Genomic DNA, 467,693 nt, shown 5'->3' with positions numbered 1-467,693 from the left:
ATGTGCCCAAATTAAACTGAAGGGCGTTTGTCAGTCACAGTGCCAGTATATCTTATATAGAGAAATGCAAAGAGCACAGTGTTCTCTTTGGCTTTCATAAGTTCCCCTATAATGTGTGCATATTTACAATTATTCTAAGCAGTCAGTTCTTAAAGAATTTAACTTTAGAAAAGTGGCCAGTTACAGAAAGATCTGTGCAGCAGGTATGATGTGAGAAGGGAGGTTTCATACACAAAGGGTAGTGAACACAGAAAAAGCCCTGAACTTTTTGAATGCATCAGAATAGCACAAGCAACAGTCAGACTCTAAATACTGTGTCCAGCCTGAACTCAGCTAAACAAATGGTCACATGGATGACATCAAGGACTTTTGTGTGCTGTCAACATTTCTCAGCATTTCTTTGGGGAAAAAAAAAAAAGTCATGACTCTGCTATATGGAAATGATCAACAGCACATAACATAAACAGATGTTAATACATGTTATCTGCTTATAAACGTTCATAATAGGAATTCTGTAATTAATGAAGAATAATTATCTTCCTCTTTCTCAACATAATACTCAAGGGCATCATTTTAAATCACCAACGATACCGTGGAAGCAAACAATATGAATTTAGGATCCTTTAAAATTCACTAAGTGTAAAAACACTAAGTTTTGCGAGGTCATGGTTCCACTCCCAAGCAAATCAGGGCAATGCCCTCCATACCCAAGGATTTTATAAAAATAATTTGCATGCAGGATTGAATAAAAAGAACTGCATGTTTTTCCTTTCCTACATCCACTTCCCTTAATGTGACGAATGTACATACAAACCTTCTACTTCTGTCTCAAGATACAGAAAGCAGATTGTGAAGCATGTTTGAAAAGACACCTAGTGTGGAAAAGGAGACAGGCATATCAAATATTTGAATATAAATCCGTTAACGTATATATGATTGATGTTTATGTATAGGACATTTTCCATCCCAAATACAGAAAACTGAGAATTTATAAGGCCCAAACACATGGAAGTGCAGTTGTAATTTCTTTTCACTAACCCAAACAGAGAGAAATCTGAAATATTGGAAAGTACTGTCTAACTTGAAAGAGTTGGCTTAAAAAACAATAATGAAAATAAAATTTTGTGTTTTCTACCACTGTTAGACATGTTTACAAGAGAGATGTGACATCACACCAGTGCCACTCAGAAATATACCATGTGAATGCATGTCCTAAGAATTCATATTACAATAGTCATAGAAATAATTTATAAAGGACAAACTTGATTAACTTGCATACAAAGGAAATGGTAGCTTTCACCACAATTAGTGAACAGAAAAACTGAAGTAGGACATTACATATTTGAAGTAGGAAAAAAGTTTTGTCCATGCCTTTGAAAATGCAGTTGATATAGTTTTCAGACACATGTTGTATGAGTTTATAGACAGATAAACATTTTAACTTAGCACAGCTAAAGCAAATTACTGTTGTTGTGCTTAGTTCATAAATAATTCTGTGATTTACTTCTTACCAAGTGATTTTAGAATACACAGCAGTTTATGAGCAGAGTAAAGACATTTCCTATCCGGAGGAAGAGGCGAATGTGGTATTTGACATAAATCAATTATAGGGGACTACAATAAGATGGAGATGGGCATTAAATAGCTTTACAAAAGAAGCAACTTTATAGGAAAAGAATAGTTGGAAACAGACCAGTAGGTCAAAAAATGTGTCAGCAAAATGTGATGCCAAGTTAAGAGGGACACAGCTGGCACATGTCAAAATTAGATGGGTCAGTGGGAGCAACTGCAAGAGTTGGAGAAAATAAAGACCAAAGTTAAAATCTGTAAAACACAACGGACACAGTGAAGAGACTTTGATTTGTGAGCAATGCTAGAGCTGCTCAGATAAGGCACCACATTTCTGCATGGGCCATCTACAGGGGGAGCAAGACAAAAGCCCCACCTGCAGCTAATTTTCACTGCAGATATGTTAGACATTTAGAGAGATGAAAATAGTCAAAGGTAATAATAAAAAAGGTAAATTGCTTAATGAAGCAATTTAGGGAGGAAAAGAGGAAAGGTTTATTTTTTAATACATGGACTACTGCTTTCAAAGGCACATCTACGACTGGACTCTCAGCCACAGAGACTATTTTAAACGAGGTGTCAGAGCGCACACAAGTAAATAACTGCAGGCACAGTGGTAGAAGTACCTTGCTACAGTGCTGAAGTAGCGTCTGCTTCTCATTTTTAATCACGATTAATTGCATGTCTAGATGAAAACTGCTTTTGACGGTATCTCCTACAGAACTCAGTTCCTGTTTTAGCTATACCCATGCAAATCTCACGAAAGTTAATAGAGCTTTTTTATGCTTATCAGCTTCTTCCCTCCCTCTGTCTTGTTAGTTTAATGACCAACTGCTTTCATCATCATCTTCCTGTGCACTACCATTTTATGTAATCTACGAGTTACGGAGAAAAACAGTGCAACAGTCTGGAGAATGTCAGATAATAAGTACTGTAGCCTATGTAACCTGATACAGAATGTCATCTTTTGTTGTAACTATTTTTTTCTTTCATTATCTGGTTAATCATTGCTTACAGGCTGCCACAGAAGCAGTTTATTTGAAGTGGGCAGTGAGACAAAAATACCGTGTTAATTTTAGTAGTAAGAATTATTTTGGGGAGGATTCTGAGGACATCGAGGACTTGGTATGTCACCTCCAGCGTGGTGGGGATAAGGAAAGGACATTTATCTGTAATGATGAATGGGACTCTGCCACTTTTACAGGACGTTACTTGCTATCACAGACTCACCTTGTGCTTACCTGAGACAAAGATAAATCATATATATTATTATCTTTATAGATCAATGACAGTATAAACACAGTGGCTAAAAAGAGAATCCTACAAATAAAAAGAAACATTTACCCATGCTATCATGGCACAAAGGTCTCCACTGCCTTAGGGGCAGAGGAGAGGAAGTGATTACCAATAGCTGTTTCATTCACAGGACCCTTCAAACACCCACAGCACAGACTGTGATGCTTTCTAGCACCTATGAACTAATTCTTACCAACTCATAAAAAGAAATCCCCTTTCCCAGAGGAACGGTAGTAAGACTCCATTTTGAATTTTGTGCACTATTTAGGGTATATAAATCCAATCGGCAGAAATCACACTTGACAAAAAGAGATTCACCTTTCTGTAAGATTTTCAAACTATCTGTAAGATTTTCTAACTTTTGAAGGGCTGTAGTAAACCTCAGGCACTACAAAAAAGTTATTTTCTTCCTGGTGAGAAATTTGTTCTTTTCCTATGAAGGTTTTTCCTAACAGAGATTTTAAAAGTATCTGTGAAAAGCAATTTTCTTTTGTGTGGAAAGTCCTTTAAAATTATTTACCTGCTTATCTCCAAATGTAATAAAAAGAAGAAATTTTAGTGAGTTGAAATAAAGACTATTCTGCTCAGCCAGGTATTCTGCTTTTGACAGCCACTACAGTGACTGAACCTTTCAGTAGGAGAAGACAACGCGTTATAAGGTTAGCCTGTATGTCAGTATATTTTAGACACCCTTACCACAGAAATTAGGGAGTTTCACAATACATCAGGCCGAGAAGTATAAATGAAATTAACTACATATTTCATAACTTCTGAATGCCTAAGGAGTCCATGTGGCACATCTTGGGAGAAAGACATTTATAAATTTGAAAAACAGCAACAAGCACAATAGAAAAGCATTCCCCAGTTGAAAGATATATTCAGTGAAGAAAGTTCAGCATATTTCATTCTCCACAAAAGCATCACACCTACACCGAACACCCACAGAAGCTCTGAGAACTTACCCTGTTTACAAAACTTGCATTTCAGTATAAAGAAGGCACCTCCGAAAGGTACGAATGAAGTTCAGGTTTAGGGCCCACTGACACTTCAACAACATCCGAAGAGACTGATCTGCCAAATGAGTAAAACTATATTCAAGCTCAAAACTATCCTAAAAACGCAAAAACACCCTTCTTCAGTCATCCGGTTTGCTCAGCTGTTGGAAAGCACAGATAAGTACAGCGCTGGAGTACTGCAGCCTTACAGGGTTTGTTACATCTGAAATTAGGCAGCAGAGAGAAACTTGCTAGACAACAACCTCTTTACTTCATAGCTGCCAAAGTGGGATGACACACACACACGCAATAATTATATACTGAAATATTACTAAAGCTGAGTCGCTTACAGATGACTTAATAGTACCAGTAGAATATCTCAAACGATCACAGTGCTCTGCAGTTTACATACTGTATTCAAAAGAAAATGGTTATGCACATGCATTTGGGTTGTAAATGACATCCCTTAATGTCATGCTTAGTTTATTATATATTATGGAACTATTCAGAAAGCACAAAGCAAAAATGAGAAAATGATCATGCTAAGTGCTCCAGAAAGCAAACATTTTTGCTATCGCTTTGAAAAAGTAGAAATGGGCTTAGAAAATATTACACTTTCATAGTGATAATGTCAGTGAAAACATGGTGGGTGTGTTTAGATCTTTCCCTATCTCCATATTTTCTGATGAATGTGTACCCTTAGGGTCCGTGAGGATACAAAGAGGTGTTTCACATAAACAGTGCTAGTGTTACTTCTTGCTACGTGAACTACAGGGAATGGCGTTTTTCAGCTTTGCTAGTTCTGAGCTGTTGAGCAATGGTTAATGTAGACTCCTTTTCTGGGATGTGCCAGAAGAGTAACCATAAATTCTTCTGCTCTCCTAATAGAATCTTTCCATTATCACCAGAAATAGTACACTTAAAATTTGTATGTCTTTGCAGTGAGGCCAAAGAGATGAATATAGAGCTCCTCTTTCCTTTACTTGATTAAAAGGTGTGAGTTCAAGGGGAACTGTGCAGGCCAAAAAAAAAAAAACAGAAATCTTTCTCCAGCTGTAGATAAGGTAAGAAAGAGTCAAGTGGTTTTTTTTTTTTTTTTTTTTTGGTAGGAAATGGACAGAGAATTTGGAAATACAAACATAAAATACCTTTAGGATGTTTCTGGTAATGAATCAGCTTCCACAGAACAGCACGGTGAAAAGGGCCATGCCTAGGCCAGTTTGATTTGGCATTAGGAGAGCATTGGTTGGATGAGCTGAGCACAAATCCAGCTTTGCCTGACACAAATTTATGATGATATATTCCAAACCCTGCACTGGGTAAAGTCGTTCACGCCTTGTCAAATGACTGCCTAAGCTATTATGCTGCAGTCTAGAGTCAGTTGCTTTGATGGACTCCTAGCTGCTTGTCTAACCACCTGGAATAAGGACTGAATACTGGCATTTAATCTTGCCTGAGAGAACATTGGCTTAGTTCTCCACATACACTACAAGAGACTGTTTAATTGAAGTCACTCTGAGCTGGAGTACTGCATGTGAAAATAGGCAAAGCCTGATTAAATCTGGGTGAGGGTGCATTTAAGGACTCTTTGCATTAACTCTCCTATAAACCACAGTAGAAGAGCAGTTAAAAAATTCCTTTGCTATGGAGAGAAAATTAGTTTGGCAGCAAGCAGTACTTTGAACTTTGAAAGCTATATCTGAAAGCACCCAGACCTGTGTGGTTTAGCAGAGTATAGGACCTATCAGTGTGGTCTATTTATAACGTCATGGCAGTTATCCAAAACGAAAAACTGGGACAAGCTACAGCAAGAGTCAGAGCCCTGTATCAAACTTGCCTATGAAAAGGTGTAGAAGATTGTAAGAGCTATAACAATTCACACGCCCAAGAATTACACTTCACCCTGGCTGGTATACGTTAACAGCTTCTCCTTCCATTACAAGGACAGCCTTGGCTTGCTAAACCTAAGTGTGGCCTTTCCCGTGCAATTGTCAGATTTAAAAACTATGAACACAGACTGTTTCTAGCTAATCTTCCTGAAAACAGGTAAGAATGTCATGTGCTTACACATAGGTGTTGTGAGCCTGAACAGAGAATTTTTAAGGGAAGACTTAAAAGTCAGGAAATGAGAGGCAGAACTATAGTAAGTCACATCTGCACAACCATTTTCTTATAGTTTTAATTATTAACCCACTTAACCTTTATGTTTCCTGACCCGTTCCAGTCTAAGATTTCTGACAAGCCATGAAATGTTTTGCAATAGTCTGTACCATGGCTGTGCAGACCACTTTACAGAGTTTTACAATGGCTACCAGATGCTTCAGTTAGAGATATGCCATAGAGGTCAAGAACATTAATAACTAGGCACATCTATGAAAAATTACTTGAAGACCTTGTATCTGGATAGTCAGCGCAGCACCAATAAGCAGCAGACGTGTTATCTGGCATTCATTATTTTGTTTTTCTAGCAAGTGCTAGACTCACTAGAAAGTAAAATGAACAAGATGAAGGAAGCCCCAGATGGGAGGGATTGAGCATTTGGAGATCTGCCATTTGACATCAGCGAGTCAGAATTGCATTTTCTGTTCTGCTGACATGTGACATAATCTGTGTTAAACCTGAATTAGGAAATTATTCAGATTTTATATTTAATTCTGTGATTTTCAGTACACCGACAGGGAGTCACTAGGAGGAAACGTCATTGTCTAAAAAGCATTTTTAACATTAACAGGTAACAGCATGGATAATTGTAAATTACTTATTGTCAGCATTCCATTCCCCAAGCTCCTTAAAAGCTTAAGTACTAAAACACTGTGCATGCCAACTACCAGTAGCAGCCCAATTCCCCTGAGCATAGTGTTTAATTGATTCATAAGAGTCTTTCATGATTTTTTTCACTGTGGAAAAAATGAACTTAAATTCTCTTTGTTTCTGTGAAAAGGGATTCAGAAGTGTTGGTCTGTTGTGGGAAGACTCCAAAAGATCTATGGTTTTAAAAGAATGTATGTGCATTTAATGCAAGTAATACATTTTATACTGAAGAACCACATGAAGATGTACTTCTGTAGGGTATGCTAAGAGGTGTAAGATACTATCACTTTCCCACAGGCTTTCCAGCTAACTTTTAAGCAGACGGAGAGATAGAAAGGATGTGGGAGAGAATAGGAAAATCACAAGTGTGGCCACAGTTCTACTCTAACAGAGCTCAGAAAGGCTGCTTTGTTGCTCACTGTGTTTGAAGGTAGTGTAAACGCTGCAGCTGTTCCAGGGGGAGTGACGCTGTAGCATGGCAGAGATCTCCTGATCTCAGTGGCTTGCTTGCTAATATTGAACTCCTGATCTGGGGAGCCAGATTTTTTTGGTACTTTTTATTCCCCAGTCTTAATAGGATTCACGCTATTGATTTCTCTTCAGTCAGCTATGATAAGGAGTCAGTTGTCTCTCTTGCAACATCTTTTTTATATCACCAGTAAAAAGATATGTCGTCCTTTCCCAAATTGACAGATTGACCTTGATCCTTAGCACCTTCCTTCAGTCTTACACAAACTTTATAAGAGAAAAATAATAAAACAGCTATTGCTTAATAGATCAGTGTTACTGTCCCTCATTTTCCTGTACAAAAGAATAGAATCACATAGAATTCTATGTGAATTCAAAGAGATGCTTGTTGCATTTCAAAGGCTGCTTTTCCTGTTCTCACAATACTTCAAACAAGTATCATCTCAGATGGAAAATCTCCCCTACATATGTATGCCAGCATTTCCCCATTTTAGAGATAAATTCAATCAGTTCTGTAAATGATTTAGGCTTTTTTAAAATTAAGAATTATATGTGATTTTTCATCTTGAAAATCATACCTTGATTTACAGATGTTGTTTCTGTTCCTCACTTTTTTTCTTATTTTTTTTTAAACTGTTCTCACTCTGAGGTATTGAGAATAAAGGACTATGAGGAACAGCAGAAGTCTGCACTGACTTTGTACTGCGCTAACACTTTTGGACACGCATATTTTGCTATATAAAAGTAACTAATACTAAACATTCTCAGATTTGGACACTTCAGCTTAAAGAATTAAAATAGTATACTCCTGACTGCTCTTCAAGAACATAGCTTCAGTAATACTATCTTTCATAAAATGTTCTCCTGTTCCTCCACTCGAAGTTGAGCTTGTTCCAGGATCGTATCTGTGTGCTGCTTCACACATGTATGAAGAGCTTTTCATACTGTTCCAGACAACTGAATAGCACTTGCAAATATTTAAGTAGCATGCTTACGAACCATGAGATAAGAGATTGTTTTGTGCAGCTGAGCAACAGAGAAATAAATTAGCCTGTGAGTGTTTGACCATCATCTAACAGGAAACAGCCTGGGGAAAGAATCCTTCCAGAAAAATACTGGGATATCGCCTGCCAGTTGGTATGGTCCAGGCTGCAAGGGCAAATCAGCCTCTTTAGCAATATCATTATGTACATTTGCATAACATTCAGGCCTGGATATTTTATTCCTCAGAGATTCCTGCCATAAAAGAGCAATCCCATTCCCAAATTGATAGAGAAGAGTTACTGTAGGCTCCACCACAAGTATACATCCTGCAAATATGTCTCTATGCAACTTATTTTTCCTTCAGGCAAACAAGGGAGATGAGCCTGATGCACTGAAGGAACAGCATTATTGTTGGGACTGCCAGAATCATCCAACAGTCAGGCACCCCAGTTATTTCCTATTTCCCCAAACTATTTTTTATGGACCCAATTCAAGCAGCTTTCTCCAGCTGCAGTTCTGATGCCCCTAGACTCCTGCCTATGACAATGAGCAACGCTGCCCATGACACTCATCAGTCAGTCTGAGTAAATCCTAGCACAGCAGTGCCTTGAGCCATGGCTACAGCTCACAGGGGCTACTCTAATATAGAAAAAGTTGGGAGAAAAACAAAACAAAACAAAACAAAACAAAAAAAAAAAAAAAAAAAAAACTGATCCCATATCTCAGCTGCTACCTATTCCCTCCTGGAAGGGGAAAGGCAAAAGGAAAGCCCTCCTTCCTCCCCACCCTTATACTCTTTTACCACCTGCTAATGTGGTCACTTCCACCTGAATCTCTCTAATTCCTCCACCTGTGGCCCATTCTCTATATACGCACAAGCTCATTCATAAATGAATTGAAGTCAGTGTAGTAAAAATCCATGTCATATAAGTAGCATTGGAATTTGACTTCAGGTCACATTTATCCCCTCTCCTGGCAAAGTTACAGGGGACTACCTAAGCACAAGATAATAATAAGCGATGGGATGAATGACTTTTTCTCACTCTTTTCCTGTATCTGTGCTACTGGTAGTGTCCCCTGCCACTCCCTAGGCACATAGTAACAGTGCAGACCTACAAAGACCTTTGTCAGTCGTCAGTCCATCGATGAGTGCTGTGCTGGGCACTTCTTGTGTCTGTCCTGTGTGCACGTGCTGTCTGCTGGTGCTGTAGGTCACAGGCTATGTAGGGTCAGTGGTGGAGGTTCACTTGGGTATGAAACCTTCTGAGGTTTCTATTTGAGGAAAGAAATAAAAACAGTTTTAAGACCATAGAGCAGGCAATTTTCCCTTCCACTGATTCTGACTTAGGGGTCACCCAGAACGGCACCACGTCTCCTACAGGAACCAACGTGTAACACTTCATTGCAAGCTTTCAAAGCACAAACTTGGCTGTTCTGAGCCTCACAGTCCCAACTAGGTCAGGGTTGTTCTACAGCTATTTCAGAGTGAGTCCGTACCCTTAGTAAATCTTCAGTTGTGGTGCATAGTTTCTGGTAATGCTTAGCAGCGCAGGGGAATTAAGCAATATGAAAATGCCCCAAGGAATACACCGTGAACAAAGCGTGCCCCACCTATACGCTACATTTCTTTTGCTCACATCTGTTCTGCTGCTGTTTGACTTATTAGCCTTTCAAGGCTAATCATCAAAACTGGTCAGGAACCTTAATCATTTCATATTGAACTAGTACTTCAGTCGTTTGATGGTTCAGTCAAAGGAGCATCAAATCTCCTTCTTTAAAAGGAAAAAAACATCATCAGTCTCATCCATCTGCATCTCTGGAATAGTTCTTTCCCCTTCAAAGATCTAGTTAGAGATGGGGAAAAAATGAGGGAAACAAAAATTCACCCACTAGCAGGTTATATACTGAGCTCTAAACTTCACCTAAACTGTAGCAGTGTATCAGATGCTCATTAACTCTAACAAAATAAAGTCCCTGCAGGTCCCTTCCACTTACAGTCAAGCTCTTTCTGGGAAATAAGTGAAGCAGAATTCGGGGCGAACGTTGTCAAGTCAAAATAAATCCTCTGATACTTTGGTTTCCCCAAAATGAGAAAGCTAAATCTGTAGGTCCCATGTTGCTGCGGTCAGGATGACACTGGATGTATTTGCATACAAGGCCTGAAGTTTGAATCTTCCAGTGTTTTCAAAGGGAGTTCTTTGAGAAGATACACATCATACGTGCCCCATGGACAGATCACCTTGTTCAGGGTACATTTTCTCTGTCTTAATTTCAAACGATTATTCTCATTAAAACCTCTTTTATTATGCAGATCATGTCCTCTCTTTGTCAATTCTTCTGTTTTCTGTCATTCAGTCCTTAGCTAAGATATAGCTAACTGCTTCCATTTATCGTTGCAAATCAGTCTCTTGAGAACCCTCTACCCATTTCCAGCTTCTTCACTGTTCTGTATCTTGCTGGTAATGAGGGACACTACCTTTACTGTGTCTTGCTCTATACCAATTGAACATTCTTGGCTTTCCCCCTCTAAAAGAAACTGAGGACATGATCCCTTTTCTCTGAGTGGTTCATTATTCACATTCTCCTTTGGAATACAAAGAATTGTCTAGGTTACACCTATTATATCAGCTTGGAAATAAATGGCTTCCATTTGATGACTTGGCTTAAAACTGCTCTTTCTGGCTGAGTGAGTAGGACACTTCCTTTCGCTTCCTGTAACTGGGAGTTGCTCTCCCTGTCTACTCCACTGTCAGCTGACGTGGCAATTCCAAGCGACATAACCTTTCATAGCAACATTTAGGGTGACTAAAACCTTCAGGGAGGTTGATTACAACAACAACAGAGAAGTACAGTTCTGGACGATGATGGAATTTGAAAACCTCAGTGATTCTGTAAACGTTTATGTTTCTTCATACCCACTCGTTGCCTGCATATTGAAACAGGAAGCGTTACTAATAGTGATGCAGCTCTGCCAGTTTCACAAACACACCAGAAAGGCAGAAGTCTCACAAGATCATTTGATTTCCTCTCCTTTCCAGAGAAATAACTATTTCTTTCCATCATCTATTTTGAAGTGTTTTGTACAGTTTAACATCTGATGTAGGAGAAATTCAGTCCATATTTTCTCTGTGGAAACTATTCCAGAGTCAGAAGTAACCCCAGTCTGCGTGATGTGGGTGATGGGAAGCACTTCAGAGCCCCGTAACCACATCAGAAGACCCAGAATCTCTATGCTGCATCTGGCAACGTCAATTAAGACATCTTTCCAGGCCTCAGTGAATCTATGCCTATTGCCTAACGGAGCAAGGAAGATTCATAAAAAGTACCATCATTACAAGAAGATTCTTTCTAACGCACCAAAACATACAAGCTGATATTAAATATCCAAACACACTAGCCGACATGGGGTTATTCCAAACATCACCTTATCTGGGATTTTTAATGCACATAGATTCTTTTGAATTTGGCAGATTTAACACAACAATTTATTTTTCATTTTTTAACCTAAAACATACCAAATTCCTATTGATGGTGCTCTGAAAACTTCCAGCATCAGAACCTGAGTCCACTGGCTTTATTCCGTAAAGTTATGGGTTTGGCGGGATGCCCCGTGTTTTGCAGCAGTACAGCAGTTGTTGGGGAAACACCCTGGGGATTTTTGAGTACCAGGGACTCCAGCAAAGATGCCAGCAAAGATTGAGTAATGTGTTAGTGTGACATAGATGTTTGCCACCAAAGAGCAGTGGGATTACCTGGCATTTGGCAAAAATAAAAATGATTCTGCATACTCTGCATAATGAATCTGATGAGGGGCGGCAAAGCAGGACAAAGTGGTGTCAGAGGGAGAGCAACATTCCTGGGGCAAGGCAGCTATAGGGTACTCCAGAGGTATTGGGAAGCATCCCTGAACATAGCTAGGGGGCCCTCTTGTGGGCTGTGGAGTTTTCCATGGACCTTACCAAAAATATGCCTATATGCTGCCTGAGAAGGGATTAATATTAGTGTTTAATTTGGAAGAGGGCTATTCAGGAGGGCACAGTAAAGTACACTCTTAATAATGGCTGTGTGGCTCCATGTTTTTCAGGTAGGATATATATTGTAACATGATTGAGGTGTTCCTGTCCGGCAGGGGGATTGGACTAGATGATCTTTCAAGGTCCCTTCCAATCCCTAATATTCTCTGATTCTGTGATATTTTTCTCAACTAATTCAGAAATTACTGGAGCTTGAAAGATGTAGCAGCTGACATGACTGACTAGGCACAAGTCACATCTCAGGTATAGCAGTGCTGTAACATACTGAGACCACAATTTGGCTTTTACACATTCAACAGCCCGTGTTCAATTCAACTCACCTTAGTCCAACTCACCTCTTCTTGCTATCTCTTATCACGCATTTATGCTCATTACTAATTAGTCACCCACAGACAGGAGATGTGAGCTCATGAACACCCTTCATTTCCTTTGCTTTTGAGCCAGCATGGTTATTGGGAGCTGGTGGATATATACAGTTGTTGAACCTGGTCGTCTTCTATTAAGCACTTACTGTGGACACAAATTAATGTGACTAATAACTGAGAGGATAGATTTTTACCACCCGCAGACCTCAAGGAATAGCATGGGAATAGGAGCCATGTGCGATTTCTAACCATGTTCAGTGTGAAACAATTATTCAAACTTCAGACTGAAAAAATCCCCGAGTACTCAATACACAGATTCTGTAGGACCATGGCAAAATTCGGCTGCCAAAGGAAGCAGAACATCCACAAAACATCCCCCCCCCCAAAAAAAAAAAAAAAAAAAAAAAAAAATCTCAAAGCCACACTCCTCCTCAGACAGTGGAGGTGTCTAATAGTACAAATAACAGCGTGCAGATCCTAGCAAAGCCATTCTTAAAGCACAAATACTTCCTGACAAGCCACGTCTCTTCCCTTGGGGTTTAGTCGCAACCCTCCACCATGGAGGTAAGTCTTTCTGTTCTCTGCTCAGAACCAGCATGTCCCCTGTAGGCATCCTGCTCAGTCTGCCTTAGCAGACACACCTTGATTTACAAAACAGTTCTATGCACTTAGGTGCAATGAAGATGAAGGAAGTAAACTGTGGCAAACAGAGCCATGGCCAACTGAGTCTAAAAAAAAGTATGACACCAGGTTGGAGTGCCAAGCTATACTGGCCCAGCTCTGGGAAACAAATTTCTATCCATGGAAAAAAAATGAGTGATGATATAGACCGAAGTTCTGAGAGGTTGGTAATAACTTACTTTAGGAAAGTGGTATTTTTTTTCTTCCCGGAGAAGGCTAAGGGATTTATAAAAAATACAACCAAAAAGCCACCAGCACCACCCTATCCCACAAATATAGGCCATTTACATTTTCAACCACAGCATTATACTGATATATATTTTCACTCCAAATTTCAGCATTTAGTTTTTTTCATAAAAGTCCCTTGTGCTCTGGGTAATCCTGTTGGAACAGGAAAGGACAGGAAGGCAGAGATCAACATTCTGTTCAGGTTACACACAACAGCTGATCAATCCTCCTGGATAGGACCTTCATGTAAATGAAGACAGAATTTAACCGGTAAGATCAGGTCTCTATACAAGCAGATAATTACAAGAAATGGATCCCTCACAGGGAATTATGAAACTTCAGGAATGCTTTCCAGATAGATAACATTCCCCACATGCATCTGTGCATAAATTTGTGCTGGCACATAAAGGCTTGGAGGCAATGAACCTATGTTTTTCTGGTTGGCCCCTTTCTACATTTATTATTAACAGTTGGAGTTTCACTGCCTCAACCTGTCTTGTTTACTTAGCTGTACTTGTTTTATATACAGATTGCCTCTTGCTATGTTCAGTGCGGAGCATGATCAAGTCTTGCATAGAACCTATAGAGAGTCCCGCCAAGTGCTTAGAGATACACCTTTATAATGGTATACCATCTAACATCCCAACTTTGAACATCTTTTGTGGTCTCCCTGTCCTCAAGAGACAAAGCTTGTTGGCTTTCAATTCTGATTTTGTGAAACAATTATTTCAAATCCTTTGGCAAGTTTTTATGGGTATGCCCTGCAAAACTCTATCAAAAAAGTGACATTTGTCCTAAATGACTTAGTTAATGAAAGAATCAAAAATTATTAGTCCTCTAGATGGTGCTACTATTTCAAAGCTAAATGCTTTAAGATTTGTTGAACTCTATTGCTTTAGTACCCTCTCAAAAAGCAGCACTGTCAGAAATCCTGACCCTAGTAAAAGAACCAACTCCAAACAACCCAGAATCCACGTAACAGTGTGAGCAGTGGAGGGCAGTCTGCCCTCTTCTCTTTGCTTCTCTTGTAACTCTATGGTGAGTTGAATTGCTTCTCTTACAGAGTAGTGAATGTTTCAGTATCTTAGTAAATGCAGAAAGAAAAAAATTAAGATGTTTTGAAAATTATCTTTCAAAGGCTGACTCACTTTTCTACATCTTTGATTTCAAGTTTCCCAATGATTTGCTACTGACCCATCTATCATACCACTTTTCAACCACAATGACTCATGAATGTTATCTGACCACAAAGTTTGGATGCGTCAGAGGACAAGCATGGCAGGCTCTCCCTGACAAAAGGCTGTGTGCACTCTGGCCAAATTTCACAGAAGTGCTTTAGCACAACTGTACGTTGAATGCAGCCAGAGAAACAGTGCACATGCTCAAACTGGAGCTCGTGCTTAAAAACCTTGTTGATTTAAGGATATTTGTACATGCACACTCTACTTGGACATTAAAAGCTGTTAGGTCTATGTGCTCTAGTGATACATAACAAGTAAAGAAGGTAAAACAAGTTACCTTTTCTTGCCCAACAGGATAGCACAGGTTCATCACTGGATTATTGGGCCAGTTGTCTAAGACAAATTTTCTTATCCTTACTTTCTGTCCAGTCACTTTTCACGAGGATGCCAAGTCTCTCCTATTCTTTCCTCACATTCCAGGTTTCTATCTGTAGTTTCAGAAAATTTGCCTATTTTGCCTCTCAGACATTTTTCCTGATTCTGTAAGTCCAGCCAGATGGATTTGCAGCATCAGATTTCTTTCCTCCTGTTGTTGCTGTTAAAGTCAAGAACAAAAACTATGATTTCAAGATAATTATTGTTATACACTATTATACATCTGACCTTTGAAACATATATTCTCTATAACCACTATTTCTTACTTAATGACAAGTTAATCCGTTATCTAAATAAATGTCAAATTTGGGATCTTGTTAAGCCTTTTGCCTCAGTAATAGTAACTGTGAATTCTGGAGTTTACTCAGACACTGTAAGAGAAACACTTCATTGATTTTGACTATCCAGCCTTTAAAATTTCACAGCGTATATTTATTCTAGTGTTATGAGAAAAGAGTAACATCTTTAGATCATTCATTTTCTATTCTTTCACTGTGTCCCCCCATTTATCTCCTTTACAAGGAACATTCTTCACAACAACATACCTCTGATCTCTTGGAAATTTTTATTGGTCTTTTATGAGTCCTCCTCCAGTTTTGTTATAGTATGGTTAGTTAGTTTTCAAGGCTGGGAAGTCACGAAATTGGGACCTGTAGCTGCTCACAAAAACACTTTTTAAAAGAAAATCTAAAAGCAGACAAAAAGCATGAAATCCATTATGTCCAGAGTGTTGAGTGCTAACCATTTTTCTACAGGCCCTTTTGTTATTTTCATATTATCAACAAAATATTCACCATTATTGGCCACTTGCACCAACCCACAAAACTTAGCAATGCTCCTGTTAGCTAACAATGAATATGTCAGCTCAGATCTCAGAAACGCGGGAGAGCACTTTCAAAGAGCAAAAGAAATGGATGAAGACTGAGAAAAAACCTGCAGCAAAAAAGATCTCACTACTTTACAGACAGCTCTGAATTGTGGGAAATTCTCACTGCATTTAATTAAAACAAATAAACCAGTAAAAAAAAAAATACAGGAATTGTTTCTAACACTTCATGAGACAGCCTAGATGCAAATATCTAGCCAAGTAAATACAAACCAGGTAGTAAATAGTCACTTTCTTGCAGATTCATATTAAAAATAACCATGAAGACATGAGCTTAAACAACAAGTAGTTTATTTAGCATACTTAATGAATCCTTGCACACAGTCATTTCCTTAGTCCTTTGATCTTTTTCAATAAATCTCTGTTCTTATGAAGGAAGTGCTCTAATTGCCCTGCTTTGTGAGGACCAGCACAGGCAACTAGAATTAACCTTCTGAAAAACAAAATAAAATTAGACTGACTTTGGAAGAGAATCCTTCAATGTCTCAGAATCCTCTGGCTCATAATAAGGTTCCAAAATGGGTTTTAACTTGATTTCTTCTGGTAGTTTTTGTGTCTCTTCTCTCCTGCTCCCATCTCTTAAAAGTGGAACCAAAGTTTTCCAGTTTTTTCCTGACACTAAAAAAGAAAGGAATGGTTATTTTTTTCTCCTCCATAGAAACAAAAGAAATACATGCAAGCAGTTTATATAGAAAACTGATGAAAGGAGGATGAGAGGGCCTTGTGTTGTGTTCCCCCACCCTCACGTTTCCAAGACTTTTTCATATTTCAGCTGGAAGCACAGCTGGAAGCACAGTCTTAGGGTTAAACACTCAGCTGGATTCCCGCAAGCTATAGGAAGCTTTCTTTGTGGCCTCCAAAGTAGCTTGTTGGATGTCTGTCTACCATCATGCACTGTCCCAAGTCCTCAGAATTTGCACATATTATCCGCCTTATAAAAATCTAAAATTAGAATGATGAATCCATGAGACTTTTATTCCACTATAAACCACTATGTGAATAATGAACCTATTTATTCCTTTACATTTTGTATTGACTGAAAAAAATATTACATTAACTTATTTACTATCCTTAAGCATATAAATTAACTGCCCTCTAACAATCAACCTGTACTGTTTCTATCACTAGAATCTACATCCCTGTAACTCTCACCTCTGCCAGGCTTAATAGAGTAACTGGGATTTCTTTTGAGGTCCCCAGAGTATCCAGGATCTTCGTTGATTATGCCCAGATTAGTATTCCACGTGGACCAGTTCACTTCATCAACCCTGGGGAGAGAACAACATAAACAATAACTATTCTAAGCATTAACAGACAACTCCAGGATTAGTTTGTATCACATATTGAGACGGTGCTAGTACACTGCTTGTCAGAGGAGTGCTCCAGAGGGAAAGTTCTGCTTCCCAGTACCCACTATCAGATACCTACATCTTGTTTGTCTATAAAAGATTGTTCATTTGACATACAAGCAGGTTACCTAAAGCACCATCTGTAATCATCTTGGCCATCAGGCGTAACCCCCACCAAGACTTGCTTTCCAGACCGGAACGAGCGCCTCACACAGTTCAAGTAGCTGTTTTCAATATCCAAGATTGTGATGGCTCTCTAACAGGTAAAAGAAAGCAGACCACTGAGAAGCTGCTGTTTCAGTCATGCAAATCCTGAATTCTGCCTTTATAAAAAAACAAAAAACAATCACTTATCATTTTCATCATCTTAAAAAAGGCATTGCACCCATCTCTGAAATATCATCTCTTATATATGGGATTTAATAATATGGGATTTAATAATATGGGATTTAAAGTGCTGAATTACTGCCCTGTGGTTGGAACTATGAAGTTCCCTTTCTTACCCCCAAACAAAAGCAGATATGCCTTTGTCTGAGATTCTGGAAAAAAATGGTTTATTGTCCCTTGCATAATCTCTGTCTTCATACACTGATCAGGATTTTCCATCATCAAAAGTCCAAATAATTCTGTCTAATTACAGAAGTACTTTTCTTAAATTCCGAACATGTGTGCAACACTGGGAACATCTGCTCAGACAAAACATCAAATACACACAGAAAAGGAATCGAAATACTTTTTGAGGGGGGAACTGTTTGGGGAATCAGAAAGAAGCAGCGGCCTGTTATGTAGATTATGTACACGTCAACTTCTACAGATTCCCTCTGTATTTTCTTATGGTTCCCCACACCCTCCTTCTTGGATAACCTCATAGAACCAATATACCTGGAGTTTCCAGATGCTCTTGCTCTCCTGTGCAATTTTGCTCACAGTTTCTCCCATCAGTGCGATAAGCATGTTGAGCAGGAGGATATACGTAAGGATGACATAGAGAACCAAAAGGATGACAAACACAGACTTGAACCTGTAGTTCTCTGTAAACTCCAGGTCTCCCATCCCAATAGTGAACTTGAAAAGCTCCAAGCAGGTATAATATAGGCTATTGTAGGATGTGCGGCCTCGTTTCGTATGGCAACATCGGGTATATTCAGAGATATTTGCATCCTGCCCCTCATTGTCATCTTCAATTAAAGTCACCACAGCTGTTACAAAAGAAGAATACTATACAAGATGAAAATATAATTTGAAATCTTAATTCTCCTGCAAGCAATGAAAATGAGCACGAAGGTATCGGATATGACACAGTATCTTCATGGCACCTTGTCCCTAATGAAACCACTCTATAAAATATTCCCCATTACTGACACCATTTCAGATGCATTGTCTCAGTTTTGTCTACATAGAACAGGCTTTTTCCATTCAGCTTTCCTAAGCAGTTTGAGATCCAAGGGATAAAAAGCAGCATGAAGTTACTACACATAATTGTTATTCTGAAGATATTTTTGTAATAAGGTTGATTTTAATTTCTAATTGAAAACAAATATTCTAAGCCACTTGAAACATAATTTTCTGGGATTCAAGATAAAAAATAACCTCAAGTATGATATTACCTGTGGAAAATCCCAAGAGGAATACTAGATAGACAAACATGAAGCGACATAAATCTCTAAGGATCATCTGTAATGCAGAAATAGAAAATTTATATATTGCAAAAACTCAAGTATCATCTGAAACAAAAATTGGTAGAAAATATTCCTTCAGCTCAAGAAGTTCACTTGCTGTGAACTGGCTGCTCATGCATTAAACGGTTATTTATCCCACTGAGATAATCAACGTTAATAAGAAAACATTTTTCTGTCATTCAAGCAACAGTTTACACACATATGCAAGACATATGCATGACAAATAGTTTCATCTTTGTGAGTACAGACCACATTAAAACAATTGCCTCTTTCTTCTCTTCTTGGGCTAGCTGGCTACGTCATATATAGAGGTTTATTAGCCAGCTACTGCCTCTTAGCTAATTGCTCTGTTGGGTAAGATTTAAACTATTCCTAAGGAAACTTCCAGCTGGTAGAAAGCTGTGCCACTTCATACCACATGAGTATGCACTATTCTCCGTCTACTTAAATCCACATCTATCCAACTGTTATTTTGAAGTATAATAATAAAAATAGAATGTATCAAGACTGCTATAAAACGCATGGATGAAGAGCGGATGTTTTTTCTACGTGACTTAAAATGTGCATCTCTTCGCTCAGAAAATAAAGGCAGATTATAATAGACTGATACAGGCCTTCCCATGGAAGGCAAACATGGAAACGTGATGACTTCTCTCCTGGAAATGGGGCTGTTGGCAGCAGTTTCTGATCTGACCTCTCTGCTGGCCTCACCACCCACTAACTGGACTGACCTTTGCAATCATGACAGAGTAAATGCCCATCTGCTGGAAGCCACGGGTGTAGTACAGCATGTTTGCCCAGCCCAGTGCCAAGGAGAAGACCATGGAAGCCACGTACAGTTCCTGGCCACAGAAGTACAGCACCACAGAGCTCAGGAGGAGCAAAGAGTGAACAAAGCTGAAAGACAAGCAAGGAATAGGAGGATATCTGCACATCCACTGCATACACTGTATTGCAAGTCCACCTTGGAGATCTATTCCTAACTCTTCTGCACGACACATTCACCACACTTCTAAACACTTCATTTGCTTTACCTCCAAAGGAAGTTGCTGATGCAGATACATTTGTTCAACTGCTATTTTGTAAGGACCTATGAAATTATAGCAAAGTATCTTTAAGGGTGTAGAGGGCAAAACATGAGGAGCAGCTGAAGTCACTTGGTTCATTCAGCCTTGAGAAGAAGGGAACTAGGGGAGACCTCATGGTAGCCTACAGCTTCCTCACAAGTGAGAGTGCAGGGGAAGGCATTGATCTCTGCTCTCTGGTGACCAGCAGTAGGACCTAAGGGAATGGCATGAAAATGCAACAGGGGAGATTCAGGCTGGATATTGTAAAAAGGTTCTTCACTGAGAGGGTGTTCGGGCACTGGAACAAACAGGCTCTCCAGGGAAGTGGTCACAGCACTGAGTCTGTTGGAGTTCAAGAAGCACTTGGACAACGCTCTCAGACATATGGTCTGATTTTTGGGTGGTCCCATGTGGAGCTAGGAGCTGGAATCTGTGATCCTTTCCACTTTGGGATATTCTATAACTGTATACCTGTTAGGAGTGGTTTAAGCTAAACATGCAGATCTCACACACTCATGTGTTTCATGCTGGAATACAATCAGACACTGGCACTTACAAAAGAACCTCACTGTAGCTGTCAACTATCAGCGTCTTCAATGATGGGCGCCTCTGCACAAAGTACTGTATCTGGAAGGGAAAAAAAATGGCATAGTGAGCAGGGGGGTTTGCATCCAAGGAAGGGAGTAAATATCCCATGGGAATGCATCAACTAAGTGTTGGTATCTATACCAGGGAGCTGGTTCTCATTCAGTATCACAAAAGAATAGCTCATACAACACTGTTAAAAAATCCAGGGAGGACTCTCTTCGTAACACTACATTTCCTTTACATCTAGGGCATCTTTTCATGACACCAACCTATTCAAGTCAGTGGTCTGAGGACTTGTGATTCACTGGATACTATCCATTGGCTGCCAAGGGAAAGAAGACTGTCTTTAAGCTAAAACAGAATCTTTAATGTAGGCTTAGCTACTTGCAAAACCCATGCTTAAGCTTTGGCTAGGCTAATTACTCAGATGCTCATTGACTTCTTAGGACCTTCTTTTTTATACAATAGATAAAACCGTACCTTAGCCTGAGGGCTTGTTAGTAACCTAACCAGGCCAAGGAAAAAGCTTTGTAGCTCTCAGATAAAATATGAATTATCTTGGCAACCTATTTTAATGAATGCAAAAGGCAGGCTTGGTTTTCTCCTACACTTAACCAAAGAGCAAAAAGAAAAAGTTTCAAATATCTTACCCCTCTGAAAAAAAAATAGAGTCCTCCCAGTACACTCAAGATCTCTCCAGTCACTCGAAAATATTCCCCAGTGCTGTGACCAAATGTGAAGGGAGGCTGTGTAAGACAAAAGACAGAGATGTTCAGCAAAACTGGAGATAGGAAAGACCTGTCCTTGCCAGCAGCTGAAAGCAACTTCATTTCTGAAGGAACAGGTTAAGCTTCTGAATGCGCTGCAGCAAGGGGCAAAGCTTGCCTGGAAAGCAAGCAGGGCCAAAATCTCCCTCCTAGCTTCAGGAAAGGCAGAAAACTGACCTTAGGAGCACACATTGAAATGGGAGGCTGATCCGGGATAACATGCACTGTGTGGTCCCCCTGATGTGTGACAGGAGTAACATACCTTTTCTTTCTTATCCACAGGTCTGTAGTAGGCAGCTGCAGTGAGAATGATGATATGCATGGTATAGACAAAGAAGTTGAAGTAAAATAAGTGTTTGACAAACCGGTCCCACTTGTCTTGCAGCAGCCTATTGAGGGGTTCCACCAGCAGCATCTCATGACGATTCTGAATGAAAGGATGAAGAGAATCTTGACATGACCAGTATGCACAGGGCTTTGAAAATAAAAAATGATACTCAACTTCAGCAAACATTCCCTCTAATACCCTTAAACATAGGAAAGAAGATTGCTGTTTTACAGCAACGACACAAAGATATACTGTGTAGAACATGGAGCTCTTCCCCAACAGTCCCCAGACTGCAAATAAAATGCCAAGGAGGTGCATACTCACTGGCGTTTCACTGCTGTAGGCAATAATCTCAAGCACTGAATTCTTCTCACAGGTGTCTATACAGGACAGGTCATAAAGCGATGAGTGGACAGGCCCATAAGCCCATTCAGTGAACTTTCTAGACAAGTGCCTGCACTCAGGGTCTTTGATCTCTCGTCTGAGGATGTAAGCGAAAATCTAATTGCAAAAGAACAATACAAACATTTCAAACAACATTTCAGTGCTAATGGGCTTTTAGTTCCTCAGTATCTCTGTAAGAGTGGATTGCTTTAATTTAGATTAACACAATTTAACTATGCTGAAGTCAATCTGCTGGAGCACTGCAGAGATCAAAGTCTGAAGTAAACAATATTAATTTACTCACTGTATGCTAGTGGATGAAAAATATAAATGTGGAAGGAAGCCCATTTCTTTGCTTTCTACCACTTATAACTTGCCATTATCTGTTTCAACGCACAAGAAAAATACAGAGATGTACATTACACATCTCTGAGCGTACAGTCACACTGAACGGGGACTTTCAGTCAGTCAAAAGTACAAGACCTTTAGTTCAGGTAACAGCAGAAACCCACTTTCTGTTTCCACCTGGGCTGTCTTGTATACTGCTAGCAAATACGTAATGCCAGTTGGGTAGGTGTGCATGTGCACACACACCCCCCTCACAGCCTTTAAGTACTGTGCAGTTTTGCATGTTAAACTGCAGCATTAATTCCTCTTAACTGAAAAGCCCCAGCAATAAGCAGTGATAAAGTCTGTCCCGAATAAATGTTTTGCATGTACTCTGTATAACTTGATGCAGTGATGGGATAGCTGGACACGTTTGCTCACCTACCCCTATCTTCCCAGTTTTAGCTGCCAGAGTTAATGGAGTCAGCCCTTTCTTGTTGGTGAGTTCTTCTAGCTTCAGGATTGGATTAATTTTGGCACCGAGGATCAATATGTTATTATACATCTTGGTAACAAACTTGGTATTATCCTTAGTATTGTCTGCAATCTCCACCAGGGTATGCAGGACCATATTGCCCATGGAGTCCTCGGCGGCAATGTTGGCAGCCTGGTATGGGTTCTCAAGGAGGAATTTCACAATGCAGAGCTGGTTAGTACAGGCAGCCAGGGATAGAGGCAGCTCTCCTACAGGTAAACAATGTGAATGAGTGGTCAGAAACCCCACCACATGTGCAAGCCTTACTACACATCCAAAACCAGAAAGGAGACCATGTTGTTTTCAACTTTCACTATGAGAAAAAGAGGTGAATTTATCTAAAACAGCATCAATTCTGATAGCTGTTTGAATCACATTTTCTTTGGTTTAACTGCACTACAGAAACATGGCTGCTTAGAAAAGCACCAAAACAAAGACCAGTGGAAGGTTACAACCTTTCAAAGGATATACTGACCAGAAAACCAAGGGATGCAGACACCAAGCTGACACGGAAAACCATTAACTACCAACTGTGTTTCATTATAATCTAAGCCTTTGGAGTAAGTGTCTTGACTAAGTGGTGGATTAAACCACTTATGGCTTCTGAGCCTCCAGTCTCACATGAACAGGATTATTTAACAGTTTGCACTTGGGACAATGCTAGGATAACTCAATCAATAAAGGCCATGCTGTGCTTGCTCTTACCAAAATAAAAACCAGGTTTCCCTTTGATTTTCCTGAAGAACTCCCCACAGGCTCTTGCATGAACATCTGCTCCATTCTGGACCAAGAGCTTCACCAGGTACATGTTCCTTCGCTCAATGGCAATGTGGAGTGCAGTCTGGCCTACAGAGACACTCATCAGAGAGAAGTCTTAAGCATTTAATACAGAGTGAGAGCTTTCAGGCACCACAATTCATTCAGCTCCATGTAAGATGATAGAATTGAGAGCTCATTGGAATTAAAAAAAAATTAGAATTAAACAAAAAATGTGGCACAGACAGCAAATGCACATCCCCTGATTTGCTGTTAAATCACCGTCACAAAGAGTAGAATACTGCACCTGTCTAACAAAAGACTGCCCTAGCATGAATTCACTGATTGTTAATCACACACTGGAACTTTTGATGCTGCATCCTCAAGCATAAGACCTCATGCAAAAGACTGTTTGAGAGCCTTGTGTTACCCTATCTTCAGTCTTATCAGCAAGAGTATTCACAGTATTCACTGCTCTCTTACCCTTGTAGTAGTTGTCAGTATACTCTGCATTAACAAACTCTTTCAGAGTTCCAGTTTTCTTTGCAATATCCAGCAGCAAGGGAATGGTATCATTTTTCCCATCATGTAGATTCAGCATGGCTTTCAGTAAGCAGGTTTTCCCAGTTTCTGGTTCTGTAACAGACAAGATCATAGCTACATAGAAGTGACTAGAAACCCACCATCTACTTCCAGACATACAGGAATTAATGAGATTGTTATGAAAACACAAGAAAACCAATTCAGAATTTTACAAACTTCAACTTTTCTGATTTCTCTTATAACTTTACAATCAGTGGGCTGCTCAGTTGGTAGGCATGTACAGGCTATTAGAAGACCTTGTGAAGCTACTTCACACCTAACAGCAATGTTGTTTTGTGTTTTTGTTTTTTTTTTTTTGGTTTGTTTGTTTGTTTTTTTTTTGTTTGTTTTTGTTTTTGTTTTTGTTTTTTTTTGTCCATCTGCCCTCTTCCTCCTCTCCCCCTGCCCATCTCTGGAGTACTACTGGAAGAAGGCAAGGGCAACTTAAGGTACGTGACACTAAGTGTTACCTTTGAATTCATCATCTGTGAGATGCTTCAAGGTCCTATTAAGATAGAGGAGCAGATCATCCAGGTCCCTTGTGTTTCCTTGGGCTACAGCATCAAAGATCCTTCTGCGGTCATAAAACTTGAAAGCTTTTTCAGAGCAGCCTGTGATGGAATCTGTAGATAGGAGCCTGACGAGGGTAAATTTCAGTTAAAGTCAGATATTTAGCAGACTTTTTATAAACTACCAGAAAACTATTTTCCTTTTGCTTGTATGAAATAGCAAGCACTTCTGATTAGTATAGATGGATCTGCAAAATGTACAAAATAATGTCTGCACGCAATCGTCCTGACAAAATTGCATGTTTGCTGCTGTAAAGCTGAAAACACGATTTAAAAGATGCACTGAAGTATGACAGTCTAACTGCAGGCCTGGGTGCCAGGCAATCCTATGTTATTCTGAGTTATGTCCATTTACTGAACAGCTTTGAGCATATTGTCTAAAGCTCATCACTAACTTTGGGTAAGACATCTATGGACTAAAGTTTCAGAGATGCCAAGAGACAACAGCTATTATCAGTTTCAAATAAAACACTCCTTCCTTTGGGCACTAAAAACAGTGAAACTGAGAAAACAGGCATGAAAACGCAGAGTGAATACATACTGCTCCAAGAAGCACAGACTACAACTATCATAATACATCCGGTACACACCACACCTTACAACACAAACTTACTTGTGAAGTTTCCCTCTCTCCAAATTTGCGTGAAATTTGATGACAGAAGGTGCCATCAGGTGATCCATCTGGTAGAAGGAATCCATGGGAGCCATGTCCTTGTCACTATCCCCCATCACAAACCGCCCACGTCTTGCAAAGATGTTGCTTTTAGGTGGCTGCACCTTGGTGCTGAGTGAACCCTGGAGGCTGTCAGGTGTTTCCAGCGCAGAGTCCTCCCCATCCGTATGTTCATCTGTCACTTCAGATTCCTCCAGGTCAGAACTGCCAAATTTCTTCATCTTCCCAAGAATGGAAGACATGATGAACAGGCAGTCTGTGAGGAACCACAAAAACACCTCAAGTAAGCACTTTAGAGCACCATCTATTTTCTGGTTTGTGCCACCATATATTCTCAGGATTATATCAGGCCTTTAAGAAAAGCTTGATATCATGGTGCCATAACCTCATTTTAACAATCATAAGCAGAAGGCTTACTGCATATAGGAAAATTATTAATGGCTTTACCAGAGTTACAACAGTGCTAGGTGAAAGCTGGGGCATGTGATTTTTGTGAGATTAGTGTCACCTCAGACATGAGACTAGAAAACAGAGAAGAAAAGGTTACCACAGATAAGAGATTACTGTAAGACCATAGGTCTGATCTTGTGTGATTTACAACCACAAAGAATTTGATGCAAGTTAATAAACAGGCCATACTGTAGGTATGAACAGGGATTTTTTTTCTGCTTTCTTATCAAAATTTTGAACAGCTACATGTTTGTATTCATATCACTGAATTCAAAACTCCAGCAACAGGGGCTGGAATGCTTCATACTGGAACTGCTACATAGCTGACTTTTAGAAGGAGCTGAACGGCTTTAGAAACACATTCCAAAATTCTAGATTGCTTCAGAATCTTATGGTTCTGAACACAGGAGCGTTACAAAATCTTCAAAAAGCCTTCAATTATAAACCACTTACAGTGGTCCTTAATCATCTCTGTACAATCAGTTTGAAATCAATGTCATAAATAAGTGTTGAGGTTTTTTCTCTTCACAAAATTTTTCTGAGGGATTATCAGCAAACCTACATTGGACATTAAAGCTAGATTTTCAGTTCTCTGGGACTAGTTAATATTTACTTTTATGATCACTTGCATTTTCATGTGCAATTAGGATGAGAAAAAGACTTTTCTTACACATTTGCACTTTCTGCAATTTTGTATAGCATACATGTAAAGAAAAAATCAATCTGCAAACGTGCATATTTAGGGTAACTGAAAGCAAAATAGCATAGTATAGGTGAAATACTAAAGGCTGCAGTTTAACTTGCTGTGTCCTCTGTGCTCAACTTTCAAGTTTTTTGTGTACAATCACTCTGAAAAAAATAACATAATACCTTATTAACTTAATCATTCTATAAAAAAGAAATAATTTGAAGAAAAATACTCTCATTTGGAATATGATACTAAAAGTATGGAAGAACAATTACTTTAGGGAAAAAGTTATAAAAACAATTTTTATAAAGAAATGGGAAAAAATACACTGGGAATACAGCCGTGTTTGATTTTCATTTTTGGTCTCATTTAAATCAATGTAGATTGAGCCAAAACTGTTAGGGAGATGGGTATGCAGAATGGAATAACGTATTTTCTACAGAAAAAGTACAATATTAGAAGCAGCAGAATGGACTTAATCCTGTCTTCCTGACAATCTACTCAAACCTGTTTCAGTTACAATTATTATTATTCCATTTATTTCTAATGTCCATTGGTAGCATCTTTGATAATTAGAACAAAACTGCATTTCCTTGTAAGTACGAATTTGCACAGGAAATAATCATTAAATTCTATGAAAAGATTCTGAAAATAAATTAAAAAAACAGTAATAAAATTTAAGAAAATATTACCTATCCTGGAAAAACACATAAACCTACCTAACTCTTGGAATCTTATGTACATCAAAGCTTGATTCAATAAAAGAGGAAATATTTTTTTAAGAATGTCTAACTGAATCACAACTTATAATAAATGCTTAAGAGTTTACGAGTAAATAGCAAGCATGCTATTCAAATATACATAGAGAACTTACAAATATCGTAAAAAAAATCTTGTCTTCCACAAAATAGTCCAGTTTCAGTAAACAACCTCTGTTCTACAGGAATTTGGTGCCAGATTCTTCCTCCTAGGTGTCTGCGCTGCAAAGACCTCAGAGCTTGCTTCTCCACTTCATTTGTCTGGAAAATTGTTCTACGTGCTGCTGATTCTTTAGAATCAAGGGAAGTTCACTAGAAGAACAGAAAATAGAGTAATAAAATCATTAAGAACAATTCTGGAACGAGAAGCATCAGTAGCTTCTATTCCCAGGAGCTTAGCAAAGCTCTTTACAAGAATCACAGCAAGTTGTTGTTGTCCCTACCACCACCATCACACTAATTGCATTTAGTAATGGATCCTCCTCTACAGATTTCCTCTTTGTAAATACACTTAAGCTTAAAAAAAGAAAAACAAAAAACAAAAACCAAAAAACAGCAATTGTTTCTGTGGGTCACAGTTTCATTTCACTTGACAAAACTTCGTAAAATATGCCACAGCCCTTCTCTGAGATCATTCATCTTTCTGGGCACCCTTGTGTGACTGCTGTAAAGCCCCGTGAAGTATTTCAAAGACAAGCTGATTCTGAACAGAGTAGAAGAACTCAACGACAATAGTCTTAAGGCCATTTTATCATTCCACATTCCTACTATGCTTTATTTAAATAATATATATGTAACAGAAAGTTTTAAATATTAATGTCATTAGAAAAAGAAGTTGTATCTAATCCAGACTTGATCTAACACCATTAAAATGAAGACCTGTGTTAAATGTATCATATATATACTATCTTTCTGCCAAAGACCAGGCTTGAGAGAGAGATTTCCACAAAGTTAAGCCAATAGGCTATAGCTGTTAGGCTAGAAGAAACCACCAGACCTCTAGCTCCTGTGGTCTGGAGTTAGATATGAAATTATTGAATGAAATAATCTGGTTTATGTTTTGCAAAAGGTAACTATAGGATCATAAGAGATCTTTCTAGTCTTGCCATTTATCTATATATATAAGAATAATATATTTGCCTATTTAATAGCAAACTAATTATACCACTTAAAACACCTTATGGCATTGTACTCAAAAGAAATAAAATGCCTGTTTATTAATGCATAAGTATGGATTACCAATAAACCAGGTCCTTGGCTGGCCCTCCTGGAACTTTGCTGCGCAGAGAATTTGCTTCAACATTACGATTAACTCCTTCACCACTTCCAAGGAACAGCTTAGTAAGAAACCCATGAAGTTCAGTGGAGGGTCTCCTGTACTCAGTTTCTAGCTTCTTCCTTGCTGCTTTTGCTGAATGCTCCTTCTTTCTCTTTTCCCGTTCCTGGCACCAGCTCCTCTCAGTCTTCCCATGCTCTCGAGTAAACAGTTTGGGAGCTTTCTGTCATTTTCTGAGCTTTGATGTCTCTTTCATCGGCCTCCTTGATTTCTGTTTCTTGTGAAGGTGTTACTTCCTTCTTACCAGCAGCAATTCCATTACTTTTTGCCACAGTTCTTGGAGATTTCATATTCTGCCTCAGCAGGGACCTCATTTATAAGTGTGAGCTCATAAGAATGTGTGAATGCTTATCAAAACACACCAGTAGCAAACAAGAAGGAAATTTATTCCTTTTCTTGGGCCAGCATCCCATAGCTTTCCATGGTACACAGATTTCATGCAACTTCTGTGCTCAAGAGTGCTTAACAAATAAAAACCCTCTCCATTGCTGCAAATGGAAAAGCATCAGCATGGAAGCATGCTAGAGACCTTAAAGATGTCTCCAAGACTACTCTGCAGGTCAGATATATTCTTGCCTTTGCTAATAGAACCTGAAACCACGCCACAATTGTACCAGTTTCTGGTAAATACCCAGTGAATGCATTTTCCATAAGCCTTGCATTCCAGGTATCGCCAGTCATGGTACAGGCCTACCCATTCCTTTGGCCTTAGCCCACTCCAACAGACCTGAATAGTCAAAGAAATAACATTCTATGGTTTATTTTAAATGTTTAGTCGACATGCAAGCCAAGGCTGTATTCCATCTTTTACACAGACAACGTACTATGCATGAGAACTGGCATTCATTTTGTGAAGAGCCACCAAGACCCTCAAATAAAACTGGTATCTCGGTCTGTTGCCTGTATGTATGTATACAGTGAGAAACTGTAAGGACAAGAACTCTCTAATTAAAGCATCACACTAAGTTACAAAAGCTGCCCATTTCTTCTAGCCCTCCTAAACACACTTTCTACCTGGAAAATGAGCCTTACATGAAGTCTCATTTTATGCAGAAGTTAATGGATTTTTCTTTGTCACTCAGTCAAATTTAATGTGATAATTATGTCTCATTTCACAAATGGGAATGACAGAGCAAGGAAATAAATGGAAGACCCTGTGCATGCCCAGGAGCAGAAACAGACATTAAATACAAGCTGTGTTTTCCATTGTAATGAGTAAGATGACATGCTGAATACAACTCTAGAAAAAGTGAGGTAGTGAAAGGAAACACTGTACAGCCAAGGAAAAAAAAAAAAAAAAAAAAAAAAGACGATGCATCTCAGGCCATTCTAAACAGTAGCTTTATTTTCTGTGGAACATCACCATGGCAGCCCCCACAGCAGCATCAACATCCTTCCCATAAACCACAGGGAATGGAAAAATCCTTTCCACTTCCTGCCTCAACACCTCATTCCTGGCGAGGGCACTCCCACTCCCCAGAATTCTGCTCACTCCTGTCTCCATCAGGCGTTGCACCGGCAACATGGAACAGAGGTTTTCAACGATGCCACGGCACAGAGCTCTGGTTACGTGCCCCAAGGAGAGCTCAGAGACAGCAATACTGGTCACTGAAGCCAACTGCTCAGGAACGTGTCTCTCTCCAAATATGGTTGGTTGGATCGAGAGTTTGCTGTCATCTTGGGCCAAAGCTGCTTTGATTATCTTTGCGTAGATGGCAGAATCCTGAACCTGAAGCCCTGCAGATGGGAAATACCACATTACTCAGCTGAAGACATCTAACGTATCTTACACATGGAACCTTAAAATGGGCACTGATCCACTTGTTCACCAAAATACTGTATACTTTTTTTCCCTGTATCAAAGGTAATTGTTTTTCCAGGATTACAAGCCCCAGTTCTCTATCCAATTGTATCTAGTATCTGTAACACTAGAAATCTTTTTCTGATCAGAACCAATGTCTCTAAAGGCACTAATGGCAGACATCACATGCAATCCAGCTACCGAAGCTGAATGCAGAGTTCACTTCAAGAACTCACAGAAAGAATGATTTCAGAACTTATTTCTGCACTGCAAAACCCAGGAGATTTTCTATATATATGTGTGTGTGTGTGTAAAACACTCAGATTTAATGTGATAATTACTTCTCATTTCACAAATGGGCATGACAGAGCACGGAAATGGAGGACCCTGTGTATACCCAGGAGCAGAAACAGACATTAAATACAAGCTGTTTTTTCCCTTGTAATGAGTAAGATGACATATCAAATACAACTCCAGAAAAAGTGAGGAAGTTATATAATAACAAAAACAAACAAACAAACCACCATGAGTGCAAAGTCCATGTTTAAAACACTTAGAAGACACTACGTGAGTTTGAGCCTTAAAATCCATTAGACTGCTGCAAAATACACAGTAAAAGGCAACTGATACAATCAAGGGACTCTTTCTGAATGCAGTCATAGGAAATCAGTGGCTGTCCTCATATTTGCTGACCTTTCCTTTTAAAAACAACTTGCAAAAATATTCTCTTGTTCTTAAAACAAAAGAAAACTCAAAACCTAGAAGTAAAGTGAATGTGGAGTCCAAGGATGACTGTCCCAGCATGTTGATTAGCTTCAGAAGGAAATTCTAGACGTCTGGGAAATATGACCCAGGAGTTATATCCTCATTCCTTCTATTGCATGAAGAAACAGCTCTATACTTGTTCCTTTGTCTGAGCTTCCCTTCACCTTGTTGATCAACCTCAATTTTAAGCCTTAACAATCTTTAACCTGCTTACCCAGTTCTTCCATCCACTGTGACACCATGTCCACAAACGTTGCTAGCACATTGCCTCCATTAAGTGATGCTGCCACTGCCAAGTAGTCACCGTTGAAGTAGGGAAAGTAAGTAACAGCCGATGAAGGATCTGGTGTCTCTGGAAGCTGGAAACCAGGGGGCATTGAGATGGTCAGCTGAGCAGAGGTACTGATATTGAGAACTAGAAAACAAAAGAAGAAAAAAAATCAGCATTTTACTAGGCTATCCTGAAGGTAGACAATGAGAAAACAAAGTAAGATACCAAAATGATCATACCTGCATCAGTCCTTTCAGTCAGACAGGAATAAACAGAGCACTGGAAATCTCCCAGAGCAATTCCTACTTCTGTTCCTTTGGGTATTCCATGCCATGCACAGATTGTCCTCCCTGCAATACTGCCAGGGTCTCCCACCTCTGGAAGCAAGTGAAGAGGAAAGCCGGACTTTTTCAATCTACAATCAGAACAATATTGTTGCAGGAAAGCAGCAGGGGAACATGCAGCATGGCTACAAGGACCTCTCTGAAGTCGCAGACGAAGCTGGCCATACATTTACAGCTGCTGGATTTATGGATGCATTCACTTCTCTAGAAAGCTTTGTCTTGGGCAGCATTCCAATTCAACGGGCTGGGTGAACTAGAATATGCTGGAAAAACAAACTGCTTTTCATGATATGCAATCTGATTACCTGGGATTCTACAGGAGTACACATTCACCAAGCTTAACCTACTGATGTCATATAGACAAGCAGTTCCAGGGTTAAGGGACAATCACAAAAATTCGACTTTTAAGTGTCAAAGAACTTACAACTGTTATGCAGTTAGTAGCTCAAAACCAAATCAGAGGTAAGTCCAACAAACTCCTTACACAAACCAAAAGATACACTATGTTGCTACAGCAAAAACACCAGATTAGTGAAAATGCAAGTTTTTGTCACTCTTAATGCATTAGATAGTAAATTACCTTTATGAGCAGATCTTGGAATTCTGGCCTAACCTAAACTCTGAAATACATACAGCCTTAGGATTCTGCCCTGAAAGAGCAAATCATTAAAAATAAATAAACAAAAACAGTTTTCTGTAAGACTCCCTGTAGCCTAACAAATTTTAATAAATCACAAGTAAATCTTAGCAGTTACAAAGGAGCTCAACCAAAAGAAGTAGTAGTAACTGTCTTTTGCCATTACAGCCTTGGCTACAGTATCCACCTCTCCATCTCATCCCACCATCACACCACAGAAAGGGAGAGGAAATGTTCGGTATACAAAGCCACATTGATGAGTCTCTCAGCTCTGCTGTCTTAGGTATTTCTAAAAACACAGTGCCAAATTGTATGTAACTTAAATATATTTACCTTACAGCCCAAAAGTCCTTCAGTACAGAGCACGGCACAATTGATTAGGAACAACTTTCAATCACTTCCTATCCGTAACACACTCATACTCAGGGTCCTAAGAGATGTTCAAGTTGCCTGACACAAGCAAAGCATAAAATCCATGGAATGACCTCAGCACTTACACATCAGTATTCCAACTTTTGGTTTTGGCATTGAAATATCCCCAGCTGGCAGCATTCTGGATGGACATGAGTGGCTTCTTCAGGTCACACAACATGGCAACCACATAGTCATGGATAGTGCCAGCTGCATCATAACACTTCAGAAAATCTGGACTTTTAAACAAAACATTTTAAAAACAAAAACGATGAGCAGTGCTTTAAGACAGTCAGAGCAAGTTTACGTCCAGCGCTATAGGGAACTTTAGATGTGTGTGGCTTTATCTCCTAAAAAGAGAACTGCAAACTCGGTATCTCAGTGATCAACTTGGATTTTGTGGGTTATTACTTTTTTAATGGGATTTATTTTCCAAGCTCTTACCACAGTAGCAATTCTTATCTGCTTGTGGAAGACAGAGAGACAGTGGCTTTAAGGAATGAGTTATCTGGGTTTGAAATCATACCACCGCAAAACATGCCAGGAAAGTAGTAATTGTTTTACAAAAATGTCACTTTGTTGATTCCGGAGCATTTGACAAAAAAATTAGTCAATTCCTGAAATCGCTTTAGGATTCACAGATTATATGAATGGAAATGTACCAAGTGGTGAAACAGAACAGAAACAAACCAAAACAGCTTGGACTCATGAGCTGTACAGCTCTAAAGCAAGATCACGTCACATTCTAGCTATCTGCTGAACATATGTTGAGGGAAAACCAAGATGTAATAAGTTTTTCCCTACTAATTTAACTTGAACTCACTGCTGAGGAAGATAATGTCTCTTTGAGAGACATAGCATGCTACAGATGAAACTGAAGACCAAATCATGCTGATGCCAAGTCATAAGTGAAAAATTACATCCTCTGCAAATACGCCACAACAAAGCAGAGCATCAGTAACACCTCATAAGAATCCCAGTGTCTAAAGAAGGAAGAAACTGAAATTAATTTAGGGATTGTTTCTTTCAGCATCTGGCATCAAACAGCCAAAGCAACTCTGTTACTGTTTTAGACATGTTTGTACTTTCCACAATCTGCACTAGCCAAAATTATAGCGTTCAAGCTACATTAGCAGACCTCCTCTGAGCAGTAGGTTGGACTAGAATTATTTTATGATACTTTAAGGCTTCTGCTTCTATATGGTCAAAAGATTTTATTTTTATTAAAAATATCTGTAGTATTTTTATGAGGTCAGAGAGACTTGTGTGCTGTTACATATCGCTTATATTGAATACTGCCATTATAAACATTCTTTGACTAATTAGTATTATGATTAGAGAGAAAATGCACACTCTGAGCTTGTAGTTGTTTTACCATGCCACAAGAATACCAACACAAATTCAGGAGGAGAAACCAACAGTGAAACAGCCTGATACAACTGCCCATTTGAGAAACAATGTACCTGTTCTTTAAATACCAGTAGACTGTGGCACACCCAAATCCTGTAGCCAGGCTGATGTGTGACTGGGGCGGAGGAAGAGAAGCGAGGAAGGCAGGACTGCAGCGGCCGTCTTGCCATGTAACCAGATGACTGACCTCCTCTGGCTCAAAGGCAGGGCTGGTACCACACTCTGTCCACCTGCAACCTGAAACACAAAAGCATCTGAGAAATCCCGTGATTTCCTGCTGTGCCTGTCATTTTTCCTTACTAGACACTCTGATAATTTGTCAAATGTATTGGGAAAAGAACAGACACGGAGCCAGTGGCGGTTGTAATTAAATTAACTAGTCATAGTTTCAGTCCTAGATAACGTCATAATTCTAGTCATTCTGGAAAAAAGTTTGCAATTCTGTTACGAGAGGTAAGGAGCTGACATGACAAAACTTGAACAGCCACATCATGACCAAGAGCACACAGAATTAGTAATGAACTGCCTACGATGGATAGGGCACAGTTTCTTCCACCTTCTGAGTCAAAGCAACAGGAAACCTGGATCTGTACGTATTAAGCAACAGACTGCAAACTAACCAACATCTCTCCCCTGTACCTTGCAATAAAGCTTCACCAGAAGTAGAGAAGGATTTAATTGAGTGTTATCAGTCTAGCACATCTGTTCTGAACAGAGGATGCCACACCTTTGGTGAAGCCATCACATGCTTCTACGCCAAGGCTTCAGCTAAATTAGGGCAACTTCTTGGTGCTGCACGGAGCCTTCTCAGCAATGTCTGCTACTGCTCCAACTCAGTGTGCTGCTCCCTGCCCTAACATGCTCCCCACAAGCAGTCATGCTAAGGCAGATTACAGACCTGCCAGAGCAGCAAACTGAGCAGATGCTGAGCTCAAGCACTGCTCTGTGATATTTGCTGGCACACTCCATGTCTCAGCTTCAGCCTCTGACAACTACTGCTCTCCCAGGTGATGCAGGGCCACAAGGTGGGGATAGGACAGGCCACACACTGTCTCCAGCTGGCTCTATTTCTTTTTTTAGTGAGGGGTGGCAGGAGAGTTTCAAGCTGTGCTGTGCCACTTGCCCTACAGGTCAGAATAGAGATATGGCTGCTCAACTGACTAGCACAAATATGAATATAGGGATTTGAAGTCACACACGCACAATGAAAAGCAGCCATGAAAGCAGGAAGTACTATGTGAAACATGTAAAGCAAACATACCTTTTGTTGTTCTCTTAATTCCCTGTTCTATCAAGTCTGTTTGAAATGATTTTCAAATTGGCTTGTTTTTCTAGTTTCAAATGGTTTCAAAGAAATATTATTAACCATAAATCCAACCCTAAAGGATGCTATTAAAAATCTAATTTGTGTCCCAAAGCGCATGGATTCATTTAGTCTACTCAAAACAAATGAGAGCAAACACCCTCTTTCACTGGACAGAAATGAAACAAAAGTGGTGTGTGGCTTTGGGAAATAAAATATTAACCAATATCACGTAAGAATCTGTCTGTCATGAACCCATGAGGCTTTGTTATGCAGCCCTTGGGACAGCTGGAAAGCAAGCAACAGCTCCTTCCCATCAGCCTTCGGATTTCTTTCTTTGCAATCATTTTTGTATTTAAGGTAAAATTACAGCCAGTAATGAATAGCATTGTGTCTCTTTAAACAATTAAGACCCCAACAACTTTTGAAAGGCAGTGACCAGCACTTTTGGAAAATCTATTCTGCAGTTTACAATAAATCTTTACTTAATCTGTAACTTTTATTATTATTTTCAGATCTGTATAATTGCTCAGATGTGCACACCATAAGGTGAAGAGAAAAAAAACGTCGAACCACATTTTGAAACCTGAACCTTGGACTTTAGAAGGTTATGAAGAGAATCCATACCTATCTCACAGAGCTAGAAATCCAAGGCTTGAATTTTTCAAACATCTTCACTGTCACAATCAAGCTCCATGTGACTACCTTACTGTGGCTGATTTTGTTTCTGAGGTCTTGGCCCTTCAGTCTACAAGCAGCTGCATACTCAGAATCAAGACCACAATCCTTTTCAGCTCCTAACAGAAGCACAAGCAGGCAAGATGAATGCAACATGCCAGTCTACAATTTACTAGAAAAAAAATGCTTTGAGATTTTTCATAAAAGATAACAACAAAAGACCGAAATAATATTTTACTGAACGTCATTTTTTCCTTTTACTGTACTTTCAAACTGTGTCAAATGAACATAGCAATGTTCATTACTGGATAGCTACTGCTGTACACATTTTAACATAAAGATCAAGTACAGCTTATTTTTCAAGGCAGACATAGAACTGCTAATACTACTACTGCAGAATCACTGGAAGGTATTGAGATACTGGACACCAAGCAGTTAAGTGCTTTATGAGGTGAGTAACATTTAAGAAAAAAGGAATTCACATGGTCCGGAAGTTCTTTCAACTGGCAGCAGATAGCATATGATGGACAAACAATAGACAAGCCACAGATATGCAATTCCTCCTTCATACTATTAACTATGTTTACTCTGCAGGGATCTCACAAGACTAAATCCTTCAACTGATATGTGTAAACAATACGGTTAACTACAGTCAGTAGCTGAAATTCCAGTAATTAAAGCAAAATTGACATAGAAAATGGTCTTGTTAATTCTGTTTTACAGAAGATCAAGGTGAACATGCAGCGATTGCCTACAGATCACTTCAGTGCTAAAGATTTATTTTACTCTAAACAAGAAAGCCAAAAATACAGTATTACCTTGATCTCTTTTCCAAAATACAATCCCGTGCATTTGCCCTGAAATGCCAATGTGACTGACTCTTTGAAGCTGCTGCTGAGGTAGAGCAGCAAGGCATTCATTCAGTGCTGTTATTATTCTTCGGACATTCTGCTCCATTCCCTGTAATCAAGAAGCATTATACTAAGATGAAGCCATTAGGACTCACAGTATTTATTAAACAAGGCTACTCTAGTCAGAAGTAAAGAACAGAATTCATTTAGGTTAATAACATGCATTAAAGTAACATTCACTACTAAATTGAAAGAAAGTTTGAAAAAAGAAAAAAAAAACAAAAAAACACAGAAAACACAACACACACAAAACCCCCAAAACAATACTAGCAAGTTGACAATAAATAACAGCATCTTACACTGAAGGCCGTATAATCCTTGACTTAAGTTCCTAAGACACCATACTCAAACACACCTTTTAAGAAGTCCATTAACGCTCACCACATACTTACATTAATTCAACTCCTACATTGCTCTTCTTTTTTTTTTTTTTTCCACACAGAGGATTATGCACACGTTCTCACTTGCATGCACATGCATGTCTCACACCCTCCTAAAACCTCTCTACACACTGTTGACTTGGATGATGCCAATACTTCATGTCTGGATACTCTATTCCCAGAACTGCCAAGCAAACTGCAGAGATCTACTCAATAAAGTGACCAAGCCCTGACACAAGGTAAGTTGCATTACAGCTTTCACACTTTTGAACATTCAGATTACTTTGACAGAGCCGAACAAAGATTATAAGCAAAAGTATTTACATTTACCCCATTTATAGATGTGAACTGTCATGCATGTATCTACTTCTAGCTGCATAAACATGACTGAAGGGAGAAGAATTGGCCTGTTTGGTTGGTATCTTCACCCTAGAAACACTACAATACTAGGCCACAGGAATGTTGATACATATTGTTTATGATTTTGATCCATTCTTTATTTGATTGAATCACATAATGGACCTAAAGCCCTCTAACAGGAATATACATTCCTGGTTATTTCCACAGGGAATTTCCAGTTATGATTCCATCTCACATTAAAGTGCAATATACCCTTTAAGTTGGCGAGTGGTTGCTGTTTCCTGACTGACAGCATCGAACACAAAGGCATTGTTCATGGAAGAATAGTTTTAGATTGTTTTGTGACACCTCTGAGGCCACAGTGGAAGCAGAAGCAGGTTTTCTGCAGGTCTGTACGCTCTCAGAAGAGAAAAATCAAGCTTGGGCTGCCATCTCAGAAGTGTGGGCGGCTCCAGCAGTGGCAATTAGTTTGACTCTGTGGTGCCACTTACGGAATGTTCCCAGCAGCTGCCTTCATTTGAAATGAGGTAAGAAAAGAGGGAACGAGTTCCTATTCATCTAGCAAACCCACTGACTCCAGTACTATCCTAATTTGACATGGCCATTTGAGTACTTAACCAGCAGCTTTTCAAAAGCTATCTTTCTTAAACCAGTCAGCTTTACTTGGCTTTCTTGAACAGTAAACAGAGAGCATTTTAATTCCCATTTCAGACATCCAGACACACATAGCGACCATCTCTGTCACTCTACGCACACACACCCAAAACAAGCCCCAAAAAAACAACCAAATTAGAAATCCATCAAAGTCCACACAACAAAGCAAGGCAGCCCAGTTGCTACGAGGCAACGCCGCCATCCTGAAACCGCCAGCAGTGCTTTCTGCCACTCCTTACCTGTGGTCCAGCTTCCAGGCTGCTGGTGTGTGCCTGTGTCTCCCTGGAGCAGCTCGCTGCCACCACACACCCTCGCCCTGTCCCTACCAACAGGGCAGCCTTAACAGACGTCGTGCCCAGGTCTATGCCCAGCACGCAGGACGCCTCGCTGCCCGCCATGGCCCTGGCGATTTGCCTTCACCTCCCACAGCCCACACGAGTCTCTCTAGGCAGTACTCTGACCAACGTCCACTGTGTTGAGCTCTTATGTTGTTCCTCGCTGCCTTTGAAGGAGCACCTGCCCCGAGAGGGCACAGACACAAGCTACTGCTCCAGCAGCGTGTGGGGACTGGGGTGAGTGGGCAAACTGGGCCGAGAGAGAGCCTGGACTCTGCCCTCTGACAGAAAACGTCTCCCTTCAGCACTTGAGCAATACCCCTCCATCTTGAGAGTGGCAAAACCATCCCTTCCCCAGCCCTCCCCAGAGAGCTTTGCCACTCGGAACGAAACTCCAGCGAGCAGCTGAAGCACCGAGTGCCTCCCCCGGCCCTCAGCGACCCCTCCTCACAGAGCCGCCGGCCCCGGCCCCGGCCCCGGCCCCAGCCCGCCCCGCTCTGCCACACCCAAGATGGCGCCCGCGGGCAGCCGCAGCGGCGCAACGCGCGAAGGGGGCGTTAGGCGGGGAGGTGATAGGCGGCCGCCTCACGTGAGGAGCTGAAAAGGGAAGAGCTCGGGGTGCGTGGGACGGAGTCGCAGTGTTGGAAGGAGGTAGGCGGTTTTCCCTCTCAGTGCAGCTTCCTTGGTATTAACGTGCCTTAAAGTGTGGGGTGGCGTCTGCCTCATCGTACTTTCTGAGGGGAGAGCGCTGGGGACTACAAGTCCCAGCGTGCACCGCGCCCCGCTGCTGCAGGTGGGGAGGGTGGGGAGGCGCAGTGGCTGCTGAGATTTGTAGTCCTGTGAAGGAGGGGGGGGGATACCTCAGGGGACGGTAGCTGAGTGGTAGGAGCAGGATAAGCTGCGAAGGGAGAAGATTTTGTCAGGGGAGCGTGGGTAGACAGAGACTGAAAGCCCAGTGTCCTCTGGGGAGTGCTGAGGGTCCTTCAGCCAGGCAGGGCCAGGGGCTGTGGTGCTGAGGAAGGAGCCATTTTGCAGTGGGGGACAGGCTGGTACCCCCTCAAAGTTTGTAGGGCCTGAGCAAAGTTTTCTCCTCGTTTTTTTTCTGCAGCTCTGCCACCATGAGGATGAGATATGTGTTCCCTCCTCTACTGTACCTCATGCCTGTGCTGCTGGGGAGTGGTGGTGTTTGGTCATTCCTGCTTGGGCCTGCAGGCCAGCTCCAGAGTGGTAAGAGATGGACAAGGGTAGCTCCTCAGTATCCCCAGTCATCCCTCTCTGGGTAAATCTGCACCATGTTTCCCACAGCTCTTCTTTCACATGCTGCCTTTGACTTCGTGAGCTCACGCTGAGGCACTCTAGTGACAGATGGAGCACTAGGAAGGTGCAGACACTCCCCTCAGTTGAAGGAGGTTAAATACTGACTGTGGTGCAGTCAGGGATGAGCTGGGGAGCTCTCCTCCATTTAAATAACTTCTTAAGAATGCTGTGTAATGTAAGGTAATGAGAAAGATGCTCATCACTGCCGATAATTCCTATGTAGCTTCCTGCAAGAAATAGCTTTCATATTTGATTTGTATCTATAAGATGTTTTCCACTTATTTCCAAATATTCCTTCTCTCAGAACACAGACACAATACTCAAAACTGTTATGTGAGGATCCTGACAATGTAGGGACTTGCAGTTATTCTTACCTCTGAGGCTAACTGCTGGTGTTTGCTACTTCACTGTATCCAGCCTGTGTATCTCCAGCTTGTTATTTCAGTTCTAGCTTTCTTGAACCCTATAGTTCAGGAGACAAAATAGGGTGTCCATTACTAAACGCAATATTAAAAATAATTACATCATGGCAACCTCTTTATTTCTCTTTTTTTTCTGGTCTTAAATAGATTTGTTGTTCTTGTCTGTCACTTTTGAACTTTAAATGTACATATAGTAAAAGACCTGGATTCCAAAATTGACGACGCATGACTGGTTTATGGTTTTGATGTCAATTGTATTGGCATTGGAATGTGACCCCCCCCTCTCAAAACATGACACACTATACCATAGCTGCACTGTTGCAAAGTGTACCCTATAACAGCAGTGTTTCTGACTGCTATAGCAAGGCACTTGTGATTCTTGAAGTACTATAATTGTAAATATACATTATTTCAAACATCTGGGTACATGAAGAATTTGTCACTCAAGAAGTAACTTTTAAACTAAATTTTGAGCATCATGACTTCCAAGTTACAAGGATCATATGAAGAAACAATTAGTGAGTTTTAAGTATCCTATAGCTTTGTCTTGGCATGAACTTCTGCTGCAAATCAAATATCTAAATTGCTTCCTTGTAACATGTTCAAGTGGCAGTTACTTAGTTCTCCTTTTAGGTTTAGTTCCCTTGAAATAAGCAGTGCTCCCTTTGTTGTTAGCGACAGTATACTGGTGTTGTGTTGTTTTTTGTTTTTAATCTGACACTTCAGGTAGTAATGGACTTTTTTTTGTTTATTTCTTCCCAGATGGAGTCATTGTATTGTCTGTCCCAGAAGTGGTTTTGTTAGAAAATGGAAGTTCAACAAATGTCACGATATCTCTGAGGTAAAATCATGGCTACAACTTTGTTTTCCCTATGAAATAGGGAAGAACAAGGGGGTAAAACATAGCTATATACTCAAATTTCCCTGCAGACTTGGTTAACTGTTTATACAGAGGGACTTTTACCTGTATATGACTTGCTACTTCTAGACCAGTACATCACTTAGTGCCAGTTTGGACCAAGACAGTGCAGCAGGCTCTGAAATGGCCTTGTGTAGTTGGTCTCTGGTAATATCCCATGCCATTTGTATGGGAAGTCAAGCAGGAAAGGACGCTTTATACTGTCTACCTTGTACTAGCTTATTGAACTGTCTTCTATACATGAAGAGCAGCTTTGCTATTTCTAAAAACTGATGCTTGAGAGGAACTTGCACTTCTTAAAAAGATCACAAAAAATTACCACGCAAACAGAACTTACCCTTTCTAGGGAAGAAAGGCAGCTACTCCAGCGTAGGAGCTGATGCATCTCAGTCATGTTGCTTAATACAACACACTACTTAGCTGTGTTTTTGTTGTCAGCTGCCTGCCAGGAAAGAAGCATTAAGTACTTGGACTTTGGGATCCCAAAGGTAGGGGTGTGTGTGAAGGGAATAGTCAGATGACAACGTAAGAATTGTGACAAAGGGGAAAATAGCAAGACAGAACTACAACAGTCCAGAACTCTTATTTCTGCAAAGTATTATGCGATAGATACTGTGATCTCCTTAATGGACAAGTACAGGCATTTGAACCTTATGATACCCTACATACTGCTGTGCAATTAAACCTCCTGGGCAAATGCTTAGTGGAGCTCTGGGGGAAAGCTTTGCAGGGCTATTTTACTTGAGTTTGTTTTTCCTCTTGCATCATGGCCATAATTTCTGCCTGTCATCACCCCAGTACATGTCCATCATTGCTGCCCCTCTTAGTCCCCAGAATCCTACCATTGTAGGATTTTGCTGGTCCTGCTGGTAATGCTCTTCTCTGCCATTTGTGTGGGGTAGAGGGAGGCAAAATGTGGCTCTGTAATTTTAATGCCAGCCAATTTTTCAGTTAAAAGAAATAGCATTGTGCTAACATAACCTGGTGTTAGTGTTCCTCTGAGTACTAAGTAGGTGCTGTACTGTTGTGTATGGACTGCCCACTACACTTGCTGCAGCTGTGTGGAATTAGTAGACACTTTCCCACAGCCCTGAAGCAATCTTTGTGAACTCAGGCACCAGTCTAACTTGGCTCTTCTGTCTTTGCAGGGCTCCACTAAATGAGACACTGGTGATAACTCTTAATATTACCCACTCATCAAAACACAACACTATTGTTGAACTACCTGATGAAGTAAGTGACAGAATAGACTTCTGACCTTATGCAAAAGCCTAGAGCTGGTATGGTGCAACTCTCCTTTCTTCCCTCCACTTTGCCTTGCAGGTACATTTGCCTGCAGGTCACACAGAGGCAGACTTCCAGGTGAAAGCAGATGACGTTGGACAAGTAACAGTTTATCTTTATACCAGTAATTCCAACTTAACTGGGTGAGAAACTGGTTTTTAATTCTACTTAGTACCTACTGCTTCATAAACTCTGGTGTAATTATTTCCTCCCTATAGATAAGTAGTTGCTGGGACATGGAGAAGTATATAATTGAGAAGATGTAGTGACCCTCCAGTAATCCCTGAGGTATTCAGATAAATATAAAGTATGGAAGCAGAATGGTAATATTGGTATTTTAAACTTATACCTAGATGACTGTGACCTCTTATGACTCCTTAGTCTCGTTTTAATAACCCTTCTCCAAAGTCTCAAAACTACATGTCCTCATCCAGGAAGCATTTGGTTGTCAATGTCTACTTGGATGCTTTTCTTATATTACTGTGCAGAGCTTGTTCTGGAGTACTAATAGCCTTGTGCAGCTGAGTACCCACATTATTGTCAGGAGATGCAGGTGTTTTCCTCCCTAGTTAGGGGAGCCATCTATTCACCAATGCCAGTCCTCTCTAACAGGAAAACAGTCTAGCAAGATGGAGAAAACTGGATTGTATTTCCTAGTCCAGATGCTACTCACCAACAGGCCACTCCTGTATTACTTCCTCATTTCACTTCTCTTTTTAAGACTCGCAGGAATTGCAGAGGTAACCAGATTTGTGAAGTGATCAACAGGACAGGCATGATCATGAGGCTTTGTTGGCAGAGCATGAAAAGTGAAACTGCTCTTGCATAACTGACCCCGTGCTGTGACAGTGGAAGCCATAGGCACAAGACGACCTTTTTGAATAATAATAGAAATGAAGAGTGGAAAGGGAAGGAAAGGCTAGGTTGAATAGCAGATATTTAAAACTTAACAGGGACACTAAAGAAAGGGGGAAAAACTCAAAAATGAAACCAATGCTGAATCTTTATCTTGTCTCAGTGCCTGGACTCTGTTTTTTCTTAAAGCAGAGCAAGGCAAATGGTCCCGAAAAGAGTGTGAGCAGAGAAATTAACTAACTCTGCATTAACCTTCAGACCTAGGATTCAATTTCAAGTGATTCATAGCATCATAGTGAAATACGCTGATGAAGTGATTGGCTGGATCTATTTCCTTGCGTGGTCTATCTCCTTCTATCCTCAGCTGTTTGAGAACTGGCGGCGAAAAAGGTAGGAGACTTAAGATGCGTTTGCAAGTTCCCTTAAGCCCATCTGAAAACAATGTTCCTGGTTTCTTTTTCATCCGTCTTGGTTCTTGTGAATTATGTATGGAAAGACTGGGGCAGGAGGAGAAGCAGGGCAAAGATACTGCATGAATAAATGCAGTCCCAGCGCACTTTTGTGTGTGCAGGTCAGAGGAATTTACTTGCATTCTACAGACACCTAATTCTAAGGTTTGGCATCCAGTAATAACTGATAGAGGATGCTTTTTGCGTTCCCTTTGGTGTTATGTTGTATATCACCTGACCAAGCCAATTGTGCTGACACCTTCACAGTTGACTTACCTTGTGAGCTGCTTATCAGGCAGCTCCTTGTAGTGCTATCATTAGACTAGCTCCTGTTTTACTAAACAACTGCAAGTAGAAAGGTTATCATACATGAAAACTAAAGCATTCACTTTGGCAAAGATGCACTACTGCTACGGATTTAGGCTGGCATAGCTTTATCAGGCTGGCTGAGCTCATGGAAGGGTAAAGTTAAACAGCAGCAACAAACTTGGCAGTGAGAACCATTGTGAACGGCATATGAAGGATATTTCACCTTCCTTCCCAATAAACTCCACATCATGTTGTCAGAATGCGTACAGCTTTGGCTTGGATCAAAAATTGCCTATCAGTCAGCATGTTGCAGGGATAAGCCATCCCTGGAGCTGCCTATAATGCTCTCATTTCTCCAGCTTTTTTTTTTTTAATTATTTCTTTCCTTCTCTAGCGTTGTTGGACTAAGCTTTGACTACATTGCATTAAACCTTACTGGCTTCATAGCATACAGTGTGTTTAATGTTGGACTCTTCTGGATTCCCTTAATTAAGGCAAGCACAACTTTATTTAATATTTTTAGGGGGCATGGGTATCTACATAAGGGAGTTATAACACTTACCCTGTTTTGGTTTATCTTACACTTAGGAGGAATTCTTACTCAGTTATCCTAGTGGAGTGAACCCTGTGGATATCAACGATGTTTTCTTCAGCCTCCATGCAGTAGCTCTGACACTCCTCATCATAATTCAGTGTTGCATCTATGAGGTATGTCTCAGTGCTGGCCTGACCTGGTAGCTCTGGCAGAGCTCCCTCTGCTGGGCGCCTCACCCCTCACTGTACTCAGATCCACTCCTTTTGGGCTCTGAAGTCATCTTTACAGCCTGTTCCTTGGCTTTTCTAGAAGTCAGGCTTCACAGTCCAGCTGCTTTATCTTTCTTGAGCTAATAGCTGCTCCAGTAAGCTTTACTTCAGCCTCATGGATGTTCTGAGCTTATAAGTAGGCTCCTTTGACTCAAAATAGCTAAGGTAAACAGCACAGTTCATAAAGTTTTCAAACAGATTTCTAGCCAGCACATAGATTACAGCTCTACACAGTACAAATGCTCATACATACTTTCTCTTTCTTCACCTTTTGAAGATGCCTTGAGCCAGGAGAGGTCTCTTAGCGACTCCTCAGTATTTGAGTTGTAAGCTTTTGGGTGCAGGTATATGTAGTGAGTAACACTTTGTCTCCATCTCCCCACTTCTTTTTACCTGAAACAGCTGCAGAGGCCTATTTGTAATTCCCAATCCCTTCTCAGGTGAGACTGATTGTTAAGTCAGGTGCTCATTGTAAAACCTCTGATCTGAACAGATGGTTTGTTCTCGATAGTAATTATTTCTTGTTTAGGTTCCTTCCTCTGATAATGCTAAACTGAAAACTCTAATAGCAAATTTATCAACTAGTGCAATAGCCTTTTCTAGTAAAGAACTGGGAGATAACTATGACTTTTACCATAATGGCCTCAGCAGCCTTTTGCATTTATAGGAACTGTTGATAACTTCAGACTAAACTCAGGAGATCGTTACAGATGTGGCACTGAATCATAGGCATCATAAATAGTCAAAAAAAAATACTGCAGCAATATTTTTTCCACTTGCTTATGGGCAATAGTATTCTGAACAAATGCTTTTCAATATTGCACATAAGCTTTTGCAAACCTGCAGCTGATTGCTCGAACTTCCCTTGTGATATGTGCCTAACCGGTACAACAATGGGTGAGGACTGTAACCTTGCATAGTACTGAGCATATTCGATACCTTACAATGTTTCTGTGGATGTAGAACCTAAACTGGTCTAAGTATATCTGTATTTCTGTTTCAGAGAGCAGACCAGAAAGTATCCAAAGTTGTTGTTGGACTACTGGCACTTGCATGGATCTTCACATTTACAACACTGTTTCTTGCTGCAGCTGAGGAGATGACATGGCTACAGTTCTTATTTTGCTTCTCTTACATCAAGTTAGCAGTCACGTTGATAAAATATTTTCCACAGGTAAGCCTGAACTTTTCTAGTTTTATGCATGTTACTGTCACTCTTAAGTCTGAAGCGTATGTTCTTGAAGATCTGACTAGACCAGCAATGGTTATTTATTAGTTTTTCACAGACAAAACAGTATAAAGCTAACATTGTTTAACACTGAAGTCTTCTGTATATCTCAATGCTTGCTTACTGGGATTGCTCAGGGTACTAAGAGGTAACCCAACTAAGGAAAAAAGCCCAAACTCAACTGTGAGCTTTCTTGCCAAACAGGAGTATCTTTACCTCATTTGAAGACTGGAACAAAAGACTTCCACTGACTAACATGATCCCATAGTAGAAAGCAGAGTCCCATGTGGTCTTAGCCCTGGCTAGGTGCTGAACCAACAGGTACACAACGCATTAAACTTCTCATTATGCCCTCAGGCATACATGAATTTCCGTCGGAAGAGTACTGAGGGATGGAGCATTGGGAATGTATTACTAGACTTCACTGGTGGAACCTTCAGCCTGCTGCAGATGTTTTTGCAGTCATACAACAATGGTAAGGCTGGAACTGAACTGGTGGGGGCTTAACAGGGGTGGGAGAATTTCATTACAAAGCAAAACCCTGTAGGTTGTCTTGGGAGATTATTTATGCTAGTGTGGGTAGCTGTCTTTACATGAAGACTAAAGAAAGTCTATTTTGCTTAAAGATTGAAAAACACTTAGCTGTTCTGATGAAACCACAGTAACAGTTAGTAGCTTTGCACAAGCTGTACAGGTCAGTCTCAAGGAGTGTTTAAGTACTCTGGGTAACAAGCACAAACTCCTTTAATATGTCTATCATCTTGTGGTCTCGAGATAAGACTAACCTCTTAGTCATAACACTCTAATCTTGTGTTTGACAGATGAGTGGAAATTAATCTTTGGAGATCCAACCAAGTTTGGCCTGGGTGTCTTCTCCATCATCTTTGATATTGTTTTTATGGTTCAGCACTACTGCCTTTATAGGAGATGGGGGTATGAACCTTGTGAGTAACATCTCTGAAGACAAAAACTTTAAATTGAACTTGCCACTATCCTGGCCAAGGGATTTCAAGATGTCTACTAGCAGCTATCAGAAATACTGACTGATCTCTGTTTATTCTTTGATCTACCCTGGTTTGGAATACAAGCTGCCTTGCCAAATGCTGATTGCCAGGTGCCTTAAAGGACATCAAGCTACCTAACCTCTACTTGCAGATGGAAGGTTTGTGCCTGTTGAAGGTGCAAAGCCAGCTTAGCTTGAGCTGTCCCAGCAGCACGTGGCTCTCTTTGTCTAGCAACAGGAAGGAGACCAGAATTGTCTTTTTGATTGTGCATCACTTCCAAAGAGCCAAAGTTCTGGCTTCCAAGAATCTGAGATCATGTCGATGCAACCACTTAATAACAAAAGGTCTGTGGACTTCAGTGCTGCTGGCTCCTTACAGACCAAACCATGCTATAACACCACTTACACTGGCTGGCAACAGCACTAGCAGTACCTGAAGGAAAAATTAAGTTCCTAGCAAAAAAACAAAAAAAGACAAATACAAATGTTAACTCTAAGAGGGAAAATAAAAATACTGAGAATAACCTGAAAATGTATTCCTAGCTCACTTGAAGCTCTTTCAGAGGTGCTAAGACAAGTGCTCAGATAAATGTGCCTGAATACTTGTGGTGTACTGTCTTAATCTTTCTTGGTTCCACTGACAAGCCTTGAACCCTAAACTGTGGATAGTAAAGATCAGATTGTCAAAGGGGTTGTTTCGAAGGGGATCATTTTCATTAAAAGCCCATTAATTAAAGGTCTTAAGCACATATTTTTGTTCTTGTGCTACTTTGTAACTGTATGTGGTATGTTGCAGGTAGAGATCAAGGTAAGCATTAGAACCTTTTAAAGTCACTTGAGGGGAATCTAACAAATACTTGAATGCTTTGTATCGATGTAGGACCACAATCCACTTTGAGCCAGAAAAGAGGTCTCAGGTGGAGGCATTCAAGTGATACGGCAGTCCTTCAATGTAAAGGGGAACAGCACAGGTAATCCAACTCTGTTTTATTGTGTGTAAAATCACGTGAAATAGCAGTACAAATAGGAGTGTATCTTTACAGTAACAAAAATAACTTCAACTTGAAAGCCTTAAAACTTACCGCTGAATTCTTAAGTTACAAAATTCAAAAGCAGTACTAAAGTAATTCAAATAGATATAAAAATGGTAAGTAGGCATCTGCTGGTGTGTACAGAAGTCTGAGACTGATACAACATATGTAAATAGCACAGCAGTAACGAACTGAATAAGTTAGACTGCCCCCTCCTCATGTTCTATTTACAAGCTTACCTGAAGACTGCATAAGGAAAGTACAGATATGTATAAACTGAGGTGGATTAAAAATGCCAGGTTTTAGCTAATTAAACCACTAGGAAGCCAGGTAATTAACTCAGTGGTGCAGCAAAAATCTTAAATCCTGTGGCATGTTGATTTAAACAACGCAGTAGCTTACCAGAAATTTAAATTTGGTCAAGAGGCACTTTGACAAGTTACTGGCATATTCATCTTTTCAATCAATAAATCAGTGATTTGAACAGTCTTCTGGAAGAGAGACCAAAATCTACCCCCTGATAGTCTGATACAAGTGGAATGAAGAACTGAAGACTCTGGATACAAGCAGCTCTCTTGGTAAGTTCAGCAACAGCATTTTCTTTTCCATAGTGTTTTTTACTTAAACTTGATTTGATGTTACAAATTACTTGTGAACAAAGAGAATCAAGTTCTCTCTGACAGTGAAGCTGAACTGTAGTGTCTAGAACTCTTTAATACCTGTGAAATGCACTAAAACTAACTCAGGTATTAATAACTGTTACTTAGCTTTTTTGTCTGAAGAGGCTGCTCTGTACCAGAAGTCTTGACAGTAAGCCATAATGCCCCAAACCCTTCAGCAAGCTCTGTCTACCTAACACAGTGTGACATTAGTACAGTGCTCTTCCACACAGCAGTGTGCAACTCTTAATCCTGGCATTTTAACTTGATAGCATGGGAGGACACAGCAGCTCACTTTTAAAAGCATAAGCACAGCAAAAGCCTCTTATCTTAATTGGCAGAAACCAAATTCCTGTTGGAACAGGAAACCTTTGTGCTCCAGAAAAATCCCGTCAAAATTGAGGCTTCTCCAGTTTTTTCCTTAAATAATATGGTTTGCCCTGTCCTCCTGAAAGCCATGACTATTACAAAGCCTTCCCGTGTACCTGCAGGGAAGACTAGTCCCCTCAGAGTGCTTCTCTAAAGTTTAACTATTGTCAATTACACCAGAGAAAGTATGAGTAGTGTTTACCACAGTTAGGAACATATATTCCTTCCAGACAACCTGTTCAGCTCTAGCCTTTGCTCCCTTGCTTGATATCCAGTCTATGCATCTCCCTCCCCAACCCCTCCCCAACTTCATGATTGATTAGGACAGCATGGATTGCTGCACAGCTTTCTGCAGAGATTGCCTGGTCACCAGCAGCCGCACCACTTCTTCATTTCTTTTTGTCAGCCTCTTCCTAGCTTGGTCATGGGTCACCATTGTCATATCCCAGCCATTCACCTAGGAAAGCACATAAAAGGCTTCAGCAGGCAAAGAGCAAGTCTTAAAGTAAGCTAGGGCAAGACTATAGGGACTTACAGGTGTCCTGTAAGTATATCTAGTACATCACTCTTATGCCACAACTCTTTATTTGTAAGCTGTACAAACTGCCCCAAAAAGTACTCCGAAGACAGAAGTTTTCCCAGCAGAAGCTTGCTGGAAGCGTGTACCTGGTACTGGATCGGTACTTGTCTTAACTTGCTGTTTACCTGCATGATCTTATCGCCAATCTGAAGTCCTGCAACTTCTGCTGGGCCTCCTTCTGTCACCCTTGTTACATAAATGCCCTGGAAAAAACAAGAATTGAGTGTTACTATGAATAACCTTTTATGGAAGGGCTGTTCCACTGGCAATGCAAAAATGCTTTGTAGCACGTTGCAGGATTCTAGTTAAGATTACAGGATTCTAGCTAAGAACAGGTTTGTGCAGTGCTGGAGAGAATAAAAGGTGGAGAGCTGGGTAAGTTAAACACAAGCTTAGCCTGCAAAGGATAACAACACTAACTTTAGTCAACTGCGTTAGAGGGCAGAATACAGATGCACTGCAGTAGTGCTTGCTCAGCCTAATTGCTATAAAAAACAATCAGCCTCTGACCTTGTCAGTCTTATCTTCAGAGAAAGGATTTTGAGTAGGATCCTGATCGATTCCACCTCCGATGCTGAATCCCAGAATCAAGTTGTCACCTTGGCGAAGCTTATGTATTTCAATTCTTTGCTAAAAAGAGAAGATAAAATAGAGTACTGTGAGCACTGAGATGAATCACAAGTAACCTTAAGACGTAGTTACACTGAGCTATCAGAGATACCATAAGCCTCGAGTAGCTCTAGGAGGGAAGGCTGTATGACAGCCTTGTGAGAGTAATAGCTATCTGTCAAACCTGCACAGGGTAAGCAAACAGCTCTAAAACCTGCTGGCAGCACAGAACTATCACATAGCACTTGTCATCTGTCAGCTGCACACAGCCTTGCAGTGACAACAGTTGGCTCTGAGCTGTTCTCAGCCCTACCCCAAACAGCAGAACAGGAGGGGATCTGCAAGTACAAGGGCTGTTGTGCCATTGTACAGCCCAGTGCCTAGTTGCTGTGTTACCCCTGCCCTGAGGAACAAGGGGGAAAAACATTAAAAATGGAGCAGATCTCCTTAAACATGAGTCAGGTCTTGCTGACGAATAGTCACTTGTATCTAGACTCATCGTAGCTTTTATCAGAGTGCCTCCCGTTCCTGCCTCGCCCTATCGGTGAGAATAGCAGCCTGTTAGTGGGATGGATAAGTTATCAACGCTGCTGCAATCCAGAGGTCGGTTCCTTGCTGTCTGGTGACCGCAGGCATCTGACAAATGCTCCCCTTGACTGTACAGCTGCCAGCTTCTGCGGTTCTTGCGCTGACACAAAAAGCCGCGGCCCCAGCTCAGGCAGCAACCGCTCGGGGGCTCTCCCTGAGCACCTCCAGCAGGGCGCAGAGTGCGGGGCGAGGCCACCCCGAGCCTGCGCCCCCCGGGCTGTGTGAGCGGTGGAGCCGCCCGGGGCAGCGACACTCGGCTGTATCCGAACCGGGGGAAGAACCACCGAAAGGCCTCGCTCGCGCTGCTCCCATTACGGCAATTAGCGCGCTGTAAAAGACAATTAACGAGCCGCAGCCGCTCTCCACTACCACCACCCCCCCCCCTCGGCCACCAGCCCAAGGCTCCGGGCCCAGGGAGCTCCCGGCACGGCCCCGGCCCCACCCTGAGGGGCCGAGAAGCGATCGCGCCGGGCCCGGCCCCGCTCCGCTCCGCTCGGTGCCTGCCTGGTGCCGGCTCCCCTCAGGGTCCCCCCCTTATCACCGCAGCCCCCGTCCCGCCCCGCGCCTCACCACGACGGCGGTGACCGGCTGTCCCGGCACGTACGACATCGCCTCAGCCCCGACCCCGCTCCCGGCGCCGCCGCCGCCCGAACAAAAGCCTCGCCCGGCCCCGCCCCGCCCCGCCCCGCCCGGCCGCGGGGCCCGGCCCCGCTTCGCCCCGGCGGCCCCCGCGCTAAGATGGCCGCCGGCAGCTTCCGGCGGGGCGGGCGGGCGGCTCCGGGCCCCGCGGCGCCGTGCTCCGAGCGCTGACCCCCGGCAGGGAGGGAGCGGAGCCGCCAGGGGCACGGCCACGGCCCGGCGCGGGGCCCCGCGGAGCGGCGCGGAGCCGGGCGTGAGGTACGGGGCGGAGCGGAGCGGGAGGGCGCCGGGGGACGGAGCCGGGCTCCTGAGGGCGGCTCCTGAGGGAGCGCGGCCTTGAGGCGCGCCCAGCCCCGCGGCCGTGTCCGTGCGTCCCCCGCAGCCTCGTCCCGGAGCCGGGCGCGGAGCCATGGCCGCTCCGGCGGCGGCCGCCAGGCGCGAGGGGCCGCAGTTCATCAGCGAGGCGGCCGTGAGGGGCAACGCGGCCGTGCTGGACTACTGCCGCACGTCGGTGTCGGCCCTGTCGGGCGCCACCGCCGGGATCCTGGGGCTGAGCGGGCTGCACGGCTTCGTCTTCTACTTCCTGGCCTCCGTCCTGCTCTCCGTGCTCCTGGTGCTCAAGGCCGGCCGCCGGTGGAACAAGTACTTCAAGTCGCGACGGCCGCTGTTCACCGGGGGGCTCATCGGAGGGCTCTTCACCTACGTCCTCTTCTGGACTTTCCTCTACGGCATGGTGCACGTCTACTGAAGCGGCCGGGAGCCGCGGGGGGCTGCAACGGAGCGGGAGGACGGTCGCCAAAAGTCACCCCCAGCGCCTCGGCCAGCTCACCTAAACCGTTGTTCATCGCTTGTGTCGTCAACACCGTCAGTAAATTACGTCCAAGTACGAATGAATCGGTTGTACTGTGCTAATTAAACGGGGTGCGAGAGCGCTCGGATGCCTCCCATGGATATTCGGTGGCTGAAGAACAATTTCTGTCCTTAATTGCGGTCACATCTGCAGATTCTGATTACTTTAGTTCCTTGTATCCTCAGCGTTTTGGATAAAAATACCAATTACCCCCCTTCTCTAGTTGCTGCCTGCCCAGCTATAACAGCACTCTAAAAATAATCCACTGACACAGGGAAATGTTTCACAGCAGCATGTAATTAACTGTATGTAAAGGTTTGATACAGAAATGTATTTGAGTTGCTAGTGCAAATGTTACCTTCCACAGTTGCTGTATTTACACCTTATAAATAAATGACATTGTCGTGGAGACTCTTCACTGGCATGGACAGAAGTCGCTAAGTGATGCTGTTAATGCCGTTGTGTCCAATGAAATACAGGCACCACAGTGCACACGGTGTCATTACCTGCTAGCTTAGGCTTGTTCAAGCATTAGGATTCCTGCAACTGAGCAGTGTGCTGTGGTGCCGCATCTGGTAGGGACAGAAAGGACAATTTGATCACCCACTACAGAGGTGCTGTGTCTTTGCTCTAGAGCTGCTTGTGCAAACAGTGCTTGGAGCCTCTCACCTACAGCTAGCAATCACACTTGCACAACCGCTGGGTTTTGTTGTGTATTTTCTTCCACAACCCCACGCTGCTTCATCTGGTTAACTGAGGCCATCACTGCCTTACCAGACCATTATAAAAGATTAATGGTTTGTTACACAAAGGTTTTAAAACATTAGATTCTGTATTCAAAGATACTTTACAGAAAAGTCAAGTTTTGGTGAAATGCAGAGTTATACAAAAAGGTGGATCTGAAACTATAAACACTGCTTCAGTCGGGTATCTTTTTGGGGGGAGGTCACATTTTCAATCCCCTCAGTTGTATGCTTTGGCAGATTCATACCATGAGAAAACAGCCACCACTTTTCATGCATTAATGAATATCTTTTAAACACCTGCACCATTGAAATACTTTCTAGACTCTTACTTGAATTGCTTAACATAAGTACGTATGACAAAGGGAAACGGGTATGTGCAACCTAGAGACCATGTTTTACAGAGCATCTTAGAGAGCATTGCCCTAAATTGACACAGTTTATTGCTGTACATCAAATTAAAAAAGAAAAATCAAGCTCAAGAAACAAGCTCCTAAGGAGAAGTCTGGTTGTTTTATTAATCACAATTGTGCAAATTGCATTAAATGAACAGTATAAAGAAGGGAAAAACATTCTAGTGAATTTTGGGGTGCTAAAGCCCCCCAAAGACTTAAATTCAGGAAATAGCTTTGGTCTGTTTTGTCAAGTTGAAGCACTGACTTCAGTAGAACAGTCAGCTTTACTGTTAGGATGAGCTATTCGGTCTCAGTGATGCCTTGGCCTTCGCCATGTGTTTCACCATCTAGCAATTATTTAAACAGAATGAAGCCCTGACAGCCAAAATTCCGAGCTGTTTCACTAGTGTGGTAGTTTCAAAAGGCTGCCTAGGGGGGCCTGTCCGTTGTACACAGGGTGACTCATGTTTGCCTAGAGATATTTTGGCTGTAACTGTAGCATCAGAGGTACATAGCTCATCCTAAATTACTTTATCTCCAGTGTTTAACTCCATTTATAGCTACATGTTAGACTAGTTAATATTTACTTAGCAGGAGCAGAGGGAGTGAACGAGACTGGGTGGGGTTTGCTACCAATGACTGAGTTCAGACTTTGCCACTGCTAACACAGGTGAGTTCTCATTTAGAGTCAGTCTCGGAGTAATCACTTCAGAGAAGTTAAAGCAGAGGTAGGTGGGGCTCACTGTTTCCCTGTGTGTAACAGATCACAGCAGCCTTCTGTTATGCTGCTGTAATCCTCTCTACACCTGTCCTGACAATACATAAGGGTGCTGCAGCAGGAGCCCTTTAAATCTTGATAGTCAAAGAGTGGATGGAAACACCCTTATCAGAACAACTGGCTAATGGTGACCAGTGGCATTTACAGAACACTGATCAGTTTGCGCCAAGCCGTGGTGCAGAGGCTTGAAGTGAAAGGACCAATACGTCAAGGACAGGAACATTCACCTACCGTCTTCAGGAGCTGGTGAGTCAGTTCCTGCTAGCTCAAACAAATGCCAACTTTAAAGGAAAGCAATGCTATTATTATTAATTTTCATCTTAGAGTAGTTGCAGCCCCACTTGAGCATAAATTCACAAAATGGGCTGCCGTTACTTAACTTTATCTTGCGAAATAACAAACCACCAGTGGCTCTTGAAAGATACCAAAGTGTTGAAATAGTGGACATCTGTCTTCTATTTTTACTTCCTGTTGGTCTATTTGGAAGAAGCTGGCAAAGTCTGTTTTACCTGACAGCTCCCCTTTTCAATCTCCACAGTACTGGCAGTACTTTCAGGGTACTACAAAACAGGGCAGAAGCATGAAGTGCCCCTTCCAGATCTCTCTCCACCATGAGCAATTAGTAAGCAATACAGAAAGCACAATCACTAGCAAATGAAACCAGGCACTAAGCAAAGAAGGGAGAACCATCTCCATGCACATATTCCCAGCACCATTTTTTTTAAGTATGCTAAAACCCTTCCCATCAACCACAAAAACACCTGTCCCTATCTTGCTTCAAAATACCCCTCCGCACATGTTGCCTTCCCTGTGCTCTAAAATACTGGTTGGTTATCTGGTTAACTACAAACGGAGAATCTGGGTAGCAGATGAGGTAGCTGGGACCCAGCCATGGCTGAAATCGATTCCCACTCAGAGCTGTGGCAGGCTCAGTCTCCTGACGCTCCCAGGAGAGAGGAGCAGAGCACCTTGTGGCAGCTGTTGTAAAGGCTTTTTCTGGAGGAGCTCTGCTTCCAGCCCTAGCGGTTACAACACACAGCAGTGAAAGCACCTGCCCCTTGCTCCAAAACAGGCCCACTCGGCCTGGGTGGTGTAGGATACTAAACCACTTTCTTCTGGGCTCTGAGGGTTGCTGAAATGTTGCATTTCCTTGCACTTCCTGACATGAGCAGTCCTGCTGCTTTATATCTAATCTTGCAAATAACAAAAGCGGGAGTTGGAAGCTGTGGCTGCAAACCAGTGGAGCAGGAGACGGGTTGATTCTTGGCCTCAACCCTCCTCAAAATGTCACTGGTGTTTCACATCACCGCTCTTTAGCGCTTAAAAGCAAAGCACAGCCACAGGATAATGCTGGCTATTAACATAGGTACAGATATATCTATTCATAAATATAAAAACATTCATTTGGTGCCTTCTTTTTCCTCTTATAAAATAGTCTTATAAATCCATAGTGATGACACAGGTGTTGCAAGCTCAGGATACCAGAGAATGTTTCAGGGAAAGAAGGGTGTTCTGTAAAGGATTTCTTTTCCTCTGGGAATCCCAATAATAGATGGTAGATCTCATCTGGGTATCTCCACTTCCCAGTCCCAGTGTCATCTCACACCTGTGTGGTTTTCCTGGAACGTGATTCCAGCTGACGGCCCCATCACTGTGCCTAGAGCCCACCGAGTTGGTCAGGGCTCTGATTCCCATTCAGAGTAGGGCTAGATAATGATTTCCTGGAACTGGACCTGAGGAGACAAGCAAGGAAGACAGAAAAGGCAAGCAGGCTATTTCCATTTCAGGAGGCGACACAGAGAAGAGGTTCCCAGACAGGCCTTACCACACCTTACCAGAAAGGCTGTCACACCTAAAGCTCCAGTTCTCAGTTTTATGAGGCTCTGGAGCCCTTGGAGCTGTCCCAATTCCATCTGCAGTCATTATGGACTGACAGTGCAAGGCCATTTATAGACCAACCATGATACAGCAGCTTCCCTCATTTCCCAGCTAACTGCAGCGATGAATGAGGGAGGGAGTAACTTGGCTAAACTCATTTGGAGGAATATAATTTCCTGGAACTCGCCTTTGTTTGCCATTAAAGTTTACTGCATTCCCATATCTCCTCCTATTTCTATTAGTCATGACAATAAAGCCATTACATTTAAACAGAAAAGCCAAGCCTCCTTACTTTACTTCCTCATACTTCTTGCCTCGATAAAAGTTACTCTTTTTAATCAGATACAGCAGCACCAGGTCGCAAAAGAAAGCTCCCTGCAAAAAAAGAAAGAAACAAACAAAAAACAGAAAGAATTCATCATGGCCTGTAACAATGACATTTGTCATGGAGCAAACCCATCTCCCCACAGGGACACTGCTGTCCCCCACCCCAAACTCCCCCAGGCTGCATAACATTCAACAAGCTCTCCTCCTGGGTAATGCGCTGGGCCTGCAGTTACTCATCCTTGCTCCAAATTCCCTTTGATGCCTTTGTTTTGTCTCTAGGTGCGTAGATCTTTCAGAAAAGGCATCATGCAGGCAGAGCTGACAGGTGAGCTACTAAACACTAGAATATCTCAGCTCAAGAGCTAATGCATAATTAGAATTGGAGGGCAGGCATGGAGAAAAACTCTGTCTGGGGTATTTTGTGGCCAGCAGAGTGTAGTAATTGAGTACATCACAGTTGTCACAGTGTTTGTCCTTTCCATGGTAACAGAGCTGAAGTCAGCCAGCACAGTTCAGGTTTTTTACACTACCATGTTTTATCTCAAAGTAGAGAAGGGTATGTTCAGATCTAAATTACAATTAACCTTAAAGAAGAATAATTTGTAGGAGACTACACGATACAAATGCCTTTAGGACAGGACACAGACGTACATCTGACTGAGCAGCCAAAGTAGCAAAGCCTCTGCTGGAGAAAATACAAACAAATGGTCCCATTTTATCCCTCTAACAGCTAAATGACAGATCTGGGTCCCAATATGTTACTGTAAGAAAATACACCAACTTACCGCCCCCATGAGAGCAAGCCCTGAACCGATATTGATAACGGTGGGAATGATGTTAAATTTCCCTGCCTAAAAGAAAAACGGGTCATGAAATATTCAGTGAAAGCACAATCCAAGAAACAAACTTAAGGGTGTGGTATTACACAGGGGAAGCTACTAGTGCCTGTGGGTGTGTTTTGTTAGCAAGCAGCGAGCACAACCACAGAAAAATTCGCAGTGAACAATTTTTGAGGCTAAAGGTCTGTCTGTGTCTCAGTGCCAACTGCTCATGGCTGCATTTCTGTACTTGCGTCATCTCTGGATTAGGCGTCTCTTTCTCCAGCACATGCATGTGGAAATCAAGTCTCCGGGGAAAATTTGCATCTGCTGGACTTTACATGAGACTCTTTTTAGGTGTAAGAGATGCAGACAGCTGACCTTTACCTTGTCCGCACTCCAGGTCATTTCCTGTCTTATGCAGAGTTAGCTCCACATAGATAAATGGCAAGAGCTCTTTCCTACAACAAGCCAGAGAAGCTGTTCTCATCCCAAAGCTGCCCTTTCACTGAGAAGCGTCTCCCCCCTTCTCCCACTCCAGGCTAAGAAATACTCTGGCCTGGAACCTCACCTTGCCATTCACCATCACATCAAAACGGATTCCATATGCTTTAAAGAGTGTCCGGTAGTCAACCCCGTCAGCATCCCGGTAATATTTGGCAAACCTGGAACGGAACAATGCCGATTTTAACTCCATCATCTGTCCCCACACACAAGAACCCATCCGAGTTCACCCATCTGTTCAAACGGATCTATTCCTCTATCAAAACCAGCTTTATCTTTCAAGCCTGGTTCCCACACCAAGTCTCCCAGTGGCAATCAAGTCAGGCACTTCTCAGGGTGTTTCTTAGCTGATGGTATCAGAAAGCCACTCAGATTGGGAAGCATCTACACGTGGTTATAGCAGAGTTGCAGCTTCTCTGGACGTTCCTTTCCCATTGCCATGCGGAACATGGAAAAGAAACATACTGCAACAGGGATATCATGGCCTGAACCTATGGGTCTTGCCGGCAGTTAATTGACTGGGAATCAGGCAGAGGAGCAGTGGGTAGTACCGGTTATGAAGGGACTGGCAGAGGTCATAAATGATCTTGGTTTTCAAGCTGGAAATTACAGCGCATGCATCAGGAATCTGGTGCAGGCAGCACACGGAGGATAATTGCTTGGGCAAGTGCCTGGAAAGTGAGGAGCTTGCCATGGGCATGACTCCCTCCCTCCTTCCTTCCCTCCCCTGAAGCAGTGTGCCTGGCTGGGGCAGTGCCTGGCACAGTCCAGTCTGGTACTACCTCGCTGCCAACCTCCAGCACCAGTGAGTCAGACCAGCTCAGCCTGACTGCGGGTACTGCATCACATTCTCCTCTTTACTCACCTGAAGTTGTACCCTGAAGAGACAGACTTTTCTGCAAACTTGTTATCCAGCCGGCTAAAAGAATAGTGAGGATTACATTCAGAAGGGGCTTTATCAAGATCACAGTTCCATTCAATCTGAATTCCTATCACACCACCCTTAACGAAAAAGAGAGACAGTGTGAGTTTTTTAAGCTTAGTTCAACCAGTCTGTCTTCAACTTTGTCAGATCCTAGGGCAAGTTTTCCCTGGGGACAAGAACAGATGCATTTCTGGACACACGACTGTGGACAGACTAAGCTTACGATAATAATCACATTACTCTTCACACAACCCTAGTTTTGCTTGTGCTGGGATCCCAGGAGGTGGCTTCCCATCCCGATTTCATTAAGTGCCTATAACATACTTCAGTGGAGAAGACGCTCTTTAATGCGGGGATAAAGTTCACAAGTGCAAAAGCCAGCACAAAGCCTGCACTCCTCACCCCGTGCTCCCCAGGATGCCTCAGACTGACTCCATCTCCCTGTCCTGTGCTACAACCAGGTTGCCGCCTGGTTGGCGTTGCAACCCCAGGCATCCCTGCAGAAATGGGCCTGTTCACCTGGCTCTCCCCACAAAGGCAACCTTATGGGGTGTTTCCAGAGCAGGGGGAGCACCACTGACATCCCAGAGTTCTGGGTCTAAGCCAGTGGTTTAGTAATCTTGAGCAGCATTTTCTAAGCAGCCCTAAATAACAGAAACCCGACCCAAACATCTCTTCCAGCATTATTTCTTGCAAGCCTGGTTGGGAGGCAGATCCCTGGGCCTCACAGCCACCCAGCGAGCAGTACAGCGAGCTGGAAAAAACACACTCCTACCTCCAAAGCCATTTCATGGAAGTCGCTCCCGGCCCATCTGACGATGTTCCCCAGGAGGAAGATGGGGCAGTAGGGATGCTCCGTGCTGTAGCGGCAGCTTTTCAGGTAGGACTCATTGTCGGTTGCCAGCACATTCATCCTGCATGTGGGAAGAGGGGAAGCCATCTTGTGTCCCTCTTTGCTTGCCTACACAGCCTACACCCCCAAGACTGCAGAGACAAAAGGTTTCTTCAGCATCCCACAAGCAGAATAGAAATGGCACCTTGCCACCAGCTATTCTTTTTTTTTTGTCACCCTGCGAGCTTCTCTACTGCTGGCCTAGGGAAAGCAGTCAGCTCATACAAAAAGGCTAGCTGGGGACTAGGTCAGCTGAATCTGGGTTCAAAGAAGGCCTTGCATGGAGCAGGCTGATAGAGGTCTCCAGGACCATTTGCTCTTCTCAAGTTAATAAATAAGGGTACTAGAAATGTCTAGCTGAGCCCAGCAGAACAGCAAAACCACACTTCCTTCTACACCCTCTTTCCGTCTTATTGTAGCAAGAGCTGCAGCAGCAAACGCAAACAGATTCATTTTTATGGAAGAGGAGGAATATCTGGGAGCAGAAGCAGCTCAGAAACCTGACTATGCACTGTCTGAGGGACAGCTCCATTGCCTTAGGAGCATTCCCCAGCTGCATCCCATGCTGTAGGTGCCACCACAGACCACGTTTGGTGATGGATAACCTTATCAACTTACTCTCACACAGTCTGTGCCTCAGAAGAGGCATTAACTTTCTCATCCTATCCCTCAGGCAGGAGAAGGACAATGGAGCAAATCAGGATTACTGGCTCTGTGATGGAGAGGATACAGGGACCTCCGAGCACCTGCACTTACTTGGAGAACTTAAACTTGGGGAACCGGATCGAGTTCTTGATGTAAACAGTGAAGTTTTCTGCGCTGGCAAGAAGTGGTTTCCTGGAAGAGAAAGGTTTGTTCCACATTTACGTTTGTACTCTGTGCACATGTTTAACTGGAATTGCCTTTTAAGAAACAACTAGGTACCATCCTGTGGAGCTTCTGCAGGGTGCATCCTCTGCTCAGAGCTTAGAGCTTCAGCAGCCAGATTCTGCACTTCCACAACCAGATCCCAGCTCTGCCCTTTCCCTGGCAGACACGCCACTCACCCCACACTGCCACCAAGCTGTTAGTGAGGAGCATGCAGGCTGAGAGGGAGCACAGAGCTGGACACAGCCCCGGGATAGCCAGTGAGCAAAGCAGGGGGAGCAGAGGACCAGTCCTGCTGAGGGCCGAGCAGAGCTCCCTCCTGCACTGGAACAGCTGACATTCAAGCAGACATCCAAGCAGAGAGAACCCAGACACTGCCCTGAATGACACACAAGCCAAGCAACTTGAGCTTGGAAACAGCATAGGACAGCCACATACTTGGGCTTGGATCTTTTCTCCACTGGGCACCAGGCCAATATCTCGCAAGTCCCTCTGATGCTGTCCCTTTCTTTCAAACAACGGCCAGTCTTAACTCCTGCAGCACAGACAGCACAGAAATGGTCACACAGAGCAGCCGCTGCCTCGCCTTGCCTATGGGGTAAATGAAAATCATGCTTTTCACCGCCACCCTAAGCCCTCCTCCCTGCTGTGAAAGGGCCCCTCGGCTGGAACAACCACTCTCTTGTTGCTTCTCTGAGCAGCCTGGGGTTCTTTTGGTCTAGCCATCACAGAGCTGTAAACAAGGCAAAAATCATAATGAAAGATAGCGAAGAAAATAGTTATAGCTGCTCTCTGAAATCAGAGATCTGTGGGGTTGTAAACCAGGCCGATGTCTCTGAAGAAACCTGCCTCTACCAGAAACAGTTCAGAAGGAGGTCCCCCTTCCTTACCGTTGCCAGCCACCACTGCTTGCCCAGCCAGGCAGTCCCCATCCTTGTAACACAGGGCATCAGGAATGCTGACACTCTGCAAAGTGGAAGAGGACAGAAGTGAGACCTGTGACAGGACACAAGGCAGCAGCAGAGCTGCGCACATTTCACTGCGCAAACAAGCTGAGGAGGCACCTGAGCAGGCAGGAGAGGAGAGGGCGGGCAGCCACACAGAAGGGCTGCATCAGACCTCGCACTGCTCATGCATAACCTGGCTGGGAGCAGGTGCTTGGTCAGTGAGCAAAGCATGGGAATATTCTGCCCAGCACTGAGGGCATAAATCTACAAACTCCAGGAAATCCCAGTCTCACTCTCCAGGCTAATTCAGTTCAGTGATGCTCCTGAGACTGACTCAGAGGGGTAATTAAGTAACGCTGTTGTAGGGTGAATCATCTACAAGATGGTGAACAGCAAAAATGCGCAGCTGAAGCAGTAACTGCAGGCTGGGTGCAAATATCTTGGCAGTAGCACAGCGCCAGCAACACTACACTTTAGCTAAGACTTCCTGCTTTTGGCCTCTGCTCAATCTGGAGAGGGACAAGCAGTGGAAAAACCCAGGCATCACTTCCTACCAGTCACCAAAAATAAGCAGGAGACCGGAGTACTTCACCTTAGGAGGTAACGGTATCTTTGATTTAAGCAACAAGTTCTGGGCGTCCAAAAATTGCCCTTCTCTTGGCTGCATGCTGGGTTAATGCAGCCACTAGAGGACAGCCCTGTCCTTACCAAACAAGCTGTGCTCTTGGGCCTGGGTTACCCCTGTGCTTGTGATAAGGAAAATTAATCATTGCTGCATGCCGACAACACTCCTTGTATGGCCAGCATCCTCATCCCCCAGGCTCCAGCCATGAACCATGTCTCCAAAGAGGTCATTTAAATACGACAGGGTTTAAAGCCTTGTGCTTTTGACCCATAAGACACATTCTGGAAGGTGCTAAGCACCTTCACAGTGTCCTGAAAGCAGTGAAAGCCTGAATGTTCAGCCCTTCGTAGGATGGGGCTCTTAGAAAGTCTCCTTACCAGTAAACAGACTGAGTCACCTCTAAGTTGTTTTCCCATGGCCTTTTCTGACCCTAAATAATCCCTATTCTGGTCTCATCTCCAGCTGGGCAGACATCCAACACCTTCAACTAAAGTCAAGCGAGACTCTACATGACCAGTGCCTCTGGAAATTAAGAGGATTGAGCCTCCCAGGTTTGCAGTAACCAGTCCAACTTTCCCAACTGAGATGTAATACTACAGAGAAAAAGCATTCGCCTTTTATCCTTCCCGTATTCGCTGCTCCCCGAGTGTCCTCTGCCAGTTCTTACCCCCAGTTTTGTAGGGGTCGGGGGGCCAGGGGGCTCAATTCTTCCTACCTCAGGACACGTGGCTTGCCTCTGGTTTGGGGTCACAATCAGATTCGTCATGACAAAGAAGACGTTTTCACCCTAGAACAAACAAAGTAAAGCAAGAAGGGTCAGAAAACCTATTTTAGAGAACCTCTTACAAGAAAGATGCAATTCTCTGCAGAACAGTAACACTTCCCTCCTCCTGGTGCTTATCAAGCTGGGATGCAACAGAGCTCTGTCTGAGTAGTCATTTGGATGAATTTAGATATTGCCAGTCACTCACACAGCTGGGGAAGTTCTGGCACAGAGAGGTGCAGTGATCAGTCAGTTACAAAAAGCAGGTGAGGGCTGAAAACACAGCAAGCTGCAGCTGTCCCAGGTTACGGTGTTGCATTGGCACTCACAGGCCATGGAAGTTCCCCTGTTTCACTGGGAGCCCAGGGTCTACCATCGCCATGGTTGTGCTGGATTCCATATTGTAGCCTTATTGCCCAGCCACATTTGAGTTCCTGGTGCTGTAGCCCAGATATCTGCGTTATTTGGGCACACCAGCCCGGAGGCAGAGCTGGCTATAGTTACTCCGTGTGCCCCACTACAAGGACTCCCAGTAAAAAGACCAGTGCTTGTGTCACAGAAGAAACATCTGGCAAGTTAAAATACCGGTCAACGCCAGCATTTAATTTCTGGGTATGCACAACCAGCTACCTGCTAAGGGTCCCACGGCTCCCATACAGCTTGCACAAGAGGCACTGCAAGCCTGCTGCCTGGCCTTCCAGCTGCACAGCACATGTCAGTTGGAAATCAACAGCTGGCAGGAAGGCTGCATGCTAAAACTGGTGGAGATGCAGAGCACAAATCTACAGATCTGAGCAAACAAGGGATGCAGCAGAAAGAAGGTGAAGCCTTATTCTTGCGTACAGACACGTAAATTGTTCAATTTACAGCTTTCTGCCCCGTCAGCACAGAATCACGATTTTCCCTCATGCCCTTTCATGCACACGTGGCAGATGCTAGCAGGGGAAGCACACAAACAAGCAGCCCCTAGCAAGCACAGTTCAGCAGTTTCCAACACGATAGCAGGCCCCATCTGCTGGTCTCTTCTCCTTAAGCAGCAGCTATACAACTCACTGTCCAAGCCAATGAAGCGAGGCAGGTTTAGCCGGATGCATGTCAAGTATCACTCAATTTCCACCACATTTCCCCCCCCCCCCATCTCCCACCTCTTCTGGGCTGCCCCACGCACATCTGCTGCAGCCCAAGAAAGGAGGTTCGGCTGAGCAGTCCCACTGAAATCCGTGGGACTTCTGCTGACAGATTGTGTTTGCCAAGTATTGTCCTTTGCGAGATAGACAAGGTTGCTCTCATATTTGTAGGGAAGACCTAAGAGTAGGCACAGAAGTACTCTCTTCTGGCCAATCTGATTATTCACAGGAAAGACCTGGGCACATCACTTCAGCCCTTCCACCAGCACCCACACTGGAACATGCTTTTCTCCCTGATCGGTAGAAGCAGGGTGATGCCAACCTGTGGAGGGATAACATAATCCGCAACATCCCACAGCCTCTCCCCCAGCTCCGAGGTGTTGGTGAAGGCCACCCCCTTCACCTTGGTGATGACAGAGCTCTGGAGGGATGTGTCTGTGTCCTGATAGCCTTTCTTGACAACAAACACCCACCTGCAAAGAACACAGCAGGCAGCAGCATTAGTGAGTAACATCAGAAAACAGGTTAGCTCGAGGTTTACACTAAGGCCAAACACTGTTCAAGAGCAGATCAAAATATTTGAATGACACCAAACCCTCTGTAACTACTACTGCAGGTTCAGAATGAAGCAGTCACAAGCTGCTCTTATCTACAGCATGCCAAGGACGAAGACCACCTGCACAGTGAAAGGTGTAGAAACTGGTTAGTGGGTGTAAAACCAAGCCTCCTGCCTCCACATCCTGTGCAATACTCAGTGACCTTGGTGGGAAGAGGGGACAGCAGGGCTCTGTGCTCCTCAAGGTGAAAAATAACAAAAGCTTTTGCAAGTTGCAGTGAAAAATGTGGTTGGTTTCACAAGTGAATGATTCAATCCCATTTTAACACCTTGCTGTTATGCTATGAGTCCACCAACAACTGGGTGTTGGTCTCCCCACAACTATATGTCTCCCCACAACTGGGGAGATGCGATGCAAGCAGGAGAGCTGAACGTTGCTGAGATCTGCAGGGAGTGTTCGCAGCTGGATACGGGATCTGTTGTAAGCCAGTGCAATGGTAACAACGTGACTGCACCCAGGGCTGTGTTCTGGGCTTCTCAAAAGCACACCTGGAAGAGCTGCTTCCTCTCTGAACAGCCCGCGGAAGGGCTTCACTCACTTCTTCCCACTGGAAGCAGCAAGAACTCCCTGTTATAGGGTGAACACTTCTCTGAGTTAAATGAAATGTCTCCTGCTTCTGCACAGTATTGTCAAAATCACCTACCAAGACAATGAATCACCAAGACCCCTGAAGAAGCTAACGGTGCTGGGGCAGGTTTTGAGGGAGGGACGCAGGCTGCAGCTGCTGGCACAGCTCCCCTTTGCAGTGCACAGCCCTGGGCTGCACCATCCCAGCAAGCACAAGCAGCCATCTCCGGAGCTGAGCAGCACTGACACAGGCTGTGCCTGACAAGCCTGAGTAAAAACATCCACCACCCTTTTTCCAACAACACTCTTCTTCTCTCCTAGGAAGGCTTAACGAGAGACTCTGGAGTGTCCCTCAGTGAATCTGGGAGGGAACAGCAGCCACATGCAATCAGTCCAGAGGGACTGGATAAGCACAGCTCCTGAGCCAGCCTCCAAACAGGTACAGGTACACAACCGAGCAGCCAGGCAGCAGGCTAACGCAAAACACCTCTGGGACAAAGCTGCAAGCCCCAGCTACAGAAGAGGCACCGCAGGCACCAGCGGTGACAGTGCCAAAGGTCTGCAGAAGGCAACATGTGCCTGTGAAAGAAAACAGCCTGTATGGCCCAGGCAGTCTCTGAACATTCACAGTTGCTTCCTGCTCTGTCCCTCCTGAATGGAGGATGTGTGCTCAGCAACCTTATCTGCAGCACTCCTCCTTCAGCAGCTAATACATACCAGACTGCTTAGGCTCCATCTCTGTCCTGCTAAGTAAAGCTCTGAAACTGTACACCTTTCTATAAATAAACCCAGCATGCCAAAATGACCCTGCTATATTTAATCGATGAAAACATGAGGTGAAAGAAAAGTGAGGGGACCCAAAAGCACAGACAGTGAGGGTGAGGCTTATGAATCACATTCTGAAAAGCCCCAGAAATGCAAAAAGCAACATCAGAGGCTTCACAAAGGCTGGATAATCCCACATCACAGCCTGCAAGCTGCAAGGAGTACGGTTGTGTTTGTTACATGTCACTTCTCTGGCAGAACTGGGCCTTTTCTGAGCGATGGTGTAGCCATCTCCATGCCCAGCTCAGAAATAAATGCAAGGCAGCTGACATTCACACTGCCTCATCCTCCACAATCCTGGCTGCTGCAGCCCACTCCCACAAAGACATTTGCCACTTTGTGCTTGGTTCCCTCCCATTTAGACTTGAGCACGTCATGCAGCTGTGCAGACAAGCCAGGTTTGCCCCAAGACTCAGCAACCATGGCCCTAAATGCTATTGTCTCCAGTGAGTCAAGTATTAAGGTTTGGCAGCTTTCCTACCAAATACAGAAATAAAGGCTTAAATAATGCAGTACGGAGCCCCAGTGCCATTTGCTCTATTTTTAACACTGCACTAATCGGGAAGGTAGAGATGAATCTAGCAATCCCTAGCAGGTGAAAAATCGGGTATGAGTTCATTAGACATTACAAAGCAGCAGTGTTATAAATAAACCTAACTATCCGCACTGCCACAGCGAGCTGTCGCTGTATGCAGAGCGCCCTACATCAATCTTCCTCACTACACAGCAAGCAAAGGCAACCACAGCAGCACATCACACACAGAGCGATTCTTACCCCACCAGGTAAGCCAGGATGGAGAGCTGCACCACTCGGTAGAGAATCCCCACCTTCTTGTTCTTTGCAATGACGTATTTCTCCGTTTTATAATCAAAAAGCGAGAGGAACAAACCCTTCCAAGCCACCTGCCCCATCCTCCCAGCTCGCTCCCCACCGGTGGCTGAGGCAGGGAGCAGCGTTTGCTGCTTGCGTTACCCACACGTGCTCTGCATGGCAACCTGACACACCAACCCCTCTGAGCAAGTGGCTGATCTCCTCCCTCCTGTCAGCTGCTCGCTGGCAGCAGCGCTCAGGTTCGAAACTGGCAGCTGCACTAACACGATAACTTCCCCTGGCTGCTTTCCAGATGAGTTATTCTCTGGGGAAGCCCCCACCTCGGTGTTGCTCCTGCATTTCATTTTCTCCCCCCAGTCAGCAGGTGTTTATAATGACACGTTATAGCATGAAGCCACGTTAAGGCATTCAAGGTGACAGAGCCACAGTGTCTCCCTGGTAAGAATTAAAGCCTGCCTGCATCCTTCACATGGTGGCAAAACACCTGGTTAAGTTTTTAATTTCTTAAGCATTTGCATGAGCAATGAGAGCTTGGGTCCCTAACAGCCACTCAAAATACTTGCCTGGCTACTGCATCATCCCACAAAACAAACAAACAAACAAACAAAACAATTTAAGAAACTAATAAATTCTGCATGTAATTAAGGGATCAATCACCATTGAGTCTCGTCCAAATGCACAGTGAGTGCTGAGCTAAGTGCATTTAGGTACAAAACATACCATCTGATGCAATACCAAAGGGAGAGGAATGGATTTTGTCCTCACTGAGATGAGAGTTGTTTACTAGCCAGTACTACAAGAGATGATTCCTAGTCAAGGACATGAAATGACTATTATTTAACCAAGGAGGGAGGATACAGAATGAGCTTTGAGGAGGAAAATGAAGTTAGCCAGCATCTTCCAGCATCTGAGCTAAAAGAGCTGACCTTCCTCACCAAGAGAAGCTCCAGCAGCAAGCTGGGACCTGAACTGGAGTGTGCCCACTCCATGGGGATCCCACACACGTGCACTGATGGGAGATGTCTCCCAGGGGTTGCTCCAGGAGGCTGCATCCATTACAGAGTGTTTGTCAGAGAGATGAGGTGTGTATCAGGTGTAAACTGCAGGGCTTACTGCATTCACGCACGAGCACCTAATTAGCTCACACCTGAGCACTCAATTAGCTCAGGGGGCTCGGTCAGGACCAGAAAGGCTCTTGAGATTTCACAGCAGGCACCTGTGATACGCACCTGGACAGAGGTCAGGAGAGGGGGTCACAGCCACCCGCTGGATGTGCACAACTGCCACGTTATCGAGGCTGCGGACAGTGCAGAGAGCTGAGCTGCTCCAGCACACACACATCCTCCCTGAGCAACTCTTTTCCTAGGGAGAAGCATTTCTCAAGATCCCAGGCTTTATGGAATTGTAGAAATTTTCCCTTTCATTCTCCTTACATTCTGTATCAAACCTAAACAGATGGATCAGACGTTTAGTGAATGTGTGCCAAGATTGCTCCAAATCACAAGAGAATCACGAACAGTTTAATAATGAATATCCTCAAAATACCTCATTTTGTCCCTCATCCTACAGCCATCCCTAGAGTTTCCTACCACAAAGTGAAAGAAACCTTTCTCCAGCAAGTGAAAAACTAGAACAGAAATCTGCCCGTGAGCTCTTTTTAACCCAGAGGCTGCTGCTCTCCTCTATTGCCAGCCCCACGGCACGAGATCATTTCAGCACCTGGCTCTTCCCCGAGGAGTCTCCTGGGCGACACGCAGGCTGCCGAGGGACACCCACGGGCACCCTCTGAACTCTGCCCCTGGCTCGGGGTTAGCCCAAACCCCCCTCCCAAACTTTGCAGCCACCCTTCAGCCTCAGCAGAGGCAAGAGGCTGCTCTTGCTCACCTCCTGCTCACCAGGACCCCTCCTTTCCCTATCTGCTCCCTCCACATAGGCAGTATCTTTCTGCCTCGCACCGCCAATCTCACAAAACATGTTTTTTGCTTCCCAAGCTCCTCCTGGAGCCCTCTTTCTCACTCAAGAGTTCATGGTTTCCCACTTCCTCAAATGGTAGTTGATGACTGTATCTACTCCTCTTTACCTGCAGCCAGACTGTCACTACTGGCAGTTTCAGAGATCCTCTCTGTGAAAGCCTGAAGCACAAACAAAAACTCTTCCAACATCTAATAACCCAAGGAAATAAAAATCTCCAAGAACACACACTTCTGCAGGGAGGAAGGAGGCCACAGCAGTCACTGGGGCCAGAAACAAGTACGGAAGAAATGCAGGCTGAAGGAGCCACCACCTGACCTTCTGCTCACCTGCTCCTAAATCAGACAAGTCCACAAGCACAAGCCACCCAGCAGCACACCCTGTGTCTCAGGGCTATGTGCCATTGGCTCATGACTGCTTCCAGCACTGCTCCTGTTGCACTAAGAGTATTCAAAGTCATGAACAAAGAAAGTATTGGATCAGCGAAGACAAGTCAGCCCTTGGTGCTGTCTAGAGACCCCTCTCTCCACCCTCATCTTCCCTGGAGGCACATCCTTATCTGTCTGGGTGACTGCACAGGCTACAGTCAGACCAGGAACCATGCTAAGAGTTAAATAGTGTGTTGCCTCCTGGCCTGGTTTAACTCAGTGGCACAGACATAGGTCTGCTATGAGTTTTTGCAATTACTTTCCAGGTTAATTAATCTGAGAATGGATTTACACAAGTTAGAAAAAATGCTGCTTAGAGAGAGAAGTGTTCCTGTTACAGACGTAACCTGAAGATGTCAACCACACTTGATCACTAATGAAAAAGAGCATGAAAAAATGACTTTTTTTCTTTTTTTTTTTTTTAGAGCCATCAAGTAGAAGCAGAGTTGCAACTGCTCTTTTTGAACAAGAAGTTTCAATTTTTATCAGATGCACCTGAGAATATTCTGAACGTTACTTGACACAGGAAAAGATTTCTGCTGACAACAGTGCTGCTGACATGCTCTTGCAGTTATTGATTTCATCACCTTGTACTTCTCACGACCTTATTTTTTTGTTGCTTGGAAAGCAAGATGACTGGCGTGTTTCTCAAAGTATCCACGGGCTGTTCAAACAAGCCGTTTCATGAAGCAGGGAGTAAATAACTTAAAATCTAACCATCAGTTACAGACAAAGAAAAGTAGTTTCTCTGTGTCCTTCTCAAGGGACTCAGGCTGGATCTCTTCTGCAAGATATCTCCCTTCTTGAGTCCAACATCTTGGACTCTCTAGGACTTCCATTTCCCATGGAAAAACAAACAGTTTTTCTCGTTTCCCATGAGGGCTATTTACTCAGTCTGGAGATTCTCACAGGGAGGATTTATCCTCCACTGCTGAAACTCTCCCGTTCTCTCTCTTTTTATTCCTGACACACACCTGCATGTAACTCCTTGTACTGCTGTCACTAATTATTCTCATTATTCACATGTAGGTATAAGATACATCTCTTGTCTGCCCAGACTGCTACTCATCTACATTCCTCTCCATCTGCTGGTAGCTCTTTGGTGTTAATCCAACCCACAGCTGATTTCAGTCCAGTCATGAGCCCGTAAAGGCCATGTAAAGGGACTGTGGAAATTAAACTTTAGACCCCTGCCCTGACATAGTGACATTCAAAACGTACCAAGGTCACATCTGTCTCTTTATGGCATTGTAGGTTAGAAACATTTCACATTCCACCCAGTAACATGGTCTAGTGCTACCTTTAAGTGACGCCCAAAAGGGACCACACATTTTCCAAGCAATAGCAGACAACCCTGACCAGTACAGACCTCAAGTGGCTGTTGTAGGTACCCATTTTAGGCACTTGTCTTGTTCTCTTTCAGTTCCAAGTGATCATCCTCTAGGCATTACTGCTGTCTGCAATCCCCAGTCCACCCTTTACTGGGCTATCAAGTGCAACAGAAAGCATCAGCTCCCAACTGAATGACAGCTGAGTCACAAAACACTAAGACATTTCTGAAGCACTGAATATGCTCCTGCAGCAAATGCCTGAGCAATGCAGATGCATCATCCAGAGAGGCGCCAGAGCAGCTACTGAAATAGAAAGGAGGCAAGGAGCAGAGGACGTAAATAAGAGATAAACTATTTTGGCAAGGAAATGAACAGTGGAAAAGGGAGAAGTCAGCTCTCCGTTAACATTTTGTTTTTCTTTCTCACAGTAATCATACCTTTAGGTCAACATCTAAGGAAAACAAGGGCAAGAGTTCAACTGGTTGAAAGAGGAAACTGCTTCTAAACCACAGCACATGCACACTGAAGCACAGGAAATCAGCAACATCAGCCTGCATTCTGAAAATGAGTTTGAGAATAAAGAAATGTGCAACCTGCAGTGAAAAATGTTCCATTCAACTTCCTTTTTCATACTTGCTGTGACTTTGCAGTGTAAATAAGAAATAGGTTACTACTTGCCAGTGAAAAATTGACAGAAATCAGCCTCAGCCTCAATATATGTCCTTGTAACTGGCACTTGTGCACACCCAGCCACAATGGAAAATGAAATCTTTCAGGAGTTACTAGAAAAACATACAGATCTTTTCTTTCTTTTTTTTTTTTTTTTTCTCCTCCCCTCACCTTAGGAAGAATATTATTTGCCAGAGGCTTGTAGAAAGGTAATGTGTGGAAGAATCTTTCTGTCATTATCTACAGAAGAATCCAAACCTGTCTGTAGAGCTGAAAAATGGAAGCCTGACGGAGTTCTAGAATATATTGTCTCTTTCGTTCAGCTCATCGCTTCCAGAAGAAGAATTTTCAGCCTCTGAATGCATTCCAGGTTGCTCTCCCAGCTCTTGAAAATCCTACATAGCGTATGGGAATTCTTGTTATCATCAGCTGTCGTTTTCATTCACTCCTCTCTCCCAGCCCGAGAAGTGAAAGTGCTTGAGGAATAGGACCAAAGAGAAAGAAAAATACACCATATCTAATGAAAGTAACCCATCATGCCCTGTCCTGTGAGACAGCTAGCACTCTCAGATAACAGAAATTCAGTAAAAATGCACATAAACCATTGGTGGGACATTGAACGCAATGACAGCTGGAATGGCAGTGTTACACAGTGCTATACTGTAATTTTCAGCTTCTAAAGTCAGCCCATAAAAGCATCATTAGGGAGTAAGAGGAGAATGTTAAATCGAAGGCCTGAAAGACAAATGTTTTTAATGAAATGAGTACTCCTAAACATGCCTGACTGACCACCTTTTTGCTTCTTTGCCAAGGTGCATCATCCCTGGCCTGGAAGGGTATGAACAGGTCCTGGCTGGAGAGCTGTTAGCAGAGGCTGCCTGCCTTGCAGCCAGTGCTGGGGAGAAACCTTCATCCCCTTTGGCCAGCGGAGAATTTCATCATGTAAACACCCAGAAAGCTGAGACTGAGGCCTCTGTCCTTCCCTTTCTGGAATTACCAACTGGCAATTCTTTCCAGCTGTAGGAAAACAAAACATTCACGGTACTTAGACTTGACCCACATAGGAAAAGGTTCCAACAGCAACACCCTCAGCCAACCAGCCCGGCACCTGACCTTGCCTTAGCTCTGGAGGCTGATGGTGCTCTAAGCCCTTACCTGTTAGCACAGCTGATGTGTCCCACGCACGCTCAGACAACAGAGCCACAGCACAGGGAGCAGCGGAGCACGGACATACTGGAGCTGCTCTGGCCAAGCTGGCAGTGTCGAAGCAACCCGCTAGCAGCTGCACAGCTCCATTCCAGCTTATCCATCCTGTTATAATAAGAGACAGGAAATTTCTTTTTTGAGAGTGTAATCCAATTAACCTCCAAGTAAATCTGCCCCAACAGGCTCTCAGGCCTAACAAAACACTTCATTGCTCCTATCTGATGCTCTTTTACGTCAGCACCCAGCGCTTAATGAAGAACTACTTATGCCCTTTTTCTGATAAGCTTTCCTGAACAGCAGACTTCCATTTTACTTACTCCTGCTAACCACCACGCTGTCTGCACTCCCAGAGTCCAATACAAGAACCTGCCAGCTTCTGACCACATGGAAGGAATTATAACCCAAGGTTTGTGAATCTTCCTGGCATATGAGAAAGACATAAGCAGCTGATATCACTCCTGATTAAAATAGCATTACGAAATGTATCCATCCTCCCCTACAAGTTAAAAAATAAAAAGCTACCTCAGATGCAGCAATTCTTGTCAGCCAAGACCCACTGTCACACCTCCTACTCCTTGGCTATATATCACAGCAAAAAATAGCCAAAATCTGTCAGGCTGAGCTGACCTACTAGACGATAATGTTCAAACCTGGAATGATTTAGAGCCAGGACCAAAGCTAAGACAGCTGGTGTGATGGGGATGGGTGATCAGCACTCTTCCATATGTGTGTGATGTACAAAGGTCGTGCATTAATGACCCTCCCAGCTCAGAGGCCTCCCAGTTGTCTGCAGCAGCTTCTCCACCTGTCACACCTGGACCCCAAACATCCTGCTAATGCGTGAGGCTGGCAATTAATGACTCCAAAAGAGTCACTTGCAAATCTATGGAGATGGCATAACTGTGCCACTGTCAGAGTGCACCGAAGTCAGGCCTATGCAGCAGGGCCACAATGTTGACAAGGCTTTTGCACAGGGGATTTTATTCAAAACGCAAATCACAAATAAATTTAGAAGCAGACACAGCAAGACTTCCATGGAAACAGCACAAAAACCCAGCTGTGGCTTGGATGACTGAAAAATCTTGGCCGTCTTCACTAATCCCTTAAGTGCCATCCAATTACTGCAAATGTGTTTGGCATCTACTACAGCAATTGTGAAGAATTAAATGATCGAATGGCACTCATCGGAAATTACAAGTCACAGAACACTGTAATGCATTTACGAAAAAAACATCTAAAAAGGAAAATAGCATAACCCACTGCAAGAACTGACCTCTTTGAGAGCCTTAAGGGACAACAAAAGGAATCTGAGTAATGAGGGATAGTTAATTCAGAGAAAAACCTAGAAGAAGAAGAAAAAAAAAAAAAAAAAAACAAAGAAGAGAGAGTATAACAAGATTGGCTGAAGGGCTGAAGGAGCTGGGCTTGTTTAGCCTCAAGAAGAGAAAAGTCTTCTTGCAACTCCTTATTCTTAGCACAAACTTATACAATTAGCAATCTTTCCTAAGGGAAAGTAATCAAAAAACTACCAACAGGTTTTTTTTTCTGTGCAAAATCTTACGAAGTGTGATCTGACTGTAGAGATCTCTAGGTGCTTCAGAACAGATAGGACTTTGGTATGGAACGGTGAAGGTCTGGTAGGGAGGATGGGCTAGATGGCTCCTAGGGAGACTGGCAGCAAAAGCACAGCTGCTGGTATATCACAGTCCTTTCAGAACAGCACAGCTATCTGTCCCAAGTGTTGCTCAGTACAAGACCTGTCTAGAGCTGTGGAAAAAAACAGGCAACAAATTTTCTTCTCCTAAGAAAAGCCAACATGGCCCACAACTTAAAAATAAATTAGTAAGTGAATAAATAAGGAAGCTATGAAAAAGTAGGTGGCTTCTTTATAATGCTGCCACCTCAGTCACTCAGCTGCTTGCTTGCCTGAAGCCCTTCAGAGGCATTCTCTCTCCAACCAGCACATTCTGCTTTTCATGTACTTAATGCCTCATTGAAGTCCATTCACTCAGGAACATGCAAACTGTTCTACCAAAACATAGACTGAAAGATGGACAGTAGCTCCAGAGATGCTACCTGGGAAATGGTACGACAAAATACACAAACTTTTAACCATGAAGTGTTATACACAGGCAGGGGTCTTTTGAAATATTTTATTTAAAAAAATATATATTAAATAATAAAAAAAAAAAAGAGGAGTAACAGTTAGGGGGGACAGTAAAGCCATTCGGACCAGACAAAGCACATTCTTTCCAAATGGTACAGAGCTGTTATCATAAAAAAACCTGCCATAAGTGGTTCTTTGATTCAGATGAGACTTTCTTTTCTGAACTCTCTCCTAGTTAGTCTCAATCCCTGACAGTTGTAAACAGATTTGGAGTGACTCACAGCTTGTGTGCAGCTCCAAGGAACTCTACAATCAGCCAGAGAGAAAAAATCGGGAAAGAATGGCTGCTGCTGTTGACTGAGCTGGATGACAGCACAAATTCTCACCACCTCTCTCTCTCTTGTACAGCTGAAACTGACATGGGCGCCTTACACTCCTCAGCTAATACCTTGCTCTGGTTGTTTTCTCTTTTGCACTAAGCAAGCAGGCCAGTGCGCTTAGCACCTTTAACTTCCACCTGTTTGGCAGCCAAATTTAGAGGTGGGACATATGCAGAGTTGTACAGCCTGCAGAATGCCTAACACATCATGAAGGTGATCTCTGTAATAGCTTTGAAGAGATATATTAATAGTACTATCCGAGTACTAAACACAAATTATACAAGGAAACAAAGGCAGACCACAGCTCATTAACTTTAGCTTTCCATCAGGCAATACTGGTTAAGCCAAAGGAGACAGCAAATAGTTTTGCCTTCTGAAGGTCTGGACAAAAATCTGTGTTTATTCTACTGCTGTGTGTAAATACATATCAGATTTGTGAGGTTTTTGGTTAGCCAAACATGACAGAAAAAGCCAAGAGGAGACCTTTCATACAGGAAGAGACTGTCTAAATTGGCAATAAGGCCCATAATGCAAATTTTTATTTGTGACCATATCAGGATCTGAAAGCAACTGAAAATGCAAAACCAGAAATGACTCTGTAAAGTACGAAACCCAAATCACCACATATACACTTCTCATTCCAAGAACCAGAGATATCAAGGAACATATTCTACTGTATTAAAATAGACAAATGTATATATATATATATAAGTATATACACTTATATGCAAAATGCTTGTCTATGCATTTTCATTAGCAATAGCAGAACAGGAAGCTTCCACTAATCTATTTCTATTTTAATCTATTCAGAAGCTACTCAGTATTAAAATCATTTTAAGAACCACTCAGCATCACAATTAAGACTATAACCCAATATAACAGGCTCCAAGCTGATTTTTTCCTAGCATTTCTAAATTAAAGCAAAATATGTCATGGGGAGTCTAGTTTATCAACGCCAGACAGCCCTTCTATGATGAGTGGTGAGCTCAAATTAAACAAGCACGCAACTAGATTGCCCAAAAGCGCAGGGCCCCTATGGTCAGAACAGGAACTTGGAGGAGTCCCAAAGTCTGGAGTCCTATAGATCTACCCCAGCTCAGGGAACAAGAATCATTTTGCATCTTAGCCAGACTTTGACTCTGGTATTTCCAAAAAGATGGTGACAGAATGCAGAGGGTTCTACTTTGGCCAGCTTAGTCTTGTGCAGGAAGTATCTTCTTGCTGCTATCTTCTTGCTCCATCATGATCTTGTATTTTCTTTTGAAAAAGCCAAACTGAGAGAAACAAACAAACAAACAAAAAAACAAACAAAAACAACTTAAGTCTTTGTGAATGCATTATTTTTTCCATTTTCTTAAAAATAAAAAGAAAATTCCAAGTTTTTCCCTGTCAGAGTCGCAGTAAGTGAATGAATAAATGCAGGATGCAACCCAGGTATGACTTCTGACAGAGTTATAAGCCTAAAGGCTGACATTGTTCAAAACTCTTCAGAACATCTATAAACACCTCAAAACATCCAAGCATTCGGGAAAGCACTTCAAAACAGGTCTTTAGAGGCTACACTGCAATGCTCAAAATAGCTCAAAATGTAAGACTGAGGTCTTTCAATGAGCATTTGAAAAAAATGTTTTCATACTTGGAGAAATCTTAAAATCATGCATGCATCTTACAAAAAGATTTCTGTTTTGTTGTGTGTGCGTGAAGGATACCCACCTTCCAGAGGAGCAGAATAATGAACAACAGCAAGAGAAGTCCACCAATAGAGCTTTGTATGACAATAGGTACAGGATCAAACACTTCCTCTTTCAGGAAGATAAGAGTTATCTGAAACAGAATCAAGGCCAAATTATCACATACTGAAGCCCGGTTATCTTTTTCTCATCAGCTTTTAACTGAGAAAGCTATTTAGTTTGAGCTAGCATTCAAACTTTAAACTCTATGCTAGATGCCCCATTAATCTACCTCTGCAGATACTTTGTAATGCAATATGAAAGGGTTTTTTGTTTTGTTTTGTTTTATGGTTTTTATTATTCCAAGACTAGTCAAGGGAATTAAATTTACTAAGTCTTCATTATGAGTTTACAGTGATTACAACAGTCACCAGTGACAATTTTCAGAATAAAAACCATGACTTTCCAAGGGAGAGAGGACTATTATTCATGTTGAAATCCTTGAGAAGACAAGAGGTCTCTGTATTAGCCAGACATGTTAGAGGATAAACAGAGTTCCACATAGAACTTCTCAGATTGTTGATCTGCACTAGCAAATATCCTCCCTTTGTTTTCATCCTATGATCAAAACCTGATTTTACTAAATTCAATAGTGGAAAAGCTATTTGCTTTAAAGGGCCCAGGATTTAATTTTGGGGACCTCATTGGTTCTCTGGGTTCAGCAAAACCATCTGGATTTGTCACTTGTTACTGCCCCTAAAAAAGGACCAAGCTGCCTGCACAATGCTCAGATACCTCAGTATAATGTTCCTCTTCTTTCAGCCCCTGATATAGTTGCCTGTCGAAGGTGATTTTTGCAGGGATCAGGAGGTCAATTCTTCTTTTTAAGAACTATGGAGTAAGAAGTAGAAGGAACAAAACATGAAAAGACTTTTTAGTCTTTTCTGGAGGGAAAAGAAAAAAAAAAGTGTCACATGTTGCAACAGCAAATCCTTCTTCAGACTACAAGAACTACCCTGTGTAGTGCTGCCACCAAGCTGAACACTGCGTACATCTCCTTCCACGCGACTATCAGTAATGAGAAATTGTCTAGACCAAACCTTGTGGTATTGGAACAATCATTTCACGGGCGGCAATTTCTGAAGGAAGTACGGAGAATGCAGCAGCTCTTCTAAGAGCCAAGTGCCTCCTGGGAGGCTCTGCCATGAATAAAACATCACTTTTGCTCCACAGGGTCAGAAAATAGCATCATACGCAGAAGAGCAAAATCTCTGCTGGGATGCAGAAGAAATCCTTGCATGAAACCTCTGGCAGCTAGCAGATTTTAGCAAACAAACCCAGAGAAGTGTGGTCTTTCGCATATACCTGGTCTGCGTTAATTAAGGACAATTCAGCTGCCACGGTGATGTTTTCATTATCTGCTTGGATGGAACAATACACACACTGATACTTCACGTCCTGAGTGACCTGCAACGAGAGGGATGTCAACCACGGGTAAACTCCCTGGATGCCACGGGTACCCACCCTGTCACCTTGTGGTAAACTGCTGCAACAGCAGCAGGGACCAACCTGGCTCACCTCTAGTTCTGTGCTGTTGGAATAGTCCCTTAGATGAAGCACCAGTTCATCGCTGATTCTGCACTCTGTTGTACCCTGAAATTGAACAGTTACAGCTCAGTGCCTTGACCACGATGCCAATGCACGTACAGAGCAGTGTGGTAGTGCTGCAAAGGCCGGAACAGCCCCAGCCCAGAGGAAAGCCTCAACCCAGAGGAATCACGGAATCATTAAGGTTGGAAAAGACCTTCAAGATCATCTGGTCCAACCATCCCCCTACCACCAATACCACCCACTGAACCACATCCCCAAGCACCGTGTCCAACCTTTCCATATACACCCCCAGGGCTGGTGACCCAACACCTCCCTGGGCAACCTATTCCAATGCCTGACTGCTCTTTCTGAGAAGAAATGTCTTCTCATTTCCAACTTGAACCTCTCCTGATGCAACTTCAGGCCATTCTCTCTAGTCCTAAGAGGCCATTCTCTCTTGTCCTTCAGCACAAGAACTGGGCTGCATTTGGAAGAGTGTTGCCAGCAGGCCAAGGGAGGTGATCCTCCTGCTCTACTCAGCCCTGATGAGGCCACACGTGGAGTGCTGTGTCCAGTTGTGGGCTTCCCGGTACAAGAGGGACATGGAACTACTGGAGTGAGCTCAGAGGAGCGCTAAGATGATTAGATGACTGGAGCACCTGTTGTACAAGGACAGGTTGTTGTACCAGGCCTGTTTAGCCTGGGAAAGGGAAGACTGAGTGGAGACCACATTAATATACATAAAGATCTGAGGGGAGTGTGTTGAGAGGATGCAGCCAGACTCTTTTCAGTCGTACCCAGTGTCAAGACGAGATGCAAGAGGCACAAACAGGAGGTTCTGGCTCAATATGAGGGGGTCACTTTGCTGTGAGGGTGACAGAGCGCTGGGACAGGCTGCGGATTCTCCTCTGGAGAAATCCAAGCCCCGCTGGACGCCACCCTGCGCAAGGTGCTCGGGGCGATCCCTCTCACAACATGGTGCAGGGACCGCCTCCTCTCCCCGCCTCCCTTCCACCATCGGCCATTTTGAGCCCGTGCCCGCCCCGCCCCGCTCCCGCCCGCCGCAGTCTCGCGAGGCCCCGTTTGAAACGGCGGCGGGCGGGCGGGCGGGCTCGGCGGCTCCCGTCAGGCAGGCCCGGCCCGGCTATGCCGCTGCAGCCGCGGCTCCTCCGCACGTACTCGCGGCGCGGCGGCCACCTCCGCCCGCTGCCTCAGCCCTCCCGCTGGATTTCGCCGCCTCAGGACCGCAGGCGGCTCTTCAGCTCCACCTCGACCGCCTCCAGCTCCGCTTGCTCCAGCGCCCCCTCCGCCGCTTCGGACGACCCCGATTTCTCTCCTCCCGACAAGCGCCGCCGGCAGCCGCTGGGTGAGCGCCCCGCCCGGGCTCGGTGTCTGCGGAGCCGGCGCGGCGCCGCCACACAGGAGAAGGATGGGAAGGAGAACCGGCCGCCCGCCCTCAGCTCCCCGTCGCCTTCCCCGCTGCCTCCCTGCGCCGCCCGCCGCCGCCGCCGCCAGGGGCCGTCCTGCGGGGCTCGGCGCCCCCTGCTCTGCAGCACCCCGCAGTGGGCGCCCCGCCGGGGCCGCCGCACGCCGCCGGCCGAGCTGAGCGGCAGGCTGGAGGAGGGGGGCTCGGGGCTGCAGGGCAGCCTGGAGCTCTTCTCGTCGCCCCGAGAGGGGCAGGACGCCTCGCTCGGCAGCGGGCCTGGCACGCCCGAGTCGTCGAGGGGAGAGGCGGAGGTGGAGGCGTCGCCACAAAGGGCCGGCAGGGTTCTGAGGGCGTCCGTGCGGGGAGCCCTGTTCCTGCAGCAAAGCACAAGCGTTCCTCCCGCTCACGGCGAGCCCCTGCACTCCACCCCCTATGGTGGTGGTAGGGCTGAAGAGCCAGGCGATGATGTAAAGAGAGGTTCAGCAGAAGGAAGCCTGAGCGCTCAGGGAGGGAAAACCAAGCTCCAGCCGACGCCGGTGGTGGTCTTGAACCGTCAGGAAGTGCCGCTGTGGCTGACGAGCATGAAAGCTGACAAAAAGGCAGGTGCTCAACCTTCCTGCCAGAAGCCAGCATCGCCTTTGGGCCCTCAAGGAATGGTGGAGTATAAAAACAAACGAACCAAGGTCGGTTCTGCAGAGGGAAGTGCCTGTAGAAGAGCTTGCATCAGTGGCTTCAGTGCCAGGCGGTGGGATAGGCAAATGAGGCTCTGTCCCCAAAGACTCAAAAACAAGAGACAGCAGCAGGCTAATAACTCTTCTTTCAGACCCCAACTAAGACCAAAAGGAAGGAAGAAGGGTGGTCAGGAAATGTCTGTAGATACAAGAGACAACGATTGTTCATTCCTCAGTAACTCCTATGCCTGGGGTAGACTTCGAGCGTCTCTGTCCTTCCATAAGAAAAAGAAAGTTACTGCAGACGAGTGTTCCTACAATAGCATCCTTTGTACCCCTTCTGTGAATACTGAGGTTACAGGGCACCAAGCAACCCCAAATTCTAGTATGGCTCAGTACTGTGCTTTATCTGCTTCCTCCATGGTACTGCTGGTTCCCAGGAATGCCTGTTCAGGCCTGGAGGTAATGCTTACAGATGCAGAGAAGGTTTTGGGGGAATGCCAGCAGGAGAGACCTATCACTTTTGAGGAATGCATTCCTTTAGATAAGATGAAAGATTGCAAGAAAATTGGAGAAGGGGTGTTCGGAGAGGTTTTCCAGATTGACAGTAATAGAGGACCTGTGGCCTTAAAAATAATTCCCATTGAGGGGACTGAAAGAGTGAATGGTGAAGCTCAAAAAAGCTTTGGAGAGATTCTACCAGAGATAATAATTTCAAAGGAACTCAGTCTTCTGTCTGAAGAGTCTGTGAACAGGACTGTAGGGTTTGTTAGCTTGTACTCTGTGCACTGTGTTCAAGGGGCCTATCCTAAGTATCTCTTAGAAGCTTGGGACAAATATGATAAAGTAACAGGATCAGAAAATGATCGGCCAGACCTTTTTGGGAAAGAGCAACTCTTCATGGTTCTGGAGTTTGAATTTGGAGGCAGTGACTTGGAGAACATGAGAAAAAGATTGAATTCGGTGGCTTCAGCAAAAAGCATTTTGCACCAGGTGACTGCTTCCCTGGCTGTGGCAGAACAGGAACTGCACTTTGAGCACAGAGACTTACACTGGGGGAATGTGCTGGTAAAGAAAACAGATGTCAAAGAGCTTAATTATGTGTTAAATGGGATGACGTGCACAATCCCCACAAGTGGGATCCATGTCAACATCATAGATTATACCTTGTCTCGGCTGGAGAAAGATGGGTTAACTGTTTTTTGTGACCTTTCCACTGACGAAGAGCTGTTCCAAGGCACAGGAGACTACCAGTTTGATATCTACAGGCAAATGAAAGCAGAGAACTCCAACAGCTGGACTGACTATAATCCACACAGCAATGTCCTCTGGTTGCACTATTTGTCAGATAAACTCTTGAAAGATGTGGTTTACAAGAAAAAAGAATCAAATTCTGCCTTGAGAAAAATAAAGCAGCAGCTCGTTAAGTTTCGTAAAGAAGTATTGACCTTTGGGTCTGCCAGTGAAGTTTTGCATAGCAGCAGCCTCTTCCAGTGAGTAAAGGAGCACAATGCTTCCAAGAACTAAGTCACTGATGCCCCTTTCCCCTTTGTCATTTTTCTCTATGGTCTTTTTAAATGTTGGCATGATGAAGAAATGTTACAATCAGTTACCAGTATGAAAAATGTGTAAAAATGCACAAAAAAAAGCCACCTGCTTTAAGATGTTTCCATATGTACTTTTTTGAGGGGTGAGGGTGAAAGGGAACAGACTTGACATTGGAGGTGGGGGGAAAAGATCTCTTCAGGCTTATTAGTTCATGTCCTGAATTCCACTTAGATTATTAGAAGCTCTTCCCTTACTATATTTATTTCTTACAAATTAAAACAAACAAACAAAAAGATAGGCAAAGGTAAATATTGTTAGCCCAGTTAGGGATAGAAAGGGAGAGAACACCTACCTTTTGACTTAGTTTTTAAAATGAACTTTTGCTCAGTTTGCCCCAACATGTACTTGGAATAATGCTATAAAATTTCCTGAAGTTTCTGTAGTGTAGTTTTAAAAAAAATCCTAATCTGCAATAATACAACCTTTTTTCCTCTGTAAGGGCCAGTGAAGAGGTATTGTGTTATGGGGAAAAAAAAAAAAAACAAAAACAAAAAACACAAACAAGAAGTACCTGTGTTCCTGATGCATTTTTCAGAATTGCTATGTTCTGACCTTGTACAATGACAGGAACCCAAATCTGTAACTTGATGGTAGCATTAAAGCGATTTTCTCCATTTATCTACGGAAGAAAATGCACAAGGTAAGTGTTCTTTAGTCCTGATTGCAGACAGATGAGATGAACTAAATTTGAAGCTATACTTACATTAAATTTAAATTCTTTGTTTTCAAGTAGTCCTTGGCGAACGTTCATGTACATTAAAGACACTGGCCTGCAGAGGAAGATAAATTAAAACTAAGTGAACATTGAATTTAATTATTATTGAACATCAGTACATCCAGTGACCCACATGCATTAAGGAATAAGGAGGTAGCATGATCAAATTTGTTAAACAGGAATGTTAGTTACACAGTCTGTATATGGGCATATATGCAGTCTACCAATTAGATGCATCTTTGAAGCAATCTTGAAGGTATTTTTAAATCAGTTAAATAGTTAAGGGTTTATATTTGACCCTAGTTATCTCCCTGCCTATGATGTTTTGTTGTTCCATCTTCCAGACTCTTTACTTTTGCTGTCTTATACCACAGAAAGCAACTTGACAATCTGCAGCGCTTGAAACTATTAAGATGGAAATTGTGCTGGAATCCTACCAGGCATCCTCTCAACCCTTTTTCCTCTAATTGACTAAAGTAATATAATGTAATTGAATATTCTTAAAACTTACTTGGTAAGAACTGCAGTGAACGCATATCTGACATCAAGGACATGTTTTTCAGTCAGAATGGTGGTATTTTCATTTATGCTTTAAAAGAAAAAAAAAATAATTTGATGAAACAGCTTTATTATCTGCCTGCCTTGGTTTTCTATTTCTATGGTTGCCAGATTGTGGATATTTGCTATACAAGAGGGATGGAAACACGGAATGGCAGTAACTTACGAAAGAAGGGGTGCCATCCTGCTCTCCTGTGGGTTAACATACTGCAGTAATGTTGGAGTAGCCCTTCATTACTATGGATTTTGGAAGCTGCCATTGCCTTGGAATATTTCTCCACATATTCCCATTTGTGAATATGTAATAATGCCTTAATTAATCAAAATTTAAAAGCTTCTCACGCTTCAAAAAATTTGGACATGAAACTCATGTATAAACCTTTGCCTTAAAGTGTACTTGCAGTGAAGTTGCCAGAGATGAGTCCTCATTTCCTTTTTAAAAATGCTTTTTAATAAAGTGCTGTGTGCTAATCAGTCCCATTCAAGTTAATTAGAGGAATGTGACAAGAAAGGAATAGTAACTTCCCTGTATTAGAAAGCCCTGATCGAGAAAAATAACTTGAATACATCCTCATCCTGACTATTTGGAATAATAGTTCTACTTGGAACAGAGCTGGATTATGTTACTCATCTGTTTTCTCTGATAACAAAGGAGGATGTCAGAACCAAGTTTTCCAGTTTAGGAAACACAAGGTTTTAAATATATACTATACTTAAATTAGGAACTTAAGGGATATTCTATCTTTTACTGAAATAATGAAGTAAGAGCAAAGCTAAAATAATAAAGGAAAGATTTTTTATATGGGTCCAAATGCTTTAGAAGATTGAAAAGGACAAGTACAATTTTGTGAAACTAGTGACAGATAAATAGTATGGATACTGAATAGGAATTACAGAATTTCTTTTACAGTGTATTTTGTGTTGAAAATAGCAATACTCACTTGGTGATATTAACAGTGATAGCAGACGTATTTGGGAATACACTTTCATCTAATTGCCAAATCACGGAGAACTTTGCCTATTTTGAGGAAAGAGAAAGATATAACAAAATATTGATTACCCTGTAAATACAGTCTTTAACTCACCAGGATACTGTTAAAACGTGATGGATAATGTATTTTCTGCTCAGCATTCCTTTCTGGAAGAGTTAAAGTGCAGGAATTTGGAAACTATCACTTGTGCATGTGGGTGATAAGCTGAATTTGAAAGAAGAGATGCTATGGCCTAACTGTAAAGGTGGGGGATGCCAGCACAGCTACTCAAAGTACCATTTAGAGGAAGGGAAAAATGAAAATTATCATCTCCACTTACTGTTGTCTTCTTGAATACTGGATGCCCAATTCTGCAGTTCAAGGATAACTCCACAGAAGTGAATGGTATTGGCAGGCCACAGTGAACAGCAGGAGAGGATGGCTGCCAACAGAACAAGGATGCTCTTCAATAGCAATAAAAATAAACTGGGAAATTCAATTCTGTCTGCTCCCATAAAATGAATTAGGTGCAAGTAGCCCAATAAAAGCTTGGGAGTCTTAGATAAATCTAGTAATTCAGGCTGTATTTCTGACAACTAAAATACTGTCCCTCCCCCAACCTTGCTTCAAGATTTACTTAGGTAGTAAATGAATGGGCGGCAGAGTTGTGTTTTCTTTCAGCACTGTTTTCTTTCTGCAACTAGCTGAACAATTGTTTTGTGATCTTACCTCAGCTGTCACCTTCTTAAAATGGAGATTTTTAGGATAGTACAAGACCATAGTTGTCATGTATGAGTCATCTCCACTGTTATTTAGTAAAAAATTCATGGACACTTCTTTAGTGTAGCCCACCACTAATTCATTTCTAGAAGCAAAGAGAAAAGTATTAGGCTTCATGTAAAAGAAGTTACATGTAATTTCATAAAGTTTGTTTTTAAATAAGAGACCTATTTTGGTTCTGGTAATAACTCCCTTGAAGTACTTTCACACACAGGATAATGCAACAGCTCAATTAATTATTCATTATTGTTCAGGGTGTGTAGGAAAATGCTTTCTTCTTAATATTGAAAGCAGTTATCTCCAAACTTTAGGTAACATTTTTTCGTTTCTCTTTTACATCAACAGCTTTTAAACATTGTTCCAGCCGATTAATTTTCCAGTGAATCTCTAGGGTGACTTTTTACAATGAAGTAAACAAAATGCCTTATGCACAAAGATGGCCTTTAAATATGAATGCTAAATAAAAAAATCCAAGTAATACAACTACTTTGACTCACTGAATCTGACTTGTCAAAGTTAAATGAGCAGTACAGATGGTCTTGTTGCAGTCCTTCTTGTAAGGCAACTGAAAGCAAACACAGATCAAGTTAAAATTTAACAGTCCTGATTTTTCCAAGGTAGCAGGTTTAACATATCTTTACGTATACACATATATACAGGGGTCCTTCTCTGAAAATCAAAATTCCCATGACCTCAGTTAAGGAGAAGTTGGACAAAAAGGACCCTCTAGTGATGTAGTAAGTAGTGAAGTTTGTAATTTAACTCCCAGGACAAGTTCTGATTTCATTAGGACATAAAGTCTTCAGCGGGGGTAAGGTCTTGTTAAACAATTGCCAGTTGTTTACACCTGGATTGCCACAGGACAATAATGTTAATTTTCAGGGACAATGTGTTTTTCTTGAATAAACATTTTCATATGATACATGTATGCCATTTTATAGGCTCACTATTTTGTAGCGATGAGGTTACTTCCTTCAGCAATAGTTTTATTCAACAATAAAAATCTGTCTGTGGCTGATGTTTCTGCAGAAGTTCAGTGAAAATTAATAGTTAGCTTTGGGGTGCACAAGTAATAAGCCAAACTGACCAACAATCAAGAATCTCATGAATTATTCTTAGGATATAAATGTATCATCATAATGTCTAAGTCTATGGCAACTATGGTAATTAGTGTTCATTATCACTCAGTGCTAAGTGTGATACTAACTTTTCTGTCCTATGCTTTATTGACTGCTAATTAAATATTGAACTGTGGTTTAAGACACCTATTAAGCAGCCAAAGATGCCTCTTTACAGAGCTTTGTGATTGGGATTTTAGACTAACTGTGAAAAAGGGCCAGATTAACGTGTACTGAACTGCAAGTGAGGAAACAGGATCTCAAACTTAGAGGTTCAGTTTATTGGGAGTTTGCAGCCTTCCAACTATTGCTTTGAAACGAGTAAATCTAAACAAATTATATATGTATAGCTAATTTTCATTATTTTTAAAATCCATTCACTCAAAAATTTTGTAGGTATTACTACTAAATACACCGTTCAAATGATGAAAAGTATTTCACAAAACATAAAACCAATCTGCCTGCTTCACAGGTAGCATCTAATCTCATCTTAAACAGAGACCCAGGAGGAATGTGGTCAAAAGTGAAAGGTTGGATCCTAGAGAGGAGATTCTCTTAATAGGGTAATAGTATCTCTTTGGGGGAAACCCGGGCCTAAAGTCTACCTGGAATACAATAATGATAACTAGAAAAGCTAGCAGAGGAGAGAAGGCAACATACATAGGCTAAGAAAAACATGATAATTATTATTTTTTTTAATAGTAAAGACTGCATTCTGGAAAGAGAAGAGCTCTTCAGTATTTTATTACCTGAAAATGCATTTCTGATGGCTGATATTTATCAAGCACAGGAACAGCAAACTCCGTACTATCATTTTTCTCACAGAGCTCATATTTAACTCTCAGATAAACATTGGAAAAACAGTCGAAGTCACATGGCTACAAGAAAGGAAGAACATGAAACTGATAAAATATCTGGATATTAAAATGCAAAACAGTCTTCACACATTACATCTGTTTCAGCTTCTGTCATGTGGCAAGTTTAGGGACCTTCTGACTCAGATGTTGCCTTTGGGCCACTGATTTTAATAGCCATCAGTGGACCATAAATTTGTCAAATGTTTTTTGAGGGATTTTACACATTTGGCTCTCATGACATCATCTGGGTAATGCATTCACTGATTCAGTTATACATTGTAAATAATGGTTTCCTTTATGTTTGTTTTAATCCTTTAGAGCTTCATGACTCTCTGACAACTCTTGCATTATAAATAGTTCACACAAACCCAACAGGATGACAGTTTGATTTATAGGAATACAAATCAAGATGGTACACATCCCCCTCAGCTATAAAACATGCTTAGCAAGTCTAACACCCAGAAAACCACACAATTATAGTAATTTTGCATTTCAAGGGAGATTAATCATCATGCAGATTCCGTTAAAAATCCTCTCCTCTTAACCCTTCTTTCTGTAGTGAGTCTGACCAACATCACCTACCAGCGTGAAAAGCTGCAGCTCAGAGCATGTGTGCTCTCTGACTAAGAGCTTTCCACTTGTTGTGGTGTTCTGATCCTTAAACTGTAATCTCTTCTTTGCCATTTTCACGTCTAAGTCCACCGTGTAGAGAATATTTAACTGTGAAAACACTGGAAACACAGACAGGAATTTCTTGTGTGCTCAGAACAAAGCAATTGCAAAGCGTCAGTGAATGAAGGGGAACAGAGTTCGGATCTGTAGCTCCAGCACTCACAGAGGAGGAAAAAAACAGTGATATATTTCCAACATCTTCCCACAAGCCAAGCAAAATGGAAAAGCTTTTCCAATGACCCCTATATTGCCTGCTCATGCACCCTACAAAGGATCTGAAAGTTTAGGCTGAGATACAATATGCAAGATTTTCAAAATTCTTTTTCAGATATACCAGAAATTGTCCACAATGCCAAGTTTCTAATACGGTGTAGGACCATAGATTATAGTCCAATCAGAATTCCCATTTATTACCTTGTTGAGACACTGGTGAAGCTGAGGTTATATTGAAACACAGTTTTGCTGTAACAATGCTGCTGTTCTGGAAAATTACTATTCTCTCAGGGTTGAATCTCATGCTGGTGAGAAAGTGAACAACTGGTCTCGAGCTAGTCAGTGGAGAGCAAATAAGAAACAGAATTAAATTTTTGAAACATTCAAGAAAAAATATTTTAAGAAATCCTGGCAGCAAGCTTAACAAGTGCTCAGCTTTTCCATGATATTTCACCTGGACCAAGCTAGCCTATTTACAGAAGTTCCAGTTTCTGCTGGGAACACTGAGAATGTACAAAATCCCATGAGCCTGAAGGAACAGACAGCCAAAATACACCAATATAGCTAGAGTTTCAGAATTAAACTCACTGTTTATGTTTCCATTAGATGAACTCATTATCTAGTGGTAAAAATTCTCTCTTTATCTACAATTTGTTTCCAAATACAAAATGCAAGAACAAAATCAAATCTGCTCATCATGTCTTAGCCCTTGCGAACTCCACAAGTCATTCAGCTACCAGACATCTGATTGAAAATAAGGCAAGGTTTGTCAAGAAGACTTCTTGTCTAAATGACTAAAACCATCACTGCTGAATTATAGACGTTAACCAATTAACATACATCTTAATGTTCATTATCTCATACTTGCTCAAAGCCTTAGGCATTCAAAGGCAAAAGCTTTTGCAACTTGAGCTAACAACTTTACATTTTATATGATTTCTTCTAGCACTGGGAAAGATTTTTTAATGTCTATCCAATGCCAAATTAAAAATAGAATCATTACACAGTGCTTGGAACACAGATTCTAAATTTGTCTTTGAAACATTTCCCCAACACACTAAAATGTAGCACTCATTACCTACCGGAGCACAACCACATTCTCCAGTGATCCTACTGTAATATCATGGAGACCATCATTAGTGAAATCAAAACCACCATCAATGGATTGTCCAAAATACTGGAGTCCTGCTGATATTTCAGAGGCTTTTACTCTCTAATAGGAGAGACACAACAGCAAATATAAGTCAGGATCTCCCTCCTGTCCTTTGAAAAATACACTTCTTTTCATAAGGCTGTTGTGAGGTTGATTTTGTAACATTCCTGACACACAAAATATTGGCTATTAACTTGTAATAGATGGGCAGGCTTAAAAAATAATACATTTTTCTATAGGCAGCACATGAATCCAGCTCCCTTGCCTAAGCAGACAAGCGAATAACTGCAATTAAGGAGCGGGTCTGCTGCAGAAGCCTGTGGACTCATATAAACCATCCAACACCTGCAAATTTCTCACTCATCAACAGAAATGTGATGTGAAAGTCCTTCCTCCCAGCCTCTTGCTACAAAAACACAAGCTTTTCCCTCCCATAGTGGACTGGAGGCAAGTCCCAACAAGACACATACTTGAGAATAAGAGCTCCTGATCTTGTCCTTTTCACCATTAAAGATGTAAATGCTGCCAAAAGAGGAACTGTTTGAAAGATGACCTTCAAGGGGGGCACCAACTGCAATATCCTCATATCCATCCCCGTTGATGTCTCCAATGCTGGCCATGGTAAACCCAAACCTTGCAAACTGAGTGGTCACCTGCACATTTAAATGTCCTTCCAAGGTGAATGAACCAGTCTGAAATACACCCGAGAAAGAAATCCCTTTAGACAACTGTAACTTTAGTAACTCTTACATAAGGGGGGGAAAAAAAAAAAAAAAAAAAGGCCTCACTACGCATTGGTAGTACTTAAAATGTGAACAATAAAGCCCTAAACAATAAGAGATTCAAGATAACAGCTAATTTTCAGACCAAAAGCTTGATCCAACTCCATGCAAATTCTCCCACAGAAGCAGTGTCCCTGGACAGCCCTATGCAAGCAGACACACTTAAGGTACTATCTGTTTTTAAATCATGAGCAGATTGAGTTGATCCCCTGCTCGTTTCAAGCACTACGTTACAGAAATAAGCCACAAGAGGGTGCAAGTTGTTTGAATTCGAATGGATGCCCAGACCGTTTTCTGCTTCCAACAATTTGGTATGTGCCCTGAGCAAATTTTAGCAGTGCACCACCGAGAGCTTATGCTGGTCTGCATGTTCAGTTCTCACTCAAAATGACGCAATTAACATATATCCTGGCTATATGCATCTGGTATACTGGATCCAGTAGCTGGGCCCACAAAAAGTTTTGTTTTCTTCAGTCCTACGAAGTAAAGTTTTAGCAGCTACCAATGTATACGTTTAGTGCAAACATTGAAAAAAAAACAAAAACAAAAACATTGTTTGGCAGAGCAAAGTATACACCAAAAAATGCCTAGGTACAGGCAAAAGACACAATTTTATCACACCGTGATATCTGTGTACCTTAGGCACAGAATGGTTTTATTTCTATTTTTTTTCTCTTTCATATTCTAATGACTAAGACAGGACTGCTGGCTTCATCCTTCAGTCCTCTACCATACAGGGAGAGCACTCTCAGTGAGAGCACAAAGGAGGAATGTTTTATTTGTCACTACTTAGGCATGGTTGGAAAATCCCCAACATGGAGTGTTTACGCTACCAGTGTTTTTACCTCTGTCTCCAGGCGATAGACGTAAACCCTTCCTTCTTCCCCTTGGATGTGATAAAATGGAGCTCCAACAAGGAGAAGATCTGTCTCCCCATCACGGTTCACATCAAGCGGGCAGAGCTCAGAGCCAAAATAAGATCCGACCTGGGCTCCAGAAAAAGACAAGCAGCTCTTTCACTGGAATTCTCTATATATAGCTTTGTAGAATTAGCGTCCTTTGCAACAGTAAGGCAATTTTTAGAACAAAACATCACATATCTACTTATATGTGGATCACTTCACTATTATTTATTACATTACTGCCATCCTCGGGGACAGATCCTGTAACCAGCATAACAGTACCAAAATCATTATTCAACAATGTGACAGAATAAAAAGTAAAATAACACAGTTGATGACGTCTTTCCCCATGAGCCATGAGAACAGAACATAAATATAGTACACCCCACTTAGCTAAATGTCTTCCCACTCTTTTTCCAAATTTCATGATTTCTTCTGGTGTTCCCAAAGTATAATGGAGTGAACTAAGACTGTATAATCCACATCTAGCTAAATCAGATGCTTGGCAGTTCTCTGATTCCTACCTGTAAGACCTCTAACCAATGAAAATATGGTGAGGTAAGTGTGCCAGTACCCTCCAGCAGCCTGCTGCGAGCAGTTCAACTTTGATAATTTCCCCCAGCTGAGCAACTTGTCCCAGAAACTTAGACTTCAACAAATCTCATTTAAAAAAATGAGGCTGCTTGACCATAGTGGGTTTAACAGTGATAATAAGGCTAATGGATTTATTCAAACATTTATAATGGCTTTACTCTTGCTTCAAAGGGTGTAAATTTGTCTGGAGAAAATGAGGCTGTTGCTTGAGCAATCCAGATGTATGCAGCACCCCTGACCCCTACTGACCTGCTTCCCCCTGCGTGAGTGAAGCACCGTACCTGTTCTCCTTGCAGGGTTTGTTTCAAGTGGCCATCCTGAAACACCAATACCTTCCCTGTCATGCTGTGCCGTGGAGCTCCAGCCACATACAAGGGTCCATATGCTGTGCGCACCACTGCCACGCTGTATCCTGGTGCATTCACACAAGGAGCAAAAAGATCATACATGTCAGTACCGTACTCTATACCTGAAGGAAGAAGCCCACAGAGCTTGGACTGAGGTAATCGACTAAACTGCTGCTCTGAAAAACCTGCTTGAACTCTTGAGGACTTTTCTTAGCATTTGTCGCAGTTCCTGAATGCTTATCCAATACACAAACCTTTTTTTTTTTTTTTTTTTTTTTTTTAATTATTATCTCTGCAAGCTAGCAGGCTTAGAATCCTTCATAGAAGCGCGGGAAACATTATATTCCATATAAAATGCAAAAATAGATCTGTTATGGGGCTTTTGTAACAGGAAGGTAATGAGAGAAGGATTATCCTGACACAACCAGTCCACAGCACCTCATATGTCCTGGAAGAACTGCAAGACCAAGGCTACAGTCAGGAGATACAGGGATCATAAGGCTACAAAGCACTGGGGTGAATAAGCAAGGCCTTATTTGTCACTACGCCAAGAACATTATTGATTCACAAACTGTTTCTTCTCCAGACACTCACAGCAAGTCAAACATTTATACTTATCAGCTCACAAAAATGCCCTTCACTGTGTTCTTATGCTGTGAAACCAAATGGATGCGTTAACAGAATAGCACCACAATGCATCATAAGAGCAAATAGGCTGTACAAGGAGACAGTGTTTGCCTTAGAATCTCTGTTCCTGTTATGGAAAATATTAAAAATTCAGCTAGAGCTGTAGATGGTCTCCACGTAAATGCTGTCAGTGCCAGCACATGCTGCACTACATATAAACAAACAGAACTGCAGTCAGGTTGTCACTGATCTCAGGAGAGGGGTAAGTTGCTTACCTAGGTAACTATACTTTGCTTTTTTGGCTTCTTCTTTTGATTCATTCAAGAAAACAGCTTTCTTGGCTGCCAGATCATAGAGCAGAATTCCACCAGACCAGTCAAAGGCACCCACAGCACCAAACATTAAGACTTGCTGCAGAAATAACATAGTGCAAATTAAAATGGAGGAAGAGAGGGCAATTGCCAGTGCTGGTGACCTCTATCAGTCTGCAAAGCTCCTTAGTAGGTTGCAATGTTTTCTGGATTACAGCTCTGCACTGTTTCCTGGACCATGTAGCACAGGCAGTTTTACTGGCTCCTAGTATTGAAGGTGCAAGGTGACTGCCCAATACCAGAGAAGCAGCTGCACATCTCCCAGTTCTCTACACGTCATTGTTTGCAAAATCCGATCACTGTTATCCTTACAGCCAATGCTACTAAATGCTTACTAGCCTCCTCAGCTTCCACTGTCTTCCCCTTCTGACAAGGACAGAGATCATGCTTTTCTTGGATGGACCAGTGTTTTAAGCCAGAGGATTCTGAAAGAGCAGAATTATTTTATTTGCAACATGATGGAGTCCCTGATCTTGTACTCTGGAGACACAAATGCCAACTAAATCAAAGCTGTCAACTGAAGTTAGCTCTTTCGTGCATTGGAATAAAAAGGATCCAGTAGTTATAACAGGGGTCATGTGAGACAGATCCCATCCTAAAATAAAATTCACAACTGACATTTAAAAAGTGATATTTTTTACTTAATTGACACATTCAAAGCAAGCAATGGCTTGCAAATGAGATTTGACTACATAGTTCTCAAACTTCTTTATCAGCATCATTTCTTGCGTAAGACCTTCTGAATCCTTCCAGGTATCAAAACGGCAGAACAACATGCAACTATTTAGCAAGGTTAAATGTAGAACACTTGCCTTATCCAAAATCTGCACACTGAAACCAGATTGTGCAAGTTCATATTCCAGAGCATCACCCTGAGTACCTGACAATGCAAAAGAAACAGGGTGAGCCACTTTTTCCTTATACCTCAGAAGTTACCAATGAAATAGAAAAACTTCTGTTTACCTTCTATCCCAATAATACTCTGCTGCAGGGTTGAAAGCAGCCCATCTAATGCTGAATAATTGGTCACCTGAAATACATTAGTGTCATCTGGACCAGATGCAATCAGCCGCAACTCATTCAGGGCCTTTGGTTTTTTGAAGGCATCCCCCACCTGCAGAAGAGATGCAAATTAATCAGAAGCAGCAACCTTTAGAGTGCTCTTATTCTCCCATGTACTTAAGGATGGAATCACTTGAGTTGGTGGTAAAAATTTCAGCTTCAACCACCCTACGTAAACCCAGAAATAGTAATTGATTTGGAAGCCAGTGAATTAGACAATTTGAGTGTCTCCTGGAACCAGACCTTTACAAAACATTTACAGAACATCTTCATGTAACTGGCTGGTGCAGTATTTGGTGTATATAACTTTGCTGTACCCAACAACGAAGTTTGGAAATCAGTAAGTCACATGTAATCATAAAATCAAACATCTTCCGCTGTAAGAGAAAGGATGAGAAGAGGTAGCTGAATGACATTACTAGAAGGCAAGGGTAATAGTGTGAGAAGAAACCTACCAGAGACTTGAACTGAGAAACCCTCACGCCTGACATACTTTTTGATCACATTTGTTTTTCTTTATCATTTATCAGTTCATATAATAGCTTTATCTTTCAATTGTTTATTTTATGCATGCTTGTTCCCTTATTTACTGGAGGTGCACATGGTTCAGTTCTCCTTTTATCCCCCTGCCTGGTGCCACCCAGAAATGGAAGGAAGATATGATCCAAGTAGGTTCCCAACTCACCCCAATAGCATAGCGCTCAATTCCTGCCATTTTGGGTGAATTTATCACTGTTGTCAAGTTCATTTCATCCAGAAGTATTTCCCCATCTGTAAGCACGATCATGATCTTGGCTGCATCCTTCCGGGATCCGTGACTTTCAATGAAGATAGAATCTCTGGTAAAACATAAAAAAAAAAAAAAAAAAAATATTTGCAGCTAACAGTCATAGCAAGGAGACAAGAAATTTTCTTTCACATTCATTTATCTTAAAATGGCCAAGAGCTGTCTCTTTCTATAACTTCCTGAGTCCCCTCATACCAGCAATTTCACACTGACAGATGACTTTTACAACCTTCTAAAACATGGCACAGAAACTGCTGCCTGCCATTCAACCTCTTACAAATAAACAGGACTGCTTTCAGGACCTGAATATTCATGGAAGTCCCTCTCCCTTACTCGTGAAATGCCCCAGAAATCACCTTCATCATTTCTTGAGCTCCTTTTTTCTGTTACTTACAGGGCATGTTGCATGGCAGATGCTGTTTTTGTCACATTGCACACCTGCACAATATCAAGTACTTTCTGGAGGGTGGCATTTGGATTCCAGTTTTCTCGCAGGTCAAACTCAGTTCTGATTTCAAAGCCATACTGCACCACTGCAAAATCACACTGGAAGAAAGCAGCAGGTAAGCATCTGCTTGTGACAACTGTTGATTCAGAGAATGAGAGCTCTCTACAACAACTAGCTCAGAAATCCCGAAAGAATATATTATCCAGACTGTGTAGAAATAACATATTCTTAATGAGCAAGTGGCTCTTAAATATGTGTAATGCGGAAACAAGGATTGTTGTAAATATTTTATAGGTGAGGAAAATTAAAACACTGTCTGTACAGACAGAAAAAAATTGTTTTGGGAAACACAAATTTGTTTTTAAGTACTTGCATTTTCCTGTTATGTTTTTGGCACATGTGCAGGTTTCAGAGAGGATTATCTGTAATATTAGTGCATTGTTCCTTCATTTTCCAGGATGATCTGATTATTGTTGCTTTTGTGCTTGTGAGTATAGATGTTATGATATGGGAACAGAGACAGGAAACAAGAAAGTCACGACCGTCACCTTGTACGAAAGGAGAGATGTTGCTCACTGGGCTCCAAGCATGACTGCATAGCAGGGCTAGGGATTTCTATACAAACAAACCACAGACTTTTCTCTCTACAGTGTTGTTAGGATCAAGACTGAGGACCTACTGCTATGTAAGCAAAATGACATCAAGAACACATGCAAGCTACAGAAGTGCCTTCCCATCCTAATGGAAATAAACCTGCACGGTCCCAAATTCTGGCGAAGAGGCAGGTTAAACGAAGCACAGCACACTTTGTACTTTTAGCCTGCTGAAGAGAGTAGGGAGTACCTCAAAGCACTTCTCATACAGTGTTTTCATCATCTTGTGGATGAATGCTTTTGCTCTTTCAAAATCCTCTGGCTCAATGCTCCCTGATCCATCCAAAATAAAAGCAATCTCTGTCCCAGAGCCTGCCAGGATATGGAAAATAAAGGAGTAAGGAGAAGGCTCCCTGGAGCTCAGTAATGTTGGTCAGGACCAAGTTCTTTATCCAGTGTTATCAATCAACACACAAATAATCTCACTCCAACAGCAACTGAATGGCACCAAGACTGCCCACTGTCATTTCAGCGTGAGCCACAGCTCAGCTCTGGAAGCTTACAGCACAGCAACCCCCCAGATTTCATCAGTTCATGACAGTCCACAGCATGATTCTGTTGAAAGATACTTCACCACGTACGCAAGCTATTTTCCTCCTCCTCCTCTTTGTCGCTCTCCATCCAGGAAGGAAGCGTGCTGCCACCATTGTCATTAATGTTTCTGCGACCTGGTGTCTCAGTTGGCATACTTTCATCTGAAACAGAAAAAAAAAATTGAATATAGGTGACAGGGAACAGGGAGAGAAAACAAAGAGTGAACTGAAACCTTGCATTATTGCCCATGCAGTGTTCCTGCACCTTGCTGCCTGGCAGCTGAACTCTTCCTCATCCCTGCAGGATATAGAGGATCATATTGCTTTCAGGTTCAAGAGTATGGGTGCTATGGAAAAAGCTGTGAGTTTTGAAGGCTGTGGACATCAGGTCTTCATCTTAAAAAAACAGCTACAGTTTAATAGAAATAAATTGCTCCCAGTACACCCAGAAGTGTAAGTATCATAACAGAAACACTGAAAGGAAGATGAATGTGTACATTTTAAAGCACCTATTGCAATCTATCTGTCTTTCCATACTAATGTTTTGGCTGCAGGTCACAGATACAGAATGTAATCTTTTGTCCTCCTGGTTGGCTGGCTAAGGAGGACTGTTATGAATGTAACAGAAATAATTTTTATTTGTTTTACTGTTGCTGGGCAGGTGACTGCAAGAACAGGCTAAGACCTGGATGGATGTATTTACGTTCCCTAAGCAATGAAGCCACCCACCATCACAGATGCACTCTATAAGTTACAGCGAAGAGAGATGTGTGAGGAGTGGAATTTCTTCTACCTGACTCAATCAGAGCGTCTCTCTGCAACTCTGAAAGGAAACTGTCAAAATCTTCATATGCAGACAACATGAGCCAGTCACTTCTAGCCTTCTGCAGATCTTCTGGGACCCACTGGTTGCTAACGAACTCTCCAATCTAGGGAGAAAAGCCAACAGCCATGGAGACTGTACGTTTCATACACACACAGAAAATTGTCTTAATTAAAAACTTGACAGCCTGAAAGGGAGGGAGTTTTCTGAAAGCTTGGTAAAGCAGCCCTGATCCTAGATTGCACAGAAAAACCTTATTTGCAAAGAAAAGGCTAAGAAAAGCTTTAGAGCCATAAGAATTATACAAGTCAGACACTTCTATTTCTACAACTTATTCCTTGACACCCTCCAAAACAAGCTCTCTGGAATCAAGAAGACAGAGGCCTGGGAGAGTCAAGGGAGCCACGAGAGCATCTCAGATTGGACATCCTGCATGTCTAATGCAACACTTTTTCTTCCATCCACTGCTAAAGCATAGAAGTAGACACATGGGGTGGATGGAAACATCTCTATCCAACACATGAGCTTACAAGCAAAAAAACGTGGCTTTGACATTTCTTCCTACTCACCTTAGGAGCATAGAGTTTGACCTTAGCCATTTTGAGGGAGTTCATCACATTTCTCAGCTGATGGACTTCTACAAACACTTGTCCAGATACCATGACAATGATTATCTTGTCAGTCTGTCTGGAGTCATGGCTTTCATTAAAGACTTCATCCCTGTAGAAAAACAAGCCTAGAGGTATTTTATGGGACAAGCTATGTCTTCAGAGCCAGGAATCTGTGCTGCTGGCAGGGTGCTGATGTTCACTGAACTCTCAGCACACAGAAGTCTGGACAGTACAGACATGCAAAGCACATGAGCACATTATGCTTCCAGGGATGCTGGCTATCTACAACTGGTAGCTCTGCCTTCACAAGCAACACACGGGGCATTTTTACAATGAAGTTCAGTGTTGTCAGAGTCATGCTATTGGGATGAAAATGGAGTCAAGGAGGAAAGCAAGACTCCCAGGGAGACCCAGCAGATGAGTGAAAAATATGGGAAAGGCCTCAGATCTACAAGCACATGCTGAAAGCAAGACCCAGGTGACTGCATTTTCATGCTGACGCTCCTATGTCAGCCAGGAAGGACTTTACACTTTGCCTCTTGGCAATTTCTCCTTGTGAAAGCCAGAATTTGACCTGAGAGACCCCCAGACAGATAGATTCACAGGCCTCTGTTGGCAGAGTCTGTCACTAAGAGAAGCATTGGAAAAGTGATAGCTGTGAGTGTGTGAGAAGAATAGAGAGGAGGTGCAGGAGGCTGTATTGATGTACATGAAATGCAACAAATCACTTGAGTGTCCCAGGGGCGTCCCGAGACACGTGAACTTACAATACATGCTGCAGTGAGGCTGCAATGTCAGTCTGTGAACTCTGCTGCTTCATATTTCGGACCTTGAAGAGAGCAGTTAATCTGTTGCAGCTTTCTTGCAGGCTCAGTTCAGTTCGGGTCTGTGCTCCATACTGCACCACAGCAAACCTGACCTGGAGAAAGAAGATGGCAAAGCCATCTTGGTCAGACAAGGATCTCTAAGTATCTCAGAGCGTCAAGTTCAGTCCCAAACTTTACTGCACAAACACGGAAGGCCTGCATTGCAAATAGTAGGCAGATCAACTATCTTTATCTCTCTGTCACACATTTGTATTCTGGTGTTCCCTTTTGGATCAGCTCCAGGAACTGACTTAATTTTCTTTGGCTTAAAATGATTTTTCTGTCTGAACTTGCTGTATTTATTTTATCTGTCTGGCCAGATCTTTCGCGACCACATGGCTCAGCCTCACTTTGTCCCCAAATATCAGGCTTTATTTAAATCATTCAAAGTAATGGTTTATAAGCCTCACTCATTTGTATGTCTACTGCTTCAAGGTGCCCTGAGAGATGTGCCTGGTAAAACATGCTACTGGCGTGAAAACTCACTCCTAGATCTTCCACTCCCATCTTCAGCTACTCCTCATCCTTGGATCACTAACATTTAACTCTTGCATTACAATATGTAGATTTATTACCAGCATCCCTACGAGTAGTTCAAACAGCAGTATGAGAACTGGGGGACTCTTTCCATTCTTCATTAGAGCTCTGGTCATCCTGCCTACCAGAAAACAAGACTGAGCAGTTTCACACACCTTTGAGCATTTCTGCCACGTTGACTTCATCATATTGATGACTGAGTTCTTGGTGTTTTGAAAATCATCTGACTTGGCGTTCTCTGATCCACCCAGAATGACAGCAATCTCTGTTCCCAGTTCTGTCAATGCAGTTAAATATAAAAGAACATTTGAAAAGGCACCAAAACATCCTAACATTTAGCAAGAGTTCAAGAACATTTACATAAACAACAAATCAGAAACAAACAAACAAATATTTGACCACTTCCAGCCATTCTGAAAGCAGGTCTAGCTGATGATGTGATCTACACGGTAGTAACAAGTTTTATTTTTAAAAAATCTCAGTTAATGATGATGGTAATAGTGATTGAAGTTTACCATAACCTTCAAAACCTCAACCTTTTCCCTCCCCAGCTCTCTCCTGTCACACAAATACAAGCTGCTTTCAAGGAAGTAATGTTTGTTCATGTCCAGTACTTACCTTTGCACATGTGGTTGCTCCATGCACCGCCAAAGTGCTCACCACAAGTAATGCTGACATTGTTTGTGCTCACAGAGCTGCTGGTGGCAGTAAACTTGTCTTTGCTGTTTCTGCTTTGAATGCCGTTTAATTTGGTCTCAACTTAAAAATAAAGAAAGCAAGAATAAAAAAGACAGTCTACATTTAAAAAATACTCTTCTAATTAACATAACTTAAAATCAGCATCTGTTTCCTAGCGAAGATGAAATGAGACCTTATAGGTGTCTAATGTAATCTTCTCAGATTCTTTGCAATGACTGCAAGTAGCAGAGCAAGGCCATACAACCAGCGCTCTGCTCCCTTGATTAAATGCCACAATAGCTCAGGCAAGTTGGAAAGAACAACCTTGACTGATCAAGCATTTTTAAAAATCCCAGTGGATGTCTGTCATATCCATTTGCTAAGAATATAAATGCTTTTCTAAATCCAGGCTTAAGAGCTGGATCTTTTGTATGCACGGGAGACCACAACAGAAAATCCCTGGTGCTTTGTGCTAGTCTTCAGGGCTGAACCCTGTAACCCTGCTGAAGTCAGTATAATACATCATAAAATTCAACTCTTAAGTCTCTCCCAGCGGACCATAGACCTTCCTGCTTAGGAACTCAGAAGGGCCCCGCTGTTAGGTCACAGCCTCATGCTGCTATTTCTGGCCCTCTGCAAAGGCACTGTGCTGGCTCTGCTCCCGTACCCATCCTGGTGAGGTTGAGGAAAGCTGTGCTGCGCAAGTCGGCGGTGAGCAGAGTACAGACTCCGTTCATGTCCTCTGTAGTGGTGAAGGCCCGGCGATGCTTCTTCTGCAGGCAAGTCTGTGGGGGTGGCAGGGAAGGCTAATGAATAACGAGCAGAGCCATAGACAGAGGACGACTGAATATGCCATCTGGTGAAGGTTCAGTATCCCCTGCACAGCACTAAAGGCACCCTAGCAAGAGTAAAAAAGCAAGCGGTGACTCCCTTCCCTGCTGTGATCCCTGCTGCATCAGCTTAGCCAGGACCTGAGCTCCCACAAAGTGTGAGGCTGGGGTACCCCCAGGCTGAAGGTGGCAGCCTCCAAGTCAGTGGCTCTCAAGCCTTCTCTGCCAGTCGTCCCTTCTCCTCTGAGTGGGGCTGGCTGCAGGGAAGTATGAGGTCCACTGCGATCCCCAGATGATGAAAATGAAAAGGACCCTTCTGAGTTTTCTCTCTTGGCTGGCAAGGCACCAGCTGGCTTTCCAACCAATCAGTGTCCAGCCAAGAGCTTTCGGTCTTTGTCCTTCTTTTATGTCTGCTCATTTGTATTTCCCTGCAAACATACACAGTGTTTTGGAAAAATCCAGTCATTCCCAGCCATGGATGTTTTCAGTCCCTTACCAGGATCCAGTCGGAATTCCTGTCAATAGCTATGCCACCATCCTGGACGTTTTTGGAGCCTTTAATTTTTCCTGAAATTGAATGAACGATTGAATGAACAAGGGAGGGAAGGAGGGGAGAACAGTGTGGGTGAAAAAATATTGAAATGGATATGGTACTTATCAGCCTTGGGCAGATAGAATAAGAGTCAGTGTTATCAGCAGCTACAGCAATAATTAATATGTTGGAAACAAAAAACTTTGCCTCTACTTCAACAAAGATTAGGTGAAGACATAGCTGTGGCAGAAGAGGTCTTGCAGCCTCCAAAGACATCACTCCCAACCTCTGGGACAATGGGTTTGCATTTCTCTCCATGAAGTGCTGAGCTAAGGGACCTAGCAATGTGCTCAGTACTCTCTGAAACACCTTCCTTCCACACATCCTCATGCCCATGTCAAATCAAGTGTTGGGAAGTAGGACTGTACCTTGCAAAGGTATCTCCTGGCACTGGATCCTGTCCTGCAGAACAGTGCACTTTCTCAGCCTGCCCAACCCATTGTCTACTGAGGAAGTAACCAAAATCCTGTGGAACAAGAGAAAAAGTGGAAAAGAGGGAAGGTGGCACAATCAGGAAGAGTCCTTTGATACTGAAGAGTGCTAAAAAAAATCTGTGGGTTAGGGTGCCACACCATATCCTGACAACACGTCTCTCAATTAATTGGACACCGGTGTGGTTTTGAGCTGAACAAGCTACTAAGAAAACATTTATTTTCTCCTATAAATCTTCAACCTTCACATTTGTTCCCCTAAAGCCTCTGAACTGGTAGTGCTCCAAGCTGGTTGCACACCCAGCCATCACTAGAAGACACCAGTAGCAAATTGCATCTTTGGAAATCGGAACATACAATATCCACACCACCGAGTTTGTTCAGTTTCTCTTTCAGATCCTTGAGGAAGGGAAGAATGAGGTTCTCCCTCACCACACTGCTGTCCCAAACGGGTTCTGTCTGGGCTGTTGGCAGGGAAAGTTTCCACCACGCAGCCAGAAGCTCTTCTGCAGCAGTCTCTGGTCACAGCAGACAGGAGTTTTGCCACTGACTGAACTGGGTTAAAGAAGGGGTTTTACTCTCATCCCCCACTTCTCTGTCACTGCAAGTAGGACTTGATCTGAACAACGAATTCAGGAAAGCTATCCCAGACCAAGGAAGAAGTCTGGAAGTGACTTGCCCATAAAATACTGGAGATAAAAGGAGGCTAGAATGCAGTAAGGAAGTCCAAACCCCATCCTAGGAAATGGCAGCACTGTCGTATGAAATGGAGACTGCTCTGTGAGTCAGACGCTTTGTGCTGACAGGATAGGAAAGGTTTCTTTACTCCAGAGCTATCTGCTGCACAGCCTTACTACTTTGCTAAGCGTAATATAGGTTATCTCTATAGCAACCACTTGTGGTTGGCTTCTATTCACCAGCCTAGCTATCCTTTTCTGTTCCCCTACAAACCCAACAGTCAAAATATAGCAGTTTCTAGCTCTTTATGGTCTTCAGACCAAGCTCACAACATAACTTTTGGCAGCTGGTGGGTAGACACGACTGCTGCAGCCCTAAAAACCACATGATATACCAGGGAGCTCTGCAGAAAACCAGTTGCTTGCTTCTGCCATCTAGTTAAAAGAGCAGACGGCCTTTTTTGCACAGTGCTATGACTTAGCAGAGGGTGAGGGGAGAAGCATCATGAAGGCTAACAAGCTGACAATGGACACGTAATGATTAAACATTAATATCAGCCCCTAAGAACCAAAGAACAATTCTGGGTCCCAGGCAGGGGAACCTGTAATAACAGTTGTAGAAAATGAGAAGATACATGAGCTCAGACCACCATCATTCACAAAGACCTGGGAAGCCTGGATATGTTTTTCTTTCTTCTGTTGCTTACATGGTTTTGTTCCCATCTGAGTGCTGAAGAACCTTGGGCCACAACGGAGAGTCTGTGTGTGGTGTGATCCACTTCTTGCCAGTGTCAACATTAAAGCTCCTCAAGGACTTGATCACTGAAAACAAAAATAAATGAGCACAGATGGTGACCTGCAGAGTCCTCATTACCAGCACAGGCTCTTGAGCCAGCCGTCCCTGAACCCTACCCACCATGATGGCACAGAGACAGCTGGTGGGAAGGAGAGTTACCAAGCTATGGAGATTTCATTCATTTAGATTAACAAATAATTTTCTTGCCCAACCTAACGGAAGATAAAGAAATGCAAGTCCTGTTTTGGCATCCATGGTCGACCTTTATAACAGAACAAAACATTCCTTGTAACTGACCTGGCACCCTAACGGCTAAAGGTAATCTTTTATTTTTATTTTTATTTTTTTTAATGAACTTACTTTCTTTGTGCAAGGCAACCCACAAAAACAGGGTTGATATTGGTGTTTTAACTGTCAGATTCTGTGGCAAGACAACCTTTGTTGCTGTTCACATCTCAGCTCTTGATTTCTTGCACAGGCTGGGAGCATGGTGCTATGACAAACACTGTGAGTTCCAGCACTGAGCTGTGCTGTATGACCAAATCCCTGTCAACGATGCGACAGCTTTGAAAACCTCATACTAACCTCAGATGAGTGTGGCCACAAACTCCATGCCTGACTGAAACTAGTAAATAACAAAATGTGAATTGTATCCATCTAGAATCTCTGCTGATTCTAACTTCACTCAGAGCTGAATATGAGGTTATTCAATTAATTCCATATCATTTCCCAGGCTGGCTACGAATGCACCGGTGGAAGAAGTAAAATACCACAGTCAGGGCAAAGACATGCAACGTGCCCTGACTGCGGTGAATTTTCAGTCTGCTTCTGCTTCCCGAAACGTCCCATACTTAGGGACATGACATGCATCCCTTTCAGAGTGTAGGCAAACCATCCTGAACTACCTCCTTACTTTGCTTATCTCCTTTCACCAACTAAAAGGCCTAAATTAACTCAGAGATGCTTCTAGGCATCTGTATATGCTTTCACTGTAGTAGTCTAAAAATTCCATACATTTACAAAGGCTTCCAGTAAAACTCCTTCAAAGCAAAACAGAAACAGAGCTCCAGATATGCTGGAATGAGTTCAGCTGTCTTTGAAGTAAGGGGCAACTCTCAAGCAGACAACAAAAAATAAATAAATAAATGATTGCCACAGATGATCTCACTCATGAATATTCCTGTGCTCACATGGTATTTGGCCTGGGAACAGGACTCTTCAAGTCTGCACCTAGTTGTGCTGCTGTCATGCTGCAAAGCCACATTATTTAAACTTTGTGCTCCTGACTCCCTGTTCGAAGGGATTTCCAACACAAATGACTCAGCTTTTAGCCATTCAGGTGTTTGAATTAAGCGAAGTGTACTGTACTTAACCTGAGGGGAAAAATTGCGTGTAATAAATTAACCAACTATACCAGCAAATTATTTGTAGTTTACATGCTTATACCCTCGGCACAGATCTTTTAGATAAGTTCCAGGAACCTAACCAAGACCCACCAAGACAGACAACTGCACTTTGCTGCACTGCCACTTTGAACAGCAAAACCCACAAATGCTAAAAAGCTTGCTAAAGGAGAGTGATAGAAAAGAACAACTGGAGCACACAAAGAGAGAAGCCTCCACCAGTTACTCCCCCTTACTTTTGCATAACCCAAATAAAGACAGATCAAAATTCAAAAAAAAAAATATTAGTAAGTTCTCTGGGCACCTCTCTTAATAACTTACAAGTTTAATGAAGCTGGGAGCTACCTAAGCTCCTTACAATAAGCACAAGAACAGAAGTACTAGCAGAAATAAAACATCATCATCTAACATGTAGAAGTCAAATGCAAATAAGGAAAACAGTAGAGCATCAACCCTGATATTAACTCTATACTCACAGTAAAACAAGTTACAGAGAACTTTGACTGACATCTCATTAAACAAATAAAATTAATAGCATTTTTTTCCCAAACACATTGGAATTACAAAGCTTGCCAGAAAGTCTGTGATGCTGATCAGGGCGTGAAATGAATACTTAAACAATATTCTTTCTGTACAGATGGAGTAGATCTATACAGTATTGGATCTTTTGCAAAAGAAACCAGACAAACAAGAATTCTGTCATACAGAATCAATCTAGCATTTATTGGTGCTGTTGCTGGAAGCGAGGCCAGTAACATGCCAAGTGCAGTTGTCAATTGCTGGAGTAGCACCAGAAGGGTGTCACCCATTCTGGGACAAGCAGCTAGAGACGACTTCATGACAGAATTGTCCCCCCAGAGCTACAGGACAGAACACTGTGGATACCGACTCTGGCTCGGGAAATATTCCTAATTCATACCTATACCTTACTTTATGCATTCTTATTCTCACACAAAGGTTCTGAATTTTCTTGTAAAAAAAGTCCTATTCTAGAGCACTTATTAAGGAGATCAGTAAGCCAAAAACTCATGGGAAGTCTCTCTGATAGCACACACTGCTTAACCCACAGTGCACCCACCTACTTCATGATGAGCAAACAGCCAAAGAAATAAAAAAATTATAGAAGGCTAAAGATTACTTCTTGTTTTGAATTTGGGTGGAATTTCACCCTGCAGCCACTTTTCTCCCACTAAGGATGAGCACTATAAAACTATAAATGCAGAGATAAGACTCACTCATTAGGAAGAGCAGGTACAAGAACAACCTCATCGTTCCCAGCTTTAAGATGAAGTGAGGAGGAGGAGTGGAGGTACCAGGCAAAAGCAGCTCTCTTCCTCTGATGATTCTCCAGGTCTACACGTCTCATCGTGCTCGCTGAGACAAAGTGACTCTACTGTAGATTGCCTAACCGAGGTTTCAAGGCGTACACTAGTGACATTTTAATAAAACTGCAGATGCAAATAGCTACAGAAAGGCAAACTTATGTTACTGCATGGTAATTTTTAGCATTTCTATTTGTCTCTATCAGCACCCTTAGTATACCTAGCATGATAGGATACATCTGGAAAAGCCTCTAGGGCTTTTGTACTGTCCACCTTCTCCTTTGGTGCTTGCCACGTGGACATGCCACATAAAATAGAAATTTGCAGACGGATCCACTTGAGTGAGCTCACAGCAGCAATTTAAGAAAGATATCAGCTCTCAGATGCCCCTCATCATAGTAATTTTTTAATGCAGAGGTTTGAGTTCCCCCCATCACACACACACACACATAGCACTGGTGTTCCCTTTTTATTTAATATATTATTATTAACAGAAATATTGACACCTTGTGGCAGGATGCCCAGGGTATGTTAAGGGATCCTGCACATTTCTACTCCCTGTACCAACATTTCTTTGGCTTCTATTAATCCCTCATCTCTCTGTATTGTTGCCCCTAGTTTGGAGCAGACTAGCACAAAATTAATCCCAGATAGTTCATGCTATCAGGGTACTGCACAGCAAGCAGTATTTGTATGCAGGGGGTTGTTATTGCAAGTGCAATGGTGAATGCTATTCACTGGTGAAGTAATAAATAGTAAATACACATTAGTGAAACAGAAATAGTAAAAGTTAAGCAATCAGAAGAGTTTACTGCAGAGAAAATCCTTTGCAAAGGTTGGACCAGGAAAGAGAAGAAAGCCATTCCAGAGACATGGTGCTCTTTGCTCAGAAAGTGTAAATTCTCCAAATATTCTTAGAAAATAGTGCAATATGTACTTTTTCTAGCTACCTCCAACTCCCTTCCTTTAAGGACTCACTGTGTTTAACACACATGCAACAACCACCAGAGCCTCGCAGTCCAGAAGGGCCATTAGTATTCCATATTCCACATACCTAAACTGAAAAAGATTACACCAAAACAAGCAAAGAAAACACTCCTTGCACTTCGATTTTAATAACAGTTAGGTGCCAGCCATGAGGTAGCCACAGTCACACCTTTCTGATGCTTTGCTGCTGAAGCAGCCAGGAGGTGGCAAAAGTGAATAGTTTTCTTTAAAATGTCTTTTTTTTTTTTTTTTCTAATTTATTTATTTATTTTTTTTTTAGTCCCAGAGCAACAAATGATATTTTTTAAAGTAGAGCAAAGAACAAAACTGATTACTAATAACAAGAACAGCCCAGCTGAGAAATCTGCCAGCCACCTTGCTTTGGAAATAGCTCTTTGTGGCTGATGGAGACAATATATAAAGCATCTGTTCTTTGTCTTAGCCCTTTTGCTTGTCACATTGTAAAGGCTCCTTTAGCCAGCTACAGAGGCAATGGAAAGTATGCTCAGTTGCACGTCAGGTCATGAAGAGATGAAGAGAGAAGGAATCAGCCAGACAGATACATACACCTCCTCATACTGGCTGCAGCCTCAGAGCATGCTTTGAAAAAACAGGGAAAGGAACAACGATAAAACATGCACAGCATTTGAGTGACAAGAAAAAACTGCTTGAAACCTTACCCCTGAGGAAAACAGCCTTATGGGGAGTTAGGAACCATACAAACTGGGCATGGAGCTTGTTTTAAGAAAATTACACAGATAAGCAGTGAGATGGATCACTGTGCAGTGGGAGATGTTTGAAGCTTGGTAGAGAGGCCACAGGAAGCAATGACCTGGCAAAGTGTGACTGAGAAGTAGTTTGGAAGCAATACAGTCTTGCATTCATCTCCCAACTGTACCAGGCAACTTAGACCAAATCACACGGGAGGATTTGGGCATCCATAACCCTGCAGGGAAGGTAATGAGAGCTGCTGGTGTCTTTTCTCCGTGGCATAGCTTGGTTTTCAGTGCCTTTATGGCTTATACATAGAGGAGAGAGGAGAGAAACTGCAGGTATTCATTCACATAGGTTTGATAATTTTTTTTTTTTTTTTTTTAATGAGAATGTTGCAAAGCCTCCCAGTTAGCATAGGGATGGATTGAAGACAGGTTCCATGTAGGTGAGTAGGTAAATACCAGAAGCAGAAGGGAAAGGACACTTCACCATTTGATAATTTCTTGTGTAATGGACTGAAGAGTTTCTTGACAAAACATTATGATCTCTTAGGAGTGGATCCCAGAATCTTGTTGGGCCATCAGATCCATGAAGTTGCTTGTCATTCCTTCCTCTTCCAAGGAACAGCAGACGTCCCGCAGAGTAAACCCCAGACAGCCTACCTGTTTGTTACGTGACCAAAATGGGAAGTGGCTTAGATGGTGAAACCAAAGAAAAGCCTTGTGCATTGACTGAGGATACAAAAAACCTAGGAGGTTACTGATGTTGATCTCAATAGTACTGACTCACCTCAGCTTTATAGGAGGACCCCACTGCAGAAAGGGAACTCCTCAAAAATCTTTTTTTCCATGAACACAAATAACTGTACAACAGTCTGGGCATTGCTAAACCTTCTGATCAATTTGATGTAGTTGTTTGTTGCACCTGCCTGTCCCTGTCTACTGTTCATCTTCCTTCATGTGTGAGCTTCAGAGGGCTGGGACTGGTGTTCTGTGCGTGACTGTGAAACACAAGGAATAGCAAGGGCCTGTTTCACAGTAAGCACTCAAATTATAGGATTTTTTTATTATTTTTTTGATGCAGATCAAAATATTAGTAAGCTTAAGAAAGTGATTTAAAAAGAAGCAGGTCCAAGGAAAATTTGAAGAAGCAGGTGATCTTGAAAGCAAGCTGTCACAGTCCACAGCTACCAAAGCCACTGCTGACAAACCCAATTTCTCTTTTGTTGTATTAAGACTCCAAGCACAGATGGCATATCTGATTCTGCATTTCTTGAGAATCTCAAAGTGTCCCTACTACAGCAAAGCACCATGCACAGCAATAGATTACCATGTCAGATGATCCTTTTGTGCAATATGAGCACCTTGCCAAATCTTGGGAACACTTAGGACAAAGCCATAGATGGAAAAAGCAGCTGAAGGTTTTACAAAGCAAGAAGACAGCAGAAGCTGGAGTGAGAAATGTTCGTTACAATTCAGATACCCAACAGAGGGAAGCTGCAGAGGGAATTGCCCAGCACAGGGGAAGAATCTGTTTGAAGTGACAGGGAATAAATTGTAAAAGCAATGCTTTTGCTGCCAGTCATGTAGGTGTAAGTAAGCAACAGGATTAAAATGGTTGTCTCCAAGAGAGAAACCTCCCAGGTTCGCTTGCTCAGAGAAGAAATGAGAGACAGGAGATCTCGACTTGCTTAGTTTATCTTACTGAAGGAAAGGTGCTGCCAGCATTTGTAGTCTGCAGCGTTTTCAGGTTTGTCACTACCCATTCCTTCTACGAAGCATGCATCCAATGCAACATAGTCTGTTACAGTTTCAGATGTGGCATGAGGCAGGGAAAACAAGAGTTAATTTGCATGGCAGCGAGGTCATCACAATACTGGGTGAAATATAACAAGGAATTTGGTAATGCCTAACAGTCCACACTGATCACATCTTCTATTTCTTTTTGGAAGAGGCTGAGGCTCTGAGAATACATTCAAGGATGAACACTTTCAATTAAGTAAACTTGCAATACTGATAGTTTACAGAAATACTACATTATTTTTAAATATAGGTTGGAAGTGAGACAGTTTCATTTTTTTTACTCCTCTTCAGAGTTTAAGATGTTTCCCACCATGAAGTGGTAGGAAACAATTAAGTTCTGGTAGCCATTTACAGCAAGGTAAGAAACCCACTAAGACTGACAGGAAATGTTAACCACATGAAACATTTTGGCCCCCCTCTCTCTCAGAAGTGATGTGCAGAATTCTACTGCTGTTTTCTGCAAAGACAAAGCAATCTCTTAAGGGCACATGTTTCAGAAATTCACCTTATGAGGTTACAGTTCCAGAAGATTCACATCACTTCTGTGTTTTTAAGTGATGTGCACATCGTGCAAATGCTTTCATTACCATACCATAAAACAGGAACTCAGACGTGGTCTAAACACCCAGCTCTGCAGACACTAAGACAAAGACTTTTAGTAGGTATTAAGACAAAGATTTAGTGTGGCTCTTGATGACTGAAGCTAGAGTATTTGTCCACTCACATCTCACACCAGTAGTGTTTTGCACAGAAACCAGCTACATCGTTGGTAACTCTTTATGCCTCTAAAATACTTTTTATTCCAAAGCACTTCAGTGCAGTCTCTTGTGACAAAAGAAAAAATCAACCTGTTCTTAGGCAGGTCAACTCCATCCTTCACTTGTTTATGGCAAACAGCATTATTTCTATGCAGCTGACAAAGCACTGCCCTCCCAAAGGCCACTCCCCACTGCCACTATGATCTTGCTCTTGCACCTTTAAACATAGTAATAAGAAAGTGTCAGGCAGAGAAGGTTGAGATAAAATGGCTTCTTCAGAGGAAATTCATAATTAAAGTGCTTGAAAACACTTAAAGCCACAGGCTGAACCACAGTCTTCGGTGAAATGCACTTTAATACTGGCAATGCCTTCAATTCTTCAAGCTGCTATAGGAAGACTACTCCTTTGAAGACGCTAAAGATTTCTGGTTTGTCCCTCTAGAGGCATCATCTCAGTTGCTGATAGCTGGGGCTGCAGTAGTGACTGCTCCTCTGAAACAGCTGATCTCAGTTGTTTCTGTGTCACCTGTTTCCTTGATCTTGTCTCTATAGCAGGAGACATAAAAACAGCAGCCCTTTGTCAGCAGGAAGCTGGCAAAGGGATCCAGTTTTTAGAAGAGCGCAGGTTTAGGGAAAATCCAACATATACCAGATAAATTACTTTAAGCGCTGTAACCTCCCCATTCCTAGAATACCAGCATCAAGGAAGAACTTTTGCTGAAAGAGCAGGAGGCTGTGTTTAACTCCAGTAGAGATTCTGACCAAGTTCCACCACCGAGTAAAATATTTCTAGTGAAATTAACAACTGTCCACAGAGAGCTGCTTCCCAGGTATAAGGAGGGAAGCAAACACAATGATCTAAGGCAGAATTTGTCAAAGTTGCCAGTGTTAGTTCCCTGACTTATGTGGTAAAAGCTTTGATTTTTAACACTTGTGGTATGAGCGGACCTACATTTTACCTTTCTTACAAAAAGCAACATGCATTTTGGCTGCTGATCTGAGTCAAAGGGAAGAAAAGCTCTTGCTGGCCTGCCTAAAATGTATTACTGAAGACATAACATGCAAAGAATAGCCACTGAGCAAGAAGCCAAAAGGATACTGAAGAACTTTCTTAATGATTTGATTTACCTTCTGGATTTATTTCTGAGTCACTGGTGTTTCCAGGGTCCTCCTTAAGAACTCCCACCTCCTTTGCCCAATTTGTCCATTTAATTTCCTCTACTCTGGAGAAACAAAATGCAACAGACACTGATGCATGGAACACAGCATTTCATCCCAGATCTCATTGTCCTGCAGCATCCCAACCCAGCTCCTTCCTGCCAACACAATCCTAGTGTAGCAATGGCACCCACGGAGCTTTTCCTTGAGTAAAGATCTTCTGTAGTCTAAGCTCTGGGAGGTCAGTATCTATCTCCCTGCACGTGGTATGCTGGTCTATGTAATTTGCTTGTTTTAAGGTACTCCAGTTCCTCCCAGGGAATATACTTAATACAAAGGAGCATCTTAAATTCCACTTTCTATACTCGTTTCACAGCACATAATGCCCTCAAGTTACAGAAGCGGTGCTAGCACTTGTTTTGCTGGGTGGAAAAAAAGTTTATCTGCACTTCCAGCCCCCGTGCGAGGGGAGGAGTGCTGCCCCCTCGTGTTGCTCTCATGTTGCATGCTCCTGAGCTAAGGGGCTACCAGCCTCCAGACCTCCCACCACAGCTTTACTCGCAGCAGAGAAGAAAGCTTCGTTGCAGACAGCCTGCCACCAGAACCACCTGCACAGATGAAGGTTAGGCAGCACACGTCTTGGTGACTTGCCTTTGAACTTCCAGCACTGCAATCACCAGCCAATTTCCATGCACCCAGGAACATGTGATTGGGTCCCTCTGCCAAGTCAGCCCTGACATTCACTGGGGTGGTTCAGGGGAATCCAGCACTAGGCTGGAGTTCAAGGGGTACTGGTACATCTGGCTTACCTGAAGCACCACCTTTCATCTTTCTTATTGAGGCCCACTGACATAAAGCAGCCAGATCTCCTCTTCCCACCTTGGCGCCACAACCAGGCCTTCTCTATTTCCAGAATAGCAATAGCCCTCTGAAAGAAGAAACCCATGTCAGGGAGAAAACAGGGCATACAGAGCCCAGAGCCTCATTTTGATTAAACTTTCCTGAATCAGCAAGTACTTTGACTTGGAAAATCGCTTTGGAGCTCAATCCCAAAGTGTTCCTTAGCTTAACATTATCAGACCAAAAAAAAAAAATACAATTCTCTCATGTTAATTATGCATGTGGATCTGAACAGGCTAGTAGTCAAGCAAACAGCATGAGCTTTAAATACACCTAAAAATGATGTTAGGGTTTATCCTCTGAGTGTAAATTTATATAAAAAAGAGAATTTTACAACTGAGGTTCAGGACAAGGTGCTGTCATCTCTGATTTTATGAGACTCAAGTAGGAGTTGGGACCATGACATAACTGCTGAGCAGCACTGTCTCTCACCTGCAGCTTCCAGACACTTTTGCTATCACCAGAAATGTCAGTGACAGTCTCACTCATGAGTGCAATCAGCATGTTGAGCAACAGAACATAAGTGAGGATCACGAAAAGCAGCAGCAGAAGCATGACGAAGTATCTGAATCTGGCATGTTCCTGGAAATCCAGGTCACCCATCCCAATGGTGATCTTGAAGAGCTCCAGGGAGACGCTGAGCAGCCCCCCATACATAGCATGACTTCCAGCATTCTCCATCTGAGCAACAGACTTGTTCTGAGACAGTGCAGGAGCATCCCCCATCAGGGTAACCAGAGCTATGAGAAAAATAGAAAAAAGAAAGAATCCTCCTTAGAAAAACATTACTTCTTGCAGCCCAGCCTATAACATGATGTTGATTTAAGTTGCTACCTGCAGCAAAGCCAAAGAGGAAGATCATATAAACCAAGAGGAAACGCAGCAGATCTCTCAGGATAGTCTGAAATAAATCAAAAGGAAACGCCATTCTTTATCTCACATGAAATCACCAAGAGTATCTCCTGTTCTCACAAGTCATAAAACAAACCCCTGTAACAATGCCAACACAAAAAGCAAGCAGAAAATGCCTTTATCCAGTTTAAGAAACTACTAGTGCATGTTAAGGTACTTCCTCATGTAAGTTACAGTTTTGAGAACTTAACCTGAGAGCACGACAAGAACATATTTGTTTCTATATTTGTATGAATAGGCTCTTTGAAACTAATAAATAATTCTGTCATTTCCCCAGTATGGCCGTTTCCAAATCACTTCAACGCACATGGCTCTTTCTTTTCTATTTCCATTGGGTTTCACACAAGTGGTGATTAGAATCCTTCTCTGGCACCTCATTTCTACCTTGCCTTTCTAATCCCAGACTCCCATATGGATCTGAAAACACTTCTCAGCCCAAGCATAACAGTTCCAGGGAACTCATGCTGACTTTGACTGTTAGTTTTGAGTTGCTTTCTGACCAACAGGTATCAGCTGCTCTAACTTGCTATAATTAAAGATAATCAAACTAATGGTTTCCACCATTACGCTTCCTTGAAGAAATCGATCTAATCTCCTTCTGCAACTTCTTTATTTCCAGGCTCAATACATCAATTCTATTATGGTTTTCATGGTCCTAAGAGAATAAACATAATTGAAGGACTTCTATTAGTTCCCCACACCTAAAAGTTTTTCACACTAAGTTTCTTCCAAGTACTGACCTTCTGTATCATGACACTGTAAATCCCGGTGCGCTGAAAGCCCCGAGTGTAATACAGCATGTTCACCCATCCCAAAAGCAGGGAGAACACCATCACTGCCACGTAGTTTTCTGAGCTTGCACCGTACAGGACTGCTGACAACAGCAAGGAGAAAGCCTGGATGAAGCTGGAGAGAAATATGATGAGTGACAAACTGACTTACTTCAACAAAAAGGCCCACTTGCAGATCTGTTCTGTTATGCAGGGAAAAGCAAACACATTTTTCCAGGCTACGTGGAGCATATAAAGTCACAGCTAATCAGACTCATAGTTTATATAAGCAAATCCTGTTATAACCAAACCCATACGCTGTTGCAGTTTTGTTATGAACTGGTTAATCTCACTGTGTGGAAACTCTTAACTGTTTGCTATAACAAATGCAACTAATATGAAATGCAAAAGCATTTTCACGTATGAATACATGCACATATACATGCAAACACATGCGTCTGAACATTTCTCTTCAGGAAAATGAGAAATTATCCCCGTTTGACAAAATCTGAGCCACAGAGGCTGTGTGATTAAAAACTTGAGTTCTTTTTCAGCAAGTAATTTTTTTTAACTGTCAAATAATTGAAGACCTGGCCTTTACTATGTTCTGACCAAATCCAAAGACAAACCCTATCCAGCAAAGTCCATTACAACAAAGGGTTACAACAAGATGCAGCAGGTAGGAAAAACAAGCAGGGTAGGGATGGAAAGAGGAGACAGTGGCAGAGAATCAATCTTTCCTGCTCACCATCTCTCTAGTAATGTTAGGGCAACTTAGCTGCACACAGCAGAGAACCAATTTCACCCGTGCTTTCATTGCACTAAAAACCTCAAGAGACATACATCAAGATCTCAATACAGCTGTCAGAACACATAGTCTTCAGGGACTGGCGTCTCCTCCGCAGGTACAGACTCTAAGAGAGAAAAATCAATGGTAGCCATTCATTAGAACAACAGAGCATGTTCGAGGCTGATTGCTGCCTGGCATAGCCTATTGCACAGGAGAGAGGTTTGCTCCATAAGCTTCTCCTCAAGCTTTCATTTTCAAGATCCCAAATTTCAGCTAGTCACTCTTCCAAGATGAAAACAAGGCCATAATTTATAAAAGATCGAGAACAAACAAGGGCTAACAACTCAGCTCTATAGCTTTATCAAAAGCATTAATAGCACTAAATGCTAAGCATGCATTTTAGTATCATAAATCACAAAACCCCCTCCTAATTATTTACTGTTGTGAGCCTATTCTTCCTCTTGTGCAGGAACCTGGCTTATGCCACCCTGTCATTGCCAGATCACACTGATACTGTGTCTCAGAGCAGGATTCTCTCCTGCCACCCACTCGCACATCCTAATGTCAGGAGAACCAAATCCATTGCCTTTATGTCAGTAATGTTTTGTTTTGTGTTTCCTTTCATGCAGTGCAACTAGATGAGAGATGCCAATACCTGAGCAAAAATTAGATAAATGCCTCCTAGCAAGATAATGATCAGTCCAGAGACCCACAGGAAGCCTCCGGCTGTGAACTCCACTGGAAATGAAGGCTGCAAGAAAAGAAAAGAAAAAAATAATACTGAAGACGGACAGCAGTAGTGGTGATAACCACCCCAAGCCTTTTAAAACACATCTCCATCCATTCAGGCCTTGCTAGATAAAAGAACACCGGGCTTACCTTTACCCGTAAGGGCTGATAGTAGGCAATGGCTGTAAATATGATCATGAATGACAAGTATGAGATAAAACTGAAGTAGAATCTCTTGGAAGCAAACGTTTCCCACTTTTGCTGAAGCAATTTGTTCAGTGGCTCCAAAACCACCATCTTGTATCGATTCTATTAAGAAAAAAAAAATCAAACCAGAAAAACACCACCAACAACAATAAATGTATCTATGTGTCAAGAGGAATGCAAATTCACCAGAGGATTGTCTTTTTCAGAGTTAGAGTTCAGTGGCTGCAATTATGGAATCTCTAAGAGTTTATTCAATCAGGCCTTTCAGTATGAAAAAAATTAACCATCCCATAGGAATTTAATTCTGCTTGGCTTCACCATGGTATTTGAACAAACCTCAGCGTAGGACAACCAAAGGATCAAGAACACCTCTCATTTTATAGATTATCCAAGGCATTCTAAGCAAATTACAAACAGTAATGTATGCAAATACTTCACCATGCATTTATTTTCCAGAGAAACGATCGTATAAAAGATCGCATTAACTTGAAATTTGCATGATTAAAAAACAACAACATAAAAAGGTAGGAAAAAACATTGCTGTCTTCAACTTTTAGTAAAAAGCACTCACTGGTGTGTCACTGCTGTATGCCAGAATCTCCAGCACAGAGTTTTCCTCAAAGCTGTCTAGAGAGGACAAGTCATAGAGGGAGACGTGGATGGGCCCATACGTCCATTCGGTGAACTTGCGTGACAGGTGCCTGTACACTGGGTCTTTGATCTCTCGTTGGATGATGTGTTTGAAGATCTGAAGAGAAACCAGACTCATACCAGAAAAACGTGTATTTGAGGAAGGTACAGACTGACCCAAGCATACACAAATCACCTTCAAACAATGTCTTGCCTTCTGCATTGTATACTTTGTTGTATTCAAACACCAGACTGGCTAAAAGCAGGCAACATAACTACATGTTGTATCAGCTCTTCCAGGAGCAGAACCAATTTCAGACCAGACCGGCTACCTTGGCTGGGACACAGCAGCAGCAGCCAGCTGGGGCTCAGCAGGACACTAACTGGGGCAGCCAGGAGGAGGCCTCTTTTGTGTCTCCTGTGGCACTGCCACTATCAGCAGCTTTACTACAGGTTGGGTACAAGATACTTCTACATCAACCCCACTGCTAGGCTGAGGATGTATGCTGCAGTCACCCTTGTTTCTCAGCAATCCCAGGAATTCCCTTTACTCATCTTTACCTCCACTTTGCCTGTCTTGGCAGCAAGCTGTAGAGGATTTAATCCGTCATAATTCACTATCTCTTCCAGTTTCCATGTTGGGTCAAGCTTCACACCTGCCTTCAAGATCTCAACGTATACTGTGCTCACAAACTTGGTGTTCTCCTCAGTGTCATCTGCAATCATCACCAGGGCATGCAGGACTGTATTGCCCTGTGTGTCTTGCTCCTGGATCCTGGCTTTTTGGTGAGGGTTGTTTAGAAGATATTCCACCACCTCAAGCTGGTTGGTACAAGCAGCCAAGGAGAGGGGAAGTTCACCTGAAGAGATTAGGACAGTAGTTAGAGGGGAAGCAGGAATGACAAAAAACAAATTTTAAGCAATAAAAAAGCAATTCTGGGAAAATATAGCCTGCAGTTTTACCACTGGACCACAGAACAAATTATTTTCCAGTGTCTCTAGATTCAGTAAGGATTCTACAGTAAACAGTTACTCCTTATTTTTGGGAACATTTTTCTAGACACTTAATTTGACTGCACTAACCTTCCATTTGTCTCTGTGTGAAGCCCCTTGGATGGGGTTAAATACATAAAACCAAAAATTATGTCAAGTGCTCATTGTACACCTTGGTCTGTGAAGTCCAGCCATTCAAATAAGAGAAGAGCTCCTTGATTACAGGACAGTGAAGATGGTAATTCAAACCCAGCTAGAACTAGTGTCATTGAATAAGGCATTAAAAAAAAAAAAAAGAAAAAAAAAAAAAAAAGAATGTGTTCCACACTGACTCACCAAAATAAAAGCAAACTCCCTCTTTTTTCTTCCTGAAGAATTCACCATGGGCTCTGGCATGGACGTCAGCTCCATTCTCTACCAGAAGTTTCACTAAGTCCAGGCTCCTTTTCTCTATTGCAATATGGAGTGCTGTCTGGCCTACGGAAACAAGCAAAACCTGTAACTCATTGCCAATACCCAAGGGAACAGGCAAAGGACTCTTCAGTAAAACACTGTTTCCACAGCTGCTTTATGTTCTGCACAGCAATCCTACAGTCTTAGTGCTGGGCAGGGGGTGGGTGACAACTGATAACTTTCAACAACTTTATTGGAAAAGCACACTGCGAACAATGAGCTAGAAAACAAGCCCCAAGACTATCAGGAATTCAGTGCAAAACCAGACAATTCCCCCTGTCTGGTACTAAAATTCCAAAGAGCTAGGAGAGGAGGATAAAGACAACCATACATGTACATGACTACGTTGCATATCTGCTATTAAAAGGATAACCTAGCAAGCAGAACTCATTCTTTAACAGCTATACAGTATTCCTTTTTCACTTTTAGAAATGCATTCTAAGCTTTCCTATTTCTTAAGCAAATTCTCTCATTTTTGTGGGTTCATTAAACATGTATCATTTTTGTTTGATAGAGTAAAAACAAACTTGTAGAAATGAAGTGTGTAATTCAAGGCTGAAAAGGACGGTACCAGAACCAGAAATCAGATCTTAAAAAGGGTGAGCAGGCTGTTACTGTAATTGCACCAGAACTCTGGAATGGCAGTGCACATAAACACCAGTTCCCTTTCTTTTTGTTGTACCTGCACACCTCACCTGCCTGATGGGGAGACTCATCTGACACAGCATCAGCAAAACCTTACCTCTGTAGTAGCAGTCAGAGCATGCCACATTGACGAGTGGCCTGGGATTCTGTGTCTTTTGGTCTATTTCCAGCAACAGTGGGATTGTGTCATTTTTTCCATTTTTTAAATTCAGCAGGGCTTTCATTAAGCAGGTCTTCCCAGTCTTTGCATCTAGCAGGAAAAAAAAGCAAACAGTTTATGGACATGCTTCACACACACCTGTATTACCTGATTCAGTGTGCCCTGGACTTAACTGTCACTGTAGGAGCAAACACAATAGTTACTTTAAGGGCCTCAGTATTTTCAGTCTGCAGTACAGATGTAGGAAATATTCAATTAATGGCATTCTCCGACCTCAGATGGACATCAAGGGAGTAAAAGAATTTACAGAAAGCTGGAGAAAGTAAAAAGACAAGAGCAAATTGCCCTGCTTCCCACTCGTACATTAACAAGTGCTACCTCTGCTCACCCAGTTTATGAAGCACTGAGTAGGAATCTACCTGTGTATTCAGAATTGGTGAGAAATTTTGAGGTCCTCCTCAAGTACTCAAGTAAGCCGTTCAGTGCCTCGGGGCTGCCCCTGGAGACTGCGCTGAACAGCCTGTCTCTGTCAAAGCGATTGGGGTCCTTCTGGCTGCAGGAGAAATGCAAAGTGTTAATAAATTCTGGAGAGCATAATACAAGCAACAAGTTTTAGAGGGCTGGTGTAAGAAAGGAGGGAGGCAAAAGGGTTTGACAGAAAAACAACTATTTTATTTTTGAGTTAAAGGAAAAATAGAGACAGTTATTTCCCACAATGCTTTTAAGTGACTGCTGTTTCCATCAGCTGGAGCTCGTCCCAGATCCAGTCTGATGTGCAACCCTGGAACATATCCAGAGCACAGAAAAAGAAGCTCAAGATAGCTACAGGATCAGAATCAGTCCCATCACAGGGTGTGAAGCTCTCTATAAGCTAGCTAGTTTATATCCCTCCTCAGCAAGAACAATTCAGCTGTATAGGGCTCCATGCTAAGTTGCTCTTACACCCAACTTGGCTTACTTGGTGCTATTTGGTTCAGATAAACCCCAAATACACAACACACACCATACACTTACCTTCCAGGTGCAGAGGGAAAAGGCTAATATGTTCCCTTCTACCTTTTACTACCTCCCACAAGACGCCCATAATATTCCTGAATTGGCATTTCTACTTTCAACTTTGGTAAAGCTTATTGGCAAGGGGCAGGATGTATTATATCAGCACAGGTCAGTACAGATCAACAGGGATCCCACCCTTGTGAAATAACCAATAGTCACTCACTTGCTGACAAGTCCAGGCCGATAGTTCAGATTAATCATGACTTTAGGAGGGAAGTCACTGCTTTCCTTCTGATAAGGTGTCTCCAGGGGCTGTGGCTCTCCTTTCTTTCCATGTAGCCCTGATCTTTCTTCCTTTTTACTCGATGTAGGTTTATCTTCAGGGATACTGTCATCTGTTTCTAGCAATCCCATCAGCCTGTTCCGCTGACCCGGGCCTGGCTGCCCGTTTGTGAAGTTATCCATTTCTAGCAGAGATGGTCTTGCAGATCACCAGACGTTCCCCACAGGGAGACTAAACCTGTAAGGGAGTGGGAGAATTTACACAATTTGTTCACAAACCTAGAATGTGTACTGTGTGGCACAGACATACAGAAAACCATGTTTCCACATCCAGTGTTCCTACAATTGACTACGTGTCTCTTGAGAGAGATATTCAGTAAAACTCTGCACAATTGGGAGTATTTGAGTAAAGGATCAAGGTCTTAAACGGGGTACCCCTGAAGTAGCAGTCCAAAAGCAGTACCCGAAATACAGGCTATTCATCTGCAGAACATCTGAACCCCCTTTGTGAGATTACCTCACCTGTTGGCAACAGCACAGGTTCCTTACATAAAAGGCAAGGAGAGTGGATCTTTAGGAGACCATGATCGTTGTTCTTGTCTCAGTGCAGCCAATGCAGGCCAGTCACCAAATGGCTAAAAAGATAAGACTAACCATAGGCTTTCTTTGCAACAGAGTACTAAGTTTGTTCATGTTTTCTGCTGGTAATAAACTGCAGTATTTCGACAGGGGAAACATGCACAAATTATGTTCCTCTCATGTATTTTTACACTGCAACCTGGAGCAAAATGTGAGAGACCTTCGTGGTGTTGGCTATCCCTGTGAGTGTGGGTTTGAACTTTCAGCTCCACAGCACAGGAGTATACACACCACAGGTGCTGCATGGACATTCGGAGCCTTAACAAAGCTCAGCACCCACTAGAGCAAAACTGGACCCAGATCTGCTGTACAGAGCACCTCAGTATTCATCAGAGCACCCAGCCAGCCCACTTGTCTCGTCTAATATGGCCTGAACTCCATTTTTACCCTTTTGAAACATCTCCTCATATTTATCTGGATACATCTCAGATCCACACCCAACTCAAGCTATCTGCAGTCAGGATATGACAGAATGTTCACACAGTTCGTGAGGCAGCAAGGAAACATCCACAATTACCAACCTGAACCAGAGCTTAATAACTCCGTCTTATTCGCATGTACTCCCTCCAAATGGTTAACAGATTTTCTCTGAAGAGAAATCTCCCTTGCTGGGACTACAGCCAGACTCCATAGCCTATACCAGCAAAGAGGTAAACGGACACAGCATAAGCATTCTGGCTTAGATTAGGATGCAGGGAAGCATAGTTAGCTTTAGGCAGAAAACAGCAACAAAACATCTTTATGCAGCTCACAGCAAGAAATCCAAGGGCTGATTCCATGACGAACCGTTATAAGTCAGCCATTCAGTTTAGTCTGTACTCTAATGACAAACATTCCTCTGTACACACAAGCATACACCCTACAATCCCGTTTCAGTCTTATTTTCTCCCCCAAAACACTTACTGGTACATTCGTCAATCCTTCAGAGGGCTATTTGTACTTCCATAATAGTTTGCTTGTGGTTTTCTGTCTTCCTTTCCCCCAAATCATTTCTCAGCTGCAGTTTCCATTTCTCCACAGCGCTCAAGAGAGTTATTTATTGTCAGTCTTTTACAGACAGAATGTCTGGTTTAAAAGCAAGAGCAAGATGGTTCTTGAAAAAAAAAGACCCTGAAATATATACATCCACTTTGTGTTTTCCTAGGAAACAGACAGCTCACTCTGTCAGCTCAACTTTCACTTCTCTACTCAAGAGCTGAGTTGTTTCCTTCTGCGACTTTACCAAGCCATTTTGAGTAGTGCAGCACAAAAAAAGCCCTGCTGTCAAAAGCGGAAGAGCACAGCACTTACCCCAAGTTGCTGCAAGCTCCACCCAAGAACTGATCTGACGGGGGATCCCAACCGATCCTTCAGAGGTTAAATAATCTCTTCGTAGAAACCAAGTCAAGTAAGTGTTAATAAGCATGAAAGCAGACCCCAAATTATTTACATCCATGGGTGAGAGCCCTCTTCTTCTGCAGAGAAGACCACGCTCATATTAGCATTCTTTTGATGGTGCAGCATTGAACTTCTGGTTGGTGGTGGTCCATGAGAGAATCCAGGCTGCCTGTGAGAAGAAATAACCGCTGACTGTTATTATTTACTCAACTGTATAGCTTTTTGCAAAGTGAAGAAGGGCTTGCACAGGAAATGACTAGATAGATTTCTCAGTAAAAGAGAGAGCCAATGAGTGCGGTGCTCTTATATGGGAAAGCTGGCTGGCTATTGCAAATTCATAATGCTTAACCCCTGCCTGCACACACAGAGAGGCGACATCTTGTGGCTTTCAACAACAGCCCATTTAGATCTCAAGGCAGGAGGCTGACTGGACCCTGACAGCTCTAGAGGCTGTGGTTTAGCTGTGAGGTTTGTCACAAGACCCTCAGCCCCAGGGCAAGAATGCAAAGAAACATGTGAAGTCAACTGTTTCCGTGGGAAGTCAGTTCTCACACAGCTTCACACACCACAGTTACGAGGCAAAGAAAAACCATGGCAGAGAAACTAGCCAGGATGTTACCCTAAGCATCAGCTGCTCATCACAAGGACAAGAGAATTCAAGAAGCAGCCCCACTTCCTAAACACTTCGGCTACTGGTTACTTAATTTGCCACTGGTGCCCACTTCTTAATGTGCTGGTTCTCCAAAGGAAGGGGAGTTTTGGAGAGGCTGCTTCTGGGAAAACGGCTGTACAACTGGTTGTAGTTGAGACCACGCATGCACAATAGCACCCTTTCACTTATCACTCCCTATACAGGACCTCTGGGCACAGAAAACCTGAGGCCACATGAAGTGTCTTGGCTCTTTTTGTCCTACTTTTAACAGAAGTGAGACGAAAAAACAATATGATCATTATTTCCAGCAGCATCAGTGCAGGATGACATTCAGCACCTTCTGTGGCCTTCCCCAGAACAAAACGGCTGAGGAGTGATTCTCACCCATACTCTGTAGAGGACTGGTGGTTTACAAAGCCATGTATGTGATTTAGAGCTCACCTAGAAAATCTCATTAACTAACAGAATGGTACCGAGCTCTTTGAATCGATAGCTTGATAACAGGGGCACATCCCACAGGAAGTTTCAAAGCTTAGTCAACACTTGATCCAAAACCATTGAGAACATATGTGCCACATCATGACATGATGAACTCTGGCTATGGATTTCTCCTTCCAAAGCTGCCACAAGCCCAAACAGAACCCAAAGCAATTCTCTTTTGACAGGACTGCAGGAGGGTGTGGGGTCTCCTGGAATGTGGCCCTGTTGCACTTAATTTACTTAGGTACCAGACATAGAATCAGGCCTGGGAGTTTGGCTCAGACTTAATGGATTTCAATCCTCTTGGGCTTTTCCCCCAGCTTTCATGAGAGTCAGCTCACCATTCTAACTAAGGAACAAACTCAGCCCACAAAAGTGCATCATAACAGACTTCTTTCTGCGCATCTGGTTTTAATAGCTTACACAGAGGAAGGGGAATGTGCAGCTTGCTGGGAAAGGAGTCACTGCCAGCTGAGAGGTCAATGCAGCAAAACAGAAACATGGAGCTGCTGGGAGAACACAGAAACCTTGGTATGCGTGCACACATGCGCACACGCTTTCACAGGGAGGACACCATGGTAAACACTCCCATTTCCATTTCAGAGGAGGGAGAAGCAAGGCACAAAAACCGCAAGGTCTGCCCCGATGCATACTTGTCAGCAACTGAGCATTCTGAGGCCAGTAACGTGATTATGTCACTGCTGTGCTGTAGCTAGGTGAGCTAGTTATAATGCTTCACAAGTACTTCCCACCAGTATTTAAAGTCCTGATAGCTGTTAGGACTCAGGAGAAAGCTATCCAAAGCTACATATGAGGAGAAAAAAAAAGAAGCAATTGATTTTCACCTATGTGTTAGCATGAATTTTCAAAAGCAATACATGACCCTCTTGCCTTTTGAGGCTTTTATTTGGGGGAGCAAGGAGGAACCTTGCAATTGATCTGTACTTATTCTAGTGATGAACACAATTCTGATGTCACATAAGTTTCTCCTAACAGGAGACACATTCTGTGGAAACCCTGAATCCAGGAAGAGAAAAGTCAAATTCTAAACTTCCAAACTTCTGAATTCTAAATTTAGAATTTCCAAATTCTAAACAAGTGAAATTTTAAGTCAAATCAAAGGAAGCATTTCATGATGATAATTACAGTAAAAGTACAGACAACATACGCTCTATGAAGAAGCACAGTAACCCATGGTAGGAAAAAACAATGACCAGAACCTGCTTAAAGAGAAAGCAACAGGAAGCGTAAGGAAGACCGCTTTCTGCAAAGATGTGAACACGCACACCTCCTAAAATATGTATTCTCTGTTCACCTATGTGCCCACCAAATACTGACAAATGTAATGCTCTTATGGTCAATATCAAATTTTCTGTAGGCTGTAAATGGAAAATCAAAGCCACTTACAGATGTTTGCAGTTTAATGACAGCATTGATCTGCAGCCACTCGAAGAGGTAGCACCATCATCTTCACAGGAGAAGGAAGGCTGTAATAGCAGCATGCAGACCATTAATGTTTTCTCCAGAACAGGTGGGCAAGCAGTTCATTCAAAACTCACGCAGATCACAGGGCTAAAAGAGAAGACTGTTTCATTTAAAGCTGTACTTTCAGGCCTGGAGAAATATCAATTGGTTTTGCATTGCCAGACATTTTTTCATACAACCGTTATGGAAAACCCACACTGAATTGAATGAATTTTAGCACCTTGATTTATGATAGTTACACAGATGGAATCTTTTATCATTAGAGGGATCAGTCCCTGCTCAATTTAAAATCTAAATATTCCTAAATATAATACCTTGTCAAAACTTGTCTGATGGCCCCGGTGACTCAATTTATTTACAAGACAGTATTTTGTCAACCACTAGCCTTATATCATTATATTTAAATGCTCCCATCTACATACTTCTCAAGCCTTTGAAGGAACTATCCACTTCTCATATTCTTTAAATTGCAGTATCTTTGTACTCGATGCATCCGTTTCTGTAGGCTTACAGCCTAAAGAAGTAACTATCAAAAAACAGCAAAACACGAAATCCGTTTCAAATGACTCTTCTGTGGAGCAATAGTGACATCCAGTGGCTACCACGTGAACCTCAATTCTTGATGCTTAAGAAAACAGCCTCTACAAGACATGCTCGAAAAAAAAGCAGTAGTTGTAGGCATACATTTCTGAGAAATAGTCATTCACTTAGTCTTTGTATTAAAATAGTTATCAGCAATAGTTAGTATTTAGAAACTCAAATTCCAACTAAGGCTGGTTTTGATGATGCCTGAAGAATTTTCCATAAATACAAAATTGTGCAGCCAATAATCTTTGAATGCAGATACTACACAGTGACTTTGGAACAGGAGACAATGCACAAATACCGAGGTATTCCCAGTGTTTCCTTGCCTTAACCCTCGTTTTTCCTATAGGACTTCCCCTTTGGGGCAGTTGCTAGCACAGGACACCACTGAACATATCCAAACCCCAGTATAACAGCATTATCTCATTTGTCTTCTTAAAAAAGGTTGAAGGGTTTTTGTTTGTTGTTTGGCTGTTGTTTTTATTTTTTATTTATTTTAGGTACAAAGGACAAAACCCACGAAGTCCTGGAATTAGAGAGAGTGCAACACAGAACTAGAAATTAACTGAAGCGTAAGAAACAATGCAAAGGCCAGTCACAAAGCTCAAGTTACAGCAGGATAAAGAATGTTACTGGAATCTGTTATCTATATGGGGGCATTAGGATTATTGTATTTTAATGGTACTTACATTCTGCCTAAAGCCTATTAAACTCTTAACTTTATATACATTTTCCTAATTCACATAATTCAGGATAAAGTGCTTTCTTTGTTTGTTTGTTTGATTTTTTTTTTTTTTAATTAACAAAGAAATCCCTTGCAGTCTCCTATTCCACCTAGTGAGATCCAGCTCTCCGTTAGCTAGCTGGGAGACCAGAAACCACAGCTCCTACAAGAGAAATGGGATCTCCAACACCAGCATCCCTGCGTTCTCGCAGTGAGCCCTTTCAGTCCAGCTCAGACTGCCCCTCCCTCATCTAGGGTAGCACGGCAACGTGACGGCATCTCTGGATGTCACTTGAGTCATTTTGCTGTTCTGGGCCATTTCTAGTAAGCCAAACGCAGAGCTGGTTAACTTTCAGTATGCCCCTCACTTAAGCAATCTTCCTAGCAGGCTGGGGAAAACAGCCTATTGCCACATTCATTCTGCACATAACCAGTTCAGGCTGCCTGGAGCAGGCCCGAGCTGCTCCCCAGTCACAGCATCTCAACCTTCCTCCCTTGTCCCATGGCCCAGTGCCTCGGGTGCAACAACAGCCTGAAGCAGGATCTGTACGTGTGGCTCTGCTGGTGAGCCATCCACTAACAGCAGTGGCAACGGCTCAACAGAGGCTTGGTTTGGGCAGAGAAAAGGTGAGCATACGCTGGGGCATCTGGTGCAGACCTGCTCTGATGTCTACACACCACGTTCCCAGGGTCTCTGCTCTTGCAGAGGGTGTCTGCATTCTACACTGCATTTGAACGCTTCAGCAACAGTTCTCATTCGGTAAGCAACTCTGGGGAAAAAAAAAAAAAAAAAAAAAAAAAAAGAAAAAGGACACCTGCCACTTACTGAATTCTGTCTAACCAGAACCAAAATACCCTTGAACCTGCAGCCTTCATTATCTGATTAGTTAGCAACTGCATCTGTAACCATGCAGCACAGTTTAATTATTAAAAGAATTGAGAAACGGAATCTATTAATTATGAGCCATGAAAGATAAAGCAGCTGGTTTTAGCATAGAGCAAATCAGGAGCAGAAAGAGATAAGTAATGTAAATTTATTTAGGGCCATGTCCCCTCTGGACTGTAAATTGCTCATGGAATTTGTCCACTAAGGACAGACAGCTGGGCTATTAAAGACACTCTGAAGTGTCTAAAGTATAAAAAGCACAAAACCAATAAATTAAAGAAAAAGGTATTGCAGGAAATCAGGTAATTGAAGGAAAGAATCTCTGATAGAAATAGCAATTGTTCTTTGAACTCAGGTTTCTGCTAGCACAGCTACATATAGCAGTCAGGGAATTAAATGTTGCTAAAAAACTATCAGCCCTGTAACCAGCAATACTTCACTCGGTTACAATGGGCAGCTTAACTTTTTTTTTTTTGTCTTTATGATTGCATCCTTATTAAGAACACACTGCTAATATGGGTACATTATTATACCAGGCATCTCCAACAGATGCTCAGTAACATTAAATTGAAATTTAAGTGGAACAAGCTAGGGCACTAAAGTGGACAAGAAAGTCAGATGGTGCATAACACGTGGTACCAGTACGGAATAAAGTGCACCAGCACAGCGCCACGTACACAGGTACCAAAACTCACTTTGAGCAGCTAAGCAGCTATCAAAATTCAGTAGATAAGTACCTTGAAAGCCACAATCCTTACAACCTGGGCAAAGCTACGTAGAAGGGCACCAGAATGGCTACACTCCCTTTTTAAGACCCCCTTTTTAAGGCCCACCATTATACATTGAACTAAACCAGTCTCAACATCACCTTAAATCTCCCCACAGCCATTTGGATGTAAGATCCTTTGACACACCCCCATTAAAAAGCCCTTCCGTGCTCTCCAGCTTTTAGCATTAGAAGTGTTTCTGTAAAATGCTAGTACTCAACCCAAGGACACCCTTTTACCCAATGCTTCACCATTCAGGGCAGCCACTTCCAGAGCCGACTAGCTATAGAGGCCTCCAAACTTGTCTGCAACACAGCAATAGCACTTGCTGCAGTTCATCCTTCCAGCTGAGTCAGTGGTGGAACACCCCACCTCCCTTTATACACTTCACTTTGGTCACTTCTGGAATAGTGAAACTGCAGTTTCTCTCCATTAAAAAATGCCTAACTAGCAAGTTTACTTACATAGCTTACACAACAGTTAAAGTGGGAATTCACCTCACATCAGTGTCAGGCAATGTAATGATTTACTCACTTCTCAGGTCCATTAACCCATTTAAACATACTGCAGTTTACAAACTACAGTAAACCCACCCCAGCAAATTGAGTCATACAACCTTCACTTGGTTTGGTATTGGCTTTCTGGAGCCTTTAACAGAATGCACTATCCTTCCTGGAAATAAATTGTGTTAAATTCTAGGCAGAATTAATATGGTATTACCGCTTAATTTAAGACTTTAATCCATGTATATTTCATCTACAATGTCATTACCCATGAGAAGAGGCTTGGAAAAGAGCCAGTGTGAGCATGTCACTTAAATATACTTGTTTTACTAGCTTGAACTGAGACAAGACAACAAATTGTAATGTGCAACAGAAAACTTTATTAGCATTTCAACACACAGTTCAGCAGTAACTTAAGCTTGCATTAACCTTGCATTTAATTTAAGACATTAGAAGGACTACAGTGCAAACACAAGTGCTACCAGCAATCTCATCAAGCAAGATGCGCAGTAACTAACGGCCACCCCTCAGGCGCAGCACAAGGTGGAGGGTGGATTCCTTCTGGATGTTGTAGTCAGACAGGGTGCGCCCATCTTCAAGCTGCTTGCCTGCAAAGATCAGCCTCTGCTGGTCAGGGGGAATGCCTTCCTTGTCCTGGATCTTGGCCTTCACATTCTCAATGGTGTCGCTGGGCTCGACCTCAAGAGTGATGGTCTTGCCGGTCAGGGTCTTCACGAAGATCTGCATGCCACCCCTCAGGCGCAGCACAAGATGCAGGGTGGACTCTTTCTGGATGTTGTAGTCAGACAGGGTGCGGCCATCCTCCAGCTGCTTGCCAGCGAAGATCAACCTCTGCTGGTCAGGGGGAATGCCTTCCTTGTCCTGGATCTTGGCCTTCACATTCTCAATAGTGTCACTGGGCTCGACCTCAAGGGTGATGGTCTTGCCAGTCAAGGTCTTCACAAAAATTTGCATGCCACCCCTCAGGCGCAGCACCAGGTGGAGGGTGGATTCCTTCTGGATGTTGTAATCGGACAAGGTGCGACCATCTTCAAGCTGCTTGCCTGCAAAGATCAGCCTCTGCTGGTCGGGAGGAATGCCTTCCTTGTCCTGGATCTTGGCCTTCACATTCTCAATGGTGTCACTGGGCTCAACCTCAAGGGTGATGGTCTTGCCAGTCAGGGTCTTCACGAAGATCTGCATGCCACCCCTCAGGCGCAGCACAAGGTGAAGAGTAGACTCTTTCTGGATGTTGTAATCGGACAGGGTGCGACCATCTTCCAGCTGCTTACCAGCGAAGATCAACCTCTGCTGGTCAGGAGGAATGCCCTCTTTGTCCTGGATCTTGGCCTTCACGTTCTCAATGGTATCGCTGGGCTCAACCTCAAGGGTGATGGTCTTGCCGGTCAGGGTCTTCACGAAGATCTGCATGCCACCTCTTAGGCGCAGCACAAGATGCAGGGTGGACTCTTTCTGGATGTTGTAGTCAGACAGCGTGCGGCCATCCTCCAGCTGCTTGCCAGCGAAGATCAACCTCTGCTGGTCAGGGGGAATGCCTTCCTTGTCCTGGATCTTGGCCTTCACATTCTCAATGGTGTCACTGGGCTCGACCTCAAGGGTGATGGTCTTGCCAGTCAGGGTTTTCACAAAGATCTGCATGCCACCTCTCAGGCGCAGGACAAGGTGGAGGGTGGATTCCTTCTGGATGTTGTAGTCAGACAGGGTGCGCCCGTCTTCAAGCTGCTTGCCTGCAAAGATCAGCCTCTGCTGGTCGGGAGGAATGCCTTCCTTGTCCTGGATCTTGGCCTTCACGTTCTCAATGGTATCGCTGGGCTCAACCTCAAGAGTGATGGTCTTGCCAGTCAGGGTCTTCACAAAGATCTGCATGTTGAACTGCAAAACATACAGAAATTTCAGCCTTAAGTAGGCAGTAAAATACAGTCTCAAAACTCTATGATTTTGAAATACAACTGCTTCAGCTATTTTGCATTATGTGAACAGTATTTAGAGTTTTTCTATGTTATTATGGACCAAGCGAGCTCTACAATCTTTCCCTAACCGTTGCTGTTAAAGGAACCATCTTTTCTAACGGCCTGTCTCCTCAGGACAGACCCCTGACGTTGTCTCTAGGCGGATGGCCCCCAGCTGCCAGCCCCTTCCCCTTCCAGCCGCAGCAATGCGGCAGGGGCACCCAGTAGGGGCCGCAGCTGCCGCAGGGCTTCAGGCGAACAACCCGCGACTGCAGCGCGGAGCCAGCGCCCGCCCCGGCCGTGACTCAGCGCCTGCTTCCGGCGCCAACGGCAGGCTCCGCCATTTCCCCTCAACCGCTCCCTCTTCTTCACCAGGCGGTTACGCGGCCACCCCCCCACCCCGTCTGTAACATCGCTCAGGAATTTAGAGCCGCTCCGCACCTCGCCGCCACCGACCAGGAATACAGAAACACCGCCCGACAAACCCCCGGCTGCACTTTCTACTTCCCTGCCCACAAACCTAAGGCTTTTCACCCCGATTTCCGCCCCCCCGCCCGACTCACGTCTTCGGCCCTGGACTCCGCTCCCTCCGAACTCTGTTCCTTTTTGTCTGTAGCTGTGTCTCTGCGCGGTGACGCAGCCCCGCCCGTATTTATGCAGTTCCTGTCAGGGAGGCCCCGCCCCCGAACGTTGACGTGTCCTTCCGCCTCTCAAAATAGTCCCAAGCCAAAGACCCCCGTTGAGCGAAGCACCCGCCTTCGTTCCTCGGCCGTCCCCCTTCCAGGAGCGAGGGGGGTCCCGGGTTCTTCGCGTCAGGCCTCAGCCCCTCAAAAACCCCCAAATTTTGGGGGGCGCGGATGGATCTGGAGGTGCGGTGAAACGAACACTGCAACCGACTGGAAGCTCGGCACTGATTGGTGCAGCAGTAAGGAAGGCGGGTGCTGATTGGCTGACCGCGAGGAAAACTCTGGAAGATTCGAGCGCTGCCGAGCTCTGATTGGTGCGCGGTGAGGTCAGCCCTGTTGCTAGGGCGGCTCCTGTGGCGGGGGCAGATTTCGGTAGGGGCGGGGGGAGCGCGCATGCGCGTAGGGGCTGTGGGGCCGGGGTCTGTTTTGGGGCCGTGTTTGTGGGGTCGTCTCGCGTCCCCCAGCGGTGCCCGGTGCCTGGCGGGGAGAGGGGCACGGGCACCCCGGGAAGGGACGGGTTACCTCTGGCGTCAGCCTTCTGTTGGCCTCCAGAGGCCCTGCAGCACCTCGCTGGCCCTTTCCCTGAAGGACACGAAGCGTTTCTGTCAGGGCCCGGCGCGGTCCCGTTGTGTGGGGCCGTGGGGGAGCGCCTAGGAGGGCAGAAATGTGTTAGAAAGGGTGGAAAACGCTGGCGCTTAGAAATTTGGCAAGTGTTTGTGCCTCCCGGTGCGTCATGCGTTATGGGCTGTGTGCACGCCCTGTCACGAGGCCGTTTCCTGAGCTGCCCTTTGGGCCAGTTTGGGGCGGCTGATGGCTTTTTAGTGCGAGGCTGTGAAGCCCTCGTGAAATGCTGACGTTTCAAACTGAGGCAGCTGTTTACTTGCCTTCAGAACAGGAAGCCTTGAACAGGTTATGGAATAACTTCCTGCTGCAAGCTGATGTGGCGATGTGCTTCACCGTAATTAAAGCTCGTTAGACCTTTCAGACTGGCTCATAACTCAACTTATATCATAACTGGAGTATGCAAGAACCAAAAAGGTTTTTGTGTTTCATTTGCTTCTAGCTCCCTCGGTGAACCCAGATGAACTTTCTGGTAAATCCTCTACTCAGGAAGCATGAGCATGCATGTGAGCAGGCAGGATTTAATACAGAGCTACGTGCTGTACTGCCATTAAAACAAACAAAAAAAACCCCTTTGGTTTCTTCTAGCAAGGCTTATGTCTGCTAGCACTTCCTGTTTTACAGTAAAAAGAAAATAATCTTCCTAACAACAATTATTCACAATATAGAGACAGGAAGGGAGGAAAACAGTAACTGGAAAATTGAGAGACGGTTCTGTGGCAATAACCAACCTCTGGAATATTATTCAGCTACAGAAACTTAGAGCAAATGGCAAACTTGAGCAACACTACATTTGTTTTCGTTACGCTGCCAGTTTTGCTCAGTGTTTCCAATAGCTTCTTTTTGTTTGTGTAGTGCCAAGGTGGAAGAGGTTTGATCCAAAGCAGCCAAACAATGCCTTGGAGCCTTGAGAGGAACTAAAAGTAATATTTATAAATGTGAAAGGCCACGTCTGCTAAACTGGAGATTAACCACGGGCTAATCTTAAAGCCTTGAGCTGTGTTTGTGCACATCAGGCTTGCATTAAGGATTTCACTGTGTATTTCCAGAAAATACTGGAGCCCTTCCCTCCTCTGTTTTTTCTAAGTATGGCTCAAGCCTATGACTAAACTGCTTGTGAAAGCAGTTGTTTGTTTTCTGGCTAAATATTCAAATCAACAGATAAGAATAAAATCCCAGCAAGATGGCTCTACCGCAGGCAGTTCTTTAAATACGTTGCTAATAACGGCTCCTGAAAGTCATTCTTCAGGGAAATGACATTACCCAAGGCAAGCACAGGCAGCAAAATGCTGCCATTGAATGTAGGCTCTGTTTAGAAACAACAGTGGATTCAATTTGTCAGTTCCATGCAAAAAGCCTCGTTATTTTCCTCAGGTATCCCTCTGTCAGAAGAGATAAACAAAAGAGTTTGGCTTTGTCTGCACAATTCCACGGCCTAGCAGAATTAAACTAATCTCCATAGCCTGCTGGCAAGCTACTCTATGCAGGCCATCGTTAGCATTTTTCAGCCTCCACTGATTGGATTTGTTTAATTGTCCTAACTGTTAAGCTGGGATAGACATCTACATGCCTGTACAAACCCCACCTCCTTTGTTTCTGGGATCTTAAACATCTCTTTTCCTGTTCCTTGGCTTTTTCTCTGTGGTAAATCCGTGTACTCTGACTGTTACACAATTCCTATCTGCACAGATTCATTATTGTACTTTGATGATATTTTATCATCAGGCTGAAAGGTACGATTTTTTTGAAGTCATAATGCAGTTTTTTATACACTGCATGCCAGATTCTGCCTCGTTTTCACACATTATGTGTACAGAACAGTCTCCCAAGCTGATAGTAACACTCTCATGAATTAATTTTACTGAATTTCAGCATTACCTCAGAATTTCTTCAGAAAATATTTCACTACCCAAGCTTGATACAGAGGAGACATGTTTGTTCTTAAATGGTGTACTGTTACTGTTGTGGTTATTCAAAGCAAAAGTATTTAGCATATATCCTGCCCTTCCTTCAGTAGCTCTAGATGAGTAAGAATCAGCAAGCAGCTGACTGTGGACTGCATATAAATAAATGCAAACCTGAAAAAGCAGAAATCCATATCTTGTGACTGGCCTGACTGCACAGGTGGTTCCAGCCTCTGCCAGGGTATGGGGCCTGCCTTTGGGGACACATATCTCTTGCTGAGTGGTTTCAAAAGTAGGTCACTGGGCAGCAGTATAAAATAACCTGCTTTCAGAAGAGAAGAACCTGGGGTCAGAGAAATGTTTCCAACGAATTTGTACATTCTAGAACACAATGTCTGTTTTTTATGTACACTACTAGGTCTGTTTTTATGTACACTAATGCCCTAGCAACAGCACAGCATTTCGACGTGAGCAATGTCAAATGAAGCAATCTGTTTATCTTTAGCTCCAAGGGTTTAACTTGGGACAGCCAGCAAATCAGAGGATCTGAGTAGGAGTAGCAAGTTCAGTACTTTTCCTTTGTCCAAACAAAAATAGGGCTATTTGCCACCAGGAAAAAACAATGTATTTTTCTACCTCATAATATTACTCATACCTACCTCAGGTCTCTTTCACTGCGTATGACGCAGGATAATTATATTTACCTATTTATGCTTATGGAGATAAATATTTTCTCCCTAAACCTGTAACACTGCAATAAGGCCCAGTCTGCTGAAGTTCCAGCCTTAAGACAAATAGAGCCGTGGCATGTTACTGCTTGTCCTTGTACTGCCAAGCTCAAGGGTTACAAAAATAACGAGGCACAAATTCAAAGTACAGTAAGATGGGCTGTAATATTGAGATTACCAAAAAAAGACAACTCACCGAGTTTTGTTTTTTTTTTAAGCCTTATGCTAAAAATACCTTAATAAACAAAGTCCTTCACAAGCTACCAACTTTAGGAGCTGAACACTTAAGAAAAACAAATAGCTACATTTGTAATAAAACAAGGGAAATGGGCAACACTCATTTGTTTCTTTGTTTAAAGTATAGTTTGATCGCAAGACACATGGATACAGCTTTGTTTTTGGGGCTGTGCTGCCACCATGAACATGTTCGGGCGCGTCCTTCTCTGTAGGTCTAAATAACCCAGAGAAATATGTGTCAATTCGCATGCTTCTGATGTAAGGAGACTTCTGAAGGGCATTTTATAAAGACACCATCAGCCTAAAATCACAGGTTTGTGCCTGCACGTTATGCCAGTGAAAGCAACAATAACTAGGTCTATTCTAAAAATTACATGTCTGCGTCTTTGCAGTCTATCTCCTGCTTACGAGTCTCTTGGATCCGATCCAAACTGCACTGCAGTCGAAGGAGCTCTCTTTGTTCACGTTCTCTCTGCTGTGTCTGAGCTGATTGAGCATGTGGTTTCTGGGGTGAGGATTTTCAGCAGTATAGCAGAGAAGCATCTTGAAAAAATGGAAAGATAGAAGGAATAATTCTACAATGCTGTTAATAATTATTAATATGCTTCAATTCAGTCTCTCTAACAGTGAACAAAACCAAATATTGTCAAGGCCATTCTGAACAGCCTTCCTCCATCAGCCCCTTTGTCTCCAGATCCAGCTTGGATCCCTTGATGGTAAGGAGAATGGCCAGAAAGCTTCCCCTTTATTAATATTGAGACTAAAATCCAAGCATTGATATTTTTGTCCTCTGTACAAACTATGTGGTACTAACTACCTTAGTTCTTTTAAACATAGTGTTAGCTATAAACTACTTCTAGTTCTGTGCTTGTTAGATGAAAAACATCCACAGTTCTTAATTTTCTTAAACTCACAAACATGTAGCTGCTTTTAGTGCTGCTTTTGCTGAGAAAATGCCCTTATAGACAGAATCTCAGTGCAGGCTGCTAGCCAGGTCTACATAGCTGAGTCATTGTTATACAAGCAGAGCTGGATGGGGCAGAAAAGCACCTTTGTACTTTAACACTGAAACAGGTCAGCTGTTGAACTTTGAATATCACAATACTCCTAAAGAGACAACTGATTTACTGGACTTTTCTTCCTCTTGTCTTTCCCATCCTCCTTCTGAATAATTCTTTTTTTTTTTTTTTCCCCCCACTGTCTCAGAAGCTTACATGTAAGAACAAAACATTCTTCATCAAGCTACTTATTTCTACTAGAGTTTGGCAAGCCTTGCATCAGGCTTGGAAGTAATCAATATCCTAGTGAAAGCTGTTAACTCTTTGAAAACAGAGCATTGCCCAACACCCACGTATACTGACAACACAACATGCAACGACTACAATTTAGGACTTGCAATCAGAATACCAGTGAAATTTATCATCAGCCAGAGACCTACTAAAAAGCTCTTGTATTGTTTATTTATGTGAGACCCAATTTTGAGCTTTAAGAGTCCTTTGTAATAAACATGAAACAAATGAAGAAGTAGAACGAATATTTTGTCTATAACTTTCTGAAACAAGACTGCATTTTGCTCATCCAGTTTTGTCTTGTAGTTCTTTTTCTTGAAACAGAATTTGGCTTCTCAAAATGCCTTCTACATTTAAAATGTGGCAAACTAATTGTGGAGGTGAGCTGAGAGTAACGTATTTGTATATATTACACAGACTCATTACACACTCACTCTGGTTTTTACACAGGAACTGCTTTTTCAGAGTGGACAAATTTTAGTATTTGCTCATCCTGCAGACAGGAGGCCATTTGATCAGCTCCTAAAATATACTCTGCCTTTCAGTTCAGCGCAGGCCCTGTTTTCAGAGGACAAAGCACAGTTCACTGAAACCTGCAACTGCTGTGGGCCTTGCCCCACACTGCAGGCAGATAAAGCCATGGTACAAACTACACAGAGTCAGTTTCAGCTCACAATCTCCAGTTTCACCTCAGTGACTTTTCCTCCCAAAATATAAGGTGACTAACATGAAATCTAGCGTGACTAAAGGAGGTCTGGGAGTGGCTCAGATCAGGAGCTACAGATGAACATGCTGGCATGGACCAGAGCTTGACACGTACAGTGTATTTAAAATGGTTCCATTAGGATGAATAATGAGTACAGAGGTTCACATGAGGAATAACAGGAAATCGTAACTCAGTACCCTTTCCTATCATCAGAGAAGGGACGTGCTGAGCCACAGGATTGTTATTTGAGTCCTGGTATGTGCCATCTAAGGAGGCAGCCTACACACTGTAGACGCGTGTTTTTAAAGCTGTTTTCCAGATCAGAGAGTGCTGATGGTCACTTCATCATCATCCAGTTGCTTTACTGTCTTCGTGGACGAGACAGGACCTTCTGCCCCATACCAAACTGGCAGCTTTCTTGTTTACATCTTTCCCTGTTGCTCATCTTGAGAAGAGCAAAACATAAAGAACTGTTGAAAATACAAGTTATTGATTGTAACTCAGACAAAATAAACGTCCACTCCTGCAGCACTGGGCATTCAGCCTTAGAGTGATTTTATTTTTCCTACTAAATGCAAGTTGAATGCCTGCAAGTTTTATACTTCTCCCCTGAACTGAACAACTTTACTTGAGAAGCAGCTTTATCTTACAGGTGTGCAATAATCTTTTCTAGGTTATTTATCACTAAAGAGGTGCTTTCAGAAGTGTTTTTTAGTGGTGGTGTTTTTTTTTTTTTTTTGGTTTTGTTTATAAAGTCTGTACTATCTTGATCGTTTTCCTTTTTAACTTAAAGACTCTGGCGACAGAATTTCTGAAAAGTTGTCTAGTGGGACTCAGGTTAAAATCTGTTTCTCTGCGAGGCTGCTGTAGTGACTTCAAACCTCAGGGAAGGACAGGGACTCGACGTGCTTCCAAAGGTGCACACCGATACACTGGAGCGCTGTTAAATAGCAACCTTGTTTTTAAACGATGGTGGGCGCATGGCGGAGATGTGAAGCCACATAATTTTAATAGCACCTCAGATGTGCAAAACACCTGAATACATGAGGTGAGGCACATCGTGTTTATTATTAAAGGCAAAACCTCACGCTATCGCTTGTGAACAGCTGGCATTCCTGCCACTATAGGCTATGTTACGAGCCAGCAGGCGCACCGAGCTCGCCACCCCGATGCTCTGTGGATCTTCACCTCACGATATTCACCGGGGCGAGAGGGCGCACCCAGGGGCTCGGCCCCACGGCGCCGTGAGGGCTTTTTGGCCGCCCGCCGCCGCTGCCCCCCTCAGCCGGGCCTTTTCCTCGGCTGCCCCCTGGCGGCCTCGCCTCAGCCGGGCCTCATGGGGCGAGCCGCGGCGGGCCGGGCGCGGCGGTCCCGGCGGGGCAGCGCCGCCACAGCTTCCCCCGGGGTCGGGAGCCGAGGGGGGCGAGGGAAGAAGGCGGGAGGCTCCCGGACGGAGCCCGGGAAGAAGGAGGCGGCCCCCGGGCCCGACGCCTTCGATCTAGGGGCGCAGAGCGGGCGCTGGGCCGCCTTCCGTGAGCGGCACCGGCTGAGCTGCGAGGAGGCGGCGCGGCTGCTGCTGGACGCCTTGTGAGTGAGTGAGCGGGGCACGGAGAGCTGCCGGGCGGGGGGATCCCCCCCCAACGCAAAAAGCGGGTGTTCTGGGAAGCCTGCGGAGCCTCGGGGCCCTCCTTTCGCCAAACGCCCTTGGGGCTGCGCGAGGCTCACCTCCCACATCTCCACCCGTGCGCGGAGCGCAGCGCATCAGCCCCAGGCTACCGGCGGCGGCCGGCTTTGAAAGGAAAATTTGAAAGGAAAAGGGTTTTTCCTCTGCGCTTGGCGTTTGACCTGGCACGTTCGTCCTGCCGAGTTGCTATGGAGGCGCCCTAGGGGAGAGGGAGAAGCGCAGGCTCGGAGATTCCTCGATTCCTTGAAGCTCCCCTGCAATCAAAATACAAAAGGGTGTTTGAAACGCCAGGGGAGCCGCCTCGTCCCTGCTGATCCCAGCTGTTAAATGGAGGAGTATGAGCGGTACTGGGGCAGGTGCAGAAAAACTGGGGGAAAATTCCTTTCCCAGCTCCAAGAGGGCTGTCTTGTGCTAATACCACTTATTTCCATGCATTGCTGATTGTGCTGCAGCTGAGGTCAGCCTCTTGACCTGGACTGTGGCAGGAGAGCACACGTTCTGTACTGCAGGCAGAGTGTACTCTACTTGACCTGTAGCTCTTCTTTCCTTTTCTTTTTGCCATTTTAATTAAACCAGAAATGCAATTGCTGCAGAGGACAAAAGCCATCCTCTACCTCACTCTGGAGCTTTTTATTTAAATGCATTTGAGTGGATACATTTTCAGTTGTTCTGCAAGTGCTCAAAGCAGAACTGAATAATTTAGCAGGCCATCAAAAACTGCATGCTTACATAACCTCTCTGTTGCTTCTCTCTCCAGTGAATACAGAGGTTTGGTCAAACACACAGGAGGCTGTCACTGCGGAGCCATCCGCTTTGAAGTCTGGGCTTCAGCAGATCTGCATGTTTTTAACTGCAAGTGAGTTTTTTTGATTCCCTGTTCTCATAGATGAATATAAGCTCATGGTTTTCCAATCAATGCTTTTCAGCAAAAACAACATAAAACAACTGCAGAATATGCTCTGATCTGTTTCCATAGAGTAGATGCCTAATTATGTCCTGATCCAATATAGGATCAGTGCTGGAGATTTCAGATGCTGCATCTGTGGGCTGGACTTCAGGTCTCACATCCATGCTCATTCAGAAAGTGTTGGGAAAGATCTGATGACTACAGGTGCTCAGCCGTCTGCTTTATGTTTCCTCTAAGTACAGTGTACTCAAAGCACATCAATCCTTTTTTTAACTTGGTCTTCTCAAGTGAACATTACATTTCTGACCACATGGGCTTCGCTTCAAACTACAACAGTGTCTGATTTCAGCAGTGATTCCCCCCCTTGCCTGCAATTAGTTTGCATCCAGCTCATGATTAGACTCTGTATCTCATTTTCATGTTTGCAAGGTAATTAATGTTGGCAAAGTTGGCAAACTCTGGTATGAAAGATTAAATGGATTTCTCGGGGCTACAGTTTGTCCTTGTCTATTGAGAACTGCATATGAGAATAAAAATAGCATATAATGTTTGCTCTGAGCAAATACCCTCTTGGTGTACCTGCGTAGGGTTAGTCTGTTCCATGGGCATGCTTAGCCAAACACTGATACCATGAGTCCACTTTTGCCACTTACCTTTGATGCCAACAAGGAGCCATTTTAGCTGTCAGTGGAATTTCAGTTGTCAAGAAGTCTGAGCTAGATCTGATTGCTGCACTACACCTTGTCTGCTGCTCCTAGAAAGGTCTTCTCTTTCTTTTACAGCTGCAGCATTTGCACAAAGAAACAGAACAGACACTTCATTGTCCCAGCTTCGCGTTTCAAGTTGCTGAAGGTAGAGTAAGATTGCAGTAAGAACAGGGCCATGAACACTACCAGAAAGAAACTATCTAATCCATATATATATAATCCAGTATTATCCTCAAAGATGCAAATGGCAGCCAGTTTTCTTGTCCTAAATTTGTCTGTGGCTGACTGGGGAAAAATACATGGATTTTATGCTGTTTGCTGTGAGTGTCAGTGCATCTTATTTACTGAGCTGACATTAAAGCTCTTGGAGTTCTGAGCCTTGACCAGGATGGCCATGTATATACACAAAGCACAGAGGTTCAGGAATGGAGTATGAATGTAGAATTCCGTATCTCAAGTAAAGTCAAGAATGTGGTGGTATTTTTAGTTTTACATTTTTAGCTACAAACCCATAGAAAGTAATTAATAAATCTATGTGGAAAACCTATACTGCTTTTTGTTTCTGCTTAGGGTGCTGATAATTTGACAACATACACCTTCAACACGCATCGTGCCCAGCACACGTTCTGCAAGACCTGTGGTGTACAGAGCTTTTATACTCCTCGCTCTAATCCCGATGGTTATGGTAGGTAGAAACAGTAAACCTGGCAAACTGCGGTAACCAAAGTTAACCACCAAGCAAAGCTTGGATGAAGACTCCATTGGCTGCTAACACTACTGCAGTGAGCAGGCATGGGCCTTCAGAGTTTTTTCCTCAAAAAACATGTAGACATGCAGGCATCTTCTGCTCTTTAGCTACAAAAAGCAGGTTTGCATGTACTCTCTTCCTTCAGGAATAGCTCCCCATTGTCTGGATGAAGGCACCGTGCACAGCATTGTTACGGAGGATATCAATGGCAAGGAATGGGAGAAGGCCATGAAGGAACATAAGACCATCAGAGACATGTCAAAACCCTGATATACCCGTCCAGCGGCTGAACTTGGAGCACTGCCATGGAAATGTAGCTTGGGCTTTCCTTGGTGGTGACGTTACCTGTTTTTTATTTCTTAAGTAAATCTTTCTGTTTCCTGTCCCATTCATTTGTGACTCCCAGTTTTCAAACTACCTCTGTTCCATAAACTACCCCAGTGGTGGTATTTTGGTAGTTTGCCTTTAGCTATGGTAAAGTTTAAATCAAAATAAACAGAACAAAGGTTTTAAAAAAATCTGGTCTTGGTTTGTATGCATATTTCCTGTGTTTTAAGTCTGGCTTGTAAAAATGTCCTACATAAGATAATCTCTTGCTTAGGGTATAGTACTACCTTACACCATTTTTTTTCTCCATTGACCTGAATGAATTTACAAAGATTTAGAGTTAAAGGGGATTTGAAAGAGCTTACTAGGCTCAAGTTCAGTAAAGCATTTATACAGGTGCTTAGCTGTGTGCCAGAGAGGGACCACTGAAGTTAGTCGTGTGGTTAAGTACTGTTTTGCTTAAGCCTGGACTCACTCATGGTTTTAAGGCTGAGTAGGGATATGCTTGGGCACTGACTCAGGGCCGGGGCACATAATTCATCAATGTCAAACTCTTCTAACAATGGACACATGCTTTAGTACAACCAGGAGCTCATCTGTTGTCTTCAGCAGGAGGAGGAGGATGCGCTCACAGCAACAGATCAGGATCTGCAATCTGGGCTCTAATCTTGACCGTGCAATGACTGGCAAAGTAGATGCAGGGAAGATGCCTCCTGCAGATACAAGCCTACATTAATGAGTGCAAAGGCCTACAAAAATGTGAAGCATTGCTGACTTTGCTAAACACAGAATCCTAAACCACTAGTAAAATCTCTATAGTCTAAGGAATTACATCACTGAAAACTGATTTCTCCTTCGCTTACCTTTTAACATGAAGGGAGAGGATCTTGCAGTTGTCTTTTAGGTAAGTGGAACTGCTTTTGAAACATCTCTTGCAATTTTTATATCTCCACATATGCTCTACAAAAGGTCTCGTGCAACTCATTCTTACATCGTATTGAGTCTTTTCTGAGTTGATCTCAAGCCCCATGTTCTGAAGCAAGAAGAAATGCTCATATTTCTTGGGGGACACTAGGAAGGGAGAGCCTGCAACACAATGTGTCTGAAAGAAGCAGTAGCAGCTTTATGAGTGCGACTAGAGAAAATTGTGTAATTTCTGGTGCTTTATTCATAAGCCTTGGCCTTTTGAAGTTCTTACTGAATAAGACAGGTCTTGTGGTTCTAGTTTTATCTGTGGAGACAGCATAATAGAAAAGTCTCTTCTGATATTTGGATTTTACAAAAGCACCAAGAGGAAAAGTTCCCAGCCATCTTTGCAGCTGTATCTTCCTGGGGAAAAACAGCGTGTGCTATATCTTCTCTAATGCAGAATACTCCTGCGTTTGAATCTTAACTAGGTTAATTCAAATTTCTTATCCTATTTAAGCTTCTGCAGTGAGAAAATAGAGCAGCTATTAAACCCTCTTCATCTCAATGTATCAGGCGACAGGATATTCAGGAGAAAGCTTATGCAAACTGTTTTTTGTAGTCTGAAAGAACGCTACATAGAGAATATTGTCCTCCTGAGTAAACAGTTGAGTTTCCTCCAGTGATTGTCCTGGCACAGTCTTTTTTGGCTCATTCTTTCACTCTTGAAGTTGTGAGCGTCGTCTTTTACAGAAGATGGAGTGAATTGATCACCATATAACGTGAGAAAAGCATATAGAGATGGCGAAACCAGAGCAGCTGGCTGCGATGACACCGCATGGCTCTCTAGAAGGACAAATAGTAGAGAAACCATTACAAAAACACTCCTGACCTAACATGAGGGCAGTTTCCAAAGCCTCCTGTGACGTTCACTTGCAATTTACAGGACAGCCAATTTCAGTGAGCAGGGGAGAAGTTTTAAGAGGTAGAAGGCTACCTGCTCTAGGGCCAAAGGGAAGGGAGAAGCCTGTCTGCCCCTGAGTAGCTTGGTGTGCTGCCTGGTGTCCAGAGAGGTCCTGCTAGGAAGGATGTGATCAGCTGCAGATTGGTGCTGTGACAGTTTTGTCACGTAACTCTTTCTCCCTACATGATATCTCATGCCCGGGTGTTCACATGCTGGGGAAGCAGAAACATGATAGGTGTGCATCTGAGAACACAGAGTGTGCTGCTTCCGATCATAAGCTGCCAGCTGAAACTTAATCTATTTATAGTGCGCCAGCTTAAAAAGTTCAGATTTCAGAAACAAAAACCACAAGGGAATAACGTCACCCTTATCAGAGCAATTTCCATACATAACACTGGCTTTCAGCAGCCTGAAAAGGCAGGCAAGTTTCCCTACATCTTACATCCTGGACCCAGCATAAAACTCAGTGCACTGAAGATCTCTGAGCTATAAATCTGCTCGGCCCTGTCCTGAGAGCACTTGAAGCAACCCGTCTCATCTTTTTGTGTTTCACAAATCACTGGGGATTGTTCACTAGTGACATTTATAATCCATGTATGTCATTATTTGTGAAGTTCTCTGTGAGTACAACACTTCTGAGTAAAGCCTTCACAATGACAATGAGCTATTCGAACAGGCTAAGCAGGTATCAAGCAGCTCACCCTGGCTTGCTCAGTCTCCTCCTCCGTGAGTACGAAGAGTGCATCGCTGGGCAGGAGGCAGGACAGGGGGACATCCAGGACCGAGAGGTACTTCCGGAACAGATTTACTGACTCAAGTACAAGCACACGGCACCCTAGGCAGAGAAAGAGGAGAAATATTTCAAAACAATAATATTGTCATACTCGTCGTAAGGTGCTCATCTCTCCAGTTTCAGCGGGCCTTTGCAGGCTCCTCTGTGTTGCTCTTAATAAAGATCCTTTCTGCATAAAAGGGGAGCAAATGCTACTTGTGCTTCTGCCCGGATTGTGTGGAGTGTGCATCTATGACCATATGTATTTGTGGTCTGTAAAAGGCTTAGCTAGCTCTGAAGAGCAGAGTGGTTTTTTGCTTATAATTTAAATTATTCCTACATATTTAGGCATCAAGGAAGAAGCACAAGATGGCTTTCTGAATGTTGGTACTGTATCTTATAATGAAAATTTAAAATAGCTCTCTGATTCATTGCCAAAAAGGGCATTTCCTCTTTCTACTCCAATTCCTAGCTACAGAAAAAAAAATATTTACAAGACTCAGGAATTACTGTATCAAATACAGTAACTCAGGCAGGCAGTTACAGTTTAACAGAATTCCAGGATACATTGTTCAGATGTTTGTGCTAAAGCAGATGAAGGAAATGTATATAAAAATTCTACTGACTTTTTTTTTCTTTTAAAGAGCCTCTTGAACTAAAAAATTAATTTATTTTTCTTTTGATCCATGGCTAAATTGTCTTCACTGATGAGCTCAGACCTACTGATGGTACCATTAGGAGCTCCACACTTCAGACGTTAAAGACAGCCACAGTTTACACAGGTGGTCAGATATGCAATTAGATTTGCAATGAGACTTTTTTCAGCGTGCCCTTGAACCGTGAAATTGTACAAAGGAGACAAAGAACAATGCTGAATTGCTACAAAGGCTGCCTAATGGGCCATTTCAGTGGGAGCCTATGCTCACATCCAATACTGCTTAGGCTGTTATGTCCCACTTTCAAACAGCCTTTTCCACTCACAAAACTAAAAGTGGTGACTTTTTTTTTCCCAGCACCACGGAGGGTTCCAGGACCATGCTCCCCTTCCAGCCCTCTTTTTGGACTGATCCTAGACCATGAGTTCCCAGCAAGCTGGATACAGCAGAGCAGGCACTCAAAGCAGAGTGCTTTTCTCCTGCTCTGGGCACTAAGGGGCAGGGTCAGAGGAGTCCCAGGACATAGCTGGCACTTCCATACGGCCAGACACCAACACGAGCCCGTGCCGTGCCAGGTACCAGAGGAAAACCCTCCTGCAGCCCCCAGCAGCTGCTGCTGCAGCCCCGGGCTGCCGGGAGATGGCGGTGTGAGGCAGCTGCGAGCAGCCACCGGGCTGCCCGGCCTTGGCTCGCTTTTGGCACCCTTCTGCCCTCCTGCCTTATCTGTGTCAGCGCTGCTCCCTGCTGTGGCCTCAGCCGTCCGGCCCTTGCAAGGTCATCATCTCCGTCCCTGCAGAGCAGCAGCTGTGCAACGCCATCTGGAAGGGCTGGTGGCGGTGCCAAGCTCCCTGCAGCGAGTCCTGGGACGTGCAGGAGCGCAGGCAGCGTGTGACCTGCACAGCCTGGGCTGCTCCCTGACCTCCCTTCACACTCCACCTCGACACGTGAGTTGCCACAAGAGTCCAGCTTGCTGCTGCAAAGGATGCTCCGCAGTCAGAAACGTGCTGCTGCTGCACACAGAAATGCCCTGACAGTTCTTATGTTCCCACTAAAGATATTTCTTGTTTCCAAGTAGCAAACTTGTCCTCTTTTCACCCTAACACGCCAACCCTCACACCCTCAAGGCTTGCAGGTTGTGTGCCTGCTGTACACAGACCTAGGAGAAACCAAACCTGGTGCTGTGCTGCCAGTAGGGCTGTGGCAAGGACTGCTCTCCCTTCGCTGCAGAGATCCTCTGGGCTGCCCAGCAGCCCCCTCTGCTCAGTGCATAGTTTCAGAGAGGAGTTTTTTTGGTGCTGCACTATGGCTCAGCAGAGGAAAGGCACTGATGCTGATCCTCTTGCTCTCGTAGTTGCCATTCCTACCTGCTTGCATTTTAGTCTTTAAGTGGGGGGGGGGGGACAGAGATAGAGCAAACATGGTGCAATGGGTCTTGCCTTTCCTGGACCCTGGCAATGCCTTGTGAATTCCTGTTTGCAAGGCCTGGTGTATGGTTATCCACCACCAATCTTTAAAAGCCTGGGCTGCTCTGTTAAACAGAGCTCTGTGCTCTCTTTCCTCACCATTTTTCCCCATGAAATACTAATGCATGCAGCAACTGCCCCCTTCAGTTCCCCAAAGCTCAGCTGTAAGCGCCCAAAACAACTGGAAGTGAACTCAGAATTATCAGCCCGGCTTTCTGGGCCCCCATCAGCCAGCCAGGCAAAGCAACGGGCATTTGAGCTGCACAAAATGACAGGCACCATGAGAGTCATCTGTGCTAGTGATATGACAAGGATCTCCACATGCTGACAGCAAAGGCTGCTCTGCATGAGAACGTGAGATGAAATGAAGCAGGGAAGGAATGTACAGTCCAGTAAGAGATGGAAAAGTGTTCAGAGAAACAGGCTGCTCCCTGCCAACCAGGGTAAGAGAAGCGCTGCCATTGATGAGTCCACTCCTGTGACACCAGCAGGTGAAGCTTTTCAGAGCCTGTTGTGCCTGTGACCTGGGCAGGACGGGATTAACAGTGTAATACAACCTCTCTAGGTTGGCAGAAAGGGCAAAATCAATATAGCTGGTGGATTAGCCCTAGAATAGAAGTGCATGAAGCCTGAAGCCTATTTGGCTTGGCTTTCTACTTCCAAATCACTTATGCAGCAGGTATGCCTAGAATGAGAAGATTATTAACAGATCTGTGTATGCTAAGGGCTTGTACTGCTCCTGACAGACGTTAGCACACCAATTCTTTTGAAAGAGCGGTGGTTATAGCTGGACAGGGCCAGTAGCAGGGGCGGATGCATATCCAGCAGCTGTCTCGTCTTCTTGAAACAAGCCTACGTGCTTGCCCCTAGCCTGGAGAACTTGATTACAGATTATAAAAAGCCTGTTGTCTTTATGCTGGCTAAGGGTATTAGAAAGCAAAGCAGGATATTTAGGGTGCTCATTTGCATATCAGTGAGGCAATGCAAGGCTTAGCTGGCTTCTGCATTTGCAGAGATTTTCTCCGGATTCCCTGATCACATGGGCTTACACAGGTTCACCTGCAAATACTTCCCTCTTACCAACAAGAGAGCAGGACATTTCCATGGCCTGAACGTGCCTTTCAGCTCTACCCAGACAGCCTCAATCCCAGCATCACTCTTGTTTCATTAAGCCCCTCTGATGCACAGCCCTGCACGCCTGCCAGATCAAATTATAAATACCAGGAATTTCAATGAGACTGGAACTATATTTGGAAAGGCTTAGCGTAAGCAGCAGCATGGGAGCTCCCCGTTCCTTTGGCGTTTGTAGGTCATGTCAGATGTGATGTAATCAGAGCAGCAAGGCTTTCATATAGCTTCAGGAGTTTCTTGATGCTGCTACAGAAATGGAAATGTTATCTATATGTTGCTCTGTTTTAAACCTGAACCAATTTGATGCACAGCCCATCCAGCCTATTCCAGACCACAGTGCATCTATCAAACCAGCACGAACAGAGCATGAAGCTGGTTCAGTCTAGATAAGGCCTGACATCCAGCAGTGACATCCACCACTGCAGTTCCTTGTTCCTTGTCCTTACTGCACACAGCATCTACACAGCTCTGCTGCATCCCAAAGATGAACAAATTGAAGTTCCTGGGAAAGAAGTTGGCATTAATACCCATGTTTCGTAGACGGGGGAATTGAAGAGACCAGAGTGAGAAATCAGTCAGGGCATTGTGCCATATTGGCTCCAGCTCTCTCCACTAGATCTTGGTCTGCAACATGTTACTAGCAGGGACTTAAAACTGATTTTGGACTTATATTCAAGCAAGACATCAACAAGCATAGAGCAAACACTGGGTCACACCACTGATACAACCCCAAAGGACAGGAAAGACACCAGCTCCTCAAACCAGACAGCAAAGTGACTGTGGAGGAGCCTGAGCTGGTGAAATGCTGCAGGGATATAAAAGAGCAAGGAAGAGTTCAGCTGTGGGTTTCATTTGCATTTCAAATAGAGCTGAGTTAGGCATAGGAAACCCTGGACAGAACATGCATGTAAAAAGTTGCTTAATGCCTGCAGGGTCGTGGATGTTTTGTGTGACATACCTTCAGGTAACTTCTGCTCTGAATGCAGGTACCTGTGAATGAAGAGAGAAATGTAGGTAAATAATCAATGAAGTTACTCAAATCCTGATTTTACAGCTACAAACTCTGTATGCTACATTAATCCATTTCTCTTAATACACACATTTACAATGGCTGATCAGGAGCAGACACCGGATGCGTATGTCAGGTAGTGGTAAGCCTCATTCCCCACAATTCTGCCTTTACTTTTCTCATGCTGGCTGCTGGGACACAGCACAAATAACTTCCATATATCCAATTCACTCTCAAATACCTCACATTGTACTAAGGGAAGCTGTAGGAGGCTGCCAAAGGCTATTCACCTCTGAGAGCATTTGCTCTTTAAAGTCCTTGCCTGCTGCCCAGGGACATAGCTGGCAGTTCCTGCTTGGGGACCAGCTTCCTTTTGTCTAACCCGTGCTGGCACTGGAACATCCAAGAAGCTCTGACTGGTTGCTCACTAAGACTTTGATCTTTTCATTACTTTTTCCTGGGAAGATTCTGTATAAAAATGTGTTCCATGGAAACAGAATGAGGGGACAAGCACAGGACACGTGAAAAGTGATGGTACGCCCATTAAGAAGTGTAAGCAAACAATCCTGATATGCTGAAAGTGTCTGAGGGTGTTAGCTTCAATTCTCTTTTAATTCTCATGATTTTCCTGTTCTAGCCTGTGGTTTGTGGCCTCAAAGCACTTATGCTTACATCACCACTTGCACTGCCTCCAGATTTGGCCCATCACAGAGATGGGAGGAAGCAGGCCTCCAGCAGATGGCACTCAGAGCTGTCCCACACCCAGGTTTGCTCTTCCATAAGAAAAATCCAAACAATGGAACATTTGCCAAAAAGAGAAAGGAAATAAAAAAAGGAAAATTATTTAACCCTGTGTAATATTTAAAAAGATTGTTATCATCTTATAGTGGTGTATTTAACGAAGGACAATGTGACAGTTCATGTGTAAATCAACCAGGATAAAACATACATTATATGCAAACTGTTATGTTTCTCTAGTCACTTTCAAACTAGGATTATCTCTGGCTATTGGTTAAGTTCAAGGAAAAGGATTAGCTACACAGGCGTAGACAAAATAGGAAGCACTGAGTAATGAATACCCAAAGCAATTCAAAGCAAAAGTCAAGCCAGAAATGCAGGTCATGACAGAACACAAACAGCAATCAGAAGACATATGCCTTAAATAGATTCTCCTGATGATGCTCCCTCCTTCTCCAGAGCCAAAGATCTGCAAGCAACACCATTTCATACTAAACAATGGCCTTGTAACACTGACTTGGCCACCTTCTACCCCACTACCCAAACCCTACTGTTCAGACATTGCCAGCAATTTTTCAGGGCTGGGGGAAAGGTTTAAGTATCTCCATTAATGTCAGCTCTTCTCTTCTGCTCGAGGCTTCTTTCCCCCAGCGAGGCTGTGGCCACCCAAAGAGGTGATTCAGCACTTGGTAAAGCTAGCAGGGTGGGAACTTTTTAGAACAACCTTGAAGAGAGAAAGCAGTGAGAGGTTGTGAAATTTTGCTAACTATCCCAAGTCCTAGTACCTGTTCTATAGAAGGACCTTGAAAGCACTGACTGACAACAAATGAAAGATTGTGAAGAGCTGCTCGAAGAGTGAATTATTAATAACTATCCCTGGCCACTAGAAACAGAAACAGAGAGATCCAGTCCATACGGAAAAGTTTCAGCAGGACTAGAGGGTATCTTCAACAGAAGGAAAGTTTTTATCCAGCAGAAAATTAAGGAGCTTGTGTTTCTATAAAGATTCAGAGAGGCGCAACCTATTTGGTTACTGAAAGATCCGTAATGCTACAGCCAGGCAGACATGACACTGATCTGGAAGAATAGGCACAGAGAAATTCTGATTCTCTCCTTATCCTTTTAGTCCTGAGCCAAATGCTTCAGTACTCAGCAAGGCTCCGTGCAGAGGTCTGGGAATGGGCTCCACCCAGATGCAGAGGAATTGCAGCCTTGCTCATCTGTATTTCTCAGGCTAGAGATGGCAACGAACTGTGGTTGCAGAGAGAGAGAGCACAACATAAAACTCTTCCTCCTGCACACATTCATAAAACTAGCCAATCCTCTCCCAAATCAATCTCTTACTCCCATCTCCACCCTGCTGGAGCTGTCTCCATGGGACACTTCCAAGTAGGGGAGAGGTTGCAGCTGTCTGTTGTTGCCATTTTGGGAATGTTGTTTTATGGATTGGACTTGCTGTGGTTTGGGCGAAATGAGTTTGGCATAAAATCTCGACAAGTCAAACACAAACAGGCTCTTTTTTTTTGGAGCTTTTTCCTTTTTTTTTTTTTTTTTTTTTTCCAGACAGACCTTTTCTAAATTGTTTTTCTTTTCAAATACAAAGTGATCTAAGGTGGCTTGTTCCCACCCACCCACCAAGTGCTAGAGGCCAGCCAACTACAGGACTCCTCGCACTGCACCCCCTTTATTACACCTGTAGGAGGTTTCAGACCCGTGTCTGAAGGGAACTGAGACCCTCTGCAATGAACTCTAAGAGGCAGTGAGAACTGTAATGGCACCCACCACCTCTGCATTGCAAGGACTCAGCCCCAGCTCCCTCCCCCAGGACCAGCAGCTATCTGAAAGCTATTGCTCTCCGTAGCTATTACCTGTGTCTGTCCAGCAGAAAAACGGCAACGGTTCATCGACCCCCCTCCTGCAAACTGCAGAGCTGAGTCAGCTCCCACATTCCCTCTTTATTCAGTCAACCTCAAGGAAAGCTGTGAGCAAAGCGGGTGGCTAGCTCCCAAGTACAGACCACTGCTACCTCCCCATGATGGCAAGAAGGAACAAGTCAAGATGGAGCTGAGACCTCGGTGCTGGGGAATGCAGAACTCCTCTGGGGTAGGAGCAGGACTGATGCCCTGGTGGGTGGACTGCAGTTTTGGTGATGTTCTCTTCAGGGAGAAATTGTTCACTGAAATCAATGACTTCACTCTCCAATTAGTCTCCCGTGCCAAAGGCAAAAACCTTCACTGTGCAGTGCTGGATGCTGTACAGCAGTGGGGAAATGCAGTTTTCAAAAGCATGGCAAAAGAATGGACAATCTCAAAGATATCTTGGGGCTCAGTTTAGGATCCTAACCTCTAATCTGCCCAATCAATCTTATGGAACAGATGTGAAAGAGGAAGAACAGTCAGTCTCCTAGGAATCTCTGAGACATGAGAGGGATATACTTGCCAGATGTTGAGTGTTTACTATCTGGAACGCCTCCCCCCGCCCTAACCGGACTTTCTGGCTGCCTTTCCGTGCACCCTGAAATACACCAAGTAACAACATGCAGCTTTTTAAACACTGTTCAGGCACTCCATACTCATGCATGCTGCAGCGGCAAAATATGGTTCTGCCAGTCAGAAAAAAAGGTGGCGATTCAGAGATTTTCCAGCTGACAGAACTTCTCTTTGGCTCTGTGCTTTGGTCCCTGCACTGTCTGGGAGAAGAATGTGCAGTGTCACTGCTCCTGTCATGCTGCTAGCAGCCTAGTGATGCTGGGAAGGGCATTCCTTGAGGCTGTTTCTTTGGAAAAAAATACTTCTTGGGGGGGGGGGGGGGAATCCCTGCTGACTACCAACAATAGGATGCCCTGCGCTCAACTTTATCCTAAGGGCTCTCAACAAGATCACTGAAGGGCACTGGGGTGAATGAGCTTAGTCAAATTAAGGAAGGAGGGAGCAGGGACAAAGGAATGAGATAAAATCTAGGAGGAAATACCCAGCTAGATATCAACAGAATGTATGCCAGGCATGGGGCAGTCACACAAAGGGAAAGGACAGAGAATCAGACGGTAAAAAGAGGAGGACATTTCTTGACCTTATGAGCACAGTGTGGGTGCAATCCCAGCCACCATTCATAAATTCCCCTATTACTTAAGACAATTAAGACCATTAAAACAAACACCAGGAGTGAGCTGGACTGTCAAAGGACAAACAGAAGCATATGATACTGGAAGCTGTTATTTCTTCAACACTGCTCTTTATTTTGCAGGGACTGTAGAACTCTGTCAGGGCCTGAACAATCCCAAACACACACACCAGGGACATGGGAAATCCTTTTCCAAGGTGGAACAAATAATAGCCAGTTTGGAAAAAGGATTTGCTGGGAAAAGGCAAGGGAAATGCAAGACTGCAGCCTGCTTTGAAAACATAAATGAGATGTCACTGATTTGAAATGTGTGGGCTACAGCTGCTTAAAAGGAGCGAGACAGCAGAGTTCCATTCTAGCCCTGCACTGTAAGAAGCTAACCAATTAAAAATGGTAGATGGTGTCCCATTCACTATCATCAAGCTAATCATTGAAGAAACAGCTTGCTTCTTGCTCAATGTGTCCTTAAAGACCTGACCTTGGAGACTCAATACGAGCAGAACTGTGCTTTGTAGGGATGTAATCCAGTTGCTGGCTTTTGAGAGCTGTACCCACTGAGTCTGTGGGATTTGTCTGGACAATGCGCTGTTCATTTTGATGTACTTACATGTAATTGGCATTTAATCAATCCTCCTCTTTCAAGGAGCCCTGGTGCAACCCACCTGCACAAGGCCATGTCCCGTGGCATTCATAAATGGGGTGTTCAAAAGTCAGGCTGTCACACCTAAGTGCAAAAAGGCATCAGTGGCACTCAAGCTGCATCATAATCAACTCCAGAGAGATAAAGAACTAAGCTCACAAATATCACCTCTGCACAGTCTCATTTACAACCTACCACTGAGCTGACGGATGGTAAGAAACATCCTGCAGGACTGAGAGGTGTTTTTCCAAATGGAGTTGACGAGAATAGGCTCAGCTAATGATTCTTTGATGTAGCTTTTTATACGGCATCGTTGATATAAGTTTTATGGATGCAGTTGCTATAACAACATAATGCACAGTGGTTAAATATAGCACCTCCTATTTTCCACTCAGTTTGCTCTGCCCTAAGCAGACAAGGACTATTCTTTACTGTTCTAGCTGGGATGAAATGGATTTGATTGCTTGCTGAAGAAAACAAGTGGTACAGTCCTGCCTCCCCCTCACAAAGACCATTCCTCTCCACCTTAAGCAAGCCAACAACAAAATCAACAGCCCTCCTTTTGCTAGGCTACTGGACAAGAGGGCTTGTATAAAATCAAAACACGCGATGACGTGCAGAACTAAAACTTCTTGATATTCCATGTGATCTCAGTGCAAACACTGTGATTTCAAATAGCAGGAAAGAGAGGTTGTCAAACATTCCTGTCACGTAGTATTTACCACACTTGTTATCGTAGTGCCTCGCTACTGACCCAATGCTGAGAAAGGGAGCTAAGTGATGGTGATGTCACTCGAGACCTTCTCTTCCTTGTGGGTGTGTGTACAGGGTCCAGCCTCTCTTGGCCATAGGGAAGCTCCTATTGTGGGGATAATGGAATGATGTTGCCAAGTCAAGGCCACGGGGAAAGAAACAGAGCTAGAGGCCTGTATTCAATTCTCCCTTCTTTGCTGTAGTGTTTTGTTTTGTTTTGTTTTCCAGTCTGGGAGGCAGAACTGAAATACTCCCAGGGGAGAATTAAATCAAATAGAGATCTCTGTTCCTCAGCAATCCTCCTTTTTTTTAATTCTTCCCTTATTTTTCCCTTGCAAAGGAATAAATCCACCCTCGAACTCTGGCATGGCACAGATCTGAAGCCTAGGCACGTAACAGCAGTTGGGACTCCCCACAAGGTGTCAAGAGGATGTTTGGTGCAAGTGTAAGGCACGCTGCTTCCAAGTAGTTCCTGCTCCTCTGAACGCAGCCTCTGTCCCAGACCCTAGGAAGGATATTTACACCCTTAGTGGATAATGCCAAGCCATCTGCTCAGTTATGACCATTTCCTGAACTGTTTTGTTCCTTGATGCTGTTCAATAATTTCTATCTCCTGAAGCAAGGTCTCGCAGGTTGGATATGTCCTGTTGTACCTCTGCTTCTGCAGCAAGAAACCTCTTAGTGGGCATAAGGCAGATCCTCCCTAGACTGGGAGCATCCCAAAGACCTGGGGATCGCGGCACCAGCCCTCTGCCTCACCCTTTCCACTTACAGCCACCGTGGAGGCAGAACCCTGCAGACCTTGTTTAAAGATGGTTAATAAATACATTGCACATGATACCGGGAGGGAAGAGTTCATTTGCCTTTTTCTTGCCATGTAGCACTGGGGCCCTGGGGGCAGCAAGCACTGTTTTGCAAAGCCCTGCTAGCAGGGAGGTATGTGAGAAGCCTCAGCATATGCTCCCAGTGCTGCCTGCACTAGCTCATACGCGAGAATTCATCAGGGTACTGAAAATCAGGAGCGATACAGTCACGCTCTACTTCCTCCATGACACAAACTGAAAAATAATGAGAGCAAGCAAGCCACTAAAAATAAACTTAACCTTTCAGTGGCCACAGCATCACTCCTGCCAAACACAAATGACTGGGCTGCCATGCTTATTTCTGCTGATTCAGGACCGGAAAAGAGACAAGACACAAACCAGCCCTTAATTACTGAGAGCTGCTTATAACCCCAGTGGCCGTTATTAGCAGACATCTCATCTGCCCAGGACAATATTCTGCTGTAGACTAAGGACTAATACAAAAATCTGAGCTCAAGGTGCTTGCAGATAACGAATACTTCCTAGTAACAAACTCTGAAACAAGAAAAAGGTTAATAGCCCTGGTGCTCACTCAGGAAACCTAAAGCGCGAAGGTAGGAAAGTGATTTCTGCACAGCCACAAAGCAAGACAGCAGAAGAGCTGGAATAAAAATCGAGAGCTCTTCCTAAACAGCTGCTAGCTTGTTTTCCCTGTATCTCTTCAGGATGTAGGGGAACACCTCACAGTCTTTCCTCTATTCCTGTTTGCTGGCTGTATGGAGACTGACAAGCAAACACTGAGGTCCAGGCAGCTGGAAGCTCTGCCCTCCCTCTGTGCCAACAGCATGAGCACTGGCCATCAATCTTTGTCCTTCAGTTGCTCCTCAAACAACATTGTGCTGCAAAGCATCTCCCTGCTTAATGCAAACAAACACACTGTTTGCTTTAACTTCACCTCCTTTCTTTCTGTTAGGATATTTCAGGAGTTACTGGAAAAGGACATGATCTCCTCTAACACTGAGTTCTAGGCATCAGATAGGATCAAAAACTCAGCATCTTCCCAGAGGAGCTCGGTGGGTCACATAAGGGTTATGTGGCACTGCTGCTTTCGTCAGGCAAGTGACAAAGGCAAATGACTGTGATGTTCGAGAGCCAGAGTTATTTGAATTGCACAGATGATTCAGAAAACAAATGTGTGCTAAAAATACAAGATATACTTGCAAAGAGTTCCTCTCATACCTGGAAAAGGCAGGGGCAGCTCTGGGGGAGATCTCTCTAGGACACAATAAAGTCTGAATGAACAGACAGTTACAATACAGTTGTCTTGCCAGGAAACATTTGGGTGATTTTAATACAGGAGATTTTAGTCTAGCATCCTTCCTACATCACAGCACAGAGACAGAGGCTCTCCGAATTTAAAGAATAAAGCAGTAAAACAATCAACTGACTTACAAGAAGCAGTAAATAGGAACTGTTCTAGGGAAAGAGCAATGTCCTTGGCCCAAAGTGGTAAATGCAGATACCCAGATGGGATGGCAACATCCTCTGGAACAATGGTGCAGACCTCTTCAAAATCCACCAACGAGCCCCAGCTCTGGCATCAGCTATTCACACACTCTACTCAAACCAGAAATGAAAAGTTATCTGTTACATATTTTAGTGGAATTGCATCCACTACACAGTGCTAGGAATCAGGAGGTCCTGGTGGATCACTGGGATCAAGAAAAAGAAGAGCAGAAGAGGCCCCAAGGAAAGGAAGACTAGCAAAGCACCAGCAGGTGGATTAATAAAGGATGCTGTGGGTCATTTACAACACTGTGGGAATTCCTCCAAATAATATCATGTCCCATGGCCTGGAACTCAGGTGTAACAGCAAAGTTAAAACTTCTGTAGTCTCTAGCTAGTCATTATCTGCTGACACACGAACACCCCGTTCACTTGCTGTAACACTACAGCAAGGCCTCCAACAAAACACGCAGAACACTGTACCTTAAAGCAGTGTAAAGAGAAATGTGGTTAGCATGACCACTCACTCCTCCTGCATCAAAGCTTACCACCTGCAAAACAAAACCACAGAAACAATAAACGTTTTGAAGAAAGAGGCAGCACAGTAACCAACTTCAACATCTAAAGCAGCGCTGCCCCAGCCCATTGTCTCCAAAGAGTTGTTTTTGTGTTGCACAACAAAACCTTGTGTGTGAACTCATGCTATAGAAACACAACTAAACAAGTCAGTGAAGACGCTTTGGAACCAATGACTACCCAGTCTAAGAGCTTAAACAACAGGAAAAGGAGAAGTATCATGTTCCCAGCGGCAGGATGCACTTGTTACCTATGGTCCAAAGGCTACTTTCAGCTACTTTCAGAGTCTTGACTCAAATGGTCCAGCTCCATGAATCGCTTTTGGATCTGAGAACATACCAGAATGCCTGTGGATTGCAAGGTGAAGGCGATAGTTTGCTGTGTTGTGAGCCAGGACATATTGCTCTAACAACAACAACACAATTATGTATTACTGTCCTGATTGTAACGAGGTTTCATCACAGGATAACATAGTGATAAAATAATCTGATATGAGAAGAAGCCTTTTTAAAGAATTGTCTGACTACACTTTTTGTACAGCCAAGTCAGGCTGTTAGCTGAATGAGAAGGTCGTGTTGGTTTTTTTTGCTTCTCTGCAGGGAGAAACGGGCACTTCATAACGCAGAAGTAATGTGTGAATGCAGCATTAACAAGTCACTGTCCAAAGCACAGAGCACCCTTGGCTCCCTGCCCTCAAACCTACCAGTAACGTGTTAGGGGTGAAGCATCCACCTTAAGGGCTCACTCTGCCCAGTATTGTGAAGAGAGTATTTAAAATAACCCAGAAGACAAACTGGCAGCACAGAGTGTAGAGCAGGCAGGGTATTTGTGGTGCTACTTGTATGCTTTCCAGATGGTGAACAGCCTAAAGTTAGGTTTTCACTGTGCAAGAGGCCAAACAGCAGAGTTCTTCACAGCTCTCTTCCCTGTGACCAGGAAGAAATTACAGCCTCCCTACAATTCAATCAATATCTGCTTCCTTGCCAGCTTGTTCTCTCTTCAGGGAAGGAAATGCTATTGCCTTGCTTAGTCACCACAGCTGCCTTCTCAAAATCTATTCTTTAAGCAGGGCCTGAAGTACTGGGTTAAAGATCAAGGGAAGATCAAAAGCTACCCTGCCCGTCCTGCAACTTTCTACTCCACCCTCCAACAGGAGAGGCCCTCAAACACGGGAGATATTGTGTAAAGAGGGAGAGGAAACACAGAGACAGTGATAAGAAACACTTCAAAAAACAAAAACTCCAGACAAACCTGCTTATAAACCCACCCACCCAGTACAAGTCCGCAGTTAGACTTTCCACTTTGTTCAGTGGCTGTAGCAACGTTGCCACCCAGCAGCAGGGTTATTCATTACCAGCAGGAAGTCAGGGGACCCAAAGTGGTTTTGTTCAGGTTCTAAGAAGCATTTCCTGGTCATCCCCTTTATAAGAAAAATTACGTCTTCTGCTTTGGCTGCTTTTTTTGCACATTACCTGAGAGGCTCTCTGCAGGGACTGCATGCTCTGGCATGGTGCTCAGGCCTCCCTAGGATTATCAGCTTTCTGAGCAACTCATCTGGGAAAGATGTTATTAAATTCTGCACAGTTCAGGGAGCCAGCATAGCACCGTGTATTTTACAGATAAGAAAAGACATCCTTGAAGTCACTTCTACCTAGAGTGGCACTCTCCTAAAATGGCAATGTATTCATCTCACCGCCGGCAGAATAAATTCCTGAGCAGGTGATTAACAGTGTGAGTCTGCTTGGGGTTGGGCTTGCGCTAAACCTTTTAACTGAACAGGGACAAAGAGAGGTTTTGTCTCTTCTGCCTGACCATTTATGTCCATTTAACCTGTACAAATACAACATCTTTGAGATTACTACTCTGCTGTCAAATGTGGTTGAAATTGGCTAATGGGCTCTAAAGTCTTTTGAAACATGCACATGCACACACACAAATACAATTGCAGTACTCTTGTTTCCTTGGGAAACCAAGCTAAAAACTCAAGGCAAGCCAAAGTACACATTTTCTCTTCTATGGGGAACATGAGAGAACAAACCAAAGACCAAGATAAGAGACTGCAGTGAGCAGATGAAATAAGCTGAACGCTGTTTTGACAAAACTGGCTCAGGCCAATTTTTGGGTTAGGAAAATTTATGTTGGTAGCACGAAGCTGAGTTAGTAAATATTCTTGATGTGGAAATTATCTGTTCAGAAACACCTTTGGAGGTTTTCCTTCTCCACATCTGTTTTGAAATAGGAGCTGCTGTTCTTAGTGCTGCTGCAGTTATATAACAGTTGAACCAACTAAAGGGATCGCATGAAGTTAATTTTCAAATGATGTTGTCTAATTTACTGTTAGGACATTTGCAACTGAATAGCCTACCTCCTCGGTATACAAACCTGTGCACACAATTACCTGCACACTGACCTGGCCACAGTGGCATTTACTTTACCTGCAAAGAGGTCATCTTTGAAACACTAGCCCTTGCCCTTAGATCCTTCAGGCTGACTCTGACTGAGTTGTCCCACCTATGTGGAGCTTCTAGGTCTGTGGTCTAAAGAGGGCATCGATTCCGCAGCATCACTGTGGTGTTCCTTAAAGCAGGCTCCTTAAGCAAGACTTAAAGCAGGCAGCAATCACATGGAAATACATTCCTCTGGCTTCAGGGATTAATTTCATTGATAACAAATCTGAATTTCTTTCTCACATGCTAAAGATATTTTCACATGGGAGCATTTGCTTCTTCCACGTGGTGCAGCTAGCTGGTGTGCTTGCTTTGAACACTTAACCCGAACCAGGCTGCTGAGGAAATCAAGCAAACAATCAGGGCAGGATGAAAAAACCTGAACATCTTGAAACTGTCTGGGTTAAAAACAGGCTTAGCAAGTTCTGGGAGCAAAAGGCTAGGATAGGAAATACACTTGATGTGGAAATTATTGCTCAATGAAATCTTCAGGGCAAGAGGGAGTTCCCTCCCCACACCTGTTCTGAAATGGGAGCTGCTGCCATTGGTGTTGCTGGGTTTTCTTCTGGGTGACCTTGGTATTCAGGAAATAGAGCTTTCACTGGTGGAAACTAGAGCAGCAGCCAAGACAAACAGGTCCACAAATCCCTTCCGGAGGGGGGAGAGCACAGAGGAAATTACTCAATTGCAAGCAGAAGAGAAAACTCCTGAGAGGTCTGTAGTCCATGCTCCCTCTACATACCATGTGTATTGGAGAAGAAAAGCGCTCAAAGCTGTGGGTCTCCCTCACTCTTTCTGGCATCATCTAGTGCTTCAAACAGAGAACACATCTGCTCAAGTACACTGGTGGGGATAGAAATGTCTCTTTCTTTTTCAAAAAGGGCCATCTCATAAAATGCTACAGCAAGAAGCTCCGTTTCTAATGTCTTTCCTCTGAGCATCATGTCGTAGTCTCAATTTACACTGCAGAAACCAGTGACATTCAAGCTCCCTTTGATCCTTGATTGTGAGGGTGTTTTTTTGGAGATGTTTCTTATTGCTAGAGAAGCTAAAGATTAAAAAGAATGGATAATTGGATGACAGAAAAAAAATAATCAACTACACCGCATATCCGGTGTTCTGTAAAAGCACTGAAAACTGTGTATAAACATCAAACATTCAATGCTCCTGAATTTTAGGGGAGTGTGGAGTCCAAGATCCAAAGCATCAAAGCTGAACTCACCCTCTCAGCTCCTACTTGGATGCCATTTGTAGAAAAGTCTGACTTTCTTGACTGATTTGGAGCTGACCAAAGACAATGGGACTCTTCCACAAGCAGCTGAATGGATGTTTCCATCAGTCTGTAGTGGTTGGCATCTTAAAAGAATGTGGCATTGCTGAATGCTGGTCTTGGCACTGCATCTGCCCCAAACACAGTCTGTATGTTACCTCCTAACCTAAGCTCTGCTATCATCAAACCTGAGATCCTGAAGAGTAGAATTTCACAGTCTAGAGGCTGCCTGGGGCCCACACTGTACTACATAACTTGTTTTTTACACACCAAATACTTTTTAATACGGACTGAGACAAACTATCCTTGGCTGCCTCTCCCGGTACCACTGGCTTTTGCTTAGAAATACAGCAGGCAGGAAATCATTTCCAAAGTCTATAAATTAGTTTTGGCATTGAGTACACCAACCATTAATTTCTGTGCCTGCACTATTTAATATACAGCTTGGATGAAATCTGTCCCTGTAGCTCTCAAAAAGATTGAGTTACTCTTGGACTTCCAGGGCAATTGAGGAAATGAGTAACTATGCAATGGAACAAAAATATGCATAGCATGGTGTAACTCCATGCCTTGCAATCTTTCCTTTCGGACACGTCGGAATTACAGCCTGCTTCTCCACTGCCAGATGACACACGTGTTCTGTAAATAAAAGATATCATTGTCTACGATAAGACTATAGGGAGAGCTGGGGAAAGTTGTTCCATCGGGATAGCTAAGACAATATATGTCTTCCAATCATGTGAACTCCACTGTTAGCTTGGTGGGTTTGAAGCTCTGTTAACTTACGTTTTAACAAGGTTCTGTTAACGTTTTAAGTTAATTCTATCAATTTCAACATTACTGAAAAATAGACTCAGTTTACCCTTCAAGACAAGCCCATTGTCTCAAAACAGCAGAGATGCTCAAAGACTGGCAAACAACAAGTTCTGAAATTTTAAAATGCTGAATGTTGGACACAGGCAGTTAGGTACTTGCTTTCCATTCTTGGCAAACTAGGTCTGTTCCTTCCTGAAAGGTATTACAGCAGACATCTGAGACCTGCGTGATTATTTGTGACAAAATAGTGCAAGTTTACAGAGTGCTTCATTACCATCATTCCCATGAAGATGCTTCAGGGGCCACTGATGCTGCTGACGTGTTCTGCTACAGCAATTTGTCCTCACTGCTGCTCAGGGAACTGCTGAGGGAATGCAATGGGCCTGCCGCAGTGCTCCTCATTACAGAATCACAGAATCACAGAATTTTCTAGGTTGGAAGAGACCTCAAGGTCATCGAGTCCAACCTCCAACCTAACACTAACAGCCCTCCACTAAACCATATCCCTAAGCTCTACATCTAAGCGTCTTTTGAAGACTTCCAGGGATGGTGACTCCACCACTTCCCTGGGCAGCCTGTTCCAGTGAACACTAAAGCTACACCCTCCACCAGCAGCACAGCAGGGTGAGCACTAGTGGTTGTGCATGTTTCTTACTTTGAAACCCCCACACTGGATTTTTCAGCTCACGCTATGTAAGTGCCAGACTCCTGCCTCCTCCAGCACAAACAGCTTGAGTTTAATTTCCTCTGAGGCAAAGATCTAACCCTCTCTAACCATCTAGAGAAAGTTTAAGTGTTTTCAGAGTTTCTGCTGGGATTCTGGTGCACTTGTCCTAGTGCCCTGGAGAGTCACAAACATGCAATACAAATCCTCTTGTGTTAGGAGCTTTCAGATCAGATTAAAACTTTTCTGTTCATTGGATCAAAAGGCACAAAACGACTCCAGGAAAACTGGATTTTTCTCTGTGCACAGCAATGTATTTCATGGAAAATTAAACACAGAATCAATACAGAATTGGACGCATGTTGCTGTTTTTCGTTCTTATGGGGCTTTCATGCTACAGAAGATGTGGCTTCTTGTTTTGTAAATTGCTGCAAGGCTTTAAGGGTTTTGTGATTTTGATGATCAGTGTGTGACAGTGACAGGCATGATCACAGCAAGGTTCAACAGAAAATAATGGAGCACAACTTTTTCCGTACCTTTTTCCTGTTCCGTGGAGAAAATCCTATTCCTAGGAACTGTGGTTCAACACCCTTCAATCCTGACCAGTATGCCTGCTAAACTAGCCTTCTAGCAACAGTGACAAAATACTGCTTTAAAATGTTGAAAACATTTAAGGAGTTACTAAAGCAAAGAAGCAAAACCTTAACTTTGAAGACTTCAAAGAAAGCTTTCAGAGTAAAGGGAAAGCCTAGAACACTAGTTCAAAAGCACTGTAGAAACTGCCCATGCAGTAGGAAATTTCACATTACCAGGTTGATGTTATTGTCTTCTATATGCTTCAGCACAAAGGCAGCAAGGAGCTGTGTGTCCCATTCAACAGAAGGATTATCTGGAAGATCCCTGAAAAAATGAGAAGTGCAATTAGTTACTCAATTCCTGAGAACTTTACAAAGACTATGCCAGAAAAGAGAGATGCTCTTATCAGAGACTGAAATCAAGAAAAACTTATTTACCATATAAAACCACCAAACCTTACTTAAGAGTCTTACAAGCTTGTATACTGGGGGGGTTGGAAGTGAACCAACAGAGAACACCCTTCTCATAGAAGCTCTCTCTCGTACCATTATGGTAGACTTTCTGACTGCTTTACCCCAAGCAACACCTATTTTGTTCAATAATTCCTGTTCTCTGTTCATTCCTGTCAAATTTCTCTCTATATACACAAAGAAATAACCACTAGATCTTTATTTAAAAGACCTTTCAAAACTCATTTACCCCGGAGACTTTCCAATTGTAATCTACTGGTGAATTACATATGAAAAGTAACAATTAAAGTGCTACTCCTTTGTACAGGAATAATCCATTAACCTCAACCAAAGGACAACGTATCTGTAATTACATTGCATGGATTTGATAGTAGTTTGTCATCTTTTTTTTTTTTTTAATCTTTGCATACCAACTCATCTGTGACTGAACACTCTGCCTGGGTATTTCAGATTGCAAGCTCCTAGGGGCAGGGACCATGAGCCAAATGCAAAACAACACCAGGAAGCCAACAGAATTATTCCATATTTACACAACTGAGAGCTGAATTTGACCCCCCCAGTAATTATGTATGAATGATGCCAAGAAAACACTGCTTGCAAAGTTAGGTTATTAGTAACAGCAGCATAACGTGCAGCTGCTAACGACCGATGATGACATGTTAAACTGGTCTTTTTCTCAGACCTTTTCCGTCCTCTGATAGTCTGATAATTGCTGTGAGGTGGTTTAGCAAAAATGACTGCACAGCCTTCTCACACAGACACACCAGGTTGGACTCTGAACTGATCCAGCTGTTTGCTGCAGTGAGCAGCGGCGCCACTTCCCAACACTCTTAGTGCCTTGCTGACTCCCAAGACAGCAAGAACTCTAACATCTGCAACAGAACAACAGGAAAATGTCTCCTTGGCACATTCCAAAATAAAGCTCAGCCTGGGTTTTCGTGAGAGGCCTTCTGGCCACAGATTTTCCCCCTGTTGTTAATAGTAGTTGTAGTAAAAGGAGGAGCCTGAGGTACAAACTGACCATTAGGATGTTGATCACTGTATTACATACCCATGTTCAGCACGGGCCAAAATAATGTGCTGTTAAAAACCCCTGCAACAAGAGACAGTGTTTCTACAGTAATAACATTTTACCATTCTAGTTATGGTCCCGGTAGTGACATTACCAGCAACAGAAATTTTTTCTTGTTGTTTGCCATTCCCTCTTGTGCAGACAGCATCCTCGTCTGGTGTATACAAGGCGCTGAATTTCATCACAGGAAAGGTTCTTTGGTACATCTAGCGGCTGTCTTATCAGGTTAACAAACCTGCATCTAATCTGCTCAAGACAAAAACTTTCACATCTCATGTTTGAAGATGAAGTGGCCCTGAAGGTATTACAAGTCCCACCATGTCACAGCAAGCTTTAAACAGAGCGCATTTCAAAAACGTGCTTCAACTAAAATATCCCAAGTAACATGTACACTGAGCAGAGTCTAAGTGCAAGTCTAAGAGTGCTCCAGTTACTTGAATGGTACCTTTGAGGTTGTGTGAAGGCTTAATCGGATAATATTGAAGTGGTAAATTTGTCTAAAAGGGATTCTCCACTGGCCACTTACAATGCAAATACCATCGCCCATTTTGGGCAGTGGATATATGGAGCTGTGGAAGAAGCGACGAGTCTCATTAAAGCAGGAGTGGTGTTCCAACAGTGAGAGGTCAGAAAAAAAAACAGGGCTTGGAATTTATGATGTCCAGGAGGCTCTTGGTGTCATAGCCACTGCACTCAGCTTTATTGGGCTGTCTCCAAAAAGGCTGTTGGGTAGTGGAGCAGGTTTTAACTAGTTTAGACAGATAAAGATCATCCTCCTTCAATGGAAATGAACAGCTGGAGGCAAGGGTTTAGAATCCCTGGAAACAAAACAATCTGAAGGCATGAGCAAATTAACTCTGTGAACACCAAACTGATTAAGCGGGAGTATTCTGCAAAGAAAAATCTACTTCTACATACTTACTGCTGCTCACTCACTCCCAGTAAGGAGAATATTTTTTTCCTTGCATTGTACTATTTGTCAAGCACCAAAGACAGAGAAGCTGATCCTGCCAAACCAGACACACATGTACATAAGCATATTTATAACTCATTAATAGCTACGATGGCCCACTGATGTATTCTTAGCTCATTCTGCAAACATGAAAAGTGGCACGCAGGTTAAATGTCATGCCCAAACTCACCCAGAGAAGTCAAGAGCAGAGCAGCGAATACATCGATCTCACTCCTCCAGGATTTTTATTTATTTCTCTTTTTTGTAAGAGTTTGCATAATACTCTGTAAAGTCAAAAAATTAGGAGTTACCATGATAGCAGGGACCCCATGGAAAGCATGAGAGACCAATGGCTTTCTGCCTGTGCTCTGGAGATAAATAACAGAGTCCAGGTAAGGATGAAAAGATGATGAAGAAAACCAAGTTCACGTACACTGTATGGCAATGCACCCAGGAGATGTTCTTACAGGAGGTCTCTGCGTGCCCTGGGAACTTCTTAGGTGCATACAAAGTTTGAAAACTGCTGTACTTCACAAAGTCACCTATTCAGTAGAAATATTTTTCCCTAATATTCTAAATCAGTACTTGTCAAACCCGAGAAGTCCACTGACTTCCTAAACTATTCAAGTAAGTTGCATCCGTAATGCTTATACTTTCAGGACTTAGTATCAGAAACATTCAGCATTTCAGTGGTTAATTCTGCAGTCTGCCTTTCTGGCTAAGGCAGATAATACCTCAGAGCTGAAGGTCGAAGGGCTGAGATAAAGGACTACAAAGGAGTGAAAACTAGCACATTCCCTGGAGCAGACTGGAGCTTGTCCCAGGAGACAGCATTCCCCACGCTCTCCCTCCCTGTGCTCTGCCCCAGAGAGCTCCTTGTTGCTGCTGTCAGTCACCAAGACAGACTGAGATATAAATCCTGCATGGGAAGGCCTCCCAGGTCATGCTGCTGGCGGTGCTGGTGGGAAGGGTACAGAGGTTCGGTCACTTGGCCTCATTTCCACCGAACGCTTACGGACTGGGAGCGATGTTTGTGGGATTCCACATGAGTGACAGTGAACGCAGGTGGCTGCTTGGATCCAGCCTGTGGTGACCTGGGAAAAACAGGGAGATGCATAGGAGGCAAAAATATTTGTAATGAAATAAGGTTTCTCTCCAGAAATGTTGCATTTTTCCAGCTGTTTTCAGTGGAAGGCATGTTGTGCACAGCACAGGGAACTGACAGCTCTGCCAAGGGATCTATAGATTGCAAGGAGAGAAATGGCAAATTATGAAGCCGCAGCTTCTGCAGCATGGCGTAGTGTCTGTCTCTGCTCACTGCCTTCAACACACCCAGCCACAGGAAACATTGTGCTTCTGAAAACAAGAATACTCCAGCTTTCCATTGATCCACCCTGGGCAACACCACCATCATCAGTGAGAACCCCATGGGACCTCCTGGTTTCCTCCCTCTCACCTCCTTTCTCTTCTCCTTGCCAAGCTCAGCAGGCAGAGCAGATGCTGCTATCTGCAGTTCCCCTCCCCAGGGTCTGCATAGGAAGAACACCACAGTGGGGAGCCACAGCAAATCCTATCAGCAAGTTAAACCAAAATTCAACCTTGTGCAGATCTTGCCCTGCAGTCTTAGAGCTGGCTGAATGAAAGAAACGTAAAAAATCATTGCTTGATGCCAGGTCCTCTCCAGGCCTCCTCCTCTTGCCTGCTGGGGAGCGTAGCTCATCTTCTGCCTCAGCCTTGGCCATTAAAACACTGCACATGTTGCCAGTGATGCTGTCCCTGCCAGTAGCCCAGACGATTTGTCGGGTCGTCTTTCTAGGAATGTTTAGGCTGAAGACAGCTAGATTCCTGTCATTGGGAAGGTGCCTTTCGGCCAAGACAGAGATTTAAAAACCTTCACAGAGATATATTGCCAAGTGACAACTTTCTTACATGATATACTGCTCACTCCCTGTCCAATTTTCCACTGCTCATCTTCCACAGATCTTCTAGTAACAGCCAGCGCATTTATACAATCTTCTTTCAAAGCCTTCCACGGAATTCATTCTGCTCATAAACTAAGCTCTCATGACTACCCTAAAGGTTAAGTGAAATAAGCAGTCTACGTGATGCCCACGTGCCTTCACAGGGAGCGAATGGGCTGTCCTATACGGGACACTTACAGTTAGAGATCTGTCCGTCCTTCAACTTGTTGAACTGGGCAATCTTCAGGTCCCTGGGTGCATTCAGAAGCTGTGCAGTTGACGTTTACCCTAGTGGGGACCGACAACACCATCTCTGCCTTGACATGAAACCTTTTTAGGTTATAACTCTATAAGGTTCCTTCTAGATGGCACCTAGTTCTGCATTACTACATTATGAAACACCACAGCAAATCTTGCAAGGTACTACCAAGATTTTCCATTCCGCTACACACCGACAGGGTCAAGTCGAAGGAGCTTTCCCATTTCTTATTGCCTTTTTATCCTGAAGCCCTGCAGCATGACCTTAATCAATCCAAGGCTGGGGACCAGGAAACATTTTCGCATAATTTCTCCTCAGTCCTCGTCTCCCCTGTGAACGATTTTACATTAAACCAGCACAAAGGTCGGGAGATGGATGGCGGATTACATAGGAAACAGGTGAAGTGCTGTGCAATAGGTTCCCAGCCGAGAACAATGACCGCAATGTGTTTGCTGGAACAAAGGATGCCCTTTGTATAAAGTTAACTGTATAAAATGAACATCTGGGCAATTGAAACTGGATCAAAAAGCAAAAGATCCCACAGAACAAAATGACGTGAGTGCACAATTAGTGAAAAAGCCATGTGATGACTAGAGGCAATCAGTGACCTTTATATCACAGCATCAAAGTAATTGAAAAAAACGAGTAAACAGAAATTATTTCATGCTCCCTAAAGTAGAGCAGAGAACTTTTATTTTTGAGATTATACTATGATAAGTTAAGACACGCTAGCCCTAGATCTTGAAGCAGAACCTCTAAATCCCTCCTTCAATAACTATTTATAAATTTCTCTTCCTATAATGGACAATTACAAACAGGAGGGAGGCACTGCTGTTAGGCTGCATGTACATCTCGGATACAAACGAAAAGATCCCACTTAGAGAAACAAGCAGCATCTCACCCCATCATGCTAAACAGAGAAGAGATGTGTGCCTGTTGGAATGTAACCATCTACAATTTAGGAGAGGGAATTAAGCGGGGTGCTAACTGTAAAATGATCAAATTAAAGCCACCTAAAACAGAGAAGCCCACGGTGCAGTTTTTACACTGGTAGCTTCCTCCCTTTCCCCATAGTAAAGAAACCCAAATTATTCTGAGATTTGTCTTTTAAGAAAGGAAATAAGAATCTTAAGTTTTTGTGTAGTGAGAGAATAAAATAAGTGGCAAAATGTCAACAACTACACTATTTAGAAATTCAATGCATTTCAAATATTTCACAAAAGAAAAAAAAAAAAAGAATGAACATAAACCTCTACTCCCATCCTTAACTTCTGTAATGTATAATTTGGGGCCTACTTTATTCGAATTTCAAAGGTAAGTTAAGTAAGTTTAGATGCCTACAAGACAAGTAAGTGCTGACCTCACTAATGTGGCCATAGCAGGCAAAAATCATGCATAAAGGGAAAGCAGACAACGGCAGCACTTCATTCAGCTTCCTCAGGTGTGCAGGCAAGCTGTATGTGCTTCTCCGCTGAGCTATGTAAAAACACAGTGCAGCTCCGTCGGACGGTGCTCCCCGTCCCTCTGGGCCTCCCCAGAAGTAACAGGTAATTAGAGCTCTAGGGAACAAAGTTTTTGACATGGGCACGATCACGTGTTTGTCTGAGAAATAATCATAGAACCATAAATCACAGAAATCCCAAGTTGGAGGGGACCAAAAGGATCACAGAGTCCTGCCCCTGGCTCCGCACGGGACAACCCAAAATTCAGCCCCCATGTCTACTTCTTGAACTCCATCAGTGCCTGCCTCTCCGCTCCCCCTTGTGAGGAAAATAAGCATCCTTTGGGTTTAAATTCAAAGGAATTATTACAGAACACAGGCCTGCTTGTTTGCAAGACCCATCCAAATGTCCCTGTACTCATTTATTTTTGTAATGAATTATTGATGATTTCTCAGCAGAGTTTAATGTCTATTCACAGAGATGACACAATTGCTTATCATAATTTGAAATCTGGTATTCATTTGACGTCTGTGCCTCAGTGCCCTGTTGATAAATGACAGCACAAAGCTCTGTAGGAACAAGTTCATATTCAATGTCTTTAAACAAAAACAATTGATGGTACCTTTCAAGAACAGAAATGCATAGAAACTACAGTGGCTAAAGCTAGTTTAAAAAGTAACTTTTAAAACCTAGTTTACAGGTGGCATCAGGCCCAGCCATGTAAGGCAGGAAACAAAACTCAGCGCAACTAATCCTGAGCTGACCACTGATTCAGTCGCAGCTTTTCCTATCTTCTACTCATCACGACTGTGAAATGGAAATAATTGTATGTTCAAACCTATGTAAAGCAGTTTGAGATCCTTCTAAGAAAAGTGCCGTGGACCAAAACATACGAAAGTCTGCAAAAAGCTCCAAAATGTAGAGCACAGTGAACAGCTCTGCCCCTGTGGCGCAGTGGAACTCTGCAACGAGGGTAATGTCTTCTGGAGCAGTTAGCACTTCCTCAGGGGCTGGCGCCAAACAGAGAACAAACTCCCAAATCAGATGTCATCACAAATCACTTTGCTCTCAGCTGCAAATACCAGGAATACTCCCTGGAACATATCCTTTCTAGCAGAAACACAGCAATATTTAAAGTTTAAAATACCCCAGACACTCCAGTGTGAGTAATAAAGCTGAGACATCTGGGCCAAGCGTTATCCCAACAATGGAGACCCTGCTCGCCAAGGCACGTGGCGGGGATTTGGGTGTGTCACCTACGGGGCACCTTGTTCTGGTCATCTAGTAGCAAGGTGTCACCATGCAATGTCGCAGCTAAGGAACAGATTTCCAGCATACATCTCCAGCTCCTTGGTCTCACCCATCAAATCTCATCTCTGGCCGATGAGCACTTAGAACAGAGCCACCAATGCTGTGCTGCAAACGTGCAACAAGAGGAGAAACATCACTTGGGAGTCTCGTGCAAGTGTCGCACTTGGGTGTGACATCCATGTTATAACTGTGCTGCTGGAATGTGCTCAGGGACTGTGTGGGCATCGCTGCTGATTGATCAACTGCCCATGCCAGTGAGCACCACGTATCTTGGTGTTATGCACAGCTTTGAATTCAGCTGCCAGTGAAAGGAGAGGCCTCTAGTTCAATTGTTTCAATCCACGCTGAGAAGCCCCAGCTTCAATTTAAGCAGAAATCTGCAGTGGGTTATTTGCAAGAACCAGGCAGTGCCATGGCGTGTCAGGAACCCTGGTGAGACTGGTAGCAACAAAACAATCAAGTTCAAGTCCCTAAAGAAAACGCAATTATGGAAAAATAGAGCAGGTCCTCTCCCATATCTTTCACCCTCAAGCTGGGTGCTGTGTTTTCAGCTACGTTGCCAACTTTCATTCATGTATGAGTTGCGTTCATTTTGCACACCCTCGACATGCCATGCCAAGGCCATTTACAGCCCTTTTTCCCTGACAGCCATGATGTGACCAAATACATTGTGTGCGCCTGGACTGAGTGGGGCCCAGAGATGCCACACCAGTGGCCTGTTTTCAGCCACTCCCCATTTAACCTGTTTCTGCAGCACCGCAGACTCGCCAGCAGTGACTTGCCAAGTGCTGGACGAGAAACCTCCCTTTCATTTCATAGAAGCTGGATTTCTGCATGATTTCTGCAACTTTGTTGCAGGCCATTATAGAGTTCACTGAAAATATCTGCCAGAGACCAGACTTAGTAGTCTCTGGAGGTTTGGTGCTGCCATGCTGAATTGAGTCAGCACTTCTTCCTCTGGCCCACTGAAATGTGGTTTGGGCAGCAGACAATAGCACAGTGTGAAATCAAACCAACTCCTTTTACATCACAGAGAGGTACAAAGGAAAGCAGATCATTGAAGTTCCTATCTAGTTCAGAAAAACACGCCAGGAAAACAAGAAGTCTCCAGCATTCTTGTGTTTGTTGGTAAAGTGCATTTCTGGCATTTGTCCCAAGTGACTGACAAACAACATCTATCAGCATTATCTGGCAATCTCATCTGTAGCCTTCCAATAAAAGAAACATCTTCAGACACTCAACTGTCTGGCATGCTGGAGCACAACTGCTGGGCAAAGCTATACCTGAAACAGCACTTCAGTTCTGCACTTTCCTATGGCCAAGATAACGCGTGATGGAAACACTCGGTGGAAAGCCTGAGCAGCACGCATGGACTACAGCACTTGGTAGCCTTTGGCAATTTTGTTCCACGTTCCCAGAACAATCTGCTCGTCTCTGTCAGCTCCCAGACGGGGGATAAACTGATCTGAAACCAAAAAACGATGGACTCGCCTCATCAACACCTAGCTCTTGGACCCAACTGTTGACTACTTTGGCATGTCTGTGCCCACTCTGGTACTTCTGACAGTAATGGGGAAGAACATAGGCCGCATCTCTCCAAAATCACCAACTGTACTGTAAGAAATGAGCATCATAAGGCCTAGATGGAGTGATCAGGCAGCTCCCGGAATAGCTCACAGCAGCACTCACTTCCTCGTTATTAATACTGGCTTTACCATAGTGCCTCAGAATTAATCTGGGGCCTGACAGTCTACACTGTCCCAAGTGAGAACAAAAAGCCAGGCAACCCTACAATTAAAACTTATGTTTTAAATTTGAAATACAAATCACCAGCAAAATTAGGACTCTGAGGAGCAGACCACAGGACTTTACTCTTCCCTTACTCATTTCTTTTGTTTTGCAAAATGCTTTGAAAGAAGAACAGAGAAGCATGGCACAGCTTGGGACATAGCACACTAATCCATGCACAGAGAAGCTGTCTCCCACCACCAAGAACTGCCTTCCCCAATCCTGGCACTGCTGGTTCAGGAAGGACAGATGCCCAGTTTCAGAAGGCAGGGCAGGTGGGCTCACCCTCCTGGCAGAGATGCAGGAAGCAGACAGGTGAAACAGGAAGGCAGCGTGTTCTCCCTAGCTAGGGTTTTACTACAGCGCTGGCACTTGAAGTTCCCAACACACATTGTAACGTGCCCAGTGGAAAGGATATAAACCCAAGGGCAAGGAACAGAAAGTCTCTCACAACAGCCAGCAAAATCCTTCAGAGGCAAATGACTGAAATACCATGACCCATACGTGCCACTTCGTGACCTCAGTAGCCAATATTGGGATAATAAACACACCACACTGTACAGGCAAGAACCACAGTTCTGATCCTGCCCCAGGTAAGTCATACAGAATGTTGCTGATGACTTCATGACATGAGCCAGACCCCCAAAGAGAAGAAGAGACAGAAGTGTAACTGCCTCTACCAAAGATATGGGCCTTGGTCAATTTCACGTAGCACACAAATGCTGTCAGATGCTGTCAGAAACCTTCAGAGAAAGCCTGTAGCCAAATCAATCCCTCGGCCATTTCAATTAATCATCTAGGAAAAGAAAGTGCAGAATAGTCACTTCGTGGACATTTATTTCTCATGCCAAAACTAACGTAAATGCAGATGCAACTTCAGCAGAGATCTCAACAGGATGATGGCCTAATTCCAAACGCAGCTTCCCATGTCACATTTCAGCTTCCCAGTACCAATTCCATCCAAAGAGAGGTTTCCCAAATCCCCAAACTCCCACAACAACCATCTCCTGCAATCCATTTGACCTAAGTAATGAGAAAGGAACGTTATTTCTTGAAAGCACAGCACAGCCACCCTTTGTAACACTGAGGTACCAATGCCTTGAGCTCTCTAGCTAGGTGCCAACTTTGTTATAATCATCAAATCACTTCCTTTTATAAGACAACTTGTATCTAGAAGTTAAACATCTCTCTTAACTGCGAGCTTGATCCCACAAACTTTACCGACATGCAAAGTTTCTACTCATGCAAACGATCCTCTGCAGGCACCGTCTTGCCAGCCCCATTCATGTGAATGCCCCAATTAAACGATTACATGAGCAAGCTCCAGGCCAGGTCCCGCTCATTCCCTGGAGCTGGTGAATAGCTGCGCTGCCTTCCACAGCAGCCCAGCCAGAAACTATGCTTGGAGCTCGATTTGCAACAGCTAAGTGGGACTCGGCAACAATGCACAAAACGAGCACAACGCAACGACCTTTATCGGGTGGCCTTCCTCTCCTCCTCGCTCGGATTTAATGCGAGCGTTATGCAATGGCTTTGCTATAGCAACAGCTCCGGCGATCGGCAGTAACCTCGGCGCTGCCCGGCGCTGCCGCAGGGCCGTGATGCAGCTGCTGAACTTTGGCCCACTAGCGAGCCTCCCACTCGCCTGGCACTGCGCTCCGGCCTGTTTACACTGCTCACATGATGGGAGGCTCCTGGCAGCCTTCTGCAGCCAGCAGGATTTCTAGGACCAGGCCAAGATTGCCAAAGGCTTGAAACGATTAACTCTTGCGAGCAGGGGCTGCACGCTCCAGCAGCTGCCTGCGAAGGGCCCGGGAGAAAGGAAGCTGCGCAGCGGGAGGGGAGCTTCCCTCTGCCAACACCGCTGGATGCTGAGCACGATGAAGACACTCAGCGAGGGGAGGAGGGTGGTAAGGAAATCAATAAGCTTTAGAGAAAGAACAGGATCTTTTTTTTTCTTAATGAGCAGCAGATGAGCGAGGATAATGAACTGGAGCTGGGAACTTAATACCCTCATGGAGCCAAGCACTGCATGCTGCGAATTGCATGTACCTGGGTCACACAGGGGGGCACGAAGCCACCGGTGCCCAACTGTGAACGTGCAGCCTCTGAGCCCTGGCCTCTGCAGCACTGCACATACCAGGGGGCACAGGGAATACCTGGGAGGCAGGGAGGCTGTGCTCTACAAATGCCTTTAAAATGGTTGTTAGAATCTTACAGCACAATCCCATAGCAAAAGGCTGCAGAGGACCAGCCTGCAGCCACGCCACCACTGCGTGAACTGGAGCACTGACACTTTACCACTTCAGCAGTGTTTCTTTCCGCACAGTAAGAACTCATTAACTAACCCCCCTAGAAGGCTGGCATGGGGAAGTAAGCACGTAATAACCTCAACATTTTATAATGAACGAATAAAGAGCTCAGGTAGCTCTCCCTTGAGAGCCTGAGGCAAGAGAGCAGAGCCTGGAATGGAGCATGTGAGTCCCGGAGCACATGGCTGCAGCGCAGAGCTGCAACACCCACACTCACTCCAGGAACACACTCACCTGCCTGGGGCAAATAACTCATTTTTCAACAGACTTCTCATAGGTGCTCTGCAGAACCTCAGGTATTTCTGGGCACTTGAGTTGCACAGAAAATTCCTTAATGGCCACACGTTGACAGCTGCAAATTAGCCACCAACATCAATAGGAGCTGCTTGGAAGAACCCTTCAAAACCTGCCAGTGGTCAAAGTGTCAACCTCTGTCTGCATCACCTAATTGTGCTCTGGACTGCATTGAGAACACAGCCCTGAATGACTGCTTCTGTCAATATTCTTGGCCACTTTTTCTTATGTACTTGTTAGTTAGGAGTAGTATACATAACCTCATTTATGCAGTATTTTAGGGCAATTCTCCAGTAAAATCTTGTTCCCTGTAGAAGGTTGCATGCATTTCTCTCCTTTGCTATGATGATAAGTTCATTATAGCAAGACTGGACTCTGCAGAAACAGCCCTGTAAAGAACTCCCTTTGACAGTTAGATGTTCATCCATGGTTATATCTACATCTAAATATAAATGGTTCATAAAAACTGAGGAAGGGAAATCTGTTAGGTCTGGCTAAAAATCAAAGCACTGCAAAACTTCGAATCTTATACTGAGAGTCGGTGACTCAGTCTCATCTTTGCAGCATGAGGATCGCTGCAACGAACTGTTCGTTGCTCCTTACTGGTATGGCTGGCTGAATTCGCTGCTTTTCATGGATAAGCTCTGCATGTAGCACTCCCATTCAGCCCTCAATCTATTGGCACAAATTCTGCAAACCCTTCACCTCTCTTCCCCACAGATCAAACCTCTGCCTGCCAATGTTTTATCTTGCACTATTATACAATCTTTTCCAAGACAAATGATAAACCAGCCTTGGCAGCCCTTCATGTGGCTACTTACGAGAATAAGAGAAATGCTGAATCTTTGGCTTGTGAAACAGAAATACAGGAAGAAAATATTTATAACAATGCTACTGTTTAAATGATAGACCGTAATTTATTACAGATGTGACCCTTCCTTCTAGTACGAAGGTCTAATCTTCCTGATGCCGTGTAATGACATGAACTAGAATGGTCTTAATGAATAATACATCCAACTTCAACTGTGAATTGCCCCCTTCTATTTCCTGCCATTTGGTACTCCAAAACGAGCATGCTTTGCTTCTTTTAAGTGTTATTTGCCAGACATTTCAGTGCTCAGCAGACCTAAAAACTGATTTACAGGAAAACATTCATCCTTCATCTGAAAACAGACTAAATACTTACACTTTTAGCACAACTCAGTTAAATATTAACAATTCAAGAAAACAGCACATAACTCAGCCAAGATTTGTTAAGCTTACAGTCACAAAAAAATACAAGAAATGTGCATGGAGGGGAGGCTATGTAACCAGCTGAATGGTTGCAACACAAATACTGCAACACTGAAATGAAAGAGTATTGAAACTACTGCATAAGGAGCACGCAGGCAGAATGAGATAGTTAATATGTGACTTGTTAGAAGGAGGGGCATGACTTGGCATGGAACTGTAATCAAACTGTTTTCATTTAATGGTTCAGCTGGTACAGAAGGATCAGATAATAAAATCTTCAACCCAAATCCAAACCCCAGTTCAGTTTTTGAAAATTTATTTCAGTTTCCTGCACTGCAGTCAAAAATATATTTTTCTTCCTTCGAATCAAATCTGATTAAAGAAGCTACAGCAGGAAGAATACTCGAAGATGTCCAGCAAACATTTCTCACGTTCCTGGTACGTTGTGCAATAAAACTAAGCTCATGCATCTTAAAACACCATCACAAATTTGCAAAATTTCATATGCATTATGTATGTGACAACAAAAACATACACTTCCTATTTGCAACAAGTTCTGTTATCTTCTTTTAAAAAAGCTGGTGTTGCATCAGCAAAACAGCTACGTTTTTCCTACAGAACACATTGTACAAATGCTCAAAATTGGCTTTAATATCTCCCCCAAGAACAACAGCAATACTCCATGAGCAAGCTGGTAAATCCCACCCCACTCCTCTGACAGACTGAGCATCTTTTATACAGTTTTAATAATAATAATGAAAACCTATGACCTATATGTTTTCTAACAATTTATCAGCACTACTCACCTCCTAACAGACTATCTTGTTCTATTCATAGTTGTGTTATGTTGGGAATTCTGGATCGCTGGCACTCTTTGGTGGTGGGTTGGGTTCTTTTAAACAAAATTCCTATTTGGTGGTGGGGTTATGTTAAACATACTCCCAACCTAGCAACTGTCCCTTTAAGGAACTTTTTTTTTTTTTTTATTAGTCTGCTCTAATCTGAAGTACCGCACCCACCAATTTCTATTTCAAGCTTACACTGGAACAGAAAAACTTCTTAATTTCATGTATACTGATTGAACTAAGGCCAAAGGGAATAAAACCACTTAGCTTTTCACATGAACTCAAAAGAAGAAAGGCCTCCTTGGCAATATAATTACAGAGCACAAACCTTCTAAGAGGAAATGAACGACAGGGATTTATATGATTAGACTTTATTTTTCCCCTTTTTTATGAAGGCTAGGGCTCTCCTTCGCTCACCCCTTCCAGTCTAACAGCATACAATAAGGAAACTCTTACCAGGCAGGAACTGGGACTGTTACAGAGAGACGTTTCATTGGGTTGGAACACTTGGTTCCCTAGAGAAGGGTGAGCCCTTCTCACGTTGCCACACAAATGCTGGCAACGCTCAGGCCTGTGGCTGGCAACGCTCAAGGGCGGTGACCAGTTTACTGAGCAGTCCTGGCAATGCTGTGGTTGACCTGGGTGAGACTAACCCCCATTGGGCTGACTACAGCATCGTAAGCAGAAGGAAACCATTGCAACAAATGGCAAAGCTAATTAAAGTAGGTTCCTCCACTAAAAGGCCCTTATCAAACTTCCCCGTCTCACGTTTACAACCTTGGGCCTACCTAAGCATTCAACCAAGTAACTTATCAACGTTTCCTGTGTACCATGTGCCATTGATCTGTACATCTTTATTACCTGCAGGCTGCCTGAGGGTTCCACAAAAAGCAGTCAGGTGATAAACACCTACTTTCACTGTGTCACAACCCCAGCATCTCCGCTGATGGCCTGTTAGTTACAAGGTACAATGTGAAGCGCGTGTTTTACCTGTTAAGTTAAAGTGGGTTTAAACCTGCTAACTTTAAAAGGTTGTCCTCAAAAATATACAACAATGCAGCTGTGGAGATCATTGGAGACACTAAACATAACAGCTCCCTGAGGTGATCTGAAGGGAGCTGGATAAAGGGCTTTTTTGCAAGAACCTGGATAGCAGAACCTGCTTCTGTTTGGCTTTTAAGTCTGCCTTGTTCTCCTATGAGAATCAGCAGGACTGTGCTCTGCAATGGATTGGTATAGTACACCTGGCCATTGGTCCTGAACAATGCTGCTTGTCCTTGCAATGATTACACAGAATGCTCAATGGAGGTGTTTCATAAATTAAAATAAATAGTATCAAGGCTTGTGTTAGCTGCACTGTCACACAGCATGAATAAAACACTCCAATGGATACTCTTGGCAAGTATTCAACAGGGATTTGGTCAGTGCTATTGCTATGCAAGCTGCATTTTAAATGGCATACCAGCAGTTTAAAAACCTCATTTCTGTCTACTGTTATTACAAGTAACTCCTAAGACTCCTCAAATAGCAAGAGCTGCATTATGTATTTCTGTCACACAGCACAAAGGAAGAAAAAGAGACATTTCAGAAAATAGATATGTACTGCTGTAAAGCCGTAACACTGGACAGGGCTCTAGGGGACAGGTGTTACTTAAAAATTACTCAACACATTTTTAAAAGTTAAATTCAAATCATCTGAATTTTGTTTATGCAATTTCTAGCACCAGGCTATCCCTCATTTTGCATGCTGAATGATGAATTTTGATGCAGTAAATGCCTGGACCTTTATTTGGCTTTACAATTTATACATCCCTTAGAGGATTTCACAAAATTATGACAAAATTTCTAGGCATGGTCATTTCCCTTGTCATCCCAAACAGACAAAGGTTGTTTCAGTTCACTGCTAAGGCACTGAAGCATGTACAGATCTCAGCTGATTACAGAGAGCCTGTAACGCCCTGAGGCAGGAGAGACTGTCAACACAGCTGTCCTTGTGTACTAAGGCAAATGTCCTGCTGGGCAACCTCTGAATCAGAATGGAAAAGCACCTTCTGAAATAGATTAGGGACAAGGGCAAAGACTGTAAATGGGCCATGCAGAAAAAAAAAAAAATATATATATATATATATATATATATATATATATATATATATATATATATATATATATATGGAGTTTCTGTGAAGTTGTTAGAAAGTACCTTGACCCTGGACTGTTTTGCCAGTCTAAGTACTTTATTTTATTTTATTTCTCGTCACCTGTTGCTAGCAGAAGTGATCTAAATGAACATCCCCTGAGCCTGTCTTGCTTTAGACACACGAGACCACGAAGAATATACGAAAAGCTGGCAATGAAGAGAGATTCAGAGAATTGCAGGCTAATGGCATCATTATTTCTTGCAAGACAAGCAGTCTTGCTGCATCAGCGCAGAGCAGCTCACACGCCCATCTGCCCGGCTGAGAGGCAGGGCTAACTCACCCGCGCGGGGCTGTGCTCATGCAGCAGTACTGCTCAGGGACCCTCATCACTTACCCCCGCATAGCGACACTCTGGGGGACACTCCCATGCACGTACCCGTCCTCATCTCGGGGAGGACAGTCCCTCTGTCCCTTCCCACCTGTTCTGCTAACTAAGAGATGAACAGAGACCGTTCTAATGGAAATGCGCTGCTCTGCCAAACCTTCATTGAGGGATCTCCAAGTCTTAACAGCCACCTCACCCTCCGTTTGAGGTACAGCAGAGATTATGCATGCCACTGTATGGCAATAACGTGACTTGGAGAGGACAGAAACCCTAGTGCTGCTGCAGCCAATGGCAAAAATCCTGCTCCTTAGCAGAGCTTTGCTTAGGGACTTGTCTCACATGACACACTAGGCAGCAGAAGCAAACTGGAGTCATCCTGTCTCCCAGTCTTTGTCCGTAACCATCGAACACGACCATCTCCTGAATTTAAATCCTGAGGGTTAAACACCCTCAAGTACATTACTGTTAATGAAGATCGTTTTAAGGCCAAAGTAATCTGGGCTACATGTTTAAACATTAAGTTCTGTAGGTTTACTTTCCTAATCTCTCTCTTTTTTCTTTTTAATTAGTTTTCTGGTCATCCATGGCTTAGAAAATGATTGATTCAGTAGGTATGTACTCCCACATCTGGGCTTTCTTTAAACAAAGTCACAAAAACGATGAATCTTCCCCTCCACAATACTTTATTGCTTCCTATGTCCACGCTTTCGGTATTTAATCATAACTAGTGGATCACACACTCACATCTCAGCATGCACAGTTCACGGGATAAGCCAAAAAGCATTTTAAGTTGAAGGCTTGCCCAGACATCTCTTATCACAAAAATATGAAACTTTCTTTTGCTCCAAGTCACTGATAAAAAATTTACTGCATGGAACATTTGAAGAAGAATTGGGGAGAAAGAAAAACAGACACTGGAAACCAGAATCTCTAAAACCAGGCAAAAGACTGGCAGGGAGCATTTCAGAGTCTTGTCTCTCTCAGTTAGGCTGCTCAGATGGCCAGTGACTGCCCTGAAACTACCGAAGTGGGTGCCTTACAGGCAAACTCCAACAACAACGTGAGAAGTGCCCAACATGGCAACTCAAGCACCTTAAACATCCCATTATTGAGCCTGCTTTCCACATCTGTCATTGTTCTGGTGACTGTTTCCCAATTGTTTTTCAAATGTCAACACCCTTCTTTTTTTTTTTTTTTTTTAATATAGGTTTTAGACCAAGTTATGGAACCTGAACAAGAGACTCCGAAACAATATGTGAAGAGGCCCTAACATCTCCTGACTCCTGTTACTCCCTTGTTCACACAGTCCCATTCACATTTGTAGCTACAGATTTGCCCTGGGAGATGATGTTTAACTGCCTGCCTGCAGTTATTTTGTAAGAGCTTTTCAGCGTCACTTCATACAGCCAGTGTGCCCAAGAGTTTCACATGGAGATACTTTTATGACTAACTTTTGACAAGTGAATGAATGACCTTATAATGACTGTCATGGTTATATATATTTGCCAATATAGCCAATTTCTCAGAATAGTTTTTGCTATTTGTAATTCACTAGTTTGCTGATAGGTTCCCGGGTTTTGATTTTGTTTTTTCAAAAACTGAGAAATACATACGCACAGGTGAAGAGATTTGTTAAGTGACACCGCAAAGCATCCACTGAGCTAGGCTTGGCTTAAAATAAAGGAATCTTGGCTCTCATTTCTGTGTTCAGGTTACTGAACACACTGCCTCAAGCAAATGAGTGTGTAATAACTACTTCAACCCCTTCATCTGTTTATATAGTTGTGGGTACAAATGAAAACAGCTCAAAGATGCAGCATCAGCAGACAGGACAGGTACCTCCTGCAGCCATCAAGTTCATTTGCCTGGCGTGATAAAGAACTGATAGCCCTGCATCTGCCTGCAGGTTCTGCTGAGAGGGCAAAAAGAGCCACTGGCCATTACCTTTCCACTACTGAACCGGAGCACGTGAACTCACTCATATGGATTCAGTATTTGCCCTTGAACTGGCGTAGGCTGCATTTGGCACTCTGCTCTTAGATCAATATATAACCCAAGTGTAATCTTATCTGGCAGGAATGGGGATATTAGGGGGAGGAGCACAGGCTCTAGAGGTGAGGAGAGCAGCTCTTCTAAATGTTAATGGGTTAAGAATAGAAAGGTCAAATGCCTGCCTTATCAGAAGGCCCCATGTGCAAACAGGCACCGAGCTGCAGCAATCAAAGCACAAGCTGGGTATAAATGTCAGGAGTTAGTTACTGTAGTGGTAAACAGCAAAAGCAGAATGGTGGAACTGGGAAACCTCCGGAGACATTTGTAGCTAAGTCAGGTCAGTGGGAAAGTCCAACTGCCCAGACTGGCTGGAGATTGTAGCTGCTGTGGAGCCAGACATCACTTGTGAGCTGGGTGAAGGACCCAGCAAGGATACTTGGAAGGAAACAGTGAGTATCAACAGAATGAGCCACTGTAGAAGGGGGTACGAACACATGTATCAGACATCCTGTGCTGGCAGAGCATGGCTCCAGATTGCTCTTGCAAGAGCACAGCCATCCTGGAATAAGGATACATGACAATGGAGACAAGAAGTCCTTCCCCACCTCCTTGTAGATACTAAACAGAGCACTAAACAGAGCAGAAGCTGTATGAGGATTTTGCACAGAGGGTCTGCAGAGCTTCAACTCTGCTCTACAATACCACTTTGAGCATAATGCACAAAGGATTAGGGTGGAATAAGAGATGACACAGCGCAGGAAAGGATATATCTCCCTTAACGACAATACATTTTTAGCCCTGTCCTAACTAATCCTCTTACTGGCATCCAAGGAAAGAGGCCGAAAGTTGCATCACATCAGATAGTAATCTCCCTGCAGATACAAGCAATCAATTTGAAGCAACAACAGAATATACCAACAAGCACCACTGTGCAAGCACTACACCGCTGGGAGTAACGCTGCCTAGGACCTATGTCTACAGTTTACCAGTGCTTTCAGTCTGGCACCTTTGGCTTGCAATAGGTTTTCATTGAAAGCAATCAACCAGACACCTCCCCTTCTCAGAAAAGATCAGCAGTGAGCAGCCATGTTTGAGAGTGCTGTTCCCTCTGTCCTGGCACAGCGATCGCCCCAGGAGATGGCTACCTGGGCTTGGGAAACAGATACAGGATAGCTACCTGGCATGGTTCCCTCCTTACTGCAGAACAAAGAGCACCATTCTTCTTTGCCTGTTCCCAGATGTAAACAACTATCAAAGGACAAGGTTAATTACTGGTTAAAACACTAAGAAGGAATAATAACTACAAATAATGCAAGGCTAAATATATTGTATCCCACAAAAGGGATAAACAAGGTCCGTCCTCATAGCTCAGAGATCATATTCTAACCATTAAATAGTTAGTTTAATTAGTAAAGATAGTATTACATTGAAGAACAACAACAACAAAAAAGCACACATATGAAGCCACTGCTCACTAAAAGACAATTTTAGTTCAGTGCCCTCACGTTTGTTCCACAGAGCACCTACTCCACAGTTAACTGGGCTAGCCTCTAACCCCAGCCATAGGAGAGAACGACATAACCTACTTAAATCTGCAGGCTGCATCCTTTCTGCAGCAGAGCTCCCAAATGGGCACAAACGGCTTATTTTGTACACCAGCATTACTCGGCATCTGTTTATCCTGCAGTCTTCTGCAAGCATCTGTTCATTGGCTGACATGATGCTCTGCTCTTCTGCATTACCAACCTCATTTTCTGTCTTGAAACTTCACAGTTTATTAATTTGAAAGAGCACTTATATACAGCAGCAGACATTTTTCATACGCCTGGTATTACTGAGTGCTATTAGCAGCTGATGTTTCAACCCAGAAGCTATTGTATTTTCAGTGATAGCTCCAGTATGCTAATGATTTGTGATGTTTTCAGTGGGGGGAAAAAAACCTTTGTAAATACGGAGGATTTTATGCTTGTTACTCACAGCAAGAATGACCAGCCGTCTTTATTGTGAGTCACATCCCAAAAGCTTCATGTGAGTGATAGCCTTAAGAGATGTAACATACGTTCTGGAGAGTTTCTACAGAAGAAGGAGCTTCAGGAATAGTTCACAGGTGGGAAACGGAGTACGTTTTGCTTCTCTGTGGAAGGCAACAAGAAGGGAAGGTGCCCAGATGCCAGGGATCTAGCCCTTGCACAGAAGTCCCACTGGAATTGTTCTACTCAGATTGAGCCACTCCTGTGGCTCAGGAGCCTGATATTAACTTCAGTCCTCCCTCCTCTAAGATTTACAGCGACATAATGTGAGAAACTCCTATTAACAACCCATCATCATGTGTAGGAAAAAAATAAATGTCGCAATCTGAAAATTGCCAGTGTTTTTCTTTGATGAGCTCCATGTTCCTGTTCTAGACTCAGTATTTTCCTTTACTTCTGAGCCTGAAGGCTGTAGTACTTCCCCATTTCCATAACCAATCATATCTGTGCAAACTGAGGCAAGAAAAAAAAAAAAGTGCAATACTCTTATTTCGCTGTGCAGAGGAAGATGTGCTGAAAAAGTTCACAGGTGCCGCACAGCCTATTGCTCTAAGTCTGTTCTCAGCAGGATGAAGACCACTGACTGTGCAGGAGAGGATTCAAGTCAAACAGTCCAGGAAGTCACTCCTAACTCTCATTTCTTGAGCTAGGAGTTCAATTCAACTTAGTTCAATTTAGAGAGTAAGAAATACAATACAAGCCTTCCAGCAACCTAGTGACATTTTTGGAGTCGCTACAAAGTTGAATGAAGGAACTCTTCATCCTTGGATGAAGCTATGGAGATTCTCCTACAGCTTTTTCTGTCTTCATTATGTAGAAGGCATTATTCAAAATGCTGTGTCAGCTCAGATCTTTATTGTGAGTACGTGTCTGCCTGCTACAAGTCCTCTCTATGCCTCTAAGTCTGACGTGCGCTGTCATTTTCTTGGCTCTCAGTCACAGATGCCAACAGTGTAAGAGCACAATGGTATTACAGAACTTTCTTCATCCCCATTCAACATTGCACATTTCAAAAGACGATTGTATGAGCGTATTTACTGCAGCCAGAAGTGTTTAAAGATTCAAAGGCATTGGACAGCTAAAGCATCCAGCCTAGCACAACATTAAAAGCATGCTCAGGGGAGACAGTATGCAATTTTCTGACCTGTATTATTTCCATGCTGTCATTATTTTGAGGCATTGGATATTCTGCTCTTCGGTTTAAAGCCAGGAATGGCACTTGAAATTCTACCATCATAAACTTTCTCAACAGACTTTGCATTTTCATTATTCTGTCCATGTAAGCCACAAGGATATTTTTCTTCCCTAAATGCCCACTCTGCAGGGAATGGTTGTGAAACTCCATTATTTCCAGGAATTGCTGGCAATCTACTGCTGTCTGTTCTTCTCAGTATTGACTGTATTTTCCTTGTTCAGCTTTAAAAGCCAAACTTGGTTTGCAAAAATGTCTGGGCTTCTCAATGCCAGAAATGAATAAAGACTGGAACAGGACAGAATTAGATGTTTTTATTATGCTGAAAAGCCTTTCAATCACATTAAAGTCCATAAAAAAAAAAAAAAACATTAATATAAAACTGGAAATTGATGCTCAGACTTAAATCCTATTATTCAGAAATTTTTGTAGACTTTACAAATAGCCTTTCTAAGCTCCATCTTACCTGAGCCCTATGACCAGAACGAAGTACAACTTTTGAATTTATAAGCACTTGGATTTTGATTATTCAGTAAAGTCAAATTCATTTGCAGAGAGAGGCTGCCTGAGCTCTCCAGCATGCATGATGTCTGCTACAATTTGGTCTTCAATAAGCAGAATTAAAGAACGTTCAAATCTATTCTCAGCTACCCAGGAAGAGAATACTCTCCAAGGTATATGGTAAAGAAAGCTGCGAGATCTCAAAAAGATTCTGGATGATTCAAATCTTTTATCAGTCATGATCTGAAAGTTATAATTGAAAATTCCCTATCTGTTATCTGTCACACTGTGATCTCAGCCACACACTGCAGTAGCTTCAAAGAATACAAGGGCTTTACTCCAAATTTACTTCAGCAGAACAAAAGATTGGAATCTGGCCCCGTCCAAACAAAAACCAGACAATGGTACACACTAGAAGAACAATTATCAGTGGATAGGGTCTAAAAACAATGAAGACCTCTGTGATTCTGAAGCGCTTCAGTAACTGAAAAGATTCCACCCCTATTGTTCTTTCTCTCCAAAATATGTTGGACTTCATTCTGTGCTCCTGAGGCACTCCTGACAGCTCTGAAAGTGAGTCTAAGAAACTCACAATATCTTGAGTTTCTATGGCTAAATATTCTCTTGATTTCAATTTGGGAAAGTTATAATGTATGGAGAGATGTCTGAGGCCTGCTTTCTGGGAAGAGGAAATCAACCATATACAATGTCAACTGAGTTCATTCCTAAATGCAAACCACATTGGGCTGTCGAGCACGATAATAAAAACCTGCTGACCTAGTTTCCTGCAGAACAAAATCCTCTGTCTCCCTCCTCCCATTCCAAACCTAAATCTGATCTCCTTCTTTGGCAAAATAAATTAACCCTTTGGCTAGAAAGGGAAACTCTAATAATGAGCTTTAACACACATACAGCATTTGACACTGTTAAAATAGTATATAAACAGTAACTGGTCCATCCCCACATCTCTGTAAAAAGGTAGGGTTATTAGAGGGTGAAAGTGAGACACACAACTTAAAATTTCTCTTCCTTCAAAAGGATTTTGTAGTGTGAAATGCCATGCTCTAAGCACTGCTTGGTAACCCTTCTACATTCTCTCTATGCAAAGATAAAACCTTCATTCATGATGTGGCAAAACAATAACGGCACAGCTGAGCCTTTTCAAAAGCTGCTCCATCAAACCATTCAAGAAAGGACTATTGTTCTTCCCAAATTTTGCACTGTCAACTTACAAGTCCATTCTGGTAGATGAGAGCTGACTGAATTTGCTCCAAGTGTTTGGTGAAAGCATTCACTTTTAATGGTTTCACTTCCTCAGTGATGCAATGCTTCATTTAAAGAGATGCCTGGGGGAACTTCAGAATGGACACAATGCAAAAATAACTGGGCATATCACAACATACTCGGCCAAGAAAATACAGATGGGAATTCTCTGGTAGGATGCTTCAAAAGGCAGCTCTGGATCACGCTGCCACAAAGCAGCGGTCAGCCAGAAGTGTTTGGGGAGTCTCAGACTCTAGAGTGCTGTGAACACCTTTACTACTTCACACTGAAATGGTCAACTGGAGCTTTCAATCACCTGTCAAATTGGCTTTTATTAAAGAAAGAACAGAGATAAAAATGCTATGCTCAACTGCTAAATAGCTTTACAAGCAGTCTTACAACAAGGTGGCAAAATGCAACCTGCAAGTGAAATTGCTAACAGAGCTCTCTCTTACTGCAGCCAGAGCTTTCATCATCATTATGAGCAAGGAAACCCTGCAGTAAGTACAGTTTCATCACGCCTTGCTCCTTTACGACATGAGATAGCTTCGCCAACATCCAAACAGCACATGACACCCCAGGACCTGAAACCCCTCCATCACCACATGCTTCATTGGCATCTGTTCCACAAAAGGTGCAGCAGCTGAGTTCCTGACGAGCTTCCAAACAGGAATCTCTGTAAGGCAAAGTCTGAGAGCCTCTGCTTTAGAAAGCAAGAAGACAGCCTCATTTACTAGCATGCCGTTGAAGAAAAGACTGGAAAGTGCTAACTACCAGGCATGCTAGCAGTGCCTTTCCACCTGTGAAGTTGCTGTCTCTCTCACTTTGTCAGGCTGCAGGGAAGCTCTTATGAGAACGGCTTGCAGAGCACAGCCAGCGCTTCACATGGTGCACTGCGTAGTTTGAAAGAACAGAACAGAGAACCTGGATTAAACAGCTCTGCAAAGGTTGTTGCAATTATGTCTATTCTCTGGCTGCTGCATTTTCACAAGTAAACACCATACAAGTTTCTGCTCCAACTTTTAAAACGAGGAAGGCAAAATTCCGAGTTCTCATTGAGTCATTATTAACATCGGTCAGGGTTAGGAATGTGGTGATGGAAAAAGAGCATCTTTATTCATCATATCTGGTCCCTGAGGGTTATGAGTTGTATATGCTTATTTTATTGACACAAACAAGTTTTAATTTCTATTGTCTTGCAGAGGAAGAGCAGGCTGAATTCAATTCTGGCTCACACATCATCTGCAATCCTAGCCAAATCCCAGACACACAACTTTTATTACTGGGAGGATGTCAGAGGCAAAAGACACAGCTGGATATTCAGATCCCAGACTGAGTTTTGCTGTGTTGGCAGTTAGACAAACCAGCTTTTGATTTGTATGTAAACAGAGCCAATCTGAACTGGAAGGTCATTAAGAGAAACCATATTTTACACAACATCCATTGTACAATTGCCTTTCCAACTTTCCCCATACTAACATTTTTTTAAAGACGTCTTTGTCTTCTTTTGTTGACTGTTTCAGTGCCAATTTCTGGTCCTACTGAAGTCAATGGCCAACTCCTACTGATTTTGATGGAACCAGAAGGTGGCTCTCAGGAAAGAAAGAAACAAGTCCAAGTTTCTACCTTTCTACCACCTATGCAGAAGAATTGAGTTGATGTAGACCCAAAACAAATGTTGTATAAAAAACAGAATTTGTAAGTCTACACAAACAGAAGCATCCTCACAAAAATTCCACTGAGTCTTTACAGCATCTGCTGTCCAAGCATCGTTCACTTTCATCTTGATTAAAGTCTTTTATTTTTCATAGGAATACCGATCTTGTTTTATTACCCAGAAGCAACATCCACAAATAAAATCTTTTTTTCTGTCCTGACTCCGTCTCTTTAAGTTAAAAAACAAAAAACAAAAAACCAGAAAGGTCCCACTAAATGCCCTGAAATTTTTAAGCGGGGAGGGAGGGAGTAACTTCTCAGGAATTTCCTTTATGCCAAATCCTGTCCCTTAGGCCCCAGTATTGAGGATGCCCTTCTGCAGCACATCAACTCAACCCTTTGAGCCTGGCACAGGAGGGGATGCTTCCCACCCATCCCTCAGGCACTGTATGTACTACTTCCCAAGTTCTTTCACTAGCTGCCAGCGTAGGAGATGCCCTCTGACTTCAATGGGAATTTTGAAACTGAAGTGAAGAAACGAGGATTATATTGCTGGCATTCAGCAAGACAGCATATCATGGCCTCTAAAGTGGCCCAACAGCCTTCAACACTACGCCTTGTAATTGGAAACATTCTGTGCTTAACCAGCCTAATAAAGGCCTCACTCCCAAGGCTCAGATCATAGAATCATAGAATATCCTGAGTTGGAAGGGACCCTTAAGGATCATCAAGTCCAACTCTCGACACCGCACGGGTCTACCCAAAAGTTCAGACCATGTGCCTAAGTTCACAGTCCAATCTCTTCTTAATATTGATTATTCCATATTGATTATTCCATATTGATTATTCCAGATATTGATTATTCCATAATTTTTCTAGGGACTGTCTGAACTAGCAAAGTTAGATGAAGGGTATGGGAATAAACCAACTGTTTTTAATGTCATAAAGCCCTTGGACACGCTGAAGCTTCTTGTCTACCAGGAACCAAGGCAATTCCAGGGAAGTTACTGCAATTACCTCCAATTAAAGTGTGAACACACACACACTAGCTGTAAGTGCTACTTCGTACACCCAGGGTACTGGCCTTTAGGAAAAACAGGAATTGAGGGAATTGCCCTTCACTAGACTGAATCCCAAAGGGGAGGTTTGACCAAGAGAGACTGAAAATCCCCTTCCTCTGTTTTCCTGCACAGTAACTACCTGTCAGGCAGAAAATGCACATCCACTGCAAATGCAACTGAACGTTTCCAAACCATGTCATAGCCTCAGATCTCACAGCCCTGTTTTAACTGAGGCACTCAGCATTTTGTACTTTAGCTACAATTAAATTAAGATTATAAGAACACAGAAAGAAACCACACAATTCTTGTGAACAAGGCGTTAACGCCCAGTCCATTATTGTAAGAAGGCTTTTAAGAGTGTTCCCAGTATAAATCGGAATACATTTTCCCTGAGTAAGCTGGGTGGAATGCAGAGATTCAACAGCTTAAATTGAATCCGTGCTAGAATTTTTTGCTTGTTCCTCCCTTTGATTAACTTACTGTGACTACTTGGTGTAACTGCTACTCTTTAAGGAAAAAAGTTAACCATTTTATCTTCTCTGATAAAAAGACTCCAGCTGCCTATAAATGCCAGCAAGGCATTTGCAGCTATAGGTTAAAATGAGCGACTAGCAGAGATGCTGCTGGGCATCGCAGTATGGATTATCAAAGCAGCGAACCTTCCAGGGGCAGGGAGGAAACGCCTGTCATTCTGCATTAGTCCCCCAGAGTGTCTGTTATCAAAACACGCTGCATTGTTCCACTGGCAAAATAATTAGGTTGTTATACTTTGTCATGCTTAAAAGGCAACACTTGGGCATAACTGTTAAAAAATAATAATCTTACGGCTGTATCATTCTAAATTGGTAGTTTACTAGCATCATAAAGAAATTCTACTCCAAATATTTTAATCTGAAAACCTTATAGTTTATACTGGAAACCAGAAAACCCAAAGACACTTCTTTCTGCATGGACACGAGTAGTCTAGTTACAAAACTGCTCTAGTCAGCACATCTGTGCTAGCAGGAGACATCAGCTTAGGATGAGAACCACCAGCAAATGCAGAATGGGTCACTGACGTTATCTGTGCTCCAAAGAAGATGCCTGTCTTTAACATCTGTGGAGCACTTCTAAAAGCCATGAATGAGAGAATAGTAAAAGGCATTTCTAAAAGTAGAAAACAGGTGAGAACAAAAAAATGATTTCTAGTGGATTGCCCCGTCCTAGCGCATTTCCCTGTCTTCAGCCCTAGTCAGTTCTGCCAGGCTTCTGAAACACTGTCATTATACACAGCCTAATTTATTTTATTTTCTTACTATCAATGTACCAGTTCTGATGGTTTTTGAGTCAAATCCAACTTGCATCAGCTTAATGGGATGGCTGGGATCCCTATTCTCATATTTCATGTTTTGGGGTAAGTACTGTCGTTTTTATTCTGCTAAAATAATCTTCAGCATTAAAAGTATGAATCTCAATAGTTTTTGATCTCAATGTATTTTGATTAGATTTCTGTAGAGACACATTGTACCTAATCAGTACTTCCTCACTTCCCCCAGCATTTATTCAGAGTCCTTGGAGAGGGACTACTGCTCACTGCTCTACAGAGGTAATCTGGGGGACACGTCCCTTTAGCACTGAAAAGATCATTTCCCCTTTCACCACAAACCCTTCCCCCTTTTTGTACAGCACGAAAGTTAGTTATGCTAGAACACTGAGAAAGGACCTGATTCACAGAAGCCTCCAGGAAGCAAAAAGGGCAAATTTCCTTAGTGAGGAAAACGGCTTTCTTACATCAAAATAGCTAAACCTACTTACTGCAATACAAGCTTTTGTTTCAGAAAGCAGCTTTCCTAGAGGGCAGACAGAAGAATTTCCAGAATTCAATTCCAGAATTTCAATCCCCAGAAGAATTTCCTCTTAAATTATTGCATAGAGCAATGGTTACAATAGCAGAAGCCTGAAAGCAGATTTTGATATAAGCCTTTGCATAAAGTGCCATAAAGATGCATAAAGATGACCTAAAATATCAGTAAATAGCATTTGTATTCAGGATGATTCTGGGTATGTTTGATTCAGAAAATGCAGATTGATTTCACTGTAATACACACTGAATGTGCAACCAGTTTTCATCTAAGATTTTCTGTTCCCCCTGACGTCATTCTTAATTACAGAAATCTCTGCAAAAAAAAATGAAGAACCTTACAGCGTGGCTGAGATAGATAAGACCAAGGGAATCCCGTCACTAATGAAATATGCAGCTCTACTAGAAAAATCACACTGTAGCAATAGTAATCAGCACATAACTCAGTGCTTTAGAATTAGCAATAAAATAAAATGTCAAAGTATAATACCAGCAGGAACATAGAAAGACAAAGTGCAACTAATTACCACAATTACTGTAGCAGAATAAAAGCTATTAAACACTAGTCCCAAAGCACAACATACAAGAACAGGGAAAGAAGAAACATCAGGGAATAATATAAACTTTCTGATTAGAAACACGTAAGTAAAATAAATAAATTTAAAAGAAAAATCTCAGATACATTCAGCAAGATGACAGAGGTCTGCAAATGAGTGAGTCAGAAACTGGTATGAAATCACTGATTGTTTCCCCACCAGACTTAGAGACCACGATTTTGTTGTTGAACTTCTCCTGGTGCCCTCAGTTTTCAGGCAAGCTTTCGTAATTGCAGTACGTACTCTCACTATACAGCTTACATATTCAGCTCTCATGCACTCAGCATGTTGCATTCAAATCCATAAAACCATGAAAGAACATCCTAAGTACAGCAAAACCAAACTGGATCGATTGGACGTACTCCTTAACTGTCTATATTCATGTTTTTGAATTTTAATCCAAATTATATATTTCATTCTCCGAAGGGTCCAACTGTTTTTATATCTTTTTTATTGTCACAGTCAGATACATACATTATTTATTTAAGGATATATTTTTCCCATGACTTTACAGACACTTCTCTGACATGGGGAGCTTGGGGAAGGAAGTTTGTTGCAAGTTAAACATGAGGAAGTACAGTATTAGCCTGTTTACCTTGCATGGAAAAAAAAAAAAAAAAAAAGACCACCAACAAAGAATAATTATATTAAAAAATAATAAAAAATAGTTTCTTTGCTGTCTCATAAAAACTTGCAGTTAGCCTGTGAATCTGCATGGGAAAATGTCCTCCCTCCAGAGCATTGTCTAACTAGAGCCCTTTTGGACTTAAGTGAAATAATAATAATAAAAAGTGTATGCAATGCAATTTCCATGGAAACTCAGAAATAGATCTAACATTACTTGCAGTAAGTCTTTGTGCCGTGAGTGGAAAATTTTCTAGTTTACACAAATCCCAGATATTATTTTCTTTGCAGTGCAAACACAGGCCAAATATTTTCTGTCATATTAAAGATACAAATGTTCAGTTTTACTTTCTGTCCGGTACAAATGTGCACAGAAGGTACAGAAGCTGCAGCAAAATTTCTGATACTTATCTTTCCATTAACCCAAAACAGATATTAGGAAAAAAAAAAAAAAAAAAAAAAGAATAATTTTGGCTTTCTTTTCACTTGTTCTTTTCAGAAAGTGAAAACAACTTATAAAACATCTCCTATTTACATGCAACATTACAGACTGGAAGACAGCCAGAGCATTGGCAGATGTGCCCAGCATTAATGGGAGCTTAACTAACTCTTCATATTAGATCAATTAGATGCTAATGTTTTCCATATAGCAGGAGAGAGAGCTTGCTAGCTCAGGAGCATCTATTCAGATTAATTACCTACAGATATGTATCAAAATTGTTGTATTTCACGAATTTTAACAGCTCATGAAAAGCTAATGCTATAAAATTACTCCTGATAGGCCACCTTTCGACGCTGCCAGCCCCAGTGCTGCCATCACTGAACTAATATCTATCATATAGATGATGTTTGTGCTCACAGTACTTTTGCTATCTTTGGAGAACCTACAGCTTTACCGAAATAACAGGTATTATACGCAAGTCCAGTAGTTGACATACACTTAGGGCTGTCAAATAACCAATTCTTCCTTTATGTTGTTATTGTACTAAGTACAGACACAGAATCAGTGACCGTGAGTTTACTGGACTTTCAGAGGTACTTGGTAGTTTGCATGCACAGAAAACAAATGTACTAGGAGATTATAGCAAAGAGTGCATTAAAGGCAGGTTTGTTTCTGTTTTCAGAGTTGGCATTTTCATGGCAAGGCAAAAACTTTCTCAATAGTATTTTGCAAAGGTCTTGGAAAACTCTAAGTACTACTGACTGGGCTAAATGATAATGGATTTTTGTGTTCTATTACTTCTCCTTACACTCTGTTATCTGTGAGCCTACCCTAGAAAAGAAATGAATTTAGAAAGGCAGTCTGACCTGTGAACCATGTAACTGATAACATTAAAATTTAGCAGTCGGTGGGTGTGGGCTAAAAAAGAGGTATGTCTGTGATTAGCAAGAGTTTGTTAGGATGAATCAAGATTTACTTGTGAACAAGAGCTTACAAAGAAATCCAGTTTCAAAATCCCATATTAGTATCCTTGTTAGGAAGGTAAAAGCAAGACACATACTGTCATACTGGATCTAGAAGGTCTAAATTGCGTTTTGACTCACAGATCAAAACCCTTTGTAATAGACAATTGACTTGAGCAGGGGATTATGCATAACTGCTCTTTGTGACTGTTTAGGGGAAAAAAAAAAAAAAAAAAAAAAGCTTGCTTAGATTACAGTAATTCAAACTGTAGTTCTCAAAGTCCTTAAAATTCCATTTACCAAAGACAGCATTTTCAGGATGTGAGCAGAGGAAGCTGCCCATTGAGACTTTAAAGGAAGGGCATGATATCTAAGGCACTGAACATCACCTGCAAAATGCTGAGTAGTGGAAATCAACAAAGAGACCTCAGTCAAACTGGAACATGTCCAGCCTCTCCTTGGGTTGGATTTTAACAAAATGTTCAAAGGAACTTTCTTGATGCAACCATATAATCTCAATTATAATTGTTCATGTAATTGTTCATCAAGTCGTGTGATTTTTTTTTTTTCCTCCAATCTCATCTGCTCTGGCTTTCTCAACTAGAAGCAAACTCCCTACGAAACAGACTTTCAAGTCCAAAACCATTGCAATGACTTGTGACCTAATAACTGGGTTTGGAGACTAGAGCATCTTCATTTCACTGTGTTCTCAAGACCAGGCAGAACAACAACCACAAAAGCATGCGGGAGTGCCACATCAAAGAACAGCACCCAAATCAGCCCTTATGTAAACATTTTTATCCTCACTTTGTTACTGAAGCATTCTTTCCTGCATATTCTAAAGTAAAAGAAAGGAAGACAAAGCATCTGTATGTTTTAACGTAACTGAGGACTTGCTTTTTACTTGTGGAAGCTCTCTTCTTGCTAAGCTGAACCTTGCCTTTGCCCCACATCTCACAGTAAGATCACTTACTCAGACTTGTTCTTCTAAAGATGGAAGTTTTGCTCTGTTCAACAAATACTCATGTCCTTCACGCAGATCATTTGCTCCTGTATTACCAGAGCAATTTAAACTTTAAACCACAGCTGGCAGCAAAGTCTAAAACATGCCGAAAGAACAACAGAACTTTTGGCAAAACTTAGCTGTCCCTTTTTTGTTTGCGGTGCAGTCAAATGCTTTTTAAATTGAATCCTTCTGCAACCACAGAAATGTCCAGCACTGGAGCTGGCTACTATTTTAGACATATGGTATCAGATTTGCCAGTTGATTTAGTCTTTGTGTTTGTAATAGAATTATCATTCTAATTAGAATTATTTAATTCTCATATTTTAGCTATATTCACTTCACTGGAGATCTGCAGAACTGTAGCAGTTTTTGTGAAAATCAAGTCAGTACCGTGCCACTATAAGATAAAGCCATCAATCTCTCATTTTTATAGCCACAAGAAGGTCCATTCTTGCAACACATAAAATGATCAAAATGTGCCAAAGGCACAGAGTTTACACTGCCATTTCTATCATTAATAAAGTGACTTTTCTCTTACATGAGTTTCAAACCTCACTCCCTTGCTACTCTTCCCTCATCCAGCAATAGAAATAATTGTGGCAGTCCAGAAATTAATTCTGTACAGAGCAAGTCCTAGTTCTGAGCTGGGTTGCTCCAACTATTAAGCCTACTGTGGGAATGGTAACTGAAAGTGGGCTGTAAAACTTTTCTCCTGCAAAATCAGTTCTTCATTTGGTATAGTTTTGGAGCCATGGTAATTACATGCCAGCTCAGGAGACATCTCTGCAAGCGTGGTGTCTGAACTGTACTATTCACAAGTAGGAAGAGCCCAGTGCTCTAAACTAAAATAGTCCAAAACAGGCTGTCTGCATGTCAATCTGCTCATCTGCAATAACTGTGTGCTACGTGGTCAAGTACGTCCTTTTTACGTTCCTGGATATGCCCTCTACAACAAAAGGACTTTTCTACAGGAGATTCATGTGGGCCTCCATTATTTAGGGTTGAAATGTGGGTACAGTTTGCGATTATATTTGTGCAGATTTTACTTGTCTTTAAGTGAGGGAACAAATACAGTAACTACATCAAATACACACTGAAGAATCAGTGCAAAGTAGTTGTCTGATAGAGACTGAACTAGTCCTGACCTAGGAATCCTGGCTATACTTGAGAGAGTCATTGTTTAAGGCAAAGGACTGCTTAATAAAGCTTTGGTCTTTAACACAGATTGCATCACAGATTGACTGACTGAAGCTTTCTCTTTACAAGTTCACACACAACTCAAAATGTCATGTTGATTTTATACCTGCCTGGCCAAGTGAGATTACAGAGCAAGTCAATCACCTTGCCTTTCAGACAGATTTCCCCTTTTACATCTTGAAAATTCTACTCACCCACTTGTAGATTATGCAAAGAAAGAGGAAGCAGCATGACTCAGCTCCACACTACAATGGCTGGAGCAGATCCAGACCTAGCAATCCTTTGGGCTTTCCTTACCAAAATACAAGTCTGCAGCTTGGATAATGTAAAGCATGCAGTGTTTGCATAAGAAATGTTAGATGGCAGCATGCCAGCTACAGTCCTTAAGCATTGTGCTAGTTCTTTTCATTTACAGAACATTATCTTCTGCAGAGTTAGGATGAGAACAAAATAAAAACACAAAGGGGTCCAATCTTAAAGAGTGCCTATGTAAAACAAAATGCTGAAGAGGAACAGCCTTCTGAACCATATTCCCTAGACATCAATTTCTGTGGAAATCTTGTGGTAGATAACATTAATTTAGCAAGTTTCACATCATGCCATACTGGTGAATATTTCTGTATATTGTGTAAATTAGAGAAGGGGGAGCAGAGGTATAGAAAGCTACAGACTTTAAGAAAACCAGGAGCTTTGAGTAAGTTTAAAGAACCTTGAGTCCCAGTGCTTTGTCTAAACCACTGGAAAATACAGCTACTTCAAAAACTCAGTGTTATCTCAAAATCATTCCTGATCTTCTACCATTTTGCTAACACCTGATCCACAGCTGTTTTTTCATTAAGCGTGTCCACAATATAAGCTATTGCAGAGCATATAACGCACTGTAAACACACTTCAGTGCTCCGTATAAACAAGCTCTGAGCAAAATTCAGCAAGAACTTCAGTTGACTCCATGAATACACAACAAAGTTAGATGATTTGATGGTTATCTCACAGCAATCTAACATCTGAGATAAAGGCCTCAAACCTAAACTGCTTTTTCAGAACAGTATTTTACATCCTAGTCCCATGTCCAAAAGCTCTGGGAAATGGCATTCATCTGTCTTTTCAAGCACTGCATCCGCTGGTAGAAATTACGTATCGGTCACTGCTTTCACAGATGTGCATCAAAGTAGCAAAAAAGTACTAAGGAGGCATGATCCGAGCTATTTCTCTGGTATTACTTGCAAAAAGCAGCCCAGTGGACTGCGTACGTTGGAGGATGATTGAGCAGTATCGGGAAACTTGCATCACATACTAACCAACCTCATGTTGCATTAGAGGATGAAAGGCCAGTAGGCTGCTGGGCACTGTGGAAATTTCAAAAGATAGTTCATTTAGCAAACTTTATGCTTAGCAAAGCTTAGCTTCTCCTTATTCCCCCAGAAAAGTTCTGGGCATTGTCATATGATTGCACTACAAAACATGAAGTTATCCAAAGCCAGTTCATGAGAAGTGAGCGGAAACATCTCTTTTCATTCCAAAGGAAAAACAACTCCTATGCTGTTTTCCTAAGTGAGCTGAAAACTTGGAGAGAAACCTAAAGCTAAAAAAAGCAAAGAACTCAAGAGGATTTGTATTCTGGACTGTGGTTTCTGTTGCCTTAGCTCAAGGGAAAATATGTTCATGGGAAAAAGGCCTGCCAGGAGCCAGATTTTTTTCAACTCTGACTTTTTTAGTTGGCATGGCTTTAAATCAGTCTGTTTCTATTAAAGATACTTCTTCATAACCAAAAATGTTCGTTATGGATTTTATGATAGCTGTTTACAATTGAAACAACCAGTTGTGTCTCCCCAAAACACACACACACGGAAGTTACTGCTGTCTGAGTAACTTCTTTGACTGGACAGGACTACTTCTGAAAAAGTGCTCTGTTAGAGTGGTGGCTATCAAAAATACACAGGGCACTGTATTGTTTTACAGTTAGCATGACAGCAGATCTGTTTATACTGTTATCTTATCATGGAACTCAGACTTAAGCATAAGCTATCTGTAACTACATTATAATCACGTGAGAGGATAAGTGCAACCTAAAGATAGTGCCAATCCTCTGAACAGTTTTATTTTCAGCCACTGGCAATTCAGAGAAGACTTCTCTGTAAGCGTCTTTGATAACAATGTGAAAACTGTAACACAATGTGATCATGCTGCCCAAACAGACCTTGCCAGACCCCTACAACTATGGCTATCATTAATCAAAGTGCTGTATCAACACAGTTTACCCAAAGGACACCAATCCCCATTATACACTTGAATAGTCTTCTATATTAATTAGATTTCCTGAAGTTAAGAGTTAAGAAAAACTTATTATATGGTCTTTTATTTTTTTCTCTTTTTTTTTTTTTGAGATTCCTCAGAACTTTATAGAATGATACAGTAAGCTTTCATGGAACATTAAAGCGAACTTCACCCCTTATTTAAAAACTGCAACTAATGCTATAAATGAAAATTGCTTACCTGTGATCAACAACTGTTACATTGGAAGCAGGAATTCCCAGAAGAGAACAACTCTGTTCCAGTTCTTTCTTACGAATCTCTCCTTGATTGTAGTAGTTTCCTGAAAATAACAAACAGCAACATCATCTAGTTTAGTTTAGGTCACCTCAAAGCAATAAGTATGAGCATCACATTAAAAAAAGGGCATCATTTCAGGAACGGCATCATTGCGGAGGAGAAACTCCATAAATTTTCCTAAGTAAAACCCATCTCAATTCAGGCAAAAATGCTGAGGCAATCTTCTGCCAACCTTTACCACATGAGCTTGTTTGGCAAAGGCATCAGAAACTGCCATGTATAATCAGATCAGTTGTCCAAGGAGCCCAGTATCTTCCTTCTGGTAGTGGCCAAAGTCATGCTCCTGCTAAAGACATGGGAGATCTTCCAAAAAACAACTCTGGAATAATCTGCTTGGGCAACTGCTTCCAACCACCTGTTTGATTAGTGGTATTTTATTCCTTGAAACATCAAAACTTCTAGTTCTTCAGTTTTATTTTAATTGGGGCTTTCTGTTTTATTTTTGTACATGCCTAATCCTCTTCTGAGCATTGTTAATTTTTTAGCAATATTTAATAGCTCTTTTGATGAATTCCAAACACTAACTATACTTTGTGACAAAACAAGGAATCTTCTGACGGAATATACATGGACTAACTGTTTACACATTATTTGAACTCAAGTCACCAGTATAGTACAAAAGAATTGAGCAAGATCTTTTCATAAACACGGGAGAAACGTCCTTTCTAGTGAGGTGACTGAAAGCTGTTATCATTGGCAAATTTCCAGGTTGTCTCTGTGAAAGAGGTTATTGGGCCTTAGTCCACTTTAAAGACACGTAAATTCACAACAAATCAGTAATAATTAACCTTCTCAGAAAGGGCCAAAGAGTCACTCCTCCTTCACCATTGGAAATGGTGCCATGAACTCCCTCCTGTACTCTTAACAGCACAGGCCTGTAGAGCCAAGTTGAACAGCAAGTCTGAAGTCCTTGAAAAAGAACTGTCCCAAGGTATATTCTTTAAGTGACTAAAGTTTATAGTATATCCTGGACCACTTCTAATAAACACATGTTGTCATGTAACACTAAGACACCACAACAGAAGATGCTGATGAAATTAAAAGGATTTTAGGAAAGGAATTTCATCATAAAATTCTGTTTTGAGACAAAGATTTTTCAGAAATCTGCATCATTCGCAGAGGAAATTCTGGCAGAAACTACAATCGCAAAGAACTTATAGAACCAAAAAAAAAAGACAGTAAACTTAATTGAGATAAAGCATTTTGGAAAAGTTACAACATAATAAATATCCTTAGACCAACGACTAGTAGGGAAACACTTAAAACACAGCCTCCTTTTTCTCTGAATTTTCCTCTTCTCATCCTGCCCTCACATCACCTTCCTTTTTCTTTGTAGCAGCCATGCAAAGTCCATGCCAGAGCTGCAAAGGCCCCTTCCAGAATGTTACCCCGTGCAAACCAATACTTAGAAACCAATTCTAACTTTGAAGTAAAAAAAAAAAAAAAAGGAAATATACAGCAGAGTATTAATGTATGATTCAAGTCTGTAGTCAGCTGTCTTGAATTACACTAGAACCTTTTTTTTTTTTTTTTTTTATTGTTGTGGGCATGAGTCATCTAAATCTAGCATTTCTCTATAGCAGTGTTGCAGTCTGAGCACTTGCTAGCAAGCTTTGTATAATATGCAAAGAGGTGAAAAATAACCAGAAAAACAAACAAACAAACAAAAACTCTTCTTGCAGACTGTGAGTGAATGATTTTAGGAAACTATTACAATGATTATCTGTGGGTTTGCTGAAGAACACATCAGCTTGGTCTGCAGCATGCAGCTTGGATCACAAGTTCCAGCTGAGCAGAGTTAAATTAAGTGTGCACCTTTCCTGGATGAATTATGAGTACTACAGGGCTTATTTTAGACTGATTTCTTTCATGGACTTTCATGATACTAGTGTTTTAAGATAACATATCTTATGCTGCAATATAGTGTAGTAACAGACTGCACAGGATATTTTACCCAAATGGTACCACTGTTATCAAAATACCTAACTTTTCCTGAACTCAAAGGTACAGATCCATGTTGCTAACAAGAAAAAATGGGCAGCTGTTGAGAGCAAAAACAGCTGAATAGCTGATGCTGCTGGACCTCGTCCATGGAGCACTCACAATAGAGAGTCAGCTACTACAGAGAGCAAAGCACATTTATACGGAGTTATTAGTTCAATCAAAGATTACTTAGTGTGGAAAAGACTGTTTTCTTTCACAGGGCTGTAACTCTGATTCATTTCTAAGGCATTTTGATTGATATCTGAGAACTACATTACAACGGATCCTAAGTAATGATTGTGTTTCAGTGTCACAATTTACGGAGTCTTTGATCAACTTGCTTGTCATCATCAATCATACAAACAATGACAGGATGAACCATCTGAATCACCCCAAAGACTATTAAGAGGCACAAGAAAAGCTGTTAGCTCAGTGAATGCATTTTCCTATATGGGCTGCTAGTTCCATTACGAAGGCATGCAAGACATGCAATAGAAGACAGTGTCAAACATACTTAATGTTTCATGTCACTGAATCGGGAGTGCTGTAAAGGACAATAAAAAAGAGAATGTGAATAAAATAAGCAGAAGCACAATACTTATTTGGAAAGTTTTCTAATTGCAGAAATGTTTTAGTCCTGAAAACTGCAATAGCAAGGTTGCACGTCAATAATCTCTTCATTGCTCTGAAAAAGTCAAACGGGATCCATGGAGTTTTGTACCTCAGCAAAGACAACTGAAAGCTTGCTCTGCTCTGCACTAAATCTTGAATAGGAGGGATACAGTAAAGTCACTACACCATCAGAGTTCATCAATAGCTTAATCTTGGTCTTCTCACCGCGATACTCTGTTACGACAGAAAGGTATGAGAACAAAGAACAAAAGTTGGCAGTGAACAAACTGGAGCTTTCCAAACTACAGAGGTCCCTTTTCCCAAATACAAGTTGCTGTCACTGCGGGATGGAAATGTTTGTAGCCTAAGATACACAACAAACATAAAATATCTTTAGCTTTCACCACAGACTTATGAATTCTAGTACGGCAGTATGTGTCTGAAAGATCATTTAAGATGAGGTTGCTTCCTATACCCGAAAAACTGAACAAGGTAATCATAATGAAATGCAGAACAGTAGTGTTGCATCAGGCACAAACGCACAACCTTGAATTCATCAGAAGAATAACTTAATAAGTATCAGTTGTGCATTAAAAAAAAAAAAAATAATCTTGGGTTTTAGTAGATTATGAGAACAAAAGACAACAGCGTCAAGCGCTGTGGAAGTCCCTTGTGATATTTGTCCTCTGAGAATCCTTCCATTCGATTCAGCCCCAGACAAGCCTCAGCGAGACCAACGATTCGACTCTTCAGTTACTGTGCTTCAAAAATAGACGTGAGACGACTGGAAGAGAGTCCAAAGGAGAGCAATGAGAATGACCAGAAGTTTAGAAAACACGATTTATGAGGAAGATTGAAAGGAATTGTGTTGTTTAGTCTAGAGAAGATAAGACAGGAGAGGCAGATAACAGCCTTAAAAAAATGTCAAAAGCTGCTATGGAGGGATACTCTGATTTCCATCTTCACGATAGATCAAACAAATAAGCAAGCTTAAATCATTCCAAAGATTCAGGAGAAAAGCAATTTGAAGAAAAGCTAATGTAGCACTGAAACAGACCACACGGGCTGAAAAACCTCCCTGGAGGTCCAGGAGAACATTCATCTCCAGGAAATGAGGACACCACTGAGGCTGCCTTTGAGCCAGCAGATGGACAGCGTGACCTCTTTGGGGCTGTTCTTCTACGATTAGACTGACACACAACTGGTATCTTTAGATGTGTTACTGGGAACGTATTGTTACGGTGCATTAAAACCAGATCATCTAAAGCAAGTCCTCTACAAGATGACAAAATCATAGGATGCAAAGAGTAAAACAATGCATTTCTAAAAACTAATGATATCTCCATGCAATTTGAAAGTGTGTCAGTGCTGCAGCATAAGATTTGATTGTGGAACCATAGTGGTTTGGATACGCAAGGGGATTTTAACACTTCTCAAGCTACTAAAACCCTGCAGGAAGCTGCATTTTGGCTGCAGACACGTATGCATGGTCACATCATGGGGTGGCTGGATATGATGACATGCCACAGCCCAGAATAGTGCCCAAACCCCGAGACAAGAGGCACGGCAGGGTCTTTGCTGCACAGTTCTTCCCCAGGGAGGTCGGGAGGGTCAGCACGGCAATGACGTCACGCGGGGGCACCACGCTGACGTCACAGCCCTTACAGCCCCGCGCTGACGTCACGGCCGGGCCGACACCCAAAAGGGGAAGGTGGAGGGGGGGCAGCCGGCTGTCCCCGCCGCGTCCCCCCGTCCCCTCACCTGCGGAGCAGCACAGCACCGCGGGGCGGCCGCCGGCCCTGCCCAAGGCGAGCAGCGTGGGGGCGAAGAACATGGCCTCGTCATCGGGGTGCGCCGTCAGCACCAAGGCGCGGGCAACAGCGGCTTCCCCCGCCGCGCTTCCCCTCGGGGCGGCCGCGAAACGGCGGCGCAGGCGACGCGTGACCCCGAGCAGCACCAGGACCGGCACCAGGACCAGCCCCAGCAGTACCAGAAGCAGCCCCCAGCCCCACCGCCCCGCTGCCATAGCGACCGGCGCCTCACGCTGCTCCCCCGCCGGACCCGCAAGGGCCCGCACGAAGGTTCCGCGGCACCAGAGGTCCCCCCGCCTCCTCCTCTTCCTCCTCCTCCCCGCCCATCTCCGTCCCGCCTCCGGGCGGGGCCGCGCACCGGCTGCTCAGCTCCCGGGCTGGCCAGGGGAAGGGGAGCTCAAGGGGCACCCCGCCTCGGTCCAGCCGGGGAGCGGGACCCCTCAGGAGGGGTTATAATAGGGGCCAAGCCCGTTAGTGCGGGAAGCCAGGGAGAATAGGGCCAGCCAGCCCTGCACGCACCACCTGACCCTACTTAAAGGTTAATGAGTAATTAACAGCAGTGACAAACTCAGGCTGTGCGGTGTGTACCTTCTGTCCCTGTACTGTGTGGCTGCGGAAGACGCGCAAGCGAAAGCTCAGAAGCAGGGCAGGGCATGAGGAGCACGTCTTCAGAGACACTTTCTGCTGTCCGCGAATCTGTCGGCTATCCCGAGCGCAGCTACGAGGGGAAAGAAAATGTTTGGATATGTCTCAGAAGTGAAGTCAACCGCTGGAGAAGGTTGCAGAGCAAAAGAAGGCAGGAAGTAGTAAAATAAATATGCAAAAGGCAGTCATATGCGGTGGCTTGGAAGCTTTGCTGTTGAAGACAAATAGGCAACATGGAAGACAAGCACATTACCTCAGCCAGAGTGTGCCGGCTGCGCAGGTTCAAAGAGTCAAATGGGGAAAGCAATTAAGCAGAATTCAGCATCTGAAGAACACCTAAAGTCTCTCAAGATACTTGCCTGACTTGCCCTCACACTTTTATTTGGATATCTATATCCTTAAAAGTGAATTGAGGCAGTCATTGTGTGTATTGGGATCAAAGACTGCAACCACTTCGCCTTGGGGACACCTCATGTCACACTAACATAGCACTTAGCAGAGTGGAACTCAGCTCTGCTACTAACTACAGACTTGATAAAATGCATGTTTTATAAGTAAAAGTCACCTGTTTGCCACAGGGCGAGCCCCTGCTTTATTACTCCGGGCAAATAACTGTGCAGGCGCATATCCCACGTGTAGGGTATGACTTCTGGTACTTAGTGGAAGCTGTAACGACACGAAAACATTTTCTCAATGGGATGATTTAATCTCATCTAATGGTATTTTTTCCCATTGTAAACCTGGTAAGAGAACCATTTGTGATCTCAACACATCCAGAATTACACATTTGCAGATAAAACATCGCAAGGATTTAAAAACCTTATTAAAAGAGCTACCTGTGCTACATTTTCCTCTCAGGGAAAGGGGAAAAAAAGCCCAAGACATTCTGGATTTTAAATCTCTCCCGTTTTTCCAAAGCCAGTCACCGCTCCGGGCCCTCAGGCCGGCTCCCTCAGCCCTGCTCCGAGGGGCCCAAAGCTCCGGAGCCCCTTTTCATCCCCTCATCCGCAGCCTGAGGGCTCGGCGGCCGCCTCCCGTTAATTGTGATTATTATTTTTATTCATGTCAATCGCTTCGCCTTTTCTTTTCGGCCCCTCAGCAGCACCTCCGGCCCCTCTGCCTCAGCGTCTCCCGCCTCATGGCGGCCGCCCCCCCCTCAGATCCCCTCAGCGCTGAGGGAGGGGTGGGGGGGGGGGGGGGGAGAGAGCGGGAGCCTTTCCCCGCCGCCTCACCGGCCAGCGGGTCCTGGAAGGAGCATAACAACCCGCCCTCTCACCCCGGGGCCCGCCCCCCGTTCCTAGCGAGCTGCCTCCAGCCGAGCAACGCCACGCCGGCTGCGCGTCGGGAGGAAGGGGCGAGCCTCCCTCCGCCGGGAGAAACAGCCGAGGAGCGGCGTTGCCGTTCTCTCCTTAGCTGCCAGGACCTGGCGGGCCGGGGCGGAGCGCGGCGAGCCGGGGGAGGGGAGGCAAGATGGCGGCGGCGGTGGCGCTGAGGTTGAGGTGAGAGGCTGCGAGCGCCCAGCCCCGCCGGAGCCCGCCGCCGGGCCGCCCCCGCGCCGCGCCGTCGGTAAGGGCAGGGGGCCTGGCGGGGCGGCGAGCGGGGCTGGCAGGGCCCGGGGGGGGCAGCGGGGCCTCTAGCGCCTCCGTCGTGAGGAGGAGGAGGAGGAGGAGGGGGAAGAGGCGGGGGCCCCGGCCATCCCTTCCTCCTCCTCCTCCTCCTCCTCCTCCTCCTCCTCCTCACCGGGGACGGGGCCGCTCTCGGGCCCGGGGGGAGGGCGCTGGAGCCGGGGGGGTCCTGAGGGAGGAGGCGGGGGAGGTGGGCGGGTCAGGTGTGGCTTAGGGCGGGGGGTGTCCCCTGCCCCCGGTGCTTTTTTTTTCTTATTATTATTATTTTTATTTTTTTCCCCACTGTTTGTGCGCCCCGAGGTCCGGAGGGGCTGCGGGTGGACGTTGATGGTGCCCCCTGAGGGGAAGTTTGGGGAGAAAGTGCAGAGCATCGCCGTGTTGGGTGCCCATCCTTGTCCTGTGGGTGGGAGAAGTCCGATTTAAACCAATAAACCAGTCATAATTAAAATACATCCGAATCGGCCCTTGGAAGCTTGGGCAGGGGTGCGTCAGGAGATGTCCTGCTCCTGGCCGTGCGCTGGGGCTGTCAGCGGACACTGAGGTACCCGTTTGGGACCCGTAAACATCCCCAGCTTCTGCAGGGCACAGCGCGGGGGCTTTTCTGCAGTCACCCTGACTCCCTGGTAAAGAAGTTTGTGTTTCTGCACTTAAAAAGCTGTCAGTAGCAAGTCAGTTGCAGTTGGACGAGGTTCCAGATGGACGCGTGTGCTCTTACCGTTGGGCTCCAGTACATAAATAACGAACTTAGTGATCCGAGCAGTCTGCTGCTGTCCAAAATACGCCTCTTCATGTTGCACATACGTGGTCTTCACCAATATTCTACCTGTTCATGACTGTAAATATTGGTGCAACGTAATAATAATAAAAAAGATAACTTCTACAGTGAGAGGGGTGTCTAGTTTTGAGTACCTGCTTTTGTAGTGGTATTCTGCATTATTTTTAGGTATAATAATAGAGCTACAAGCTGCTAGAGCTGAGGCGAGGCTTGTTATTTCAGGCTTTAGGATGTGAGGGAGAAATGGTGCTATTAGAAAAGAAACATGGTAGTATGATGACTGAGGGTACAGCCTAAGTGCCTGAGTAAGTGGACACACAGCGCTGTGTCCCGGTGCGTAAGGACCGTGCAGATCTGTTGCAGTTCTGTGCTGGAGTTATACTCTGCTGAATGTTGTTATTCCTGATTAACTAAACAGCCTTGACATTTGGAAAGGAAATATGTAATGCTTGATGGGGGTTTCTAGTTAGCTGAAATCTAGTGTCTTGTGTTGGGGGATGAAGGACCTTCGTGCTCAAACGTTCAGGGGAAACAAGCCAACTGCAGTGACCCTTCTTGCGATAACACAGTTAATTTTTTTCTTGACATTACTCTACTACATGATAGAATATAGACTACCTAGGAAACAAAATGTTGTGCTTTATATGTAGTTTGATTTGTCTGCGGATAATATCCTGTTCAATATAGGTTGCTAAAATACTTAAACTTGTTGCTGAAGCAGGGGGAGAGGTACCATTTTGGGGATCTTCTTTCCAAGAGTTAAACTGCACATCTGTTAGTGTATGGAGGGGATATTCCAAATGTTTGCTTCCACAAGTGTTAGTTCTCTCTAGCTTTTTAGTAAGTGTACAAACCAATTAAAGGTAACTCTCCAAATTTAAATTAAATCTACAAAGTTGGGGTATATTCACTGTTCTACGTTATGCTGATGATGATTTATTCTGAATACATGTTACATGTACAGCCGCTTATTTTAGTTGCTCTTCCTGGGCACACGTGTTCTGCATCATGAAGGGTCTAGAAAGCTCTCAAAAACTGAGGTAAAAGTAGTGACAGACTTGAAAGCTTCTTTTTGATTTCGTCCTCTGGTCCCCTTCCCCAGTTCTTGTGGTTCTATTACTGCATCTTCTAAGTTGCCTCATTTCTCAGTTACAGCATGACTGAGTGATGCTTGCAGGGAGAGGAAGCTGATTGCTTCAACTACTGCTAATACTTTTCCAGTTACCTTTCTGCGTTTCTGTATCAGAACAAATATAATCTTTTTTTTTTTTTTTTTTTTTTTTTCCCTCTATTATGATGTTCTTAATAGTGGCATTTATTTTTTTTCAAAGCTCTCAGTCAACGTTTTGGTGAAATGCTTTTTTTCTTCTTCTGTGCTTATCTGCAAAATGGTTTCAGTGAAGGTTTTCCTGTATGATCAAAAATACTGTTCAGAGTTCTTGTGTGTGTAGCTACTTAAAGTTAAGATTTTAACAATTGTTTGAGTTGGAACAGATCTGTGCCTCATGCAGGTGCAGTACAACACAGCACAATCTTGAGAACAGACTACTAACCAGACAGTGGTTTCATAATGCAAACAAACGTTTCCTGGATGCAGTCTTGAACTCTTCAAGTCATTTGTGTTCTTCAGTCAAATGTGAATCGGTGCTTCAGATGACAAGCAATTAACCGAACGTGTTACCCGGTCTCTGTACTGTAAATGTTCCAGGTAAAAATTCTGACCTGTGCAGACTGCTCTCTGTAAATATTTACTTTAGGCTATTTCTAAATTATGCAAATAGACGGGAACGTGCTGGATATGTCCTCAGCTTGAGTTTCTCTACCCTTCAGTGAGTCTCCATCTAGTAATGATGTTTTGTGATGTTCCCTTCCTCTTCTGTACCTGTTCAGCGTTTATCCACCACCTGTTAAATGCCTACCCCAGCCCGGGCTTACTGGAGCTTGAGTTTAGCGAGCTGGGGTGCATGCAGGAAGCTCAAACTTACCTTGCAGCTAAGTTTCCTCCCAATATCCTGAGAGAGATTTCTGTGTCCTTGAATAGCTTCACATCTAAACCACTCATGTAATGCTGCCACTCCCAGACTGATTTGATACGCAGTTTTCTCTTCAGGCTTAAGGAGGATGTTGGTCGATGTGGTTTTGAAGTCAGTGACATCACCTGCTCATGATTACTGAGGCTATTGCAAAATTAAGGTACTGTAGTGTATGAAGATGTGTCGCCCACCTCTGAAAAATCCTGTTGTTCAAAACTCTCAGAAGTAAAAAAACAAAACAAAAAACCACTCAGGAATGAAATTTTTGTGCAGACATTGGACAAACTCTTGACCAGGACTTGAGAATTCTGTGCATGTGGACTGGTCTTGGGTAAAACCGAAATTACATTCATAAAGAGTGAGGGGAAGAAGGCCTATCAATGAAAAAGGACAAGATAAAGTACAAAATATGCTTAAGCTAATATAATGTCTCTTTTGACTGTCCTTCTTGTGCCGTAAGTTTAGCTGTGGCTTACAGGGAAAGTACGTTTGGTCAATTCGGTTTGTAGCTGTCGTGGAGTCAGAGGCCCGCTGGTCCTGAGGAGAGCTGAAAACGGCCGCGGTGCAGCTCACGGAGTTCCTGCAGTGCAAACACCCACTGGGTGGTTCCTGGTGGAGAGTGGTGGATGCTCTCCTAAAAGAATTAAAATACCGTCATGTTTCAAGGAAGGTGCCTAACAAACGGGAATATAAATCTACTCATGCAGGAAGTCTACTAGGAGACACACTTGCCTCTTTCTTCTAATGAACCTGTTGATTCCTCTCTGTTCATGCTAGAAAATTAAGCCCATGTAAGTTCAAGTGCTGTTTTCTGAACTTGATGTTATTACAGTTCAGCTGTGGCCTTCACCTCACTAACAGTAGTTTGGGGAAAAAAAAATAGAGGAATTAGTTTAAGAATTATATATACTTGGTTATTTACCACAGAGTTTTGTCTCAGAGTCACATTCTTCACTTACGGTTTCTGCTCATTATGCTATTTTAAATGCTTTGCCGTCAGAGAAGGGCTGTGTGAAAGGCGCGAATTCTCCCACGTAGTAAGTGTAATTTCACGATTTACCTTTCTTGGAATGTTATTCCCAAAACCGTTTCTTGTAGAAGTGGTCACTTACCCGTGCCATTACAGCTGTTATTTTGTAGGTGCTGTTTCGCTGTGGTTTCAACAAGTAAGCCCGTGTGTGTCCAAAACCCTGAAGTTTTGGTGTTTTGTTTGTTTGTTTGTTTGTTTGTTTGTTTTCATTTTTTTGTTTGTTTTTTTACACCCCCCCCCATGGCTATTGAGGTTTCCTTACACCATTCATAGCTTGAGATCCTTTCCATTCTTCACCATTTTCTGTGACTGAGAGGCTGTTGTGTAAGCTTCAATGAGGAATTATATTTTTATATGTTGGTGCGTTCTCTAGTGAAGTAGAACATCTCAAACTTAATCATAAATGTCAATAAATCACAGTTGCACATAAATCAGAATAAACTTTGTTTCTAGACGGTGATACTGCACAGGATATGCACAATCTGAATAGGCCTGAACACTCTAGTACAGTAAAATAGAATTCTTATTTTAACCTTTTTTGTCTTTTTAGCTGAAACTGAGGGTTATTTTTGTATGAACTCAGTTAACTGAGGAGAGTGGTGAGGCTGGTACTTTGTCCTGTACAAAGAAGCAAAAATTGCTGTCTTGAAATAATACTTCATAGCATATAATATATGTGAAGATTGAGATCATCATAATTGTTTGTAATCATGGGTGAAACAGGAAGAATTAGGTGGATTCAAGTAAACCTCAGTGAGCTGTTAGCACTGACTGGTGAGTGAGAATGACTCGAGGAAGGTTGTCTAGTTCTTATCACTGCAGTTGCGTAGCATCTCTTGAGTCTCTTGCATGCTGTGAGCTGATGAGTTGGAAGATACTTTGTGTGGTTTCTGTTTCACCTTACAGCTTCGCGGGTTAAGTTTGAATGCTTCAGTTGATGTTTCATAGCCAGTTGAATTAGCCCATGGCAGGGCTTGGGCCCTTCAGAAGGGGTAAGGTGATTATCTGGGCTGTGGAAGCTGCTGCACTTGTCTTAAGAGGCGGGGGAAGTACTTTCAACATTCAGTTCTGTATACTTGGTTTCTGGTCTTTGGCTCATGAAAATTTTCTGTGGTGTACACTAATTGTGTACTATTTGCTGTCTTGGGACAACCAGGAATGAAAATGTGGTGTTACTGAGAAAAACAAGATGTTTTAAGTGTCTTTAGGAGGAAAGTGGATAGTTTCTATTATAAAGACATATTTTTGAAACCAGAAAGCCTCGTAAGGTTTGTATCCTTCTTTGATTTAAATCATTGGTCAGCAGTACTTTTAGTGAAAGAAGTGTTTCCATCCTTCATTTCCTTTTTTTTTGAATGAAGGATTTTCTCTTGCCTCTTTTGGATAGTTTCAGTGTTAGTGTGACCCTCCTTGGCTGAAGAGAGCTGGGTAGGTTCCTGCAGGATCAGGAAGTGCTGCTCCTTGATAAAAGTCAGGAGTGAGAAGATTTAGTCTCATGAGGACTCCGTGAATCCACTAAATGAGAAGTCAGAAGCTGACTCTTTCTCCTGCGTGTTAGATTTTTAACAACTGGTGAGCAGACTCTGAAAATATTTACTTTTCTTTGAAATATATGTACTCAGCACTTTTTTTTGGTGAGAAAAGTGGGTAGCTGATTAGAAACTTTGTAAGATGTTAATGTAGTTGTAGTTTGTCCTGTTCTGATCCCCCATATAATGGCAGCCTCGGCCTTGATAACACTTATTAGCAACTTTTCTTTAAGCTCATAAATTACAGAAGAGAGATTAAAATAGAATTTCCTGGAGAAGAGTGTCTTGTCAGCTGAATTTGATCGACCCCATTTGCTAGAGCACTAATTCTACAAATACAGTAGCCAGAAACAGGAGAAAGAGAAACTGTTATTTAAACATGAACTGTAAAAAGGTGATCTTGAGATTTGCTAGCCAGGTTTGGTTGCAGATTGCACATGCAATTAAGCAATATTTATCTTTTGGTATGGCAACAAAAATCCTTTGGAAGTACTCTTTTCTAACTTAATATTTAATGTTCTAAAAGCTATTACTTAAGTACCTTGAGGAGTTGGAAGTCTCTTAATGGAAACCTCTTTCTATTAAAATGTGAAGTGTAAAATCCTATTTTCATTTTTGAGCTATCTTGATGCAGATGGAAAAGTCGTGCTAATAGAGAGTAAATGTGACATCTTGAATGGGCTGCTGTAATGCTCCTTGACTTCTGTCACTTCTGTAATTGGCTAAATTAAAGGATACCATGCTTCCATGTCATGTAGAGTATGAGTCAGACGCTCTATAGCATAATTGCGAGTTTATGCTGTGGACATTCAGAAATAAAGCATTGTTGTATGCTAGTAGAAATTTCAAGGTATGAGAAGGGGTCAAGTTCAGATGCTTGGGCATTTCTTAACTTTTTTCTTTCTTAACTTTTTTCTTTAACTTTTTTTCACTTTTTGTTGTGAAGCACAAATTTATTGTACATCTACTCAACCATCAGCCTTCTGGAAGGTTCTTGAGTGAAAACCCATTACGTTTGAGGGTTGTCCAGTCCGATCCTGTGGCTACTTTCGTCCCTTTGCGTTCCATCCCATTACTTTGCAGAACCTTGTTTAATTGGACCTGAAGGGTTAACACAGACCATGGCATCAAAAAGGTTGGAAAAGGCCTTTGAGTTCATTAAGTCTAACCCAAGCTTTTTTTCTTTGTCACTAACTCTTTTCACTGTTGTTTTTCTGAATAACTGTCATATGACTGTGTGATAGCTGGGCACTAAGGCCGTGACTGAAGGACTAATACCTGCTCTTGAAATGTCTGGTGCTTTTTTTAGTTAAGGACGAGGCTGCTAAGTCGGTCCTAGCTTCTGACTGTACTTTTAGTGTGCCGAGCAGTTAGGTTTTAGATGGTAAGTAAAATCTAACCTTTTACTGTATCTATTGGTTGATCACATAGCTTTTTTATATGGAGGTTGGACATACTCCCCTGTTTTTAGAAATCTGTTGAAAATGTACATTAGTTTTCTCTTGTATATCCCCAACATGCAAATTTGATGTTTTTGGACAAGTGCTTGAACAGACTTAAGATTATTTGACAGAATAAAAATACTGGGAAGGTTTGTTTTGCATACCCAGCAGGGTATTTATTTGAAGAGCTTACTTGTGTGGCTCTCAACTTGTAATTTTGTGTTATTGTCTGTGAGTTGGAGCGTTCGCTGACTTGAAGGTACAAACGCAGGTCTGTTTAGTGCATGAAATCTGTTCTTGTTGTTTGCTTTAATGGGTTGGTTGTTCAGTACGGCCTGTTTTGGGGTTTTGTTTTCCCTCATAATACTCACTTTTTATGAAGGGAAATCACAGAACGGATTATTCATGGGTATTATTATCATACTTCAGATAAAACCTTTCTAACCACTGCTGAAACAGTCTCTTCACTGGAAGTTTCATTTTATGCTGGAGTGAAATTTTAATAAATATCCCCAGTTTAACTTAGTGATGTGTTGTAGGCCACCCCCTGCCTAAGGCTGAGCCTTCCTTGTTTTGCTATAGGCTGGTTGCATCAGAGCTTGATTTACTGAGGCTGCTGATTTATTTATTTTTAGAAAACAACTTGATTTGAGCTTTCTTTAGCTGTAATCTAACTCTTTGCACTCTTTACATCAGACTTAGTATGCTCAAAAACAAGCTGAGGAAAATCCCCCCCAAAGGATGAGAAATTTAATTAGCAAATATTGGTTAAAGACTTCAAGATGGCACAAAAACTCCCCTCAATGCAGAAGTGCTGATTTGTTCCGTGCATGTGGAGAAAACCAGAACCCACCCCTGGGCCTGGTCTTTCCCCGAGACGTTGAGCGTGCGAGTGGCAGACGGGGTAACCCTGCCTGGGGCGATCCTTTCCTCTGACCGCTTCCCTCTGCTGCTGCACACACTTGGGTGGCCACGAGTTGAGCGTTTTGGGGACCTGGCCTGCTAAAAATAGTTCCTGCTTTAAACGTGCTGTGTTTTCCCAAGCGAAGAACTGCTTTTCTCTGTGGCAGCGCTGGCTTTTGCCCGCTTAAAATGCCATGGATCCGCAAGCTGAGGCTTGGGGACTTGAGTCTTAGTTCTGATTCAGTCGCTGACTATTTCCTGGGTAGCCTTTGATAGATTTCTTAACCTTTCAGTGACTCATTTTCCCATGTGCACGCTGAGGATAGCGCTTACTTACGTGTCTTTCTGAAGCATTTTGAGACCTGCAGATCAGGAGATGCTGTTCAAATTAGTATTGCCTCTTGGAACCAGATCTGAAACGAAGCTATGACTGTTGCTCTTGTAATATCCGCTTCTAAATGATTTGTAACTTACTCAATATTCTCTGCATATGAAAATGTAAGTTCACACTTACATTTTAGCTTTTAAGGGAAAGTTTGAATCGGTTCTCTTCAGTAGTTTGAGGTGGTCAAAGAGACAAACGCTGTTGTACTTTTAGAAATAAACAATGTTAAATCATTTCCTTATCTGAGGAGCTCGAATTATCGCAGGGCTAAGTGTGTCCTCCCAGCTCCTGAAACTTCTCACTGCTTTCCTCATCTAGGTATCTCCAGACCCAGCATTTTCTTTTTTTGGTTCTTAACTCCAACTTCCCCTGTATTTTATTTTTTTTTAAATATTATCCATTTAACACTACCGGGTTTCCCCATCCCTTGTATGTTTTACCACAGAGTCCAGGAATGTCAGTCATGACCTGGGACGCTATAGGAGAAGAATGGATTGAGTTATGAAGCAGAGAATAAAACATACTTATTTCTGACCCTTCTGATTGTCTGTATTCAGTGAGACAGACGATCGGCCAGCATGGTTGGCAGCTGTATGAAAGTATTCGTGACCTAACTTTATCTTTGTCAGACATTTAAGGCAGAATTCCAAAGTCTGTAACAGTTCTTATAAATGTTTATATGAGAAAGCTCTGAAATCTGCAGAAGGACACGAGAAGATGGTATGAAAATACCGGTCTGAAAAAACAGAGTCTTGCCTTCATTGAGTGAGCAGAAATGGAAGCTGATTTCTTGTGTCGTAGTTTGCCAAGGATGCTAAAAATGAAAATGAGCAGCCTCTGGTCTGGCGTGGGAGCAGGAACTGGTGGAAAGATCGGAGAGGCAGCGAGAGCTGGTAGCAGTGAGCTGTACAGGGGGATCCGGGTTGTGTCTGAGTAGAGGAAGACAAGGTTTGTCATGACTAATGAAAAGATACAGCAGTGAGAAAAGCCTGGACAAGGTTGTTTACAGTCTCTATTCACAGTTATAATTTGATGCAAGAAGAGTGCCATATTTAAATGTAATCTCAATGTATGGAACCTCGAGAAGTGACAGCAGGGAGGTGGCATTACCCTCCCTGACCAAGAAATAGGTTTGTGAAGAAATTCTGTCTGCTGGATGCACGTAAGCAACTGCTGGAGGTAGAGGCAAATGCTGCTACGTGTGAGGTTGGAGGGTGCCTGCACCTACAGAGCTGAAGTCAAGTGCATGCATCCACAGCTGCAGAGTTGGGTAATAAAGCAGAGATCAGCAGAATGTTGGTGGTAATTCTACAGGCAAATGCCAGCACCGCCACCCCCCTGCATATGACAGAATGTAAATATGCTCATACCAAGAGATCAGCAGATAAGATGGGATCTGCAGGGCATGTAAAGAGGTCAAATTAGGAGAGCGTGCAGGCACGTCTGAGTGCCTGTGACAAGAATAGGAGCTTGAGAGGGGAGGGGAATGCTGCATTTCAGCGTCATTTTACATGCTCTTGTACCACAATGTCATTCTTGTCCTAAAAGGAGTGAGATCTCCTACAGGATCCCCATCCTTTAGCTCCTGCTGCACCTTTGCAGTGCCAGGGTGTAGCCACGTGCCTCCTCTGCTGTAACGCCCTGCTTTCTTCCTCTCTTCCTCCTGTCTTATCGGTGCCTTCCCATGTGGCTGAGGGTGGGGGATAAGGCAACCCCCACTTACAGCTTCATCTTTCCTTTTTTTTTTTTTTCTCTCTTCACTTCCACCTCTCATTGACCACAATTATAGCCTCTAATTGTGTTTCTGTTGCCTTCTGCTGTTGGTAATTTTTTGTTTGTTTGTTTGAGGTTATGGTGCTACAAATGCGGTCATCCTCCCAGTTCTCAGAAGGCCATTAGACTAAATGTTTTCATGTGTATTGCATAGACTGCTTAGACTATGGGATGTGGGCTTGCGTTAGTGTCGTTGGATGCATGAAGGACATTTGTGCTGGTACGCTGTGTCCCCCTCCTGTCCCTCATCTTTCTGCTTTTTCCACTTCTAGTACAGAATCTGGAGAGACAGTTAGGGCCTCTCTTTGCTGCTGGATGAGTGGTGATATTTAAAAATTGAAGAAATATGCAAGTGCACATATGTTATTTTTTATCATTTCCTTTTGTTTTTAACTGCCTTAAAAAAGGATCGTATTAATCTAAAATTATATTATTTCCAGTGAAGTTGGCTATTTTAGTATTTATTTCTGTTGTTACTATAGTTTGACTTAGTTATTCTCAAGCATAATCACAGGGAAGTAAGAATCTGTAGTTTGTGGTCCATGCAGTTTGCAAATTCTGACATCTTTGTCTTGGTGATCCCCAGTGATCATTTTTGGGGTTGCCAGGGTCATGGAATATGGAAGATAAATGTTGGGGCACTCCTGGTTTAAAGATGTTTGCTAGTCAAGCTTTAAGGTTTTAAATTGTTTCTAAGAAATTCTGAGCTGTTAAAACTTATGGCAGGTGTACAAGTATAAATTTTGGCTAGGGCTGAATACTGCATGAAGAATTTGAGGGATATTTGCAGTGACCCAGCTGAATTACTCTTTCCCTCCTCCTTCTTTGGGTAAAACTTATTCCCTAGATAAGCAGAGGGATTTCATGTGTCTGCATCACCAGTGTCTAGGATCTGTGATTTCCTAACCATAGGCAGGTGTGAAGATTTCAAGACTAACAATTGTAACACAGACGTAGCAACCTGCACACTGAAGCTGTTGTGAATGGAGAAAAAACCTTTGCAGCATCATACAAGTGAGCGTGGACTGAACTTTCAGCACCTGGGTTAATGATCAACTTGCTGGTTTGACTGAACACAGAGAAAAGAAGATGCAACGTGACAGAGATGAACTAGAAAGGACCTTGAATCGTGTAGTAGTTGGCCTATATTTATATGTTATTTTCAAGTGGCTGTTCCTCTGATCCTCTGCGTCTCCGGATTCTTTAGATCTGCTTGACTTGCCAGCATGCCAGGGAAGAGGAGAGGAACAGGATGAGTATTTACTGGTGCTCTCCCAGAATGTTTCTGGCTCCCTTTGCCTCCGCGTGGGCGTCCCAGAAATAGAGAAGGTTTGGAAGTGGGTTGAAAAGGAACAACTGAGCAGGCTAGGGGATCAGTGTGGAAAAGATAGGACTAAAGGGATATGAAAGAAATCTACGGAATCACGTGTGCAGAGGAAAAAAAAAAAAAAGGAATGAGATGTTTGGTTGTTCCAGTGCCAAAACTGGAGATAGCAGATGAAGGTAGCAGGTCCAAAGCAAACAAAAGCTGGTGGTTTCTCATGTGAAATGTCACTAAGCTGTAGAAGTGCAAAGAGCAGTTGTGAATGCTGAGAACTTAGTCTGGTTCAGAAAACAGCTGGACAAACCAACAGAAGAGAAAGCAACTAAGAAATCTGAAACAGAAGGGCTCCAGCTCCAGGAGTCCCAGAGTCACAAGCTGCTATAAGGCTGGAGAACTTGTTGGGAAAGTCCTGCTGTGTGCTTGCCTTTCCTCTTTTAGATTTTATGCTAATAGCATGCTATTGATCATTGTCAGTTACAGCTTATGGGGCTAAAGGAGCTTTGATCAAATTCAGTATTACTGTCTGTGTTCCTCACTGAAGTTTTTTCAGTGTATCAAGCATAAATATGATATTAAATTCAGTCAGACATCTTCCATGCATTTATGAAGACTGCATATGACAGTACAGGGCTGGTGAGACAGTACAAGTTAAGGCATCAACAGTTCATTAAACTAAGATTTGTACTTCTGTCAACTGAAATTGTTTGAGTATCCTTCTACCCTGGACCCAGTTACCCATTTAATAATAAAATGTTCTCCAGCCTTTGATGGGAGTAGTTATCACATTAGCAAACATTTGATCAAGCTGACAGTTAGCTGTATGCCAAAATTTTATGTGGACTTGCATGGAAATTGAGAGAGTAAAATCAGATGTTTTCTTTTTGCTGTAGCTTGGACTCAGGAATACATGTGAGTGTTCAGGTAGCTTGCAGCTATGTAGCACGATGTATATTACCCAAAATTGCTTGCTTGCTGACGTTGTTTCTTATTAAATGGAATACATACAACTCAGATTTATTAGACCGTCATATAGTTTGTAAAGATGTACTCTAATGAATGCAGTGAAGAATAGTAAATGTTAACGATGAATAATTCTTTATATTAGAACTTGCCACTGGGATGTAAATTATAGGTACAGTATGAGATGTAGAGGTACTATATAGCACACAACTACTGATTTGTAGTATAGCTTTGAAATCAAAGCTGTAAGCTTTTCTTTAATTTTTCATACCTGAAAATCAGGCTAAAATTTATAATCTCTGAAACCTAATATCTGAAAAACAGGTAAATCTAAATTTCTCTCATTATTCTGATAATCCAATCTATAAAACTTTATTTCTTAGGTGGAAAAGAAACTAATCAGGACAGAAGTGACAAAACATGTTAGATAAGCTTTAAGATTTATTTGTATAGCTTTCTGTGTCTGATCCTTCCCTGAGCTGATTTTGTCTATTGACTTTTAATGGAAAATCCAGTTGAGAAGTGTAACTTTACATGTGGTGTTTGTGAAAGATTGCAATCGAATACACTTCGAAATGAAGCCACCTAGGCAGGGGTCAGCAGGTACTTTATTTGAAGGCCTGGTGCGTCTGCCAGGCACTGGACCAGAGGTGGAGACCAGAGATGGACAAGAGGTATAGGTAACTTCTTCTGGTCTTCATCAGATGATTTTGGCAGCTGAATCTCTATATAGAGCTTCATAGATAGATGCTTGGACTTCGTTAGTGAACGCTTTTTTCAGTGTTTAAATCTTCCTCAGGTCAGTGTACATTTAAGTGTCCACTGTTAATCTGCAGCTGAGAATGCAATAGAGGCAGATCATTCGTTGAACATCAACTGAGCAGGATTGTTCTAAGGTTTCATAGTATATTTAGTTGCTGGCATCCCGTATAGGAAGAACTGTGATGTCAATTGAAGTAGTGTTTTTTCCTCTTAGTTCCTTTTTTTACTAAGAACTGTCTTTGTCAAGTTGCTGTTAGATGGTGGTAATACTGTATGGCCTGACTAATGCATTGTGGTTTAATGAACTGTAGGCGGCATCGAGTCAAGCAACCCTAAGACTACCTGAAAGTAGGAAAGAGTTCATAGAGTCCAAAAACTGTAGAAGAAACGAAAGTGAACTTCATGTTGTGCTAAAGAAACTTACTGTAAATTGTGAGTCCATCTATAGACTATTATAACCTCTTTAACACCTATTTAAGTGACCTACTTTTCTTTTAAAATCCTATTAATTCAACTGGTAACTGGTAAAACGATGTTTTCTGACAATATAATACTCAAATCTTTGTGTGGACAATGCTGACATGTCTGGTTTTGAGCCCATTTAAGACTTGTTAACATGTTTCAGACTAGAGTAACCTATTAAATAAATACATCAGGAAAAAGCTTTTACTGGTAATGGTTGTTTTGCTTAGGTGACTATGGCTGTAATGTATTGTGAGTACATCTGGTACTTCAGTGCTTATCAGTGATCTTTTTTCCTTTAGGCGGTTTCCTAGAAACATGATTGCTTGCTGGTCTTGATCTCACAGCTTTGTGAAGACTTCTTCTCTGATAATGTCAAGTTCAGGCTACCCTCCTAACCAAGGAGCATTCAGCACAGAACAGAGTCGTTATCCTACTCACTCTGTCCAGTACACCTTCCCTAGCACCCGACACCAGCAGGTAAGCCGTCATTAGGGTTACAGTTTTTATCAAGAGTGTAATTCAGATGTTTGCTGTGCCAAATGGGATTTTTTTTTTTTTTTAACCACTATAATACGAGCTGTTACACAGATCTCCCCAGTCAGTTTCACCTGGGCATACCAGTCTGCAGCTGCTCTGTTTTCACATGAACAATGTTGTTTGTACCCTTGAAGTTTGGCTCTTGCATCAAGGCTGATGGGTGCACTTATTCAAGTATATTCCTCTTTAAATGAGGGTCTGACTATGGTGTAACTTCTGGAAAGTATAATCGGTAGTAATGTACTTCTCCCTGGCTCCTTCCTAAGTATTAACTTGAAAGGATATAATTACCTGTTGAATTATGCCTTCCTGCAGTGCTCTAGCTGAAATTACTAAAATCCTTGACTGCAATTTTGGCTTTTTAAAGTTCAGTTTTTGCTTGTTCTTTTTTTCTTTCCCTTGCCTGATTTCTTTTTACATAGACTAGTATTAAAAATACCCTATAAAGTGGTGAAGGTAGCCTAAATAAAACCCTATAGCTTGTTGTCTTGACAGTATTTCCTATTATTTAATATTTGTGAATGTAGTAAAACTAGTGATACTTCTTAAAAAATTAGCCTGTCTTGAAGACTGTATGTTGATACTCTTGTCTTCTCAATATGTTGAATCTTTTTGATTTTTTTCCTCTTGGAGATGAAGTTGAAAAATGAAATGTAAAAACAAAAAAAAGTATTGAAGTGGCAAAGGAAGTGTTTTGCCTGCTTAGGAGACCTACTGCTAGTGTTGTTTAGATAAATAATTGTTTTCCCTGCCTCCCCTCCATCTTTTTTTCTAAAAGCACTGGATTTTATTTTTTCAAGATTATATATGTGACACCTCTTTGACTTTTTGACAGAAAACTGAGTTTTGTAATTCTTTGTCTTTATTGTGAAGAATTAATATAAATTTCCTTTTTTTTTTTATCACTGGTTTCTCCTAGTTTGAATAAATTCATAGAAATTGTATTCATAAAGTTTTGTTTTAGCTTTGCTTTAATATAATATGTTTAATCATCGTACTGAATGTGTCCAGTGTAAGTGTGGCTGAGTGCATGTGCAGTGATAGCAATAATTTTCCAAGAATATGCAAATAGTCTGTCTACAGTCACTGTGCGTTTAATATGAATGCAGAATTCTGAGCCTCACAAATCCCTAGAGAGGGTGGGCTCTTAGAACATTTGTGGGCACTAAATTTGTATGTGGAATTGATTTCCTGTCAGGCCCAGGAGTGTTCCAAGAAGGTAAGAAGTAAACCCGTAGTTACCTTTCTGTCCTTTAAGGAGCATTGGGCTGGATTATCTATAAGCTGATGCAGTACTTGACAAAATATGTGTGCAAGGCAGAGAATGTGAGTCTGAAATATACAAAACTGTACATCCCAAGCTTTTTCTGAAGCAGCTGTTGTAGTGCTTCCAGGCAGCTGTGTTCTGCTAGCCACAATTAGGGGAACAGAGTTTTAAGAATCTCCTATTTGGTATTTGGTCGTTTTTACCAAGCATTTATTCATAGAGTGTTTTGGGTTGGAAGGGACCTTCCAGTTATATTCAATCCCACAGTGAATGCCAATGACAATGATGTTAAACAGCACCGAACACAGTATCAGCCCCTGAGTATCGCCGCTCATCACTGGTCTCCACTTGGACATTGAACTGTTGGGTGCAACCATCCAGCCAATTCCTTATCCACTGAGTGGTCTGTCCATCAGATCCGTGCCACTCTAATTTGGAGACAGGGATGTCACGTGGGACAGAGCCAAATGCTTTGCACAAGTCTGGGTAGAGGAGGTCGGTTTTTCCTCCCCTATCTTGTTTAATTGTTGTACCTTCTGTACCTTTTGTTTTTGTTAACACCTGAACTGTGTTTCACTTAGGAATTTGCGGTTCCCGATTATCGTTCGTCTCACTTGGAAGTCAGTCAGGCAACCCAGCTCTTGCAACAGCAGCAGCAACAGCAGCAGCAACTTCGGCGCCGGCCTTCTTTGCTTTCTGAATTTCACCCAGGCTCTGATAGGTTAGGATACTGTTGTTTGCTTGTTTGTTTTTAAATATGTGAAAGAGAGTCTTTTATGAGTCTGTGCTTTCTGTAAAGTCTAATTTTAACTTTTGAATAGAAAGGTTTTTGAGTTTCACTGTTTGATTAATCAGTGCTCCATCGTTGAACACTGGAATTTGATTGTTGTAGGACTGCCTGGTATTAATCTGCTTTGTAATTCCTTAGTCCCTTTGCTTTAACTGCATGCTTGTTTCACAGAAAGGAAACGAGTCAACAAAGCACAGTTTGTTTCACTCTCCCCACAGAAAGCTTCTAGGACCTTATTACATACTGCAAACTTCTTGATGTTTAGGCTAAAAGTATGTAGAGTTTGTATCTTTGGATAACTTAATCTCAACAAAATTGAGGTAACAAATGCAAAAATCATTACAGTGTGAATATTGTCATATTTCCTAGATCACACTGGGAAAAAAAATCTTAGGTTTGCATATTCAGCAGGTAGTATTTGTGTGTCTGGTAAGAAAAAAAAACAGTGGAGCTATTTGGGTGTTTGAGTTGTGAGAATTGTAGAAGACAGAAATGTGACTTTTAAGCACAGATGACTACCCTACTTTAGCAAGAGATACTTTTTCTAAGTACCCTTTTAGTCTGGTGCATCATTCCTGTCTCTGTCTAAATAGATGCAGCTGATCTGGGTCCAGTAGGTTAACTGAGAAGAAGTGTAGGGACAACTACAGAGAATTGCTGTCATTAGTGTCAGATTGGTAATATCTTCTCAGTAAAATAGGTTACTTTACAGTCAATATTCATGAATGTTCAAATGCGCAGTAATATTACATTACATATCTGCTAGGAGTAAATTCATATGCTGCGTGAGTGCTAGCAGTTTATTTTGGCTATATCTGACATTAACGGTTATATTTTTGAAGATCATACTTAAAAACATTTGTCTGCCTCACTGATTAGAAAGAGTTTTGCTAAATTGCATTTAATGTATGTCTGGAAATTGTTGGTGAACAGAAAATGGTTTTCTTGTGTGGAAAGTGCATATTTTAATAGTTTATTTCTCTGTTTACTAGGCCTCAGGAAAGAAGAACTGGATATGAACAGCAGTTTCATCCAGGTCCATCTCAGACAGATCATGATTCACTGGAATCTAAGCGACCACGTCTTGAACAAGTTTCTGATTCCCATTTTCAGCGTGTCAGTGCAGCTACTGTCTTGCCTTTAGTACATCCTCTGCAGGAAGGGTTGAGATCTGCAGATATTAAGAAGGTGAAGGCATTTTCTGTTATAATACTGAAGGTGTAACTTCCTGTGTTGTGGTGAGCTAATCATTTTTTATTTTCCTTAGGTAAATCTTACATCTCCTTATGTTCAGTCTCATGAATTTTACATGTTACCACAAACTGTAGTCATGATTTAGGGTGTTACTCGTTCATAAAAAGAACAAGAAGATAAGTCTGTCAAACACAGTACAGAGGGTGGAGTTCTGAGTAGCTACTACACTCTGAAGTTGTTTAAGCCTCAATTGCAAAGTTATGATAGCATAGTATATAATAGATAGCATATGAAATATTTCTACTTTTCAGTTAAAACTGCTGGCAAACACATGCAAGTCCATTTTTTTCTCTAATGAATAATTTTGCTGGACAGTCAAAATACATCCCTCCTGTCCCTTTTAAGCATCAGAAATGAATTTGCTAATTTACGTAATGTTAATGATACCTGTCACTGTCTCGTTTTGGATAAATCTAGGGCAGTCTAGTTTGGTGTGGATATTTTCTATTGCAGATATTAATGTATCTTAAAACTAATATTGAATCTCTTCTCTCGCCCACTCACCTAAGCAGACAGGCCCACATGCCAAAAAGGTGGAGTGTAGGGGCCATGACATCTGATGTACTCATATCATTAAAGAAAAAATCTACCATATGGACTCAAAAGCTAATAGGCATCAAGTTTTTAAAGTAGAATACTTATATTGCCTTGTCTTTACCATTCATTCTATTGTGTAAGTAAACCATATGTGAAATAAAATTATGATAGCATGTGATTCTTAGTAACTTGCTGTACTGCGTAACAAAGATAAGAGCAAAGGGGGGGGGTTGGAGAAACCAAATTAAGGTATGCAATGTTAACATGCTTGCATGTAACTGAATTTTTATCCAGGCACTACATACAGAAATTTGCTGTCTCAATAGAAATATAGCCCAGTGCTCTCTTGAGGAGAAGTGGTATTGGGACACAATATTTTGGTCAAATTTGGCTTGATTGAGGGATGTGTTTACTGAGCTAGCATTTGCCAACTAGGTAGTTGTGGAGCATGATATTCTAAGTACATACACAAAAATAAGGTACAACAGTGCTGACATATTTCGACATGTTCCATGTTCTAATGTTGTTTGGAAACAGACAAATAGAAACATGATGAAAAAGAAAAGTCTTTCAAGTCATCACTCTAAGCAAATGCAAATAACCCAGAACGTACTCTTGACAGGCTATTCGCAGTTATGTTGAAGAATATCCTTATTAGTATGCAGGCAGAATATTGAGGATTAGCTCTCAACCCTATATTTAAAAATAAAAGTTACTATTTACATTTTTGAAGATATATTGTATATTAAAAGGGAGATGTTTTGATCTTCATGATAAATATTGAAATGTGCTGTTAATTATTTTTAAAGGTAGACTTTGAAATTGTAGTATCATAAATGGGATGTCAGTTAATTCTAAGATATTAGAGCACTGATAAACTGAAGTCTTAAACTATCTCTCTGTTACGGAGCTACCTAAGCTATAGATAACTGGAAATTCTTGTTTAATTCATGCATGCTAGTTTGTTTACTGAACACTCATTTGCACGTTATTAATATAACTGATTTTGTTCAATTCTGCCCTGCCTCCTGTCTCCATGAAAGGACCCTGCTTTTGGAGGAAAGCATGAGGGACCATCATCTCCAATTTCTGGTCAGCCTTGTGGGGAGGACCAGAATGCTTCGCCTTCAAAGCTGTCGAAGGAAGAACTGATACAGAGCATGGACCGTGTAGATCGTGAAATTGCGAAAGTTGAACAGCAAATCCTTAAACTGAAGAAAAAGCAAGTAAGCATAGCAGACACTACTGTTGTTTTCTGTCAGTGAAAAAGGTGGGGAAAAACTTCTTGTGGTGGTGAATTTTTTGGTTACATGAACCAAATGAACCAGTTAAAAAGGGAAGGTTGTGTATGTGATTTTGCTAGAACATTTAAATAGATTGGGTGTGATACAGTTTTGAACTTTTTTGAAAATGTGAGCCAAGTAGGAATGCCAGAAGCAGATGGCTTTATATTTTAAACTCTTTCTTGTTAGATGACTAGGGAAACAAGGGTGCTGTGACTGTAATTTCGGCTTTAAAGATGACTACTGTTTAGGGGATGGCTGTTGTCTTCCTTCTTTCACACTCTGTGCAAGGGGATAATCTCTTGCATGCATCTCCAAAACCGGTGCTTGTGCAAAAGTCCCTTGATCATCTTTCACAAAGACAAGAAACCCTAACATCTGGAGCAAAGGTCACCTTCAGGGAAAGTGTAGTAGGAGGAGTATAAGTAAACCGAGCAGAGAACTAAAGGGAGAAATAACACTTTTTAGTATGGTCCTGGCTATGCCTCACAACACAAAACTGCACTTCAGTCAGCAGGTGCAAAGGCAATGTTTGTTAACAGTATTTGTTGCCTTCCCCGTAGATGTGGCTAACTAAAACGACTCTGCAATCTAGGCATCTGATACTCACTGACTAAAAGTCCTTGTCTGCTTTTTCTGACTTCCAAAGATCCGGATAGGAGTAGTGCCAGCTTTAAGTCTTGTTAGTGGGAACTCTGTAGGAAATGACTGTTATGATGTACGATTTGTAATCTGTAGGTCCAGGGTAACAAATGTGTGACTGTTTAGAGCCATATATTTTTTATCATCTGGAAGCATTTAATTACTTCTGAATTTTAATGACCTGTAAAATGACTTTCAGTAGAAAAACAAAAAAGGATTTCACTAACTATTTGACTCTGTGTTAAGGGTGCTGGATATTTTTGTTTGCTTGCTTATTAAATTTTCCACAAAATCAGCACGTCCTTTTGATTATGCATATCATCTGTGAAAGTACATTTGGGCATGTTTGTACTGCTGGACTTAAAGAATTACAAAGTTGCTGTTGTTTTCAATAACAAAGCCTGCTTATTATGGCATTCTGCAGAAAATATTAGCTTTTGAATTCTTACACAAGAGTATAGCACACCCTAGCCAGTACTGTAAGACTGTATGGTTCCCTTGCATCAAACATACCTTATTGTATGTTTGTGGTAGGCATGAATGAAGGATATTTGCAGTTTAAAAATGAAGAGTGAACTGTATTTATTTGAAGTGAAAGCAAAGCACATTATTATAACAGTTAGGAAGATTATAATAAGGTATTTTGCTTGCTTGCTTGATATTGTAACAATCTGTGAACTTCAGTACACATGGAGTGGTTCCTGTTTACTGCAAAGTATTTTTCAGTGATGTTTTCTGTATTGCTAGAAGGATTTTTGTACCTTTTAAAAAAAATAAAAGGGTGATAATAATGACCCTTAGGTATCTACATTGTAGACAAACATGTATGGGGCTTATTTCTTCTGTGGGAAGGCAGGCTTTCTCTGAAGTTCATGTTCTTGTTTAAAGTTACATAGTGCTAACATACACTGCTACAGTGGCCTTAAGTGTCAAGCTGAAGCAAGTCTGACTTAATGCAAGTGAATCTAATAAACAGCTGGTTTGGTTTACCAGTAGCACAGAATGGTCATGTTACCATCCCCATGGGCATTAAAACCTTTCAATTCGTACCTTGTCGGTTAAAAAAAGAAATAACAGGCAGTGCAAGCCGTTGATCGGATGCATATTTTATCTGGTGACTAATTACTGGTAAGGGTAGCATGGTGCGGATGGCTGATTTTCTTTCTCTCGTTTCTTAGCAACAACTTGAAGAAGAAGCTGCTAAGCCTCCGGAGCCAGAGAGGCCTGTCTCCCCTCCTCCAGTGGAACAGAAGCACCGCAGTATTGTCCAAATTATTTATGATGAAAATCGGGTAAGCGTGCTTTTCAATTGAATGAGTGTAGTAGCGAGTCTTACCGAATGCACTAAAATTCATTAGTTCACTCCTGAGAGGCGATTTTTACTACTTGTATTTTGTTCATTTTGGCCCCCACCTTCATTTCATTTAAAGAAGTAAATGAATTTTTTAAATGAAAGATTTCTGCACAACATTTTTATTCTTGATCGCAGGATCTTCTATCTTACAAACATTCTAGGGAAATGCATCTATGATTCTCATCTCTAGACCTTTTGTGTTGATGTATGCATGTACATAATGTTTATATAAATGTGTGCGTGCGTGTATTAAGAGTTCAAAACAACTTTCTGTTCTCCTCACATAAATACTAACAAGTTTGGCTGAAGACCCATCATTTAAATTAGCCGAAGGAGAAAACCTGCCTTAAAATCATATAGTCACCTTAGAAGACTGACTTAAGCTGAGTTTTGTGGTGGGTAGCAGGCAAAATTAGTCTGTATTTGAAAAAGTCTTAACGGGCTGCTGTGGAGCTCTTTCTCTGCTAACCTTGTTTGCAGGTGGCTTATACAAGAGAATTTTGAAGTTACTGTTGCATTCTCCATGTTATGTATGTGCCGTTAGGTAGGGAAACCTGTTTCTGTATTAATCAAGATGGAGTAATGTGTCAGTGTGTACTCATCTATTAGCTGCTTCTGTGTGGCTCTTCATATATCAATCTATATAGCAAGGGAAGTACCAAGCTTGGTGCATTTGTGAATCCATTTAGCAGTTGGTTTGAGCTCTCATTATCAGGAATTACATGTACTGTAGAATGGCAGCATCAATGGGGCTTAATACAGATATCATGCATCAGTACCTACTCTCTTATTTTAAATGATTGTTAAAGAAAGGCTAAGCCATTTGTGTACACAGTACTGGTTTGGTATCTTTTCTTCTGCAGTTGTACAAGAGGACAGTCCCCTTGGCAGCTTTCATCTTCAAACCATACAGTTTAGGATAATTACTTCTAATATTAAACTACAGTTGGCTAAAATTTGATTGAAGTAATAGGGCTGGAGTTCAGTTTTAAATGTTTTCAGACCAAACAAACCATTCTAGCAGGAGTATAGTATAATACTGCCTCGATATATAATTATTTTGTACAGCTGTGAGTTCCAAAGAGTATCTAAAGATTGAAATTACAAGTAAAGAAGTTAGAACTTAGCAGAATGCTTTCTAATCATAACTGCTTTATGGATTAGTTTTTCCTATGTTTTTCTCTGTAGGCATCTACTCTTAGGGCTAGTGTGTACAGCTATTAGTGGGAAAGAAGCAAATTTGAATTAGTATCCTGGATCCTTTCAGATAGCCTTGTCTGCTGACAAAGGGCTTTGGAAGATCATACAGGCTTGAAATGAATTTGGGCAAGCCAACTGTCTTATCCAGTGCTGCCTCCTTGAAGTTTGGAATTACTTTGGAGTATTTACATAGTGTGAGTGAAAGAAGATCTTTGGCATAGTTCATAATATGTGTATGTACATGTTGATTCACAATCCCAGACTTTGCAAATGGAGAATTTTAGTTCCATTTTTCAGAGTTATACTCTTTTTTTTTTTTTTTTTTTTTTTTTTTTTCTGAACAGCTTTCCTCTTCTTAGGAACTTTTGCTATATTATTTATTAACTGCATGTACTTTTTGAATCACAGAGGAGGTCAGTGTCTGTTTTTCTCATCTCCGTGTTTTTAAATTGAGAGAGCATAGTAGTAATTGTAGAATTCAGGTACAGGTTTCTTGATTTGCTGAGGCAGCATTGCAGAAGTAGGTTAAGAAGGATATAATACGTTCAGACAGGGCTTTAGCAGTTGAACTGAGTGAGAGTTCACTTGTACTTCTGACACCCTAACTACAGAGGATTTACTGACACTATATATATATAAAAAAATATTTTCTTTTACAGAAAAAAACAGAAGAAGCTCACAAGATTTTTGAAGGTCTTGGTCCAAAAGTTGAACTGGTAAGTTGTCTTTTTTTATTCTGTGTTGCCAGTGTAGCTTTCATGTCTGTAATTCTGTTGTGGTAAACATGTAGTTCTGTGTTCGAGTATAAAAGAACATTATAGGGTGACTTAATCTTTTGGTTTGGGGAGGGAGGGGTTGGACTTCTTTTCATTTTCACTTGGTGCCTGATATTTTATATTAGTTTTGAACTCCTGTCCGTTTCTCAGTTTAAAACTTGTTTGAACATCTCCAGTATTAAATACTGGAATTGGGTAGTGTAGCTATATATGAGAAGATATAGATTAAATATACATGATGTTCTTTTTGTCTTCCTGTAATTGTAAACAATGCATTTTAAGAGCATATTTCAAGAAAAAGTTGCATTCATCCCTGCTTTCATCTTCAATACTGAAGAACACTGAAAGCAATTAAGCTTGTATCTTATTTTCACAAGTTTATATTAGTGTGTGTTTAAACACACTCATGAGTCGGGGCTTGAGTGAACTGGCTGTGTTAAGTAAGTATAGCTTTTAAAAATAGATCTGAATCCGTTTGAGAGAACAGGGTTGAAATATGATAAAAAATTAAACACCGTTGTATAGTTATTGCGATCTAATTTCAAATAATGAAGTCTGTGTCCTAAGTATTGAGTATCATAAACTTATTGTCATTTCAGATTGCTGCATCTCAGTTTAAGTACATTGTAGGCAGAATATTTTAATGTTATTAAACGTAATACATATATTTTAGAATTAAAAAGTTGATAAATACTAAATATATCTTTCCAATCCCAAATTGTAGCCACTTTACAACCAACCATCAGACACAAAGGTCTACCATGAAAACATCAAAACGTAAGTGCTTTAGTATCTTGTCCCTGTGCCTTTTAAGGAGTCTGGACTTAGTTTCACTCAGTTTTTCACTGCTGTGATTTCAAAATATGATGTGTGCACTTTAACTATGTTAAAAACTTTCCAGTTCATGTAAGCTTGAGAGTTCTGTGTTGTAGAATAGTGCTGCAAGGAATGTGATATAGGTACCGCAGACAATGGGACACAGTGACTTTCCATCATAAATTAAAGACAAAAATAATAAACTTTCTTTTTTTTTTTTAATTGGTAATACTTGTATTTTTCAAAACCTGAAATACAGTGTTTGACCGAGATGTGCCTTATCAGCTTTTCAAACGTTATTGGTGTCAGTAAATGGTAGGAGGAGTTTATTTATTTATTGACTTTACCATGTACTCATTTTCTGTCATGGGCTGTGAGCAGAGTTACTGTATGCTAAGTTTACTTGTTATGTAGGGCAAACAATTCAATGATTTGAAGTAAACTAGTTGTCTTCTACTGTAAAAACTGTGAATTTCTAGGAAAATTAATCTTTCTTTTTCTTTTAAATACAGAACTCTTCTCAAATTTGAATTAGTTCTTCTAAGTTCACTGAAGCAAGTATTGATTATTAACTAAAATAATTGTTAATAGATTCATTTTTAAATGTATTTAATTGAATTAATTTATGCCCAATTTTAAATGTCCATAAGAGAGACTACCTGCATGGGAAAATCATTGATAACATGGAACAAAATTTAAATTTTTAAGTGGTTATGCCAAGCCAATATTGATTTTGCTCTGTAGCAATGTTATAGAATACTGAAATAATGATCAATATTGCAACAAAATTCAGCTTATTTTCAAAATACGTATTGCCTCTAGACTTTGAAAATAATTGCTGAGTTGTAATTACTGCAAAAGTACATTTTTTCTTACAAATTATCTTTGAGGAGATCCCACTCTGTTCTGCTAGGAGGTCAGCTATGAAGACTGAAGCCTCTTCATGGCTTCTCTAGGATGATAACTGGGAATGTTTACTTTCATGTCTTGCTCTGCAACTCTGTTTCTGAGACAAACATGATATACTACTGCTATAGCACAATTAACAAATTTAAACCAGTATAAAGAACAACACTACTTTAATAAGACTTCTATTTAATTGATTTCTGCACCACCAGTTTTTACAAAAGAAGAAATAAATTGTTAGTTTCAGATGTGAAGAAATGAATAGTGAGTTATGTGCGTATTACTGTCATAGCATTTAATTCTATTTTATATATTTTTTTTGTAAGTACAGAAAAAATACTTCTTTAAAATGCTTTTAATCCAGGGGGGGAAAAAAGTAATTCTTATTCTTCTCCTTTAAATGTAGCTGTATTTCAGTTCTGCAGTACTAAGAGGGTTTTTTTTTTTAAGGCAGTACCAAATTTTGAGGATTTTAGGATTGAGTTGCAAAGACACTTCTTTTTCTTTTCCAAAGTATAAGAGTGTTACCAAATTTACTCATTTTAACATCTTTAGGAGATAACCTAGCTTGAAATTGGAAGCTTTCATGTCTCTCTTGTTTATTTCAGTCATCTTTGAGAATATTTTCTCTTAGATAAAATACAGTATAAATTAAATGATTGTTATATTGGGATTTTTCCCTGCTTTTCTACATCTAGGAATAGTTTTCACAATAACAATCTGGCATCTGTAACCTACATGGGCTTTGTTGAGTAGATTTGAAGTTCCTGAATCTTCTGTGGTTCACTTTTTTTTTTCCAATTTTGTTTTCTAGAAACCAGGTGATGAGGAAAAAGTTAATACTATTTTTTAAAAGAAGAAATCATGCAAGAAAACAACGGGTAATACTACTATGTTTTTGTGAAAAGATCACTTTTTTTTTTTTTTTGGTCTGGATCCTTGACATACTTTCTCAAATGTGTCATGTAAATTCAATTGATTAGTTAAATAAGATCTTAAATTATGTTGAGTTGTTTGCAAATGAACTGCAGGCTTATAAACACAGTTTGCTAGTTATCTAAAACAAGGAAAAAGGTTTATTTTTTTCCTTTCTGTCCTGTTCTTTTCTTAGAGTATGAAGAAAGAAGGTGAAAAATCCTTAACTGTCATGCCTGGCCTCTCTCTGAGCTTTTCCTGTATAGTAGCTATAGTATCTGAAAGAAAATGAGGCTGATCTGATTCTGAAGACTGAAAGCATTTTTAATCAAATATGTGCATGTTGGATGTTAGTATTAACTAACTTAATGCTTTCTCTTGCATATCACTATATCAAGTAGCATACATTTTGGTGGGGTGGTATCCAGAAGAATATTTCAATTATTAAGAATAGCTGAAGGTTAAACATCAAATTCTACCATGAAAATGTAATGAAGTATTTCTCTTCTTACAGTCCTGGTCTTTTTTATGTAGGAGCATAATCCTCAAAATCTACATTCACTTTTCCCTCTGCTGAAAATTGGTTTTATGTTGTCTTCAAAATGTAAAGCCACTGCTGCAGGATATGAATCTGTCTATGAAATGCCTACAGGAGGTGTACTGATCGCTTATTGGATTTGTGTTTAGTTAAAAGTTTACTTTTGGAATTTAACAGGAACAGAAAATCTGTCAACGTTACGATCAGCTGATGGAAGCATGGGAGAAAAAAGTTGACAGGATAGAAAATAATCCACGCAGAAAAGCTAAGGAGAGCAAAACAAGAGAGTACTATGAAAAACAATTTCCAGAAATCCGGAAGCAAAGAGAACAGCAAGAGCGATTTCAAAGGTATTCCCATGGATTTGATACATACTTACAAAGTATCTCTTAGCTTTTTGAAATTAAGCTGAAGCATTTTTATAAATAATGGATAATATGTTTATTCATATTAAGTAATTAAGTGTATTGTTCACTACATTTCATGGTGTTGAGCACAATTTTCCGTTCACTTCCTAAGGATGTTCATTAGTGAATGAACGTTTCTCATACAAAGTGGAATCATGCTGGTCAATGGCTTGCAATGTAATCCTTTTTTGATGTTGACTCAAGCATGACATTTTGCAGAGCCTTGCAAATTCACCTGTAAAACTGGGCAGTTGTTGGAAGTTGCAGTACATTGCAGTGTTTGTAGTCTTGAGACTACTTGAGAAAGAACTGTCCTAACTAACTAATTTGATTAGTTAGGTAACACCATTTTAAGAATTTTGGAGGCTGTCATTGTTATGCACGAATCTGAAGTTATTGCTGTTTTCCACTTTATCCTTACTACTTCTGTTTTCCCCTAACACTAGAGTTGGTCAAAGAGGGGCTGGACTTTCAGCAACTATCGCTAGAAGCGAACATGAGATTTCTGAAATCATTGATGGACTTTCTGAGCAGGAGGTGAGGCTATTGTCTATTCTTTGCTATAGAAGCATAACAAATGACTCAATATCCCTTTCCTGGCAATTAAAGGTCTCTTTCAAAAGTTTTTTTTTTGATAGGAAGAGAAACTTTTTGGGCTGGTTTGGGAGAGTCTGTGTGAACTTTGACTTGAAGCAGGTCTTAGAAATACTTCTCATTTATGGGTCATGCTTCCTAATTGCATTTATCCTAGATTTTTCTTATGTGTCTGTTTCATTGCAGGTGTTGCAACCAGCTTTCTTTTTATATCTGTAAGAAATGTGTGCAGACTCTTCCTTTCTAAAGCCCTGCACCATTTTATTTTTTCATAATATGGCACTATCTCCTGTTCCCTTTAGCTTTGTTCATTGGGATAGTGACAGCTTCTAGAAGAGTTAAGAAGTAGACAGAAAAAATGTTTGAAGCTACCTGTGAATGTATACTGTGGTGGAGCTTTAAAACATTGTGTAATTCAACAAATGTAAACAATAGTAGCAACTTCTTGTATTCTTTACTTTTTGTTTTATTCTTTGCCTGTAGAATAATGAAAAACAAATGCGTCAGCTCTCAGTCATTCCTCCCATGATGTTTGATGCAGAACAAAGACGAGTGAAGTTTATTAATATGAATGGTCTGATGGAGGATCCCATGAAAGTTTATAAAGACAGACAATTCATGAATGTCTGGACCGACCATGAGAAAGAGATTTTTAAGGAAAAGTAATGGGCTTTCTTCTCTCTTATTTTTATTGCATTGCAGATAACAGTTAAACACCTAACCCCACAGTAAACATCAGTTAAATTGGAAGTTCTGAAGGTTTTGTGCAATGATATTTGATAACGTTCTTAATTGGATGAATGAAATATTGCAAAAGGTTTAGACTATGCCAAATGTTTTTGAACTATGTAGGTTTGCATCCACTTAGTCTGTAGATAAAAAATTGTCTTTAAAATGCCTTAGTTTTCTGATAAGATTAAAATGTGAAGAGTAGATATACAATCTCATTATATTAGTTAATTGCTAATTTTAAGTGCTTAGTTCAAAATTTGATCAATTTGAAAACTAGACTTTTTAGACTAATTTCAATCGTGAAATCAAGGGAGTGCTGATGGTACAGATTGTTTAGAAGACTGCTTTGCTTATTTGGTCATGAATTATGTTGTTAAACTTAAATAATTTCTGATTTGTAAAAGGTTTGTCCAACATCCCAAGAACTTTGGTCTAATTGCTTCCTACCTGGAACGAAAGGTAAGACCTTTTTTAATATAAGTAGAGCCTAGGGTGGGATCCCTAACTTTCCAAATGTAAGTCATTTATTCCAGCATCATTTTACCTTCTTGGAAAAAATCTGTAATTCCATAAAAAATATTGCTTTGACAGAATTTCATAGTGCTTGATCAGTAATGTCATCAGCACATGCAAACATATAACAAAAGTTAGTGGAATGACACTACTGACAGCAGTAAAAGAAAATGACACTATTTAGTTTTGATCTTATTTTCTTTTTGAAGCAGGTAAACTGCTTAACTATCTTATTGTAGTTAAGGGCATAATTGGCTCTGCTGAGCCACTGTTACCTCTAAGAAACTTTGCCTCCACCTTTTAAGTCAGTGGGATCCCACTGCTGGCTGACTTAGTCTTTAGACCTGATTTTTTTTAGTCTTTAGAACCAACATTGCAGAGCTGATGTAAAATGTGGCAGAGAGTTGGGATTTTTTAAAACTTATAGCAGAATCTTGAATATGTAGGACTATTATGATAAATAGAAGCTTTTGCATCTGCAAAATGTTTATTATATGTTAAATCACACAGATTGAGGTAGCTGAGAGATGTTATTAATATAGAAGACCTGTGTTTAACACAGTCTAATTTTATACATGGTTGTGTTGCTACATGTACGACTTCGCTTCCCTACTGATCAAACAAATAGTGAAGGACTAGGGATTGAATAGTTTTAAGCATTGAATTAAATTAAATAACAAAAATGTATTTATTTTGTAGGAGTAAAACTTTTTTTTTGCCTTTTCACTTTAGAATGTTCCCGACTGTGTATTATATTATTATTTGACTAAGAAAAATGAAAATTACAAAGCACTTGTGCGAAGGAATTACGGTAAACGCAGAGGAAGAAATCAGGTATCTAAAATGCATTTGTTACTTGAATATTATTGTTTTATTGTTTCATATTTACAACTGTCTTGCAATCCTGTATAGAAAGCAGGTTATGGTATATGCATGAAGTGGAAAAAAGGAAAAAGTAATTTTTCCACTAGTACACTCTTATCCCCTTTAAATATAAGGAATCCTGACATCAAGGGTTTTTTTGGTTAGCTAGTTTTTAATTCTGTGGAATATCTCCTTCCTTTGCACATTTGTGACTTTTTTGACATGACAGCTCATTTTATTTGAGGATCCTGCCATAGACATGGAGGTTGAATCCATCACTAAATCCCATGGTGGAGCCAACAGAAATAAGGTTATACATGTGACTTTCAGTGGAAAAAATATAATCACTTTATAATGCCAGTGTTTGTCAAAAAGCAGAAATTAATGGTAATCATTATATGGTGGTCAGGCTCGAAGTCAAACTGGAACTTAACAGCAAGAAAAAGGAGACCAATTTAATGCATGCAAATTAAAAATTCTGCTGATTCAGGAAGAACTCATTTGGAAGTCTTGGAAACCTTTGGAGGGGAAAAGAGCAGCATATTATGAGGAATATATACATTTGCTAGGCTACCAGGGTTAGTGTGGATATTAGAAAACAAAAATAATTTAACAAACTCAGACTTTTTCTTAATTAAGACAACAGGAAGAATGCTGTATACTCGCTGAATATGTCCCTACTCTTTCCATTTGGTTTTCCTCTTGCATCCAACAGCATTCTGAAAACAAAATAAAAGATACATCAGTAATGAGTTAGGAAAAAAGATCCTATATGTAATAAAATAAATGAACAAAGAAAAAGATGTAAAGATGAAGCCTGCAGGTATTTTGAATTTGTATCGTTAAAATGAATTTAACAGCTACAAATCAGTATAGATTTGCAGAAGAAATGCAGTGTTTTGTTAGAACTGAAGCTTGATTGGGGGTGCATAGGAGAAAGGAAGGTCCTATAAAATTCAGGATTTTTGAAATCCTTAAACTTTAAAATCTGAAAAGTTGTGGTTTATTGGACTTAGTCATATTCCAGCAGCAATACTAAAGAGAAAATTGCTGAGACTTTGAGTTACTTTGGGTTATTGTGACTGCATAATTTTTTATTGAAATGCAAAACAGTGAATTAAGTAAATAACGCATTTCAGGATATGTGAATCCTTTCTTTCTAGTAATGTAAGTTTTGTGAGAGTCCCAGTAAGTGTATTCGTTATATAGAGTAAAATTTCTGCACATGACTTCAGCTGACAAGTTGATCCTATCGGCTAAAACTGGTCAGCACATTTTGCTTCTATGGTGGTGTTGTACTTGAGCCTTTTGAGTTGTGGCCTGGTATTCTAAAAGAAGAGATTTTGTTGATGAAGATGTACTTCTCTGTACCCCCACAAATTATGGACATCTTGGGTGAAGGTAATTTTCATTATGCAACAGACTTTGCAGTTAGTGAAAGTAGAAGTTCTGACTCCAGTAATGGGAGAGAATGCTTGTAATGTATCCTGTATTTTGCCAGAACTTCTATTAGACTTTAAGTCTAATAATGCTTTCTTAATAGGAAAATGTATTGTTGTGTGTTTACTAGTGGTAAAATATTAAACCAAGGATGTATGGCAAATATGAAGCAAATAAATAAATGAGACTTGTCCAAAAGAGACTTTTAGACAGTTGTTGTGAGAAGTAAGTGCAGAGAATGTTGCTGTTTTAAGTGGCTTAGTTTTTATAAAATGAGATTGGCATGATCATAGCAAGTATATACATGCTGAGTAATATCTTCACCATATGGTGTTCTGTTGCAGCTGTTCTAAGAGGTAAGGAGACATAACTGGTTCAAACTGTAACATAACGTAACTTTAAGTTTTGATGCATTCAGAAGATCTTAATTGTATATTTACACGTCTTTCAGCTTTATTGCATTTCAGAATATCAAAACTGGTAGAAATGAAAATTTGGATGATTTCTCAACCCACAAGTTGCTTGCTTTCCTTGAGCAATGCTTTTAATCAAGGAAGATTTTAATTAGTTTTGTGTAGAAGTGCGTATAGACTTGTGAATTTAGCTAACGATAAATGAAACTGAAGGTGCTCTGCTTGGCTTTACAACTGCTCTTGTGAATACTTATTTCTACATAAATAACAGTAAGTATGTGAGTTGGAGCACCGAAGTTGCTGTGGTTGTTCACTGGACTTGGATCACTTGCTCTTTGAATTTTAAGAGTTGCAGGTCTTAGTTGCTTGTTGTTAATCCACAGTAAGTACGTTGCTAAACTGTTCAATGGGCAACTGCTAGACAGACTTAATGTGTGCTCTGTGGTGAGGATGCAGACAAGTGTCAGGCTTCATAGACCTGAAGACTGTTAAAGAATACTTGCAAAGTCAAGGAGATTCTCTAAACAATCTAAATGGGGAAATCTTACCATTTCTGGAAGTTTATATTCAGGAGTATTAAAATTAGTGTTTAGTGATGCTATAGAAAGGGATTAGATGGTACCAAAATACTTGTTTGTATTTCTTAATTTTATTAATAATTAATTAGCAACATCTATGTAAGATAGTTGAAAAAAACACTTGAGAGTGTTGAACTCTCTTGCTTGCCAGAACTTTTATCTTAAGGTTGCAGAATGTAATTCATTCCCCGTGTCCCTCCCTCACCCCAGCTTTGTTTGAAGCTGATATTTTTTTGTTTCTCTGAGTAGCAATCTGAAACTTCCTTGCTGATTGGCAAACACAAGACATGTAAGATTTATGATGTGCTCCAAGATGTGCTTATGCCTGCCAATAACAGGTGCTTCAGCTTGAACTCGTAAGAGTTCATATATTTTTGTAAATTAGAAGGCAAGCAAGAAGAATGGTGCAGTGGAGAAGATATTAATCATGGTAATGATGTTGAAATGCTTAAGAGATTTTTTTTTTTTAGTGTGTACAACTTGACTCAAATTTCAGCAGAGGCTTTTACTTTAAAGAAGCTGACTGCTAGATTAAGGCATGTAAAGTTAAGAGATGTAAGGTTTATTGAATTCTGGTATGCTTTTGTCCTTAAATAGGATTAGAAAGGACGTCTTATTAAACACTGCCTAAACTGTTCCAGAATGCACACAGAGGCAACTAAACAGGTGTGTCTTACACCAACTGTGGCTTAAAATGAAGAGCAAATTTTTTGACATAGTATTAAATGAAAGCATGGCTATACAAAAACACTGCCCACAGATAGTCTGTGGGGCTGGCACTTTGCAAGTTTGGTCAGTGAATGCTGGAGTTCATGCAGCAAAGAAGTCAGTGCTTTTGCACTGGTTTCATTACAGATAATGCCATAAATAATTAATTGAGAGGAGGCTCTTTCTGCGTAAAGTTTCTCGTTGCAATTTGGTGGCAAAGCAGTAGTGTGTGGGGGGGTGACTTTTGCAGTCTAGCTGCCTGGTCAGCATAAACCAGTGTCCGTGGATCAACCCGCATGGCTCTGCAGCAGGTGGGACAGCCCAGTGATCCGACGAGACAGAAATTTGCTGTACTTGTGGGACAGCCAATCGTGCTGAGCTCCCCGGGGATTACCTCGGGTGACCCCAGGGAGATTAAAAGGTTGTATGTGAGACGGGCAACTCTTCTGTAGGCAGCTTAAGTGGCAGAATGACACAATTTCCTGGAATAAACATGTTGCTGGGTCAGGCAGCTGCTGCTAAAGAGCCGTGTGATGTTGGTGCTGTTGTGGGTTTTGTCCTTTTGAATCTTATCCTGAGCTAAAGCCCGTCCCCTTGCCTGGATAGTAAAAGTTTTAAGCAACAGATGAATGTGCAGGTACGTCGCTGACTGAGGCTTCAGCTGTTTTAAGGTTTGTGTTTAACCTGCCCTTGACCTATTGATTATGCATGTTCAATAAATTCTCTGTCAAACAGAGAATCCTGTTGTTTACAAAATGTAACGTTAAGGTAACCAGCAAAAACAACAGAAGATTTTCAGCATCTGTTTTGTAAATGTAAAATACAGATTTTTTTTGTCTGAAAATGCATATTTTAACTCCTCGCTTTTGAGGACAGTCTGTCTAGGACAGTGGAAATAATTTACTTTAGCACGTGTCTCTGACGTCTTTATTGAAGGAATGTTTTGGATAACCAAGTAATGCCAATATCTTACGTGCTAATAGTTTGCAGGAAGATAATAGTGGTTAGCATTTGGGGTTTCTGCTCCAGTTCACATTATTAAAATGTCAAAAACAAGTCCTTTCTGTGACTATTTGCAGGCTCAGTTTTGCTAATGAAATGGTGACACCTGCTGCTACACTTACAAGAAGGTTCTTCTGTAAAAAGGAAAGCCTATTTTGAGGAATCTTTCAGTGGGCTATAAACTATCTAGCGAAGTCCTAAAACAGCAGTCTTCTGGATCTCTGTCCCTGTCTTTCTATGAACTCCAAGTGATAATTGGGCATTTGTTTGGAAGGTAGCCTTATAGAAATATTACGTATATTTTGCCTTTCAAGGTTGATTTGCAGAGTCTTAAGACCCAGTAAGGAACAACTCAGTTCTGCACACATCAGATTTGAGTGGATAGCATCTAGGTATGGCAGTTCTGCATCTGTGACTCCAGCTGAAGTGGTTTGTTTAACCCATTCATGCCCAAGCCCCTTCGGTGTAAATCCCTGTGAATGGTTCCCTCTGCGTGGCCATATCTGACTCCCCACCCTCTTTACGTACTGTAGTTTCTTTTGAAAGCATATTTAAGGCAGAACTTACACTGCAGTCATTTATTTGAGATCATCTTAGGTGCTTTCAGAGAGGAGGCAGAGAGCTCTCTCTTCTTCTTCCCTCTCCCCTTGCCTTTGACTGGAGTTCTGCCCACCACAACTCGCGTGGCGTCTCCCGTTTTTGTTGTAGCGTGCCCAGTCCAACAGCCTTGGCTTTTACTGCTGCACTTGGAAGATCACCTTGTTACAGATGTTTTTTCAGCATAAATGGACAAAATGGGTTAAGCTCTGCATGCTCATCATGGACTTGCTGGCTTTTGAGGCTCATCAGAATTCATTTGCTTCGTGTAAGGGTTCTGGGAATGTGGGGAGTGAGTTACGTGATTTACTTAGTGGCAGCCTTACTGCTTGGTGTTTTAATCTGGAGAGAGAGGAATTTGCAAGCAAGCTACAGACATAGAAATTCCACAGTGTTGGGAAGTGTAAGATGTGTTTGTCATGTGCAGGTTGATTTTTATGGATAGCAAACAGCAATAGTTGGGCTCCTTTTTATGCTGAAAAAGGTGCGTGGCCTATGCTGCTGGACTGACCAGCTTTTTATCTGGTTAATAGTCAGTGACTTAAAAAGGATCCAAAGGGGAAGTATCTCACACTAATGAATACTTGCTATGTAATCTGTATTTAGGAGAATTTCTATTCCACATTATCTTTTCAGGCATACGACTTGATTGTTTGTGTAATTCGTGCTTCCATGCATACAAACACCCGAATTATGTTCATAACACTATGAAGTGTAGTAGATTACAAAGCATCAGCTATGCTACCAGCTTTATTTTTTTTTTACCTTAACCAGTCCAGTTCAGAAAAGCTGTTTTGAGAGCTGAAGTCTTCAAAGTATTGGGAAGCAACACAGTAGTGAGAAAAAAATATGCTAAAACTTAAACAAATTTCTTCTGTTTCCATATTTGATGTAGTTTTCTCAATACATACTTTTTTCTGTGTGAATACTTGTATTTTTTTAATGTTTAAAACTTCAAAGGGTATTTAGCTTATCTTTTGCTAGGGTACTTCTAACAGCTAAGGCAGACAGGGAATGCCACGTGTAGTTTATTTTTTTTGTGTGTGATAAGGATTAAAAAAAAAACAATGCCACATGTTCTTCTTGCATTTTTGAGACTTTATTTTATTTCCTTTTTTAGCAGTTGTAAATGGTCATCCTGGTAATTCTTTGTGATTATATGAGGTAACAGAAATTCTTTGCATTAATTCCCGTTTGAAGTAGATCATGTCTTCTGGAGAGTTTAAATCAAATTTATCTGCTTTCTAAAATGAGGTATTTTTTCCATGTGGCAGTCATCTGGCTTCACTCTGAGAGATAAGGAGTGAGTGTCCCTTAACAAAAAATACGTAAATAGGATAATAACGGGTAATAGTAATTACTGTGTCTTTTGTTGGTACTTATATGCTTGCAAAACTATAATCTCAATACAGGCTACAGTGTATTAAAAAAATAAGGTTATAATTTTCCTTCTGCACAACATAAATTCACTAGAAATATAAATCTAAAATTCCTGATGTTGTTTTGAACAATTATATTTCTTAATTACTAACAACAGCCTTGAGAAAGGTGGCTTAGATTTGGTATTATTGTTCATGCTATAGTATCTTCTGTTTTCAAGTTGTGAGCTGTTGTGTTTTACTTTTTTCAAATGTACAACATTAAAAATGAAATTTGGGGGGAGCAACAACATTACTACACAAGATGTTAGACCTCCCTAGGCACTTCTAACAATGTGGCTGTTCATTTTTAGTACAACGTATGATAACACATTAATTTGTTAACACATACAAGTGTATGTTATCATGTCTGTGCTCACTCTGCAAAAGAAACCTGTACCTCCATTGAATTTATAAGACAAAATACGATATCTGAATAGGACAGCTGAACAGAAGAAACTCAAGAGAAAATAAGCTGAGAGCTACTGAGGATCTACAGCTAATATGTAGAAACTGAATATTCTGTGGCAGAGGGGATTTTGAATTTTGGGAGATATGCTCAATTCATTATAGTTCCAGGGTGTAGATAGGTATTACAGTTTTTGGCAGAGGTGTTTTACTGTTTTAATGACAGATGTGCAGTAACTGTAACTTAAAATATTATTGGGTGACAGGTAAGGTAATATCAGTGTTTGTGTTGCTCTTGAGTATGAGATGCTGTATCTTTCTACGTACTGTAAAAACATGTAAATTCCATTTTATTTTAGCAACAAATTGCTCGCCCTTCTCAAGAAGAAAAGGTAGAAGAAAAAGTAGAAGAGGAAAAAGCAGAAAAAGCAGACAAAAAAGAGGAGGAAAAGAAAGATGAGGAGGAAAAGGATGAGAAGGATGAATCAAAGTAAGTACACATGGACTGAAAACACGCTAATTCATTCCTGATTGCAGCAACTTTTTATTACAAAGAGCAAAACGTAGTTGCTATTAGTCTAGCAGTGAAATCTGGACTGAAAACTTTCTATTTAGGTTAATTCTTATGCATTAAGCTTTTTTTTGATATATAAATTTCTTTGTCTTGCTGATATAATCAGACTGGTACAAAAAGCCAGAGTGATTTTTTCTGTTTGTTTTGTTTTGTTTTTTCTCTCCACGGGTAACACTTTGCATCTCATTGGCTTTGTTTTTTTTTTTTTTAAATGTTCTGTCACAATGTCCGTATCTTCTTTGCAGTTGATAATGTCATGTATCTGTTACTCTCTAGCAATTCTAACTTTTTGGCAGTAAGTGAATTCTGTTTCACTGTTAAGGTGTCTTGGTTTTGTTTTCTTCCAAGTCAAAATAGGAAGTAAGATCTGATGCATAGTTTTTTAAACCATATTCAGGAGTATCTGCCCATAAGAGCTATCTGAATGAGTCTGAATCGCCTTTGTTAACTATTTTCAGAGATAATACCAAAGAAAAGGACAAAACCGAAGTTGCACCAGAGGAAACAGAGGAAAGGGAACAGGCCACTCCTAGGGGCCGAAAAACTGCCAATAGTCAAGGTCGTCGTAAGGGCAGAATCACCAGATCAATGACAAATGAAGCTGCACAAGCAAATGCTGCTGCAGCTGCAGCCACTGAAGAACCACCACCGCCTCTTCCACCCCCACCAGAACCTTGTGAGTAGCATTTATAGGACACTTGGGGACCCATCTGGTAGTTAGGCTCTTCACTGAAATAAAGCCGTGCTCTGTGCATGGAGCGCACTTTGGGGTTGTTTGTTTGTTTGTTTTTTTGTTTAGTATTACGTCTTTATTCTTAGGCCTGCTCATAATTTTGTGACTGGTACTGCTAAACTTCATGAATGTAACTGATTAGTATGTGTGTAATCAGATGAGTCTTTTAAAATCACGTGTGGGGCAGGGGGAGCCAGATAAGCTTTTCAGTGATAACTACTTTTTGTCTGTTTGCAGGGTTAATGCTGTGTATCCATACAGATCCAAATGCATTTGACAAAGATTGACTTACAGGCTGTAGCTCACAAAAGTTGTTGTTAAATAAGTAGACCTGATATTTGAGTACTTTGGGGAGTTTCATAATCTGAAATAGATACTAGCAAGTAATTGTTGTTTTTGCATTAGATGGCAAGAGAATTCTTTAAAATAGAAACATTACTCTGTTGGCATGTATTGGTAGAAAAAACTACCTTATCTCTGGCTACATGTCTAAAAAGGCTGACATAATCTGTGGTGGTGCAGAAACACTATCAAACAAAATACCTCATGGCTAAATAATTATTTAGGGTGGTGTGGCAATTTTTTTTCCTGCAGTGCTCTGCTGTAGCAAAGTTTATTGCTCTTACCTCTTCAACTACATAGTTACAGGCAGCTAGATACTCTTATAGACGTTGTAACAACTTTCTATTGCTCAAATATTCTGTACTTCCTGAAGAACAGAGTAAGTGGGCATGCGAGTTCACTCGTAGCTTAAATTATCAGAAATGGACGTTTTGCTCAGTTGATAAACTTTTTTTTTTTGTCAGCTGCTGAACTAAGACAATAGGGTTTTTCTTTATTTTGATGAGATTTCCTGGAAATCCAGAATAGCTTTTGAGTGCATCAGATATTTTATAGTGCCCTACTTGTATTGTTTGTTAATGGAAGCTGTTGAATACCCACTAATTGATAAATAACCATTTCAGTCCTTTCTGCATTAGTCAGTGAAATAGGATGGAACTAGCTCACAGCACATTGGATTGTGAGAAAAGTGCAGAACTTTTGGAGAAGCTGCTGTATTGTGCCTCCTTCCCCCCAGTTGTGAATAATATTAAAATCAGTGAAACACTGCTGTGTTTTGTATTTTACCCTGAGTTGATTACATACTTGCTATGTAAGGTCAGGGTTAAATTACAGTTGAGAATCAGTTTTATTTCTTCAGGCCCCATTGTAGTCAATGTACTGATTAAGACAATCATATGGGCAGTAAGAGCACAGAAAGTTCTTTTGTAATTTTTAGAAGAATATAGCATGTTTGAGTTACAGTAATATCTAAATTTAAGAAACCTTGCCAGATACATAGAAAAGAATGGATCACAAGGAAGGAAAAGGGCACTGCTGAGAATGTACATTTATATCTTGGTTTAAAGGAGACTGACTATTTCCCACTGACAAGAGCAGTTTTTCTGAGTGACTTGAACAAGCGTTAATGTAAACAGGATAATAGATTATGGGATGGTCGTAAAAGTGTCTCTTAGTCTTTTCTCTGATCAGTCATGGTTTTTCTTTCAGCTTCTGCAGAACCTGTGGAGACATCCCGCTGGACAGAAGAAGAAATGGAAGTTGCTAAAAAAGGTAAATCTTGTAAAACTTCTGTTTTACTTCACAATACTTGTACTTACTGAATTATTGAAAACATATTTACTTCAAATTCTACAAGTTCAAACTCTTTGCAGCACTACACTGAATGAATAACTTGAAATTTGCTGGTTTTGTTTAGTTTTTAACACAAGCATCTTTAACAGGCAAACCCATTTTTTTGGGGTTGTGTTGACTTATTTCATATGGCCTTCTTAGAGCTATTTGATGTTGTACTTGGTCCACAGAAGCCTGAGAAACAGATGTGAAGATATGTATGTTGTATGTAAACTTTCAAAGTAACATGTTTAAAGTTTACAAAATGTCCTTTTGTATAAGGCATTCTTCAAGCAGAAAAGTTAGTGTATTGTATAACTTGTTACTTGGTAGATACTGTCATCTGTAAATATTATGCATAAAATAAACATTTTAGCAAAGGCATTATGTATTAGCAACAGCTAGTAAGAGTTGAGTTTGAAGGCTTTATTAGCAGATGTTTAGATACTCAGCTTTATACTAACCCATAATTAGTGGTCATATCAGTTTTCACTGAGAATTCTTTTAAAGGATGGCAATACTTTTGTATCTTCCCTTCCCACTAGTTCCATTTATTAGGGTTTGGATAGCTGAATTATTTATCATAGTAAATACCTGTTCCTATATGTTTGAACAGGCCTAGTAGAACATGGACGCAACTGGGCAGCGATTGCCAAAATGGTTGGGACGAAAAGTGAAGCTCAGTGTAAGAACTTCTACTTCAACTATAAAAGGAGACACAACTTGGACAGTCTCCTTCAACAGCACAAACAGAAGGTAAGCGCAGTGGGCATTGACTATTTTACAGGGAAAAACTTGGCATCTCTCTGAAGTCCTTCATCATGCTTCACTAAGACGGTGTTGCAGTAACCACTTCTTTCCTTTTCCACTTGTTTTTCTTTTGCAACATGTATCTCCTAGAAAAGGCAGCTGAGTCTCAGTGACCTGTGATACTAATCGCTTCGTACTTGAAAGTGCAATAGAAAATTTTCTATCAGATAGCACACTCAAGCCTGAAGAGTTCCTTACCTCTTTGAAAATGACATTCCTTATCAGTACACCAGCAAGTATAGAAGTTCAGGTTATCACTGTAGAACATTTACCTTGAAACATGTCGTGTCATGCAGTAAGCACTAACCTTACAAACCAGAGCAAAAGAATTAAGAAAACAACCAGGAACTGAAAGTTCTGGGGCATCTAAAATAGAATACTGAGAGCTGGAATCCTCTAAGCTGTGGTGTCCTAGTCTTCTCTCCACTGAAGTGAAGAGCTTCAGTGTCTGTGTTTGCTGCAGTAGTTCCATTTCTCCCCCAAATATGTAAGGAGTCAGTGGTTTGTTCCCAAACACGCTTTTGGTGATAAAAAGCAAAAGCTGGACAAAAGTTGAAAGAATATGCCCTTGTGAATGAATATGTGCTAAACAGAGATTCAGTGCCGTTTATTTTAATCTGAGATTAAGAAATGGGAATGCATGTTAGAAACAAAACAAAAAACTTGTAAATGTTCAGCATGATATAAATACCATATATTTACCAGTCTTCACGAAGGCCCCGTGAGGAGCGAGATGTGTCACAGTGTGAGAGCGTAGCTTCGACTGTGTCAGCTCAGGAGGATGAAGATATTGAAGCATCTAATGAAGAAGAGAATCCAGAAGACAGTGAAGGTAACTTCCAGGGACTGGAACTCCTGTATGCACTGAAAGAGAGGGACAGACATATGTTTAGTTTGTGTCAGTGGTGATCAGAAAGTTGTGTGCCAATTCGTAATGTGGTGCTCGATACTGTGTTTCAGTTGGATTTTAATTGTTTGAACACACTTCACTAGTTGTATCTGGAGGGAGAAAAAGCATTTTCAGTATTGAGCGCCCTGAAAATACTAATCCTTAGTATTTTGAGGTATTTTGACTATTCTGTTTTCTAAAAGATAAATTAATAGCGTCTGGAATTGTGCATGCTGAAGCAAGTTGAATCAAAGATTTGTGACCTTTGTTAGTTAATGCTCTCAGTAAAACAGCTGGGCAATTGTCTTGTATTTTGAGACAGCAAACATGCATCTGATTATTTTTAAAAAGATAAAAAGCAGCAGTTGACTTAAACTTAATTGGATCTCATTAAGTTGAACCTTTATTCTAAAACTTTTTTTCAGGTGCTGAAAATAGTTCCGATACAGAAAGTGCTCCATCTCCAACTCCAGCAGAACCTGCTAAACCAAGTGAAGAAACTCCACCTGATAATGCTGCCTCGAAAATAACCACTGAGGCAGCGGCAGAACAGGAATCTACTGTTAAACCTGCAGCCAGTACATCTCCCTCCTTAACAGCCCAAAGTGTATCAACAGCTGAAAGTCAGACCTCTGAGCCACAGGTTAAGGAAGAAATAAATAATGAGGCAGAAGAACCTATGGATGTTGACAGTAGAAGCCATGCAGTTGAAGCTAAGCCTGTGCTCAATCTTCCAGTACATACCAAAGTAGAACCTGTAGAGACGGAAATGAGGCTACCAGAGAATATTCAAGTGAAAATAGAGAGTGATACCAAAGAGAGGGAGATGGAGAAACCCAAGGAAAAGTCAGAACCTGAGGAAATGGACTATAGTCTGTCACAACAGGTTAACTCAGCAAGACAAGAACCCCATTCAGATAATGATTCGAGTGCTACCTGTAGTGCTGATGAGGAAGTTGATGGAGAGCCTGACAGACAAGGGTGAGTTTAATTGTTTAGCATTCATAAATAGCCATCTTTAAAAAGTGGTTTTACTTAACAGTGGTCAAAACCTGTCATCAGTAGCAATGTTTTTAAGAGTTTTTACTGTGGAAAGAATTTCTAAAGAGACTTTGCTGGAAGTACAATAGGGGGAAGCATTGATTAAAAAACCTTATGAAAAGCTCAAAGAAAGTTATTGTAATGCAGAGCAAGGCAAAATTCCATAATTGACTGGGTAATTAGCAAACTAGCACAACTACCTGGAAAGCTAGAGAATAAGGGAAATTGAGCCATGTGGGATCTGTTCAGAGAATGGGAATCACGTTAAACAATCATCTGGAAAGGACAGCAGCTTACTAAAACACTGAAAATTTGCCAAAGCATGAAAAAAGATTCAAGATGCTCCTGGCATGAGTTTCCAGGATGAGTAACTGTGGTATTTTCTGGTGAGAAGGGGAAGCTTTTGTTGCTGCATGATTGATACACAGACACTTAAAAACCAATTACCAACTCAAAAAAAAATAAAAAATAAAGTGGGTGATTTTGTAAATCCCCCCATCTATCCACTAAAAAAATCATCAATGATTGTGTAATTGGATCTGTACTCAAGTTCTTTGTTTTGTTGTTTTTTTTGTTTGTTTTTTTTTGCTGCTTTTGCACAGTACTTCTGTACAAATCTACACATTCAGAAGTACACATTTCTTTATAGGGTGATTCACTCACTTGGGAAATCTTGTGGGCTCTCCATTCCCTTTAGAGAAAAACTGTTTGAATGCAGAGCCAAAAATTCAGCATGTTTTAATTGATTCTTATTCTCACAAGTTCAGTTTAGTAGAATGTATCCAAACCTTGAATTTGATAGGAAAAACAGCCTGAGTATGTTTTAGTAGGAGATGACAATAGCTTAAAAATAAAATAAAAAATCTAAGGGCATAAAATGCTCTCTTTTTTTTTTTTTTTAAACATTTCTAGAGGGTATACAAGCAAATAAATGTGAGTCCTGTACCTAATTACTGCCATTGAACCATGCTATATCAGCTGATAGAACAATCTCTTGAAGGCTATTATTAATAGAGTCGTGGAAGGTATTTCTCACCCCCTACCAGCCTGTGTCTGTAAACTAACAGACAGATGTCCTGAGAAGTAGATGACCTCTTTCTTCAAAGTGTATAAGTAGTGTCTGCGTGCATCTAGTTGTTCCTGGGAACTTGGCCCTAAACACAGCGGATAACCCACACGAGTAGATAGGGCTTTAAATGGACAATGCTGCTTATCTTTGGAACCTTTGTATCTTTGAGGGTAGATGGTTCATACCACTGATGATAAATGAAATCTTTTACTGTTCTGTTGGTACAATTCCTATGTAACCATAGCGTAGCTTCAGAGCCAATGCCCCCTCCTTCCCAGTGGTCTTAATATACACACAGTACTGAGGATAGATGTTAAATGTCAAAAGTATCCAGTGTCATTGTTCCGCATATGCTCTTTTGAAGAGGGCAGTCGGTGGTGTTTCTGCACCCTCTGTCTTCAGACATCATCTTTTCCACTTCAAAAATGCATTAGCCCTCCACGTGAAAATAGTCTGTGGTACACTACACTACTGTTTATGTATTTCCTATGGACTAAATATATCTAGTGCTTGCCATCTATTTTTTTCCAAGGCATTCTTTATAAAGAAGGTTCCGTTCTGGTAGGACTGCATATATAGAAACTGCATACATGATTTTCTGGTTTTCAAGATTCTGAACAATTCTTCTGGTATTTCTTTGTATTTTACAATATAGCAGTATCTGTCGCTTGTTCTACCAGATGTGCTTTGGGACAAACAAAACATGATTTTTTTTTTTTTTTTTTTTTTTTTACTTTGTCCGGTGTGTTAAACGTGTTGTTTTTTTCTTTTTTGAAGTTGAGAGGCTTACTTTTGCCTGTAATTTTTAAAGTTGTTTAATCTTGTTCTTTTTGGTTATATTTATCCCTTCCTTCTTTCTCTTATTCCAGTATCTTCAGGGAGTCAAAGCCCTCACTGTTAAACCCCACTGGGTCAATACTGGTGTCACCTACAATAAAGCAAGGGCAGATGGACCTACAACAACTTCACCACCGAGCTGCTGTCATACCACCAATGGTATGGGGTCTTTCAAGTGATGTTTGAAGGAACATGTTGTCCTGAGAACTAGCTCTAGTACTAAAGCAGGAAAAAAAAAAAGGAACAAGGAAATGTATTGTTTGCTTTGTTATCGTAATACTTTTAAGGAGTAAATTAAATACAAACAAATATACAAATGTTAGCCTAAAAACAGGCACAGACCATTTGAAATGCTCATACATGCACTATACACCTGCTCAAGTGGAGCCGTTGAAGAAGACAGTTACTTTAGTAAATACCTGCATTAATGTACCCGATGTTAACATCTTCCCCTCTTTGTAGGTTTCTTGCAGTCCCTGTACTGTTCCTGTTGGAACACCAGTGAGTGGCTATGCACTCTATCAACGGCACATTAAAGCGATGCATGAGTCAGCACTGCTGGAAGAACAACGCCAGAGGCAAGAGCAGCTGGATATGGAGTATCGAAGTTCCGTAAGCCCATGCGGCACTTCCAAGAGCCCTAATGTCGAGTGGGAAGGTAGGTAGTTTCACATCTGTCATGTCATGGAGGTAATTCTGCATTTTATGTGTGCATATTCCACTGTCTGCCACATTTAAGAAGGAAAATTTAGCGTACTGTTGATTGTTACCTTCTGATAGGACTTGATTGAAGGAACCTCTTTATTATAACAGGTGCTGCTGCAGTTACAGTGTTGGGGAACCACCTTATAATTTCCTTAGATAAAGCAGAACTGGCTCCATTGGGGTGAGATCAGAATTCAGTTTTCGGAAACTAAAGGTGAAGTTGCAAGAGAATTGCTAATAGACAATGAGCACAATTAAGAGGAATATTTTACTGCACCAGAGTACGTGGACATTGAGCCCTGGAATACTGCACAAAAAAATGGTAGAACTGTCATGTTGTAGCCTGTCAGACCATGGAAGGGCTGTGAGAAAGGTTTTTCTTCTTGCAAATATGGAGGTTGGTTGCTTTTGCCTAAATAGATGCTGCTTGGAAGCATTATTTGAACTGAGATCTCAGATCTGGATCTTTATTTCCAGAATGTGGCTCTTGTATTCTGTGGTACAGAACAAATCCAGAGCTGTTCACAGAACCTGTCAGGGTTCCTGAACAAGGATGTTTCTATTACCATTGTTGGTTACAGAAATGTGATTCAGATGGGCAATTTACATTTCTATTTAAGATCCAGCAGATGCATTTAGTAGCTTTCATAGACGCTTGCATTATGTTTTCTCTCAGTGTAAATTGGCTGTTCTTTCAGTCTTTGAACTGAAATTATTCTAATTCTCTAAACAACGTGGAAATTGCAAACAGCTTAGCAGATGGTTGTCTTTATTTATGCAAGAAAAGCATATTCTATGGGAGGTCCAGCTCTTTGCTATAACTGTTACCTCTAGATACCCAACTTTCTTTCCTGGGAAATGAATAGGTCCAGAAACAACACTGTAACTGGGAAATAAAACCAGTGTGGCTAATGTGTTGAACATTAGTGTTAGAGATACCATCATAGATGCATAATTCTTCATTCTTTGATTTAATGTCCTTGTGCATTGTGTCTGTTGGCTCCGCAATGTTAGCAGTGTAAACTATCATGGTCTTTGAAACTTGAGTGCTTTGCACTTAACATGCTCAACAATTTTAAAATTATGCTGTGAAAACACTTCATCTTAATTACTTTTATTGAAGTGAAATGAAGGAAACATACCCTTTTTTTTTTTTTGCCTGTTAAAATAGTGAGAAGGGAACTTGTGGATTGAGGGGGGAGGGCATAGGGTTGCTGGTTTTGGAAGTTGCTTCTTTAGGTAGAAAGTCTGGGGATGCTTAAAAGTACCATTTAACTAAAATACTGTCTGAATAACTCTTGGCATTGGCAGTACTGTATTATGAACTGTGGGAAAGTTCTAGCATCAAGTCTCTGCCAGCAAAAATCAAGGGTGTTACTGAAGCAGTGAGGGGGGGATAATGTGGTTAATGTAAATGGGTTCTACAAGTCTGGACATCTTCATCTGCAGACTAAAGAGGCTGACATGTCATCAGATCATTGCAGTAGCTACTTCCTAACATACGTTGTGCATGCCAGCTTATCCATCTACTCGTGTATGTAGGAGAGAACCCACAGACTGTTTAAAAATGTGGTATTGCATACATTGGAATATACACATCCAGTGACTGTACTGCAGGGCATCTAGTCAAACTGAAGGGCATATTGTTGATTGGCTTATGACAAGCTACAAAATACTTCACCATTAAATATAATAGTAAAAAGCTCCTTTAAGAAGCTATTATGGGATGACTAGTGTCATCTTTCTTTAACTGTGGAGATAAAAGATGTAGTTTCCCAGCTGCAGTAGACTTGTTCTGGCTTGTAATTTTTAATACTTAAATTGTCTGTTGCCAAACGGAAGGAATTAGAAGTTGTGGTACTGGATTTTTAGTTTTCTAAAATCAATATAAATATATTTTCCCTTTAAACACAATTGACGGGCAATACTGGTATTTGAACTTTGATTTGTTGCTTCTGTGGGCAAACAAACAAGAAAAGAAGGCTTTTTGTCTGGTAGAATTGGCATGTAAGTCTGGCTGAACTTGCGTGTAATCCTGGCCAATGCACAGTATTTAGAAAGAAATCTTTAATATAAATCTTTCTGTAGTAGAGCTTTCACTTAAAGGAACCAGCTACTGGTTTTCACCAGCAAAGCGCGAGAGAGTTTATACAAATAAGTTTATACAAGTGTGTAACATAATTTTTAAAACTGCAGTCTTTGCCAGGGAGTGTATTCCAAGATGATTATATATGTGTATGTGTGTGTCACAGTCACTCACTGATTTCGAAATAAATGCATGAATCTGGATTACTCAAAAGAGTAGGAGGACTAAATAAACTTACCTTCTTCTCGTAGCACTACGTGCTATTGTAAGAGAGGAAAGTGGTACAAAAATTGCTACCCTTATGTCTTAGCACACAGAACCATTTATTCCTTTTATTCAGAGAAAGGCTACATGCCTGACCTTGGCATTTTTCAGTTACTTCAGTGCCAAGTGATATTTTGAATTTAAGTCTTTCCTTTCTGGTCTAAACGTGTCCTTGTAATTAGACTTGTGTACCTGATGAGTACAATCTGATAAAGTAATAAGCCCTTTGTTAAAATTCTGTGGTAAACTGGACCTTTTGACTCTAATTTCTAATCTTAGGGTTTTTCTTTCTTTAACTGTCATAGGAAAACCGGTAGCCTATATGCCTTATGCTGAGGTCAAACGAGCAATAGAACAGGAAGCACAAGTGCAAAATACAGCAACGAGGTCAGCATCACCATACAGGCTGTCTCCAAGAGAAGTCAATAAAGCCTCTCCTCAGCCTGATATGAATGCAGCTCGCTACAGTGTCCCACCAGGTAAATACTTGCTTTAGTATCGTAGCAATATACAGTCTTTGGAAGCTATTACTTTATGTAGTATCAAATTATTTTCTTAAACATTTTTGTGAACAAACGAGAGTAGTATGTTTTTTGTGTGTGTATGTAGATGGATGTTCTGTATTCTTGTTTGGTTTTGTTTGCTTTGTCAGCTACCTAATGTGCATTTTATTAAGCAAATAGGATTATCTGAAAATAGTTAGAACAGCATAGGAACAAAGTCATCCAGAATTTTTTTTTCAGCTCAGTAAAAATACTGTCACCTTATGAAGGAAGAACTGAGGAAAAAAAGAGCTGCTACTAGGCTTGACAGAAGTTTCTGAATAATTGCTTAATACTATGTATTGAATGATTTATAAAATAGTGAAATAACTGGCAAATCTTAAAGTTCTGAAACTTGGACTATTGCTTCTGCCTTCAGTGTATAATGCCATTCTGAGAAAAGACAGAACCAGTGAAGCTTAGATTATACTTGCCTCAGTTGTTCTTATTCTTTAAGTAGACTACTTTATTTAAAAACAGAAAAGCAACAACAAAAATACGCACCCTGTATTGTTAGCTTTAAAAGTTTAGTTTTCTGAGTTTGCAATTTTGCAGTGCAGCTTTTACCATTTTTGAGCTTCAGTGCAATGTTAGGTATTACCTAATCAATGTCTAAGCACAATATATACATGGACATAGTGAGCTTCAGAGTTGAAAATACAGCTAGATAGCTTTTGGGTATTGTGAGGTTATTCCTATTGGAAATTGTCAGGTGAACTGTGTTATTTTGGTTCTTCTTGTCTCTCTAATGACTAATAGAGCTGAAACAGACTTTAATGCACATTTTTCCCTAAGTTCTCCAGCCAGCTCCTCACCAAGTAATAACCAATATACCTGAAGGAGTCCGCCTTCCAACAACCAGACCTACCAGACCACCACCACCACTCATTCCATCCTCCAAAACAAGTGTGCCATCAGAAAAACCTTCGTTTATCATGGGAGGCTCGATCTCACAAGTAAGAGAACTACTTGTTGAAAATCTCTTCTTATAACGTTTTTTTCTGCCGTTCCACCGACCATCAATATCTTTTACTCAGTTATCTGTTCACAGCATTAACAGTTAAGACCTGTACATGTCACCACTAAAAGTCCAGGAGTTACAGGTGCTTTATAAAATAGAACATGCTGCAGTTGTTTACATTTAATAACACAGGTGAGGATGTCCAGTTTAGGTGAACTGCATCTCTGAACTAACAGTGACACTAGAGTCCTGTTGTTTTGCACGTTGATATTTTGCAGTGGTGTTCTGTAGCATTTTAGGATCATAGTAGTATTAGCAGTCTCCTTTAAACACAGAAGTGAATTTGCATTCCAGAAACAAGAATTAACGTAATATGTTGTTTCAGGGAACACCTGGCACTTACTTAACATCTCATAGTCAAGCTTCCTATACCCAAGAAACAGCAAAGCCATCAGTGGGCTCTATATCTCTTGGGCTGCCAAGGCAGCAGGAATCAGTCAAAGCTGGTAAGAAAAGAAAAGCTGACGTGCATTTTTTTTATAGACTATTTAATAACTCATAATTAAGGAGGGATTATTATTATTATTTTTTTTTTTCTGAATAGCTTCCCTGCCCTATATCAAACAAGAAGAATTCTCTCCCAGAAGTCAGAATTCCCAGCCTGAGGGACTCCTGGTCAGGGCACAACATGAAGGTGTGGTTCGAGGTAAAGTCAGTCATACAGCTTAAGAAAGAAACTTTGTCAGAGCCTGATGAAACTGAGAGAACTGGAGCCCAAACTACTGAAGTGCTGTTATTAAGTATTAAAGGATTAATCTGCTCCCTCTTTTCCAAGGCATGTGTACATGTGTTTTTGTAACAGCACCTCCTGTCTGCATGTCTCATTTAAAAACATTTGTTTCAAGACATGCCAGTTTCAAAACTAAATTGTTGGGCATACACATAGCAATACTTGTGAAAGATATAAATACATCAAATGAAAGGAAACTAAATACCATGGATTAATGGCTTTGTGTGATGTAAAAGGCTAAGTCAAAAGGGGAAATAATTTAGCTGTCTCAAATGCACACTATTAACAAGCTGAAAGTTTCCCTGTATTTGAGTATAAACTAACAGTTCCCATTAAAAAAGAGTTTGTATGTCAAGTAAAACAGCTGTATTTTTTTGATTCCCTTATTTATCTGGATGTCTTTTTTTTCAAATCAGGTACCACAATACAGGAGGGAAGTATAACACGAGGAACTCCAACCAATAAAGTTTCTGTTGAGACCATTCCTTCTTTGAGAGGCTCTATAACTCAGGTATTTGTCATCTTACTGAGAAGGCTGTAGCAAAATAATGTATTTACACTATCACTGTGAACATATTTGCATGTCTAAAAACAGTAAATTAAAGTCACAGAATAGGAACTGCCCTAAAGAAGCTGAAATACAATCAGATAGTTAAATATGATATTCACTGAAGTCAGTGTTGTCAGGACTTCATCTTCGTGTATTTGAATATTTTTATATTTCTAAAATAAAACCACCAGAGCTTTTAGTTATAGCTAACTGAAGGCTTATTAGCGATTTCCATGAAAAATAGCATCGCACCTGAGTTCAAATGTTACAATCAGTCGTAGCCAGTCTTGCACAGATGCTGTTTAAAGCTGTTTCATCTCATCATATTTTAAATACTAGTGTTTTATTTATTTATTTACAAAGTGTCAAACTGCTTACAAATAATTATGTTCTGAATTATATTTGATTTAAATGCAGGGTACACCAGCACTGTCCCAGTCTGGCATAGCAGCTGATGCATTATTGAAGGGAACTATTACCCGGCTAGCTACAGAAGACAGCAGCCCAGAAAAGTGCCGGGAGGAAGCTACAGCCAAAGGCCATGTTATTTATGAAGGCAAAAGTGGGCATATTTTATCTTATGATAGTGAGTATTTATATATTCTACTTGATTCAAGTCAAGACTGCAGCAGGTTCTGTTTTTATAATCCATAGGTGAAGTATATCTGCTTCCAAATGCATAAACATCAGTCACTGGGGTGCCATCCTGAAGAAGTACTGACCTACATGTATTTTTGTGGGTATAAGAGTTAAAACGATCCAGAAATTGTGTGTGTTCTGATGAGTATCCTGTACTATGTAGTTAAAATACAGTTCAACTATTGAATTTCTGTGCCATTTATTTCCAATTTTTCCAGGAAAATTTTTATTTTGAAAGGTTAAGCAACCAAGTTTAAAATGTTCTGTATTAAACTCAAAAGAAATACCTCCTTTAACTTTGAACTGCCGTTGAAATACCAATACATGAGTAACTTAACAAATCTTTTATTTAACAAACCATAAAAGATCTTTTTAAGGTTGAAATTTAATGTTTCAGTATTACATTGAAGTTACCATTAAAGCATTTGTGTTTTGTGGTCTCATTAAATGTCATGCTCATAACTTTTTATTGTCCACGTTTTCTAACCATACTCCTGTAAATTTTACCAGCTATTAAAAACGTTCGTGAAGGAACAAGGAGTCCAAGAACTGCTCATGAAATTAGTTTAAAAAGAAGTTACGATACAATGGAAGGAAATATAAAGCAAGGAATGTCAATGCGGGAGTCTCCAGTGTCTGCACCATTGGAAGGTAAAAACAGCTGCTCCTGAATTGTTTTGCATTTTATTCAAGTCTTCTGCATTACTTTAAGATAATCTACAGTTGTTTATGGGGAAAACAAAAAGAAGAATTAGATTTATATCTTACCCCGTTAACCAAATCTATATAATAACCACTACAACAAAAGAATGCTGGGGTTATTACTGGAGTAGACACTAGTTTTCCTGTTTCATTTGTTGGTGGATGTTCCAATAGCTGCAGGTGATTCAGCTGGCACTTACATGTGTCAGATCCTCAAAGAGGAGTAACTGACTCTTCACAATCCCAATGGATTGTTGCAGAGCTCAAACAGCTCTCAGTTGTACTAGCATGGACTCCATGGACACAGCCATTGAGTTAAATATTGCTTCTTAGCCATGGCACAGTGATGTACATATGTTGGTATGACCTTTTACGTTCCTGCAATAAATCTCCTAGATAATGCCAAGCAGAAGACTTGTACAGCTGCTGTATTCTGCTTCAGGCCTTCCCTAGTATTATTTTGATTTAATAAATTGTAATCAAATTAAGACTGTAAAGGTCAAGTTGAGCCATTATGCAACTTTTTCTGATTATCTTAAAAATAAAATTAAAAAAAAAAAAAAAAAAAAAAAAAACAGATATCAAGATGATGTTTCTTGCCTAAACTCTGGAGTCTTATTCCTAAAGTGCATTCTGTCCCACCTTTGGATAGCCCTTAAAGGATATTTTCTGTAAAATTTCATTACATGTAACAATACAGTTTAGAAATCTCTTACTCATATATAGAAATTCAGTGCTGCTTTGAAGTTGCTCATGCATTTGGCTTGTCTTCCATCTTTTGTGGGCTTATGAGGCAAGGCTCTCTGGGCACTACAGATAGTATCTGTAATGTATGTAAGAAGAAGAGTGGGTTTTTGTTTTGTTTTGGTTGGGGGGGGTGGGGGTTGAACATGTTGTTCTAGTTCTTTAAATTATTTTCTCTTTTTAAATTTAGGTTTAATCTGCCGTGCACTGCCTAGGGGTAGCCCACATGCTGAACTTAAAGAGAGAACAGTGTTGTCTGGTTCTATAATGCAAGGTAAACTTTTGCTAGTTGAGAAGGCAAGCATTAACTACGTTCCCAAAAATCTGGATTTCTGAACCTTAAAACTGTTATTTATTAAGAATGGTAGCTGTGTTAAGGGCAGAGCATATTTTATTAGACTGTTTTCAGAGCATAAATTATCTATAAGCAGCCTTTGGATATACTGTATATAAAGCTAAATGTTTAAACATAGCTTTTTTCTTTTTTGGAAAATAGACACCTTTTAATACAAATCCTTGGTAATTAGCAACATTTTTACTTTTTGTTTTTAAATGAATATTAATACTTCCCCAGACCTCTGAAGATGTATGCTATTGCCTTTATTTCGGCATCTGAAATAACCCGGGACACTTTAAGTAACTTGAATATTTCTTTACTACTATTATAGTTACACTATAGACTACTGCAAGTCAAAATTCTAATAGTTACTCTGTTCATTAAAAAAAAAAAAAAAAAAAAGACAGTAATTATTAATACACCTGATGTGACTCTTTCTTTCTATAAAAGGCACACCAAGAGCAACATCTGAAAGTTTTGAAGAAGGCTTGAAATATCCTAAGCAGATTAAGAGAGAGTCACCTCCTATAAGGACATTTGAAGGAGCCATTACTAAAGGGAAACCATATGATGGAGTCACTACTATAAAAGAAATGGGCCGTTCCATCCATGAAATCCCAAGACAGGACCTGTTAAGCCAGGAGAGTCGCAAGACTCCTGAAATAGTGCAGACAGCCAGGCCAATCATAGAAGGCTCCATATCTCAGGTAAACATAAAAAGCACGGCTGGACTCATACAGTTACTTACATATTCAGTAGTGAATCAATTCCAGATATTTGAGTAGTGTTAAATGTGTGGGTGTTTTGTCTGTTTTTTTCTTAAGAAATATACCAGTGCATGACATGTAAATATCTTGTGTATTAGAAAAATCCTGACACTTCACCTGTAAGGAACATATTTGCAAATCTGTGTGAGAGAACTGACAAGTAATAGTGGCTAAGATCTAGTTGTATTCTGTGCTGATGAGCTACACTATCAGTCAAGAACATGATTTTTTTTTATTTTATTACTATTAATTTTTAAGCAGTAGTGAAACATTGACATCTTATCTGATCTTTCTTTTTTCTTTTTTTTTCAGGGTACACCCATAAAATATGAAAGCAATTCTGGCCAGTCTGCCATCAAACACAATGTAAAATCATTAATCACTGGACCAAGTAAACTACCCCGTGGAATGCCCCAGCTGGAAATGGTGCCAGAAAACGTGAAGGTGGTGGAGCGAGGAAAATATGAAGATGTGAAGACCGGGGATGCAGTACGTTCCCGTCACACGTCAGTAGTCAGCTCTGGTCCCTCTGTTCTCAGGTCAACTCTTCATGAAACTCCTAAATCACAGCTGAGCCCTGGGATTTATGATGATACCAATGCACGGAGAACACCTGTGAACTATCAGAGTCCAATGTCCAGGAGTTCACCTATGATGAATAGAGTTAGTGAGGGTATGTTATTTTGATCCAAAGTAATACAAGAACTTCGAATGCTTTCATTTTAAACTTACTATTTTAACCATTTTCTGTAATCTCTTCTACTTCCGTTTTACTCTAATGGTTCCTATTGATTTGGAGGATGGTTAGAAGAATTTAAGAAGGCCTTAGCTGTTAGTTCAAATAAGAAAATAAAAATCTACTGTATGATAACGGGGAGGTAGGAAAGTAGTTCAGTCTCCATTTGCATTTGATTGTGGATCACACTGAAAGAGTTATCTAAGATCATAATGTTTTGAGGGCAGAAGCTATTCCTTTGTTATATAAGCCTCTAGAAGAGAAAAATAATATGTGCAAACAATTGTAATTCTAGGATTTATGTTTTTAACCAGAGTTTTTGATATAAAATGCTTTCTGTGATTTATTGTAGCAAATTGCAGGGTCCTCTAGAACTTCCCTTGTGAGCCAGTGTGTATTTACCATTGAATCTTCTATTGAAAATAGGTATTTTCAGATTTTTTTCCTTGTTTTTGTTAGCTGGAATATCTTCTGGGAAGCCAGCAAATCATGAAAGGAAAAACACACTTACTCCAACACAGAGAGAGAGCGTGCCAGCAAAATCTCCAGTTCCAGGGGTCGATCCTGTAGTGGCTCACAGTCCTTTTGACCCTCATCATAGAGGAGCTACTCCTGAAGTCTATAGGAGTCACCTCCCTCCTCACTTAGATCCTGCTATACCATTTCACAGGGCTCTGGATCCTGGTAAATGTGTTTGTCTTGTTTTTGATTTGTTTGTTTTTAGAAATATTGTATCTTTTGCACAGAAAATATGCCTTTAAAAAATAATTATTGATAGGCATATATAAGGGCTTATACACACTGTTGTGGTTGATATTAAACTGAACCAAGATAAGAAAACTTACTAAAATATTCTTGTATAATACTGTAACTTCCTCCTAGAAGATAACAGATCACTTCTGTTTAATTAAAAAAAAAAAAAAAAGACAACAAAAAAGATTGTTTTTCAAATAAGTATTTGTGAAGTGTATTAAAAGATTTCAAGAAACCAATTCATAAAGAGATGTGGAAGATACTACAGAATGAAAGTGTAATTATGACCCATCTGATCTCAGAGGGATTACCAAGTTATCCCTAATGATATTAAGTACAGTATACTTCCTTTTAACATATCCATCAGTCTACCTTTGTAACGTATTTTAGTACTTCACAATTTTATTCAACTCTCTTCTCTTGGAGAATAGATTGTTTAGATTTTTCTGCCCATGTACAGTGCATAAATTCAGTAAAACATTAGTATTAAAATGCTATTTTGATCCATTTGGTTCTGGCTAGAGAGAATTGATAGCACTTTCCATTGAAACTTCAGTTCTATATCTTGAATACTAAATCTTTTTCCTCCTTCATCCTCAGCTGCTGCTGCTTACCTGTTCCAAAGGCAGCTCTCACCTACCCCAGGCTACCCAAGTCAGTATCAGCTTTATGCAATGGAGAATACACGACAGACAATCCTAAATGACTACATTACCTCACAGCAGATGCAAGTCAATTTACGTCCTGATGTTACCAGAGGATTATCTCCTAGAGAGCAAACTTTAGCTCTCCCATATGCGGGAGCAAGAGGTATGGTACCTGTGTTTTTCTGGTAGTCTTTAAAGCATATTGTAGATAATGTGGTATGGCTTAGCAGAGAATCTTAAGGAGCTGTTAAGTGATCAAAACTCCAAAGTAACGCTTTAGAAGATAGGAATATCGCCAGAAAAAAAAAATCCAAACAACAAAATGCGTAAAGCAACTGTCTTACAAGTCCGTTCACTATGGAGAGATTTAGACTTCTGTGCAGGGGTTTTCTAACGGGACATAATTTTGAAGAGTTTCATATTGAAATGTCCAGTGCAATATTGGAACAAAATAATAAGTGAATAGCTATGAATCCCTGGGGTTATATGGCATTCTCCCAGGAATAACAAGCTTAACAGGAAGTAGCTGAGCTACCATTTTAGTTACTGGATGTGATAATCTCTCTATCATTTAAATCAGTTTTGATAGTTATTGGAAGAAAGGAAGGTAACAAAAGCGAAGGAATTAGTCCAGTAGGACTAATTATCTTCAGGATAAGATATTAGTTATTTAATTGGTTGGAAAAGAAGAGATAAGTGTGTGTTTTTCATAGTAGGGGAATTTATATTGTAGTAGCAGTGGGTACCTGTGAATTTCAGTGTTACATTTTATTTTATAAATATAAGAGATTTGGAAAAGGGAGTGAATGATGGCATGTAATACTATTCTGCTAATAGATGGGATTATTCAGAAGAGATTAAGTGTATCTTTTTATAAAGGACAATTAAAGGGATTGCTACAAATGCAAATTCTGATTTAGTGTGTTCCTAAATTGCTGACTGCCAGATATATTTTCCACTAAGCATTTATTAATGAACAGAATATATGTGTGGACCTTCTTGTGTGTCATCTCCTAACAGGAATTATTGACCTGAACAATATGGCTCCCACTATATTAGTGCCTCATCCTGGAGGAACAAGCACACCACCCATGGAGAGAATTACTTACATCCCTGGTACTCAGCTTACGTTCCCTCCCAGGCCTTACAATCCTGCTTCTCTGTCACCAGGTACAAGCTGTTACAACTTGATTTTATATCTAATCATCTGACATACTGAGATAGTTGACCAATTTATTCTTTATTAAGCTATCATTAATATTATGGCTTGTTTTGTCAGGAAGTGCTATTTCTTTGCACTTCTCACTTGGATAACAAAGTGGTTTTTTGTTTGTTTGTTTGTTTTTTCAAATTATAATCTGTATTGTTGCAGTAGCAGATGAAGGAGCACTGACAAATTCGGAATTTGCCTTGTTCTGTCAGGTTTTCATTAATTTTCATTAATAGTCAGGTATCAGTTCATTAACCTCATATTGTGTGTTAAAGACTGGAATTTGGCTCTATAAACTGTCTAGTTTCTACCTGTATAGAAAACACTAGAGTAAAAAGCTGTTAATTGAACCTTCCCCTGATACTGTATTAAGCTTTTGCCTTAAATAAGTGGATAGACTTGACTGTAATGAAAATAGATTTGGGAAGTTTGTTGTAAGTGGATGGCAGAATGTATTGGAGAGTGTTTGCATCAAATTACGCTTTAACTTTAGCATCTGTTTTTGCTATTTCAAACGTTTTGTCTTGTGGATGTTCCAGGACACCCTACACACTTGGCAGCTTCTGCAGCTGCAAATGCTGAAAGGGAACGGGAAAGAGAGAGGGAGAAGGAACGGGAGAGGGAGAGGGAACGAGAACGAGAGCGGGAAAGAGAACGTGAACGAGAGAGGGAGAGAATAACTTCAGTCCCTGCTGAACTTTATCTTCGACCAGGTGAGTGTGCATTGTTACATTTGGAACAGTCTCGTTGTAGACTAACTATTTTCTATATCCACCTATATCCAATATATATCCACATTTTCTATATCCACCGTAAGCAACATGTAGCTTATTAACAAATTACAGAGTATTGTTTGATTTAGCCTTCACTTAGGGAAGGTTTCTAGCACCTGGCAGTTCTGTTCATAATTGAGACTTCAAGTTTTAGGCTTCTTCATAGTTCTGTCATAGTGATGTAGTACCTAGGGAATGGCATGAATCCCAGTCATGCCTATCACTAATTGCATCTCATTTAACGCATTGTAAACAGAATGCTCCTATTTAAATCCTTAATATATACAATTGCATCCAGAGTGGTGGAGACAATTGGGAAAGAATGTGGAGGAGAAAGCATTGATGCATTGTTATACGTATCCTACGTTGTTATAAGAGTAATTTATATGTATATTTGTTTTTTTTCCTCCTCTGCTTTATTTTCTGCAGGTACAGAGCAGCCTGGCAGACCTGGTAGTCATGGATATGTTCGGTCCCCGTCCCCTTCAGTTAGAAGCCAGGAAAACATACTGCAGCAAAGGCCTAGTATTTTTCAAGGAACCAACGGGACAAGTGTAATCACACCTTTGGATCCTGCTGCTCAGCTCCGTATCATGTATGTTTCTTGTTACTGTCCCAGAGAGATCTGTACTAATACTTGAGCTTATTGAAAGGTGTGTTTAGTCTGAGGAAGATCCTAAGATACAAGGATATACCACAGCTGTCTGGCTCTTTAATTTATTGAAAATGATCCTGTCCATTTGTACCAAGTCCAATTTGGATAGAAATTCGTTTCACAAAAGCTTTGCTTTGTTTTACTCAAGAAATGGCTCTGGTCCTTTTTCATGTGATATAATTCGGAATGTTCAATGTTTGCCAACAGGCAGCTCACACCTGGAGCTCCCTCCATAACTCAAGGGTTGCCTGCTTCGCGCTACAATACTGCTGCTGATGCCCTTGCGGCGCTAGTAGATGCTGCAGCCTCTGCTCCTCAGATGGAAGTTGCCAAAGCAAAAGAGAACAAGCATGAAGGAACCAGGATAGAAGAGAATATGGGACGCAGGTCAGCTGTGGTTACTGAGCAGCCGCAGATGGAACAGAAAACACTGGAGGTAGAAAAGAGGCCTGTCCAGTGCCCCTATACATCTGCAAATTTTTCTGGTGGCAAGTCCCAAGGACAGTCTTCATCAGTAGTCTATTCAGAGGCTGGTAAAGAAAAAGGACCTCCTCCTAAATCCAGGTACGAGGAAGAGCTGAGAACTCGAGGAAAGACCACAATTACTGCTGCTAACTTCATAGATGTGATCATCACTCGACAGATTGCTTCAGACAAGGATGCACGAGATAGGGGCTCTCAAAGTTCAGATTCTTCCAGTAGTTGTACGTATCTTAGTAACTACTTACTTCTTTGCTGTCTTAGCCTTTTAGGGAGATGATAAAATGTGAAATGATTCTGATATTTAATGATAAAATATTCAGCCCTGCACAGATCAGATGCTTGATAGGCAAATGCAGTTTTTGAATATAGTGCAGTGGCTAAAGATTCTTGTAAAATTTAGTTGATCACTTTATTTAGGTTCCATGCTGCATTGTGAAATGCGGGATAATAAAACTGACCATATCATAAGTCAGGAGATGTAAAATTACTGAATTTACATTGGAACACTGTTTTGTGGAAATATGTTTCACTGTGATTCTCATGAGACAGACAGTTTTGACTTCCATTTCACTGATGTCATTTTAATGGAAAGACAGCATTGCTACATATAGGCAACCAAAATCTTGAGTGATATTCAAACCTTATTCTACAAATTCTGCTCGATATACAGTATCTTCCCACCGGTATGAAGCTCCTGGAGATGCCATTGAGGTGATTAGCCCTGCAAATTCACCTGTACCTACTCAAGAAAAGCTACAGTCCTATCAACAAGAGACACCTAAACCGAGCCAGGCAGAGAGTAAGTTGGTCTGCTTATGCAAGTGTGCTGACAATTATTTTGCTTATATTTACCATGAACTCAAAATATAGTTAAAATATATCTGGAGTCTTTAGGTCACCGTTTACCACGTTTTTAACTTTTAGAAACTTTTGCTGGAGTTATGTTATTGCAGGATCTGTGGAAAAAACTTGAGCAAATGTATTGGAACTGTCACTTGGCATTGAACAGCTCCTTTACATTACAGCCTAGCTGATTCAATAAGAAATTTATTTTGAATGTATTATTTAAAATTACCGCATGTTGGTGTTGCTATCCACATTTTTTTTGATCTCTTAGTAAAGCTCATACTACTACAGTACCATTTGCAGATAACAAATGAGCTGGAATTCACCAGTGTTGTGGAATTAAGCTTTAGCCTTCGAAAGTCCAGGGCCTATAAGTGGAGGGGAAAAAGTGTTTATTAGACATGATGCCTAAAGTCTATTATAAAAAATCTATTATAGAAACGCCTATTGTTTTATATTTGTAAGCAGAGAACTTTAAAACCTTGAAGCTTCAGTAATACCTTCATAACAAACTGTCCTTTTGTTCTTCAACTAGGTGACCCAAACAGGCAATATGAGGGGCCGATTCACCGTTACAGGACACAGCAGGAACCTCCTTCACCCCAGCAACCTCCACCTCCTTCCTCCCAAGCAGAAGGGATGGCACATGTGCCCAGAACCCATCGACTTATCACCCTTGCTGATCACATCTGTGTAGGTTTATTTGTGCACATCTTTTCAGATGTGAAAAGTTATGCTTTGATTATGAAAACAAGGTTTGGAACATTAATAAAACTAATAATTACAGAGTTGGTATTGGGGATATTATACAATAATGTCTGAACTTATTTTCTCATTTGTTGCAATTAGTCTCATATTCATCTAGTTCACAAATGCTGAACACTACACTGTAGCCAATGTCTGACCAAAGTTTCCTTTCTCTTTTTTTGACCACAATCAGCAAATTATTACACAAGACTTCGCTCGAAACCAAGCAGCTTCTCAGGCCCCTTTGCAGCCTCCCACCACTACATTCCAGAACTCCACCCCTGCTCCAGCGCCTGTTTCTACCCGAGCAAAGACATCGAATCGCTACAGCCCTGAGTCACAGTCACAGTCTGTCCACCATCAGCGGCCAGGTGCTAGAGTGTCACCTGAAAATCTGTCTGACAAGTCGCGGGGAAGGTAATGCATGTATTTTGTTTAACTGTAAATTTAATTAATTCCCAAGTACAATATTTACAAAAGCTAGTGCAGTAATCTTTATGTAGATCAGAAATAGCAGTGTCTTTTGGTCTTTTTTTGGGCAATGACTTGCACTGTTTTTGACAATTGCTTGGCTCCGTAATATAAAAATTTTCACTACTAATGCATAATTTCCAATCCACAGAGGAGTGAAAAATTCTAATCACTTAGAACTTTGTGGAAGAAATCCACAGAATCATTGTGGACAAATCAGTGCTATCTTCTAAGATCATCAAACATACTAAAACATGAAACACACATAACTAGAAATATAGTTTTATAACTACTGAAATGCAATTATATGTGTTAACTACACTGTTACATGCATTAAGAGGACTTACCTGTCTCTGAATTCCAAATGCAGACCTGGAAAATCTCCAGAGAGGAGTCATGTTTCTTCAGAGCCCTATGAGCCAATCTCACCACCTCAGGTCCCAGTTGTACATGAGAAACAGGAAAACGTTCTATTGCTTTCCCAAAGAGCTGAGCCTACTGAACAGAGGTACGTGTAAAACTGCAGTTTAAAAGCATTATTCTGGATCACTTGGCTTCGAACAGTATCTTTATTAAAAAATCATTTAAGCAATCTGCCTCTGTTATCAGAGGCAAGTTTTTAATTGCTGTTCATAATAAGGAGGATGAAATTGGAGGAACAGCTGGGATGACTATTGGGGCTTCTAGCTTAAAAATGTAGCCACCCACCAATATATAGCTAAAACTTTAGTGAGTATGCACGTTGCAAGGCAGAAATAGACACCCCTGAAATGTTTGAGTGCGTCATCAAATGTTTGAGTGCGTCACTCTTCTAGCACAGGCAATGACAATGTTGCTTTTTCTGTGAGCTTTAGAATCTTGAATCTTGAAAAAGCAGGTATTTCTGGACAATCATTAAATTGGTCTAGTCCCTAAAAAAAAAAAAAAAAGAACAGGTTGAGGAAAGATGATCTGAAAGCATATTAATGTTGGCAGTATCTGCCATTGATTGCTTTTTGAAAGATTTAAATGTACAGCATGAAAAACGTTCTCTTACTTTTGACACATTGGTCTTGGCAGGACTGACTCTCGCTCTCCAGGTAGCATAAGTTACCTGCCTTCGTTTTTCACCAAACTTGAGAATACATCACCAATGGTAAAGTCCAAGAAACAGGAGATATTTCGAAAGCTGAACTCATCTGGTGGAGGTGACTCAGACATGGGTATGTAGGACTTAAGCTCTATGTGACTGCTGTCCACAGATGATCTAACCTAAATGTTTTGATTAGTGTGAGTGAATATTAATCTATTAATTTAAAAACATATTGTATATGACTGAATATCTGTAAGATTTATTTTTTTATGCTGATGTATGTAAACTGTTGCATTTAAGCATTTTAATATTTAATTTGAGAGATGTAAATGTTTAGAAGAAGCATAATTTTTGAGATAGTTTGCTTCATATCAACATTAACTACAGACACAGAGTTAACTAGAATAGTGTCAGGTTTTAGCAACTATTACACCTTTTCCATTTTGAAAAAGACATCTTCTAAGCTGGATTTTTCTTTTTCTTGGACCATATGATTATGACTATCAAAATGACACATTCTGGATATTTTAATGCAGTCTCAGTAATGGATACTGTCCCAGTGGAATACGATACTAGAATTGTATTTTTTTCTCTTAGAAATCTTACTATAAATTTGTATCAAAATTATCAGTAGTGAGAGTTTGAGCTGTTTGTGAATCAGTACCTAATAGAAAGTATTTATTTGAAAGCAAATGCTTTTGCAGATTTCATTCTGAGAAACAAGGCTGCGTTAATAAGGGTTGCAGTATTCTCTTTATTGGATCTCCATTGTGTGCACAATACATCTTGCTATGTTGAAAAAAGTACAGGAAATAGTTCAGAGTAATTCTATCATATGTATTAAGACTAATAGGGTTCACTTATAATGATCATCGGTACCATGGAAAACTCACTTAAATGTTATGTTTTAATTGCAGCGACTGCTCAGCCAGGGACTGAAATATTCAATCTGCCAGCAGTCACTACATCAGGTAAGTTTTTCAGTAAAAGGAACGATGCATGTTTCAGAAAAGGTAAACTAATGCAATATATTTAATGTATGTGCTTTGAGCAGTGCCGTAAATGAGGAAGATGATGTAAAATTTGAAAAGTAACACCCCACAAAAAAGGTTTTTTCCTTTGTCCTAAGGAAATTTCACATAATATTTAAATGGGAACTGAAGCAAGAATTGTTTTATTTCTCTGGTGTCTGCAAATCTTAGAGGTAGAAGTCGTGAAATTGGTTAGCATCTCACTTACATAGAATTTAAATATAGTGTAGTTCAACAAAACTAGATCTCAGTTCAGCAAATGCAACTTACTTTATAAACTGGGGTATTTAAAATACTTGCTGTTTTTTTCTGTGATAAATAACACTTAAAAAAAAAAACAACAACAATTTCCTGTCAGATGAGGAAATTAAACAAAACCCATATGTTCTAACGATAAAGGTGAATGAGGCAGAGAAATTTAAGTGAAATATGGGAGGTAACTTCTAAATCTGAATCTGAGTTGTACTGTAGATTGCCTTTACATGGTTTTAGCAGCCAGTTGGCTCCCCTTCTGATACAATTATTCTATCTTTAATTGGAGAAAGTAGTGATCTCCATCAGATGAGATGGAAGGGTAGGCTTTCTGAATTAAGTATTTGCCACAAATCGTACTTTGTAAGATGAATTAGTGTGGATTATTAATATGAGAAATATTCTTCTGGTCTCTTCTCTTACAACTGATTAGTAGCTACAGATCTTACTTAATATGCTATCACAATCAGCATGTTTAGCTTCCATTGCGCTTTTTTTTTGCTTAATGTAAAATTTACTCTATTGCAGAGTGTCATTTAGTGTTTGCTGGCGCATATAACTTACAGCTATTGTGAGCTGCTTTTGAGCACGTAGCTTTGCATTTTAAAAAAACATTTTTTCCCCAACTTTCTGCCTATCTTTGTCCACATCCCTTTGTAATTTCTCTGAGATATGTTTTTTGCCTCCCCTCCCACCTTTCCATGTATGTTTTCTTTTATCTCCCAGGTGCAGTCAGTTCTAGGGGTCATTCCTTTGCAGATCCTGCCAGTAATCTTGGTCTAGAAGACATTATTAGAAAAGCATTGATGGGAAACTTTGATGACAAGAGCGAGGATCATGGAGTTGTAATATCACAGTCCATTGCAGTAGCATCTGGCAGTTCCAACGCTGCAGTACCTGCAAGTAGTGAGACGCGTAGGGAAGAAGCTAATCCATCGCCTAATTCAGGTGAGGTATTTCAGCTCCCAAATATTTCATGGTTTAAATAAAATAAATAAACGAAGGGCTTGAATAAATTCAGTGTCACTGAAAGTCATTCCCTTTCCTCTGGAAGTGACAGAGAGACGGTGTTTCTATTCCCAGTAGTGGTCCTGGCTTTCAAAATGGTATTGGTGATTTCAGGTGCACTAGCCAATATCTCTTGGAGAATGACAACACTGATGAAACAGGGAAGAGATAATGGGTTGGCTTGATGAAAAATTCACATGTAGTACATTACCTATAGGGAACATGCAGTGATGGGAACTAGCTTGAACTGAAAACAGCTCCCTTCCTAAGGTTGGAAACATAACTCTCATGGTAAGAATAGGGATTTTCTAGCAATAGTGTCATTAGTGACTGTATAGGCTAGTCTTCTAACTAGTAAATCAGCATTGCAGAAGAAAGCATCAAGTCAAATCCTTGTTTGGTGCTAAGCAATAATCTCTAGAAACAAACCTAGAGGCTAAAGTGTAGTGTAATATTTTGGAAAACCTGTCCCTTCTATTTCCAGGAGGGGGAGTCAGCAAGCAGAAGTTAATTGGCAAATCAAATAGTAGGAAGTCTAAGTCTCCAATTCCAGGACAGGGATATTTAGGAACTGAAAGACCTTCTTCTGTCTCATCTGTACATTCAGAAGGGGACTACCACAGACAGACTCCAGTGTGGGCCTGGGAAGATAGGCCTTCATCAACAGGTGAGAAATGGGGGTTCTCTTTCCAACTTAATAAAGTAGATGTGTTATTTGCGGAAAGGTCAGATGCAGACATATAACACTGGCAATTATCAAAAGATTACATCTCTAGATCTGTGGTGCAAGGATTTCCTGAAACAGATTTTCTGCTAGTTGTCACAACCAAAGCCATACTATCTTTGCTATAGATCTCTTATAACCTCTTAGAACGGCACATTTTTGACTTCGAGAAACTCTTTCATTCAGGTTCAACACAGTTTCCTTATAACCCCTTGACAATGAGGATGCTCAGCAGTACACCGCCAACATCAATCGCGTGTGCCCCACCGTCCATGAGCCAAGCAACCACTCACCAACAGAACAGGATATGGGAGCGAGAGCCTGCACCACTGCTTTCAGCACAATATGAGACTTTGTCTGACAGTGATGACTGAACTATGCAGATTCTTTTTTTTTTTTTTTTTAATTTGCGGGTCAAAATAAAAAAGTTATTTTTGACTTGTGCCCAGAGAGACTTTCCAAGAGAGCAAGGGCCACACAATGAAGAATTAATGGAGAGTCCGTTAAATGCCTTCTGCACAGGCCGTGTGTTGGAGGATTGTGATCAAGAAGGTTGACTTACTAAAGATAAATATGTAAAGAGTTTTTAAAAATGTGGACTATTCCTGTTCTACATCTATTTGTAAAGAAAACCATAATGTCTTTAAATCATTCTTCTGTAAATAGAGAGTACTTTTTGCAGTGTTTTTTCCCTTGCTATAGTATCTGGTGTACTTATGTTCAAATCATTGCCTAAACTTTGGGGGTCATTTTGTAATTTTTTTAAGCATTTTCTCCAGTGTAGAGTACTCTTCATAACCCTAGCCTCCCTACCAGCCTAGCCTAACCATACCCCTAGCCTCCCAATCAGCCTAGCATCATTGCCTGTTTAATGCCATGCCACTTCTTGCAGGCATTGTGCTTTTATATATATTTTTTTCCTCTAGACACTTCTCAGTGGTGTTCAACTCTTGTGAAAATGTTGATTTTTTTTTTTTTTTGACTGACCCCTTACTGAATTGTGTACATTAACATAGCCAGTTCGCTGGAATAAGATGATATATTTCTTTGAATTTTGAATTCTGCCACATTGTAAATTTTTGGTGCAGTTGATTTTATTTAGTAACACTGCAGAAATATTATTGCATGGGTATGTTATGGTTCATTTTAAAAAGGATAAAAAAAAAATCAAAGCAAAACAGAAAGAACAGCTTCTGGAGGCATACCTCACTGTTACGCACACTGGGAATTTCAACTGTGCCCCAAACGCCTATGTTAGTGTTTTCTGTTTCTGCATTGTATGCAGTTGAAATAGGCAACTAAATTTTATTGTCATGGTTAACCACAGCAAATGGCTTATCTGAACAGAGGCTCTGGGTGGGTTGATAAGTCCTTTAAGAAGAAAAACCTCTACATCCTGAGTTTAAATAAAAACAAAACGCTTTTATAGAATAATTGACCAACACGAGTCAACTATTTGGCTTCTGTTATAACCAGTTTGAAATAGGTACTGCAGTCTTTACTTTCCTTAGTCTGATTTTAAAATCTTTATGTAATAATTATTTTAAAGCCTGTGTCCACATCCCCATCCCTAATCTTATCAGAAAACTTTTGGTAGAAGTCCTGAAAAATGCTTGGCTTAACTCCTAAGGTGTGCAATACATATTAGGGTAAAATTTTCTTTTAATTGTATATGGTACTAGAGAGTCATCTTAATCATTCATCTATCAATGCCTGCTATTATATGCTTGTAGCTCATGTATATGTGCATTTGGTTAGCAGTATCACAGGGTCTTCTGCCATCCATCTTCAGGAGCATCTTATTGTTTGCTGCACTAACCTCAGGAAAGTGAATCTAAATCTCTGGGGTAGAAGGACCGATTTATAGATAGCACTAAGCTGGGGGGTAGGATGGTCTGTCAGATTCCATACTGCTTTTGCATCATTGAACAATCCTTGCCTAGAGGTTACTTTCCAGTCACAGTCTTTTACATTTAACTGTGTTTGCAATACATTGTATGAAGGTATAATGTAGCTATGTAACCTTGAGTCCATGTAAGCTCAACATTTTACAAAAGAACTGTGATGGTCCAGTAGTACAGAATTATTTATCAATAACAAACATACAGAGAAAAGCCTTTTTACCCTTAGCATAGGAAAGAGAAATGACAAGGGAACTCATTTGGAAATTTGACAGTGTGTTGTAAATCCAGAATTATTTGCTACCTTTTTTCTAAAAAAAAAAAAAAATAAATTCATCAGCATAGAGCACTTGGCAGACTTAAAGCTGCCTGCAGTCTTTCTTAGAGAAAGACTTTCTCACCTTCCTGTCCTTTAACCTTCTGGCTTAAAGTAGTGTTTGTTTTTTTCATTGTATTTTTAGGCCTGTGCTCTTATCTGTAACTTTTTTTGTTCCTGTGCAACATATACTGGAAAACAAGTTCATCTGCCCTTTTTGTAGCTTTTAATTTGCAGTGGACAGTTAAGTTTCCTTCTAAAACTCAATTATTAATTGAACAAAAGAGGCATGTACAGACAAAAGTCTTTGCTAACTGTACTGTAAGTATAGCATGTTCATTGCAAAGCTTCATGTTACTGCTGTTGCAGCAGCAAGATATCCAAAGTAGGATAGTTACTTTCTCCTAAGATGCAGCGTGAGTGGCATTTGCATGTAAAATGTTGCTGCTGCTTTTGTTTGTTTTTTAAGTTCTAACTTCTCCAGTGTAAAATCCTCTCCAGAGCCTAAGTTAGGGTTTACCACAGTTCCAGTGCTCTTCAAGTATGGAGCTACATCTGGCCTGTTTCAAGCAGGAAGGTGTTTATAAATCACATTTACGAAGTATAGTTTACTACAGATTTTTAATGATTTCTGATCAGCACTTTCACAATGCTGTCATCTTTGTTTTATGATTCTGATATGAAATCATTTAAGACTTGAAAAACCCATGCATCATAACTTCTTTTCCACACAATGTCTTCAGTGTAGATAGTGACTTCTGGATTCAGACCAATCAATAAAGGGGATCAGTTCTCCATTTGCTTTTCCTGTGTCTCCCTCTTGTTTTGCAGCATCAAGCTCTGTTCATGAGAACAAGCAAAACACTTCCCTTAGGGGGTGCTGCAGGGTTCCTAACTGACAATTCTAGTGTCTACAGATGAAAAAAAAAACACCAAAACTCAAATAAAGATTGGTTCTAAGCTTAGAGCCTTCTTGTTGGTACAAGTGTGCCTGGATCAGCCCTATCTTTAATTCAAAGCTTTGTTCTCAGCAAGCTAGATGTGTGACAGTTTTAAGCTTTATGTATGACAGTTTCTAGCTTCAATGAACATCTAACTCTAGGAAATCTGCATGTGCCTCTTCTTAGCTCAAAGTAACAAAGAGCTTAAGCCACTATTAATGCTACTACTGTAACTAAACTAATAATGCAATTAACATTGAGAGTTGTACTAAACACCTGAAGTTCTTACATATGAGCAGTTAAAATAATGCTTGATTAGTGACAGTTACATTTAGTTCTACTCTCATGGAAAAACATGGATTCGATAACTTCTGGTTTAAAATCTTTGTCTTCAGTCTTAGGCTTCCTTGCAGGGAAAAACTGAAATTTTTGTTGTGCAAGCAGACTGTTTGTACATGCCTTTAAGTGAATTTAGTAACTTACAAGCCTGATAGTTTGTCACATACTATCTTTTTTCCAACAGGAAGCCTCAGCATTCTAGCACTGACAGCTCATGACCTGTCTAAGAAAGGAAGACAGCTTTGGCATTTAGTGTGTTCTTACTGGGGTAAGGTAGCAGAGGGTTTTAGTTCTGACAGCAGCTCTGTTTAGTAACATAGCCTTACCCCTCCTTTGAGGTGTTGTATCTTTGGATAGACATTTTGAAGCCACACCTGATCTTTTGCAACCTGTTTGAAAATGACACAGGGCTGCAGCTCTGTCACAATACATTCTCTGAGGTGTTCTACTGAAGCTAATGCATATTGAACTGCATCTGACAAGTACACCCTGTTGTGCTGGCCAGCATGTAAAGAGCAAAGACAATTCCTGCCTTACTTCGGATCCTCCTTCCTTAATCTGACATTTAGGCAGTGCTACCTAATGGCAGACTGTTTTCATGACCTAGCTTTAGGACAGCCGTGTTTTGAAACCAAATACTCTGAAGTCAGAAATAACAAGTGACTACAGGTATTAGTAACAGGCGAGGCTTGCATTTTGCTGGCAGTCAAGACTAAGTTCACTTATTAGCACAGTAGATCACTATAACCATAGACTACACCACAAACTGAAATACAGTTATGACTTCACAACTTTATTTTGGACTATATAGGCAATAGCAGCCCTTCTTGATAAGAGGTCCTTAAGTTCCTGATTGCTCTTCCTCTGGAGAATTGCACCAGTCCCAGCCTGTTTGTATTGACCCACCCTTGCTGCTGTCAGACACCTGCAGTTTGGACTCTGGCCAACTCAGGCGGAGCCCTTTCTCCTCTTGGCCAGTTCAGCTAGTTCTTCCTGGATGTGCCGGACAGAAGCAACATCTCCCTTCTGTTCTGCCTGCTTCAGAGCTTCTTTATATACTTGTCTTGCTTGCAGAAAGTCTTCTGTAGCAAGAGGAAAAAGGGGCATGGCTAGCCAATTATACCACCCATTTTCAGAATCCCCTCCTGAAGGTGACCACAGGCAGAGGACAAGCAAATGACTAGTTGGAACATGTTAAGAACTAGGGAGGTTCAGAAAACATTCAGCATAAAGTGCCAGCTGTGAGAGCTACACAGCAACTATGATGACGGGACAAGATGCTGTTTCAGCATCACAATCTCCTTGAAACAAGTCACAAGCCATATCTTCTGTCCTTTTGGAAGGGTTACTTAGTGAACAGGACAAGGGAAACAAGATCCCTCTGGCTGACATTCAAATGCACCAGTACTGCATTCATCTTGGGCAAGATCCTTCAGCAGCTGAATTCAGTTTGAACACAACGCAAGTTGCCTACACCAAGTCAGCAGACCCAGTAATTAAACTAAAAACTGTAATGCACAGACAGTGACGTAGACAGCACATTTACTTACTTTTGTGCATCAGAATTGCTGCCAGGTTGTTCAGCACCATGTGCTCCTCAGGGTGTTGAGTCTCCTTTGCCAGTTCAGCTGCCTTCTTCACATAGGAGTATGCTTCATCGTAGTGCCCCTGAGCATCCAACACAGTTGCCAAGTCATTCATGAGGACCACAGTCTGCACAAGGACAGAAAAGAAATCCTCAGAGCGAGACTCATGCAGAACTTCAGGCCATCTGGAGCCCCACATTTGTAGCCCTGTCACACTAGTAAAAGTATTTCCCAGAGAATGATTTTAGTAAGAAAGTGCCTTATTTATCTATCAGCATGCTACATGCTCAATTCTTCCTGGCAGGAAAACAGAACCCAATTCAGTGCTGTTTACGTTCAAAGCCAGCAAAGCTGCTTTTATGGCTGTCTCCTTCCCTGTGAGAACAGTTAGCCTTTCTTTCCCCAGTAGTCCAACTACCATTGTACACATCACCTGTGGATGAGCCTCTCCCTGAACATCCTTTGAGATCTGCAGAGCCTTCTCGTACATCTTTTGGGCCACGGGGAGCTGGTTAATGTTTAGGAGATAACGAGCATAGGAGTCTAGGCTCATCCCCAGCAAGAGACGGGTGTTGGCTTTTTCTTCAGCTGCAAACAGAGAACAGTGGACGTGATCACTTCATAAGATCAAGCATGAGTTCACATCCTACAAGAGCAGGAAACCCATGTGCTGTGAAGACAATGGATTGATATGAAGATGGTGTTTGGGCAACATGGAAGATAACAGCAAGGACAGAGAAACAAAGATAACGAGAGAAACCTTTGGCAGTTAAGGCACTCCCACCTGACAAAACATCTTCAGGCAAATCCTTTTGCTTGGCAATCTTCTCCTCTAAGGTCAGGATGCAGAACTCATAGCCAGCCAGGGCTAACTTGTGCCTGCAAAGTGCAACAACTCATCAACGTGAGGCTTCTACCATCCCTGAAGGGATGGATGTGAATGCCTTCATTTCCTTACTCTAGGTGGCCTGTGAGAAAACACTTCCTCTCCACCAGACCATTCTTGCCTTCAGCGCTCTATCCTTGATCATGTTCTAGACCCTTTTCTTGACCCATGCACAAAAGGATCCAAGAAATGGAGAGGGCTCCCTCCCCCAGACAAGGCCAGCTACGGCTACCCACGCCAATGCTCCATCTCTTAAGAAAAATAAAGCTACAAGTTACCAACCACCAACTGCAGTCAAAAGCTTTCACTCCTGAATGCACGTCTTGTGAGGTGTGGATTTAAGGCTAGAGAGCTATGTCCTCCATAGCTGCTTCTACCCTAAGCCAGACATCATAACAGCAATCACTGTGCTGCATGACAGTGAGCAGACAAACAGCACGCCTGTGGGCGCTTTTATGTTGGTAGTATCTTGTCACAAAGCTTCCCCAGGCAAGAAGGCTCTTTTCTCAGAGAAAAGAGCTCCTGCTTGGCTACCACTGCCACTGTGAAGTTGAGATTAAAGCAAAAGATGCCGTTAGCAGAAAACTCACTGTTTCTGAGCAGCATAGATACTGGCCAGCTTGAGGGACATCTCAAGGACTGCATTGTCATCCTGCCAGGAGGACACAATGCAACTGTTACTCTAACATCTTCCCAGTAGAACCATTACTATGCCACAGAACAAGTTTACACCTTGAAATTGCCCATCCTGTTGTCACCAGCACTGCCATCCATTAAAGCAAGTTCCTAAGAAGCCCACCAGCTCATAGCTGGTATTGCCAGTTCCAGGAGGAGGTGTTACAGCACAAGAAATAGACCAAAGAACCATGCACAACGCTTAATATTTCCGCTGGAAAGCCTTTATCAAAAGAACCTACCTCCTTTGTGTCTCCTGCTAGCAAAAAGCTCATAGCTGCTTTGTAGAGCTTTTCTGCCTGAAATGAGAATTTTGAAGAGAACACTGAGTGATGATGACACTTCAAACATCTCTACTCTTTACAGAAGGAGACTGCTGGGAGAAAACTGTCTCAAACTTTGCAATACAATTGCTATCAAGACCAGTGGAAAGTGAAAGACCAACCAGAGCCTGATGCTAGTGTTAATTCAGGACTCCTACGCCAACCACGAGTTTATCACATCTGTGTCTCTTCAGTGCTTTCCTGGGTTCTCCTTGTGACAGTCCTCTAGATGTTTGACCGTGGCTTTTCATAATAAGAAATACACCTTCCCTTGCTCACCACGTTGGAGCTCGCAATCCAGCTGGGAAAATACTACTCTAAGCAGCACAGGATCACAGTCCCAAGGCAGGATATTTTGCTGTAGAACACAAGATTGCTGCCTCACAACTCTCAGGATACAGCAAGTCCGCGGCACACCGCACCTCCAAGATCTTTGACAACACCTCACGTTGTGTATCAGACTCTTACACGGAAATAAAAACAAAACACTGGGGCTACTCACGTTGTCCAGCTGCCCCTGCATGAAGGCCACATTTGCCATCTGGAAGAGACAGACGTTGCGCTGAAAGCTCCACCGCCGGGCCCAGCTTCACCACCACCTCTCGTCCTTCCACACACGGCTCCCCAGCACCACGCCGTGCCCGTACCCTGCGACACGGCCCTGCCCCGAGCAGGACAGCACCGAGCAGGAGTTACCATGCTGTAGGTGTAGACGATGGCCCTCCTGTCATCCGCCTGGTGCGCCAGGTGCAGGGCTTGGTGCAGAAACCTCTCGGCCTCCCCCAGCTCGCCCTTCATCACGCTGAGCTGCGGGGGGACACAAAAAGGGAGATTTGGGGGGAAAACGAGAGAAATGGGGGGTAATTTGGTGTGGGGGGGAACACCTCATGCCACCCTGTCCCCTCTCACCTTGGCTCTCTTCAGCAGCAGCACGATGGCGGCCTCGCCGTCCTCCTCGGCGTCCTTGGGGAAGAGCGAGAGGGCTGCGGGGCGAGGCTCAGCCCTCCCCCACCCCCCCGCTGCCCCCTTCCCCTCCCCTCACCTCCAAGGAAGCCCAGAGCCGGGCCCGGCCGGGCCCACCCCAACCGCCACCGGGTGGCTCCCGGCCCTGTTCCCGGTCCCGTGCCGCCGCCTCGCTCCTGTCGGGCCCCCGAGGGCCGGGCCCGTGCCCGGGGGAGCCCCGCGGGGCAGCGCCGCACGCCCAGGGCCCGCCTCAGCCCCGCCGCCAGCATCGCCCCCACCTCCCCCACAGCCACACGCGGGCCCTTTAAGAGCTCGCCCTCGCCACGTGACATGGAGCGCCGCGTCACCTGTTGCCATGGCGACGAGGCAGACTGTAGGCCTAGAGAGGCTCGAGTAGGCCCCGCTAGGCCGCGAGGTCGCCGCCGCCTCAGCCCCGAACGGCCCCGAGGCGGCTCCCACCCGGGGCCGATCCCGGCTCTGCCGCCCCGGTGAACGGGCCCGGTCTGCGATGTCCGCCGTGACCTGAAGGGCTTCCCGCTGCCTCCCGCTCCCTCCAGGCCTGAGGCGGGTGCCCCGGGGATGGGCGGCACCCTGCCGGCTGTGGCGGAGGAGCTGCTGAAGGAGCTCAGGAGGGTGTTTCAGGAGACGGCGCAAGGTACGTGACGGGGACGGCTCCGTCCCTGAGGGCGGTGGTGTCAAAACCTCCAGGGAGCAGCAGGTGGGGGCTTCGCTGTCGTGAGGGGCAAGCTGGGGGGTTGCTTCCAGCCCCTCCGTTTCACAAATGGCGTTAAGGCACAGATAACGAGGAGCAGCCTCCTCAAAGCCAGGCCCCTTCAAAACTGAGACCAAGTTGGGCACTTTTGGGACCTAGAGGAGTTCTGCCTGCCTGTAGTGCAAGTGGCTGCATGTGAGGGGTGATCGTTTCCACACTTTTCTGTAGTTGTTTTGTTGTGCCTACTGTGCTGCTTCTTTTATAGGGCATTTTATGTTTTTAACCAGAGTTGAAAGGGAATTCTTTGTAAAAATGAACGTGTTTCATCACTGACCAGCAGAGGGTGCTGCGTTAGCCAGCCCGTGGCAGGGAGCTGCTTGCCCATTGCTGAGGTGAAGGCAGAAGCTACCAGTTAAACCCTGGCCAGTTCTAGCTGCTAGTTAAGAACGATGACACTCATTGCCCTCTGGATTACTAACAGAGTTCTGTAATCTGTGCAAAAATCTGTGTAAAAGAATATCGCTGTTTGTGTTTACTGGGTAAGAAGTGCAGAATGGTTCTTGCAAAGGAATTTGTGTAAGGAATATTTCTACCTGCACTAAAACCAACCCAATAAACATCCAGAGGAGTCTGTTTGAGTGCTGAATTTGAGTGGGACATGGACAAAGACTTAATATCTAAACTGGGTAACCACCTGGATAGCTTTTTGGCATACTTGCAGTATGGCTTCTGTCAGGTTAGAGAAGAACCAAAATGTACATGTGACTTTTTAAAGAGCTTTATAAATATAAAGCTGTATATGGTTTATATAAAATTTATCCCTAAAGCACCAAAACAGTATGGTGGGACATAGCTGAAAAGGAACTGATCAATCACTTCAGAGACCTAAATTAGAGGAAAGTTGGAAAAGTCAGACCAACGGTATAACAGTCATAGGGAATATTTTGAGTTTCTGGAACAAAGGCTTTTAAAGTCAGAAGACCTAATTTTCCAGTGGAATAACAAGGCACAGTACACTGTGTCCCATTAGTGATAACAGAAAGATCAGATTGGGTGATCAGAGCCTCAGCTGTCAGCTAAAACAAACAGACGACTTTTCCGAAGTGCAATTTTCCGTCTTAACAAGAAGTTCTAATAAATGAAGATATTTTTTTTTTGCATGTGTACTGTTTTAAAAGCCATAAACTAGTGGTGCCCTGGAAGACTGTGCTGGGAAAAGAACAACATTGTCGAAGTTTTGATGCCACAAAGTTCTCTACTCACGCCAAGAGAGTTTCAGGGAAACCAATCTATGTATTTTTAACCAGCTTCTTAAAGAGGCAGAGCAAGATGTTGAAGCTGTGCGCTTGTAAAAGTAGGATATTGTAAAAGTTCGTGTATTTGGACTTCCACATTTCTTTTTAAATTTAATCCCCGTGGTCTGAATGTATGTGTAATGTGTATTTAATTGCTGTACTTGATAAATGCATAAAGAACAAGGAGTCACACTGAAAGTGCAAGGGTTGTGGCCCTTGGAACAAGGGGGATTGATGATTTTCTTGAACAAGACTGAGGAAACTTCTGCTCCTGCATTAACTAGGAAGAACCCAGCTTTGGGCTGGGAGCGGGTGCACGTTGGAGTGGAGATGGTGGAAAGGAGGGGGCTGGAGCCTGGTGGGGTGCATCAGGCCCGGTGAGGGGAGCGGCAGCGCTGCTGTGAAGAGGGCCCAGGCCCAGAACGGGACGCAGGAGGATCAGGACTGGAACAGAGGGGCGGGCAGTCTGCTGGGAACAGCAGGGCACTTGATTGTTTTCAGTTCAATGTGGTTGACGCAGCAAGGAACTAAGACTGACAATGACAGCGTTGCCTGACTCGATTCTGCGTGTCGTTGGGTTTTGTGGAACTTGAGCTGTTTGGCCTGGTGTGCTCAGCCAGAGCTCCAGACACAAGAGGTGGGGATGGCAAACTCCCACCCACGGTCACAGCTCCAGTCCCCTCACACTGTCCTAACTAAAATTTTCTACCATGGCAGATCATTTTGCTGCTCCTTGTTTCTTTTTGGTGACTAGAAGGGATGGGTAGAGTCTTGTTTGGCCTCTGGGGGTAGATTAGAATGACCCTACCCTCCCGAGGCTAGCCTGTGATGTTATTTTATGCAGTGGGGGAGTTCAGCAAAATCACCCTCCATTTTCTTTTTGTTGCAGTCCCTGATGACCTGCTGCTGGGGTAAGTATCTTTTCCTTTGCTTCCTGTCCCAGTGTCCTGTTAAAGGGCAGTTGATAACTTGCTGTCATCGTAGTGCAGCTGGTTTTCTTCTGCCTTTGACCGGTGCATATTTCTCAGGCAGAGTTTCTAACTAAGTGCGTGTGCTGGTAGTGGGAACGAAGGTTCTTGTCTCAAGGGTTTTTCCAAATTCATGAAATTATCTCTGTATCGCTGAATCTCCTGTGATGACTTGCACTAATTTGGGTGGATAAAACATGCAGAAACCCAGAATGTTTAACCTGAGCTCTGAGTCCGCCCTCAGATCCAGAATGAGTTTTCTGTGAGAGTGGACTGTGTTTCAGTGATTCATGGCACTGGAACGCTGCGCTCCACTGCGTTCCTATCAGTGTGAGCACAACAGCGTCCTGAGAGCCCTTCTTCTGCTTGAGTCATGCGTGTGTGCTGGAGAGGGAGAGCTGAGTGTGTCTCTGTGCACCAACCAGGTAACGATTCCCTTGAATATTACCCTGAGTTTTCTTCCAGTTATTGTAATTGTCAGGTCAGCTTTATAACCTTTGCATTGACTGACGCTCATGAATATGTCAGCAAAACACAAGAAGCCTCCTAAGAGAACCAAGTTCTGCAGTCCTCACGGAGTGGTGATGAAGGTAGAGAAAAGGCACCATTGCAGTGAGAAAGACTTTTTTTTGGATTCATATTTAGCTTTGTGTCCTTGCCTGCCTGTAAATTAGCCAGGAGAGGAGATTACCAGGAACCCTTCAGGCCTTGATGGCTTTGGGTCTAAAGTTACCTAATACAACACTTGTGAAAGGTATGCTTGCTGACTCCTTCTTCTGGACCACAGTGGCCTTTCAAGGGTAGGATTATATTTGACAAGTCTCTTTTTTGCTCCCTTCTCCTCAAAAAAGAAAAAAGGAGAGAAAGTCCCTTGTTAAGTTTAGTAACACTTGGGTGGTAACTCTTGGCAGTTGGATTTCCACCAGTTCCCTGTGACCAAGGGCTCTGAAGTATTCTGATTTAATTTCTGAATCTCTTCCAAATATCTGAAGAACTTCAATTTCCTTTGGGCATTCCCCTTACTTATTTCCTGTTAGACTGATCAAATTATGTACATGAAAAAAGAATTCCCCAAATTTGAAAGAGTTACTGAAACTCATTAAACTCAGGCCTATTATAGTTCCAAATCTAATCATTAAGGAATGCCTTACGTTGAGTGTTCCCCCACCCACCTCCTTTCAGTCTGTCAGATGAAACCAATCCTTACTGCCTTGAGTTTGTGCAACTGAAGTTTTGGTCTTCCTGGAATAAATCTGTCTTCTTGGCTTGTTATCAATGAGATTGACTCAGCCGTGTAGGTCAGCCGTGCTGTTGAGACGCCAGGGCTCTGCCTTGGCTCTTTGTGTCTTCACTGGAGTTGGAAACTTTCCTCTGCTTTCTCCTGTTCTCCTGCTCGCGTTTTGTGCTATCTTTTCATCGCTGCTGATTTTCTTCTTGTTTACCCTTGCAACTAATCTAGACTACGCAGATTTTTCTCAGTGGATAAAAGGTCTGTAAAGATTAGCTCAGTTGCCTCTGAGCTCTTTGGAACTCGTTCAGAGTGGCCGGATGTACAGGTCTAGAATAACTTTTAAGCTTATGAGCTGTCTGGACAATAGACTAAAGGTACAGCTCTCCAGGTCTGACGTATGGCTTATCGTAAACCCTTACACGGCATCAGCAGGAGAGAAAATCCTCCTTGAATGGCACTAACTCTGCAGACAGGGAGTGTGTTGATGGAACCTGCTGTGCCCTCAGCAGTCGCAGCTCTTTACTTTTCTACTTGCTGGTGTAGAATTTTACAGCACCAAGCGCAGCAGCGGCCAGACCCCAACATGTGCCTCTATGGTGCTGCCTTGCAGCACTGAGATGGAGGAGAGAGTTGTGCAGAGGCACGGTTGTTCTGGAAGCAAATGTGTACCTGAGCAAATCTGGCTCACCTGGTCTCTTCCCCATCCCAGCAAGCTGCCATCTGTAAGTGCCGTGCAGTCGTGTGTCCCGGCATGGTGATGTGTCCTGCTTGGAAGGGAAGGAAAGGGAAAGTTTTTTAGGGAGCATGGAATGATGTAAGGCGTGTGCTGTTCCTGGGTGTGTATCAGGAATGAAGTCGTCCCTGGGCCTTGCTGGTAGATGAATTATAGACATGAAACTACTGCTATTGAGTGGTTCCACTTGCAGTGTAATGCCTTAAGTATTTTCCAGACAGTCCTTTGCTTCCTATTGCTGCAACTTTGGGTAGAAAAAGAATAATTTGTACCTCAGTTGTGACTGTGATCAATGAGACATAATCACTTCAGAATGGCTCATTTGTTCTTCTGGGTGTAAACCAGTTTTCCAGGGATCGGGAAGGAGTCCTGTTGCTCAAGGAGTTATGTATCATCGGTGCTCTTTGCTCTGAGGCGTGATGTGTGGCTGTGACTGGAGGTGGGATTCAACTGATCAGTCAGCTGGTCCAGGGGAACTCAGCCAGGACTGCCACGCCAGATATGCTGCCCCAGAATAACTCCTCACCTACATAGCTAACGCTGCCTCACAGCCACGGAGACTGACTGTAAAAATCTCACTTCTGTGTGTCTGATGCACTTTGTCTCATTTTCATTCAGGACAGGAACCACTTTATGTCCTGTTTGTGCAGCAGGCAGCCAGAAATGTGTTTGGGTCATAGTGCTGCAGAAGAATCACATAAGGTCCCGTGTAAAAAAATAAAAATCCTTAAAATGCCTTGTAAATAAATCTGAGGTGGGTATTGCAAAGAGATGTGGGACTGCTTGGGAGCAGCTTGGGATTTTGGAAGTTCTCAAGAACACCCCAGACCACGTAGGTGCTCAGAATAGCCGTCAGAGGGAGGCTGTCCTTGAGGACAGAGTCCCCGAAAGAGGTTGTCATCTGGGGTTATCTCAGAGAGCTGGGCAGGGTCTGGCAGTCACTCGGTGAAAGAAAAAGCTGAGAAAGCCAGGTGGACACATCGCTTGTTAGCGTAGTGAATGGAGCTGTAACGGGTGGGATTTTGAGGTGCAAAGGGAATTTATGGCTACAGGCCTACTGTGGATTAAAGCTAAGCCAGGTGGTCTCCTTTTGTGACATGACCGAACTGGAGACACTTTCTCTTCCAGGCTGAAGTTCATATTTGGCCCAGCTGCTGTCCCAGCCTTGGATTTGGTGGATCACCGTTCTGTCACCCGAGTCGTGTCCCCCAGCGGAAGGACAGCGTACCAGGTGCGGGCGTTGTTTGTCTCCTGTTTCACTATCTGATGGTTTCCAGTTGACACCTGACCCAATATCTTCCTAACTTGCAGAGCATGGAAGTGCACTTGGATAAACACAGAGGCAATACCAGTGTCTTACAAACCCGCTCTTGCAGCAGCCAAGAGGAACATTTCTAAATACTGTCCCTGCAAGGGGCCTTCCCTCCTTTTCTGGAGGTGCTGAGATGCTTTGGGGTCATCTAGGGTAAGAGAATTGCTGGGAAACCAGGCCTGGGTAGCGACACAAACATTTTTCACGTGTTCAGAGCTTGCATTGCTTGGTTTGCACGTGGAATCTTCATCACTTCTGGGGCCTTGGAGAGGAATTCTGCCCCTCTAAAGCGGCATGATTCATAAACATAAAGGGCTCAAGAACACAGGCTCCAATTTGAGGTGAGGGCTGGCCGGTGGGTATTTGGTGCAGCCTAAGAAGCACTGCTTCCAGGACCTTTAGACAGCAGCTGCCTCACTAATTGAATGCTTAAAGGCTTTTCCTTTTTTACTGTTGCTCATCTGAATATGTCACTGGGCAGAGAGTGGTCACATTGTCCTCGCAGAGCTTTGTCAGGCCTTGTGGGCTAAGGCAGAGCATTGCAGGCCGGGATGCACTTCACTTGCTCCCCTTTGTGTGAAGGATGAAGGGGACAGTCAGAGCCTCTGGGCAGCCCAGGGAGCCTGGATGTGTGCTCACCCACTGACAGTTTATCTGTGGTGTGGCGGAGCTATCTGCATCTCCAGAGGCTTGATATTCATCTCTCAGACCGAGGAAGCCTAATGAGATGGAGAGGAAATCAGAATCATGACAAGAGGGTTTGGATGCTGCAGGGAAGGAACCCCTGGACATGGTGGTCAGGGCTGGCCATCAGGAGGTGATGTGGGACAGGCCCAGCCCTCGGCCAGGTGCCGTGCAGCTGATGGTAGCTGATGGGGCGATGTTTGCTGCTCCAGCAGCGTGTGCCGTGTGCCGGTGCCCTCCCGCTGCAGCCGCACGTGTCCTTCTGAGCAGCATTCCTTGTAGTGCAGCTCCCTTGCTCATTAAGGCCATGCTGATGAGTTCATTTACAGAGGAATCTGAAGAGCTGTTTTCTCTGGGGGCGTGAGGCCGGTCCCATTGCGAAATTCTTCCTCAGCACAGCTGCCTGAGAGGCAGAAACAGAGCAGAGCCTCTCTCGAGGCCGTCGGCTGGAGCCTTGACGGGAACACAAGCTGGGGCTGCAGAAACCAAAGCGCTGAGCGGGACGCTGCACTCAGGGTGGCTGGGTAGTGTCACTGGCTCTCAATTCATGCCTCTTTGTGGTGCAGGCGCTGGTCCCAGCTGTGTGCGCTTCTGCAGCAGAGAAGCACGCCCAGTGCAGTGGGGGCAGGGATCGTCTGTGAGCATTTGGACGCAGGCTCAGTCATCCCTCAGTCCCCAGAAGGTCAGCTCTGCCCTGCCGTTTGCACCCAGATGTGGGTGAGCTGGAATGTGAAGTGGTGCTTTCACTCACAGCTGGGTCTGGAGAGCTCTTGTTGGTGAGGCCACGAGGTTGGTCCTGTTGTGAAATTCCTCTGGGTCCTCGTAGCCGAATCTGAGCTGTTGATACTTCCCAGGCTAAAACGCTGTTTGTTCCATATCACTCAGCACATCTTGGGCACTGCTTTGGGGGACAGACACAGCAGCCTGTCGTGTAGACAGCTTTTGCCCTCAGGAACCAAGATGCGAGAAGAAGGAGCCCTCAGTCAAGTGAAAACCATGAATTATCTTTTAATGCCCAGGCATTAATGCCTTTGCTACTTAGTACGGGGGTGGCACTGACAGGGTGTTCAAGGCCAATGTTACCTTAGGGTTGTAAATCATCCCAAAAGAGCTTGTGTAATATCTGCCTACACTGCAGGCTGTTGCCAGCCCCGGTAATTCCAGGTCAGGGATAAGTCCTACCTGCTGCAGAGGTGGCAGATGTTCACTGGTGGTGGAGCTTGCTGGATGGTAAGTGGTGAGCAGGAGCGGCTGGGGCACCTCCTTTAGCTGTGCCTGAGTTGCAGAAAGGCTGTGAGCTGCAGGAATGAAGGCAGCTAGCACAGGGAAGGGTCAGTGCACTAGTCCTGCCACCAGCCATCACTTCCATTGCTCATGTCCTGCATTTTTATCGGTTTCTTCTTTTATAAGTCTTTTAAAATTAATTTCCTAGAACTCTGGCAGCCTGTCCCACCTTGAGGATGAGAGCACCAGGCCCTGGCACAGAGTGGTGCTGCCTGGCAGTACACTGGTGCCAGAGCTGGCTCTTCTGTGTCCCTGCATGCTGGCAGGGACACCACCACCAAGGTTATTTTTCCTCTCGGTGCTGCCAACAAGCGCCTGGCAACAAGGGCAGCGGAAGGAAATCTCCGAGCATCTCAGGGCCAAGAAAGCACCCCAGCGCCTGGCTTGACCGCAGCTGCCCAGAAATGGAGGCACCTTTTTCTCTTGGTCTTTGGAGTTTAGATCCTGCCTTATTAGGCAGAAGCTGCATTCTTGCCGTCTAGGTCAGGATGGGGGATCTCTAAGCTCAGCCCAAATCTGGCAGTCTGTGACTTCCCCCCCTCCTCAAAGGAAAACACTTCTGAAAGAAAGGCACCATCAGAATACTTCATCTTGGAAAAAACAATCAAAGGGGCTAGAGAAAAACAAACTTATCACAAGTGAAACAAACAGCCTGGAGTATAAGAGGGGCCAGGGTAAAGGCCAGACTCTGAAAAAAGTCTGATTTTCCCTGAAATAAGAATGTGGATCTTGTGTCCTGAATCTGCTGGGAGAGATGAGGGATAGGAGGTGTAGCACGGCGGGGTTAGCTCAGACCTGCAGGCCTCGTCCACCAGGCAGGGGCTGCAGAGAGAGCTGCAGGGGACAGGGAAGGGACCTTTAGCAAGTACCGTTCTGGACCCTGAGGGATGATGTTCTTCTGGAGGGACTTCACAGTGCTGGGGACCTCCTGGGGGAGCAACACTCTGCAGACCTCCACTGCCTTTTTCCTTTTTTGAGGAATTTTTACGTTGAAGTGCACGTGCCATGAATCCAACCAGAATCTAAAGCCTGGTGTGAGAGGAGCGTGGTGTGCCATCAGAGCCCGGAGCTCGTGCACAGAAGAAAGCTCTGCTGTGATGGCACCTGTGTAACACCCCACTGCTTTCTGAAATACCCCCTAAGACTTAGTGCCAGCCACTTGCTCTCGCTGTGGCAAATACAACACACATCGTGGCACATGGTCTGCTGGAACTGCATTTTGGGGTAACTGGGTTCAGTTTAAGCCTCAGAGCATCATGGAAGTCCACACTGTTCAGGGCAGGTTTCTGCTCCTAGTCTGTGAGTGTGTTCTGGAAAGAGGAGGAGGGCAGAGCAGACTGCTCTTAAAATAACTTTCTGAAAGCTACTTTCCAGTCTTGAAGAAGGCAGAAGAGAAATAATCCCGAGGTTGGCTTTTCTGTATCAGGCAACCAGCTCCAGCAGTGCAGTTTGCCTGTCAGCTTCACGCTGGAATGAGCGCTTCCCTCACCTGGCTGCCCGCGTCCTGTGCCCGGGGAGGAATATGAGTCAGTGCCCGCCTTGCAGAGGAGCAGCACGTGGGAAAAGGAGGCAGTGCTGTTCCCAAACCAGAGGTGAAGTAGGGAGGCTTCTTCTCTGGAGACTTGAACTTTGTTTATTCAGGCAAAACTGGATTCCAATGGCTGCAGCTGTTTTCGGGAGCAGAACAGTGAAAGCCTTTGCAGCCTCCAGCCCTCGGTGCTGGATAGAAAAGGGCTCGCTGCAAGTGCTTACTGCTGCTCTCCTTCCATCCGCAGGTCATTGGAGGCCCTGGATTCATCAGTGTGCTTTCTGTGACAAGACTTTGGGTTATCTTCATCCACCCAGGTTCTGACAGTACTGGGTTGGGGCCTGGCTGTAGGGAATTTGGGAGACTGCGGTGGGGCTCTGTGCTCAATGCCTGAGCCCTTTTCCTGATCTCTCAGCAGCAGACAAGTCACTGGAGCCAATGTCTGCTGCAAACACGGGTGTACATACAGGAGCTTTCTTCTCCTGTAGGGAGAAAAGTATGTAGAGATGCAGAAAGCTGAGGAGTTTCAAGCTTAATGTGTGCCACTGCAGAATCTGGGGCCTCTTTTGTGATTTTGTATTGCAGCATCTGCTCGCCTGCTGCATGCTGTGAGTCACTGTGGAAAGGATATCAGACCAAATACAGGCCAGGAGTTAAAGAAATTGAGAGTGAATGTTCGCTCTGACTCCCACGCCCTCTGAATAACTTTGTTTCAGGTCCTTGGGACCTCGGGTAAACTCTACACCTGCTACAGCTCCTGCCACTTCTGTACCTGTCCTGCTTTTGGTTTTACTGTACTGCAGAAGAGCGAGAGCCTGCTGGTAAGTTGTCTGCCCTAATTTGGGGTCAGGGCAGGGTGTGGGGCAGAAGGCTGTGCTGATTTCTCCTCCCCAAACCACAGCAGCCTGAAGTTTCCAAGGGAGCAGATACCTGAGTGTGGACTTGGCCGTGCGGGCTGCACCTGACCCAGTGCACAACCTGGCCTCCAGGAGTCACAACGTTTAGATGGAGCTAGGCCTGCAAGGGCTGGGAAGGGCTTTTGCTCTTAATTACGTGTTACTTTTCAAGAGATGAACAGTTCCTGGTCTCTTGGAACAGGGGCCACTGCCGCACATACGACTGCCACGTAGAGGCTGGCTGATGCAGTGGGGCTCACCTGGTGCCCGTGAGGAAGGGCTCAGGGTCACTAACGGGTCTGTCTGTGTGCCCCCGTGCCAACCATCCCTCCCGCATGGGAAGCCCGCCCACTCCAGGAGCTCTGTGAGCTGGGCCTGATGCTCTCACTTCCTAGAGCGGTGCGGGGTGTGTGAGGGCTGCCAGACAATGCAAAGCCAACTCTTGCTCTTTGTGGCCTGGACCTACCTGCTTCTGCACCTGGCGTGCTCGTGGGGAGGGCAGCAGGATCCGGTAACACTTTGCCATGTGTCAGACCCCTGTATGTGTCCTGACTGCAGAGACCTGGGGCAGCTCGAGCTCCAGGCTTGTTTCTTGGTGTGACAAAAGGGAAACGTGTACCTGGGGAGGTGACAACTTCCCTGGACACATTCTGGCCTGGATGCTTTTTTGTGGCTGTCAGATGGAGCGTGGCATTCCTGCACTGCTCCTGCTGTTAACTTTTCCATGCTGTTATTTGCAGTGCAAACATATCCTTGCTGTCTACCTCAGCCAGGCCCTGGGAGCCTGTCAGGAGCTAACAGTCTCTGAGGAGCAGCTCACAAACATCTTACTGGCTGAGGAAGAGGACGAAGGATGAAGGACTTGGATCACATGAAGATGTGCTTGCTGTGTACCCTCCTGGCCGCACAGCCAGCACGTCTACGAGGCTGCCATTGCAGCTGCTAGGTTTCTTCCTGTGCTGTAGCCAAATGTGGCATTAATTAGCAGCTTTGCACTGATTAATTAATTAATAAATGTTAAGAAGCCTGTGCTGACTTTGGTTTCATTTATTTAAGCTGTTCTTGGGATTTCTGAAGATGTTTGAACTGATCTGTGGCAATGTGGAGACACAAACAGTCCGGCAGGTCTCTGCGTGACCACGGAGCCTCATTAACCGTGCCCACTGTGGCTGCCCCCAACCCTGCCCAGGACCCGCCAGGTTTTGGGGACTCGGCCTCGCAACGAGTGAGCCCGCAGTGGCTCTTGAGAGCAGGCTGCTCAGGGCAATTTCCAATCCATCGCTGGCAAACCCGTACCAGGGACTGGGGAGGGGATTCCCTCAGCACCTCCAGCCTGGTGATAGCTGTGTGCTGCATGGGCCTCGCTTCCATGCTTACTGTAACGTGGGGTCTTTGGAGGAGTCACTGGTGGCTCTGCTTTTAGATCGACCCAGTTCAGACAAGCCAACCACCTCCTGCTGGCAGGCAGGGCAGGGCTGGGGCCACCAGATACAGGCAAAAGAGGCGGCTGCTGCTCCCCTGCTCCACACAGCAAGTGAGCCAGGAGCCAGCTCCTTCCAGCTCCGTGACTTCCATGCTCTGAGACTGGTCTCCTCCCCAGGCCCAGTGTTTGTGTGATACACCGTGTGAACACAACACCGCACAAAATGATGGGGCACAGGCTGAGCCAGGTTGTGTAGGTGGTAAATTAAGCATTTTGTATGTAAATAACAAAGTCACTGCAAATACAAAATCTGAGCAACATGAGGAAAACACATCCATCCTATGTACATCAGAGCAGTAACGAGTGACAGCTGCACATCCCCAGCTGCACTCTACAGAAAGTTCCTCTGCCATTTTCACATTTTTATAGAAACTTTCAGAGCTTTTTTTGAGGAGGGGTGGGAGGGTGTCCTATTTTTATTTTGCCTTGAAATGACTTTGGCTCAGATCCACGAAGGCACTTCATGTGCCTAAATGCCACGGTGACCCAGGCCATAGTTACCAGCACATTCACACAAGGAAATGCCTCGTCTGTGTAGAGGGATTCTGGCTCATGAGAGGCATATGGAAGGTAGCAGTCGTGGATGCTGCTCTGCAGTGCTGTCACACACAGTTCTGGGACATCTCCTTGTGTGGCGGTGCTGTGCACTTCAGTCTGATCTGTGCTGTCCAGAGCTCAGTTCATTTTCAGTGAGCAGGAGGGGAGGGATTGCGTTCTTTGTTGGAAGGATAAATGTGGCTTGCAACCACTTTGCAACACTGCCAGACCTGCAGGTGAAACCCTGCTTGTTTCCAGCCATGATTAACAGAAGGAACATGGCCAAAGATAATACAGAAGGGAAGGAATGAAAGGAGAGCCAAACCCTGCCTAAATGGTGGGAGGCGGCTACATGTGTTAGCTGGACCACGACCAAGGCAGATGCAGCAAAGCTGAGTGGGGAGGTTAAAGGAGAAACCCTCTGGACAGTAACTTTGTTCAGATTCATCTTGGGAATGCCAGGATCTGAGATATCGAGCTGTGGCTGAACTTGGGCATTGCCTAAGCGTGTGCTAACCCCACTGGTGCTTCACCAAGGCCTGGGTCTGGCTCTAACGGCTCAGCCGCTGCACATGGTAGTGAAACCCACCACTTCCAGCAACCTGTGTGCGTGGTGGGCCCTCGGGCATACCTGCAGCCTGCAGGTCACACAGCTGCCACTGCAGATGCTGCAGGAGCAGGATTTCTTCAGATTTTCAGGAACTGGTTGTGTTTAAATTTCCTTCCCTGCCACCTGGCTCTGAAAGGGCTGCTCCCCACCTCTGGCTCCCTGCATGGCTGAGGAGGGCTGGTATTCTGGGTTACCACTGAAAACTCCAGCTTCTGTTTGGTGATGTCTGACTCCTTTCCTCACCCCGTTCCTCTCTTGTGGAATGGAAATGGCCCGCTAAACAAAAGGCCTCCCAGAAACACCAGGTTGCTGGCAGCAGTCTGGAGACGTGGCGCTGGTACTTTGGAAAATACGGCGCTCCTCTTCCCACCTTTGTGTAGCTTTGTGTACCACGGTTACATATTAAATCAGCTGCAGTAATTACCGAGCTGTGGCTGCAGAGTTATTAACTCCCAGCCCAGACTAACACCACTCTGCTGCTGAGGGCCTTGCACTCCGGCAGGCTGGGGCTCTGTGGCTGTGGCGTCAGGGCCCTGCAGTGCCAGGCCAGCTCCGGCCCCACAGAGCCTGGCCAACAGCAGGCCGCGAGTCAAAGCGTTCTCTCAAGCAAGTTCGTTCCCTTCCTGTCTCTTCTGCTACTGATGCAGGTCAAGATTAAAAAATTAAAAAAAAATGAAAAATGACCATTAGAGAGAGCACTCACAGCTTCTGGGGCTTGTAGGAATGAGGTGAGCGGCAGCACCCAGCTATCACAGCTAAAACCTGCGCTTCTGAAACACTGCAAGTCTGTCAAGTTTCGACATGGAAGCAAAAAATAAAAATAAAATTGGGGGGGTGGGGAGGGAAGTGTTGCCACAGCTCTTGGAGAGTTTGGACCATGACAGCCAGGGCACATCTGCCTTCTGCATTTTGGTAGCAGGAAACAGATATGAAATAAAACCTGAAGCGTTGGGCTGCACAAGTTAGTATATCCTGTAGAACAAAGTTACTTAAAGGCAATAAAAGTGCTGTTCTACAGCTTCAGTCAACCCTTTTCTAAAGTTTTCTCTTTTAGTAAGTACGGCTTCGATAATGGGGCTGGAATACACGGCCAGGTCTGATCTTGTTTCCCCATCAGCACGGCCGTGTCTCTCAGAGCCTGGGACACGGATTCAGTTTCACACCAGCAACTGGGCTAAGAAAGACTTTTTCCCATCGGAGAATACTAACTGCATCAAACAATTGATGGAATAATTAGGGTATTACCAAAGTGCTGTCAAGTATGAACAACCCCAAAACACACAACATTATTACTCCTATATCAATAAAGAGATTAAAAAATAATAAAAATAATTAAAATAAAAATCTGAGGACTTGACATGAGCAGCACGATCGGGGAAACACCCCCAGCAGGTGGGTCCTCCACAGTCAGCATCTGACCTGGAAAGGAAGCACAACGCGACCAGCAGCGCTCACGCAACCTGGCTTTACAGTAGAGGGTGAACTGCACTCAGTCTCCCCAGTCAGGTTATCCCTCTAGGAGGCACTATGTTAATTACAAAAATAAAAAAAATACAGCTGCATAACTGCATAGTGGTCATTTGTGAGCACTCCCGGAGGAGCTGGCTGTAACTGTCACGTAGGCACAGGGAGGAGTAGTGTCAGGGTCAGGCTGCAGCGCCCCGGGAGCAGGCTGTGCAAGGTCAGAGGGTCCCAGGGGCCGCTGGAGCATTAGCGTTGGTGACAGTCAGGTGCTGCTTGTTGTCAGTGGTGCACTTGGGGAAGTCGTCCGTCTTACAGAGGATCTTGGAAATGATTTTGCGGAAGGTGTAGCGGAAGTCCCTGATCCTGTAGGCATAGATGATGGGGTTGATGACAGAGTTGGCGTGCGAGAGGATGATGGCCATGTACATCACCCACTCGGGCTTGGATTTGGAGAACTCCTCATGGAAGTGAGTGATGCAGTTCAAGATGTGCAGGGGCAGCCAACAGAAGGCAAAAAGTCCCACGATGATGGCCAGAGACTTGGCTGCGTGGACCTCCTTCTGCAGTGTGGTCCGGGAGTTGCCCATCAGCTCGATCTGATGCAGCTGTTTGCAGGCAACAATAAATATCTTAATGTAGATTCCCAGCATGATGACGAGTGGAAGCAGCACGCAGCCAAAGAAGTTGAAGTACACCATGTAGCTCATAGTCACCACATTCTCAAAGAGGCAGGAGATGAAGCAGCCGTGGTGTTCTGCCCTGGTGTCAGGCCCCGTCTCGTTGGTGGAGTTGGGACAACCGCTCATGGCTTTATTCCAGCCCATAAGCGGCGTCAGCCCGATTACGAAGGACAGGAGCCACAGCACAGCGATGAGGCCTCTCGCCCTCTTCCCCGTCACCAGACTGTTATACCTGCAGCATCGAGACGAGAGCCGAGATAGGGGCATTAATTACCTGAGCGCTCATGACTTCCCTGCAGTTAAAGTCATCGGTGTTTTGGCCGACGCCACAAAATCCCCACCCACACCCCCATGGGAACCTCACCTCTGTGATCCTCGAGGGGTAAAAAATCTCACCTCTGCTCCACGCCTACGCGAGGTGATTTGGGGAGCTGAGTCACGTACTATTCCCGTGGGCTGCCAAGCACTGCCCTGGCCCGCAAGCATCAGCCCGGTGAGACTTCAGTAGGAGGTAAGGGCACGGAGTCTTAAAAAAGGCTTTATCATTGCATGAGCCTAAACCACTGACTACACGGACGGCCAGCACACAGCGGTGGAAGGCTCCCTCCGCAACCAGCACCTGGCTCTCCTGGCTCAGCACCCACCGCTGGGCACGCCACGGCGCGCTGCTGGGCTCCGTGAACTTCTGGGCTGACCGATTCCGGCCGAGCCAGTGCTGGCTCCCACTTGTACGCTGTGATGGGCAGCCAAAGGCTTAACCAGCATCGCCCCACACTCCTACAGCCCCTACACCGCAGGCTGCTTGCTTCAACTTGGGCTGCTCTTACGCCTGCAGCAACACTGGCTTTTACTGCAGATTGCAGCGGTCCAGTAATGTGCTGGCCATCCCTGTGCTACCTCGTACACCGACGTGGGAAGTACACATGTGTGTGGAAACCATGGATCCTACCAGTTTCCCAAACAGTGCAATTGCTGGCTCACACATGCCAGACTGCAGCCCACGCGAGCTTGTTGTGGCTGGATAACAAACACCCTGGCAGAACTCTGAGCCAGCATCTGCTAATGATGGATTGCTCAGGAGATTTACAAGCGAGGGTTTGTGTCTCCATTCCGAGTGGAATGCCAGAACCTCCGGGCTGTTCTCCCTCCGTTCACCTTCCCTGCTTTGTGCCCCTTCTGACAGTGCTGATGGGCGCAGCTTCCCTTAGCTCGCAGGGCTGGCATCAGCCTCTGCTGCTTGAGAACGTGACACTGCAGCTGGATGTAAAGACCCAGATCTTAAAGCAAACGCTTTCCTTGGGCTGCTCTCACAAGTTACGAAGAATTTCAGCAAAGGCCAAGTTGATGCAGTACAGGGGGATGCAGAGCCCCCCACATCTCCGAAACAGGTGGTGCAGGCACCTGAGAGGGCAAGGACAAGCTGGTGTGGGTGCGATGAGAACAGATGCCAGCATCAAAACATCACTTGGCTCTCATTTTGGAGGTATGAAGAACCCAGCGACTGCCAGAAAGACAACACAAGAAACCCATTCCCGTCCTGCCTGCGGCCAGTTCGCATCCACTGGCCCACAGACGTGTCCCCCCTTCCCACACCCTCCTTTCACTGCTTGTTTACTCTGGCTTCGCTACCCTGCTCCTCCTTTCCTAAGACCGTTTGTTCTGATTTTCTTCCGGCCCGTGAGGCAGGGGAGGGTTTTTATTCCCACAGAGCCACAGCTGTGCATCTGAATCACGCTGGCGTCGCCTCCGTGCGTGCGCGGCCGTCTCCTCCTGCAAGCTGCAGAGGCGGCGGGGCCAGGCCGGGAGGAGCAGCCGGGGGGCTCGGGCTGTCTCTGAGCACCCGGAGGAGGCAGCAGCCCAAGGCACAGGTTTGCTCCTGCACTTCTCTCTGGTTATTACTGAGCCTCGCTGCCTCAGATGAGCAATTATCGGTCGGGGCATCAGCGAGGCCAAGCCCTTTGCTTTCCGAACGCTGTGCCTGCTGTCAGGAGCCCAACCTGCTCTGGGGCTGTGGAGCCTGGAAACTTTAAGATGGGATTCGGAGCAGGAGCCCAGCAATCTTGGCAAAGTCGGAGCCTCGAGCTACTGCTGGCCTTGGCCGGGCTGAGTCAGTGCTGCAGGGAGGACCAGGGGCCATTCCTGACCTTTACGGCTCTACACGTGGGAAGAAAAGAAATGCGGCTATGGGAGCCCACAGGCTGTCTCGGGCTCCCCAGCTTGTGCTATTCACTCAGCTGACCGCTTTTGTTGCTGCTCCGCAGCCTCGGTGCCATCACATCACACGAACCATTGCAGCAGCCGTGGAAAATGCAAAAGCCCAGCTCAGAAAGAGAAAGTGAAGGAGCCGAGGCTCTGTCTTGCTGGAGGCTCTGTGCAGCCGAACCGAGTGGCTCAGCCACGTCCTGCACCGATGCTGCCTCTTGCTGAAAACACATGGCCCCAGTGAGGCTTTTTCATTGTCACTGCTCGCTCTTCCCTCATGCTCACAAGAGGAGGGAGCTGGGATCAAACTGAAGCAGGAGCCCCATCGGTGCGAAGGAAGAGATGGAAAAACGTGCTGCTGGCAGTGGCAAAGGCCCTGCAAAAGCTGCTCGCTGAGAAGAGGCCCACGTGAAGCTGGGGACGGTTTGGCGTTCTAGAAGTGTTGGCTAATTACCCTCTCGTTACAGCTACGTGGAGAGAAACTGCCTGCACTGAGTTAGCAGAAGCCAAGCACACGCTTACAGGCGTGCAAAGCCACCACGCGGAGCCGCCGCCACAAAGCAGCATCAAAAAAAAAACCTTCTCCCTGAGCACGCGGAGATGAACACAGTGTCACAGCTCTGAATACGCCAGGAAACCACTCCTTCACTCTTTCAGGCTTAATATTATCAGGCAAGAAACTGTTAAAGTAAATTTACTCACCTAAGTCCGCTCAATTAATGCACAACAAATATTGAATCTCCTCCATGTTTCTGCTTAGGGGCTTCAAATGCTGCTTTAGTGTAAATGACAGCTGAATGCTTAAAAATGATTTATGGAGATTAAATAACCTGGCGGTGCATTAGTTCCTTTTACACAGCCTGGCAAGGTCTCTTTGCTGGCATAATCATCACCAAACAGCTAATTAGCTCAGCTCCCACCAGCGGAGAGGCTGCAGAAGCACTGATGCCATCCCCAGCCACCGGCGCTGTGCTGCGATCACAAGGAGAGTCAGGTTTCTGTTTTTCCGACAAAAATAGCGATGCACTGGCTGTCAGTTAATAGCCACGCAGCCCACGCTGTGCTGGGCCAAATATTTCCCACGGCGTCTGGCGGAGAGGCCCCCTGAGCTGGCCGTGGGCTGGAGGTGGAAGCCTTCTCCCGGCACCGCCTCTCCTTGGTAGGATGCTCGGGGTTTTTTGGGGTTTCTCCCCCCCAGCAGCTCTCACTGCACTCCCACTGCTGTTTGCTAGAGCTGGCCACGCCAGCACACCCGGCAGACACTGCTGAGAGCAGCTGGGTGGCAGGGATGGGGTCTGGCTGCTGTGCGGAGGCACCGAGTCCTGTGCTGCACGTCCCTGGCATCTCCCCGTGAGCTCCTGCAGTGTCCCCACTCCGAGATCACCAAGCAGCGCTGCTGCTGTCCAACAAGGAGCAGCCAGGGCATAATTCAGCATTTAGGGGCATGAGACTGGGGCCATGAGGCAGCAACGGCTTGGGGGAACAGTCCCGAAGGGGCCATACCCAGCCCAGGAGGAGGAGGAGGTCAGGAAGCCGTGGTGCCACAGCCTTTTCCCACCCTCTGCAACTGGAGACACAAAAATGAGCTCCAGAACCTCCTGGAGCTCACCTGGAGGAACCAGCAGAGTCCCAGCTGCGTCCTGGCACCTTCAGAGCCTCCGGGGTTGTGTTTTGGGGCAGGCAGGCCCTGGCTCCCTCCCCATTTCACCCCATGCCCAGCGTGCTGGATGCAGGGAGCCGAGCAGACGGAGAGCTCGCAGCACTCACCCTCCGCAGGTGCTCTGCTACAAACAAGCAGCGATAATTTATAGGTTTCTATTTTAAGGGTGAAGAAAAAAAACACAACACAGACACCTCCATTCACAGGGGGAGAGAGCGGTTCGGCTGCCAAGCATTGTATCCTTGTCATCTCCTCGCAGCTGTACTTTTCATCATGCTCTTTTTTTTTTTTTTCCCTTTCTTTTCAGTGTAAGAACACGAACTGTGCACCCGTGCTGCCGCTCCGTTTGCTCCACACATAGCCGCGGAGCAGACATCGCCTATTAGACGAAATATCCTGGCAGGACATTAGAAATGAATCACAAATTGCACCTTAGAGAGAGAGAGAGAGAGAGAAAGAGAGAGAGAAGAGAGAAAGAGAAGGAGAAAGAGAGAAAGAAAGAGAGAGAAGGAAGGAAGGAAGGAAGGAAGGAAGGAAGGAAGGAAGGAAGGAAGGAAGGAAGGAAGGAAGGAAGGAAGGAAGGAAGGAAGGAAGGAAGGAAGAGAAAGAAAAAGAAAGAAAGAAAGAAAGAAAGAAAGAAAGAAAGAAAGAAAGAAAGAAAGAAAGAAAGAAAGAAAGAAAGAAAGAAAGAAAGAAAGAAAGAAAGAAAGAAAGAAAGAAAGAAAGAAAGAAAGAAAGAAAGAAAGAAAAGCAAAAACAAGAGCTGCGCTGTCTCCCCAGGAAGGAGTTGGCGGCGAGTGAGAAATCTGATTAGTGGCTGCAGCGCGGGCCGAGGAAGCCGGACATCTGTGTGCGGCCACGGCCAGTCGCAGACAAATCGCTTCCTCCCTGCATCTGCCCCCGATGTGCGCATGGGAAGGCAGCAGCAGCCCCCGTGTGCTCCCGGCCTCCTGCCCTTCCTGCCGGGGGCACGGAGCTGGGGGGGCCACAGCAAAGGTGAGCTCGGTGGGGCTCACCGGGTGCCCACCGTGCACCCCCAGCAGGGCACCCCCCTGCAGGGCCCCTGCAGCCCCGGCAGGTCTGCACGAGGTGTAAATGTGATGGGAGAGAGGAAGGATGTGGCCATCGCCCGGTCCTACATGGCACCTTGTCCCTCCCAGAGCCTGAGTGATGTGGGGCCAGCAGCTCCCGCTGGCCCTGGCTGTGGTGCTCAGCGCCCGGGCGCTTTCCCAGCACCAAACCTCTGCTCACAGAGCACCGAAGGGCACGGGCAGCAGCACGGGCACACCCCAGGGATGTACTCACGGGTTATATCTGGCTCATGCCAGGCCTGATGTCCTCAGGAGGCTTAGGGGGATAATCCCCTCTCCGGCGTGTGCGAATTCCCTGAGCCAAGCCGTGAGAGCAGCCGGGGAAGGGGCAGCTCTGCACAGCTGCAGGCACAGCTGGTGGCACCGACCCTGGCACCCTGCTGAAGCTGTGCCAAACCACGGCAGCAGCCGCAGCACCCTCCGAGGGCCAGGGCAGGGTGGTCCTAAAAGACTCAGTTCTGCAGTCTGTGCTCACTGCCACGACAAACTGCAAGCTCATACGAAAAGATGTCTTAGTTCCACAGCAAAATTCTGCCAGATTTCAAAACCCGTTTTTTTTTTTTTTTTCCATTTAAAAATTAACATACTTTTTTTTTTTTTTTCTCCTTTTTTACAGGTCGACCTGACCGAACCTAAAAAAAAAGCCCCGAACCCCAAAGCTCTGGGTCCTGGCTCAGCCCAAGGTCCGTGCCCCGAGCTGACCCCTGGAAGCAGCTGCGTGCTCCTCTCCCCGACATCCCTGCTGCCCCTGCGGAGCTCCCGGGGACAATTAACATCCTGCCGGGATTTTTGCTCCTTGCCAGGGAGGGAAGTGGCCCCTGAGATATGGGAAAAATATAAAAATTTGGGACATGCACATTTAGGAAATCGGACTGCTGACACCTAAAAATAACTGCTGCTTCCCGCTTCCAGTTTACGACCCTAAGAGCGATCGGCACCGATGTTTTTGTACGCAGAGAGGCTGCATCCGGAGGCAGCTGCGATGCCCAGCATTAGCCGCTGCCTGCCCCAGTCCTAAATCCCAATGCCTCAAGCACCAAAAACTCCCGAAAGTCATGGCTGCCTCAGTGCTTAGGCAGACACCAGCCTTGCCCATGGTGCTGGGCACGTTTGCTGGGTTTGCTGTGCACTGAGTTTATAAATCGGTGCTAACCTCATGCCGACGGCACTGCTCGGGGTCGGGAACCATGTGTGTGAGCCACACGCAAACATCGGGACATGCGTGTGGGTCCAGACAAAGGGTAGTGCCAGGATTTCCCCTCCAGAAAGGAAACGAAGCGAGGGCAGAAGGAAGAGCGGCTGCAATTCTCTTGCTGAGGCCCAGCTGGCACACAGAAAACGGCCGAGGAAGGCCGAGGCTCTGCAGAGGATTTTCCCTCCTCCCCAGGGCTCCAGTCCTACAGCCCATGACCGCTCAACGGTTTGCTTTCTGGGGAACAAGCTGAAGGGAACTGGGAAGCAATTCCTGCAGGGCTGTAGCCTTCCCGAGGGGAGCAGCTCGGGGGGAGCTGGGCTGCTGCAGCGGCAGACGCAGGGCGCCCGTGATCAAGGCGAGGATGCCCCAGCAGCAGGAAGCGAGGTGAAGGCACCCAGCACGATGTTGGGCAGGGTTTTTTGCTCTGCTTTGGCACTCCAAGTACAGATACTGCCCCGTCTCGCCCCAATTCCTTACCCGTTTGTTCCAGGCTCCTACCCCTACCTCCAACAATGAGCCATGCCAAAGGATTTTGGTCGATGTGAATAGAAGGGAACGGTTTTATTCCACCTACAAATCTTCTTTGGCTCGCAGTGGCGGGGCTGTGGGGTGAAATCCAGCCCTGGAGAACGCTGCAGAGCAAAATCTTAGCCCCGCTCCCCTGCCAGATGCTCTGCAGGGTGGATTTGCTGCTGCTGAGACACCGCTGCCTGGCCCCGATACTCTGCTCGCAGCAAGCGCGGCGGGGAAGGGAGCATTTGCTAGGGGGCTGAGGTGGGAGCAGAGAGATATTTATATTTATATTTATATTTATATTTATATTTATATTTATATTTATATTTATATTTATATTTATTTCTTAAGTGCCTATCACCATCCTGATAAACACTCTCTGGAACCACTCTGATGGCAGAAGTATGAACGAGAGATGGCCTGTTGGTACCTCGGCACTTCTATTTCCAACCAGTTAAATAAAAATAAAAATAAAAAACAAACAAGACTTTTGCCCCAGGACGGGTGCTGTGTGCCCACTGCGGCACTGATGGGTGCCGGGCAGCAAGGTGTGGGCAGGATGAGGCCAGGAGCTTTTGTCCTGGAGCCGGGAAGGGGCCGGGAAGGGGCCAGGAGCTGCAGGCACGGGCTGGACCTGGGCAGGAGGTTTTGCCCCAGTAAATAGCAAATTTGTCAAACCCAAACCCAAACAAACAAGCGAGTTTCAAGGGACAGAAAGAATTCACGACTTCGTGGCCAAATTCAGCAAATATTTTTAGCCAGGCGAGGGAGGGTTCCAAAACACCACTTGGAAATTTTGTACAATTTTTGTTGTGCTCTTCTCTAGCCGGGGACTCGTCAGCTCCTTCCCAGCCAGGATGCCCCCGTTTCGAAAAGCAGCAGCTGCAGGAAGGGTTAAGCAGCTCAGCAGCAACCTGCCAGGCTGGTCAGGATCGCGCTGAAGCCTCCAAACCTCGCTGCTTCGATTTGACTGAAACAATTTGCCTCTTCCCCCGTGGGATTTTTGGGTTCAGCCACAGAACTGAAAAATCCATTATTAGCCTGGCTGCAGTGCAAACTGCTGCACAGCCTGCGGGCCTGCCCTGCCCGTGTGCTTAAATATCCCTTAAATAACGCCAAATAATATGGCAGGCTCCATCCTCAGTGTCCCCACACGGATTTCCAGCAGCAGCCATGGTGCATGGGACTCAGGCTGCAGGCTGGGCACAAGTCATTAAATGCTTGGTGCCGTGCGGCCCGTTACTGGTCCCTGCACTGGTCTCCAGGAGGAATTTTTTAGTGCGAAAGAAACTTTTCATACGGTCATCACTCCCACAGCCCAAGTCTCCCTCTGAGGGCAGCAATGGGGCAGGATCCTGCCCACACCACAGGCAGTGCTGGGACAGGCCGGGCACGGGGCTGCTGCTGAGGCTGCCCCAAAAACCCCAGGCTGGAAAACCCGAGCGTGGCAGAGAAGTGTTTCGCCAGAAGAGTTTTATAACATCCTCCCCAAAGCCTTCTCTGTCCTCTTTTGATGCTGGCTGTACAAACGAGAAGCCTTTCGGTGCCAGTCCCTAAACCTCCTGCTGCTGAAGCAATGCCCTGTCCCGGCCTTTCCAAGAGGTTTTCCTTGCTGGTCACCCCAGGAGCAACGAAACGCGCCTCGGTGCCAAGGTGAAGCTTAATCCAAACCTCACACCTCGGAGCAGGCTTGGATGGGAGTCCTGGATGGCGATTTACAGCCGAAGAGCTGGATGTGTCTGGCTAGGAGGCAGTCACAGGAATATATATAGATGCACTGCGCAGATGTCCGTGCCAAGGGAATACAGGATTTAGCCAAAGATGGGGTGAAAAAACAGCGCTGGGAAAGTATCTGAGCAAGGAAACCCCCCTGGGGCTTCATCCCACGCAGGTGCATGGACTGACCTAGCAGAAAGTGCAGCAAACCTGCTCGAAAGCCGTGTTAAAAGAGTGGAGGAAACACTTGCTGCTTTGTCGGTTGTCAAAGCACTTCCCCTCTGCGTACCTTCGAGCGATCCCTCAAGGCGCCCTGACCTGCCGCTCTCACACTGATTCCAGCGGAGCACAAACCCCGCTCGCAGGGCTCCGCTGCCTCAGCCGAGCCCTGCAAAAAGCATTTGTGGTACAAAGGAGGAGAGTCACAGCTAAAAGCCCGAGCCCAACACCGTGCCGGCGATGGGTGGTGGGATTAAACTGAGAATTAAAAAATCCGAACTGCTCTGGAGCTGCTGCCGAGCCGCCGGACCCCATCCTGAGAAAGCCCCAGAGCACACAAATGGAGCAGGCAGTGGGGAATTATCCGAGCCAGTGCCAGTGGCTAGGAAGGGTTTATAGGACAGCAGCTGCTTGGATATTGCCTGCCACAGGGCTCAGCCCCGCTCCCCATCCCGAGGAATTCCCAGGTCCCACGACGCTCGCCCCACTCAGTTTCCATTCCCCGGCCATATCGCCTGCCCAGTGCCTGAGCAACATCTGCCCAATGCATGGGACTTACACCGTGCCGGAATAGGGTGAGCGGGTGGGGTTTTTAAGTCGTTTTAGGAAGAATTTATTGCTTATGCAAGGAGACGCCACAGCCAAGCAGAACCTGGGGAAGCTGCAGCCACCACGGTTCAGCTGGGGTCCCTGCCCTGTGCCCCCCCAGACCCCGCTTGTGGCCGCTCCCCGCAGTGCCGTGAGTCCCCCCAGGGGCTCCATCGATGCCCAGTTCCCGGGGAGGGACATCAGAGGCAGGAGGAGACCAGATTAACAGATTCAGGTCATTTGTAATGCAAAACCTGGGGGTTTGCCGCACTTAAGGAAGCTGCTGCACCTACTCGCTGTTAAAGTGCCTGTAAAATATATTTAACGCATTCATCCCAGTGTCCCGTGAATTAGAAGGAAGGCAGTGAAATTTTTGGATGACAGTTTGAACTGTGAACTTGTGCAAACTGAGGTGTGAATCCTTTCTCCTTCCCTCTCCTCCTGTCACTGCGTGTGCACAGAGCTGACACCAGACATTTACCTAGGTACGCACCCGCTCGTGGCACGTACTCAGAAGGAAAAGGTGTGCACGCAAATACAGCACTTGTAAATGCAACAAAATGCATTTTCAGTCCATTGATTAAATCTGTAAACTAGAGGACAGCCTAGTCAGGCTCTTCTCTGAGTCAAAAACCTGAGTTATGCCCAATGTCACATTAAAGCCCCTTTAAGATGACTTTCAGCCTCCCTGAAAGTATCAGCCTGAGCTCGGCAGGACAAGGGCTCTCACAGAACAGCCTGCACAACCCTTTCTCTCATGGGCTGGGAAGTAGGAGAAGGAGTGGTTGCTCTTGTATTCAATTACCCGGGAGATGCCCTGAGCCCCAGTAACAGGGGCTGTATAAATACCTACATAGATAAGCTCGACCTGTCCCAGGCTCACTCCTGCATCCCCGCGTAGCCTCCGCAGGAAGCCACTGACCCTCCCAAGACAAATAGCCTCAAGACACTGAGCTCCCAAGTAGGTCTTTAAGCAAGAGGCAGGACGCTGGGAACCTGATCCCGGTCGTGCAGTGAGTACAAAATCTCTGATATTTTCACCATCACCACCTTCAAACATCACGGCACCGCTAGAGACGGGACGTTACAGGGAAAGGCACGGCCCCGGCGGTCAGGGGACGGGGCTGCCTCGCGTCTCTTACCTCAGAGGGATCTTGATGGCCAGGTACCTGTCGATGGCCACCGCCAGCAAGCTGAAGATGGAGCTTTGGGTCAGCACCAGCACGAAGCAGGCGAAGAAGAGGCAGCTGTGAAAATCCACCTGGAAGCCGATGCTGATGGTGATGGCGAAGGGGATGGCCAGCAAGCCCACGGCGATATCGGCCACGGCCAGCGACACCAGGAAATAGTTGGTGGCGTTCTTCAACGTGCTGTTGATGGCCACGGCCCAGCACACGAGCACGTTGCCGGCGATGGACAGCACGGCGATGATGAGCTCCAGCACGATGTAGGTGGTTTTCAGAGTGTCCATGGCGAGGAGCCGCGACCCTTCACCGCCACGAGCTGCTCGCCCCGGGGCTCGCGGCTACCAAGAGGCCACGGGGCAGCGCTTCCCGCAGAGAACCACCCATCGGGGGCCTCCCCGCAGCCTCCCCCCGGCTCCCGGGGGGCCGGAGGGGCGCGGCGAGCCCCGGCCCGCAGCCCCCCGCCGCCGCCCGCAGCGCCCGACCCCGGGGGCGCATCCGCGGGCTCCGGGAGCTCCGCGGGGACGCGCTCAGCGCCCGGCCGCCCCCGAAGCCGCCCCCATCGGCGGGGACGGGGCTTGGACGGCACCGAGCGGACGGGAGCGGCCCCCGCTGCCCGCCGGGGGATGCTCCGCAGCCCGGCCGCTCCGCGCGGCGAGCGCCGGCTTTTTGTGCCCATGGGGAGAGCGGGGCGGGGAGTGCGCGGAGCGGCCGCGATTGGACGGGGAGGGCCGGTCCCGGTGCCCGCAAAACCCCCCCCCCCCGCAAACCTTCCCCGGTCCCCCGACCCCTCCCCGCGATCCCCGTCCCGCTTTTGGGGTTCAGAGAGCGGCGAACGCGGAGCCGGCCCCGGCCCCCGGCGAGGGTTGGGGATTGCCACAGAGCGTTGGGACACCGCCGGGAGGGGGGTGGGGGATTGCCACACCGAGAAAAGTCCCCCCCGTGCCGGCCCACGAAAGCAAAGCGGCTGTTTCATAAAATCCTGACGGCCGCCCGTGGCCCCACGTAACGTTTCCTGGCGTAACGAGATGGCAAAACGCCGTGGGTCAGCTCGAGCTGGCCGCTAGCCACGGGGCTAGCGTGGCCAGGGTTAGCTCCACGGGGTCTGGGAAGAATTAAAAACCTGCTGCAGGCACTAAAAAAGGAGGTTCTGCAGCAGGCGATCTTAAAACCAGCAGTGAATGTGGAAATAAGTTATAATTCAATAGCTACTTACCTGTTGGTCACACCTTTCGTGCGTTATATTGTGTTCACCATCCAAAGCCGAGCGGATCAGAGGCTGAGCATCACAGAGGTTTTTGTGGCATCCAGCAGTGCTAAATAATCCAGGACAGAAACTGGAAAATATCCCAGACAGGCATCCCCCCTTCCTGTAGCAAACAGAAAGTAAAGGAAACTGCTGTTGCTTTTCAGAACAAACTTTGAATTAAAAACCTGTGCAAGGGAAAGCTTTCTGGGGATCCAAACCTAAGCAGAGCAAAAACACATGGGAAAAATGATTTATAAATGCTTTTTGTGGACCTGGAGTAAACAGAAACACTCCCAAGGATTAGAAATGCTTTGGATCAGGCTGATTTGAGGGCAGGCTGCTGGTGTGTACTGAGTGAAGCCATTTTCTCCAGGGTGGGCAGCTCAGCAGCAGAATGCTTCAGGACGACTGGGATGCTCAAGGAAAGCCACGTCGGTGGCACATTTGATTTGATAGAAACATACAGCAAGGTTCCCTTCGCTTCCCTTTGGTAAAAGGATCTGCCTTTGGGGGTGTCGCTGCCCCTTGCCCCCCCACCTGAACACTTCACACCCTGCAAGCTGCCCGCAGGGCAGGGACCACCTCGCACCGCAGCACCCAGGGCAGCACACGCTGCGCTGCCTCCAGCCCCGGTGCCTGCCTGGTGCTGCACGGGGAGGCAGCGGCGGAGCCCCGGGGCTGCTGCTCCTGCCTTCTCAGCCCTGCCTGGATCCTCGACTTGCCTGCACTGGTTTGGTTTATTTATTATTTTGGGATGAGCGGAGCTCCCCTCGCGCAGAGCCTGTTAGGATCGTGCAAGTGAAGGTAAACAATGATGGAAAGGCACTTTTTACCCCAAAGCAACAGATTTACATCAGGGTTTTTACCCATTGTTTTCCTAGGTCTATAACATGTGCCAACAGAAGCCTTTTGCTGCTTTATGGCACTTCGGCGAGAAGTGAATGAACTTTGCAGAGGATACGTTTCATTAGGGAAGAATCTGCTGTTGTGATCATGGAAGTAGTTTTTACAGGCTGAGCCCGTGGAAATTTTGGTTTATCAAGTCAGACACGAGCAGAGAAATAATCTGTTTCAGCTTTTGATGAATAGCTCATTCTGGACAAGGTCTGTCTCCGAGACAGGCAGTAAGGCACAGCGAACTCTATGGATTTTGCATTATGCTGAGATTCATGGCTCTGCAAAGCACAGGCACCTCTGCCAAGGTCCGGTGGTTTATTTTGGCATTAACTGAAGCAGCTGAACTCATTCCGAATCCAACTTAGCTGCCAGTGTAGGCAAGGAGCAGTGTGCTCGCTCTGCTCTACCATGCGTGGTTAAAACCTGCCGGCAGTTAGAGCAGGACGAGCCCAGTCCCAGGTCCCAGCCAGAGATACGGAGCCTCCGGACCCTGCCCTCTGGCTGTGTTCTTTGAGCCCTGCTTTAAATTGTGTGCCATTAAACATCACCTGGATGTGCCGGCCTTGTAAAGCAATCATCGGGGCAGGCATTGTGAAACTCTGCAGTCCCCGTGGCTCTGCGGATGCTGAGTCCCGAGGTGACAACGTGCATGGCTGTATTCTGCCGGCTGTAAACCAGCAAGGACGTCATGTGCTCAGCAAGGTAAATATAGCCCAAAGCAGCTCATGGAATCCATTCAAGAAGTGGAGCACAATAATAACACGGCAACAGGTCACCGGCGCGCTGTTTGGTGCGAAGATGTCACATACGGTGACAAATGAGTCATCATTACTATTATTTTCCGGGTTTTTATGTTACGCTAGGGATTTGCCGCTCAGCACTCTTGGAGGAAACAACACCAGCCCCGACCAGCTTCTTTCAAGTGTAAGGACTCATCTGGCTCCTTTGTTCGGAGGGAAACAGATTTAAACAGCTCCCACGTGGTGGACAGCGATACGGTGGGGGGCAGGATCGGCACCCTGGCGCGGCCGTAGCCCGCAGCTCTGCTTTGGCAGAAGCCCTCCAACCTCGTACGTGCTGTTCCTCTGTCGCTGCAGTCCCTGGGGGAACAGAGCTGCCGCTTTGGAGGCAGTGCGCTTCCTGCAGCCCTCTGTGATCTTTTGTGTGAGGCCTCTCTGCCTCTGCGCAGGCTCAGGCTTCTCTGGGACTTCCCCGGCCAGCTCTGCCTTGACACCTTTGGTTGTCTTGGCCCAGCCACAAAGCAGCAGTGAGAGACACCTCCTACCCCCAGCACACACCAAGCCAGGCCCAGCCAGCCCTCGGGGCCAGGCTGCAGCTGCCACGAGATGCTCCTGAGCCACTAAGGGCCGAGATGCTCTCACTGGTCCTGCAGCCAGTTCTCTATTCCTGCAGACCTTGGCACCTTCAGCACCATTCTCCAAACATGTCTCTCCCCAGCAGGCCCTTCCCTTTCTAACCTCTTCTCACTGCTTGTCTCCTCGGCGAGGGCTGTCAGCTGCAGGAAGGACGAGCGATGGCAGGGCTTTGCAGGGCGGGTGTGAGGAGCTGGCCCAAGAATTCATTCCTGTGCATCTGTGGCTGCCTCTGCCAGGGCAGCAGACCTCAGCCCCAACGCGCTAAATAGGAGCCACTGGCCTGGCAGAACTAGCACAGCCTGGGGAACTGAATCCCCATTACTGCTCAAGTTTTCACTAGCACATCTGAGCTGTTTTGCAGGACAAGACAGAGCTTGTCCTGAACCTGACTCCACGAAAGGGTTCCCAAGACACAACACAACCTGCAAACCATGCAGCAGGTACAAAAGCCCTCTTCAAAGTGGTGCTTGCGATGACGGTCTGAAATGCACGGTGTCTGCACAAGCCAGGCGAAGGGAGCCAATTTGGTATGCAGGCAGGTGAAAGAAGTACCCAGCGCTGCTGGAATATTCATGGTCTGCATCCCATGCTGAGCATTAGCATGTCAAAGATTGCAGGCAGCTCTGCAATCTGTGGAGGTGAGTGGTGCAAGGCAGGGTTTGTGGCTGCATTGCTGGAGGCGTTTTTCTGGAAGAGCCGGGGAAAGGAAAGCAGAGAGTGAAATTCCAGAGAAAACTGCTTCCGTACTGAAGACTTCACCAAATCCAAAAAATGCCTGGAAAACAAAACAGAAAAATTATGGTAAGGTCGTAAACTGCAGATCAACAAACTTGGATTTTCCTAGTCCTGGGGTCACTGCCAGACAAGAAATGTTTAGCATGGTGCCTAAACCAGCTGCAAGAACTCATCTTGTAACAATGCAGGTGTGTGAATTCTTTATGCGTTGTGGGTTGTATCTTACACCTTTCATTAGAAAATAAAAAACCACCGCAGGACTGAAAAAAAAAACAAAACAAACAAACAAACTATAAACAGCAGCGAAATTAAAAAGGATTTTGGCTGAATGGAGGGCAAGGCAATGAGGATAGCAGTTTAAAGAAATTTTTCATGCATCTCTCATTTTACTTACTAACCACCCTCTATGATGAAAAGCCAAGTACCTCTTCCAGCAGGATCTTTACAGGAAAGCTGCAGCTGCAGCCAGACTGCACGAAGCCACGCGGGGCTCAGCCCTGTCCGGGTCTGGTGAGCGCAGGGGCCGGCTGGTGGAGCAGGTAGAGCCGATTTCCCCAGAGAAATCAATAGGAAGTGGCGGTGTGTTTCCAGGCCAACACCAGGAGTGGAAAGCCCGGGGTGAAGCCAGACAGGGCAGCGACACCGCTTGCAAGCCAAACACCCTGCGATTGCTTCATTCACAGCTAGAGCGGCTTCCTGGGCAGAACCTTCACAACTTCATGCCCCTAAGAAAACAGGCTTGCTAAACGTCTGCTCCACAAGTGTGACTCAGAAGTTCACTCCCCATCAACGCTTCTCAGCAGCAATAAGGAGAAGTGATTCTGTGCCCTGCCAGATCCTGACAGGGCAGAGAAACGCGCTGTTACGCAAAAATGGGATGCTTTGAGTTCCAAATCATAGTATCGTTAAGAGCAAGGAGACTTGAACTGGTTGCAATGCAACTGTTCTGAATGCAGACGTTTCTCTGTACAAGATGGAGCCAAGAAATGTAAGTATCTGTTATTACTGCTATTACGATGATCTCCAGCTTTCAGAGGACAGCTATAGCACACAGAGAAGGCCATGGTATCCTAGGTCCCAGCTGGAGCTTGGGGCATCTTTGCCCCCTAATTCCTAGCCTCATTTTGCAAGCAGACCCACGCAGGCCACTAAGGGGTTAAAGGGCAGCTGAGCTCCTCCAAAAGCTGCAGAATACACCCCAAAAAAAACAGGTCAGGCGCTGCAGAGGAAGGTGTCAGCCTTCCTGCCCCACTGTCTCCACACTCAGCTTCCGCCAAGCACTGCATTTGCACTCCAAGGCTGTTTGAACCCAAGTGTCATTATTACAGCCCCAGTTGAACTTCTCCATCACAAAGAAAAGCAAATGTTCCGGAACCTGCCTGCTGCCCAGCCCAGGAAGGTGACACATCGAACACCAGCTTCTTTCAGAGACCAGCACCCAGAAACCTCACTGCCTATCGGCTCGATCCAGTTTTGTCCATTCTCTGTAAGTACTGGCAGCAGTGCTGTGTAAACCTGCTGCTGACCATCTTTAAAGCCCAAGGATTTACTGGGTGGGGTTTCCATCCTTGCCACTTTTTCAGACCCTCCCTAGTTTAGCTGCCAGGACCCTTAATCCCAGATGAAGGGGAGAACCTGGACCACACCGACTGGTGGCGTGTAATTTATTACTGATGTTATGAGTCCCTTTGCAAGCTTCAGGCTGAACTCTTCCTGCCCAGAATGGCTCTCCAGGGCCTTGGCAGCACAACTGCTCTCAAGGGCCGAGCTCCGCTATGATAGCGCTGTGCTATTCAGGCATGTCGGGTTGTGTGAGCCAAATCCCAGTAGCTGCCTTACAAATAAGCAACAGATTATGCTCATGACTTTCACTGTCATGCCCTCTGGGGCAGGAGGGCATATGCTGAAGTCTGGATTTCTGTGGGTTCCTGCAAAGAGCAGGGCTGGGCAGCAGTGTCCCTACAGAGCCTCCTCTCTGGGGGATGATTTCTGCCGGGTCCTGCTACCTGCAGGTCATGCTAGCAATTGTCACATTGCAATTGTGGTGGAATTACCGTAGGTTCTGCTGTGCTGGGCTGTTTGCTGTGGTTTCCATTTTGGCAAGGAAAACAACAGGCATTTTATGTACAACTGAAACACCGATTTGCTTGAAATAGACTGAAATACACATACCTGAGAAGGCCAAGCAGAGCGATGTGTGCTGCTGGTCGTCTGGCTCCCCAGGAGGCTGACCCCGCCGGGAGCATGGTCGGTGTGTCCCGCAGGACCACCAACCCCAGCAGTTGTTGCCTTCTGTGATTAGAGTGCAGGAGCAGCTTACGCTCAGAGAGAAAGGATGAGCTGTCTGAGAAGATAAAAACTACAGCACACCAAGGTGGAGCAAGGGTAGTGGCAAAATGGAGCTTTGCACTGAGGGTGTACAGCTGTCTGTGCAGAGCAGGGTAGGAAAGGCACTTGCTCCCATTTTAATTCTCTAATCTTGTTACTTTCTCTTTAACCTGCTTAAACTCACGATGTGTGGGTAAGGATGAAACCTCGGTCATTGCTATGTACTTAAGAAGGGACGGAAGTTCATATTCTAGAAATGTGAATAATGTTTACCCACATTGGCATTTTATAGCTTTCGTTTCCCTCCTGCTGTGCTCAATAAAAAGCGCTGCTTGTCCCCACCGTCTGACTGCCAGCATTTCTGGGTGACATTTACTTCAGGGTCCTGCCACCCACACTTTGTGCCGGTCGTTTTTCAGCACCAAATAATGCAAAGCTGTACCTAGGAGACTGGAGCCACCTGGTTCCAACCCTTGAAGCCCACCAACGCCCCACATGGAAGACTTCTCATGCTATTTGCATTGCTTATGTTTCTCTCACCTATTTATGGCTCGGATCTCTCAAGCACATGGATAACCAGGACAACTTCTCAGCTAGTGCTCACCTGCTCTGCCTTCCTGCTCAAGCATCTCTACTTCTATTGCAGCCTAAAAAGAGGGCAGATACCGAGTAATTATTCTATATCCACACCAAGAAGATGCAGTGGGACACTTAACCTGACTCTAGGAGCTGGTCACTATAGGGGCCAGGAAGGAACTGCTTCCTGTGTACTGCAGCTCACTTCTCATTTCCTTTCTCCCCAGCTACACGCTCCTTACAAAGCCAAAGAGAGAGCATGGCTGTTCTGAACTGTAGCACTGCTGAAACTCCTGCTTTTCCAGAAACATTTCTGGTGACAGGCTCTGGACAGCAAGGTGTCTCTGAAGATTTTGAGGCCCATCGTCTCAGGGAAACAGAATGGCTACTCAAAGAAAACAGGCAGGATGGTTCAGGAGCTGTACCAGAACCACAGGCTAAGGTCCTGTCCATTTAGCCAGCAGGAGCCTGGGAATCTTGGGTAAAATTCACATTATTAATGTCTAAGAGAGACATGAAAGGACTGGCTCAGAGGTGGGGGAGACTGAAAAATATGCCAATAAGCTTTTCCTGAAACCAAGAGTTTCCTTTTCATCACATTTCATGGCACCACAAATGGGTTCACAAAGGTTCAGACCCTGTTTGTGAGTAGCACACCTGCCTCAGTTCCCATGGGAGGTCTCTGAGCAGTTGGGGAATGCAAACCAAGGCTCCCAGTGCCCATGACAGGCTTTAGACTTTAAACTGAGTGCGCTATCTTCAGCTTCAGATATAGATCAGATCACAGCATTTCGCTTTCATCTGCCTCTGCCAGGGGCTGCAGCTGGATACAAACCTCAGTCTGCTGGAAGCCAGGCTTGGAGCAGGTCTGTGTGTTCGCAGGGAGGTGCAGGTTCATGGCACCGTGGTGACACAAACAAACCCAGACTGCTCCATCTCACAGATGAACACACACCAGTCAGGAAGGGAATTTTTCCTTCCACCCCAGTCCCAGCTCTCTAAGCTCTAGGAGACACTTGGCAGCGAAACCAAACTTAGCAGCAGAGCAGTCCTAAATCTTGTCAGCTCACCCCATCTACAACCAGCCACAAACAATCCTGGGAAAACATTGGCCTGAACTCTCGTTTTCAGTCTCTTGCTGAACCACTTGCAAACATAGCAGCACGGATTACTCACTGACCTTCTCCACACAGAATCCGCCTTTTTCCAACAAATAAATCAAAGCAACTGGAGAACGTTGTGAAAGGAGCTGAGGCAGCAGAGCATCTAACAGCTTACTTCAGTGACAGAAGCACCAAGTCTGGCAGTAAAGACAGCAGGGCTTCAGCATCAATTGCTCCTACACAGGATCTATTTGCTGAAAGATAACAAGGGATTTGCAGACATTAATGTCTGCAAATAATACGTAGCTGAATATAGTAAATTCTGACAAAAATAAGAACTGTCTTACATCCTCATCTTACGTCTTCTCCAGCTGAAGATCCTGGACTGTTGATTTTTGCTGGATTCCCAGTCTATGCTTACCTGGCAAAGGCACTGGCACCAGTTGAGTTGACCTGCTGAAGTCAAGTGGCAGGGTGTTGTCTCCATTTTAACATAAATATTACTTGTGTGTGGTTTTTTGGTTTAAGCTTTGAGACACAATCTGTAATTGCACGATTTTGTGTTTTGTAGCATTTCCAGTTCAAGTAGGTAATATGGCAATGGATTTTTAAAAAGCCAAAAAATAGAGGTAGCTTGCTTGATCCCTTGCTTAAAAACAAAGCAAACATGAGCTAAAGTGGCTGCAGTAATATATACTTGCTACCCATTGGTATCTCCAAACTGTACAAAGAATGGATTAACTCTGACAAGAAGTTATCAGGAGGTTTTTATCTCTTTATAGACAGAGAATTGAATTGAGGCTCATTACGTGGTTGCATTTTTTGCTCACTGGTGTGTAATGCAGGATTTCTGCCTTTCCACATCCCAGGACTTAAATCCATGCCCATCAAAAAATTATTGGCTAATAGACACGAAGGATAATATCCCACCAGCACATTTAACTGTTTGACTTACGAAACAAGCAAGCAAACAAAAAAATGACCCTAAACCCCTCGCTTATTGCAGTTACTGTAACATGCAGACAGAAATTGCTAACTTTACTTAAGATGGAAACGGGGAAGTCAGCCACACAAAGCTTTGAATCACTGGTCACCCAGCCCATGAATGCGAATGTTCAGAATCCTGCTCTTTACGCATTAAGCACACTACGAGTCTGCATTCCTGGTGATGTGGAGATTTCCAGAGAGCAAGACGGGGCTGGTTCTGAGAACTCCTTTGCAAAAGATGACTGAGGTGTGAAGATTGGGTCTGGTGCCTTCTAAGTGAGCTACGGCAAGTCTTCAAAATCAAGTGTAGTGGCAGCTTGAAAAAAACTAGGAACTCTAGCTTGCCATTTCATGTGGTCATACTGCGTCCCGGAGGTAAAGCTGTCCAAAGTAAAACAAATCAAAACAACATTGCATTCCCTGTGACATTGCCACAAGGATGGACCAGGCCAGTATTAAAAATTCAGGGCTGAAACATGATATTTAGGTGGGGAAAGGCAAAGTAGTTTGAATTATGTAAATGGGAACTTCCCATAAGGTTTCATCTACACAGCTGGGCACAAATGTACCTGAGAGGCTAGAAGAGATTTAAATGCCCAACCGTATATTTTATTTTCTCATTTTATTTGCTAATTCAACAATTTCCTTTTCCTAATACTGTCACCACCATCATGAGATAAAAAGCAGCTTCTGTGAGAAGTATGCTGGAATTGGAATGTACTGGACATAGCTTTATCTGTTTCCCAAGTGAATTACATATATTCTGAGGCACTTCAGACATGTTTGTAACAAACCAGATCCCAGCATCTCTGAAAGCTCATAGATTGGATATGGGCTGCAACACAGCATCCATGGGGCTGAACTCCTCAGCAGTAAGGCAGACCTCCACAGCCCTTTGTTTGTGCAGGCTGGAAAAAGGAATTTTATCCAGGGAGACGGTCTAGAATTCAGGAAGCCCTACTTTACTTCGTGGTGAATGTTTACAATAAATGTCACCATGAGCATCGTTGCTTGGCATTCCAGTTCTGACAGAAAGTCATTATTTTTGCCCTTTATCCCCATAACTCAGCCCTACCTGAAGTTCCAAAACAAGCTTCCTTTTCCCTCCCTGTGTCACTAACCAGATGGTGATGTTTGATCTGCAAGATGCGGCTTCCTTTCAAAAGATCAGCAACTGCTAAGTCGTCTCTGTTGTGGAAAAAGAATAGCGACAGGTCTGGTCACTGGCATGCCAGTAGTGTTCGTCTCACGTTTGTATCATTTGTTTCACAGATGAGCAGAGGAATGCATCTTTCCAGCACTATGCACAAACTTAGCATCACCTCTAACATCCTGTCACTACCTACCAGGTGGAGGGTACTTTGCAAGCTGTAACTCATTTTGCCTCCTAACTTACTGGTGATGTACATTTATACTTATTCCAGTCATGAGGCCTTGTTTCCACTCTGACTACTTCTTTCTTAATCCTCTAGTCATTTAAGAGCTCCTACTGCAGAAACATGCTGGCGTCTCCTGTATCCTTCCTTGCCTTTGCAGTAGGATGGTTTCCTACTGTGTCGTCAATATGGTTTGTTTCAGAAACTGACACTCCTTTATCCCCAAGACAATCTTCTGAAAGGCATCCAAATGCATCTGTTACTGAAAAAAAAATGGAAATTGATGTATTTATGAAAAGAAAATTCTGACAAAATTTTCTCTGCTACCAGTGTAGGAGAAACAATGAACCACGAGGACCTTTTAAAACCTCTCCTGGGAGTCCTGCTTCCCAGCAGTCTGCGGAAGAATCGGCTTTGCATGTAGACATTTGAACCATTACGGCAAACATCAGAAACAGAAAAAGATTTATTAGAAATATTACACAGATTTTTGCATCATACATTTTAATAATGTTAATCTTTAAATATTAGCATGTCCAAATTTGGCAATGCCTAGTATATACATTCTAATGTGCTCTTTGTATAAATTAGATTACGATGTAACATCTGTATCCAATAGAGAAAGCTAAAAGAACTTGACAGTTTAGAGATGGTTATCCTATATGACAAACTCGAGCCTGGACCAATAATCAATAAAAACATTGTGTCCAGCCCTGCCCCACGGATCTTGGCACACGTGCAAGTTAAAAATGTAGAGACCGTCAGTTGTGAAAAATGTTAACTGTGGTTAAGTTATAAGCTTGATTCTACACCACATTGGTGGGTGAGTCTAAATGGCACTGGAGTTGATAAAAAACATCTAGTCTAGCAGAAGTTATTGCTGGGTTTAAAAATATGTCTTAATGCTCAGTGCCCTGAGTCTTTTTAGGCAAAAGCCCTCTTCTGATAGGAAAATGCATAACCTCATCCCATACAGACTCTGCATCTGATCAGATACCCAAGGCACAGCTTTGCAAGCAGCTGGCCCCGTCAGATACTTCCTGCTGGAAGACCTGGTACCCTAAGCAGAGGAAGATGAGGGAGGTACAAACAACCTACAACTGGATGAGCCAACGCTCTCGTTTTCATTGCCAAGGAAGTGAGACAGAAAAGTCAGCGAAGCCAAAAGTGAGATTTTGAAGAGCTGCAGGTCAGGAATCACACGGGGCAGATGCAATCATTCTGCCAGCGTGCACCTATTTGGTTTGGACAGAAAACTTGCACGTACTGTTTGCACATATAAAACAAGAACAATCACACAGAAAACCTGAAAAAAATAATAATTATGAAAACCTGCCAAAACTCAAGGAAGAGAATGTGCTTCACAGAGAAGAAACTGGAGAATCTGCGTAAGTCAGAAATCAGTCTGCTTCGTACGGCTGCCTTGCTGCAGCACAGGAGAAACAGGGAAGTCTTTGGTTCCTGTGCATTTTCTTGAATATCACAGGCACAGGAGGGCAAACCTGGTAAAGGCAGCAAGCTGTGTGCTCTCTTCCCTCCTCATCTTCCACACTCCATCCCAGGCTGCCCTCTTAGGAGAAACGCCACTTGAGGTGACAATCGGTAAGGACTCTCAAGCTGAAACCCTACAGACATCCGCATCCGTTGCTGTCCACAAAGGCACAGGCATATTTCCCATATGTGCCCCCTCTCCTCACACACTGGACTTTCACTCCATTCAGTTTCACTGCGTACTTTCAGGAACAGCTCATCAGCCTTTCTAGAAAACCTTCTCAGAGAGCTGACTCTGGGCTCGCTTCTCAACTCCCCTGTACCTTCCCAAGCCACGAAATACTTCACACCTTCCACAAACCACCAGTAATTCTGGGAGTCGGATCATACTCTTTTCATACTTCTGATTTCCTTCCCTCTCTAGCAGCTCTAGTACAGCAGCTACACGATGCAATACCCCTCCTTGGAACTTCACTGAAATCCTCATCTTAAACATTCTTCTCACGTGCTCAACCCAAACCAGCTTCATGGTTTCTTGCAGTCTGATGGACTACCCAAGCACATACACACAGGGGTGTGCAGGTATGTTTTTGAGTCAGGGTGTCTTTAGGGAGCACATGGTGAAGAGATTTAATCTGCCTGCATCAGGGAAAGATCCTACAAGGTAAGCTGTCAGTAATGCCACACATCATACTATCCACATATCATCACATATTCCAATCTAGCACATTTTCAGAGGATTCTTAAAACTTCTATGAAGATCATTCCTATACACTGTAGCTTATCTTAATTAATAAGCTCTTTAATATCAAAGTCAGCTAGAACTTCCATTTCGCAGTTCCAGTTGGAGATGTCTAACAAGCGCCTGCAGACACTCGATATTTTCTGAAAACCAGGCTGGTGTGCAGCATCTTGCACGGGACAAATTCTTATTCAAATTTTTAGGCAGCATCAAAAACCAACACTTATTTCTGAAAATCTGGGTCTAGAAACGTAACTGTGCGAGATTCAAAGGGAAGGAGAAATATGCAATATAGCAACAGCGAAACAAATAAACACAGTCCTTCATCTCAAAAAATAACCTGGAAGAGCATCTCAACCTCAAATCATCAGCATTTCAAAGTGAGATGCTTTCAGTTTTGAACACTGGAAAGTAACACTGAGCAACTGGTGAAACAGAGCAGCTTTGTTCCTACTGACAGAGAACAACTTGTTCTGACTCCCAGGTAAGTAAGATTATTTTAAAGAATATACCATTAGAATTGGGTAGAATTAGTGTTTGGACTATGCTATTGGGGGTATGAGAAAAGCTGCAAGGAGACGACAGGAACAGTGCTTTGCAAAATTGATTTAAAAATCAAAAGCTGCTAGATTGAGTGGTGGAATGGTTTGCAAAGCTAAAATAAGTCTTGGAGAAACAGATCAGAATAGATGCCAGAGCAGTGCTCGAAGCAAACGCAACTGACATATTAGATCAGGTATGTACACAGTGTACATCTGGACAGGCATCGGGAACACAGGCATTTCCCGCAACAAAGGGTTAAGGTTATATTTCTTTTTTAGATCATGTGGAGCCCTCTGACTTTGAAATGTTTTCCAGGCTCTGGGAATGAAAACAGTTTTTCTCATCTCTCCAAGTGTCCAATCCAAAGCCCACTGAGGAATATGGAATTTTCTGTGTTGACTTCACCACGCTTTGAACTAGAGCCCGTTGGAGAGTTAGGATCTCTGCCAACGGATACCTCAAGGGAAAAGAGCCTGCTGCATCCACAAGGCAAAGGAGCTGTGCAGTGTGGCTCCCTTCCTAAATGAACTCTGCTTAGCAACTATTTTTCTCTTCCCTCTTATCACATAATGGGAAACTTATATTTGAGAACACTTAGAGCAACGCATCCTATGTTCTCTAGGGATGCCAGAGTGTACACCAAAAATTACTGGGGACTTAATTTAATCTAGGAAGCATTCTCTTGCAACAAAATAAATCTGGCCAGCATTTACAACTGCTTTCTCAAAGTATAGGATGACACCAAAGAGTGCAAGAGCACTGTAAGTGCATGCCGTTTTTTTATCACATGGACTCTCAAAAGATTGGAATCAGACCTTCCTGGCGTGGTGGATTAGAATAAATGTCAGACTCAGGAGCAAGGGATGCTTTTCTCCTTCTGTGAAACAGGCATACGTTGTATTCCTCCAGCTTCCTTCCTGTTCAAGGCACTCACTGACCTTGGCTGCTGTCATCTATCCCCTAGTTCTCTGTTTTGCTGTGAGAAAACCAAAGTTTGAAATAGGTTGTTTACTAGTTAAATGGTATAGAACAAAAAAAACATAATACCCTCCCACCAAAGTACTATGGGAAAGCCAGAGGCTGAGATCAGCCACTTGCAAAGCCCCAGAAAACCTGAAACAAATTTCCTCTGCGAAATCACCTGTTTCTATTTCATTAGCTTTCTGTTCAGGTGCTAAGAGCAGTAAGCATATGCTATTATTTTCTTCTTCAAGATCCCTAGCTGCCTATGATTAACTTCCACAATGCATTCAGTCAGGGTCCCAGGGCTAAACATGCTAACTAAACTCCTTTCTTCTGCAAACATTATCTAAAGCCGCTAGGCAGCCTTCTACAAGATCCTGTACAGCATCCTCTCTAAGACCTGCTCCTAGAACAAATTAAGCAGCTTGCTCGATCTTGCTCCCACTGGAGACACAGAACATTTAACTTCATGGGGTGAAATAAGAGAAATGCTCTAATGTAAATTTAACAGTATCCTTCAGACATTTTACTAACAGTATTATTGAGCTGAAAAGCTCTTCTCTGGCGCCTTGGAGATTTCCGTGATGCAGCGAGGGGAACACAGTACTACATGGCAGCTTGCAGAGTGAAGTTTCAGCTGTCATTGTTACCAATAAAGCACTGTGTTCCTTTACAGGGTAACACCACTTCTAAGAGTTTAACACAGGAGAGAAGTTACTCCACAAAATATGAACTGAGATGTCACTGTATTGCTCAGAGAGGCACCACCTGATTACTGGCACCTAGTAGAACTAAAGCTAGTAACTTACGCTTGCAATATTCCTATGGTAAGTGTCTGTATGGCCAGCTGGGTAATAAGGCTCTGGCTTCCTTTACCAGTGAAGCTATAGTAATGAAACTGCAGTAACAATGCTATTTTTCTCTGAGATTACTTCGGTTTGATCTGAAATGGAGTCCCAGCACCTAACTTGTTCTTCTAGAGTTCTCTCACTAACTGGTGGTTGAACACAGCGTGGTTTCCAAGTTACAAATGATTGTGGTATTATCCTGCTGGATACGCTACGGCAAGCAACCTAGCAGATTTACTCGGACAGATGTGTGAGAATAACTCAGGTTAAGGTTTTACACACACACGTTTGTCATGATGTCTTATAAAATATATGGAGGAAAAAAACACCACATATTTGGGATGAGTTAAACATATTTTGGCAAGAAGAGCAGTTTTGTGAGCTTTTGTATTAACTTCCCAGCTTTTCTTGAGTGCCAGCATAGTCCACATTGACTTAAAACCATTTCGTGGCAGGTCTCCTGTTGGTAGAGCCTGGTTTGAGGCAAACATTGTTTAGCACACGGAATCCTCTTCAGAAATAACTCAGGCCTCTTTGAAAACATCTTGCAATTTCATGTGGGAATAAAATCGCAGATGAATTTGGTTTGTATAGATGGACAATGGTTATTTATTTGGTTGTAGTCCCAGATGTAATCAAAATTATGGAAAAGCTTTCTTTCAAACTAAGAGCTTAGGTTGGTTGTGGAAGAGGAGCAAGGGGATTTTTAAAGTGATCGAGTGCATCTGTGGCATTCTTTGTTCTCTTCCCCACTTCTGTCCACCTCTTGCTGTGTGTCTCAGGTCTCAAAGTACTTGTAAATCTGGGCGACGTACTGCATCACGCTCTGCCAGTCTGGCCGGTCTGTGTACATCATCTCACTGAGCTCCTGCATAGGACAAATTGTCGAGATTTAGTCAGGCACCACCACTGTATCACTTGGTCTTCTGAGCAGCTGTGGTTATTGAACACCGCTACTTCCAGACCAGAGCATCTTAAAGCCACATACAATATAGAGGCCCACAGGAGCAATCTACTGGCCTACTGCAATTGTAAAACTCATGCCAAAGAACAAACACGAGTTAAACGACCATATGTAGTGTACATCCTGAAAAGACCTCTTCCATCTGTAATCAAAGATTAATTTTCTATGTAATTTCATTTTATTTAAATTACTGCTTCTTTGCATGTCTTTGGTTCTGTAATTTAGCTCATGAACCCTGTAATATTTCCTCCTTCATATTAATCTTATATTTCTTGCCATACTGTCGATTTCAGCAAATGTTTTTTAAACAGCTTAACAAGAAAATTATCCTTCTGTTTCTTAAAACACTAAAACAAAAGGGAAAAAAAAAATGATCTAACAGGCAGATATAGGGCTCTGCCCATGAAAACAGGAGTCATCTTCTAGAATAAGCTTCCGAGGGGAAGACATAATCGATACTGTCATTTCAATACCAGATGATCTCCAGAGGTTACTTCAAATTATATCAATTTTATGATTCTACAAATTTAATCTGCTGGAAGTTCTCAGAACAGTGTGAAGTTTCAGAGATGATGGTGCAGGCCTTCCCTAGGACCACATGAACATTTCAGGGCAATTTGACTGACTGGACACGTGACAACAAAGGTTTTGGAATGGTGCAGGCAACAATTCCTCCCTTGTTTATCATAGGTTACTCACCAGGCTGGGTTTGATGCCTACACTTTCAGCAGCTTGAAATGCTAACAGCAGATTCCTCTTCTGTAAAAATAAAACAAAGGTTCAAAAAGGTTATCAAAGTATGATTCCTGAATCCTATCTTGCATCTGGCTAATCAAGGAGTTTAAATGAGCAGGTGTATTTCAAAACTGAAGAACACTAGATTCTACATTTTCACATAGACAAACAGCTAGATCTAGGTCCTAGGTTAAGAAAAGCTAGGAACATGAGGTGCAATAAATCTTCTGTCCAACTAAAGCTCAGGGTTCTAAGCGTGTTTTGTCATAGTTCACAAATTCTTTTCAGAATGATTTCCTTAAGAAGCTGCCAAACTCAAAATATTTTTTTTTTCTGTGACTATGGCATTCCCCCACTTTTTTTTTTTTTTTTTGTATTAGTGAGGTATACTTACAAAGAACCTCTTTGTCCTTGAACAGCTCATCCACTTTTCCCAAGCTACAGTCCTGCTTTTCACAAATAGGCTCTTGTGAAATGAACTAAACGGGGCAAAAACCCACAACCACTCTGAGCTTGTCTTTATCATGAGTGAGAGGTGCTAACTAATATATGAGGCATTCCTATACATAGCATAACACAGCATTCCCATACACGGCATAATTGATATTGTAATAGATACTAACTGTCTGAAGTAAAACCAGTAAATAGTTTTCACCTGTTTGTGAGGTTCTTAGTAACCTACCTGAATGTACTGACATGGTTTGACTTTTCTGTCCAAGTAGTTCAATAAATGACCTGTCTACCAAGTGAACCAGCACTTGAATTTGTGCTGCCTACCTCAAAAAGAAATGCAAGCCAGATCTAAAATCATCACAAGATTAAACTTATTAAGTTTGATTGGTAAGCCATTGGTTGTCATACATCGAAACTGAAACCTGACTGAAGAACCTGTAGCATCAATATAGACAGTGAGTCAAGTCTTTCACTACTCCTCTGCCTGTGGTATTTGTTAAAGAGGAAATGAAGCCACCCCCAGAAAGCCATGTTCTTAGGACAGTCAGAGCAGCAGAAAACGTCTGATGCAGCCTTTCAAAAGCGATGCTGTCTTGATATTGATATGCAGCAGTCACTAGACTCAGACTCTCTATTCAACAGTCCCTGCATTTCTCTCTAGAAGCTCGCTGTTGGGTTCCTTCCCTTTTAATCCAGTCTGCTTGCTGAGTTCTTAAAAGGCACTCGCCTCTTCCTGTTATTTCCACCTTTTTGTTCTGAATGAATCAATACCAAGATCTTGCAGCACTGCATCTGTACCACATGCTCATCAAAATGGATAATGTTCACTGTGAATTCCACAGGTTGTTCAGGAAAAGGTATACTGAAACTTACTTTATCCTGGCTGTTAAGCTCCTGGTAAGGAATATGTGCAGGCAAATACGTGTGCAGCAGAGCACAGAAGGCGAGCCCATCACTCCAGCTGCTGCTGAAGTTGGTAATATCAATATTCTGAAAGAGGAAAACACAAACCACAGTCCTGAACAGTGCTACATGACAAAAACCAAAACCAAATCAAAAAGCACAAACTTGCAAACACCAGTTTTTATGCAATCATGGAATGAAAACTCAGCAGTATTAAAGGAACATAGGTTTAAATTTTCCATTCTCCCCTTCTTTTCATGGCAAGTAAAAAGACACCAACTAGTATGGAAAGTTTCAAAATCCTGGACAAGGGATTATTAAGAAGTCAAATGTTTTTCACACTAGGCCCCAAATGGGGAGATGCTCTCCAATGCCTTCTAGATGGTGAGAAACACATGTGCAGCACATGCTGCACCTGCAGTTTTCCTTTGCTGGCAAGAAAAAGGATTTTATCTGCTCCCTTTCAATCACAGCACAGCAGAAATACAATTCCTCCAGCACTTAAAACAAAGCAATTGATACTTAAAAATGGTATTTTCTAATCAATTCCATGCTGCCTTGTCTTAGCACATCTGAGGGATGGACTTGCAGAACAATGTGGTAGTGTAATCTGCTTCAAGTGCCATCCAGACATGGGCCTGGACAACCTGCTCTAGGTATCCCTGCTCGAGCACATGGGTAGGACCAGATGACCTCCAGAGGTCCTTTCAGACTACAACCATTCTGTAATTTTGTGTATTTGACCAGTGTTACCTTTCTGATATTACACAGCAGATTACGTGTTTTAAAGAGAATGTGTAATCAACATTTATGACCTGATCCAGCCCCTTACCAAAAGCCAAATTGGACTGGTAAAAACCTAGTACTCAAGACCTAAATAATCCACTTATTTGTACGACAGGGAGGCTTAAACTTGGCAACACCAACAGCTGAACGGGCAGCTTTCCAAGAGCTGGGCATACGTGCCAGATTTGCACAGTCACTTGCATGAATGCATGTTTGCATTCTCCTATTGCTCATCAATGCAGCATCTTTCATTTGCACATCACGCAGAACTTAAAAAAAAAAAAAAAAAAAAAAAAAAAAAAGCAGATAAAGAAAGGGAAGTTTGAGATACAGAATTTAATTGCAAGTTTAAATGGTCAAAAACGTCTTCTCTTCCCTTGTCACCAGATGGTGGGGTTCTTTGCTAGTCCCCAAACTCACTGCAAGGGTGCATGCAGGTGTACAGAGAAAATCCAGTTTTCCTACTCAAGAAAACTGAAGGATTTTTAAATTATTTACTGGCTGGAGTGAGGTTCAAAACATGATATAGTTGGTAGGTGGATTAGAGTGATTACAGGAACAGAAAGGGATGTTTCAAAGTCAGCCAATCTAAAAAGAACATGTTAAAATACAAAGAGCACGGGGATACAGACTGCAGCCAGGGCTCTCCACAGGGATGCTGTGAGGCCGAGCTGTGGTTCAGCATGCACTTGTGGCCCAGCTCTGGTTCTGTGAAAGAGAAGTGAGCCTTCTGCCTTCCCCGTACACACGGATGTAGCCATGCCAGCATGCTCAGGGTTTTTTGTGGCTAAGCTTTGGTGCTCTAGTTCCAAATACCGGCTAAAAACAAAACACCAAACTAAGGGGCAGTGGCTGGAATCGCAACAGCTCCAAATGCTCGCTGCAGAGCACAGACGGCTCCAGGACACGACAGTACCGCACCGTCCCTCGTGCTGTGGCAGGGATGGAGCTGCCCTCACATCACTCGTTAGCTGTACCTTCAGGGTGCTGCATTTCAGCTCTCCCTCTGCCACTTAACCTCCCTTATTTAGCTGTTTTCCAGTTTCTTTCAAGATTCCCCAAAAGCTTTTGCTGCATCTGGTACCAAATCTCATGCAGGCGCACTAAAAGCCAGGCAGGAAGTGTTTCAGCACATGCTCTTCACTCATGCCTCATTGACTGGTTGTCCAATGTGGACTTTGTCCAGCCAGCCAGGATCTCAGATTAGTAATAAATGTCTACAGTAAAATAGGACTCAAGCTGAAAAAGTACAGAATATTTCAGGGTAAAATATTCTGGCTGTAATAAACTGACAAATATAACGAGGTTAGAAAACAGGCCACGAGCAGGGGTCATGGCTGCACTGTGCTAGCACCACCCTGCATTTTAGGCTCTAAACATCCGTCAGTGGAGATAAAAGTACTTGAATACCATCACAAGAAAAAAGTATTTTACTCTGAACACTGTCTTGGCCTGAGCCATAAATTTGCACCAGGAAGTCACGTTTCAGATTAAAAAAGTGACTTACTGTTTATCAATCTTCAGCTGGTGAGAAAGAATTGACAGCCACATCACCGAAGTGTTGAATTTACTGAAGGCAATAAATTTTAACAGCAAATCGCCTATCAGCAAATGCCAATATTCTGATTTTATACCGTATAATAAAAATGAAAATGGAGGAGTTTTAACTCGCTCTGCCAAAGGCCGTAGAGGCAGGAACAAATAAATAAAAAGATATCAGGTTTGTGTGGGAACGTTACATCCCATCCTCATTTTCGTGATGCTATGATGAGACATGGCATACAAAACTGCTCCACCCTACAGTACTTCACCATCAGCTTGATAATTTTACACATCCTTGTGGTCTTAACTATACCTAAAACCTCTCTCCTCTTCTCATGTAACAATACCTAGAGAAGTGCTAAAATCAGCAGTAAAATGAGAACGAGGTCCAAAAATCCTTATGTCTCCAACAGCATTGTCCAGCCAGTTATCTTCAGTAATTCTTGGATCTGTGTCTTACAAACAAGCAACAGAACAAAGATCGGGTTCTGCTGACAACATTTAAACCACGGATGAAATCTACAGCAAAGCGGTATGGGAAAATGAACACAAATCTGAATTTTTGTCCTAAATGAAAAGCCAAAATAAATGTAAATGCAGAGTCAAAATGAGTATCTGAAGGCTCAGCTCAGCTGTTCAGTTAATAACACAACAATACACACTTAGGCATAACCAAAAGTACCTAGCTGCCATTCTCACATCCAAAAAGCATCAATGAGTTGTGTTTCTTCCCCTCTACAAACATATTTCCATTTCATACATGCCCCTCTGGCATTCCACCTTTGATTCTGTGTTAACTACTTTTCATTTTGGGATATAAGGATATGGCAAATGAAAAGTGATCTTTGGTGTTTGGCTACACTGAAGCTTTATTTGCAATACCCCCCCCACTACACCACACTGAGAGGCATTAACTCAAACGATTTCTCAGATCATCACTGGCTCCACTGAAGCCATTAAAAAAAGGAAAACAATTTAGGGAACAAACACCTTGGAAACTATTCACTACTCCTGATTATTTTGGCAGCGGAACCCATCCCAGCGTTTCTGCCACACCTCTCTACTCCTCAGCACACAACCCATGGATATGCAAGAGCTATTTGTGTACATGGTGGTTGTTAATGTACACTTCCAAACCGCAGGATGGAGAGCCTGGTGATTTCTTTCTCACTCCGTGTGAAATCCTACAGCAGAAATCCTACTCCAAGCTCTGAAAAAATGCACGTGGCTTCTCCTGATAGACCTAAAAGTTAAACCTTGTAGGACAGCACGCGTTAGGAAGAAGATACAACATCACAGCGTGCACAGAATGAATGCAGGAAGAAACAGGAAAATGGAACAGGTGCTACAGATTGAGTTATAGTGCTCAGAAGTCAGGATGAAAAATTTGCCACCTTATGGCCATAGCATATCTGGTGTCACCAACGTCCCAGTCCTTAGCATGCCATCAGTGGCTTCACACTGCTAAAGGCATTTACACCAGAGATCAACTCCTGACCCATGGGCCAAGGGTGCTGAGCAGCTCAGATCTGCACCACTCAGGGTTACAGCATCTTTTGGAGCAGACACACCATACCCGTGTTACGCAGCACCGGACCTGGGTCTTCTGCGGTGCTCCTATGAAAGTCATATTTTGGGTGTTGAAAACCTGGGAAGAATATGAAAGTCTCACTGCAGGCCACAAGAGGTGTGGTTTTCATAGAAAGATGACATAAGAATTTTTGCGTGCCCTGTGGAGTAGCAAAAAGGAGTGTGGAAATATTTGAGAGTACGTTTCAGCTGTCTGAAAGTACCGGAGTACTTGTATGGTTCCTTTCTATGCATAGTAAAGTATCCGACATTAAGCAAAGTTAAAAATAATAATAATCCATGTTATTTAGAGAGCAAATACATTATCTATAACATTAGTGACAGGCCAAGTCTAAAAAGACACTGAACACCTGCAAGTCATTAACCTCAGCCCCCTCCTCAGGAACAGGACCTTTGCTTGCAGATAACAGCGCTGAGAGCACCGCGGTGAAGGCCCACAGGGAAATCCGTGTGATCTGTTCTCACTAAAAACAACTTCTTGTTTACCCGAGGAAAAAACAACCACCCCGTTAGATTTCGCTAGATCTTTGACTCCGAGCCTTCAGCACAAAGCAACAACGACATCACGGGCTCTTCGTTAAAACACCGACCCCAGATCTTCCTGCTCGGCAGACGTTCCTGCGCCTGCAGCGGTGGCTCTCTGAGTCGTAATTTTCTCTTGTAAGACCCAGAATTATAAATTACAGACATGAGTCAGCTTGAAGCCAGGCTGGAAGGAGCTCTGTGGAAGAAAGCCTGCAGTAACTACACCCTTAGCATCATTCTCCCCCTCCCTCCCCAGCACACAGAGTGCCTCTCAGAGTCACTGCTACAGGGCAGCACGCTGGGAACACGCTGGAGTGGCTCATCGTTGGGTTTCAGGCCACAGAGAATAGGAACTTTAACAGTGAAGAGAGAACTAGTTAAAATACATATAGAGAATAATAGAATAAGCAGAATATACAGCATAAAGAGAACCAAAGGGAATTGCCTTGTTTTTAAGAGCAGCTCCCCGAAACCAGCTCAGCTTCAAGTTTTTAAGCTTTAAGACCCACATGTTCCACACAGAGCAGAAGCCTTACACTTCAGTGGTTTTTAGTGGTTATATTTAGACACAGGTGTCTGGACAGGAACCTCCTTCATGAGCTACATCTCTGCAAAGCTGAACGCTGACCTTTCTAGCGTAAAATCTGATCGAGGTACCTTGAAAGGCAACTCCCCAGGAGTACCTCCACCCATCCATCTACAACAATAGCCGTGTGAAACTGCTAATCTCATTTGGGTTCATCACACCCTAATTGGTGGGGGACGTGTTCGTGGGCCACAGCCAGAGAGGTTCTAGCAGAGGAAGCATGTAAACTGCGAGCTCTGGCTGGGCAAGTGGTAAATCCTTCCTAGGAAGTAACACAAGAGAAGAAGGGGTCCCGTTAGCACGACCTAACCTGAGCAAACAAAACACTCCAGTTCATCTGAAATGCTCCGCCAAAGATATGAAGCATTTGGGCAATCTGCTGGAAATGTGGGTGAATTAGAAGTGTGGTCGGGTCCAGTTAAGATGGATGAAAGGCATGAATGCCTGAAATTAAAGACTGCCTGGATTCTTGCGTAATTACAGGGTGCACCCAGATGACTTGGACAATTGCACTCAGCTATTTTCAATGGGTAGCGGCAAGTCTAAAGCGATTTGCATATCACATTTAGTCAATCTATTACCAGGAAACTTTCCGAATTCGCTTACAAACCTTTTTCTCTGAAATGGCAGACAAAATAAACTAATGTCTCTTGATTTAAAAAAAAAAATAAATCCAGAATAATTTGTGGAACAGCAATACTGTTTATTGTATAGAGATTAAGTGGCTAGCCAAGATTGGGAAGGAAGCCAAATGACCTTCTATCCTCCAGGCTATATTAATATCCCCAGTTCAAATGGTTTGGGCAGCTGCAGTCTCCATAACGATTGTTTTTAACCTCTCTTTGAAACTTTGTGCTTCTATCCCCACCATCCGTATTTCTAACACTTCTGCCAGACAGCGTCATGCATCTTATTGATTATACATGGATGAAACAACGTAGCTCCAGATAACAGAAAACGCCACGTGAAAATGCTGTTAAATTGCATAATCACAGCACAATGAAATAAGGAAGTGGTGTCAGCTCTTTAAAGGTTATCCCATCTAGTACCTTCCTTTTTATAAGAAACCCCATTTCCTGCCACATTCCTAGGTTCTCTTCACTCCTTTCTTCACTGCTGGTTGTTGCTGCGTGTTGCTTCAGCTTTACTGCTTATCATTTGCTTTAGCAAGTGTGAATTAATGAGCCTTTTTAGCATAGCCAAGGCTAACATGAAACTGAGTTCGTGACATTTCTTTTTTTTGGCAGAAGCACCACTTGACCTGAACAGTCACAGGGAGCAGGGACATTTAAAGAGGACATTTAACAAGCTTATTGTCATGCACTCCACACAGATTTTTCTGCTCCCAACTATTTCAGTCTCTCAAAAGACAGAGTTCTCAGAAGATACCTGAAAGTCAGGCACGTCCCATGTTCTTCCTTACCTTTCCTAGTTGGGGTAGACTGGCAAGAACAGGTAACATGATGCTCTCTAAACCTCTGCACTCAAAACAACCTAATCTGACATGAGTTGTCTTAGAAACATCATTTAGAGTAGATTGTAAAGCTTATTATAAAATAATCCGTGTGCTCTTCAAGCTCAGCGTTTCCTTCCTGAGGTACTGAAGAGGTCCATGACCTCTGCAAGGCACCTTGGTTCCGTCATTTTGATTGCAAGAGATGTGGTGCTGCTATAACTAAAATTGTCGTAAGAATAAAAAAAAGGAAGTGGTACCAAACGGGAGATATTTATGGTAATATGTGATAATGTAATTATGTGACCTCCCATTTCCTTTGCTTGCAAGGCAAAATACAGTTGCTACTGACATGGAAATCATCACTGTAACTATACATACAAGTAACTGCCTTAATAAGCCAAGCAGCGTCTGTTCATGGCCAGCAGGTCTGTTGCTCCCAGCACTGTGTGGACGGGTAAATATTTCATCATACTTTGTCCACATTTTTTTTTTTTTGTATTGGAATATATATATAAAGACCAACTTTTAAAAACGAGAACAGATTCCGATAAATCCGGGAAAAGCTTGAGAGACAGTGCTGGCACTGTGCTCGTAACACACACAATGCATGTGAACTTTTCCTAGCAAACAGCACAAGCTCTTTTGAATACTAATTACCCTATGAAAACATTCTCATTACTAAAAGTCACCTACTTCAAAGATCTCTCTAGTGGCTAACAAAGTAGGGTTTTGTACATATTTCTCATTTGGGGCCTTTATTATCACTTTGCACCCCAGCTTCTAAGGAGGGGGGGCAGAGAGAGAGAGGCTAATGCTGAGCTCACAGTGAGCAAGCTTTTTAATACATAAATATACAGGACCAAATGAGAGCTAGCATAAGCAAAACCAACTTTATAAACATCTCTGGGCCATTTCAGGGGTGAAACAATGGTTCCAAGAGATATCTATCAAGTGTGGGTGGTACTTTTGTAACTGACACTGCTGTCCCGTTCAGCAAGTTGGACAAAACATGTTCGTTATGTCTGGAGAGGCAGAGGTGGGTGCCACAGCGAGGCCAGGAATTAGCTGGTTCTCCTCATGTCACAATCCCTTCAAATCGTTGACGACTTCTTATTTTTGCATGAGGGAAGATGCAGCAGCACAGCTCCGAGGACCACACAGATATTCTGGGGAAGAAGGGAGGGAGCAGAGGGAGGCACTTAGCTACTTCCTGCCTGGAGCCCTGGCACAGAATCGCTAATGACCACAGCGACAGCTCCCACAGTTATTTCTAATTATCTGTGGGGATAGCTCACAGCTTAAACACGTCCTGGAATTCCTGGGAAGAGGGATAAGCTGCAGAGGAAGGCAGGCTCACGGCAAAGGATGGGGACAACTTAGGGAGAGGTCTCAACAGCAAAGAATACTCACGGAAGAGGCAGCAGGGCTCAGCGCTCTCCCAGTTAAATTCATAGTTTGGAGCTGTTCCAGCTGGTGACCAATCAATTCAGTGTTTTCCCTGATTGTCATTGCATCCAGGCAACACGAGGGAAGCGTCTTGGACTTTGGGATGGATAGAATGTAAATGCTATTTTTAAAATTACCCAGCAGGATAGAGAGTTACGCATGAGAGAGCTGCATGGGCATTTAATTTATCCCTCCAATCAAAAGACTTGTATTCATTTACAGGATAAAGCCCCTTGCGTGAAAAAGGTAGAATTTGCCTCAGGTTAGTTGGCTATGCTGAAGAAGCACGTTTATGAATTGGCAACTCTGTGAAGGAGACTTGCACATGAGAAATTAAACTGATTACTCCCAACATGCCATGATTTAGCTGCTACATTTATTTTCCAGACCCAACCCTGGCTTCAGCTGAGACATAGAGAAACTGCGTGTGCCCACTGGACTGTAAGTGTTTTTATTTAGAAGAAGAAAAAAAATGATGCTGGAAAAGAATTGGGAATATCTTGAAATTTCAAACGTGTATTTTCAGTAATTAAAATTCTCAGTATTACCCTTTTATCAGGGTATCTTTCCAAATCTTACTGAAACTCATCATCAGCCACTGAGATAAGATGATCTATATTTTAACAGCCAAGGAGATCGATGTAATGGCATTACACAAAACAGCCAGGGTCACATAGGTGGTCCAAAACAGCCTTGAGAGCAAAATTCCTAATCACCTTCTTGTCAATTTTTATTTGAAGACAGGGCAGCCCCTCCTATCTCAGTGGCTTTTACCAAGACTTCCTCTGATCACTGCATAGATAGGAAAAGTCTCTTTGAAGTGAACTAAAAATTTTTCTGCAAAAATCAGAGAAACTCAAAGAGACAGAAATTTTACCCAGTTCTCAGAAATACACAGAATACAAAAATAACTTTCTGGTAAAACCCCATTGCACATATGTTCCACTTCTAAATGTCAAAATGCTTTAAGCAATGTGGGTGCAATGCTATTTACAAGCGTACGCAGGCTCTCCTACCAGAGCAGATACGCTGGTGTACGGTACTTTAGAAAATGTCACCGTCCACCAGAGAAGAATTTTGAAGCGTTAATGGCATTTGTAAATATTAAGACAGCCAGATTTTTTCTGTTTACTCAGCAGGCCCTGGCCATTAGCTTCTAATCGCCAGCACACAGGTTGGTGTGGCAGAATGGAAATCTTCCCACTCTTCCCCAGAAGAGGATGACTCCTCCCTGAATGCTGTCCAGAATGCATAGATGGCTGCCGTTTACATCTGGAGGGGTTTTGTTCAGTATCTTTCCTCAGCCATATCACACAAATTGGGAGTTATTTGTTTTACTGCTGATTGTCAGTAGAGAAGATGAGAGCACTCTGGGAACCCAGCCTTTCCAGAGCACACAAACAGTGTGTAACAGCAGATGGATTTACCTCCTGTCCCCGTTGCTGGAAAGACCTGGCTTGGAAAGGTGGCCAGATAACTTCTGCGTCCACTCCTCTGTGTTACTGCTGAATTATGGAATGCCACAGCTTACGAGTTCTCATGACTAGTCAAATACTTGAATAGAAAGGTGGTAATGCTGCTGTGAGAGAGAGAAGCTGATACAATTTGGGAACACACTGAAGCAGTTCTATGCTACTTGTTGACACAAACACAGAAAGTGAGGTAGAAAAGGGTAAGAGAATCACTACCACATCCACAGGCACATCTTCTGATTAAACAACTGGGTTCTTTCTGATCGCATTTTGGACAGTGCACAGCTGTACCAGGATTCTCAAGGCTGTAAAACTAAGCTCCATTCATTATGTTAGCGTCAATGGATACATCTGATCTGATTGTTTCGTGAGGCAAGTCCCAGGAATTACATTCTGCCCCGGTTCTGAGGTTGAGAGGATTGGTTCTGGTTTTTGTTCCATTCGGTTCTTTGATTCTTTACTGGCACTGCCAGCCTGAGCACCAAACCTGAGGACAGCAGTAGCATTTGCAATAGTGTCTGTTCCCTTTCTATAGTCCAAGACAATGCAAAGCTGAAGTGAGGCAAAGTGCTCAGTCTAGACTTAAAAAAATGATTGAGACAGCAGTTGCTTAAGAAGATAGTCATCTACTCACCCTAATGGCGTACAAAGAAATGATGGGCTTCTTGCTTCTAAATATAACCCTTGGTTTCCAGAATAAGGAAGAAACTGTCAAACACAGACATGTTAATCTACAACTGGCCATGACAGAGCTTGTGGAGCTGTTATACAGCAGGACTCCACAACACGCAGCCCCTGAACCCGCCTGCTTGCTGCACCAGCAGCCAAGGAACCGGCACCCTGGCTGGTGGGCCAAGCAGCAGCATCCTCCCTGACGTGGGAGTGTTGGCCCTATGTCCATGAGACCAAAGGGAACACGTTAGATCCTCATCAGCCTATCTGCTTTTGTACATCTTCGGGCGATACTTAATGTGTGCTGGATGTCATCCAGTCACCAAATGAATCAAAAAAACATGGGAAGAAGCAGGGGATAATACCACGGAGTAGGGCTCAAGAACAAAGACGATATGGTGGAAATACTACCCAGCGCACAACTGAAAAGGAATGTGAATTCCTGTGAGAAAAAGAAAGCCACAAATTCATAAACATAAAGCTAGTATTATTCCGAGTTTAAATTGAATACAAAAGGGTAAAAAGCTTTATATTATATCTGCTGCCAAGCCACTAGATTACTTGACAAACAACAAATACTGACACAGCCTTTATTTTTCTCCCTAAGCTTTTGCATCCTTGCTACAAGAAGAATATAGTATCGTGCAGACGCTGCCATTTCTACAACGTCTGATATACCAGTTTTATGCTTCTAGTAGCCAGAGCACTCAGAATTACATTTCATGACTTTCAGGTTATGTTTGGAAGTAATTTGTTTCCAATTGCTGTCTCTCAGGGCTGGAATAGCCATAATAACTGGAACACTTCAGGGCAGATATTTTTCTTCTTTTTGAATAGTTCGCTGAGGCACTACATAGGAAAGGCACTTTTATTAATATATTCAGCAAAGACTAAGGCTCAAGTATTGCCGACAGCATCAGGATATTTCATCAGAGCCCTAACACTAACAGTGTCTTAAGAAAAGGAAGCATGAAAAAACAATTCATAACTTTCCAGACAAATATTCAGAATGACTGAGGGTACAGATTTTAGTACTTTACTAATTCAGACTAAACAATATATGTTGGAGATTATTGCCCTAAAAATAGTTCCAATGCACTCCTAAGAATACTTCCTAATACTGCACAGTGTTCCTGGGACCTGCTACAGAGGTAAGTGACACCAAATACAACAGGGAAACAAAAGTCTCTTCTAGCTTTGCTCATAGTTGCTCGAGTATTTTAATGCAGAATAATGAAAAGGAATTATTGTCTCCAGGAGCTGCTTGTACATGTATGATGTGAGAGCTAGGTAGAGATCATGCTACCTAGTACTTACTGTGTGCTGTTGGGATTCCTCCAGATGGTGTCAAATCTGATCTGAGGCTGTGGAAACCAAGTTTCCTGTGGAAACCAAGACCACCGATACCAATTTGTCAGCCTTCTGCTGTCGGTGTCAGTGATAATGGGAAGCACTGCCTCCATCCATGAGAAGACGGACTCAGACTGTCATAGTCATAAAGCAATGGCTCGTATGCACGGGTAGGGAATATATGATACAAAAATCTTTGGAGGTATAGCTACTATTTCCCCCTTGTCAGTTCTACAGCATTTCTTATCTCCTACTTTGCATTTCTTCCTCAAACAACCACACAGACAGATTCAGTATAAAAGATGGTGGTTCTTCAAGAAGTGGATCCCAAATGGGTCCTGTTAAACCAAGTGTAACTTGATAAAAGGAACAAACATGATGGTACGTTGGAAAAAAGACTCAGTCTCAAATTCTCTTTTCCTCTGTGCCATAGGATAGATGTGTAGTAGTTGGAAAAAAATGCAAAAACAGTTCTTTTAAGCAAGCCATCTTCATTAACATGGTAGCAATTCCATCTCATCTCTGAAGAGGGTATGTGGCAGAAATAATAATCCTAAATTTTAACGATCACGGGTTAAGTGCCTCTTGATGTTCCCTGTTTTCACAATACTTCTGTGGATAGCAATAGATTTAATCTAGAGAGGTTTGGCCCCTTGACAAATGGTCTCCACAGAGAGCAAAAAGAACCAGAGCACTTAAATGACACTACAGTCACTAATGATATGATTATGGAAGGTGATAATGCAACAAGAATGACTCTCAGCAGCTTCCAGGAGTTATGACTCATGGGAACAGAGCCTATTAGAAAAGAGGCACCAAATTTCTACTTCACACTGTTGCTATGATGTATAATCTTTTTAAATAGATGAGAAAAAAAAAAAACACAAGACAACAGAGAAAAAGCTATTTTAACATAAATAACTTACTCTCAGCAGGCTTTGCGGTTTAAAGGACTTGTGGTAATTGAGCTGCAGAGCCACAAAAGCAGTTCTCAAGTCTGGTCACCTCACCACCCTACATTACATAGCATGATGTCAACAAATTCAGAGAGGCAGGACGAACAGTCTATGCATGTTTAGCAAAAGAGATGTGGCAGTGTACATTTCTTATAGGCAACCACACTTCAGATTGAGTTGGGTTTATTTTGTTTGCTTGTTTGTTTTTCAAGCTGGAGATTTTCCTCAAGGAAGTGTTGCAAAAAGCCACTAAGCCCAAAGCCTTATTTCACGGCAATTCTTTTTGATGCAGTGATTTTTTGCACTTCCCCTGAACAGTTATTCAAAATTGATGCCCAAACTGCCAGAAAACATTGATCTAGGCATTGAAACCTGACAACTGAAATCATATGCTAGAACATACCATAGTTTGAGATCTCACTTCCATATTTTTTTCCTCTAAGTCATTAAACTGAACTTCAGTTTATCAGTAACAGCTTTACCTCAATTCTCGTACTTCTTTCTCAGTTTTCTAAAATATTACTTTCTCCTTAGTGTTCATAACCTTTTGATATCAAATCACTGTTTAAATAGGGATCTTAGAAATGACATAGCAGATTAGAGACACGTAGACGCTTTCATGTTTCCCCTCAGTTACTGTAAACTCACGCAATTTCTTTATTTAAAAAAACAAATCAAACCCTCCAGGCCAACATTCATTTCTGTTGCACTTCTCTCAACTCCCTCCAGTGTCCCTCTCTTGTTTTACGAGATTGCCTCCCAGGCAACACCACACTGAAGTAAAAAGCCAGGGAATGTTCCCCTGTAGTCAGTGTAAGGATATATGCCAGGAGCAGTAAATGTAAATTTCTATCTATAGCATAAGCCTTGCATGGATTAAAGCATTTGAAAAGTGTAGCCTTGTGCATTGGTCCCTAGGTCTTATCCCCAGATACTCTCCTAGGTCACTAATCCAGCTTTCCTCAGGAGATGTGGGACACAGGCAGTAGCTGCTACCGAGAGAATCAGTTATTCTAATCCGTTTTGTTCATATCGTTTAATGAAATCAGATTTCTGCCTAATTTAAACAGAAAGGAATCCCCCTCCTCCTCTTCAGCTCACAGACAGACTTATATTAAACCTCCAAGGCAGCACACTGCGATACCGAAAATAAGAAGCTAGGCAGCCAAGCATCAAGTCTTATTTTCTCTCATTCCACTGCGTCACTGAGCTGAAAATAGTTTGCTTCCCAAACTACTTGTGGTTCTGAGCTTCATGTCAGAAAGAACATAGCCGTATGCTGGGATCTGCAGATGATGCCTCACAGATGGGGGTCTTATGTATGAAAAATAAGTGAATCACGTCATCAGGGTTCTGCTTGCTGGAGCTCATTACTTCATTCCCACCAGTGCAGTGGCTAAGGCAGGAAGGAGGATGATGCTCTTTCCTCCCTGTGGAGCTCAATATCAGCCTTATCGTAAGGGTGCAAGGGTCAGGGGAAAGCTAGTTCACGAAGAGTCCGTGAATGCAGCACAGCGAGCACGATGGGAACAAGAATCTGGGGAAGACTGTCCAAGAGATAGTGCCTCTAAACGAAGCTATGAGGATAGAGAGGCGAGACTCTCACCATAAATCAAGACATTGTTTGTCCTTCGATACATCTGATTTTAATTTCTACTCTGAGATCTCAACACTCTAGACAATAACCCCCCCCAAACACACACACACCCCACAGGCTGAACTCCTCAGCTTCTCCTGGCCTACAGAGTGTTTGTCAGTGCTGTACCTGCTCTTTTTGAAAACTGCTGAGCGTTCATTCTGCTGCTTTAGACTAACGACAGAGGATGGCCTTCAACCGAACAAGAGCCTCAGCAGAGCAGGAACCAAAATGACAAAGCTTTTTCTGAAATATCAGCTGGACAGTCACATTAGTAGTAACAGCATTCCAACAGCCATATATAAAGCAAAGATTTCTATTGTCCTCTGAGCCAGGGACATGCTTTCCTCCAGAGACTAATACTAAAAGGAAAAACAAATAGACCCGGGCTGCTTGCATACCTCCTGGGTGGCCTGCTATCCGATACACTGTTAGCTGCACTACTTGGGTTCAGGATAGAAAAACAAAACTCCTTCTCTTTTCTATCACAGAGGGAATACTTGTCACCAGTCTGGTACCTCCCGCATCAGGGCAGGCCTTTATGTCTGCAAGCGGCACAGTAATTTCTAAAAGCAGTACCCTCAGTCCTACCTGGGTGTAATAAGACACACGTAACTACTACAGGCTGCCTCCCAGAGAACGCTTCCAACAGTGACCCCAGATGAGTCAGGCTATTTTAAAAGAAGTGGAGGAAGTTCCTATGTATGACATTTAAAACAAAAAAGGGCAGAAGAAAGTCTTACTCAGGGGTTGGGCTTTCTGACCTAACAAAAGTTAGACTTGGAAAAGTTGTATTTTGCCAATCATTTTCTGAGGACTGGATGGAAATGTGTCATGTGTCCCCACCCCTTCCCCTCTCCCCAGATAACTTCTAATCCAAAACCAGGAGAATTTTAGAAGATGAGATACAAGTAAATATAAATTCAACAGAGTTGAAGACGTAACTTCACAGGACAGCACTAGAGTCTTCTATGCAGTATCGCACAATTGGAGGCTAAAATCTAACCCTGGCTTTACTGCTTCTAAGGTGTGTCTAAAGGCAGGAGCTTTCTCTGGTACTTGTCCTTCTGTAAAGTTTGTGCAAGTCATTCATGTGCACATGAATGTGTGCTATGTGCTAAGAAACAACTCACACTTTCAGAGATGAGCTTATTTAAAGAGAAAGCTACTGTCTTTTCTTCCAAACTCCTGTGCGCTGCAGCTAATGCTTCATAAAGAGCTAGTTGTGAAGAAAAAAAAATGTTATTATTTACTTTAAAAGATGGGCTCTGCTTTTATTAAAGACTTGCTCCAGGGTGCATATCATGTGGTGATAACTGCTTTTGTCTTCTGCTCTAAGTAACAAACAATATTATTCTTAAGAAAAAAAAATCTCAACATTATATCAAACTAAGACTATCCTGCACACCCAGCATATATCACAGGATGGACTGTTGCCTGTAACTGCCTTCTACAGCTCAGTTACAAGCAGAGTCCAAGGTCTAACTCAACTGTATACAAACACCAGCAAGAGCTTTATGAGCACAGCAACGGCCGTACAATAACTGGAGAAATTATTATGCCTGTTCAGCAGTGGAAAATCACTACATAAAGAAATCACAAGTTCTCAAGCAGTCAAAACTTGTTTTGTAAAATTCAGTGAAACTTCTGTAGATTAGAAAGAGCAGGACCCTAACTTGCAGTTTGGGCAAGGCCACACATAGAAATATTTATTTAGTTTTACAGAAATTACCAAAAAGAAAACACCCATAATAACACACAACCTATACAAAAACGTTAGTGTCATTTCAAAAATTGATACCAAATTGAAGACACCATTCATATACACTGTTTCTCACCATCAGTGACCTTTGATGCTGCAAATACTTCAGCTTTTGCATGTGAATTACTTACGACAATGTAATATTGGGGTCTGCAGTGTTAAAGAAATCTGAAGGAAGAGCATAGAAAACACCCAAACAGAAGTAAACATGTAAAAAGCAGCAGACTGAATACATTTTTCTGAAGTGACATTGCTTACTGAATGTGTGTAAGAAAATGATGGAACTGTTCTCTAGAGGAAAGTAAAAATGTACCTGGTAGCCCTCTGTCTTCTTTTGGCACCATTTCAACAGAGCGTTCCTCTTCGAACCACCATACTCCCGGGCAAGGGCTGCCAATGGGTCCTTTCTCTCCACACTAATCCGGGGGGTGTAAGGGAGAAGAAGACAAATATGTTTGAAATCTCTTTTTTTTTTTTTTTCTTGCAGTACGTAAATAATATCCATATGACAAACCAAGATGGCATACAGAACCTAAATGGAAACCAAACTGTAATAGCTTTCAGAGCACAACTTCTATCTAAAGAATCTGTAACAATAAATTCACATCCAATTGAGCTGCTGCAAAATGAGTTCTTGAATTAACTGAAATATCTGGAATCTGTATTGCAATTAAGGCCTAGAGTACAGTTAAAGGCCATCTGTCAAAACACCCACACTGCCTTCACCCTACAACGTTTACTTCTGTGAATAATGGTGGAGACCAGAGGAAAATGATGTGTCTGGCTTTCTCCTAGACCTCAAAGCTTTTAGTTTTTTAACTCACCATAACGTGCAAAGCTACAGCAAGATAATGATGGGATTTTGACATACAACTGAGTGACTCCTGAAAGCTTAGTATCCTCGTTTTGTCACAATTGCTCATCTTACAGATAACTGTGGTTATTATAGCCTGAATTTTGATATTTGGCTCTGGTATAGTTTACACAGCCTGGTAATTCAGAATCAGACAGAGCAGCCAGCAGACTTTCTACTGGAGACAAGAATCCACTGGATTGAAACGTTCATCTTGGTGCTAAGTAATGCTGTCAATCTTTCCAACGCGCTGTTTTTCCCAGGAAACTTAGCTTGTACCTGAGTTTGCTTTGGGGTTTCAAGCTGCTGGAGTTTGAGGTAAGCATTCTGCTGCTGAAGGCCATAGGGGGTTTGCTCAGGGATTCCAGGGAGGGGCTTTTACGGAGGTAATGGTCTGGTTTCAGCTCGTCATTTCTCCCCTTCAGAAGGTCTGTGGGAATTAAAAAGGAAAAAAAAAAAAAGCTGTCAGTTTGCAGTCTGAGGAATTCGATTAATCACTGTCCTGCCACCCAGCACACAATATGTAGTCTGTTGTTTTGATTCTAAACAAATGTACTCATTTGTTCATTAAACACACATGGGGCTAGGAAACCTTGAGCAGATTAGAGGTGATCATAACAAGGAATGGCTTTGATGATTTCAACAATACAGACTGCCTGGTTTCCTGTGATTGATACTCCTGCTGGGGGGTAGGGGCCTCAGGTGAATGAGGGGAAATACCAAAATCCACAGACTTAAAGGTTCAAAAGCTGATCACCAGATATCTTCACCAGATGACTGACCAGCCCTAGTATAATAATTTCTTTTCCTGCCACTAATATTCATGTAACAAGACGACCTCTTGCCTTCTAAATACAACCCAGCAGTAAAAGGCATTTATTATCACATGATGATTGGCATGCTATCTAACATGACTTTGGGAAGTCCCAATACATTCACAGCAGATGCATCTGTATTATTATGACATATATTAAGTATTTTTAAATATTACATATTGGTTTTACAGTATATATATTTATGTGTGTGTATACTTTAAAAAATCAACAAAATTAGTAGCCATGGAACCCAATGTTGATACGTTTTTGAACAGAAGCCAGAGATCATAGAAATCAAATTATTTCCCCATGCACATCAATTACAACCGAGTGATGAATAACAGAGTTGTCCATTTTTTCTCTGTAGACAGACTGTCAACAAGCCAGGATCTATGAGCAGCACATTATGAGGTATCAGAAATTAATTGAATGCAGAACATTTAACTTTGTCTTTCTTTTCAGCTACTTCCCTATGTTAATAATTAAATAATGTCACATCTCCTAAACATATGAATTCCTTCTTAGCTTCAGCAAAGGATAGTATCAGTGAATCAATCCTAAATTTCTTTTCAGCTGGGGTGTATCAGCAGTTGCCAGACAAGCACATCCTTCCAAATGGAGCGTGGTAACCATAGGTGTGCAGCTGCCCTTGCTTTGGCTCTTGGAAGTCATTAGACTAACAGCATTTATAGCTGCTGAGAGCTATAGGCATTACTGCACCTTCTTTCCACAGCAGAGGAGGCCGCTAAGTTCCTATCTATTAAGTCATATTGATGGAAAAGGACAGAATCCAGTCCTAGGACTGTTTTATTCCACGAAACCTGGCTGTTGGCAGATCTTTGTTGTGTTTGCATATACCTTGCTCAGTCAGGATCATCCTTCCCTCCATTCCCCTGTCCCTTCTTCATGTACATCATAAATTTGTAACAAGAAATAGCACCAGGATAATGCTTTAAAATACTGCACACTACAAAATGCAGAACAGAAACCCTAGATCTCATTTACCTCCCTGAAAAGGGAGGCCCTCTCCTCCCAAACAGCTGAGCTTATTTAGAAGAAGTAACTCCACATGTCTGTGTGTATGTGTATTTGGATATATTACCCCTTTGCCATTTGAAGGCAATACAGAAAATCTGATTTTATGCCTTTTGGTGGTTTTCCACTGTACGGTCCACATGCATATGTCTCTTTAGGTTGAGTTGATGGAGAACTGCCAACTGCTTCTCCCAGTTATCTCAAATTTTAATAGCCACGCCAGTCAGACAGGCATTCAATGAATTATTCTTGGTTTTTTAAATTTAAAAATATTTTGTTTAGAGAAACAGATGTACAACAAAGGGCATATCAATAGGCAAAATCTGAACATTATGAAGAGGAATGTAGGTTTCTCACTAGCCTGTAAGGGTGGCAAAAAAAGCGCGCTGTTAAATTGTCATTAACATAATTGGACTTGGCTAATGGCATGGTGCAATTAGGAAGTGCTGTGCCAATCATTCAGAACGCATTCTTGTGTGGTACAAGAGAAGGATAAGGAAGGCTCCCAGACAGGAATAAAAGCGATTGGAAGTACAGTGCTGTGTAACTGCAAAGAAAGGAGGGTGCAGACGAGGGTATATTAGGAGCCATTTGGAAAAAGAAATGAGATAATGATTAAGGAACATCATATCCTGTTAGCACAATCTGTTTGCACTATTTAAAGAAACATTTTGGCTACTGGCTTGACTTATACAGTAGTGCCAAAATGGTGCAAGTAACAGTATCCAGCCTTGTACCTTGAGCCTCTCTTGCATGAGTAATGTACTTCCTCTGACTTATTTCTGGCTCCCAGACACTCCAGGACAAAACCAGTAAACCTATGATTCTAACTGAAAAGATCATGGTCAAAAACTTGCTCCCTCTGTGAAGTAATCCGCTCCCCTCTGCAATAATATAGCATTTGGGTCAGATTAAGGACATCACAGAACCCTGCTATGATACCAGTCAGATGGAATCAGCCAGAAGATTATTATTATGGAGACTACTTCACTCTGAATTTCCTTGGGGATATTTTTTAATTCAGTCTTGTTTGCATAGGACTTGGATCAACTGCCTTCTAGGATTATTTAGATTGGAACCAGAGCTATTACAATTTTATAGTGAGTAAGCATTTGCTATGGATTACTGGAACTAAATCAGACCCAGGTACAGAGTGAAGTGGTAGATGCAGGAACTTGTTAGATAAGTGACCATAAATTTTTAGCATACAATGGCTAATAAAATATCTGTTGATTTAAACAGATTTTCATGGAACAATTGTCTATGGGTAATAACAGCAATTATCCACAGCCTGAACTGGGATACTTATTATTAGGGAACAGCATTATATTACAGCTGACAGATTACTTCACTGTACAGTAAATTGGTAGAGACTAAAATGGTTTTATGTTCTGTTTAGGATCAGAATACACTCTCCTGCAAGACATTTTCTGGAAATCAGTTGACACGTATAAGGAACCTGTCTGTTCCACTAATAACTTCTGTTTTCTTATCATTTACTCTTGCAGTAGAAACTGGTAGCACAGACAAGATTAATGGTTATTTATGTTGCCATCCACCTTATAAACTGTTTTACTGTTCAGATCCAGTATCTCTTCACTTCTGAATTCTGGAAGGGGCGTTTTAGCAGATTATTTGAAGAGTTTAAAAGGTGGGCAGGTTCTAATTTCTCTCCTGTGCTAACAAACTATTGCAGAAACTGCCTCCAGTTTCACTGAGGCCTGACTACATGAATATAATACTTCATCTGTCCTTAAAAATTAAATAATCTATTGGTACTAGCTTTGATTCCAATGCAATAACTACATTCAGGACTAGATAAGCAAAATAAAGGGCCCTGGAGAAAAGAGAAACAAACACTGGTAGAAAAGAATATTAAATGACAAGAGAACAAAAGCAAAGTGTGAAAGAAAAACAAATGCCTCTCCTGAGAACTTACAAAACAAACTGCTTCAAGCCCAAATAAGACTGCTCCTAAAACAGTTGCATCTGTATCTGAAATGTTTCATGTATTTCAAATGAAGCCCAATTTAAAAACAAACAGGCCCCCAGAAGACAGTGCCTTGGGTTTATTCCAGATACATATATGTTGAAGAAAAAAAATCAGTCCATTTCAGCTCCACGGCACGGATTAAAGAGGTGCCACGGATACTTTGAAATAAAGACGGCAAGTTTGTGTTGGCAAACCATATTGTATCACCTTTTTTTTTTTTTTTTTTTTTTTTAATAATTTTCTAAGGCTACGCTCAAGATGGAAACATGTCAAAACTAAAAAGCTCTCTAAAATAGAGATACAAAAGACACTTCTTCACGTTTCCTTTGACCGTAGGCAAAGAGGAAAAATGGCCCAGAGAGACCAACATTTAATGATAAGATTTTGCTGGCAAAAAGAGGCAGCACTTGTACATTTACTGCAATTTACCTGAAAGAGGAAGGTCTGAAAGTTCTGTGTGCTTGGCAACTCCTTTGCTGGCTGGCTTCGTGTTGTTATAAACAGAATGTCTCTGTGAAACAAATGTACAAAAGGATTAAAAAATACAAGACATCACACTTAAACAGGCAAGCAAAAAGAAGAGATGCTTCTGCTATCTCAAGATCACAAAGCAGGTTTAGGAATACAGGAAACTTTCTACAAGGTATCTGCTTGCACCTAGAGCTGGATAAAGGGTGGTGAAAAACAAAAGGACAAAGAGCCAATATTTTTAGGTGGCAAGAGATCAGTTCGTGAATTATTTCACATTCTTATTTGCATGTTTTTCTCTTGCCAAACATAATCTAGTACGAGTGTCTCCAACCCAAAGTAAGAATGTCTGTTCCTAACTGTCTCTGTCCACAGCACCCTGGATCATATGCCAGGATTCTCAGCCCCCAGTTTCCAGCATTAATACCCACCCATGCATTCACAGAAAGTTCTCAGACCTCAGTTTAATACCCTTCTTTAATCCTTTGCTGATTCTTTGAATGAAATGTGCTAACACACAGCATTTCCAACAACACTATACCAAAGATTGAAAATTGCTTACAGAAAGTTAATTGATTCAGTGAATCATAGGAAGTACTATATTCCACAACAGCTCCATGAAGGGAAAAAAATCAAACCATAAGAGCTCTTCAGTCAGCACTGTATGAACTCACTGGATAACATACATCTTTGAAACTTGTCAATTCACATGCCTAGCTTAGGCTGATGTTTCTCATAACTCACCACCAATAACTGAAACCTATTTTCTGGTTAACAGTGATTAAAGTTCAGAATTGTATTCCAAAGAGTTCATATCCGTCCACTGAAAACTCTAAACTGAGGTCAAATGCAAACTCACTTTGATCCTTTTTGTTAGTACTATAGCATTTGATGTCTCACAGCAAATAAACAGATGAGTTTCCTTTTCCCCTTGTCAACATATGTATGTTGGCATGCTGAAGCAGTGTCATGCAAACACTGCATCTACCCATTTTAAAACTGTGATGATGGAAAGTGTTCCTTTCACCTGCATGGGGGAAACAGCAGCTGCGGGGGCTGTCCTCACTGGAATTCCACTTAGAGGGCTCCTGGGGACCTTGTGAACTGAGATATTTTGTCCAGTGCTACCTGTAAGAGAAAAACATGGAAACAATTGCATTTCAAAACCAACCATCTTCCTCTCATTAAAACAGTGAACCAACGATGTAGTGACATTCCATGGACAGTCCTGAACCAAGCACTGACAGAGAATTTGCATCTCTGCAATTGCATCACAAGACAGCAGAAATTACCTACTCACTCCCCCAAAAAAGGTTTACTACAAAATACGCTGTACCTGAACATCCTAAGTCAAATGATTTTATTAGCGACTTCACAGTGGCTGCAGATTCTGATGGTGTGGGAGATGCTCTGTTAATGCAGACTCCTTGCCAGCGGTTGCTTGTATCTGCCTCTATAGATTCTACCTCTTCGGCTGTCAGCCTGCAAAGCAGAAAGCAGATCAAAGTCAGTGGCAACAGGAAGCGCAAGCAGAGATTAAAGGTCTTTATATGTAGTAAGGCAAATCCAACGATGCACATTGTTAATTGTAACGCCCAGAACGTGTACCCACTACTACCATGTTCGTGCTCCTGTTTCGGAGTGCCTAGCAGATGTTAAAATCATTGAGTCTTAAATTTCTTGTGTTATTAACCATATCATCTCCATTCCCCATCATGTCACAGGATGGAAGATTATCATGGAATAAAAGGAGTTTCATGAGACTTGGGAGTAATCACTAATAATCACCTAAGATGGGCCTTCAATACAACACAAGGGCCAAGGGCCTAATGTGGTCCTCAGTTGACTAACGAGGAAAATAACCAAACAGAAAAATGTTATTTTACACTGTGTTTTTAATTGGTGTGACCACTGCTGGCGTAATTGTTAGCAGTTAAAATACCATAATTGAAAGTAAAATAATTAGCTGGACAGGGTTCAGCTAAGAGCCATGAAAATTAAACTAGAAAACTTGCTTCATAAGGAAAAATATGGAAATTCAACTCTTACAGCTTATCAACAAGGATGTCTGCTGAACAAGTAAACCCTCAATCACAATCCATAAACAGTTATATAGGGAATAAAACTTAGAAGTGCTTCATCCTAACAGAAAAAGGAACACCAAAATTCAATGGCTGGAATGAAGATAGACAAACTCAAAATAGAAATAAGGCCCGTATTTTATTGTGGATCATTAAGTTGCTTCATCGACAGGAAATTTTAAAGTCAAGATTAGGTGCTGGACTTGCAAGGAATTAGTACAGGAAAGTCCACATTTGTGTTGAACAGCAAATGTAATCATGTAGTATAACCATCGCTTCTAATCATGCACTTCATGGATCTGGCTGAAATTGCACTGACGCTGTACTTACCCAGAAGGTCTCAGGTGGACTTCGAGTCAATTACCTAGCTTTACTTTAGGAAAGTTGCAATTAGATAAAGCCTAGTGGTGTAAAAAGAGAGTCTTTATCACATTGTTCTCCCAATCTCCTAGCTGCTTAACAAACATACGCTGATTTACAGGATTTGAGGCTTCACCACCTTCCCCTGCTCTGAAGTAGGGTAGGAGCCAAGAGATTCATGTCCAAAAAAAAAAAAAAAACAACACAAAAAAAAACAGAAAATATTTTATCAGACATCTGGAAGATTCTATCAGGAAAGTGCCCATGAGGTGGAAGAACATCTGGTCAGCTTAAAATACAAGTCGAGCCCTTTTTCTTTCCTTCTTGGCATCACAGTGTACAAAATACAAGGGGCTAAAGGGTGTCAATGAATACGAGAATAAGAGTGACTCACGCTTCTATTTCTGGCAGAGCTTAAGGAGGTGCTGTCTTTAAGCAGCCATTTCTTTGCTAATTCATTCAAGCTACTTGTGTGCCAGAGGGGCCTGCAGAGGCAGATGGCTATAGAAAAAGCCATTTCAGTTCCATTCTCCATTTAATCCAATAAGGAGAAAAGGCAGACTGGATAAGATCCACTGAGCTCTGAGGGAGCCAGTGTTTTGCTGGCTAATTTTAAGCTTGGCCCTTCACTTTTTCTTTCATGGCTTCATAAGACATTAGCAACAAATCAACAGGTGATAGTGTCTGCACTCCATTTGTAAGACAACACATAAGCTGAAGGAGCCTAATAAAGTACAGAGAAAGGACAGATTTCGGCCTCAGGACACCAAGCCACCCAACGCAATACATTGTATTTTCAAGAATTATAGAGATCTGCCTGTTTAACCAGGCAAAGAGCAAAAAGCACAAGGTTTGTGGGACATCATCACAGTAGGAAAGGAACAGTCAACGCCTGTAGGCCAACTGGTCAATCTTGAGAATAAAATAAGCCAAAGGTATGTTCCAGGCAGCCATCACTTCAGCAGGAAAGGGGTCTGGCTCCAGATTTCATTTATTCTGAGAGGAACTATACTAAATGGCACCACAAGACACCGCAGAAGACTGATGGCTGCCAATACAACCACCTGGCTCAGTGAGGCTACAGATCATGGGTCAGGATTTAACTCCGAGAAAAGCTCACACCTCACAGACTAGTCTAGCCTCTCATTGCAAAAGGATGCAAACTGGTTAAAATTAAGTCAGCGTACCTAGACCAGCCTGTGTGCCACGCCACAGACAAGTCCACTGAGAAATCACGCACCACTATTCTGTCATTGTACAGATTAATTATGAATATTCATGCACTGGAGCTGCTACTGGGTCCGATTTTGTTAGAATGCTTCCTGTAACCTTAAGTCTGTATATTTGTAACACTCCTAATGCACCCTGAAACAACCTCTGAGATGAAACACCACCACAGCAGAAAACAGAGGCCTCTCACATTGTAAATGCTGGCATGAAAGCAGGTAGAATGCTGCTGAGACCTACTCGCTTCATCCCGTGCCAAAGAGAACAGCCAACAAACAATGAAGAATTGTGAAACCCGGTGAGTACCTTCCATTTTTGAAGAGAAAAATCTGTAAAAAGGGGATGCACCTTTGTGTACATACATGGGTTTCTTGACAGAGAAGCAGAACTGAACTTGCAGTAACAAGCTGTGGAGGACAGTGTAGGAGAACAAGTTACGAAGATTAATGTTGAGCCCCACCTTCAAACCAAAAATGGCTCCTTGTGCACACACTTCATTTAGTTTAGCATAGTTTAGGCCAGCCGAGAAGACTGACTAAACCCTGCTACAAAGAGGATGGAGTTAAGAAATGTCATCTACTGCTGTATGCTTTCCTTGAAACAAGGATGAATGGTTTACACAGTAAAAAGCTGCAAGTGCAGCTGGCTCAAGTGGAGCAGCTCCAGGAGGAAGCAGAGCACTTCAGCCACAAAGGAATTCTGATGTGCAGAGCCCTTTTCACAAAACCACTGCTTAGCTTCATTCACTGGTGAGAGAAGGAGATGCAGCGAGCTCTTCTCTAAAGAGAAGAGTTAGTCTGTTTTTTTAGGTTTAGAATACGTGGACAATAACACGGTACAAGTCTTTCTGTGCTTAACATACAGATTTTGGCAACAGCAGCCTTCATGGGTTTGAAAGTTTAACTGCTCTGATCTCTCCATTACAAGTGGCTTAGGACAACAGAACCACATTTCAGAAATAATTGCTCTGCAATCTAGTCTTTGACACAGTTCCTGTCGGTGTGAATCCTCCTGAACTCCAAGAGACACAGAGACACACAGCTGCTGATACACAGAACAGAAAAGATGCCAAGAGTAGGCAGCAGACAATTCCGGACACAAACATTTATTTGGCACTTCAATATATATATTTCTTAAACATAAAAACCGACATTCAACAGCTGCCAGCACAGTAAGGAAAGGCAACACAAGTGTGCATATATGCATACACTCCAGTAGCATGGCACATAGGTGAAGGCCGTGCCAGAGCCAGGACATGCTGCAGAATTCTTTAGCTCAGCCTGCTCTGAGATCAGGCCCCTGCTAGGTCTTCACATCCAGGAGAAAAGGACAGGAATCCCACATCCAAAATATGAAATTCCAGTCCTGGAACGAACTGACGATCTTCTGGCACAAATGGTAACTTCTCAGTTTCTTGTTGATATCCAATGAAAGCTTTCTCCAGGTGTCTCCAGTAGCAAAACTGAATTGAAGCAAGTTCTCCCTGATCATATACTTCACCTGAGTTGGTTCACTGACAATAAGGGCATGAGAAAGACACCTTCTGAGCGGATATTGATTAGGAGCTTAATATATTCATTGCTTTTTCTTTTGGATCTATCCATCTGCAACTCTCAGCCAGGACAAACCTCACACAGGACACATGCTGTGAAAGTCGGAGCAGAATATGCTCCTCGAGCATCACACTGCTTCCTAACACACACTGAGTGAGACATGCCACCAAGTGGTGAGTGCATTGTCAATGCAATATTAAAAGCCCCAAACAAACAAAACAGCTGATACCAATTCAGTAACTTAATGTTTCTATTCAATTTTCCTGCTGGATTTCAGTAACCTAATTTCCATGAGCAACTCAACTCATCCAGCTGCAAAGGTGGGAATCACTTGAGTTTGTGTGTATGTATACGTACAGATCTGTATGCATGTGTATTTAGACACACAGATCTATGGATATAATATTATATGGAGAACACAATGTGTATTTTTACAAATTAGACATACACACTCAGTTTTATTTTTAAGCGTAAAATGGCACAGTTGAACTTCTGTTCCAGGAAAAATACCCCCATCCCTCCAAAAGGACTGTAAATTATTTCAGTGCCCCAAATCTCTGTGGTTACAAATAGTTGGCTTTAAGCTAATTCAGAACGTTTTCAGCCTCATGGAGTCTTCTGAAGATAGAAGCCTTCTGAAACAAAGAAGCAGGCTCTTGCCCATGGAGGGAAGGTGGACCAGAGCAGCATTCACACTTTGCGATACATTCGACTTTTGCAGGGCAATAAAAAACTGGAGTTGCTTTTCTCCAATTGAAACTTCCCTTTTTCAGCTGCAAGTTGAAGGCATGTCCTGAAGTGTCTCACAGGCCTGGCTATGCATCCATCCAGGGCTGTGTTAGCTGGTAGAGTTCAGGCACCTACAGAAATACAGACAACAATGGGTGACGTCATAAGAAGCAATACAATGCCCATTCTAGTTAATCATCCATCCCACCATCACTAAATAAAGGGGAAAGGGGGAAATGCTGGTGGTGGCGCAAAGCCCATCTCTTAAAGGAGTGCCTTAACACTCCACCACACCAGCTTAGATTTATTTTTACTGCTGGTTGCTCAGATAGGAAGAGATTAAGTTCTCAGAGCCAAGGACCCAATTTCAAAGGACAGAGATGGTGGCATTTCTGGCTTTCCTTGCCTATAATCATTTAGGACTATTCAGTCAAAATGGGCACATGAACCTACTCAGTAATTAGAAATGTGCTACCTCAGAGTTCGTTTCAGGGTCCTTGCACCAAAGGGGCTGGAACAATCTCCACTTGGTACCAAAAATTCTGAGGAGCGCCTAACCAGAGCAAACAAACAATACTTCAAGGGCCCTGCTGCGACATTCTACTTTGCTTACTTCAAGTGAGAGCAGAATGAACTATCGAACCTCCGTAAGACAGAACAGCTGCAAAACACAGGCACAAATGAGCAGCACATCAGCACATACAGACTGACAGCAGGTTTTAATACACATAGAGTACAAGCTTATTTCCAGGAGAAAAAGCATGTAACACTGCCATGCTGCGGCATTTGAGACTTTAGGAGGAAGAACAGAAGCAAATTAGTGGGGTACATCACAATTGTCACTTGACGCTTTTTTTTTTTTTTTGAGGACTTGGTTAGGTTTTTCTTTATTCTAGGAGTGGCTCATTTAATTACAGATATAATTTCTTTGTCTTCTGAATGCTGCTCCCAGCCCAGCTATCTTCCCTCCATGCTCTTGGTTCAATGCATATAATATTATAATGCCAAAATAATTTTGAGAACTTGGGAGGGAAAGAATCAAAGGAAGACCTTGAAACTTTCACTGCTGCTAAACACTGTATTGCTAGAAAGGCTTGGAAACGTGTATGAAGCCAAAAAGGGCTGTGTGAAATTTGGGTGCATTCAGCAATAACTTTGTGCTACAAACCCAATGTTTTTGCCAACAGTAGAATATCTGATCCTAGAACAGCTGCAAAAAGTGAGTTTATTTCTAAGGCAAGTTTTTCTGAAAAGATGAGATTTGCTACAGGATCAATAATAGAGTAATTCAGGTTGGAAGGGACCTCAGGAGGTCACCTAGTCCAACTGCCTGCTCAAAGCAGGGTAACCTATAAGACCAGACCAAGTTACGCAGGGTCTTATCCAGTCCGGTCCTGAAAACCTCCAAAGATGGAGACTACATTATCTCTGTTTCCACCATGCCTGAGAAAACAGTTACACAACAGTGGATTGTAAGGTTTTACATTTTACTGAATAGAAATAGCATTCATTAGAATGTAAAGTATCATAGAAGACTGAAACATAGGTTAATTAATTTGTAGGTTTTAATCAGTACTAACTTGGGACAAGTGAACTCTTTTCCTTATTCCATTTGTTTGATGTCCAACCTCCCCCCAACATTCTTAGTCATAGAATTAGACATTTAATCTGTGTTAAAGATGCCTTTGGGAGGCTCTTACCTTCATTCAGATGAACTCTGATGACCTCATCAGGATTTTTTCTGCAAGTTCTTTGGCTCTTCCTGAACCAAAAATGACTTTTTGTCTGATTAGAAGAATGTAATGGTGAAATCAAACTTGGAGGCAGGAATTCAGGCAGCCACAGGCAAACATTAAAATGGCAGGATGTCGTAGGAGATAAATTGGCTTCAAGATCAATTTATGAGGTGGAGTCTACTGACCCTCAAGAGATAGATGAGGTTTTGCCAAAAAAAAAACAACTTTGAGTAGCAAACTATTTGGAAGGTACATTTTCCAATCAGAACTTAAAAATAAGACAGGAAACACTCACTAGGGACTCTCAGACATTCAGCTGAATGCACAGCTGCTCAACATTAACAAATATGAGGGATACTTTACAGACTATGTTAAGGTATCATGCTACAAACTCTTTCCACCAGTGCTGAGCATGCACTTAAAGTCACCACAGGCACCAGAATCTACTGCTGATTTTGAGCAGTAGCATTTGTGAACACTGACTTAAAGCAACGATGAGAATATCCCCAGAACTTTCTGGGTAGAAGAAGTTGAGGTGCTGGGAAGACAGCAACCTCAGGAATGCAAAAGTAATAGTGTAGAATTATAGAACTGGCTTTCAGCAGTAGCTTTGGCAACTTCAAGATTTTGTTTTATAGGTCGGTACAGCTATAAAATTTCACTGCTTTGCTGTCGATCAGTGAGTTTTTTGGGCAATGACTTACATAGACTTCATTATTTTCTCCACACCACTCGGTACTGAAACTTTGTTTGCCTTAGTACTCTCTGCACGTACACTGTGATTGATACTCAGTCAAATTTGTTATACCCAAACTGACAGATGCAAAATTTGGTCTCATTACCTGCCTTTGAAAGAGAACACGTATTTGTCCACTGCAGACAGTACAACTCGCTCCACAACCAACATAATACTCAAAGAAAGCTACACAGACTGTCAACATGACGCAAAAGACACACATATATCTCTATACGTATGAGAAAGAGTGAGACACAAATGTTAAAAGTGATTTAAATACGTTTCCGAATGCCTCCTTCTGAAGCTATGTATGTGTGAATTCCCGTGGTCTAACTTCAAAAGTGACATGTTCAGCTCAGGCTTCTTATGCCAAAGGACTGACAATGCAGGCATGTTCCTTAAGCACGTATGATAAATATCCTGATTGACCAATTAGTGGGTCATCTTCCAGTTTAAATATTATTAAATACATCTTCAGATTAAAAAATGAAAGAATAAAGAGGGAAATAATAAGTAAATGATTCCTGCCCTTATATATATACAGATTAACATATAAACTGGGAAAAGCGGTTATGTACCTTACCCCCTGCTCTAAATAAGAGAATTTTCATTAAGAACAAATTAAGAACTAAAACAGAGCCCAGAATTTAAGCACTGGCTACTAATCATTTTGCCTTAATACATAATGCATAACAGCATTTCTTTGCATCCACTGGGGACTCTGATAATGAACCTGGAACTTAAACGCATTCTTTTCTTTTTTCTGGAAAAAAAGAAAAAACAAATTTGTTCTTTCTATCCATCAGTTCTGAATTACATGCCTCTACATAAAAGCCATACTGTCTTTGTACTTCCATCTACTGTCCAGCTGCCGTGGAAACTTCTGAACGGAAAACAGTGAGAAAATACAAGCAACATTAAGCTGGACACTTACTCCACCTGAAATAAAGGAGCGTTTGCTGTTTTCCCATGGCTATTCTAACAGAAGCCATGGACCTTCTATGAGAGACATTAACTGGATAAATCCAGAGAAGCAAAGCTAATTTGGCATGTTTTTGGTAAATGGTCTTACTGTTTATGTTATTTTGTCTTTCTCTATTCCCCCGTACAAATTTTTGTCCCTGAAGCTCTGGTTCTGCTTGTGCAAACGCAATAATAGAGTAGAGCATTGCCTCCTTTATAAATTTTAGTTCCTCCTTCTAATACATCTCTTGTTTTCCATCTTTTATTATTTAGTGCTTCAGTTGTAGTATGACTTTTGGAATAAAAGGTCACACATAAAACATCCTGCACTGAATAAAAGCCACATTGTAAGGCAGCTGTACTGATTCCAAATTCAATTGTGTAAGTCACTTGTTCTTACCACGCTCCCCCAGAGGCTCACCATGACAGGGTATATCTTTAAACCGGTCGCATTTACTGCTCCCACCCCAACCACAGACTATAGCCACTGAATTTCAAGTGGGTCCACTGCATGACAAATCATTCCTGGGATAAATGTTAACCCAGGCCACAAGCCAGAGCATTTAATCACGCAACAGGTTTTGACTTAAGGACAGGAGATGTGAGGAATCCTAGTGCTTGCATTGATCACTAAATCAGCATGTATCAGACTTGCAGACCTGCAGAACAAAAGTCCAGCTAGTCCTCATTTTAGTTTGAAAGAAATTCTCTTCTGGATGTCCCATATGTAGCCAAAGAAGCTTTTTACAGATGGTTTAATACAGCTGTGCAGAGTTATAAAAGCAATAAAACACAGTGGAATACAGTAGTGAGAACAAAGCTATGAAAGGATATTAGCAATTGCTATCACTTAATATTTGCTTATTAAAACCTTCATGGCCAAGGTGACAGAACTGGATCATCAAAAAGAAAAAAGAACAGAAACATCTTTGAATAAAAGACCACAAAATCCATCAGAGGAGTTAAAAACAGACAACATGCACATCCAAGCCAATGAATAGTTATTGACAAAGCACTGTTTGCATGCACATTAGCAGTCACAGAGATCAAATCTTGGCTTTTGTAAGTAACCAACCTGTTGTTGCCCTTCACTTCATCAAGCTCCTTTTGCAGTCTAGCACTCTTCTCCTCTTCCTCCTGAAGCTTCCTCTTCACCACACGGAGCTCCTGCTGGGCTTCACACTTGATATCATTGGCTACAACCACTGCAGTCTGCAGATCAGCTTGAAAACGCCTCCATTCTTCTGTATCTTCCTAAGAAAAACAATTACAACCCCAAACTGTTTGCTGTAAAAATACACTTACTTGAGCACTTTGTTATCAGTCTCTCAGCGATCATAAAAGACCAGGATTTCACCACAATTTCAAGATGCTGAGGTCAAAGTAAACACTTGCCTGTTTACAGTTTTGGCTAGACTGCCAAAAACTGATGCTTAGCTCTCCATTCCAATACAAGTGCAGTCAAGGTTCTTCCTATAGCTATTGATCATTCAGACTTGTCATACTACTACAAGTACTGTCGCTGAAAAGAACTCACTGCTACCAATTATTTATGAAGCAGGAACAGATGCTCAGAAGTAGCAGAAGTTCATAGGTACAAAAAACAAAAGTAATTTGCGAAGTATATATTATAGTTTCCATCATAGGCAAAAAATCAGCTGTAAACAAAGGGGACAGAGAACGAAAAGATGTAGAAGCTTCTACAATTGTTCTAGAAAAAAATACAATGCCTAACTGAAATCCAGTATTACAATAAAAGCTCAGCCTAGCTTTGTCATGGTGTCTGAGCCTTACCTTCATTTGCTTAGTCAGAGCCTTCAGCTGCCTCTCTATATCTTGTTTTTGTTCCTCCAGCTTCATTGTTTTACCTAAACACATAAAAAAAAAAAAAAGAGGAAAATATTATTGAACACGAGGGCAATTTGAAAAGTGAAAATGGGAAAACAAAGCAGCCCATTTGGTTTTGCCTCTAGCAATGCTACTAACAGATGTAATGGAAATTAAGATACTTTGTCAGTGGATCAGGAATGGAATCAGCAACAGCTTTATTACTGAAATACCTCTAATGGTTCGTTACTTTGAGGCATTTAACCACTTTTATATTTACAGAACTGCATGTGCAGGATCACTTGGTCTGCACACCCGCCCACGAAGCACTCAGTATAACACTAGTAAGAGAAATGAGCGACTCCGTCCACCAGGTGGCAGCTCCCCTTCCACACTGCAGCGGCAAACTCGACTTCCCAGCTGTTACTAGCAATTTTACCTAAAAGCTCTTTAAAAGGCCAGTAATTCTAGTTCTCCAATAGCCAATACATCACTCGCTGAAGAATGAGTTTTGGAGACTGGTTGTAATTTTCTTTCTGTAGCACTAACTGCTCAAATTGTGACTTGTGTGTGTGACCAGGAAGGACTGATCAAAATAAATTGATTTAAAGTGAGGCTCGTCACACACCTCAACACACGCCTTCTCCTCCCAGTTCTGGCCACAACTAAGCCTCCAGAATAAGTTCACTTCAAACATTTTTTTCAGCTCCACCTACTTTCTAGGTCACTGATGAGCTGGTTGTTGTGAAGTTTGATAGCACGATGTTGTTCCACCTGGTCCTCCAACTCGAAAATGGTCTCCTTCAGGTTTTTGATATCTGCTTCGTTCTCTGATGTTTTTTCCTGTAACTTCTGGCTGGTTCTGCTCAGCTGCTCAGCCTGCCGGTCACAAACCTCCTTCAGCTGACCACACTCATTCTCAACCTGGAAACGAGGGAAGAAAGCTGCAAGGCTGCCTTTTATTTCTTAACATACCACTCAGATTTTACTGATTACTAACAGAATTGAACCTCTGTTCTGTGCGTTACAGAAACTGAGTTTCAATGCTAACAAGAGAGTTTCAGGAAACATACATGAGTTCTGAATGTCGGTGTTCTTTCCTGGTCATAGGTAACAAAAGAAGATGCTAGGAAGGAATAAAGTTTTCTATACGATTACCATAATTCCAAACCAGTCTGCGCAGGTAATGAACAGAGGAACGATGTTCCTGGAAAGCTCCAGATCTCTTCCCGTTTCGCATTATGAGAACGAAATAGCTGCCTTAGGGCCAAGATGCTAATCAGTTTGGCCATATTTACAACTTTGCTGCTTTTACCACACGCATTTCTGATGGATTGTGAAAACATATGCAGGAGAAGTAGCTACTGCAGATAAGTATACCTTCTGGATATAGGACATCTGGAATTACTGAAGGGGGAACTGCTGCACTTCAGTTTGTTGGCTCAGGCCTACCTACAGATCAATGCTTTTAGGGTGGGGGAGATCCCTGATTATGACCAAGCTACGGAAAAGCAAGGTGTAGGCTGCCAATTCAGTGAGCAGCACTGGCACAGGCTGACTTGAGGGCAGCCTTACAGAAGCCTGTGGTCTTGTTTGGGTGTCATAAACAGCCAATGATTCAAAACAGCTTAATTCAAGGGAAAGGAAGAGTAAAAAGGAGGAAATCTGTGGTTTCAAAACCAAGCAATAAAAGTTTGGTGCAGAGTCTGAGCGCTCAGCAGTTTTTCATTTATTCTTCATACACTGCAGCTCCAGCAACCACTTCAAAACATTCAGGAACTTCCTCTATGAACTCCGTTTGCTGTGGTCACCTATTTAAACTGAAAAGACACCTGCATTTTCTAAATCGCTCAAATCACAGAGGTGAGTTTTGGCAATGCTCTCTTCCTCTGCAGCTAGCCAATTCTCCAGCTCTTCCCATGATCCCTTCCCAGACAGGAAGGGCTGCACATACTGCTTATCACTCCTTCTGCAGCGATGGGGCATTAATCACTGCCTGGCACTATATTAATGACGGTCCTGTAACACCCTGCATTGTGGCTCTCTTCTGAGCACCCAAGATCAAACAGCAAACTGAACCCATAATTGACTTAAGCTTGTTTGGAGCAAAGCTATGAACTACCAAATGAGGGAGAGAAAAAAATTGTTCTACACATATATAATTTTTGGCCATTTTACCTATGCCAAAAGAGTGCTTTTTAGTTTTGTAAAAATACTTTAATTTCACCAAAATTATCTCACCTGCAGCTTGACTGTACATCGTAAGTCAAGTCACTATAAATATCAACTTCTCTGAGCATGTTTGCATGTTCTTGTACCCAGTGACTTCTATAGTTCACTACTAACTAATCTGTCCTTCACGATTTATCAAGGATTTATTATTTGCTGATAAATACTTATGTCCTTCTCTTTACCTGGATTACAAAGTGATTTTCACTAATCTTGGTTCGCATAATATCAAAGTAAGGTTTTATTGACCTCTTCTCTTGCTCCAGTTTTGATAAATACCTTTCTGTTTGCCAAAATGGTAAATTCTGCAGAAAATACTACGGAAAATAAAATTTGAACTTACAAGCTATGATACCAGTTATTCCTCAAAAAACACACACGTATAGCAGAAGAATCAAAAAATATCATATGGCCCCAGCTTCCACTCAAAATTAATGAATGCAATTGAACTCACGGACATTTATAATCAATTGCTGAATAGCAATCCATAGACCATTTGTGGGAAGACAGAGAAACTGTATTTTACAACTGTTACTGCTTTACCTTAGATAGCAGCCCCTGAACATGCTTCAGTTCACTGTTAGCCTTCAGCAGCTCTTGCTTAAGCTCAGTACAAGATGCTTCTAACTGATCCTTTTCTGCATGGGCTACCTTCAGCATCTCTTGCACCTCCGAGGTGTCAGTAGTACATCCCATTGCGTTGATTTCAGCAGCCTTTTGTTTCTCACTCTCTAACTGGGTTTTTAGAGACCCATTCTCAATTTTTAGACCTTCCAACGCAATTTTACAGTCCTCCAGAGTTTTTGTAACTGTGCTGTTGCTCTGCTGCTCCACTTCTAGTAGTTTAAGCAGCTTCTCATTTTCAGCTCTCAGGCCTTTAATCACTTGCTGGGCATCTTGATGCTCCCTTTCTAAGCTTCTTAGGCTGCTGGTTAACTGTTGCTGAATGTTAAGCAATTTCTCTCTTTCAAACTGTGCTTTTTCAAGAACTTCTGCACACTTCTGTTCCAGTTCAAGGACCTTTCCCTCCTGAGCTCTACTTTCTTCATTCTTGGATCGCTCTTGGAGGAGAGTCACTAGCTTTTCGTTTTCTTGACTCAGCTGTTCTGCTCTGTCTCTGTGTTGACGAAAGGAAGTCTCCAAGAGAGCTTTCTCTTCCACTAGCTTCTCATTTTCTGCTGTCAGCTCCTGCACCATTTGTTGTTGATCTGACAGCTCCTGCAAAGTGGCTTGTAGTTCTTCTGCTGTGCTATGGTGATTCTCTTCCATTTTCTGTATTCTCTCTGTAAGAGATGCAACAGAAAGGTCGCTAATATTGTTTGGAGAACTTCCTGTAGTGGAGCATTTGGAACCTTTGATGTGGTTGCTGTTGGAGGATGTTGGCCTGGAAGGTATATCTGCTATATGTTCAAAATCCGATGCATCAGGTGACAAGGAAGCTTTAGTGACATCGCTGCTGGAAGAGCCTGAATTGCGCAGCGCGCCCCCATTCACTCGCTGCCTGTGCTCATCTGTTTCATTTCTCAATGCATTTTTTGATGGGCTTCCAAAACTGGATTCTTGGGTAGTTGGGGTTGGGAGGCTGCTGTCACCTCCACTGCTTGTTGTTGTGTCTGAGAGAGGCGAGTTCTCCAGATAAAGCAATTTCTCTTTCAAAACACGATTTTCTTCTCCCAGGCTAGCAAGCTCTTTTTGAAAAGTCCTGTTTTTTTCCTGAAGGGTCCTTATTAGTGGGTCTATGTCAACAGGTGACGATGGTTCTAAATTTTGGTCTGAAGGTTCAGGGTTAAGTGACCCTTTCTCTTTGCATTTCTTCAGTTCGCAACGGAGCCTGGTAATTTCAGAATCTTTTGTCTTTGCTTCTGCCAGGAGTTCTTTAACCTGAGATTCCAAAACAGCCTTGTCACCAGTTTCGCTCTCCTGCTTGGACTTGCTAGTGGGACGCACATGTTTGGTAGGAGTCGGTGTACCAGAAGAAGTGGGGCTGGGCTGAGTTTTCCTAGTGTTGGCTTGACCACGCAATACAGCTCTCTCTCTTGATACAGATGATGATATTTCCCGGGGTGCCGGAATCCCTGTGCGCTTTGCAGCTGAGACTGCTCCTTGAAGAGAAAAGAGATGAGGCAAACTGAGTGAGTTCATAAAAGAAAACACGTCACAGGACAACAACACTAGAGCCCAGAGCAGGCTTGGAAAAAAACACCTGAATGTTTGAATAGGTTTAGTCATGACTGAGTGCGTGGATTCACGTTTCACAAAGGCTCGTATTATTTTGCATTTCCTCCTCTACCACCCCCTGCAAAGGGACACAGGCTGCTGAACTACTTCCCAGTGTTATATTATTAACATGCAGATGCTGCAATACACAAACTGCAACCTCCCATATTGGGATATTAATTACCTGAAAATAGGAAAATTCTTTATGCTACCTTGCGAAGCGCTGAATTTACACCTATTAATTTCTGGGGGAAGATTCAGTAACTTGAGAAAAGATACAGTCTTTGATGGTAAAATATTTTTTTTTTAAACCACACGAGTATTTTAACTCACAGGAAACCAGTATTTGCATTACACTCAATTGATGCAGAATAGAATCATAAAAAAAGGCTTGAAGTACTTATTCTGTCTGCAGATTCAACGAAATGGAGCCTCAAATATAAAACTGTCTCCCCTGGCACTTTGAACACTAAGACAATTGTATTGCTGCAGCTCTCACAGAGATGGACAAAAGATTTTTCATGTTATAAATTCCATCCTCCATTATGAAGGAAGAACAATAGGGGGTTAGAAAATTGATGCTCTTCCTTTTTCATTTTATTTATTGTTATTTTTTAAACCTTATGACCAAGCATTATGTGATTACAAGGGAAAACTTCTGAGTAGCTGATCTTCATTTTTCAAGTCTTTTGGAAGATGAAACCATGGGTACGGAAGAAACAGTAACAACCATCCTGACCATGAAAGTATTAACAAAACAGTTAAAGAAGGGAAGCACGTTCAAATTACTGCTTTCGGAAATTTACTCAAAAGGGAAAGCCCTAAAGTACAGAATAAAGTTATGGAATATGGTACAAAGAAGAGATTTTGTCTGATGGAGCCACACAAACAGGATGCACGAGTCAGTTAAGCAAACAAAGCGCTACTGATCCAGTGTTTGGAGTAAAAACAAGTTCCAGAAGCACTCTGGGGGTAAATCCTAGAATCAGCCACCTCTCTGCAAGTTTGGAAGGCTCTCTTTGCTGATATACACAGGAAAAAAATCACAGAAAGTCAAATGTCTGCTAAGACCAAAGGGGGAGCAGACTCCCTGCTGCCCAACTGCGTGCCTACGGCCTTACACAGCCAGGCGACTTCATAAGCATCCCAAAACGTTTTTTGCACAGTGGGGGAATCTTGGTCCAGTTCTGCGACCCTCAGTAACGCAGGGTACTGACGGGTTAATGTTAACAACACCCCCTTTGCTCAGCATCTCTTTTGAAGACTGCACGAGGTTTATAAAACCCACACAAACAGGAGCCCCTCCTCCTCTCCCCCAAACAAACACACTCCGCAGCAGGCACAATAAACACCCGGGGACAAAGAGCAGCTGAAGAAAAGCCCCCTGAACACAGAGGCGCTGTGCTGGGAGGAGAGCACAGAAAGGGCTCTGTGATGGCAGGGGCACGATAAGGCCAGAGACAAAGGGTCCAGTGTTTACGGGAAGAGATAGCAGGGACAGGCTGGCCGGAGAGCCAGCAGCCCACACAGTTTCACGTTGTCATCTACATCTGGAGGCGCCGCTGTAGCGAGGCAGCACCGGGCTCCCCAGTGAAAAGTGCAAGGCAAGCAGGGACGGGAGCGTTCCCACTGCAGCTCAGATGGTTGCCGGTGCAGCTCCAGACCTGGGAACTCATTTCTCTTGTCACATCCGCAGGCTCTGGGCTCGCTGCACGTCCCGTTTCTTAACCTGGCACCTGTAAGCTGTACTCACTGAGCTCAGCAGACAATCAAAGCTCTTGGTGTTGATGCAGCTAACACCAGAAGATGATGGGCAGGAGGGAAATCGCATGGATTGATGCGACGTGTCGTTCCAGCAGTACAGCTCAGCACAGCTCCTTCCTGCTCAGAGGGAAAAGGTTCACGTGGGGATTCCCAGGGGTGCAAGACAGAGGCAAGGGCATGTGTCCACTGAAAACGCAGCAATTTGAGAGTCCTGACAAGAGGAGCAGTACTCACACAAGCTATTACCATACTACAGGCTTAAGATATAAGATATGCATTACACATGGCCATAGATGTTCTCCGCTGGAGCCCAAGGTGTGCTTTTAAAGCCTTCTGCTATGCCCTGGACTTTTATTCAATCTGAAAGGTTTTTCTACTGTCATAACGAAATCCCATGACAAAGCAAGTGCCCCAAATAACTCATCTGGTTTTTTGCACTGCTGAAACTAACGCAAGGCCATGACTGTCATCTGGTCAGCACATGACAGGGCAGTGTTGGATAAGCAGTGGGTAGTGTTGACTGGGCAGTATCACACACATTGCAACAAAGAACGATGCTGCTACACGCTGGGATGAACTGCACAGCACTAAGAAAAACACTTTTTGGAGAGAAACGTAGCAGTTCTGGTAGCAATGCCAGTGTGCCTTTAATTGCCACCAGCTCACAATCACAACGCGATCCAGAGCCAAGGAAGATATATACATAAGGACAGCCATCAAGCACATTTAACTGGGATTATCTGTACTTCGCTGAGCTTACTCAACCTGCCCCGTGTTTTGTGCCTCTGTACTCTGCTGAGTTGTTCTGTCATAACTCACAATGCATTTGCCATCTACCAGGAACCATTAACCAACCTGTGTGGTTTTTCACGATGTAGAAGCGTGTTTGTATCTTCCATCTTCCCCTCTCCACCCTACACAGTGCTGCGGAGTACTGAAATGCCAAAGAGAACCCAGAAAAGCAATAGCTCTCAGCACATGTTGATGAGAAAGCACCAAAACAAACATAGGCACTAATATAAAGTCTATTTTATGGATGGCTCCCGCTTGGAATGACCTTGAAATTGAGCAGCGTAGCGGTTATAAATGGAACCGGCAGCCCCACAGCCCCAGGCACCCGCTCTGCGGGAGCTGAATTTCGGGCTGCACAGTCTCCCGGGTGACCTGATTAGCTCTGCACCCCGCAATGGTTAAGGTCCAAGGGAGGCTCCAGACAGATGCACATCTGCCAAGCTGCAGAACCCAATTTTGGGTTGATTTATGCTGTTTTTTCAAGTGGCTGGAATCACATGGAAATACATTGTTGAGAAGACGCTTGCTGTTTTGAGCCGGGAAGAGAAAAAATAGCCTGCCCGGCATCTCAAGGGCAACATTTGGGAAAAATACCCAACCCCTTAAATATCTTCCCATTTGGTCAAAATGGTGCTATGGCTCCTCGTTCCTGTTTTCACCATTCATCCTCCCTACCCAGACTGTTAGCTTAACTATGCCCTTGATAAATTTGAGTCCAGCCTCCTCCTCACTGCCCTATGCATCCAAGCTCAGGCCGCCTCTTTCACCTCTGCCAACAATATATTTCCAATTCCCTTGGCACCGTATTTAAATTCCCATTCCCCCAGTGCTGCACCCAGCTTGCCAATGGGCTCAGCTTGCGTTCCTCCACTTCAGGAGAATGGGCAACTATTCCTGAATAATCCACTGGGAGTTATTTCCCGAAAATTTGTTTTGCTCAATCTGAGGTCACCTTACCATCACGTTCCCAGGTGTAGACCTCCTTCATTTTCAGTGCCTGCCACGCTATCCAGGTGTAAGGGATTAAACCTCAACATTCACATAATACTTCTAACTTTCACAATGCTTTAAAATCAACAACTATTTAATGCTCAAAGCCACGGATACAGGCAATTGTTAACTCCAGGTTACAGAACGGAGACCCACAGAGAAATGCCTTACCCAAGGTCACCCAGCAAGGCAGTAAGGATTTGGACCCTGGAGCTCCTGGCTCGCAGCCTGCTGTGCAGCTTCATTGTTTGCGCTGCTTTCTGCCAGGGGATACTTGCTGCCTTTCAGCTGGTGTCAGAAACAAAGTGGGACTTTAATGAGATAAAAGGTGACACCTCATGATGCTCTTCGGCCATTTTTAATCCTATTTGCAGCACAACTACATTGTATTCCACAGAAGGATGGATCAGGACTGCTCTGTAGTTTTTCCACATAATGCCTCTGATCTATATTTGATCTAAGCTCTCAACACCTGTTCCATCAGCTCCCAGAGGGCCATCCACGAGCAGAAGAGAATGGAAAAAAAACACGTCCTAGCCCCCAAGGTGGAACGGGTGGGACTGCTGTTCAGAAGTCAAGCCGTGGAGGTTGGCCCACGTAGTTACAGTCCTGGCAGAACAGGGCAGAGGAGGTGGCAAACATTTTGCCATAGTCACAGGGGGGTCACAGATGACATTTCGGAATGAAGATTCAGACACGTCTCTCTGCCTTTTCACACAACTCTCTGCCTTCACACTTTGCGTGCTCCGAGATAACACATTAGCACTGCCTCTTCAGTAAAGCACTAGCCTTGAAGTTAAATTTATTTTACTTGACTCTTAAGTAGAATTAACAGTTCAAATACTTGCTTCTCCACTCCCAGGGCAGAGGAAGAATCTCAGTAGGGAAGCGATTTCACCTGACCACAGAACCACCTTTCAGACTGTTCTGCATCCAATCTGGTTTTTAGACCTGGAGTCACTCCACAACTATTTGCCTCTGGTCCATGTGTCATTTGTGTCCCACAACCTGCCCTTTTCTTAATCCTTCTCTCCATCAACATATTAATAACCCAAAGGTTAATACCATGGGCTTCAGCTCTTCCAAACTAATATGGAATGTTCCATTTTATACTTTCTTCCTACATTTTAATTCTGGCAACTCTAAGAACAACAAAAGCACACTTTTCTTCTTTAGCATGCTTAAAAAACCATGTTAATAAATCATTCTTTCAAAGTTTGAGTAGGTAGTGATCCTCCTGCACTTACAGTTCATCTGTGTAATTCAAGCATGCTGATCACTGACTCATTTCAGAAAGCATTTCAGTCATGTAAGATTAAACCATGAAGACAGACGCATCTTGGGTGTGATTTCTTAAAACAATGGGTACCTTATTTGAATTGCAAGGGCAGCATAACATGAAATAAAAGAAAACTATTCACAGCACTCTGCAATGTTAATGTCATATGTTTCAAAACAGCCGAGTTTGCCTGCAGACAAGTTTGCACTCTCATGATCACCTGCTGCACTAGGACAGGCGCATCTCTTTCATTCTAGCTCCCACATTTCCAACAAACAAATTATTATGCTGTTTTGTGTTTCCTTGCCGTCCCTCCCACCTCAAAGTGGTTCTAAAGAGATAAAGACACAAAAGACGTCACAACAAGAAATTACAGGCTAATTCATAGCCTCCCTGCCAACAAAGACGACCGTGCTTCTTCTGTTGTTCTGGAATTCAGCTTCCATGAGCCAAGATTTTTTTTAGTACATTTTCCTACCCAAACATAACTCCCAGGTCTCAGATAGAAAGGTGATTACTGTGAAACCTTGAGGGAAGGTGTTGTTATACAGGCTACAAGCATTTAGAACAGCTAAATCAAGACAACACTATTACCAGCCCATGTTTGTACAGCAAATAAGTTATTAAAGCTCCCCAAACAATTTGACTTTGCTCTATCACACATAGTTCAGTTGAAATAGGTCCTGCTCATCAGTTTGGTTTTTCATCTTATCCTCTGGCTGTGACTTTGGTAGATTCTGGACTTTGCATCAACTGCTCCTCCCCAGGCTTTGCCAAACTCGTGCTGAGAGTCCACCGCAGACTGGTACCATACAGCAATGGGCAGGTAACGCAGCCAGGTACTCATGACTCATCTCTGTTCTTGCTTGTATAAGGTCCTATTACTATTTTAGTCTAATTGGAGTTTCTTATTTGCAAAACAAACCTGGGGCACAGATGTACCTTAACCCCACTGAGCTAATGACACCTTGTGAAGGAAGTCAAAATGCAGATGTCTGTCACTTCAGCCACTCTGTAGGTACATTTAAAACACCTTCCCTGACCTGAAAAATTTGACAGTACCTGTGGGAGACCTGTCCTCTGCTGAAGAGGTAGGAAGAGTTCAACAGATGGCTGAAGACCTCTGAAATGGCACCGAACATTGAATTGAACTGTCAGATTTTCACAACAGATCTACCAGCTGGTGTTACACGACGGGTAATAGCAGCTTTTAGGTGCTGTTTACAAAATTACTCCACTACCACTTAGGTGACTTCCAACCACACAATGAACTATGACTTCACACAAGGCATTAACGTGGGACTTTGTGACACCATCAATATGAAATTAGTGGCTGTCGAACCACGAAAAGACAGCGTTGGCCTGAAGCCACCACGCTCTGTTGACTCCCTGCTGTAAAGTAACACACATTGCAAGGAGCTGAGCCACATTTTCTGCAGCCTCATGAAAATTTTACTCTGAGTTGACAAGAACCTGATTAACCCAGGTGCTTAAAATTACTTTTCCAAAAGTGGCTAAGCCAATAACAGCTCCAACTTCAACTGAAAGCCCAGGTGAATTTGCAAATTACTTTCACCTTTCTTGCTCCAGAATTGCTCCTGTCTGTGACTGACACTGAGATTGATTAAGAGTGAACTAGGTATGTCTTTGGGGAAATGATGACTACACAGCACAAAAAGAAGGACTGGTGTACATTTGACTCTGACGTACTTTTCTCATTAGAAGATTTCAGAGTTTTGCACAGGAATCTTGTGCAAAATGCCTTATTTTCCCCTGCCTTTACATTGCTTTGCTTGAAAAAAGTTAACCAACTTTCCTGCTAACCAGGTATCTTCCCATATCCTCATTAACAAGAAACACAGTTTCAACATGAGAGAAACATTAACACATCTCATGGTGGCATGAGAAAAAGCATGCATAACTGCTGTAAAGGAGGGCAAATATAACAGCAATCCTCTACTGCTCTGGAGTGTTCATTTTACAGAAATCCCCACTGAGACAAAATCCCTATATGCGTTCTGCCATGTTATTTAATGTTCCTATCCTTAAACCTCTGGGCATGCTAACAGCAAGACAGCTTGATAATGAATACTGAATGAACGCATGTGACTCAGTCAATTTAGAAGGAAGATCTGAGTCAGTTTTAAGTGCTTCTTGGGGCATAGAACGAGAGCAGGACTGGATGCAGAAGGCCAGACTTTCAGAGAGGAAAATGTCTAAAACTTCTTGGTCTGCCACCAGCCTAGGTAAAAGTCAGGATAAAGAAGGATGTGATTGTATGGCAACAAACAATTACAGCTTGATCTGCTTGATCAAGGGAATTAGCTGAGTGGGTTACCTTGTCAGCATTTTCCAGTGAGAACACTGCTAGATGCTCCTTTGGGTATTCCTCAGTAACGCATTTTCCAGCCCTTTCAGGGTTTCCCTGCAGAAAGACAATGCTCTCTGCTACCTTTATGCAACAGCGAACAAAGCAAACCTAGGCTTGGCCACTCACGGTTCTCCTGAATGAGTCTGTTTGCAGAATATTAGTCACAGAGCCAACACCTTTGCAGGTCAGCAAATCTTTGGGAAGGCTCACTTGGACTCCACCTCACTTTGAAAGAGGCATGAAAATGGCTGCAGAATAACAAAGGTGGTTTTGATAATCTAACGCTAATTATACAGGAGCATCTGCTCAAATAATGCCTTCCACTCGCTTAGTAAACAGAGACTAAAGAGTAATTATAACGTGCACTTGCTTTTCTCTTTATGGGCCTGATCACACAGAGCTCCTCTCTGAGCAATTGTAGTAGGAAAAATCTCCTTACCCTGACAGACATGCCAGCATCTATACAAAGGGAAAGTCCTCTGAACATTTCTAATGTTAGCTGCTTAGGTTTTCTGAAAGTTTGTTAAGTCTCAAATGTGAACTCAAGCTTGGATATGTTTTTTTGTTTATTTGTTTGTTTGGTTTTTTAATATAGCACAGTTATTTTTTGTACTATATTTTTTGTACTGCTGATTTTACTGTAAGAATGAACATTTTTGCTCAGGAAAAGTGTAGGGACCAAAAATACATTTGTGAAGTACACTGGCAAAACAGACAAGATGCAAGAACTGTACTATCCACATCTGTCCTTAGCCAGTATTTCCCATCTTTTGCTGTCACAAATAAAAATTTCACTTCCAAATCTGCTCAGAGTCCATGAAGCATCCAAGGGGCTTCACCATGCCCCAAGCCTCCTGCATAAAGAGAACCATGAGGGTACCACTGCATTTACCTCTTACACGAAGTACACAACCCCCTCCTGAAATCACCACGTTTATCATTTCTGACAGTTTGGGTGCAGATTACGAGAGCGTAATTGCAATCCACCACTGCACTGCTTTGGATTTTTAGAGTACCCAGCAACCTGGCATAACAAACAGAGACATCCAAAGCAAGTGATCTAGCAAATGCTGAGAGAAACTCTATATCGTATGCTTACTGCGATGTCCTCCTGTAAACTCAAGCCTACTTTTTTGGGAACTGCTAATACCAGTGGGTCTGCCAAAAACTTAGTCACCTGCTGACTGTACCCCTTGCCTCCCCCCCAAAAGGATGATTAAAACATTCTGTATGTAACATTATCCCAACATTAATCTGGTAGAATTTACAGAAATCCAGCTAATTTCTCAACTGAGATGGCTGCAATGTAGTTTTCCCTAGGATAAATGACTGTCAGTTGGATTAAGAATTCCAGGATTTTCCTCGGTTCTAGCCTGCAGACAAGTAGATAATTCTCTTCAGCTCCGAAAATTACCTCCCTGCTGTTTTAGCCCAGAAATCTATTAGTCAGGCATCGCTGGGTTAACAGTAGGGACAAGACAGCTCTACTCCCATTTCTGGGAAACACCATTAAATTAGACAGAATAGCAGCTTTGAGTGTTTCAAGAAGTACAGGAAATTTAAAAAAACAAACAAGTGCTTAATGCAACAGGGTAAATTCAGTTAACTATGGCCGTCACAGAGTAGCAAGTAGATACATTCCTCTGTGTACAGTGCATATATGATGGCTGCCACAACTGAACATAACAGTCTGGTCTGTGTCTGGGGGGTAATGAGGAAGTTACCCAACACCTCCTGGTCCAAGGATCCAACAGGAAAAGTGAAAAGAACCCTGCTGCCTCCAGACACGTCGGGTGCTGTGCATCACGAAGCTACAAGACCTACCTGATGGATCTACAAGCACAAAGGGTAAGCAAAAAGCAATCCTAAATAGGAAGACGTCTGATATCGACATTTGCACAATTAGAAGGGTAACTCTGTCAACCTGTTAATTTAACCGTTCATTAGGCCACGCTGTGAATTGAATCAGGGAACTGATTTGGCTATAAAAATTATCTACGTGCTTTTTTCTCCTTCTCCTTTCTTTGTTAAAAACAGAACCTGATCTAATTCGTGTCCTTCCCACAAACACTTGAGCTTTTACCAGTAAGGGAGCAGCAAGCCACTACAGGAGGAATGGAGCAGCTGAAAATGCCTTTAGACAGCAGTGCTGTAGAGTGCTTTGTATTAGGAAACCATGACCTGAACCCTCCCGTTCAGGAATGCTGCCCCACGCTTGGCCAAAAGGCCATGGCTGACTGAGCCAAAATAATTTCTTTCCTTGTGAGTTCTCAAACCCTGCTAAATCCAGATAGAGGGAAGAAAAAGTGGATCAAAAATGAGAACATGAAAGAAGGTTCCTTCTTCTCCTGTAAATCAGAGGGCAGGACTTAAAAGCTGAAGGCCACTTTTTTGTTTGCTTAATATTTAATACCAGTAGACATTGCATTGGTATTGCAACTGACTTTTGTTTACTAAAATGTGACGACCACATAATAAACCCAGTTTTATTGCAGTTTCCAGCCTGCCTCAGTGAGGGGGTGGGGACATAACGATGATTTAGTTTCTGCAGCTCATCCACAGCTCAGCTCTGTCTGCCGAGTAGAGCAAGAAGGGAGCCAAGCAGCACTGTCCTGAATAGCTGACACTGGGAACTGGGCTGAAATCATTAAAACTCCATCAACACAGGATGAAACGCATCAAGAAATGAGACAGAAGGAGAGAGAGGAAGAAATCTCTAACATAATGAGATGTTTATCTATAAAAAGTTGCCCACTTCAAAGCAGGAAGAGCTTCGACTCCTCGGTTAAAAAAAAAAAAAAAAAAAAAAAAAAAGCAGCTTTTAATTAAAAGATCAGTCAAAGATTTTCCACAGTCAAGCAGCCTCAAAGAAACTGTGCGTGGAGGAGGCAGGGAGTAATTTCTAAGTTGATTAGTCCATTCTTCAAACTCAACAAGGTTTTATGAAAGCAAAATTTCTCAAAAATAGATAAGGATTGTGGAAATACCTTCAACTCCTTAAAGAGCATTGTCTCTTCCCTTCTGACACCTCATCAGCACCAGCTTTTGCTCAGGAGAACAAGGAAAAATGTTATCAGAGCTGTGTGAACCTTTGAATGAAATACACAGTAAGCCCAGAACTGATGGACTGTGAGATGGATGCTCAGCTTCGGGTCAAACAAAGCCACTGCCATGTACTTAAAGAGGCCTGCAAACATAAAACAAAGTCTGTCTGTACATATGTCTGCACGCTGCTTTAGCCAGATAAAACACGCCGTCTTCTGCACACAACCTTCCATTGTGTGAGGGTTTAAACACCTTTAGAGATTTACATCTTCTGCACCAATTTTCTGGAGCACTCTTTCCGTCCAAGAAATGATATTTGCAGATAGAAATGAGTATGACACCACTGTCTTATCCCAGCACCACAATAGCAGCATTACTGCTGACGTTACATGGGAACAAGGCAGACACATTTCTGTCTGGTCATATAATTATTTTTATGCTTTTCTTTTTGTTTTCTGAGAAAACAAGATTTTGACAATTCTGCCTAGAATAAAGAAAACTTGACTTCCATTCCACAGGCTGCAGTTTACCAACCATTTTATAATGGCACCGACAGGACCACAGCAGATCCATCACAGTCACTCAGCTGGTGCTGTGAGCTCTTTCCCCAGCTGGGGAATACCAAACCCTGCAACGGCTGGTGTTCATGACAGCTCACTCTCATCCCCATTTAGCAGCTACTAATTGTGACTAATGGAACTATCCTTGAGCTGGTTCTTTTCTGCACAAGCATGGAGAATTACCTTCACTTTATTTTAGATGTATGTTTTTTTTTTTCCTATAAGAATAAATATTCAGATATGCTTTGGAAGGTCTTTCCCTTCCCTGTCTTGCAGAGAACTAGGTTCCTGCCAACAAATTCATCATTATCCACACCCTTGTAAAACATCCCCTACAAAAGCGATTACATGAAGAATAATTATATGGTATTATAAGAATTTCTACATCTTCATTATAAATGCTGCAATGTGAAAATGGCAAAAGACCTTTAGGATGTTAAAAACAGGGAAGGAGACCCCTCTAGATACAGAGAAGTCACCTTCGCAGTTTAGTTCATGTTAATTTGTACAAGTTTACTTTGTACATATTAATTAAAACAGCTTTCTATCCTTAGTGTGCTAGGGGTCTTCTCCAGCCAGCTGGACATGAGACAGTTCAAACTGTAAGGGGCAGGATGAAAATATGCTCGGTCTCTTCCTCCTCTATGGCATTTCAAAAGCATCGCCTTGGTGCCTTAACATTTCCTTTACACACCCCTATCAGAACAGCCGTAGGTCAGGGTGGTTTGCACAGACCTATCTAAAGGTAAAAGGTGAGACGACCTTTTACCTATAAAGGGTAAATAAATCAAAACTAAAAGGCTGTCAGGAGATCACAGCGTCTTACAGGCTCTTCTGAATTCAGGATGCCCACTGCATCCAGAGGCAGAAGCTGTGTGGGAGGGCCGTGCCCTCGAAGATTAAGTTTGCTCAATAACCATTTTAAATAGCCTTCACGTTTATTTCCAGATATCATCTTGATTTAGAAGAGGATCAGACCATGGAAAGCAACCAAATTCTTAAATTATAACCAATTACCATTCATCAAATTATGCGTGCAACTACTAGCTCACTGCAAGTCAAAAAGTAAAGCAAATTATTCTGAATATTGTTCACAGATCATGGCAAAGAAACGTGAAAGTAGGGTTAAGGATAAACTACAGTTCAGCAGGGGAAGAAAGAGGAGTCAGCCAACGTAAGTACAATATATATCAAACTATTAACTGAACCTTGTCCCTACAGCCCCTCTCCATAATTCAATAAATATGACTTCAGCGAAGTAACTGGTCAAATTCTTACTTGGTTCACTGGTGCCCTACTTCCACTGATCACCTTTAACAGCAGCACAGTGTCCAGAGGGACAAGAATGAGGGGGAAATAACTCTTCCCACAAGATACTGACATGTTTACTTAGCCTCTAATACTTTTCCTAAGCAATTGAACAAATTCAGCTTCAAACAAAAACTAGGCAGTTCTCACAGCTTAGTAAAAAACAGAACATGTGTCCGTGGTTCAACACATCCCAATGCGTACTCAGAACCGAACCCTGCAAACTCATGTTAGCCTTATTTTTTCCCCAAGGAGATATTTTTCCATTCAAAAGCAAATTTGCCTCAAACAGCCTTGTATTTAAAATTTTGCTGTTGATAAATATATACAGCTCGGTAGTTGTGATTAAAAGGATGGAAAACTGCAGTTCTGCCGTCGTTCTGTAGCCTGCAAGAATTGACTGCTGAGCGCAGATCATACAAGGACAGAGTGCTCTGCTTCAGAACACGCGATCCATAACTATCGATGCTTATGGAAAAACATTACTGCTCCATGAAAAATAATAGATAGAACATTACAAGAGGTATTTGTGAACACAAGTTTACTTTAGATTATGGGAGAAAAGAAGGTGATGCATGGAAAATCTCACAGCGTCTGTCATCAGAGATCTTCAATTTTATATAACCTTTAATTGTCACACTCAAATTCGCTTGGATACACAGTATGGAAAAGTATGAAAAAATAAAGGAAGTACCAAAGATTTGTCAGCCTGAAAGTGGCAGTCTGTTCACACACAAATTAAGTCTTCTTCAGCAAATACTGTGCCAATGACATCAGACGGGTATTTGCTTCAGTGTGGCAATTTTGTGTTGTTCTGAAAGCTACATTCCCTGGGGGAAATCAGGAGATTTTATGAAAAATAAATTAGCAAACTAGGGGAGAAATTGAAAAAGAAAAAAATGCTTTGTTTTGCAGAATTAATAGTAGAAGCTCCAAAACGCAGGCCTGCTTCGCCGCGACCTCATGAATACCTGCAGGGCTCTGCAAGCTCTCAGTAGGAAGACCAAGATGCAACCCTTGCTCAGATTTCTTTGGCTAGCTTTGTGATTTTAAGATCTCGAGGAGCCAAATATAACCTAAACAAAAAGGAAACTTAGGTTTTTCTCCAAGGCCAACATACTCCCTGCTCCCCTCGCCCTTTCCCCCACCGGAGCCCTGCAGCATTGTGTCTGAACCACCGCACCACCACGGCCATCCACTGCCTGTCTCTGAGGAGACAATTGCAGCACATTAACTAAACCAATAAAACAGTGACCAAGAAAATGAGCTTTTACCTTTACTATTACCCTAGATCTACTATTCACAGATTCTAGACCACCACCAGCACAGGGGCAGAAGCACAGACTGCAAAGCTCTGGCCATAGAGGCAAGCTGTCATTGACCAGCTCATCCAGAAAGGCTTCCCAACTGCAGCAGCAGCTCTCTGCTTCCCTCCAAGAATGGTTTTAATTTCCAACAGCACAAAAATCTAACACAGACCGAAATACATAAACCACATCCTGCTGCCTGCCATGCCCTAGAAGTGCTTTTTGTAAGCGCTTTGGTCCTGCCCCCAGAGCAAGCGCTCCCACTCAGCTCATCCTCCCAGCCACACCGACTGTCAGAGCAGCCCTCGCCTTAAGAAGGAGAACTTAATGAGTCTTCCACTAATTTAGCATTCATTGGCCTCTCATCTTGGGATCAGGGGATCTAGGAACGATGCCTTCCACTAATTTGGCATTCATTGGCCTCTCATCTTGGGATCAGGGGACCTCTGATTATCACTTAACTCTGCCTCAAACAGAATTTCAGAGGCAGCTAGTTAGTCATAGTCATGACTAAATTTCTCTAAGAGGTCCATCCAACTTGTGACATAGTCTCTTGGCTGTACTCGTTTCACTGGCCTACAGAGCAGAAAACACTACCGCTATTTGACATCTGTTTGTCAGTATTTCTGAAATGATTTAATAATGTCACCCCAGTCGAGTCACATCACAAGACTAATCAACAGAGCTGGCCCTAACTGGCCTTGGAAGAGAGACTTAAGTCAAGTAGAAATTACCCTCTGGGGGAAAATAAACTTCTTCAATGCTGGTTTAATCAGCAGCGCGTTACTGCTCCGAAGAATGAAAGCATTTGTAAAACTCTCGTGCAAGGATGACTTGTGGGAGGAAGAGGTGACTAACGAATTAAACTATCCACTGGAGAGCAAACTGTGGTTGCTGGCTCCGCTGGGAACAAAAGGTCTACGGCTCGCTGCCTGAGCTCGAGGAGGACATGACTTGCTGTCGGTATTTCCATGAAAGCTGTTGTGTGATTCATTAGCTTTGCTGGCTCCACTCTCCTCCCTCCCTTCCCCCCACGGCATCATTAAACTCATCTGTTCTCTGGAGCTCTCGCTTGGCAGAAATGGTGTGCTGACATATAACAGAGTTAAAAAGAGTGGCTCCCATGTTTAAAAGGAGAAAGGAAGAAAAGAGGATGATGGAGACTAAAGGCAGCACCCAGAAAAGACAGGAATGCACTCCCCAAAAAAAGAAAATCAGAAATCACTAGAAATTATTTTTCTACAATACCCTCTATCTTGACTGAGTCTGTATGTTTTAAAGACTACGTACCCTACACTGAAGAATACCTTCCTCAAATGTAAAATGCAGCCACCCCTGAGCTAGGAGAAAACAGACATAAGAAAACAGATCAACACTGGCTTCGTGTATACACTGACATTTGATATCCTCATCCAAGCCATGTAAGCATGTTTTACAAATAAGCACAGATCCAAAAAAAAAGTCTAACCCTTGGATAACCCCACCCGTTACCTTGTTCCAACTAGAGAAGTTAACATTTCCCATTTGATTGCTCCTTTCAAAGTTTTTGTATGTATTGAGTCACTTTTTCCACCTCTTCCTGAAGATATTATTAATCGCCACATCACCTGCAAATGTTTAGAGGATAAGCAAAGCCCCACCACCACGGAGTCAACCCCTGTCAAAGAATCTTAGCACTCCTGTTCAGAAGGACAGGCTGCCTCACCGCTTCCAGGCAAAGTAATGTTTGAAAGCAATGTTTGAAAGCCTTCTCTCAGTAAATACTCACACACTGGATAATGTGTACTGCTTCATACAACTCCCATGAAATGTTCCAACAACTTCACAGGTGCTCTGGCCTGTGTTTGTATATATTAATGGTTCCTTCAGCTCGGGGCAGCCAGTCTCAGAAGCAGAAAACTATTTCTTCCAATGAAGTGCAGCAAGTAATTCACTATTGGTTTACATCCTTTTCTGTACAATTTTATAGGTGTTTTCATTCTAAGTACTCAACATGCTTAATAAATTCGAATATTCAGAACGCTGAGCTACAGCAGGAAGAGTTACCACTTCCCCACTGTGCAAGTAGGAGAGTTTGGCAAACATGATGCAAGCTTGGGTCACACAAACCAAACAACGTTCTTACAAATGATTCTAAAAATGGCTTAAACACATTTTAAATTACAAGTCAGGAAAAGCCTGTAGGATATAACAATATCACAAGTAATCTCCTTGCCACCTTTTCAGACACTCTTAGCAACAAGTAATGCAATGTAACAAGAGATACTTGGCTGTTAGAGAATCTCATAAACCTACTCAAACCAGAACCATTAGACACAAGTAGCGGATTACTTTGCAAGAAACACCTAATGTATGTAACATTCATTTTCTGTCTTCACCCCTCCGCAATCCCTTCCTCATCTAACTTTTCTTTCAGATTCCCCTGTACAGACATGTCAGCTTCAAACGGCTCAGTTTGGGACCAGTGGTTTCTTTCCTGTTCCTTGGCAGCACTGACCAGCCCACCCAGAACTCGGGGTTATCACAGCTGTATCTGTTGTCCCTGACTCTTGGCTCTTAGCTGGACAGTCAGGATCACCCACATGGGCACTGTCAGGCTCTGACCCTGTTGCTTCTGGACCCACCTTCTTTTATGTACAGTTTTTAAACTAAAATAGATCTTTGTTGTACAACTGCAGCCACGTTAGCCAAAAGCTGTGTGCGCCCACATCCTACTATTTGTATGTACACTCAACAGGAAAAGCTGCCAAAATGCATCATGCTCCCATAAGTATATGGAAATAAGTATTTTATTCGAGGTTACACGGATGCATTCAGGGTCAAACTTTTAAAGACTTCCGTGTCCAGCAATACCAAGAGAAGGAACAAATGTTTTAAAATCTGTCTCTGGTAACCCAAGATGATAAGTTTTGGGGTGGAAGAAATACAGATGAACCATGCGGTGTCTGTAAGATTTCCTGAAAAGAAACAAACGAGATGACTCTGAATATCGTAAGGGGAAACCCAGGTCAAGACTTGACTGTAGTTAAAGATGGAGCTCAAGTAAATACATCAATAAAGAGGCCCATTTCTGGGTCTTATTTTAGTTATTCTAAACGGACCAAATTTAGAATAACCACAATTATTCAAGAGTTACATGTTTCTGACTAAGAGCTGAACTAAGCTCATCCAAGCAGAAACAAAGCCAAACACATACACTGTCCATCTATCACACTCAAACGATGCAAAAACTTGTTTTTCACTTATTTGTCAAAAATGAACACAAATACTACTTCAGATGTCACCACATTACCCTGACTTCCAATGCCTGAGCTCTCACACACAACAAAGAATACATTGTCAGATTTGTTTTCTGTCAGCAGTGATGATCCTGAAACTTTTTTTCATAATTTAACTGAGTTTTGTGCATGTTGTTCAATACAAAATTCTCTCTCAGTATTTGTACCTTATGAACTGTGAGCACATATTAAAACAAGACTTGGTATAGCCTACACTTAAAACCTGAGAAGAGTTCTAAAAGTGTTTAATGCAGCAGAAATATAACCCTTTCCCCCTTCAAGGAATCACAGGACAAGATAAAACAAAGAATGAAAGATTTTCAAAATGCACAGGGGGTCTGTACACTCATTTATCATCTACGTTAATAACAATAAGCTGTTCAGATTCCTCCACTGGCCCTGAAAAATCACGGCCAGTTTTCCTAAACTCTGACTAGAAGTTAGCAGTGTATTCCCATGCCATTATCCATCTCCCCCTTAGTTTAAATCGGCATTATCCCTCCTGGAATTAAGGTAATGTGTTTAGTTTCAGCTGGACTTCTCCAGCTTGCAGTGGGATGACTGCAGATCCTGGGTTTGTACCAGCCATACTTCCTAGCCTGAACTTTAGGTTTCCCTTAGGGCAGCATTTCTGCTGGTGACTGGATACTGGCAGCTTTTGTGCTCTTCGTTAGCCTGCTGATTAACATACTGCTAGAGAGTTCTCCACTACACCTAACTGCTGTTCCAGCACTCACGGGCAGATCTGTTACGAGAGATCCCAGAGCAGCAATGCAGTGGTGTCTGCCCCTTGCTTTTCCTCACGATAGTAGAGATCAGGTACATGTATTTGCTTTTAAAACAACAGCTATATATCTAAAAGTGATGGAGAATCCCCGATCAAGCTGTAACAACTTTAACAAAATTTTGTGAATGGAATTCCCATGGAAACACTAAGGTGCAAAGTGCCAGGAAACCCAAGCGATGCCAGCTTTCTGTACGTTACAGCATTCTAAGCTCGAACAGAAACTAACCGCAGAGATCCGTGGGCCTACTGCTTTTCCTCACTCAGTATTAGAGGAGCAAACAAATTAAACCAAAGGGCAGCCAAAACAGTACTTCAGCATAGGGAATGAATTACTGTCTTTTCCTAGCGTATCTTACAGACATCTGGCACAAAGGGAAGCAGATATACCTGACGCTAGCTCTTGGCTTTCTGTAAAATCTGCTACTGTTTAACATGCAAAGCACTACACTTCTGAAAAGACAATGGTGGGAAGACTTCCACAAAGGCATCATTTTAAATTCTACCGCCCGGAAAATTTCAGGGCGCAGGCCACAAGCAATTATAAAGGCTAACACGCCGAGCTGCAGATCCTAGCAAGTTGCATGTACGTTGCAAAATAAGCTTTGGAACTTTTTAGCTGCATCATGCAGACTACATGAACTAATATCTGTCAGGCATCGAGGTCCCTCCCTTGTAGGCATTCCGTTCTGACCAGCAAAGGATTTCTTTCAGAAATTCCCTAAGGACGATGCTGTGAGCTCAGGTATGGAGCAGCAATGAATACCATTCGCAAGGTAAACGGCTGTAATTTTACTAGCAGGCTCCAAGCCCTCAGCATTATCTCTGACAACAGCCTCTTTTTCCGCTCGGTAGGACGCTGCAGTTAAGCCCCCCGCGAACAAAACCCCGAGCCCTGCGGTTACAGCCCCGAAAGCTGCAGGCAGCAGCCCCGGCATTTCTCAGGGGCTGGCCATGGCCAGGCAGCAGCCCGGCCCATACAGACCTTGGTCGTGTTCCTCGGCTCGCCCAGGCTGGTTGCCCATCTTCGGTCCCTGGCCAGCTCTTCCCCAGGCTCCTCTAGGATCCCAGCACCCGGCTCATGCTCTCGGAGGCAGACCTGCCTTTATCTGCTCGGAAGGTCTACGCTTCAGTCAACTTACAAAGGAAAAAAAAAAAAAACAAAAAAAAAAACAAACAAACCTCAGCTCCTTCCTAGTTCCTGGCACCAGGAACAGAGCCTGCTGCTCATGCTGGAGCAGCTGTGGCTCTCCCTCCTACCTCATTACAATATTATGCACTGAAGGCCGGCCTGTGCAGTTAATTAGCTGCCTGACTGCTGGAATAAAAGGAGGGGAGAAAGAGAGGCAGAGAAAAAGGGAGCTTGCTCGCAGAGAAAGAAAGAGCGACTCACCGAGCAGTGTAGGCCACTTAGAGGCAGCAGGAGCAAACTGCAGGCGGCTCAGGGAGGCACCGACTTCACCCAGCCCCTCTCCGGCCAAAAACCAAGCTCCACCACAGACCTGAACTTGCCTTGGAAAGGCACAGGACTTCTGTACCCCAGCACAGCCATATGAAGAGGACCCATGGCTGCAGAGGGGTCACTGGCTAGAGTGGTTTTTGAGGCATACACTCGTGAATTTCATCACAAATACAAACTACATAGCGTATCTCTATCATCAGTATCTTTTGATCATGCCTTGTAGAGCAAGGAGAGGTGCGTGAGGCTGTTCAATCCCCAGGGACGGGCCAAGTGCCCATCTTTCAAAGGAAGAACTCAAGATGCTCCTCGCTACCAGAGGAGCCATGACGTACATGGGAAGCGAGAACACAATGACTCCAGCAGTTTCCATTGCGTGGATAATTAACGCAGTCATCTTCTTCAAGTCTTGGTTTCAACAAGAGGGTTAAAAACAAATTAAAATAGCTCACTAATGTGTCTTAGGCTCAAACCAGACTGAAAATAAAGCATACAGAAATTAAGACAGCCTGTTGTGAATCCACAGTTTCAAATAAGAAAGGAGATTGTTCAGTAGGATAAAACCAGAATTTTTCTACTATTTCAGTGTAACAGGGTGAATTAGTTGTCAATTGTATTTTTTCATCATTCTTGCTCTGACACTTCATGGTTGAAGCTAAAAGCTTTCATACATCTGTCTATATTTGGATGACATTAAAGAAAACTCCTGTCTACTATATTTTATGACTTGTCAAGTACAAAATGCTTTGTTTAATGAATAAGTCCTATAAGTTCTGTAAAAAAGGATGACTGATGATGCATTATTTTTCTAAAAGTCATCTTTCAGTCTCTTAAACTTTGCATCCTATTAGGAGGTATTAAACACGCTGCCAGTTTTCTCAAGGGTGCAGATCTAAATGTCCTCCAACCACTCTTGATATCTATCTCCAAGGCAAAGATTTTCTTCTATTACAGATTAAAGAGCAACTTCTGCTTTTCTTCAACAGGATTCTCCAGAAGAATTGCATTAGTCAGTATAACCTTGGGCTGATATATCCTGCCACTGACCATTTATTATTTCATCAGCAGCTTTCTACTTCTGTAACACGGAGGGAATAGGGTATCAGGCTCCCAGTATAGTGTGGGATACAGTGTGCAGCAATTATAAAACATAATCACCATGTCAGAGCAAACACACTTGAAATCTGAACAGAAGTGTCCCGACTGGAAGAACCAATCTGCTATCTTTGACAACAGCATGAAACATGAGTCAGAAAATTCTGACACCATGATAGGAAGAATTACGTCAGGCAAAAGGCTGCAAGGCTAAGCCCATAGTGAAAGGTAGAGTGTGAGCTTTAAAATAAAGCTAGCCTGAGCAGAAACCACAGAGGCCAAGATCACCATTTATGAAGCCTGAAACTGAAACTGAGGGTAAGGAAAAAGGGATATGGCACACAACTTCCAGCATGGTTCATAGGTAATGAACTATGACAGACACATGGCTAAATCTTTAAGCAACCATTTATTATCTGAACATTTTCGCCTTTCTTCTCAGTAATAAAGGAATACAAAGAAGTGAATGAACAAACAATTTCATCACTATAATGTAGATGAGCTGGTTTTTTCTTAGGCACAAAGACTGACTCATCTTTTGCACCATCCACTTGTGGGACTGCCAAGCAAAATACACACAAACACGCCTTTTCTATACAGCAAGAATAGGAATGAATTACTCAAGGTGTGAAATACTCAGCTTTTTCAAATGACTAGTTAAATGACAGGACTTACTTGGCAGACATAACTCTCCTTGCATCCTGCTCGCACAGCACAGCAAGCAAGCATAACTGCTGAAAGTTCAAACCATAATCCATTGTCAAAAGAAGGCTGAAAGAGCTGCAGAATATTCCCAAATTTCCAGCAACCAAGGAACTGACAGCCCGTTCACATGGCTAAGACCTAAAGAAGTTACAGATGCTGAGCAGGACCTCCAGAGGTTGGACCTTCTGGTCAAGACTGAACTAAACTGAACGGGCCTTAAGTACGTACAGTGCTCATCAATGCCAGTGTTCACACCACCATGCTCTACTTCATTAACGCTGGAGACTTTACGAGCACTAATATTACTTATGAATCCATCTGAGATGTAGCTGTCAAGCCTTCCCTTTTACTTGATAATATTAAAATCTGGTGTAAGCCACAAGCTGCTAAAAAAAACAGTGAAAAAATAATAGAAGGAATGCCAAGCCCTCTCCCGATATGCATACTTGTTAGACCAGGCCAGCTTTGCATTCCTTTCCTTCCCTCCCTCCCATTCTCAAAGTGCAAACAGAATGGCACTCCGCCAAGGCAGTTTGGCTGTGATACGTTTAGGCCTAGAGACTGTGTGCTAGGGATCGTTTCTCTTCAAACCAGCTGAAGGAAAAGCTGATTATTAACCTACGGCAGGTAGTCAACACCAGGTTGTGTTGACTTTGCTGAACAACTTCAGCAGAGAAGCCTGAAAATGAACACAAACCAAGAGATCCTTGATGCGTACTGTTCTAGGACTATCCAAGCATGATCTCTTTTCTGTTATCTCTAGCAAGGCTCTTGTGATCTTCACAGTTTGCTTAGAGCTGTAATGGATCTTCCCTGTATGCGTTGGCTTGAGTCAATTAACTGTTAACAATTTAATGAGTCAAGTCATTACAGTCTAAGATTTTGCATTTCAGTATCCCTACCACACACTGAATCCTCTTAACTGGCTCAGGTCCTGGGGTTGTAAACATGTGCCAGTGGAGTCATTCTCAGGGAATATACAAAAGAGAGAAAAGCCTGTGTATTTCACAGCCTGCTGTAACAGAAAGTTGCCTGCAAAACATTAGGATGTTTTAATAAGGATTCAGTGCAGTAAATGTAAATTGTGCAGTACATTAGGAGAGCAGCAAAAACGACAATGGAACATACTGCAGACTGCGCTGTCAGCACAAGTTAATTCTCACCTGTTTAATAATGCAGGATGACTGCAGACAGTCTGTGAATGTCTCTCAAAGAAGTTGTTATCCTTAATGGACTCAGGTATCAGAAATCCCAAGTCACGGTAATGAATTGCGCTCACTCCATTCCTGGTTATAGAAGGCGGCTCATAACACACCCAGTGACAGAACAAAAGAATAATTATGCTAGTCAAGCCTCACATGCCACCTTTAGAACAGGAAGAGCATCAATCAGTAGATCTCCATAATTCAAGGAATCATGAGTCTGAGATCTTGAGCCAATAGTTATCAGAGTTTAATAACATGACTCTGATTTTTTATTAAAGAACTAGTGAGCTCCTTCTGCCCTACTGGAATAAGTGCCTGTTCTCATTAAGATATCCTACCACAGTATTTATCAAAACAGAACAAGAATCCTGAAGAACAGCCACATGAAGCAGTACCCATTCCAAGCAATGCCAAGATGTAGAACTGTCCATGGGCTACAGAAAAAAAAAAGAACAGAGATCAAAGAAACAGGGAAATTTAACATGGCAACAAATGTTGTACAGAAACTTTTTCCAGCAAATTATTTAGAGGTGAACAGATGCACTTAAGCGTGCAGGATATCATGAGGGAAAATTCATTGCAAGAAGAAATAAGAACAATTTGACAAATAGGAGACATCTAAGAAAACTGGAGATTTCAGCCCTTCTCTACGCAGCGCACATATTGTAATATATCATAGGTATAGTTTCTGTACTTGTAAATGTGAGGAGCTAGCTCCTTGGCCAGCATCATCTTTTACACCTTCATTGTAGGAAGTATGAAACAGTGATATTCTGAATTTTTCAAACTACTTACACAGTAGAGGCATGCAGAGTAAACAAAAAAAAACACCTCAAAAGACTGTAAAATACAAATCAATCAGATGCCATAAATTGAATGTGGAATGCCAAATCTGATCTACCCCAATTCTGGCCCTTTACATTTACAGGTTAGTGGGTAAAATCTCCTAAAATGGTGCTGAAACTTTGCCTGATTACTTCCTACCTAGGGAAATCACAGATAATGTTTTGTAACATGAGAGGTTAAGGCTCAGATTCACAGTTGCACCAACACCTTACAACCAACCATGCAGATGTGGATGTCAGTATGTGTATGCAGCTACATGTGGAGCTATGGATGCAAATGCAGACATATTTTTACATTGCACGCTAAATTCCTGCAGTACTTCTTGCCTATTTGAATGACATCTTGGCTAAGCTTCCCTCCCCTTCCCCCCCTCGCGTCCTCCTTTCCTTTTTATATCACTTCTTCATTTCTGGAGCTAAAAATCTCTTTCTCTTGATATAAAAGGAGAATTATGCAAAAGCTGTCTCTTGTACATGGAAAGGGTAGCAAAATGCAACCAGCTTTCCAGAAGAAGCTTCAAAGCATATTTATTGTTCCTGGGAAAGCCCAGATGAGATCAGTCATTTGGTTTCTGGTGAAGCCTCGTGGAACAGAATGCACCAGTCTCATTAATGTCTCTCACTCTTGTCTGTATCTTTCACAGAAATGAGACAGTAACGAGGCTGAATGCAATGCCCAGCAATCCTCTACAAACCTACAGTAGTCCTTTGATCTGTCACAGATCACAAAAAGCAGACCCTGTCAAAAACTGATGTATGGGGGAGTAGAAAGGTCCCAAGGTCAACAGAGGGCTGTCCTTCAAAAGAAATCACTTTCCTTTTTCCCCATTTTAATTGGGGTCTGTTAGCATCTTATGAAGAATTAAAACTGTCAATTAGATTTTGCATTGAATTTTTTTAAAAAAGCATTTATTAAGATAAATACTTTTGCTTGATTTTTTTTTGACCACATAGAAAAGGCTTTAGTCTGGATTAGCTTCAACCAAGTCTAAAGAGTTACCCCACAATGGAAAAATGACAAACACTGGCCAAAGAGACAAGTAGCAGAAAGAAAGGCAGTAATATTGATGGATTCCATGTATTATTCTCACGTGGGAACCTTGAAATGACAACTCTATAAATGTGCAGGAAGCTCTGAAATGTCTAGGCTGCAACATTTTCAATTTTGATGGGAAAGAAACATACCTAATGTGCAATACCGTACACCATCGTCCCTTCTAAAATCAACCATGATTGACCGTGATTCTGTGATTCTCTGCGATTTTCCATAAAATGCTGAGGATCTCTAGAAATAGTAAGTTAGATGATTATAACATCATCATTGATGATTTCCTACTGTTTCTAAGGCAAATTAAGTAGTTCTATATCGATTTAGGCTTTACATAGGATTAAAGAAATAGGCTGATGAAGCAGCCTGGGAAAACAAGCACGGCTATCTGCTATTTACATTTCAAGGATAAGTAATACTTCATGTTACAGCTGATATAAAAATCAATACAGTTGTGTGAAATGGGGATGCTTTCATACTACCCGTTCACAGCACCGCCCAGTCACAATTCCTGGTTCTTGCTCTTTTCTAATGTCCAGAATACACAAGCACAAGACTTTTTCCCTGGCTGTTGAACCTGACAGATAATAGCTGCTGGCACTGAAATAACAGCAAGGAAGCATATGAACATGATTAAACTAGACAGCCTTAAGGGAATTTTTCAGAAAGTGCTTGAATCGGGAATTTGTAAGGAGTGAAAGAGAACTGACGGACGGGATTTGGAATGACTTCTAGGATCTATTGAGCAAGTGATTTCACCTTTCTGAATGTCAAATTCTCTATTTGCATGCCAGTACTACCATGCAACGCTCTTCACAAAAAGTAAATGACCATATAAGAAGCTTTGAAATTCTCCGGGAAATAGCAGAATTTAAAGTTATTTGGCTTACAAACCTTGAAGGTTCGGAACCTGAAAAATCACCGATTGCCTGTAGTCCTAAAACTAAAGGAGAAGAAAGTCCTAGTTACTTATGGAGTTACAGATTTCTATATTTAAACATTTTAAAACAATTTATAGCTTCAGAGATTGGATGGCTTTACAAGTACATGCATTAAAATAAACATTTTCCAAGATTAGCAATCTCTTCCTTTTCTTCCTCCTGTTCTGCAATTTTTCCAGCTCTTTCCTCTCCTGACACGTTAAAAGCAATGCAAGAGCCCTGTAAGTGTGCTTTTTAACATAAAAACAAATTGATATCTCAGGGCATTGTATTGCCAGATATAACACTGTGGATAAGGAAGCTAAATCCAAGACATTTCTCCCTGTCTGTCATTTCCCATTACTTGGGGATTTCAAAACTGCCAAGCAGTGACAAAGCCAAACATCACAGCAGAGAACCCCCAGCCAGAGTCCTTCTCCAGTTCTTTTTACTCAACTCCACTTGCCAAGAACGGAGACATGAGAGTGGCCTCATCTTCCTTTAAGTTGCTTATGATTTACTGCGTTAGCTTCCAACGAGGCAGACAAGGGTAGCACATGTCAGCAAAAGGCAAGAATGAATAAGTTAAACTGCAGCAAGGGCAGCATACAAACAACCCTATTTAAACAAGCAATCTTGGTGTCAATTATTTATTATCTGCAGCATTTGGAACGCGTGCTATTGCTCAAGGTCACACAAATACCAGACAGTCACACCCAAAGAAGAAAGAAACCTAAGCAATTCTTTTTTAATTTTAGTTGCCATACCTGATTTTTTTTTTTTTTCTCTTACACAATACTGAAATACCAATTGAGTACCACCAGAACATACCTGGAACTCGTATAATATCCTTTCAGTAAACTAACCAAATCATTCACTTGAATAACAAAGAAAGCCCAACCTAAAAAACACCACGTCTGCATTTTAAGACATTAAAGGAAAATGCAGAACTGATGAAGGCAGTCAGAGAAGCCAAAGAAAGTGGTTTCAGAACAAAATTAAGATTTACTCAGTTGGCTGTGTACACAAACATCTGCATTTCCCAACTACAGGAACATTCCTACTTGGGTCAGTTCCATAGTCAGTTAGCATTGCAGTGCAGTCTTGATCACAATCAGATTATTTGGGATTCTGTTTCAGTGAAGAATAGCAGCTGAAACTCTCTCTTTCTACTTATGTTTCCAGGAACATGTTCTGTCCTCTGTCATATTTGATTTTCAAGTTTTCTCTAAGCAACAATATATTGTATGGAAAAAATACCAATATGCATTTTGTAACAGTGAGACCATCTAGAATTAGCACTCAGCCTTGTAACCTTGCTCATTGTATCTAGCACCTTTTACTGACCATGATAGTGACAAATATCCTCAGAGTCTGCCTAGATTTCCAAGCACCCTTTTGGACTTTGGAACCACTATGAAAATTAAGATACGCAAGATAAAGCTCTTTTTGTACATACCCCTATGGATAGCCCCTATAACACCTGGGCCAGTTCCCTCTAGGCTAAACAAGAATTTAGAGAGAGGTAGCACATATATTCTTCCTGTTTATCTGTGCAATATATAATAGAGCTCCATCCTCAGACTCTTTTTGCTCAGGACTAATATTCTCATTCATATTTCTACAAATGTTGCTGCAGAGCAACGTATGAGGTCAGTTCTAACGATACAATTTAAACTGAGAAAACAATACCCTGGTGTAACTTGACCTCCATAAACCATTTTACCATTTGTGTTTACAGCGGTCATCATCATAAATCTTATCCCTCCCCCACCCCGTTATTATCCACACATGCAGAAGGGGGCTCTCTATTCCAGTGCTGGTATTTGTGTATCTGACATATGTATTCTATTCCGTACTCCCTGCAGTGCTGTCTCTTTGGCTGTATTCCCGGGATCCTATGCTGCATCATCTGTGCAGGTTTTCTTCTCCCCTTGTTACTCCTCCCATGCCTCTTTAGCTAGCATCTTGTCTCTTTATTGGCTGGCAAATCTCATACATCTTTGGATGCGAGTAGTCACTATTAAATTTGAGGATTTACACGCCGATTAACTGCAGAGCAGGATCTGTCTTTGGGTTCCTATAAAATGCTCTTTAGGGGGTAGAGGGAAGTATATAAATATTCCCCCTCCCCCCAAGAAATCCCTTTCTGTTTAGTTTCATTGTTCTGTTACACAGCCAAACCCTGCAGAGGCTGTGACAAATAGGGAGGTCACGATCAAATTTAATAACATCTCACATTCCCCTGGAAATGCCACCAGGGAGCAGACAAAGGCAAGCATTTGCTGAGCTCCTGGGGGAGAGAAGAGTATTTGCACTGAAGTCCTTGGTATGCAGATGGTGTCGCTGCCTCTAGAAACAGGCTTAGATTTGAAACCAATAGGCACAAGCTGATAGGAATAACACTGAGGGAGAGAGCGTGCCACGACACAGCTCAGGAGGACACGTTATACATCAAGCGCTGTTTTTTTTTTTTAGTTTTGCATCTCTGCTGTGAAGATTGCTAACTTCTCTGCTCAATCAGTAGAGGGAGAGCATAGAATTCTACAGATGTGGCTGGAAATAATAATAATAATTTAAAAAAATCTCTGAATAAATTAAAAAACCTTTAACTGGCCGCGTTGCTTTGTAAGCAGGGAGCTGCGCCCACGGTGGGAGCACACGGGACGAGGGCACCCCCGTGTGGCCGCTCGGGGCTCGGCCCGAGCTGGAGCTGGGAGAGGGAGAGGGAGCTGGGGCTGGAGGATGCTCGGAAAGGCGAGGCTGCAAGGCTCAGCAGGTCCCATCGGCACGCTGAGTATTGCAGGGGGATGGTAGAGCTGTCACCACCTTGTAGCACAAGGGAAGCCCACCAGGTTCTTGGCAGGCCAAGCAGTTTCACATAAAGCAGGCACTGGTCCAGGATCTTTGTACCTACCTGTGCTGGGCTTCAGCCGGCTCTCAGCAAGCTCAGAAATGGCTCCGGTTGTAATGGTCTTCTTCAGTCTAGAGACTCCAGAAGCTGCTGTCACCCCTGGTTTTGTAAGCATATCATCGCTGCTCGCCCTCTTCAGCTGCAGGAAAGAGATGTTATAAGCAACCAGAAGATTAAAATGTTGGCTGTTCCCATCAAGCTGTTCAAGAGGCCAGGTGCCTGGGAGAAAAGGACTGTTTCTGTAAAGTAACCCAATGGAAATATTGCTTTGATAACACTACTAAATAATTTAATTAATTTTGTATTATTTGTATTGCTTTCCAGATTTTTATGAAGTGGGTTATGAGACCACTGTTCCAATAAGAAAGAAGAAAACCAGGAAAGACTGTTTAAATTAGCAAGTAACTGAGCTGCTGGGAGAAAATAGCTTACAGTAGCAGACTACTGGGTACCTCCAGCTTCTCAGACACTGCCCCAAATAGCAGTCATCATATTTCCTCACTGGTTTACGTTTACTGAAGTAATTAGGCTTCTGCATCTAAGTGCCAGCTGCAGAGCCTGACACACAGAACAGGTCAAAGCTGCAAATAACTGGCCCCACACTTAATCTGTCTGTCAAAAAAAAAAGGATCCTAACAGGATCCTGCTGGCTTTTGTCTCGCCATTCAGGATCATTCACTTTTGCTCCAGTGGTGACCTCAGACTCTTAAGAGAGGCATCTGAGCTATTCCAATAACTGCCATTTTCTTCCTGTGTTTCTCCCAAACAGGAGTCACCAAACTTTCTGGCAACATAAACAGGATTTTTATTATTATTATTTTTAACGTGAACAAAGAACATGCTGGAGACTGAGCCAAAGTGACTTAGCTGAGAAGCTCAGGCTGCCACAGTAATATGAAGCAGCCACTATAAGATCTAGCACCATTATAAATTGGAAATCCTTTATCTTAAACATGACATAATTTCAGCTACTTGAGCTCCTTGTTTATGGAAAAGCAGTGAACAAAGCTGGCCAACAATAGCGTGATGGGGCCTAATGCTATTGGTATTGCGAGGGACTGTAGGACTCAGTACAAGAGAAACCAGAAATCTGTTAACAAGAAAGCATTCTGTTATGTGGCCACCAAGGAAATCATTCACAGCAAAGAAAAGCATTGTTCTTCGGGACAGATGAAATGTAGAGTTCTGAAGATTAATACTAATACATTTCATAAGCTTGGAAGAAGGAGAACTATTTGCTTTACTCGTTGTTTAATAGTAAGTGTCTTAAAAAAATATTAGATATCACTAATTTACTGGTAAGCCTTATTGTACATGAGAAAACAATGGGCCATTGTTGCTGTGCCGTTGTTTTTGGGAGGGGGATTTGCTTTTAAAGCAAGTTTACTCTAAATGCATACTGAAAACCACGTAAGTCAAGCATGATGAACTTAAGATCCAAGGAGAAACACTTAAATGATGTTGCTTCAACAAGCAGAAGTAGCGTTTTATCTCAGAACTTTTGGTCAGCTGCTTCCCCATTTGTGGGAATCTCCATAACGGCCTGTGTACCTCTAATAACGACTTCTAAATAATTTCAAGAGAAATATTTTAAGCATTTTAAAAGACCAAAGCTCTAGATCCTCCTTGGAACAGTATTTTTCTACCTTTTTTCATTTTTTTCTCACCTAAACTATTTTCACAAATCAAACGCCTTCCTTAGAGGGTGTCCAGGGACACCAAGGGAGCCCATGAACCACAGGCTGAAACCACTCCTTAGGTTAAATGAAAATGAATGCAAAGCGGAGCTCTCTCTGTTTAGAAGTTCCTAAATATAAAATCTTTAAGCAAAATGAAATCTTTCTCTCAACTCCAATTCCTTCTCCCTTTCATCTCTTCCTCTTACTCAGAGTCTGTGGTTTCCTGGACCCCGTGAGCATGCAAGTTTCAAAAGCTGGTGTTGATCTACCCCAGGAAACCAAACATCTAACGTTTTGCTTTCTGGCACAGGTTTTGTCAGCTCCCTCCTACTAGCAGAAAGAAACAATCTGAACTTTCTGATATGTAGAAACCTCTGCAAACCATCTGAAGTAACTTACTCAATGCACCCTCTTTTAACAGCAGCAACTGTGCTGCCTTTTTCCGTTTCTTTGGGGAAACTACATTGATCATCTTGCATTTGCAAATGTTCAGCAATTTGAAAAATATTATCTGTAATTTGGAAGAAAATCCTCGACATTTAACACCAGACACAAATCAACCACATCAGATTTCCTGCTTAGTCTCTTCAGAGATGCTTGCCTCAGCTATTACACAAATACTCCAATGACACAACTTGCCTGGAGACTAAAACACCCTATTGATAAGATGCTTGGGGCATCTAGGGGTCTACGGAGCAAGATAAGGAAATTAATCCTTCACATGAGTGGCTGTGAAGATCAATGATGCTTAGATCTCCTGTTGATTGAGGTGCTGTACCATGTTATATATAGTTTGCTAAACTTGACTATCAGAAACAGTTATAACCAGGAAGCCCTGGGCTCTTTTCATCACTGTCATCTTGCTCCGTATTTGGGCCACAAGGTTATTTTTGTTTGCTAATTATGAAAGTACAAATGCAGCGGCATTTCAGGTGTATTATTGTTTTCTTATATAGCAACAAACTTCTGGCAAAGTAAGGTTATTCTGAAAAATACCTATGAGGAATGATAGATATCCAAAAATGCTTGTGAGCCATTGTGACCAACACATTTTGTTAATATATTTTGCCTTGAAGAAAGCGGTTAGTACCTTGCTGAGCCGAGATTCAAAGGCCAGTGAAGTCGAGGACTTGGATGTCTTCATTCCTGTTGAGGTGGTGGTAGAAAGCGACTTTCCTCTGTCAACCCCATGACTCGGTTGCCTTGCCACTGCATTCCAAGGCCTGGCAGTACTCTTCATTTTTTTTCCCCCCCAAATAACTCAGTTTACAGCCCCTAAAAAAAAAATAAAATAAAATAAATGGAAAAAGAAGGTTTTATATAAACTGAAAGATAAAAAGAGAAGCAGAGATATCTAACACATTTAAAGGGCTGAAGAGGACAGGTCAAGCTTTATTCCTTCTCTTATAAAAATAAAAACTCCACTTACTCAGCCCAGAGAATCCTTCAGAGCAGGCTGCAGCCACTCAGATTTTTAATGCTGGCTGGTAACATGAAACAACACAGAAGGAACAGTGACTTTTGTTTGCACTGTGCAAGCCAGAAACCTCTGTCAGCCACAGAACACCTACAAATGCTGAAGCACAACAAAAGAGAAACTGAGGATACTGACATGCAGAAATCCACAGCAACTGGCAACAGCTGTGGCATAAAAAGAAAACTATTTCTCTTACTATTAGATTTAGCATCTAATAATCACTTTACGAAAGTCACAAGAAACAAGTTTCCTCAGTTGTACAAAGAATATCTTTAACTTGGAGTCATCCAGAGAAGCAGTTGATGTTGCCACAATGATTAAAAAGATGTTTCATAATACCAGGATTTACAAAACGTGGTAAAAGTACCAACTTCCTTGCAAACAGAAAAAAAAAAAAAAAAAAAAAAAAAAAACAACAACAAAAACACACACAACCAAAACCAGATCCACTATTCCTTAGAGATAAGCTTCTGCAAGAGAGAAATCCTGCCAGGAATCAGCAAATTGAAGTCAATTTCTTTTTTTGGATATAGATGAATAAATTTAATCTGCCAGCAAGAACAACGAGCGTTTCTCTCAGTAAGCAGACCGCTGCCAATTAAATAGCTAGCTCAACTCTCGTAGATCTAAATACGTGCACTTTCAGCCAGCCATTGCCCAATCCAAACCAGAAGCAGAATAAAATAATTATATTTAAAATCCCACAAGCCTGCTGGGCTGCAAGTTGGAGGGAGGGGAGATTGCCTGGTATCTCATCGCTTCCCCCCCCTTCAGCATGAGCAACATTAGTCTTCTGCAGCTTCAATTTCTAAAATAGACACAGGATGTATTTGCACACCAGTTTTGCGTAGGCAGAAGCTAGCTTGCATCTTTCTGAGCTGAACAGGTACCCAAGATCTACAGAGAGATCAATATCTAGAGTCTCAGTGAGGGGAAAGCACCCAGTAAGCAGTACGCTGGTTATCATGTAAGAGTCCAGCTGGGCTGGTGTGAGCTCAGACAGCAACCCTCCGGGAGAGATGCCAAAACAATTTCTCCCTCGCTGAGCCAGTAGAAGGGGTTAGATCACGTCCCGTATCACACAATTTGCTCTATGCGTTATTTCACGTTCACAAACAGGAACACTCACTGAGCACAGGGAAGAGAAACCACTTTGGGGCCAAGTCATGCTGGGCACTGACAGCACCGTCCCGGTGCCACGCCGGGCTGCTTCAGGAGCATTTTGCAGCACAGAGGCAGCAGGACATGCCGAGTGCTCTGCCACTGTCCACAGAGAACAAAGCTAGCGACTGGCAGGTCCTGCTGATCCTCGCTGCCTCTTGCAGGGAGGGCTGCCTCCTTTCTGCACAGCTCTAACCTGCCAGCTCCTACATACAGAAATAGCAAAGTTAGTGTCACTAACCAGTCACTCCTGCATTACAATTCTTAACGCAGGCAGCACGGAGCCATCATCGATCCCAACAGAGGTGAGAGCAGCCCTGCCTTTGGTGATGGTGATGCTGATGGCTTGGCTCCTTTTATTTTTTTAAAGCCTGGACAGATCTGTAAACTGTACCACAGCAGAAAATGTTTAGCATTCTCGGAGTTCACGATCTACCTTAACAAGCTTTGGTGCTTTGCACATATTTAATAAGCCATTTTCTAATGAGCACGCCATTCACTGTATTTATATGGGTGAACAAGCAATTACACATGCAAACTATCTTCCTGATTAATCTCCAAATTATGCAGATTTGGGGTTTTGTAGAGTCAGTGGTTGCACATACCCTCTGGATTTCTTCATAACTATCTCATACTTTCCTGCCTTAAGCTGCACAGATGCTTTCTTGATATCCAAACGAATTTAATTTTGAGTCACTCGTGGCATTTCAAGCTGCAGTGGAGTGATATGCTCATTAGGCCACGAAGCTGGAAGTGAAAGGAGGAGGTACTAAAAAAAAAAAAAAAGGCAACAAAAACCACACACAAGAAACCCAGCCAGTAGCCTGAAGCAAACCAGCTTTTTCATGTAATGATAGCTGAATTGTGCCATGTGGATTTAATAGTATCGCACCACATCAAGCAGATAAAACTAAAATTGAGAAGAGGACATTTGGATTTGGTTTTCCACGTATTTATATGGGACTCATCATCTATAAAATATGGAGGCAATGCTTCTGATGTCATTGGCTAACCTGAACCTGTGCTGCAGATAAAAAGGTTTCAGTCTCTGAAGTAGAATCCCAACACTTTCCACAAGCCTTACTTCAAAGAATAAAGCCGCGTTTCACACATATTAAGCTGCTCTCATTCCTAGACAGGTGACACACATTTATTAGAGGTACTGCTTTGGGAGCAGTACAAAATAAACTACTTTCCAAAAAAATAAAAAAATAATCCTACTGTGCTTTGATGCAAGCAGGAAATACATTCTAAGAGTCAACCTCTGCTTTTTCTACCCTCAAAACTCGATTTATTGCACTACAAAAAAAATAAATCAAAAAAGTTTTGTGGATGTTACAAGCAGTTGGAGCAATGGGAAACCCCAGAAGGTCAGTGTCGTGCAATGGCTCAGTAGGAAGGATAAATGCGCTGAAAAAAATGTGTAAGGACAGAGTGCTACTAATACAAACTATTAATATACCCTAGTACCTAACAAAGGCAGCCAGTAAAGGACACCTGAATGCACCCTTCCGTCCTAAATCTTAAGCTGGGCAGTCTTCGCATTGCTCAGTGGCAGCCTCTGCTTCCTGATGTGGTTTTCAGGGTGAGGGTGGTAGCAGCAGCTTGTGCAGGCCATCCTGAGCTGCAGAAATGACTTTGAAAGCAGCCGATCATCGTCAACTGTATCATCATAAACTAGCCCTGAGTGAGAGCTTGGGAAGGGGATCACCACTGACTTCCCATCACAGCTGAATGAATCCTGAACAATTGTCCCTTCCACAAGTTAGGGCGAACGCAGTGCTTGTGTATGTATTTGTATTGGAACCACTGCAACAAAGGCGATTTTCGACACCCTTTGTGACCCCACCTTCCAAGCCATGTGCATCTGCAGAGCTGCCTGCAGGTAACAGCTCCCAGTTAGCTTAGAGTGCATTGATAGAGGCAAGGCTGCTGTGTTTTAAATAAATAACAGCAGTCCCCATTCAGAAGAACCCCAGAGAGATTATGACATGATCTCTAGGCTACCCACAAAGAAACCTGAAAAAGAGAACAGCAGCAAGAAAAAAGCAGCTTTACACAAGGGATGCAGCCAAGTTACTTCTGCAAATACAAAGCCAAAATCACTACTTTTACACCAACTACGTCTCAGTACGTTTCAGATGAGACATGTTTCTGCTCACTTTTCTGGAAGATGACTCTCCAAGCAAACTCTGGAGCTCTGCAATTTCAATTCTCATTTCTTTCTTAGCGTTTTACAGGGACTAGTGGCCACAATCAAACCCGTGCCATACACTCTGCTTAAAGACGTGCTCAGAAAATGGGTGGAAGCTGGAAATAAGCAGCAGTGCCACGTCGAAGTAAGTGGGGGTTCGTGCCAGGGCCATGTTGCTTCAGAGCAGCAAAGTCAGTTCCATCACCAGTAATTTTCAGAATAAGAGTGCAGGTGTTTTGTTTGAAATAAATCTTTTGTATTCAAAACTGCTGGTGTCTGAGTGCCCCTCTCCTCCGAAACAGGTGCTGCAAATGAAATAATTGAAGGTCTCATAAAAATGGAAAGCTGGTCCTGACAGAGCCTTTGCTCTCGGTAATCCTCAGAATTCCCTGCAGGCATCAGGCTTTGAAAATTCAGGCCATAATATATAGCTCACCCTTTCTCACTTGTATTTTTAAAAGGTCTTTGGCAATTTTTGATGTGGACTGTTTTGGCAGTTGTCAGAAGTCTTGCAGTGGAAAGACAGTCCATTTTACTTCAAATTTTATTGTTTTATTAAAGATGGAAAACCTAGACATCTGTTATTAGTCAGTCCACATGAACACATTAATAAAGTCCTGAGAACCAGCCTGGAATATTTCCCATTTTATGGCTAGAAAAACTGGATTAAGAATTTATCCTGACTCTCGCAGGCAGGCAGCATCAGCAGAAACAACCTAGGTCTCTTGGATCTCAAGGCTTGGCTATCCATCAAAGGAGTAACTCACCAGCCTCGTAGAACAAACTAGGGAACACTGTCAAACTAGGGAACACCGCCAAATGCTGCTTTACTCCCAATAACTAGAAAAAGAATGGATAGGTTGAACTGAGTGATGACAAGCAGTATTATTTTATGGCCAAAAAAAGATAGCAGTTACACTAGTAAGTAAACGAAATTCATTAACATCTGCAGAAATTAATTTACACAGAAAAATCCCTTAGAGGGATGGGAATAGGCAGGGTTTGTCTGTACCCCACGTATTTAAAGAATTTGGGTTTTGGTGATCGTGTTTGTGCATGATGCTACCCAACAGGACAGTCAAATTAGAGCAGAGCCATTCAAGTTGCTGTGGCAAAGCCAATGAAAAACAGATTTATGAGAATCCCCTACTAGATCTGGGGAGTAACATACAGGTGGCAGGATCACTGAGACCTGTGAACGCCCAGTGCTTCTGACAAAAGAGGTCGGAGGCACCAACTCTGCAGGCTGGGCTCTCTAAGGACAGACATCTGTGACTTCACTGGGTTAAAAACCCCAATCCCAGTGCCATTTCCCTCTAATTCTGCTACTTTTATTACACCAAAAAGTCAGACTAGCCCACAAAAATCTCAAGCCAGACCACCCTCTTCCACCCAAAAGCAAACCAGAGGAACAGACAAGATGTGTCCATTTCCCAGCACCTCACCCCTAATGCTCTCACTGGCCACAGAAACAGAAAATCAATTTCAAACCTGACCCTGATCGCCTGGGCAGCTGCTTCCTCTGGTCTACCTCAGCAGACTTGCTCTCCAATCTCATTTGCACCTGAGTTTTCATGTTTTGCTGGTAAAGTATAAGAAGACAAGACAACACTTGGAAATTTTCATGTCCAGACTGCATGTTACAGCAGGGAAAACTCGGTTGGTTTTATGCATGCCTCAAGCAAAGGTGTTTTCATGGTTATTATTTTTAACTTTCAAGAGCGGAGAAAAATGTAGAGTAATAATTCAGCCAGACAGTTAAAGCATCCAAGTGTTTTTGCAAGAAGTTAAAAATGTAGGTGAATTTTAGATAGAAAACAACTACACAGAAACGAAGAAACAAGTCCAAGGTCGCCCAGCTAATCACTGGGAGAATACAAAACAAGAAACCAGCCCAAGGAGTTAACCAGCAGTAGTTGTGACATGGCTTAAGGAGCGCATCTTCAGCATCTTCTTTTAAGGTTGTCTGAAGATTATACCCTCATATGCAGAATGCCTTAAAAGAAAACAAAACACACAGCGCTGCAGGACTCCTAAAAAACTTAGAAGAGAGCTTTTAACATGGCATCAGATGGGAATTTCAGAGCACAGGGCTCCCCTTCCTCTCTACATTACAAACAACTGCTGCAGAGCCAGTCCCTGTCCCTTCTCCTCACAGCAGCAGGTGGAAGCACACAGCCTGCAGAAACTCCCTTTATCTCCAAAGGCGCTTTCTTTACCTGCGGTTACAGTGGTAAGAGAATCTCTCATTTTTATGTTGTATAAAGTGTTTCTTGCTTATTTCCTTAGCATTCATGATTTTCTAAATGGAAGTTTATTAACCAGTATATAAATATACCAAATGGTTACGAGCACCTGTAAATAACAGCAGAAATGGTCTAGGCAAAGACAGCCCCAGGTAGCCACAAATGACAGCTTTCTGGCCATCAACTTCCCAAACCATCCCAACCAGACTGCCAGGCTCCAGGTCAGCCACTGCAGGCCTCCAGTTCTCGACATGGCTGAAAATAAAATCCTCTCTTCCCACAGCAGCCGTTAGGGTCACTGATGATTTTTCCAGGCACGAACGGATGAGAGCAGCACGAAACCTCCTGTCCATCCTCCCACACAGAAGCTCTCCCTGGAGGTTTAATTTGCGAATTTCTTATGCTTAGTTAGATCTCAAAGAATGCAGAAGTCACAACAAAACCCTCATGGGTGCATATGGACAAACAATACACTTAGCTGTATTTCCCTTGTCCTCATCCTGCATTACTGGCTGTTTAGAAGACAGGAAAAAATCAGGCAGCTTTGCTACTTCTCTAGCTAAAATACCCAGAAATGTCATCCAGCAGTGACTGATGCTTAAAAAAAAATAATAAACTCAAGCCAAAGCTGTACTCTGAAATGGCTGGGAACCATCTCCCCCAGTAATCTAAATGCTGGTTGTACATGGATATTCAATTTTCTCCTCCACCCTCGCACTGATTATCTAACCAGTCACCACCACGCATCTCAGAAGAGAAGCTATGCTTCCTCCCTGCGACCCCTGATCTTACAAACATGGGGATAAGGAAACAAAAATAGCAACTGATCTGTAATTTTTTGTGCTCCTAAAGCCTTCCAAAAGACAGCAGCAGCAGCTACCGGCTGGATGGGACAAAACCTGAAGAGGTTGTGAAGCACAGCAGGGTGCTGGCCATCAGCAAACCACCCACCACGGTTCTCTGGTGCACGTGGATGTTGTCTCAGTGAGGCTGAAATGACAGAGGACTGACAAGATCTTTCACTAACTTCAGGGCAGTGATGCGGACTTGAATGTGGCAATTCTGAATCACGCACACCACGTTACCGATGGCTGAGTGCAAGGGAAGAAACTCGACCAGAAGGGAAAGGACAGGAGCACGCGTTCGTGGGCGGCATGTTCTCAGGCTGGAGCAGTAAAGGAAAGCATGGAACAGTGTAATGCTGCACAGAGGTTTTATGTTTGGTATATTGCAGATGGGAACAAGATGGTTTAGAACCATTCCAAGGTCTCTGCTGCCCAGTAACCCAGGTTGTCTAACTGCTGTCCCAGGGCACACAGCACAAACTGGCTAACACATCTCATTTGGCCAACAAGGAGGAGGAAAAGGTTTCATTTCAGATCGAGCAAGAGCTGTGTAATTGCTGAAGAAACGAAGAATAATTACAAGTGGTTTGCTGGGTAATTACCTGCCATTACATTTTCCTGTAGCACAGGGGGGTAGCTACATGTACAAGAAAGGGAAGGCAGGATGTTGTGTTAGCATGGCAGACATGCCCCGCGTGCCGCTACGCGGTTATCTGGCCCAGTGAGTGCACACACACTCGCAGGTCCCACCTGCTCGAAGCATCCATGGATGACACCGCCGTCAGTGCACCGGCTTGGGATTCCACCCGATTCTATCCTCAGCTCCATCACAGCTTTCCAGCACTACCTCAGCCATTTCCCATTTATAGAAACAGGCTCAGTCCCTACACAGCAGGTTTACGAAGACAAACACATGAATGAGCAGCGTTCACGTGCCTTGCAAAGAAACCCCACTGAAAAGCAAAGTAAAAATGAGAGATCAACATCTGTCCCAGAGCGCACGACAACCCCACAGACTGCCACATGCTGGGATGTTTCCCTGGCTCCTCTTTTCCATCCATCACGATGCAGAGAAATAATAGAGACCTGGGAGCTATCCCTAAAGGAGATATTTGTCCTCCAGTAAGTGCAGAGTGGGTCACATATTAGCTGCAGTAAACGGGCAGCTTCTGAACTTCTACGAGTAGTGATGTGAACTAACTGAAAGGTTTCTTTGGGAAGAAGACAGCAGCAGCAAATTCCAAAACTGCAGGAGAAAATAGAGGACTTCTGTTCTGTTCCTCTTCAGTATATTTCAAAAATGCAGATTTAAACAATGCTATCAGGGGATTATGAGTACGATTTGAGGCCACTAAGGGAGCAGAAGGCCCACCTTGGTACACTGCATAATGAAAGGAAATTTTAGAACTGAGCCAAGAGAGGAGGTTGCACATGCGAGCGTGTTAGGTTGAGGCATCCCTATGTTAGTTACCTGTCACGTTCTGCCAGTAAAACCCAGTATATTTCAGCAAATCAGCCATCCTCTCTCCTGCTGAGCTTACAGGGACAGAAAGTACCTTATAATTTAGAGAGGGTGGAAGAGCAACATATGAAACAGTATTTGGGAGGGGAGACAAAGCATTAGGAGGGGACATCCAAAAGAACTTAAGACAGCGTACAAAAGACAGGGGTAGAGAATCCCTGCTTTCAAACCAGTTCCACCAGTAATCCCTCACTGCTCCATACCCAGGGCTTAATTACCATCTCTATAACTCTGCAGAGCTATGTTACCTGCTATACAAACGCTGTTATTATTACTATTGCTATTACGATCGAGCTTCAGCCCAGAGACCAATTTTAAGGCCAAGTGTTCGGCTGCTACATGTAAAGGTCCTGCTGCGAATCCCAGCAGCTCTTTGCTCTGCTCTCACAAGGGGGGAGCCGCCTGGCACACTCTCCGGGGCTTTCGCTGCTCCCCCGCAGAGCAGCGAGCTGCCAAAGCTATTTGCTCAGCAGCTTGTTCCCTTCTGCCCTTTCCCGACTGGACTACGGGAGCATGCAGTAGCAGAGGCAAGCGGGCTTGTGCTCCTGCTTGGTGCAACTGTTGGAGCACAGCGCTAAATTCCCGAAGAAAGGAGATGTAGGCACAGAAATCGCTTCATCCCCTCTGTCTCTAGACTCCACGTAGCCGAGCAGAAGCAAACACAGCAGGCAGCTCTCCAGACTCACTTTTATGTTGTTGCAATGGCTTTTACATCACCCCCCCCAGCCCATTTTCTGCTAATGCAGAATTGTTTGCACCGTACATTTCTTGTTCCCAGCAGTTTAGTTGTAATTAGTGAGATATTACAAAAAAGCATCGCTGAGCAAAACAGGTACATGCACTCCAGGATTACATTGCTGCTCCCACAACCCCACTAGAGATGATAACTCCCACCTTAAAAAATAAAATACTTACAATAAAAGCTTGTCCTCTTTCCTGCATTAAGAAGAAAACTGTCTCCCACTAGCTTCTGACAGCATGTGCAAGCCAGACTGAAAATTCAGGGCTTGAGTTCTTCCCTGAGAGGAAAACCACATTGCAGCGAGACACAGAGAGCTGCTTGAGAAATGATTCACATACGGAAGCAAGCTGGCTTCACCAGCGCTTTGGCATTCAGCACACACGCGTGCACACATATGCACACTTGCTTACTCAGGAGAAAGAGAAATATTATATTTTCATCAAAGCAAGGAAGATTTATGCAAGAAAGACGTTTATATCCCATTCCAAAACCCGAAGGTGCTTCATTCCACAAAGCAGACAGTTGCTTTCAGTAGCTCCTCATCCCAGCAGCAGAGCTGGGCACTGGGCAGAGGGCATGAGCCCCAGCCTGGTCTGCGTGATCCAGTCAGGTGGGAACATGCGGTACCTACAGCGTAGGAAGGGCAAGGAGGGGGCCATAGCAAGAAGGCATTTTGCAGAGGAAATCACATGGACAGCTTCCAGAAACTTTTATATTCCACACTAAATCTCTCCCACAGAATGCCAGCAGTCACAGCCAGAACAGCTCACGACATTTTCCGTGCCATTGTTACAAGAAAATGAAAAGGTGTGTGCGTGTGTGTGTGTGTGGAGGGAAGATGCATTATGACAAAGACTTCTGCAAGAAGAAGTGGGTAGAATCAGTCCTGCGCAACTTCTCGTGAGCTGACCAAAAAGCATCTGTCTGTTCTTCATTTAGAAGAGAGTGAATAAGGGTCAAGGGGAGCAATGCTCAAGAATATCCCACTTGCTCACCCTGAGGAGCAATTCATCTCTGAAAATGGGCAGGGCCAGAGGTTCTAATGGGGTTAGATCAGGCAAGGACAGCATCAAGCTAGAGGAAGCAGAGAGGATGCAAGGAGAAATCAAACCCAGATGTACGTTTCAACCTATAAACTTGAGGTATTTAGAACAGGGATTTTTGTTTGAGGCTGTGCAGAGGGAGATGTTTGCTCCCCAGGGGATGTCTGTCACCTAAGACTGAAACTAGAGATCAGGAACCTCCTCCTGGGGTGCAGCAGGGGCTCTTTGAACCACCAGTAAGAACCTAACATACAAGCAATCTCGTAATAACAGAGGCAAGATTTACAATATGATCCTGGAACAATTGTTGCAGCTGAACAGCTCAACCTTACTGCACCTCTTGGAACTCTGTATTCTGGGTGCCAAAGGGACTGAAAAGAAGCTAATGCTATGCCATGGGTTAATTTACTTTTCAATTCAATGTTGGCATCATTATTGTTATTGTAGAGCAACCAGACCTTAAAACATAGAGTGAGTCCAAGCCGACTCCCTTCTAAACATCATGGATTTTGGGTCCAACTTTGAGATACCCCTGAGAGTGGGGACTTACCTTCAGACCTTAAAACACAAGAACAAGACCACACCATGACTTACCTCACAAATGATAATGGTCTACGTTCAGCAGGTGCCAAGCTTACCCTATTAGCTCCAAATCCCTGAACATTCACCCCATCATGCCAGCTGCCACTGGAAGTTCCCACCTACCTGCAGCACCAACCCTTCTATCCAGCCTGCCTCACCATTCCATAATTTTAGACATCTGAAATTCAGCAATTATTCACAGCTCAGATAAGACAGCAGTACTTTCTATCATTCCTATTAAGCAAATTCTGGTAGATAGTCATCTACACGAACTGTTTCTCCTCTCCAGGGAAGCAACGTTCAGCGCTGCATGCACAGACACTGAGGTCGCCCAGGTACGCAGCTCAGCACCCTCTGCTGCGATGACAAACCACCTTCAAACATGGAAGATACAGCCAAAATCTACTGGCAGAAGATTGCAGCCCCCTGGAGCTGAGCACATAAAGGAGAGGGCCATCAGCTGCACACACCCTGCTGCAAAGCCTCCTTGTCTGCAGAAAACAAGCACTGGTGGGACCGCAGCACGCCGTCTCTCTGCCACTGCTGGTGAGTTCTTGTGGGCTGGGGGGGAGAGCAGCCGTGTCAGCTTGGTAGGTTTTCCTATCCTCAGGCCAAGAGAAACAAACAACTGAGATGAGGGGTGTGGGGAGGAGAGATGAGCTACTATATTTTGTTCTCAAAGACTTTTTTTTTTTAGCTTTGATAAACACAACTTGACCAAAACCTAAACATGAAAATGTTTGGGTGTGAGGGATAGTCCCAGCATTTACATGCTGCAGCTTTAGCAGACGGGCTAGAGTAGTGCCACACAACTTCCCAGACCCAACAAGACCAGACAGTGCTTGTTTATTTAGTTTTTTTTGGTAGCGCTTATTGCTATAATTATCTGATGTCTTTACTTAGACCAAAGAATTATTCAACACAAAACCTTCTGAATTGAAAAATTGCCTTTTTGTTTAATGAACAAAGAGCCCAGAAACAGACAGCTCAAATGAGTTGGCTAAGGTCATAAAGAAAGTCTGTGGCCTGTCCAGGGCATTAACTGTAATTACTTTCACACAGCCGGGATGAGAAAACAATTTCAAGCAGCAATATATATATTTATATATATATATAAATCTACCAAGGTCTCACCCAACTTGTATGCTTGGTTGATAGCCAAACAGTTAGGATATTGCTTCCATGGTTAACTTGCTAGCCCCCGTGACTCTGCAACAAGGGACAAGAGATATACTCTGCCCCGCTCATCGACGCGCCTTCAAAATTCTGCATTTGAGGAATTTAAATGCTTTGTGTCGCAACCTGCATCGTCTGGGCAGTTTGACAGGAATGAACACGGATGACACACAACTTAAAGGAATGGGCAACGGGCAGAATTTCTGGTGGCACAGCTCATTTGAGATTCAAATGCACAAAGAGCGTGGAAAAAAAGGGCTCATACACGGAACAAGATTAAAAATATCTTTGCATTTACAGATATTTATGCTATGTTTAACTGCTTTTGTGCATGCAACAGCCTTAATTACAAAGAGAGAGATTCCATAAGCAAGGCTATTATGTCAATAACAATGTCTTCTTAAAGCAAGTCTCTAATTCAGTCAGAAGACTTGGAACAGCACTGTCTGGAGTTATAAAACCAAAAGTAATTACAAAGGAAAGGCTGCACCAGACAGTGGGTATTAGTGGAGCCAGGCCATGGCTTTACTCCCTCTTTCCTCCTTTTTGTACATAACTGATACAAACTTCTTTATTTTCTCAGTCCCACTACAGATGTCAGGAAGTTCAAGCAGCCAGTCGACATTTGCAGAATGAATCATGGGGCACCGCTTTCCACTCTGACAAAAACAACTGCTGTTCAGTCAGCGAGGCGATGCTGATCAAATGGGTGGATAGAAAAAGTGAACTCCCGGAACTGCTGCCAAAAAGGCTCCACCAGCGCAAGGAAGCTGCACGCACTCCCCTGCAGAACTCCGATTTCTCCCTGTCCTTATTCTGCAGTTCCTTTTTCCCATTTATTTACCTGCAGAGCGCAGCCTGTGGCACAGCTACCAGCTCTGTCCCATAACTAGAGAAAACACTTTTGCTGGGAGAAGCTAGAATCATTAAAGCTGGAGGAAAGCAGATATGATTTATGGAACGCAGAGTGCTACAGGAGACAGAAAAAGCAGCTTCCTTTGTTGCCTGTTGCCAAAATTTCAGAAGACCAGACAACAACTTTCAAATTTCCAAGGGAACAGCCACTAAGTACGTCAAAAATAGAGTTAGGAAACTGCCTGTTTCAGAAGTCTGAGTCTGTAAGGGGAGCCAGCATTTTTCAGCATTTCTGTCATTTCCGACCAGATCACTGAAGAGTTAAGAGACATCTATCTACCAACAAAACCCAGCCCCCAGAACATGACAAAATGAGGAAGGGAACCTACGTGGCAAAGAAATATTCACGTATTCACGGTCATTCAATTATTTTAAATAAGTCTCATTATTTTTGCACAGTTTTATCCAGAGAAGTTATTTTTCCTCTACAATTTTCAAACATCTCTGTACTTTCTTAGGCATAAGAAGCACAGCAGCAGACCAGGGATCGCTTCACTGCAGTCCCCCTTCTGTTCAAAAGCAGATAAATCTGAAAGTGTGAAAAATGCAACCCTCGGTGCTCTTCTCTGAAAGGGGGAGATAAGACTTTCCGGGTTCTTTCCGACTTAACTGAAAATTTTGATTTCAATGTTGAAATTAAAGACTTAGAAGAAGGGGAACGTCTCCATTCTTTATTATTCTTCAGTGCTCATTTTCTGGTGCATAGGCTGTAATACAGCACTCATTAACACCAAGAATTACCATATTCAAGTTGCACAGCAAGTTCCTACTACCTACACGAGAAAAATACTGCAGAACCCCATTTGCTCCCTTTGCTTATTGTCCGAGACGGATCACATGCTGCAAAAGCTAGCATTTGATCACCTAACAGCAGAGAAATTGGAACAGGTATCCATTAGAAACGCTAACGAGCCTCCAACAGAAAATCATTTCATTAAGTTTTTGCTGATCACTAACAATAGAGAGCTGTGCAGGAAAATTAAGGACTGGAGAAGACGTGTGCTGGAGGCTGCCTGAGAATTAAATCCCCGATGGGACAGGGTAGGAATGCCCCACTGCTTTGAACTTTTTGGCGCATTTCAGGGAGATGCAAATAAAAGACCTGAGTTGCCAGCTTCGTTTCAGAGGGACTTGCACTAGAACTGCTGACAGCCCTGAATGGAGACAGAACCGCGGGGTGCGCCTGGGTGCATGGAGAGCATCACAGGGAGCCCAGCAGCAACAGAAAGTAGGACAAATTAACACAAAAAGGATGAAGCACAAGGAGTTCAAATCCCAGGGGACAAACAAGCCCTCTAATGTAGATCAGGATTCCAGAAAAAGGGTATCTGTAAGGTTTGATACCTTATATAGTAATATCCTAGAGTTTCCATTTGTTCTTACCCTCTGCTTTTTATTTCTAATAGATTAATTAAATGGAATCAGCTAATCACTGCAGCAGCTTTGTAACTCTTACTTGTTTTACAGGTAGGGAAACAAAGGCACCTAAATTATTGAAAAAATATCAAGATCTAGTAAGGACCTATGGTACCCATTGATTTTAGTTCCTACATAATAAGAAGTCAGCAGTTTTGCAAAACACAGGCATATTGGTATAGATTAGGCACCCAGAAACGGAGCAGAAAAGTTTGGCTTTGGTGGCCTAATCAAAGCCAGGAAAAGGGAGAATCTAAACTACAGCAATTCATCGCTTCCAGACAGCTTGTATGAATGAACATTTGCTGCTGCTTCAGCTTTTAAGTCAGCTTAGCACACTGCAGAACTATGCAGCTGAAATGTGAAGTACTCAAACACTGAGATCCCTCCAATGTTAATTGTCATGTTACAGAATAAGTATTAAGAAACGTGCAATGATATAACGCAAGGAAATTTCATTCTGAGATCCTGGCTCTGCCTTCAAGATTCCTCATGAACATTATTTCCTTGGATTTCTCAGTTACCGATCATAATTACTTCAGATTTGAAACTCAGTCCAAATTTGGCACACTATAAACATCTTATTACAACTAAAATCAATTCTGAGCATTTTTAAACTCAGCAAAGGGATCTTCATGTTGCCTAAGAGGCAGGTAAGGACAAATATCCGTGCTTTGTCAGCACAAACTCCTCTCCTGCAGAACAGGTGGCATTCTTTCAGCCACAGAGGTAGGCAGCAACGCCTGCTCTGGCTCTGGCATGTCAGTTGTCCCCACACACTGCAAAGTGAATGCAAATTGCTCTTCTCCTCAAGGTCTCCTTCCACGTTCTTGTTCGGCGCAGCCAGACTGAAGAGCCTGTTACATGAATGGACCTCACTCTCTGAAAGGTGGAAGATGGAAGGCCAGAAGCAGCAGGTACAGCCACAGCTAACGAAGTAGGAGAGCAGCAGAAAGAGGTGCTCAGCTTTCCAAGTCGCTATAAAAGCAAATGATAATTTAAAATCTCCAGCAGATAGCGAGATAGGAGGGTAATGAACCAAGATATCAGTGCATGAAAAGGAAGTATCCTATGGAGCCTGTGACCAGTCACCATAACCAGTTTCATAAATAAATGAAAGCAGAACAATCCCTGAGGTCACAGAGTGAGCGTGAGGGACATGAGTGACCTGCCACTTGGAGAAACCTACAGAAACAACTGGCGTTAAGAGCAAAAGGACTGACTGGCCAAGCACACAGGAGCACGGGAAAGAAAGCTGATAGGAGGGAAGGAGGGGAAGAGTCGGGTATTAAACACAGCAGGCAAGTCACTCTAAATAGTGGCTAACTAGCACTGCTAGCCTGGTACGCAACAGCTGAAGGCCTAGGGCAAAAAGCAGCAGCTTGGGAATACAAAGAAAGAGGAGAGAACATAAAAGCCAGCTCATTTTTCTCTACTCCAGGCTGAATCAGCCCGAACACCTCTGCCTGTTTCTATGGCAGAGTACCACGGTTTTGCATCCTTTGTGAGGATTAATTAGTTCACTTGTTGGCAGCATCAATAGAAAGGCCAAGTGTTGGACTGACCAAGGAAAGCGCCATTCTCCTGTTCCTGCAGGAGCTTGCTGGTAAAGGTGTGCTTCCTAAGGGAGGTCTGGTCCCTCATTGCATATTTAACTGTCCTTTTTCTCCAACTTGAGCACATCAGATTCCAGAATCATCAGTAAAAAGACCTTCCAGTACCATTAACATCCACTGCTATTACAAATAAGAAATACATTATATTTTCTCTTTGATATTGTGGGTGATCTCATTGAAACCATGAAAACAGAAGCCTAAATGCTCTGCCCTTTGGTATCTCAAGGAGCTGGAAACCTTCTACCAGCGAGAAACTCTTGCAGCAGTTGCCATGGTGACACCCGTAAGAGATATTTAAAGGCAGCTCACCCGTAATCACATCTATTAGGTACCAAGCAGCTTTGGTAAGAAAGACATAAAAAGCTTGAAACCAGGGAACCAGGCCTAGGGATGGTGTAAGAGGACAGGAAATTCATGGAGAGGGACCCGCTTATACCTCTGCTCGGCTGGGCACCAAGGGCTCCTTCTGTTCAAATCTGAAACAGCGCTGAAGTTTGCAGAGTGAACTATTTTTAGCAAGTCATTTAAAATGGGATTCTTAAGGCCACGTTTCGATAGCAGGAGCTCTATAAATCCTTACAGGGTTATCCTGACCAGAACAGGAAGCTGTGCTATGGCTCAGACCACAGTATGGCTGCTACAGACCACCCTGCCCACCAGAGCTTCCTTCCAGGAGGGAAACACCACTGCGGGCACTGCTGCTCCCTGCGCCCACCGAGGGACCGACACCTCCAAAGCTGCCCAGCTCTGGCCATGTGGGCAAAGGAACGGGGCCAGGCTGCTTTTTGAACACTACAGTGCACTTGGAAACACAGATCCAGATAAATAAGCAGCATCCTTGATGAACTAGAAATATAGATGTCAAATAATTTCTTGAGGATTGAACATAACCAAGAAAGTCCACAGGATCAGCTCTCCAGCTACGGAACCACTTCATCACCAAGCGGGCTATGTCTATGCAGCATTTATCAAATTGAGATTTCCTTTCTCTTTTTCCTGCATATTTCCATGACAACTTCCTCCCCCCCCCCCCCCCCCCCCCAGTACCAATTTCTTTCTATTGGAAAGGTCTCTCAAACGAGAATTTAGGCTTCTATAGCAACAGCTAAAATCCCTGGGAGATGATGATGTCTGAAGCCTTATGCAGATCTTTTTTTAGACCGTGAGTTACAAGGCAAGTGCATTTTGAATTTCATGGAGGAAAACAAAAGTATGCTTAGTATCAGGGAGATGGGAAGAAGGGAACAAGAAGCTCGATGAAGGGGGACAAACAGCAAGGAAGCACGTTACTTTCAAAAAGGATGTGAGCTTTGAGATCTAAAACGTCAAAGAGAGAAGAAAGACGGGATCAAACAGCTTGAAAACCCACATCCTGCTCCTTCTCACTGAGTTATAAAGCAGAGTCACAAGGAACAGTATACTGAGAGTCTACTCTAAAAGGAGATCTTATTTAAACACACATATCTGTATCTCTGCAGCCTCGTATATTGACCTGGAGAAAAAAAAAAAAAATCAAGCTGTCCTTTCAGTTTTAACTCCCATATAGCTGCCATCTAGCTACAGTACGATCTTTTATTAGTACTTTAGTTTTGGCCATCACACTGACAGTATTCACCAGCATGGAAAGGCTTTGCACCTCAAAAAAAAAAAAAAAAGCACTCTCAAAACATAAAATTTGTGAAATTCATAGAAGCCAAGGGAAGTACAGACATTAAAGCAACTTCCAGTCACTGCTTTGTGAAATATCCTTAAATTCAATTTACTTCTCTAATGCCCTTTTAAACCTAAGATGTTAAAATCTTATACAAAATCATTACATTCACAAGCTGGATGGGAAGTAAGTAAGCACCAGCCTAAATTTATAGCTGAGGGTACTAGAGTGGAAATGTGAAATGGCACCTGAAGAGCCATGCTCAGAGCCCAGCAGGCTCCCACACAGCCCCTTGATAGCCACTGGAAACCTCTTTGCTACATGAGACACAAGGTCTGCAGCGTGACCAACACGATTGCAAAACAGCCGTACTTTCTTCTGCTTGTGGTGAGACTGAAAGCTTCTCCTTTTTTCCCCCCCATGAAAGCTTCAGTTAATCTGTCCTCTCCTCCTCCCATTTGCCTAGGTCATTGTAGTTCTGGGAAAGAAAAAGGTGACAGACAGGTAGGTATAAGAGTGAAAAAGAATGGATTAATCAAATTATATTTAACTTCCATCTTCAGCCACCTCCTGCCCAGTTAATTTCTGAAAAGAGTCAGGAACCATCCATGTTTTACAAAAAGTTGAGAGAGATGAATTTTTTGTTTGTTTGTTTTTAAATAGTGACGCTAAAAATGACAAAGCTTATTAGAAATGATGGAGCTCTACAAGTAAGAGCCATGCGCAACCGTGATTTCAGCCAAAAATATTCTTTCCAAGGTTTAAACTCTCTGCCCTTTGGGATCCTGTTTGGAGAAGTGTTGGATGAAGGCTGAATCCCTGTACAGGTCAAGTGAAATAGAATTATTTCATATCCCTACGTGCTGCCCTCTGCTGAAATGCTGAGCACCTTCGTGCATTGGGTCCATCACAGGCCAGTGAAAAACTAATGATCAGCTGCACCTAATGCTGTCATCACCCAGGGAAAAGCTGCTCGCACAAAATGGAGATGTTTCATCTGGTACTAGGCAAGGATAAAAATAACCTAAGCTCGCCTGTAATAACCTGTCCTGGCCTTAACAGTTCCAAGATGAAAGCGTGACTTCAGGCACATTGTTCAGATGGTAAAAGCCTGGTGAAGGACGAGGATCAATGCCCTGGCTGCACATGTCTGTAGTGATGAAGGTTCACAAGTTTATGGAAGAAACAGCTTAAAATTTCAAATGAGTAACTTTTCAATGATAACTCAAACTTACAAATTCTCTCTCAAAAGCTTAATGTTCCATCTGATTTCACTCACATGAGAAGTCCTTTCAGGCTGCTGAGGTTATATAAACAGCCAAGGCCATGTGTTTGTTCAGACATGGAACAGAGAAGAACATGTATGGGAAAAGAAATAAACCATTTCAATACCTGAGGGGAGAAATTATATATATTTAAGTCTATACGTGTATGTATAAATAAATATAACTATTATAAACAAATATTTTGTAAATATATTTCTAGGGGAAAAAAATAGTATTTCCAAGCAACTCTAAACCCGTGATTTTGTCCAAAACCCAGGAACAGTTAAAAGAAAGCAAAAATAATATTCCAGCTATACATGGAAACCCTCAGAGCTCAAATTCCAGATCCAGCACATCCTTCTTCCCTTTACACCTCTGGAAAATAGGCTTTGCAGTGTGACTTCAAGATCAGCCCAACTAGGTTAGTTTAGATCAAGAAGATTGAAATCTACAGTTAAGGGCCCCTTAGGGAGATCATCCTGCCAGCAACCTTCTCTTTTATGTAAAGACAACGTTTTAGTAGACTGTAACAGCATGCTTTTCAACAGCTTCTGACCTTAAAAAGAAGAAAGGGACCAAGATAGTTTAAAAGGAAAAGGACAGAGATAGAGAGAAGGAAGAGCACCGGGCAGGTCTGATGGTCCAGCCAGTAGAGGGCACTGGAATTTAAGAGGAAAAGAGGAAAGTTGTTGCAAATGAACTTCATCACTTCATTTGAAGCGGTAAAACCATCAGTTTCAATGGTTATTTAATCCTACATGTCCAGCCCTAAACCGAGGCATAAACAAGATACAGTGAAAAGCAATAAATAAATAAATAAATAAATAAATAAATAAATAAATAAATAAATAAATAAATAAATAAGAATAGATTTCTTCAGGATCTCTAACAAGTCACCTTTCAGGGTATGGTATGCTGTCAGGAAGATTTCATACTTCAATAATTCCTCTTAAACAACGAATTAACCTTTCACATCATTTTCAATTAGCGAGGTGGAGTAATTTGAAGCATCCTAATGAAACGATCACAGCCGTTCCTCGAGAGTTAAAAACTTACAGACAACTTTTACACTTAACGCAAAAAAAAAAAATACCAGAAAGAAGACAAAAACGCTTTTTTTTTTGAAGCATACCTTCAAAAAAGCGTGCTTGGCTGTGCGGAACGCTGGTTCTAGTCCACAAGACGGTAACACTGGCTAAACAAAATGAAACACAAGCAAGGCAGGTAGGAGAATTTCAATCTTGGCAGCCCCTTGTTTGCCAAGGGTAAAGGCACGGAGGCATTCCTCACCCCGCTACCACGCAGAGCGAGCAGAGCTGAGCTTTCTGCGTGACCTGCCGTGAGCTCAGCGCGCGTTTTGGGACAGAAAAGCCCGATTCCGTACCTTCTCCAAGCACTCCTGACAAACGGGTCCCGAAGCCGAGCCGCCTCCGAACACCTGAGGAAGCAAAAGGTGCAGCTGACAGGCGATGCCCGCACCCCTCAGCTCCCACCTGCGCACCACAGACCCCGGCAGCGCTGCGAGCCCCCCCCCAGGCCCCCCCCCGGGGCTCCCCCCAGGCCTCCCGGGCCCCTCCGGGCCCCTCAGCCCCCGGGGGGGGCCGGGCCTTGAGGCCCCCACACGGCGCCGCGGGGGCTCCCCGAGCACCTCGGAGCCTCCCCCCGGGACTCCTCGCCCCTCATGCGGGGCGGAGGGCTCCGGTCCGGCTCCTCAGGGCCCCCCCGGTCCCCTCACAGCCCCCCCGGCTCCCACCTGCCGCCGGCCCCGCTCGGCTGCCGAGGATGCTCCGGAGCCCTCCCCTCAGCTGCACCGGCCGCAACCGTCGCTAGGGGGCGGCCGCGAGGCACGCTGGGAAACGTAGTCCTCCCCCCCTCCCTCCCGCTGTCCTTCAGGGAGCCTCGCGGAGCACGACGGGAAGCGTAGTCCGCTGCGCCCTCACGGGGCATCGCTGGGAGGCGCGGGCGCCGCGCCGCGGAACTACAACTCCCGTCGGCCCCTGCGCGGCGGCCTCCTGAGGGGAGGGGGTTTCGCGGTGATGGCGGCGGCTCCGTCCCCGTCCTCACCGGGCGGCCCGGAGCCGGAGCCGCCGGCGGTGCGGTACAGCGAGCTGCTGCAGCACCTGGTGGGCGAGCGGCGGCGACCCCGAAACTGGGACCCCACCGCCCTGGGAGGCATCCCCAGCCCGGCCAAGAGCGAGGAGCAGAAGATGGTGGAGCGGGCCATGGAGAGCTGCGCCTTCAAGGCGGCGCTGGCCTGCGTGGGGGGTGCGCGGGGGGCTCTGAGGGGGCTGTGAGGGAGGGTTTGGGGGGGCTCTGAGGGGTTTGGGGACGGGCTGGTAGCGGGGGTGCTGAGGGAGCCACCTGGGGATGAGCCCCAGGGCGCTGGGAGGGTGGGAGGGTGGGGGAGAGGCCGCCGAGCTGCGCCCCCATGGGTTTTCCTCAGCCCTCAGAGCACCCCCGGGCTGTCACAGGGCCCAGGGAGGGATCTCCGTCCGCTTTCCCTTCTGTACAAGAAAGAGGTGATCGTGGTGTTTCTCCACACAACACAGGCCCTCAGCGGGGAAGGTGTCAGCATCAGCATCCACAGCATCACCGTACAGCCCCACATATCACTCTGCCCCAGCAGAGGCTCATTTTATCCCTTTTCTCTTTCGCAGGATTTGTTCTCGGAGGAGCGTTTGGTGTCTTCACAGCTGGCATCGACACCAACGTTGGGTTTGATCCCAAGGATCCCTATCGCACGCCAACCGCGAAGGAGGTGCTGAAGGACATGGGGCAGAGAGGCATATCCTATGCAAAGAACTTCGCCATCGTAGGTGCTATGTTCTCCTGCACCGAGTGTGTGGTAGAATCGGTGAGTAAGGAGTCCTTAAGCATTATGAAATATTTTTATTATATACACAGTAATCTCCTTTAGTGGACTCAGATAAGTATGCATATCCCCCTTGTAACGGGGTGAGGGACAAGGCTACTTTATTTTTGCTTCTCAATCATGGAAGCTTTTCAGCTTTGAGACCTCCCTTCAGAACCGCAGTTCTCTGATAGAATAAACAGAACTGCACACAACCGTGAAGTCCTTTCCCAATTTTGGCAAGTATGGGCATTGCTTTTTGAAACTCTAGCTACAAGTAATCTGTTATTACTTTAAAACATCAAACTGAAAGTTGCAAACTTGCAACATGGTCATTTGAGCCTGTAAAAATTGCATATGCAGACAGGGAGCCTTTGATCAAAGTTCTTAAGTAACAGGCCTATTTTCATCTTGCGCCTACAGCAAGAACTGGCCTTGTGCAGCTCAGCGGTAAATCTCCCATCCATTTTCTTAAATAGGAAAATTAGCTTGTTATGAATTTCAGTACTGTCTTTTAATTGAAAGACAATTATTTCTTAACTCACGTAGAAGAAAAATGTATCTGCTTGCACAACAAAGCAGAACAAACCGATCTCTGCACTGGTGAAAAACTGGCATGCTTTGGCTATGGAAATTGTATATCATTGCCAGCAGGGTGCTGTGGCTCTCCCCTGTGCTGAGAACCAGGTTGCATGGCCAGGCTCAGTGCTGCACTCGGGTGACCGTAGCACCTTTAAAATCTCTGAGCTGGTGCCAGTGCACAGCGCTGCCGTCTGGGGGCTGTGTTGGCTCACCTGAGAGCCCGTGTTGTAGTTCTGCATTGCACCATATGGATTTGTCTTCCCTCTCCTGGTGACCTGCTCCTTCCCCTCCTCCTGGCCCTGCGAGGCTTATGTTTTAAAGTGCAGGGGGCCATCTGCTGAGAACAGAGGGAAAAACATCCTCATCTGACACAGGGCCGGAAGGTCATTCAATCTCTTCTGCTATCAGTACAGAGTATTGAGATTTTATTCCATATTTATTTGTTGACTCTGCTTTTTAATTCCTCAGTATCGTGGAAAGTCAGACTGGAAGAACAGCGTTATTAGTGGCTGCATCACAGGAGGAGCGATCGGCTTCAGAGGTTGGTGGTGCCTGCTATGAGCTATTTCTGTGATGAAGCTGTAATTCGGTTAGGTAGCAAGCAGTATTTTTAAGGCAACATGCACAACAGATCTCCTTGCACGGGGTTATGGTTATGTCAGCGTGAGAGTGTACTCCAAACTGACAGAACTGCCATCTCTCTCGCTTTCCTGTCAGCTTGAAAGATATGTGTGGGTAGGGAAGGCTGTTGTACAGGACAGCAAGATTGGAGAAAAATGAACAGAAGTGACTTGAAAGAGAATCAGGAAACGGTGTTTGCTATCCACATGCGTCTGTGGTGTCATCGAGAGGGATCCAAAAATACGTGCAGAACAACTTAGAGAAGTTACAGCTCTTGTGGTAACAGAGCTGTACTTATATATACTGTTTCACTGGCAGGAACTCTGTTAACTTGCACAGCATGTACAATGCTTCCCTCCTTTCTCCTGTATCAAATCAAACAGGCAATTCTATTTATTGCTCCTGTACAAGAGCAGGAGCACGGGGATTTTAGCCCAGCAGGCACGCATGGGGACTTTTTGGGGGAAGCCATGAATGCTAAGAACACCCAAGTAGGAAAAGCTGCGCTGCTTATCAAATATACCAAACTTCTCTCACCTATCCTTAAAAAAGCAAAAGCAAAACAACAAAAGCAAGAAGACAGCTAACATAAAAGAAACAAAAGTGTTCTCAAAAGAGCTTCTAATTGAGCCCATTAAGTTGTGTCTGTCCTGGGCCTAATCCTCTTAGAGCTTTCCAAGTAGCAGCTGCTTTTCCTATCCATCTCTTGTCCAACAGCAAAGCCACTTGCAGTGCTCAGATCAGAGCACACTGAAATCATTAGTGGCCACTGGTGCTTTCTTTCCTAACCCTTGTAGGGAAAGTTAGGACCACAGCACCCAGTCACCGTGTCTTGTGAATCCAGATGGGGGATTTTAAGTCCAGTGTGTGCCAAGTTCCCCCCTTCCTTTACCTCAAGCAGTGTTCCCTGGTAGAGGACCACCAGGTTCCTGCAGGTGTAAGCTTTACAAGCCCATACAGCGTAGGCTAGTTACTGGGAGGAACAATTTCTTTCCTATTTTCTCATTCTTTCCCATCCTTTTACGTTGCAGCTGGTTTGAAGGCAGGCGTTATCGGCTGTGGAGGATTTGCCGCTTTCTCCGCAGCGATTGATTACTATCTCCGGTAACAGTGGGATCCCCTGGGAGCAAGTTTTCCTTGTGTTCCAGTGCTGCTGCGAAGAGCCTGCATCACAGCAGAGGAACCGTCGAGCTTACCTTTCCACTGCTTTGGAGTCCTGATCAGTGCAAGCTGGATGGTGCTGGCTGCTTCTCCTGAGTGACTAACAATAATCTGGCTCTGAGCCTTGGCATGCTGCTTCAGGCAGACTTGCAGGAATATGCAAGGATGGAGCCAGGCGCAGTGAGCAGTATCACCAGGACGGATCAGCTGACTGTCAGTTTCCAGGAAACAAGCCTGGACTCTGAGCTTTCTGGATCCTTTGGGTCTGATTTTGATTAAGTCTGTTGCTAGCATCAAAAGAGGCAGGAGGACAGTTTCATAAAGAAATGCAGTGGTTTAGATGACCGTGTATTTGAACGTGCTGCAAATGTTTAGCAGTTACCAGTTTGCAGCTTGCTGTTCTGTTGGGGAGAGGTAAGATCCTGTGGAGAAATAGTTTGTTCCAGGCTTTTCTTAAAATACCAACTGAAGACAAACCACCATCTGTACAACTTGTCTTATTTCAAGCACAGAATGAGAGCCAGATTTCTTTACCGTTTCTTAAAGGGAAAAGCAAAAAGGAATCCTTAGCCTTAGAACCGTGTGGTTACTGGCAGATGAACAAAACAGTTTAAGGGTAAAAAAGAGGTTGTTGCAGATGTATAATTCTCTGTAGCCACTTGGCTAGCCTGGTTTAACCTCACCATGGGAGTACAAATAGTCTTGCTACTGCTTTAACTGCCACAGGCTCACACCGTTGGTTCCAGCAGTTGGATGGCTGGACTTTAAAGCAGAGTTGTGAGACTAAACCACTGTCAGACAGCTAACCAGACATTCACTTAGCACACTGCTTCCCGTCATGTTCCTGCACCACCTCTGAGCACCCCAGTGTTAAACTGGGGGAAAAGTGAAACATCCCTTCTGCAGAGCGTTGGTACTGAAGGCAGAACACCTGCTCACAAGCCTGGGGAGCTGCTCCCTTTTGGATTTGCTTTTTCACCAGCTGCCTTGCTCTCCTAACCACAGGCTGTTCTTGGACCATAGAGGATAACTTTTAAACTCAAAATAGTTTAGACTGGGTTTTAACTGTCCTTGAGCCACTGTGCAAGGGGGAACACCCACCCTTAGAGAGTCTTAGAATGGTTTGGGTTGGAAGGGACCTTAATGATTATAAAATTCCAACCCCTCCGCCACAGGCAGGGATACCTTCCACGAGACCTGATTGCTCAAAGCCCCATTCAGCCTTAAACACTTTCCAGGAATGGGGCATCCAGAGCTTCACTGGGCATCCTGTTCCAGTGCCTCACTGCCCTCATTGTCAAACCGAGACAGCAGCATCTCAAATTCAGCTCAAACATCTTATGGGGGTTCTCTCACCCACTTCCCCTCCTTTGCATTCACGGTTTGAGATCCCAGAACACTGACAGCACTTGCTTCCCTGGGAGAGCAACACCAGCAGGGCAGTTTAGCTGATAAGGTGGTCAGTTTGGAGGTGTGTTGTCTCTCCCATGACCACAAGGAAAGAAGTGGGGCGAGAGCTCCATGTGATCCATCAGATGAGGTTTCCGGATCGCCTGATCGCCCTCACTGTGCCTGTTCAGTATCCTCGGGCCAGAAGCTGTGCAAGTCAGCTGAATTTGAAGCTTGAGTAATTCCGGGCTGATTAAACAAGCTGGCTCCAGACAGTCCAGGTTTTTTTCCTCCAGAATGTACTGAAATGCAAGGATGTAGCCCAAACCATGGGATGTCTCTTAAAAGATTGCCTGGCACAATGCCCGTGCTTATACCACTGGCTCGAAACACAACTAGCAAGATTTCCACGGCTGAAAGAGAAGAAATTGCAAAGCCAAGGTGATCAGTGAGTGCAAACAGCAACACCACAGGGCTCCTTTTGTGCAAATGTTGGGGCTTTGCATTTTTATTAACATTTTTTTTTTCTTCACATGGTTTACAGCCATTTAAAGTTTATAATCTACAGAAATTGAAACAGAACACAAACAAAAATATATCCTTAACAACTTCTGAAAGTCAAATATTAATTAACAGTTCTATTCTACCTGTAGCTGCAGAAGTCCACCCCCCTGCCTTTCCTTCCTGCAGGAACAAACAAAAACCCGTCACGGGGATTTTGGCCGCAGCCTGTTGTGCTGGGGCTGCGCGGCGCGGGCCTGCAGCCACCGTCACGCGGGGGGGATTTTGGCTGTACAGAGTCTCCATCTGGAATGACACCACAGTGGACAGAGACTTGGACACACGTAACAACTCGGACACACACAGGGATCCGCTGTGCAGTCAGATCTTAACGCTCGGCCTCCTTACTGGGTCCAGGGCCAAGACAGACGCCTGGTTCTTTTCTGCGCTGCTGTTTCCCTTCTGGTTAGCTGGTAGTCGAGAGGAGCAGGGTCTGGAGTGTGAGCCCTTTAGAGGGGGACTGAAAGGCTTCCCCTCGGGTAGTTGCTTTGCTGGTGGGGGGCTGGCAGCTGCTGCCTTCCCCGGGGGAGGTGGGCTTAGGACATACCTGGAGCATCGGCCGGGCTTTACCTGGACCAGTCTGCTGGTCGGGGGGGGGAAAGGCAATGCTGCCGGCAGCAGGGACACGCTTGGTCACTTCTCATCATCTCCCTTTGGCACAGGAGCGCACCGGGCCAACGCAATCGAGGAGGGGGCTTTTCCCCCACGAGAACACAGACTCAGCTCACAGAGCCAAAGGTTTTGTGTCCCAGCAGCTACCGGCAGCTCCCCGGCAGCGTGGGAGGGCAGGGGACGGAGCCAGGTGCTGGGGGGCAGCCAGGGCACAGCCTCGAGCACCCTGCCACGGGACACAGCATGGCCACTCCGGCTGTCAGCCTGGGGTCAAGAGCTGGAGCCATCAAACCACTTAGCGAGAGCACTTCTGTCTCCGGTAGCGAGGGCCAGGCCAAACAGAGCCAACCGGGGCTTTCCTCCCCCATCCCTGAGCCAAGGAGGGAAACAAAACCTCCCCATTCTCGTTCTCGTGGCTGCAACAGGAGTGCTGCTGCCCCGGGGTGCCGCACGTGGCATGCCCAGGAGGCAGCAGCCAGGTGGCAGTGCTTGGCTGGAAGGGGCACGCAGGGAGATAAGGCAGGGACACAGATGTACAGACACAGCAGGGCAACGCTCCAGTCTCTTGCTTGGCAAGAACAAGGCCGAGAGAGCGTGGTGAGGAAACGGGAGCTGACCCCATAGCCCACAGCTCCGCAGTCGGCCCGCCGTGCTTCCAGACAGGCGCAGCGCCTCGTCCCAGGAGGTTACCCCAAAACACTGCGTGGCGATGCCAAGCAGCGAGGGGAGCGACCCCCCTGCTGCACCCACACAGGCAAAGCGCGGGGTAAGAGCGACCGAGGGAGGGGACTGGCCTGAAAGCGCCCGGCAGCGACGCGGCGAGGAGGCAGGGGCGCCCTGCTCCCGGGTGGATCCAGGCAGCGAGGCAAAGCGGGGCAGGTCGTGGCCGTCAGGGAGAAACCCGCGAGCTCCCAGCCTCCCAGCGAGGAGCGTGCAAGCAGGGACAGCATCCGGGCAGCCGGGGGATGCTGCAGGCTTCGAGCGGGGCGAGGCGAGGGGCGCCGGGCGGGAAGGAGTCCAGGAGAAAACGAGCCAAAAGGGGGAAGCCTGTGTCCACAGCCCTTGTCAGTCACTACCTCTTCCGTTGAACAAATATACAGAAAACAATTCTTGAACACGAGAAGGGACATAAGACACGACTACTTTACAGAGCGGCACGGCGCCTGGGGCGGGACCGGGCCGTCGGTACGCGATTGTACAGGAGCTGCAGGCGGCACCGTCCTGGGGCCAGGCCGATCTCCCCGGGGGCCGCGATCCGGTCCATGGCCCCCAGCGGGGAGCTGGGAGTGTTTGCAGCTGGTGCCTCCTCCCTGCAGGCTACACGTCCGTGGAGAAGTAAAGTGTGTTGCGCTTCAGCTCGGTGAAGGAGATGGGAGGATGCTGCAGGTAGTAGAGGAGGACCTGGACCTGCGGCAGGCAAATTTGGGGGGTTAGGGCCGGACGGGGGGGGAGCTGCCAGGTGCCAGCTTGCCCCGTGCAGCCACCTCCTGCAGCGAGGAGGGACGGGTCCACCCGGACAGGTTGGTGAAACCCTCTGGGTGCTGGCACGGGCTGGGTCCAGGCCCCACCAGCTCGGCTCTCACCTGGGCCATCACGTCGTGGGACCAGATGTCGGAAGCCAGGGTGAGGTGTCCTTTGCTCTCCCCCTCCGAGGGTCTCAGCAGTGTCGGCCCGAAAACCGTGGCCAGGTTGTGGAGGGACATTTTGTTGATGGGCTCCTTTTCCGCTACCCTGGGGGATAAGAGGAAAACCGCAAACGTGAGCTCCCAACACCTCCGCCCGGAGCAGCGCAGCCACCGGGTGCCACGGGAGGGACAAACGCTGACCTCCCCCTGCCACCCCCCAGCCCCAGCAGGACGGCTCCGGTTGCAGCAGCCCCCTGTGGCCCCCGCAGACCCAGGGGCAGGGCAGGGAGCTCTGCCCCCTTCACGGCCTCTGCAGGAGCCGCCGGGCCTGGCTGGGAGCCCTGGGCGTGATGTGGCAGCGACTGAGCCCTGGCTTGCTTACGAGCTACAGAGCCTCCACCCTGCCCCAGCCCCTGCAGGGTATGGGGAGCTCTGCACCGGCCCCCTGACCCCGTGGGACCCCAAAGAGCCCCCAACAAGGGAGCGGGGCCACGACAATGCCATGTTTGCAGGCGGCCGCGCTCCCCGGCTGAGCCCCGGCCAGGGGAGCAGATGTGGGAACTGGCTGTGCCCAGTTCTCAGGGTGGAAATGGATTTTCCTTCCCCACTCCCAGCAGCAATCACTTTTTCTGTTTGCTTTTAGCCAGAGCAGAGAGAAACACGTCACGATGCGAGTAACACGAGCCGCCAGCCCCGCTCCCAACCTCATGGCACGCTCTAGCAGGGCCCTGCGTGCCGCACCGCGGTCCTGCCACCAGCCCTGTGCCCGCTGCAGGTTTTGGGGGCCCCTGCGCTGCCCTTCCCCAGCTTTGTGGCTCTCCCAGCTGCAAAAGGAGCCAGGAGCAGCTGAAATGGAGCGGCCACAGGAGCTGCAGCTGCTGCCATGATGGGGAGCTGCACGGTGCTGCTCTCACCGCAGGACGAACGGCACGAGGTGCTGAGCACAGCTTTGGGACATTTCTGCAGAGCTGAACACCCCCAGGGCTCGGCTGCCAGCCGCAGACAAGTTGCAGGGATCAGAGCAATGTGCTGGGCAGGGGCTGCTCCTGCACTGGTGGGGGAGCGCAGCGCTCAGTTTTCCTGCTAAGAGGGCACCGCACGGTCCCAAATTGATTCCCCGCCCCGTGCTGAGGCCAGCTGGTCCCCACGGGGAGCTCATCCAAGCAGCTGCACGCAGGCAAAGGCAGCCAAGAGCTGCCTCGTGCCAAAGGATGCGTGCTCCCCGCAGAGCGGAGCTGTGCAAAGGGCTCTGTGCTCTGCAGGGTCCCTGCTGCCACCACCACCAGTGACCCCAGGCCTCCGGGGGCTGCTCTGTGTCACAGAACAGCTCCAGGATCCCACAGATCCCCCGGTGAATGCACCAGAGCCCAGGGAGGCAGAGTTGTGCTCACCCCTGAGGCTGCACCCTCTGAAGGAGCCGGGAGAAGGGAAAGACCACCGCAAGCTGCCCAAATCCCAAATCCCACCCTGCTCTGCACCAGCACAGCGTCACCTGGTGAGGGACCAGCCACGGCCACGGAGTGTCGGGGGCACCCTGGGAGGCAGCCAGCAGCTCCCCCCGTGCTCGTGGCCCACCCCCAGACAAAGCAGTAAGATGGATGCAGCCCCCCTCGCCCTGCCCTGCCCACCCGTTACCTTTTCAAGTGCTCCAGCAGGAAGAGGAAGGTGATGAGGTTGGGGTCAGGCAGCGAGCGGAGAAGGTGCATCATGCAGTTCTCCTTGGCAGCAGGATCCGAGAGGGCTGGAGGCAAGGAGAGAAAGGGCTCAGGGCAGGGACCAAGCCCTGCGTGAGTGGGACAGCAGGGAGGAAGGTGCTGGCAGCGTGGCCAGACCCCTTCCTGGTCCCCAGGCCCTTACCGATGCCCTCCATGAAGGCGGGGTACAGTCTGTCAGTGAGGAGGGGCTCGGGCAGCTCCCGGAAATACAGCTTGAGCGTGCCAGCGATGGCGTTGATGTCCATGTCGCTCAGCATCACCAGGATGTCCTTGTTATCTGTCCAGAGAGCAGCCCCGTGTGACACCTCCTGTTCGCCAACACCCCAAAGAGCACAGTCCCCAGCCCCGGCGCACCACCAAGGGCCCCTCTGGGTGTGGTAGCCCCAGGAAGGGGATCTGGGGACCCCTGAGAGCATTTATCCAGCTCCTGACCCTCCCGATGGCAGCGGGCAGTTTGGCCATGGCAGGGCTGGGCAGCGGGCCGCGGAACAATTTGCAAATCCATCTGCAACCTTGCCCTGACTCAGTGTCTCCCTGGGAGCCAGCCAGGCGCGGAGGCAGATCCGAGCCATCAGCACACAAACACCACCGAAAATAGGTCAGGGCAAAGCGGGGCTGTGGGGCTCCCTTGCGGGGGCTCGGGGCCAGGGCTGCCCGTGCCCCACACATGACGGGGGCAGCAATTCCTGCGGCACCAGCTCTGAGCTTTTACCTCCTCCTCCCCAGCCCCTCCAGCACCCACCCGTGCACCTCGCACGCGGCGCAGTGCCACGGGCAGCCCCCGGGCTTGCAGCACCAGGGGGGTGCTCGGTGCCCGCGGAGGGGACAGGTGGCCGTCACTCACTCGCATCGAAGACAGCCTTCAAGGCCTGGATGTCCGTGGCAACGCCGGAGATCCTGTAGATGCCGACCTCCTCGATGCCCCTCTTCTCCACCTCCTCGATGCACTGGCGCACGATGTAAGGCACCTTGGAGCGCTCGCGCCTGGCTCGGAAAGCAGAGGTGTCAGCGGTGATTTTTGGGGCCCCGCCAGCCCTGAGACGGGGCAGGATTCACGTGCAGGGTGGAAGGGATGGGGGAGGTCCCCCGCGTCCCCAAACCCCACAGCCCGCAGGGACAGGGAGGGAGCAGCCACCCCCAGCCCCGCACGCACTTGGTGACGACGCTGATTTTGACTCCGAAGACACCAGTCTGCTTTTTGGACGGCGTCCTCTTCAGGCTCATGTCTCTGCTCGTGAACTTCATGGAGAACTCCACCTTGATCTGTGGGGACATCCTGGCTGTCACCTCAGCGTCACACGGGGGTACGGCCCCACAGTGCACCCAAAGCTCAGGGGGAGGAACCAGCAAGCCCACCCCGCTGCACCCCGGGGAAGGGGTTTTGTGCCCTGCTTACCCCGTTCATCTCAATCACGTCCATGTGCCAGTTCTTGGTCTGCACGGCCTGCGGGTCCAGCTGCGGGGAGAGACAACACATCGGGGTTGGACACCAGCGGGGACAATCTGGGGTCCCTTGGGTTGGGCGCTGGACCCGGTGGGATCAGTCCCCCCGAGCCCCCAGCTGAACACACACCCCAGCAGCAAGAAATTTCCAAGAATCGGGACTATTTCTGGAGGCAGATGGATGGAACAGAACTAGGGCAGTGTTTTCCATGCAGAAAAAAACAACATCTCCCAATAGCCAAGGCTATTTATAACCCCTGGGAATGACGGGCTCTGCTATTTCTGGCTTTCGGGCTAGCAGGGGACTCGGTGACGCTTCCCCAGGGCCACAGCGAGGTTCTGGCGTTCCCAAGGCCCCACCACTCATGGCAGCGAGGTGGCACAGAGCTGTCCCCAATCCTTGGAGACACAGGACTGGGGCAGAGAGGACAGCAGCGACCCCAGTCCCAAGAGGGGACCGAGATCGGGGACCTCAGCCCCAGGGATAGGATGATGAGGATGCAGCACTGGGACAAGGAAGGGTGGCACCAGCTCACCCTACTGCGGGGCTGTTGGGGTCCGCTCCCACCCGAGGGCACGGGGGCTCTGCCACAGCATCCAGCCCTTGCTCCAGCTGCCTTCTGGGGCTTTTTGGTCCCCAGCTGGTGCCATCGATCCGGCCCCATCGATCCTTGTAATGCACGGGGCAGCGCCTGGCACTAATGTCCCCTCGGGGAAGGGGATGGGACGCGGAGCTGGCGGGGGTCCCGGGGCTGCGAGCGCGCAGCTGCCAGGCGAGGCTCGTGCCACGTGCACGGGGTCACTGCTCAAGGACACAGGAGTTTCCTTTAGCAGCTGCTGGCTTGGGAGATGCTTGGGGTGAGCGCAAAGATCCCTCGTGTCCCCTCCTGCACACCAACACCCAAATTGCCCTGGCTCCAGGCACAGCCCCAGCACCACGGCACGGCCTGAGCTCAGCCTCGGGCAGCAGGAAGAGGGGATGTGGAGCTCAGCCAGGGGACATCAGGCTGAGGACAAACAGGTCCCACAGTTGTCACAAACACTACCTGGGCTGGCCCATACGAGACGGCCAGACCCTGCCCAGCACCCGGCTGCTGTCCCCAGCACCATTCCCACGAGGCCGGGCAGCTCCTCCACCCCCCACTGCCACGTGAGGTGCTGTGGTTTCCAGCAATGTCTCCAGATGCCGATCCCCTCCCCGGCGCCCCAGCACGGGGGAGCCCTGGGGAGCACCACAGCTGCTGGGGACAGAGCGGGGAGCAGGAGGAGGAAGAGGAGGAGGAAGGCTGCAGCTGCCCCAGGCTCTCAAGGGGCCCCGCAGCAGGTTTGGATGCAAGGATCACGAGGCTGCAGCTGGACCCTGGCCAACCCCAGCCCTGCCACCGAAGCCCCTCGTGTCCCCCCCACCAGTGCCAGTCCCCTCCTGCAGCACCCGATGATGCCACCACAGCCACCGCCACGCCCTGTGCAGCAGCACTGGGGCTCTGGCCGGGTCCCCAAGGGCTTTCACCCCTTTTCCACACGCAGCCACGTCCCCCTCGTGGCACCGAAGCAGAAGCTGCCTTGTCACCACAGCCCCAGCAGCGAGGAGCAAAGCGCCCAGCCCCAGGCACGGCAGCGAAGCCGTTCGTTCCCCAGCCAGGTCGGGAGCCGTGGGCCTCCCCCTCCACGGCGCGAGTTTAATTGGAAACACCACACATCTTCCCCAGCCCCGTCCCGCGGGTCCCCCGTCTCCGATGGCCCTGGCAGCGCACATCTGGAAGGGCTTTAGCAGGCTCCGAACAAAGCCCTAATAAAAGCCAGGTTGGCTGCCACAAGCACAGCGCGTTCCCCGAGCCGCACCGCGGTCCCCCCCCCCCCCCTCCAAACTTTTGTCACTGCCCCAAAATTTGAGCCGGCTCAGCTGGCGTCACCCAGCTCCCCTGCAGCTGGGGACGGTCCCCAAGGAGCAGTGGGCTCTGAGCTGGCCCCGGTGCTCTCCAAACCCTGCCCGCAGCCACTGCCACGTCCCCACGGGACACGGCTCCGTGTGGGAGGACGGATGGGAGCATCTGCCCACGGCGCCAGAGGCACCTCCTGCCCACATGGCGCTGGCAAACACCCAGGCTCAGCTACTGCCACTGTCACCATCTCCTCCCCCTGCACCACGGGGAGCTGCCACGCTCCAGCACGGCCCAGGGACGGCCCCAAGCTGGTGGGGAGGACGGCACCCCCAGCTCCGGGACGCAGAGACTCGCCTTCAACCTCTTCTCCCACGTTACCTGAAGGTGTTTGCTTGCACGAGGCCCCTTGTCACGGAGAGAGAGGTGACAGCAGGGCAGGCAATGAGCAGTCCCACAGGGCTGCGTGTGTCCTGGGGGCTCTGGTGGCAGAGGAGCCCTCGCAGCGTGGCCCTAGGGGCCCCGAATGCCGGGATGCTGCTGGGCACATCCCTGCCTCGCACCTCTCACCCATGAGGTCACCCGATGCATCAGCCCGGGGTGAAGCCATCCTGAGCAAAGCGGTGACTCAGCCGGCGTGGCTCTCCCCCTGTGTCACCCTGGGAGCGGGATCCCATGGGATCTGCTACAGACGGGGTCCAGCAGGCAGGGGATGCTCCAGGTTCCCGCACAGTGACCCCCTGCCCAGGTAGCACACGGTGACAGAGCTACACTACAGGGACAGAGCAGCCCCAGAGCAAAGCAGAGCCCAAAAAAGCAGCGATTCAGAGCCCCATCTGACGGCGACCCTAAAAGCAGGACGTGCCTGCTGCACACAGGGACCCGGGCGCAGACTTGGCTGCAGCTGAGCTCCCGTGCAGGACGGCTCACGGTGACACAGCCCCTGCTCGCCCGTCTGCCCCGAGTCCTGGGAAGCAAAAACCTCCTCGGGTTTTGCCCCACCAACAGCCGCTGGGCAGCTCCTGCCGCAGCCCTGGCGGCCCCTAATCCCCTCTGCGGGAGCTGCACGGAATCGAGGTTAATGCCGCTGCGTCACAGCCAGCCCTGCTGCCACCGAGCCCCCCTCGCTGTTGACAAACCAAACCCGCACGTGCCGGGGCAGCTCCTGCCTTTCATCGCACAGGAGGGAAGCCCCCGGTGCCCCCGAGTCCCCCGGGACTGCCTGTGATGGTGCCGTGTCCTCCCGTCACCCCTTTGAGCACCCCAAAAGCAGGCAGCACCTTGGGGCAGGAGGCAGCACCCAAGGGTGCCCCGACACCCCGGCTGCACCCCGTGCAACACAAGCAGCCTGGCAGAAATAAGCTCAGCAGCCCCCAGGGAAGAAGGGGAAGAGGAAAACAAGCGCTGAGCAGGCTGCTAAGTAGCCAAAAAGCTCCCGAAGCAACCCAACAGAGCCCCCCAGCCCCCTCCCCTAAGCAAGGGGATACCGAGGCGCACCCATACCCGAACCCCCCCTCCTGAACAAAGCCACCGGGTACGGGGAAGCCAACTGGATGCACCCCACCACCTCCACGTCCCCCCAAGCCCCCCAGGCACCTTCTGCCTCAGCAGCTTGCTGCGCACCCGGCCCCAGAGGCGGGCGCCTGTGGTGGAGGGCCGCTTGCCCTCGGGCTCCTCCGGGCCAGGCTCCAGGCGCTCGCCCCCAGGAGCGGGGCTGCCGTCGGCTTGCACCAACACATCCGTCATCATCGCCACCGCTTGGGCTCCCAGGATGCCAGAGGAGAGGCTGGGGGGCCCCAGGGTGGCCGAGGGGGGCTGGTTAGGAGAGCACCGGCATCCCCGCTGATGTTTGGGCACGGAGGTCAGCGGTGGCCGGGGGCAGCCCAGCTCGGGCGGCGGGCAGGCGAGCAAGCTGGGCTCATCTTCCAGGGCGTGTGAGCCAGGCTGGCGAGAGGCAGCTCGGCTCGGCAGCCCCAAAGCCTCCCTCCCACTGCGAGGAAGTGACTCAAAGCAGCCCCCCCGGCGTCCCCCACGCGTTAACTCCCGCCCTGCCGCCCGCTGAGCCGCTCGGGAGGGCTGCGCAGCCCCGCAGATGAGGCCAGGGAGGCACCGCCGGAGCATCCCCGTGCCCCCCCACAGCAGCCAGGCTGGGCACGGCAAGGGGCTAGCGCTTTTGGGGTGTCCTGATGAGGTCTGGGGAGCAGGAACCCCCCCCTACACCTCACCAGCTTGCCCTGATCCTCGTCGCCTCCGCTGCTGGTGGGGTGAGGTGGGGACAGCGTGGGGCAGAGGGAGGTGGGGGTGCCCTGGGGCATCACCGCGGCTCCTCCTGACACACACGGACAGGGCAAGGAGCCAAAAATCGGAATTACACAGCACCCTGCCTCCACGGGGCTCAGCACCAGGCAGGATCCAACGCCCAGGGCTGCATGGGGGCACCCTGGGGGTCCCTGCAGGTCCAGGACAGCCCCGACACCACAAATCTCCCCCTTTTATTTTTTTTTTTTTGGAGCTTTTGCCAACCCTGCGCAAAGGGGGACCGGCCGGGGAGCGATTCCCTGCAGGGATGGCAGGCACCGTGCCCATGACAACAACACAGCCTCCGCTTCCACAGCCGCATCTCCTCCCCCCTGCACCAAAACGGGGGCTGCACGGCCGGGGGGGGCTGCTCTGCCCTGCCCCATCACCCCCTGGCTCCGAGACCCCCTCCCCATACACCCGCTGCCAGTCCCCCTGCCCAGCCCAGGGCACCAGCCTTGGGGCCAGCCCTGCCCCAAGCAACGGGGCCAGGTGACAGCAGGACAGCCCCACAGCCCCGCTCCTAACGTCGGGAACACCACCCCGTCCTCGGGGTGAGCAGCCCCGGGGGCCTCCTCTCTCTCCCTTTCTCCTTCCCAGACTTTCGCACGGCAGAGCCAAGCTGTGCTGTCCCCTGCCCCGACCCCCGGTCTCCCGGCGTGACTCATGTTTGTTGACACGGGCTATTTCCAAGCACACAGCTGGGCTGAGCCCCACGGGGTGCTGAGCCCCTTCCCCAGCCCCCTGCGTACTGCGTGGCCTCGTGCCACCCCTGCCCCACGCCGGGGAGGGCAGCAGACGGGCAATTTCGGGTACAGCCAAGCCCAGCCGAGCCCCAGCCCCCATCCTGCACCCAACGTGCTGCCACCCCACGTCGGCACCTCCTTCCCAGCAGCGTTTCCGAGCTCCTTCCTCCTCCCCAGGGACCTGCCCTCAGCTACTTTCCCATGGAGCAGGCAGCCGGGTGCTTTGAAGCGTCCTCAGGCAGGGGGGGGACGTGTCCCAGGCATCCCATCACAGGGGAAAAGCAGCCAGAGCGGGGGTCCCACCAGAAAAGTGGGTGGGCATCGCCCTCCTGAGGCATCCCCGCTGCCCCCTGGCCAAGGGGGGTGCCGTGGGGCGCAGGGTCTGGGGGCTGCCGGCCCCCCTCCTACCAACCCTGCTCACCTGGAGCATCTCGGGGCAGCCCCAGCCTCCATCCCCCTGCCTGGCAACGGCCAATCAGAGGTGGCCGGGCCGTTGCCCTGGCAACCCCCCGTTGCCATAGCAGCAGCGGATGGAGGCGCCGGGGATGGGGATGGTGGCAGAGGGGACAGCGGCGGCCGGTGGGGAGATGTGGGGCTGGATGCTCAGAGCCCCCGGCAGGTGGACACCGGGCTCGTGGACCCCCCCCCACCCCCCTCGGTTACAGAGACCCCTCCCCGCAGCCCATGGGGTGAGCTGATCCCAAGGAACGGGGCTGGGTGCATGCCTGGGGGGTGGCTGTCACCTTTGCCACCTCCCCAGGATCCCCTCTCGCTTTGTCCCACCTCTGCTGAGGCCATCACACCCCAAAATCGTCACCCGCGTGCCTGATGCTCATCCTCCTCGCTGCCTTCAGCCCCGAGCCCAGACCCCTGTGCTCAGCTCCCGGTGTCTCCCGGCCCCGCATCCTAGCGGGCTGGCCCCAAGAGGTCCTGGGTTAGGTGAGAAGGTGCCCCAAAGCCCCAGCACGTACCTGGATCTGCCCCTTGCCCATGATCTTGTCCACGATTTCGTTGTTGTCCTTGTTGAGCTTGGTCTTGTCGTAGCATTTCTCGTAGCAGAGGATGCGCAGGGACTGGGAGCCTTCCAGCTCGATCTCGAACTCCTGGGAGCAGACGGAGGGCGGCTCAGCCCCAGCACCCAAAACGTCTCCAAAACCAGGGCTGGAAGGTGGGCACGATCCCTTCCTTCCCCGCATCCTCCAGCCTCCTCTCACCTCGTTCCACTGCGGCTCCGTTGTGTCCCGGAAAACCCTGGTCTTGGCTTTGCTGACGAAGTAGCCGAAGGAGTCCACCTCCAGCGTGCAGTAGAGGTCTGGGGGAGGAGACACCGCTGAGCGCCCCCGTAACACGTCCCCATCGAGCTCCTGGGACCCCCGGGGGCTTACGGGGCCCCGTGCTGGGCCCAGCTCTCGCCCCAGCCTCTCCGAGCAAGGGCGGGCGCTGCACTTACTGGCCGACTGCTTGAAGCCCTTGGCGGAGTGGACGATGACGTGCAGGAACCCGTAGAGCCCAGGGGACTCATCATCTGTGAGGCAAGGAACAGAGGGGTCATTAAGGCTCTGGTTTTGACCCCCAACAGCCCCCTGAGGTAGAATCTACCATAACGAGCCCCAGCACGGCCCCCGGGTGCCTGCAGTGACACCCCCTTGTCCCCAACCCCTTGGAGGGCTCCTCCTGAAGGTCTGGAGAAGGACAAGCATCGCCTGCTGCCCATCAGTCCTGCCGGACATCCCAAGCTCCCTGATGCTGGGGGTGGCTGCTTGTAATGGGGTCACTCTGCTCCTGCCCAGCCTGCAGGGATGTCACTGGGGACCCCAAAACCAGCCCCGTGTCACGGCTGGGAACGTGAGCATGGGAGCCCAGCTCTGCTCCGGCAGTGCCACCTGCTGGGGACACGTCCCCCTGCACAGCCAGGGACCCCACTCGAGGCGAGGGGACCCCGCACACCCTCCCCACGTCACCCCCATAGCAATTGGGGCCAGCAGCCCAGCAGACACTCACCGTCCTTATTGCTGGTGACTGGGATGTTGTGGACGGTGCGGAGCTTGAAGCAGGATCCTGTCAGCACCTGCAGCTCCACCGAGCTCAGCACGAAGGCCTGGAGGTCTGGGGCAGGAGAGGGGCTTCAGAGGGACGCAGCCAGCACCGGCCCCGGGGAGCAGACGGGCTGCAATCCCACGGGGCTGATCCGTGGCAGCACCCTAGGGAAAAGGAGCCCCAAGGGGGCCTCGGCAGCCTGAGAATTACCTTTCTTCTGCAGTTTCTGAATGGCCTCCCTCCACTCAGACCTCTCGTAGTCGGAGGACAGCAGGAATAGGTAGCTCTGGAAAAAAAGTGGTGGATGCTGCAGGGCTGAGACTCATCCCTCCCCGGCCAGCACAGCTCCAGCCCCCTTTATCCTCCTCCAGTCCCCCTCACCTTCCCGTTGCGGTTGTGGATGCGGAAGGGAATGGCGGGCGAGTTGAGGAGCAGCCAGAACTCGTTCTCAAACATCTTCTTCTTGAGGCGCTCGATGGCACGGCTCTGCCCCTTGTTGGCTTTCTGCAGGCAGGGAGAGGACACGGGGACCGGGTCAAGCAGGCGAGATCTTCTCTCCGGCACCCCCAGCACCCCTGGGTGCTATCTGCCCATCCGTGGGCACCCCGCACCCTTCCCAACCCTTCTCACCTCCTTCTGCACCTCGCTCTTGATGGCCGAGATCTTCATCTTCATGTCCTCCAGCTCGTGGTCGGGGATGACGTGCACCTGCGGGCAGTGCTCCGACTCCTCCGGCGAGGGGAACACCAGGTCGGCCAGGGGCACGTACCACTTGCAGTCGTACTGCTGGTGCTTCCTGCGGCCGAGGCGCGGGTGCTGAGCATCCTCAGCATCCTCCCAGCCCTCCCAGTCCCCCGTCCCCACCCCGTGCCCCTTCCCGCTGGAGGACGGGGCCCCCAGCGCCCTCCTTACCCCACCGCCGTCTTCTTCAGCTTGGCACAGAGCAGCACGTCGGTGAAGAGGAAGACGTGCCGCAGCTTCCGCGAGCCCTCCGACAGCTCCACCAAGAAGCCGTCCTTGATGAGCTGCCGGGTCTGGGGAGAGCAGGGATGGTGTGAGAGCAGGCAGAGAGTGAGGGTCAGCACCCCGTGGGGCCCAGATGCCCCCGTCCCCCTCTGTGGCTCAGTCAACACAAGCACGGGAAGGTCCGCGTCCTCTGGGGACCATTTTGGGTCCCTAGGGTGCCACGAGCAGCGAGGACCAGAGCACAACCCGCACACCCAAAGCTGTGTTGAGGACACCCCCTCCACCTCCCGGCTGAGCACCATGGGGCTCCTCAAGGTGGAGGCACCACCAGGGGCTGGCAGAGGGCTCGGCCACCACCCCGTGCCACCCTGCCCGCCTCACCTCCCCCTTGGGGGTGGTGACCGCCGTCCTCCGGGGGTCGATGTCCTCATTGATGCTGGAGAGGAAGTTCTGCGAGATGCGGAGGGCGTCCTGCAGCAGCGGGTAGTCGGGGTGGTCGGCCGGGGTGTGCTTGAGGAGGTCCTGGATGGGGGTGGGCACAGGTGAGCGACCCGAGGGTGCCACCCACCCCGCAGCACCCACATCGGGGTGCCCCCCGCGGCGCTCCCCGGGCTGTGGGTGCCCAGCAGCAGCAGGGCACGGCTGGTCTGGCACGAGGGAAGGTCTCCCTGGGGACGCAGCCATCGCCAGCCACCTGTCCCTACAACCCCTTGGTGTCCCCATCCCGTCCCGGGGCCGGCGCCACACTCACGTGCAGGACCAGGGTGCTCCGGGTGACGCGGTCAATGGGTTTGTACAGCAGCGCTGCGGGAGACACGAGGGGTCAGCCAGCACAACCCATGGGGTCTCAGCCCCCCACAGAACCCCCAGTCCCTGCTGGGTCCCGGTGAGAGACCCCCCCATGGCCCCGCACCCCGCTGTGACGTGGCAGCGGGGCGGAAGAGCCGCTTGGCACCACCAGCGGCCCGGAGCTTTTTCAGTTTCCCTTTTTGCTCCACACTGGGTCCCGTGCAGCTCCCACCCTGCTCCCACTGACCCCGAGAGATGCTCTGGGGTTTTTTTCATCCCCAGAAGCCAGACCTTCCTCCTCTTCCTCCTCCCCATCCCCTCGCAAGGGGCGTGCATGTGGTGCCCAGCGCCCCTCGCATGTCTCTCTGGGCTATTTATACCCAGACTGAGGCATCTGGATTTTCCCCACGATTCGGACCACTTCCCCAAACTGCAGGGCCCCAGCGGGGACGGGCTGCAGGCAAGAGGGGAAGAGGGAAACACGCCGACCCCGAGCCACGGCATGAGTCACGGAGGGGGTCCGGCCCCGTTCCCAAGGAGCTCGAGGGAGGGTGCTGTGGCAAGCTGGGGTCTGGACATGGGGCTGGTCCCCACGCCTCGGTGGCAGCACAGAAAGCTGGAACCTCTGCAGCACCCGGCGAGGGCTCCAGGAGGGAGGGGACGCTCAGGGCATCCTCCCACCCTGCACACAGGGAGGATGGAGCCTCCCGCTGCCATCGCTACAGGTAGATGCAAAGCACTTGGGAGCCCGCTGCGTCCCCAGGAGGGGCTGATCCGGCACGGCACCGGGCCCCCCTCCATCCCCATCCCCATCAGCGTGATCCTGGGGGCAGGCAGTGCAGGATGGCAGCGAGCAGGGAAGCAGAGTCCGCTCCAGCCCCGCGGAGATGGGCGTTGCAGCCCCCAGCTGCTCGCAGCCTGCGGCGAGCAAACGGGGACCCCTCCCCATCGCCACCCCGGCGCAGAGCCCCCTCGAGTGGGGCTCCCCTTCACCACCACCAGCACAAACCCCAGCCCCACGGGCCCGGCGAGCGCGTGGCCACGCGTGCCCGAGCCAAGGCGGCTCGATGGAGCCGGGAACAAAGACGCGCCCAACTTCAGGCTGCCGAGCACGATGCCGCCTCCAGCCAGCAAGGACAGCGGCCGGCACCCCCCATGGCAGGTGAAACACCCCCAGCACGGCAGGTGAAACACCCCCAGCCAGCTCCCCACCGCCCCCAGCCCCTCACCGTAGGTGCAGTTACAGCACAGGCGGACGATAACGAGGATTTCCATGGCAGCCCCGTCTCCGCGCAGCCATCCCTGCCTCCCCTCGGCAGCTCAGCCCGGCTGCGCCGCGGCATCGGCCCTCAGCACGGCTCCCAGCGAGGGAGGAGGGGGTGGGCAGGGGGTGGGGGGCTGCTGCACGCCCCCAGCATCCTCACGAGGGGCGTCCCACCCCCCCCACCAACACCAGCACCAGCGCCAGCGCCGCGCATGGGAACACAGAAGGGCTCCGCTGCCGGGAGCCGCTCGGTAATGCACCCGCAGACAAAAGGCTGCAGCCCCCTCCCCACGCCCGCCCCGCGCATGCCGTACCCTCCATGGTGACCGACGTGTGGCTCTCCTTCGAGTCCTTGGGGCCCTTCACCTTCAGCTCCTAGGGAGGAAAATGCCCGTCAGGGGTGGGGGCGAGGGGGCTGAAGGCTGGGGCAGGTCGTTGCTAAAAGGTTTGGGGGGCTCCGCACACGCCACGCACCCCCCACTGTGGCTGTGCCCCACAGATCAGCCCCCGTGGGACACGCCAGGGCTCCCCCGGAGCAGCACTGGTCCTGCTGAGGGACCCCAAGCAGGGGCCAAATCCTGAAGGATTCAGCACAGCGCCGAGGCCACGACCATCCCGGCACAGCTGCAGATGGATCAGCCCCACAGGTGGTCCCCAAAAATCCCTCAGGCAGGGGCAGCCCCTCTGTGGGGTGCACGTGGTTGACCTGGCCGCAGGGACGATGTCCCCTGCCCCACCCCGTGGCACACGCTCTGACCCCACGGCGCAGACCCGGCCCCGCTCACCTCCGAGATCTTCTGGAACTGGTAATTGCTCTGGCTGCACTTCTCGGCCGTCTCCAGCGCGATTTTGTAGTTATCCACAAAGGCCTTGTACACCCCAAGCTGGCTGGCCTGCAGGCATGGGTGGGGGGTCAGCCAGGCACCCCTGGGGTCCCCTGCACCCCCCAGAGGCCAGGCAGGAGCCACGGGGGCCAAAACTCATCACGGGCTGCCCCTTGAGCAGGCAGGGAGCAGAGCAGAGCCCCGGGGAAGGCGCGTACCAGCTTCTGGAAGAGGTGGCCCATGGTGATGTTGCTGTCCCACTGCTGCACCTTGGGGCACAGGCTGTCGTAGAACTCCTTGTGGATCTCGTAGATATCCTGGATCTTGTAGAAAATGGTCTCAATCTGCTGGAGGGTGAGGACGGGCTGCGACGTGGTGGCCGTGGCCTTCAGCGGCTTCATGGGCTGCCAGGCGAGGAGAGGGGAGAGCGCCTGAGACCGGGGCGCCGAGAGGAAACAGCCCCCAGGGGCTCCTGCAGCCCACCGAGGGGGACAGCTCTGGGACGACCCCGGACCCCCCTGCACGAGGGGCTGTCGCTGCGTGCCGATGCTCCTGCACCCCCCGGGACTTCCCCGTCTACATCAGCAGTGACCCTCGCGTTGTGCAACGACGTCCTGACCGCGAGGGCCGGCGTGTCCGCGGGAGGAAGCGGGGCTGGAAACACTTCTGCGCCGCGCAGGCTGGCTGGGGAGGGGCTGCCCTAGCAGAAGGGACCCCATCCACCCGTCCTGGGGACACCCCCCCCGAGGTGTGCTCACCAAGAGGAGTGCCTCCAACTGGTTGATGTAGATCTCCTCGCTGGCCAGGAAGCCGGAGAGCACCAGCTTCCGCATCTCCAGCCCTTTGCCAGCGTCTCGCTCGCCCTGTGAGACACAGCAAGGAGCCCGGCTCAGTCCCACCGCTGCAGGACGGAGCCCCCTGATCCCACCAGCCCCAGTGTCCCCATGAGGACACATCCCTGACACCATGGGGACACCACGGCGAGGGCCGAGCACGTGCCGAGGGGTGGCACGGCCAGGCTGGAGCCAGCTGAGGAGCCGGGGAGGCACCGGCGGCACTGCTCTCCCCGCTCCTTGCTGGCTCGGAGCCCGGCGCCGCGGGCAGCGCTCCAGGGCGGCATGGCACGGCACGGCACAGCTCTCCCCGGGCAGAGTCCAGAGGCACCCCTTGGAATCGTGCCCGGCGGCGCCATGCGAGCCGGCACCACCCTTTTCTCCGCCTGGGGCTTCCTCTGGGAAAGTGCCACCCCACGCGGTCACCGCTGGCTTCTGCGCAGTGGCATCGGGACAGGGCCGGTGCTGGGAAGGTGAGGAGGGGGTTTGGGAGCTGCACCCACCCAGATATTGCTCCTTGGCGTGCCAGCAGCCTCCGCTCTGCTCGGTGGGGCACACGTCCCATCCCCGACACCGGCACGGCCCTGAACACTGCTCCTGGACTACCTCAACCACCCGCTGTGCTCTGAGTCCCAACCCAGCACTAAAATCCACCCTCAGGAGCTGGGCTTTGCCACCGAGAGCAGCACCAGGCAGAGCCACAGCCCTGCAGCACCCAGATCCTCGTCTCCTGCCTCAACCCAGCTGGTACAGCCCCGTTTGGAGCGGATCACAACTCCCACCTCGTTGCTCCAGACAATTTGGGACGGTTCAGAGACCACCGTGTCCCATCTGCCCCCATCCCGCACTGCCTGCGGGGACCCCTGTGCCAGCACCCGGCTCTGCTGGCCCCAAATATCGTGCCGGGGGTCCGGCTGCAGCACCCACACATGGGTGCAGCACAAGCACCCCCCCGGATGGGAGTGCAGCCAGGAAGTGCACGCTGCCTCCGGGACCAGAATCGCCCATCCTGCCCCTCTCAGTCCCAATCCTCAGCTGCCAGGAGCCCGGTGCCCCCCCCAAAAAGCTGCACCTTTAAGGCCAGGCTGCTGTGAGCAGCAGGGGGGGTGCCCAGAGAGCCCGCTTGACGTTGGCGGGCTCGCTGCCACCGATTAGTCACGGGCTCTTCCTGCTTCCCCAGAGGCTCGGCCCTGCGTGAGAGCTGGGGAGATAAGGGGCCTGTCTGTGCCGGGGACCCGCAACACCCCCAGGGACGGTGCCAGTCTGACCCCATGGCCCCACGGAAGGGCACGGAGCCCACCCTCCAGCAGGGTGCAGCCACCCTGTGTCAAAGCCTCCGAGGAGAGGAGGGATGGAGGCCTCCCCCCGCCCCATGGCAGCCCCCACAGGGCACCCAAGCCAGGTGGGCGAGGGAAGGCGCAGGGCTGTGGCCGGCCGGGGGCTCGGCACCGGGGTCCAGCGGGGTTGGGGGCACTTTAGGTGGGGGTCTGCATGGGGCTGCGTGGCACGGAGCGGTCCAGCTTCTTCCCGAGCATCCCAGCTCTGCCAACATGGCATCCCACCCCAGCGGGCACGCGCAAGCACCGGCTGAGCCCTTGGCACCCTCTCCCCTCCCCGCTGCTGCCCCGGAAAACCTCACACCCAAACCCCAAGACCTGGGCCGGCAGCAGCGAGGTGCCCGTCTCCGTCCCCACCCTGTCCGGCGCCAGAACGGGGTGTCCCACGGGTGCCCCACGGGTGCCCACCTTCTCGCTGGCCGAGAACGGAGACCCGGGGCTGGTGGGGGTTCCCGGCTCAGAGTCATCTTCATCCTCCAGGACTTTATCCAGGTACCCTATGGCCTCCTCTTCCTCCTCCATGGCCTGCCGGGCACCGTTGGGGTTGCACGGGGGACCCCACAAGGCTACGGCTGGGAAAGCTTACGCGGCTGAGCCAGCCCGGCCTGACTCAGCCCTGGACGCCGGCCACAGCTTCGGGATGAAAGGAGCCATTATGGGATCCCCGGTGCTCCCTCCTGCCCCGTCGGCCCCTTTGCGAGGCGCTCCTTGGGCAGCGGCACGGCCGCCCGAGCGCGACGGCGGCGGCGAGGACGGTGGGACCACCAGAGCCGGGGGCTGAGGGGGTGCCGAGCTCTGCCCACCAGGCCAACGCTTCCCCCGGGGTGTTGTTTTTTTTTTTAGGGGGGGGGGCTGCCGGCGGTGTAGGGCCGCTGCCTGCCGTGCCGCGCTGCTCGCAGCCAGCTCCGCCGCTCCGCCCTGCGCTCTCGCTACAGGAAATGCACGTCGCGGCGCTGGAGGTGGGGCTGCTCCGCGCTCTGGTCAAGGCTGGGGCGCAGCAGCCCGCCGCCCGCTTGTTTTTTGGTGTTGTTTTTTTTTTTTTGGAGTTATGTGGTGCTGGGCAGCAAGGGAAGGCATTGAGTTGGGGGCACCCCATGGAGAGGGGGTCTCCCCACCGTGCTGCTGCCTCCATCCGGACCCCCCCGGGGCCTCCCCACATTCGCCAGGCGGGGTCATGAGTGATGGGAGAGCTCCCATCCCACCTGGGGTCCCCGTGGTCCCCCCCAAGCAAGGAAAGAGCTGGACCATGGGGTCTTCCATCGCCCCTAAGGGCGGCAGCAGGGATCAGGTCCCATAAGGGCACCTGGAACCCCAACCTCAGCCCCCCCCTCCCAGGAAAAGGGTCCTCAACCCCTCCCTGCTGCAGAGGGAACCTCAGCAGGGAAATGCTGCTGCTGCACGGCGCTTCCCAGAGCACCCACATTGCGCCCAGTGGGGACCAGCACCCGGCTGCTGCCCCGGCCCCAACGGCTCTGCGGGGCCTCACGGGTGCTGCCAGATGGGGCAAGGAGATGTGGACATCTGCACGAGCTAACGCAAGAGCCGTTTCAGCTGTTTTCCCCCTCTCCTCAGCAGCAAAAGGGGAACCAGCAGCTGCTCAGTCCCTACAAGCCGCTCGCCTCCCCGCTCTTCTCTAAACCCGTAACCAACCCCACGGTGCAGCTCAGAATTTGCACGTTTTTGGTAGGACACGGACACCGGATGACCAGAGCAGCCACCCTCAGCACCAAACCCAGCAACACCCAAGCCAAGGCTGGGCCACCACCCTGCGCTGTGACCACAGCCCCTGCCAGGATGCTCAGGGCTGTGGGTGGGACGGGCTGGTCCCCACGCAGGGCTTTGGGGCTCCAGGTTCAGCCTCAGAAGCACCTGAGAGGAGACACCCTGCCCCGATCCTGCCAGCCCCCAGGCTGGAGATGCCACCTCTGGCACCTGGAGGACACCAGGGCAGGCAGACACCTCTGCAGAGGGGGTGAGCCAGGCACTCCGTGCCACCCAGGCACCACCAGCTGACATGCGTGTGCCCACCGCGAGGCTGGGGGTACCCCAAGATTTCAGCTGCCAGCACCCAAAGGGCACTCCCCTGAGCCCTAACCCAAGCAGCTGCAGATAAAGAGATCAGAGGCAGAGCCGGCGCTGAGCTCTAAAGCTCCCAATCCTGTTAGCGCTGGGCCAGTGCTGAGCCGAGACGGCCACTTGAGATGGCATCACCACCTGCGTCCCCCAGGGCCACCCACCACCCTGCTGCCCCCCCCAGGACCATCCTGCCAGGGTCAAGACCCCCTTGCGAGCATGGTGCTGGGGCGGGGACTGCCTCAATTCCCTGCTGCGGGACCGGGGGACCGTGCCCGGGGTCACGGTAGCTTGGAGTGGGGTGGTGGGACCCACAGGAGGGCCCCGCGGGACCCCCGTGGGGCTGGGCGCCGAGGATGCTGCGCAGCACCCTTGGGGGAGGAAGCCACACCTCTGCGCTCCTCCGCCTCAACATCCGGGTTAAGGCCTTAACTCCTTCCACGGCAAAAACCTCCACATTTTCCACGCCGCCTCCTCCCGTGCCCCTGCCGTGCCGCAGACCCCCCCCCCCCCCAACAGCCTGGGTGCTCCCCCAGAGCAGCCCCTGTGCCGGGGAGCAGAAGCACCCAGCGGCAGCAGCCCCCGTGTCCCCGGGACAGCACGGCACCCCCTGGGCTTTAGGGATAATTTGATTCTGGAAAAAAATAAAATAATAATAAAAAAAAATAAATCACATTTTACGCTTCTAATTTCCCACTCCGAAGCTCTCCAAGCTCCCCTCCTTGGGAAGGGGATGGATAAAACCCCGGTGGCTCGGCGAGGATGCTGGGGTAAGAGCCCAAGGAGTTAAATCTAAGTTTCCCTGCAAAGAGGAGGGGACGGACACGGTGTCCCTCTGCAGCTGGCAGGGTGTCCCCAAGTGCCGCTAGATGGAGCCGGCAGCGCGGCTGCGCCTTGTCCCAAGCCTCCCAAAAAAGAGGGGCAGGGGACAGGGGGGTCCCAGCACCCTCAGGCTGGGCTCCAGCACCCAGAGCCTGCTGTCCTGGGCAGGGACACCTGGATGGACGCAGCCCCGTCCCAAACAGCATCCAGACAAGGAACCGGCTTTGGGAAGCAGAGGGGACATCCACCGAGGTCACAGCACCACCAGACCGTCGTCAACACCGCAAATCCCTCCCAGTCGGGCACCCCCAGCCCCCAATTTCACAGCCCCCAGCCCACCTACCCCGGTGCCGAGGCCGTCGGTGGGTGTGGGCGAGACGCCGTCGCCGCTGTCCTGGCCCCGGGCGCTGAGCTGGGGGGACATGGTGGGCGACTCGTCGATGTAGGGCATGGTTTCCGAGCCCTCCGGCAGCGCCTTGGGCTCTTCATTGCCCTCGGCATCGTAGTCATCTGCACCATAGTTGAAATCTGCCAGAGGAAGAGAAGATGGGGGGTGAGCATCCCGGAGATGCCGCCTACCAGTGGGCTGGTGGCCGGTGCCGGGGGGGGACAAGGACACCAGAGGAAGCCTCTCACCATGCTGATAGTGACCGTGCACCGAGCTGTAATTACCCAGGGACTAACGAGCCCGTTTCCAACACGTGGGGCCGTGCGGGGACACGCACACACCCCGCGGGGCAGGCAGGGCACGTTGCGGGCACCCTCCCCTGCCTCTGCATAATTCATGGTGCCGGGAAGCCGCAGGCCTCGTCTGTGTGGGGGCAGCTGCTCCTGCAGACACCCCTCGCCAGCAGCAAAATGCCCTCCTCACTGGCCCTGGGGGCGGTGATGGAGCCAGGCTGGCAGCCGCCATCCTCCCCATCCCCTGCCCAGAGCACTGCCAGGCCCATAGGGGCTGCAGGGGGGACATCACACCAGGCCCAGGGGGGGCAGCGAGGGCACATGGCCACCCCACCAGGAAAAAGGGGATGGCGGCAGGCGCGGCGGCGATGCCGACGTGCCACGAACCCCGCTGAGGTGACGCAGGGGGGCTGCTGCAGGCCAAGGAGGCCTCACGCTGCCCCACGGCCCTGGGTGCAGCCACATCGGGGGCCCGGAGCCCTCGGCAGGGTGTGGGGAAGGAAATGGGGAGCTGGGAGCAGCCGAGGGGGAGCTCTGGGGGGTGCAGGGCCTGCGGCGGGGCCGGGGGCGCAGCGGGGGCCGGGGGGGCCTCCTAACCCGTTCCCATGGAAACGGCGGCGGCGAGAGGCGGCTGCAGCAGCCCCGAGATGCTGACAAAGGCGAGGGGGAAGGGAGCCCGGCTGCGGCACAGGCGGCCGCGGGGTGCAGCTGGCACCCCACACACAGCCCCACAGCCCCTACAGCCCCCAACCCGGCCCCAAGATGTCCCCTCACACCCTGCCCGGGTGTCCCCGCAGCCCAGACCCCCACACGAATGGGGTGTGTGGCCTGCACCCGGCCCCGAGCAAACCCTGTGCTGCTGCCACTTCACCCCGCCGAGGAGTCCCCAGCTCCCAGCGGTGTTGCTCATCCCATTAATATTGCACTCTGCTTAACGTTTAAAGTGGATAAATCTGTAAATCAAGGAGTGCTGTGAAGCCGGCAGCCCTGCAGGTGCCAGCAGGGTGTTGGGAACCTCTCCTGCACCCCAGGGCAGGATGGAGGAGAGCCCCAACACCGCTCAGGTGCGTCCCACTCTGCCAGGACAGCCCAACTGCTCACAGACCTCTCCTCGTTAGCAATTAGCACCTAATGAGCATCCCCCTAAGGCCTATCACCATCATCCTGCGGGGGCAGGTGGTGGGCAAATTTGCCCATGGTGGGCAAAGCTGAAGGTTACCCCCCAAAAAAAAAAGAAAGCAGAGCATGGATGGGGGAACCCCAAGCTCCTGTTGACCAGGGCCAAGCTCCTCATCTCCAGGCTGATGCGCAGCCTGGCACCTGAGCCTGTGCCATCCACCCCAGCATCCATCAACAGCGATGTGGGGACAACCGAGGCCACGCCGGCCCTGCCAAAGCCACCACCTCCACACAGCCCCCATGCCAGGAACGGGGCAGGCAGCCAGCAGTGGCCAGGGAAGCACACGCTGAGCCCAGCACCAGCACTGGAGGGGACCTGGCCACCTCCCCGCCCTACTGCCAGGCTTGGGAGCAGCTCGGGTAACGAGGAACGGTTTTAATGAGGCGGCTGGGGACCTCGCCACCTGCCAGAGGTGACACTGGCAATGGTGCAAGGGGAGGAGGTGGTGGCGATGGCATGGAGGCACAGAAGGGGAAGGGCCCAGCAGCTCTCACCTTGTCCTGCAAACAGGGACCACCCTGACCTCCTTGAGGCCTCTGGAGAAAAACCCTCGGTCCCCAAGGAGCAAGAGTGGCTCCATCACTGCAATCCCTTCGAGGGCAGGCGGATGCAAGCCAGGATGTGCTGCAGGCAGAGACCTGCAGGGAAGTGCCATCGCTTGGCACACAGACCTGTGCCCAATGCCACCAAGGGAGGGGGACCCTGCTCATGCCCGGGGGACACAGAGAGTCCGTCCCCTGCACCTCCCTGCCTGCAGGGCTCAGCAAGCCCAAATCTCGCTGCCTCTCTCCTCCCCCCGCAGCTGCATTGCCCCTGCAGCCTGTTCTTGTGCCCATGCCAAACCCAGAGCTATTTTTGCGCCAGGCACCCGGGTTTTCGCAGCAGTGGCAACCCTCCCGCTCCACCCAAGGCATGGGGACAGAGGAGCAGAGGGAGCCTGGCCCAGGGGAGCCACCTCGGAGCCCTGCACCCAAAGCAGCCCCTGGCCCAGGCTCCCCCCGCAGCGCTGCAGACCCCAGCCCCACATACACCGAGGGATGCCGGCACTAACGGGGGTCCCGCAGGCTGGCACACGGCCCCGGAGCGCAGCAGGACCAGGAACACCTCCCCAAAAAGAAAATCACATTTCAGCTTTGCCACCCAAGCCAATGCCAGCGAGATGATGCTCGAGAGGGAGCGCAGCCAAGGGCGGCCACCAGCTCCTCCCCAGCGCGGGCAGGTGACAGCTCTGTCACAGCGGCACAGGGTGGCATTTTCTTCGCTTTCCCAGCTGGGCACAAGCTGCTTCCAGGGCTCTGCACACCTCAACGCTCGCCCGCCTCATTTCCACAGGAGAAGTTCAGCATCCACACGGGGAGTGGGGAGGGGGGGGGGGAGCGGATTTTGCTATTCCCAGCCTGCAAGCTTTGGGAAAACGCCACATTTTTACCGGGGCTGGGTGAAAATTCACCATGACAACAGGGATGCGTGAGCTGGCCTCAGACCTGCCTCCACGGGCCTCGACACAAACAGCATCTCCTCCGCACCCCACGCTGCCTCCTCCCCGCCGCCGCAGCATCTCGGGGGGCTCAGGAGCCCGGCACGGTGTGGGCACCGCTCCCAAATGCCCCCATCCCCTGGGCACAAAGGTCTCCAGAGCTGGGTGCCCAGGAGGATGCCACAGCCGGGCACCATGGGCTCTGCAGGGAGGCAGCTGCTGGGAGAAAGCAGCGTGCGGAGGCTGGGTCTGGATGCAGCCTCCAGGCTCCAGCCTGGCTGTCCCCACAAGCTGGCATGAGTGTCTGCTTTAGGGGCTTGAGGATGGAAAACTCAGGGGGGGGGCTCAGCCCCATGCATCACACACAACCCAACCCCTCCCCGACCAACCCCAGCTCCAGGTTTGTGGGCACAGCAGGTTCCTAATTCAGGAGGGGTGCCGTGCCCCCTTCCTGCACATCCCCATCACCCCCGTTCCCCACGCAAACCTGCCCCACAAGCGCCAGGCTCCAAGCCCAGCCGCTTCCCAGCAAACACCCTAACGGGAATTCACACCCTGCAATCCACCCACGGGTGCACCCAGGCAGCTCAGTGCACCCCAAACAAGCAGCAAGGACCCTATAATGAGCCCCCCCGCCTCCTAGCCGTGTCCCAGGCTCCCTCGGATGCTGCCGAGCCAGCCAGCCTGCGCCAGGTGCCCCGGGACCAGCACCGTGGGGGGCTCGTTCCCCCTGTACCATGTCCCAGCTGCCCATCCAGGGGACCAGGAGGGATTTCCACCCCTGGTGCTGCTGCAAGCCCCCCCAGCTGCCAGCCCTCGGGTCCCAGCACCATGGGACTGCTTTTCTGCAGCACCCTCAGCGCCGTGCCTGCTAAAAATCACCGCTGGGGGAGAGGAGACGTCCCGAGGCCACAGAGGGAGGGGGACAGAGCCAGCACCCCCCATCCCCAACCCCTCCGTGGGGTCCCCAAGCACCCCGTGGGCAGAACGAGCTGTCACTCCGCTCCGGCACCCATGCACCCCACCACACCAGTGCCACCGCCACCCAGCCCACCCGTGCAGCCCCTCGCAGTGGGCACGAGTCCCCTGCACCCACCCCGGAGAGCTCTGCCGTGGCGTGCGGGATGCTCGGGGAGGGGGCAGCGCGGCCCCCGCCAGCATCACCTGCCCCCTGCCCGCCTTGGGCTCCGCATCGCCGGCGCAGCACCCGTCCCCAGCGCCACGCAGCGTCACCCAACAGGTAAAGGGGAGGGGGACCCACCGCCCCGAGCCCTCCCGGCCCCCCGCCCGGGGCACGTACTGCTGTAGAGGGTGTCGATCCAGGAGAGCCGCGGCAGGCCGCGGTGGCTCAGTGGCTCCATGCTCGGCGCTCAGCTCCGCCAGCAGCCGGCTCGCATCGCACAACAAAGGCGGCGAGGGCGGGAGGCGGGGGGCCGCGGGCCCAGGCGGGGGGCTGGCTGGGAGAAGGGGGCACACGGCCGCCTGCCCGGCAGCACCCTGCCTCTTCTGCCAGGGGCACCCAAGGAAGGAGGTGCTGGCTGGCAATGGCAGCGCGTCCCGCCTCCCGCCTCTGCCTCGCTGGGGGGGAGCCGAGCCCAGCGTCCCCCGCACCACGCAGCCACGCCAGCCCCCCGCGGTGCCTGGGGACGGGGAGGTGGGGACGGTGGCAGCGTGGGCATTGGGGTGTGGGGGTCCCCAGACCGCCCCGGTGGCACTGGGGGGTAAAGGGGCACCCGGTTGTGCCGCTGCCACTGCTACCGCCCCCTCCCTGACCTCATTCTCATCCCTTTCCTATGCCCTAGGGATGCCCAGGCAGTGCCCCTACCCAGAGAAACCTCACCAGGTGCTGGCGGTGGATGCAAAGCACGCAGACCCCTCCCGGTGCCACTCCCCAGGAGGAGCCAGCACCCGGGGAGCCCCCTGTGCCCCCCACAAAGGGCTCGGCTCTGGGGCAGGCAGGGGTTAAATTGCCCTCCCCATCTGCTCGTAGCCAAAGGAAATAATATAAAGTGCCAGAGTCATCAACACTGAGGTATCAGGAGCCAGCCAAGCATTCTGGCTGCCCCCCACCCCGAGCAGGGGGTGCGGGCAGCATCCTGAGCCACTGCCCTAGGCCACATCCTGCCCTGCTCGGGGATGGGCTTGGACCCGGCACCAGGGCCAGATGGGAGCCGTGTGGGGGGCTGATGTGCAGGAGGGACGATGCTCCACCGGCACGCGAGGAAGGCAGAGCACCGGGGCGTGAAGTGCCAGGACACGGGGGTGGGGGGCACCAGCAGCTGCCACGCCTGGAAAACCCAGGGGGGGTTGGGGGGACACTGCCTCCAGGGATGCTGCAGCCCTTGGAGGTGGTCAATGCATTTTGGGGGAGCGCAGCTTGGCGCTGCCACCAGCACCCAGCACCACCTGGGTGCACCCCTGCTCCCCCAGAGGGACGCATCCAGCCTGAGGGCCCTATCCAGCCCTGGCAGGGCCCCCCCCTCCACCTAAACACCCCCCCCGGCCGTGAGTCAGTGCATGCTGAGTCAGGGCAGGAGGTGCTGCCACCCCCCACCCCTCACACCCCACTCCTGGGCACCTTGGGGAGCCCCAGCGCAGGATGCGACCGGGCTCTGGTGCTCCCTTTGTCCCCACAGTGCCAAGGGGTGGCCATGGGGTGACAGCCCCCAGGCAGCATGCCTCACGCAGGGCACAGCGGGTGCGTTTGCCACTCTGTCTCTGCCAGCCCCCATTTGCACCAGCCCAGGCTCTGGCTCGCCCCCAGCCCCCCAGCCCAGCCCCTGTGCCCTGGCGGCACCCTCAGAGCCCACACAGCAAGAGCCAGCACTGAGGCTGGGGATGAAGGAAGGAGGAGGAAGAGGAGGAGGAGGAAGAGGAGAAGAAGGAGGCGGCAGCAGCTGCTGGGGCTGCAGCAGGGAGCACGCATGCAGCCAAACCAGGGCCCGGCTGCACGGAGCGGCCAGGAAGGCGCCGGTGGTGGGGCTGAGCGCAGGCATCCACTGCTCGTGGCAGGAAACCGAGCACAGGAGCAGCAGCGCCGGCCCGGGGCCCTCTGCAGCAGCTGCAGCACCAGCACGGCCCCTGCAGCTGCAGAGCAGAGAGGGGGCAGGAGGCTCCCAGCCCCCCCTGGCACAGCGGGGTGTCCGTGTTTGGTGAATCACCCCGTCAGCAGGAGGGTGAGGGAAGCCCCTGCCTCCCCAAGCAGCTCTGGGAGGGCCAAGAGAATCTCCCCTGAAGTGGGAACACCCCGGTGTCCCCTGCGATGAGCCAGCGGTGTCAGCAGCAGCAGGCCCAGAGATGCTCAAGGAAGGAGGTGAGGGCACGGCACAGGTCTGCTGGCAGGGCAGGAGCTGTTTGGAGGCCACATGCAATCATCCCATGGACTTGGGGCGAAGGGAACCCCCTGCGTGCACCACGCACCCATCCCACAGCTGTCCCCATGCCAGCACCGACGGCTGCGCACAGCAAACCCAGGTCCTTTGCACAGCCTGGAGCAAAGAGCGGCACCAAAGCCCTCTGCTTGGTTACTCTCTTTTCATCCTCTTTTCACCTCGGCAAGCAAGCAAACGACAACACAACCCTGCTCGGCAGCTCCAGCCCACAGGGCACCAGCACCTGGCTCCCAGCAGAGGTGCTGCGCTTGGACACCCAGCACCCAGGGCAGGCGGTGGCACAGCCACCGAGCACCAGGTACTCCAGCACCCTGACCGCCCCTGCCCATGGCTCCAACCACAACGCATCCCTCAGAACCGGGAGCATCCTCACGGCGAGAGCCAAGGCGAGGGGGTGGCTGGATCCCCACACCACCACCACCCTCCGACCTCGTGCAGCCTGCCGGGTGGCTTGCTGCTTGCCTGGCATCTGCTGCGCCACGGCCGGGCAGCCCACGCGCTGCTATTTCTGGGCTCTTGTGCAAGAGGCTTCTCCGGCTGCAGCTGCACAGCCCCGGGGTGCTGGCTGGGAGACGGGCACCCCGGGCAGCATCGCACCCTGCTCCAGGTGGGGATCAACGGGGACGACCTCCAGCCCCTAACCGAGGAGCACGGTGCCAAGGGGAGCGCAGGGCAGCTGCCTGCGGCATCCAGGAGCCCGTGAGGTGCTCGCCCAGCCCATGCTGGAACAAGTTTGCCGCAGGGATAGCAGCACGGCACCAAGCCCCGTGGGGAGCAGCGGCTGGAAGGAAGCAAAACAACACCAGTGAGTCCATGGGGACAGTTCTGGGAAGCCACTGACAGCAGAGGATGGCGCCTCCTGAGCAAATGACACTCCCAGGGCTCCTGCAGAGCCTGTTCCTTCAGCCCGACATGGGATTTTTTCCTGCTCCAGGCAGGCAGGAACAGGCAAACCCCAGGAGTGTCACCGCGGCGGTGCAGAGACCTGCTGGCACCACGCTCCCACAGCCACGTGTCCTCACGCCACCAGCTCATGCCCTCCTCTGACACAATTTCCTGGCTGGGAGAGGGAAAACAGCACCGGGCACGGGGAACACCCAGCCAAAACCAGGGCAAGCGGGGCTGGAGGAGCCCCAGCACCATCCCTGGGGGGGGGGGGGCTGCAAAGGAGAAGGAAGAGGAGGCGGTTAGCAGGATCCAGATTAAAACCGCCCAGGAAGAAAGCACCCATCCTGAGCACAAAGGTCTCCCTATGTGCCAGACCTCGCCGTGATCCCTGAACTTTGCAGCTGTGCCTTATCGCCAGGCAGATCTGCAGGCACCCTCCTTCTCTGCTCAGCCCCGGGCCAAGCTCGGCTCCTGAACCAAATCCAAGGGAGCCGTCCCTGCTGCTCATCTGCATATGCAAATCCCCCTGCTTAGCAAACACTGATAAAGAGAGGAGGGGTGGAAGAGCCAAGTCTATTTTGAGATGCCTCTTGGAGGGGAGGCAGGGAAGCGTGTGCGCTCCCTGACGGCAGCGCCTTGTGCCGCGGCTCCTGGGGATGCTCTCAGCAACCTCTGTGGGAGGAACCCGGTGGTGCCATGAACCAGGTGGGAAAATGCTCCCTTGTGCCTGGATGGATGCACATTTTAGCCCTTTGCTATCCCAGGCTCCCTTTTCCAACCCGAGAGAATATACCCCTGCCACCAGGGGAAGGGGGGTTCCTCCATTCCCTTCTCCGGCTGGGCAGGACGGAGGGGGAAGCTCACCAACAAAGAGCCCGCCGCACAGAAGTCTTTCCAGCCAAAAAAAAAAAAAAGAAGAAAAATAACAAAACAAATTTCACGGCTGTGGGAGGACTTACAATGCAAATGTATTCAGGCCCCGCAGGGCACTTCTGGCTGCAGCCAGCACCTAACGAGGGTTTCGTGGGGCAGGGGGACCTGGGGCTGACGGAGCCTGGCACGGGTCGAGCCCTGCAGCGGGCACCCGGGATGCTCGGGGCTGCAGGAGCTCAGCATCGCTGCTGAGCACTGGGGCAGGCACCCCCTGAAAAGCCCCCTGGGACCCTCCAGCTCCAGGGCCATGCCCATCCTGCAGGGCCCTTTTCGGTCCTGTACAAGCCCCCTGCTACGTGGCTGGCATGGGGAAGTCGCTCCCAAAACCAGCGCTCACCACCTGGTTTTTGAACAGGAACAGTTGTGCCCCAAGGCTTTTGGGGCACCGTGTTCACCACGTGAACTCGTGCATTTATTTATGCTTTTCGGGGAGCGTGGTTCAGCTTCTTGGAGAAACACCACGTCCTGCACCTCCTGGAGCATCACAGGGCCCCAGAGCAGATGGGGACAGTTCAAAGGTCCCAGCCAGGGCTTGCACACACGCACACACACGGGTCTTTCGTTCCCTCCTAAGCAGTTAAAATTAAACACTGCAGCTCTGCATGTCCTTCCTGCACCAGAAGAGGAACTTGCAGTATGCTCAGAGCCAAACAAGTGCTTTTCCAGCAGTGGGAAAACACTATAAAGTTAAAAAAAAAATAATAATAATTAAAAAGCTAAGGACACGGATGTTGCAGCCGGGCTCTCGGGGACAGCAGCTGCTACCCACGCACCTTCGGCTTCAGCACTGGCCTCGAGGTCCCCTCCTTGCTCCAAGGGAGAGGAAATGGGTGCACAGAGAAGGCAGCAGCGTGACGACGAAACATTTCACTTTCCTTCACCTGTTGCACGCCACCGGCTGCTCCAGCCAGAAAGAGATGCGCCGAGACAAACCTTGGACTTGGCTCACTATTTCCCGTTCCCCTTCTCATTGAGGCTTTTGGGGTTTTTAAATGAAAGAGCAGCCCGAGCGTGATCAGGACAGAACCTAGCCTACCCCTCAGCACCTCGGTGCCATGTGGGCACCCCGCAGCTGTCCCCGCTTCACATCCCCAAGGCACCAGCAGACACCACCAGCGTTTCGGCCCAGACCTGCACCTCCACAGGCAGTGCCCAAAACCAGAAGCTCCCCCACCCTGGCAGCCTCCCCGTGCCCCCAACACATCCTTGGCTGTGAGGTCAGCTGCGTGCCCAGCCACAGGGACAGGTGACGGCAGAGACGAAGGGAAGTTCAGCCCTCTCTGTGCTCCGTGCTGGCCATCTGCTCGCTGACACTCAGATTTTGTTGGTCCTGAGAGAGCTGGCGAGGCGTTATCTCAGACGCCAGGATCACGTATCTTGCTGTCACAGGCACTCCTCTCACGCAATAGTTGCAAACACAGGCATCTCGCTGATATCCTCCCCTTAAATCAGATTAATCACAAGCTACTTAAAGGAAACCACTGTGTTTCCCTGGTAATTCCCATAAAGACAATACCCAGCGCTCCTACCCCTCCTGTCGGGGTAGTGCCGCGTTGTTACGGGGAGCCCAGCTGGCAGGATGCCCACCGACCGACCACGCGGAGCTGCAGACACCGAAGGAGAGCACCAACGAGCCCAAAACTTCACGAAAACATTGAGGGAAGGACCCCCAGGCAGACCAGCGCTCGCTGAGTTACAAACCACAATCAGGAATTTGTAGCTATAGCTGAAAAATAAAGAGAAGCGAGAAAAAAACAGGAGCACTAAATGAGCCGCACGTAACCAGAAAGGGGGATCCAGTCGACGACCACATGCATTTTATTGCATGCTCAAATTCTGCTTTTAAATGTCAGCGCCAGCAGGACACGCTGGCTCTCCTACGAGACGGATGTGCCAATGCCAAGGAAACACTCAGGACAAGCCCAGGAAGAGCCCGTCCCCATCCCTGCCACCGTCACCTGGTGGCCACGCAGCCCCCGGCTTGGGCAGCCCGCTGGTCCTGTGCGCTCAGCAGAGCCTCCCCTGGGGATGGTGGCAGTCAGACAAGTGCACACGGTGGGACCACGGCCGGGGTCCCCTTTTGGGGGATGAGGAGGAGAAGAAGCCAAACTTAACCGCAGCAGACGCAGCCTTGGTTTTCAAGGTGCTGCCAGAAAGCCCCCCTGCTGGCAGCGAAGGTTTTAACCCAGCGCCCTGGGGGCTGGAAGACCCCTCCAGGTCACGGTGCCCTGGAGAGCGGTTTCTTACCCCATGCTCCAGAGAGGCCCCTTTACCAACACACATCGTCCAGTGGCCCAAGAGCAGCATTGCACAATCCTCGGCGTGGGGAACCGTTCAGGAGCACGCCCGAGACACAAACACAGCACAGGACGTGAGCATGAACCCAAAGGCACCGCCGCACGGGGACTTGGCCACTCCGACTGCTCCTACCCCTCAGCCACCACCAAGCAGCGCTCCGAAAATGAAAGAGCATCACTGCTGGTGGGGCTGGCTGGGAGCTGTGTGGAGGCAACGTGCCTGGCCCCACCGTGGGGCTGGGACCCGGCTCCCACCCCAGATGTCCCCACGGGTCGGTGACCGGAGCCGGGCAGAGGCAGAAACGCAGGCGGGAGCGAGCCCAGGGCGGCACGGAGACACGACGCCGTCCTTTGGATGTGTCACCTACAGACAGCTGGGGAAGGCGAAACGGGAGCTGAGCTGCTCTCCAGCCCTGTAGACTAATGCGATAAATATAAATTAAACTAAATACTAAGCACAGTTTGACGCTGGAGTGTTTGCTTGTGCTTAAACCACCGCTATGCAGCTTTCCTACAAACCGACCCCGAACAATTGAGCAAGAACCAAACTGATTCAAGGCAGCTGCAGAATTAGCTCTGCGAGAAGTGCCATCCCCTAGCTGTCAGGACGGTGTTTGAGCCGGGATTAAAGCACACGGGATGATGCAACAACAACTTCCAGGCCGCTGGAAGTAGGACAGCGTGACAGGCAACAGCACCGGCTGTGCCGGCAGTGCCACGAAGCAGCCAGCAGCTTGCCAAAGGACGTTGTCCTCAGCGTGCCCGGCCACCTCGGTGCCCCGGCGTGCTCCTGTTTTAGCAGCTCCAGGACTTCCCCAGGGTGATTGCACGGTGTCACCCAGCAGAGGCGTCCCTGTGAACCAGGTCACACCTGGAGGAAGTGACTTTTGTGCGGTGTCCCAGCCCCAGAGGCAGCTCCCGAGCCGGTGGCACGTCCCCAAAGGCCGGCTGCACCCTCCCTCCTCACGTGCCCAAGGACGGAGTCTTGGCACGGGGCACGTCCGGAAGTGGGACAGGGACAGAACTGGGGCTTGGGATGACATTAACTGATGGCACGAGGGCTTGGGGTGTGTGACGGCGTGGGGTGCCCTTGGCTGTGTGATGGGGCTGTCGTGGGGAGACCACCGGACCTTTGGCCGTGCCACCACACGGAGCGTGCCAGCCACACGCAGGGGGCTCAGGACGGGGTCTGGGGGCGCGCTCCATCACAGCACCCCTCGCACACGTCCCCGGAGGGCCGAGGACACCCCGTTTGGCGTGGCCGCTCCTACACCACGGGGCACCCCGACGGCACACCGGGGCCTCTCCACCCCAATTCCGCGGCTTGCCCCCAAGCCCCCCGGGGCGCTGCCGGTGCCGGTACCCGCAGCCGTGCCACGGCACCCACCTGCCGAGGACGCGTCCTCCGCCCCGGAGCTGCCGTCGCTGCCTCCCTCCGGGGAGCTGCCGCGGGGGGCGGCGGCCGGGGGGCGGCGGCGCGGGGCGGGGGCGGCGGCGGCGGAGCCGGGGGGGCGCGGGGGGGCTCGGGCGAGCGCCGCCTCCAGGTACAGCACCTTGAAGCGCTCCTCGGCCAGCGCCCGCTGCAGGCGGCGCAGGTGCCGGCGGCACCGCTCCAGCTCCCGCTCCATCGCCCGCACCGAGCCCAGCTCCATGCGCGGCGCCGGTTCCCCCGGGAACTCCTCCTGCCAGTGCCGGGCGAAGTCTGCCCGAGCAGCCGCCGCCGCCTCCTCGTTGCCCGCCGCCATCCCCGGCCGGCCCCGGGTTTCCCGGCTCCGCCGCCGTCAGCCTTCTTCACCTCCTCCTCCTCCTCCTCCTCCTCCTCCTCCTCCTCCGCCTTCCGCCCCCCGCCGCCGCCGCGGGGCCTGACGTCGGCTCCCGGCCGGCCCCTCCGGCCCGCCCCCGGCCTCAGCACGGCCCCGACGGGGCGGGGAGCAGCTCTGCCACCGCCCCCGGCACGGCCCGGTGCGGATACCGGCAGCCGGAGAGCCGGGACCGCTCCCGGTGCCCCCCCGGTGCCCCCCGGAGGAAGCCGCTTCCAGGCTGCGGAGCTGCGGCGGGGGCTCCCTCGGGGTTCCCCGGAGCGCCGGGAGGATGCTGAGAAGGGCAAGAAGTGCCTGGTGCTGGCAGCGACCCCAGGTGACAGCACCGACAGCCCCCGGTGCTGCAGAAGGCTGGTACCGAGCCTGCAAGAAACGAGCCTGGAGGATGGGGAACACCGGTGGCACGGGGCTGTCCTGCCCCAGGCAGCGTGTGCCCATCTCCTGGTCCTCATCGCCATCGGGACGGTGATGACCAGACAGTGGCACGTGGCCTGGTGATGCTCTGATGGTGACACTTGTCCTGAAGATGCTCTGAAGGTGACACCCAGCAAGAAAGGCTCCGTGCCACGCTGCATATTCCCTCTGCATACAACCCACTGTGCCCCCAGCACCCCCACGGGACAGGTTTTGTTCCCCACACCCCGGGCTGGGTTGGCATTTCCCCCGTGCCACGTGAGGGACACGGAGGGGGTGACTCACAGGTGGGTGACTCACGAGCCCGTGTCCCTTGTGGCCACCTGGCCATGGCACAGCAGGAACAAAGCACCCTCTATTTACGCACAGGCCCCGACGGTGTTGCAACAGCCACCACCTCCATCCCTGCTGTTGGTGCTGCTGTGCCACCCAACTGGCCTCTATGGGCTCCCTCCAGCACTGCTTCTCTTGGAGCCCCCCCCCCAAAATCACACCTCTGGGCTGTGGGACCAGCCAGAGAGGTGATGCTGGTGCCCAGGTGAGGATGGGAAGGTGCCCGGTGCCAGCAGTGCCCTGTCCCGTGTGTCCCATCCTGGGGAGGTGGCGTGTCCCCAGGGGCTGAGCCCCTTGGTGGAAGCTGGCAGGAGGGGGGCGTGCCATGAGCGGCCTGATTTATGTGTGGCGATGGATAATTACAGCCCTTTCATCAGCTGTCAGGCAGACGGGCCCAGCAGAGCCTTACAACGGGTTGTAGGCTGCCTGTCTCGGCCCATAAATCTCCCCGGAGCAGGGCGATAAATCAGGGGGGGGGGCTGAGGGAGCAGCCCCGGGCGGGCGTCCCTCCCCGCCTGCCCACCCGGTAATGGGCACGTAGGTAGGAAACAGCCAGGACAAGGTGGGGACGGCCCGGCGGGATGCACTAATTACAGGCAGCAGGTGGCATCCAAAGAGCCGTGATTTATGGGGTGGCCTTGCCTTCTTCCGAAGGCTGGGACTGGGTTCCCACAGGGCCGGGGCCAGTGGAGGTCCCCAGAGGCTCCTGGGGCTGTGGGCAGGATGGGGGCACTGCGGGGGCTGCAGGTGGCCAGCATCCAGCACCAGCAAAATATCCCCCTGGCAGGGAGCCGTCCTGCTCAGCTGCACCTCCCTTTGGCATTTCTCTAAGCATCCAGCATTAAACCACCCCAAAAAGCCTCTCTGCTGCTCTGAGCTTGGCTCGCTGCTGAGCCAGGGGCTGGGGGAGCACACACACCAGCGCAGAGCACCCCTGGGCTGCCAGAAGGCCAGTGGGAAAAAGAAAAAAAAAAAAAAAAGAGGGCCAGGATGAGCACAGGTGGGTGTTCGGAAATATTTGCAAGCTTCACCTCCCTTTGAAGTCCCGCTGCGTTGTCCTCCCCGCTCCCCCGGGCCCCGGCTCCTGATTTATGGGGTTCATGGAGCAGAGGCACCTAAATTAGCTCCCACTTCAAAGGGCCAAGAGAGGAGAAGGGCAATAGACAAATAGCCCCCGCTAATTGTGGCTATTGATCAAACCCGGGCCGGGAGGATCAGATAGGAGGGGGCGGGTAAGGGGGGGGGGGGAATTCTCCCACTTTTGCACCGGTAACCCCAGCAATTTGTCACGATTCCAGAGCCATTTTTCAAACCGTTGTTACCCCCTGCTCAGGGGGGCGTTTAGCAGCTGCCCTCTAATGAAACCGTGGGCGAGGGGCAGGGGGATGTGAAACTGCCTGCAAGGCTCTGGGGATGGGGGGATAAACCCACAGGGGGGCCAGGCAGGCAGCGTGCCCACCCCAGGGCCAAAGGTGCCCCGTGTCCCCACCATGCACGCTCTGAGGATGGGAGCCTGGCCCTCCTGACGGCCAGACTGGGACACACTGGGAGCAAGAAGATGCTTTCAGCCCCAGTAAACACCGGGCAGAGCCAGCAGCACCTTCTCTGCCCCCAGGCCCCCGCTGGGGGGACAGGAAGGCAGGAGGCAGGTAGCATTTTAGCTCTTTTATCACCTGCCCGGTCCCCCCACGACATTCCTGCTTCCTGCTCCGCGGGGCAGAGGCGTGCCAAGGCCCCGCATTCCTCCACTCCCCAGCTGGGCCCCCACTGATGGGTTTGGGGGGGGGGGGCTGCTGGTTGTGCCCCCAGCTCACCAGGACACCACGGTGTGAGCGGCTCTGACGTGCTGGCTCCAAGCTCCTTCCATGCTCCGGTCCCGTCCCTGGGGCTGAGGGGCTCAGCTCCTCCGGGGAGGAGGTTTTTAGGGATGGGGAGAGGGTGGGAGGTGAGGCAGGGAGCTCCCCGGGTACTGCCAGCGCCGTCCTGCGCAGGAGACATTTGCCTGCTCCTGGCACAAGCCTGGCTGCCGTCCTCAGCAGCCTCCTTACTCCGTGCCTCAGTTTCCCTCCCTGGGACATAGAGGCCAGCGGAGAAGCCCCAGCAGCAGTGAACGTGGTTGAGCAGTGCCTGAGCCCCGTGCCAGGGCAGTGATACCCACGGGCTCTGCTTCAAGGCACCAAGTGAGTTTAGGATTGACCCAGCCCAGGCCAAGCTGCCCTGCAGAGAGAGAGCAGAGCAATGGGGGGAGCTCCTGCAGAGCCCAAACCCTCCGCAGCAACGAAAGCAACCCCTGCTAGGTGTGCTTGAGAGCCTCGCTTTCCCTCTAGAGCCTGGGAGCAGCAAAATGCAGCCTTCAGCTGGTTGTCCCCCACTCCCACTGCAAACCCTGGTACCGGTACTGGTGTCCCCACTCCATCCTGGCTCCGCCGTGTCCCCGTGGGGCCCGCCGGTGTCCCCAGGGCAGCACACCTGGGGGCAGGTGCAGAGGGGCTGGGACGGAGCCACGTGATGTTTTAAAAACGCTGGGGTTTTTAGGGGAGGCTGTGTGACCCTGGAGGAGTGTCTGCCAGCCTCACGGGAGGCAGGACCGCAGCAGCACCTCGCCCCGTCCCCACAAGCCACAGCCATGTCCCAAGCAGCCGTGGGGAGCAGCGCGGCACGACAGGGATCCCCCGATGGCTTGGAAGGGGAGCTGGAAAGGGGGGCTGCACCCCAGGTGTGCCACGGGCAGGACCTGTGGGACCCCAAGGGGAGGGAAGCAGCCACCCACCCGGGGGAGGCTGAAGAGATGAAGGTGAGGAAGAGGAGCAGGCCAGTGCGCTCCAAAGCCAGGAGGATGGCTGCCAACGTCCGAGAGCGCAAGAGGATCCTGGACTACAACCAAGCCTTCAACGCCCTGCGGCTGGCCCTCAAGCACGACCTGAGCGGCAAGAGGCTCTCCAAAATCGCCACCCTCCGGCGAGCCATCAGCCGGATCACGGCTCTGTCCCTGTCCCTGCACGGTGCCGCGCGCTGCTGGCCCTGCGCCCACTCCGAGTGCCGCGGGCAGGGAGCGATGGACGGCCGCCCCCGGCTCCTCGGTGCTGCAGGCTATGGGGGATATTCCCCTGAGAACCAGCTCCAGCACCACGAGAGCCCAAAGGAGGATTGCCTGGCAGCCAGCCCTGCGTTTTATCCCATCGGGAGCCACCCGCTCGGGCTCCGGAGCAGCTGCCAGCAGAAACACACGGGCAGCCAGCGAGTCCCCCCGGCGGCACCGCTCCCCTGGCAGCTGGGAGGGCTCCAGAGCTCAGGCTACCAGCGCCTCCCCATCCACTGACCCAGCGGGCTGGGAAGGCGAGATGGTGCCGGGAAGGTAACGCAGCCGAGTGACAAATGGGACAGTGGGAAGGGACCTGGACAGGAGAGAGAGGTGGGACACGGGGCTCGGCGCGGTGCCTGGCTGCGCTCGCTGCTCTGCAGGAGAGCTCAGAGCTGGGGGACGTGGAAAACTGTTTTCTGCTCGAGTAAGCTCTGTGTTTCTTTGTTGTGAGGTTTCCCTGCTGCAAGTTGTCACGATTATTTATTCTCTCTTGCTTGCTTTGTGAGAAAACACGAGTTAAAAGCCCAGCATTGGGGCGCTGCCTGTTAATGCGTGAGGTGGGCAGATGGGCCATGCGGGGCGCGCTGAGGCTGCTGGCTGGATGTCAGCTCTGGCTGCAGCTGATGGATCGGGGGAGCAGGAGCTGGGAGAGGTTTATTTGGTTGTACTTTTAATGCTAAGCCCATCAGTGCACATATTGGTGCCCGGGCAGACCTGCAGGAGCAGCCGAGGAGCTCATAAACCCCACGGTGCCTCCTGATAACTGCAAAGCAGCTCCCGAGGGATGGTCTGGGACTGCGCTCCTGATCTGCCCAGCCAGGAGGATGGGGGGCTCAGCCCTGTGCTCCCCGAGTGCCTGGCTTCCTCCTCCTCCTCTTCCTCCTCCCTCAGTCCCAGCGCGGGGTGGGGGAGCTGGGAAATGAGCCCAGCAGAGGAAGGCTCCCAGCAGCCAGGAGAGAGAGCTCTCCGCTCAGCGAAGGAGCCTCTCAAAGTGCTGACGGTGTGAGACATCTTGGCTTTCATCTCCAGGAGGTTCCCCTTCCCAGGAGGGGCCTGCAGCCACGGCTGCTGACAGAATCCTGCTTCTCCCACCAGCTCCCTGCTGCGGGGCGGCTCCGCCGTGGGGTGAGGTTCCCCCATGGGGTGAGGCTCCCCCTGCACCAGCTCCCCCTGCTCTGCCCGTGTCAGCATTCGTGAGCCCAGGAACACCAAGGGGCAAGGAAGCAAAAACCAGGCACAACCCTACACGAACCCCTCTCCACCCAAATTTGTTTCCAGTTTCCCTCCCTCACTTCGGTATTAAAGCAGCCCAGGTGGAAACAGATGCCCAGAGAGGCAGGAGCAGGGGAAAAAAAGGCCTCGAGACCCCCGAGGCAGCATCCCTGCATTGCTCTCGGGTTCTCGGTTAGGGCAGGCCCCTCTGCAGGCTGTGGGGTGGGAGAGGCGCTGGGGTCCCCCTCCTGCCCAGCAGGAGCAGGCAGAGGGCGCTGGGTGCGCCCGCAGATGGCACTCACCGCCTGGGAAATGAATCCCTGGCGAGCCGGAGAGGAAAAATTCAGAACCGAAGAGAGCCGCTGGAGCCCAGCCGGGTGCTTGCAGTCCTCCTCCCGGCCCCCCCGCAGCACACTCCGGTCCCCCCGGGTGCTGCGCTCCGCTTTCCAGGACTCCCCCCACCTTGCGCCAGCACCCTGCGGGTCCCGGCTCCTGCCTTTGTGTCTGTCCCGGGAGCGCTGGGGCTGCAGGGGGGGGGGCACCGCCGGGCACCCCCTCTGCCCGTCCCCAGCTCCACGTCCCGAAACCCCGGGGCGAGGCTGAGCGGGCTGGAATCACGGCAGAGGGGAGGGAGGACACGGGGGATTCCCCCCGAAATCCCCCCAGTCCCGCCCCATCCCAGCATCCCAGCACCCCAGAGTCATCATCTAGGTTGGAAGAGACCTCCAAGATCACCCAGTCCAACCTCTAACCCCATCCCATCCCATCCCATTTCTCTCCATATCCCATCCCATTCATCCTATCGCTCCCGATTCCCCCCCATCCCTCCCCCTCATCCCATCCCATCCCATCCCATCCCACCCCACCCCACCCTCCCCTCCCCAAATCCCCCCAACCCCCCTCACCCCTCCCCAACCCCCCACCCCTCCCCACCTCTCCCCACCCCTCCCCACCCACCCTACCCCTCCCCACCCCCCCCACCCCCCTCCGCCCCCCCCATCACCCCCCTCCCCAATATCCGACGAGCCTCCCTCCCTCCTCCCCGGTCTTTTCGGGGGGCGTTGCGCATCCCCCGCTCCTGCCCCGGGGGCCGAGCCGTGCTGGCCCCACCCCCGGCACGGCCTCCCCGGGGGGGCGGCGAGCCCCGAGCGCAGAGCGGCGGCTGCGGGGAGCGCTCGGAGCCCGCTCCGTCGGGGCCGGGCCGGGCCGGGCCATGGCGAGCGGCACCGCCGCGCCCCCGGGCACGGGCTCGGGGTCGGGCTCGGGCTCGGGGTCGGGGTCGGGCACGGCTCTGCCCTCCCGGCTCCAGGAGACCGAGAAGCTGCTGGCTGCCACCGAGGGGTTGCGAGGCTCCAAATCCTTCACGGCGGCTCTGGCCGGCGAGGCGGAGCGCAACGGGCACGGGCTGGGCTACAAATCGGTGTCCGTCGGGCACCTGGACGCGGCCCCGTTGTCGCCGTCGCGGCTCAGCCTGGGCAGAGCATCCTCCACCGGCACCAGCACGGCGCCGCCCGAGCAGGGCCGCCCCCGGGACTACCTGGTGCTCGCCATCTTCTCCTGCTTCTGCCCCGTTTGGCCCATCAACGTGGTGGCCCTCGTCTTCTCCATCATGGTGAGCCCCCCGTGGGGGCACGGGGATGGGGAGGGATGGGGGTGCCGCGGGGGTGCTGGGCAGGGAGGAGGTTGGGGCTGGGGGATGCTCTGCACCGTGCTTGGGGCTCTCCGGGATAGCAGGAGGTGGGATGGGGCGGGGGCAGCCCGGGTTGAGGGTGGGATGCAGGATACGGGGTGAGGTGGGGTGTAGGATGAGGTGGGATGGAGGGTATGGGGTGAGGTGGGATGCGGAATGAGGCGGGATGTAGGATATGGGATGAGGCGGGAGGTGGGATGAGGTGGGATGGAGGATATGGGATGATGTGGGATGATGTGGGATGATGTGGGATGCAGGATACGGGATGCTGTGGGACACGGGATGCTGTGGGACGCAGGGTAATGTGAGATGAGGTAGGATGTAGGATAAGGGATGCTGTGGGATGCAGGATGATGTGGGATGCAGGAAATAGGATGCTGTGGGATGCGGGATGAGGTCACAAGCATAGCAGGGCACACCAAGCCCCTGTGTCCCCGCACTCCTCTCCCAGTGGCACTGGGCAGCCCACAGCCCGGTTCCCAGCCGGGACAGAGCTGCAAGGCGAAGCACGGTTAAGGGCTCTGCCCCCACACCTCGCAGCCCAGCCCTGCAGCACTGGGGAGACCCGGGCTGGGGGCTCGCTGCTGCTCCCAGGCCCCCCAAAGGGATGGGCTGTGCCTGCAGCTCCCGCACTTGTTCTGAAGAAAAAAAAATTCCCCATTAAATATCCCCCACAGCTCAGCTCGCACATTGACATCGGAGCTGGGGAGAATGAAAGCAGGCAGCCTCCCACCCATCCCAGCAGAGCCTCGCAGGCACGGCCACCCCCTTACCCACTGCTTTACACCCCCCTGGCACCTTTTACACCCTTCACTTGCCACCATGGCAAAGCTTCCCTTTGAAAATCAGCCCAGGGCGAGCGCTCGCCTGCTCACCACACCAAAGCACACAGGGGGGGACACACAGCGCTTCCCAAAAACCAGCAACAACTCGAGGAGTTGGTGGCAGGTGCTGCAGCAAGCCCTCTGGAGAGACCGGTTTCCATTTTGAGGCAGAATCACCATTTTTACCAGCTGCCATCTGCACGGTGCAGCTGTGTGGTGGCGGCTGCCCAGGCAGCGCATGGGGAAGCCGGGTGGCCTCGTCCGGCCGGGCGAGAGGGGGAACGGGCCAGCGGGAGCTCTCACGGGGATTTTCCAGCCCCGTTTGCCTTCAGGCAAAATAAATCCTCCTCCACTCGAGGCTGGAGCCCACAGCGGGGCAGGGGTGTGCCTCGTGGGCCGCATGAACCCCTGGAGGGGACGAGCAAACAGGGAGATGAGAGCCGAGGCCCTCGAGCCCCACCGCCCGGTGCTGATGCAGGGCTGGGGGAGGATCAGCTGCTTCCAGCCCCCTGGGACCCTCCACCCGCTGCCACCCTGTGCAGCTCATGGCCCCCCCCGTATCCACCAGCCGGGGACCCCCATGGGTTCCCCATCTCCCTGCTGGAAACATCTCCCTGGTGATCTCAGCGCATCAGCTGGGGGTCCACCAGCTCACACCAGGGACAAATCCAGTCCCCAGCCACAGCCGAAGCTCCCGCAGCCCCCGGTGCCCCCCTGGGACAACAGACAGGGGTGTCCCATCGCCTGCAAGTCGGGACCCGGGTGCTCACCGCTGTCCCCCTGCCTCGCAGGCAGCCTCCCCGCGACGTGCTGACTTTTCCTCCAGCTCCACGACCGTGCCTTTCTTTCCCAAGTCAGTGCTTTTTGCACACGAAAGCTTTTCTGGGCACTAAGCAGCAACCGGAGAGGGAAGCAAATGAGCGCTGTTGGATTTGGTGTCTCATAAATCATTTTTCAGGCCCTGCTCTTGGATACTGTGGCCAGGGGTAGGAAAAAAAAAATCTGCTCCTGCCCCCAGCCTCTTCCTGCTTACACTGGTCTCATGGAAAAGAGCAACCTGGAGGCTCCCCCACCTCCCCTTTGGGTGTATTTTATTGACAAGGCGAGGGCCTGGAAGCTCCCAGGGGTATAAGTGTGGTGGGTATGGAGTGACATGGGAGAAGCCAAGGCCCACGTTACTCCTTCAAATGGTGCCCCCGTCCACCTGCGTCCGATGGTGGCTGGTACCTCGCCACCGTGGGTTTCAACACAGTGTAAGTGATGAGGATTAGTGATTTATTCTGAGTAACTGGTGATAAATCTGAATGATTTATTCTGGATACCAGAATGGTTATCCGGAATAGCAGGTCAGCGGAATGCACCCCAAGCCAGTTCCTAAATTGTGAAGGGTTGAAGGAAGAAGCTGTGGCGGGTTGGTTGCCTTTGTCACGGGACTAGAAAAAGTCCCAGAATTTACAGAAAAGTAACTGCCTTCATCTGCAATGAGCCCGCTGAGGCTACCTGTTAGGAGAACACCCTCTGAGCAGTAACGTGAGCAGGGGACAAGATGAAAGCAGGGACCATCAGTGGCTCTTCTGAGCCACCTAGACTCACGACTCCGTGCCCAAAACAAGCAGCTTGGCACACCCGTGGCACGCTGCCCCAGCCCCCAGGCGTTTCAGAGCTCTTCTGCCTCTTCCAGTCTTGATTAATAAAGAAAATGTTCGTGTTTTCACATAGAAAGAAAACGTTAGCATCACCGATACCAGGCAGCTATAATCAAACTGTTCCACACCGATGAATAATATATGTACAGTAACAAATGCTGGCTAAACACGCCGTGCCAGTGCTGATGTATTTTTCGTAATTGTTCAGGATAAATGATCAGCAAACACTTCCAGAAGCTACGGTGATAAATATGTTGAATTTGTTAGCCCATATATTTTGCTTGGAAGACAGCTAAAATTGCCAATGTGTTCCACCGCCATCTAACCCACACCTTGCAAAAATATTACACTTGGTTGCAAACATCTGAGCCTATAAAAATCCCAAATGCGAGGAGCTGTCAGGGAGCAGTGCAGGGACCCTGTCAATCCCCGTGCTTCCCTACTCACCCCCTTCTCTCCACCAAACCTTGAAGCTTCATTTTGTCACCTCCTGTTCTCTAACACAAGTGGCTGCCTACCACTGGTTTTTGACATTGCCAAAGGTGCTGTAGAGACCGAAAGAAACGAGGTCTTGAGCGAACCCAACGCCAGTGATGAGGAAATGGCTCTGCCTGGGATGTGTTAGCACAACCAGACACCCGCGGGGCTGCAGCCACCTGAGTTAACCCCAACCCTAACCCTAAACCTAACCCTAACCCCAACCCTAACCCCAACCCCAACCCTAACCCTAATCCCAACCCTAACCCCAACCCCAACCCTAACCCAGGTCAGGACATGGCACTGGAGCTGTGCTGGGCAGCTGTGAGAGGGCACCCTTTGTGGGGCACTACATCCTAGAGATGCATTTTTAGAAAGGAGAGGGGGATTGTTTAATACCCTTCCATCTTTACCTCGAGCTAACATTATTTTCCACGTTCAGCTCCCCCGGTTTTAGCAGCCACATCCCAGAGCCAGGGCCCCATTGTTGCCGGGGGGCTCCAGCCTTGCCCCCACACCGACAGCTTGTTCCCAAAGCCAGCAGCCACAGCACTTTGTCCCTTGGGGACCTCCCGTTACGATGCTGGTGCCTGCTGGCTGTGCTCCTGCACACGAGCTGCAGCAATGCAGCAGCACCCCAGCGACATCCCCTATAAGTGAATTCCTTTTGGGGGTTACAGAATTTTATTTTTTTTCCCCCACTGATGAGTCAGAGAGCGCTGGGGCTGGGCAGTGCCTCCTGTCCCACCCTGGGGACACCTCTTAGCCCCTCTGACACCAGGCAGACCCCATCCCATGCAGCTCCTGCCCACAGAAGCATCCCTGTGGGGCCGCCCCAGGGCACCAAACTGTAGGATACAGGAGCCCAGGCCCCTGCGGACGCAGCCGCTCTCATTTTGGGGTCTGCAGCCAGAGCATCACCCCGGCACCCCTCTCAGGAGCCTCTCTCTGTGCTTCCCCCCAGTCGAGGAACAGCGGGCAGCAGGGGGACATGGACGGAGCGCGGCGCCTCGGCCGCATGGCCCGCCTGCTCAGCATCGTCTCCATCGTCCTGGGGACCATCATCATCGTGCTCTACGTTTCACTCAGCGTCAGAGGTAACATCTCCTTCCCTTTTCCCCTGCCCAGCTCAAGCAGGAGAACCCCACACGGTGCCTCGGGTGCTGTCCCAGGAGTTTATAGGGCAGCCCTGCCTGTAGGATGCCCCGTTCCCACCCCAACCGCAGCAATAAGGGCACTGAGGTCCCCCCTGGGACCACCACCAACAGCACCTGTGTGTGCAAAATACCTTGGAGAAGGGGTGGTGGGAGATCTCCCAGGCAAGAGGCATTTAGGCTAAAACCCAAAGCCTTGGCAAGGCTGCGGTGGGTTTGGAAATGTGTAGCGGGGTGAAAGCAAAGGGATCCAGCCTGCCCAGGGGTGCAGTCCCCCAGTGTTTGGGGACCTTCCCTGACACAAAGCCACCTGCCAGGAGCATCAGGGCCACTGGCAGCGCTGCTCGGGCTAACGGGAACCTCGGCTCTCGGCCGCTCGAACCCAAAGCCCGAGCCAAGAGCATCGGGGACATCGCTGTGACTGCTGGAAGCTGCCCTAAGCCTCTCTTTATTTTACAGTTTCCTAGAAGACATTTTAGCATGCAAATACCTCGAAGAGGAGGAAGACAACTCTCCTTTTGGGGTTTTTACTTTCAGCCTCGCAACAAAAACTTGTCACAGCGTAGGGGGGCCGCCCCGGAGGAACGCGCGCTTCTGCTCCGCCGCCCCCTGGGAACGAGCCTGGACGAGGGCTGGGACGAAAACATCGTGAGGAGGGATGGGGAAGAGCTTCGGGTGCCGAGTGGAGAGGAAAAGGGGGAAGCCCACTACCTCATTCCCCTCCAGCAAAACTGACGGAGCGGGGAGACAACTCCTGGCGAAGGGCAAGGAGGGAGTTTCGGGAACGGAGCTTATCTTAAAGAAAACCTAAGGACGGACCAGGACACTTTGAGGAATCCCCTCTAAGAATTTTGGCACTGTGTTGTTGGGGGGTTGTTGGTTTTTAAGTCATTACATTCTCTGTCTCGACGACAAAAAAAAACAACCAAAAGCTCAAACTGCCATCGGGAGCGGAGAGCTGTTGGGGGCAGGAGGAGAGCCGAGCTGCAGGAGGAGCCCGGCTTGGGGCCACAGGAGCTGGAGGGTGTGGGGGTTGCTTTTGTATTTTTGATGAAAAAAAAAAACAAAAAACAAACAACAACAACAAAAAGAGACATTGACCATTTGCATGCCTTTGGGAATGCTCTCCACGTCTGTTCCTACAAGCTCTTTTGTCACTCGCAGCAGATGTCGGAGCCGGCAGAGCAGGATGCTGCGGCAGCAGAACGCCAGGCTCCTCCTCAGCCGGCCCCACGGTGGGGATTTTAATGGAAGGAAACACGCTTTCTCCGTGCAACCACACAATTCTCTCCCTGGGCACCCGAAGCGAGGTTAATGCTCGTGGCGCGGAGGAAAGAGCCTGGTTAATCTGCAGCAGTGGCACCGAGGCACGGAGAGCCCACGCTACCCGCTCGAGTGTTTTTGTCCTGTCCTGTCCATCAGCCAAAAGCTGCAGCGTGACCCAGACCCCATCGCCGTCCATACTCATCTCCCCTCACCCCGCTGGGCTTCAGCTGAGGACCTCCCATGAGATTTTCAGAGGTGCAGAGGGGTTTAGGATGCCTGCTCCTCTCCTTACCCCTCTTACGCCCTTCTGCGTCTCTGAACATCTCCAGCATCCCTGGAGCTGGCTGGGGCCGGCTCCACAGACGGTATTATTTTTTAACATTTTGTATTTAACGACATGTAAAGAACACTGACTTTTTTTTTTTTGCTCCTCCTGATCTGCCTGGGCCCCCCCCATGCCCTGCCAAGTCTTCCACGATGCGCGGCCCCCTCTGCCGTCCCCATCCCCACCTCCCACCCGTCCCTGCCACGGGCTGGCACAGGCTCTGGTACTGTATTTGCCACCCAGACTATGCAAGGTGTCACCGCCTGTCGTTGTACCCAGGCTCTGTAGATGGCTCCCGGCCATATCCACTGGCTCCGTGTTAGCCGAGCCTCCTTTAGCAAAACTTTGCTGGCACAAGTACACGACCGGGAGCTGCACCCCCCGCCTGTCCTGGGGCACAAAATGTTTTCCCCTGCTCCCTGAGTGAATCTGGAAAAACCTCAGAGCAAACCCAACACGGCCAAGGGCTTTGTCTACGTGGGGAATTGCTGCCCAGCACAGCGAGGTGTGCCGGGAGAAACCTCCCAGCAACCTGGCACCCTCGTCCCTTCCAAGCTGGTGAGCACAAGGGGCACGCAGGGAGGCAGCACAGAGAGCTGCAGGCTGTAAATCCTCATTCTGCAGTGCCCCAGGGGCATAGCTGGGAACATTCTCCTGTTTGATTGCTCCTCCTTACCGAGTTTCCTCTGGCTAAATGTTATTTGGACCTAGGGGAGAGGGGAGCCACATCCCCGGGACACACTGCTGATGTTTTCCTCTAAGTTCAAAGGGGTTCCAGGGACTCAGAGCAATAGCATGTTACTACAGCACTTTCTTGGGCTGCCTCCCCATCTGCCCCTTTGCCTGTGCTTTATTATAAACTACAAGCTTCTAAAAATGGACCAAATTCACTACCTGCCCTTTAGCAATTCTGTTTTCTGCCCTTGGTGCTAGGGAAAGCTGTGTGCTCAGCCTGGTGCCGCGTCCATCAGGGTGTTCCGTGGTTTCTGCTCTTGTCCCCACTCTCACCAGAAGCCTTCCCTTTGAGACTAAACCCCCTCATCTCATGGGTGGGCTGCTCTGTCCCATCAAATCCCCAAAAAGTTTCCTTTTTAAGCCCTGAACCCGAATGCTGCTGGCTGGCCAAGGTGCAGCTTTGTCCTGAGCCACTGACAGCCAGCGTACGGCAAAGCCAGGAAAGATCTCCCGAGGACAGGACAGGGCAGCATCCAGGGAAAACTACAGCACCTGAGAGCACCAAAGGAAGAATTTAAATGCTATTTTTATCATTACATGAAGCCTTTCCTCTAAAGAGCCCAAACTTCTTTACTATGGCTAGCGACGAGGCCCTGCAGCCCCGCACGTGGCGGCTCGGCGTTGTGCTCTGCTAAAGGCACAGATGGCAAAGTTGTTCTGAGTCACGTGCACGAGCAGCTCAGAAAAGACGTTTTTTCCTTTCTCCTCCTCAATATAAATAGGAGCGAATGCATAATTCCTTTGAATCTGATGTTTCCAAAGGGATCTGTGCAAACACACACCTGCATGCTGCATTTCAGACTGGGCTGGGAGCCCTGTTGCAGGCACGGGATGGTGAGGGGCCGCATGGAGCTGGGCAGGAGGAGTCCCTGGATGAAGAAGGAGCAGCAGAGGCACTAAAATTCACTAAAAATCAACGCCCACGGTGAGGATTTATTGCACGCACCCACATGGGGTTAGTGTCTTCTGCCCAGCCCGGAGCACTGGGCTGCTGAGGCGACCGCTTCACAGCCCAGTGTTACAGATAACAAAACTGAAGACGCTCCAACTCCTTTCCTTTTTTAATCTTCTTTCTGGTTAGAGGCAATTGCACTGCTTTGCGCTCTTGAATACACCTTTCTGGGCCTTGTCCTGCACTGAGATCCAGCTGAAAGCTCTCCGGGCACTCCTGACATCAAATATTTCCTTTCCTTGCAATCCTGCCCTCGAGTTGCACCAGAGAAAAACTCCTCCGGACCAGCCGGACATGGAGGCTCCTTCCCTGCTCTCCAACAACCTCCTGACGCACTTTGCAGCCTGACCCTTTGCGAAGCTTTTGCCAGGAGGCCCTTGGGAAGCTGCTCCCTGTGGCATGCACGGTCTCACCCCGCCGTGCCAAGGAAGAGGCCGATGAGCCCCAGCCCTTGATGGCACCTCACACAGGATTGCGTTATGAGGAGCAAAGCCCTGGCAGAACCCACCCTGAGACCACCGGGACCCAACTTTCCTCCTTTGGGCTTTGAACAAGGAAATAAAAGCACCCCTTGTGATTTTTTGCCAATTCAGTGCAAGCACCTTGTTGGGCACGTCCAGGCACCACTGCTCCTCTCCTGAAGTTTGTTTTTAGGGCATGGATGGGCGATCATGAGCAGTATGTCACAGAAAGGCTTCTCCTCCCCGTCTCCACTCACAACACCCATTGCTTATGTCACAGCTCGTTGCCACCTGTTGCAGCCTCCCCTAGGCTCCCACCTCAGCATCAGGCTTTCTGTTTCCAACTAAAACACGAAATCCTCAGGATTTGGCCAGTTTCTCCCCCCAGCAAAGCAGGGAAGAGGCGAGCTGCACGCGGCGCGGTGGCCACCCAGCCTTACCTGGCAGCGCAGTGCGGCTGGTAGGAGGACAGCACGCTGAGGAGATGGAGAAGGTGGGAAACGCAGCTATAAGCGAGTCCGAGTAGGAGTTGGGATCGACAAGTGTGAGATCCTGGTGGGACAGAACCATGCGGATCGGGAAGGAGCCAGCGCACGGAGCTGTGAGACCACACCAGCACCCGGCCTCCGGCACCCAGCCTCCAGGGCTCATCACCCTGGGGAGGTTCAGCAGAGCCCGAATGGGCGAGGGGATGCTGGAAGGACGCACTGGGAGTGATTCAGGAGTGATTTGCAGATGGGCTTATCGTCCTACCAGCAGCTGGCAGGATGCGGGGAGCAGCACGGTTCAGCTGGCTTATGGCAACGCAGCGTCTGGCTGGGGAACGCCTGCAGAGGAGACCAGAGGGATTTTAGCACAAAGGGAGGAAAACGGCAAAAAATCTGCTCTCAGTTTGCTGCACCAGCCATGCCCTAGGGGCTGGTCCCATGGCTTTCTCTTTGAATCCCCCAGCCTTACCCCTTGTTACTGAGCACAGCCCAGAGCCGCAGACCAGGACCCACCTCGAGTAATTGCAGATTGAAAGTTCATTTTCTTCCCGCGTACATCCTTTAGTTTTGGCGAAGACAGATTTGGACTGAAAATCCCCCTGCTTGGGCACAAGCCAAAGGGTGCGGGGGGTGGGGGGAAGCAGCCTTTATCAAAGTGGGAATATTTGCAAAGCATTTGCGAACGCCAGTAGGTAGCAAAACTCCAACCTAGAAATACCCACGTGGGATACAGAGCACTGGGAAGGGAAGGTGTGCGTAACCCCAGGGCAGCCCCTCACCACTCCTGAGCAGGGCCACGCGCTCCCAGACCCTGCACAATGGTGCCAGGGCAGAATCCGTGCGTGGCAGCACCTGGGGCATTCCCCCTGCTGCTGTAACCAGTGACGTGCACAGCCTCAGCCCCTCTGAAGTCCAGCTGGAAAAGTTGGATCCGCAAAGAGCACGAACACAGCAGGAATTTCGGCCGGGCACTTGGGTTTGCTGATAGGTGTTTCTTTCCCTGCAGGACGATGTGGTATACCTGACATACTTCCTTTGTATTTCTTGGCATGAGAAAAAAAATTAAAATGTAACGTGCATGGTCACAGCTGAACTTATTTCTTCTGTCTATATAAGAAAAAAAATAATTAAATTTGAACTAGCCATTGAATTATCGCTTCTCACTCCAAGAGCGAGCAGATCAGCGGGTATTTGGGTGCAGTGGGTTGCAAATACACACACGAGCAACTGGCAGCTGACAGCAGCACGTCAGAGAGCAGAAGGGACAGAGCTCAGCCCGGTGCTGCAGGGAGGAGTGGTGCTGAGCTTCTTGGTGAGCACGGCCACCATGGAGGTGTCTCAGCTCTTCCCCTCCCACAGCCAGGGTTAGGGATTCATTGCGCCCATGCTGCAGCATGGTGAACAGATTGGTGGTCTGTACCCAAACCTCTCAGCCTCTGGTGGGGTCCAGGAAAGCTTTGGGCTGCCTGCCATTTTTGTAGGCAGTGTTATGATAAATACCTTTTTCTTCCCTATCAAGCTGCAGTGTTGGCTGGGGAGGAGGAACACCCCCCCTGCTGGTACTCAAAGCAAGAGAAAGGTGCAAACTAAACATCTGTAAACTGCTGGGCACACAGCTCCGTTACCCTCATGTGCATCTCAGGAAGCAAAGGAACAATAATCAGCCCTGGATCCACCACAGCCCAGGGCTCTGAGCCCATGCTCAGCTCGGGGTGCCCAGTAAGAGGCCGCTCAGCCCCGCACCCAGGCTCAGTCCCCGCTTCATGCCCCATCCCTTCTTCCACAGCACGCTCTCTACCTCCTACTGGGCCCTGTAGCTTGCTGATACGTGAACAAATTAACCCTATTTCTTTGGTGTGTCTGTTCCTTTGAAAACTGCAGGCCTAGCTACATCTGCTAGTTCTCACTCCCGACTGCCCCCCTCACGCTGCACCAGTGCTGATGTTTGGCTTTGTGTAGCAGGGTGAGGATTTCAGCTGCTCGAACTGCTCTCTGGTTTTAGGGATCACCACCCACAAACGCTTAGAGCCAAGCAGCTCCAGCCTTCCCCTCTGCTGCGGCTGATCCCGTTTGGCACCAAGGTCAGGCTTGGCGCGAAGCAGCCTCCCTTCCTGCCTCTGCTCGCCCAGAAGCTCTGCAAGCTTGAGCCTGGTGCTAGGGAGGTCCAAAGAGCCACCTTTGTCTGCCTTGATCAAGAAGCAACTCAGACAGTTATAAAATTCTGTGTCATTCACTTATTCTTCAGCAAAACCAAGGGCCCCATGCACAAGACTGGACAGTGTCCCCAGTGGGGAGAGCTTTCGAGGAACAGAACCAGTCGGCATCTCAGCACACCGATGTCTGAGGTTGCTTTAACCCCATCTTTGGCCTTGTCACTTACTGCTTAAGAATTCCAGCATGCAAGAAGGCTGAGCAGGAAAGGAGGATATTTTTGTCCTGGAGGAGGAGAATCTTGCTAGCATAAAAAAAAAAAAAAAACAACACGCAGAGAGTGGAGAGATCTCCCTTCAATGGGAGCATCCCCCGAGCATCCTGACCGTGTCACTGAAGCAGCTGGGCAGATGCAAGTTGCAGGCTTCAAAGACTGAGGCTGACAGCCTCTGCTCTGATGTTTCACTAAAGAGCTGGGAGTGCCAAGTGCTTTAGCCTCCTGTTTTATTAATACGCTGCTCTGATGGCTCATGTATAATAGATACACCAAGGAACATCAAGAGGTTTACATACCATTTCCATGTTGCATATGGTTTCTACTAAACACTATAGGCTCTCCATTCACCTCTTCAAGTTTGTCTTGGCTAATGAATTTGCATGAGTTTGGGGGTTCAAGCAAGGGACAAAAAGTTGGTCACCAATTCTTCATCTGGTTTCCATGACTTTGCTGCACATGGGAGCTACAAATTAAGTACAGGGAAAACGAATTTGCTCTCTCATAACACTGGATGCTGTTGTAGAAAGTGCAGTGAAGGGCTTGGCACATTGCTTCTGGGGTGACCGAGCCAGAGCTCAGGGTGCTGCAGCCACCCCAAAACCAGGCAGGAGCAGCGTGCAACCACGCCGGGCATCTAAGCAGTGCACAAACACATCTGGCTCTGTTAAATCACTCTCATCTGCACAGACACGAGGGGCTTGGAGCTCAAATCTGGGCCAAAACAGACAGATTGTACCCCAATCTGCTCCCTCACAGAAAGGTAATTAGCTGGAGATGTTAAGACCGAATTAAGATTGCCACTGAGGCAGGCAGAGCCGCACAGCAACGGCTCGCTCATCTGCACAAGGCTCTCCACCAGGAGCCTAGCTGACCCCACAGGCACAAGGCAGACATTTCCATCACGTCCCAAGCTCATATTTTTTTTAAATCTGACATGACATATTCTACAAACTTTGTAGAAAGAGCGGTGGTTAGAACGCATATGACTGAGAACAGAAAAAGGCAGCTTGCGCAGCTAAGTACGAACTGCCTCAGCAGATCAGGGCACTGCTCTAAATCGGGACCTTCCCCTTCTGGTGGTTACTGCTGGATGCCTCAGAAGATGAAATCTCCCACCCTGCAAGCTCTAGATTACCTAAAATAGAGTCATGGGGATTTCTCCGTGAGCCAAGCCACCTAGTTTATGTGCTAAAATGTGAAGACTGATGGTCCTCATTGTTTCCAGCTTAGCTGTAAGGTTAGATGCTATTCTTGGTCAAGAGCTGCCAAACGTTGCTGAAGCTTGTTAGGTTGTTTGCTTTAATAGCACACAGCGTGAAACAAAGACGGGAAGTCTTCACAGCAAAATGCCTCCTTCTGCTGAGCTCGCTGCATCTCGCTGCGCCTTGGAGAGGTTTAATTATAGGCTGCTGGTTATAAAGCATTTTTTTCCAATTATTTGGTCTCAGGTCCAATCCCCTAAAACCCGTATGTTACACTCCATCCCAGCGAGGATCGATGCAAACCGATCGCGTCATCAATTTGATCTGGGCAGCAGAAGGCAAGAGGGCAACTCAGCCCCTGCACCCTGACAGGTTCAAAGCAGCTGGGCTAGGGCAGCAGCAAACCATTAAGAGGATGTTGGGAAGACATTTAATCTTTAAAGGACGCTCTATTTAGACCTCGATTTTGTTTTCCACATTGCAACGTGTACAGAGGGTCTAAGTTGGAGCTCTAGGAGCTGAACCAGCAGCAGGGGGACACACAGGCTCCCCCCCTTCCACTCCCAGCACTGCCATCAGCACTGTGCCTGCAGAGGGGCCAGGGCTCAGCCCCGAGCCCAGGAGCATCCTCACCTCGGGCAGGGTGAGGAGCTCACCCCTGGGTGCAGCTGAGCTGTGGTGGGAGCTGCACAGCTCAGGGACATTTAGCTAGCAAACACAGCTGCCACAGGAGGTGGGGATTTTCACAGGCCAAATACATGGACCTGAGTGAAAGGAAAAGACCAAAAACCAGAATCCCCATGGCAGCATCTTTCACATTGCTCCTTTCCTCTCCCACAAGAGCATAGCCCCAGCTGAATATTCCTGGACAAGAGCAGATGAACTTATTCATCCCCCCAGTTCCATTTATTTAACTCTGAGACAGAACAGAGGTTGAAAAGTAATTTATGTTCCCTGAAACACCTGGAAACTCAGGGAGAGGTGGCTGCAGACCTTGGCCCTGCTCTCAGGCACAGACCGACCCCGAGGAGCCATCCCTGCCTGCACAGCCCCGTTTATTTCGGGAGGGCAGACACACCAGTGCCGCCCGGCCTCCGCGGGAGGCTGGTGGCCCTCTGCCTCCTCACAAGCTGCATTTCTTTACGTAAGCGAGGCGTGCTTTTAGAGGCCTGACTCACAAGCCGCCCCATCTCGGTAATATTTTAGAGTAAATTTAGCACTACTGAGACATGCCTGACCTAGAGGGAACTCCCCTCATGGCCTAAGTGGGGAAATATCCAGGCCTGCCCCGTTCTGTGCCCGACCTGCCAGGCGCCATTCGGCCTCAGGAGGCCGGGCCCAGCCCAGCAGCTCCAGGCCTCTGCCATGGCCCGGCTCCATCACTGGGTCATCACCAGCCTCCAGCAGCAAGAAAGCCCTTTCACAGTCCTGTTCCTTGCTAACATAGTGAATGTTTGTGTGGCAGCAGCTGGACCCACCCAGGGACACCCCACCGCTGTGTTCACAATGCCTTTTTCCACCTGCAATGTTCCTGGGCACCCTGTAGAGCTCCAAGAAAAGGCTCCCTCAAAAATGTGATATTTCAGCAGCATTTCACCCCGAGAGAAGCCAGCTCAGCACAGGTCTGCAGCCTGACAGGTCTGTAACAGACTGACGCAGGCACACATGCCAGTAACACCATCAGTTTCCACAATGCAGCTGGCAGCTAAATGGGATTTGGGTTTGCAGCCAGCAGCAAGGAGCTACCAGGTTTTCCCATACATCTTTAGAAAGACAAAAGATGAAGAATATTCTCCCACAAACCTTGCACCAGACAGAGGGGTATAGGCAAGGAAGATAAGAAGAGAAACAAAGCATCTGAAGGCACCGGTCTACCTGTTTGCAGCACTGAGGACAGAGCATGCTGTGCTTGTGCACTGAGGTGGGTATCATCCATGAGGCTTCAGACAGAGCTCCAGGTGTGGTTTGGATTGATAAGCTTCAAGTATCTCTGGGACAGCCTCTCTGGACTTCAAAGTAAGGATAAATTTTTAGGAGATGAAAATCATGAGACCAAAAATTAATTCATGTGTTTGAAATGCCTACTTGAAGCCAGACACCCAGCAAGGGAGGAGGATCTGAAGGGCAGCAGAGTGGAAAAAGCATCACAAGATGCAAAGACCTGAAAGGACTCAATCAGAAAAGACTTCTTAAAATCACACCACTGGCAGAGGATTCACAGGGCGTGAAAGGGGAAAGACAACAGGAAAATAATACACAATGAGGGAACTGCAAACGCTGCTTCAAAGGCAGAGGGACTGATCACAGCCAGGGCTTTCCGCCTGCTGTACTTGTGCTGCCAGAAGTGGGTTAGCAAAGCCTCAGGGTCCCATTAGGAACAAAGACCAAGGAGGGCGGCAGTGACAGGAAGACACGAAGGAGTAGATGAGCGCCAGCACACAGGCGTGGAAGCCTCAAACAGCTTGCAGAGGGGTGAGATGAAGGCTTTTGTGTTCAACGAGCACATCCGTGACAGTGCAAGCAGTCTCTGTACCTGCAGCCCTCTGTTCTGTATAAAGGAACATTTGGTAAAC

General features: G+C 45.2%; 21 protein-coding genes across 47 annotated transcripts; 9 read left to right on the top strand and 12 right to left on the bottom strand.

Annotated features, from left to right (window-relative positions):
• Positions 1-16,277: 16,277 nt before the first annotated feature.
• TRPV1 (transient receptor potential cation channel subfamily V member 1) lies at positions 16,278-28,022 on the bottom strand. Of its 2 annotated transcripts, XM_082776245.1 has the most exons (16): positions 27,550-28,022; positions 25,478-25,793; positions 24,766-24,932; positions 24,197-24,349; positions 23,663-23,803; positions 22,868-23,166; positions 22,036-22,212; positions 21,646-21,810; positions 21,267-21,362; positions 20,585-20,655; positions 19,693-19,858; positions 18,890-18,956; positions 18,165-18,481; positions 17,411-17,538; positions 17,086-17,201; positions 16,278-16,551 (listed from the first exon to the last, which is right to left on the bottom strand). In XM_082776245.1, the coding sequence occupies exons 2-16, from the start codon at positions 25,777-25,779 to the stop codon at positions 16,385-16,387; spliced, it is 2,532 nt and encodes an 843-aa protein (XP_082632371.1). In that variant the 5' UTR covers positions 25,780-25,793; positions 27,550-28,022; the 3' UTR covers positions 16,278-16,384. The 2 variants fall into 2 exon arrangements, with proteins under 2 accessions (XP_082632371.1, XP_082632372.1); XM_082776246.1 differs by lacking the exons at positions 16,278-16,551; positions 17,086-17,201 and having other exon boundaries at positions 17,416-17,605.
• Positions 28,023-30,073: 2,051 nt separating this feature from the next.
• SHPK (sedoheptulokinase) lies at positions 30,074-42,112 on the bottom strand. 3 transcript variants are annotated; one of them, XM_082776249.1, is made up of 8 exons: positions 42,025-42,112; positions 40,721-40,809; positions 37,208-37,349; positions 34,462-34,645; positions 33,085-33,237; positions 31,846-32,021; positions 31,550-31,750; positions 30,075-30,506 (listed from the first exon to the last, which is right to left on the bottom strand). In XM_082776249.1, the coding sequence occupies exons 3-8, from the start codon at positions 37,344-37,346 to the stop codon at positions 30,112-30,114; spliced, it is 1,248 nt and encodes a 415-aa protein (XP_082632375.1). In that variant the 5' UTR covers positions 37,347-37,349; positions 40,721-40,809; positions 42,025-42,112; the 3' UTR covers positions 30,075-30,111. The 3 variants fall into 3 exon arrangements, with proteins under 3 accessions (XP_082632374.1, XP_082632375.1, XP_082632373.1); XM_082776247.1 differs by lacking the exons at positions 40,721-40,809; positions 42,025-42,112 and adding an exon at positions 38,934-39,396; XM_082776248.1 differs by lacking the exons at positions 33,085-33,237; positions 40,721-40,809; positions 42,025-42,112 and adding an exon at positions 38,934-39,399 and having other exon boundaries at positions 30,074-30,506.
• Positions 39,582-48,348, top strand: CTNS (cystinosin, lysosomal cystine transporter). 2 transcript variants are annotated; one of them, XM_082776252.1, is made up of 11 exons: positions 39,582-39,680; positions 40,138-40,256; positions 41,531-41,609; positions 42,836-42,920; positions 43,011-43,114; positions 44,085-44,216; positions 44,979-45,078; positions 45,173-45,292; positions 46,392-46,562; positions 46,974-47,091; positions 47,438-48,347. In XM_082776252.1, exons 2-11 carry the CDS (start codon positions 40,148-40,150, stop codon positions 47,566-47,568), a joined length of 1,149 nt encoding a protein of 382 aa, XP_082632378.1. In that variant the 5' UTR covers positions 39,582-39,680; positions 40,138-40,147; the 3' UTR covers positions 47,569-48,347. The 2 variants fall into 2 exon arrangements, with proteins under 2 accessions (XP_082632378.1, XP_082632379.1); XM_082776253.1 differs by lacking the exon at positions 39,582-39,680 and adding an exon at positions 39,803-39,822 and having other exon boundaries at positions 47,438-48,348.
• A 241-nt stretch (positions 48,349-48,589) lies between these two features.
• TAX1BP3 (Tax1 binding protein 3) lies at positions 48,590-52,152 on the bottom strand. Its single transcript, XM_082776254.1, has 4 exons — positions 52,026-52,152; positions 50,769-50,888; positions 50,384-50,461; positions 48,590-50,135 (listed from the first exon to the last, which is right to left on the bottom strand). Exons 1-4 carry the CDS (start codon positions 52,062-52,064, stop codon positions 49,998-50,000), a joined length of 375 nt encoding a protein of 124 aa, XP_082632380.1. The 5' UTR covers positions 52,065-52,152; the 3' UTR covers positions 48,590-49,997.
• Positions 52,153-52,363: 211 nt separating this feature from the next.
• EMC6 (ER membrane protein complex subunit 6) lies at positions 52,364-53,354 on the top strand. Its single transcript, XM_082776255.1, has one exon. The coding sequence runs from the start codon at positions 52,504-52,506 to the stop codon at positions 52,840-52,842; it is 339 nt and encodes a 112-aa protein (XP_082632381.1). The 5' UTR covers positions 52,364-52,503; the 3' UTR covers positions 52,843-53,354.
• A 249-nt stretch (positions 53,355-53,603) lies between these two features.
• P2RX5 (purinergic receptor P2X 5) lies at positions 53,604-67,498 on the bottom strand. Of its 2 annotated transcripts, none has more exons than XM_082776250.1 (12): positions 67,318-67,498; positions 64,856-65,006; positions 63,311-63,430; positions 61,962-62,037; positions 61,510-61,606; positions 60,961-61,041; positions 60,088-60,226; positions 59,253-59,389; positions 58,455-58,548; positions 57,851-57,916; positions 57,031-57,113; positions 53,604-56,593 (listed from the first exon to the last, which is right to left on the bottom strand). In XM_082776250.1, the coding sequence occupies exons 1-12, from the start codon at positions 67,452-67,454 to the stop codon at positions 56,518-56,520; spliced, it is 1,257 nt and encodes a 418-aa protein (XP_082632376.1). In that variant the 5' UTR covers positions 67,455-67,498; the 3' UTR covers positions 53,604-56,517. The 2 variants fall into 2 exon arrangements, with proteins under 2 accessions (XP_082632376.1, XP_082632377.1); XM_082776251.1 differs by having other exon boundaries at positions 63,359-63,430.
• Positions 67,499-75,262: 7,764 nt separating this feature from the next.
• On the bottom strand, positions 75,263-106,443 carry ITGAE (integrin subunit alpha E; the record flags this gene model as incomplete). The annotated part of the gene is made up of 37 exons (XM_082776700.1): positions 75,263-76,740; positions 77,180-77,290; positions 77,932-78,027; positions 78,502-78,603; positions 78,715-78,789; positions 82,943-83,050; positions 83,135-83,201; positions 83,658-83,735; positions 84,646-84,722; positions 85,016-85,117; positions 85,405-85,540; positions 85,953-86,020; positions 87,323-87,451; positions 88,013-88,161; positions 88,517-88,650; positions 89,398-89,528; positions 89,939-90,160; positions 91,096-91,236; positions 92,028-92,158; positions 92,996-93,131; positions 93,904-93,971; positions 94,055-94,205; positions 94,839-94,992; positions 95,335-95,486; positions 96,232-96,353; positions 96,623-96,736; positions 97,368-97,503; positions 97,967-98,117; positions 98,776-98,927; positions 99,567-99,688; positions 100,030-100,170; positions 100,757-100,874; positions 101,416-101,486; positions 101,880-101,977; positions 103,327-103,441; positions 106,054-106,171; positions 106,378-106,443. The coding sequence occupies 37 exons, from the start codon at positions 106,441-106,443 to the stop codon at positions 76,660-76,662; spliced, it is 4,323 nt and encodes a 1,440-aa protein (XP_082632826.1). The 3' UTR covers positions 75,263-76,659.
• Positions 79,842-82,889, top strand: HASPIN (histone H3 associated protein kinase). The gene has a single exon (XM_082776404.1). It carries the CDS (start codon positions 79,873-79,875, stop codon positions 82,318-82,320), a length of 2,448 nt encoding a protein of 815 aa, XP_082632530.1. The 5' UTR covers positions 79,842-79,872; the 3' UTR covers positions 82,321-82,889.
• LOC309886101 (transient receptor potential cation channel subfamily V member 2-like) lies at positions 106,292-121,938 on the bottom strand. 2 transcript variants are annotated; one of them, XM_082776669.1, is made up of 17 exons: positions 121,569-121,938; positions 121,187-121,299; positions 119,968-120,264; positions 119,168-119,301; positions 118,686-118,838; positions 117,827-117,967; positions 117,059-117,357; positions 116,439-116,615; positions 115,811-115,969; positions 115,587-115,682; positions 114,985-115,055; positions 114,112-114,277; positions 113,294-113,360; positions 112,892-113,199; positions 112,369-112,487; positions 111,530-111,624; positions 106,292-110,947 (listed from the first exon to the last, which is right to left on the bottom strand). In XM_082776669.1, the coding sequence occupies exons 3-17, from the start codon at positions 120,207-120,209 to the stop codon at positions 110,817-110,819; spliced, it is 2,358 nt and encodes a 785-aa protein (XP_082632795.1). In that variant the 5' UTR covers positions 120,210-120,264; positions 121,187-121,299; positions 121,569-121,938; the 3' UTR covers positions 106,292-110,816. The 2 variants fall into 2 exon arrangements, with proteins under 2 accessions (XP_082632795.1, XP_082632796.1); XM_082776670.1 differs by having other exon boundaries at positions 110,806-110,992.
• A 6,543-nt stretch (positions 121,939-128,481) lies between these two features.
• On the bottom strand, positions 128,482-130,816 carry UBC (ubiquitin C). The gene is made up of 2 exons (XM_082776177.1): positions 130,658-130,816; positions 128,482-130,017 (listed from the first exon to the last, which is right to left on the bottom strand). Exon 2 carries the CDS (start codon positions 130,009-130,011, stop codon positions 128,638-128,640), a length of 1,374 nt encoding a protein of 457 aa, XP_082632303.1. The 5' UTR covers positions 130,012-130,017; positions 130,658-130,816; the 3' UTR covers positions 128,482-128,637.
• A 296-nt stretch (positions 130,817-131,112) lies between these two features.
• On the bottom strand, positions 131,113-201,580 carry PIGL (phosphatidylinositol glycan anchor biosynthesis class L). 6 transcript variants are annotated; one of them, XM_082776182.1, is made up of 13 exons: positions 201,239-201,580; positions 196,766-196,865; positions 161,682-161,772; positions 155,583-155,650; positions 147,489-147,520; positions 143,210-143,343; positions 141,502-142,390; positions 139,510-139,638; positions 137,991-138,203; positions 136,463-136,710; positions 134,679-134,813; positions 133,480-133,627; positions 131,113-131,430 (listed from the first exon to the last, which is right to left on the bottom strand). In XM_082776182.1, the coding sequence occupies exons 1-7, from the start codon at positions 201,501-201,503 to the stop codon at positions 142,292-142,294; spliced, it is 789 nt and encodes a 262-aa protein (XP_082632308.1). In that variant the 5' UTR covers positions 201,504-201,580; the 3' UTR covers positions 131,113-131,430; positions 133,480-133,627; positions 134,679-134,813; positions 136,463-136,710; positions 137,991-138,203; positions 139,510-139,638; positions 141,502-142,291. The 6 variants fall into 6 exon arrangements, with proteins under 6 accessions (XP_082632308.1, XP_082632307.1, XP_082632306.1 ...); XM_082776181.1 differs by lacking the exon at positions 136,463-136,710 and having other exon boundaries at positions 134,645-134,813; XM_082776180.1 differs by lacking the exon at positions 136,463-136,710.
• CENPV (centromere protein V) lies at positions 137,031-140,844 on the top strand. The gene is made up of 5 exons (XM_082776186.1): positions 137,031-137,852; positions 138,707-138,805; positions 139,639-139,708; positions 140,134-140,248; positions 140,457-140,844. Exons 1-5 carry the CDS (start codon positions 137,602-137,604, stop codon positions 140,579-140,581), a joined length of 660 nt encoding a protein of 219 aa, XP_082632312.1. The 5' UTR covers positions 137,031-137,601; the 3' UTR covers positions 140,582-140,844.
• A 1,696-nt stretch (positions 201,581-203,276) lies between the features above and the next one.
• NCOR1 (nuclear receptor corepressor 1) lies at positions 203,277-268,970 on the top strand. Of its 6 annotated transcripts, none has more exons than XM_082776172.1 (48): positions 203,277-203,499; positions 216,786-216,906; positions 217,239-217,416; positions 219,325-219,464; positions 220,526-220,721; positions 222,368-222,550; positions 224,428-224,541; positions 226,463-226,519; positions 227,304-227,356; positions 229,116-229,182; positions 229,932-230,104; positions 230,608-230,698; positions 231,239-231,417; positions 231,892-231,946; positions 232,733-232,834; positions 239,788-239,918; positions 240,461-240,678; positions 242,287-242,349; positions 243,026-243,165; positions 243,925-244,051; positions 244,534-245,089; positions 247,088-247,214; positions 247,518-247,713; positions 250,416-250,589; positions 251,448-251,608; positions 251,999-252,119; positions 252,218-252,319; positions 252,820-252,914; positions 253,371-253,539; positions 254,103-254,243; positions 255,229-255,312; positions 255,826-256,082; positions 256,455-256,815; positions 257,338-257,562; positions 258,232-258,441; positions 259,299-259,448; positions 260,028-260,201; positions 260,691-260,856; positions 261,124-261,620; positions 262,070-262,198; positions 262,781-262,938; positions 263,186-263,409; positions 263,834-263,971; positions 264,523-264,665; positions 265,453-265,506; positions 266,545-266,766; positions 267,311-267,493; positions 267,737-268,969. In XM_082776172.1, the coding sequence occupies exons 3-48, from the start codon at positions 217,309-217,311 to the stop codon at positions 267,922-267,924; spliced, it is 7,602 nt and encodes a 2,533-aa protein (XP_082632298.1). In that variant the 5' UTR covers positions 203,277-203,499; positions 216,786-216,906; positions 217,239-217,308; the 3' UTR covers positions 267,925-268,969. The 6 variants fall into 6 exon arrangements, with proteins under 6 accessions (XP_082632298.1, XP_082632301.1, XP_082632297.1 ...); XM_082776173.1 differs by having other exon boundaries at positions 203,415-203,432; XM_082776175.1 differs by lacking the exon at positions 216,786-216,906 and having other exon boundaries at positions 266,578-266,766; positions 267,737-268,970.
• A 1,851-nt stretch (positions 268,971-270,821) lies between these two features.
• TTC19 (tetratricopeptide repeat domain 19) lies at positions 270,822-275,749 on the bottom strand (the record flags this gene model as incomplete). The annotated part of the gene is made up of 10 exons (XM_082776179.1): positions 270,822-272,129; positions 272,598-272,760; positions 273,067-273,221; positions 273,418-273,512; positions 274,110-274,171; positions 274,437-274,493; positions 275,020-275,058; positions 275,214-275,324; positions 275,427-275,500; positions 275,560-275,749. 10 exons carry the CDS (start codon positions 275,747-275,749, stop codon positions 271,996-271,998), a joined length of 1,080 nt encoding a protein of 359 aa, XP_082632305.1. The 3' UTR covers positions 270,822-271,995.
• A 92-nt stretch (positions 275,750-275,841) lies between these two features.
• ZSWIM7 (zinc finger SWIM-type containing 7) lies at positions 275,842-287,152 on the top strand. 2 transcript variants are annotated; one of them, XM_082776170.1, is made up of 5 exons: positions 275,842-276,135; positions 278,377-278,398; positions 281,548-281,650; positions 285,944-286,048; positions 286,893-287,152. In XM_082776170.1, the coding sequence occupies exons 1-5, from the start codon at positions 276,060-276,062 to the stop codon at positions 286,929-286,931; spliced, it is 345 nt and encodes a 114-aa protein (XP_082632296.1). In that variant the 5' UTR covers positions 275,842-276,059; the 3' UTR covers positions 286,932-287,152. The 2 variants fall into 2 exon arrangements, with proteins under 2 accessions (XP_082632296.1, XP_082632295.1); XM_082776169.1 differs by having other exon boundaries at positions 286,864-287,152.
• Positions 287,153-287,206: 54 nt separating this feature from the next.
• Positions 287,207-301,937, bottom strand: ADORA2B (adenosine A2b receptor). The gene is made up of 2 exons (XM_082776556.1): positions 301,224-301,937; positions 287,207-291,129 (listed from the first exon to the last, which is right to left on the bottom strand). Exons 1-2 carry the CDS (start codon positions 301,550-301,552, stop codon positions 290,436-290,438), a joined length of 1,023 nt encoding a protein of 340 aa, XP_082632682.1. The 5' UTR covers positions 301,553-301,937; the 3' UTR covers positions 287,207-290,435.
• A 10,472-nt stretch (positions 301,938-312,409) lies between these two features.
• Positions 312,410-395,960, bottom strand: SPECC1 (sperm antigen with calponin homology and coiled-coil domains 1). 6 transcript variants are annotated; one of them, XM_082776552.1, is made up of 16 exons: positions 395,844-395,951; positions 386,913-387,059; positions 386,574-386,758; positions 383,808-383,943; positions 354,462-356,020; positions 352,406-352,613; positions 351,657-351,730; positions 350,938-351,116; positions 341,814-341,959; positions 341,505-341,605; positions 340,439-340,520; positions 336,446-336,596; positions 335,627-335,729; positions 319,505-319,621; positions 318,143-318,202; positions 312,410-317,347 (listed from the first exon to the last, which is right to left on the bottom strand). In XM_082776552.1, the coding sequence occupies exons 3-16, from the start codon at positions 386,721-386,723 to the stop codon at positions 317,258-317,260; spliced, it is 3,156 nt and encodes a 1,051-aa protein (XP_082632678.1). In that variant the 5' UTR covers positions 386,724-386,758; positions 386,913-387,059; positions 395,844-395,951; the 3' UTR covers positions 312,410-317,257. The 6 variants fall into 6 exon arrangements, with proteins under 6 accessions (XP_082632678.1, XP_082632677.1, XP_082632676.1 ...); XM_082776551.1 differs by lacking the exon at positions 386,913-387,059 and having other exon boundaries at positions 395,844-395,960; XM_082776550.1 differs by having other exon boundaries at positions 386,574-387,059.
• Positions 395,961-407,358: 11,398 nt separating this feature from the next.
• On the top strand, positions 407,359-411,020 carry TIMM22 (translocase of inner mitochondrial membrane 22). The gene is made up of 4 exons (XM_082776322.1): positions 407,359-407,599; positions 407,992-408,188; positions 409,236-409,308; positions 410,420-411,020. Exons 1-4 carry the CDS (start codon positions 407,371-407,373, stop codon positions 410,494-410,496), a joined length of 576 nt encoding a protein of 191 aa, XP_082632448.1. The 5' UTR covers positions 407,359-407,370; the 3' UTR covers positions 410,497-411,020.
• Positions 411,021-412,278: 1,258 nt separating this feature from the next.
• Positions 412,279-446,362, bottom strand: ABR (ABR activator of RhoGEF and GTPase; the record flags this gene model as incomplete). Of its 4 annotated transcripts, none has more annotated exons than XM_082776318.1 (23): positions 412,279-414,518; positions 414,695-414,842; positions 416,372-416,477; positions 416,594-416,728; positions 417,296-417,435; positions 417,605-417,714; positions 417,848-417,907; positions 423,790-423,921; positions 424,033-424,130; positions 424,269-424,343; positions 424,820-424,924; positions 425,066-425,141; positions 425,237-425,359; positions 425,486-425,651; positions 425,768-425,889; positions 426,203-426,343; positions 426,573-426,625; positions 428,189-428,249; positions 428,660-428,767; positions 428,917-429,102; positions 429,457-429,561; positions 434,107-434,291; positions 445,999-446,362. In XM_082776318.1, 23 exons carry the CDS (start codon positions 446,354-446,356, stop codon positions 414,429-414,431), a joined length of 2,883 nt encoding a protein of 960 aa, XP_082632444.1. In that variant the 3' UTR covers positions 412,279-414,428. The 4 variants fall into 4 exon arrangements, with proteins under 4 accessions (XP_082632444.1, XP_082632445.1, XP_082632446.1 ...); XM_082776319.1 differs by lacking the exon at positions 445,999-446,362 and adding an exon at positions 438,402-438,462; XM_082776320.1 differs by lacking the exons at positions 434,107-434,291; positions 445,999-446,362 and adding an exon at positions 431,277-431,876 and having other exon boundaries at positions 412,398-414,518.
• Positions 446,363-449,804: 3,442 nt separating this feature from the next.
• On the top strand, positions 449,805-450,497 carry BHLHA9 (basic helix-loop-helix family member a9; the record flags this gene model as incomplete). Its single annotated transcript, XM_082776699.1, has 1 exon — positions 449,805-450,497. One exon carries the CDS (start codon positions 449,805-449,807, stop codon positions 450,495-450,497), a length of 693 nt encoding a protein of 230 aa, XP_082632825.1.
• Positions 450,498-452,683: 2,186 nt separating this feature from the next.
• On the top strand, positions 452,684-458,239 carry TRARG1 (trafficking regulator of GLUT4 (SLC2A4) 1). Of its 2 annotated transcripts, none has more exons than XM_082776341.1 (3): positions 452,684-453,084; positions 457,074-457,206; positions 457,801-458,239. In XM_082776341.1, exons 1-3 carry the CDS (start codon positions 452,686-452,688, stop codon positions 457,827-457,829), a joined length of 561 nt encoding a protein of 186 aa, XP_082632467.1. In that variant the 5' UTR covers positions 452,684-452,685; the 3' UTR covers positions 457,830-458,239. The 2 variants fall into 2 exon arrangements, with proteins under 2 accessions (XP_082632467.1, XP_082632468.1); XM_082776342.1 differs by having other exon boundaries at positions 457,723-458,239.
• Positions 458,240-467,693: the final 9,454 nt, after the last annotated feature.

The sequence above is a fragment of the Aythya marila genome, assembly GCF_965140915.1.
Source record: "Aythya marila genome assembly, chromosome: 20".
Lineage (NCBI taxonomy): Eukaryota > Metazoa > Chordata > Aves > Anseriformes > Anatidae > Aythya > Aythya marila.
This window is presented reverse-complemented; position numbering and strand designations above follow the sequence as displayed.

Bases quoted from the DNA above. Each gene is read 5' to 3' on its own strand.
- TRPV1 (XM_082776245.1), bottom strand. From the start codon at position 25,779: ATGTCTTCCATTCTTGGGAAGATGAAGAAATTTGGCAGTTCTGACCTG. The intron at 23,804-24,196 runs GTAAGAGAGCAG...GTGTCTCTGTAG, and splicing joins TACTGACAACTACTACAAGG to GCCAGACTGCACTCCACATT. The intron at 17,202-17,410 runs GTAACCTGCTTG...TTCTCTCCCCAG, and splicing joins GATTACAGATGGTGCTTTAG to GGTTGATGAAGTGAACTGGT.
- SHPK (XM_082776247.1), bottom strand. From the start codon at position 39,092: ATGGCGGGCAGCGAGGCGTCCTGCGTGCTGGGCATAGACCTGGGCACG. The intron at 33,238-34,461 runs GTACATTGTTTC...TTTGTTTAAAAG, and splicing joins TACTGGTATTTAAAGAACAG to TCCAGATTTTCTGAAGTGTT. The intron at 30,507-31,549 runs GTAAGCAGGTTA...TCCCATCTGCAG, and splicing joins ACAGTGGATGGAAGAACTGG to GGCTTCAGGTTCAGGATTCT.
- CTNS (XM_082776253.1), top strand. From the start codon at position 40,148: ATGAGGATGAGATATGTGTTCCCTCCTCTACTGTACCTCATGCCTGTG. The intron at 40,257-41,530 runs GTAAGAGATGGA...ATTTCTTCCCAG, and splicing joins TGCAGGCCAGCTCCAGAGTG to ATGGAGTCATTGTATTGTCT. The intron at 45,293-46,391 runs GTATGTCTCAGT...TTTCTGTTTCAG, and splicing joins TTCAGTGTTGCATCTATGAG to AGAGCAGACCAGAAAGTATC.
- TAX1BP3 (XM_082776254.1), bottom strand. From the start codon at position 52,064: ATGTCGTACGTGCCGGGACAGCCGGTCACCGCCGTCGTG. The intron at 50,889-52,025 runs GTGAGGCGCGGG...TTCTCTTTTTAG, and splicing joins AGCCGGTCACCGCCGTCGTG to CAAAGAATTGAAATACATAA. The intron at 50,462-50,768 runs GTCAGAGGCTGA...TGTTTTTTCCAG, and splicing joins CTGAAGATAAGACTGACAAG to GGCATTTATGTAACAAGGGT.
- EMC6 (XM_082776255.1), top strand. From the start codon at position 52,504: ATGGCCGCTCCGGCGGCGGCCGCCAGGCGCGAGGGGCCGCAGTTCATC.
- P2RX5 (XM_082776250.1), bottom strand. From the start codon at position 67,454: ATGGGGCAGGTGGCTTGGAAGGGTTTGTTCCTCTCGCTTTTTGATTAT. The intron at 62,038-63,310 runs GTAAGAACTGGC...TCCACTTTGCAG, and splicing joins CGACCCCTACAAAACTGGGG to AGTGTCAGCATTCCTGATGC. The intron at 61,042-61,509 runs GTATGTGGCTGT...TTTCTCTTCCAG, and splicing joins GAGAAAAGATCCAAGCCCAA to GAAACCACTTCTTGCCAGCG.
- HASPIN (XM_082776404.1), top strand. From the start codon at position 79,873: ATGCCGCTGCAGCCGCGGCTCCTCCGCACGTACTCGCGGCGCGGCGGC.
- LOC309886101 (XM_082776669.1), bottom strand. From the start codon at position 120,209: ATGGATAACTTCACAAACGGGCAGCCAGGCCCGGGTCAGCGGAACAGG. The intron at 115,970-116,438 runs GTGAGTGCTTTT...TTTTCTTAATAG, and splicing joins CATACAGCAGTGACACACCA to AATCGATACAAGATGGTGGT. The intron at 115,683-115,810 runs GTAAGCCCGGTG...CTTTTCTTGCAG, and splicing joins ATCAGCCCTTACGGGTAAAG to CCTTCATTTCCAGTGGAGTT.
- UBC (XM_082776177.1), bottom strand. From the start codon at position 130,011: ATGCAGATCTTTGTGAAGACCCTGACTGGCAAGACCATCACTCTTGAG.
- CENPV (XM_082776186.1), top strand. From the start codon at position 137,602: ATGGGGCGAGCCGCGGCGGGCCGGGCGCGGCGGTCCCGGCGGGGCAGC. The intron at 137,853-138,706 runs GTGAGTGAGTGA...TTCTCTCTCCAG, and splicing joins CGGCTGCTGCTGGACGCCTT to TGAATACAGAGGTTTGGTCA. The intron at 140,249-140,456 runs GTAGGTAGAAAC...CTCTTCCTTCAG, and splicing joins CTCTAATCCCGATGGTTATG to GAATAGCTCCCCATTGTCTG.
- PIGL (XM_082776182.1), bottom strand. From the start codon at position 201,503: ATGGCAGCGGGGCGGTGGGGCTGGGGGCTGCTTCTGGTACTGCTGGGG. The intron at 155,651-161,681 runs GTAATGTGAAAT...TTTGTTTTGCAG, and splicing joins AAGACAATAACATCAACCTG to GTGGTAAGCTTTGATGCAGG. The intron at 147,521-155,582 runs GTACAGTGTTCT...CTTCATTCACAG, and splicing joins TCTCTTTACACTGCTTTAAG to GTACCTGCATTCAGAGCAGA.
- NCOR1 (XM_082776171.1), top strand. From the start codon at position 217,309: ATGTCAAGTTCAGGCTACCCTCCTAACCAAGGAGCATTCAGCACAGAA. The intron at 217,417-219,324 runs GTAAGCCGTCAT...TGTTTCACTTAG, and splicing joins CTAGCACCCGACACCAGCAG to GAATTTGCGGTTCCCGATTA. The intron at 232,835-239,787 runs GTATCTAAAATG...ATTTTATTTTAG, and splicing joins AACGCAGAGGAAGAAATCAG to CAACAAATTGCTCGCCCTTC.
- ZSWIM7 (XM_082776169.1), top strand. From the start codon at position 276,060: ATGGGCGGCACCCTGCCGGCTGTGGCGGAGGAGCTGCTGAAGGAGCTC. The intron at 276,136-278,376 runs GTACGTGACGGG...TTTTTGTTGCAG, and splicing joins GTTTCAGGAGACGGCGCAAG to TCCCTGATGACCTGCTGCTG. The intron at 281,651-285,943 runs GTGCGGGCGTTG...ACTTTGTTTCAG, and splicing joins GCGGAAGGACAGCGTACCAG to GTCCTTGGGACCTCGGGTAA.
- ADORA2B (XM_082776556.1), bottom strand. From the start codon at position 301,552: ATGGACACTCTGAAAACCACCTACATCGTGCTGGAGCTCATCATCGCC. The intron at 291,130-301,223 runs GTAAGAGACGCG...TCGATGCTGCAG, and splicing joins GCCATCAAGATCCCTCTGAG to GTATAACAGTCTGGTGACGG.
- SPECC1 (XM_082776551.1), bottom strand. From the start codon at position 386,723: ATGAAGAGTACTGCCAGGCCTTGGAATGCAGTGGCAAGGCAACCGAGT. The intron at 356,021-383,807 runs GTAGGTACAAAG...TTTCTCTTCAAG, and splicing joins CCGGCTGAAGCCCAGCACAG to GAGCAGTCTCAGCTGCAAAG. The intron at 336,597-340,438 runs GTAAATTGCAGT...TAATTCCCACAG, and splicing joins TTCAGACCTTCCTCTTTCAG to ACCTTCTGAAGGGGAGAAAT.
- TIMM22 (XM_082776322.1), top strand. From the start codon at position 407,371: ATGGCGGCGGCTCCGTCCCCGTCCTCACCGGGCGGCCCGGAGCCGGAG. The intron at 407,600-407,991 runs GTGCGCGGGGGG...TCTCTTTCGCAG, and splicing joins GGCGCTGGCCTGCGTGGGGG to GATTTGTTCTCGGAGGAGCG. The intron at 409,309-410,419 runs GTTGGTGGTGCC...TTTACGTTGCAG, and splicing joins AGGAGCGATCGGCTTCAGAG to CTGGTTTGAAGGCAGGCGTT.
- TRARG1 (XM_082776341.1), top strand. From the start codon at position 452,686: ATGGCGAGCGGCACCGCCGCGCCCCCGGGCACGGGCTCGGGGTCGGGC. The intron at 453,085-457,073 runs GTGAGCCCCCCG...GCTTCCCCCCAG, and splicing joins CCCTCGTCTTCTCCATCATG to TCGAGGAACAGCGGGCAGCA. The intron at 457,207-457,800 runs GTAACATCTCCT...TTTTACTTTCAG, and splicing joins CGTTTCACTCAGCGTCAGAG to CCTCGCAACAAAAACTTGTC.